Source organism: Vicugna pacos, chromosome 11, assembly GCF_048564905.1.
Source record: "Vicugna pacos chromosome 11, VicPac4, whole genome shotgun sequence".
Classification (NCBI taxonomy): Eukaryota; Metazoa; Chordata; class Mammalia; order Artiodactyla; family Camelidae; genus Vicugna; species Vicugna pacos.
The window spans coordinates 19,570,200-20,085,720 of record NC_132997.1 but is presented as its reverse complement, the minus strand read 5'-3'; the positions used below and the strand labels follow the sequence as shown (position 1 = coordinate 20,085,720).

General features: G+C 43.0%; 4 long non-coding RNA genes and 7 pseudogenes across 5 annotated transcripts in view; 8 read left to right on the top strand and 3 right to left on the bottom strand.

Moving 5' to 3' along the window:
- Window positions 1–30,534: 30,534 nt before the first annotated feature.
- On the top strand, window positions 30,535–112,745 carry LOC140699181 (cyclic AMP-dependent transcription factor ATF-5 pseudogene; annotated as a pseudogene).
- LOC102530620 (wings apart-like protein homolog) lies at window positions 95,174–430,531 on the top strand (annotated as a pseudogene).
- Window positions 118,292–120,267, top strand: LOC140699515 (cyclin-dependent kinase 16 pseudogene; annotated as a pseudogene).
- LOC140699185 (uncharacterized) lies at window positions 197,681–243,735 on the bottom strand. 2 transcript variants are annotated; one of them, XR_012077192.1, is made up of 3 exons: window positions 243,607–243,735; window positions 199,498–199,752; window positions 197,681–199,141 (listed from the first exon to the last, which is right to left on the bottom strand). It is a non-coding gene; the product is annotated as an uncharacterized lncRNA (long non-coding RNA). The 2 variants fall into 2 exon arrangements; XR_012077191.1 differs by lacking the exon at window positions 243,607–243,735 and adding an exon at window positions 200,315–200,409.
- Window positions 278,311–278,992, top strand: LOC140699514 (pleckstrin homology domain-containing family A member 3 pseudogene; annotated as a pseudogene).
- On the top strand, window positions 307,391–324,883 carry LOC140699191 (uncharacterized). The gene is made up of 3 exons (XR_012077200.1): window positions 307,391–307,539; window positions 314,654–314,864; window positions 324,579–324,883. It is a non-coding gene; the product is annotated as an uncharacterized lncRNA (long non-coding RNA).
- Window positions 365,372–375,306, bottom strand: LOC140699187 (uncharacterized). Its single transcript, XR_012077196.1, has 2 exons — window positions 374,991–375,306; window positions 365,372–365,578 (listed from the first exon to the last, which is right to left on the bottom strand). It is a non-coding gene; the product is annotated as an uncharacterized lncRNA (long non-coding RNA).
- On the top strand, window positions 422,695–427,581 carry LOC140699513 (zinc finger protein 532 pseudogene; annotated as a pseudogene).
- Window positions 430,532–448,870: 18,339 nt separating the features above from the next.
- LOC116279495 (small nucleolar RNA SNORA31) lies at window positions 448,871–448,991 on the bottom strand (annotated as a pseudogene).
- A 27,046-nt stretch (window positions 448,992–476,037) lies between these two features.
- Window positions 476,038–477,659, top strand: LOC140699695 (OTU domain-containing protein 5 pseudogene; annotated as a pseudogene).
- Window positions 477,660–505,487: 27,828 nt separating this feature from the next.
- The window catches only part of LOC140699694 (uncharacterized), an 18,523-nt gene continuing 8,489 nt past the window's right edge, over window positions 505,488–515,521 (top strand). Inside the window, exons 1-5 of the long non-coding RNA XR_012077941.1 lie at window positions 505,488–505,551; window positions 508,622–508,719; window positions 510,143–510,212; window positions 512,318–512,466; window positions 513,445–513,497. This is a non-coding gene — a long non-coding RNA (uncharacterized lncRNA). The remainder of the gene's footprint in view (window positions 505,552–508,621; window positions 508,720–510,142; window positions 510,213–512,317; window positions 512,467–513,444; window positions 513,498–515,521) is intronic.

Here is a 515,521-nt window from a genome sequence, read left to right as displayed (position 1 = left end):
ATCGTCTTGTTTTCCCCCCTCCCCTGCCTTTTCCGCGGTCGGCTTTGGTTCAGCACCTTCCGTGGTGCCCGGGTGCTCCGCTGAGCAGGCTCTCTAAAAGGCACGTAGTGGCACCAGTGTGGGTGTGGAATGTCTCCATCTTCAAGTGTTTAAATGGGTTTGGGCATGGTACTGTTCGCGTTTCAGGAAGGGTAAGTCAGCATCGCTGTTGTGATTTATTTAAGGAGTCTTTTGGAGTTGGCCCTAATTTGACTTTTCCCCCCTTATACCCCACGTCAGCTCTCATACTAGCATAAAGGCTTCCAGAGGTTTTATCACAATGACTGTGGACTTTTCCTGTTAAAGCTTTAGTGGCCAGTGCCACTTTCCATTAGTAAATTTTGTTTTCCCTTCTGCTTTAACCCATAGTGAGTGGTTTTAGTTAATACTGGCATTGACATTTTTTAGCTCTTAATTTTATATAAGAAAAAAGTAAATTAAAAAAAACTATTATTCATATAGTTGAACTTGTTTTGTTTTATGAATTGCTAATTTAAATATATGCCTAATTTATACATATATATACTAATATATAATATATAAAGCTATATTAAAATATATAAAACTAATACATATATAATGTATACTAATATACGCTAGTTTAAACATACCAATATAAGTGTATTTATATATTTATATAAATTTAATCTAAATAGTAATTTAAATATATTAAATACTAATTTAAATATATTGAATTTATATAAATATATACTGTTGAAATTTCACCACTTAAAAATAAGGCCAGTAAGTTGTTTTTATTACCTTGGTATGTAGGAAACTAGAGATAAAATATCCAATATATATGGATTGTCAGGCTGGCCCTGAGCGGGCATTCGGGACCCTGGACTCCAGGAGGGCTCCCTCCAAGCCCCCCTCCTCTGCCTGAGGGACTCAGTTCAAGCTACTGATGTTAGCACTTCTCCGTTACAGACTCGGCTTAATTCTAACCTATGTCCTGTATATTTTTGATGACAGGAATCTTTTTTTTTTTTTTTAATTTTGCATTTCTCCAGTGCCTAAGACACCACTGAGACTCGGGATGTGATTATTTCCCTTAGAAAGCACCTCCGGCTTTGGGGCACAGAGAGAAACTAGAAATAAGATTGAACTATGTTAACACAATTCAGGCACAAAATAATGAGGGTGTAGAGTTAAGGTAATGGCAGAGGGGGTGAGGAAGGGGCTACCTGGGGCCTTTAAAAGTTTGAATTTCACTTTATTTTCTTGACCATAGTACATCTAATTAGGTGGAATCTGAAAAATTTGGAACCGTGGAAAGCAAGTAAAAATCGCCTGTAAGGCCAACCATCAAATCCATATTTTTTGGTTTAATTCTTAATTTTTTGAATGTATGTATTCTCACTCTTGCTTTCTCACTATATACATTTATTTTAAATGATATTTTAATACATATTATATTTTTAAGCAAATTAACATTATACTGTTTTGAATTTTATTTTTCATCTTTACATGTATTTAGGTATTTTACAGCATGTTGCTAAAGAATTTTCCACTATGTGATATTTAAAAATTCAGTTGGGGGGATAATAGCTCAGTAGTGGAGCACATGCTTAGCATGCACAAGGTCCTGGGTTCAATCTCAGTACCTCCATTTAAAAAATAAATAAAATAAAAACTCAGTTGATTAACTATTTTAGAGTTTATTTAATCAGTTCCATTCATTGGATTTTTGCTTCAAATCTTATTTCATCTAAAAATGTGTACAGCTAAAAGATAAGGATTTTAAAGGGCCTAAGAAAAAGACCTTTCTCACACCCTAAAGTGTTAATTCATTTCTTGATATCAAATATTCAGTGTTCAAATTTCTCCAGATGTTCAATAAGTGTGTTTATCTGTTTGTTTTTGGCATTTTGTTTGTTCAGATATTCAGTTTTGTTCAAGCACCTAAGTAAGATCTGTTCATTGCAATGATATGTATAGTTTGCACATTGTGATTAATCCATCCTGAGCTTTTCTTGGTATCTGGTGTGAGACGTGAAGTGTAAATGAAAAAAAAATGCGTGTAAACATGTTTCAGACTGTGCTTTAGCATGTGTTCAGTATCCACTAAGACTCTTGTCTTTTCCCCTTGGTTTCATCAGGCAGCTGCTTGTTTTGTTTGTTTTTAAGGAACCAGCCTTTAGATTTCTTTCTTTCTTAATTTCTCAGTTCTCTCATTCATTTATATCTGTTTTCATTTTTCCGTCTTTTACCTTCTTTTAGGATTTCTTGCTGATCTCATAATGTCTTCATTTATTGAAAATTCAATTGCACACCTTCCACACACCAGGCTTTGTGCCACGTGTTGGGAATGCAGTGGTCAGCAGATAAAGATGCCCTGTCCCCAGGAAGCTTATAGTTGAGCCCAGAATTTAATTCTCTTTAATTAATAATAAAAATATATCTATATACAGATACATAGGCATATGTATGAGTGTAGATATGGCTGCTTTCTGTAACTTTTGTTATAGAGTCATATTCTCATCATTGTCTAAATCTCTACTGTATAATGTTGAATCATAGAAAATTGTTGATATTCAGGATCAACACAGGATCAACCCAAAGAGGAACACACCAAGGCACATGGTCATCAAATTGACCAAAATGAAGGATAAGGAGAAAATATTAAAATTAGCAGTAGAAAAGCAACAAAAAACATACAAGGGAACTCCCATAAGGCTATCAGCTGATTTTTCAGCAGAAACTCTACAGGCCAGAAGGGAGTGGCACGATATATTTAAAGTGATGAAAGGGGAAAACTTACAACCGAGAATACTCTTTCCTTCCAAAGTGTCACAGATAAATGGAAGCTAAAAGATTTCAGCACCACCAAACCAGGTTTACAACAAATGTTAAAGGACCTTCTTTAGTCATCAAACCATAAGAAAAGAAAACAAAAAGAAGAAAGTGGAGAAAAAAATAAAAAAGACAGACCTACAAAAGATTGCTTTGGCTGTTCGGTGTCTTTTATGGTTCCTTACAAATTTTGGAGTTGTTTGTTCTAGTTCTGTGAAGAATGTCATGAATATTTTGATGGGGCTGCATTGGATCTGTGGGTTGCTTTGGGCAGTGTGGCCATTTTGATAGTGTTGATTATTAAAATCCAAGAGCACAAGAAGTCTTTCCATTTCTTTGTGTCATTTCAGTTTTCAGGATATAGGTAACCTCCTTGGATAAGTTTATTTCTAGGTATTTTGTTGTTTTTCATGTAATAGAACTGCCTCTGCCAGTTAAAAATGTCTGGTTCTTGAAGTGAAAAGAAAAGTGAATGAAGGGCAGCAAATGGCAAAATATCCTTCTTTTTTATGAGTGAGTTGTATTCATATATATATGTATATATATATGATATATATATACTGCATCTTCTTTATCTATTCAACTATTGATGTACACTTAAGATGCTTCCTTATCTCAGCAATTATAAATAATGTTGCTGTTAAGAGCAAGGCATATGTATCTTTTTCAATTAATTCTTATTTTGTGGTTGGCTTTATTCCTTTGATAATGATGTAAGTTTAAGAAGCTAAAGCGCTAAACGTTCTTACAAACAATAAACAGTTCATATAGGTAAATTTTAAAAATATAGGTGCAGTAAAAAAAAAGCTAAAGCCATGAGAGACAGGGAAGTAACTTAAAAGACCTATTACTAAATGAAAAGAGCCAGTCTGAAAAGGCTACAAACTGTAGGATTCCAACCAAATGACATTCTGGAAAAGGCACAGCTACAGAAACAATAAAAAGATCCTGAGGAGAGGGAGGGAGGGATGAATAGATGGTGCACAAGGGATTTTTAGGGCAATGAAATTATTCTGTGTGATTCTATAGTGGCTACATGTCATGATGCATTTGTCAAAGCCCACAGAATGTACAACATCAAGAGTGAACCCTAATGTAAACTATAGACTTTGGTTGATAATAATGTGCCCATGTTGGTTCATCGATTGTACCAAACATGCCACACTGATGCGGAATGTTGAGGCTAGGGGAGTATGTGTGTGTGGTGGTGATGATGAGGGATATGTGTGAACACTCTGTATTGTCTGCTCAATTCTGCTGTGAATCTGAAACTGCTCAAAAAGAATAAAGTCTATTAAAAAAAAGAGGATGGATTAATTAGTGATATAACCTTACAAGGACGAATTATTCAGGGCTACAAATAGAATGAATGGCATATTCAATTAAAAGCATGTATCTTTAAAAATGTTACTTAGAGCAAAAGAGACAGACATCACAGTGTGCAGTGTGATTTATTTAATTTTTATCAAGTTCAGCCACCATGAAACTGATGGATGCGTGTTGTCAGAGGGTGTGGTTCAGTTGAAATGTGACAGAAGTGTATATTCTATGTTAATGGATATGATTCAAACATATGATACATACATTGACTTTTTGAAGACTGTGGAGGGTTAGGAATTTGAAAAATTCGTGAAATCAGTAACTTAACGTTGATACATTTCACTTTTTTTTTTACTGTATATAGATATAAACACAAAAACGAAGAGGTAAGAAAAATTACCATTGGACAGTAATGGAGAGAATGACACTTTGGTTACAACCCTCCCCTCTGACACAGCCCCTCCCCCACACACTGGTAACTGACCAATCTGGGATGTCAGTTGCTGGCTGGGTTCCAGGTGGAACATTGCGGGTGTCCCTGGGGGCTTGTTGTGGCTGGTGGCTCCACGGTAACCGGGTAGAGCCCTGGATGGGTCAGTGCCATGGAGGGGCTGCTGTCCTCCATGGAGCTTGGCTTCAGGCTGATCCTGAGGGAGTTGAGCGTGGTCCTGGTGGTGCTGCTGCCCGATGACCTGTGTTCTCAGCTCATGTTCCAGAGCCACCAGTGAGAGGCAGTGTTGAGTCTCCCTGTCTTCACCTCATTGGTGAGTGTCTTATTTACCTGCAGACTTATTCAGTGTGTTAGAAGTCACCTTTATCAAAGCTATGAAAAGCAGCGGGCTGAAACACTGGCTGCCCAGATGGAAGAGAAGTGCCACCTCATCGACCAGCTGTATGTGGCTAAACAGGAGTGTCCCAGCATGGAGACGACTTTAAAGAACGCCAGGCGAGAGAAGGAGCCAGTAAATGTACCCAGCCTCGCTAAGGCTTACAGACACTTGATGACGGTTAACCTGAGTTTAAGGAAGGAAATCACTTTTCTCATTGAAGAACTGAGGAAAGAGAGATCCCTGCAGTCTATTCAAGCAGAGGTGGCGGAGATGCTGAAAGTGCGCATGTTCCTGGAGGAGGTCACGAGAATCAGCACATTACAAGCAGCTGTTACAAACCAGCCAGGGGACCAGGCACCAAGCCTTGACGATCCCTTTCCCAGGAGTGGGCCCTCGTGTTAAAGCCGTGCTGTGCCCTCCCCTCCACCCAGGCCTCCCAAGCTGCCGGGCTGCATTCACTCACCCTGTCAGATCTCCACCTGCGCTGCAAGGAGGCCAGTGGATGGAGGGCAGTCCCCTCCTTTGGACCAGAGTCCCTCCAACTGTACCAGTGAGCACAGCAGTGAACTTCTTCATGGTCACCTTCTCCATCTCAAATGTATGGAATTCCCAGAAAACACCAAGAAATGTGGGACTTTCTCAATATTCACAGAATGCTCGAATTGTCTCTAATTAGCAGTGAAAGAAATGTGTTTAAGAGACTGATCTTTTACTCAGTTTGAACCTTCCTTGCACCACATTTCTTAAGGCAGTTTTAGTAGCTATTGTGCATTAATTGTAGAAATGTATATATAGGTTTCTGTATACAAATATTGCAGTATAATTTGATAACACATGTAGTTTATCAGTATAGAGTTTAAGTTGGCCATAGTATTTTTTCTAGAGTTGAAATCTTAAAAGTCATCAGTTTAAGGAAAAGAAATGTGTTATGCCTGAGTTTTGTATTCTATAAAAAAGACAATGTCTTTTGAGATGATAATAGAGTATGCTTATTAGAGTTTTTATTGAATACTTATATTCTGTCATAACAATAGATATATTTAAAAATAAATTTGGTGACTTTCATGGAGATTGTTTCTTTTTCCTGCAGTAATGCTACAGTATGAGTTTTCTGACCAAGAAGAAATCCACCTGGACAATTTGCGGACACCTCCACATCCCTGCCCCTCATGTCTCGCTTGCCATCTTGCACTCACACGTCAGGGGAAAGCTAGGGCAGTGTTAGGGTTTTCTTTTCATAGTTAAGTTTTAGGTCCGCAGTTAGTACCGTTATTCACAGATGATGTGTTCTCCCAGTGGAGTGGGCGCAAAGTGGTTTTCATCATGGTAGAAGGGACGGAGCTCATAACACTTTTGTAACTGGAGGGAATCACGTGAATAAATGACAGAGGGAGCATCATAATAAAGTGTATGGCATTTCCTTGAATTGATTAAAGAAAAAAATTGTGCTTGGGTTGGAGAAGAGAAATTAAAACTAAAACGTAGTCCTGTCTTCCTGTTGGGGAGGAAAGGATGATTCCAAACACATTCCAAATTAAACAGAAGGTATGGAATTTCAGAGGTGATACACATATAAATATGAAGAGGAAAGTGGAAGCAGTGGAATCTGGGTTAGCCTTGGCAGAAGTGGTCCTGAAAGACCTCTTCTAGGAAAGGACACCTGAACATGAAGGTCACCTGGAGAGAAACTCTGTAGGTTGAGGGGACAGTGCAGGTGACAGCTCTGAAGGAGCTGTCATGATCACAGTGTTTGTGAGGACCAGTCAAATCCAGAGTCTCCAGAATGCAGTGAAAGAATGGGAGAAGGGAGGGTAAGGCTACCAGGGGTCAGAAGATGGAAGGGGCTGATACCACTACACTTTGACTTCAATTTGAAAGGTTATTAGCTACCACTTTGGAAAAGAAGATAAAGTGAGTAGGATACCATGACTGTGATTTGAGGCTAATGATGGTGGTGACTGGACGAGGGGAGCGATGGAAGTGCAGGTGGAGCAGTGAAACTGGTTCCCCCTCGAGTCCTGCAGGCAGAGACCATGGGACATAAAGGGGTTTGTGGGTTGAGGAAAGCAAAGGGTTGGGATGGAGATAAGAAATCCAAGTGACGCATCTGCATCAGAGGTGATAACTTCCAGTGAAATAGGTATGAAAAACAGGAGTGTATTTGGAAGAGAAATTGGAAAGAGACTGTCTTGAAGAAGACTTTAAACAAGGTCCCATGACACCAGAGTACAAATGCCCAGTGCTCAGGGGGTACAAATGTCTTGGGGTCAGGGAGGGATTAGAAGGGCAGCTACAAACTCAGGGAGGAATGTTACTCTAGCAGAGACATAGACCAAGGCTGGGTCAAGTTCAGAGGGGAAACTCCATGGGCCTGTTTGTGCTCCCAGGTCAACTTGGGTTTCTCAGTATCAACAATAAAACAAAGGGCCACAGTGGTGATCTCCTTGAGTCTGTCCCCATGTGCTGGGGTTTGAGTTGTTCAGAATCCCCACCCTGGTCCCTTTTCACAACAAGGGAAATGACACCTCAGGTAGTCACAGAGCCCTGGAGAGCAATAAGGAACGTGGTGTGACACATCACACAAGAGTCATGGCACAGGAAGTGCTCCTGTTGTCTTTGGCTCTTGTAAAATGATGGCATCCTGTGTTTGACACAGTGACTCAGCCTGAGATTGGGGTTTGAACTCGGGACTACCTCCAGGTATGCTGTTCCCCTCTCTATGAGATGATCTTGAGGTGGTAAGACATCCTACTTTCCTTATGCTTCTGAGGGTGAATTCCACACTATCATCCTATTAACCTCTGAGTCCATTACCTCCCACTTCCCAAGGCTGGGGTTGAGCATCCTTTAGCCAGAACATTAGAGCCCATGCAAGCAGTGTCACATGTGTCTTAACCCGGAGCAGGAGCCTCACCTCCCTTGGAAAATCAGATATATCCTGGAGTAAGGGACAGTGATCGGATACCTGGGTGTTTAAAGGAGAATATTCAAATTATTCTAAAAATGAGATACTTTCAATTACATAAATAAAGTAACTTATCTCACTAAGAAGGGAGAATTAACATTTGGGGGACATTTCTTTGAGTATGAAAAGTTCACTATCAATGTAGTCAGATCCTTTTATCTTTTTCATATATTTTTTTTCTTTTCTTTTCTTTCTTTTGTCCTGGGACCATCGAATTCAAGTTCATTAGATGGGAGGGTGGGGAGAGGGAGATGCACTCACCCTCACTCTCCCTAACATAGTGCAAAGTACCCATACCTCTGCTGGTCCAGGTAGGGGTGGGGAGGTGGGAGAGCCCACAGCCTCAGTCCTAGAGGCAAGCTGAGAGAGAGGTGGCAGAGGTCTGTGTCTTCCTCATCACAGAGGCTCAGGACCCCTCCACCTCGGCCTCTTCCCTACAGGCAGGGGCAGATGTCAGTGGGCTCCTGGCCTCAGTTCAAACACTCTCTGGCCTGACATGGTCACCAGCAAAGTGTGTTCTCCAAAGACCACTGACAGGAGCTTGAAGGGTATGTCCCTGCAGTGCTGTGGACACAACAGGTGGCGCTGACCTGCTCAGAGATGGTGCTGGCCATCCGCTTGTCATTCGCTCGATCCCCGGGTGTCACCAGCACTGCACCTTCACTCAGCAACAGGTAAGAGAGCTGGTCTAGGATTCGCTCCAGCCCCCGGGTCAGGGCAGAAGGCATCACAGCCCTAGGTGCTGGAGGGCGCTTTCTGCCAGACTTGGCTTCCGGGTCCACTTCAGTTTCAAAACTTATTGACTTAAAATGAGAAGAACCATAGTGTCTGAGGCAGCTCCCAGCCCCCACCTGTGTCAATTACTAATCTGTTCTTTGTATCTCAGAGTCAAGTTTTGGTGTTTCGACAGTTTGGGTGGGTTTTTTGTTTGTTTAGGGTTTCTTTTTTGGTTCCACAATGTGAGATCATGTGATATCTGTTTTCTTTGTCTGACATTTCAGTTAGTAGAAGACCCTCCAAGTCCTTCTGTGTTGTTGTAAATGGCAACATATCTTTCTTTTTATGTCTGAAAAATATCCCATATATATTCAATCGGATATTTATTATATATATACATCACATTTTCCTATATGTGGAATATTTGTGTCACATGTATATATGACATTTTCTTTATCTGTCATCTATTGATGGAAACTTAGATCACTTCCATGTTTTGGCTGTAGTAAATAATGCTGCAGTAAACATAGGGGTGCAGATAGGTTTTTCAGTTAGTGTTTTTGCTTCCTTTGGATAAATATCTAGAGGGAGAATGCTGGATCATATAGTAGTTCTTTATATTTTAATTTTTTGAGGACCCTCCATACTATATACCATAGTGGCTGCATCAATTTACATTCCCACCAACAGTGCAGGAGGGTTCCCTTTTTACCACATTCCTGCTAGCACTTGTTATTTTCCTGTCTTTTTGATAATAGCTGTTCCAATAGGTGTGAGGTGAAATCTCATTGTGGCTTTGATTTGCATTTCCCCGATGGTCAGTCATCTTGAAGATCCTTTCATGTGTCTGTTAACTCTCTGTGTGCCTTCTTTGAAAAAATGCCTACTCAGATCCTCTGCCTGTTTTGAATCAGATTGTTTTTTCTTTTTCTTTCTTCCTTTTTTTTCCCTACTGAATTGTAGAATATCTTTATGTATTTTGGATATTAACTACTAATCATACATGAGTTTACAAATATTTCCTCCCGTTCCATAGGTTGCCTTTCCATTTTGTTGATGGTTTCCTTTGCTGTACAAAAGTTTTTTAGTTTGATGTAGTCCCATTTTTTTTTCATTTTTGCTTTTGTTGCCTTTGCTTGTTGTGTCAAATTTTAAAAATCAGTATGAAGACCAATATCAATGAGCTTAGCACCTATGTTTCCTTCTATAAGTTTTACATCTACATTCAACTCTTTAATCTACTTTGAGTTAGTTTTTGTGGGTGGTGTAAGCTAGTGGTATAGCTTCATTCTTTTGCATATGGCTCTTCTGTTTTCCAGACGCCATTTATTGAAGAGAATGCATTTTCCCCATTGTATATTCCTGGCTCCTTTGTCATAAATTAATTAATTTGTGAGTTTATTTCTGGGCTCTCTATTCTGTTCCACTGATCTATGTGTCCGTTTTTATGTCAGTACCATATTGTTTTGACTCCTGTAGCTTTGTATAAAGTTTGAAGTGAGGAAGTATGATTCATCCAGCTTTGTTCTTCTTTCTTGAAATTGCTTTATCTATTCAGGTTATTTTGTCTTCTATAAAAATTTTTGGATCAATAATTCTCTTTCTGTGTTCACATCTTGTATGTTGTTTGGCCTGAGGCTTACTCGCCCTTAAGTCTACAAGATGTTTGGTTGGGCTGGGTCTTGGTACCTAAGGATCCAATAAAGGTGTCAGCCTCCAGGGAAGCTCACTTACATGAACATTCCTGGAATATCTGCCATCAGCTTTTATGTCTCCAGGGTGAAGCACAGGCATCCCCTAGATCCCCAGGCACCTTTCAAAACCAGCAGGCAGGTCTGGCCCAAGTTCCTATGAAATCAATGCCTCTACCCTTGGACCTGGCACATGGGAAATTCTGTTATGTGTCCCAAGAGAATGAAATCTCTGTTTGCCCCAGTCACATGGGGCTCCTGGAGGTAAGGCCCCTGGCCTTCAAAACCACATGTCCTGGGCTCTCCTCTTCCCAACGCTGGACCTCGGGCTCGGGAGCCTGACATGGGCTCAGCGCTCTCAGTCCTGTGGGAGGGCCTCTGTGACTTAATTACGCTTCAGCTTGTGGGTCACCCACCCAGGCGGTATTGGCCCTGATTCTATTGTCAGCATGCCCTCCTACTGTCCCCTGCAGGTCTCTCTCTATATTTCCAATTGAAGAAGATCTTTTTTGCTAGGTTCCAGTCTTTTTTCTCAATGGTTGTTTAGCAGTAACTGTGGGTTTGTTTTTAGTCGTGAGAAGAGGTGAACTCGTGGTCCTACATCTCTGCCATCTTGACCCCCCCAATACTCTATTTTCTTTTAACCAGACATAGAGCTGTGATGTAGGTCAGGTATAACCAGAACTTTCCCATCCTACCCAGGCTTTGACTTTTTATCATGGGACCCAGTGCCTGACTCGGGTGCCCTGTAGTCCCTGATATACTGTGTTTGGAAAAAAGCCTGTTTTTCCATAGTGTGAAATAACAAGACAATTCCTTACCCTGTATATGTGTTTGGTCAAAATCCTGCTCCATTGCATCTCCAAGGACTCCCAGATCCCTTTCTCCTCTTCATCCTAACCCAGGGTCCTTAGCTTGCATGATAATATCTGACTAGCTAGTTCTCCAGCTTCAAGTCTCCCCTCTAAACCATCATTCACAAGTGCCTCATGATGGCCTTTCAGAAAAGCCTATCTGAGTGCACTGCGTCCTGGCCTAGAAGCATTCCCGTGGCTAAGCAGTGACTGCCCAATGGAGTCCAAACACTTCAGCAGGCCCTTAAGACCCTTTGCAAAGATGGCTTGCCATCTTCTGATTCCATCTCCCTCAGTACCTTATGTTCTAGCTATATCAGATTTTACCATCCATTTCTTGTCACTTTATTGGTTACTTTTCAAAATCCAATTTAAATATAATTCTACAAGTGTATTCAATCATTACTTTTCTGTGTTTGTATAGTATCTTATTTATATAACTAAAAAAATACCTTTATACTGGGTAGTGGTTACTCAGATATCTATCAGTTCTCTACTAGTCTATGAACTATGAAGGAAGGGTCTATGTTTCTATTTTTTATTTTCTATTAACTTAATAAAACAGTTGTTGAATGATAGGTATTAGAGTATAATATCTCTGAGATTCCTTACTGATCTAAATCTCATAAATTTTTTATTATTCAATTCTGTTTTAGGAGACAAACCACCCTTTAAATTCATAAGTTGCCCTTCTAGAAAGCATTTTGGTAAAAAAAGCATCAGGAATGTTACAAAATGTCCATTAAATCTGATCCAGTAATTGTAATTATAATAATCTATATTAAGGAAATAATCAGAAATATAGTGAAAGAAAAAAGGCTATCAACAAGGATGTTCAACAAAATATTTCTTAAGAGCAGGGAAAATTGGAGTCTAATTTCTTACCAGAATCTAATGACTTACTAAATTACAGCACAATCATAAGATGGATTATTATGAAACCATCTTAAACAGTTCTTGAATTATAGTAAATGACATAGGAAATACTCGTGGTGTAACTTTCAGTGGGAAAAGATATATAAAAGAATACAGATGCCCAGTCAAGTGGAATGATGACTTCATAGGCTGAGCCTTACTTCTGCTGAAAACACATAGCAGTGAATGGGAACATAAAAGAGAAAATCAAACCAACACAATGTGCTTTACAAAAAATGTTAATATCTCTTTGGACCAGAAATAGCAGAGAAGCCTAAGGGAATAAATAATGTGGAGGTGAGAGGTCACTGGAGTGTGCACATGGAGGAGAAGGTAAAGATCTTGGCTTACATGGAAACTGGTGGGGAGAGAGGTCACACAGCAGGGAATGGAACTGGTCTCACCACTGGAAACCCAGAGCTGTGACTGGGCTCTAGACTCATGAAAGGAGGGTGAAAAGAGCTATGGTCCATACACAGCTGTGTGTCTAGGGCAGCAACAGTAGACAGATACAGCTTTCCAGGCGTGACCTGACCCAAGTCGTTCACTAGCTTGATGACCGAATCTTGAATAACTAAACATGTCCACATGGCAGGACTCCCAGGCAGACTAAGTCAAAATAATTGAAAAAATTAAGAGAGTGCAGATGTATCGGGTCAGGGGACGGGAGAGAGCAAGGGACAAACAGATTGACAGACAGTTTTGGTCAGAACTCCTCAACTCTTCAGCTGTAACACAAAAGCAATCATAGATAATTCATAAATGATTGGATGTATAAGGCTATGTTCCAATTGAATTTTATTTACAAAAAGCCTACAGGCTGTAAACTTCTGACATCTTCTGACACCTATTTTAAATCAACATTGTAATATCTTAAAGAAAACTAATGAGTAGAAACAATGCATACAGCTATTAACAAAGGAAAGATGAAACAAAAACTATAGGAAATCCAAACAGAATTTTATTATATTTTTATAAGCATCACAGAGATAAAGGAAAGATAATATTCAAAATAAGAATGAGAAATTATTTTAAAAGTAATCATAGATATGGTAAAAAATATTATAAATCTTAAGAAGCAAAAAATTATTATGATTTTAAGATAATTACATTGAAAATATAAACATCAGGTTGGATAGAATCATAGAGAGAGTTAATGAACTGGAAGACACTGTCAAGAAATACATGAAGGTTATAGCAAAAGGAGTAGGGTAGATTTTAAAAATATAAAAGACAAGTTAGGAGACATAGAGTGTTGGACCACATGGCTCCAATACCCATCTAAGAGGAATTTCAGGAAAAGAGGAGAAACTGATCGATATATGAAAAGGTAATTGTCAAGAATTCTTGAAACATTTAGGTACACATCAGTCTTTAAAATAAAAGTTCTAAGTACAGGGAAAGATTATAAATAAATAAATAAACAAACAAACAAAAACAAATAAAGTCATACTACACATATTAAAGCAAAGCCAAATATGAATAAGGATGAGAAAATTACAAAAGTCAACAAAAATAAAAGACATTATCTACAAAAGAATGACAGATTGAAAACAGGTTTATCAGTGACAAGAGATGGCAGAAGAAAAAAAGTATCTTCAAAATATTGATGAAAATGTGTCAATCTACAATTCTATGTCGAGCAGACTAATCATTCAAAAATAAGAAAGAAAATTTTTTGCAGTTATTTCCAGACTCAGAACTTAACACCCACCAAGCCTCACTGAGCAAAGAACCAAATGAGAAGGGAAAAATGGGATGCAAAAGTGATGGCAGAGTGATTACATATGTTGGTAAATGTTATTATTTAAGGATTATAAAATATCAGCAATTTTTAAAAGAAAAATGATAGTAGTTAAAGTCTGGAAAAACATTAGAAGAAAGAAAAGAGTAGTTAATTATTAGTCAGAATGTTCTAAAAGTTTCATCTTATTTGGGAAGGTAAATATATTGAGTAAATTTTTGGCAGGTATTAAAACTATATACTTTAAGAAAATATGTTCACAATTAAGATCAGCCAACAAATTAATAGTAGTACTTTCTATAGCTTTCAAAATGTATTGCAGGAGTCAGGGAGAGAATGTTGACAAAATTTTAAGACAATAGAAAGCCAGAAAAAAGACATAATGTAAACATAAATATGTTATCCAATTTTAGAGCAGAGAATGTAAGAATGGATAAAAATTACAAAAATTGTATGCATCATGGTGTCGATGGAATAATCCATGCATGTGCAACATATACACACACTAGATAAAAACATGCCAAAATATTAACCTTATATTACTGGACTACAGGATGACAGTTGATGGAGGAAATTTTCACATGCTGAGATATGGATAAGTCATTCTGGGTTACACATGATTTGGCTTAAAGTTTATTCTAGCTGCAACAGATTGTTTTGAGGCTTTCAAACATGCAGTGTACATCTGCTTTAACTATTAAAGAAAAGAATGCATTCAAGAATCAAAATGGATCAGTACCATACTGTTTTAATTACTATAGCTTTGTAGTATACTCTGAAGCCCAGGAGCATGATTCCCTTACTTCTGTTCCCCTTTCTTAAGATTGTTTTGGCTATTTGGATTCTTCTGTGTTTCACACAAACTTTAATAATTTATTCTAGGTCTGTGAAAAATGCCCTTGTTATTTTGATAGTGATTGCATTGAATCTGTAGACCACCTTGGGTAATATGGTCTTTTTAACAATACTAATTCTTCCAAACCCAGAACATGTACACCTTTCCCTCTGCTTGTGTTGTCATTATAGATACGTTCCTGTATTACCAAAAACTTGAATTTTCTACACTGTAACAAACTCAAGGACACCACCAGTCATTCTCAGAACAGTATCTGCTACTAGTTGCTATTTGTAACCTCATGGTCTCAAGGTCTCCTCTTGTAACGATGCAACCATTTTGGACCAATCTTTACATATCAAACACCCTTACAACCTGCCAGCTCCAATTCTAATTCTTGACAAACAACATATTTAATTTTGCAGTTTTTGCCTGTATAAGCCTTCCCCATTTTGTGGTTCAGCATAACACAATCCAAGTGCTTCCTGACTCTGTCTCCCAGGCTACAATCCTCAGATTGGCTCAAATAAAACTGTTCTCTGTTCCTACTGTAATTGTTTATTGATTATTTCCATTGATAAAAATAAATATATTTTCTTCTCTACGTTTTTCAATGTTGTCTGATGTTCCATACTAAAATGTTACTCATTCTAAAATCATAATAAGAAGTAATTTTTAAAAAACTGCTGGTTGCATTTGAATTAAGTTTATAACATCATTTTTTCATTTCTCAAACAAAAATAAAATCAGATATCTACAATTATAAATGTAAGTGTTCCAAACAAATACAAATCAATACAAATTAGCCTGTGAGCTGATTTTTCCTGTATATGTCTGGACAGAGATATTATTTCAGCTTGAACTTGTAGGTAATGAATTTGAAATACTTTCAAGTCACACACTGAAGGTGGGGGAGGGCAGGAGGTACAGGGAAGAATGTGCATGAGAACACGCGTGCCGAGTTCCAGGAACTTAGTTACTCAGTGCTCTGTTCACGCTAAGTCAGGTGGCAAGTGGAACCATTTCTACCCAAGAAAGGCATGGGAACAGAAGCCACCGTGGGGCACGATGGCATCAAGAAGAGCTTCTCACAGTCAGAAGAGGCACAAACTGACCAAGCTGTAAACCAACTACACGTCACTGGGCTTGGAAAGCCAGGGAGCTCCCAGGGGAGCTGGAGAAAGCGTGGGAACAATATACATACCAAACACAGCAGATGCTCTTATAAAATGCTAAAATGAGATTCAGTTGTCTTACTATAAGTTCCTGAGCCATAACACATTATTTCTCGGCCTTTCCTTAGAAACAAAAATAAGTCTGGAATCAGAAATAGTGACAGAGCCAGAAGATGGGTGACTTACGGCTGACAGCTTATCTGTCTTTCTCAAACTAATCACACTGTTCATTCTATTTTCCTTATTATAAATAGCCAATGTCTTTGAGATAGTTATTATACGGAAAATATTGGGACAGATTCTCTACATATATCATCTAATTTTCTGTCTTCTTTAAAAATGTTGCTTTTGAAAAAAAGTGGACAGATTATTTGAATCTTCTAAAATGAATTATCTAATTTGATCACTTAAAAGAGGTCATTATTAGGGTACATTTATCAATGTAGCTATTAATTTAAAGTAATTGTGTCCAAAATAACCTCCTATTTGACTCCTATTTAGTCAAATCACTGTATATTTATACCCATCTCATTCCGTAAAGGGACATGAGGCAGTTTTATTCTACGCCTTGTTGATATGGAATGCTGCCTTCATGCTAGATCCTTTCTAGAAATAGAATTTAAATTCCAGATCACAAGATTTCCTTCCTTGTGTCACAAAACATCTCATTTTTATGAAAACAAAAACAGAAACATTTTAGAAAAGCAAAAAATAAAAGGCATAATTTGTTCTGATTTTTGTCAGTTTTTCAAAAGATCCCTCAGAGTTTGACAGCCTTGTCAACAGCCATTCAAGCTGATCTCATTTTACAAGAACGGTAACATGTAATGAGACTATTTCATGACCTAGTTTCATTTCCCCACCTTTGCTGTAAGCCCCTCTGAGGCACATGCCGTGCCTCTGTTACTCACAGGGCAGCAGGCCTGCATTTCTTGAAGTGAGTTCCGCCGACTACAGCACCTACCAGACACACTGGGAAAAGTGCTCTGTGGTCAAGGTGGCTGGGAACTGCTGCTACCCTTTGTCCAGAGGGCCCTGGAACTGCCTTCAAGCTTATCTTAGCCCAGCAGTTCTCATAGTCATTTAGCCATGAAATCCACCATTTCTAGGGCACCAAATTGTAACAGCCTATGGACAAACTTGAGAAATGCAGTGCTGAGTACATGTAGCAGGTGCTAGTTGAGGGAACGGACCAATCAGAATAGTTCTTCTTATCCCAATATAAAGTATAAACTCTTGGGGTTAAAATCATCACCTTCTTAACCCTCTGAGGCACTCAGAAATTGCTAAGATGCTCCTTCAATAAGTAGTCATTGCTCAAGAAGACAGACATGCAGGAGGAAGTAGTTCTCATCGATGCTGCCTACCCGCCCTTTCCAAATCCTTTTCCCAGTGGCTGTTAGTTCTCCCTTTTTTGCTCTGAGTCTTGAGAGTTAGATATGTGAGCATTTTCATGACTTTTTGTAACTATAGTAAGAAAACACGTAGATATGAAAAGTAATTGAGATTACATTCCAAAGTGAAGCATCAACCAAAGTAAACATAAATTGCCTGTTAATGAGCTCACCTCAACACTTGTTTATAAGATCTTTTGTAAATTATGAAATCCTTCTTTGCAAGACTGAATTGGTTAAAGTGTTAAATATCCTTCAGATACCCCAGAAATGTCCAGCACTACTTCAGAGGTGACAGTGGGGGAAGAGAGAGAGAGGGAGAGAGGAATTTCAGAAGCAAATCATGATAACTGGCAAAATTTTGAAGTGTGATAAATACTATACATGAATAGTCTGGGTTTTGTATTGCTTTAAGAAATCATACTTAAATGCATAGTAATGTAGCATTACATAAACAAAACAGTTTTAATTGTTTCTAAAAAACAAGGCAATCAACCCTGGACTCAGTCAATGAGCACTCATATTAGAGGCTCTAAGGTGGAGCATCTTAAAGACAAGTCTTCACCCTCCCTGGACAGTTGACTGTAACTTTGCTAGGGTTACAGGATCTGCTAGGGTTACAGGCATCTGCTAGGTTTACAGGCATGTGCTAGGATAGACACCTAGCAGATGCCTATCCTGCATCAGGCCCATAATAAATGCTTAGTGTTTAAGAACTACAGGTAAACTATATAATGTTACTATTTTGATTTAAATCCATATAAAATCATCTGTAACTGGAATATAACAACTCCATAAATTTGATTATAGATCAATATCTTTGGATAAATACTTTAGCAGTGAGAGTGAATGTCTTAAATTTTTTATCATCCTTTTGGTTTCTGGGCAGCAGTAACCATGCCTCTTCTTCTCATCTAGTGAGACATGAAATGAAAATCTCATATAAACTTATTCACTCCCCGTCTGTACTTAAAGTTAGAAAGAGGCTTAAATAGATAGGTGAGGTGTCTCAACTCAATAACAAGAAGAACCCTCATGAAAAGAAGATAAAAGGGATGAGTGAGAAAAGTGAATGGAATTAAGAGGTACAAGCTGTCAGTTATAAAATAAATAAGTCACAGGGGTGTAAGGCACAGCATAGGGAATAGAGAAAATAATATTATAACTTTGTATGGTGCATAATATAAAAAAACTGAATCATTAAGTTGTGCACCTGAAACTAATATAATACTGTAAGCCAACTGTACTTCATCAAAAGCAGAGAGGGGAGGAAAGGGATTTTATTCACCAAAAAAAAAAAAATTATAAACAATTTGCTTTTATATATTACTCTGAATTTACAAATTCAAAGAATTTCAAACTCTCTTCAAAATGATTTGATATAAGGATTCTCAACTAATAATAAAGCATTACACATGTGTGTGTTTTTTGACCAAATATGTGAAAGAAAATATTTTCTTCACAGGCAAGTTCACAAGCCACAAGATCCTGGGAAGGTGCACCAAGGGCGGGGTTGGGGGAATACTTATCTTTTAACAACGACATGACAGAAGTCTGTCCTCTCACTGAAAAAGCATAAATATCAATCATGAGTTGCTTTAAGACTGTACATTACCTCTCAGGTCTCTCTTTAGTTTTCTGAGGTCTTTTGGAAAATCTTCAAACTTCATCTGTGAGGTCTGAAGGAGGTCCTGGGGTTCAGGCAGTGGAAACACACACTGTTCCTTTCCAGCATCCTAATCAGCGAGAAGCACAGGATGTTCAAATAATTAAGAAGAATACAACAACAGCATTGACAAAACAGTGACATACACTGTCAAATCGCTAACCAGTGAAGAGCAACACAACATGACTCTCTAAAAACCGTCTGATCTCATCAAAATTGCGCAGATAATAGGAAACAATGTACAACAAAAGGCTTCTGCTATTGTCCTAGGCAGAACGACCACAATAAGTAAGAATAGATTTTGCAAATTATCACATATACATTGTCAAATAAAATTAATTCCAGTAAATCCACATATTTAGATGAGAATATTTAGAATGAAAGGTGAAATTCTGTGTTTCATGTTACTTTAGCTTAATAGCACAGAAGACCTTGTGTTCCCCACTGTTCCAACCTAATCTCCAAGTGGAAGCACAGCTGTTTCAGGGTGGAGTCTCAACTGTGTCCACTTTCCTGTTTTCACCCTCCTCGATCAGAAGTTAGCTCATTATTTTTTATGTTTTATTTTTAAAAGTATAACTACCATCTAAACTGAGAAGGCAAACTCTCTCCAGCATTTCTGCACAGTTGGACCAACAGGTACCACTCCAACAGTGAGTCTGACTGAGGCTTATTAGTATGTACATGAAGAAAATTTAAAAGTTAAGTATTATTTCAAGTAAGCTGGAGCTTTAAAAAATGCAAAGACATATTATAAATCATGTTAGCAATTGAGATGTAGAAATCAACATCCAGGTAGCTATAAATAATACAAAATGTGTGTAGTTCTAAAGAAAAAAGTAAAATTGTTTCATATCTAACAAAGAAGAAGCTGTTCACCTTCTTTCTGGCACATTTAGAGATATTAATTTTTTTTTATTGCTGAAAATCTGGATGTGTGAAACCTAATACATATTTTTAAAACACCCTCTGTAATACAAGCTTTGTTTTCTATAATATTCAATCAGCCAGGACTATTTCCCCCATTGATAAAAAGAGCAACATGGCTTTATAATTGTTTGACATGACATGATAGATTACCCATATAGTAATATATTCTGTACTACTAACATATCTGTATACAATATATGTACAGCTATGGTAATAAAAGTGATATATTTTTAAGAAACAGGATTGTTGGTAAAATGATTTAAGCGACTTGACTTCCTTTGTCTTTCCTAACTTGTAAATCAGTTAACTGATTAGCAATACCTGAATCAATTAGCAAAACATGTATTAAATGCCTGCTGATAGGCACGCTGAGCAAAAATTAATTCCGAGTGATTGGAGTAACAGCTCCATCCACGTGGGTATACAAATAGGACTAACTATATACATATATAACTATATAAATATAGTTACATGTGTTTTATAGAGAAAGAATGAAATCAGAAAGACTTTGCATAGCTGTTGTGAAATTATACAAAAATCTTGCTTCTTGCTTCATTACTTTTTATTCAGATTACTTCTTAATTATTTAAATTAATGAAATTTAACTTATTGGAGGATTGAATAAGATATATTTACCAATACAAAAGAATCCTTTATTCATATACAGTTATGATTCTCAGACTCTGTTTCAGATCCATTTTAATGAGTAACATTTACAAAAACTATTGTTTCAATCCAAAAATCAGTTGTTAAAAACTATTCAAGAGCTAGCATATGTTTAGAAGAAAGTTTTTGTTTTTAAAGAAATGTGGTTTATCAGGTTGACAAAGTGGAGATTCCTATGAAAATGTGTATCATACAGATAAACAGCATTTGAACAAATATAACCATAAAAAAATCACAAAAATTACATGCTCTTGGTGTCCTAAGCAAGGATGATGTCTTCCCCAATTTTGGGAAAGCACAGTGTGTGGCATTTCATAGAAGCCCGATGAAAGCCAAGTTAAGAGGTAAAAGACAATGCACAAAACACGCTTATCCTCACATTATTCATGACACGTGTGCACAGAAGATACTGTATTTTCCAAATGGAAAGAGCCCACCCATAGCCTGGATGCCATCTACAGGGTCCTATGATGTGCTCACTGCTCAGGTTCGTCCAGAGACTTGTCATTTTCCTTGTCTTTGGAGGGCCGGCCATGCGTCTCTATTTTTTCCAGTTCATCTGATTGTGCTCTGAGGAAAAACAAAAGCCAAGTGGTTGTTAGATAATCATGATCTTAAATACAGGAAAACTCTGTGTATTTTGATATTTTCAGCATCTATTTGAGGTAAAGCTTGACTTAATCCATGACACATTTTAAAATGTTTAAATATGTTTAATGCAAACTAGATCATCTCCAAATCTCCTAATTGCTATTCGCTATTAGTCATGCACCAAAAAAAATATATTTTTATTTATTCCAGCATGCTTTAAAACAGTACAGTTTTCCTCCCTTGTTTTTAGGTATTTATAATGCTCTCTGGAATGCAAGAATTTTATTTTAAAGTGGTATTTCTCTCAGAAAGTAATCAAGTTAAATTTGAAAGTAATTTGATCCTAAAGGTGTTACAACTTTTTTAAAGAAATAAATATGTATTTAACTATTGCAATCATTGTTTCTGCCTCTTTGTTTTGGGAAAAGAAAAGTACAATTTAATTATTAAGTCATGGAACAAAAATAGAAGATTTAGATTATTTCAAATTTTTTCATCACAAAAATGCTCCAGGCTTCTTTTCTTTCTAACTGTCCTCTTTCACCCTTTAAAACCCAAGCTAAAAATTTGTTGCTCTAAGTTTGGTTCTTTATAGGAGAGGATCCTCTGCATTTTAACATAAGGCAGAATATTTTACAGGTTTCAAAAAACACAAAATTTATTCTTAATACAGAATTGAGATGATTTTTATTTTCAGTCTTATCTCTATAATTCACAAAGATGTTTCAAAACAGTCAAAATCCTACATTTTCTAAGTGCGTTAAGATGTCTGAGTCAACCACCATATCTTGGGTTTGAGTCTAGTCCTCAGAGTTAAAATCCCTTCAACATTTTCTGTTGTTTAAACATAAGGCAGCTCAGCCATAAACTGCTGTAAATGATAGAACCTGAGAGATTTCTAATAAAGCTATTTTGTGTTTTGTGTTCGCTGACTGATTTGAAATGCAGGCTTTTCTGTTGATGGGATTACCCAGCAAAGACTAGCTCCTCAAAGGAAACTTCTTTCAGCAGGGAAAGATTTGATGACAGACCAATAGATCTTCTGAGGGCTTGATCCATTTGGCTTTTGGAATGTAATGCAACAAAAGATACATAGAATTAAACGAGATGGTTTGGCTTCAGTATAACTTCCTAAAAAGCCTGCCTTGCCCACCTTGATCCTCATTATAACAAGTCTCTGTCCACAATAACACAGAACCTTATATTCTGTTCTGTGCTTACTACAATGTCTTACTGGTGCTACACATGTATGTCTACTTCTTCTACTGACTGGAGCTTATTGGAGAGAAGGGCTATGTCCTGTGTATCTCTGTGGTCCTAGTGACCAATATGATTCATGGTACAGTCAGCCCTCTGTATCCGCAGGGTCTGCATTTGTGGATTCAACCGAACACAGATCCAAAATACTCAGGGCAAAAAATTTCTTAAAGTTCCAAAAAGCAAACTTGAATTTGTTGTGTTCCAGCTACAATTTACATAGCATTTATGTTGTATTAGAAATTATAAGTAATCAAGAGGTGATTTCAAGTATACAGGAGGATGTGTGTGGGTTATACGCAAATTACAGACAATTTTATTTAAGGGATTGAGTATCTGGGGATTTGAGTAGCAATTCCCTGCAGATACCAAGGAATGACTGTATGTAGTTAGAAGTCAGTAATTTTTTTAAAGACAGAAAAATTAGATCACTAATTGAATAGGAAAAAAGAAAGCCTCCATGTCCTGGGAGAAGAGAGAGGTTAAAGGAGGAAAGTTAATGACAAGACAATCAAAATAAGAAATATCGAGGACATAATGATATACAGATAATGCCAACTGTTTACCATCATCCTACAGTAAAATGAGGGTCCTTATGAGGTAATTTGAATCCCAAATAGATACTTAGGCATGCCTGAGACAGAGCTGGTCATGTCAAACACTAGGATACAAATAGATAGATTAAGAAATAAGAAGGCTGCGTCCAGCAAAGGTACATGTGAATTCACTCATCTATACATTCACTCAACAAAACGCTCTCATGTACATATCATTCATCTCTAATGCGGGAATACGTATGTGTAGGAAGTTACAAAAATTAGAACTAAAACTTAATGTTAATCAAATCTGCAATATCCCGATATTCATTGCTACCGCAAGACCAACTGTTTCTTCTTCCCTGACATCTTGGCTTTCTCCTTGCAAGACATGTGGGATCAAGCAAAAGTCAGTAATTTTCTACCTGTTAAAAACCCATTTCTCACTCTTATCAGCAACTATCAACTATGTAAAACTAGTGCTATAAATTCATGCCAGAACTTAGAGGTCATCTGGATACTTTTGGCTTTGTTTGACCTCCAAAGTTAATATAGTCTCAAGTGTTCCCCTCTGGTTCTTGTTTTAAAAAAATGAATTTTAGGGATTATTTATTCATCCACCCATTCAATCAAAAGCTGACTGTTTACCAGGCATTACACTAGGCACTGGAGATAGCAAGATAAATGCTGGGCTTCAGATTCCAGCAAAATCCCACCTCACAAAATACCCAGTTACTCATAATATCACTCTTATTTGCTCAAACCTTCTATAGTGATATTCTTCCTCTGCTTTTTAAAACTGTATATAACCCTCTATGAAGAGGATGTTGGTGATCTCACTGCCATACCAGTGGTGATGAGAGTTACTTTTTGAAATAGGTTCATTTTCCCTTATGGCCAAAGCTATGTGCAAAGTAGCTACACACTAACACATCCATTACCAACATAATGGAACTTCCAAGTTCTAAACATTTAAATAACATACCTTCCATCTCCAAATCCCAGGCACATACCTTCTAAGATTAAATCATTTCAGGCTCCAGGGCAGGGCTTATCTTTTGGTTACTTCCTTTCTTTAAATCTTCACCCCTTCCCACCCCCACCCCAATTATCTGCAGAAGGTTTCTTCCAGAACATCCTTTTCTCAGGGTTTCCTGTTTGCCTGTAAATGAACTAGTCCCCTGCTGCTAAGTCGGAGGCTTTCACTGGTTACCAAAGATTCATCCCACCCAACACCCAGACACACTATTCACCCAACCACTGGCTGGAATGGATCCAGATTCCTGGCTGTCATCTCTGGTTTCACCAAGTATTTTGACCTCCACTGCCCTAAACCCACAGCACCCTGACACTGAACCCTGCTATTTCAACGCCTGAGAAAAACTGTACCTTTCCCAGAGAGGGGGTTGGGGAGCAGGGATGGTGAGGGAGGGGAGGATGTTGAGAGGGACTGATGCACAGCTCTGTGGCTGAGTCTGTTAATGACACCCAGCAGGTGTCTCTCCATTGCTGTTCCAGAGAACGCGGACTTGGATCCCTGAGAGTCGGTAAGTACTGCTGCATGGGCCGTCAACCTTGAGACTCACGGTGCTAGACAAACACTCTTAGAAGTTATATCGTTGACAAACTGTTTCATCTTAACAGTGATCCCCATACTTACTCCATCATGAAACATGATTGCGTGTGAGAGAGAGAAAAAGAGAAAGACAGAGACAGAGAGAGAACATGACAGAAACACTCCCAAGTACCCAGTGCTCTAAGGGATACGGGTAAAAACACTGTGCCAGGCCAGCCTTTTACCAGTTCCTTAATTCAGTTTCTACAATGATCATACTATTTCTATTCTAAATCTAATCTTTAAATCTTTGCCTCTCTCCTCAGACACCACCATGCCTCTCACTCTTAGGCTTGCCTCCTAATACTGTCCCCTTTGATGACAGTACAATACCCTCTGTCCTGGAATTCCTCCCACCCCTCTGCAGACCTCCTCAGTCTTCACTGCCCAGGCTGAAGCCCTTGTGTCCATCATAAGCCTTTGTTTTCCCTTCATATCCACACAGGCAACCAGTTTCTCATCATTTCCAAGATGCATCTTGGACCAAATAAAAGTCTAAAAATAAACTCAGTTTTCTTCCCCCAAATGTTCACTGATCCTGATTACTGGAAACTGGAAACTAGTCACCCAGCCACAAAGCTGAAAGTCATCTAAACACCTGTCTCTACTTTGCCTCCGCATCTGACGCATCACTAAGTCTCCAGTTCACTTACTTCCCTCCATTTCCACAGCCGTAACCCTTGTCCAAACTCCCTCCTCTCTCAATTTGCCTCCTTTGATACTGGGCTTAGTCTCCTCATAGCCATCCGAGGCTCTCTCTAATATAAGTCCTGCAGGGCACACAGTGTCATTTGTAAAAAATGTGGACCAGAGCATGTACTCTATGTCACTCTACTTATGACTCTGTAATAACTAACTGACATTCTTAGAATAACACCCTAGACCTTGGGTGCCTACGATGACCGCATGGCTCACCTTCCTCCGCCTCCCATCTCAGGTCTTGCTCCCACTTGCTGAACACATTGGTCTTGGTGGCTTTCATTCAGTTCCACAAACATTTCACATTCCTCATTCATAAATGCTGTGCCCTGTGTCTAGAACATTCCCCACGCTTCTCAGCTTCCACAGTACCCACTACCTCATTTCAGCTCCAATCTCTCTACCTTGGGGAGGCCTTCCTTACCCTCCACATCCATGCAGAATTACCCTGGTAATATAACCCCACTGTACAAATTTCCTTCCCCTCACAGCACGTGTCACAGCTGTGCATGGATACGTAAGGCTTGACTCCCACATTCGAAGGAAAGCTCCATAAGCACAAGGATAATGTCTATTTTGTCATCATCACAACCGGAGCACATGCCTGAAATAAAGCAGATGCTTAGTAAATGTCTGATGGCATAATAATAAATGACTGGAGCTTATTATATAAAAATTTCTGATGTCCCAGCTCCTCATTCAGTCCCACCTTTCCTCTGTTTCTCTCCTTTCTGCAACAGGAGCTGCAGACTACCAGGAGCTGAAGTGGTGGGTTACAGTTCCAATGGGTGTCTGATTTGGAAGTGGTAAAGTTTAACATACTTGGTGACATCAGTGATGACAGCCAAGAACTGGGTTCTGTGCTGGATGGGGTTCACGGGAGAGTGTGCCTGGTCTCAAGGAATAGTTTTCTTTTCTTTATACTGGGTGTTAAATGCAGTATCAGCAGCAACCTGGCTCTTTCTGTAATTTACCTGTTTATTTCTCCCTCTTCAGTCCTTTATTCTTTCCTATCTAAACTTCACACTCCTTTCTCCCCCAGTCACTTCCCTGAATCCCTTCACAACCCTCTCTCTACTTGTCCAGCAAAATATCTTGAAGGTACACTGACTTCTTTTCTCATCTTTTGCTTGGTTTATGAATCCCTGTAATCTGGCTTTTGTTCTCACTTAGATCACTCTCACCAAGCCCAAAAAATGATCTTCTTAGAGCCAAGAATCACATCTATAGATGAAGCAAGAGCTCAATTTTACTGGGCCCTTAGTAACAATCAGGTATCCTACAACTTACTCTACATGCATAATGTCACAGACACAGGCATTATTAGCAGCAACAGCATCATCCCCATTTGAACGATGAGGAAGCTGAGTCTTAAGTCCCAACTAGTAAGCACAGGTGCCAAGGTTCAGACAAAGTTGGAGTGGCCCCAAGCCCTCTTCTATCATCTCCTGGTGTCAATGGCCCTACACTGAGGTCCCTTCACAAAGCTCTACTGAGTCTAGACCGCCTCCTGAAGTGGCCCAGGTCCTTAAAAACGAACATGGGACCAAGATGAAGTCACTCCATTGCTGCCAGTCATTCTTGTGACTAAAAATCCTGGCACTAAGACCACGAACAAACACAGGAAAGCTATGAATAATGGAAGGAAGGCTGACTGGCCAGGAAGCTGACAATGTGAGGAGTGGTGAAGCTCCCCGGGTTTTCTTCCCCCTTCACCCCTGATCAGATGCTAGAGAAGCTGGACCTAGAACCACCAGAAGATAAGGGTTGTAAATATAGCCTCTCCCTCCCTCTAGCCCAGGGACAGGGAAAGGGACGTCTGGCAGAAAAACCTTGTTCTTAATACTGGCTCTACTCCAGCCAAGACCAAAAGAAAACTGGCCCCTTGTGGAATCAGTGTGGCCTCATTCAGAACTGGAGCTGCAGCCTGACCTGGCAGCGCTGAGGTAAAGGTGGTGAGTGGGAGGAGTGCTACTCAGCAATCTGCCTCCCCCAACCTCCACCCCACAGGGTCTAGGGGGCCAGCAGGTGCTTCCTCCCCACCCTCTGAGCAGCAACGAGGCAGAATGAGGTGTCTTAGAGTGGTGATACGGAGCCCTGCAATACAACTAGGACATGGGCAAAGACATTGATGTTTTTATCAAAGAGAATACACAGAAGACAAACACATGAAAAGATGGTCATTTGCCATTAGAAAACTGCAAATTAAAATCACAATGAGATATTACTCTATACCTATCTATTAGAACAGTGAAAAGTTTTTAAAATGGTGACAATACCAATGATGTGGCAAAATTAGATACTCATATAGTGCTTCTGAGAATGTTAAAATGGTACAGCCATTATGGAAAATAGTTTGGCAGCTTCTTAAAAATACATTCTAAATATACATTTAATATACAACACAGCAGATGCAATGCTGGTCACTTATCACAAAGATATGAAAATGTATCCACACACAAAAGTTAATACATATGAATATTTGTAACAGTTTGATTTGGGATAGCTAAAACTTCAACACAACCGAAATGTCCCTCAATGTATGGAACAAATTTTGGTGCTTTCATACCACGGAATACTACTACTCAACAATGGAAAGAAGTGAACTTTTGATACACTCAACAATTGGATGGATATCAAGGGAATTAATTCTACTGAGTGATAAAAAGCCAATATCAAAAGGTTACATACTCTATTACATACTATTTAACACTCTCAAAAATGACAAGAATTACAGAGATGGAAAACACATTCGTGACTGCAAGGAGTCAGGAAAAGGAAAAGGGAAAGAGTGTGAGAGATTTTGCAGAGGAGGAACAATTCTATATCTTGACTATAGTGATGGTTACACAAATCAACATTTAATAAAACTGCACAGATACATACAGGTATACATGTGCATGCTCACACACGGGTGCACGGGAAACCGGCAAAATCACAAAAAGCTCTATGGATCACACCAATGTCAATTTCCAGATTTTAACACTGTACTACACTTTTGTAAGTGTTATCATTCAGGAAAACTGGGTGAAGGCTACCTAGGATCTCAGTGTACTAGTTATGCTATAATTATTTCAAAATAAAAACTTAAAAGAAAAGAGATCAATGTGGCCAATTGATCATCTGTTCCTTTATGTCCCCAGTGTCCATCCTCTGAATAGCCAACGTTGGTTTATGGCCAACTGGTCCAAACACCCAAGCAAGAAGTCTTCTTCCAGTCTCTCCCCTCCACATCCAGTTAGGCAACACTTCCTATGTAGGTCAGCCCTGAAAAAAAATCTCAAAAGCAGATTTCTCCCTCTCCAATCTCACTGCCACTCCAGTATGCTATGGCCACATCCATCTCTGTCAATCTCAACCCCTACCCAAATCCCATTCCAATTCCCCTATATATTACCTTCCTCCAACTCAGAATTCCTCACCCCAAATACATTTTATAAGAACAGCCCCAAATATTGCCTCACCATGAGGAATACCCCAGGTCCCCCAAGATCAAGAAATCGTGGCCTCTTCAGCAACTATCCTGTTCTTTACATAGAACTCTATCCTAGCACTTACCACATTAGGCTGTAATTATTTAGTTGTGTCCCAGGGAAATACAAACACTCCCAGAAAACTCCTAGGGACTGAACCTGATTGTCAATCTACACAAGGCCAGGCCAGGAAACAGCATAAGCTGGTACTGAAAAGCCTTCCTGACGTGTGACCTCCCAGGCTGGTCACACATGCATCCATGGACATGCAAACTCCCTCACACTCAGAGGGGAGACACAGTGGCAGATGATGACCCTTCCCAGTATCTACCCATCCTCAAGCTTCAATCAGCTCAATTTGCACCACCGGTAACCACATTTAAGTCTTTATGAAGTAGTTATTTATTTATTTTAGCTTTTCATCTATTATTTTCTATTAAATCTTCCAAAGCCAAAGGTTACTTCCCAAGAAAAATGAAGAAATTAATTTTCTATCAGACGACTAAAGAATGACTGAACTATGCTGGCATATACATTCACATGCAGATTTGGAAAAAGTCATAGGTTTATTAAAATAAAGTGAAATATATTATTGTTTCTCATGCAATTCATTCATTCTTCCATTTGCATTCATACTGGATTACGTAAAGTGAATTACATTTGGGATAAAGTAGTAACAAACTGATTTAAAAAATCCTTTATGAAATTTCCAATTCAGTTAAGAATTAGACAATTCACAAAAGACTACTTTACATGGACATGGTGATAAAAGCTTGAAGGGAAATAAAGCAGCGGAGGTGGGACGGATGGTGATGCATGGGGCTGTCATCATTGTTCTTACTGGGTAATCACTACAAGGGATCCAAGAAGATCTTACTGACAAGCAGGCATTTGAGCCAAGACCTGAAGGAAGGAGGAAGACCACCACATATGTGTCCAGGGAGGATTCAATGCGAGGTAAGAGCTAACGTCAGGCTCTGGGGCAGCATATTCTCAAGAAAGTAAGGGAGAAGCCACAGAATGAGAGACTATTTTTTACAAATCATATTTCTGAAAAGAGCCTTTTATCTAGAATACATAATTGCTAATACATATTTCTCCAAAAGAAGATATACAAATGGCCAACAAGCATATGAAAGAAGCTCAATATCAGGGAAGCACAATCCAAAACCACAAGGAGATGCCACTTCAGAAACTTGAGGACTACTAACATCAAAAAGACAAACGATGACAGGTGTTTGCTATAATGTAGAGATAAATTGGAATCCTCAGAGTCTGCTAGTGGAAATATGTAAAACGGTGCAGCCACTTTGGAAGCAGTCTGGAGTTTCTAAAAAGGCCAACCATTCAGTTTCCTTATAACCCAGCCATGACAATCTAAGGCATGCAGCTGTGAGAAATAAAACCTAGATCCCCCAAAAACTGGTTTACAAATATTCACAGCAAAATTATTCCTAATAGAAAAAAAATACAAATTGTGTGGACACCAGTTCAGGTATCCTGTCTCCAACCTGAGTCGCAGCCCCGCCCCCAGACCACAGGAGCCAATCCGCGCGCTCGCTTCCAGGACAGACCCCGCCCCAGAGCCCTCCTCGGCCGCGCCCCTCCTTCCGCCTACCGGCTCGCCAGTTGGCAGTTGGCAGTTGCTGTGAGCGGCTGTTGTTTCAGAAGCTCCGCGGCTCCCGCGAGGCGGCGGCGGCGGCGGCGGCGGCGGCGGCGGCGCGGTCCCTCCGGGAGGAGCGGCGTGGGCCGAGCGGCGGCCGCGGAGCGTTAAGCCCAGCGCGGCGGCGGCGGCGGCGGCGGCGGCGGCGGCGGCGGCGGCGGCGGCGGCGGCGGCGGCGGCGGCGGCGGCGGCGGCGGCGGCGGGCGGCGGCCCCGAGGTGGTCCGCGGGCAGGTGTTCGACGTGGGGCCGCGCTCCAACAGTCTCCTCCTCGAGGGATCCTACCGCGCGGTGTGGTGAGTGTCCGCGCCCCGCGTGCCGGCCGCGCCCGCCAGGCCTCCCGCTCCGCCTCGTTGGCTGCGGCAGTGGCGTCGTGCCCGACCCGCGACCCCGACCCTGGCCGGACCGCAGCCGGGCTGCCCGCCTTCCGCGCGCCGGGGGTCTCGGGCGGGGCCGGGCCGCTCGGGCCGGGTCGTTACTCGCGGCGCTTCCCGGGCGGTCCTCGATGGCGCGCGGAGTAGGGGAGCGGCGCGGGGGTCGGAGGCCGGGACCCGGAACCCCCGGACGGGAACGGCCCCCAGCCCCAGGGTACTTGACTAGCGGCCTTCTCTTGACGTCCCCACAGTGAAGCCGCGAAGTTCTTCAGATGCTTGAGGAGGCGGCTGCGGTCTGGACAGCGGTTCTCAGCGGCGCGAGTGCACAACCCCGAATTCATCGTCTTGTTTTACCCCCTCCCCTGCCTTTTCTGTAGACGGCTTTGGTTCAGCACCTTCCATGGTGCCAGTGGTGCTCCCCTGCGCAGGCTTTCTAAAAGGCATGTAGTGGCACCAGTGTGGGTGTGGAATGTCTCCATCTTCAAGTGTTTAAATGGGTTTGGGCATGGTACTGTTCGCGTTTCAGGAAGGGTAAGTCAGCATCGCTGTTGTGTATTATTTAAGGAGTCTCTTGGAGTTGGCCCTAATTTGACTTTTCCCCCCTTTTACCGGGCGTGAGCTCTCATACTGGCATAAAGGCTTTCAGAGGTTTTAGCATAATGACTGTGGACTTTCTCTGTTAAAGCTTTAGTGGTCTGTGTGTATGCCGCCCTGACGGAGTTATTGCAGAACCACATGCAGGCGCCCTTGTCTGGCTCCAGATCCTTCAGAAGTGTTTGTGGGATGGGGTTGATGGTGGTTTTTGTTTGTTTGTTTGTTTTTTGTTGTTAGAACCAACTACCTGTGATATTTTGTGCTCATGCAGATTTGTGGTGTAGGCTTCCTTATGTCTAAACCTTCATGTGTGTCTTTTGTGTTGTATGAAGGAAGCAGACTATTTATGATCACTTCATGTCAGGTATTGTGCTATATACCTTATCTCATGTTACCTGAACAGCCACCATCAGAGAGGGAAGGGCAGTGCTAGCTCTATTTCAGATGAGAAAGTGTTTTGAGGTGAAGCCAGTTCTGAAGGTCCCACAACTGAAGAGTCAGACTTGAGATTGTAGCCTGAGATCCTGTTTCAGTTGCCAGAGCTCTTTTCATTACTCCCTATTTTCCTTAATTAGTGTTATTAATAATTTTGAAATTTTAGCATATTTTACTCTTACAAGCAAATTTATTTCAGAAACATTCAAATTTGAACGGTAATAATTTTAGAAATACATAGAGGGAATATTTTATCATGTATGTTAGCTAGGTACAAAGACTAGTTAAAATTGTTTAAAAAAAAACCCTTGAATATTTGCATTCTCTTCAGGAGCAGAGTGCTTCACAGTACACAGTTGTGAAGATTCTCGTGAACTCAGTAGGTTAGGAGCTATAAGGAATTAAATTAGGTCAGGCCTAAAAGAAACAAGGTCCTAGAATGTAACAGAAAGACAGTACTGCCCACAGCATCACTTACCTGGAGTAGGTCTGATTGCTGTGCACCTGCTGGTATGTGTGCTAGTCACCAGGTCTCATTGTGATGGACTTGGAATTGCCCGTCAATCCTTGGGCCCTTAGAAAAAATTAACGCTTTAATGTGTACTGAAAAAGCCTGATTTTATGACATCTCAGTCAAAAGTTTTTTTTTTAACTGATGAGAATTTTTTCCTAGCCTGAAGATGATTTAGATATGGTAACTTTCTATTTCGGCTGTGGGCTTAAGTGACTTAAGTCTCAAATGTCAAGTCCACTTACTGTATTTTTTTTTTCCTTTCTTAAGTAAAATCCAAGTACAAATATTGGAATTAGAATCCTGCGTCTAGATTATAGCTTTTAATCTTCAGGTTGATGATACTTCATATGAGAGTTGAATCTACATTGTGCATTATTAGTATTTAGTAAATGTTGGTTAACAATGCTGGGTTTTTGAAGGATTTCTTGATTGAAATAATAATATTTGAAGAACTGATATTTTGAAAAGCTTAATGTTTCCAGAAGGACTTAAAATTTTAAGGAAGAAAACAATTTTGTTTAATTTTCTGAATCTGTTCATTAGGAATTTTGCCTTTTCCATGAAAAGTCCTTTCGTAAACATTACATAGGGGATATATAAAGAGTGGAGTTTGAATTGAGCCTTTCTGAGTGGTGTGATTTTGATAGAAAGATAATAGGTGCAAGTGACAGTCTAAGCTATGGAATCCAATCCTGGAAAAGAACTTAGGTAGCAAATTGTGGAGGACTCTGTAGGCAGAATGGAGTTTGATTTTATATTTGTGTAATGGAGGAGCATCAGAGTTTTTGAAAAGAGGCAGGCACATGATCAGTTTTGAAATTTTGGGAGACTGTAGATCAACACTAGTGGAAATGACAGGAGAAAACTGAGGCTGGGAATCAGCTTGGCTCGTGAACTTCTAAAGGTGAAGTGATGTAGCGGTGTGGAAAATGGAGATGTTAGGGTCAATAATGGGCTCTTGTCAGAGGAGTGGTGGACTTTTCATCATGGCCGATATGGGAGGTAAAGGATGATGAGGTCTTACAGAGTAAGAGGCTTAAGAGTTGGGATTTGGATTTGGGAGAGATTCTGAGACAGGGCCTGGTGATGTGGTATGGGGAAGGTTATTATTTGCAAGGCTTCTGGCTTAGGGACATGGTGGTGCCGTTATTAGGGGAGGAATACTGTAGGCAGAGGAGGTTTGTTAAGGAGAAATAGTTCTGGTTTGGACTTCTTAAGTTTATGATGCAAGTAGGCCCTTTAGGTTGTATCCACAAGGCATCCTGAAAATAAGAGGGATGTAGAATCTGGAGATGGAAGTTTGTGTAAGTGGCAGTCTGGTGTACAGGAACACATTGTTATTTGAGATCATTGGTTAGGTGAAATTGCTTACCTACATTCTGTGTTTATCTTTTTAGTAAACAATCCATATCATTCAGTATATTTTCAAAGGGTTCATTATCCCAGAGAAGTTAGGAACCAGTGAGACAGAACAGAAAAACCAAAGAAGCCTTGGCAAGCAAGTAGTTTTAAGAGGTGGGCAAAGGAAGAGGAATCTTAGGACTGGTGAGATGTATAAGACTCAAGAGAAAAGGAAATAATTGATATGAAAGAGAGAAGTTGAAGCTGTATGTTTCATCATCTAATTAAGATAACCATCTGTGTTGGATAAATTCAGCTTGAAACATTTTCTGAATGTGACTGAGAGGCCGTGGGGCCATCTCCATAGAGATGATAATTGAAGGCTTGAGAGGGGATAAGATGAGAAAAAATGTGTGAGCTGAGCCGAAGGAATGCCTGACTTTAGGTGTCCTTAGTGGGCAGCTACAGAAGAGGAGGAGGAGGTGTGGTCAGAGGCCAGAGACCTGGGAGTCCGCATTGTCGGAGGAGGCGGGGACATAGTGGTCACTAGGGATCGGTCCTGAGGACTGTAGAGAGCAGGGTGCAGCTGGAAGACAAGCTGTTGGATTTGTTGACTTTCAGCTCTCCTCAAAAAAACATAGTTTTAACAAAAATTTTGTTGTGCTCATATTCCTGATGGTGCAGTATCTGGTCCTGTTAATGTTTCTGTGATCACAGCAGGCTGGTAAGAAGTACCATTTAGTCAATGTTTTCTGTTATTTTTTAAGCATATATTCATTAGTCCTCTTAGCCACACTGCAGGGGTGGTTCCTTTCCTTAAGTGGGAGTCTGAGACACAGCGAGGTTACTTAATTTGCCCACAGATACCCAACTAGGAAGTGGTAGAGCATCTGTGTCTGCTTCCTAAGTGATACTCAGCCAAAGAGTAGAGTTGAGAAAATGCATGCTTTCAGTAGCAGAAAATATCTATCGTCTGCTTTTCCCATGGTTTGCTTTTTAGCCTTTTAAAAACCTTTCATGCAAGGTCATTCACTTAGAATTCATTCAGCACCAGTTCTCTGCAAGGACTCTCGTGGCACCTGCCCTTCAGTAGCTCTTGTTCCAGACAATGGGGTGCAGTTGGGCGGGAACACAGAAGCCCCTGTGGAGTGCCGTGGGCGAGAAAGGCCTGAGTGGCATGTGGATGTCCATGTCTGGCTTCGCAAACCTTCGTGCTGGGTGTTGGTGTCTGACTGGGAGTTTGCCATGAGATGTGCACTCCGGGTAGAGGAGAGTGCGCACGCTGAGGCACAGAAGTCTGAACAGGTCACAGCCGGTCAGGAAAACCAGGAGTTGTCTGAGAAGTGAGGCTGTGGGTGGGTGGGGCCGAGTTCTGAAGGGCTTTGTTTCCTAAGCAGTTGGGACTTGAAATGGTAGGGGAAGGTCCCTGAAGGATGCCCTTTTTCTGCTGGTTCCTCATCAGATTTTGTGTTTCCCTCTTTGTCTCTCTTTGACTTTCTACCCGCTGTACTTGTCTCTTCTTTCTACCTATTTAGGGCTACTACTCAGCGTGTGTGATTTTTATCCAGTCTCCAGGGGCATTGAAATGTATGTGAGCTTTGGTTTGCTTTTTGTTGTTGCATTGATTGGAGGTCTTATTGGCCTCTGGTGTGTATGTGGTGGAGGCGGACGTGCCAAATGACCTGCATGCAGTTTGCACGCAGCACATTCAGTCCCTACACCAGAGGAGCATCCTGTTTAGATGCCAGTGCTGTTTCCCTCCAGCCCATCATGAAGAAGGGCTGGGTCCTAGTCAGGTCCTGCCTTCCTCTGAGATTCATCTCCTCCATCAGCTTGTCCTTACTACTTTCAGCTCTAGCCCTCCCTCCATCCCTCCCTGGGACTTGTTTCAAAAGCAGGACCAGCAGTGATATAAATCATCTACAGAGGCTCCTGACCAGATTCCTAGTTGTGCTGGTTTAGCTGTTAATTTGACTTTTAATAAAGAAGTCTCTTTTATGGTTTTTGGAGCTCAAAGATGGGAGGAGACCATCTTACATGAGCAACAGAAAACCCAGAGTTTCTGAACAGTTTTGAGTGCAAGTAAAATGCAAAGAAAATTCATTTTGATATTAGTAACATCCCTAATAATGTGCTCCTGGTGGTTAGCGATAATGTATATGCTATTCTGAAGAATTTAATTTGTATGTTTTCAATTCTCAATTATTAATAAAAGTGCTTTAATGAAAAGCATCCTAGTTGAGGTTTCCAGGAACTATGTATAGTTTATTCCTCACCTTGCTCACAGTTATGTAGCTGTTAAGTAAAAATCACACGATTCCCCAAAAAACATCTCAAGCTACCCCACCACACATCCAGCCTACTCTGCCCACCCACCTGCCTGACCTTGAGATACTGTTTCTTCCTTTTTGCTTGTCTTTTCTCTTTCACTTCTTGAGGCTCCTATACATTGGAAAGCCAACAGGATAGATGGTCTCCAGGGTCTCTCAGATGCTCGGTCTTAGGGCAGGCTCTGGGCTCTGAACCCATCCGTCACTGGTAGGAGCTGGGGCTGGGGTGTAGAGGTGAGGTCTGCGTGGACTTCACCATGACCAGGTAACATTTGTTGCAAGCTTGCCTTCGGTGCTATGGTTTCAGAGTCATTTTCATCCTCACCTTTGAGGTATTATTTTTTTTTTCACCGTACAGATGAGGAAACCAGGCGTCAGGTGACTTGTCCAGGGTTCATAGACAATAACTGCATAGTAGAACTGGGATTTGTCTGGACCTCAAAACCTGTCATTATTCTTTTTTTCCCTAAAGTACTGTAGACTTTCCTCTCTTGTCACAAGTTACCTGGAAACATGCTTTTTCCAGCCTGGGTTCCTGAATGTACTGGCACCAAAGTATAACATGATGATTGTCATGGCAAACTTGGGCCTGTTGTGGGGTTGGAAGAGGGAGGAAGCAGAAACTTGGAAGGGGTGAGGAAGGTAGGGTCAAAGCAGCTTCATTTTTATCAGAAGGGAGTTTATCAGTGTTGATCCTTCTCGCTCTTCCTACGTACCTCCACCAGTTTCTTGATTTTCATTCATTTAGTAATGTTACTGAGCGTGTACCTGACCTGTGTGCTAAGCAGTAGGATTGAAGTGGTTTTTTCCTTTTTAGTGTTTACAGTCTAACAGGAAAGTAATCACATTTATTGAGTGATGAGGTGCAGAGTGCTACCCTTTATACCCGTAAAAAGTGGAGCAAAGCTTTGAGGACTAGTCTGGGCTGGTTTCCTGGAGGAAGTGCTGTCTAAGCTGGGACCTGGAGAATGACTTAGAGCTAGCTGGGTGAAAGATAGGGGAGGATGCTAAAGTGTTTCAGGCATTTCTTGTGGCAAATAGGTTGTAGAAATTGGGGAGTTTGTGATTAAGATCCAGGAATATTTCTCATGGTGTTGCATAGACAGAAGGAGCAGTTAAAGCTTCAGGTATGGATGTAAAACTAGATCATAGGAACTAAAAGATGGTAGGAAGATAGGAATTAAAAACTAGATCAAGGCAGCAATTCCCCACCCTCTATACATTTACAGAATCTTCTTGCACCCTGCATCTCTGCACAGCTGTTTTTTTGTTTCTTCTCTTTTCACTTTTACCACATCCCCATGCACTTGGCAGAAGAGAGCTGACCCTCGCTTCCCAGAGTTATGTGTCTTCAGAGCACTCTGACTCCTGGGGGAGAGAATCTGATCCAGCTTGGGCTAGTGTCCACCACTGGTCTGGGCAGTGAGGCCCAGGTGGAGTCATCTGATAAGACTTAGCCTCTCTAAAGTGGCACAGTGACGTGGGGATGGTATTGTGGTGTCTCCCACTGACCTCTGACACTGACCAGGGTAGCTCTTGGTGTTGCTTCCCTGGCTCTTCTTGTGCTTGGCTGAGGCCTGCTGATGGGAGCTGGTGGGGAGGAGAAGAGGGGAGGACAATGTCATTCAGGCAGGAGAGTGGCTTTAGGCTACTTTTTGGATGCTTCTGCTTTCCTGTCTCTGGCAGTATGGGGTGGCAGCCAAACTGGGTGGCATTCTTTACAACATATTTAATATTTGATACATATCTAACATGTGAGTTATACAGCCTAACAGTAAACACCCAAGAGCCCACCACCCACTGACTGACTTCACACCAGATTGTTAGAGGCCCATGTCCTGATCTCTGGCTGGGAGTCTGTACAGTAGAGTGGGAAAGAGTGTGGGCTCTGGGCACCTGTATGTGACCTGAGATTGTTTTTTTCTCCTGTAGAGAAGGGGTAGCGATACCCACCTCACGGTTGGGAGGATTGAATAAAACACATAGGTGAGCACTGAGCCCTTGGCCTCAGGTTAGTGCTCTAGTTGTTACTCCCTGGAAGTGAGCAGGCCTGGTGAGACCAGTGTCTTCCCTCCCCTCAGTCTCTTGGACATCATCCTGGAGTGTGAAGCAGAGTCCGCAGAAGTGAGACGGTTAGACTTGGGTCACACGGTTGTGTGGTCTAGGGCAACATCCTCTCCTGGTGAGATTTATCACTTAGAGAATCTTCTCTGCCTGGCCCTGGTCCATGTTCCCACCCACCCTAAGGAATGCTGCAGGTGGTATAGTAGACAGACTGATAAGGGAATAGATTACTTTGTCACTTGGTGAAAACACTGATACGAGATAATTCTGGATAGAGTCGCTAACTCCACCTGGGCTTCCCAGTTTGTAATTAATTCAGCAAGTGGTGTCGGTATGCACTAGGACACATACTAGTTGTTCAGCTACTTCAGTGAATAGAACACCTAGTCTCCAGGCAGCTCATGGACAGTGGATGCCTGGCTTAGGGTGAGCCCATTCCATAGGTTGTTGTTTGGTTTTGCTTATATTTTCCTTTACTGTGCAAAAGCTTGTAAGTTTAATTAGGTCCCATTAGTTTGTTTTTGCTTTTATTTCTATTTCTTGAGTAGACTGCCCTAGGAGAACATTGCCGAGATATATGTTAGATAATGTTTTGCCTTGTTTTCTTCTAGGAGATTTACTATGTCTTGTCTTATGTTTAAATCTTTAATCAATTTTGAGTTTACTTTTGTATATGGTGTGAGGAAGTATTCCCACTTCACTGATTTACATGCTGCTGTTCAGTTTTCCCAACAGCATTTGCTGAAGAGACTGGCTTTATTCCATTGTATGTTCTTGCCTCCTTTGTCAAAGATTAATTCACCAAAAGTTTGTGGGTTCATTTCTGGGCTCTCCATTCTGTTCCATTGGTCAGAAGGTCTGTTTTTGTACCAATGCCATGCTGTTTTGATGACTGTAGCTCTATAGTATTGTCTGAAGTCAGGGAGGGTTATTCTCCAGCCTCTTTCTTTTTCTTCAGTACTGCTGTGGCAATTCTGGGTCTTTTGTGATTCCATATAAATTTTATTATGATTTGTTCTAGTTCTGTAAAATATGCCCTGGGTAATTTGATTGAGGTTGCATTAAATCTGTATGTTGCCTCAGGCAGTATGACCACTTTAACAATATTGATTCTTCCAATCCAGGAACATGGGATATCTTTCTATTTTTTAAAGTATTCTTTAATTTCCTTAATCAATGTTTTCTAGTTCTCCACGTATAAGTCTTTCACCTCCTTGGTTAGATTTCTTCCTAGGTATTGTATTACTTTGGGTGCTGTTTAAAAAGGCACTGTTTCTTTACTTTCTTTTCCTGTTGATTCATTGTTAGTGTAAATAAGTGCAACTGATTTTTGTACATTAATGTTGTATCCTGCTACCTTGCTAAATTCTTTGATTAGTTCTGGTAGTTTTGTGTGGCACTTTTAGGTTTTTCTATATATAGTATCATGTCATCTGCATATAGTGACAATTTTACCTCTTCTTTTCCAATTTGGATCCCTTTTATTTCTTTTTTCTTGCCTGATTACTGTGGCTAGGACTTCCAAGACTATGTTGAATAGGAATGGTGAGAGTGGACAACTTTGATGGTCCCAGATTTTAGTGGGAAAGTTTTTAGTTTTTTACCATTGAGTACTAAGCTGACTGTAGGTTTGTCATAAATAGTTTTTATTATATTCATATCTGTTCCCTCTATACCCACTGTGTTGAGAGTTTTTATCATAAATGGGTGTTGAATTTTATCAAATGCTTTTCCTGCACCTATTGAGATGATCATGTGGTTTTTGTCCTGTCTCTTGTTGATGTGGTGTATTATATTGATGTATTTGCTTATGTTGAGCCATCCTTGAGTTCCTGGGATGAGTCCAACTCGCTCATGGTGTATGATCTTTTTTATGGGCTGTTAGATTCTGTTTGCTAATATTTTGTTGAGGATTTTTGCATCTATGTTCATTGATATTGGTCTGTGATTTTCTTTTTTGATAGTTTCTTTGCCTGGTTTTGGTATCAGGGTGATGGTGGCTTCATAGAATGAGTTTGTAGAAACTCATAGAAAAAGTACTCTCTCTTTTTCAGTCTTCTGGAAGAGTTTGAGAATGACTGATATGAGTTCTTCTTTGTATGTTTGGTAGAATTCCCCAGTGAAGCCATCTGGTCTGGACTTTATTTGTAAGGAGGTTTTTTATTGCTAATTTGATTTCATTCAGGTCCTGCTGGCTCCCAGAGCTAGGAAGTCTGGAGGTGTCCCCTCAAGAACAGTCACAAACAACAGGGCTTCAGATAAGTGTACAAGCTCCTTTCTGGGAAATGTCAGTGAGCTGTAGCAAGACAGACTGAGAGTGTAATGATGGCACCCGCAGCCTACCTTCCCTGAGAGCACCTCGGTAGCCTCCTGATGTGTGCCAAACCTGAAGCCTGCCTCCAAGTCCAAAACTGTAAGGCTAGGAAGTAGGCCTTTTTTCACATAAAGGCTGGGGGTGTGTCTCAGTCTAATGTGCAGGGCCCTGAAAGCGGTAGCCCACCAGGAAGTGTCTCTCCAACTGTTACAGTCCCATGGGACCCAGACATGCAGTCGGTCCTGGCCTCCAGAGCCAGTTGATCTAGGAGCAACCCCTGAGTGGAAGCCATGAAAACTGGGTCACCAGTGTGTAGACATTCCCTGCTTGGAGATACTGGCACTCTGGAGCCCCTCAGAGGGAGAGTGCGAAGATGGCTGGAGTGAGGCAGTGAGAGAGTACAAAGATGACACCTCCTGAATAAAGGGTAGCGGAAGAAAAAAAAGAAGAATGAAATATAGCAAGACAGAGGGAGAGCGGGGAAGATGGCATCTGCTGGCTGGAGCATAAAGTTGGCACCAAAAGGGAAGGGAAGAAAAAAATAGATGGGACCTGCCGGTTTTATTAAGGCAGAGGGAGAGCAGGAGGATGGTACCCATCAACCTCAGTCCCTGGGGAGGAGCCCAGCAGCCCCTGCCTCTCAGACCAGTGCTTCAAAGTTAGGAAATGAGTCTCTTTCACATGAAGTCTGGGTGCTTTGCAAAGGGCTGCTTCTGCACTTGGCCCTGGGAACAAGAGCACAGTCCCTTTAAGAGTGGTTCCTGAATTTACCACAGCCCAGTGGGTCTCACAGGCATGTACCCTGAGTGTCTTCCAAGTTCGTTGCTTTGGGGGTATCTGTCAGTTGTCAGTGTTCAAAGTTTGAGTTCCCACTGTGGGGGTACAAACTGTTCACACCTCAGGGAGAAGTTCCAAAGTTCCATGTTCTGAGTTCCCTCCTGAGTGTGCCTGTGCCCACCAGGGGTGGGGTTTCTGGTGAAACCGTGCCTCAGCCTTTCCCACCTGCTTTGATGTGGTTTCCCTCTTGTTTGCCTGATGTGAAGGGGTTGCTCCACCATTTGTTAGGCTTTTCCAGAGGAAATTGTTCCACATGTAGCTGCAGATTTGGTGTGTTGTGGGAAGAGGTGAGTTCAGTATGTTTCCATGGCACCACCTTGAACTGAAACCTATTGTATATGTTTTAATATTTGGCTTTCAATTGCTCAGGTCACTGCTAGTATATGGAAGTATGATTAATGCTGTGTGTTCATGTTTATGTATGGATCTTCTATCCTGGGATCTTGCTAACGCCGTTTATTATAATTTATTATGAGTTTTCTTATAGATTCCTTGGAGTTTTCTCCATAGACAATAATGTCATCTGTAAATAATGATGATTATATTTCTTCTTTTCTAGTCGGTGTGCCTTTATTTCCTTTCTTGCTGCACTGCGCTACCTAGAACCTGTAGTGCTAAGTTGCAAACTGACAGAAGAGAGCAGACATCCTAACATTGTTTTTGAACTCGGGAAAAGAGTTCATTCTTTCACCATTATGATGTGGGATGTGGGTGTTTTGCAGATGTTCTTTATTAGGTTGAGGTAGTGACCTTCTACTCCTAGTTTCTGAGCATTTTTTATAGAAATGGGTGTTAAATTTTGTTTAATACTTTTTCTGTATTAATTGATGTGACTGCATGGGTTCTCTTCTTTAGATTCTTCATTGGGTAGATTATACTGTTGGTTTTTGACTATTGAACCAGGCTTGCATTCCTTGAATAAATTCCACTTGGTGATCATCTATTCATGTGGATTCTTATGGCAGGTATTCTTGTGGATTTCTTGCTGTAGGCTAAATTATGAATCCCTGAAGGGGTCCATGTCTAATCACTTCTATGGCAATGTGTGAATGTTAACTTGTATGGCAGAAGGGATTTTGCAGAAGTAACTAAGTTAAAAATCTTGAGATATGGTTATTATAAATTTTCTGGGTTTGCTTAATATAAAAGGAAGGACACGGGAACTGAGTCAGAGAGACCATGAGATGATAGAAGGCAGAGACTAATGTGATGCACTTTGAAGATGAAATAAGGGACCAACTGCAAGGAAGGCAGGCGTTTTCTGGAAGCCAGAAAGGGAAAGGGAAACAGATTCTCCTGTAAGGCCTTAAAAGGAAGCAGCCCTGCTGACACCTTGACTGATATCAGAATATTGACCTGCAAAACATTACTGTAATAAATTTGAGATATTTTAGCTACTAAATAGTAATTTGTAATTTAATGATACAGTTTGTAATTTGTAATACTTTATAATAATTTGTCATAACAGCCAGAGAAAATGAACACACTTCTATTTTGTTGAGAATTTGTGTAGGTGTGTATCCATATTCCTGGGGACATCTGTCAGAAATTTTCTTTTTTAAGCTGTCATCGTCGGGTTTTGGTGTTATGTTGGCTGGCCTCGTAAAATAAGTTGGAACATAATCACTTTGCTTCTACTTGCGGAAACAGATTTTGTGGAATTCATATTATTCTTTATAAATGTTTGTAGTTTTCAAGGAATTTACCCATTTCATGTTTCTTTTCTGTGTGTATGTGTGTGTGTGTGTGTAATTTTTTTTTGAAGTGTAGCCAGTTTATAGTGTTGTGTCAGTTTCTGGGGTACAGTGTAATGCTTTAGTCATAAGTGAAGATACATATATTTGCTTTCATATTCTATTTCATTAAAGGTTACTGCAAGATGTTCAATATAGTTTCCTATGCTATACAGTATAAACCTGTTGTTTATCTATTTTATAGATTGTAGCTAGTATCTGCAAATCTCAAACTCCCAATTTATCCCTTCCCACTCCTTTCCCCTCTGATAACCATATGTTTGTTTGCTCTGTCTGTGAGTCTGTTTCTGTTTTGTAAATAAGTCCATTTGTGTCTTTTCCTTTAGATTCCACATTTAAGTGATATCATATGGTATTTATGTTTCACTTTCTGGTGAACTTAGAGTGTCCATCTCCAAGTCTATCCATGTTGTTGCAAATGGCATTATTTTATACTTGTTTATGGCTTGAACATATTCCATTGTGTAAATGTACCACAACTTACTTATCCAGTCATCTGTCGATAGACATTTAGGTTGTTTCCATGTCTTGGCTATTGTAAATAGTGCTGCTATGAATGTTGGGGTGCATGTAACTTTTCCAATTAGAGTTTTCTCTGGATATATGCACAAGAATGGAATTGCTGGATCATAGGGTAAATCTTTTTAGGACTCTCCACACTATTTTCCATAATGGCTGCACCAAACTACATTCCCACCAACAGTGTAGGGGGATTCCATTACAGGAGGAACTGTTTCATATGCAAATACAAATCTGTGTCGACACTAGTCCACACACGGGTTCAGCCGTGGATGGGAAGGGAACAAATCGTAATTGTGGGGCACCTTAACAAATTCAGTAGCCCCTAAGGCCACAGCAAGATGAGTTGTCCTCCCTCAGCTGGACAAGATGCTCCTGCACAGAAATCCCACAAATCCCACAGCGATGCTGACTGTCATTCCCCTTTTACACACCTTTAACAGGCACCCCGTGAACTTCCTCTCAGCCCATTCCCCTTGTGTCCTTGGGATTAACAGGGAGCTGCCTCCACCACTCCCCACATTGCAGTAATCCCAGGAGGCTAGAAGAGGCTCCCTCTGCAATGGTGCAGAGAGGCAAAAAGCCCTGTCTCTCAGGCCCAGTCTTCCCCTCTGATCAGGACACCCAGACAGGACACCCTGGCTTGTCGTCTGGCCGCCTCAGAGAAGCAGACTGAAGCTCCCCAAGGACAAGGGCTGTCTCCAGGCTCCATTCTACAGAGCTGGTTCGTGTCCAGAGGGCTGAAAGGAATGAAAGTAGCTCTCCATCCCTAGTTTGCTCAGGGATGCAGATGATGATGGGATGCCCCACAGGCCCGTGGCCAATCAGGCTCGAGGGAAAATGACAATGCAGGGGCCCCTGGGGAAAGAGAGCCGCAGGCTCCCAGGAGCAGTGTGAGGACCCCGTGTCAATGCGGAGGAAGGTCTAGTTAGCCCCCTGTGGATCCGTAGCTCCTGGGACCTCCTCAGCCTCCTTCTCAGGACCCCTCTCTGTAGAGCAGCGCAGACACGAATAAGACTACAGTGGTCTGAGATCATTTCCAAACAAAATTATCATTATTCATATTTTACATACATCACCCCAAGGTGCTGCTCCCACCCACAGCCACCCAGACCCACCTCCCCCAGCCTCTAAGTCCCCCACCCCACTCCACCCTGGCCCTGGGGTCAGCACTGAATGAGGAGGAGCCCCTAAGGTCCTCTGGGGTCCCCCTGGGGGCTGGCAGTGGAGGGCTGGCCCGCTGTTCCCTACTGGCTGCAGTGCCTCTTCCTCCTCCTCTTCCTCCCTGAGACAAACAGGTAACACCTTTTTTTCACCTGTGAGGGGTGAACCAGCCCCAGAGTCAAGGCTGGCCTCCCAGACACCCCAAGGTCAGGCCTGGGCAGGGACAGCTTCCCAGCAGACACTGAGCCTCCACTAGCAGCCGCTTCCTCGACTTGGCAGCTGGCGGAGAAGCTGGGCTGAGGCCAACTCTCTGAGGGGAGGGGGTCTGGGGAGCCCCCTGACCTCCAGGACAGACAAATCTCAAGGGCCCTGGGGCAGAGCTCTGGGACTTCCCCCAGGGCCACAGGATCTACTGAGAGGCCAAGAGGAAGGCCAGGCTGGGGAGCTGCCCCTTGTCCTCACTGGACCCATACCCTGGCCCTGGGGCCTCCCTAATAGGAGACGTCTCTCTGAGAACTGAGGCATCACTGGGTCCCAGGCTCCGTGCAGTGCACTTTTGACCCCGGGGAGGAGAGGGGCTGTCCAGCCTGGAAGGAAGGCAAACCCTGACGTCCTGGATAGAGAATAAAGTGTTTGGTCCTGAACAGGCTACTGTCTGCTCAGTAGTGCCTTAGAAGTTCCTCAAAATCAACATCTTTTGGGCTGTCTTTATCACTGACTCCTAGCTGGGGGCCTTGGTCACTCGTCTGGGCATCTTGGCTAACATTAGACTCACAAGGACTTGAGTCCAAATGGGGTGCACTGTGACTGGTGGGTGCCTGCACACCCAACTCCTCTTTCAGGTCCAGGAATTGTTTCTGCACCAGCTGGTAGGAGAGATGTGGACAGTGACTGGCCTTGCATACATGGGTGAGGGGATAAGGAGGGCTGGGCAGGGGAATGATGGCATTGGGAAGCGAGAGAGGGGGTGTCACCAGGACTCCAGTCAAAGTACAGACACTAGAGCACTCCTTCTGTCCTCCTGGGCCTTATTCCCAGCTGTGTGTCCTTCCTGTCCCTCTGGGCCCCCATCCTCTCCTTCCTATGGTCCTGCATCTCACCCAGTCCCTAGCAGGCCCTCCACAAGGCCTGGCCTTCCAGGCAGGGGGGAATGAACAGAGCCATGAGGGCCTCCTGTTCTGTGGTCCCATCCCTCCCCTGGCTGTCCTGGGTCCTTGCCTCCCTGGGTTACCTGGGTGTCTTATGCCTTCCCTCTTCTACCTGGGGTCCATCCCTCCCTTGTCTCCCTGAGTGTCCCTGCCTCCTCTGGCTCACCTCTTCAAGGGTGAGTCCTTCCTTCTGTTCTAACTGTTCAGCTAGGGCCAGGAGGTCCAGCTGTGTTTCTGTGGAAAGCAGTTCTGCCAGGAATCGAGGGTGAATGACTGCCTCTCCGTAAGAAGGAAGGAAGAGGCCTGGAGTAACTTTTGAGTCATGAATACCTGGAGGGAAAGTGAAAAACAGACCCACCCCATTGTCCTCCACAAGGTAGCCTGTTTTAAACCACCGAGGCAGTCAGCTACATACGTACACACACACACGCACGCACAGAGAAAGAGAGAGAACTCAGGGATAAGGATCAGAACTTAAGTCCCAAAGGCCCGGGCAGAACCCCAGTCCTAGGTGCTGAGAGTGCCAGTCCCTGGAATCTTGCAGCCCCCAGGCTCCAGGCCCAGCCCACCTTGGTGACGCAGGCTTCCTGGGAGCACAGCTTGTCAGTGTAGCTCAGGAGATCCGGGTCCCTGTAAGTCCCATTCTCTTCCTGCTTCAGTTCATTTCTGTCCTCTTGAAATTCTGCATCTTCCTCCCCAGTGGCTGAGGGGACAGGCCCCACCAGCCCCTCCATGGTGTCCACATGCTCTTTCACAGCCTCAGGGGGAATCTCCTTAGGTGCCATGTTCTCCCAGGGACACTGGGATCTGTGTAGCTTCCTGGGCACACACACTGGGGCAGAGCGGGAGGAGGAAATAAAGGTGAGGGGCTCCTGCGTCCAGCTTCTGACCATGCAGCGCACATGCTGGTTCAGACAGTGTTTGAACAACATGGGCGTGGGTGTCGTTCAAGTCAAGGCCAACTGTATCTTCACCAACAGTGATGGGGAATGAGGAGGGAGAGGTAAGGGGGAGGTTCTAAGAGAGTCACATGTGAGGAAGTGTGGAACCTCCAATTTTCCAATTGTCTCCTCATCCAGCCTGCTTCTCAGGCAGGCTGTGGTGGCCTTAGACAGGGAGGCGGGAGTTTTGTAACTGACCAAATCAGTACCCTAGGGTGACAAAGGACAGCTGAGACCCCTCAATGGCTGTTGAGGGTGAAAGACCAGTAACCCCCTTGAGGGAAAAGTACTGATGTGGGGACAGTGGCTGTCCCTAAACCCCTGTTACCTTTGCATTCAGCTCCATTGTGCACTTGGGTACCTGGCTGAGGGCCAACTTTTGGGGCTGGGGCCCCCGAGGTTCCAACTTTGGTGGGGCTGGAGGAGACAGGCCTTCACCCCATTTATCCACTGCACCTCCTGAACCTGCATCTCCTCCTTCACCTCAAACTCCATGAACCTGAAGGGTGAGGGAGGCTCAGGCCATGCTGAGAAAAAGGCCTGGGCTCTGGAGCCCACCAAGGGAGCAGAGATGGAGGCATCAGAAGAGGTGGTGCTGGGGACAATAAAGGCCTGTGAGGTACTTTCCCCAGCAGGGAGCTGCTCCTGGGGCAGATACCAGGTCTGGGGCCACCCCTGCCTCCCAGCACTGGATGGTTTTAGGTAGCATACACCCAGGTCGCTGAATTGAAATGGGCCTGCATGGAAGGCCTGCAGAGGAGACCAGGATGGAGTCACATGGATTGTACTAAGAACACTACCTGGATGTGACATCTTGTGTGACTGTGACTCCTGGGAAAATGGGAGCCCTGGAGGGCAGGGCTGTTGTCTGCTGGATACATTAAATGATGGTTGTTACTGGGAAAGCACCTGTCCCTAGAGGACCTTCCTATTTTAGGAATGAATGAGCCCAGCAAGCCCCAGCACACAGATCTGAGTGGGCCTGGGACCCCACTTCTCCCTCCCAGGAGTCCCTGCTCTCACTCTCTTAGGACAGGGACCACTAATGGAATCATAAGTCCCCTTTCAAATGGGAAGACAGTTCCACCCAAGGCCAAAGTCCCAGTGACACAGGAAGTAGAGGCTTCATCATGGGCAGGAGGACAGTGACCAGTTAGCGCAACCACAGCCCCTCCAGCTGACCTTTCCAGGGGCCAGGTCCCCAGAAAGCACTTTCCATGAAGGGCCCCCTCTGTTCCTACCCTCCTAGGGCCTGATCCTCCCTTGACCCCAGTGTGCAGATGGGCAAACTGAGGCTCAGAGAGGTAGAGTGACAATCCCACATGTGACTGCTAGTAAGTTGCTAAGTCACCAATGTCCCATGAGGACAGAGTGCTCACCTTTGGAACAGAAGGTCCAGCACCTGCTGGGAGTGGTAAAGCTCTATAGTTGCCCAGGAATGTGTGCAGGTAGGAGGGGCTGCCGCCCAGGATGGCAGGCACCAGGTTCATCACCAGCTTCTCCAGCCTGTTTCTGGAGGCTCTACACCCTGTAGGTCTCATCCCTGCTCCCTGATGGTCCATCTCCCCTCTTGGGTGGAAAGAGGAGAGATATGAGTCAGGCAGCACTGAGGACCCCAAGGGGGTTGGGCTGGAGCTCAGACCAAATGCTCAAGCCTCAAGGTCTTGTGCCAGAGGTAGAAGAGGGAAGCCCTGAGCAGATTCAGGGTTCTTGGCATCACCAGTACAAGGGTGGAGGGTGATGATTAGATACATTAGTGTCTCAGATCATTGTGTTAGCACAGCGGTGACAGCACCTCTCTGCATGCACTACCTCACCTCTGAGACTGCTGTCACATATCCCATTCTAGAGATGAGAAGACAGAGGCTGATCCAGGGGTGTGAGGAATCAGGATCGTCAGGCCAACTGGACATGTGGGGATGGAGGAGAAACAGGACAGTCTGTAGAAAAATGCAGAAACACCCTTGACTTAACATGAACTGAAATTCTGTCCAAGTCTCTTTTTGAGATTCTGACTTATATGTGGGCATTGACTTTGCATCTGGACAAGGCAGGGCCTGGGCTGTGAGGGCAGGTGGGAGAGATGGGGAATCAGATTCCTTTGCCATCAGGTCTGTTAGAGGGAGCCCAGGGGAGGAGCAGGGCAGCTCTGGGACCCTGGGCTTCCTGGATGTGGAGTCTCCTCGCTGGCACTCACCCTGAGCCTGTTCTGGGCTCTGTTGGTGTTGTGGGGCACCTGCCCTTCCTGCAAGGAGATGGAGTGGGGGCCTTCATGGACCAGGTCCTGTCCCATCTCCTGTGTGGAGTCCTGCAAACACAGTGCCCAGCAGCCAGGCAGAAACCTCAGAGCCCTGTCTGGTTGTCCTGACTGGTTCTCAGACCCATAAGACATCTCCAGACTCGACACGCACACACCACTCTCCGCACAGACCTCCATCAGGGACAAAAAGCTGACAACCTGAGGGTCTTGGATTCCCATTGGCACAGATTAGAGGCCCATCAGGATTCCTCTTTCCCCTCTGCCAGCCCTGTCCTCAGATGTGGCCATGACAGGACCACCAGGTTACTACATGTTCAATGACCCATTCCTTCCCAGAGGGGACATCTCCCCTCAAGTCCTCCTTTCCCCACATGGAGATGAGGGGATGTGGGCCTGCCCAGGGAGGGATCCCAGAGGAGGCTGGGCTAGGACCAGCCTGCTCCAGGCCGCCCTGTGTTACCTTAGGTGTCCTCCTCATAATAGACCTGAAGTGTTGGGGTTGAGGGTTCAAACAATGCCTACGGCCTCTCAGAAACCTCTCACTCTAGGGTTTCCTGGAGGAGAAGCCCTGGGAGTTTGTGAAACAGAAAGAGAACATGTTTCTCTATGAACTGTCTCCAGTGAAGTGAGTTGGCTCAGGGGCCGTCACTAGAATGTGGGTGCCTGGTAACCAGGTTCCATTTCTGTTGGGGTCTGTTGTCAAGGAAGTGACATCACTTCCTGGGGTCCGCTTCCTTGAACCCTCTCCTCAGACAACACATCCACACACAGACCTCTGGGCTGCTGCCTGCTCACCCCCTTCTCCACTCAGACCCACCTCTTCCACAGTTACAGCAGCCGTGCCCTCTCCACGGCTCCCGGGGAGGCTCTGTGTGCAGCTGCGAGGAGATGACCTGGCTTCCAGGCTCAACTCCTCATTCTTACCTGTTGTCCATCTTGTATTTATCCTGGTGTTTCTCCAGGACAGTCTCCCCACCTGCACAGTGGGGCTGATTCTAGCTCATACTTATAAGGATGTCCTCAGGCGCATGTGGGATAAGACCTGAGAAGTGTGGGAGTGGTGTCACTTGTAGGTGATGCCTCTGACCCCATGATTTTTTGTCTTATTACCACCTGCACATCTGTTCTTCTCCTGATCCCACCCCATAGTCCTTATTTAATGTCACTGTGCATGTGTGTCTGTGTGTGTGTGTGTGTGTGTGTGTGTGTGCGCCTGTGCACACGTGTAAGCCATAGCTCACTCTCTGTGTGGCCAGCAGAAAACTGCCCTCACATGGGAGGGTTGAGCAAGAGCTTCCTGAGGTCTGAGGGTTTCTAATTTCCAAAGCAAACCTTGTGAAAGGCGTTCAAGCCTTGGCCAGCAGGTCAGAGCACCGTGACCCCAGGCCATTAAGGCAGCAGGGGCTGGAGCTGGGATCACAGACTCACACAGTCTGGTTCCACTGTCCACACTCAGCACCACAGTGCTGGGGGCAGGGAGACTGTCCTCTTCATGGGCACACAGCCTGGCAGGGTCATCTCTGGCTGGACACACAGTGGTCCAGGGACAGACGGGCAGTTGAAGGGTTGCTGTCACCAGAGAGATCTGACAGTCTCATTTGTTGCTGCCTCTAGGTTCCTGTCCTCACATGCCTCTCCCCAAGTTCCAACCCCAGTATAAACAGTCACTTTCCCCAGGAACAACAGGTTTTTTATCCGCTGGAGTAAGAAGACCCTCAGTCTCAGTGGAAATTCCCTGGTAATCAGTTTCTCCCAGTGATTTCATGAGGAAAGTGTATCAGATTTGATCTAATCTCATAAGTGTCCAAAGTTCCGTCGGCCCTAAGCTGCCTTCTGGAACTCTTTTCCCACCCATTCCCCTGTCCATGCAACAGCGCCGTCTCCCCACCTGCTCAAACTAGAATAACATTATGTCTTAAAGAATCAATATACTTACCCTAATTAAAAAATACTTTATTGCTTAAAATGCCAAAACAATTACCATAGTAACATCAAAGTTCACTGATCACAGATCACCATGACAATTACAATAATGTTGTAAGAGTTTGAAATATTGTGAGAATCACACAAATGTGAAACAGAGACGTAAAGGGAGCAAATACTGTTGGAAAAAATGGTGTTCACAGACTTGTTTGACATGGTTGTCACAAACGTTTAATTTGTAAAACAACACAGTATCTTCAAAGAACAGTACAGGAAATTAAAATAAATTGAGATCTGCTTCTACTGTGTTATCAACTGTAGTCACCATGTTATTCATTAGATTCTGGGACCTTATTCACCTTATAACTGAAGGCTTGTACTCTTTTACCAATCTCTCCCTATGCCCCTGGAACCCACTGTTCAAGTCTCCTGTTCACTTTTTTTTTATGGGTTGTTATTGCAATTCATTATCGTTGCATAAAGTCCACCCCAAGACTTAGTGGCTTAAACAGCAACAAAGATGTCCTTTGCTCATGAGTCTTCAGTTGGAGCAGGACTTGGCCTCAGCTGGGATGCTTCAGGGTTGGGATCTGAACTAGCTGGAGCATGGCTGCCTACAGCATGGTGGTCTCAGGATGGTCGGACTTCTTACATAGCAGCCGGTGCCCCCCCCAGGGAGCACTGCCAGTGATCTTTGTGTGTGGGGCAGGGGAGCTGCAAGGCTTCTTCTGATCTAATCATGCATGTTCCAGCCTTGTCTATTCATCAAGCAAGTCTGTGAGGCCAACCGAGATTTAAGGGAAGGGAAATTAGAGTCCACCCTCCAGTGAGAGGACCAGCAAGCAATTTGTAGTCATTTTTCATCTCCTGCGCTTGTCCACTTTATCCTTATTGATTTACAGAATTTGTATAATCTGTGTTAATCTAATCTCAGTTCCATGGTTTGGAATGACATCGCCCATCGTGGCTTTCTCTCTCTTCATGTCTTTTCCCCCTTAGTGACTAGTGCTTTTTGAGTCTTGTTGAAGAAGGTTTTCTCTCCCTCAAGGTCATGAAAATATTCTCTTAAAAACTTTCTAGTTTTTTAAGCCTCTGGGTCTGTGGCAGCCGCGTTAGCCCAGCTCGGGGAGTGGAGAGCGAGAGGAAGCAGAGACGGAGGAGGGTCCGAGGGGCAGCTGCGCCCCCGCCGAGCCGCCGCTGCAGGCCGAGGGCGGTCGGACTCCCGCGGCGGGAGGAGCTCGATCCCCCGACGTAGTGGGGCGCTCCTTTCCTTACCCTTTCGGAGCTCCTCCCGCTCCCTCTTCGGACCCAAACTTCATCGCGGGCGCCTGGCCCTGGCGGCGGGTAGCCTGCCTGGTGCAGCCCGGAGGCCTGGGGTGGGGACCTCGGGATGCGGGCTGGGGGCTCCAAGGAGGCAGCAGGGGCTGGCCGTGCCCGGGGAACGGAGGACGGTGGCCAGGCCCGGGTTCCGGAGGCTCCGCTCCTTGGGGGCCCTGGGGCTCCACTTTTGGGGAGGGGGCACTGTGAGGGTTCGTCGGGGAGCTGGCTGGCCGGCAGGATGTTGGGGTTCCGGGCCCTGTGGTTTCCATCCGGGGCTCCGGCGCGGCCGAGTCTGAGGGAGGAGGGACCCTGTGCCTCGGGATGCGCCCAGGCCAGGGTGTGGGCCGGGTGGGAATGCGGGACTTTGCCTTCCCAGCCTCCGCGGGCCGTTGGGAAACGGGCGCTGGGCTTGGGACGGGATGCCACCCTAGGTCCTGTCCGCCTTGGGGATGGGGCCAGTAGACTTTTCCTCCAGCTCCCCTCCTTCCTTCTTAAGGATGAATTTTTAGGAGAATTGTTACTGTCTTTTTTAATGTCATGCCTGTGATTTAGGCACTGGCGCTTGTCTAAATCCAAGCAACTTTAAATCTTAAGGGATCCAAACTATTAGTACAGACAGTGCGATGTGCCAGGGAGGTTTGCACATATAAAAGCCGTATCTTGCCCCTGTATTTTTTTGCACCTTGCAGGTGAGTGAAAGCGGCGTGCAAAGTCCTGTGAGAGTTCTTTTGGATTTCTGATGGTGGGTGTTAGATCCTAGTAAAAATAAGGGCGAGGGCGACTGGCTTAGTGTTCCTTATCAAGTGACCCTTGGGCTCTGACTACTTTGAGAATGCTATTCATAGGGATTATTCAGATAGTTTAGTGGCGGCTAAACTTGATTTTAGAGCATTTTTCAGCAGGGTGATTCCTACCCCTTCGCTGTGAAATTGCCCAAATGAGATTCCGGTGTTGCAACTTCGGTCTGTGTTTTGTCTGGGGAGACTGGGAACAGACTTTCAAAGTCAAGTGCTCACAGCCAGCTTCTGAATTGGCAAAGCTTGAAAGCTTTGGCTGTCGGGTGTAGTGGTGTCCTTTGTTTCCTGTTCCCTCTGGGAGGGAGCATTGCCTCCTCCTTTGTATCTTCCAGACATCTGTGGCCTCCCCCACCCCGCCCCCAGTTTGTGAGCAGTGAATGAAGAGAGGCGGGCCTGCTGGTATGCAGAGGTCTGCAAAAGGAAATCCAGGAGTGGTTCTGGTGAAATGAGAGCTTTGTGTCATGAATAGCCATGGCTCAAACTAGACAGCAACTTAAAGTGATGGCTGTCCTTTGATAAAGCCTGGGCTCATGTTTTTCAGATAGCTGAGTTATAAAGTATTTTGTCTGGAACCTGGGAAGCCATTTCATTATTGCCATTTGGTGTACATTCAGTACCTTCCAGTATCACTGATGTTAACTTGTCTTCATCCTAAGAAATATTAGTCGCAGCTTGAAGTGTTATTTACATAATGTTGCTGCTTGGTTATCTGCTGAATCAGTGATGCAAACTTCTTCAAACTTCTACTTTGGAGGCTTTTTTTCCTGATCTGAACTAAGGCAGCTGCTGCATTTATTTTACTTTTACATTTAAACCCACAAAAATCTCTGGATTAAAAACAAAAGTGCCTTTAAGGTTTGAGAATCTCCTTTCACAAAATTTGATTAATTTGCACACAGTATTCATTACTTTGACCTTGTCTTTTTTGAAGGCCACATACAAGGCACTAATGTAATTGCAATAATAGTAACTTGAAAAACTTGGGAAGGACAGTTCTATAGGATTAAAGGAATGCTGAGACTATTTAAGTCTGAAGTCCTTGAAGGGGAAATAAAAAACTGCACCAGGAAGATTAGTGCAGCCTGTAACTAGAGGCCTTGTGGGGCTCTGGGCCTGAGATTCTCCTACAGGCTAGAATAGTCACTTCAAATAGCCTTCAGGAAAAACCAATTTTTAAAAATAAAGGGGCAAAAACCAACCAAAAAAAAAAATCCCAACATTTAGCAGTGTTCAGGTGTCAATAAGCAAGAGTTTTCTTTCTTTTGAAGTGTCATTTGACTACTTCCTTTGCCAAGATAATTGTGTAGAAAAATGTAGATTCCAATATTAAAATTTAAACTGAATTGAGCTTCCTACTCTTAATAGTGATGACTGGAATAAAAATTATCCATATAAAAAATTCTCTAGTATTGTTTTGTTTTTTTAATTCTGAAAGCTTTCTAGCTTCTTTCCTATTTAGGTCTTTAATCTGCCTGGAATTTACTTTGGTGTGTGGTGTGAAGAAGTAGTCTTTTTCCTGTGTGAATATTTAAGTACTATTTATTAAGAAGAATGCTGTTTCCCTACTGTCCTGCTGTGGCATTTCTGTCAGATAACAAATGTTGGTGTATGTAACTGTCCTTTCTGATCTCTCTGTTCTGTTCGATTCTGTCTTTCTATCCTTAGATCAACAGCATGCTGTCTGAATGTCCATTGCATTATAATAGGTGTTACTATCTAGTAGATTAGGTTTTCCCATCTCATTCTTTAAGAGTGTCTTGGCCATCTTGGCACTACACTCCCTACAAATTTTAGAATCTTTTGATACCTTCTACCAAAATCTCTGTTTGGATTTTGACTGGGATTGATATCTATACTATACTTACTTTTCCAGTGTTTATTCATCACATATCTTTCCATCTACTTAGGTGTTCTTTGATACTTGCCAATAAAGGCTAATGTAAGATTTTCTTCCTGCACACTTTCAATCCATACAGTCCATACATTGTTCATAGTTTTTGACACCAGTGTAAATGCTATTTCTTTTTCTCTTTCAACCCATTACAATGTGAGGAATATCACTGATTGATTTTCCAGTGTTAAACTACTTTTGTGCCTAGAATAGACTGATTTGCTCATAGTGTATTATTCTCTTTACATATTATTGGATTTGGTTGGCCGCTGTTAGGTTTACAGTTTTGGCATTTACTTCCTTGAAGACTATTGGCTTGTAATTTTTATTTCTCTGTCTTTGTGAAGTTTTAGTATTAAGGCTACGCTGGCTTTGTGACCAAGCTGGGGTTTGCTTCCTCTTTTTCTGCTCTGCAGGAGTTCCTGTACTGTTGATATTATTTCTTCCTTAAATGTTTGGTAAACTTCATCAGTGAAGCCATTGGACCTGGAAGATGTGTATTTCTTTAATGATTATAGGACTATTTAGATTCTACATTTCTTTTCATATAAATTTTTGTAATTGTAATTTTGAGAGAAATGTCATCTGAATTTTTAAATACTGTTCATAGTATTTTCTCATTATTTTCCATATCTATAGGATTCTTAATTAATTTCTCTTTTTTAAAATCTTGGGGTTTTTTTTTTGTTTTCTTTCTCTCTTTCTCAGTTTTTTGATCAGTCTTGCCACCCAGGGATTTACAACTTTATTAGTCATGTCAAAGAACCTTGTTTTTTCTTTTCTTTTGATCTCTCCATTGTGTGTATTACATTATTTCATATGTTATTAATTTCCACTCATATTATTTTCTTTATTCTATGTTTTTGGGTTATTTTACTTTTGTTTTTCTAATGTCTAAAATGGATGCTTTCTCATTAGTTTGCTGCATTTCTTACTTCAAGACTATTAGTCTACTTTGAAGCACAAACTTTGACATGTAACATTGAAATTTTCTTTATTGACAGATAGTTGATTTATAATGGTTCAGGTATGTAGCAAAGTGACACCGTTATACATATATAAACATATATTTTAGATTGTTTTTCATTATAGGTTATTACAAGTTATTGAATGTAGTTCCTCGTGCCATACAGTAGGTTCCTATTATTTATCTATTTTATATATAGTAGTGTGTATCTGTTAATCCCAAATACCAGATTCATCCCTCCTCACTCCGCTTTCCTCTTTGGTGACTTTAATTTTGTTTTCTATGTCTGTGGGTCTATTTCTGTTTTATAAATACATTCACTTGTGTCACTTTTTTAGATTCCACATGTAAGTGGTATCACGTGATATTACTTTTTCTCTGTCTGGCTTACTTCACGTAGGATAGTCATCTCTAGGCCCATCCGTGTAGCTTCAAATGGCATTAATTCATACAGTATTCCACACCTACTTACCACATCTTCTTTATACATTCATCTGTCAATGGACATTTAGGTTGCTTCCATGTCTTGGCTGTTGTAAATAATGCTGCTATATGTGTCTTTTTGAGTGAGAGTTTACTCTAGATATGTGCCCAGGAGTGGGATTCCTCAATCATATGGTAACGCTATTTTTAGTTTTTAAAAGAAGCTCCATACTGTTCTTCATAGTGGTTGCACCAATTTTATTTATGGAATTTTGTTATTATTATGTTCTAAAGAGTTACTAATTTCCATTTGGTATTTCCTTTTTGTCCACTGGGTTGTTTAAGAATGTATTTCTCCATTTTCAAATATATAGGGATTTTCTCATTATCTTTTCATCATGTCTTGCCATTATTGATTTGCATTGTTGTAAATCATGTTTACTACTACTTCAATTAAGCATGGTCTTTTTGTAAATGTTTCAAATAGGCCTGAAAAGAATGTGTATTCTGTACTCATTGGGTGCAAGTTGTAGGTGTGTCATTAGGTCAAATGTGTTAATAGCTATATTGATCAAATTATCTATTTCTTCACTGAATTTAACTGCTTTTGACTGCTTTTTCTATCTATTCCTGAGAGACTTGTGTTAAATCCTTCCATTGATATTTTGGTTTTTGCATATCTGTAGTTTTGAGTTTTATATATTTTGAGATTACTTTCTTTAGTACATATCAACCTTAAATTGTTACATCTCCTTGGTAAGTTGAACTTTGTATTATCTTGTAATAACCCTCTTAATCTCTAGTAATAGTTTTTTACTTTAAAATATATTTTGTCTGATATTAACATAGCCACACTAGCTCTTTTTGGGTTAGTGTTCACACAGCATATTACTTTTATTCCTTTTACTTACAGTCTTTCTGTATCTTTATGTTTTAGATGTTACCTTTGTAAAGAAACAGTTGAATTTTTTAAAAGTCCAATTTACTACTATTTGCCATATAACTAAAGCATTTAATTATTTTACATTTGATATAGTTATTAATGTGTTCATGTTAAAAGTAACATCTTATTTTGTTCTTTCTATTCATCATCCTCTTTCATCTTTCTTTTTCTTTACTTTCCTTTCCTTTCCTGCTCCCTTGGGTTTGTTTATATCTATCTCTACATTTTCCTCCCTGAATTTTCCTCACTGCCCCTCTTTGTGTCTGTCGGTTGTTTTCACCTAAATTACAATCTGCATTCTTAATTTACCAATTCTACAATTAACCGATATTTTTACTATGTTCCTGGACAACACATACGCTGCCTTGTATTTTCATTCTTTTACTTTTACTTTACTTCACAGGCATCACTGTTGTGGACAGTGCTGATTTATATCTACCAACCTATTAAATGCCCTTTCCTTTCCATTCCTTCTTGTGTCTCAGTCCTTCCTCCTGGGATCACTTTCCTTTTGCATGAAATACCTCCTTTAGCATTTCCTTTAGTGCAAACCTGCTTCTCAATAAATTCTTTGAGTTTTGATTGCCTGAAAATCAATATTTCACCGTCTTTCTCAAAAGATATTTTTCCCCCAGTCTGGAATTCTGGGTCAGAAATGTTCTTTAGTACATCAAAGTTTCATACCACTATTTCCTGCCCTGTGTGTGTGTGTGTGTGTGTGTGTACGCACACATGCATCACACTGAAGTCAACTGTCAGTCTAAGGAGTCTGTTATCTTCTCCGTCTTCTTTAAAGAATTTTCTCTGTCTTAGTTTTCTATTGTTTCTCTACTATATCAATATGTGGGCTTTTCATTGACTATGTGATTGACCAGAAGTTCCAAGTGCTTAGTGATGGGTTTTTGCAGTTGCAGAGGCCTGGGGGATTGGATGAGGCACAGAGATGCATAGAATTTGTAGAAATTTAAACTGGGATTTCCACATCTTTGAGCCTCAGATGTTGGTTCTGTGAAAGAGGTTTGGTGATATTTACTTGGAATTTATGTGTTTATTCTGTAAACTCGGAGTGTCCACTAGGTGCCAGATACTAACCTGGGGAGTATGAACACAAAGATGAGCCTCTGTTTGTGAGACTCTTCCAGCAAGTTGAGTTCCGGTAGACTTGTTAACAGACATGTGCAGAGGGGAGCATTACAGCCAAAGGCAGTACAGGATGGTGGGTTCTATGAGCTGTCCGGGGTGTGGGTCACAAAGACTTTCTGGTTGGTGGGGCTTGAATTTATCTTAGAGGTTGAGTAAATTTTCACTGGACAACTCAGGAGAGAAGCCATTTGTAGGAGAAGAGCATGAGCCAGGGCTGAAAGGTAGGAAAGAGCATGGCTCTTTAGTGGTACTGAATTGTTTAGATGGGAGAGGGGGAAGCCTTTCGGAAGGGTGCTGATTGGCTTAGTTTGGATGAGTGGCCATCTCTAGACCAATCGTGTGTAGCCTGGGGCAGGCTCTTGCAAGACCTCCATTACTGCTGCAGCCCTGAGTGTTAGTGTAGTTCCCAGGGGAGGAGGTGTTACTGGGTGCCAGTCCTGAAGGTGTTCACTGCAGCTTGAGCAGTCTGACCTTTGTTTGGCAGTCAGAGGAGCCAGTATAGGATTGATTTAATTTAATTAATTTTAATTAAATTTTTAATTGTGATAAAATACACATAACATAAAATTTGTCATTTTAACCATTTTTTAAGTGAACGACTCAACGGCCCTTAAGTATAGTCACACAGATGTTCAACCATCCATCTCCAGAGCTGTAAAAGCAAGTTTCTATTTGACTTATTTGTGGTAAATGATATGTTACTCAGCATGATTTTTTTTATTGTTTATCAATTCTTCCACTTATTTAGTTACACACCCTCTGCACCAGTTTGTGAGCACATTTGGATATTTTCTATTACAAGTTATATGGCAGAATTTTGTCTTTGAAATTTCTTATGAAATTACATAAAAGAAAAAGAACAGATCTTGAATCAACTGCTAATTTATCATTTTTGTCAATCTCTGAGGGGATTCCCAGGGAATATATAACGATGGACTAGACTAAGAACTTGCTGTGTTGCATATGAATATGGAGGGAACTAACTACTCATGGAAAATTTTTGGAAGGCCACCTATGCCCTGAAAGGTACGAAACTGGTAAAATTGATATTTATCTGGCATGTATAATTTTCATAGTTTGATTAATTAGTGATAAAATACACACTGCTTCAGTGAATAATGTTGCTGTCACTTTCAACCTTAGTTGTACAATTACTTAATCTAATAATACATAGTGTGTTCCTGTGAAGAGATAAAGCAAAGTAAGTGCAGTCCTTATATCTGTATTCTAACTGGTATTCCAGGAGGCCGTCAGCATGAGTTTTAATTCAGAACATCTGTGTTACCTAAACATACTAGCTACTGAAATACTATTTAGATGATTCTGTTAGTTGTTTCATATTTATGTACATTAAACAGCATTTTATATAATTAAATATAAAAAGGTTAAACAAAATTAATTTTTGAATAACTTTTGAATAAAACTTAAGACATAGAATTATACATTGACCCAGAACTTTTATAAACTTCCTTAACTGAATCTCTGTATGCATTAAACCACCACACCCCATTTTCCCTTCCCTCCCAACCCTAGCTCTTTACAGCCTCCATTCTACTTTCCATCCCTATGAATCTGACTACTCTAGGGACCGCATATGCATGGAATCATAGAGTGTTTATCTTTTTTGACCTATTAATCCTCAAAGACTTATGTCCTTAAGATTCATCCATGTTGTAGCAGGTCAGAATTTCCTTCCATTATGAGGTCAGATTGTACATATATACCACATTTTGTTTGTCTAGTCATCTTTTTGTTGGACGTTTGGGTAGCTTCTGCCTTTTGGTTATTGTGAATGTTCTGAATATGGGTGTACTAATATTTCTTTGAGATCCTGCTTTCAGTTATATTGGGTATATACCCAGAGGTGGAATTGCTAGAGCATATGTAATTTTTAGTCTGTATATTACTAGTTTTTTTTTTATTGTGATAGAATTCACAAATAGCATTATATTAGTTTCAGGTGTACATCATCATGATTCAGTATCTGTATACATTGTGAGATGATCACAGTAATAAGTGTAGTTAACATTCACCACCATAGGTAGTGACCCAATTTATTTTTTTGGTAATACAATTTTTAGTTTTTTGAGGAATTGATGTTGTTTTCCATAGCATCTTCACCGTTGTATATGCCTACCAACAGTACACAAAAGTTCCAATTTTTACACATATTTGCCAACACTTGTGTTAAAAAATTTTTTTTAGATCCTAATAGGTGTGAGGTGTTATCTCACATGATGGCTTTAATTTGCATTTCCCTTATAACTAAAGATGCTGAGCTTTTATTTATGTTTTTTGGGTATTTTTGTATCTTTTTTGGAGAAATATCTTTTAAAATCCTTCACCCATTTGTTTTAATTGAAGTTTAGTTAATTTACAATGTTGTGTCCTGGTGTACAGCATGGTGATTCAATTATACATACATATAAATGTATATTATTTTTGATTATTTTTTGTTATTTCAAGATACTGAATGCAGTTTCCTGTGCTCTACAGTAGAAACTTGTTGTTTATTTTATATATAGTTGTTTGTATCTATGAATTCCAAACTCCTAAATTATCCTTCTTCCCCTTCCCCTTTGTAACTCTACATTGGTTTTCCATGTCTGAGTCTCTTTCTTTCTTGTTTTAATTTTAAAGATCCCACATGTAAGTGAAATTGTATATTTATCTTTCTCTGCTTGACTTACTGCACTTAGTGTGATTACCGCTAGATCCATCCATGTTGCTGCAAATTTCAACATTTCATTCATATTTTATGGCTGAGTAGTATCCATTGTATATACGTACCACACCTTTATCCATTCATCTTTTGATGGGAATTTGAGTTGCTTTCATGTCTTGGTTATTGTAAATAGTGCTACTGTGAACACTGGTGTGCATGTGTCTTTTTGTGTTAGAGTTTTCTCTGGATATATGCCCAGGAGTGGGATTGCTGGATCATATTCTTCATCCATTTTTAATTCACTTATTTTTTGTGTTGTTGAGTTGCAGTAAAGACTTTAAGCTGGATGTTCTCATTTGACCTATGGTTTGGAGTGGACTGAGCTTGAAACTTTTGTAGTAACCAGGGCAAGAATAGAGGAGGAGCAGACCTGTCTGCAGCTGAGAGGATGCACACTGCACATCCAGGTGTTCTACACAAAGGCCCACCTGGTTCTCCTTCTCTGGATCTTGGGTCGCCTTGGACAAGGAAGATCTAGGTCATTCCCTTAAAGTCTGGGCTCTGCCAAGATCCTCGCCTTGTTAACTTCAATGGAAGTCTCAAAGTAGTCCCAGGCCCATATGAAATCCAGGGTTTTGGTCCTTCCAAGTGACCCAGGCAGAGAATGGTTTATAATCAGGGCGATAGGATGTCTGCTCTTCTGCAGCAGTGGCCGGGGGGTGAGGTAGGCTCTTGAAATCACAGAAAGTGACACCATGTCGGGACACATAAAAGCAGACTCTCCTATTCCTGTTTTTGACAAGCAGATAGCTCAAAGTGTTGTAGAGTCAGACTGCCTGAGTTCAAATCCTACTTGGTCACTTCCTAGGTGGGCAACTTACATAACCTTCTATTACCTCAGTTTCCTCCTCTGTCAAATGAGAATAATTAGCATGTTTCCCCTATTAAGAATTAAGAGTAAATGAGTTAATAATGTATGGAAAGCATTAGAGCCATGCCTAGTTCATAGAAAATTATGGCCAGTATTGTCATTTTCACTGAGATCAGGACCTACCCAGCTTCTGATCTAACTACTGCCCAGCTTCCCACAGCAATCCCCATCCAGGTCAAAGTGCCTGTATCTCCCAGCCAGGTCCTGTCTCCTGGGGTTCTTATGGCCGTCATAACAGGGCCTGATCCCAGGCTGCCAGCATAGGCCAGCATTGCACCATGCTGTCCCTACTCAGAGCAGTAGGTCCAGCCTGAGAAGTCTAGGTCTGTGTCCCTGGCAGGATCACCTCTGGCCTGGCATGCTGGGCATGGGTGGCTGTTGTCTCTGCCAGTACAGCTCCTGGCATCCTCCTTCAGGAGGCTCCCAACCCTGCGGGACTCCTGTAGCTCTTTCTCTGCCCTTTGTGCAGCCTGGAGGCACTAGAAGATGGTCTTGACATGGTGCACAATCTCCTCATCTGTAAAATGGGAACAACTGTGCTGTGTTGCAGGGCTTGGCTTAGGGTTGTAGGGTGGGGGCAGGAGATGTTTTAACAACTTCCACCATGGCCTTCTTTAGGGAGTGGGCTGGGCTGGGAGGTGATGTCATTTGGTTAGGGTATGGGGGTGTGTTAAGGGAATGGGGAAATTGGGAGTAGGGGGTTGTATTTCTGGACATGTAACCAACTGATGTAGAGTGTGGCTCCAGGCTGTGGCTGGCTGTGTGGTCCTGAAGACAGGGCTGATCTGGACATGAGCGCACCTCATTCTTGAAGAGGCTCAGTGCCTTTTCCTCTGTGTCCTGGAATGGCCCTCCCTTTCTCCTTCATCATCTTCTAACCCTGCTTGGGCTTCTCAGAAGTTCTTAACAGACTTCTAGGTAGCTCAGGGCCTGACATCAACTTCTCCTGGCCCATTTCAGCCCCCAACAGCAGTCTTAGCCCCATCTGGGGCTACCCAAATTCCTGCCATCATGGCCTGAACCTCACACCAGAAGAAGTATCTGTCCCACCATGGCCCTTAGCAAGGGACCAGGGACGTGGTCCAGCTTCCAGTAAAGAGGAGTCCCAGCTCAGTGGTTCTAGTCCTGGAATCTCAGGGACTTCAGGGGTCTAGCTCTTGGCTTCCTCCCCTATAATTCCTTTAGGGCCCTGAACACTGGCCAACCCCACTTTAACCATCTGTGGTCACATATGTCCAATAGACCATGACAGATGCAGGTCCACCCTCCTTTAGAAGCTTAGGACCTGAAAAACCCTGCCAAATTGCCATAGACTGGCAAAAGAACACTCTGTGACTCCAGCGATCAGGAAACACACATTAAAACAACTTTGAGACATAATTGTCCACTTACCAAAATGAAAAACTTTAGAAATTAATAATGCCTAATGTTGGTGGAGATGCAGAGAAAGAAACAGTCATGATTTTCTCTTGGAAGTATTGGTTCTAAAAAACTGCTTTCAAAGACCATTTTGGAAATATGTATTAAAATATTTAAATTATGCATACCTTTCTAATCATTTTATCATAAAAATAATTGCATAAGACCCAAAATGCACATATGAGTACTTTTATAGTAGCATAAAAAGTCCACCAGCCAGTGACTGGTTAAATATATAATTTCATGTGTATAGGAGAGAAGTGTCATCAGAGGAAAAAAAAAAAAGATTTCAGAAAATAAATTCATAGCCAGGAAAGGGCTCACATTAAAATGTTCATTTATTTACTAATTAATTCATTAATTTAACTAACATTTATTGAACACTGAGATTTGTCAGGCATTGTTCTGGATACAGGAAGTAAAATCATAAATGAGATATACCCTATCTTTCTTTTCATGAGTCTTATCCCTCTATGGGGAGACAGATAATAAAAAAATGAAAAAAAAATTTCATGTATGATCCTGTTGTCTGCTTGTATGTCAAAATTACAACTGAATAGAGAAAATGACAGGAAGAGAAACATCATAAGATAAACAGTCATTTCATGTTGGTGGTTAAGAGTTAGCATTTGTGTTACTAATAACTGAAAAGTTTACTGCAGGAGCTGAACCAGTAGAGGGTTGAACTGTCTCATGTGTCATGTGTCCAGGGCTGAAAATGCTGACTGCTGTCATCTGGCAGCACTGCCATCTAGGGTGAGGCTGTCAGTCTCTGCTTGGCTTTGCAAGGTCACATGGCAGCCTCTTTTGAATCTGCTGTCCACATTCCAGGTCTGAAAGAAGAATGGGGAAGGCGGAAGGGAAAAGTCTTTCTCCTGGGGTCTTTACCTTTTTATCATCCAGAATCAGAGCTTCAGCCAATGTAGTTGTGCAGAGAGGGCCACGTGGCAGCTTTTAGCTGCAGGAGGGCGGGGGAGAACATGGAGGTGGTGTCAAAAGCGATCGTCATTGTCTTCTCCACATTTTGTGGCATTTTCTAAATCAAGGCATTAAAAAAGAGGTTTTATGTAGAGGAAACCAAGAGCTTTCTACATTTTAAGAAATAGGGCAGGGTTGGTGTACTGCATTCTCTCAAGGCCTGGCAGGTTGACAGAATCTGGCAGACAGAAGAAAAGTCACAGAGCCCTGGGTGACACTGATGTGCCTCTTTTGTGGAGAGCAGTCATAGGGTTCAATGGTGGCAGTGGCGGTGGAAAGTCTCAGCAGAGCAGTAGCCCAGCCTCTTAGTTTATGACCCCAAATCCTCTTCAGGTGGAGCTAAACCTCCTGAGATTTGCCCCGTTTTCTTCTGAGAATATGTCCCCTGATCAGGGGAGAGGAATCCCTTCTGCCCTTTTGAGAATAATAGCATTTCTTTACATTCTGTGTGGCTGGCCCTCTCAGGCGAGCAGTAGCCCAGTCTGTGACAGGTGATCCCCAATAATCCTAATCACATGGAGCCAAATCTTGAGAGAGGCCCCAGTTTTCTCATGAGACTAAGTCTCCAGACCATGGGAGATAACTCCCTTTGGCACTCTTAGAATGAAAGCTTTTGTTTACTGTCTGTATTCCTTACCTACTCAGGCGAGGAGTACCCCAGCCTCTCTCAGGTGATCACAAGAATCCTCTTTAGGTGGAGACAAGTCTCATGAGAGTTGCCACTTTTTACACAGATTCTTGCTACTCCTATATGGGAAAGTCACGTCCCTTATTGGAAATGAGTCCTGTCCTTTATTTGAAGGGAAGAACGGACTCCATCTTCAGATGGTGCCCTTTTTCACTCCCAAGACCAAGTCCTATCCTCTATAAGGATGAGCTTTGCACTCAGAGGAGCATGAATCCAGCTTCCCTTGGCTCAGTAAGTACATATCTCCTCACAGAAGCCTCAGCAATTTCACGAGGTTTGCCCCTTTGCTTGCTAGACCTAGTCCCCTGTTCAGGGGGAAGTAATCGCTTGGCCCTCCAGAGAATAAAACTTTTCTTTACTGTCTGTATATCTTCCCTTCTTGTGCGAGCTGTAGCCCAGCCTCTCAGGTGGTCATCCTGAAACTTCTTAAGGTTGAACCATGTCTCGTGAGATTTTCCCCTTTACTTGCCAAATTCAGGCCTCTCCTCTGGTGTAAAGTCATTTCCCTTATTGAAAATCAGGTCGGTTCTTTTTTTGAAGGGATGAAAGGGCTCCATCCCCAGATGGTGTTACTCATAGCTCCGGAGACAACACCTATCTTTGTAAGGATGCATTTTCTTCTTACATGATCGTGAATCCAGTCCGACTCATCTCAGTGAGCACACATCCTCTCACAGAAGCCCCAGCTGTCTCAGGAGAGTTGCCCCTTTTCTCGAGAGCCTGAGTACCCTATTCAAGCAAGAGGAAGCCCTTTGGCTCTCCTGAATGTAAAAGCTTTTCTTTTCTGTCTGTATGCCTTCACTTCTCAGGCCAGCTGTAGCCCAGTTTCTCTCAGGTGATCACCCTGAATCCTCTTTAGTTGGAGTCAAATCTTGCAAGATTTGCACCTTTTCTCACAAGACTAAGTCCCTGGTTCAGGGAAGAAAAATTCCTATGGCATTCCTGAGAATAAAAGCTGTTCTTTACTGTCTGTGTGGCTTCCCTTCTCAGGCCAGCAGTAGCACAGGCTCCCATAGGTGATCACCCATCATCCTAATCAGGTGGTGTGAAATCTCACATGATTTGCCCCTCTTCTCACAAGTCTAATTCCTGTTCAGGGGAGAAGAGTCCTTTTGGCACTCCTGAGAAACAAACATATGGATCAATGGAACAGAATAGAGAGCCCAGAAATGAACACACAAACTTTTGGTCAAATAATGTTTGACAAAGGAGGCAAGAACATTTAGTGGAATTAAGACAGTCTCTTCAGCAAATGGTGTTGGGAAAACACCATTCACAAAAATAAACTCAAAAGAGATTAAAGACTTAAACATAAGACAAGACACAATAAACTTCCTAGAAGAAAACTTAGGCAAAACATTATCTCACATTTATCTCAGCAATGTTCTCCTAGGGCACTCTACCCAAGCAAAAGAAATAAAAGCAAAAATAAACAAATGGGACCTAATTAAACTTACAAACTTTTGCACAGCAAAGGAAACCATAAACAAAACAAAATGATAACCAGAATGGGAGAAAATATTTGAAAAAGATGAAAATGAAAAAGGCTTGATCTCCAGAATATATAAAAAGCTCATATGATTTAATAAGAAAAAAACAAACAAACAACCCAATTCAAAAATGGACAGAAGAACCAAACAAGCAATTCTCCAATGAAGGCATATGAATGATCAATAGGCACATGAAAAAATGCTCAATATCAATAATTATCAGAGAAATGCAAATCAAAACTAGAATGAGATATCACCTCACACCAGTCAGAATGGCCATCTTTAAATAGTCCACAAATGATAAATGCTGGAGAAAGTCTGGAGAAAAGGGAACCCTCCTACACTGTTGAGAATGCAGTTTGGTGCGGCCACTGTGGGAAAAAAGTATGGGGATTCCTGAAAAGATTAAAAATAGACTTACCATATGACCCAGCAATCCCACTCCTCAGCATATATTCAGAAAGAATCCTAGTTCAAAGAGACATCTGCAACCCAATGTCCATAGAAGCACTATTTACAATAGCCAAGACATGGAAACAACCTAAATGTCCATCTACAGATAACTGGATAAAGAAACTGTGGTATATTTAAATAATGGAATACTATTCAGTTATAAAAAATGATGACATAATGCCATTTGTGGCAACATGGATGTCTCTGGAGAATGTCATTCTAAGTGAAGTAAGCCAGACAGGGAAAGAAAAATACCATATAATATCACTCATAAATGGAATCTAAAAAAAAAAAAGACAAATAAATATAAAACAGAAAAAGACTCACAGACATAGATACAAACTTGTGGTTGCCATGGGGGAGGGGTGTGGGAGGGATAGACTGGGAGTTTGAGGTGTGCAGATACTAAGAGGTATATATAAAATAGATAAACAAGCTTATACTGTGTAGCACAGGGAAATATATTCAAGATCTTCTAGTAGCTCTTGGTGAAAAAGAATATGAAAATGGATATATGTATATTAATTTATAACTGAAAAATTATGCTGTACACCAGAAATTGACACAACATTGTAAATTGACTATAACTCAATAAAAAGAAAAAAATTAAAAAGCCTCTTTCTTTTGTTTTTTGTTTTTGCTTTCCCCTTCCAAGTTCTGCTAATTAAGCCAAGTCCATTATCTCAGGTGATGGGGGCTGTGTATAAATTTCAAGGACATAATAAGAGCTATAACTTCAATTTTTCTCCTTAGGAATACTTTTCTTCTCTCAGGGTCAGCATTTTGAAAAGATGTCTTACCACGTCAGCTTTCTCAACAGTTTTGGGATGTCAAAACAACTCATCCTGGCATTTCAGAGTTGAGTTTTAGCCAGCATTGGCTTCATTCCAATCACACAAGCAGTCAGCCAGAGATCCAGCAAGTGGCTGCCTCTCCAGGAGCTGTTCAGCTTTTGAGCTACAGTTTCCTGTCATTAACTTGGTATCCTAAATCAGCTATGATCTGAACAACCTTCTGAGGGTAGAGTGATGGATCCAAAGTGTGCTGCTTTGGAGTCTCGCTCCCCAAGGTTTCACTTGGGCCTGTTGGACTCTCTCATCTGTCTCCCTCTGGCAGGAACTGCTGGGGGTATTTGGAGGATGAAGTGATCTACCTTATGTCTGGCAGATTTGACATAATTGCTATAGCAAAATCCTCTGCAGAACCACTAACTGTTAAGTGGATGAACCCTCAGACATTCCACTAGGTTCTCAGTTGGCTGAGAACGCCTTGTGGCTGGAAAAAGCAAATGTCCCTTTTCTTCAGAGATGAGCAGTCTCAATCACTCATGTCACTAGCAAACAGTTTGTTCAGACCAAATGTACATAATCTTTCCAGTTTAAGCCTAATACTGAAAAAGGACAGCCAACCCACTTCCAAATTTCCCCCTAGGTCCCTGCATAGGAAATATACAAGTACCCTCTTAGGACTCCAAGTCCCAACAAAAACAGTTCCAGTACAATTCAGGATATTATTTAAAGCAATGACATCTTGATATCAGGAGAACTCACCAAAGCACCTAGAAAGACAAAGAAGCAGGTGAGGTTAGAAAGACCTGTGCTGGTACCATGCTCCAGTTTGGGGTAGTCTCCAGCTGTCCCCTGGTGGTGGTTCTAGACTATCTGAAGAATAATACTTCTCTCTCTCAGTAAGGACACAGAATTCTTGAAAACACACCATCTGCAGTCAAAGAAAGGAATCATTTCTCCTGCAGGCATCTACCCTGTACCCAGGACTGGGGAGACAATGCTAGCCTTCCCAAGGCCAGATTGAGCTGGCTAACACTCTCTCTCCACCTTCCTCTCACTGTCAACCCTGGCAGTTTCCTTGCTGGTCTTTTTGTCTTGATCACTGAGTCTCTCCTTACACCTGTCTTTGTAAGTCTCTCTTTTGCTCCCTGTCAGTCTCTGTGTTTGTCACAGTGTCTCTCTGTTCTTCTCTCTCTCCTCTTTCTCTCACTTGCTCTGTTTTGTTCTTCTTGCCTCACCATTGCTGTGGTCAATGCCTGATAAACATGTCTCTGCCTCTCTTAGGTTCCCACAGGCAGGGCTCTTTCTAAAACACAATCACTGGCAAGTGCCTCTGTTGAAACTTCACTAAACCCAGATGACAGTAATTAAAATCCCATGCTGCCTGGGAAAGACTCATTGACTGTGAGTGACCTCTTGGTGAATACAGGCCACAGCCACTTCTAGGTCAGGAGACTCTTCTGTACTCCATCCCCATCTTTCAATCGCAGGTCATTGTCTTCAACAGTGAGATGATGTGCTGGCTTCCTCACTACCAGAGACAAAGGACAGTGCATTTTTTTTCTTTTTTAAAGTCATTTCTGAGTGTTTTGTGTGGAAAGTTTGGTACCTCAAGAAAAAATTTTAATAGAGAAAGACATCCAATCTCTGTCTTACAAAGCATTGTAAATTACAGAGATCCCTAGTTTTAACAACCTGCTATTATCATTTGAAGTCTGCTAACTGGGCATATTTATACCAACAAAATAGTACATACAAATCCAGAGGACAAATAGCAAAGTATTCTCAAAAGAAAATATGCATTTTCTGGAGCCAATCTGAGACTCACCTGTAAATTAGTTATCCAAAATTGCAACAGTGCACAGCAGAATGTCATGAAATAAGCATTTCTCCTGCTTCCGTAAGCTTCCCTTCCTCATACATAATTTACCACAGGACCCCTCAAAACAAAAAGCCACAGAGCATTTTAATAAAATTTTCAAATATTTGAGTGTCTATGATAACTACTCAAAATGAATTTTTAAATGTTGATTGAACTTAGAGCAACCCTGCTTCACCAAAAAACGGCCTGTTGCTGGAAAAGAGTACCAACAGGAAGCACACACACACACACACACACACACAAAGTTCAAGAGGCCCTCCAGATGCAAAAATATCAAAAGCTGGCAATGTCTTTCTAATTATGGTTAGATGTTAGTATGTCACCACCAATTGCCCTCCAGGGGGCGCTCTGAGAGTCAGTTAATTATCATTTCAGTCAATAAGGAGGGAAAATGCTCAAAGGTAACCTGGAGACTTCTGGAGCTGATCTTACTCCTTAAGTCTTTTGAGAAATTCTCTCTGAATACAGGCCCAGGCAGTCGCAGACCAGGGCCAGGTCCCGCCGCACGTCCACCGCAGGCGCACTCAAGGACAGTCCCGCCGCCCAGGATGCCCCAGGGGCGCCCTGGAGGGAGGGCTGTGAGCGCGCGGGGCGCCCTCCACTCAATGCCTGACTTTGTGGCCCCAGCCCGGGGTCCTTACCCTGCCGATGATGGAGGGGCTGTGACTGGTAGCGGCCCCGGAACTGAGAATCCGGGTAGGATCACAGCCTGGTAGCTGGAGAGTCAGGCCCCTTGCTGGTGCGCAGGCAGGTGGGGAGAAGCAACAGGCAGAGCTGCACTTACAAGTCTCAGAGCTTCTCCCTCGCAGGGAGGGTCACATAGTTGGTGACCCACTCAGTCTTCATCTTCCCTTCTCAAGACCCAGGGCCTCCCAGGAACCCGCACAGTTCAGCGGCTGATCCCCTTCCCCGCAGCCCTCACACCTGCCTCTGCTCACGCCTGCGCACAGGCTCCTGGGTGGGGGGTGCTGGGGGCGGCTCCCAGCCTCAGGAATGCCGCAGGGGTAGCCATGTTTATTTTTCATTTACTGAAAGTATTTCACCTGGGATCAAATGTAAAGGAAATAAGTGACAAGATTTCTTGTCCAAAACATAATTTAGTGACTATAGAGTCTGTCTTTGTAAGATTTCCTTAGTGATCATTATTTGGACCCTGGCTACTGACCTGAGTCAAATAGCAGATATCAAAATTGTTCAGTAGTATATTTTTCTTGCATAAATTATCAGTGAATAATACATTTGACCATGTGGAGTTTTATTGGGTGTGAAGTACTTTTACTAATAATCACCCTGATGGCCCACAGATCCCTTGGCTGAAAGTGTTGGTGTCAAATAGGTCCACTTTTGATGATACAGATTTTTTTGGACAGATCTCAATTTTGATCCAGCGATTTGGACATACTGCTTCCCCCAAAGTTCCCATCCTTCACCTCTGCCCACCTCATCAGGGAACAAAAGAGGATCTTCTCTGAGCTGTTTCCAGGGAACAGGCAGATGAAAGCCCCATTGTGGTTCCAGCCACCTGCCTGGGAAATGAAAGCACCTTTGCCTCTAGAAAATCCTGGTTAGAATCTGCATCTCTAATTCCCCTGGGAATGAAGAGACACCAAGCAGAGGGCCTGTATGGTGGGTAAACAAAACCCAACTCATCTGAAAATCACTCCATCTCCTCCCATTCTTCTTGCTGTTTAGTGTAGGCAAACAGCCCAGGTCATCACCACATGGCTTTCATTTTTTACTTAAGAAGAGAAAAATGGTCTAAATGAGGACAGAATTTCCCCAATTCTGTGATTGACTTCCTAAGGTCTCTTGTAGCTGAAAGTGGCCAGACGAATGTCAGGCAGATTATAAGTAAGCAAGAGGATCATGTGGACTGTGTGGATTTTGGGGAGGCTGTTAGATAGAGTAGATGCAGCTGAGTTGGTCGTTTGGCCCTTCATCTTTCCTCCTTCCTGCCTCAGAGGTGAAGGCATGGTGGCGGGTCAAGTCCCGTGCTCCAGCAGCCATTTCAGACCAAGAGACAGCCTTAAGGATGGACACCAGCTAGAAATGCTGAAAGAGGCAGAAAGACAGATAATGGCTGGCTACAGTGGTGTGCTATTGACAGTATGAATGCTCTACACTCGTAGTTCTTTTCCATGAGAGAGGAAAAAAACTCCCAATTGCCCCTGGTAGTCTCGGTTTTCTGCTCTATTATGGAAATATTGGCATCCAATTATACTGGTCCCCTCCTGCGAAGTCAGACAACCTGAGCTGCCCTGACCTGACTCTGTGGATACCCCATCCCCTATCCTTCTCCCTATTGATGAGGTACACAACATCTCAAATGTCCACAGCCTCCAAGTGGAAAAGGGATGTTTGGGGATCTGTACTGAAGGAGTTTTCTGGAGGCAGATTTGGTTTTGCAAAGAGACTCTGATGTGATGATTCATTGTCACTTCCTACAAACCAACACAGAGCCTGTGCTCCTAAGCCTCAGGGTAGAGCCTCAGCCTAAGGAGGCCTTCCCCTGGGCCCTTGGATCTCTACTTCATCTGCTCCCAGTTTTCAGGGGCTTCTGTCTTTCCTCCTCCAGGGAGAGCTTGGAATTTCCTTTTTGTGAGGACCTATGTCCTCTGCTTGGGGGGCTCTGTCTCTGGGCGGAGAGGAGGGAGGTCGCTGACCGTCTTCTCAGTCACTCAGACCATGGGATCCCCTGAACTTACTTTGATGGACATGTTGGCCCACCTTCCATTCCATTTGTGGTTTGGGGCAAAAGGCAGAGTTCCTTCCCCTGCAGAATGTGAATGGCAGCCTTGAAGGGGCTGGACCAGGGATGGGGCAGAGTCACTGCTAGAGAAGCCTGAGGGGTGAGAGGGCCTGTGCTCAGCTCCCAATCGCCTAGCCTGAAACTCTGACCTTCCTGCAGTTTCCTTGAACACCTGATATGTTTTGTTACAACTCTTTCTGCTCATATGAGCTCAAGTGGGAGCCGCTGCTGCAGCTAGGAAATTCCACTGGGGGGAACCCCTCCAAGGCCTTGTCTTTAATTTGGTGACCAGCCTTATTTTTAATATTTAAAATTTGTATTTAAAGCAAAAAATGATGATAATCAGGTTCCTCATATATTGCTCAGTCAGACACAACAGGCCACAACAATATGTTATCACCAATAAGAATAATCAGGGATTGTAAATTCACAGACACATCAGGAACATTGGTTGTTACAGCACTGAAGGTGAGGGAAATCAGGAGAGACTGATACTTACAGCACTTTCTTTGATAAGAATGTTCTGGAATAGATATTAAACATGGTTATATAAAATTGTGAATATGCTTAATGCCATGTACAAGTAGAATTTAAAATATTTAAAAGATTTAAATTTTAAGGCAACTTTATATCACAAAATAATTTAGTGTATATAAGATAAGAACAAATTTATTTTTTAAAAAAGAAGGAATTACAGGGAAGGGGAAGGACATCTCCAGTGCTGCTGCTGGCACCCGGGGCAGCTCAGCCCCCGGTCCTGAAGGCACTGCACTTGCTGGAGCTCCTTGCTTGTCGGGTAGCAGCTCTAGGTGTATCCGGGGAGGACCTGGCTCTAGCACCTGAATAACTAGAAGAACTGGGTGTGTTGTGGTCTCTGATCTAGAACTGGATAACCCTGTGGGGTCACAGCTGGGCCAAAGCACAGTGGTGCCCCAGGGCCAGTGGGGGAGCTCTGGCTGAGGTTGGCTGAGGCTCTGGATGTGAGGCAGGGCAGGCGGCTGGCTGAGGTGGTAGAGGAAGTGCTAGAGCAGCTGTTCCTGATGTTTCAGGATCTGAGATGGAGGACAGCTGTTGCCTGAACCTCCTCTAGAATTGGAGCCTGTGCAGGTGCTTTTCCTGGCTTTGAACTTAAGTGAGAGCTGGGGCGGGAGCAGGCTCTGGCTCTGGTTTTGGAGTTGGTATATCCCTTCATCTGGCCCTTGAACCTGAGCAAGGGCTGTGGCTTGAGCTTGCTCTGGCTCTGGAGCTGTCCTGGGCAGGAGAGGTGCAGCAGGCTTTAGGTCTCCAGGTGTTTCCAGAGCTTGCTCTGAGCTGCTGCTGTAGCTCCAAGAAGGGAAACTCTCATCAATAGGACTGCTTTCTCACTTGTATCCCAAAAGTTAGAAAAGTTCTCACTGCCAATCAGTGAAGTCTCAGACCAAGGTCCCACTCCCAGGAAGACTTCCCAGACTGAAATCCATGGGAAAAGTGATCTGAGCCTCCACATCGCTCCTGGGCCAGTTTCAGCCTGGGGAGGCTCTGCCCTATGTGGTCCAAAGCCTTCCCCTCTCCACTCACCACATCACTCACCCTGCATCCTCCTCACCATCACCCTCTGTCTCTGGGAGCTTCAGCTGTGCCAGGAGAAGGTGGGCCTGGTGCTCCAGATCTGAGCCAGGCATGCTGAGCTCTAGGTAAGCTAGTATCATCTTCAGGCAGGGAAATTCTGGAGGCTGGTGGAAATCCTCTGGGTACTGAAGCAGCCAGGTGCCCAGGACGGAGGACATGGCCCTGGGGGTAGTCATGAGGGCACCAAAGTCAGAGGCTTGGCCTTTACTTCCAGGCTGCACTCCCAGGGAAGACCTCTGGGGACCTGGGCCTCTTTGCCTTCAGCTCCTGCCCATCCAGAGGCAGTTCTTCTCCATGTCCTATCTTACTTGGCAGTCTGGGCAGAGGTGGGCTTGGACACAGAGGAGGGGCTTCTACAATCCTTCTGAAGGAACAGCCTTTGCTCAATGGTATGACTATCTCTCTACCTCTTCAAGGATGCCTGTCACACTGCTCTGTCCATCTCCCAGCCCCTCCCCACTGGATGGCACCTCTGTGAGGACAGGCAGGCTGTCTGCTCTGGGCACTGCCGTCTCGAGAACATGGGAGCTGCTCCATGAGTGTCTGACCCAGGAGGGAACAGACAGGCTGTGTCTGCCACCCAGGCTTCCCATGGGCCTTCTCACACCCCAGACTTTAGCTCCTGCACCTGCCTGCTGCCTAATCTTCCAGGGACTCTGCCTGGGTCCCCTCCTGCCCCTGCCACTCACCTCCCACAGGGTGGGCTCAGCTGTCCCCTGAGGCTCACTGGGTACCCTGAACACCAACTGAGTCCTCACCATTGAGGCTCCAGCAGATGGTTGGCAGGATGCTCTCCACCCCTTGTGTTCTTGGTCCCAGGATGGGGTTGGGGGCAGGGCTGGGATGGAGAAGGGATGGCTGTGGGTTCACTTAGGGGCTGACTCTGACCTCTGACCTCTCAGGTGTCCCTCATAGCACTACAGCCCCATCCACAGGTCTCTGGGTCTCCTTTCCTCTTTGCTAGGAGAAGCCCTAAGACTTCTGCTCTCAAGTCAGAATCAGAGAATGTGTGGGATCCAAGGTTCTGCCTGCCCTGCCCATCCACACCGTCCAAAGCTCCACATTGTTTTCGGGAAGGGAGACCCTCCTTCTTCATTCAGATAAACTCACTGTTTCAGCTGGTGCAGGGGTCCACCGTCCTCATCACTATAAGGTAGAACACATCCATATCTAGACAAGGCCAGAAAGACACCACAAGGACTGTACTGAGAACAATACCCAAATGTGATGTCTAGTGTGACATGTGACTCCTGGGAGAACGGAAGCCCTGGAGGCAGGGCTCTTATGTACTTGACCCATTAAATGATGGTTGTTCCTAGAAAAATTCCTGTCCCTAGTGGACCTTGCTATTTATTTGAGGAATTAATGACCCCCAACTAGCCACATCACACACACCTGAGTGGTTCTGGGATCGCACTTCTTCCTCCCAGGGATCCCTGCTCTCACTCTCCTAGGACAGGGACAGCAATGGAATCACAAGTCATCTTTGAAATGGGAAAGCATTTCAACCCTAAGCCAAAGACCCAGTGACACAGGAGGCAGAGGCGTCCTCATGGGGAGCAGAAAATGACCAATGAGCACAACCACAGCCCCTCCAGCTGACCTGTCCAGGGGCCCGGTCCCCCAATAGCACATTCCATTAAGGAGCCCCTCTATTCCTACTCTCCTAGGGCCTGATCCTCTCTTGACCCCACTGTACATAGGGGCAAACAGGCTCAGGTTGGTAGAGTGACATTACCCCATTTCACTGCTAGTAGGTGCTTGAGTCACCAATGTCCCATGGTCATTGCTCACCCAATTTTCCCAATGCTAACCTTTGGAACAGAAGGTCCAGAACCTCCTGGGTTGTGGCCAAAGCTCTATAGGTGCCCAGGAACGTGTGCAGGTAGAAGAGGTCACCGCCCAGGACAGCAGGCACCAGGTTTGCCACAAGCTTTTCCAGCCTGTCTCTGTGGCTGCTCCATGCCGTACAGGGCAAATTCCTGCTCCTCGATGATGGATCTTCCTTCTCATGTGGAGAAGATGAGAGACATGAGTCAGGGCAGCTCCATGGACCTTCAGAGGGGGTAGGGTTGCAGCTCAGACTGAATTCCCAAGCCTCAGGAACTTGTACCAAGAGGTGGGAGAGGAGAGCCCTCAGCAGAATAAAGGTTCTCAGCATCAACAGGCCAAGTGCCATTGGGTGATGGTTAAATTCATCCGTTTCTGACATTATGTCAGCACAGTAGTGACAGCACCTCCCTGCATGAAGTGCATCATCCCTGTGACCACTATGAAAACATCCCATTGTAGAGACGAGAACACAGAGGCAGTTCCTGGGGTGGGAGGGATCAGGATTGTCAGCCCAACATGGCATTAGAGGATGAAGTAAAAACAGGAAATTCTGTAGAAAAATGTAGCAACAACGTTGACTTAACATGAACTGAAATTCTATTAGAGTGTCTTCCTGAGATTGCTACTAATGTTTGGACATTGACATCACATCTGGCCAAGGTAGGGCCTGGGCTGGAGGGCAGGTGCGAGAGACGGGGAATCAGATTTCTTTGCTGAAAGGTATCTAAGAGGGAGCCCAGGGGAGGAGCAGGGCAGCTCTGCTCCCTCACACTCACCCTGACCCCGTCCTGGGCTTTGTTGGTGTCCTCGGGCACCTGCCCCTCCTGCATGGAGATGGAGCAGGGGACTCCATGCACCAGGTCCTGTCCCATCTCCTCTGTGGAGTCCTGCAAACACAGTGCCCAGCAGCCAGGCAGAAACCTCAGAGCCCTGTCTGGCTCTCTTGGCTGGTTTTCAGACCCACAGGGCATCTCCACTCCAGACAGACACACACCACTCTCTGCACAGACCTCTATTGAGGACAAAAAAGCTGAGAACTGAGGCCCTTGGACTCCCATTGGCACAGATAAGAGGCCACTCAGGAGTCGTCTGTCACCCCCACCAGCCCTGTTCTTGGATGTGGCCATGACAGGAGCACCAGGTTTCCAAGTGGCTTTAACAACCAGTTTCAGCCCAGAGGGGTCACCTCCCCTCAAGTCCCACTTCCCTGACATGGATACGAGGGCAAGTGGGCCTGCCCAGGGAGGGCTCTCAGAGGTGGCCAGGCCAGGACTGGCCTGCTCCAGGCCACATTGTGTTACCTTAGGTGACCTCCTGGTTAAAAAACAAAGGCATCTGGGTTGAGGACTGAACCAATGTCTACAGCATCTGAAAAACCTCTCACTCCAGGCTTTCCTAAAACAGAAACCCCAGGAAATCAGAACACAGAGAACATCTTTCTCTGTCAACTGTCTGCAGCCAAGTGAGGTGGCTCTGAGGCCATTACTAGAATGTGGGTGCCTGGTAACCAGGTTCCATTTCTGTTGGGGGTCTCTTGTCATAGAGGTGACTTCACTTCCTGGGGTCCACTTCCTTGACCACCCTCCTCAGACAACACTTCCACACACAGCCCTCTGGGCTGCTGCCTGCTCACCCCCTTCTCCACACAGACCCACCTCTTCCACAGTTACAGCAGCCCTGCCCTCTCCATGGCTCCCGGGGAGGCTCTGTGCACAGCTGTGAGGAGATCACGTGTCTTCCAGACTCAGCTATTCATTCTTACCTGTTCTCCATCCTGGATAAGTCCTGGTGTCTGTCCAGGCCTGTCTGTCTCCCACACACACAGTGGGGGTGATTCTACCAGGTACTTCCAGGGACATCCTCTGGCGTATGTGGAATAAGGCCTGAAGAATGGGGGAGTGGTGTCTCATGTGGGTGATGCCTCCAACACTCTTTTTCTTTCTTTTACTAACACCCCTATGCATGTTTTTCTCTTGTTCCACCTCATAGCCCATATTTAATGTCAATGTTCATGTGTTTGTGTGTGTGTGTGTGTGTGTGCGCGCGCAGCCTTTTAAGCCAGTGCTCACTCTCTATGTGGCCATGATAAAACTTCCTGCATGTGGGAGGGGTGGGCAAGAGCATCCTGAGGTCTGAGTTTCTAATTTCCAAAGCAAACCCCATAAGAGGTGTTGAGTCCCTTGGCTCGGAGGTCAAGGCCATCCAAGTATCAGGGGCTGGAGATGGAATCGCAGACTCAAAGACAGTCAGGCTCCACTGCCCACACTCAGTAACACAGTGCTGGGGGCAGGGAGACTGTCCCTTTCACAGAGCACACAGCCCGGCAGCCTGGGCTTCTCTGGCTGGATGCACAGTGGCTCAGAGACAGACAGGCAGATGATGGCTGCTATTGCCAGACAGACTTGTCAGTGTCATTTACTGCTTCCTTTATGTTCTTGTCCTTAAATGACTCTCCTCAAGACTTAGGCTGGCTGTCAGCTTTTATCCAGGTCCAAACCCAATATAAACAGAGTCTAGGTCATCAGGTGCAGAGTATTTTTCATCAGCCATGTACTGCCGCGTGCTTGAAACCCCCTGGGAAGCAGTTTCTCCCAGTGAGCTTTATTATAAAATGGTATCACTTTTGTCATTTTTTTAGATTACTCATACTAATTATATCATATAATATTTGTCTTTGTCTGACTTACTTCACATAGTATGATAATCTCTAGGTTTCCCAGACATAGACCTCAATGTTCATAGCAGCTCTGTTTACAACAGCCAAGATGTGGAAACAAAGTAAATGTCTACCGACAGATGCATGGATGAGGAAGATGTGGTATACATACACCATGGAACGCTACTCAGCCGTAACAGGGAATGGAAGAATGTTATTTCCAACTAAATGGAATAGAGGTAGATACTGTCGTACTAAGGGAAGTAAGTCAGACAGTCAAAGGCAAATATAAAACTTATATATGGAATATATAAAAAAGTGATACAAATGCCCTTATTTATGAAACAGAAACAGACTCACAGACATAGAAAACACTCTGTGGTTACTGAGGTGGGGGGGAGTGGTGGTGGGGAGGGAGAAATCGGGAGTGTGGGATTACAGGTACACAGTAGTACATACAAAACTGATCAACAACAAGGACCTATCAATAACTTGTAATAACCTATAGTGGAAAAGAATGTGAGAAAGCACATATATGTGTGTAACTGAAGCATTATGCTGTTCTACAACACTGTAAATCAAATACACTTCCATGAAATAAAGTGCATCAGAACTGATTGAATCTCATGTGTCCAAGGTTTAAGTGGCCCCAAGCTGCCTTCTGGAACTCTCTTCCCACTCTTCCCCCATCCATGCAGGAGCTCCATCTCCCCACCTGCTCAAACCAGAACCCAGGGCTGTGTCTGCCCCCTCGGTCTTCCTTACCCCACATGCAGTCAGCTCCTCCCCTGTCCCTGGGTCCCAACACCAACTGCATGCATCACCCCTCTGTATGTCCCTCCCTCTCCCTGTTCAGACCACCACTGACACTGTCCCAGATTCATGCTCTTTACTTCCCTTTGTCACACCCTCTGATCCAAGGGAGGGGTGTTTAAAAAGCATATCTCTTCCTCTCACTCTGCTAACACAGAGGAAGTCTCTCAGGGACACTTTGGAGAAAAGCCCTTATCCTCAGCCAGACCTGAAGCCCTGCCTCCTGGCAGCAGCCCACCTGGCCCCTCAGTCAACCACACTGGCCTCTGTTTGTTCTTCCAAGGACCACCCCCTGCCCAGCCTTCAAAAGCTATAGTCTCCGAACCAATTGAGCTCTTTACCTGGATGTCCCCTCCTTCAGGTTTCCCTCAAATGCTGGAGGTTGCTCAGCCCTGGGCCCTCAGTTCCTCCCCCAGGTTCCTTTTCATAGCCCCAGGAGATCGGGCCTCATGGGCCCCAGTACTTGCCTGGGAGGTGGCAGGAAGCTGGGGCTCTAGGCCCTCAGGCCCCGAGTCCCATGACTCATCCTGCAGCTGGCTTGTAGGTGAGCCCAGAGGGCTCTAGAGCCTGTTGTTGACTCCATGGGAAAAGGCCCCTGAAGCGCTCAGGAGACCTGCCCCACTGCTGGCTTTCCAGGTGGAATTTAGAGAAGGAGAAAGTGAACCAAAAGTGTAGTGACTCAACTGTATGATATTGGCATAGAAACAGATGCACAGATCAATGGAACAGAATACAGAGCCCAGAAGTAAACCCACACATGTATGTTCAAGAGATTTACAATAAAGAAGCCTAAAATGCACAGTAGTTGAAAGGACAGTCTCTACAACAAATAGCGTGGGGAAAGCTGGACGGCTGCAGGCACAAGACTCCCACTGGACTGCTCTCTTACATCATCCACAGAACGGAAGTCAGAATGGGTTAAAACCTTGAATAGAAGGCTTGAAACCATATAACAAGAAAGACTAGGTAGTGAGCTCCTTAACATCAGATTTGTTTTTTAATTGTTGGCTCTGACTACAAAAAGTACAAGAAATAAAAGTAAAAATTAACAACTGAGGCTACATCAAACTGGAATGCTTCTACACAGCAAAGGAAACCATGCACAAATAGAAAAGGTAGGGTATCAAATGGGAGAACATAACTGCAATTCACATCTGATTGGGGGTAATATCCAAAATGTGTAAAGAGCTCACAGAACTCAATTCCAAACAAACATATCAGTCTCATTAAAAAATGGGCACAAGGTCTGAATAGACATTTTTTTCAAAGATGCCATACAGATGGCCCACAGGCACATGGAAAGATGCTCAACATTGTTAATCATCTGAGAAATGCACATCAAAACCCCAATGAGGTATCACCTCACACTGGCTAGAATGGCCATCATTAAAAAGATCACAAGGAACACATGTTCATGAGGATGTGGAGTAAAGGGAGCCCTGGTACAGAGTTGATGGGAATGTAAATTGTTGTAGCCCATATGCAAAACAATATGGAGGTTCCTCAAAACAAAATATGTAACAATCATTTGATCCAGAAATTCCACACCTGGATATATATTTGAAGACTAGAAAAGCACCAATTCAGAAAGATAGTTGCAACCCAATATTTATAACAGCATTATTTACAATAGCCCCAAAATGGAAGCAACCTAAGTGTCCAGCAATAGATGAATAAATAAACCATATATATAATGCATTTTATTTGTGTGTGTGCATGTGTGTGTGTGTGTATATATATATATATATGAATGATTGAGTACTACTCAGTCATAAAAAAGCATGACATTTTTCCACTTGAAATGATATGGAATGACCTAGATGATATTGTGCTTAGAGAAATAGATCAGACAGAGAAGATAAATACTGGATGTTATCACTTATATGTGTAATCTGATATATAAAACAAGTGAACATATATAGTAAAACCAAAACAGCCTCACAGATACAGTGAACCAACTAGTTACTAGTGGTGAGAGGGAAGGGAGTGGGACAAGAAGGGGTGAAGTATTAAGGGACACAAACTACTAAATATAAATTAAATAAGCTCTGTGTCTATAGGAATTTCTGCTTGTATGTTTTAAACTTAAACGAGCCCCAGTTTCATCCTGGGGAAGCTGGTGGATGCTGGGGTGGGGAGAAGCTACCTTTGTAAAATGGTTGCCAAGCTTCCAAACAACTCAAAGGCATCAGCTCCTCAGGCCACCCTGAGGTGAATGTGTGACAACTTTTACAATTCTTTCAAGAAAGGGAAATGTTAACAGAGTTTTTGTATTTTCTAGATTTAATTTTAGTAACTTTTGTTTTCCAGAAAATTATTCTCATAGCCTAACATGGCCAATTATAGCTATGAAATTGTTCATTGTCTTTTTTAGATTTTTTTTTTTTTGGCTGCAGTATTCCTTGTCTTAGTCATAATAAACTAACTTCTAAAAATTGCCTTTACAGGGTTCATCTATTTTCAGTTAGAAAAACAATATATTCCTTTTTCAGAAACCAACATCTATTTGTACCCATCAAGCAAATTGGTTTGTTTCCAATTGGTAATTTTAAGTTTTGTGTATTAAATTTCTCCTCCATTTCCAAAGTTTATAAATTTGACTTCAATTCCTATGTTGAATGCATGCTTTGTGTAATTTCAGTCTTGTTAAGTAAAGAAAACTGTTTATATTTTTTCTTAGAAAATGGAAGCACAGCTGCCATAAAGGCAAACAGACATAAGAAACAAAGTTATACTGAGTGATACAGAGAAGAATACATTTTCAGCATCGATAAAACAAAGAGTTAAACTCAATCTCATATAAAGAATACCACAAATTAATTTAAAATGTAAAGAAAAACTGACACAGGGCATAGCACATTTGAGGAACTGCAATACTCAAATGAATGTCAAAAGAAATACCTGAATTTACCTAGTTTTAAGAAAAAAATATTTAATGAATTCCAATCACACCACTACATTTATATAAATATTAAATTCTAGTATGCCTTACCTGGCATTAAAGTCACCTTTTTTTCACAACAGAAACCAGCAAATACCCTTCAAGATGAGAAGTTAAGCACGGCTCTTTATGTTCTTTTATAGGAGGCGGGATCCTGATTGGATCATTGCAGTAACCTGGTTCTCAGGGGGAGCCACTTCCCCCATTGGCTTAGCTTTCTCCCAGTTACTCCAATGATATAAGATGCTGGGGGCTTTGAAATTTCCTTCAAGGAGAGACTGGTGACAAATCTTGGTTACATGGTAGTTAATGATCATGTACTTGTGGGGAACACTAGGAAATCAAAGATCTGTTTCTCCCTGGCTGTTGCTGGTAAAGCTTCATTTGGCTTCACCTGATGATAGTTTGGTCAAGATCAAGGAAGGCTCCTTTTCTGCTATCACTTAGTTTCCACCGGTGTTTCCTGACTTCTCTGAGCATGAGAGTTCCTGGGACCCTTGTGGAAAGCACAGTTCACCTGGTGCTTTCCAGAGGGCTCAGTAGTAGGACCAGGAATATGGACTTTCCACAGCAGCAGGGGCTGCTTAACACCAGCAAAGGTGGGAGAAATAGTGCTTCAGTCTGTGATTCTTTATTCACAGCTTAATGGATAGACAGATGAGATACAAAACACAGCACAAACTTAAACTGTGCATTTCACTGAGTTTTGACATATGTATATACCTATAAAAGCATCAGGCTGATTAAGAGAAAAATACAGACCATCTCCTTACAAAGTTTCTCTGTGCCCATTTGTAATCCATATCTCCCTCCTCCTGTCCTCAGTCAATCTGCTTTCTTCCACTGTATATAACATGGCATTTTATTCATTTATTTATGTATTTAATTCAAATATAGTTAATTACAATGTATCCATTTTTGTTATAAAGCATAATGTTTCAGTTATATATATATTTATTTGTTTCCATATTCATTTCAATAAAACTTAACTACAAGATATTGAGTATAGTTCCCTGTGCCATACAGAAGATTTTTTCTTAAATCTATTTCTATATGTAGTAGTTAACATTTGCATATCTCCAACTCCCCATTTACCCCTTCCCACCCAGTTTCCACCTGGTAACCATTGGATTGTTTACTACATCTGTGAGTCTGTTTTTGTTTCACAGCTGTGTTCACTGGTGTCTTCCTTTTTCTTTTTTTAGATTCCACATATGCATGATATCCTATGGTATTTTTCTTTCTCTTTCCAGTTTACTTACAGTGACAGTTTTCAGGTCCATCCGTGTTGCTGCAAATGGCATTGCATTCTTTCTATGGCTGAGTCATATTGCATTGCATAAATATACCACAGTTTCTTAATCCAATCATCTGTGGATGGACATTTAGGTTGCTCCCATGTCTTGGCTATTGTAAGTAGTGCTGTTATGAATTGGGGTGCATGCATCTTTTTGAATTAGAATTCCCTCCATATGGTAAGTCTATTTTTAGTTTTCTGAGGAATCTCCATACTATTTTCCATAATGGCTGCCCCAAACTCTATTCCCACCAACACTGTAGGAGGTTACCCTTTTCTCCCCACCCCCTCCAGAATTAATGGTTTGTGGACTTTTGAATGATGGCCACTCTGGCTGGTGTGAGGTGATACCTCATTGTAGTCTTGATTTGTATTTCTCTGATAATTAGTGTTACTGAGCATTTTTATGTGCCTATTGTTTATTTCTATGTCTTCACTGAAGAATTGCTTCTTTAGGTCTTCTGCCCATTTTTGGAGTGAGTTATTTTTTTTATTATTATTAAGTTGTATGAGTGGTTTATATATTCTTGAACTAAACCTTTGTCAGTTGTATTATTTGGAAATATTTTCTCCCATTCCATAGGTGGTTGTTCTGTTTTGTTTATGGTTTCCTTTGCTGTGCAAAAGCTTCTAAGTTTAATTAGGTCCTATTTGTGTATTTTTTGTATGTGTGTGTGTATGTATGTATGTGTGTGTGTGATATATATATATAATTGAAATATAGTCAGTTTACAAAGTTGTGTCAGTTTCTGGTGTACAGCATAGTACTTCAGTCATGCATGGACATACATATATTCATTTTCATATTCTTTTCAACCATAAGTTACTCCCAAGATATTGAATATAGTTTCCTGTGCTATACAGTATGAACTTGTTATTTATCTATTTTATATATATTAGTTAGTATCTGTAAATCTCAATCTCCTAATTTATCCCTGCCTATCCCATTCTCTCCCTGGTAACCTTGTTGTGTTTTCTATGTCTGTCAGTAAGTTTCTATTTTGTAAATAAGTTCATTTGTCTTTTTTTTACATTCCACATATAAATGATATCCTACAGTATTTTTCTCTTTCTTTGTGGCTTACTTCACTTAGAATGACAATTTCCAGGTCTATCCATGTTGCTGTAAATGACGTTATTTCATTATTTTTTATGGTTGAGTAGTATTCCATTGTATAAATACCACAACTTCTTTATCCAGTCATGTGTCCATGGACATTTACATTGCTTCCATGTCTTGGCTATTGTATATAGTGCTGTTATGAATATTGAGGTACATATCTTTGCAAATTATAATTCCCTCCAGATATATAGGCACAGGAGTGGGATTACTGGATCATACAGTAAGTCTATTTTTAGTTTTTGAGGAATCTCCATACTGTTCTCCACAATGGCTGCACCTAACTACATCTACACCAGCAGGGTTTGAAGGTTCCATTTTCTCCACACCCTCTCCAGCATTTATCATTTGTGTACTTTTGGATGATGATCATTCTGACTGCTGTGTGGTGATACCTCACTGTAGTTTTGATTTGCATTTCTCTGGTAATTAGCAACATTGTCATTTTTTCATGTGCCTATTGGCCATTTGTACGTCTTCATTGGAGAACTGCTTGTTTAAGAATTCTGTCCATTTTGGGTTTGGGTTATTGGTTTTTGATTATTAAGTTTTTTGAGCTGTTTATATATTCTGGAAATTAAGCCCTTGTCAGTCTCATCTCTTGCAAATATTTTCTCCCATTCTATAGATTGTCTCTTAGTTTTGTTTATTGTTTCCTTTGCTGTGCAAAAGCTTATAAGTTTAATTAGGTCCCATTTGTTTATTTTTGTGTTTATTTCTATTGATTGGGTAGACTGCCCTAGCAGAACATTACTGAGATTCTGTACATCAGATAATGTTTTGCCTATGTTTTCTTCTAAGATGTTTAGTGTGTCTTGTCTTACATTGAAGTCTTTAGGCCATTTTAAGTTTATTTTTGTGTATGGTGTAAGGAAGTGTTCTAACTTCATTGATTTACATTCTGCTACTCAGTTTTCCCAGCACCACTTGCTGAAGAGATTGCTTCCCTCCATTGTGTATTCTTGCCTCTTTTGCCAATGATTCATTGACCAAAGTTCTGTGGGTTTATTTCTGGCTCTCTATTTTGTTTATTGATCCATTTGTGTTTTCTCCCAATACTCAGCTCTTTTGATTACTATAGCTCTGTAGTACTGTCTAAAGTCAGGGAGAGTTATTTGTTGAGCTTTGTTTTGTTTCTTCAGTATTGCTTTGGTGATTCTGGGTCTTTTGTGATTCCATGTAAGTTTTAGGATGACTTGTTCTAGTTCTGTGAAAAATGTCATGGGTAATTTGATAGGGATTGCATTAAATCTGTAGATTGCTTTGGGTGCTATGGGCATTTTCACAATAATGCTTCTTAAAATCCAAGAACATGAGATGTTTTTCCCATTTCTTAAGTCATCTTTAATTTCCTTAATCAATGTTTCTTAGTTCTCTGCATGTAAGTCTTTCACCTCCTTGGTCAAATTTATTTGTATTTTATGTTTTGGGATGTGATTTTAAAAGGCATTGTTTGTTTACATTCTTTTTCCGATAATTCATTGTTAGTGTAAAGAAATGTTACTGGTATCTGTATGTTACTCCTGTATCCTGCAACCTAGCCATATTCTTTTATCAGCTCTAGTGATTTTTCTGTGTTGCTTTTAGTTTTTTTCTATATATTGTGTCTAAAAAATTTTTCCTAAGCATTTACTGTCTACCCTTTGTCTGGCATTGATGTTAGTTATCTCATCAAATTCTCATTTTTTGAAATAAGCTGAGATAGATATCTTCATTTTGATAAATAAGAAAATCAAGTTCCCCCAAATTATGCATTTCATGCCTAAAGGCATTCAGATAAGATGATAGACAATATGTGGTCAATGCCTAGGTTCTAGCCCAGGAATTCATATCATTTCTGTTCTGCAACACATGGTCCAATAGGAACCTGACAGTGTTCATCTTAAGAAAACATGGCATTTTATATGAAGGAACATATTTCTGTAACTGGCTGCTTTGACTCAGTATTAATATTTTCAGATAGATAAATTAACAAATATGCAAACTACAGAGATACATTATATACTACAGGGAATATGGCCCATATTTTAAATAACTTTAAATGGAATATAATCTGTAAAATTTTGAAACAGTATCTTGTACACATGAAACCAGTGTAATATATTAAATCAAGTATGCCACAAAAAAAGAACACTCTTTTAACCTCCATCCAGGCCAAGAAATTTTCCTTTTACAGCCAACCCCAAATACCCTGCCTCTGCCCCTTCCCAATCTGAACCAGCTCCCTATTTCCAAAAGTACTCACTGTCCTGATTTTTACAGTCATTAATCTCCTTGAGTTTCTTTACTCTTACCACCCAAATGTGCCTCTCTAGACCATATAGATGAGGCTTGCTCATTGTGTTGATGTCTTTAAATCACTTTTAGTCTGTATGTGCCTTCTCCATTCCTTTCTCTTTCTTAAACTGTATCCATGGAAAATCCTAATCCCTTCCTTCTGTAGTTTTTTTGTCTAGGATGGACTTTGCAGGCTGTGTACTCATGACACAGGTCAACACATCCCTCTCTTCTCTCCATTTCCTGCAGATTTTCAGCTGTATTCAAGGCTTGATCAGACTCAGAATAAAGATATTTGATGAGACTCTAGGTAATGATGTGCTCTTTCATCTTCATCAAGGGCCACATAATGTCTGGTTGTTTGCCTTTTTTGAGGTGTGAGCAGGGATGATATTCTATGCTTACATTCATTAATCCATTTGGAACTGAAAAATGATTACACCAGTTATTTTTCATTTGTCAGCATCTTTAATTTTATAAAGACATTTCCCTTCATCTACTGTTGGGTCACCCGTTGAAACAGTTCATAGAGGAAAGGCAGGTCAGATGGTTCTTTATTTTCACTTATTTATCCATCATCAAGATAATGATGATTCCTGTGATTCTCCAAAGAGATGAAATAATTTTTAAAACATGATGAAATCAAGGATTAAAGTACATTTGATGGAGTTTAATACATTGAGTTATTATGTCTGTTGATGTTCAAACTGACTCATCTTCAACCAGGTGGGGCCTCTTCAGGTTCACTCTTAAGTCCTTTTAATGTGACCCTAGATGTCAGAATGCTTCCTTGATATCTGGTTTGCTAAGATGTTTCCAGCTTATCTTGTATATTTCCTGTCCATGATTAGAATCAATCATTTCTCTAGAAATGTTGGTTTCTTTTAAAGTGGGAAGTGATATTGAGTATTTACTACTGAACATTGGAATCCCCCCTGCTTTTTGCTTGATCATTGTAGATATTTTCAGTGGGAAAAGTCAGGTATTATCTATGTGGTAAAATACTCAGTAGTTGATGGAGATACAATCAGTTCAATTGGTGAACTCTAAGATTTTTACTGAATCTCTTTTCTTACAGCTATATCTCCTTTCTTCCTCACTGGGAAAGCTGGTTCTCAAGGACACAGGGAATCATTGAATTAAAATATCCAAGTAGTCATTTGTTTCATCTCAACTGATCCACACTTGAGTTCAGATGAACAATATCCATAATACTTGTAAGTCATCAATGAGAGAAATTGAAAATAATTGGAATAAATGGGAAGATATTCCATCTACATGGATTGGAAGAGTTAATATTTTAAAAATGCCCATATACCCAAAGCAACCTATAGAATTAATGCCATCTTTAATAAAATCCAATGGCATTCTTCACAAAAATAGAACAAACCATCCTAAAACTTGTATGGAACCACAAAGGACACCCAATAGCCAAAGCAATCTTCAGAAAGAAGAACAAAGCTGGAGGCATCACATTCCCTCATGTCAAGCTATATTACAAAGCTATAGTGATCAAAACAGTATGGCATTGGCATAAACACAAACCCACAGATGAATGGAACTGAATACAGAGCTCAGGAATAAACCTATGCATGTATTATCAGTTACCTAAGTCAATTTACAAAATAATGGCTAAGAATATACAATAGGGAAAGGGCAATCTCTTCAGTAAATGCTGATGGGAAAACAAGACAACCACAAGCAAAAAAAAAAAAATGGAAACAGGGCCACCATCTTACACCATCCACAAAAATTACTGAAAATGGATTAAAGCTTTTAATATAAGATCTGAAAGTATAAAGCTCCTAGGGAAAGACAAACGCAGTCAGCTTCTTGACCTCAGCATTGGTAATTTTTTTTTGGATCTGCCTTCAGAGCAAAGGAAACAAAAGCAAAAATAAACAAATGGGACTACATAAAACTCAAAATCTTATGCACAGTCAAGGAAATAATCAAATAAATAAATAAATAAATAAATAAAGCTCACTCCAAATGGGAGAAAATACTTGAAAATCATAACTGACATGCAGATAATATCCAAAATATATGGGAAATCATACAAGTCAATAGGAAACAAAAAATAAACAAGTGCTATGATGAAAAATGGGCAGAGTGGCTAAATAATTTTTTATTGAGTTATAGTCAGTTTACAATGTTGTGTCAATTTCTGGTGTACAGAATTTTTCAGTCATACATGTGTATATATATATATTCATTTTCATATTCTTTTTCACCATGAGCTACTACAAGAGCTTGAATCTAGTTCCCTGTGTTATAAAAAAATTATTAAGATATATCTGTAGCCAATAGGTACGTGAAAAGAAGCTCCATATCATTAATCATCAGGGAAATGCTAATGAAAACCGCTATGAGACATAACCTCACACCAAATACAATGGCTATTAGATATATAAAAAATAAACAAATATTGGAGAGGATGTTGAGATTAAGAAAGCCTTGTGCACTATTGATGGGAATGTAAATTGATGCAGTCACTATGGAATACAGAATGAAGTTTTCTCAAAAAATTAAAAACAGTACTACCATACAAAGCAGCTATCCACTTCTGGGGTTTATCCAAAGAAAAGGAAAACATTAACATTTTTTTAAACTGAATGACAGTCAGTTACAGTGTGTCAATTGTTGGTGTACCATGCAATATCCCAGTCTGCATATAAGGAAAGCACTAACTTGAAAAGATAGATGCACCCCTATGCTCACTGCAGCATTATTTACAACAGCTAAGATAGAGAAACTGTCCAAGTGTACAATGACAGATAAGTGGATAAAGAAATGGTGATATAGGTGTACAATGGAATATTATTCAGCTAAATAAAAGGATGAAGTCTTGCCATGTGACAACAGGAAGGACCTCGAGAGCATTATGCTAAACAAAAAAAAAAAAACTTATAGAAAGGCAGATACTAGGGGATCTCACTTATATGAGGAATTTAAGAAAAGATCCAAGCTTATAGATACAGAGGATTGGTGGTTCCAGAGGCAGGAGATGGGTGTGGTGAAATGGATGAAGGTGAAGAGGAGTGCTAACTTCCAGTTTTAATATATATGACGCATGGAAATGTAAGAAGCAGCATGGTGACCATGCTTAATAATAATAGATTGCATATTTGAAACTTGCTGAGAGTTGACCTTCAGAATTCTCATCAGAGAAAAACATTGTTTATGTAAGTATGGTGATAGGTATCATCTAGATTTGAAATAGGAAAAAACAAACCTGACTCAATATTGATCTGTTCCTTTGGTTTTAACCTTTGTGTTCTATTGCTTTTGCTACAAAGTAATCACTGAAAGAATGTTGCCTCTAGCCTGAAATATACAGGAGAGCCTATTCTGAAGGCTCTGACCTTTAAAGAACAACTTCCCTCTCATGTAAAGAAAAAACACTGCAAAAGAGAGAATAACATTTGTCTTGTGGAGATGTATAGGAATATTTTGATCAGATCTACAGCAACGAGCAAAGGATTCAGGCACCAGGAGGTTTGCCCCAACCAACCACAACCCCTCCCCTTTCAGTATAAAAGAAACCTGAATTCAAACTTCGGTAAGAAGATTTTTTGGGACACCAGTCTGCTATTATCTCCATCTGCTGGCTTTCTGAATAAAATCACTATTCCTTGTCCCAGCAACTCCTCTCTTGATTTATTGGCCTGTTATGTGGCAACAGTACCAGCTTGGACTCTTCAACTGACTTGTTGTGGTGATTATTTCACAGTATGTACAAGTATGGAATCATTATGGTGCACATTTGAAACTAACCTAATGTTGTGTGCCAAGTATACCTCAAAAAAAAAAAAGCTGCAGTATCCTAAGATAAATATAATATAGATGTAGCTGTGACTTCTGAAAAGTTAAAACTTTATCACATATCAGTTCTCTCCTCCCCCTTCCCCCTGTTTTGTTTGTACCATTTCTACATTCTGAGAACATAAAGCCATTAGGAGACAGGCTGGGACCTGGGACCCTTTACCCAAGTGCTCGTGTTGATTTTGTGGGAGAAAAGCCCAGTGACTCCATGTCTGGTGCAGGGCCAGGTACTGTCTGTGCTCTGTCTAGGATACATATTTCTGTATTTCAACTATTCTTTATGATTTTTAGTTTTTAAAATGAGGTAATTTCATATGGAAGCAAAGTAAGGTGTAAACAGTTGATCTTCTCATTTCTCCAGTCTCCTGCAAACGCTGTATATAATGCCAGACGTTGGAACCATCCAGACTCAGAACTACCTGGGCCACTGGGAATAAAACCTCAGAGTGTCACAGTAGTGAGCTGTACTTTACACTTTCATGTTTGTGTAATGAATTATAAATTAATCAGTTGCTCTCTTCACACATAATTTGAGAGCCTCTGGCTTTTCTAACAGTTTATTTTTGACTTCCTCTCTAAAATTTAGTGGCTTTAGTTCGATTCATTGGAAAAGTAAAGATTGTGGACAGAGTAACAGAAATTCTAGTATTACTATGTTATAAATGAAAGCCTTAAAAATATTAAATGACTTTATTTACTCCTGACCCACACTTTATGGAAATGCAGTATTGTGTATTTCATGTTGACGTTAAGAGCTATATTATAAATTACATTGAACTTAAAGTGGCCTTGAGTGATTATTTTACTTTTCAAAGTAGAACTTTTCCCTACATTCCAGTAATACCTTTCAATTCAAAACACATTTTAAAAGATTCTTATCAAATTATTTTCTTCAGAATGACTGATAAGATCATACATTAATACTTCTCATTAATGGTAACACCTCTGCCATCTGGAGCTGTCAAAGAATGAGTTCTTTTTAACAAAAAAATAGGGGTAGAAATCATTCTAAAATACAATGTACAGTTCCTTGTCTTCTTAAGTTGATATATTAAACTCCTGTTACTAGTATAGGACCATCACTGTGCATATGAAGGCTGTTTTCCTGCCTCTATTTAAAAATTCTTTTGTCCATCTGTTGTAGTTTCCCTGTCCATCCTGAGCTGCTTCTAAGTGCTATTTATGTGTGTAATTGTGGTTGTTTATTCCTCCTAGTGGTCCTGGGGACAAAGAACAAGTTGTATGAAGTATAAGTTTAAAAAGACCAGAAGGAATTCCTCAGTGGTTCTTTTGTGAATGAAACATGCATGAGGCTTACCTTGTAGTACATGGAATTTTTAAAGTATCCCTAATGACCTTTCAGCGACCTCCTCCTACCTTTGTCAGGGGAAGTGGGGGTTATTATTCTTAAGCTAAATTTGCCAATTAGATGAGATATTGCTATTTTTATACATTTATTTAGAACAACTAATTTAATACCTTTGTTAATAGATGAGGCAATCTTCGAAGGAACCAAATCAAAAAGATAATGGAGTTTTTAAGGCTCCTGCACCACCATCCAAAGTGATAAACATTGTGACAGTACCTACTCAGCCCTACCAAGATATGGTTGCTGCACTGAAATGCGGAAAAGGAGACAAGAAAGTAAGCAGCCATGTACAGCTTTACTGCATGTGGATAGAATTTTGTGTGTTATCGAGCCTTTTAATGTCTTGAACACATATTAGAACCCTGGTCCTCAGTTTTGAACCATGAACTTACCTACTACTACCAATGTTTTACAACATTTCTTTTGGTTGCCATCTAATAAACTGTGCACTTTTAAATAGAGCCCAGGAAGCCCATAGATTTAAATACACTACTTCAGAATTACAAAAGAAGTGGACTTATGTTTTCTTGGCAGTTATATACTGTTGTTCAGGATGTGAAGCACTTCAGTGATGTGAATTTAGTAAAAATCAAGAGTTCACTGATGACATTGAGTACTTGTTAAGTGTCTTAAAGAGCCCTCAGCCTCTGAACACATGTTGCCTTAGGTAAGATCTTATTTTTGTATTTGGTAATTGTATGCATGCTCTTTCTCAGTAAAAAATTCTAACTGGGCAGAGCCAAACATTTGTGATTTTGTTGTCATAAGTGTAAGTTATAGCCAGTGATAAGTTAAAATGTGATTGATTTTTTTTAAGGGACCTGATTCTACATGGATGAAGGGAAGTTGGATGATACAGCCTTTTAAAAGGATGGAATAGGAGTCAGCTTCCAGATGCTTAAAAGAAGTGTTACGTAAAGAATCTTTTCAGCTCTTTCTTACTCCAAATTTTACATGTACAAATGATAAATTTAATTGTAGTATTTGATTTGATTTGAATCATCTTTTACATAATATAATGGATTTAATATCTTGATTTGATTGAATTATCTAGACATTTGGAATATGTCCAATTAGATATTATTTATAATCTTTATGAATCAGAAGCATTATGAAAGGTAGCTAAGATTATTTTTGCTTTTAATTTAATGGTAGTAATAATGTAAGGAATACACTGAAGGTGATCATGTTTTGTTTATTTTTTTTAAATATAATGTGCCTAATCACATACTATGCATCAATAAATTTCTAATATTTTGGTTTTCCCATTTTTTTTTCTTTTATTGTGATCTGTATGGGCAATGCTTTGATACCACCCACCCCCACCCCACCGCGTGTCCTTTTGCTTGTTTTGGTACTATGCAAACAAAAACCTAATGCACTAGGTATTTTCAGTCCCCTAACCTAGTCTCTTTTCTTCTAGTGTTATGAGCTTGTCTACTAAATGTGCCATGCCCAGTTTTCTAATGTATTCAAGAGCACATGGAATGCTAGCTGTGTTCTTTAAAACCTTGGATGAGTCACAGCATCATCAGGTATTGAAGTTCCTGGGATTGAGAAGCATTATTTTAAAATTCTTCTTTATTTGGATATTTAAAAAAAAATCATTCATCTAGAAGTATTTCCTAATTATGGGTTGAGTTAGTCTTATTTGCTAAATATTTAGAGCTTAATTCCAGAAGTTTTTTCTTAATAAATTTTGTAAGGTTTTTTTCTCATGACCTTTTTTCCCTTAACTGGTCAGTTTATACTATTAAAATACTATTTAGTTATCATAGCTAACATACCATACCGGAAATTTAACTCTGTAAGTATTGATTTTCTCTAATGAAAAAATACTGGAAAAAATGTTTTACTAGCTTTTGGTATTAATAACATAGAAAAAAATAAAAAGATACTAAAAAATTTTTTTAACATCTGTCTGGATGTTGAATATAGGATATAGCCCATTATGAAAAAAATCATTTCCTCATTTTCATTATGATTTTGACACATTCTCTTAAAAGTAAAGCATACATATAAAAGTTGGGTTTAACATTTTTGAAATGAGAAAAAAACATTACTAATCATGATCAGTAGTGGTATTTTGATGTGGCTTTATTATATTTTTGTTCAAGGAAATCTCCCAAGGCCTACTGCATTTTAATTTCCCAAAATATTTTGCTCTGTAAATTTAGTTACCTAGTCAAACGTTGAGGATTCAAAGCTTAAATCTTTTGATAGTTAATTCTGTTTCTCTGCACTGAAGTGTTGAGTACAGAATATCCCATATGTTAGAATATCGCAACACAGACCTTTTTGTTATATTAATGCTTACCTACATCACCTTCAATACGTGTAGATTTTATTATAAGCAGAGGGTCCTAACTCTACCTGATCTGAAAGATTTTGAGAGGACATTATATTAATGGTTTTCTAAAAATTACTTGCTTCAGCCAGACCTGATAGGTTTATTGTAAAGAAATGAGTCTGAATATGCTGATTTGAGCTGTCCTAGTTTTATATATTGACACAAACTCAGCTGTGTTTATTTTACATAAAAAATAGCTGTTTCTGATGTAGATTTTACATTTTTACTATTTTATTTAGTTATTGATTTAAAACTGAAATTTGATGTTATTCTATCATAAAGAACACAGAGTGAAGGGTATGTTAACATAGGATTATATATAGCTGAAAAAATATTTTGTAAACTCATTTAGCACAGAATGGCCCCCAAAACATGTAATTCCACATAAATGCCCCAAAGCTAAAGCATTTATGTAGGGAAGTTCTGAAGAAAGGAAAATTTTAAGCAACGGTCCTCTATTTATTTGTTTATCAAATTCACATTTCCCTAGAATATTTAAAGAGGGAGGTTTTACTGAATAAAACATTTTCAAGGTTTCTAAAATATGAACAAATTTCAAAATGATCATATCTCCTGAAATTACCAATAATTGCTGACTTTTTTTTTTTGTCCATTGAAGAATATGTCCTTTTGTGCAGCTGCCTTCATGTACTTACTGAGTAGGTGCCTTTTGAACATGGATCTTGATAGAGCTAGCCTAGATCTAATGATCTGACATTTAGAACTGGAGCAAGATGCTTCTTCAGCTAAGCTGCTGAATGAAAAAGACATGAATAAAATTAAAGAAAAATGTGAAGGCTCTGTGAAACTGTACACGACAAGCACCTTGACCTAGAAAATATAATGATGGGTTCCTTCATTCCATTATAAAATGAAAATTACTTTCAGGAAGTGTTTAGTCACAGTTGCCATGTGACTTTGGACAAATCATTTAACCTCTTGGTTTATAATTCAGCAGACCCTTCTGAGGTTTTGCTCAACGTAATTCTGTTCCTTGCCTGATATTCCCAAACTGGTCCATCAGTATTTAGATTTTTTTTCTCGGTAACAATTTTTATTGCATTTTGCCTAATCCTTTTCCCTTGTTTGTTTGTTTTTAATGTGAGTACATTGAGACTAGTAGGAATCTGAATTCTTACTCTTTGTAGGTTTCAGGGATAAAGATTCAAAGGATTTTCAAAAGTCATTTTCAATGAGCATTCACTTATTCCAGAGTATCTCAGGATGTCTGATTAACAACAATCAAGACTCAGAAGGAAGATTCCTAGGCACTTGCCATTCTCTGGAGCAATGTCTCTTACCCTGGGATCATGGCTGTGGCTACCCTTATGCTCAGTGCAACTCCCCACGTTAAGAGGACTATGTTGCTTTTGGTTGATTTTAGTTCTACTTTCTTCTGGCTTCTTTAAAGCTTGTCCTAAAGATTAGTAGGGCAGTAGAAGGTAACTGGTCTTGTCATTTAAAAAAATATTTATATATTCCCAACTTTCATATATTTCCAACATCTAAACTATATAAGCATTGGTTTTTCTCCTGCCCACAAAACTGAAGACTGCAGGATTTGCCTCAAAAGTTGCAGAATTCCTTGTGTTAGCCACATATGACAGGGTTATTGCTGTGCTTAGTTAAGGTAAAGTAGGGAATAGATTCAGGTAGAGTGGGGCTTGAGGGGGAAGGTGAGTCACCATTAAAAGGCAGGATACAAAGTTGGCATGTACTCAGTACTCTCAGTTACTAAAACTAGAAAAGCGCTCAGATTGTAGAGAAGCAATGTTTCTCCCTCACCAAACTCTCTGTATGCTATTTTAAAAATATATTTTACTTTTAAAAGTTATTTATTTGAACATTTTTACACATATTAATTTTTAGTGCTCTTACAGATATTTTTGAGCCTATAATTTTTATTTGCTGCATAATTGAATAAATATACCTTTATTAATATTTTATCTCCCATATTGTTGAGCATTTAGATTCTTTCCAGGCATTTGCTCTTAAATAACATGATGATAAACTTGTTCCTTGAATTTTCTCCATCATCTGTTGTATTTATTAGGATGTTAAATGCCATTAAATATTTTTTATATTGTGTTAAAGAGTTAACCACATGATTAAAACCAAACACAGTTGCTAATGTTAGGATACCTCTTTTTACACCACCACTCCACTTCAACTATTCTTGAGTTTTGTGTTTGTTTTAAATCTTACAATACACATTGCTTTATACAGCCGGGCCCCTTGCCTGGAAACAGTGGCTGCCCTGCAAACTTCTGTTGCTGACACAGGGAAGCACGTTTCTTCTTTCTTAACTTCGAGTTAGAGTCACCTTGGTGGGTTTGAAATGTGTTCTGAAACAGAATAAACTCAAAGGATTCTGTTCATCATTCTGATTTATTTAGGAGGCAACAGTGTTCATTATGTGACTTATGTTACTTGTTAATTAACCAGACTGGAACATGTTTCTTTTTACAAATTGAACGCTGAGAGAGTAACGAAGACCAAATATTTTACAACACAGACCCTTGAGTTTGACTCTTTTTACAAAGCAGATCCTTGAGTTTGACTCTGAAATACAGTATTTTATTTTGCAGCAAATTCCGGTTTAAGTGATAGTGAAATACTTTCTATTATTAGCAAGTTTTGAATTTTAAGTAAATTAAAATGAAAATGATAGTTGTTTCTAAAAATAATACTAACCGTGCTTATGTAATTTTTTTTAAAAAATTCCACATCATTGTTGGTGAGAAAGGCCTTGACTGGGGAGAAAATGTAAATTTCATGCCAGTCTCTTGTGTAGAGTTAATGAGACTTGTCTGGAACTGTTTATGGGAATGGATGGGAGTGTCTGAGGCTCCTTTTAGTGTCAGGTACTCTTGCAGTCATTTCTTGATGTTCTCCCCTGACTGACTGATGGGCTGTTTGCATCAGCAGGATTTCCAAACCACTGTCTCATTGACTATGAGGGGCCTGCCCTTTGTTTTACCGAGGAAGGCTCCTTTGCGCGTTCTGAGTTCTCCAGAGAGGGTTTGGCTGAGGGCTGCTCTTGTTAGGCTGGTGCCTTCTACCAGTGGGGGTTGAGGAGATTTGATGACTAATGGGAGTAATCATACTGCCTCCCAGCTCTTTTTTAGTGGGGTCTTCTTGGGGTGACTTTCTGGCTTGGAGTAAATTTCCCCCCAAATCTTGTACATTCAGTCTAATATAAGGATGAAAATGTATTCAAAAGCTAAAAAGTTTGTTTTTTTCTTCCCCTGAACTTTGGGATTCTGTGACCATTGTTTGCTTCTGCTAGTGAGGATTGTGGAGGGTTTAACACGTTCATTTTTCACTGGGATTTTAGCTAACTCAGTGCAAAATGAAAAGGAAGGCAGAGAGCTTTGTTTTACTCCTGACGTCACTTGGCTTACCCAGATTCAGCTGAGTCAAGGCGTGGCAATGTAGGTAGAGGCCCTTTCTCCAGGTGCACCTGACCTTCCTGAGAAGTATAGTTCAGGGAGTCATAAGCAGAGCCTGTCTTAGGAGCACACTGATGGTTTGGAGAGGAAGGGTGGGAGTTTTAGCTCTCCCTTAATCCTCCACTCTTGGTTTCCCTAGGATTAAATTAACATTTATGTAAATGTAGGCTTCTGTTTACCTGAACCCCTGGCCTTTTGCCAATTGAATTTAGTTTGTGAGATTCTGGACATTCTGCGCCTTGGGAGATGTGGGCATATGCAACATAATACAGTATTCTGTACTCTGCATTATGTAGTTTGAAAAGCACTGTCCTAACCTGAAAAAGTTTGTCCATTTGTTCTCTTTGGTATGGAAGAGCCTATGGTTTGCTTGGAGGTCAGCCTACGTACCAGAGGCAGAGACTGGGAGTTCAAAATCTGTAGATACTGACAGGCGTATGCAACACAGATAAACAAGGTTACACTGTACAACACAGGGAAACATATGTAAGATCTTGTGGTAGCTCACAGCAAAAGAAAAATGTGGTAATGAATATATGTATGTTCATGTATAACTGAAAAATTGTGCTCTACACTGGAATTTGATGCAACATTGTAAAGCTGTTATTATTCAATAAAAAATTTTTAAAAAAAAAGAGAGAGACCCATTTCCACTGCCAAAGCCCTGGCTGTGATTTTCAAAGACAGGGAAGGGATGCCGTCAATGCCAGCTACAGCACTTTAATTGGATGGGTTTCATAATTAAAGTCTCCTTAAGCAAAGACTTCTGTTTAATTTGCCTTTCCAGACTTTTTGGTAGAAATTGCAGAGGCACGGGGAAGACCAGCGCATCGTCATTGGCAGTCAGTGAGCACAGACAAGGAAGTGCCGGCATCTTTGTTTAAAGGTGGCTGTTTTCCTCAAGCCCTTAAAGGAGATTTGGTTTTTGTCTAGTGAGTTGTGCTATAGGTGCAGAAGGACTGCCTTTGGGACCATCCTACTAATTATTAAGGTTATTACAAGTTCCTCCCTCCACTCTTGAGTCTCTTTTAATAAAAATGATGTTATTTTATGAAGGTACCCAGCCTTGAAGAGGAGATGAAACTTGAATAAATATTTTTTAATTTGTATTTGCAGGGGAAGATTAAAACCATTCATATAAGTAACTGTTTGGCTCATCTGGAGTTTTCCATCTTTTTTGTGTTCCTGCATCCTGTGGATAATGGACCATTCACTCCTGTTGATGCCTGGGGACCTTGTCACTCTGGCCTGCTCTCACTCTCTTTTTCTTCTTCATTCTCAGCCTTCCCCAGGCAGAGGAGGTCAGGCAGGTACACGTGCATTTGGGAAGGAGGTGGTGGAAAAAATATGGAATAATGAGCCCTTCTGACTTTGGATTCAGCACTTTAGCATTGGTGCAGTAGGTGAGGTTATCCTTGGAGCCCCAGTTTGAAGTTTGCTGTGCAGAAACCCAGCTGTGCCGCTGGCTGCCAACACTCCTGGTACAAATACTGTCATTTGCTCTTGAGGCAATCTGCTATTTCAGTCCTAGATGCAGTTTTGTCATCTGCTGGGCAAAATAGTAGAGAAAAATATCTTAAGTGGTGGCATAATCTTCAGTTTAAAAACTCTTTAGCAATGTTTCCAGTAGAGGATTTGTTCAGCGTGTCTTCTTTTCTCCTTTCCTTGGCTTGTAAACATAATCTAAATTCATTTTTTCTCACTTGCCTGAGCCACGGTTTCCTTGTGCTGACTCTGCACCCACACAAAGGAAAGATGGAGACTTGAGAAATATTTCTTTAAAATCACACTCTGTGAAGGCTTGGCATACCATGTTTGGTCTCCTGATAAGAAACTAACTCACCCAGAAGTTATTTGGTTAAAAAACACACTACTACACCACGCTTTCCCAGCCTGTAGTCTTCCCTGTCCGGACGGTGAGTCATTCCGCCTTGCGAGGAGCAGGGAAGAAGGGCCCTCTATTGCCTGCAGAGTGGGGGCTCCCTGAGGGTTTGGGAGATTCCAGAGACCCTGGGGGTGGAGCCATGCTCCATTGTCTCAGGATTCATCACTAGGACTTTCCTAGAGAGGGAAGCCTGTCCTCAGGGAAGTACTACATTTCTTTCTGTTTTCGTGGCTTTCTCATTTTCCCCCCAGCCTGATAGTTATTAAGAAACCCATTTTCCAGTATGACTCCATGCACATGTGCACACACAAGGTGTGACAGTTTTACAAAATAGACAAGTTTCCTATTTCATTAATTAAAAAAAAAAGCTGGCCTCATTGATTGATTTCACAACTTTATGGATTATAATTGAGTTTTTAGCCTGAGAGCTTTCCCACTTTTATTCTTTAAAGACCTTCACATCACAACAGCCTTGAATTTAGGGGAGAAGCGGATGCAGCATATGTGGAAGACTGGCCTTTGGCCGTGGGATGGGGAGGAGGGTTCACAGATCACTTGGGCACACCCTGAAAGGAGCCCCTTTTTGGAATGGCCTCATCTCAAACATGGAACTTGTTAAAGGTGTGCACTAAACACCTCCAAAAGATGTTTTATGTGGTGTGAACCTTGATGTGATGGACCAGCCAGGATAGTTTCGCACTTACCTAGGCACCTCTGTCGTACAGATTTTGCCTTCAGCCCTTGGAAACTGCTGCCTGCTGGGGTCTGTTTTGCCAGATGGGATTTCACGCTCCTTTTGTTCTGCATTAACCTGAGTCAGGCTCACTTGACCTCCTCTCAGCTCTGCTGTGTGCAGAGCCTTGGATCCCATGAAAGTACATTCCACTGTTAATTTCCTCAAGCAAGTGTGAAGTCCATCTCCATCCTGCATCAGAAGGCTTGTCAGAAATGAAAAGGAATTTGAGGTGACATCAGTGTTTGACAAGGTATGATTACCCTTTCTCTGCCAAAGCAGGAGCCATGGAAGTGGGTGCAGTCAGGCTGCAGCAGGGCTCCCCCCACTGAGTCCCTGGCTGGCTTTTTGGTATCTGGGGCAGTGACCTTGTAAAGCCTGCATTGTGAAGTTGGCTGCGTGTGTGTCCAAAGGAAATACTACATATTAAATAGGAAAGCAGGGGTGGAAAGTTCCAGGAAATTGAAAGGTGAGGTTGACACGTCCTTATTCACTAACGATGCTTCTGTTTTTCTTTCTGAAAAACAATGATGATTTAAAGTTTGATCTTAGAACAAACTGGCTCTTATCCATAACTTTATAAACATCCTTTCTTAACTACTTATTAAATAAAATCATACTAATAAGTTGCCTTTTATTATTTGGTGTTAATGACCCCAAAGCACCCTAACACAGCGTTTCTCAAACTTGCCTGTCAGACGAGGTACTTGTTAAGAATATTCTGGGACTTTGCCCTCATGTTGAACCAGAATCTGTATGTAATAACACAGGTGAGTGATTTTCTTAGAATCTGAGAACTGAAAGAAATGTGGGGCATGGAGCTAGTCCCGGTGTTCCCAAGCCTGGTGACTCTCACTGTTATGACCTAATACAGGGAGTCTGGGCCCCACTCCTTACCTGCTGGATCCCAACCTCTGCGCCAGGGGCTTTAGGGCTTTAGTTTTCAACAGGCTGGTCATTAGTCTGGAGCGGTAACCCACTCATCTTTTCAGATTCCTTCAGGAAAGGGAACTTGACTCAACGTGCTTGGTTATTGGGCTAGAAAATAGCAGCACAAGAAATCCTCTTCTGACAGATGTTGATCGACTCAAATAATATTCACATTTCAGGTCCTTAGCATGGGGAGATTCAAGATGAGGGAGCAGGGCCCCTGCCCTTGAGGCACATGTACGGTTACTAAGCCTTTCTCAAAGGATGAGTTTGGGGGTGGCATGTGCCCTGCTACCCCAGCTCTCAGGTGGGCGTGTGCCTGGGTGGGGTCAGAAAGCATAGGGCACCTACTCTCCTCACCTGTTGGCTGCTGTCACCCTCCATTTGTTTTTCTCTTAACAACTTGATGAAATATCCCCAACATCTAGAAAAGCACAGAGATGAATATAATGAGTAACCACGTGCCTCCACGTGGTTTTAACAAATATCCCCCATCTTGCTTGAAACCCTCCTGCCTCCCCAGAGTCACTGATCCAGAGGTGGGGTGTTGGGGGCTCCTTTTCTTAGAGAAGCCTGCCCCCTGATTGGCTTACTGTGTGGGTCCATAAATCCTATATAGTCACATCCCCTTTACATTTATATAAATGGTGTCAATGGGTATCGTTCAGCAACTTTTTTTTTAAGTCAGCATTATGTTTTTGAAATTTGTCCATTGTTACCATGTGACCTGACATGGCCCCATACTTATGAGTAAAATCAGGAAATGGAAGTCAGACAGCTTGAAAACCTTCTTACTGGAAAACATGCAAGAAGATGTGGGTGAGACCGTTTCTGTTGAAATTTTAGTATAGAACATTGTCATTTATGGGAAAATAGTTGATGTGAATTAGGCACTATTTTGAATAGCCCATTGTCAACTTAATGAGAATTAGTTGCATGTTGTATGAAAAGTTCATTGTTTTTATTTACTATGGGTGTAGTTATTGCAGTTTGGTTCCAGACAAGTGAAAGTTAAGATTTGTGGCATAAAATAGGAAGCAGAGGGAGGCTAATTAAAGTTCTGTTGATGATAAAAGGATGACTGATCAAGGAGCAGCTGGCTTCCCAATTTAAACACAATTTGTCCTATTACACGAGGACAGCCCTCCACAAGTTCTCATGATTGTCTTTCAAAGGTGAAGGAGTGTGTTTCAGCAACAAGCGTGAAGGCTGTTACACTCTATTTTTGTTCACTTTTTTGCCTTGAAGCATTATGTCTCCTGGGTTTACCCAAGGTAAAGGAGGGGGGTCACAAAACCCGGCTAAGGTTTTCAATGGTGCTCCGTCCACTCCACCCACTTACTACACCCTGGAAAAGCCCAGCTCCCTTTCTGCTTTCTCCAGGGAAGTGCCCAAGCATTTGATTGTATTTTGTATCTTTTTCTTATTTTTCCCAAAACCCTCGCCTGATGGACTTTAAAATGTTGGTGCCCGGGACATAACCCAGCAAGGCCCCTGTCTTGCCTAACTAGAGCACCCTATGTGTGTGTGTGTGTGTCTGTGTGTGTGTCTGTGTGTGTGTGTGTCTGTGTGTAGGTGACGGCTGAGTCCTGCTCTGGTCCTTGAGCTTCTGGCTGAACTTATTTTGCTTGATTGTGCCCTGGATGACTTTCACCTTCAAGTGACAGCATCTCTTGTTGCTACTGCTAATAATGGTTGGATAAACATTAAGACCCAGTGCCCTGGATGTGTTTTGTCTAAAAAACATACCACAACTGGGTTCTCTTCAAATTGGCGCTGGGTGGGAACATGAGGTCACATGGCATTTGACTTGCCTGGAGTCAGAGGCTAGATGTGGGCTTGACATTTTGTATTTACAAGTGCTTTGTGTGTTTATCTCATTTTAATTCTTATAAAGCCCCTTTGAAGTGATGATGATTATCCGCATTTTGCAGAGGAGGTGATTAAAGCATGGAGAGTTTGTGATGCAGCCAAGGTCACATGTTCACTAGGTGCCAGCAGTGGGTTAGAATCCAGGTTTGTCTGACAACAGGCTCATGTTCCTCAGCCACTATGTTCTACTGCTTTTGTGTCAAACTACCATCAAATGATTGTTTTTTTCCACTTCCTGCTTAAGAAAAAGAGCTATTGTCTCCTGGAAAAACAAAAATCTAAGGATATAGTTTGTAACTTCATCTTATTTGATTATGTAAGTATTTATATGTGTGTCTGTGTGTGTGTGTGTCATACACACACTTGGGAGGAAATCAATGTTTTGAATGAATGCATGAAAAAGGAGTAAGTATAGGTCTCCCCCCGCCAAGGAAGCAGCTTCATTCTGATTTTAAAAGTTGTACACGCTCTTTCTTTTAACAACAGTAAACAAGACAACATGCAGCTAGAAAATAAAAACCCCCAGTGCCTTCACCATCAAGAGACATCATTATGTTCATTGAGACTGTTTTGTAAAAGAAATAACTGACCATATAGATCTCACATAACTGGTAATAAAGGTCACTATTTATTTTAGCTACAAATAGAATGAACCAGAGGTTTTGGGGGCGTCATAATTGAGATTCATTGTCAAATGTTGTATATAAATAAACTGTCCAGTCCTCGATGCTATTTTTGCCCAGTCTGGTTCTGCACTAGTTCTGCTGCATAATGTGCTGATGTGGAGAGCCTGAGTGCAGGTTCCTGTCCTCCAGTCTCTGTTTCCAGCACAGTTGACACAGTGTGTGCTGTCACGGCCAGGGCTGGAGTGTTTTCCTGACCAGTGTCTCAGGAATCATAGTCATTTTTTTCATTCTGCTGTTTTCTGAGCAAATCAACCTATCACACTCTCCTCCTATCTTCTCCTCCCCTTCTCTCCCTCCTGTCCATTGCTTGCCTGTCTTCCTCTCACAGAAGCATTTAGGAGGTGGAAGAGATCTGAGAATGAAATTTGAGTGGGCCCTTCTCCCCTGGTAACTCTGCCGTGTGTATTTTTGAAGATACTAATGTGGGCTGTTGCTGTGAGATGTCGGGAGAGGGGCCTGTGCAGGCCCTGCTTCATCCTGAGTAACCCGGCCTGGCTTGGACGGCCTGCATCTCCTTCGTCCTTCAGAGAAGAAGAGGGCATGTTTCATGGTTCACAGAGCACCTGGGCTTCCCAAGGTACCGGGGACAGCTGTGGTCTACGCTAGGAAGCTTGGGCAGCCTGCAGCTCTCAGGTAGCGTGCCCTTCTACCCTGGGCACCATCATAGAATCTCACACGTGTACTCTATGCTTTTTGAAGCAGTTGTATCCATTACAATTCCTCTATGAGGCAGTTAGGACAAGCGTTATTTTCCCCACTTTACAGATGAGAAAGCTGAGATACACAGCATATAAAATTTGCCCTAAGTCACACACACAGACATAGAGCCAGACCTAGGTCTTCGACCTCTTGACCACCGTCTTGCCGTCAGACCGGCATTTCCCACAGTGTGTGCTACTAAACGTTGGTTTCACAGTCTGGTCTGTCAACAAGTGTCAGAGACGTGAGGGTTCATGTTATCACACCCACAAAGCAAAACACAACATTTGAATTAATGAAGGGTGCTGTGTTTTGCTTTGCTTTACTTTGTATATTAACATGAAGTTAAGTGTAGTAAAGGCTCAAAAAATTACAAAGTTGGAAATCCTGTCAGTGGGGCCAGAGGTCCCAAGTGTACTTCCTCAGTGAGCTTTCAGCCCAGGAGGAGCCATTATTCTGGAGGATATGTTGGAGATGCTTTCCTAGGCCCAGATGTGCTGTCTTGTCCTGGGTTTACTTTGGAGGTGCTCCAGGAGACTTCAGTGTTTAGGGGAAAATTGTATCTTCGGAGACCTGCAGGATGAGTGCACATAGACAGTGGCTGGAGATGCTTCAGGAATGGAGACTACCCTGGGAGTCAGGTGGGAGGCTGGACCTTGGGAATCCTGTCATCATGTTATTGTCAGCAGTTCAGCAGGAACTCTGTGGAGTAGGATTTTAACCAGAAGACAGGAAGGTTCTCCATCAGCAGGATCAGCATTCGAGGACCGGTTGTCAGAGCTGTTAGGTCAAGATTCATGAGCTGTAGTGTGAGTGACAGCTGCACTGTATGGCAAGGATGGACGTAAGACATTTGGACCAAGAAGAGCATGCTGCTGCATCTTGGCTGGTGTTGAACCAGGCACTTTCCCCGAGTGAGGCTGTGCGTATTGACCACCTCTGCCCCTGCTCTTCTTTACTATTTAATATTCAACTTTGCTGCTTTTGTTACACTTACCATGGGGAGGGGGTGTTTGGTGAAGGTGCGAGTGGCAGCTTCTACCTCCATTTCATTTGTCAGCCCTCCTACTTCCTTTAGGAGAAGCAGAACTTGGTAACAAAACTCTTACTTTGAAGTAAGTTGTTCCAACCAGGCAGAAATGATTTATTATTTTGCATGGAAATCTCAGACAAAGGAAGCAAGTCCAACTTCTCAGTTCTGAAGAACTGGCCATTACAGTTGATGCTTTGTCTTTTGTCTTGTCTTTTCTTAAATTGCCTTGCCTTGCTGGGTCATATGGTAAGTCTATTTGAGTCTTTTGAGGAATCTCCATACTGGTTTCCACAGTGGTTGCACCAAACTGCATTCCCATCAACAGTGTAGGAGGTATTGAAAGTTTGTACCTTTTGACTCCCTTAAGCCATTTCACTCACACCCCTACCCTCTGCTTCTGGCAACCACCACTCTGTATTTATAAGCTTGTTTTTTCTTCTTTTTAAAATTTTAGATTATACATTTAAGTGTGATCATATGATTTTTTTTCTCTATCTGAATAATTTTTCTTAGGATAATTTCCTTAAGGTCCATTCATGTTGTTGCAAATGGCAAGATTTCATTCTTTTTCTTGGCTTAATTATATATATATATATATATATATATATATATACACATAATTATATATATATAATATAACAAATATATATATACATACACATATACACTTTATATATTACACATACATACATACACATACATACACAATTAGATACACATTATGTATATATATATATATATGGACACATACACATATTTACATGTATATTTACACATACCTACATATCTCCCATTCTTTATTCCTTCCTCTGTGGATGGGCATTTAGGAGGTTTCTACATCTGGGCTGTAATGAATTCTGCTGCTGTGAGCATGGGCTGCAGATACCTCTTCCAGATCCTGATTTTAATTCTTTGGAAAATGTACCCACAAGTAGGATTGCTGGGTCATATGGTGATTTTAGTTTTAATTTTTAAGGAACCCCCATTCTGTTTTTTATAGTAGTTTTATCAATGTACATCCCCACCAACAGCGCATAAGTGTTCCCTTTTTTCCACATCGTTGCCAATACCAGTTCCTGTCTTTTTGATAAAAGCCACTCTGACGGGTGTGAGTGGCATCTCACTGTGGTTATGATTTGCATTTCCCTGATGATTAGTGATGTTGAGGATATTTTCATGTACATGTTGTTTAATTGTACATATTCTTCAGCAAAATGTCTGTTCAGATCCTCTGCCCACTTTAAATTCGATTATTTGGGGGGCTTGTTGTTGTTACTGAGTTGTAGGAGGTCTTCATATATTTTGGATATAACGCCTTATCAGATACATGATTTGCAATTATTTTCTCTCATTCCGTAGGCTGCTTTTCCATACTGTTTTGATTAGTAGAGCTTTATAGTATATTTGAAATCAAGTCTCATGATCCTTCAGCTTTGTTCTTCTTTGTCAAGACTGCTTTGGTTATTTGAGGTCTTTCATATCTCCACACCAAGTTTAGAATTGTTTGTTCTATTTCTGTGAAAAATGCCATTGGGATTTTGATCAAGTTTGCATTAAATATGTAGGTTGCTTTCAGTACTATGGACATTTTAATAATATAATTTTCTAATCCATGGACACAAAATATATTTTCATTTACTTGTGTCTTCTTCATTTTCTTTCATCAATGTCTTATTGTTTTAAGTTTAAAGTGTCTTTTACCTCCTTGGCTAATTTTAGTCTAGGTATTTTATTCTTTTTGATAAAATTGTAAATGGGATTGTTTTCTTAATTTTGCTCAATCTGAGTTTGTCATTAGCCTATAGTAATGCAATGCAGAAGATTTCCATATATTGATTTTGTATCCTGCAACCTTAGTGAATACATTTATTGATTTTATTTAACAGGAAGATATAAAATTCTAAATTTGCCTAAAAATATACTGAGCAACAGCTCTCAAAGTTAAAATTAAATCTAAAATCATAAATGGAGATTTAAAAAACTCTCTCAGTAATTGACAGAACAAAAATATCAGTAATGCTATAGAATATTTATGGTATAAATATTCCATATATTTAAACATTTACACATAGAACACTGCATCCAACAGTCATAGAGTAGTTTTATCTTCTAGTGCACATGGAACATCTACCACAGTTGATCACATGCTGACCTTAAAAAAGTCTTATCATAGTCTTAATAACACACTTGACAGGAATATTACCAGAAAAAGGAAAATTATGGAATAATATACCTGGTAAATATAGAAACATAAAGCCTCAAACAAAATATTGGCATATCAAATAAGGCATATTTCAAATAATACAAGTTAGCTTTGTCCAAGGAATAAAAGGTAGATTTAAGATTCAAAGTCAATCAATATAATTTACCATATTAAGAAAGAAGAGCAGAAAACTACATAATTATAGCAAATGTGGGGGAAGAATCTCATAAAATTTAGCACCTTTTCATTAATAAAAAAACTAACCCTAATCCTAACCTCCTACACTGCTGGTGGGAATGCAGTTTGGTGCAGCTACTGTGGAAAACAGTATGGAGATTCCTCAAAAGACTAGGCATAGACTTACCATATGACCCAGGAACCCCACTCCTGGGCATATATCCAGAAGGAACCCTACTTCAAAAAGACATCTGCACCCCAATGTTCACAGCAGCACTGTTTAGAATAGCCAAGACATGGAAATGGACTAAATATCTATCAGCAGATGACTGGATAAAGAAGATGTGGTATATTTCTACAATGAAAGACTATTCAGCCATAAAAATGACAACATAACACCATCTGCAGCAACATGGATGTCCCTAGAGAATGTCATTCTAAGTAAAGTAAGCCAGAAAAAGTAAGAAAAATACCATATGAGATCGCTTGTGTGTGGAATCTAAAAAAAAAGATGAAGAAAAAAGAAAGAAAAAGACAAATGAACATAAAATACAAAGCAGAAACAGACTCATAGACATAGAATACAAACTTGTGGTTACCGGTGGGTGGGGGGTGGGAAGGGAGAGACTGGTAGTTTGAAATTTGTAGATACTGACAGGCATATGTAGAATAGATACCACATTATACTGTATAGCACAGGGAAATATATACAAGATCTTGTGGTAGCTCACAGTGAAAAAGAATGTGACAGTGATTATATGTATGTTCATGGTTAACTGAAAATTGTGCTCTGCACTGGAAATCGACACAACAGTGTAAACTGACTATAACTCAAAAAAAAATTTCTTTAAGAAATACTTAGTAAAATATGGACAAAAGTGAATTTCCTTAATCTGAACTATAGTAACAGCAACAACAAAACAATCTCAAGGAATCATCATATCTGATGATGAGATACTGAATTCTTCCCCCTGAGATTAGGACTGAGACAAGTACCACTTCTATAATTTATAATGAAGGTCTTACTCACTGTAATATATCAAGTAAAGAAAAATATATAAAACCAGAAATAAATAAAACTCTCAACCCCACAGATGATATTGTTTATAAAGAAAATCCAAGAGTGAATTTACTAAAGTTGCCTGATACATAACATACAGAAACCAATTGTATTTCTATATGTAGCAACAAAAAAATTACAAAATAACAATTTTAAATAATAGTAGTCATAGTCTCATCAGAATACAACAAATAGCTTGGGATAAATCTATAAAAGACACGTGAAGCCTCTACAGAGAACACTACAGCACATTATTGAAATAAAAGACTATCTCAGCGTGGCAGAGCATCCTATAATCACATATTAAAAAGATTCCGTATTGTAAAAATGTCAGTTCTTCTTAAATTGATCTACAGTTTCAATGCAGTTGCAATAAAAATCCCAGCAGGTATTTTTTAATGGAAATTAATAAGCTGACTCTAAAATTTGTACAGAAGTTTAAGTACCAAGAATGGCCAAGACAATCTTGACAAATTACCATAAAGAGAATAGAGACAATAGAATTAGAGAATATACAAGAGTCAATACTTACAAAGTTAAACAATTAGGCAGTTTGTGCAAGAACAGATAAATAGCCCAATGGAAAAACATATCATTTTAGTTGGATCCAGCTTCAGGAAGCCATTTGATTTGTGATAGAAAAGTAACTCTGGGAGGAGTTCAATGACTAAGTCCATCCTCTTGGCTTTATACTCTCTGCTCAGCAACCTGGGGTAAACTGGTAAGACTGGCTTGTCTTCTATAAGCTCATGGCTTGTATATGAAAATAAAGCTAAAAGCTTGAGAATCTGAATGCATTGGATCACTTTTGGTAGAAGCAATGGATGGAGAGAAATCTATGTGTCATTTTCCATTACCTTTTTATGTTGAAATAATTGAAACCTTTCAGTAAAGTTGAAAGTATTGTACAAAGAAGTATATACAGTTCATCTCAGTTCCCCAATTGTTAAGATATTATCACTTTTTATTTTTATATTCTCTCCAGTTTTTCCCTAAGTTATATAGCAAACATGCTGTCTTCTTACTTATAAATATTTTAGTGTGTATTTATTTCCTAAAACCAAGGACACTTTGTAATGGGTTCAACTGTGTTTCCCCCAAGTCCATATGTTGAATCCCTAACCCTCAGCATGACTGCATTTGATAACACAGCCATTAAGAAGGCGATTAAGATTAAAGGAGGTCATAAATGTGGGACCGTAATCCAAAAGGACTGACACCTTACAAAGGAAGAGAGAGCAGAAGCGTCCATGCTCACTGAGGAAAGGGCTTGTTGGGGCCACAATAAGATGGATGCAAAATAGGAAGAGAAGTCTAATGAGAAATCAGCCTTGCTGGCAACTTAATCTTGGACTTCTGGCCCCTAGAACAGTGAGTAATTAAATTTCTGTTGTTTATATCTGTTCCCAGTCCCTGGGGCTGCCTCGTTCCCCATCCTCAGATGAAGGTCTCTCCTCCTGCTACCACGACAACACCTCCGCCTCACAGCCCCGGCCATGGCTCTGCGGCTGCGGCCCCTCTGCGCCCCAGGCCAGTCTCCACGCTTGCGTGCCTGTGCTCGCGGATCCTGCCTTCTTTCTTCACCTGAGACCGCCGCTGCCTCTCTTTTCTGCAGCCATGGAGTCCTCCACTTTTGCCTTGGTGCCTGTTTTCGCCCAGCTGAGCAACTTCCAGAATCTCCTCCCAGCTGTTGGCGTAGCCTCCTTCATTGCCATCCGTGCCCAGCACCCGCACCACAGCCATGTCACTCCTGGCGACCCTGAGGCTGGACCTGGACAGGACCCTGGTCCCAGCTAGCGGGCTGGGCTGGCTCATGGACTATGGGAACCCCCCCCCGGCCCCTGCCCCCCTGGGCCCCTATGAGGTCCTTGGGGGAGCCCTGGTGGGCGGGCTTCCGGGTTGGGGAGATCCCCTGGTAGATGATGGCTTCCCTGATTGGATGACCGAGCTGGTCGACTTCACAACCCTTCCCCCTTTGGAGCCCCCTTGCCCTCAGGTGCCCTCCCCTCATCTTTCCAGATCTGGAAGCTATGGTCTCCCTCCTATAAAGGAACTTGAGCAGATGGAAGACTCCTTCCTTGATGCTCCCTCCTCCCACCATCATCCCCAAGTCCGAAACCGCTGCTGCCACCGCCCCTCCCCTTCTCACCTTTGACCTCCCCCAGGCCCCTGCCCTGGATACCCTTGACTTGCTAGCCATCTACTGTTGCAGGGAGGCTGGGCCAGGGGACTCTGGGTTGGCAACCCGGCCCCCATCCCAGCAACCCCCTTATCCACCTCCACCCTCTCGCCCAGCCCCCTACCCCAATCCTGCCACCGCCCACGGGGACCATGAGCAAAAGGAGAGGGACCAGAACACGTCAGCGACTCTGAAGTACCTGCAGAGAAAGCGCCCAGAGGGCGAGGCCCTGGAGGGCCGGTGCCAGGGGCTGGAGGCGCGGAACCAGGAGCTGAGGGAGACGGCTGAGTAGGCGGAGAGGGAAATCCAGTATGTCAAGGGGCTGCTCATCTAAGTGTACAAGGCTTGAAGCAAGGGGACTCGGAACAGCTAGCCAGGCAGGGGCTTTGTGCGGTAGGGGGAGCTTGTCTTCCGCTCTGGCTCCCTTGTCTTTCTGGGGTTGAGGTGGGAGGGTCCATCCCGCTGTCATCCCCCTCCATCCAGCTTCCCGTCAAACCCCTCCATCCCTCCTCCCACCCCCCCCTTTCTCTGTCCCCTTTGATCCTTGTCTCCTCTCCTGTCCATTCTGAATTGGCCCCCTTCTTCTCTCCCCAGAATCAAGGCATGTTTGGCCTCAGTCAACATGTACATCCATATGTAACAGCTGAGGAACAGAGCCCCACAGGGAACTTGGGGAGCAGGGGAGATCTTGGAAACTTAGTCTCCCAAATAGGGAAATGAGGCCAGGAAGCTCTGCAGAATGACGATGCATAGGAGGACAGGGGAACCATCTGGGGACTAAGCCAAGAAAAGTTCTAAGAATGGTGCCCATAGAATGTAAGGCAAACAAGCCAGGTGACCTTGAGGAACTACATTTGGGGGATGGAACCAAAAGGTGGCCAAGTTCGCAGAGCAGGTGGATATACAGGCAGATGGGGAGGTGGGCGGGGTGGAGAACAGCCTAATTGGTGACTGGGTGTTCATTTTAGCTCTGGGAGAAAATCAGTGTTGTGTGAAGTTGTTGGGGAGAGGGCCACATCAAGGTGAGGGAGGGGTAGGGACTGATCATTTTTGGGGAATTGTGAGTGGAAATAAAATGAAGCATTTCCTCTGGAAAAAAATCTATTGTTTAAGGAACTCAATCTGTAATATTTTGACAGTAAATTATGACTGTACTAGGAGACTAACACACTCCCCTATTACAGCACAGCCATTAACATCAGGACATTATTAGTATTCATACAGTACCACCATCTAATCCACAGACCCATTCAGGTTTTCTGATTTCCCAACCATGTTCTATATAGCAAAAACAAAACAAAGAAACAAAACAAATAAATAAAAATGGACTTCTTTTTCACCCTTCTGTCTCCATTCCAGGATCCAATTCAGGATCATACATTGATCTATTTGTCATATATTTTTAGTTACCTTTAATTTGGAATGATTTCCCTAATATTTGATTATCTTTTATGATCTTAACATTTTTAGAGTTCTGGTCATTCATCTCATATAATTTCCTTTGATTTAGATTTGTTTTATATTTTTGTATGATCAGATTAAGCGTATGCATTTTGGGCCAGAATATTAAAGAAGTCAACCTGTGGTCTTTTCAGTGCAACATAACAAAGACCCATGATATTCATGTGTCTCTGACTGATGATGTTAACTTTTGTCACTTGGCTAAGATGATGTCAGTGAGGTTACTCCACTTTAAAGTTAGTTAATAAGTATTTTTATTTATTAACTGATATGTGTAAGTACTTTATCAATTAATAAGTAATTAGTCATTGTTTTCTGGGGCAAAACTTTGACACTATGTATAAACCCTGTTTCCTCAAGCATTTATCCATTAATTTTAGCATCTCCTGATGATCTTTCCTGAATCAATTAATATAAATACTGATTTTTTAATCTATCATAGAAAATCTAAGCAAAGAAATGGAGGATATAAAAATCAAATAGAAATTATAGAACTAAAAATTACATTAACCAAAATAAAAAAGCCACCAGAGAGGCCAATGATCAATATTCAGAATTACTATCACAGGGCAAATAATAATGGAACTTGAAGACAGGACAGAACAGTGAAAATAACCCAAACTGAACAACAGAGAGAAAATAGACTGAAAGAAGTTAATAGAATCACAGGGAATCACCTGTAGAAAAATAACAAAAAATTTAACATTTGTATCAGCAGAGTCCCAAAAGGAAAAGAGAAAAATGTGGGACTGAAATAGTTTTCAAAGAAATAATAGACATAAATTTATAGGTACAAGGAGCTGTGTGAACCCCAAACAGAAATACATATCAAGACACACCAGAAATAAACTTCTGAGAACTACAGATAAAGGGAAACTCTCAAAAGTAGTAAAAGAGAAAAGGTGAACTAGTTACAAGGAAGAACAGTAGCTATCTCAATTGAAACCACGGAACCCAGAAGGAAGTGGCACACTTTTAAAGCAATGAAAGAAAAAAAATATATTACTCCAGACTTCTGCATTTAGCAAAGCTGTCCTTCCAGAATAAAGATGAAGTCAAGACATTCTCAGATGAATGAAAACTAAGAAATTTTGTTGCCAGTAGAGCTGCTCATAAAAATTCCCAAAAGCAGTTCTTCAGGCAGAAGGGAAGTGACACCAGAAGGAAACTTGAAATACAGGAGTGAAGAAGGAATCATAAAAGGAGTAAATATGGAATGCAGCACAACTAATATTACATTTCTTCTGATACTGGGACTTCAGAAGCATCACACCTTCTGCTTTCACTCTCTTAGGATCTTGAGGCCTCCAAGTTTTGCAGAAATTCACACTAGCTTTCTAGAAGAGGAGAGGCCTCCTTGGGGCACACACGGTGATGGCGTCAACTTCTAGGTTCACAAGTAGGTTCTTTTGGGTGTTTCATTTCCATTTAAGCCACAGAAGTGACCCTAGGCAAGACCAGGAGGAAAATCACCAAGATTTCAAAACCACAGAATAGAGAAGTAGTAAATCTTTGTTATTTTAAGCCTGTTGCAAAAACTTCTTAAGAAAATAAAGATAAGCCAGAGATTTCGTGAGAATATTTCCAAAACACATATCTGATATAGAACTTATATCCGAAACATATAAAGAACACTGATAATTCAGTAAGAAACCACTCAGCCCAATACAGAGATGGGGGATATATTTCTATCAATACTTCAACATTGAAAATAAATGACTGTCAAAATATGTATGAAAAGGTGGGTAAAATCATTAGTCGTGGAAATTAATTGCTACTTAGTAATAAAATGAAATCAACTACTGACACATACAATAACATAGAGGAATCTCAAAAAGTGCAGAGTTAAACAAGCCAGACACAAAGAGTACGTATTATATAATTCCAGTTATATAAAATTTGAAAGACAAGATTAATATATGATAATGAAAACCAGAACAGCGGTTTTTCTCTCTGGGTGCAAGGCAGTAACTGGGAAAAGAGAGAAGCGAACGGTTTTTGTTGTAGAAATGCTGTGTGTCTTAATTAAGGTGGTGGTTACATAGGTGTATACATTTGTCAAACCCATCAAACTTTAAACTTACCAACTGTGTCTTTTCAGTAAAGGTAAATCACAGCCCCCAAAAAAGAGAAATGGAAAAAATAAAGGATAAAACAAGCTGAAAATGTTAATATAAATTATGAGCAAATACATAATTTTTCTCAAAATATAAAGTACTTACAAAAACTGAAATCAAAGTTTGTTATTTATAAAGACAATCTTCTAAAACAAAGCATTATTCAGTCAGTCCTTGAACACTGTGGATTTTAACTGCATGAGTCCACTTATTCAGGGATTTTTTTCAGTATTAAATAGTACATTACCAAATGACCTGAGGTTGCTTGAGTCTACCAAAGGGGGACCACATATGTGGAGGAACCAGGTATATGGAGGGCCAACTCTGAGTTACACACAGACTTTTGGCTGCAAGGAGGATTAGTGCCCCTAACTCCTGCATTATTCGAGGGTCAATTATAATCAACTTTTGAGTTGTGAGCATATATTTGTGAAAAAAATTACCCATTGTAAAACTCTTCCTGCTACTCTAATGGGAAGAAGAGTGCACAGTGCATAGATACTTACAAGCTAACTACAGAAATTTCTCCCTGACACTAATGTTCAAATAAATTTATCTCTTGTTTGATAACAGTGAGGAAACTTCCAGAAAATATTGAGTGTTTTCCAGGGGTTGGTGTTTCTATTGATAGTGAATTGTAGTGTATTTATTTATATGTATGTGTGTGTGTGTGTGTGTATATATATATTTATATACACACACACACACACACACTTTTTTATCCTGTATTTTCATGATGTTTAGATGGAAACGCCAATGTAGGATCACTGGGATCAATTTCAGTACTGTCATGAACATATATTTCATTTGCTCAATATTTCTCTGAAGAAAGATTTTTTCTTACAATAGAAGTTTTGTTTAGCCAATCACCATTTCCTTATTTCTCTTGATGATTCAGTGATATCAAAGAATGCTTTGTTAAGAAGAACCAACTTTGTTCAATTATAAATTATGGTGCAACATATAGTTCTGTGTCCATCACAAGACATAATGATTCAGATTTATGATTATCTTATAATACTGAAATAACTGTATTATGTTAAGGAAACCTATTTGGCTGAATCAAAATTTATGTGATGTTAAGGACTGTAAAAAGCCAGCCAGGATGTCTCAGTGGATTACTGACATCATACATGGAGAGGAGGATAATACCATATCTGTGAATTCTGGTCATTAAAAATGTGTTTGCCTAGTGCTACCAGGGCCACTGAAGGAGAAAAACCCTGGAGGAACAATGAGTGGGTTTTTATTACAAAAATGCCCCTTGGAATAATTGCCAAAGTGTTCACAGTAGCTGGGGAGAACACTCTGCAGGCCACCAGATGGAGAAGGCAGAGATGAAAGACACTTTGGGTGCTGTCAGCCCTTCGCACCCACCATTTATACTTTGCTTTCCCTTCCTGCACTTCGCACAGCCACTCAGGGTGCTAGTGACAAGACTTATTTCAAGCATGGAATAACCAATTCAATAAGTCCTCACAATTTGACAAGCAACCCACATGCGGACCACACCCTTCCCCTTCATTCTACCAGTACCAGGCCATTATTAACTCCCTATTTACAATGGTTCCCAAATTTTGTGTACATCAGTATCACCTAGGGGGCTTGTTAAAACACAGATTGTGGGACTGCACCTGAAGAGTTTCTGATTCTATAGGTGGGACTCAAGAATTTGCCTTTATAACAAGTTACTAGGTGCTGTATTGCTACTGGTAAAGGGACCACACTTCGAGAACCAACGTAATATTTCATTCCTTTGACATCATTCCAGTTCTCTTCTGGGAAGAGTATGTCAGTCTTTCAAGAAGATTAGCAGTGAGGGAAAAGAAGCTGAGGAAATAATAGGCTGTTTTACATCCAGAAATGAAGTGGAATATAATTAAATAAATCTAGCAGGAAGTAGGCTCAAGAGAAGGGCTTGTTAGAATTGAGACGTTTGTAGGAAGTGGAGATAGAAAGTCTGAAGAGGCAGAAGAGAGAGGAAAGAGGAAGTTTATTCACATTTCCCTACTTTGTGTGTAGCTGGCTCTGAGGGCCACGAGCAGAACTAGCTAGTGGAAACTGTGATGGAACATTTTCAGAGAATTTCCCAGGGCTTCTTCATAGGGAACTTGTCATCCTTGAACACCACATGTAAGGAGCTGCACACAGAAATTCTCTGTCTACTTAAGCTTAAGATAAAAAGTAATAAATTTATTTTCTAGCTTGCCAGTCACTCTAGTGATAAACTAACAGGTAATTAATTTGTTAGCGAGTACTTCTTTCCATTATTTACTTCAACTTGAAAATGTTTTCTGTGAAACATGCCAATGGGAAATCATAAAATATTGCTTTGTAATCTTGTTGATGTTCTAATTAACCAACGCAGGACAGTAGTTACCAGGCATTTCCCCCAAATGTCAGTGAGTCTGCCCTTTGAACTTGGAGTGAGGCTAGGCAAAGCAGTTACAAAATAAAAGGAATTAATGTCATTTAATAACACAGTGACTGAGTATTAGGCATTGAATGGGGAAGAAGGAAAATGAGTCAAGACCAGAAGTATTCAGAAACTAGAAGGCCAAGATTGGGTGCAGGTAATATGCAGAAATAAAAAGTAAATAAATAATTGTGGGAGTCAGTTCCAGGTAAGCTGGAGAAAACATGTTCCACCCTGTCTGTACCACTGAGTGCAGCCCTGAGACAGAATGCACAGAGCAGCTGTTAGAGGACTCTGCAAACTGAGTAACAGCAGGACAACTGGAAAGAAGACCAGAATTTAAAGTACCAGCAAATCTCTGGTAAAGTTACCCTGTTTTTTATCCTCTGGTCCTGTCACCTCTTGGTCACAAAAGTAAGCAGCACAGAATAACTACGGCCCTGTGTTTCTGAATACAGAACCTGGAAGAAGTACTCCAGGGACATGAAGTGTACTGGGGAGGTTACGATGAGGGGAGCCCTCATGAAAGAAATCTCAGTAAATTTTTAAATAATCTTAGAAAATTTAATCCCAAACTTTGTGTGCATGTCTGGACCTGATACTAATCAGTATAATAAAGACTTGTAAAACCTGATTATCAGAAAGACTTCTGGTCAGACCCAGCCGGCCGCTGGACGTGCACTTGTGGGAGAGATCTGAATAGTTCTGCAAAAGCGTTGAAATTGAATTGACATTCAACCCAGAGCCAAAGAAGACGGGCTGAAACCTGTGGCCTGAATTTAACCAGGTAAATTTCTTGCCAAAACAAATATACCAACATATTCAAAGGATTAAAAAAAAAAACCTCAGTGTATGAAAGCATGAATATAGCAGTCCAAAATTCCTCAGCATATGAGGAAACAGGAGACTCTCAATTCTTACGGGAAAAGACGATCAACAAACATCAACATTGACATGACAAAGTTAATAGAATTACCTGAAAAAGATTTTAAAATAGAAAGTTATTTAAAATATTCTAACGAGAAATTGCAAGCACTCCTCAAATTAATAGATAGGTTGGAGGACTGAGAAATGAGGTATAAAGAAGGATCCGAAGGGGGTCCGCCGCGTCTCCGCCAGCGGTCGGCCCTGAAGCGCGCGCCGCCAGCGAGCTCCCGGACTCGTGCGGCCGAGCTCAGGGCCGGCTGAGCGGGACGCCGCCGCCACCGCCGCCTCCTCCTCCTCAGCGGGCGGCGGCCCGGCCCGGCAGCCACGCCTAAGACCCCTGGGACGGGCGCCTGCGGCGAACAGGAGGGGAAGGAGGTCGCGTGGCCTCAGCCCGCCCTGTCGGCCCCGCGGCGCTAAGGTGGCTCGCGCGTCCCCGCCGGGCGCCGCGGATCGGCTGAAGAAGATCAAAAGGCGGCTGTCAGTGACACTCCGAGGGGGCCGAGGTGTAGACAAGACCAGTGGTGCCCCTGAACAGACTGGCCTGGGTGAGAGCGGCGGCGGCGGTGACCGGGGAGAGGCCCCCACACGAGCTGCCCCTGGGGAGCCCCGCTCTGGACGCGGCCCGCCCAGCTCCGCACCAGAGGCTGTACACGGGGACTGGAAGGTGGGGTCGCCGGGGAGAGAGACCAGGCTTCCGCCGCGCCCTCGCGTGAGGGGCAGGCACCAGGGAGGGTGCGCATGTGCAACCCCCCCACCCCTCACCCCCTTCACCCCCTCACACCCGCACCCCCCTGCAAGATCTCCACGGAGGACGTCAACAAGCGCCCATCACTACCAGCCCCCATCCGGCTGTCCGATGGCTCCCTTGAGAAGTTGACCCCAATATCCCCGTCTTTGACAAGCCCCTCGGCTGCCGCCCCCGCCGTGTCAGCCTGCCTGAGATCGACTTTGGGAAACTGGAGACCTACATCAAGTTGGACAAGCTGGGACAGGGTACATATGCCACCGTCTGCAAAGGTAAAAGCAAGCTCACAGACAACCTTGTGGCGCCCAGGGAGATCAGACTGAACACAAAGAGGGGACGCCCTGCACCGCCATGTGGGAAGCGTCCCTGCTCAAGGAACTCAAACACGCCAGCATCATCCCACTACACGACATTATCCTCAGAGAGGTCGCTCACACTTGTCTTTTGACTACCTGGACAAGGACCTGACGCAGCACCCGGATGGCTGTGGGAACGTCATCAACATGCACAATGCGAAACTCTTCCTGTTCCAGCTGCTCCGCGGCCTGGTCTGCTGCCACCGGCAGTAGGTGCTACACCGAGACGTCAAGCCCCAGAACCTGCTCATCAACGAGAGAGGAGAGCTCAAGCTGGCCGTCTTCGGCCTGGCCCAGTCGGAGTCAGTTCCAATGAGGACCTACTCCAATTAGGTTGTAACGCTGTGTACCGGCCCCCAACATCCTGCTTGGGTCCACGGACTACCCCTCTCAGATTGGCATGTGGGGTGTGGGCTGCAACTTCTATGAGATGGCCACGGGCCGGCCCCTCTTCCCGGGCTCCACGGTGGAGGAACAGCTGCACTTCATCTTCCGCGTCTTGGGAACCCAACTGAGGGGACGTGGCCAGGCATCCTGTTCAGTGAAGAGTTCAAGACTTACTGCTATCCCCAGTCCCCTTGTCCTTGCTGTAGACTTGACAGCGGCGGGGCTGACCTCCTCACCAAGCTGCTGCAGCCTGAAGTTCGCAATTGGTTCTCCGCAGAGGATGCCATGAAACTTCTGTTCTTCCTCAGTCTGTGGAAGCGCATCCACAAACCTCCTGAAACTACTTCCATGTTTGCACGAGAGGAGATCCAGCTACAAAAGGAGGCCAGGCTTCAGTCTTCATCAATGCCTAAGGCAGGCCATCTTTCCAGGTGGTGGACACTGAGTTCTAAGCCACAGACTGAGGCCCCAGCAGGCAGCAGCTGGAGGGATGCCACACCCCTCACAGGGCAGCCCCCAGCTGCATCCTTCCTGCTTGCTGCCTGCCTACCTACCTGACGCATGCTCACCTTCCCACTTGTCCCCTGCTGCCTGTGCGAACACCTGACCATTGGCCTTTCAGCCCACCCATTGGCCTGTCTGCTGGGTGCTAACAAAGGTCTCATCGCTCCTTAAAAAAAAAATCAAAAGGAAATATTTGAACTGAAAAATAAAATAACTGAAGTATAAAACTCACTAAATGAGCTCAAAAGCACAAAGTGCATAACAGATGAAATTGTCAGTGGAACTGAAAAATAGATCAATAGAAATTATTTAACCTGGAAAAAGATATTTAAGACAAGTTAACAGAGCCAGAGGAACCGGTGAGAAAATAGCAAAAGGCATAACATTCTTGCCACCAGAGTCCCAGAAGGACAGCAGAACAAGTTCAGTACTGAAAAAATATATTTCAACATATAACATCTCTAAAATTCATTCGTGTGGCAAACCACATAAACCTATAGATTCAGGAAGCTGAACAAACCCTAAACAGGATAACTCAAAGAAATTCCATGCTTAGACAAATCATAGTCAAATTGTTGAAACTAAAGTCAAAGAAAAATATTGAAATCAATCAGAAAAAATGGCACATTACCTGTAGGAGAACACTTCGAATGACTAACCAGAAACTACAGAAGGAAGTGCATGATATTTTTCAATTGCTGAAAAAACAGAGCTTGAAAATCTATGTTTAGTAAAAAAGACCTCAGGCAACAAGGTGAAATTAAAGTGTTCTCAGATGAAGGAAAACTGAGAGAATTTGTTGCCAGCAGACTTGCTGTAAAGGAATTGCTAAAGGGAAGTTCTTCAGATAGAAGGGAAATGATATCAGAAGATAATAGTATCTTAGGGATAGTAAGCAAGAGAAATGGTTAATTGTCATGGTACATATAATAGACTAATCTCTTAAATTCTTTAAAATACATTTGATGGTTGAAAGCAGAAAAAATAATAATAGCACTATCTGTAGGTTTTTTAATGTGTACAGATGTAATATATAATACAACCACAATATAAAGGGGTTAAAGAGATTCATATGGTTGTAAGACAAAATTCCACTTAAGGAGAAAAGTATTCATTTCAATGTGACTGTTAAAAAAATCTGTAAACAGTAATTTTCAAAGAAACCATCAAAACCTATTTATACAAAGACATACTAAAAAACACACTTAGTCAATAAAGTTGAATAATAAAAGTATTCAGATAACTCAAATGAAGGCAGGATTTGGGGAAACAAAGGAAAAACAGGAAAAACACATAATAGAATGGTAGATCTAAATCCAAACATATCAATAACTACATTAATTTTAAATGACCTAAACTCATCATTTAAAAGACAGACTCTCACAATAAATATGGTAAGATTCTACTTATAAGAGTTATCTAGAACAGCCAAACTCTTAGAAAAAGGAAGTAGAATGGTGGTTGTCAGCAGATGAAAGTAACCTTCCTAATGGATATAGAATTTGAATTTTGTAGGATGAAAAAGTTCTAGAGATCTGTTACGTAACAATGTGCATTTGGTTAACACTTTTGTACTGTACACTTAAAATGATTAAGAGGATAAACTTTATGTATTTATAACACAATAAAACATACTGAAGTTGTCAGAATAAAACAAACATCCAACAAATAAATAAAACATAGTCAAACTATATGTGGTTTATAAGAAACCAATGTCAAATATAATATCAGTGGTTATAAGTAAAAAAATGATAAATGATATAGCGTACAAACACTAATCAAAATAATACTGAAGTGAATATATTAATACAAAGAAGTATACTTCAAAGGAATGAAAATTACCAAGAATAAGAACATTACATAATAAACTTATCAATTTACCAAGAAAATATAGATTCCTAAATGTACATATACCTAACAAAAGAGTTTCAAAATGCACAGAACAAAGAGGGCAGAGTTAAGGAGAAATAAACAAACCTGCATATATAATTAGAGACTTCAATTCCCCTCTATTAGTACTGGATTCAACTAGGAAAAAGAAAGTCAGCAGGTATGTGGAAGAATTGAACATCACCATTAACTAAAAAGGTAAAATTTACAATTTCAGAATGCTTTACTGAACAATAGCAGAATATACATTATATATGTTGTATTCAAAATATACAAAGAACTTTTAACAGTCAACAATAAGAACATAATCTGATTAAATATGAACAAGAGATCTGAAGAGACCACTACTGAAGATTTTCAGACAGTAAATAAGCATGTAAAAAGATGTTCAACACCATTTGTTATTAGGAGAATGAAAATTAACAGAGCAATGGGTTATCTCTACATAGCTTTCTAAAAGGCTAAACCATAAACTGACAGTACCAGTTGCTGGTGAGTATGCAGAGTAACAGGAACTCTCATGCAATGCTGCTGGGAATGGAAAATGGTAGAGCCACTTTGGAAGACAATTTAGCAGTATTTTGCAAAGTTCATAGTATTACCATAAAATGCAGCAACTACACTCATATGTATTTAATTATTTTGAAGCTAAATCCATATAAAATTCAACACATAAATGTTTACAACTGCTTTACTCAATACTACCAAAAACTAAAAGCAACCAGGATGTCCTTGAGTACATGAATGGGTAAGCAAACAGTGGTACATCCGTACAATGGAATATTACTGAATAAGAGAATGAGCCATCAAGACACAAAAATATACAAATAAATCTTAAATGAATATCACTAAGTTAAAGAAACCTATCAGAAAAGGCTACATATTGTACTATTCTAGTTATATAGCATTCTGAATAAAGCAAAACTATATATATTATAAACAGATCAGTGGTTGCAAGGAGTTCAGGGGACAAGAGGAAAGGATCAGTTTCCTAGGTGAAGCTTAGAGGATTTTTTAGCTTGGTGAAACCATCTATATATTTTAAAAACAGGTACATGTTATATGTGTGTCAAAACTCACAGAACTTCACAGCATAAAAAATAAATATTGATGTATAAAAGTTAAAAATAGCTAGGAGATCAGCATGCCCCAGAATAGAATATAGAATGTGACTAAATAATCTAATTATATTCAAAGTTATGCAAAACCTCCCTGAAGGGAAAAAGACCTAAGAAACTTTGATATGAGTGAATCTGTGAGATTAACCCAACACAATTAACAAAATGGTAATAAGAATATATGTATTGATAATTACATTAAATATAAAGGGATTAACTGCTCTGACCAAAGATACAGACTGACTGGATACAAAAAGAAGACCCATATGTATGCTGTCTGCAAGAGACCCACTTCAGACCTAGAGGCACATGCAACCTGAAAGTTGGGGATGGGGATGGGGAAAAAAAACTCCATACAAACAGAAACCAAAAAAAAGCTGGAGTAGCAATACTTCTATCTAACAGTATTAACCTTAAAATAAAGACTGTTATGAGAGTCACAATAGGATTCTACATAATACTCAAGATACCAATCCAAGAAGATATAACAACCATAAATATATATGCACCCAACAAATGAACACCTCAATATATAAGGGAATTTTTAACAAACATAATAGTAGAAATCAACAATAACACAATAATTGTGAGGAACCTTAACACCTACTTACATCAATGGACATCCAGACAGAAAGCCAATAAGGAAATACAGACCCCAAATGACACATTAGACCAGATGGACTTAATTAGTATCTAAGAGCATTCTAACTGAAAGCAACAGAATACACATTCTTCTTAAATGCACATGAAGTAAACTCCAGAATCAATCACATATTGGATCACAAAGCAGCCTCAGTAAATTTAAGAAACTTGAAATCATACCAAGCATCTTTTCTTACCACAGGCTATAAGGTCAGAAATCAACTACAAGAAAAGAAAAAAAAGACTGCAAAAACTGCAAATACGTGGAGGCTAAACAAAATGCCACTACACAATCAATGACTCACTGAAGAAATCAAAGAGAAAATTGGAAAACACTTTGAGATCAATGAAAATGAAAACTCAACAGTCCACAAGTTTTGAGATGCAGCAAAGGCAGCTCTAAGAGGCAAGATTATAGCAATTCAAGTCTATCTCAGGAAACAAGAAAAATCTCAAATAAACAACCTAAACTTAAATGTAAAGCAGCTAGAGAAAGAGGAGCAAAGAAAACCCAAAGTTAGTAGAAGAAAAGAAATCATAAAATTCAGAGCAGAAATGAATGAAATAAAGAAAAAAAAACAAACAGAAAAAAAATCAGTGAAACTAAAAGTGGATTCTTTGAAAAGATGAATAAAATTGATAAACCTTTAGTTAGACTCATCAAGAAAAAAGGGAGAGGGCCCAATTTAATAAAATAAAAAAGGAGAAATCACAATCAATATCACAGAAATACAAGGGCTCATAAGAGGCTGCTATGATCAACTATATGCCAACAAAAAGGACAACCTAGGAGAAATGGACAATTTCTTAGAAAGGTACCATTTGCCAAGGCTGAATCAGAAAGAAATAGAAAATATGAGTAGACCAATTACCAGTACTGAATTAAGTCAGTAATTTTAAAGTATCCACAAGCAAAGGTCCAGGACTAGTTGGCTTCACAAGGTGAATTCTACCATACATTTACTGAAGAGTTAACATCTATTTTTCTGAAACCATTTCAAACAACTGAAGACGAAGGAACAATTCCAAATTCATTCTATGAGGCCACACTCACCCTGATACCAAAACAAGACAGATATCAAAAAACAAGAAAATCACAGGCCAATATAACTGACGAGTATTGATGCAAAAATCCTCAACAAAAAACTAGCAAATGGACTCCAACAATGCACTAAAAGGATCATACGCCATGATCAAGTGAGATTTATCCCTGGGATACAAAGATTTTTCAATGTGATACACCACATTAACAAACTGAAGAGTAACAGCTATATGATCATCTTAATAGATGCAGGAAAAGCTTTTGATAAAAGTCAAATCCATTTATGATAAAAAAAAACTATCCAGAAATGGGATGCAGATGAAACATACCTCAACATAATAAAGGCCATGTATGACAAACACACAGCTAACATCATACTTAATGATGAAAAGCTGAAAGCATTTCCTGTAACATCAGAACCAGGACAAGGATGCCACTCTCACCATTATATTCAATATAGTTTTGGAAGTCCTATCCATAGCAATCAGAGCAGAAAAAGGGAACCCGAATCAGTAAAGAAGAAGTAAAAGTGTCATTGTTTTTGGATGACATGGTACTATACATGGACAACCCTAAAGAAGCAACCAGAAAACTACTAGAGCTTATCAATGAATCTGGTAATGTTGCAGGATACAAAATTAATATACAGAAATCAGTGGCATTTCTATCCACTAATAACCAAATAGCAGAAAAAGAAATTATTTAAGAGAACTCTGGAACAATATGAAGCTTACTAATATTCTCATTATTGGGGTACCAGAAAGAGAAGAGAGAGAGAAAGAACCTGAGATATTTTTTGAAGAGATACTAAACCCAAAGAGGAACACACCAAGGCACATAGTCAGCAAGCTGACAAAAATTAAGGATAAGGAGAAAGTATTAAAATTAACCAGAGAAAAGCAACAAATAACATACAAGGGAACTCCCATAAGGCCATCAGCTGATTTTTTGGCCGAAACTCTACAGGCCAGGAGAGAGTGGCAAGATATAGGTAAAGTGATGAAAGAGAAAAACCTACAACCAAGAATACTCTGCCCAGCAAGGCTCTCATTCAGATTTGATGGCAAATTCAAAAGCTTCACAGATAAGCAAAAGCTAAAAGAATTCAGCACCACCAAACCACCAAACCACCAAACCACCAAACCAGCTTTACCACAAATGTTAAAGAAACTTCTCTAGTAAATCAAACTATAAGAAAAGAACAAAAAGAAGAAAGAGTGGGAAAAAAGACCTTCAAAAGATTACTTTGGCAGTTTAGAGTCTCTTATAGTTTCATATACATTTTGGAATTGTTGCTCAAGTTCTGTGAAAAATATTGTGAGTACTTTGACAGGGGTTGCATTGAATCTGTAGATTGTTTGGGGTGGTACAGCCATCTTGATAATGTTGATTCTTCCAATCCAGGAGCATAAGATATCTTTCCATTTCTTTGTATCATCTTCAATTTCCTTTGTCAATGTTTTATAATTTTCAAAGTATAGGCAACCTCCTTGGTTAAGTTTATTTCTAGGTACTTTTGATGCAATGGAAATGTTTATGCCAGTTATAAAATTCTGGTTTTTGAAGTGGAAAAAAAGTGAATGAAGGGCTGCAAATGGCGAAATACCCTTCTTTCTTATGGGTGAGTTGTATTCCATTACATATACATGCTGCATCTTCCTTATCCATTCATCTATTGATGTGCATTTATAACGCTTCCATACCTTGGTACTTATAACTGGCGATTATAAAAATAATGTTGCTGTCGATAGCAGGTGTATTTATCTTTTTCAATTAATTTTTATTTTGTTGTTGGCTTTCTTCCTTTGATAACAATGTAAGTTTAAATAGCTAAAGCTCTAAAACTTCTTAGAAACAATGAAAAATACATATATGTAAATTTTAAAACAATGTACAGTACGTTGGGTATATGTATTTACATGCAATACATTGTATATGTGCAGTCAAATTGTAGCAATTCTACCTAATAATACTGAAAAATGGGAAAAAAGAAATTAAGGAAATAATACCATTTACCATTCCATCAAAACATATAAAATACCTAGGACTAAACCAAACCAAGTAGACAAAGCACTTGTATTCTTAAAACTATAAGACACTGAGGAAAGAATTTGAAGACACATAAGTGATGGAAAGATATAGCATGTTCTTGGATTGGAAAAATCAATATTGTTAAAATGGCCATAATACCCAAAGCAATATACAGATTCAATGCAATCTCTATCAAATTACGAATGACATTTTTCACAAAGTTGAAGAAGAAAAATTGTTATAAATTGTATGGAAACACAAAAATTCTCAAATAGCCAAAACAGTCTTAAAAGAGAAGAATGGAGCTGGAAGAATCACCCTCCTTGGCTTCAGGCTATAATAGAAAGCTACAGAAATCAAAACAGTATGTTACTGGCACAAAAACAGACACCTAGGTCAATGGAACAGAATATAAAGTCCAGAAACAAACCCTTGCACCGACGGTCAATTAATCTATGACAAAGGAGGCAACAATATACAATGGAGAAAAGACAGTCTCTTCAAAAGTGGTACTGGGAAAACTGGGCAGCTACCTGTAAAAGACTGAAATTAGAACATTCTCTTCACCATGTACAAAAGTAAACTGAAAATGGATTACAGACCTGAATGTAACACCATATACTATAACATTTCTAGAGGAAAACATAGGCAGAACACTCTTTGACATAAATCACAGCAATATTTTTTATGACCAGCTCCTAGAGTAATGGAAATAAAAGCAAAAAATAAATAAATGAGATCTAATTAGACTTAAAATCTTTTGTACAGCTAAGGATACCATAAATAAAATGAAAAGACAACCTACAGAATGGAAGAAAATAAATTGCAAATGATGTGACTGACAAGGGACTAATTTCCAAAACATACAACCAACACATACAGCTTCATATAAAAAAAAAGCAATCCCATCAAAAAATGGACAGAGGACCTAAGTAATCATTTCTCCAAAGAAGACATCCAGATGGCCAACAGTCCCATGAAAAGATGTTCAATATCACTAATTGTTAGAGAAATGCAAATCAAAACTACGATGAGATATCACCTCACATCAGTCAGAATGACCACCTTTAAAAATTCCACCAGTGATAAATGCTGGAGAGGATGTGGAGAAAAAAGGAGCCCTCTTATACTGTTGGTGGGAATGTAAATTGGTGCAGCCATTATGGAGGACAGTATTGGGGGTAATCCAAAAACTAAAAATAGACTTGCCATATGATGAAGCAATCCCACTCACAGACATATATCTGGAGAAAAACATATGTTGAAAAGATGCAAGCACCCCCAGTGTTCACAGCAGCACTATTTACAGTAGCCAACCCAAATACCCATTGACAGATGACTGGATAAAGAAGATGTGGCATGTATTTATACATATATACATACATACATACATACATACATACATACACACAATGGAATACTACTCAGCCATAATAAAGAATAAAATAACGCCATGTGTAGCAGCATGGCTGGACCTGGAGAACATCACTCTAAGTGAAGTATGCCAGAAACAGAAAGAAAAATGCCATATGATATCACTTATATGTGGAATATTAAAAGACCCAAATGAACTCATCTACAAAACAGAAACAGACTCACTGACATAGAGAACAAATTTATGGTTATCAGAGGATAAAGCTCTCGGGAAGGGATATATTGGGAATTCAAAATTTTCCCCTCTTGGGGAGTGATGGAAATGTTAGCTATCTTGACTGTGGTAGTGGTTTCATTGATGTTTGCCTCTACCAAAATTCATCAAATTGTACATCTGAAATATGTGTAGTTTCCTCTACAGGAATCATGCCACAATAAAGGTGTTAAAACAACTACAGATGTGTATCTTTCATGAATATAAATACAAAAACTTCAATAAAATATTAGCAAGTTAAATCCAAGACTATATTAAGACTATTAAACCAGGGTTTATCTAAGAAATTCACAGACAGTTCAATTTTGAAAACCAGTAAACATAATGCACAATATTAGCAGACAAAAGAAAAGCCACATCGTAACACCAATTGCTGCAGAACAAGGGTATGATAGAACTCGACATCCATTCATGATGAACATTTCTTAGTAATCTTCCTCAACCTGAAAAAAGAGTATTTTAAAATACTTTCACTTGACATATTTAATGGTGAAAGGCTGAGTATATTTTCATTGTGTTCAACAAATCAAGGATGTCTTCTCTCACCAATCCTATTCAATATCATACTATAAGCAGCCACCAGTATTAATAACATTACAAAGATAAATGAAAGGCACACAGATTGTAAAGGGAGAAATGAAACTATGCCTATAAGCAGATGACATGATGTATTCATACAAAACCCAAGGAACCTACACTACTGAAAGCTTCCTAGAACTGATAAGTTCAACAAGCCACAGGGTACAAGTTCAACACACAAAAATCACTCATATTTCTACATACTAGCAACATGTATTTGGAAGCAGATTTTTTTAAATGCTATTTACATTATTTTAAATTATCAAATACCCAGGAATAAATACAACATAAAATGTGCAGGGTTTGTTTGTTGAAAATCACAAATTGATGATGAAAGAAAAGAAGACCTAAATAAATACTGTGTCCATGGATTGGAAGAATCAATACTGTAAAGGTGTCAATTCTTAAAATTTAATTCAATTTGAATAAAAACCTCAGCAAGATTTATACTAGATATAGACTGATTCTACAATGCAAAACATTATAATGCAAAAGGTTAGAACAGTTTAAACAATTTTGAAAAAGGAAAATAAAATTGGACATACTACATGATTACAAGAATTACTAAAAAACCAGAGCAATAAAGACATCATGGTATTGGTAAAGATATAGACATACATCAATGGAACAGAATAGTGAGTCCAGAGATGGACTCATTCAAATATGGTCTATTGATTTTGTGAAAAGCTGCAAAGACAGTTCAATGCAGAAAGGATAAACTTTCAACAAATGGAACTGAGGCAACTGGGTACCTATATGAAAAAGAAAAAAAAAAACCTTAAACCTAATTCAAGTCAGTCAAAATGGATTATCGATCGAAATGTAAATGCAAAGCTATAAATCTTTTAGAGGAAAACCAAGGAGAAATTCTTAAATTCTTTGGGTTAGGCAGAGATCTTGGATATAAAATATTTATCAATTGACTCCAATTCCTCCTTGATTGAGGGTTGCTCCCTGGACATGGGGCATGGTGGGGTGGTGGTGTGTTAAATCATTCACAGACTTTTCCACTGGGATGAGCAAGTTCCTAGAATACCAGAGAAAGACTTTGGGTAGAGAAGGAAAGAGATACACATGCTTGAGGTGGGAAACATGTATGGGAAAGATCTGCCACAGCTGAGTGCAAATCTAGAATTGGGATGTGAATCTCCTACAGGAAAGAGGTAAAGGCAAAGTGGTAAGGGATGCAGCCAAACAGGTGGGCCTGTCATTGTCCAGCAGTATTTCCTTCTGTGACTCTAGTGGCTCTCAAGGCCAGAGCCATGGAGTCTATGATCTACTGAGGATGACTCTATATAAAAATACTGTCAGAACCTTTAGAATGCTCTTGCATCTGGGAGGTGAGGAGGGGTGTTGCTGAGATCACTCACTGAAGGGAAGACATCACACGCATGTTGTCCTCTCTCTGTTTTATTGTTGTCTGCACTAAGTAAGAGTAGAGTAGACCTTGGCACAGTACCCAGTGACATTTAAAGCAGGCATAGCCTTTGATTGAGCAATCACACCTCGGAGATGCTTCCTACAGAACGTAAGGCCCAGTACATAGGAATCTATGTGCAGAGATTTGTGTCCCAGGCACAGCGTCCACAGTAGTAAATTGTTGATCATGATGTGTATTTCCTGAGGCCATTGTGGGGATGAAAGCTAATATATAAGAAATTCATTTTGCCAATTAGTTATCAATATTAAAACACATGGCAATGTGGAAACACTAAGATTTCCAAAAGAGGACTTCAGATTGACTACCCTGATTCCTCACACGTCATCCTCTGCACTTGGTGTTTGTCACAGCCCAGCACTCAGCAGGAGGAGCAAGGGAAACAGCAGAGACAGATGTGACAGTCAAGGGGAGGGGCCTGTGCTTCCTCAGCCCAGAATGGAGTCACCCTGGAGGGCTACCTCCTGGAACTCTGGCTCAGTAATTTTCTGATATTTCTCCTGTGTATTAATTACTCCCAGAAAGTCTGTGGTAAAAGCAAAAAGAAGGTTCTGGAACTTGGAGATGGAGACCGAGCCCTGGAAACATCCTCAGGGATCCTGGGCTTTGGCCATTACCCACCTGTCTCTACGGGCTTTTTATCTCATGGAAGCAGGTCTCTCAGTGAGTGCTTCTAGGGAGCTTGAAGGATCAGGAACAAGTTTTCAGGAAACACTTCTGGCCATAGATTATTCTAGGAGCCTTTGTTAACTTCTCATAGTAGGTCAGAGATAGATGGGTTCCAAGGGAATTATGATAACTAAGAGGAAAATCTACAGGCTGAGTGAGGGTGTGCCAGGGGAAGTGGAGGCCCCAGAGGACAGTCTGCTCGGGGAACTATATGCCTTTGTGCTAATGATGCTCCAGGTTAGTGAGCAGGCTTTGGCAAGAGGCTGGTCTGCGGACTTAGAGTACACGCTGTTGATTAACTGGGGATCTTTTGAGTTTATAGGGCCTTCTTCCTCAACTCTCATATAACATTTATTCGTATTACTTCATCTCCCATCTCTCTCCACCACTTCTCTGGCTATTAGGATGACATGGCCCTTTGCAAAACTGAAAGACAGAGAAAATGCTATGAAGTTAGTGAGATGAGATGAGATAAACTGAACTGAGCTGGAGTTAATTTTATGAGACCCTGTGTCCATTCAGAGAGGCAGAGAGACGCAGTGGGTATGGAGTAGGACAACTGAGGACAACTTTCTATCACTTTTTGCGTTTGTGTCACTGTGTTTGCTGGCTTTGCCTCTGAAGTCTGTCTCATGTGAAGTGGCTTGAAACCACAGAGGAGCCTAGCACATGTTTGTTCCCTTTACCTTTGAAATAAAGGCTATGATTTTAAAAGCTGATATACTGGGATTTATCATCTGGCTAACATTTTCAAATAAAAGTATTATAATTTAACAGAACAGAAAAAACAGGTTTGAAATAAACTCTAAATATTTAATAAATTAACATGTAGTAAATATAGCTTTACAAACAAGTGTTGTTATTTAAAGTGTTTACAAAAATACCTACTCAGCTCACAATAAATTATAAAATAAATTCTACTTGAATTAAAAAGTTAAATATGTGCAATAAAATCCCAGAAAAGTATGATGCCAGCTCATCTTTTAATGGTAAATAACTTCAATACAAAAAAGAAGAAGAAGAAGGAAGTGAAGGAGAGGAAGAAATAGTGAGATAATAGATTTAACTATGTAAAATGTTAAACTTCCGTATATCAAAAACTATTGGGAGTATATGAGAGAAAAAATAATATTACTAATATGTCAAATAGATCATCCACGTCAACAAGTAAAATATAAGCACTGAAAGAAATATGGTCAAAGGATAGGACTAGATAAGGACAAAAGTAGAATTTCAATCAAAAATACACATGAAAAATCCAATTCATTCTAAATCATTTAAAAGAGCAAGATCCAGATGTTGCCTATACAATGGCAAAGTCCCTGATGTGCACTAGTATCCAGTACTGATGAGGGTGCAGAAAAATGGGCCCTATAATGCACTGCTTTGAATTTGGGGGCAAAAATGACCCCATGGGAGGGGGACCTTCCACTGGAGAAATAGAGAAGAACTGTGGGGCAGATTGCTTCTAAGAGGAATCGGAAAGAGAGGAACTGGGACATACCTGCTCAGCTTTTCCTTCAAAACTCACCAATAACATAGGTCATCCCCAGCCCACACCTCTGTGGGAGAGCAGTGAATGAGGTTGAAAGAAAGAAATGTGTTACAACTACAGGAGACTGCATAGAAAGAAGCTTCAGGAATTGGGAAGAAATCCCTCATTTCAACAACAAGCATATTTGTTTCAGTTGTATAACTACTTGTATTAAATTTCTATTGCTGAGTGACTTCTGTTTTGCAATAGACAAGGTCAAGAAAACGAGGATACAAGCCACAGATTGGGAGAAAATATTTGAAAAGACACATCTGATAAAGGACTGTTATCCAAAATATACAAAGAACTCTTAAAATCCTAAAATACAAAAACAAACAACCCAATTTTTAAAATGGGCCAAAGACCTGAACAGATAACTCACTAAAGAAAATGAACAGATGACAAATAAACACATGAAAAGATGCTCCACATCATAAGTCATCATGAAAATGCAAATTAAAACATCAGTTAGAGACACTACACAGCTATTAAAATGGCCAAAATCTGTAACACTGACAATATTAAATACTAACAAAGATGATGTAGAATAACAGGAAATCTCATCCATTTCTGGTGGGAATGTAAAATGCTGTAGCCACTTTGGAAGATAGTCTGACAATTTCTTATAAAACTAAACACTCTTATCCAATCCAGAAATTGTATTTACCCAAAGAATTTGAAAACTTATATCTACACAAAAACTTACATGCAGACATTTAAAGCAGCTTTATTCATAACTGCCAAAACTTGGAAGCAAACAAGATGTATTCTCATAGGTGAAAAAAAATAAACTATGGTATATCCAGACAGTGGAATATTATTCAACACTAAACAAATGGGGATGCCAAGCCATGCAAGGACCTTAAATGCATATTACTAAGTGAAAAAAGCCAACCTAAAAAGGCTACTTACCCCACAATTCCAACTATGTGACATTTTGGAAAAGGCAAAACTATGGAGACAGTAAAAATACCAGTGGGCTCCAGGGCTCGGCAGAGGGGAGGGATGACTAGGTGGAGAACAGAGGATTTTTAGGGCATTGAAAATACTCTGTATGACATATTTCACTATTCATTTGTGCAAAGCCATAGAATATACAGCACCAAGTGTAAATGGTAATGTGAACTATGAACTTTGAGTGATTTTAATGTTTCAGTGCAGGTTCATCAACAGTAACAACTGTACCACCCTGGTGGGGAACACTGATAACAGAATATGTTATGCATCTGTGGGGGTATATGGGCAGTATCTGTACATTCTCCTCATTTTCCCTGTGTGGACCTAAAACTGTCCTAAAGACATGAATTCATAATTTTAAAAATAAAATTAGAAAATATAACAAAGCCAAGGTTAAATATTTTATAGATTAATAAAACTGTATGTTTCTAGAAACATTGATAGATTGCTAGAAACAAAGATAGATGCAAAATAGATTGCAAAGAAAGACTGATATCAGAGACCGCAGCCCACAGTCAAGCACAGAAGCGGCGTCACGATCTGGAAGCGGTAGTGGGGAGATTTACTCCCCTGGGCAGCATACCTGTCAGAGCCAATGGGTGAACATCTCTCCTGACGACTCTCACACAGACAACTGGAAGAGACACTCTATAAGTTCCTCTGAAGGTTCCCGTGGGATCAAGTTTTTGTTGCCCTCAGTCTTTACTCCTTCCATCATTTTGTCTTAAGTCTGATTCGGCCGGGATAACAAACAGCCATAGGCTGGGCGGCTTAAATGACAAACATTTATTTCTCACAGCTCTGGAGGCTGGGAAGACCAAAATCAAGGCACTCAAAGATTTTGTGTTTGGTGAGGACCCACTTCCTGCTTCATAGATAATCATCTTCCCTTGTGCCCTCACATGGTGGAAAGGACCAGAGAGATAACATGGGTCTCTTTAAAGAGGGCACTTGTTCCACTCATGAGAGTTCTGCCCTATGACATAATCATCTCCCAGGGGACCTAACTGCAAATAGTATCACATTGGATATTTGGCTTTAGAGTATGAATTTTGGGGGGACACAAAGATTCATTCCATAGCAGATCTCCCAGAGGCCTCCTTTCCACTATCTGGGATTTTTTCCAGCAAATTACCTGTATACGTGTTCTTACTCAATCTCTGCTTTTGACAATACCCCAAGTGAAATTAAGTTTAATCTTCCTTTTTAATTCCAGGAGAGGATTTCCTTTCCAATACTCTGCAGTATTTGCTAACAACATAAATGACTTAAAAGCAGATTCTTTCCCAGTCCCTCCAAATAATAGCCCGGACTGGATGACAGCTTGAATTTGGTCTTGTGAGACCCTAAGCAGTAAACCCTGTTGAGCCCATGCTGACTTCTGATCAATAGAATTGTATTATTTTAAGCCACTAAATGTGTGGTACCTGCTTTTCTCAATGATTTTGAGTCAAGGAACAGGTTGAGAGATACAACTTGTTCTTAATATCCTGCCAAATTTCATGTCCTCAGAATCTCAGAATGTGACCTTATTTGGAAGTAGGATCATTGCAGGTTTAGTTAAGATGAAGTCACACTGAAGCAAAGCAGAATTTTAATCCACTATGGCTGGTGTTCTTATGAAAAGAAAAGAGACACAGACACACAGGGAGAAGTCCATGTCAAGATGGGTGCAAAGTTTGGAGTGATATATCTACAAGCCTAAAAGACCAAGGACTGTCAGCTACAACAGAACCTAAGAGAAAGGATGCAACAAACTCTCCCCCAGAGCCCCCAGAGCAAGAACACAGCCATGTGCACGTCCTAATTTCAGATTTCTAGCCTCCAGAAATGTGAAAAAATAAATTTCTGTTGTTGAAAGTCACCTAGTTGATGGTACTTTACTACAGCAACCCTAGGAAACTACTAGAGAACCTGTGTTTTCCTGCCTTTTAAGGTGAACTTTGTTTTATTTTTTAATTGAAATATAGTTGATTTGCAATATTATATTAAAACATACAGCATAGTGACTCAATGTTTTACATATTATATCCATTAAAAATTATTACAAAATAATGGATATATTTCCATGTGGTGATCAATATAACCTTGTTATTTACGTTTTTTACACATAGTAATCGGTATCTCTTTATCTCATATTCCAACCTTGCCTCACCCACCTTCCTTCACCCCACTGGTGACCACTAGTGTATTCTCCATGTATCTGAGTCCATTTCTGTTTTGTTATATGTATTCATTTGGTATTTAGATTCCACACATAAGTGATAACATAGGGCATCTGTGTTTCTCTATCTGACTTATCTCACTAAGCGCAACACTCCCTAGGTCCGTCCATGTTGCTGCAAATGGCAGAACCGCATTGCTGTTATGGCTTCTCCGCACAGTCACGAGTAGAGGGGTGTTTGGAGAGCTTCTGTGTCTTGGCTCCCTTAAGTAATGCTGCTGTAAACATGGAGGTGCATATATCTTCTGGAATTAGCTGTTTTGTTTTCTTTGGACACATACCCAGGAGTGGAATTGCTGGACCGTGTATTACTTCTACTTTCAGTTTTTTGAGGAATCTCCATGCTGTTTTCCACAGTTGCTGCACCAGTTTACATTCCTTCTAAGAGTGTACATGTTCCCTTTTCTTCACATCTTCACCAGCATTCATGTTTTGTTTTTGATAATAGCCATTCTGACAGATGCTCTGTGATGCTGAGAATCTTTTCATGTGCCTGTTGGCTATCTGCATTTCTTCTTTGGAAAAAGTATATTCAGATCTTCTGCTCGTTTTTTTAAGTGGGGTTTTTTTTTATTGGGTTTTATGAGCTGTTTATATATGTTAGATATTAACCCCTTATCAGTCAAATTGTTTGCAAATATTTTCTCTCATTCAATAGGTTGTCTTTTGTTTTGTTAACATTTTTCTTTACTCTGCAAAAACTTTTAAGTTTGATTAGATCCCATTTGCTTATTTTGCTTTTATTTATTTTGCCTTAGGAGACAGATCCAAAAAATGATTGCTCTAAGTTTATTTCAGAGTATGTGCTGCATATGTTCTCTTTTAGGAATTTTATTATTTCAGTTCTTATATTTAGGTCTTTAATCCATTTTGAGTTTATTTATTGTACATGGTGTGGGGGCAGTGGTCTAATCTCATTCCTTTATATGCCCCTTTCCCGTTTGCCCAGCACTACTTATTGAAGAAACTATCTTTTCTCCATTGTACATTCTTGCTTCCTTCGTTGTAAATTAATTGATCATCACTGCCTGGATTTATTTCTGTTTCATTGATTTGTGTCTGTTTTTGTGCCAGTACCATGTTCTTTTGATTACTGTAGCTTTGTATTGTAGTCTGAAGACAGGGAGAATGATAGCCCCAGCTTTGCACTTTCTGTTTTTCAAAAGTGCTTTGGCAATTTGTGACCTTTTATGGTTCTGTATACATTTTAGAATTATTGGTTCTAGTTATATGAAAAATATCATGGGTGTTTTAATAGAGATTATATTCAAACTGTAGACTGCTTTGGGTAGAATGGATATTTTAACAATACTAATTCTTCCATTCCAAGAACATAGGATATCTTTCCATTTCTCTGTTATCATTTTCAAATTCCTTCATCAATATTTTATAGTTTTGAGAGCATAGGTCTTTCACTTTTCTAGTTTATTCTTATGTATTTTATTATTTTTGATGCAACTGTAATCAGGCATTTTCCTTAATTTCTCTTCCTGAGAGCTCATTATTACTGTATAGGAAAGGAACAGATTTCTGTATGTTAATCTTGTATCCTGAAAACTTCACTGAATTTCTTTATTAGTTCTAATATTTTGATAGATACTTTAGGATTTTTTCTATATATTGTGATGTCATTTGAAAATAAGGACAGTTTTACTTCTTCCCTTTCAATTTCTATGTGTTTTCCTTTTCTTGTCTGATTGCTGTGGCTAGGACTTCCAGTACTAGTATGACGTAGGAGGTGAAGTTCACAGGAAAGAGCAGCTGCAACATGGCTATGTCATTCCCAGAGGGATGACACTTATCAGAGTCTGGGTATATGATAATACGGCTCACAGATAGCTTCTGGGTGCACCTGGTGTGCTGGTACAGCTGGGGGTTTCCTAACAAAATCTGGTAGTTCTCCAGGATGTGAGATTTTCTGGAGGAGGAAAGGCACATTGTCACTGTCATGTCTGAGTGTGAGCAAGTTCTCTTTCCCTGAATCCTCATCTAACTGCCCACATCCCTCTGGACCCCTCTAACCCACATGACGCCAGGCAGCTTTTGCCTCCCCATTTTTAATGGTCAGGGGCCCTTCTTTCTTGAGGCTAATTGATACTGTACTTACAACCTCAGCTTATGGCTTCTCCATCACATCCTAGAATTGGAGGAGCATTTAATCTTAGGGCTGGATGGTGGTGTAGGGGGGTCATCAAATGAAGGCCTTGTGCTTGTACACAGGAGGAGTTCTGGTTCAGTCTCAGCTCTGACTTCACCCTTCCTAGGGCTCCCCACATTCCACCTTCTGGCCCTGCACTTTTCCTGACCCCTCGTTTCTTTAAACATCTTCCTGCCCAAGGGCTGCTTGTCCACTAGTTATAAGCACTCACAAAAGATTTGTTAAATGAGCCAATGAGGACAGGAAATGGAACCTTGCCTTGTTCCCTGAACACAGGTGGTGAAACTTCCCACCTCCCTGAGCTTGCATGCGTGGCTCATCCACCTGGACACCCTTGCCTGTGACCCCTCCAGCAAGCCCCTCCCTCTCCACTGGCACACAGGCCTTCTCCTGACCTCCCCCCCCCACCGTGCAGTCTGCCCTTCTCACCCATGTGGGGCTTTCTCTTCTGACAGGGTGGGGACAGGGTGAGGTGGGGTCTTGCTGCCCCCGACACCACAGAGAGGTGTGCATGGAGTGTGGCACAGACTAGGCGTGACAGGACTCTGGGTTGTCAAAGCTCCAGCACCTGGCCCTGGGCTATGATGCCCCTGCTCCCTGGAGACCGCTCCTCATCCATTCAGAAGCTGAGCACGGAGCCAGGCCCAGGAGGGGAAGTGAATTAGACTCCTGTCACTCTCCAGGGAGCCCCAACTCCCGCCTATGCAGCCTGGCAGCAGGGGTCCCCCTACTCACACCAGTGACCACAGCTCCTCCTGGGAAGTCACTTTGCACAAGTAAGAAGAGTGGCCCAGCTGCTGGCCATACATGCAGTTCCAGTTCACTGCCTGGAGTCTGACACCCAGGAATGTGGGGACACTGAGAAGAAGCTGTGGTCTGAGGTTGGCACACACCACATGGCAGTCAGGGCCGACACTGCCACTCTCCTCGGGCACATCTGTGTGGGGGGACAGGCACGAGGGCTGAGGGCACAGCATGAGGAGGATCAGACAAGTGAGCGAGGAGGACAGTCCAGGCGGAGGGCACACAGGGCAAAGGCAGGGATGACGTGCATGTGAAGGCCACAGACTGCCCCAGAGGACTGCTGTGGGGTGCCCATCACCCCCTTCCTCCCCTTCCCCCGCTCACCCCTCCCTGCCAGCACCTCTGCTGGCACCGCAGGAGGACGCACTTGAGGAGGCAGCGGGGCGGCAGCAACCAGCCAGCGGGAGCCGATGGGGGCAGCCCCACAGGCACGTGAGCCCTGGCCCAGCGGGCGGGCTTGCCACGGCCTCGGGCCTGCCACCGCATCCTGGCCGCTGTACATCCTCCCTGTCACCTTGGGCTTCCCGCACACTGTGGAGATGCCCCTGTCTCCTATGACAGAGACACTGGTAGTGCCCCAGATGCCACTGCCCGGGAGGCCCTGTCCACTTCATAGATGGGAAACCAAGGCCAAGCATCCAGAGGCCTGGCCACAATGCCAGGGTGCCACTGAGAACTGGGCAGCAGAGCACAACCGAGCAAGCCCTGTGGGGATGAGGGCTCAGTGGCCTGGTGGGCAGGGCAGGGGGACCAAGGGCAGCCACAGCAGGTGACAGCAGCATCTCCAGGGTGACAGACATCCCTGAGTGAGCCTGCCAATGGCTGGACCATCACAACCATCGCGTCTCTCACTCAGCACACCTCAGGGCCTGCTCTGCAGGTCAAAGAACTACAGGCCTGGTAGCTTGCCAGTATTACTTGCTCAAGGTCATGGCTGCTAAGGGCTCATGCCCCCTCCATGTCATCCCAGTATCTCAGGGAAATAGGTTCACAGGCAGAAGTCTGTGTTTCTGGGTGACCTGAGGAAAGTCACTGCCCCTCTCTGACTCAGGACCCTACATTTCTAAAAGTGGGAGAGGGCCAATGAAGACAGCCCTGGCTCTAGGACCCCCACTTGGGAGGGCAGGTGTGCGCCCCGGCCCCCTGAGAGTGGGCCTCCTGGCCTAGGGCCTGTGCTCCCAGGGCTCCCAGGGAAGTGAGACCCCCAGGTGCGCACTAAGGGCCACTTACTCAGCAGTCCTGGTGCTTTCCTCCAGCCAGCCTCCCAGCCTCAGGGCCAGACCCTACTACCTGCCCCATTCCACAGCCCCACAAAGGTCCTGGGGCGGTGCCCACCCAGAGGCCCCACGGTGGGGGCCTGTGACCCACCTGTGTTGAGGGGGTCTCTGGGCTGCCTGGTTGGAGGGAAGGGCGGAGAGATGAGATTCAGTGACTCAGGGCACCCAGGCCCCGGTCACAGACACGCCCCCCTGAGACCCTCTTGTGTAACCCGTCTGAGCCCCTCCCTGAAGGCCAATGCACCTGTGGCTCCAGGAGCGCACCGCTGCCCATCAGGAGTCAGCGCATCACCCTCCACCGGCCTCCCCACACCTGAAGCCTGGCCAGGGGCAGCTGAGGCCCTGGGGGAGGGCCCTCACAGCTCCAGGGCAGCCGTGGGCAGCAGCAGCAGCAGCCAGAGGAGGGCCCCAGGCTGGCCTCAGCCTTTTTCCGTGCCCATTTCCAAGGCTGCTGACCCCCACCTGACCCTGGCCTGACCCAGCCCTGAGTCTGGCCCCTGAGCCTGGGCCCTGACCCTGGCCTGACCCTGGCTTTGACCCTTCCTGAGCTCAGCCCTGATCCCATTCTCACTTTATTAACTTTTAAACAGCTTATTGAGGTATGATTTATATACCATGATGTTCACTTATTACAAGGGACCACTCAAGTTTAAGGTGTACATTGATGGAGAAATCACAAGCTTCACAGGTAAATAAAAGCTAAAACACTTCAGCACCACTAAACCAACTTTACAAAAAATGTTAAAGGACCTTCTCTAGTCATTAAACCATAAGAAAAGAGAACAAAATGAAAGAGAAAAAAAATGACCTACAAAAGATTGCTTTGTCTGTTCAGGGATTTTGCGGTTCCATAAAAATTTTGGAATTATTTGTTCTAGTTCTGTGAGGAATGCCACGAGTATTTTGATGGGGGTTGCGTTGAATCTGTGGGTTGCTTTGGGCAGTATGGCCATTTAGATAGTGTTGATTCTTCCAATCCAAAAGCACAAGAAATCTTTACATTTCCTTGTGTCATTTCAGTTTTTGGAGTATAGGTAACCCCCTTGGTTAAGTTTATTTCTAGGTATTTTATTGTTTGTGATGTAATGGAAATGTTTATGACAGTCATAAAATTCTGGTTTTTGAACTGAAAAAAAAAAGGGAATGAAGGGCCACAAATGGCAAAATATCCTTCTTCCTTATGGATGAGCTGTATTCCATTACATATATATATGCTGCATCTTCATTATCTGTTCAAGTATTTGTGTGCACTTAAGATGCTTCCTCATCTTGGCAACTATAAATAATGCTGCTGTTAATGGTAGGGTGTATGTATCTTTCTGAATTAATTCTTATTTTCTGGTTGGCTTTATTCCTCTGATAACTATGTAAGTTAAAAAAGCTAAAGCTCTACACATTCTTAGAAACAATGAACAGTACATACATGTAAATTAAAAAAATATATGTGCAGGGGAAAAAAAAAGAAATGAGCTATCAAGCCATGGAAGACATGGAAGAAACTTAAAAGACATATTACTAAATGAAAGAAGCCAGTCTGAAAAGGCTACCAACGGTACGATTCCAACCAAATGACATTCTGGAAAAGGCACAGATACAGAAACAATAAAAAGATGGTGGTTTCCAGGGGTTTGGGGAGAGGGAGGGATGAACAGATGGAGCACAAGGGATTTCTAGGGCAATGGAATTATTCTGTGTGATCTACAGTGGTGGCTACATGTCATTATGCATCTGTCAAAACCCACAGAATGTACACCATCAAGAGTGAGCCCTAATGTAAACTGTGGAATTTGATTGATAATAATGTTCCCATGTTGGTTCATCAATTGCACCAAATATGCCACACTGATGAGGGATCTTGAGCGAAGGGGAGTATACACGTGTGGGTAGGGAGGGCTATGTGGGAACTCTCTGTATTTTCTGCTCAATTCTGGTGTGAAATTGAAACTGCTCTAAAAAAGTAAATCCTATTAGTAATATATATATAAACAAAACAAAACAAAAAGAGAAAGCTTGCTGAGATTTCCATAAGAATTGCTTTGTATCTATGATTAGTTTAAGGAAAACAGGCATCTTTACTATGTTGAGTCTTCCAAATCATAAAAACAGTGACTTTCATTTCTTTAGAACCTCTTGGTCTCTTTCATCAGCACTTTATAGTTTTTAGCATACAAATTCTATAAGTATTTTATTAGATTTACACCTAAGTACTTCATTTGGTTCAGTAATTACAACTGGTGTTTCATTTTTAAACTATGTGTTATGAATTTTTTTTTTATTATTTACAAGTGCAGTTGACTTTGAATGTTATTATTGCAATGTTACTGAACTCATTTATCAGTTCTAGAAGTTTTTTGTATTTTTTTTGGATTATCTCCATCTACATAGATACTCATGTCACTTGTAATAGCAATAATTTTATTTTACTTCTTCCTTTAGAACTGGTATGACTTTTCCTTGCCTTTTGCAGCATTGATAATTTCCAGTACTATAAAGAATAAGCATTATGAGAGTAAACATCCTTGCCTTGCTCCCAGTCTTAGGGAGAAAGCATTCAGTCTTTGATCATAAGAAATGGTTTTAATTGTAGGTTTTTTGTAAATGTTCTTTATCCATTTAAGTTGGGTTCAACCTAGGAGCACAAGGATGGTTCAACATACACAAATCAATCAATGTAACACACCGCATCAATGAGAAAGGGCAAAAACCATGTGATCATCTCAATAGATGCAGAAAAAGCATTTGATAAAATTCAACACCGATTCATGATAAAAACTCTCACCAACGTGGGTATAGAGGGAACGTATCTCAACATAATAAAAGCTATTTATGACAAAGTACAGCCAGCACAGTACTCAATGGTGAAAAACTGAAAACCTTCCCACTAAAATCTGGGATAAGACAAGGTTGTCCATTCTCACCACTTGTATTCAACTTACTCTTGGAAGTCCGAGCCACAGCATTCAGGGAAGAAAAAGAAATAAAGGGGATCCAAATTGGAAAAGAAGAGTTAAAATTGTGTCTATATGCAGATGGCATGATACTATATATAGAAAACCCTAAAAGTCCCACACAAAAACTACTAGAATTAATAAAAGAATTCAGCAAGGTAGCAAGATACAAGACTAATGAACAAAAATCAGTTGCATTTCTTTATGTTAATGATGAATCAATGGGAAAAGAAATTAAAGAAACAATCCCTTTTAAAATAGCACCCAAAGTAATAAAATACCTAAGAATAAATCTAACCAAGAAGGCGAAAGACTTATACATGGAGAACTACAAAACATTGATTAAGGAAATTAAGGAAGACCTTAAAAATGGAAAGATAACCCCTGTCCTGGATTGGAAGAATCAATATTGATAAAATGGTCATACTGCCCAAGGCAATCTACAGATTTAATGCAATCTCTGTCAAATTACCCAGGGCATATTTCACAGAACTAGAACAAATCATAATGAAATTTATATGGAATCACAAAAGACCCAGAATTGCCAAAGCATTACTGAAGAAAAAGAATGAGACTGGAGGAATAACCCTTCCAGACTTCAGACTATACTACAGAACTACAGTCATCAAAACAGCATGGGACTGGTACAAAAACAGACATATGGATCAATGGAACAGAACAGAGAGCCCAGAAATTAACCCACAAACTTTTGGTCAATTAGTATTTGACAAAGGAGGCAAAAACATACACAATGGAATAAAGACAGTCTCTTCAAAAAATGGTGTTGGGAAAACTGGACAGCAGAATATAAATCAGTGAAGCTAGATCACTTCTTCATACCATACACTAAAATAAACTCAAAATGGATTAAAGACATAAACATGAGATACAATAAACCTCCTAGAAGAAAACATAGGCAAAACATTATCTCACATACATCTCAGCAATGATCTCCTAGGGCAGTCTATTCAAGAAATAGAAATAAAAGCAAAAATAAAAAATGAGACCTAATCAAACTTAAAAGATTTTACACAGCAAAGGAAACCACAAGCAAAACAAAAACAATCTACAGAAAGGGAGAAAAGTTTTGCAAAAGATGAAACTGACAAAGGCTTGATCGCCAGAATATATAAACAGCTCATATAAGTTAATAAGAAAAAAAAAATCCGAAAATGGGCAGAAGACCTAAACAAGCAATTCTCCAATGAAGACATACAAATGACCATTAGGCATATGAAAAAAGGCTCAATGCTATTTATCAGAGCTACAATGAGTTATCACCTCACACCAGTCAGAATGGCCATCATTCAAAAGTTCACAAATGACAAATGCTACAGAGGCTGTGGAGAAAAGGGAACCCTCATACCCTGCTGGTGTGAATGCAGTTTGGTGCAGCCATTGTGGAAAACAGTATGGCGATTCCTCAAAAGACTAGGAATAGACTTACCATATGACCCATCAATCCCACTCTTGGGCATATATCCAGAGGGAACCTTAATTCAAAATGACACCTGCACCCCAATGTTCATAGCAGCAGTATTTAAAATAACCAAGACATGGAAACAGCCTAAATGTCCATTGACAGATGACTGGATAAAGAAGCTGTGGTATACTTATACAATGAAATACTACTCAGCCATAAAAATGACAACACAATGCCATTTGCAGCAACATGGGTGTCCCTGGAGAACGTTATTCTAAGTAAAGTAAGCCAGAAAGAGAAAGAAAAATACCATATGATAATCATTCATATGTGGAATTTAAAAAAACAAAAAAACAAAAGAAGATAAATGAATTTAAATGTTAAACAGAAACAGACTCACAGACATAGAATACAAACTTGTGGTTGCCAGGAGGAAGGGGGGTGGGAAGGCACAGACTGTGAGTTCAAGATTTGTAGATACTGACAGATATATACAGAATAGATAAACAAGTCAATACTGTACAGCACAGGGAAATTAACTCAAGATCTTGTAGTAGCTCACAGGGAAATAGAATATGAAAATAATATATATATATGCATGTTATGACTGAAAAATTGTGCTGTACACTAGAAATTGATACAGCATTGTAAACTGGCTATAACTCAATAAAAATAAATTTAAAAAACATAAGAGGGTCTTTGATATTTATTTATTCAAGGCATATTCATGGAGCACCATCTATTGAGTTATGTCAGAAACCGTTCTTGATTGGGAAGCAAGTGGAGTTACAACCACTATGTTGGAGGACACAGCACCAGCATGTGTCACACCACGGCGAAGAAAGACATTGTCAGTTTAATATGTTTCACATGTTTGCAAGAAGCAGTTCTTCTAAGATATAACCAGTTCAGAAATGCCTTATTGTAGGACATAGCAATGTTGTGAGGGAAGGCAGTGACAGAAGTTTCTGGTGCACTCTAAAAGTGACTTAAAAGGGAGAGAGGAAGGGTAATGTTTTATCAGGGCTTACCCAAGGATGATATTATTTTGGGGTTTTATAGCCATAAGAAAGTTATACTACGTAGTGAGTTGGCAGAGTTGTATGTACTGTGTAATGGGTTGGCAGTAATATCCCAAATGTAGGAAATATTCTGCAAGACCACCCAATTCCCTTTGGGATTACCCACTCACGTGTCTCAGTAGTCTAGGTTGTTTATTTGGTATCAAATTAGAACACATTATCTTGACCCACTATAAAACTGCCTTCGTTGAATTATGCCTAAGGCTTATGCCCTGGCGTTTACTGCGGGGCAGCCTTATGAATTTCATTGCCGCATCTGTCACAGAAATAAGGACACTGTCTAACATCATTCATCCCTCCCTCATGTGACACTCCCTCCAAAAACGTCCCCCATTCCTTCCTCCCTTCCCTCTTTCTTTCTTTTTTCTTTTATTTAAACATCTGAATGCGGTTGATGTAATTAAGTTCTGACATTAACTACATGGAACCCTGTCCATCCTCTCCCCTTGACTTCCCACTTCTTCTTGTAAGTCCTTCCTTCTAATTTATTTTCACTTGTGTTATTTTATTTCCTCCTTGTATTTTTTGGTAACGGGTCATTTGCTCTGACTTCAAATAATATTCTGACAAATTATTGCTTCCTAGGTATATTGTTATTAGGAAGAACAGCAGTGGCAGGAGGGTTTGATCTTGCATGCCAGCACCGGGCGATGGTGATGGCTGCCTGAAGCCTGGTGTGGAGAAGGAAAGGCGTGCCATGCTCGATTAGCGACATCTGCGATGAGCATGTTAGGAGAACTTGTTGGCGCTTCTACCAGGTGTTTGACATCTGTGTCTTAAGTAGAATACATGGCTATTCTAATAACAAGGAAGCATAAACAAGTGAATTAATGACTTTCTGACTTATAAACCAGTGATTTGTAAGTTTCATTAGCCCACATCCATTCTCCAAAGCATGATTATATTTACGGGAAATGGAGAAAAATAAAAGGGGGTGGTGGGTTCCTAAACTGCGATATAAAAAGAATAAAATAGTACAAGCCCCCTGGCCAGGCTCTGCTATGATCTGGATGCCCCGATTGTAAACATGCAGAAACTGAACCTGGAGAGGATGGAGGGCTGCCTTCGTCTCCCAGCCGGCCAGCGGGAGGAGAGCAGGGCGCCAGACCAGACCCGTTTGGGCAAGGAAGTGGGCCAGGAAGCCCAGCCCTGCGCGGCTTCTTTGGCAAGGGGTCCGCCGCCGCCGCCGCCGGGGGAACTTTTCGGGACTGCAGGCTGGGGCAGGGGCCGGGGGGCGGGGAGCATCCAGACTAGGGATTAGAGGGACGTGGACCCAGAGGAAGGGGGACAGCGGCGATGGCCGGTTTAACGCCAAGAGTGCCCAACGTGCAAGGCGCGATCCCCCTGCCCTTCCGAAGGGAGGTGGCGAGGGGGGCGCCGGGAGGTCTGGGGCCTCGGGCGGGCTGTTGCGGGGGGGGGGGGCGGGGAGCGCAGACCCGGGCCGGGGCGCGGGAGTCGGCGCCGGGGCAGAGGCCCCGGTGGGCCCGGGGTGGGCGACTCACCCCGGCCGCCGAGCGGCTCCACGGCGAAGACGCCCCGCCGGCCCCGCGTGGCCCCGGGACGGCCCCTCCACGCCGCCTCGGCCGCGCCGCTCCCGGGCAGGCGGGCGGGCGGCTGGGCGCGGCCCCGGGACACCCCGAGCCGGAGTCGGGGAGGGGCGGGGGGCCCCCAGTGCCGACCAGGAACAGGCCCCGCTCTGCTGTCCTGCGCGCCCCCAGCCTAGGAGCGGGGACCCCCGCCTGGGGAGGCCCCGCCCTCGGCCCAGCAGCCGGTCTGCCCTCCTGCCGCCAAAACGAAACCGGGCGGGGGGTGAGGGGGGGCGGCAGCGACCAGACGGGAGCGCGGAAGGAAGCGCAGCCGCTCGTGCTGGCGGTGGGAACAGCGGTGACCGGGGACGGCGGCGTCCCCGCGCTCCCAGCTGTGTCCCTTGAGGCAAGTCACTCAGCATCTCAGAAACCTGGTGAGACCGGAGCGGGAAGTGATTCTCAGCACAGGGAATCCCTTTCCAACAACTGCGGAGAGCCTTGGGTCCTGGGCCCGATCTCAATCCCCCCTCGGCCCTAATCTCTTCCTCACTTGGGTGCCCTAAAGCTGGGGGGCACTTCAGAATCTGATGAAGTCAGCCGGGGGTGGGAGGGTGCAGGGGAGCAGCCCAGAGGCTTCCCTGTCCCCACCCCCACCGTCTTTTGGTCCCTGGGATACCACCAACCCTGACCCTGAAGGGGGCCCTGACAGCTGCTAAAAGGGAGGCAGCCTGGTGACCAGATGGGCTGGTGGCCTCTAAGGTGAGCTGGCTGGAAAAATCCCAGCAGGACCCAACTTCCCTAGAGGAGACAAGGGAGCTGGTGGACTTGCAAACTTGCACCTGAGCCTCTGGGGGAGGGGCTGGAGCTGGAGGCCTGAGGAGCAAGTGGCTATTAACTGGGAGGGAGGAGGCAGTCTGCCCATCTCCTGCTCCCTCCTACCCTTCCTCCAACAGCCAACTCAGGAGACCTCATCAGTCAGAGAGCCATGAACTGCAAGATTCTAACTTTCTAAGTTGGGGAAACTGAGGCCTGCAGCCAAGCCTTGGGAAGAATGAGCCAAGTGCCTGAATTACCAGCCATTTTTAAGACCTTGATTTTCAGGCCAAACTCTTCCTTGCCAGCCTCCAGTCCTCTGGGTTGCCCCTTCCCAACCCTATCCTCCTGGGCAGCAGCTGCCCCCCATTCCCCTCTCCCAGGCACAGAGGGGAAACTGCTTTAATTCAAATCTGGCAGGTCATGCAGATCCCAGCCTGGGTCTCCCTAGAGAGAAGTGGAGGAGGGCTGGCTGGTCAGGTGGCTTCCTCCCTGCAAAGTGAGAGGGTGGGAGGTAAAGGGAGGGAACCTTTGCCAGAGCTTGTTCTGAATTTGGAAAGTGTGGGACCAAATTCCAAGCAGTCTCCGTGGTGAATCTGGGGCAGGAAGTCATCTGGAGCAGGAAACTCTGCCAGCAGATATGCAGTGTCTCAGCGTGAGGCTCCATGTAGGCTCAAACCACACACACACACACACACTCCCCTCTGGGCCACTACCCGGTCCCTGTGCAGATATTCCAGAGACCTCCGGTGAGGGGATTGGGATCTCCATTGCCAGGGGCCACACGCCACCCTCTCTTTTGCCTTCTGCCACCCTGACTGTGGCAGCCCCGTGCCCAGAGGTAGGCCAGGACTTCAGCGCCAAGAGGGTGCTGAGGCGTGCATGACTCCCTCTGCAGTCCCTTCTTTATCCTGCCTTCCACTGGAGGGGAATCATCTTCCTCTGAGTGATGCTTGAAGGAGTGGAAGGGGCCACACAGCTGCCCCCTCACCACCCACCTGAGGAGGCAGCAGCTGCCATGAGTTCCTGAGACATGTGGCTGCCCCCACAGAGTCACCCCTCAGGCTGAGGCCGGGGGTGCCCGTTGCTATCAAGCTCCACGGGGAAGCCCCAGCTTCAGGAAGCACATTTTCCGCAAACTCAGCACCCAGCTAAGCCCTGTGGGAGGAATGGTAAAGCCAAGAGCCTGGGGCAGCTCCTGCCAGACTAGAGATGGCTGGAAGCTGTGGGCACCTCTCTTGTGGCCTAGAAGGCTGCCTCTGGAGATGGAGGGTCAAAAGCACCCCAGGGCAAGCCAGAAATCCAGGAGTCAGCCTCCTGGTTCCATTCTCAGCCTAATAACTCCAGCTTCTGAAGAAGTTCACCCCCACGCTGGGCTGGCTGTGTGGCTGCAGAGCTCTGATGTTGTAACCTTCAGGCCCCAGGGAGGAGAGCTGGCTGCCACAATCAGAGAGGTGGGTTTTAGCTTGAACTCATCCAGCCTTGGAAAGGCGCTCAACAGCTCCCTGGCCTGCCTGTTTCACATGTGTCTCCACTCCTGGTTTGTTCTGCATTCCTTAGAGCACTGCTGGCCCTGCATGGTTGTCACAGGTGGGATCTGACCATATCAATATTCCAACCCGCCCTTTTCAACCTGTCACTTCCCTGCTGAAAATTTTCAAGTATCCCCAGAACTTTAAGGTGAGCTTCAAACTGTATCTTCCAGCATTGGAGGCTCCCATCTTCCTTTCCAGTCTTATCTTGGTTTCCCCTTCAGCCACTGCTGTAAACTGATCGCCCCACTTGCACTCACCCCCTCCCTCTGCATTTCCTCCTCCATCTGTCCATATCTTGGTCATCCCTTCACACCCATGGCCCCTGCTCTGAACTCTCAGGATGATCCAGTGTGTCCCGCACGAGCTCTTTGTGCTCACTACCATGTAGCATTGTTTCACTCATGCCTGCTCAGTCACTGCCACTTGACTATTATCTTTATGAAGAAAGAAAAGTGCTCTCTCTACTCCCATTGTGCCAGGACCCAAGAATTTAAGTAGGAGGTGGGCGAATCCCCTTTTGGGAGCATTCTCCTCACCAACGGCTGTGCCTGACACTAGGTGGTGCCAAGGAGCCCGTCCCACTTGGGCCCGATGTTCTGGCCTGACAACTCCTGAGCCACAGACACTCTTGATCTTTCCTATGAAAATAAAGGCAACCATCCAGGCAAACGGTAAGACAGTGATATCAAGGTGTGAATTATATCCTGGTGCCTGGAGGCAACACACAATCTCTGCCAAGATTCCTTCCAAAAGGAGACAGCACAAAAGCACCCACTGAAGCCCAGATTTGATCTTTCCCTCAGACTGACTGGGGCACAGGGTGGGTCTAGGGCGCCCAGCAGCGCTCATGCCCCTTTCTGACATGGCCTCTGGGATTAGGACTGAGGGTGATGAGTGAATCAAGCCAAAAATCTGTCAGGCGGCCACTGCCTCCTGCCTGATTCAAACATTCCCCCAGCGCAGGCAAGCCTGGCATCCATTTCCAAATCAACCACCAGTGAAGCCAGCTGGAGCTCCCAGGCAAGGGGCTGGTGGACCATCCCTGGCTTGGAGGCGAGGCCCATGGTGGGCAGTGGTCCTCAGGGACAGTGCACTGCTGGGTTTTCCCTCCCAGGCAAGGCTAACTTGCAGCCCTGTCCAAGGTTATTCCTGGGGGTGACCTTTCTCACATGGGTACAGACAGCCTCAGGTGAGTGCAGGAAGTCTTCTAGCTGTGGCCCCCTCTCCTGCCCACCTAGCCCCTCTGGGTAAGTCAGCAGGGGGTCCTGGCAGCATCCACACCTAGTAGAGCAAAGTGCACACAGTGCCAGCCCAGTAGGTGCCGGCAGAGCACGACTGTCTCATGGACACAGGCCTGGGCAGCAGGGGGCTCGGAGCCTGCCTCCTGTTTACTGCCGACCCTCTAGCATCCCTTCCCCCGTTCAGGTTGCTCTACTGGTGATTATCCCAGTAAAACAGGTATCTTTACAGAAGGGCCCAGGAAGAGCAGGACCCACCACTAAAAGAAGTACACCTCAGGGGAGGGTAAAGCTCAGTGATAGTGTGTGCTTAACATGCACGAGGTCCTGTGTTCAATCCCCAGTGCCTCCATTAGAAAGTAAGTAAGTAAAATAAAACAAAATAATACCATTTGCAGCAACATGCATGGACCTGGAGATCATCATTTTAAGTGAAGTAAGCCAGAAAAAGAAAGAAAAATGTCATATGATATCACTCATATGTGGAACTGAAAAAAAAGAAAGAAAGAAGACACTAATGAACTCATCTACAATGCAGATTTGCAGACAAAGTGAACAATCTTATGGCTTACTGGGGTAAAGAGGGTGGGAGGAGATAAATTTGGGAGTTTTAGAATTGCAGATATTAACCACTATATGTAAAAATAAAGAACAAACTTCTGCATAGCACAGGGAACTATATTCAATATCATGTAATAAAATTTAATGAAAAATAATATGAAAACAATTATATGTATGTATATGCATGACTGGGACACTGTGCTGTACACCAAAAATTGACACATTGTAACTGATTATACTTCAATTTAAAAAAAAAGGAAATTTTACAATGGAGAACCAAAAAAAAAAAAAGAAAGAAATGGGCACTGCTTCATGCACAGGTAAAATAGGGTTCTTCCTAGAAGGGGAGATCTAAGGAACCTGATCCCTAAATCTCTCTCCCACTGGCTTTTTAATATATGTAGGTGTACAATTAGAGATAATTCTTCTTAGATTCTAAAAGCTAGCTCTTATTGACTTTTTTGCTAAAAGACAATTAGTCCTATACAGGGGTGATACGTTAGCTCTTTCCAGCTAATTAATTGGTTGACTACTAGTTAGGAAGAAAATGGAGAGTGGGGACAGGGGATACTTTAGGAGGGTGTGCACAGCCAGAGGAAGGAGGGGCGGCAAAGCTAGACTTTGCTTATTTCACAGTCTAGCCTGGCTTAGTCCAACAGCCCACTTGAGTAAACTTATAGATGCATCATCACTGGATCTAAGAATGAGGCACGCTGTAATTGTCTAACTAGGAGTTGAAAGGAATATACAGTCAACCATTTATTATGCAAATTACAACTTATATACAGATGGAGAATTCTTACATTTTTTAGTAAATAATTTGTTACTCAAATTCTCTCAAATACAACAGACATGTTCCTGGGGGGAGCTTTTATTATTATTATTATTCAATTAGCATAATAGGAGAAATGTGCACTGCTGTTAATTTATACATTCATTCTTTCTGTGGATAAACTGACCAATATTCCTTCTGTGCTTACAGGAGTCTGGTACAGGGCAGTGCTATTCAGGATAAAAACGTAATGGAAGACACAGTTCCTGCCTTGAAGAGGTTACATCTGGGTTGGGAGATGAATGATACATACACGAAATGACTGGGGAAAACACCAGGCTGGATAAAATCAAGTGTTCGGGTGCTTGGTTCAGATTGCAAGCACTGTAGAGTCTCAGAAGAAAGAAAGATCACACAAGAAGAGAAATCATAGAGCAGTTACTTTGAAAGGTATTTCAAGAAGCTCCTCTTCCTGTCTCAGATGTCAGAAGTAAGCCCTGGGCCTCTTATCACCCTGGGGAAAGTTGTCAAACTGTGTGATATTCCACACCTGCCCTGGACAGATCCAGCACAGCCCACTCTGAGAAGAGCCTGCCAACCACCCACAGAAGGAACTCAACCATGGACTCTTGAAAGTTCTCAAATAATTTTTAAAAATGAAAAACAGTTTCTATTCTTGGTGTGTAAGTTCTTTGTGATGAATTATGAAGTTCACTATGCTGGTCTGTGTATTGTGATTTGGACCTGCTACTTCCACAGACAAATTCAGATTCATTTTTGTTCAAATTTAGGGAACTGTTGTCACAATTCCATAACCTAATGTGCAGTACACATATGAATGTACAAGCCAGCTGTTTGATAGAATGTCCCTCAGTTTGAGTTTTATCAATTGTTTCTTCATAATTAGTCATTTTATGCCTCAGAACCCAACTTAATTTCTGTTTTATGCCTCCACCAGGCCAGTCCCTTGGGTCAGGCAACTGTGGCGGTCATTTCAGGCCCAAGCTTGAGGGCTTGTCACAGGCGCTGCCCCTTACCCATGTTGATGAAGCATCATTGAAATTAAATTTCAAATTTTCTGTCTTTAACAGTCTCTCAAAGAGCCTATGAAAGACACTAACAGCATGGACCCTTTCAAATGCCATGTCTCTGTTGTAGGCCCCTGGATCCCTCACCCTTTCAGGGGGGCCCTGGCCCTCTTCCTACGTGGTGGTGAGAACAATCTAAGTCCATTTGGACACGTCAGCACTTTCCCTCAGTTCTGGTTCAGTTCTGGAGGCTTCTGAGGTGCTAACTTGTCAGGGTCCGAGGAGGGGAATCTGCCTGATGAACTCATCACTCCCCGCAGGCGTCTACTGACGTGTGACCGCCATGGTTGGTGGATGGGTCTTGGTTCATGCAGGCCCCTTGGAAGAATTTCTCCCTGGTGCTTTCTGGACTGCTGGCTCTTTCTGCTACTTTCCTGCCACTCTCAAGCATGGGCAGCAGGAAACTTGGTGAGTGAAATGAAATTCCCGACTCACGAGGCTTTGCTGCCTCCCCGGAGCACAAAGCAGACAGAGCCATTCTCAGTAGAATCATTGACAAGTGAATGTAGTCGTACCTCTTCTCCCATTCCCCGCCCACCCTCAAATCTTCACTCCAGAAAATCCTTTTCTAACCTGAAGTCTTGCCTTTACTCAAATCTTTTATGTACACCAGTGGTTCTCAAAGTGTGGTTTCGGGTCCACCAGCATCAGCATCACCTAGGAACATGTTAGCAGGCAAAGTATCTTCCACCCCAACTAGCCCTACTGAATCAGGAACTCTAGTTAGAGTAGGGCCTGGTAATCTTTTGTTTAATAATGATTTGGATGCTAGATAAAGAAGTTTGAAAACTACATATCTACACCTTGAGTTCATTTTCTTCCCCTGGTGCATTGATTCTCAAATTTTAACATACAACAGAATCACCTGGATAACTTGTTAAAACAGATTCTTGAGTCCAACCTGCAAAATTTCTGATTCACCAGGTCTGAAGTGAGGACTGACAATTTGCATTTCTAACAAGTTTCCAGGTGATACTGATGCTGCTGGCCAGGGGACCACATTTCAGAGAACCATTAGCCCTAGAAGAGGTTTTAGCTCCGTAATTCTCTTCCTTCCATCTCTCCCTATAAATCCATCTAACTATTATTGCTAATGTAATCAAATATGTTCTCTAGAAATCTGCTTACATGCAGCTTTTCCAGTCCAGAACCATCTATCACAACTTTGGCAAGTTTACTTATATTTTTGAAAGCCAATATCTGATGTTAGACCAGCAGTGCTTAAGGCTTTTCATCCCAGGTTCCTCTCCAATTCAAGGGCTCCCATAGCTAATCCATCTGTAGGACATCCCACAAGATTCAGAGAGAGGAAAAATGTCTACTGTTCATCTTGTAAGATCTGTTTTACAAACAGCAGGTCAGAGTTTCATTGGCTTCTCCCCAGAACCCAGAGACTGAGCAAAATATGCTTCCTGGGGAAATACAGTGGAGTCAGAGGAAAGGAATGGACAGGCAGTTGGAGGGGGCAATGAATGAGCAAATGCTTTGAGAGTCATTTACTTACTCTTTGAGGTGAAGGGTTTTTTTTTTTTTATCATGGTTTGGGGAAGAAGAGAGAAGCAATTTAACTTCATGACATCTTGCAGTTTAATTTTTGGTTTCAAGATCCCCAGATTTAAGGAGAATAAAAGTGGCCACCTCCCCCATTCCTGCTTAGTTGTATTGAAATCCACTTCTCCCCTGCAGCATCATGAGGGCCCCCAAAGCCCCTGGTCCCACTTACTTTTCACCTGGTATCCTGAAGAGACACCAAGTCTTTTTTGGCTTAATTACCACAGAACAATTACTTTAAGTCTGCAGGGCACAGTCACATTATTAGCTAGGCAAGGAGCCACTGCAGAGAACTGTTTCTTCTAATTTGATCTTTTTTTGTCATAAAATTCTATTTTGTTGAGTGACCCACATGGTTCTGAATGAAAGCACTGACCAACGAACACATTGAATATTAGTTACTACAATTATTTGGATGGTTCAGCATCATTTATTAATAATCCCAAGCATTGTAATATTAGGGCAGTCTTGAGGGTGCCCTGCACATGAATAGGACTGTTGCACTTAAAGAAAAGTTGCAGAGACTTTTCTGCTGAAACAACGCTCCTATTCCCACTACAGGGACAGATGCGGATTTGTTTCCTTATGCTTGTGTCCAAAAGAATGGGGTTGCTTGTGTTTTCAGACATTTGCCATGGTTTTCTACCTCCATCTTCTTACCCTGCCTGGCATTAAACACAGCACCTTATTCCTTGTGATGTTAAGTAAATATTTATTGAGTTGAAATCTGGAGACCACCAATTAAAGACTGGGATCAAGGTTTTTCTGTTACTCTCTGCTCTTCACAGTGGTGCAGCCATTGTGGAAAACAGTATGGAGATTCCTCAAAAGACTAGAAATAGACTTACCATGTAACCCAGTCATCCTGCTGCTGGGCATATATCCAGAAGGAACCCTACTTCAAAAAGACACCTGCACCCCAATGTTCATAGGAGCACTATTTACAATAGCCAAGACATGGAAACAGACTGAATGTCCATCAGCAGATGACTGGATAAAGAAAACGTGGTATATTTATACAATGGAATACTATTCAGCCATAAAAATGACAACATAATGCCATTTGCAGCAACATGGATGTCCCTGGAGGATGTCATTGTAAGTGAAGTAAGCCAGAAAGAGAAAGAAAAATACCATATGAGATCACTCATATGTGGAATCTAAAAAAAAAAAAAGAACATAAATACAAAACAGAAACTGACTTATACACATAGAATACAAACTTGTGGTTGCCAAGGGCGAGGTGGTGGGAAGGGACAGATTGGGAATTCAAAATTTGTAGATACTGACCAGCATATGCAGAATAGTTAAACAAGATTACACTGTACAGCACAGGGAAATATATACAAGATCTTGTGGTAGCTCACAGTGAAAAAAAAAATGTGACAATGAATATATGTATGTTCATGTATAACTGAAAAATTGTGCTCTACACTGGAATTTGACACAACGTAAAATGACTAAAACGCAATTTTAAATATGTTAAAAAAAAAAAAAAAGAAAGGAAAAGAACCAGCAATTCCAAAACAACAATAGCAACCCACAGAGAAGAACATGAGATAAAGAAGGAGCAATGCCAGGGAGCAACAGTCTATGAGGGACACCTGTCAACTGTGGTAATATGTGGACCAAACACAGGGACTTGGCAAGGATGGGCACATGCCTTGGCAGGTCTTGAGGAGCACATGGACTTCTAAGAAGCTGGCCACGTTGAGGGCCAGACCATATTTACTCTCTTGTACCAGTAGGTCTGGCAGGATGGAGGTGGGCTTTTGGGAGTATCCCAAACCAGGCCTAGCACCATAGAGAGGCAGGAGATGCAAGGCTAAATAAAAGTCTGTGTGGACCTATCATTTCTACAAGAGGCTATCAGTTTAATGGGATAAATGAGTGAATGAGCCTAAGTGACAATGAGCTCAGCTGCTGCTGATACTAGATAAACAAAATAATCAGGAACAATAAACACTAAATTACCATACCGAAAAACCATTGCATACAGGAGACAAGCAAACTTTCTGCTTACCCCAAAAGTGGTTCTAGAATGTTAGACTTTGAGAACATGCAATGTGTAAATGTATATGGTACGAAAGAGTGAGAAAGTCCTAAGTCCAAGCTGCCTTCTGTCTCTACTCAGTTCACGAAACTTCCCTGTATAACCTTCCCTAATTAATTGATCCAGAAGGAATTGGTACCATTCAAAATTGAGTAATAATCAGAAAAAAAGCCACAAAGAAAAACAAAGTACATGACAAGCAAAAATCAGGTGATGGATATTCACCAGAGGAAGACATGCCATGGAATATGTTTCCCCTTAATTATCAACTAAGTTAAAGAAAATGTGGTCTCTAGAAATAAGAAGTTAAAGGAGAGGAAAGTATTCAAATATATGAAGGAAGGAGCTGATGAGTGAGAAGCCAAAGCTTTGGAAAGGATGAGAAGAGTAAAATAAAACCATTATAGAACCAGAAGCCACAAGGACTCAATAACAAGGGAAAGAAGGCAAGAGGGAGATAAATGTGAAAGAACATAATTAAGCAGACTCTGAGACAAAAAGGAGCATACAGGAGACACAGGAAAACTACCCTTACTGCATTAGGGAAAAGAACAGGTTAAATAGAAAAAAATGCTAAAGTAATAGAAAAAGATTTGGAGGATGCTGAAGACTTGACTCTCTTGACCTCACCTCCTTCAGGACATTGCTTGAATCTCACCATAATAATAAGATTTTCCCTGATGACCATAGTTAAAATATTCACCTGGATTCTATCTCCCTTCCCTACTTTATTTTTCTCAGTGCAATACCTGAAGTATAAATTACACTGAATGGGATTAACAGTAGCTGAGACACCACAGGGCAAAGACATAACATCCAATAAAATGCAGAAGGGGAAAAACCTGAGGACAAACTGAATGGAACATTAGTGTTGTGAGATCATATCAAGCAGTTAAAATATGTGTAACTGGAATCCTGGAATGGGAGAGGAGAGAGAAAAAATATTTGAAGAAATAATGGCTAAAAAAAAGTCTAAATTTGATGAATACTCTCAACTTGCAAATGTAAGAAGCCCAATGAACCACAAACAAAGAACAAAGAAAATCACACCAAGACGCATCATGATCAAATTGTTGAAAAGCACTAGCTACAAGAAGAAAATCATAAATGCAGGTGGGGATGAGGGAGGACACAATAATAGAGAGAAAAATGAAAATATGCAGACAGCAGACTTCTGGTCAGAGCCAGAGGACAATGAGGTGGTATCTTAAAACACTGAAAGAAAACAGTGCCAATCTCGAATTCAATAAACTACAAACATCTTCAAAAATGAAAGTTAAGTACAGACTTTTTAAAGGTGAATAAAAACTGAGAAAATTTATTGCCAGCAGGCCTGTGCTACAAATAATGTTCAAATGTACAAAGAAATTCTTCAGACAGGATGTGAAACTAGAAGAAATTTGGATCTACACCAAATAATAAAGATCACTGAAAATGGTAATTTATGATTAAACATAAGATACATTTTCCTCACTTTTAAAATCTCTTTAAAAGATATTTGTTTAGGGAAAGTAAGCATATGTTCTGAGGTTTACAACATATGTAGAACTGAAATATATGACAATAATGCATTTTTTTGAGGGGAGAAGTATCCTGTTATAAGGTTCTCAAAATATATAGGAAGTGTTATAAAATTATTTGAAGGTAGACAATGATAAAGTATGAATCTTATAAATTGTAGAACAACTGATACAAAAGAAAAAGGGGCTGTACCTACTAAGCTAATAGTGGATAAAATGGAATACTAACAATTTTTTAAGTAGAAAAGGGAGAAAAAAGCAGCGAAGGATAGATGGGGCAGAGAGAAAACAAATAGCAAAAGAGTGTATTTAAATCTAATATTATTCATAGCATTACATGTAAATGACATGAGGTTTCTACAAGCAATCCACTTTGCATGTAAAGTTACAAATAGGAGAGAAGATAAAAAACACCAATGTAAAGAATTCTACATTAATATCAGACAAAAGAGGTTTCACAGCATGGAATGTAACCAGGAGTAAATCATACTTTTTAATTTGTTGTGTGCTTTGGTTAATTTCTAGAGTTTGAAATAATACTTTTTCTTGACAATTTTGTCAAGTTTTATCACAGTTTTCTGGGGATAGTATTTTCTGAACTCAGGCATTCTGGAAGTTACACCCCCTACCTGGATCATTATAGGAATGATTACTGAATTCATTGTGTCTTTTTAAGCATCTTTGGTATGATCAGATTTTCCCCTTGTTGCTCTAACAGATTACTTTGATAGATTTCCTAATGCACAGCAGCCTTTGCACTCTTTGAATAAATCCTAATTATCCATGTTGTTTTATTCTTTAGTTACACTGCTAGATTCTATTTGCTTTTTGGAAAAGAGATTACAGTTATCTATTTCTTCTTTACAAAGTTCTGGTGTAAAACTTTGTGCAGTAAGTTGAGTGGGCTTTGTCAAATGAATCAGAGCTTCTGGATTTTTCTCTGTGGCTTAAAATCATTTAAATGACATAGGAACTATCTGCTCTTTAAAGGTTAGATAGATCTCAGCTATGAAACCAGTAGGTAACATTTTTAGTCAAAGGTCTTTTTGAATTTTCCAATGTCTTCTGTGGTAATTGGTTTATTCAAACTTTTTCATATCTCCTTCCTGGGTTAATTTTGGTCATTTATATTTTACTGAGAAATGATCCATTTCCTCTAGATTTGCAAATTTGTTGCCACGGAGCTTCATATAATTCTGTCTTACAATTAAAAAAACTCTCTTATATTGTAATTTGTCTCTTTTCTCATTCCTAAGTATTCATATTTTTAGTTTTTCTTCTATTTTCTTAATCAAGTTTGCACTAGGTTATGTATTTTATTGTTGTTTTTAAATACAAGCATTTGGATTCACTAATTATTGTACTGAATTTTTTTTCTCATTTCATCAGGTTCAATTTTTATCTCCATAAATTCTGTCTTCCTAAATTGCAAAAAAAAAAAAAAGTTTACTAATCTTTCTAAAATTTCCTAGATAGATAGCAGATTTCTTCATCTTTCATCTCTTTTTTTAGGGGTGGGAGTGGAGGTAATTAGGTTTATTTACTTAATTACTTTTTGATGGAGTTACTGGGGATTGAACCAGGTATGCACTCTACCACTTGAGCTGTACCCTCCCTCTGTCTTTTACCTTTCTTACTAAAATTAAAGCATTATGACCATTACGATTATTTTTTAGCTCAGAGTACATCTTTGGCCCATAAGTTCATGTGTGCAATGTCCTCCTTTTTCATTGTTTTCTATAGAGTTTATCATTTTAGTTTGAAATCTTCTTGACCTAATGTCTATTTAGAAATATATTTCTTACTTTCCAAGTACTTAACGTTTTCTACTTTTGGTCAACATTTTATTATTTATTCTTAATTTTATTGGGTTATTAATAACCTTAATTTATACTGTTTACTTTTTGGATATGTCTGTTACTGATTTCTGTAATTACTTTTTGGTATATGAAGACTGTGTCTTTTCCACTGGAGGTTTCCAAAATTATTCTAAAGATTTATTAGTTTGAATTTGTTGGTATATTATTCAATCTCTCCTTGTCTTTATTTTTGAGTGCCTAGTTCTCTGAGTCTAAAAGAAGCGTACTGATGTCTCCCACTCTAATTACATTTTAAATAGGTTCTAAAAAGTTTGCTGTATGTATTTAACTCCTATTTTATTAGATGTAAGAAAGCTTATGGTATAACTTCATAAATATTGTGCTTTTTATTCATCACATTATATTCATCTGTATCCCGTTCAGCACTTTTAGACATAGAAAAGTGCATAAATCATAAGTGCACATAGTTCGCGGAATTTTACAAAGTGAACACGTCTGTGAATACTACCCAGATCAAGGTGTAGATCAGTAGTTCTCAGGCAGAGGCTGCGGTCCCTCGTCACCGGCAGAGGGTGAAGGAGGCGGCAGGTCTTGTGCGGCCCGGCTTGGGTGGGCCGGGAGGAGGCCACCGCCCGAGGCCAGGCCAGATCAGGGGCCTGGATTCCGGGGTCGGGGTCGGGGCTGCCGCCTCAGCTGGGAGGCAGAGGGGCGGCTGCCGGGGCCGGAACGTGGGGCCCGAGTGTGCCCCGCGGTGCCGGAGGCGGTGGGCGAGGCGGGCCCCCCTCGGCCCTGCCCGGCGGCCGTTGTTGGGGGATGTACGCGTGGGGGGTTCCGGCGGGGGAGGGGGCGGAGGACCCGCCACCGCCGCTGCCTTCGCTGGAGCGCGGGCGGATGCACGGGGCGGCGGGGCCCCCGGCGCGAAGCGCCTCGGCGCCTGTGGTCCCCTCGCTGCCGCGGCCGCCACCGCCGCCGACGGGATCAGTGGAGAAGGGGCTGCGAGCGAGGAGCAGCCCCTAGGGCTCCTGGCCGAGGCTAAGGGGGTCCTGGATGGGGGCAGGTTATCAGTCACTCGGGCGGGAGGCCGGGCAGGGGGCGGGGCTGATAGGGAGACACGTGCCTGGGGAGGCGGCTTGGACTGCAGGGCACAGGGCCAAGGCGGCCAGGCCCGCTCTCCGCTCATCCTGCAGGCTGGAGTGGCTGCGAGCGGCTGCTGCGGTCACGGGCACGACTTGCGTGTAGGGTGCTGCTGCGCATAACCAGGTCCCGCAGCGGAGGGCATTTGCCTTTTGACAGTGTCTTTAAATTGACATGCATGTTTTGGATACTCCTGACTACGGTAGTCATCTCTGTTAGTCCTCCCAGGTGCTTAGAAGTAATGGAAGATGTAGGTGGGAAAAAAAGAAAAAAAAAAGATACAGAACACTATCAGCACCCCAGAGTCCTCCCTGAAGCCCCTCCAAGTCTCTGACCCCACTCCAAGTCCCTGACCCCACAAAGTTAACCATTATGATTCCCATAACCATAATTTAGTTTTGTCTATTTTAATGCTACATAACTGAAGTCGTATAATATGTACCCGTTTGTTTTTGGTTTGTTTGGTCGAACCTTATGTTTTTGTATTTTTCCATGTTTGTGTGAGTAGGAGGAGTGTACATTTTTATTGCTGCATAGTATTCCATTGTGTAAACATACCAAAGTGTCTTTATCTATCCTATCATTGATTAACATTTAGGTTACTTTCACTCTTGGTGGTTACAAATTATGTCGCTATTAATAATTTTTGTACAAGTGTTTTTTGTACATATATATGCTTGATCCACCATTTCTATTCCTAGGTATGTACCCCACAAAAATTCATAGAGCTACACACTTTTGATATATAATTTTCTGCGCATATGTTTTACTTCAGTAAAATGTTTACTTAATACAAGGTAAAAGAGAGAGAATATAAATAAGAATCAAAACTAAAAAGCAAAAATGTCAGCCTCAACAAAGATTTTAAAAAATAAAGAGTATTACATAATAACATTAGAAAACCTATATATAATAGACAGATGCCAAGAAATTACAGGATGTCAAAGTTGGCAGAGAAGAAATGGAGAACTTAAATATTCCAGTTAAATTCCAATAATACTTAATACTTAAATATCAGTAATTACTAGCTGAAATGATGTCTAAAAGACAAATCATCCCCTCAAATTTCAAGTACAGACTGTTTTACACATTAGTGTTACTAACATTTCAAGGAGTAGTCAATTTCTGTCTTATAAAAGTACTTATAGAACACAGGAAATGCGTTGCCCAGATTATTCTGTGAGGCCAGTGCAATGACTTCACAGGCAGATAAGGATGACACAAAAAATACTCAAAAGACAAATCAAAACTATGATGAGGTATCACCTCACACCAGCCAGAATGGCCATCATTCAAATGTCCACAAATGACAAATGCTGGGGAGGCTTTGGAGAAAAGGGAACCCTCCTACACTGCTGGTGGGACTGCAGTTTGGTGCAGCCACTGTGGAAAACAGTATGGAGATTCCTCAAAAGACTAGGAATAGACTTATCATGACTCAGGAATCTCGCTTCTGGGTGTATATCCAGAAGGAACCCTACTTCAAAAAGATACCTGCACCTCAATGTTCATAGCAGCACTATTTACAGTATCCAAGACATGGAAACAGCCTAAATGTCCATCAACAGATGACTGGATAAAGAAGAAGTGGTATATTTATACAATGGAATACTCTTCAGCCATAAAAACTGACCCCATAACGCCATTTGCAGCAACATGGATGTTCCTGGAGAATGTCATTCTAAGTGAAGTAAGCCAGAAAGAGAAAGAAAAATACCATATGAGATCGCTCATATGTGGAATCTAAAAAAAAAAAACAAAAAAGAACATAAATACAAAACAGAAACAGACTCATAGACATAGAATACAAACTTGTGGTTGCCAGTGGGGTGGGGGGTAGGAAGGACAGAATGGAATTTCAAAACTTGTAGATACTGACAGGCATATGCAGAATAGATAAACAAGATTATACTGTATAGCACAGGGAAATATATACAAGATCTTGCAGCTCACAGCGAAAAAAAATGTGACAATGAATATATGTATGTTCATATATAACTAAAAAATTGTGCTTTACACTGGAATTTGACACAACATTGCAAAATGACTGTAACTCAATAAAAAATGTTAAATACTCAAAAGAAAATGATAGGTCTATTTCACTTGTGATGATAGATGCAAACTGTATTTGAAAGATTAATTATCCATTTTATCTTGGAATGAAGGGATGGTTTAACATGAGAAAAGTTAATCAACCTAATTCATCACATCAGAATACTATAAAAATGTTAAAATATTTATAATTACTTATGCAAATATTATGAATCTCAATTGAAGAAAAATCACTTGATAAAACATAAAGAAGTCAATACATATTTATGGTAAGCCCATCAGGAAACAAGGACTGAAGGGACTCACTTTAACTGAAAACCCACAACAAACACTATACTTCTGGAAAAACTGAAGACATAGTGTCTTTAAAATTGGGAACACGAAAAGGATACTCACTATCATTGCTATTGTGTAACATAAGCTGGAGGTCTTTTCCAAGGAATAAGAGAGAGGAAAAAAGAGCTGCAAGTGTTGGAAGGGAAAAACAAAAAGCCCTGATTACTTGCATCTTGGCTGTAAGAAAGGAGTTCCTAAAAACTTCAGAAGCACAAAGCATAAAGAAAAACAGAAAAGATAACTCCAATTTTATCAAAGTAAAGAATTGATTCAACAGGAAATAACACTGATAAAGTTAACAGACAGATGATAGTTTGGGAGAAAATATTTTCATTGTCTAACATTGATCAAGAGACTATACGCAGAATTTACAGGGAGCTCTTGCAAAATTAGCAAGAAAAACATATAATCCTAGTGGAAAAAAAATTGGTGAAGGCTATGTACAGGCAAATTACAGAAGAGGAAACCTAAAGTTCTATGACACATAAAAGATGCTCAAAGTCATTAGCTATCATAAACTTTCCTCTATTTGAGGGGTGAAATTCAGAAAGCAAGATTATACCTAGGCTGGCAGGGACACAGGGCAGGGGATTTATGGCCCTGTTACGCATTGCTGGGGGGAACATAGAGTGAGAGCCTTCTGGATAGCAATTAGGCAGTGCAGTTTACCAGCAACTCCACTCTGATATCTATTGCAAAGCAATTCTCAGATAAGTTCCCAGTAATGGGATGTTTATTGTTTGTGGTGGTGGGGAGCAGCAGCCAGGCTAGCCTGGGGGTCCACTCCTCAGGGGATGATGTTTCAAAAGGTGACAGATGCACCAGAGACTACTACACAGCAGTTAGAAGACACAGACTAGGGGCAACATGCAACATAAATGGATCTTCCAAACATGACAATGAGTGAAAAACGTATGAAGCAGAATGTGACTTATTACACAGTATCATTTACATAAATTAAAAATATATGTATACAAAAAAGCAATATACAATTTATAATAACACAGAAAAAACCATATTAGAATAGTTGTTTCCCTTAAGGAGAGGAATTGCAAAGGGGGATTTGGGCAAAAGGAAATAAGCCAACCAACTAACAAACAACTGTGGATCGTGTGTGACAAAGATGATTTGGCACCATGTGTTAATGAGTGTGAGTGACACAGCCCTCTGTTGTTGGGTTCCCCTTCCCTAGCAACAGCAGCAACAATAACAACAAGGACAACAATAATGAGGGTAGAACACTGGCAGGGATGCCAGACCAAGTATAATTTTGAAGGCTGTGGTGGAGTTTGGCTCTAAGTGTAACGGGAGGAAGTCCCGGGGCGGGTTTAAGGAGTGAGTGGTGAGTTTTCCTAGAGATGGTGACAGATACCATGGGATGGACAGGTGTGTAGATACAGGGAGTCCGATCGGGAAGCTCTTATCTCAGGTGGGAGCTGAAGATGGCTCAGATTAGGCTAGTAGCAATGGTGATGAGAGAAGTGGGCTGATTGAGGTTATGTTTTGGACAGAGCCAGGCAGGAGGTGCTGAGAAACTGAATGTTGGTTTTGAGGACAGGAGAGAAATGAAAGATGACACCCAAGCTTTTGTTTTTGGCATCTGGGTGGTGCCATTGACTGATGTTGGGAAGATGGGGATAAAAAGGGGAAACAAAAAATTCTTTTTTCTTTTTGTTTTTTGGTCCATGTCTTTTTGTAAAATATTGAAGTATGATTGATTTACAATATTGCATTAGTTTCAGATGCACAGATAAGTGATTTAGTTGATTTTTGAAGATTATAGTCCATTATAGGTTACTACAAAATATGGGGTAACATTCTTTGTGCTACACAGCAAAACTTTGTAGTTGGTCTATTTTATGTATAGTTGTTTGTATCCATTAATTCCATACTCTTAATTTGTCCCTCTTCTGCCCCTTTGGTAACCATATGTTTTTTTTTCCCCTATGTCTGTGAGTCTGTTTTGGTTTTATATATACATTCATTTGCATTAATTTTTATATTCTATATATAAATGGTATCATATCATATTTGTCTTTCTCTGACTTATTTCATTTTTTAATAATAATATTCTCTAGGTCCATCCACATTGCTACAAATGGTAAAATTTCATTCCTTTTTATGGCTGAGTAATATTCCATTATGTATATGTACCACTTCTTCTTTATCCGTTTGTCTGTTGATAGGCATCTGAGTAGCTTCCATGTCTTGGCTATTGTCAATAGTGCTACTATGAAATTGAGGTGCATGTATCTTTTCAAATTAGTGCTTTTGTTTCTTCTGGAATTGCTGGATCCTGATAGTTCTATTTTTAATTTTTTTGAGGAACCTCTATACTGTTTTCTACAGTGGCTGCACCAATTTACATTCCTACCAAGGGTATATAAGGATTTCCTTTTCTCCACATCCTTACCAACACAAAATTTCTGATTTGGATTATTAAGTGTGTTAAATTTAAGATACCTATTTGACATTCAAGTGGAGAGATCAATAAGGCAGTTGGACATATGGTCTGAATTCAGGGAAGATGTGTATTTTGGGGTTGAATCAGTACATAGAGAGTTAAACAGATGGCACCAATGCTCAGTGTTTATGTCACCTCAATCAAGGTTCATAATTTCTGAATCTGAATTTATTTATCTATAAAACGACAATAATATCTGTTTCCTAGCACTATTATGAATATTAAATAAGATAATGCATCTAAAGTGCTTGGCATAGAGCACATAATAAGTGCTTAATAAAGGCCTCTGTGACTGGAGGACAGTGAAGGGAATGTCAACATCAGGAGAAAGAGGCTGGCGGTGGGAGGGTCATGTCAGAATTTTCCCTCCGTGGTAAAAAGTTTTCAGTGAGTGGCTATCAGGGCCTTTTTTGCCAGGAGGGACATGGCCTGGCTTTACAAATCATACTGGCAGATCACTGAGGCATTAGAATTCAATATTGTTTTTTCAGACTGTAGATAAACAGCCTGGATTGCTGTGAACACACACATGCACACAGAACTAAACAAATTTAAGGCTTTGATTCTATAAGTACATACTCAGAAATTATAACGAATTGAAGCATTTTTGGCTGAAAGGCATTAGAATAGTCCTGACAATTCTTGAGTCTGCAGTATTGTCCAGGGCTTCTCTGCCAGTCTGGGCATAGTTCTATTTTGTACATGGACTGTTGGTGAGTAGTAAGCAATTGGAGCTTAGGGACAGCTGGCATTTTGTAGCTTAGCAGTGTTAGGCCCACCCAAATGGCCCACAATAATCCCCCTTGCTGATTATCTGGTTAGCAAATAATTTTATCTGCAGTCTTAATTCTTTTTTACCAGGCGTCATAATACATTCACAAGTTCCAGGGATTAGAATACGGGCATCTTTGAAGGCCATTATCCTGCCTTCCACATGTTAGAGCTAGATAGGTGTTAGCCTTCCTTGAATTATTCTTATTTTTACTAATGTTCCTTAAAGACTTGCCTTCAAATCCTGTGGTCCCCACTTACCAGCTGTGTGATCGTAGGTAAGTTAATTTCCTTCATGAAATCCCATTTGCTTAGCTGTGAAATTCCAATCATAGGAGCCATCTTTAAAAAATTTTTGTGAGGAATATATGAGACAGGGTAAGTGAGAATGCTTTATACCCCACCCAAAGCAAACAAATCCAATTTCCAGTTTAAAATGGTAGATTCAATGTACAAAGTTATCTTATCTCACTATAGGAATCCCACTAAAGTGAAAAAAAATAAAAATGTGAGCAAAAGAAGCCAGCAAACTGTTGGTTGATGGAGGATAAAGTAGACAATGGAGTGGTGCCCTAAGTCCTAGCGGAGTAAATGCCGCTGAGTAATGTACTCATTTTCCTGGCAGACCTCTAAGAAGAGGGGAGCTAAGAGGCACTGGGGCTGTGGAAGGTGGGGAGGAAGCCCCATGCTGGGAATAGGGGACTGACTGGTGGAAAATCTATTCAAATCCTAGGCCCTCCGCTGGGAGGCCACTCTCAATGGGATTTTTCTTTGGGAGTTTTGCTCAAAGAATAAATATATAAAAATAGCAAAAGAAAATTTGGATAGGAAAGCTAATGAGGACAGGTGAGGGTGAATTCATTTTACCGTTTTACTACTCATTAGAAGATAGATTACAAAGCAACTGTAAAGAGTGGCATTTGCACAGGTATGGATCAATAAAAGAGACTAGCCCTCAAAAAAGAAAGCACCCTCAAATGTACAATGGCTTGAGATACTGTAAAGGCAATGTTACAAAACAAAGGAAGGACTGGATCACACAATAAATGGAATACGAAAACATGAGGCTAGGTCCTTAGCTTGTCCCCTATGTCACCCACACTAAGCAATTCCAGTGATGTCTGTATAAAACAATGTATATAGCAAATAGAACAACGCAAATATTAGAAACAAATAAAAATGACTCTCAGGACAAGGGTCTTTTAATTCTTTATTTTTTAATTGAAGTATAGTTGATGTACAATGTTTCAAGTGTACAGAAAAGTGATTCAGTTATAAATACACACATATGTATATATCATCTTTTTCAGTTTAGAAGGAAACTTTGAGCAAAGGACAAGATTGATAGAATCGATGACAAAGTTTTAAACACTATATCAAAACTCTCATTTCTAAAATTAAAAAGAATATCATGGGAAACATTAAAATGAAAAAGTTTGGAAAATGTTTGCCACTGATGATAGGCAAAGAGGTAACATTTTTCCTAGAGTTTTAATAAATTTGTAAGAAAAATACTAACACTTCTATAGAAAAAAATGGATAAAAAGGCATAAGTCACTTACTGAGGAATTACCAATGGTCAATAAAGATGGAGGAAAGTTCACGTTTCTGATAATCTCACAAATCTCAGCATCACTTTAACCCTATTTAATTGCCAACTCAGGGTGAGAGAGGGTCAGGTGGTGGCTACTGCCAGATAACTGGGGTGGGGTGGGGAGTGTCTGGTCACTAGCTTCCTGGGGAGGTATTTGGTGGTAAGTTTCAGGAGACTAAAATCCTCTGGTCAATTGGCCGGGGATTCTTCTTCTGGAAAGCCGTCATTAGAAATGAAAAAGAGATGTGAACAATGCTTTTTGCACAGTGATGTTCTTTACTTTCTATTTATAATAGCAAAAACTGGAAAAAAATTAAATGAAAAATTGGAGTGGTAGATTATGGTACATTGATGATTCTGAAAAAAAGTCTGATTTTAAAGAAATGTAATGATTTGTAAATGTTCACTATATAGTTTTTCAGTAAAAGTATAGAATTCATCCTAGAGAACGTGTCTCTAGAATTTAGGGCAGGGGACTTCAGTTGGGATCATTATTTGCATTTTTAATACTTTTTGTTTTTTATAAGAGGTACCATATATGTATGAGTCTATGTGTATTTGAGGTGCAGTATGTGTAAGTCAGTCAGTCTGCTCTTCAAGAAACTGATCCAACCCTGGCGCCCCCCGCCGGGCCGCGCGCCGCCTTCCGCGCTCCCCCCCGCTTCCGGCTCTTTCGGCCTTGGCCTGAGAGGAGGCGCGGGGAGCCCCGGAGGGAGGGGGGAGGTGTCAGGCGCGTGCCCGCGCCCTCCGACCGCCAGCCGCGGGGGCGCGCTCCGCCGGCCCCAGAGGCGGCGCGGGGCCGAGGGAGGCGGCCGCTCCGGCTGCGGGGGTGGCGGCCGGGGCTGCCGCTGCGGGGGCGGCGGCGCGCCGGGGGCCGCGCCCAGGGTGCCCCCCGGTGTCCGGGCTGCCCCCGGGGCCGCGGCCCCCGGAGCCGTGTGCCGCCGCGGCGCCCGCCCCTCCGGCTCCGCGCTCCGGCCTGAGGAGGGCGGCGGGGCGGCCCGCGCACAGGCCGCAGCCCGGCTCGCCCTCAGCCCGGTCGCCGCAGCTCTCCGCCGTCCTCCGGCTCCTCCTCGTCGCGGACACGGGCCCGCCGGCCCCGCTCGCCCTCAGGGCACCGCGGCTTCCGGTCCTCGCCGTCCCCGCGGCGGGGTCGCCGCGGCTCCCCGTCCCCACGCGGGGCCGACGACCCTTCGCGCCGGGCTCCGCCGGTTTCCGAGGCAGCGGCTGGGGGAGTCCTGCACCGACTCCGCCCGGGACGCCGCAGGTACCATCCAGGCGACAGTGGCAGCCGGGTAATCCCACCCCTCGACCAGGACAGCGTCCATCCTCCAGCCTCCTCGCCCGGGGTCCCCGCTTCCAGAAGCGCCCAGCGCCCCGAGGCCTGCAGGCCAGGGTCCCCACATCGAAGGCCCTGCACTCCCGCGGGTCCCCTCGGCGACGCCGCCGCCTGGAGGGTCCCGGTCGGCCCGGGAGCTTCATTTGCACAACGATGGACTCAGGATGCAGCTGGGCGCCGGCTCGGGAGGCCGGGCTGCGCTTCCCGGGAACAGACTGGTTCTGTCAGTCTGGGTGAGGTGTGGGGAAGTTGGCCAGGGCGAGGGGACTGCCCTCCAAGCCGTGGGCCTGGTACTTCTTCAGTAGTTGGTGTCCTCAGGGTTCCGTGGTTTTGTATCCCCGTAGGCCAGAGCCTTGCCCTGGATCTAAGAAAGGCGGGAATGGCTTTGCGGTGAGTTCGGGTTCCTCCAGCCTTCCCAGGGTGGACACCTGGAGCGTAAGCGCGTGGCTCTCCCAGTGGGAGCTGCCTCTGACGTCCGAGTGCGCTTCCCCACAGGCGTCGTGGGTTGTGCCACCACTTACTGGGTTGTGTGGCAGGGAGGATGCTTAGCCCTTCACTTTACACGTTCTCTTTGACATTCACAACTCTGAGTTAAAAGAATTGCCTCAGTTAAGATAGAATGCTTCCTTTTGAACAGCTGAGGAACCCACAGAGGTTTAAGTAACTTAACCAAAGACCACACAGCTAAGAGGTGGTGGCGTGTGATTCAGTTCATACCTGCCTGGTTCCCAACACCCTGATTTTAACTCACGTTTCCCTGCTGAAGACACAAAGTGTATACGTAACGCTGACATCTCACTGTAACCACCATGCTAGTAGAGCCTCTGGCAGAATTTGGTGTTTTGGAATTTGTTTTCATTATCAGTTCACTAATCTTTTCTATTTTTTAAACCCTGTGATGAAGTTTTCTTGAGTGACTCTCCAACAGTATCCAAGTGCTCTGGGTGCTCTGGTCATAGGTGAATTGACTTGTCACTATGTTAAGATTTCCATAGCTGAACAGGTATTATCTGAATGTTAAGCACTACAGAGAAAGCAAGGAAAACAGAGAACTACCAGTTTCCGTAACCTCCCCTTTCTTCTTCAGTGCACGACCTGTTTGCTCCAGTCTTCTCTGTCTCAGTAAATGGCAACACCCATTGCTCAGCCAGAAACAGTGATGATCTCCCTTCTCCCAATCTGTAAGAATAACTTCATTTGTCTAACCTGTCAGCTCTCCCTCCAAAACACATCCCCCAAACTGTCCTCCTCCTGCCATCACTCTAGTCTAAACCCTGTTACCTCTTGCCCAGATTGTTGCATTAGGCTCCTCTACACTCCACTCTGGTTACCTTCCAGTTTATTCCATACCCAGCAATCAAAATAATTTTTTAAAAAACCATCATTTATACATTTGAGAAGTATTTATTGAACATCTACTATGCGGTTCTGGGCACTGGGGTTACAGTAGTTAAAAAAACAGTCAAAAACCTCTGCCCTCATAGTACTTATATACTAATGGGGGAGTTGGATAATAAATAAGGTAGAGAAGTAAAAGGTTTAAAAAAAAAGAAACTGATCAAACTTTGGAAATTAAAAGTGGATTTTATTGGTATTTCAGGATGTTTTTTTTCTTTCATTTTGAAACATGCACGCTTCTCTCTGTTTCCAAATTTGTTCTCCTTTCTCCAAGAAACACAGTCATACATGCAGTCATTTATACTTATCCCCACTCCCCATTTTTTTTCTTTAAGAGAAAGGAACATATTTAAGTTTGGCTTTTATTTTTACAAGTTTAATAAAAGAGTTTAAGATTTCACTTTGCTAAAAAAGAAAAAAATGTTAGTGATAGAAATCAGGCTTTGTTGCCTAAGTAGCAGAAATGCTAAAAACTCTATCAATATAAGAGTTCTAAATAAACCGATGTCTAAATTAAAATGGTATTTCCAATGGTTAAAGAGGTAAAGGGGCATGGAGAGAGCTGAAGAGAAGAATCAGCTTGGAATGAGGAAGGAACAGGGATGGGCTTGGAATGAAACTTGGAATGAAGAGGAATTACTGAATAGATACACACACAAGCAGTTCACATGACACAGCAATCACGGGGTAAACCTTACTAGGGCATCTTGTCAACGTATTTTTTTTAATTTCTGTAAGTTCTATAACATATAGAAAAATCTGAAAGGTATTGAAAATACAAAGAAAAAATTATCACCAATAATCCTACCATATATTTAAGTGGAGTTACTTCTGATTTCTAGTCTCTTTTTCTCTCTGTGCAGCCTCCTCCCAGATACATTATTTTTAAAGCTATTTATTCATAACTCTAAATAAAAATTGGTATCTCAATTGGTCTTCAGAACGAACCCTCTGGGAAGAACTTGGGTATTTGCTCCCCAGTGTAACTTCTTCTCTAACCTCCCCCCTGAGATTCCCAGTGTGATGGGCGGCTCTCCTCATGGGCAGCAGCCCATACACCCAATCTAAACTGAAGAAGCCAGTTGACAAGCCCTTCACATGCAGATGCAGCTTTTATTGCTTCTTTCTTAAATATGAAACAATTTATTTAACAAGTGCTTATTAAATACCCACTCAATGCTGGGCAGAGTTCTTGGCATATAGTAGTGAATAAAAAAAGGCAAAATATGTGCACTCTTGGAGTTTACATTCTAGTGATGGAAGAGGGGGAAAAAAGGTAAAGTAATTATTCAGTGTTTTTGAGACTGGTATGCGCTCTGGACAAAATCAAGGCAGGGAAGGAAGACAGACCGAATACTGGGGCAGGTCTGCAACTTCAGCTGCGTGGTCAGGGAAAGTGTCACTCAGATAGTGACATTTGAGACACCACAGACTCACAAATTCCCATAAAATAAGAGCCTATTGTATGCCAAACAGGATTAGTGAGTCATTATACACACTTAGGTTGTACACAGAATGATATTCTTCTGTGCAATTCTGGATGTGAGATCATGAAATTTCCAGCAGTGGGAGCAGGACTGGAGCAGTAGGAGGGAGGTCACATGCAAATAGATGAGACCCAGATTGACATCAAAATTTTCAACAATAACGGTGATGCTAAAAGGAAGTGGATCAATGTTTTTGACGTATGAGGGGAATTATTTTCAATTTAGAATGAAATGCTCATTCAAATGGTCAACCCAATAATAAACATACTCAAATATACCAGTATATTGAAAATCTGCCTCCCATGCACCCTTCTTAAAAGTTACTTGAAGATGTTCTCCTCAACAAATGAAGGGTATAAACTAAGAAAAAAGTACTGATGGGAAGATATGTTTAGATGAATCCAATAGAGGAAATAAAAATAGGTATTCTACTTCTAATGGAGGTTCTCCAGAGAAACAGATTATATATACAATCCCATTGGTTCTGTTTCTGAGATTATATATATATATCTTCTAGAAAGAGATTTATTGGGAGAAACTGGCTCAATTATGGAGGCTGAGAGGTCCCATATGTCTGCATGTGGGAGACACAGGAAAGCTGGTGGCATAGTCTGAAGTCCCGAGAACTTGGAGCACTGAGAGCAGGAGAAAATCAATGTCTCAACTCAAGGAGTCAGGCAGAGGGAGGGCACATCCAGCCTTCCTCTGCCTTTTGTTCTGTTCAGGCCCTTGACAGGTTGCATGATGGCCACCCACACTGGGAGGGCCATCTGCTTTACTCAGTCCACCAACTCAAATGCTAATGTCTCCCAGAAACACCCTCATAGACACAATCAGAAATAACATTTCATCAGATACCTGGATAGCCCATGGCCCAGTCAAGTTAACATGTAAAATTAACCATCACAAGTAGGTAGGAAAAAGGAGGGACAAGAGGAAAATTTTTAGAACCAATAACTAAACAAATGCTAATGTTGATCAATCAAGATATAATGGTATAAACCCAGAGAACATGGTAACCATTTCCATCTCTTGTCAGTGGAAACTACAGCAACACTTAACCATCCAACTAGCTGTCAATAGTGAGGAGACAGGTGGAGAAGGAGAACACAGGATCAGGATGAAGCAGAAACCCTGGAAATCGCATCAGGGCTAGATGGTTGAGAGTAAGTAGACCAGAGAGAATTTCCTGAACTAAAAGGGAGAGTACTTACAGGAACATTTCATAGAGTGTGGTGCCCAGGAAAAGAAAGAGTGCTTTAGGTCATTTTCCCCAGCAGCCCTCCACTCTGATGCAAATGTAGAAAAGACAGAACACACACATTTTTTGCTTGTAGTTTAAATTTACACAATACTGTGAAAGCTAATTTATCAACGCTTCATTCATCCAGTCTAGATTATTTATGTGCTTATTATGTATCAAGTGCTATTGAACTGATGGAACAATAAAGATTTAAAAATTCTCTCAATAAATATTAAAGTAATTGGCTTAGCGATTCACAGGTAAGATCTGGTAAGGAGAGATAGGCATGTAGGTGCAACAGGAGACTAAGCCAGCCTTTCCTGGATGTTTTAATTGTAATGGAGAGTTTGGCATTAGTTTTGATTTTTAAGAAAAAAGAGGACCAATCCAAATCAAAGGCAGCATAGCTCGGAACTGAATTAAAACCTTAGGGGTAAGGGCATCATCTTAACACTATCAGCTTTCTTTCTGATTGTCTTCACACAATGAGCAAAATGTTCTGCTGTAGAAAGCACCAGCACGGGGATCATAGAAGGAGGCTCGATCCGTCATTAGCTGATTTCCACTGTGTCACTTTGAACTCCTCTCAACCTCCATGAACCTCAGTTTCCTAACGTATATATAGGGATAATAATGCCTAACTTACATGGTTACTGAACAGGTGAATCACATTATTCCTAATGCAGCTGGATATACATTAGAGTGCCTGGAACCCAGTTTGATTTAATATGAAATGGTTGTTAATTCACCATGAAAAAAAGATTTTTTTTTTAAGTAACTGATCTCCTGTGTGAGAACAAGGGTAGGTAAGTTCAAACCTATCTAGATCTCAAATAAACTTACTGGTAAGGAAGAGAAATGTTTAATAATAATAAAAAAAATTTAAACCTTTCCATGCTTTGATAGAAAAGGTAACTGGAATCATATTAAGACCAAATGGAAACATATGATCCAGCAATCCAACTCCTGGATGTATAATGAGAGGGAACTGTAATTCAAAAAGATACATGAACCCCAGTGTTCATAGCAGCACTACATACAATAGCGAAGACATGGAAGCAATCTAAATGTCTATTGACAGATGACTGGATAAAGAAGTCGTGGTATATTTATACAATGGAATGCTACTCAGCCATAAAAATAAAATAATTCCATTTACAGCAACATGGATGCACCAAGAGATCATCATTCTAAGTGAGGTAAACCAGAAAGAGATAGAAAAATACCTTTGATATCATTCATATGTGGAATCTTAGAAAAAGAAAAAAAAGACATCTATGAAACAGAAACAGACTTGCAGACATAGTAAACAATCTTATGGTTACCAGGGAAAGGGGTGGGAAAGGATAAATTTGGGAGTTTGAGATTCACAAATGTTAGCCACTTTATATAAAAATAGATTAAAAAAACTTTTTCTTCTGTATAGCACAGGGAAATTTGTTCAATAACTTGTAATAACCTTTAGTGAAAAAAATACAAAAACAAATATATGTATGTATATGCATGACTAGGACATTGTGCTGTACACCAGAGATTGACACATTGTAACTGACTGTAGTTCAATTTTTAAAAAAAGAAGACCAAGTGGAGATCCAATGAACAAAATAACATGGTGCCCTAGTGTCATATCACACTTTAGGCTGGGTGTTAAAAAACACAACAAAATAAACAAACAAAAAAACTTCCTATCTTAAATCTTTAGGAAAATTTATGGGTCTTAACTAATCATATTCATAAAAGAAATACTTTATAGAGCCAATTTTTCTTTTACTAGCATCTTGCATGTATAGCAAAAGAAATATTTCATTTAACTGAAGCCAACAGGTAGCTGGGCAGATTCAGAACACATCTGCTGAAAGTGAGATTAATCATTAAAATGTAAAGCCACCATTATTAAGCTACAATTATTGGCTTCACTGGAGTGAACATTCTCTGAGTAACTGGCCTTTACAGTCTCTCATTCATTGCTTTTTAGTAAATGAGAGTGCTTTAAAAAACTAGCTTTAAACCCCTGGTCAGAGATGGTCCATTGGTGTCACTTGGCTGGAGTGAACTGCAGAATGAAAAAGTTGATGCATTTTTTTTTTCTGTTAAAATGTTCTGTATCCATATTCCTAATTTGTCCATAACCATTAGGATCAGTGGAATTGCAGATTTCATCCAATACTGACAGGCCATCTCTCAGATCACTAGTTATCCATCCTACTGCTTGGAGTGGGAATTATGGCTGGGTAGGAGAATCATACCAAGCCTGCAGAGACATGAGAGAATGGATTTCTAGTTTCATAAATGCATAGCTGTTTGCATACTTACAACCATGGAAATCATTAGCTGTTTACTGGCAATATGTTTTGCCTTTGCTGCTACAGGGTATCGTAATTGCAAGGCAAAGCCAGCTTGCCAGCATTTTTAAGAAAGGAAAAGTTTCTTATGAAAGTTTATGACACAGTGGACCTCCTGTGTTAGTGCATTAACATTCTTAAAAGACAAAAGCATGGAATAATTTATTTTTTTTCTTCATCAAAGAACATGTAGCATTTATGTTTTATTTTGTTGGGTTTTTTTTTAGATTCCACATATGAGCGATCTCATATGCCAGTTATAGAGGATGAATACAGAGGTGCAAATGTGCTTCACAATGTATGATGGTGAAATTGTGGCTCATTTGTTTATTGATACCATCATTTAAGATCAACTGGAAATTTGGTGACAGGACCACCTATTTTTTATGAAAATATCTTAGTACCTTTCAGTTTTGGCTTCTTATTTCTTAGGAGTCATGGGGAGGGAAGAAAGCAAGCAAGAGGTCAAAACACTCAAATGTTTTATCTGACATCAAATTTTAATATGTCAAAATGTTCCTGATAAAATCAGCACCTCTCTTTCCCCCTCGCTCCCTGACTGCTTCATGCACAGAGATTGATGGTAACAGTTCAGGACCTGAATTGAATGTGACATCTTAATTTGATCATCAAGTCATTTGGTATTACCTAACTGCTAAAATTCCAGTGATAATTTGGCATATGTTAAAAAGCCACTAGAAAAGGAAATTTCACCTACTTCTTACCCTCCCATTTTGCTTAACTGGCTACTCAGCTAGTGGTTTTCTCATCTGTGACATTCTAAGACCCAAGGCCACCCCTTAACCCCGCCTCTCTGCGAACTCTCATTCCCTTTTCTAGTTTATTTCTGACTTAAGCAGATTTCAGTGAATCCCATTTTAGACTGTGAAAGAATTTGTGCTTTTCACTTGATGCCAAATGATAAAACTTAATGTTACCAGCTTTTTTAAATGTTAACTGCTCATTCCTTATTGTAGTTTGATATTGTTATTCAACTACTGTTAATAAATACTAATTAACAAATTGTCAATTGACTTTCCAAGCAGCTGCAGATGGCTTTTACTTTTCAAAACACAGTTTCATCTTTATCAGCAACAGATGAAGAACCACCATATCTGACAACACAGTGATCCATTATCGTCCCAACATATGCATTTTAAATTAGGCTCAATGCAGTGTCTACTAAATGATATATTTTAATTGATTTAATAATGTCTAATGGGTTTGTAATAAATGGGCCTCAATGGATGGAGTCTAAATACAGTTAAAAGATTTTTTTTTAAAGAATCACAAAAGAGAAGAATAGCAATGTTCATAGGAACAGATCTACAAAGGAATGTCTCCTATTTTCCTTATTTTGAAGCATTTTGTAACAAAAGTGTAGGCTCAGAAAGCAAAAGACCAGGAAATTACTGGGGCTGAATAAATGTTTGCAAGAGAAATAAGGAAACTCCATCTCTAAACAACAGAAGAATTTCACTGAATTAGAGACATTCAGAAATTAGTAGAGATTAACCAGAAGCCTAAAAACTCAAATTAGGGAAGTATGTCTTCCCAGACATTGGACCAGAAGACCACACTTCAGGCAGCATGTGACAGACACATTCTTTTACTTGAAGGTTTGGACATATTCATACATGCAAACTAGGTAGACTTAGCCCTGAAGTAATTAAACTATAAGACATCTAACTGGTATTGGAAGAAGATTCTAATGTATCTGAGAAGATATCTAGAGTCTAATTTCCTTGTGCCTGACAAGTGATGAAAGCAGAGAGACAAGTGCGTGTTTCTGCTGTAGGAAGCTTATCCTACTTCCAGCAATAATGGAGTCTCTCACAGCAGATCAAGTCTCCTGCTGAAACCCCTACAGAATCCACATAAAACACAAAATACACATTTTGCTAAGCTATTAAAGAGCAGCCAAGATACCCAGGACTTGAATGGTTAAGATCACAGGAGAAGAGAAACTCATGTAAATTGAATATTCTCTGTGCCACATTCAGGGTAACTGCCAAATTTTGGCATAGGAGGAAAGGCTGGGCATTGGGCAGAAAGTGGATTCTAAGAGGCATGAATCCATCACAGCTTTCAGTATCTCACACATTTAGGGACTCAAAAATTGGAGTTCAGGATTCCCTGGGAAGACAGGACCTGAGGCTAAGACCTCTGAGATGAGAAGTGTAGAGAATACTCTTGGTTTCACCTGAAGGCACTTTATAAATTCTTAAGGTGTACAGGCAACAAGCTAAAAAGTCAAGCAGAAGGCAGGTTGAAAGAAAAAATAAAAAGGAGTTTAGGGCAGTCTCAGATGGGTGACATGGTAAAAAATGGAGCTCAGGGTCTGCTCAGAAGGACTTCAGAACCAAGCTCATTTCCCTCATGGGCAGCAAGCAAAATGCTGAGATGCTGACATTTGCTGCAGAGAAGCAACATGGATGTCCCTGGAGAATGTCATTCTAAGTGAAGTAAGCCAGAAAGAGAAAATACCATATGATATCACTTATATGTAAAATCTAAAAAAAAAAAAAAAGGCAAATGTATTTATTTACAAAACAGAAACAGACCCACAGACAGAAAACAAACTTATGGTTATGACTTGGGGAAGGGGGTGGGAAGGGAGGAAGGGATAAATTGGGAGTTTGAGATTTGCAGATACTAATTTTATATATATATATATATATATATATATATATATATATATATATATATACACATACACATATATATATATATGATAAACAACAAGTTTATACTGCATAGCACAGGGAGCTATATTCAGTATCTTGCAGTAACTTATGGCGAAAAACAATATGAACATGAATATGTGTATATTCTTGTATGACTGAAGCATTATGTTGTACACCAGAACCTGACACATTATAAACTGACTGAACTGCAACAAAATATATATTTTAAAAAAAGTTTATTCATGAGGCAGCCAAGTGAGAAGATGAGATGGGAGAACCAATCTCAAATCTGCCTCCCCAAAGGTGAGGGCTTGGGATATTTATGGGATAAAGAGAAGGATGGTCTGAGGCATGGTGGGGAAAGGTGACTGGAGGCAAGAAAAAGGTGATGTCATCCTTGTTCTGTGCAGGGGCACCTAAGGTACATGCTTCTTCATGGGACGTGTGTTCAGGAAATGGTGGTGTTAGCATGTTCTGAGGGTGAAGTTTCTGACCCTCTTATGCCAACAGATCATGAATTGGACACTTGCTGCATAACCCAGTTGGTGGGTCAGTGGTCCCAATTAATCTTAACTAGCTGGGGCTCAAGCTTGAAAACAACTGACTTCAAGTTTCTGAAAAAAACTTGGGCAAACATTGTTTAGGCTGCATGATGCTTGAAGGATATGTGAGTCTCTGTAAAGACAAAGTGAGCTTGATTATTGAAGGCAGGTTACAGTTTACTTTTTCTTAAGCAGGTTATAGTTTAATGGACCTAACCGATGACTGTCCTCAGTTTCACTAGTAAGTACCCTAGGCACTCAGTTGATCTGCCAGAGGTATTAAAGCCTTTCAGAGATTACAAGTTGCTGGAATCAGCCCAGTCTCTTGTTTACTGTGCCTGTTTGTCAGACGATGGGATAAATTTCCTTGGAAGAAAGATAACATAATCCTGAACATCTACAATTTTCATAAATAACATTACACATTCAGTAAAATAGTACAAGATATGCCAGGAAACAGCATTCTAAACAAAAACTGACAGTAGAAACAGATCCACAGTTAAGCTAGATGCTCGTATTAAGAGACGTGGATTTTTAAAAATCCCGATTAATACATTCAAGAAAAATCGATGTCAAGAAGGGAATTTCACCAGAGAAGTAAAGTCTATAAAAGCATCAAGTGGAATTTCTACAACTGAAGAATGTAACAACTGAAATTAGGATCTAAATAGAAGGTTTAATCACGTATTGGACATAACAAGAAGGAGGATTTGTTAACTGATTAAGTCAGTAAAAATATTCAAATTGAAGGACAGAGAGCAGAAAGTTGAAGAACGCAGGAAAGTCACATAAGAGATACATGCACATGGAGAAAAGATCCAACATATACACAGTTGGAATTAGAGAACAAATGGAGGGAGATAATAGTGCAGAAACAGTATTTGAAAAAACAATAGCTGAGCTCCGCCCACCACCAAACTGATGAAAGATATCAAAGAAGTACTACAAACTCCAAGCTGGATTAGTACAAAAGAAGCCACAATTAGGCTCATTGTTGTAAATTTCTGCAAGCCAAAATCTTAAGAGCATCCAGAGAAAACTGACACATTTAAAGGATCATCAATCAGACTGATAGCTGTTTTCTCAAAAGAGAACTAAGAACCAGAAGACAATGCGATGATGTCTCCAAAATGCAAGAGAAAAAAACAAAAATATCAACCTGAAATTGATTATCTAGTGACAATATTTTTCAAATGTGAAGGTGAAATAAACAGTTTTCTAGACAAACAAAAACAGAGAAATTCATCACCAGGAGACCCACACTAAGATACATGCTAAAGGGAATCCTTTGGACAGGAGGAAAGTTACCCCAGAAATCCAAAAAGGAATAAAGAACAAGAAAAAGAGTAGGTGGTAAGCACAATGCTATCGATAGTTTTGCAGGGCTTAAAATATACAGAGAATTACAGTTTAGGAAAACCGTAACACAAAATTAGGGCGGGGTGTCATTTAGACTATCATTTATTATTGGAAGACAAAAAACCTCAATCACATTGAATTGGTCAAGGCTTTGTGATCCCTCTGAAGGTATCTGGGCAGAGTTCAGTCCCAATGAAGTTAGGTACAAAAGGGGCCGGGGACCTCGGGAGCATCAGGCTAAGGGCAGTGTCCAGGGCTGAGGGAGAACAGGATTACACGGCCCTCTCTGAGCAGCGGGACTACCTGTGCCACCAACACTCTCATGTGTAGACTTTAAAATATCCTTACATGAAGAAATATTTTTATTAATACTCTTTCATTGTTTTTCCCCCTCAAATCCCAACTCGATTTATGTTTGGTTATTAAACACAAGGGTCTTTGATGAGTAGCAGGCTGTTCTTTTTTCATTTCATTATCTAGAAAAAAACTGAAACTGAAGTTAAGAACTTGAATGCCATTGTGGCAGATCAAGTGAATTTGACCACAAGACCGAAACTCCTAGATAGTACAGAAGGATCAATGTCCTGGTGGCCTGATGGGGAGTTTGTCATCAGGAGGCAGAATGAAGCTCCAAAACTGGATCAAAAATCATCAGTTTAAGGTGGGCAGGAAAAGACGGTAAGTTTTCCTCTCTCCCTTAGCCGTATAAACACATACAATCACAAAGTTGGCCACATATTGAAAAGTTAGTGGGATGTTCAAATCCAAAGAAATAAACTTACCATTTTGGGGCCCTTGCTACTTGTGGGCTATTGGGCACCTCTTCTCCAAATATGGGGCTACCAATATCTAATTCTCTCTTATTGTGTGTCTAATCTGCTATTAAAATTTTCTATTAAGTTTTTAATTTTTGGTTGTTTGATTTTCCTTTTTTAGATGTTCTATTATTTCTTTAAAGAAAAATTTACACCGTCATTTTTATGGTTTCCTGCTATCAATCCTGCTCGCTCTTTTCCTTTAAGAATAGTAGACACTTGCTCTCTAAGCTGTCTCTGATACTTCTAACAGCTAAAGTGTTGGCAGATCTGTTCTTGTTGACATCAGGTGCTCTGGTTAATTGTGTAGCTTATTTTCTTGCTGACGTGCTAGGTCCTCCTGCTTGGGAAATCATTTATAGGAGTAATCTGAGGCCCAGAATAAAGTATATGTGCCTTCATCTAGATGTGACATATCTTTGCTTCTGAAAGATGTCTGGAGGAACTATCACCTTCAGCCAAGTTCAAGGCTAGAGGGTCTTTGATCCACGTGGGGGTGTGAAATCTACCCGCTTATTTGCAGGAAGTCAGCTTCATTGCTGGCTCTCTTTTACCCCGGGCTTATTCCCCCTTTGAGTTTCAAGTATATAGTACTGGTGATTTCTTAAAGATTTTCTAGTTTGTACAGGCCCTAGGCTTTGATTCAGCCCGGATCACCCCATGAATTACCAAAAGCAAAGTTCAGTTTTGCCAGGATCAGCAAACAGTGTCAGGGCAGAAGTTGCTTCTGAGAGTCTTAATATTTTCTCTCCTTTCAGGTCTGGTAGCTTCTTCCTACCTTGCTAGCTCTCAGGTGCTTTTAGGTAGATGCTTTTTGTATTATATTCAGCTTTTTCAGTTGTTTTCAGTAGGATGCTTGGTATGGATAACCCACCCACTATCCCCAGAAACCGGAAGCCCGAGATAATAGATAATCTGCACTGTGATGATGTTAGCTCACAGAATTTGCAGTTCAAGTAGATAATATGTACTTTCTAAGCTGAAAATTGCTGTTAAATTATCAGTTATTATTATTGCTAGAAAGTAGAAGAAAGAAACCCAGTTATTGTGTGCTGGCTACCACCTCATATGGGGCTGTGTCATCCCCTCAGAATGCCTTTGGTTTTACAAGCTCCCATTCACTATTTAGCCAAAGAAGAATATTTATTAGGGCTTTGCTAGGAAGCAGAGGTCAGCCAACCATTACCTAAGAGCCAAACCTGGTCTGTGGCTTGCTTTTATAAATAAAATTTTATTGCAACAAAGACACACATTCATTTACGTATTGGGTATGACTGCTTCTGTGTTAATAAGTAAAGAATTGAACAGTTTCAGCAGAACCAACATGGACCACACAATATATGATATTCACTCTCTGGCTCCTTACAGAAGAAGTTTGCAGTCCCCTGATGTGAAGTATTATTCCACCCAGCTCTTGCCTGACAAGTGGATGAGCTGGGAGCAAGTCAATTATTTTCTGCAAAATTTTCATGTAATTTTAAATACTGGAAGCTTAGACTTGATGTGATAGACTCTTCAGTCACATTGAAAAATTTAAATAGGAAACAGCAGTAATGCACACAATAAGAATGTCTTCAAATAGCAACATGGTAATTAAATCTTCACTCTTATTTAGCTTAGAAAAATCTTTTCTTTATCCTGCACAGGTGTTAGTTCACTTAGTTTTTGCTTTTATAGAGAATGTATTTTCCACTCTCTTTATAAAGTCATGAACTTCATTTTTTCATTAACCTCTGCTCCTTGGGGCTACATGAGGAGAGAAGGCTTAGAGGAAATGAAAATTCACAAGCAGCAAAGAAAAGGGAATCCAGGCACCCATATTTGTGGGAGAGTGGCTTTGAGCAGACACACAGCCCTCTTCCTCTATGCTGGACTAGCAGGGTTTGTGGGGCAGGATGAGTCAGCAGGGGTTTCTGCCAAAGAGCAGGATACTTTCTCAGATGGTTCCTGCTTCTCAGGAATACTGATAGAGACCTTAGCACAAAAATCAAAGAAAAAGAAACTGGAAGAGGAAGTAATGTTCAAAGCCCAGTACATTTCTTTTTTGTTCAGCACCAGCTCTAGTGAACAGATCCCCTGTTTCTGTGCATGATGCCCATTAAGCTCCTGCTGTGGCTCCCAGACGTGCAAGGGCTTTCTATATGTAAATGGTGGTGATGTCATTCATTCTATAATTGTTAAGACTGCATCAGTGTCTCTGCAGAATTTTGGTTCAATTGTGAATACCACGGAGTCTAGAAGATGACCAGGTTGAAATGCACCTTTCTGAGGTGAATCAGGAGTTGTGAAAAAATGCACTGGTCCCGTGGTGAAAGTGTGCTGCTAAATTAAAAACAAGGAACACAGTAATTTCCCCGACCCAGAGCCCTGTTGGGCAGACGCCTTCCAAGATGTGGTGAGTATATAATAGGCATGGGATCCAGGAGTGAGGAATAAAGAAATAATTAAATCATTTCTTTATAATCAGTTGCCTTACATGCATGCCAATTTGCTTATTAAGCCATCTGAAATTCCCTGGGGATCTGGAGCTGGCTCTTTGCCTACTGATGAGTCTGTAACTCTGTGATAATTAACTGTAATGACTTTGAGAAATGCCCCTCTAAATCACCACCCCATCCTGGGTTGTCAAATGCCACCTGCACCTAGGTGGCTGACTAAGAGCACCCCCATTTTATTCCATTTTTCATGTGGGATCCATTGTCCTCTGTCTTTGCTGGAGAGCCAAGATGCCTCTAAATTCCCTTCTGTGATGTGGTGTGGTAGCGAAGGAGAAGCTGCGGCCACAGAAGGTGGGTATGTGGGAAAAGCTAAGGGGTTCTCTTCTCTAAGACCAGGACACAAAGCCCCCTCTGTTCCTGACCACCTGGGCTCACCATGCTTATTCTGTGAGAATGTGGGTGTTGACCAGACAGTCTGAGGACCCAGGAGTGTCAGAGAAGGGAGTTCTTATGTGGCCAGTTCCTGGTGGCCTGGTGCAAACTACATGAGGCTGCTGGTAATTTTCTGGGCACTCAGCATGCCCTGTGGTGCCCCTGATGCAGGCACATGGCCACGTGGCCAGGGAGCCAGGTGGACTCTGTTCTAGGCAAAGGCAGGAAAGGGATGAGAGAGTCTGGGTTTGCTTAGCCCCTTAGCCTTGCTGCTGGTCCTCTGTCTTCCAGGGCCAGATTTACCTTTCAGTGGTGCCCAAAGGGAGGGCACAGCCCAGCTGGGTCCCCTGGGAGCTGTAGATTTGCTGACTTGCACCTTTGTTGTGCATATTTCTATGTGGGCTGGGAAAACAGATGGCTCCATCCAAGTTGCTGAAAACCCAGCTGGTTACTGCTGCACTTGAATGACCTGGGTTTGGGGACCTGAGTTTTCCTTACCAGAGCCTTGGGCAAGTTGGGAAATATGTCAGTCTTTGAGTTGGAGCACAGGTGGATGAGGTCTGAATCACTGCATCCCTCTGTCCTGTGTGCGGTGGGGATTACAGGAAGAGTGACGCTCAGCATAGTACAACACACCCGGTGCCCCTACTCCCTTACACCCTTCTGTTTTAAATTAGGCAGGATAAAAATTAATTCCAATCAACCAACCAACCAACAACAGAACCATCCTATGGTCTCTCCCACATTTTAAACCAAACATGCACCCAACCCTCCATTATAGGTAATGATGAAATAGACCTTCATAAAAGAAATTCAGAAATCATTTCAATTCAACATTTACAGAGCACCTATGTTTCAGCTGGGTGCTGAAAATACAACATTGAATAATGCAGGCCTTTTTGATCAGAGAGCTCCTAACCCACCTCGAAGAGATATGCATAAAAAGAAGATGTCTGTTTAAAAAAGAAGAAGATGTAGGAGCTATAATAGAGGCTGGTATAGAGTGGCATGGAGCCATAAAGAGGAAAGAATTTCTTTTCCTTCATAGCAGGACCCAGCCCTGGAGCGGTGATGTTTGTGGGAAAGTAAGCCTTTGTCTGAGTCAGAGGTAGGAAGGACTTTCCCAGCCTGCAGAGGACACTGAGGGCTGCTACCCAGTGTCCACTCCCCCGGCTCTCCCTTCCTAACCTCCGTCTATTCGGGTGTCTACCTCTGCTCACGTAATTCTGGGGAAGCCAACCCCACCCCCAGCTCTAGGGGACGATCCCGGTGAGTGTAAGATAATCACAGCAGCCTCATTTCTGCAAAAGTTAGATTTAGAAATGGGTACTTGACCAAAATATTCCGGCCAGTGAGACAGCTGGTTTGCTGTGGAATACCTAGAAATCGCTCTCCTTCCTTAGAAAACAACCCTTGAAGAAAGTTTCCCCTTTCCCCCACACATGTTGCCCCATCTTCCCTAAGCAAAGGGAGGGTTTTCAGGAGGGAAGAGATATGGTTTGCCTGGGGTTAAGTTTAACCAGAGCAGGAAGCATCACGGGGAGATGCGGAGATGGGGAGATGGCGGGAAATAACTGCTGGAGGGCTGTGGGTGCATCTGAGGCCCTGCTTCCCAAAGCAGGTGATGGGGTTGTTACAGTCCTGGCCGCGGCACGGCAACAACACAGCACCTTGACTCAAGGCGACCTTGCGCTGGGGTGTAGGAAACGGTGCAGGCAGGGGAGGTGGTGCAGCTCTAGAAACGGAGGCAGCTCTTTCTAGCAAAGACTATGCCAAAACAACAGCCTCTGTAGGAAGCCTTAAAGCCGCACACTTGCCTTTTCAGCCACTCATTATAATTACTCACCACTGGCATACTATGCGTAAGGTGCTAAGTATAGTATCAGGAGCAGGGCAAGTGCTCAGCACACATTAGCTACCGGCAGTATTGCAGACAGAAAAAGATCCCTCCCTGATAATCTATAAAAATATCCCCGGGGGATCTGTCTCCCCTTCTCCGCCAGGTGGGAAGTCTGTTTGCCCCATTGCACCCTTACGCTGGTAACGCTCACCTTCTTCCTCCGGTCTCTCACTGTGCTGCTGGGCCCCCGGACTGGTGGTGCTGGCAGGGCCCTGGCTGCAGGCTGCATGCGGCCTTGCTGGTCCAAATCCTCAAACTGAGGTTGCTGATCCCACAAGCACAAACCCCTTGGCTCCGTGTCTGGGTCTCTCTGCTTTCAGTTAGACAGGAAACCAAGGCTGGGCAAACCTCCAGGGTTTCAGATAGGCCTTCTGTTCAGGTAAACTTCCAAGGAAGCTTCTGCTTGGGAACAGTAACAGCTCAGGTTCCTTCCTGGGTTTTGGCGTGTGCCTCTGTGACATACCACCCGGTTTGAACTGATGTTGTACTTGGAGTGAAAATGCCCACAAGTGACTTGAATTAAACAGAACTTCGTGGATGAGAGATGCAAGGCTAACTAATCTCAGGGTGTTAAGCTGACGTTTTCTGAATGGCACCAAGCCATCTTCCCTGTGGGAGGTAGGTCTTTGGCCCATGTGCTTGTTTTTAACTGAGTTCAGCTTCATGTTGGATACAAAGCAGCTTCCTGGTGTCCTAGGGAAGCAGCACAGTAAGGTGGGAAAATCAGTTTTAGCCTCCTTCTGCCCTGAGTTCAAACCCTGCTCCAGACCCTGGTAGGTTTGATGAAAGTATTGAATTTCTCTGATCCTATGGCCTTCCTCATAAGATTATTGTGAGGATCAAATTAGTATGTGCTGAGTGACCAGAATGTAATAAATTCTCCACAGATGGTGGATATTATTTCTAAGGCCCCAGGGAGAGGAGATTGCTATTGTACAAATTTATTTTATAAATCAAAAATAATGTTAATAACAATAATGGCATTATTGGAAATAGGCTAGTTTGCTCAAGAGAAATGCTTTCAGACTTTCTCATTGTACCTGACTCTTTCCACATCTTTCCTACTGGTTATCCAGGCTTAAGAATGTCCTCTAGAAGCAATATATGGGGAAGAAGTACTTTAAAATGTTACTAAAACTAACAACAGTGTTTTCCAGCTCAGTTTGGAAGAATGAATATAGCCCTGGGGGAAGAAGTTCTTATTTTACCTTTGCAATCAATTCAGTTTTACCAAAAACATGGAGAAACAAACTAGCATTCAAAAAATAGACAACTACTTTGACAAAGAGAGAAATTCAGCATTTGTCCCCTTTGAAAACAAAGCAGGGACCCTATCCTGACATGGAGATCTCTTTATTCAGGTTCAGCTTCAGAAAATTGTGTGATGTTGAAGTATCTATGAGGATTCGTTCAGCAAATGATATTTGAGCACCAACATTGAAGGGTTCAGTAATCATAGAAAAAGAGCCTATGTCTTAGGTCAGGTTTGAATCGGAGGGGCTCTAAAGTGAGGCATTTGCAGCCAAGAATCTGAAATTCAAAATTCAAAATCGCTCAGTTCTGTGCAGCACTGCACCTTTGGGCTGGCTGTCCCCAAACCATGCCCTTGGGCCATCTCGCTCATCCTTCCACCTTTCTTTCCCTTATGAGAATTTGTCAATTTTATAATCATTTATCAATTATCTGAGAAATGGCTCTCGTGATATAATTCATGGGACTCCAACTGGTAAGACCTGTTCCTAAAAAAATATTTTTTCCCATTTTTATTTTATTTTTTTGCCTTCATTTTTGTTTATTGAGTTATAGTCAGTTTTAATGTTGTGCCAATTTTTGGTATAAAGCACAATTCTTGTCATACATGAATATACATATATTCATTATCATATTCTTTTTAACTGAGCTACTATGAGATATTGACTATGTTTCCCTGTGCTGTACAGTATAAACTTGTTTATCTATTTTATATATACCTGTCAATATCTGCAAATCTCCACCTCCCAGTTTATCCCTTCCCACCCCACTCCCCCCGGCAACCACAAGTCTGTATTCTAGGTCTGTGTGTCTGTTTCTGTTTTATATATAAGTTCATTTGTATTCTTTTTTTTTAGATTTCATATATGAGAGATATCTTACAGTATTTTTCAGTGAAAAAGGAAGAGAAATTAGTATCAAAAATCTAAAATAACCAATTAGAAGCCAACCACTCTGCTTGATGGATACAAATAAATGTTGGTTTTTGCAAAAGGAAAGTATTGTTTTCTATTTGGAAATAGGTGAACCCTGTCAAGCCAATAAAAAATAAGTCAATTATGAAGACAAAGAAATACTTTACAAAAATGTATCATAAAAAGATAAGGAATAACTACATACCTATATACTGGCCATGTTAGGCTACATGAATAATTTTCTGGAAACAAAAGTTACAAAATTGAGTCTCGAGGGGAGGAGACAGCTCAAGTGATAGAATGCATGTTTAGGATGCACGAAGTCCTGGGTCCAATCCCCAGTACCTCCTCTAAAAATAAAATCAAGTGAATAAACCTAATTATCTCCCCCCCATAAATAAAATTCATGGATCCAAAATTGAATTTCAAAAGGACAGAAACTTCAGACAGACCACTTTATTAAAAGAAATGGAGAAGCTGGTCACATCCACCTCGGGTGGCCTGAGGAGCTGATGCCTTTGAGTTGTTGGAAAACTTAGCAACTATTTTACAAAGGTAGCTTCTCCCCACCCCAGCATCCACCAGCTTCCTCAGGATGATACTGGGGCTTGTTTAAGTTTAAAACACACAAGTAAACATTCCTATAGACACAGAGCTTATTTGTTTTATATGTAGTACTTTGTGTCTCTTAATCCTTTACCCCATCTTGTCCCTTCTTCCTTCCCTCTCACCACCTGTAATAACTAGTTTGTTCTCTATACCTGTGAGACTCTTTGGGTGTTATTATACATGTTCACTTGTTTTATATTTCAGATTCCACATATAATTGATAACATCCAGTATTTGTCTTCTCTGTCTGACCTATTCCTCTAAGCACAATATCCTCCAGATAATTCCATGTCATTTCAAATGGGAAAAATGTCATTCATTTTTATGACTGAGTAGTAGTCCATCCTATATGTATAAATGCAAATAAAATTAATTATATATTACTTATGTATTCATTCATTCATTCATCTATTGTTGGACACTTACATTGCTTCCATTTTTTGGCTATTGTAAATAATTCTGTTATATATATTGAGGTGCAAGTATCTTTTTGAATTGGAGTATTTCTTTTCTTCAAATATATATCCAGGTGTGGAATTTCTGGATCATATGAGTTTTATATTTAGGCTTTGAGGAAGCTCCATGTTTTTTCCAAAATGGCTGCAAAATTTACATTCCCACCAATGGTGTACAAGGTTTCCCTTTTCTCCACTTCCTCGTGAACATCTGTTACTTGCGAACTTTTTGGTGACGGCCTTTTTGGCAAGTGTGAGATGAGATCTTATTGAGGTTTTGATGTTCATTTCTCAGATGATTAATGATGTTGAGCATCTTACATGTGCCTGTGGACTATCTGTATGTCATCTTTGGAAAAATGGCTACTTAGTATTTGTACCCATTTTTCAATGAGACTTTGTGTGCTATTGAGTTGTGTCAGTTTGTATATATTTTGGATATTACCCCTAATCAGATCTGAACTGCAGATATTTTCTCCCATTTCATACCTCAGCTTTTCAGTGTGTGCATGGTTTCCTTGGCTGTGCAGAAGCTTTTCAATTAGATGTAGCCTCAGTTGTTAATTTTTACTTTTATTTCTTCTACTTTTTGTAGTCAGAGCCAACAATTAAAAACCAAATCTGATGTTAAGGAGCTCACTACCTAGTCTTTCTTGCTGTTACATGGTTTCAGGCCTTCTATTCAAGGCTTTAATCCATTCTGACTCCCGTTCTGTGGATGACGTGAGAGAGAAGCCCAGTTGGCGTCTCCTGCCTGTGACCGCCCAGTGGTCCCCACGCTGTTTATTGCACAGATTGTCCTTTCCCCGACTCCGCATTTGAGGCTACATTGCTGTAAATTTCTTGACCACACACGTGTGGATTTACTTCTGGGCTCTGTAGTCTATTCCATTAGTCTAAGTGCCTGTTTTTATGCTGGTACCATACTGTTCATGTCACTACACTTGTGGCTTGCTTTCTCCTTCTCTAAATTACATGTGGAAAACCAGCAGGGGCCAGGGCTCCTGAGCAGTGCAGGGCCTTTTATCCTGGGGTCACCCAGGTCTGTAGAGCCCACTGGGCTACCTGCTAGGCAGTTGCAGGATGAGTCATGGGACTGGGGACCTGAGGTTTTCTAGAGCCCCAGCTTCCTGCCACTTCCCAGGCAAGTCCTGGGACCCATAAAACCAGACTGACATCTCCCTGGACTATGGAAAGAGCCCTGGGGGAGGAACCGAGGGCCCAGGACAGAGCAACCTCCAGCATTTGAGGTAAACCTGAAGGAGTCACCCAGGTAAAGAGCTCAATGGGTTCCCAGCCTAGGGCTTTTGAAGGCAGGGAAGGAGGTGGTCCTTGGAAGAACAGACAGAGGCCAGAGTGGCTGGACTGAAGGCAGCAAGGCCAGGTGGGCTGCTGGCAGGAGGAGGGCCTTCACGTCTGGCTGAGGATCGTGGCTTTTCCCCAAAGTGCCTCTTTGAGATTTCCTGTGTGACAGTAACAGATTTTTCTTTTAACCATCCCTCCCTTGGGTCAGAGGGACTGAGAAAGGGAAGCAAAGAGCATGAATCCAGGACAGTGTCAGTGGTTGCCTGGACAGGGAGAGGAGGGAGATACAGAGGGGTGATGAATGCACTTGGCGTTGGGACCCATGGACAGGGGAGGAGCTGGCTGCATGTGGGGATGAGGAATAAAGAGGGAGCAGACAGGGCCCCAGGGTCTGGTTTGAGCAGGTGGGGAGATGAAGCTACTGCATGGATGGGGGAAGGGTGGGAAGAGAGTTCCAAAAGGCACATAACCTTGGACACTTATGAGATTAGATCAATTCTGATACACTTTATTTTTACATTGACGCATATTTGATTTACAGTGTTGTATTAGTTCGTGGTGTACAACATATTGATTCAGTTATACATGTACATATGTTCTTTCTCACATTCTTCTCCATTATAGGTTATTACAAGTTACTGGATATAGTTTCCTGTGCTCTGCAGCAGGTCCTTTTTTTTTTTTTATCAATTTTGTCTATACTACTATGTATCTGTAATGCCACACTCCTGATTGCTCCCTCCCCAACACCACTTTCCCCCCGGTAACCACAGATTGTTATCTATGTCTGTGAGTCTGATTCTGTTTTGTCAATAAGGTTACTTGTATTTTTTTTTTTAGATTCCACGTATAAGTTATAGATTTATGTTTCTCTGTCTGACTTACTTCACTTAGTATGCTAATCTCTGTGTCCATTCCATTTAGTTGGAAACAACATTCTTTCACCCCCTGTAGTGACTACCTAGTATTCCAAGGTGCGCATATACCACGTCTTCGTTACCCACTCACTGCAGATAGACACTGACTGCGCTTCCACCTCTTGGCTGTCGTAAACAGAGCTGATGTGAATATTGAGCTGTATGTCTGGGAAGTCTAGAGATTATTATACTACATGAAGTAAGTCAGACAAAGAGAAATATTATATGATATAATTAAGATGAGGAATCTAAACAAAGGTAAAAGTGATTCCATTTTATAATGAAGTCACTGGGAGAAACTGCTTCCCGGGGGTTTCAAGCAAGATGCAGTACTGCTGGTGACAAAGAAAGACTCTGTACCTGTTGACCTGGACTCTGTTAATACTGGGTTTGGATAAAACCTGACAGCCAGCTTGACGCTTGGGGAGAGTGACTTAAGGACATGAACATAAAGGAAGCAGCAAATGAGATTGACAAGCCTGTCTGGTGATGGCACCCATCACCTGTCTGTCTGTCCCTGAGCCACTGTGCATCCAGCCAGCAAAGCCCAGCCTGCCATTCTGGGTGCCTCATGAAGGGACAGTCTCCTGCCCCCAGCACTGTGGTACTGAGTGTGGGCAGTTGAGCCAGACTGTCTATGAGTCTGTGATCCCATCTCCAGCCCCTGCTACCTGTATGGCCTGAGTCATGGTGCTCTGACCTGCTATCCAAAACCTCAACCCCTTTCATCACCTTTTCTTTGGAAATTAGAAACCCTCAGGCCTCAGGATGCTCTTGCCCAACCCTCCCATGTGTGGGCAGTTTTCTGCTGGCCACACAGAGAGTGAACACTGGGTTATAAGCCTGAAAACACGCACACACAGAGACACAAAGACACACAGACACACAGACACGAGGATTGACATTAAATATGGTCCATGGGGTGGGATCAAGAGAAAAACAGACACAGAGGAGGAAATAAGAGGAAGAAATGGTACTGGAGTCATCATCTAAATGTGAGACCACTCCTACACTTCTCAGGTCTTATTTGACAAGTGCTTGAGGACGTCCCTAGAAGTACCGTGTAGAATCACACCCACTGTGCGGGTGGGGAGACACACAGGCCTGGACAGACACCAGGACTTATCCAGGATGGAGAACAGGTAAGAAGGAGGAACTGTGTCTGGAAGACAGGGCGTCCCCTCACAGCTGCATGCAGAGCCCCCCCAGGAGCCGTGGAGAGGGCATGGCTGCTGTAATTGGAAGAGATGGGTCTACGTGGAGAAGGGCGTGAGCAGGCAGCAGCCCACAGGGCTGTGTGTGGAGGTGTTGTCTGAGGAGGGGGTTCCAGGAAGTGGACCCCAGGAAGTGACATCACTTCCTTGATAACAGACCCCAACAGAATTGGAACCCAGTAACCAGACACCCACATTCTAGTGATGGCGCCTGAGCCAGCTCACTTGGCTGGAGACAGTTCACAGAGAAATATGTTCTCCTTCTGCGTCCTGAACTCCTGGGCTTCACCTTCAGGAAAACCTGGCATGAGAGGTGTCTCAAGGTTTAGGTTTGGGTTCTGCCAGCAACCAGGCCAACTCTGGACTTTAACCAGGAGGTCACCTAAGGTAAAAAATGTGGCCTGGAGCAGGCCAATCTGGGCCCAGCCTCCTCTGGGAGCCCTCCCTGGGCAGGCCCACTTCACCTCGTCTCCGTGTGGGGGAAGAGGGACTTGAGGGGAGGTGTCCCCTCTGGGCAGGAACCAGTCATTGAACATGTGGTAACCTGGTGGTCCTATCATGGCCACACCCAAGGTCAGGTCTGGCTGGGGAGAAAGAGGACTCCTGAGGGACATCTTACATGGGCCAGTGGGAATCCAAGGGCTTCAGGTTGTCAGCTTTTTTGTCACTAATGTAGATCTGCGCAGAGTGGTATGTGTGAGTCTGGGGTGGAGATGTCCTGTGGATCTGAGAACCAGCCGAGACATTCAGAAAGGGCTCTGACGTTTCTACCTGGCTGCTGGGGACTGTGTTTGCAGGACTCCACACAGGAGATCACACAGGACCTTGTTCATGGAGTCCCCTGCTCCATCTCCTTGTAAGAGTGGCAGCAGTCCCAAGACACCAACAGAACCCAGGACGGGCTCAGGGTGAGTGCAAGTAAGGAGACTCTACACCCTGGAAGCCCTGGGTCCAAGAACTGCCCTCCACCTCTCCTGGTCTCCCTCTTGAGACCTGCTGGCAAAGGAATTTGATTCCTTATCTCTCCCACCCACCCTCACAGTCCAGGCTCTGCCCTGGCCAGATGCAAAGTCAATGTCCACATATGAGACAGAATCTCTGAGTCTTTGATAGAATTTCAGTTCATGTTATGTCAAGGGTGTTTCTGTATTTTTGTACAGATTTTCATGTTTTCCTTCCATCCCCATGTGTCCATGTTGGCCCGAAAATCCTGATCCCACACAGTCCGGGATCAGCCTCTGGGTTCTCATCTCTAAAATGAGATGCTTTGATAGCAGTCAAGGGGATGATGTAGTTAATAGAGGGAGGTGCTGTCAATACTGGGCTGACACAATGATCTGAGAAACTGGTGCACTTAGTCATCACCCACTGACACTTTTCCTGCTGATACTGAGAACCTTTATTCTGCCGAGAACTCTCTTGTCCCATCTCTTGTCACAAGTCCCTGAGGCTTGTAGATTGAATCTGAGTTCCAGCCCTAAATCCCCTGGTGGTCTACGGTGTTGCGTCTGATTCATGTCTCTCCTCTGTTCCACCCCAGGGGGAAGATGTGTCAACAGGGAGCAGGAATGAGGACTGCATGGTGTGGAGCATCCAGACAGACTGGAGATGCTTGTGGCAAATCTGGTGCCTGCTGTCCTGGGAAGCAACCCCTCCTACCTACATACACTCCTGGGCACCTACAGAACTTTGGCCACTGCCTACAAGGTGCTGAACCTTCTATTCCAAAGGTGAGCACTCTGCCCTCATGGGACATCGGTGATGCAGCCACATACTAGTGGTGAGATGTGGGAATGTCACTCCACCAATGTGAACCTCGTTTGCTGCTCTGCACCCTCGGGTGAGAGAGCATCGGGCCCTAGGATGATACTAAGAACAGAGAGGGCCCTTCATGGAAAGTGCTTTCTGGGGCCCTGGCCCATGGAAAGGTCAGCAGGAGGGGCTGTGGTTGTGCTAACTGGTCATCTCCTCCTGCCCTTGTTTTCCTATTTCAAGTGTAATTTGTGATTCCATTAGCTGCCCCTGTCCTAGGTCAGTGAGAGCAGGGATCCCTGGGTGGGAGAAGTGGGGTCCTAGGCCCACTCAGCTCTGTGTGGTGGGGTTGGTTGGGCTCATTCATTCCTCAAGTATACAGGAAGTCCACCAGGGACAGGCACATTTATAGGAATAACAACCATTTAATGCACTGAGCAGACAACAGCCCTGCCCTCCAGGGCTTCCATACTCCCAGGAATCACACTGTCACACTAGACATCACATCCAGGTCGTGTTCTCAGGACAGCCCATGTGACACAGTCCTGGCTTACATCCTCCCTTACATCCTCCCTTACATCCTCCCTTACACTGATGAGGATGGACCCATGTATGAGCTGAAATGGGGAGTTTCTTTGATTGAAGAGAGGGTCTCCCTTGCCTAAATAAGTGTGGAGCTGTGGACTGTGTTGATAAGTTGGGGGGGCAAACCCTGAATCCCACACATCCTATGATTTTGGCTTGAGAGTAGAAGTTTTAGGGCTTCTTGTGGCAAAGGGGAAAGGTCTCTGGAGACCCAGAGAGCTGTTGTTGTGGCTGTGGTGCTGTGAGAAGCATCTAGGAGGTCAGAGGTCAGAGTCAGCCCCTAAGTGAACCCACAGCCATCCCCTCTTCATCCCAGACCTGTCCCCACCTGCTTCGTGGGACCCAGAACATAATGGGTGGAGAGCATCCTGCCCACACTCTGGTGAAGCCTTAATGGTGGGGACTCAGCTGGTGCTCAGGGGACCCAGTGAGCCTCAGGGGACAGCTGAGTCCACCCTGTGGGAGGTGAGTGGCAGGGACAGGAGGAGACCCAGGCAGGGTCCCTGGAGGATTAGGCAAAAGGCAGGGACAGGAGCTAAAATCTGAGGTGTGAGGAGGCCCGTGGGCAGCCTGGGTGGCAGACACAGCCTGTCTATTTCCTCCTGGGTCAGACACTCATAGAGCAGCTCCTGTATCCCCAAAATGGCAGTGCCGAGAGCAGACAGCCTGCCTGTCCTCACAGAGGTGCCACCCAGTGGGGGGGGCTGGGGGGACAGAGCAGTGTGTCAGATATCCCTGAAAAGGGGAGAAGTGGTCAAACTGCAAAGGGATTTCCCTTCAGAAGGCTTGTAGCAGCCCCTCCTCTGAGTCCAGGCCCTCCTCTGCACAGACTGCCAGGTGAGATGGGACATGGAGCAAAACTGGCCTCTGGATGGGCAGAAGCCAAGGGCAGAGTGGCCCATGTCCCTGCAGGGCTGCCATGAAAGCACAGCATGGAAGGCAAGGCCAGGTCTGTCACTCTGCTTCCCCACTACTACCCCCAGGGCCATGTCCTCCGTCCTGGGCACCTGGCTGCGCCCGTACCCAGAGGATTTCCACCAGCCCCCAGAATTTCCCTGCCTGAAGATGGTACTGGCTTATGCAGAGCTGAGCATGCCTGGCTCAGACCTGGAGCACCAGGCCCATCTTCTGGCAGAGCTGGGGCTCCCAGAGGCAGAGGGTGATGATGGGGAGGATGCAGGGTCGGTGATGGGCTGAGTCAGGAGGGGAAAGCACTGGACCACACAGAGGAGAGCCTTCTGAGGCTGGAACTGGACCAGGAGCAATGGGGAGCCTCATATCATTTGCCCTGGACTGCATCTGAGAATGCTTCTTGGGCATGGGATCTTGGACTGAGGCTTCACTGACTGGCAGTGAGGCCTTTCCTATTTTGGGGAGACATGTGGAAAAGCAGTCATATTGATGAGAGTTTCCCTTCTTGGAGCTACAGCGGCAGCTCAGAGCAAGCTCTGGAAGCACCTGGAGACCTAAAGCCTGCTGCACCTCTCCTGCCCAGGACAGCTCCAGAGCCAGAGCAAGCTCAAGCCACAGCCCTTGCTCAAGTTCAAGGGCCAGATGAAGGGATATACCAACTCCAAAACCAGAGCCAGAGCCTGCTCCCGCCCCAGCTCTCATTTAAGTTCAAAGCCAGGAAAAGCACCCGCACAGGCGCCAATTCCACAGGAGGTTCAGGCATCAGCTGTCCTCCATCTCAGATCCTGAAACATCAGGAACAGCTGCTCTAGCACTTCCTCTACCACCTCAGCCAGCCGCCTGCCCTGCCTCACATCCAGAGCCTCAGCCAACCTCAGCCAGAGCTCCCCCACTGGCCCTGGGGCACCACAGTGCTTTGGCCCAGCTGTGACCCCACAGGGTTATCCAGTTCTAGATCAGAGACCAGAACACACCTAGTTCTTCTAGTTACTCAGGTGCTAGAGCCAGGTCCTCCCCGGATACACCTAGAGCTGCTACCGGATCAGCAAGGAACACCAGCATGCACAGTGCCTTCAGGGCCACGGGCTGAGCTGCCCCGGGTGCCAGCAGCTGCACTGGAGATGTCCTTCCCCTTCTCTGTAATTCCTTCTTTAAAAAAAAAATAAATTTGTTATATTACATACACTAAATTATTTATTCTATGACATAGTGACTTTAAAGTTAAATTTTTTGATTAAATTGTAAATGTACTTGGCATTAAGTACATTGACAATGTTACAATAACCCCTTTTAACGTCTATTCCAGAACATTCTCATCAAAGGAAAGTACAGTATGTACCAGTCAGGCTCTGCTGCCTCCCCTCCCCTTCAGTGCTGGGGCACCCGCTGTGCCTGATGTGTCTGTGAATTTACAACCCCTGGGTATTCTTATTGGTGATATCATGTTATAGTAGTCTCTTGTGTCTGTCTGAGTAATGTATGAGGAGACTGATTATCATGGGGTTTATTTTGCTTTAAATATAAATTTTAAATATTAAAAATATGCCATGTCACGAAATTAAAGGCAAGGCCTTGGATGTGTTCCCTCCAGCAGAATTCCCTAGCTGCAGCAGCGGCTCCCACTTGAGATCATATGAGCAGAAAGAGTTGTGACAAAACATATCAGGTGCTCAAGGAAACTGCAGGAAGGTCAGAGCTTCAGGTCAAGAGCTTCAGAGATGAGCACAGGCCCTTCCACCCCTCAGGCTCCCCCAGCAGTGACTCCCTGCCTCATCCCTGGTCCAGACATCCTGTGGCTAACATCCTGTCATTCAGCTTCTGCAGGGGAAGGGACTCTGCCTTTTGCCCTAAACCACAAATGGGGAGGAAGGGGGGCCAATATGTCCATCAATGTAAGGTCAAGGGGGTCCCATGTTTTGAGTTAGTGAGTGAGATGATGGTCAGTGACCTCCCTTCTCTCTACCCAGAGTTGGAGCCCCCGGTGCAGAGAACATATGTCCTCACAAAAAGGAAATTCCAAGCTTTCCCAGGAGGGGAAAAACAGAAGCCCCTGTTTAAATTGGGAGCAGATGAAGCAGAGATCCAAGGGCCCAGGGGAAGGCCTGCTTGGGCTGAGGCTCTGCACTGATGCTTAGGAGCACAGGCTGAGTGTTGGTTTGTAGGATGTTACTAAGAATCATCATTACAGAGTCTCTATGTAAAACCAAATTTGCCCCCAGAAAACACATTCAGTACAGATCCTCAAACATCCCTTTTCTACCTTAGATCCTGTAGAAGGTTGAGATGTGTAGCTCTTAAGTAGAGAGAATGATAGGGGATGGGGTGTCCACAGAGTCAGGGCAGCTAAGGTTGTCTGACTTGGCAGGAGGGGACCACTCTCATTGGATGCTGATATTTCCCTAATAGAGCAGAAACCCAGAATACCACAGGCGTAGAGTGGTAAGGTTTTTCCTCTCTCATGGAAAATAATTACAAGTGTAGAGAGTTCATAATGTTAACAGCACACCACGGTAGTCAGCCATTATCCATCTTTCTGCCCCTTTCAGTATTTTTAGCTGGTGTCCATCCTCAAGGCAGTCTCTTGTTCCAAAATGGCTGCTGGAGCACGGGACTTGATCTGCCACCATGCGTTCACCTCTGAGGCAGGAAGGAGGAAAGAGGAAGGGTCAAAGGGCCAACTCAGCTGCATCTACTCTATCTAAACAGCCTCCCTCAAACCCACACAGTCCACACAAAACTATTGCTCACTTCTAATCTGCCTGAAGTTGATCTGGCCACTTTCAGCTACCAGAGACCTTAGGAAGTCAACCATTTATATGGAGAATTTCTGTCCTCATTTAGACCATTTTTCTCTTCTTAAGTAAAAAAAAAACAAAAAAAACAAAAAATGAAAGCCATGTGGTGATGACCTGGGCTGTTTGCCTACACTAAACACCAAGAAGAAGGGGAGGAGATGGAGTGATTTTCAGATGAGTTGGGTTTCGTTTACCCACCATAGAGGCCCTCTGCTTGGTGTTTCTTCATTCCCAGGGGAATTAGACATGCAGATTCTAACCAGGATTTTCTAGAGGCAAAGATGCTTTCATTTCCCAGGCAGGCAGCTGGAATCACAGTGGGGCCTTCATCTGCCTATTCCTTGGAAGCAGCTCAGAGAAGATCCTCCTCTGTTCTCTAATGAGGTGGGCAGAGGTGGAGGGTGGGAACTTGGTGAAGCAGTATGTCCAAATCGCTGGATCAAAAATTGAGATCTGCCAAAAAAAAAAAATCTGTCATCAAAAATTAGGCCTATTGGACACCCACACTTTCAGTCTAGAGGTACATAAGACATCAGGGTGATTATTAGTAAAAATAGTTCACATCCAATAATCCAATCTTACAAAGGCAGATTCTGTAGTCATTAAATTATGTTTTGGACAAGAAATCTTACCACGTATTTCTTTTACATTTGATCCCAAGTGAAATACTTTCAGTAAATGAAAAATAAACATGGCTATCCCTGAGTCAGTCCTGAGACTGGGAGCCGCCCCAGCCCCCCATCCCACCCCCCCAGGAGCCAGTGTGCAGGCCTGAGCAGAGGCAGGTGTGAGGGCTGCGGGGAAGGGGATTCAGCCCTGAACTGGGTGGGTTCCTGGGAGGCCCTGGGTCGTGACAAGGAAGTTGAAGACTGAGTGGGTCACTGACTATGTGACCCTCCCGGCGGCCGGGGAGAAGCACAGAGGCTGGTAAGTGCAGCCCTGCCTGTCGCTCCTCCCCGCCCGCCTGCGCGCCAGCAAGGGCCCCGGGTCTCCAGCTGCCAGGCCGCGATCCTACCCGGGTCCTCGGCTCCGGGGCCGCCGCTACCAGTCGCAGCCGCTCCGCTGTCGGCAGCGTAAGGCCGTTGGGCTCGGGCCACGAAGGCAGGCGTTGCGTGGAGGGCGTCCCTCCTGCGCGCGCCCCGGGCCCACAGGGCAGCGGGGCCGTCCCCTCGGGCGCCTGCAGTGGCGGTGGGGGCGGGGAGGGACCTGGCCTGGGGCTGCGGGACCCGGACTCGGCCACTTGCCCCGAGGCTCGCGGGCTCTGGACCGGGCGGCCGCCTGAGAGGAGCCACAAAGTCGGGGCCGCGGGGCTCAAGTCTCCCCTCGATGTGTCCAGAGCTGTGATGTTGCCTTTGGGCTCTGGTTGCGCATAGATGGTGGGTGAGGAAACCGCATGATGTCCCTGGACCACCAGCTGCCTGGAGAGCATATTCAGATAGCACTTCTTAAAAGACATAAGGGGTAGGATCAGATCCAAAAGGCTCCAGGTTACCTTTGAGCATTTCAATACTTTATTGACAGAAATGACAATTACTAACTCTCAGAGCGCCCCCTGGAGAGCAAGTTGTGACATACTAACATCTATTCAAAATTAGAAAGACATTGCCACCTTTTGACATTTTTGCACCTCGAGGGCCTTCTGAACAGTGTGTGTTTCCTGTTGGTGGTACTCTTTTCCAGCAACAGGCCGTCTTTTAGAGAAGCAAGGTTACTCTCAGTTCAATGAGCATTTAAAAATTCATTTTGAGCAGTTACCATAGACACTCAAATATTTGAAAATTCTAATCATTAAAAGGCTTGGTGGCTTTTTGTTTTGGCGGGGTCCTGTGATAAATTTTGCACTAGGAAGGGAAGCTGACGGAAGAAGGAGAAATGCTTATTTCATGACATTCTGCTATGCACTGTTTCAATTTTGAATATGTAATTGCAGGTGAATCTCAGATTGGCTCCAGCAAAGGCATATGCTCTTTGAGAATACTTTGTTTGTCCTCGGGATTTTTATGTGCTTTTTTTTTTTTTTGGTACAAACATGCCTCGTTAGCAGTCTTCAAATCATAATAGAAGATAGTTAAAACAAGGGATCACTGTAATTTACAATGCTTTGTAAGATATTGTCTTTCTCTATTAAAATTTTTTCCTGATGCACCAAATTTTCCACACAAAACACTCAGAAATGACTTAAACAAACAAACAAATGAACAAAAAAACCTACTACCCTTTGTCTCTGATAGTGAGGCAGCCAGCACATCATCTCACTGTTGAAGACAACGACCTGTGACTGAAAGATGGGGATGGAGTACAGAAGAGGCTCCTGACCTAGAAGTGGCTGTGGCCTGTATCCACCAAGAGGCCACTCCCAGTCAATGAGTCTTTCCCAGGCAGCATGGGATTTTAATTACTGTCATCTGGGTTTAGTGAATTTTTGACAGAGGCACTTGCCAGTGATTGTGTTTTATGAAACAGCCCTGCCTGTGGGGACCTGGGAGAGGCAGAGGCATGTTCATCAAGCATCGACCACAGCAAAGATGAGGCAAGAAGAGCAAGTGAGAGAAAGGGGAGTGAGAGAAACAGAGAGACACTGTGACAAAGACAGACTGACAGGGAGCAAAAGAGACAAAGAGAGACTCAGAGATCAAGACAAAAAGGCCAGGAAGGAAACTGCCAGGGTTGACAGTGAGAGGAAGCTGGAGAGAGACAGGGTGTGTTAGCCAGCTCATCCTGGCCTTGGGAAGGTCAGCACTGTCTCCCCAGTCCTGGGTACAGGGGAGATGACTGTAGGAGAAATGATTCCTCTCTTTGATTGCAGATGGTGTGTTTTCTAGAATTCTGTGTTCTTATTCAGAGAGAAAAGTATTATTCTTCAGATAGTCTAGAAATACCACCAGGGGACAGATGGAGCCTACCCCAGAATGCAGCGTGGTACCAGCACAGGTCTTTCTAATGCCACCTGCTTCTTGGTCTTTCTAGGTGCTTTGGTGAGTCTCCTGATATCTGGATGTCATTGCTTTAAATAATGTCCTGAATTGTACTGGAGCTGTTTTTGTTGGGACTTGGAGTCCTGGGAGGGTATTGGTACATTTCCTATGCAGGGACCTAGGGGAAAATTTGGAAGGAAGTGGGTTGGCTGTCCTTTTTCAATATTAGGCTTAAACTGGGAAGATTATGTACATATGGTCTGAACAAACTCTTTGCTGGTAACATGAGCGACTGAGTATGCTCATCTCTGAAGAAAAGGAATCTGCTTTTTCTGGCCACAAGGCATTCTCTGGCAACTGAGAACCCAGTGGAATGTCTGTGGGTCTGTCCTCTTGATGGGTAGTGTTTCTGCAGGGGATCCCATCATAGCAATTATGTCAATTCTGCTGGACAGTGGGCACCGTAAGGCTGATCACCTAGTGCTCCAAATCCCCCCAGCAGTTCCTGCTGGAGAGGGACAGATTAGAGAGTCCAACAGACCCAAGAAGAACTCCTTAGGGAGCTAGACTCAGAAGCAGCACACTTTGGATCCATCACTAGGCCCTCAGAAAGTTTTTCAGATCATAGCTGATTTAGGACACCAAATTAATGATGAGAAACTGTAGCTCAAAAGCTGAACGGCTCCTGGAGAGGCAGCCACTTGATGGATCTCTGACTGGCTTCTTCTCTTGCCAATGCTGGAAAGAACTCAACACTGAAATGCCAGGATGGACCTCTTTCGACATTCCAAAACTGTAGAGAAAGCTGACTTGATCAGACATCTTTTCAAAATGCTGACCCTGAGAGAAGAAAACTATTCCTAGGAGAAAAATTCAAGTTATAGCTATTATCATGTCCTAGAAATGTATACACAGCCCTCATCACCTAAGACTACACACTTGGCTTAATTAACAGAACCTGAAAGGGGGGGAAAAAAGAGGCTTTTTGAATTTTTTTTCTTTCTATTGAGTTATAGTCAGTTTACAATGCTGTGTCAATTTCTGGTATACAGCACAATTTTTCAGTCATAAATTAATATACATATATCCATTTTCATGTTCTGTTTCACCAAGAGCTACTAGATCTTGAATATATTTCCCTGTACTATACAGTATAAGCTTGTTTATCTATTTTATATATACCTCTCAGTATCTACGCATCTCAGACTCCCAGTCTATCCCTCCCACACCCTTCCCCCAAGGCAACCACAAGTTTGTGTTCTATGTCTGTGAGTCTGCATCTGTTTTTGTATTTAAGTTTACTTGTCGTCGTCTTCTTTTTTTTTTTTTTTTAGATTCCACATATCATATGATATTTTTCTTTCTCTATCTGGTGGCTTACTTCACTTAGAATGACATTCTCCAGGGAACCCATATTACAGCAAATGGTATTATGTTGTCATTTTTAGGACTGAATAGTATTCCATTGTATAAATATACTACATCTTCTTTGTCCAGTCATCTGTAAGTGGACATTTAGGCTGTTTCCATGTCTTGGCTATTGTAAATAGTGCTGCTGTGAACATGGGGTTGCAGGTGTCTTTTTGAATTAGGGTTCCATCTGGATATATGCCCAGAAGTGGGTTTGCTGGGTCATATGGTAAGTTTATTCCTAGTCTTTTGAGGAATCCCCATACTGTTTTCCAGTTGCTGCACCAAACTGCATTCCCACCAACATTGTAGGAGGGTACTCTTTTCTTCACACATTCTCCAGCATTCATCATTTGCGGACTTTTGAATGACGGCCATCCTGACTGGTGTGAGGTCATATCTAATTCTAGTTTTGATTTGCGTTTCTCTGATAATTAGTGATATTGATCATTTTTTCATGTGCCTCTTGATCATTCATATGTCTTCATTGGAGAATTGCTTGTCTAGGTCTTCTGCCCATTTTTGGATTGGGTTTTTTTTTTCTTATTAAGTCATATGAACTTTTTATATATTCTGGAGATCAAGTCCTTGTAGTTTTATCCTTTGCAAATATTTTCTCCCATTCCGAAGGTTATCATTTTGTTTTGCTTATGTTTTCCTTTGCTGTGCAAAACCTTGTAAGTTTAATTACATCCCATGTGCTTATTTTTGCTTTTATTTCTATTGTTTGGGTAGACTGCCCTAGGAGAACATTGCTGAGATATATGTGAAATAATGTTTTGCCTGTGTTTTCTTCAAGGAGGTTTACTTTGTCTTGTCATATGTTTAAGTCTCTAACCCATTTTGAGTTTATTTTTTGTGTATAGTGTGAGGGAGTGTTCTAACTTCATTGATTTACATTCTGCTGCCCAGTTTTCCCAACACCATTTGCTGAAGAGACTATCTTTATTCCATTGCCTCCTTTGTCAAAGATTAATTGACCAAAAGTTTGTGGGTTCATTTCTGGGCTCTCTATTCTGTTCCATTGATCCATATGATTGTTTCTCAGGAGTGCTAAAAGGACTCTTCTCCACTGAACAGGAATTAGACTTGTGAGAAGAGGGACAAATCATGTGATTTCACACCACCTGATTAGGATAAGGGGTGATCACCTGTGGCAGCCTGGGCGACTGCTGGCCTGAGAAGGGAAGCCACACAGACAGTAAAGAACAGCTTTTATTCTCAGGGATGCCATAGGAATTTTTCTCCCCTGAATTAGGGACTTAAGTCTTGTGAGAAAAGGTGCAAATCTTGCAAGATTTGACTCAGCTAAGAGGATTCAGGGTGATCACCTGAGAGAAACTGGGCTACAGCTGGCCAGAGAAATAAATGAAGGCACACAGACAGGAAAGTAAAGCTTTAAAACTCAGGAGAGACAAAGGGATTCCTCTTGCTTGAATAGGGGACTCAGGCTCTCGAGAAAAGGGGCAGCTCTCCTGAGACAGCTGGGGCTTCCGTGAGAGGATGTGTGCTCACTGAGATGAGTCAGACTGCATTCACGATCATGTGAGAAGAAAATGCGTCCTTTCAAGATAGGTGTTGTCTCCGGAGCTATGAATAACACCATCTGGCGATGGAGCCCTTTCATCCCTTCAGAAAAAGAACCGACCTGATTTCCAATAAGGGGAATGATTTTACACCAGAGGAGAGGCCTGAATTCAGCAAGAAGAGGAGCAAATCTCATGAGACCTTAAAAGGTTTCAGGATGACCACCTGAGAGAGGCTGGACTACAGCTCGCCTGAGAAGGGAAGATGCACAGACAGTAAAGGAAAGCTTTTATTCTCCGGAGAGCTGAGGGATTACTCCCCCCTGAACAGGGGACTAAGTATAGTGAGAAAAGGTGCAAATCTCATGAAATTGCTGAGGCTTCTGTGAGACAATATGTGTTTACTGAGCCAAGGGAAGCTGGATTCACACTCCTCTGAGTGCAAAAGTCGTAGAGGATAGGATTTGGTCTCAGGAGTGAAACAGGGCACCATCTGAAGATGGAGTCCATTCCTCCCTTCAAATAAAGGACAGGCCTCATTTCCAATAAGGGACATGACTTTCCCATATAGGAGCAGCAAGAATCCATGTGAAAAGTGGCAACTCTCATGAGACTTGGCCCCACATGGAGAGGATTCTTGGTGATAACCTGAGAGAGGCTGGGCTACTCCTTGCCCGAGTAGGTAAGACATACAGACAGTAAAGAAAAGCTTTCATCCTAAGGAGTGCCAAAGGGAGTTATCTCCCATGATCTGGAGACTTACTCTCTTGAGAAAACTGGGGCCTCTCTCAAGATCTGGCTCCACGTGATTAGGATTATTGGGGATCACCTGTCACAGACTGGGCTACTGCTCGCCTGAGAGGGCCAGCCATACAGAATGTAAAGAAATGCTATTATTCTCAAAAGGGCAGAAGGGATTCTCTCCCCTGATCAGGGGACACAGCCTCAGGAGAACAAGGGGCAAATCTCACGAGGTTTGGCTCCACCTAAAGGTTATTCTCGGTGATCATCTGAGAGGCTAATTCTGGCCTGAGAAAGGAAGTCATACAGACAGTGAAGTAAAGCTCTTATTCTCAGTGGCTCAAAAAGGTTTCTCTCTTCTGAACAGAAGACTCAGTCTTGAGAGAAAAGTGGAAAAACTCACACAATTTTGCTCCACCTGATCAAGATTAGGGGTGATCACCTGTGAGATGCTGGGCTGCTTTTTGCTTGAGGAGGGACGCCATGCAGACAGTAAAGAAAAGGTTTTAACTTCAGGAGTGCCAGAGGGATTACTCTCCTCTGTACAGGGGACTTAGTCTCAAGAGAAGAGGGACAAACCTTGTGAGATTTGGCTCCACCTGATCGGGATTACTGGAAATCATCTTTGAGAGGCTGGTCTACTGCCCACCTGAGAAACGATGCTATACAGACAGTAAAGAAAATATTTTATTCTCAGGCTGGCCAAAGGGAATTTTCTCGCCTGTACAGAGGACTTAGTCTCATGAGGAAAGGGGCAAATCTCAGGAGGTTTAGCTCCACTTGAAGATGATTCAGGGTCATAACCTAAGAGAGGCTGGGCTACTGCTCGGCTGAGACTTTCTACTGCCACCACTGAAGCCTATGTACTGCTCTCCATAAAAGAGGCACATCAGTGTCACCCAGGGCTCTGTGACTTTTTTCTGTCTGCCAGATTCTGTCAACCTGCCAGGCCTTAAAAGAATGCAATACACCACCCCTCCCCTATTTCTTAAAATGTAGAAAGCTCTTGGTTTCCTCTACATAAAACCTCTTTTTAATGCCTTGACTGATTTAGAAAATGCCACAAAACATGGAGAAGAAAATAATGATCACTTCTGACACCACCTCCATGTTCTCCCCCACCCTCCTGCAGCTAAAAGCTGCCATGTGGCCCTCTCTGAACAAATACATTGGCTGAAGCTCTGATCCTGGATGATAAAAAGGTAAAGACCCCAGGAGAAAGACTTTTCCTTTCTGCCTTCCCCGTTCTTCCTTCAAACATGGAATGTGGACAGCAGATCCAGAAGAGGCTGCTATGTGACCTTGAGGAGCCAAGCAGAGACTGACAGCCTCACCCCAGATGGCAGTGCTGCCAGATGACAGCGGTTGGCTTTCTCAGCCCTGGACACAGGACAAATGAGACAGTTCAACCACTGACTTGCTCAGCTCCTGAAGTAAAATTTTCAGCTATTAGTAACAGAAATGCTAACTGTTAACCACCAACATGAAACGACTATTTATCTTACGATGTTTCTCTTCCTGTCATTTTCTCTGTTCACTTATAATTTTTACATACAAGCTGACAAAAGGATCATACATGAAATTATTTTATTTTCATTTGTTTATTATCTGTCTCCCCATAGAGTGGTAAGACTCATGAAAAGAAAGATAGGGTATATCTCATTTATGATTTTATTTCCTGTGTCCAGAACAATGCCTAACATGTCTCAATGTTCAATAAATGTTAGTTAAAGTTAAACCAATGAATTAATTAGTAAGTAAATGAACATTTTAATGTGAGCCCTTCCCTGGCTGTGAATTTATTTTCTGTTATCTTAATTTTTTTCCCCTGATGACAGTTCTCTCCCATGCACATGTCATTATTTAACCAGTCACTTGCTGATGGACTTTTTTTATGCCACTATAAAAGTAGTCATATGTGCATTTTGGGTCTTATGCAATTATTTTTATGATAAATGATTAGAGAGGAATACATGATTTAAATATTTTAATACATATATCCAAAATTGTCTTTGAAAACAGTTTTTAGAACCAATTTACATTTCCAAGAGAAAATCATGACTGTTTCTCTGCATCTCCACCAACATTAGGTGTTAATAATTTCTAAAGTTTTTCATTTTGGTAAGTGAACAATTATATCTCAAAGTTGTTTTAATGTGCATTTCCAGATCACTGGAGTCACAGAGTGTTCTTTTGCCAGTCTGTGGCTCTTTTGCAGGGCTTTTCAGGTCCTAAGCTTCTAAGGGGGGTGCGGGACCTGCATCTGCCATGGTCTATTGGAGGTGTGTGACCACAGATGGTTAAAGTAGGGTTGGCCAGTGTTCAAGGCCCTCAAGGAATTGTAGGGGAGGAAGCCAAGAGCTAGACCCCTGAAGCCCCTGAGATTCCAGGACTAGAACCATTGAGCTGGGACTCTTCTTTACTGGAAGCTGGACCACTTCCCTAGTCCCTTGCTAAGGGCCATGTTGGGACAGACACTTGTTCTGGTGTGAGGTTCAGGTGTGATGGCAGGAATTTGGGTAGCCCCAGATGGGGCTAAGACTGCTGTTGGGGGCTGGCATGGGCCAGGGGAAGTTGATGTCAGGCCTTGAGCTACCTAGAAGGCTGTTAAGAACTTCTGAGAAGCCCAAGCAGGGTTAGAAGATGATGAAGGAGAAAGGGAGGGCCATTCCAGGACACAGAGGAAAAGGCACTGAGCCTCTTCAAGAATGAGGTGCGGTCATGCCCAGATCAGCCCTGTCTTCAGGACCACACAGCCAGCCACAGCTTGGAGCAGAGACCCCGGTGCAAATCCTCATGGCCACACTCTACATCAGCAGGTTACAAGTCCAGAAACACAACCCCTCACACTGCATTTGCCCACTCCCTTAACACCCCCCCAAACCCCACCAGATGACATCACCTCCCAGCCCAGCCCTCTTCCTAAAGAAGGCCATGGTGGAAGTTGTTTAAATATCTCCTGCCCCCACCCTACAACCCTAAGCCAAGCCCTGCAACACAGCACAGTTGTTCCCATTTTACAGATGAGGAGATTGTGCACCAAGTCAAGACCATTTTCTAGTGCCTCCAGGCTGCACAAAGGACAGAGAAAGAGCTACAGGAGCCCCAAAGTGTTGGGACCCTCCTGAAGGAGGATGCCAGGAGCTGTGCTGGCAGAGACAACAGTCTCCAGACACCCATGCCCAGCATGGCCAGAAGGGATCGCACCAGGGACACATACCCAGACTTCCCAGGCTGGACCTGCTGCTCTGAGCAGGGACAGCATGCTGCAATGCTGCCCTATGCTGGCAGCCTGGGATCAGGCCTGATTATGATGGGCATGAGAATCTCAGGAGACAGGACCCGGTTGGAGGATACAGGCACCTTGACCTGGGTGGGGACTGCTGTGGGAAGCTGGGCAGTAGTTCGATCAGAAGCTGGGTAGGCCCTGATCTCAGTGAAAATGGCAATACTTGCCATAATTTTCCATGAACTAGGCATGGCTCTAATGCTTTACATACATTATTAACTCATTTACTCTTAATTCTTAATAGGGGAAGCATGCTAATTTTTCTCATTAGAAAGAGGAGGAAACTGAGGCACTAGAAGGTTATGTAAGTTGCCCATCTACTAAGAGACCAAGTACAATTTGACCCCAGGCAATCTGACTCTACAACCCTTTAAACTATCTGCTCATCAAAAACAGCAATAGGAGAGTCTGCTTTTATGTGTCCCAACATGGTGTCACTTTCTGTGGTTTCTAGAGCCTACCTCACCCCCCGGCAACTGCTGCAGAAGAGCAGACATCCAATAGCCCTGACTATAAACCATTCTCTGCCTGGGTCACTTGGAAGGACCAAAACCCTGGATTTCACATGGGCCTGGGACTACTTTGAGCCTTTCATGGGAGTTAACAAGGCGAGGATCTTGGCAGAGCCCAGACTTTAAGGGAATGGCCTAGGTCTTCCTTGTCCAAGGCCACCCAACATCAAGAGGACAGCCAGGTGGGTCTTTGTGTAGAACACCTGTATGCACAGTGTGCATCCTCTCAGCTGCAGACAGCTCTGGTCCCCCTCTACTCTTGCCCTGGTTACTGCAAAAGTTTCAAGCTCAGTCCTCTCCAAACCATAGGTCAAATGAGAACATCCTGCTTAAGTCTTTACTACAACTCAACAACAACAAAATAAGTAAATAAAAAATGGATGAAGAATACGACCCAGCAATCCCACTCCTGGGCATACATCCAGAGAAAACTCTAACTCCAAAAGACACAGGCACCCCAATGTTCACAGTAGCACTATTTACAATAACCAGGACATGAAAGCAACTCAAATTTCCATCAAAAGATGAATGGATGAAGGTGTGGTACGTATATACAATGGAATACTACTCAGCCATAGAACGAGAATGAAATGTTGGCATTTGCAGCAACATGGATGCGTCTAGAGGTAATCATACTAAGTGTAGTAAGTCAAGCAGAGAAAGATAAATATATGATTTCACTTATATGTGGGATCTTTAAAATTAAAACAACAAAGAAAGAGACTCATAGACATGGAAAACCAGTGTAGAGTTACCAAAGGGAAAGGGGAAGAGGGATAATTTAGGAGTTTGGGATTCATAGATAAAGACAACTATATATAAAATAAACAAGTTTCTACTGTAGAGCATAGGGAACTGCATTCAGTATCTTGAAACACCTAAAAATAATGAAAAAGAATATATATTTATATGTACGTATAATTGAATCACTATGCTGTACACCAGAACACAACATTGCAAATTAACTAATCTTCAATTAAAACAAATGGGTGAAGGATTTTAAAAGATATTTCTCCAAAAAAGATACAAAAATAGCCAAAAAAAAAAAAAAATAGAAACTCAGCATCTTTAGTTATTAGGGAAATGCAAATTAAAACCATCATGTGAGATAACACCTACACCTATTAGGATCTAAAAAAAAAATTTTTAACACAAGTCTTGGTAAATATGTGAAAAAACGAACTTTTGTGTACTGTTGGTAGGAATATACAATGGTGCAGATGCTATGGAAAACAGCATATCAATTCCTCAAGAAACTAAAAATAGTATTACCAAAAGATTAAATTGTGTAACTACCTATGGTGGTGAATGTTAAATACACTTATTATTGTGATCATCTCACAATGTATACAGATACTGAATCATGATGATTTACACCTGAAACTAATATAATGCTATTTTCAATTCTATCACAATAAAAAAAACTAGCAATATACAGACTAAAAATTACATATGATCTAGCAATTCCACCTCTGGGTATATGCCCAATATAACTGAAAGCAGGATCTCAAAGAAATATTAGTACACCCATGTTCACAACATTCACAATAGCCAAAAGGCAGAAGCTACCCAAACGTCCATTAGTAAGATGAACAGACAAACAAAATGTGGTATATATGTACAATCTGACCTCATAATGGAAGGAAATTCTAACGTGCTACAACACGGATGAATCTTGAGGACATAAGGCTTCCAGGATAAATCGGTCACAAAATGATAAACACTCTATGAGTCCATGCGTATGCAGTCCCTAGAGTAGTCAGAGTCATAGGGACGGAAGGTAGAATGGAGGCTGTAAAGAGCTAGGGCTGGGAGAGGAGGGAAAATGGGGTGTGGTGGTTTAATGGGTACAGAGCATCAGTTAAGGGAGATTATAAAAGCTCTGGGTCAATGTACAATTCTGTAATGTCTGTTTTATTCAAAATTTGTTCAAAAATTAATTTTGCTTAACTTTTTTACATTTAATTATATAAAATGCTGTTTAATGTGTATAAATATGAAACATCTAACAGAATCATCTAAATAGTATTTCAGTATCTAGTATATTTAGGTAACACAGATGCTTTGAATTAAAACTCATGCTGATGGCCTCCTGGAATACCAGTTAGAATACAGATAAAAGGACTGCACTTACCTTGCTTTATCTCTTCATGGGAAAACACTATGTATTATTAGATTAAGTAATTGTACAACTAAGGTTGAAAGTGACAGCAACATTATTCACTGAACCAGTGTGTATTTTATTACTAATTAATCAAGCCATGAAAATTATACATGCCAGATAAATACCAATTTTACCAGTTTTGTACCTTTCAGGGCACAGATGGCCTTCCAGATGTTTTCCATGAGTAGTTAGCTCTCTCTGTATTCATAAGCAACACAGCAAGTTCTTAGTCTAGTCCATCATTATATATTCCCTGGGAATTCCCTCAGAGATTGACAAAAATGATAAATTAGCTGTTGATTCAAGATCTGTTCTTTTACTTTTATGTAATTTCCTAAGAAGCTTGAAAGTCAAAATTCTACCATATAACTTGTAATAGAAAATATCCAAATGCACAAACTGGTGCAGAGGGTGTGTAACTAAATAAAGTGGAAGAATTGATAAACAATACAAAAATCATGCTGAGTAACTTTTATCATTTACCACAAATGAGTCAAATAGCAACTTGCTTTTACAGCTCTGGAGATGGATGGTTGAACATCTGTGTGACTATGCTTAAGGGCCGTTGAGTCGTTCACTTTAAGATGGTTAAAATGACAAATTTTATGTTATGTGTATTTTATCACAATTAAAAATTTAATTACAATTAATTAAATAAAATGAATCCTTTACTGGCTTCTCTGACTGCTAAAAATTTCAGACTGCTCAAGCTGCAATGAACACCTTTCGGACTGGCACCCAGTAACACCTCCTCCCCTGGGAACTACACCAACACTCAGGGCTGCAACAGTAGTGGAGGTCTTGCAAGAGCCTGCCCCAGGCTACACACGATTGTTCTAGAGATGGCCACTCATCCAAACTAAGCCAATCAGCACCCTTTCCGAATGCTTCCCCTCCCCATCCAAAGAATTCAGTACCACTAAAGAGCCATGCTCTTTCCCACCTTTCAGCCCTGGCTCATGCTCTTTTCTCTCCTACAAATACCTTCTCTCCTGAGTTGTCCAGTGAAAATTTACTGAACCTCTAAGATAAATTCAAGCCCCATCAACCAGGAAGTCTTTGTGACCCACACCCCGGATGGCAAATACAACCCACCATCTGGTACTGCCTTTGGCTGTAATGCTCCCCTCTCTCTGCACATGTCTGTTAACAAGTCTACTGGAACTCAACTTGCTGGAAGAGTCTCAGAAGCAGAGGCTCATCTTTGTGTTCACACTCCCCAGGTTAGGATCTGGCACCTAGTGGGTGCCCTGAGTTTACAGAATAAATACATAAATTCCAAGTAAATATCACCAAACCTCTTTCATAGAACCAACAACTGAGGCTCAAAGATGTGGAAATCCCAGTCCAAATTCCTACAAATTCTAAGCATCTCTGTGTCTCATCGTATCCCCCAGGCCTCTCAACTGCAAAAACACTTCACTAAGCACTTGGAACTTCTGGTTAATCACATAGTCAATAAAAAGCCCACATGTTGATATAGTGTAAAGTACAACAGAAAACTAAGACAGAGAAAATTCTTTAAAGCAGGAGAGAAAATAACAGACTCCTTAGACTGACAGTGGGCTTCTCAAAAGTGTGCACACACACACACAGGGCAGAAAATAGTGGTATGAAACTCTGATGTACTAAAGAACATTTCTGACCTAGAATTCCAGACTGGGGGAAAAATACCTTTCAAGAAAGAGGGTGAAATATTGATTTTAAAGCAAACAAAACTGCAAGAGTTTACTGAGAAGCAGTTTGCACTAAAGGAAATGCTAAAGGAGGTATTTCATGCAAAAGGAAAGTGATCCCAGGAGGAAGGACTGAGACACAAGAAGGAATGGAAAGGAAAGGGCATTTAATAGGTTGGTAGATATAAATGAGCACTGTCCACAACAGTGATGTCTGTGGAGTAAAGCAAAAATAAAAGAATGAAAATACAAGTCAGCAGATGTGTTGTCCAGGAAAATAGTAAAAATACTGGTTAACGGTAGAATTGGTAAATTAAGAACGCAGATTTTAATTTAGGGGAAAATAACAGACACAAACAAAGAGGGGCAGAGACGAAAATCAAGGGGGAAAGTGGAGAGACAGATAACAAACCGAAGGAAGCAAGAAAGTAAAGGAAAGAAAAAGAAAGATAGAAGAGGATGATGAATAGAAAAGAACAAAATGTTATTTTTAACATGAATACATTGATAACTATATCAAATGTAAGATAATTAAATGCTTTGGTTAAATGGCAAATAGTTGTAAATAGGACTTTTAAAAATTCAACTATATCTTTACAAAGGTCACATCTAAAACATAAAGATACAGAAAGACTGTAAGTAAAAAGAAATAAAAGAAATACGCTGTGTGAACACTAATCCAAAAAGAGCTAGTGTGGCTATGTTAATATCAGACAAAATAGATTTTAAAGTAAAAAAGTATTCCTAGAGATTAAGAGGGTTATTACATGGTAATACTAAGTTCAACTTACCAAGGAGATGTAACAATTTAAGGTGGATAAGTACTTAAAAAAGGAATCTCAAAATATGTAAAACTCAAAACTACAGATATAGAAAAACCAAAATATCATTGGAAGGATTTAACACAAGTCTCTCAGGAATAGCCAGAAAAAGCAGTCAAAAGCAGTTAAATTCAGTGAAGAAAAAGACAATTTGATCAATATAGCTATTAACACATATAATCTAATGACACACCTACAACTCACACCCAGTGAGAACAGATTACACAGTCTATTTGAAACATTTACAAAAAGACCATGCTTAATTGAAAGAGTAGTAAACATGATTTACAACAATGCAAATCAATAATGGCAAGACATGATGAAAAGATAATGAGAAAATCCCTATATATTTCAAAATGGAGAAATACATTCTTAAACAACACAGTGGACAAAAAGGAAATACCAAATGGAACTTAGTAACTCTTTGGAACATAATAATAACAAAAATTCCACAAATAAAATTGGTGCAGCCACTATGGAGAACAGTATGAAGCTTCTTTTAAAAACTAAAAATAGAGTTACCATATGATCAAGGAATCCCACTCCTGGGCATGTATCTAGAGAAAACTCTCACTCAGAAAGACACATACAGCAGCACTGTTTACAACAGCCAAGACATGGTAGCAACCTAAATGTCCATCGACATATAAATGTATAAAGAAGATGTGGTATTTAGGTGGAATACTGTATGAATTAATGCCACTTGAAGCTACATGGATGGACCTAGAGATGATTATCCTACGTGAAGTAAGCCAGAGGAAAGGTAATATCATGTGATATCACTTACATGTGGAATCTAAAAAAGTGACACAAGTGAATGTATTTATAAAACAGAAATAGACCCACAGACATAGAAGACAAAATTAAAGTCACCAAAGAGGAAAGAGGAGTGAGGAGGGATGAAACTGGAATTTTGGATTAATAGATACACACTACTATATATAAAATAGATAAATAATAGGAACCTACTGTATAGCACGAGGAACTAAATTCAATGACTTGTAATAACCTATAATGAAAAAGTATCTAAAATATGTTTATATATGTATAACTGAGTCACTTTGCTACATACATGAAACATTATAAATCAACTATCTGTCAATAAAGAAAATTTCAATGTTACATGTCAAAATTTCTGCTTCTAAGTAGATTTTTACTCTTGAAGTAAGAAATGCAGCAAACTAATGAGAAAGCATCCATTTTAGACATTAGGGAAAAAAAGTAAAATAACCCAAAACCATAGAATAAATAAAATAATATGAGTGGAAATTAATAACATATAAAAAAATGCAACATATAAAATCGAGAGATCAAAAGAAAAGAAAAAGCAAGGTTCTTTGAAATGACTAATAAAGTTGAAAATCCTTGGCTGGCAAGAGTGATCAGAAACTGAGAAACAGAGAAAGAAAACAAAAAACAACCAAGATTGTAAAAAGAGAAATTAATTAAGAATCCTACAGATATGAAAAATAATGAGAAAATACTATGAACAATATTTAAAAATTCACATGACATGGATATATTTCTTTCAAAAATACAATTACCAAAATTTATACCAAAAGAAATGTAAAATCTAAATAGTCCTATAATCATTAAAGAAATATACATCTTCCAGATCCAGTGGCTTCACTGATGAAGTCTACCAAACATTTAAGGAAGAAATAATGTCACTAGTACAGGAACTCCTAGGAGAGCAGAAAAAGAGGAAGCAAACCCCAGCGTGGTCACAAAGCCAGCGCAGCCTTAATACTGAAACTTCACAGAGACAGAGAAATAAAAATTACAGGCCAATGGCCTTCAAGGAAGTAAACACCAAAACTGTAACCATAACAGCAGCCAAACAAATCCAACAATATATAAAGAGGATAATACATTGTGAGCAAACCAGTCTATTCTAGGGACAAAAGTAGTTTAACACTGGAAAGTCAATCAGTGATATTCATCGCATTGTAATGGACTGAAAGAGAAAAAGAAATAGCATTTACACTGGTGTCAAAAACTATGAACAATGTATGGACTATATGGATTGAAACTGTGCAGGAAGAAAACCTTACATTAGCCTTTATTGACAAGTATCAAAGAAGACCTAAGTAGATGGAAAGATATGTGATGAATAAACACTGGAAAAGTAAGTATACAATAGATTTCAATCCCAGTCAAAATCCTAGCAGAGATTTTGGTAGAAGATGTCAAAAGATTCTAAAATTTGTAGGGAGTGTAGTGCCAAGATTGCCAAGACACTCTTAAAGAATGAGATGGGAAAACCTAGTCTACTAGACAATAACACCTGTTATAAGGCAATAGACATTCAGACAGCATGCTGTTGATCTAAGTATATAAAGACAGAATGGAACAGAACAGAGAGCCCAGAAAGGACTCTTATGTATACCAACACTTGATATCTGGCAGAAATGCCACAGCAGGTCAGTAGGGAAACAGCATTCTTTATAAACGGTACTTAAATATTCACATGGGAAAGAGACTACTGCTTCACACCACACACCAAAGTAAATTCCAGGCAGACTAAAGACCTAAATAGGAAAGAAGCTAGAAGGCATTTAGAAGTTTAAAAAACTAGAAATTTTTTTTAATATGGATAATTTTTATTCCAGTCATCACTATTAAGAGTAGGAAGCTCAATTCAGTTTAAATTTTAATATTGGAATCCACATTTTTCTACACAATTATCTTGGTAAAGAAAGTAGTCAAATGACACTTCAAAAGAAAGTAAACTCTTGCTTATTGACACCTGAACACTGCTAAATGTTGGGTTTTTTTGTTTGGTTGGTTTTTGCCACCTTACTTTTAAAAATTGGTATTTCCTGACAGCTATTTTAAGTGACTCTTCTAGCCTCTAGGAGAATCTCAGGCCCAGAGCCCCACAAGGACTCTAGATACAGGCTGCACTAAACTTCCTAGTGCAGTTTTTTATTTCTCCTTCAAGGACTTCAGACTTGAATAGTCTCAGCATTCCTTTAATCCTATAGAATTGTCTCTCCCATGTTTTTTAAGTTACTATTGTGATTACTTTAGTGCCTTGTATGTGGCCTTCAGAACAAAGACAAGGTCAAAGTAATGAATATTGGGTGCAAAGTAATCAAATTTTGTGAAAGGAGATTCTCAAACCTTAAAGGTACTTTTTTTTTTTTAATCCAGAGATTTTTGTGGGTTTAAATCTAAAAGTAAAATAAATGTAGCAGCTGCCTTAGTTCAGACCAGGAGAAAAAAAGCCTCCAAAGTAGAAGTTTGAAGAAGTTTGCAGCACGAAATCAGCAGATAACCAAGCAGCAGCACTATGTAAATAACACTTCAAGCTGTGACTAATATTTTTTAGGATGAAGACAAGTTAACATCAGTGATACTGGAAGGTACTGAACGTACACCAAATGGCAATAATGAAATGGCTTCCCAGGTTCCAGACAAAATACTTTATAACTCAGCAATCTGAAAAACATCAGCCCAGGCTTTATCAAAGGACAGCCATCTCTTCAAGTTGCTGTCTAGTCTGAGCCACCGCTATTCATGAGACAAAGCTCTCATTTCACTAAAACCACTCCTGGATTTCCTTTTGCCATCCTCTGCATACCAGCAGGCCAGCCTCTCTTCATTCACTGCTCACAAACTGGGGGGCGGGGTGGGGGAGGCCACAGATGTATGGAAGATACAAAGTAGGAGACAATGCTCCCTCCCAGAGGGAACAGGAAACAAAGGACACACTACACCCGACAGCCAAAGCTTTCAAGGTGAGCGGATTCAGAAGAGGGCTGTGAGAACTGAACTTCCAGAGTCTATGTTCCCAGTCTCCCCAGACAAAACACGCCCAGGAGTTGCAACACCGGAATCTCATTTGGGCAATTTCACAGCAAGAGAGATAAAAATCACTCCACTGAAAAATGCTCTAAAAATCAAGTTTAGCCGACACAAAACTATCCGAATAAATAATCCCTATGAACAGCATTCTCCAAGTAGTCAGAGCTCGCAGGTCAGTTGATAAGGGCTAGTAAGCCAGTCGTCCTCACCCTAATTTTTACTAGGGTCTAATACTCACCGCCGGGAATCCAAAACTCTAGGACCTTGCATGTCGCTTTCACTCACCTGCACTGTGCAAGAAAATATACATACAAGATACGGATTTTATACGTGCAAACCTTCCTGGCACATCGCACCATCTGTACTAGAAGTTTGGATCCTCCAAAATTTAAAGTTGCTGGGAGTTAGACAAGTGCCAGTGCCAAACTCACATAGGCAGAACATTAAAACAGATAATAACAATTCTAACAATTTGTCCTTAAGAAGGAAGGAGGGAACCTGGTGGGAAAGTCCACTGGCCCCATCCCCATGGCAGACAGGACCTGGGGTGGCGTCCCAGGCCCAGTGCCCTAACCCCAACCGCCTGCGGAGGCTGGCGCATCCCGAGGCAGTGTCCCTCCCTCAGACTCAGCCGCAGCAGCCCAGGACAGAAACCACAGGACCCCCCTCCCCAACACCCTGCCCGCCAGCCCAGCTCCCTGACGCGCCATCGTAGCACTCCCTCCCCACAAGCCAAGCCCCCAGGGACCACGAAGAGTGGCGCGACAGGAACCCGAGCCCGGTCGCCGCCCTCTGTCCCCCGGGCTAGACCCCGGAGCCCCCGGCCGGCACCAACCGATCCTCACCCCAGGCCTCCGGGCTGCTCCAGGGAGGCGCGCCTACAATGAAGTTTGGCTCCGAAGAGGGAGCAGGAGCAGCTCCGAAAAGGGTAAGGAGCGCCCCGCCACCTCGGGGGATCAGGCTCCTCCCGCCACGGGAGTCCTACTGCCTTCCGCCTGCGGTGGCGGCGCAGCGGGGACCACAGCTGCTCCTCGGACCCTCCTCCGTCTCCGCCTCCCCTCGCTCTCCGCTCCCTGAGCGAGGCTAACGGGGCTGCCACAGACCCAGAGGCTTAAAATACTAGAAGTTTTTAAGAGAATATTTTCATGACCTTGAGGGTGAGAAAACTCTCTTCAACAAGACTCAAAAAGCACTAGTCACTAAGGGGGGAAAGACATAAAGGAAGTGAAAGAAAGCCACGCTGGGAGAGGTCATTCCAAACCATGCAACTGACATTAGATTCACAAAGATTCCATAAGGAAATTCTGTAAATCAATAAGGAAAAACTGGACAAGAGCAGGAGATGAACAATGACTACAAATTGCTTGCTGGTCCTCTCACTGGAGGGTGGACTCTAATTTCCCTTCCCTTAAATCTGGGTTGGCCTCACAGACTTGCTTGATGAATAGACATGTCTGGAACATACACGATTAGATCAGAAGCCTTGCAGCTCCCCACCCAGATGCACATATGCACAGTCTGTTCTCTGTTTCTGTGAAGGAGACGCACCTGCTCCTGGAAAGTCAAGCTCTCCACCAGAGGACATCACTCTAGTAACTCCCTCCTCTCCTGCATCAGTGTGTTCACCTCTCTATGGGACCTGGACCCTCATATCTCCATCAGCTGCTGCCCTATCCCTCCTTCCCTTTAAAGCAGACACTGTCAGAGGCTTGTCCAAACTCCCCTCCAAATGCTCTGCCACTACTTTCTAGAACCTACTCCAAGCCTCACACCCAACATTTACCCAATCACCCTGTCAAGGTCACTTGTGGCCTCCATGTTGCTGAATCCAGTTGTCACCCCTCAGTTCTCATCTTGCCCCATCACCATTTGGTACAGCTGACATCCCCTTCTGCATGGAACAGTCCCTTCACCTGGCCCTACTCTTCCTGCCCTACAGCTTCCTGATTCTTACCTCTGTGGCTTCTCCTGCTCAGTCTACTCCAATTCCCACCACCGCAACACACACACGTTTTGCTCTTTCCTTTTCACATTTGGTCTTTCAATGATCTCACCTAGTTCCAAGGCTTTAAGTGCTGTCTCTCCCTGACCCACAAACCTTGATTTCCAGCCCAGACTTCCTTTGAATTCCTCTGCTTTATTGTCAGCACCTAACAGGCATCAGCACTAGAGTTCTTGTGTTCAGCTCTAACTGGACTTGTCCAAATGTGAGCTCCATTCTCCATCCCCAAGCCTGCTTCTCCAATAGCCTGCCCCCACCCAGACAGTTCCAGCTTTTCTGATGTGCTAAAACTTGTGAGTTTCCCTCAAACCCCACACCCAATCCAACAGCAAACTCTAATGTCTCTAGCTTCAACTGAGATCTGGAATCCAACCTCTTCTCACCCATCCACCAGTACCACCCTGGTCTCCTGACAACACAATCACCCCTGCAGGACTCCCCTCTTGTCCCCTGCAGTCTGTTCTCAGCTATAGCAGCCACAGGGACTCAGTTACTGGGTGTCTATCCTGTCACTCCTGGGCAAAGAGCCCTCCTGCCTCCCCCTCTTGCAGAGCAGAAGCAAACCTCTCTCTAGGGTTCCCTCCCAGGCCTCATCCCTGATGCCCTGCCACCCACCCGAGCACCCTGGACTATTTGAATCCCTTGAACACCCCTGTGCCTTGCTGTTTGCTCCACTCAGAATGCTCTTCTCACAGACAGATAATTCCATCAGAGCAGTCAGAGTAGAGTCTAGACAAACCTCTGACAGTGTCTGCTTTAAAGGGAAGGAGAGATGGGGGAGCAGCTGGAGGGAGGGGGCAGGGGTCAGATCCAACAGAGATGTAAACATATTAATGATCACTCTGCCCTCGCTGGACTGTAAGCTCCAAGCAGGCAGGCTTTGTAGGTTTCATTCACTGCAGTATTGCCAGTGCCTGGAATAGTGCCAGGCAAGTTGTACCAGCCACATCGTAAAACAAAAGAAGAGAGGATTGCACCCAGGTGACTAGGAACCCTGAGCCCTGGAAGACCAACCTAGGAAACTAAAGAAGAGCTGGGCTTGTGATGGGCAGGTCAGGATCTGAAAGCCCCTCCCACTGCTCTGGCTTTCTCCTCCTTTTAATTCCCCTTGGAATCCCAGCAGGGAGGAGGGGCTCTGGAGGGCTGCAGGGCCTTTTCTCCCAGGTTCACACGGGGTGACAAAGCCCTCTGGGTCACCTGCAAGCGAGTGGCAGGAGGAGTCATAGGGCTAGGCACTGGGAGGTTGCCCAGGATCTCAAGTTCCTGAAATTTCCCCAAACCAACCCTGGGGCCCAGCAGACTACAATAACGACTCCCTGGTTTGTGGAAAGAGCCCTGGGGGAGGAGCTGAGAGCCCAGGGCAGGCCAACATCCAGCATTTGAGGTAAACCTGGAGGAGTCACCAGGTAAAGGGCTCAATGGGCTCCCAGCCTGGGGCTTTTGAAGGCAGGGCAGGGGGTGGTTCTTGGAAGAACAGACAGAGGCCAGAGTGGCTGGACTGGGGGCAGCAAGGCCAGGTGGGCTGCTGGCAGGAGGAGGGCCTTCAGGTCTGGCTGAGGACTGGGGCTTTTCCCCAAAGTGACTCTGAGTGGTTCCCTGTGTGTTAGCAGAGTGACAGGAACAGATCTGTCTTTTAACCATCCCTCCCTTGGCTCAGAGGGAGTGAGAAAGGGAAGCAAAGAGCATGAATCCAGGACAGTGTCAGTGGTGGCCTGGACAGAGAGGGGAGGGAGATACAGAGAGATGATGAATGTACTTGGAGTTGGGACCCAGGGACAGGGGAGGAGCTGGCACCATGTAGGGTGAGGAGGACAGATGGAGCAGACAGGGCCCCAGATTCTGGTTTGAGCAGGTGGGGAGAATGGCGCTGTTGCATGGACAGAGGAATGGGTGGGAAGAGAGTTCCAGAAGGCAGCTTGGGGAAGACTGAACCTCAGACACTTAGGAGATTATATTATATCTGATACTTTCCTCATGAAATCACTGGGAGAAGCAGATTACCAGGGAATTTCCACTGAGACTTAGGGTCTTCTTACTCCAGTGGATAAAAATCCTATTGTTCCTGGGGAAGGAATCTGTTTATACTGGGGCTGGAACTTGGGGAGAGGCATGTGAGGACAGTAACATAGACGCAGCACCAAATGAGACTATCAGATCTCTCTGGTGACAGCAACCCTTCAACTGCCAGTCTGTCCCTGGACCACTGTGTGCCCAGCCAGAGATGACCCTGCCAGGCTGTGTGCCCATGAAGGGGACAGTCTGCCTGCCCTCAGCACTGTGCTTCTGAGTGTGGACAGTGGAATCAGATTGTGTGAGTCTGTGACCCTAGCTCCAGCCCCTGCTCACTGCATGGCCTGTGGTCACGGGGCTCTGACCTGCTGGCCAAGAATTGAGCCCCTTTCAGCAGGTTTGCTTTGGAAATTAGAAACCCTCAGACCTCAGGAAGCTCTTGCCTAACCCTCCCACATGGGGGGAGTTTTCTGCTGGCCACACAGAGAGTGAGTACTGGCTTGTACATGTGCAGAAGCACACACAAAGAAACACAGACACCTGCACCCCAATGTTCATAGCAGCACTATTTACGATAGCCAAAACATGGAAACAGCCTAAATGTCCATCAACAGGTGACTGGATAAAGAAAATGTGGTATATTTATACAATGGAATACTACTCAGCCATAAAAACTGACAACATAATGCCATTTGCAGCAACATGTATGCTCCTGGAGAATGTCATTCTAAGTGAAGTAAGCCAGAAAGAGAAAGAAAAATACCATATGAGACTGCTCATATGTGGAATCTAAAAAACAAAAACAAAAAGAAACAAGCAAACAAAAACAAAGCATAAATACAGGACAGAAATAAACTCATAGACAGAGAATACACTTGTGGTTGCCGGGGGGTACAGGGTGGGAAGGGATAGACTGAGATTTCAAAATTGTAGAATAGATAAACAAGATTACACTGTATAGCACAGGGAAATATACACAAAATATTATGATAACTCACAGAGGAAAGAATGGGACAATGAGTGTGTATATGTACATGAATGACTGAAATATTGTGCTGAACACTGGAATTTGACACAACATTCTAATATGATTATAAATCAATAAAAAATGTTAAAAAAAAAGAAACACAAACACATAGACACACATGCACAGTGACATTAAGGACTATGGGGTGGGATCAGGAGAGGAACAGATGTGAGCTTGGTTATAAGACAAAAAATCATGGGGTTGGAGGCATCACATATAAGTGACACCACTCCTACACTTCTCAGGTCTTATCCCACACGCGCCTGAGGACATCTCCAGAAGTATGACTAGAATCAGCCCCACTGTGCAGATGGGGAGACCATCCTGGAGAAACACCAGGATAAATACAAGACGTAGAACAGGTAACAATGAGGAGTTGAGTCTGGAAGCCAGGTCCTCTCCTCATAGCTGCACACAGAGCCTCCCCGGGAGCCGTGGAGACGGCACGGCTGCTGTAACTGTGGAAGAGGTGGGTTTCTGAGGAGAAGGGGGTGAGCAGGCAGCAGCCCAGAAGGCTGTGTGTGGAGGTGTTGTCTGAGAAGGGGGTTCCAGGAAGTGGACCCCAGGAAGTGACATCACTTCCTTTACCACAAACCCCAACAGAAATGGAACCTGGTTACCAGGCACCCACATTCTAGGGACAGCCCCAGAGCCAGCTCACTTGGCTGGAGACAGTTCAAAGAGAAACATGTTCTTTCTGTTTCATGAACACCCGGGGCTTCTACTCCAGGAAACCCTGGAGTGAGAGGTTTCTGAGAGGCCATAGGCTTTGGTGGAACCCTCAACCCCAACACCTCCAGTCTATTATGAGGTGGTCACTTAAGGTAAAACCAGCTGGCCTGGAGCAGGCCACTCTGGGACCAGCCTCCTCTGGGAGCCCTCCCTGGGCAGGCCCACTCCCCTCATCTCCATGTGGAGGAAGGGGGACTTGAGGGGAGGTGTCCCCTCTGGGCAGGAACCAGCCATTGAACACATGGTAACTTGGTGGTCCTGTCATGGCCGCACCTGAGGACATGGCTGGCAGGGGGGAAAGAGGACTCCTAAGGGGCCTCTTCTCTGTGCCAGTGGGAATCCAAGGCCCTCAGGTTGTCAGCTTTTTTGTCCCTGACGGAGGTCTGTGCAGAGAGTGGTGTGTGCGTGTCGAGACTGGAGCTGTCTTATGGGTCTGAGAACCAGTCAGGACAACCAGACAGGGCTCTGAGGTTTCTGCCTGGCTGCTGGGCACTGTGTCTGCAGGACTCCTCACAGGACCTGGTCCATAGACTACCCCATGCCATCTCCCTTCAGGACGGGCATGTGACCCATGACACCAACAGAATCCAGGACAGGCTCAGGGTGAGTGTGAGAGAGGAGACTCCACACCCAGGAAGCCCCAGGTCACAGAGCTGCCCTGCTCCTCCCCTGGGCTCCCTCTTAGAGACCTGCTGGCAAAGGAATCTGATTCCCCATCTCTCCCACCCGCCCTCACAGCCCAGGCCCTGCCTTGGCCAGATGCAAAGTCAGTGCCCACATATAAGTCAGAATCTCAGAGACTTTGACAGAATTTCAGTTCATGTTAAGTCAAGGAAGTTTCTGCATTTTTCTATAGACCGTCCTGTTTCTCCTCCATCCCCATGTGTCCACATTGGCCTGAGGTCCCTGATCCCTCCCACCCTGGGATCAGCCTCTATGTTCTCATCTCTAGAATGGGATGTTGTGGCAGCAGTCACAGGGATGTAGTAGTTCATCAGGGAGGTGCTGTCACCGCTGTGCTGACACAATGATCTCAGACACTAATGCATTTAATCATCGCCCTCCGTCCCTTGTACTGGTGATGCTGAGAACCTTGAATCCCCTCAGGGCTTCCCTCTTCCACCTCTGGCACAAGAACTTTAGGCTTAACCATTTGGTCTGAGCTCCAGCCCCAATCCCCTGGGTGTCCCTGGTACTGCCTCTGACTCATGTCTCTCCTCTTTCCACCCCAGAGGGGAGCTGGACCATCAGGGAGCAGGGATGAGACCTACAGGGTGTGGAGCCTTCAGTGACACAGGCTGGAGAAGCTGGTGGTGAACCTGGTGCCTGCCGTACTGGGAGGCCACCCCTCCTACCTGCACACATTCCTGGGCAACTATAAACTTTCGCCACCACCCAGCAAGTGCTGGACCTTCTGTTCCAAAGGTGAGCACTCTGTTCTCATGGGACATTGGTGACTCAGCCACTTACTAGCAGTCACATGTGGGATTGTCACTCTACCTCTGTGAGCCTCAGTTTGCCCCTCTGCACACTGGGGTCAAGAGAGGATCAGGCCCTAGGAGGGCAGGAACAGAGGGGGCCCTTCATGGAGTGTTTCCTGGGGCCCTGGCCCCTGGAAACGTCAGCTGGAAGGGATGTGTTTGGGCTAATTGGTCATTGTCCTCCTGCCCACGAGGAAGCCTCTGCCTCCTGGGTCACTGGGGCTTTGGCCTTGGGTGGAACTGTTTTCCGATTTCAAAAGGGACTTCTGGTCCAATAGCTGTCCCTGTCCTAGGAGAGTGAGGGCAGGGACCTCTGGGAGGGAGAAGTGGGGTCCCAGGTCCACTCAGATCTGTGTGATGGGGCTGATTGGGCTCATTCATTCCTCAAATAGGAAGGTGCTTTGGGAAACAACCTTGGGACAGGTGCTTTCCTAGGAACAACCATCATTTAATGCATCCAGCAGAAAACAGCCCTGCCCTCCAGGGCTTCTATTCTCCCAGGAGTCACCGTCACTCAAGATGTCACATCCAGGTAGTGCTCTCAGTACAGTCCATGTGACTCCTTCCTGATCTCCTCTCTACGTCTTCCATGCAGGCCCATTTCAATTCAGCAACCTGTGTGTATGCTACTGAACACCATCCGGTGCTGGGGAAGCAGGGTGTCCCCAGATATGATATTTGCTCCAGTAGCTGTTCCCCGCTGGGGACAGTACCTCTCAGACCTTGACTGTCCCCAGTACAACCTGTTCTGATGCCTCTGTCTCTGCTCCCTTGTTGGGCTCCAGAGCCCAGGCCTTTTTCTCAGCATGGCCTGTGCCTCCCTTACCCTTCAGGTTCATGGAGTTTGAGGCAAAGGAGGAAATGCAGACTCAGCAGGTGCAGTGGATGAAGGGGGTGCAGGGCCGGCCTTCTCCAGCCCCACCAAAGCTAGAACCCTGGGGGACCCCAGCCCCAAAAGTGGTCCCTCAGCCAGGTACCTACGTGCTCACTGGAGCTGAACACAAAGGTAACAGGGGTAAGGGACAGCCACTGTCCCCACATCAGTCCTTTTCCCTCAAGAGGGTTACTGGTCTTTCAGCCTCAACAGCCATCGAGGGGTCTCAGCTGTCCTTTGTCACTCTAGGGTACTGATTTGGTCAGTTAAAAACTCCCGCCTCCCTGTCTAAGGACACCACATACAGCCTGCCTGAGAAGCAGGCTGGATGGGGAGACAATTGGAAAATTGGAGGTTCCACGCTTCCTCACATGTGACTCTCTTAGAACCTCCCCCTTAACTCTCCCTCCTCATTCCCTATCACTGTGGGTGAAGATACAGTTGGCCTTGACTCGAACGACACCCACGCCCATGTTGTTCAAACACTGTCTGAGCCGGCATGTGCGCTGCGTGGTCAGAAGCTGGATGCAGGAGCCCCTCACCTTTATTTCTCCTCCCGCTTTCCCCCAGTGTGTGTGCCCAGGAAGCTACACAGATCCCAGTGTCCCTGGGAGGCCATGGCACCTAAGAAGAATCCCCCTGAGGCTGTGAAAGAGCATGTGGACACCATGGAGGAGCTGGTGGGGCCTGTCCCCTCAGCCACTGGGGAGCTAGATGCCAAATTCCAAGAGGACAGAAATGAACTGAAGCAGGAAGAGAACGGGACCTACACGGACCCACATCTCCTGAGCTACACTGACAAGCTGTGCTCCCAGGAAGCCTGCGTCACCAAGGTGGGCTGGGCCTGGAGCCTGGGGGCTGCAAGATTCCAGGGATTGGCACTCAGCACTGGGGTTCTGCCCGGGCCTTTGGGACTTAAGTTCTGATCCTTATCCCTGAGTGCTCTCGCTTGCTTTCTTGCTCTCTCTCTCTCTGTCTAGATGACTGCCTCGGTGGTTTAAAACAAGCTACCTTGTGGAGGACAATGGGGTGCGTCTATTTTTCACTTTCCCTCCAGGTATTCATGACTCAAAAGTTACTCCAGGCCTCTTCCTTCCTTCTTAGGGAGAGGCAGTCATTCACCCTCGATTACTGGCAGAACTGCTTTCCACAGAAACACAGATGGACCTCCTGGCCCTAGCTGAACAGTTGGAACAGAAGGAAGGACTCACCCTTGAAGAGATGAGCCAGAGGAGGCAGGGACACTCAGGGAGACAAGGGAGGGATGGACCCCAGGTAGAAGAGGGAAGGCGAGAGACACCCAGGTAACCAAGGGAGGCAAGGACCCAGGTCAGCCGGGAGAGGGATGGGACCACAGAACAAGAGGCCCACCTGGCTCTGTTCATCCCTCCCCTGCCTGAAAGGCCTGGCCTTGTGGAGGGCCTGCTAGGGACTGGGTGCGATGCAGGACCATAGGAAGGAGAGGATGGGGGCCCAGAGAGAAAGGAAGGACACACAGCTGGGAATAAGGCCCACGAGGACAGCAGGAGTGCTCTAGTGTCTGTACTTTGACTGGAGTCCTGGTGATGCCCCCTTTCTTGCTCCCCAATGCCATCATCCCCCTACCCAGCAGTCCTTCTCCCCTCACTCATGTATGCGGGGCCAGTCACTGTCCACCTCCCTCCTACCAGCTGGTGCAGAAACAATTCCTGGCCCTGAAGGAGGAGTTGGGTGTGTGGGCACCCACCAGTCACAGTGCACCCCATTTGGACTTAAGCACTCGTGAGTCTAATGTTGGCCAAGATGCCAGACATGTGACCAAGGCCCCCAGCTAGGGGTTAGTGATAAAGACAGCCCACCAGACACTGATTTTGAGGAACTTCTAAGGCACTACTTAGCAGACAATGGCCTGTTCAGGACCAAAGGCTTTATTCTCTCTCCAGGACATCACGGTTTCCCTCCATTCTGAGCTGGACAGCCCCTCTCGCCTCCCCAGGGTCGAAAGTGCACTGCACAGAGCCTGGGACCCAGTGATGCTTCAGTTCTCAGAGAGATGTCTCCTCCTAGGCAGGCCCCAGGGCCAAGGGATGGGTCCAGTGAGTACAAGGAGGAGCTCTGCAGCCTGGCCTTCCTCTTGGCCTCTCAGTCCAGCCTGTGGCCCTGGGGGATGTCCCAGAGCTCTGCCCCAGGGCCCTTGAGATTTGTCTGCCCTGGAGTTCGGGGGACTCCCCAGGCTCCTTCCCGTCAAAGAACTGGCCTCAGCCCAGCACCTCTACCAGCTGTCAAGTCAAGGAAGCAGCCTCTAGTGGAGGCCCAGTGTCTGCTGGGAAGCTGTCCCTGCCCAGGCCTGACCTCAGGATCTGGGGGGCCTGCCTTGACTCTGGGGCTGGCTCGCCCCTCACAGGCAAAACAGACAAGGTGTGACCTGTATGTCGCAGGGAGGAGGAGGAGGAAGAGAAAGAGGCACTGCACCCAGTAGGGAACAGCGGGCCAGCCCTCCACTGTCAGCCTCCAGGGGGTCCCCAGGGGACCTTAGGGACTCCTCCAGTGCTGACCCCAGCTGAAGTGGGGGGCAGGGAGGAAGGGGAGGGAAGGAGGGGGGACCATCAGGGCCAAGGTGGTGTGGGTTGGTGGGGAGTTAAGAGGCTGGGGAAGGTGGGTCTGCGTGGCTGTGGGTGGGAGCAGCACCTTGGGGTGATATACGTAAAATGTTAATAATGAAAGTTTTGTTTGGAAATGATCTCAGAACACTGTAGTCTTATTCGTGTCTGTGCTGCTCTACAGAGAGGGGTCCTGAGAAGGAGGCTGAGGAGGTCCCAGGAGCTACAGATCCACAGGGGGCTGACTAGACCTTCCTCCACATTGACACGGGGTCCTCAGACTGTTCCTGGGAGCCTGCGGCTCTCACTTCCCCTAGGGGCCCCTGCATTGTCCTTTTCCTTCTTGCCTGATTGGCCACGGGCCTGTGGGGCATAACATCATCATCTGTATCTCTGAGCAAACTAGGGATGGAGAGCTGTTTCCATGCCTTTCAGCCCTCTGGACACTAACCAGCTCTCTAGAATGGAGCCTGGAGACAGCCCTTGTCCTTGGGGAGCTTCAGTCTGCTTCCCTGAGGCGGCAAGATGACAGGCCAGGGTTTCCTGTCTGGGTGTCCTGACCAGAGGGGAAGACCTGGCCTGAGAGACAGGGCTTTTTGCCTCTCTGCACCATTGTAGAGGGAGCCTCTTCTAGCCTCCTGGGATTACTGCAATGTGGGGAGTGGTGGAGGCAGCTCCCTCTTAATCCCAAGGACACAAGGGGAATGGGCTGAGAGGAAGTTCACGGGGTGCCTGTTAAAGGTGTGTAAAAGGGGAATGACAGTCAGCATCGCTGTGGGATTTGTGGGATTTCTGTGCAGGGGCATCTTGTCCGGGTGAGGGAGGACGACCCATCTTGCTGTGGCCTTAAGGACTAACGAGTCTGCAAAGACGCCCCACAATTACTATTTGTTCCCTTCCCATCCATGGCTGGACTTATGTGTGGACTGGTGTCAACAGATTTGTATTTGCGTATGAAACAGTTCTCCTATATGGGACCCCCCCCTACACTGTTGGTGGGAATGAAGTTTGGTGCAGCCATTACGGAAAACAGTACGGAGTTTCCTCAAACAACTAAAAAGACTTACCCGATGATCCAGCAATCCCTTCTTGTGCATATATCCAGAGAAAACTCTAATTGAAAAGATACATGCACCCCAATGTTCACAGCAGTACTACTTACAATAGCCAAGACATAGAAACACCTAAATGTCCAACGACAGATGACTGGATAAATAAGTTGTGGTACATTTACACAGTGGAATACAACTTAAGGCATAAACAAGAATAAAATAATGCCATTTGCAACACATAGGTAGACTTGGAGATGGGCATTCTAAGTGAAATTAGCCAGAAAGTGAAATATAAATACCATATGATATCACTTAAATGTGGAATATAAAGGAGAAGAAGCAAATGGACTTATCTGCAAAATAGAAACAGACTCACAGACAGAGCGAACAAACTATTGTTATCAGAGGTGAAGGGAGTGGGAACGGGTAAATTGAGAGCTCGAGATTTGCAGATACTAACTACAATACATAAAATAGATAAACAACAGATTTATACTGTAAAGCACAGCGAAATAGATTCAACATCTTGCAGTAACCTTTAATGAAATAGAATATGAAACCAAATATATGTATGTTCATTTATGACTAAAGCGTTATACTGCACACCAGAAATTGACACAACATTGTAAACCGACTACACTTCAAAAAAAAAGTTATACACACACACACACACACACACACACACAAACGCAGGGAGAAGAAACATGAAGTGGGTAAATTCCTTGAAAACCACAAACATTTATAAAGAATAATATGAATTACACAAAATCTGTTCCAGCAAGTAGAAGCAAAGTGATTATGTCCCAACTTATTTTAAAAGGCCAGCATAACGTAACACCAAAACCTGACAATGACAGCACAAAAAAGAAAATTTCTGACAAATATCCCCAGGATACACACCCAAATTCTCAACAAAATGTAAGTGTGTTCATTTTCTCTGGCTGTTATGACAAATTATTATAAAGTATTACAGATTACCAACTGTATCATTAAATTACAAATTACTATTTACTAGCTTAAAATATCTCAAATTTATTATAGTAATGTTTTGCAGGTCAGTAGTCTGATGTCAGTCAAGGTGTCAGCAGGGCTGATTCCTTTTGATGCCTCACAGGAGACTCTGTTCCCTTTCCCTTTCTGGCATCCAGAGGATGCCTGTCATCCTTGCAGTTTGCCCATCTTCAAAGTGTATCACATTAGTCTCTGCTTCTACCATCTTATGGTCTCTCTGACTCAGTTCCTGTATCCTTCCTTTTATATTAAGTAAAGCCAGAAAATGTATGATAAACCCATCTCAAGATTTTTAACATAGTTACTTCTACAAACTCCCTTTTGCATACAAGGTAACACTCACACATTGTCATAGAAGTGATTAGACATGGACCCCTTTGGGGAAACATAATTTAGCCTACAGCAAGAAATCGACAAGAACACCTACCATAAGCATCCACATGAATAAGACAATCACCAACTGGAATTTATTCCAGGAATGCAAGCCTGGTTCAATAGTCACAAATCAACACTGTGACCTACCCTATGAAGAGTCTAAAGAAAAGAACCCATGCAGTCACATCAATTAATACAGAAAAAGCATTAAACAAAATTCAACACCCATTCATATAAAAAATGCTCAGAAACTAGGAGTAGAAGGGCACTACCTCAACCTAACAAAGAACATCCGCAAAACACCCATATCCCACATCATAATGGTGAAAGAATGAATGCTTTTCTTGGTTTGAAAACAACGTTAGAATGTCTGCTCTCTTCTGTCAGTGTGCAACTTTAGTACAGGTTCTAGTCAGTGCAGTGCGGCAAGAAAGGAAATGAAGGCACACCGACTAGAAAAGAAGAAATATAATTGTCATTATTTACAGATGACATCATTGCCTATGGAGAAACTGCAAGGAATCTGTAAGAAAACTCATAATAAATTATAATAAATAGCTTTAGAAAGATCCCAGAATATGAGATCCATACATAAACATGAATACACAGCATTAATCATACTTCCATACACTAGCAGTGACCTGAGCAATTGAAAACCAAAGTTTAAAACATATATAATAGGTTTGAATTCAAGATGGCGCCATGGAACCATCCTGAATTCACCTCCTCCCACAAACACACCAAATCTACAGCTACATGTGGAACAATTTCCTCTGGAAAAGCTTGAGAAACGGTGGAGCAACCCCTTCACATCAGGCAAACCAGAGCGAAACCACATCAAAGCAGGTGGGAAAGGCTGAGACACAGTTTCACCAGAAACCCCACCCCTGGTGTGCACAGACACACTCAGGAGAGAACTCACAGCAGGGAACTTCTACCTGCGGTGTGAACAGTTTGTACCCCCGCACTGGGGACTCAAACGTTGAAGACTGACAACTGAGAGAGAAACCCCCAAAGCATCTGAATTAGAAGACCCTCAGGACACATGGCTGTGAGACCCACTGGGCTCCGGTGAATTCAGGAACCACTCTTAAAGGGCCTGTGCTTTTGGTCCAGGGCCAAGTGCAGAAGTGGCCCTTTGAAAATCACCCACAGTTTATGTGAAAGAGACTCATTTCCAAAAGTTAAAGCATTGGTCTGAGGGGCAGGGGCTGCTGGGAAACTCTCCAGGGGCTGAGGCTGGTGGTGGGTGCCATCCTCCTGCTCTCCCTCTGTCTTGCTGTATTTCTTACTTCATCTTTTCCCATTTCTTCTGCTCCTCTTTATTCAGAAGGTGTCATCTTTGCACTCCCACTGCCTCACTCCAGTCATATTTGCACTCTCCCTCTGATAGGCAGCAGAGTGAGAGTATCTCCAAGCAGGGAATGTCTACACACTGGTGACCCAGGTTTTGTGGCTTCCACTCAGAGCATGCTCCTTGACCACCTGGCTCTGGAGGCCAGGACCGACTGCATGTCTCACTCCCATGGATCTGTAATATGTTGGAGAGACACTTACTGGCAGGCTACCACTTTCAGGCCTTGCACATTAGACTGAGACACATCCCCAGCCTTTCTGTGAAAAAAGGCCTCCTTTTCTAGTCTAAGAGCTTTGGACTTGGAGGCAGGCTTCAGGTTTGGCACACATCAGGAGGCAACTGAGGTGCTCTCAGGGAAGGTAGGCTGGGGGTGCCACCATTACACTCTTAGCCTGCCTTGCTGCAGCTCACTGACATTTCCCAGAAAGGAGCTTGTATACTTATCTGAAGCCCTGTTCTTTGTGACTGTTCTCCAGGGGACACCTCCAGACTTCCTAGCTCTAGGGGCCAGCAGGGACTACATTAGCAGTCCCAAGCCTCAAGATATTTATATTCTTCAAAAGCTATTACTGGGGGGTATGGAGTCCAATCAGTCTGAACTTTTGTGTTGAGATCCTCACCTTTGAGATACTGACTGGTCTTGGCACACCCTCAACTGCTGAGAGCTGTCAAAATAAAATTAGCTGCTTGGATAATCACAGTTTCATTGACAACCAAGAGTAGGCAGGGCTAACTGACAAAGTTCATCTCCCACACACTCTTCAAGACTGGGAGAGGTGGCTGTTTTACTTAATGCATAGAAACCAACAAAGAGAGTCAAGTGAAGTGAAAACACAGAAAACTGTGGACAATGTTCCAAATGAGAGAACAAGATAAAACCCCAGGAAAAAAAAACAATGAAATGAAGAAAAGTAATTAGCCTGATGAAGAATTCAAAGTTCACTCATATAAAGCCCACTGAACTCAGAATAATGGATGAAGACAGTGAGAACTTCAACAAAGAGTCAGAAAACATAAGAAAGTTCCTAACAGAAGTCACAGAACTAAAGAATACAATAATTGAACTTAAAAATACACCAGATGAAGCACAAAAAAAAAAATCAGTGAACTCAAGGACAGGTGAGGGGAACCCCCTCAAGCATAGAAGCAAAAATGGACAGGAAGGGAAAAAAAAAGTGAAGGCAGCTTACAAGACTAATGGCACAATATCAAGCACAATAACATTCTCATTATAGGAGCTTCAGAAGGAGAAGAGAAAAGGGGGCAGAAAATATATGCAAAGAAACGAGCTCTGAAACTTTTCCTAACCTGGATAAGGAAACAGACACCCAATTACAGGAAGCCCAGAGAGCTCCAAAGCAGACTGGTAACTAGTAAGAATCAGTAAATTTTGGAACTTCCTACAAACAAAAATCCAGGACCACCAATATCACAGAAATACAAAATATCATACGAGATACTATGAACAACTACATAGAAACAAAGTGAAAAACCTAGAAGAAATGGACAAGTTTCTGGAAATATACAGTCCACCAAGATGGAATCAGGAAGAAACTGATCTCTTGAACAAACCGATCACTAGACATGAAACCTAATTAGCAATAAAAAACCTCCCTACAGATAAAAGTCCATGACCAGATGGCTTCACTGGGGAATTCTACCAACCATACAAAAAGAACTCAAACTAGTTCTACTCAAACTCTTCCAGAAGACTGAAAAAGAGGGAGTACTCCCAAACTCATTCTATGAAGCCATCATCACCCTGATGCCAAAACCAGGCAAAGACACTACCAAAACAGAGAATTATAGGCCAGTATCACTGATTAAAATAGATGCAAAAATCCTCAACAAAATATTAGCAAACAGAATCCAGCAGCACATAAAACAGTTCACAAACCATGATCAAGTTGGACTCATTCCAGGAACACAAGGATGGCTCAACATTAGCAAATCAATCAATATAATACACCACATCAAGAGAGAATGGACAAAAAACACATGATCATCTCAATAGATGCAGGAAAAGAATTTGATAAAATTCAACACCCATTTATGATAAAGACTCTCAACACAGTGGGTATAGAGGGAACATATATCAACATGATAAAAACTATTTATGACAAACCTATAGCCAGCTTAGTACTCAATGGTGAAAAACTAAAAACTTTCCCACTAAAATCCGGGCCAACAAAGTCGTCCACTCTCACCACTCCTATTCAACAGAGTCTTGAAGTACTAGCCACAGCAATCAGGCAAGGAAAAAGAAATAAAAGGGATCCAAATTGGAAAACAAGAGGTAAAATTGTCACTATATGCAGATGACATGATACTATAGATAGAAAAACCTAAAAGTGCCACACAAAACTACCAGAACTAATCAAAGAATTCAGCAAGTTAGCAGGATACAAGATTAATGTACAAAAATCAGTTGCATTTATTTACACTAACAATGAATCAATAGGAAAAGAAAGTAAAGAAACAGTCCCTTTTTAAACACCACCCAAAGTAATAAAATACCTAGGAATAAATCTAGCCAAGGAGGTGAAAGACTTATACATAGAGAACTAGAAAACATCGACTAAGGAAATTAAAGAAGACTTAACAAAATGGAAAGATATCCCATGCTCATGTATTGGAAGAATCAATATTGTTAAAATGGTCATTCTGCCCAAGGCAACATACAGATTTAATGTAACCTCTATTAAATTACCCAGGGCATATTTCACAGAACTAGAACAAATAATAATAATAACATTTATATGGAATCACAAAAGACCCAGAATTGCCATAGCACTGCTGAAGAAAAAGAATGAGCCTGGAGAAATAATCCTCCCTGATTTCAGACAATACTACAGAGATACAGTCATCAAAACAGCATGGCATTGGCACAAAAATAGACCTACGGAACAATGGAACAGAATAGAGAGCACAGAAATGAACCCATAAGGTTTTGGTCAATTAATCTTCGACAAAGGAGGCAAGAACATACAATGGAATAAAGACAGTCTCTTCAGCAAATGGTTTTGGGAAAACTGAACAGCAGCAATGTAAATCAATAAAGCAAGAATACTCCCTCACATCATGTACAAAACTAAACTCAAAATCGATTAAAGACTTAAACATAAGACAAGACACAATAAAAATCCGAGAAGAAAACATAGGCAAAACATTATCTCACATATATCTCGTCAATGTTCTCCTCGGGCAGTCTATTCAAGAAATAGAAATAAAAGGAAAAACAAACAAATGGGATCTAATTAAACTTACAAGCTTTTGCACAGCAGAGGAAAACATAAGCAAAACCAAACAACAACCTATGGAATGGGCTCACTCTAAGCCAGGCATCCACCATCTATGAGCTGCTGGGGACTAGGTGTTTTATTCACTGAAGTAGCTGAACAACTAGTACGTGTCCTAGTGCATACCGACACCACTTGATGAATTAATTAGAAACTGGGAAGCCCAGGAGGAGTTAGTGGTTCTGTTCAGAATTCTCTCATATCAGTGTTTTCACCAAGTGACACAGTAATCTATTTCCTTATCAGTCTGTCTCCTACACCACCTGCAGCATTCCTTAGGGTGGGTGGGAACATGGACCAGGGCCAAGCAGAGAAGATGCTCTAACTGATAAATCTCACCAGGAGAGGATGTTGCCCGAGACCACACAACCCTGTGACCCAAGTCTGACAGTCTCACTTCCATAGACTCTGCTTCACACTCCAGGATGATGTCCAAGAGACTGAGGGGAGGGAGGACACTGGTCTCACCAGGCCTGCTCACTTCCAGGGAGTAACAACTAGAGCACTAACCCGAGGCCACGGGCTCAGCACTCACCGATGTGTTTCATTCAATCCTCCCAACCCTGAGGTGGGTATCACTACCCTTTCTCTACAGAAGAGAAAAACAAGCTCAGTTCACATACAGGTGTTCAGAGCCCACACTATTTCCTGCTCTACTGTACAGACTCCCAGCCAGAGATTAGAACATGGGCCTCTGACAATCTGGTGTGAAGTCAGTCAGTGGGTGGTGGGTTCTTGGGTGTTTATTGTTAGGCTGCATAACTCTCATGTTAGATACATATCAAATATTAAATACATTGTAAAGAACACCACCCAGTTTGGCTGCCACCCCGATACTGGCAAAGACGAAACCAGAAGCACCCTAAAATCAGCCCAAAGCCCCTCTCTTGCCTAAATGACTTTGCCCTCCCCTCTTCTCCTCCCCACCAGCCCCCATCAGCAGGCCTCGGCCCAGCACAAGAGCTAGGTAAGCAGCACCAAGAGCTACCGTGGTAAGTGTCAGAGGTCAGCGGGAGACATCTCATGACCACCCCCACCTCACTGCACCACCTTAGAGACGTTCAGCCTTATCAGATGACTCCACCTGGGCCTCAGCTGTCCAGACCAGTGGTGGACATTAGCCCAAGCTGGATCAGATTCTCTCCCCCAGGAATCAGACTGCGCTGAAGACACATATCTCTGGGGAGTGAGGGTCAGCTCTCTTCTGCCAACTGCATGGGATGCGGTAAAAGTGAAAAGAGAAGAAACAAACAAAAACAGCTATGCAGAGATGCAGGATACAAGAAGATTTTCTAAATGTACAAAGGGTGGGGAGTAGATGCTTTGATCTAGTTTTTAGTTCCTACCTTCTTACCATCTATTTCCCACAAGTAGTGCCTGAAACACTTTAGCACCCTTCCCTATCTTTCACTCAGCTAGCTCTAAGTCATTCTCCAGGTCCCAGCTTAAACAGCACTTCCTCCAGGAAACTGGCCCGGACTACTCCTCAGAGCTTTGCTCCACTTTTTAGGGGTATAAAGGGTAGCACTCTGCACCTCATCATTTTCAGTAAATGTGATTACTTCCCTGTTAAGACTGTAATCACCAAACAGTAAAAACCACTTCGATCATACTGCTTAATACACAGGTCAGGTACATGCTCAGTATCATTACTAAATCAGTGAACATCAAGAAACTGGTGGGGGTACGTAGGAGGAGAAGGATCAACACTGATAAACACCCTTCTGATAACAATGAAGCTGCTTTGACCCTACCTTCCTCACCCCTTCCAAGTTTCTGCTTCCTCCTTCTTCCATCTCCACAACAGGCCCAAGTTTGCCATGACAATCATCATTTTATACTTTGGTGACAACACATTCAGGAACCCAGGCTGGAAGAAGAAGGTTTCCAGGTAACTCACCACAACAGAGGAAAGTCTACAGTAGTTTAGTAAAAAAAAATAATAATAATAATGACAGGTTTTGAGGTCTAGACAAATCTCAGTTCTGCTGGATATTTACTGGCTGTGAACCCTGGACATGTTACCTAAGACCTGGTTTCCTCATCTGTACAGTGAAAAAAAAATAACTCAAAGGTGAGGATGAAAATGACTTTCAAACCACAGCACCTAAGGCAAGCTTGCAAGTAATGTTAGTCAGCTGGTGATGGTGAAGTCCTGCAGACCTCACGCCTACACCCCACCCCCAGCTCCTACCAGCCACGGATGGGCTCAGAGCCCAGAGCCTGCCTTAAGACTGCGCATCTGAGAGACCCTGGAGAACATCAAACCTGTTGGCTTTCCAACGTATGGGAGCCTCAAGAAGTGAAAGACAAAAGAGAAGCCAAAAGGAAGAAACAGTATCTCAGGGTCAGGCAGGTGGGTGGGCAGAGCAGGCTGGATGGATGGTGGGGTAGCTTGAGATGTTTTGGGGGGAATCGCTTGATTTTTACTTAGTAGGTACATTACTGCCAGCAAGGTGAGGAATAAACTATACATAGTTCCTGGAAAACTCAACTAGGATGCTTTTCATTAAAGAATTTTTATTAATACTTGAGAATTGAGAACATACAAATTCAATTCATCAGAATGGCATATATATTACAGCTAATCACCAGGAGCACATTATTTGGGATGTTACTAATATCAAAATGAATTTTGTTTGCATTTTACTTGCACACAAAACTGCTCAGAAACTCTGGATTTTCTGTTGCTTATGTAAAATGGTCTCGTCCCATCTCTGAGCTCTGAAAACCAGACAAGAGACTTCTTTTTTAAAAGTCAAATTAACAGCTAAACCAGCACAACTAGGAATCTGATCTGGAACCTCTGTACATGATTTATACCACTGCTGGTCCTGCCTTTCAAACAGGTGGTACCAATACCCAGCAAAGTCCCAGGGAGGGATGGAGGGAGGGCTAGAGCTGAAAGTAATAAGGACAAGTTGTTGGAGTAGATGAATCTCAGAGGAAGGCAGGACCTGACTAGGACCCAGCCCTTCTTCATGATGGGCTGGAGGGAAACAGCACTGGCATCTAAACAGGAGGCTTCTCTGGTGCAGGGACTGAATGTGCTGCATGCAAACTGCATGCAGGTCGTTTGGCATGTTGGCCTCCACCTCATACACACCAAAGGCCAATAACACCTCCAATCAATGCAACAACAAAAAGTAAAACAAAACCCACATACATTTCAATGCCCCTGTAGACTGGATAAAAATCACACCCACTGAGTAGCCCTAAGTAAGTAAACAGAAGAGACAAGCGCAGCGATTAGAAAGTCAACGAGAGACAGAGGGAAACACAAAATTGGATGAGGAACCAGCAGAAAAAGGGCATCCTTCAGGGACCTTCACCGACCAAATCAAGTCCCAACTCCTTTGAAAACAAAGCCCTTCAGAACTCGGCCCCACCCATCCCAGCTGCCTCCACTCCAGCTTTCTCCCCAAGGCACCCACCCACAGCCTCACTTCTCATACAGTTCCTGCTTTTCCTGACCGGCTGTGACCTGTTCAGACTGCTGTGCCTCAGCGTGCGCACTCTCCTCTACCCGGAGTGCACGTCTCACGGCCAACTCCCAGTCAGACACCAACACCCAGCGCGAAGGTTTGCGAAGCCAGACACGGACAGCCACACGCCACTCAGGACTTTGTCACCCACAGCACTCTACAGGGGCTTCTGTGTTCCCGCCCAACTGCACCCCATTGTCTGGAACAACAGCTACTGAAGGGCAGGCGCCATGTAAGTCCTTGCAGAGAACTGGTGCTGAATGAATTCTAAGTGAATGACCTTGCATGAAAGGTTTTTAAAAGGCTAAAAAGCAAACCATGGGAAAAGTAGACGATAGATATTTTCTGCTACTGAAAGCATGCATTTTCTCAACTCTACTCTTTGGCTGAGTATCACTTAGGAAGCAGACACAGATGCTCTACCACTTCCTAGTTGGGCATCTGTGGGCAAATTAAGCAACCTCGCTGTGTCTCAGACTCCCACTTAAGGAAAGGAACCACCCCTGCAGTGTGGTTAAGAGGACTAATGAATATATGCTTTAATGATGCCAATTAAAAAATAACAGAAAACATTGACTAAATGGTAGTTCTTACCAGCCTGCTGTGATCACAGAAACATTAACAGGACCAGATACTGCACCATCAGGAATATGAGCACGACAAAATTTTTGTTAAAACTATGTTTTTTCAGGAGAGCTGAAAGTCAACAAATCCAACAGCTTGTCTTCCAGCTGCACCCTGCTCTCTACGGTCCTCTGTACCGATCCCTAGTGACCACTATGTCCCCGGCTCCTCCGACAATGTGGACTCCCAGGTCTCTGGCCTCTGACCACACCTCCTCCTCCTCTTCTGTAGCTGCCCACTAAGGACACCTAAAGTCAGGCATTCCTTCGGCTCAGCTCACACATTTTTTCTCATCTTGTCCTCTCTCAAGCCTTCAATTATCATCTATGGAGATGATCCCACGACCTCTCAGTTACACTCAGAAAATGTTTCAAGCTGAATTTACCCAAAACAGATGGTTATCTTAATTAGATAATGAAGCATACACCTTCAATTTCTCTCTTTCATACCATTTTTCCCCCTTTTCTCCGGTCTTGTACATCTCACCAGTCCTAAGCTTCCTCTTCCTTTCCCACCTCTTAGAACTACTTGATTGCCAAGGCTTCTTCTTTGGTCTTTCTGTTCTGTCTCACTGGTTCTTAACTTCGCTGGGATAATGAACCCTTTGAAAATATACTGAATGATATGGATTGTTTACTAAAAAGATAAACACACAGAATATATGTATGCGATTTCACCTAACCAATGATCTCAAATAAGGATCTGTGCTCCTGTACACCAGACTACAACTTACACAAATTTCCATCTCCAGATTCTATGTCCCTCTTATTTTCAGGATGCCTTGTGGATACAACCTGAAGGACCTACTTGCATCATAAACTTAACAAGTCCAAACCAGAACTCACTATTTTTCCTTAACAAACCTCTGCCTACAGTATTCCTCCTCTAATGACGGCACCACCGTAACTCTTACCCTGTAAGACCTCATCATCCTTTGCATCCCATACCTGCCATGAAGAGCCCATTATTGACTCTAACATCTCCATCCTCCACACCGCTACCTCACTTCACCTTTAGAAGGCCACTAGCCTAGTTGAATCCCTACCTTAATTTTCTCCTGTCATTTCCACCAGTGTCGATCTAGATTCTCCCAAAATTTCAAAACTGATCATGTGCCTGCCTCTTTTCAAAAACTTTGATCCTTCTCCATTGCACAAACATAAAATCTAACTCTATTCTGCCTACAGAGTCCTCCACAATTTGCCACCTAAGTCCTTTTGCAGGATTGGATTCCATAGCTTAGATTGTCCCTTACACCTATTATCTTTCTATCAAAATCACACCACTCAGAAAGGCTCAGTTCAAACTCCACTCTTTATATCCCCTATGTAATGTTTAGGGAAGGACTTTTCATGGAAAAGGCAAAATTCCTAATGAACAGATTCAGAAAATAAAAAAAAAAATCTTCCTTAAAATTTTAAGTCCTTCTGGAAACATTAAGCTTTTTAAAATGTCAGTTCTTCAAATATTATTAATATTTCAATCGAGAAATCCTTCAAAAACCCAGCATCGTTAACCAACATTTACTAAATACTAATAATGCACAATGTGAATTAAACTCTTATATGAAATACAATCAACCTGAAGGTAAAAAGTTATAATCTGGTCCCAGGATTCTAATTCCAATATTATTTGTACTTGGATCTTTCTTAAGAAAGGAAAATATATATAGTAAGTGGACTTGACATTTCACCTAATAGAGACTTAAGTCATGTAAGTCCACAGCCGAGATAGAAAGTTACCAGATCTAAACCATCATCAAGCTAGGAAAAATTCTCATCAGATTAAAAAAAAATTTTTGACTGAGATGTCATAAAATTAGACTTTTTCAGTACACATTTAAGCGTTAATTTTTTCTAAGGGCCCAATGATGTGACGGGCAATTCCGAGCCTCTCACAACGAGACCTGGTGACTAGCACACATACCAGCAGGTGCACAGCAATCAGACCTACTCCAGGTAAGTGATGTTGTGGGCAGTACTGTCTTTCTGTTACCTTCTAGGACCTTATTTCTTTTAGGCCTGACCTAATTTAATTCCTCTTATGGATCCCAGCCTACTGAGTTCACGTGAATCTTCACAGCTGTGTACTGTGAAGCACTCTGCTCCTGAAGAGAATGCAAATATTCAAGTATTTTTTTAAAGAATTTTAACTAGTCTTTGTACTTAGCTAACATACGTGGTAAAATATTCCCTCTGTGTATTTCTATAATTATTACCGTTCAAATTTGAACGTTTCTGAAATAAATTTGCTTGTAAGAGTAAAATATGCTAAAATTTCAAATTTATTAATAATACTAATTAAGGAAAATAGGGAGTAATGAAAAGAGCTCTGGCAACTGAAACAGGATCTCAGGTACAATCTGAAGTCTGACTCTTTAGTTGTGGGACATTCAGAACCGGCTTCACCTCAAAACACTTTCTCATCTGAAATAGAGCTAGCACTGCCCTTCCCTCTCTGCAGCTGGCTGTTCAGGTAACATGAGATAAGGTACATAGCACAGTACCTGACATGAAGTGATCATAAATAGTCTGCTTCCTTCACACAACACAAAAGACACACATGAAGGTTTAGGCATAAGGAAGCCTACACCACAAATCTGCATGAGCACAAAATATCACAGGTAGTTGGTTCTAACAACAAAAAACAAAGAAAAATCACCATCAACCCCATCCCACGAACACTTCTGAGGGATCTCGAGCCAGACAAGGGCGCCTGCATGTGGCTCTGCTAGAACTCCATCAGGGCGGCACACACACAGACCACTAAAGCTTCAACAGGGAAAGTCCACAGTCATTATGCTAAAACCTCTGGAAACCTTTATGCCAGTACAAGAGCTCACGCCCGGTAAAAGGGGGGACAAGTCAAATTAGGCCCAACTCCAAGAGACTCCTTAAATAAGTCACAACAGCGATGCTGACTTACCCTTCCTGAAACGCGAACAGTACCATGCCCAAACCCATTTAAACACTTGAAGATGGAGACATTCCACACCCACACTGGTGCCACTTCATGCCTGTTAGAAAGCCTGCGCAGGGGAGCACTCCTGGCACCACGGAAGATGCTGAACCAAAGCCGACCACGGAAAAGGCAGGGGAGGGGGGAAAACAAGACGATGACTTCGGGGTTGTGCACACGCGCCACTGAGAACCGCTGTCCAGACCGCAGCCGCCTCCTCAAGCATCTTAAGTACTTCGCGGCTTCACTATGGGGACGTCAAGGGAAGGCCGCTAGTCAAGTACCCTAGGGCTGGGGGCAGTTCCCGTCCCGGGGGTCCCGGGTCCCGGCCTCCGACCCCCGCGCCGCTCCCCTACTCTGCGCGCCATCGAGGACCGCCCGGGAAGCACCGCGAATAACGACCCGGCCCGAGCGGCCCGGCCCCGCCCGAGACCCCCGGCGCGCGGACGGCGGGCAGCCCGGCTGCGGTCCGGCCAGGGTCGGGGTCGCGGGTCGGGCACGACGCCACTGCCGCAGCCAACGAGGCGGAGCGGGAGGCCGGGCGGGCGCGGCCGGCACGCGGGGCGCGGACACTCACCACACCACGCGGTAGGAGCCTTCGCGGATGAGACTGCTGGAGCGCGGCCCCACGCCTAAGACCTGCGGGCCGACCAGCTCGGGGCGGCCGCCGCCGCCGCCGCCGCCGCCGCCGCCGCCGCCGCCGCCGCCGCCGCCGCCGCCGCCGCCGCCGCCGCCGCCGCCGCCGCCGCCGCGCTGGGCTTACCGCTCCGCGGCCGCCGCTCGGCCCATGCCGCTCCTCCCGGAGGGACCGCGCTGCCGCCGCCGCCGCCGTCGCCGCCGCCGCCGCCGCCGCCGCCGCCGCCGCCGCCGCCGCCCCAGGGGAGCCGCGGAGCTTCTGAAACGATGGCCGCTCACACCAACTGCCGCCTGCCAACTGGCGGGCCGGTAGGCGGAAGGAGGGGCGAGGCCGAGAGGGCTCTGGGGCGGGGCCTGTCCTGGCAGCGAGCGCGCGGATTGGCTCCTGTGGTCTGGGGGTGGGGCTTTTGATTGAATGGGTGGATGAATAAATAATCCCTAAAATTCATTTTTTTAAAAGAAAAACCAGAGGAGAACACTTGAGACTATATTTAATTTGGAGGTCAAACAAAGCCAAAATTATCCAGATGACCTCTAAGTTCTGGCATGAATTTGTAGCACTCGTTTTACATAGTTGATAGTTGCTGATAAGAGTGAGAAATGGGTTTTTAACAGGTAGAAAATTACTGACTTTTGCTTGATCCCACATGTCTTGCAAGGAGAAAGCCAAGATGTCAGGCAAGAAGAAACAGTTGGTCTTGCTGTAGCAATGAATAGCAGAATATTGCAGACGTGATTAACATTAAGTTTTAGTTCTATTTTTGTAACTTCCTACACATATGTATTCCCGCATAAGAGATGAATGACATGCACACGAGAGGTTTTGTTGAGTGAACGTATAGATGAGTGAATTCACATGTAACTTTGCTGGACGCAGCCTTCTTATTTCTTAATCTATCTATTTGTATCCTCATGTTTGACATGACCAGCTCTGTCTCAGGCATGCCTAAGTATCTATTTGGGATTCAAATTACCTCATAAGGACCCTCATTTTACTCTAGGATGATGGTAAACACTTGGCATTATCTGTATATCATTATGTCCTCGATATTTCTTATTTTGATTGTCTTGTCATTAACTTTCCTCCTTTAACCTCTCTCTTCTCCCAGGACATGGAGGCTTTCTTTTTTCCTATTCAATTAGTGATCTAATTTTTCTGTCTTTAAAAAAATTACTGACTTCTAACTACATACAGTCATCCCTTGGTATCTGCAGGGAATTGCTACTCAAATCCCCAGATGCTCAATCCCTTAAATAAAATTGTTTGTAGTTTGCATATAACCCACACACATCCTCCTGTATACTTGAAATCACCTCTTGATTACTTATAATTTCTAATACAACATAAATGCTATGTAAATTGTAGCTGGAGCACAACAAATTCAAGTTTGCTTTTTGGAACTTTATGAAATTTTTTGCCCTGAGTATTTTGGATCTGTGTTCGGTTGAATCCACAAATGCAGACCCCACGGATAAAGAGGACTGACTGTACCATGAATCATACTGGTCACTAGGACCACAGAGATACACAGGACATAGTCCTTCTCTCCAATAAGCTCCAGTCAGTAGAAGAAGTAGACATCCATGTGTAGCACCAGTAAGACATTGTAGTAAGCACAGAACAGAACAAATATAAGGTTCTGTGTTATTGTGGACAGAGACTTGTTATAAAGAGGATCAAGGTGGGCAAGGCAGGCTTTTTAGTGAAGGTTATATTGAAGCCAAACCATCTCATTTACTTCTATGTATCTTTTGTTGCATTACATTCCAAAAGCCAAATGGGTCAAGCCCTCAGAAGATCTATTGATCTGTCATCAAATCTTCTTTCCCTGCTGAGAGAAGCTTCCTTTGAGGAGCTAGTCTTTGCTGGGTAATCCCATCAACAGAAAAGCCTGCATTTCAAATCAGTCAGCGAACACAAAACACAAAATAGCTTTATTAGAAATCTCTCAGCTTCTATCATTTACAGCACTTTATGGCTGAGCTGCCTTATGTTTAAACAACAGAAAATGTTGAAGGGATTTTTACTTGTGAGGACTAGACTCAAACCCAAGATATGGTGGTTGACTCAGACTTCTTAATGCACTTAGAAAATGTAGGATTTTGACTGTTTTGAAACATCTTTGCGAATTATAGAGATAAGACTGAAAATAAAAATCATCTAAATTCTGTATTAAGAATAAATTTTGTGTTGTTCAAACCTGTAAAATATTCTGCCTTATGTTAAAATGCAGACGATCCTCTCCTATAAAGAACCAAACTTAGAGCAACAAATTTTTAGCTTGGGTTTTAAAGGGTGAAAGAGGACAGTTAGAAAGAAAAGAAGCCTGGAGCATTTTTGTGATGAAAAAATTTGAAATAATCAAAATCTTCTATTTTTGTTCCATGACTTAATAATTAAATTGTACTTTTCTTTTTCCAAAACAAAGAGGCAGAAACAATGATTGCAATAGTTAAATACTTATTTATTTCTTTAAAAAAGTTATAACACCTTTAGGATCAAATTACTTACAAATTTAACTTGATTACTTTCTGAGAGAAATACCAGTTTGAAATAAAAGTCTTGCATTCCAGAGAGCATTATAAATACCTAAAAACAAGGGAGGAAAACTGTACTGTTTTAAAGCATGCTGGAATAAATAAAAATATTTATTTTTTTTTTTTTTTTTGGTGCATGACTAATAGCGAATAGCATTTAGAAGATTTGGAGATGATCTGGTTTGCATTAAACATATTTAAACATTTTAAAATGTGTCATGAATTAAGTCAAGCTTTACCTCAAATAGATGCTGAAAATACCAAAATACACAGAGTTTTCCTGTATTTAAAATCGTGATTATCTAACAACCACTTGGCTTTTGTTTTTCCTCAGAGCACAATCAGATGAACTGGAAAAAATAGAAAAGCATGGCCGGTCCTCCAGACAGGGAAAATGACAAGTCTCTGGACGAACCTGAGCAGTGAGCGCATCATAGGACCCTGTAGATGGCATCCAGGCTATGGGTGGGCTCTTTCCATTTGGAAAATGCAGTATCTTCTGTGCACACGTGTCATGAATAATGTGAGGATAAACGTGTTTTGTGCATTGTCTTTTACCTCTTAACTTGGCTTACATCGGGCTTCTATGTAATGCCACACACTGTGCTTTCCCAAAATTGGGGAAGACATCATCCTTGCTTAGGACACCAAGAGCATGTAATTTTTGTGATTTTTTATGGTTATATTTGTTCAAATGCTGTTTATCTGTATGATACACAGTTTCATACGAATCTCCACTTTGTCAACCTGATAAATCACATTTCTTTAAAAACAAAAACTTTCTTCTAAACATATGCTAGCCCTTGAATAGTTTTTAACACTGATTTTTGAATTGAAACAAGTAGTTTTTGTAAATGTTACTCATAAAAATGGATCTGAAACAGAGTCTGAGAATCATAACTGTATATGAATAAAGGATTCTTTTGTATTGGTAAATATCTCTTATTCAATCCTCCAATAAGTTAAATTTCATTAATTTAAATAATTAAGAAGTAATCTGAATAAAAAGTAATGAAGCAAGAAGCAAGATTTTTGTATACTTTCACAACAGCTATGCAAAGTCTTTCTGATTTCATTCTTTTTCTATAAAACACATGTAACTATATTTATATAGTTATATATGTATATAGTTTGTACTATTGGTAGACCCACGTGGATGGAGCTGTTACTCCAATCACTCGGAATTAATTTTTGCTCAGCGTGCCTATCAGCAGGCATTTAATACATGTTTTGTTAATTGATTCAGGTATTGCTAATCATTTCACTGATGTGCAAGTTAGGAAAGACAAAGGAAGTCAAGTTGCTTAAATCATTTTACAAACAATCCAGTTTCTTAAATATATATCACTTTTATTACCATAGCTGTACATATATTGTATACAGATATGTTAGTAGTACAGAATATATTACTATATGGGTAATCTAATAGATATATTATCATGTCATGTCAAACTTGATTATAAAACCATGTTGCTCTTTTTATCCATGGGGGAGATAGTCCTGGCTGATTGAATATTATAGAAAACAAAGCTTGTATTACAGAGGGTGTTTTAAAAATATGTATTAGGTTTCACACATCCAGATTTTCAGCAATAAAATAAAATTAATGTCTCTAACTGTGCCAGAAAGAAGGTGAACAGCTTCTTCTTTGTTAGATATGAAACAATTTTACTTTTTTCTTTAGAACTACACACATTATGCATTATTTATAGCTACCTGGATGTTAATTTCTACATCTCAATTGCTAACATGATTTATAATATGTCTTTGCATTTTTTAAAGCTCCAGCTTACTTGAAATAATACTTAACTTAAAAATTTTCTTAATCCACATACTAACAAGCCTCGGTCAGACTCACTGTGGGAGTGGCACTGTTGGTCCAGCTGTGCAGAAATGCTGGAGAGACTTTGCCTTTTCAGTTTAGATGGTAGTTATACTTGTAATAATAAATCATAAAAATTAATGAGCTAATTTTCAGGTCTAGGAGGGTGAAAACAGGAAAGTGTACACAGTTGAGACTCCACCCTGAAACCGCTGTGCTTCCACTGGGAGATTAGGTTGGAACAGTGGGGAACAGAAGGTCTTCTGTGCTATTAAGCTAAAGTAACATGAAACAGAATTTCACCTTTCATTCTAAATATTCTCATCTAAATACGTGGATTTACTGGAATTAATTTTATTTGACACTGTATATGTAATAATTTGCAAAATCTATTCTTACTTACTTTGGTCTTTCTGCCTAGGACAATAGCAGAAGCCTTTTGTTGTACATTGTTTCCTATTATCTGTGCAATTTTGATGAGGTCAGATGGTTTTTAGAGAGTCGTGTTGTTCTTCACTGGATAGCGATTTGACAGTGTGTGTCATTGTTTTGTCACTGCTGCTGTTGTATTCTTCTCAATCAATTGAACATCATGTGCTTCTCACTGATTAGGATGCTGGAAAGGAACAGTATGTGTTTCCACTGCCTGAGCCCCAGGACCTCCTTCAGACCTCACAGATGAAGTTTGAAGATTTTCCAAAAGACCTCAGAAAACTAAAGAGAGACCTGAGAGGTAATGTAAAGTCTTAAAGCAAATCATGATTGATATTTATGCTTTTTCAGTGAGAGGACAGACTTCTGTCACATCGTTGTTAAAAGATAAGTATTCCCCCCACCCCGCCCTTGGTGCACCTGCCGAGGAACTAGTGGCTTGTGAACTTGCCTGAGAAGAAAATATTTTCTTTCACATATTTGGTCAAAAAACACACACGTGTGTAATGCTTTATTATTAGTTGAGAAACCTTATATCAAATCATTTTGAAGAGAGTTTGAAATTCTTTGAATTTGTAAATTCAGAGTAATATATAAAAGCAAATTGTTTATAATTTTTTTTTTGGTGAATAAAATCCCTTTCCTCCCCTCTCTGCTTTTGATGAAGTACAGTTGGCTTATAGTATTATATTAGTTTCAGGTGCACAAATTAATGATTCATTTTTTTATATTATGTACCATACAAAGTTATTATAATATTATTTTCTATATTCCCTATGTTGTGCCTTACACCCCTGTGACTTATTTATTTTATAACTGACAGCTTGTACCTCTTAATTCCCTTCACTTTTCTCACTCATCCCTTTTATCTTCTTTTCATGAGGCTTCTTCTTGTTATTGAGTTGAGACACCTCACCTATCTATTTAAGCCTCTTTCTAACTTTAAGTACAGACAGGGAGTGAATAAGTTTATATGAGATTTTCATTTCATGTCTCACTAGATGAGAAGAAGAGGCATGGTTACTGCTGCCCAGAAACCAAAAGGATGATAAAAAATTTTAAGAGATTCAGTCTCACTGCTAAAGTATTTATCCAAAGATATTGATCTATAATCAAATTTATGGAGTTGTTATATTCCAGTTACAGATGATTTTATATGGATTTAAATCAAAATAGTAACATTATATAGTTTACTTGTAGTTCTTAAACACTAAGCATTTATTATGGGCCTGATGCAGGATAGGCATCTGCTAGGTGTCTATCCTAGCACATGCCTGTAAACCTAGCAGACGCCTGTAACCCTACCAGATCCTGTAACCCTAGCAAAGTTACAGTCAACTGTCCAGGGAGGGTGAAGACTTGTCTTTAAGATGCTCCACCTTAGAGCCTCTAATATGAGTGCTCATTGACTGAGTCCAGGATTGATTGCCTTGTTTTTTAGAAACAATTAAAACTGTGTTTTCTTTATGTAATGCTACATTACTATGCATTTAAGTATGATTTCTTAAAGCAATATAAAACCCAGACTATTCATGTATAGTATTTATCACACTTCAAAATTTTGCCAGTTATCATGATTTGCTTCTGAAATTCCTCTCTCTCTCTCCCTCTCTCTCTCTTCCCCCACTGTCACCTCTGAAGTAGTGCTGGACATTTCTGGGGTATCTGAAGAATATTTAACACTTTAACCAATTCAGTCTTGCAAAGCAGGATTTCATAATTTACAAAAGATCTTATAAAGAAGTGTTGTGGTGAGCTCATTAACAGGCAATTTATGTTTAATTTGGTTGATGCTTCACTTTGGAATGTAATCTCAATTACTTTTCATATATACGTGCTTTCTTACTATAGTTACAAAAGGTCATGAAAATGCTCACATTTCTAACTCTCAAGACTCAGAACAAAAAAGGGAGAACTAACAGCCACTGGGAAAAAGATTTGGAAAGGGCGGGTAGGCAGCACTGATGAGAGCTACTTCCTCCTGCACGTCTGTCTTCTCGAGCAATGATCGCTTATTGAAGGAGCATCTTAGCAATTTCTGAGTGCCTCAGAGGGTTAAGAAGGTGACGATCTTAGCCCCAAGGGTTTATACTTTATATTGGGATAAGAAGAACTTTTCTGAATGGTCCGTTCCCTGAACTAGTCCCTGTTGCATGTACCCAGCACCACATTTCTCAAGTTTGTCCATAGGCTGTTACAATTTGGTGCCCTAGAAATGGGGGATTTCATGGATAAATGAGTATGAGAATTGCTGGGCTAAGATAAGCTTGAAGGCATTTCCAGGGCCTTCTGGACAAAGGGCGGCAGCAGTTCCCAGCCCACTTGACCATAGGGCACTTTTCCCAGTGTGTCTGGTAGGTGCTGTAGTCGGAGGAACTCACTTCAGGAAATGCAGGCCTGCTGCCCTGTGAGTAACAGAAGCATGGTGTGTGCCTCAGAGGGGCTTACAGTAAAGGTGGGGAATGAAACTAGGTCATGAAATAGTCTCATTACATGTTACTGTTCTTGTAAAATGAGATCAGCTTGAATGGCTGTTGACAAGGCTGTCAAACTCTGAGGGATCTTTTGAAAAACTGACAAAAATTGGAACAAATTATGCCTCTTATTTTTTGCTTTTCCAAAATGCTCTTTTTTTCCATAAAAATGAGATGTTTTGTGACACAAGGAAGGAAATCTTGTGATGTGGAATTTAAATTCCATTTCTAGAAAGGATCTAGCATGAAGGCAGCATTCCATATCAACGAGGCGTAGAATAAAGCTGCCTCATGTCCCTTTACGGAATGAGATGGGTAAAAATATACATTGATTTGACTAAATAGGAGTCAAATAGGAGGTTATTTTGGACACAATTACTTTAAATTAATAGATATGTTGATAAATGTACCCTAATAATGACCTCTTTTAAGTGACCAAATTAGATAATTCATTTCAGAAGATTCAATGGTCTGTCCACTTTTTTTCAAAAGCAACATTTTTAAAGAAGACAGAAAATTAGATGATATATGTAGAGAATCTGTCCCAATATTTTCCATATAATAACTATCTCAAAGACATTGGCTATTTATAATAAGGAAAATAGAATAAACAGTGTGATTAGTTTGATGAAGACAGATAAACTGTCAGCCCTAAGTCACCCATCTTCTGGCTCTGTCACTGTTTCTGCTTCCAGACTTAATTTTTGTTTCTAAAGAAAGACCGAGAAATAATGTGTTATGGCTCAGGCACTTATAGTAAGACAACTGAATCTCATTTTAGCACTTTATAAGAGCATCTGCTGTGTTTGGTATGTATATTGTTCCCACGCTTTCTCCAGCTCCCCTGGGAGCTCCCTGGCTTTCCGAACCCAGTGACGTGTAGTTGGTTTACCAGCCTGGTCAGCTTGTGCCTCTTCTGACTGTGAGCAGCTCTTCTTGATGCCATCGTGCCCCACTGTGGCTTCTGTTCCCGTGCCTTTCTTGGGTAGAAATGGTTCCACTTGCCACCTGACTTAGCATGAACAGAGCACTGAGTAACTAAGTTCCTGGAACTCGGCAAGCATGTTCTTATGCACATTCTTCTCTGAACCTCCTGCCCTCCCCCACCTTCAGCATCTGACTTCAAAGTATTTCAAATTCATTACCTATAACTTCAAGCTGAAATAATGTCTCTGTCCAGACATATACAGGAAAAATCAGCTCATAGACTTATTTGTATTGATTTATATTTGTTTAGAACACTTACATGAATAATTGTAGATGTGTGATTTTATTTTTGTTTGAGAAATGAAAAAATGATGTTATAAACTTAATTCAAATGCAACCCAGCAGCTTTTTAAAAGTTACTTCTTATTATGATTTTAGAATGAGTAACATTTTAGTATGGAACATCAGACAACATTGAAAAATGTAGAGAAGAAAATATATTTATTTTTATCAATGGAAATAATCAATAAACAATTACAGTAGGAATAGAGAACAGTTTTATTTGAGCCAATCTGAGGATTATAGCCTGGGAGACAGAGTCAGGAAGCACTTGGATTGTATCCTGCTGAACCACATAACGGGGAAGGCTTATACAGGCAAAAACTGCAAAATTACATATGTTGTTTGTCAAGAATTAGAATTGGAGCTGGCAAGGGGTAAGGGTGTTTGTTACATAAAGATTGGTCCAAAATGGTTGCATCATTACAAGGGGAGACCTTTAGACCATGAGGTAACAGCTAACAACTACTAGCAGATATTGTTCTGAGAATGACTGGTGGTGTCCTTGAGTTTGCTACAGTGCAGAAAATTCAAGTTTTTGGTAATATAGGAACGTATCTATAATGACAACACAAACAGATGGAAAGGTATACCATGTTCTGGGTTTGGAAGAATTAGTATTGTTAAAAAGAACATATTACCCAAGGTGGTCTACAGATTCAATGCAATACCTATCAAAATACCAAGGGCATTTTTCACAGACCTAGAATAAATTATTAAAATTTGTGTGGAAACACAAATCCAAATAACCAAAACAATCTTAAGAAATAGAAACAGTAGTAAGGGAAACATGCTCCTGGACTTCAGAGTATACTACAAAGCTATAGTAATTAAAACAGTATGGTACTGATCCATTTTGATTCTTTAATGCATTCTTTCCTTTAATAGTTAAAGCAGATGTACAGTGCATGTTTGAAAGCCCCAAAACAGTCTGTTGTAGCTAGCATAAACTTTAAACCAAATCATGTGTAAGCCAGAATGACTTATCCATATCTCAGCATGTGAAAATTTCCTCCATCATCTGTCATCCTGTAGTCCAATAATACAAGGTTAATATTTTGGCATGTATTTATCTAGTGTGTGTATATGTTGTACATGCACAAATTATTCCATCAACAGCATGATGCATACAGCTTTTGTAATTTTAATCCATTCTTACATTCTCTGCTCTAAAAGTGGATAATATATTTATGTTTGCATTATGTCTTTTTTCTGGCTTTCTATTGTCTTAAAATTTTGTCAACATTCTCTCCCTGACTCCTGCAATACATTTTGAAAGCTATAGACAGTATTACTATTAATTTGTTGGCTGATCTTAATTATGAACATATTTTCTTAATGTATATAGTTTTAATACATGCCATAAATTTACTCAATATATTTACCTTCCCAAAAAAGATGAAACTTTAAGAACATTCTGACTAATAATTAACTACTTTTTTCTTTCTTCTAATGTTTTTCTAGACTTTAACTACTATCATTTTTCTTTTTAAAAATTGCTGATATTTTATAATCCTTAAATAATAACATTTACCAACATATTTAATCACTCTGCCATCACTTTTGCATCCCATTTTTCCCTTCTCATTTGGTTGTTTGCTCAGTGAGGCTTGGTGGGTGTTAAGTTCTGAGTCTGGAAATGACTGCATAAAATTTTCTTTCTTATTTTTGAATGATTAGTCTGCTGGACATAGAATTGTAGATTGACACATTTTCATCAATATTTTGAAGATACTTTTTTTCCTCTGCCATCTCTTATCACTGATAAATCTGTTTTCAATCTGTCATGCTTTTGTAGATAATGACTTTTATTATTGTTGACTTTTGTAATTTTCTCATCCTTAATCATGTTTGGCTTTGTTTTAATATATATAGTATGACTTTATTTGTTTTTTTTGTTTGTTTGTTTGTTTATTTATTATCTTTCCCTGTACTTAGAACTTTTATTCTAAAGACTGATGTGTACCTTAATGTTTCAAGAATTCTTGACAATTACCTTTTCATATATTGATCAGTTTCTCCTCTTTTCCTGAATTTCCTCTTAGATGGGTATTGGAGCCATTTGGTCCAACACTCTGTCTCCTAACTTGTCTTTTATATTTTTAAAACCTACACTACTCCTTTTGCTATAACCGTCTTGTATTTCTCAACAATGTCTTCCAGTTCATTAACTCTCTCTATGACTCTGTCCAAACTGATGTTTATATTTTCAACGCAATTATCTTAAAATCATAATAATTTTTTGTTTATTAAGATTTATAATATTTTTTACCATATCTATGATTACTTTTAAAATAATTTTTTGTTCTTATTTTGAATATTATCTTTCCTTTATCTCTTTGATGCTTGTAAAAATATATTAAAATTCTGTTTGGATTTCCTATAGTTTTTGTTTATCTTTAATTTGTTAATAGCTGTATGCTTTGTTTCTACTCATTAGTTTTCTTTAAGATATTAGAATGTTGATTTAAAACAGGTGTCAGAAGATGTCAGAAGTTTACAGCCTGTAGGCTTTTTGTAAATAAAATTCAATTGGAACATAGCCTTATACATCCAATCATTTATGAATTATCTATCATTGCTTTTGTGTTACAACTGAAGAGTTGAGGAGTTCTGACAGAAACTGTCTGTCAACCTGTTTGTCCCTTGCTCTCTCCCGTCCCCTGACCCAACACATCTGCACTCTCTTAATTTTTTCAACTATTTTGACTTAGTCTGCCTGGGAGTCCTGCCATGTGGACATGTTTAGTTATTCAAGATTCGGTCATCAAGCTAGTGAACGACTTGTCTCAGGTCACGTCTGGAAAGCTGTATCTGTCTACTGTTGCTGCCCTAGACACACAGCTGTGTATGGACCATAGCTCTTTTCACCCTCCTTTCATGGGTCTAGAGCCCAGTCACAGCTCTGGGTTTCCAGTGGTGAGACCAGTTCCATTCCTTGCTGTGTGACCTCTCTCCCCACCAGTTTCCATGTAAGCCAAGATCTTTACCTTCTCCTCCATGTGCACAATCCCGTGACATCTCACCCCCACATTATTTATTAACTTAGGCTTCTCTGCTGTTTCTGGTCCAAAGAGACATTAACATGTTTTTTCTAAAGCACATTGTGTTGGTTTGATTTTCTCTTTTATGTTTCCATTCATTGCTATGTGTTTTCAGCAGAAGAAATGCTCAGCCTATGAATTCATCATTCCATTTGACTGGACATCTTTATTCACTTTTATATATGTTTTCCCACTGAAAGTTATACCATGAGCATTTCCTATGTCATTTACTATAATTCAAGAACTGTTTAAGATGGTTTGATAATTATCCATCTTATGATTGTGCTGTAATTTAGTAAGTCATTAGATTCTGGTAAGAAATTAGACTCCAATTTTCCCTGCTCTTAAGAAATATTTTGTTAAACATCCTTATTGATAGCCTTTTTTTTCACTATATTTCTGATTATTTCCTTAATATAGATTATTACAATTACAATTACTGGATCAGATTTAATGGACATTTTTTAACATTCCTGATACTTTTATTACCAAAATGCTTTCTAGAAGGGCAACTTATAAATTTAAAGGTTGGTTTGTCTCCTAGAATAGAATTGAATAATAAAAAATTATGAGATTTAGATCAGTAAGGAATCTCAGAGATATTATAGTCTAATTCCTATTATTCAACTACTGTTTTATTAAATTAATAGAAAATAAGAAATAGAAACATAGACCCTTCCTTCATAACTCATAGACTAGTAGAGAACTGATAGATGTCTGAGTAACCACTGCCCAGTATAAAGGTTTTTTTTTAGTTATATAAATAAGATACTATAGAAACACAGGAGAGGAATGATTAAATATACTTGTAGAATTATATTTAAATTGGATTTTGAAAAGTAACCAATAAAATGACAAGAAATGGATGGTAAAATCTGATACAGCTAGAACATAAGGTGCTTAGGGAGATGGAATCAGAAGATGGCAAGCCATCTTTGCAAAGGGTCTCAAGGGCCTGCTGAAGAGTTTGGACTCCATTGGGCAGTCACTGCTTAGCCACGGAAATGCTTCTAGGCCAGGATGCAGTGCACTCAGATAAGCTTTTCTGAAAGGCCAGCATGAAGCACTTGTGAATGATGGTTTAGAGGGGAGACTTGAAGATGGAGAACTGTTTGTCAGATATTATGGTGCAAGCTAAGGACCCTGGGTTAGGATGTAGAAGAGAAAGGGATCTGGGAGTCCTTGGAGATGAAATAGAGCAAGATTCTAACCAAACAGATATACACGGTAAGGAACTGTCTTGTTATTTCACACTCTGAAAAAACAGGCTTTTTCCCAAGCACAGTATATCAGGGACTACTGGGCACCCAAGTCAGGCACTGGGTCCCATGATAAAAAGTCAAACCCTGGGTGGGATGGGAAAGTACTGGTTACACCTGACCTACATCACAGCTCTATATCTGGTTAAAAGAAAATAGAGTATCGGGGGGGTCAAGATGGCAGTCGTAGGACCACGAGTTCACCTCTTCTCATGACTAAAAACAAAACCACAATGACTGCTAAACAATCATTGAGAAAAAAGACTGGAACCGAGCAAAAAAGATCTTCTTCAATGGGAAATGTAGAGAGAGACCTGCAGGGGACAGTAGGAGGGCATGCTCACAATAGAATCAGGCCCCATATCGCCTGGGTGGGTGACCCACAAGCTGAAGCGTAATTAAGTCACAGAGGCCCTCCCACAGGACTGAGAGCCCCATGTCAAGCTCTCCAGCCCGGGGTCCAGCATTGGGAAGAGGAGAGCCCAGGACATGTGGTTTTGGAGACCAGGGGGCTTACCTCCAGGAGCCCCACGTGACTGGGGCAAACAGATTTCATTCTCTTGGGACACATACACAGAATTATGCATGTGCCAGGTCCAAGGGCAGAGGCAGTGATTTCATAGGAACCTGGGCCAGACCTGCCTGCTGGTTTTGAAAAGTGCCTGGGGAGCTAGGGGACACCTGTGCCTCACCCTGCAGACATAAAAGCTGACAGCAGACATTCCAGGAATGTTCATGTAAGTGAGCTTCCCTGGAGGCTGACACCTTGATTGGATCCTTAGGTACCAAGACCCAGCCCCACAAAACATCTTGTAGGCTTAAGGGCGGGTAAGCCTCAGGCCAAACAACATATAAGATGTGAACACAGAAAGAGAATTATTGATCCAAGTATTTTTATAGAAGACAAAATACCCTGAATAGACAAAGCAATTTCAAGAAAGAAGAACAAAGCTGGATGAATCATACTTCCTCACTTCAAACTTTATACAAAGCTACAGGAGTCAAAACAATATGGTACTGACATAAAACTGGACACATACATCAGTGGAACAGAATAGAGACCAGAAATAAACCCATGAATTAATTAATTTATGACAAAGGAGCCAGGAATATACAATGGGGAAAATGCATTCTCTTCAATAAATGGCGTCTGGAAAACAGAAGAGCCACATGCAAAAGAATGAAGCTATACCACTAGCTTACACCACCCACAAAAACTAAATCAAAGTAGATTAAAGAGTTGAATGCAGATGTAAAACTTACAGAAGAAAACACAGGTGCTAAACTCATTGATATTGGTTTTCATACTGATTTTTAAAATTTGACACAACAAGCAAAGGCAACAAAAGCAAAAATGAAAAAAAAATGGGACTACATCAAACTAAAAAACTTCTGTACAGCAAAGGAAACCATCAACAAAATGGAAAGGCAACCTATGGAACGGCAGGAAATATTTGTAAACTCATGTATGATTAGTAGTTAATATCCAAAATACATAAAGATCTTCTACAATTCAGTAGGAAAAAAAGGAAGAAAGAAAAAGAAAAACAATCTGATTCAAAACAGGCAGAGGATCTGAGTAAGCATTTGTTCAAAGAAGGCACAGGGAGAGTCAACAGACACATGAAAGGATCTTCAAGGTGACTGAACATCGGGGAAATGCAAATCAAAGCCACAATGAGATTTCACCTCACACCTATTGGAACAGCTATTATCAAAAAGACAGGAAAATAACAAGTGCTAGCAGGAATGTGGTAAAAAGGGAACCCTCCTGCACTGTTGGTGGGAATGTAAATTGATGCAGCCACTATGGAATATAGCATGGAGGGTCCTCAAAAAATTAAAATAGAAAGAACTACTATATGATCCAGCATTCTCCCTCTACATATTTATCCAAAGGAAGCAAAAACACTAACTGAAAAACCTATCTGCACCCCTATGTTTACTGCAGCATTATTTACTACAGCCAAAACATGGAAGTGATCTAAGTTTCCATCAATAGATGATAGGTAAAGAAAATGTCATATATACATATGACACAAATATTCCACATATATGAAAATGTGATGAATGTATATAATAAATATCCGATTGAATATATATGGGATATTTTTCAGACATAAAAAGAAAGATATCCTGCCATTTGCAACAACACAGATGGACTTGGACGGTCTTTTGCTAACTGAAATGTCAGACAGAGAAAGACAGATATCACATGATCTCACATTGTGGAAACAAAAAAGAAACCCGAAACAAACAAAGAACCCACCAAAACTGTCAAAACACCAAAACTTGACTCTGAGTTACCAAGAACAGATTAGTAATTGACAGAGGTGGGGGCTGGGAGCTGCCTCAGACTCTATGGTTCTTCTCATTTTAAGTCAATAAGTTTTGAAGCTGAAGTGGACCCGGAAGCCAAGTCTGGCAGAAAGCGCCCTCCAGCACCTAGGGCTGTGATGCCTTCTGCCATGACCCGGGGGCTGGAGCAAATCCTAGACCAGCTCTCTTACCTGTTGCTGAGTGATGGTGCAGTGCTGGTGACACCTGGGGATTGAAAGAATGACAAACGGATGGCCAGCAACATCTCTGAGCAGGTCAGCACCACCTGTGGTTTCCACAGCACTGCAGGAACATACCCTTCAAGCTCCTGTCAGTGGTCTTTGGAGAACACACTTTGCTGGTGACCATGTCAGGCCAGAGAGTGTTTGAACTGAGGCCAGGAGCCCACTGTCATCTGTCCCTGCCTGTAGGGGAGGGGCCCTGAGCCTCTGTGATGAGGAAGACACAGACCTCGGCCACCTCTCTCCCAGCTTGCCTCTAGGACTGAGGCTGTGGGCTCACACACCTCCCCACCCCTACCTGGACCAGCAGAGGTATGAGTACTTTGCACTATGTTAGGGAGAGTGGGGGCAAGTGGATCTCACATTCCCCACCCTCCCATCTAACATACTTGAATTCGATGGTCCCAGGCCAAAACAAATGAAAAGAAAAGAATGAAAAAGTATATGAAAAAGATAAAAGGATCTGACTACATTGATAGTAAACTTTTCATACTCAAAGAAATGTCCCCCAAATGTCAATTCTCCCTTCTTAGTGAGATAAGTTTATTTATGTAATTGAAAGTATTTCATTTTTAGAATAATTTGAATATTCTCCTTTGAGCACCCAGGTATCCGACCACTGTCCCTTACTCCAGGATATTTCTAATTTTCCGAGGGAGGTGAGGCTCCTGCTCCAGGTTAAGACACCTGTGACATTGCTTGCATGGGCTCTAATATTCTGGCTAAAGGACGCTCAACCCCAGCCTTGGGAAGTGGCAGGTAATGGACTCAGAGGTTCATAGGATGATAGTGTGGAATTCACCCTCAGAAGCATAAGGAAAGTAGGATGTCTTACCACCCCAAGATCATCTCATAGAGAGGGGAACAGCGTGCCTGGAGGTAGACCCGGGTTCAAACCCCAATCTCAGGCTGAGTCACCGTGTCAAACACAGGATGCCATCATTTTACAAGAGCCAAAGACAACAGGAGCACTTCCTGTGCCATGACTCTTGTGTGATGTGTCACATTACGTTCCTTATTGCTCTCCAGGGCTCTATGACTACCTGAGGTGTCACTTCCCTTGTGAATACGGACCAGGGTGGGGATTCTGCACAACGCAAACCCCAGCATGTGGGGACAGACTCAAGGAGACCATCACTGTGGTCCTTTGTTTTATTGTTGATACTGAGAAACCCAAGTTGACCTGGGAGCACAAACAGGCCATTGGAGTTTCCCCTATGAACTTGACCCAGCCTTCACCTATGTCTCTGCTAGAGTAACATTCCTCCCTGTGTTTGTAGCTGTCCTTCTAATCCCTCCCTGACCCCAAGACATTTGTACCCCCTGAGCACTGGGCATTTGTACTCTGGTGTCATGGGACCTTGTCTAAAGTCTTCTTCAAGACAGTTGCTTTCCAATTTCTCTTCCAAATACACTCCTGTTTTTCATACCTATTTCACTGGAAGTTATCACCTCTGATGCAGATGCGTCACTTGGATTTCTTATCTCCATCCCAACTCTTTGCTTTCCTCAACCCACATACCCCTTTATGTCCCATGGTCTCTGCCTGCAGGACTCGAGGGGGAACCAGTTTCACTGCTCCACCTGCACTTCCATCGCTCCCCTCATCCAGTCACCACCATCATCAGCCTGAAATCACAGTCATGGTATCCTACTCACTTTATCATCTTTTCCAAAGTGGTAGCTAATAACCTTTCAAACTGAAGTCAAAGTGTAGTGGTATCAGCCCCTTCCATCTTCTGACCCCTGGTAGCCTTACCCTCCCTTCTCCCATTCTTTCACTGCATTCTGGAGACTCCGGATTTGACTGGTCCTCACACACACTGTGATGACAGCTCCTTCAGAGCTGTCACCTGTACTGTCCCCTCAACCTACAGAGTTTCTCTCCAGGTGACCTTCATGTTCAGGTGTCCTTTCCTAGAAGAGGTCTTTCAGGACCACTTCTGCCAAGGCTAACCCAGATTCCACTGCTTCCACTTTCCTCTTCATATTTATATGTGTATCACCTCTGAAATTCCATACCTTCTGTTTAATTTGGAATGTGTTTGGAATCATCCTTTCCTCCCCAACAGGAAGACAGGACTACGTTTTAGTTTTAATTTCTCTTCTCCAACCCAAGCACAATTTTTTTCTTTAATCAATTCAAGGAAATGCCATACACTTTATTATGATGCTCCCTCTGTCATTTATTCACGTGATTCCCTCCAGTTACAAAAGTGTTATGAGCTCCGTCCCTTCTACCATGATGAAAACCACTTTGCGCCCACTCCACTGGGAGAACACATCATCTGTGAATAACGGTACTAACTGCGGACCTAAAACTTAACTATGAAAAGAAAACCCTAACACTGCCCTAGCTTTCCCCTGACGTGTGAGTGCAAGATGGCAAGCGAGACATGAGGGGCAGGGATGTGGAGGTGTCCGCAAATTGTCCAGGTGGATTTCTTCTTGGTCAGAAAACTCATACTGTAGCATTACTGCAGGAAAAAGAAACAATCTCCATGAAAGTCACCAAATTTATTTTTAAATATATCTATTGTTATGACAGAATATAAGTATTCAATAAAAACTCTAATAAGTATACTCTATTATCATCTCAAAAGACATTGTCTTTTTTTTAAATACAAAACTCAGGCATAAACATTTCTTTTGCTTAAACTGATGACTTTTAAGATTTCAACTCTAGAAAAAATACTATGGCCAACTTAAACTCTATACTGATAAACTACATGTGTTATCAAATTATACTGCAATATTTATATACAGAAACTTATATATACATTTCTACAATTAATGTACAATAGCTACTAAAACTGCCTTAAGAAATGTGGTGCAAGGAAGGTTCAAACTGAGTAAAAGATCAGTCTCTTAAACACATTTCTTTCACTGCTAATTAGAGACAATCCGAGCATTCTGTGAATATTGAGAAAGTCCCACATTTCTTGGTGTTTTCTGGGAATTCCATACATTTGAGATGGAGAAGGTGACCATGAAGAAGTTCACTGCTGTGCTCACTTTTAAAGTTGGAGGGACTCTGGTCCAAAGGAGGGGATTCTCCTCCATCCACTGGCCTCCTTGCAGCACAGGTGGAGATCTGACCGGGTGAGTGAATGCAGCCCGGCAGCTTGGGAGGCCTGGGTGGAGGGGAGGGCACAGCATGGCTTTAACACGAGGGCCCACTCCTGGGAAAGGGATCATCAAGGCTTGGTGCCTGGTCCCCTGGCTGGTTTGTAACAGCTGCTTGTAATGTGCTGATTCCCGTGACCTCCTCCAGGAACATGCGCACTTTCAGCATCTCCGCCACCTCTGCTTGAATAGACTGCAGGGATCTCTCTTTCCTCAGTTCTTCAATGAGAAAAGTGATTTCCTTCCTTGAACTCAGGTTAACCATCATCAAGTGTCTGTAAGCCTTAGCGAGGCTGGGTACATTTACTGGCTCCTTCTCTCGCCTGGCGTTCTTTAAAGTCTTCTCCATGCTGGGACACTCCTGTTTAGCCACATACAGCTGGTCGATGAGGTGGCACTTCTCTTCAATCTGGGCAGCCAGTGTTTCAGCCCGCTGCATTTCATAGCTTTGATAAAGGTGACTTCTAACACACTGAATAAGTCTGCAGGTAAATAAGACACCACCAATGAGGTGAAGACAGGGAGACTCAACACTGCCTCTCACTGGAGGCTCTGGAACATGAGCTGAGAACACAGGCCATCGGGCAGCAGCACCACCAGGACCGCACTCAACTCCCTCAGGATCAGCCTGAAGCCAAGCTCCATGGAGGACAGCAGCCCCTCCATGGCACTGACCCATCCAGGGCTCTGCCCGGTTACCGTGGAGCCACCAGCCACAACAAGCCCCCAGGGACACCCGCAATGTTCCACCTGGAACCCAGCCAGCAACTGACATCCGAGATGGGTCAGTGTGTGGGGGAGGGGCTGTGCCAGAGGGGAGGGTTGTAACCAAAGTGTCATTCTCTCCATTACTGTCCAATGGTAATTTTTCTTACCTCTTTCTTTTTGTGTTTATATCTATATATAATTAAAAAAAAAGAGTGAAATGTATCAATGTTAAGTTACTGATTTCACAAATTTTTCAAATTCCTAACCCTCCACAGTCTTCAAAAAGTCAATGTATGAATCATATGTTTGAATCATATCCATTAACATAGAATATACACTTATGTCACATTTTAACTGAACCACACCCTCTGACAACATGCATCCATCAGTTTGATGGTGGCTGAACTTGATAAAAATGAAATAAATCACACTGCACACTGATGTCTGTCTCTTTTGCTCTAAGTAACATTTTTAAAGATACATGCTTTTAATTGAATCTGCCATTCATTCTGTTTGTAGCCCTGAATAATTCATCCTTCTAAGATTATATCACTAATTAATCCATTCTCTTTTTTTTAATAGACTTCATTCTTCTAGAGCAGTTTCAGGTTCACAGCAGAATTGAGCAGACAATACAGAGTGTTCACACATAGCCCTCCCACCCACACACACATACTCCCCTAGCCTCAACATCCTGCATCAGTCTGGTATATTTGGTACAATTGATGAACCAACATGGGCATATTATTATTAACCAAAGTCTTTAGTTTACATTAGGGCTCACTCTTGATGTACATTCTGTGGGCTTTGACAAATGCATAATGATATGTAGCCACTATAGAATCACACAGAATAATTTCATTGCCCTAAAAATCCCTTGTGCACCATCTATTCATCCCTCCCTCCCTCTCCCCAGGATCTTTTTATTGTTTCTGTAGCTGTGCCTTTTCCAGAATGTCATTTGGTTGGAATCCTACAGTTTGTAGCCTTTTCAGACTGGCTCTTTTCATTTAGTAATAGGTCTTTTAAGTTACTTCCCTGTCTCTCATGGTTTTATCTTTTTTTTTTTACTGTACCTATATTTTTAAAATTTACCTATATATACTGTTTATTGTTTGTAAGAATGTTTAGAGCTTTAGCTTTTTAAACTTACATCATTATCAAAGGAATAAAGCCAACCACAAAATAAGAATTAATTGAAAAAGATACATATGCCTTGCTATTAACAGCAACATTATTTATAATTGCTGAGATAGGGAAGCATCTTAAGTGCACATCAATAGTTGAATAGATAATGAAGATGCAGTATATATATATATATATATATATATATATATATATATATATATATACAACTCACTCATAAAAAAGGATATTTTGCCATTTGCCGCCCTTCATTCACTTTTCTTTTCACTTCAAAAACCAGACATTTTTAACTGGCAGAGGCAGTTCTATTACATGAAAAACAACAAAATACCTAGAAATAAACTTAACCAAGGAGGTTACCTATATCCTGAAAACTGAAATGACACAAAGAATTGGAAGACTTCTTGTGCTCTTGGATTTTAATAATCAATAATATCAAAATTGCCACACTGACCAAAGCAACCCACAGATCCAATGCAGCCCCATCAAAATATTGATGACATTCTTCACAGAACTAGAACAAACAATTCCAAAATTTGTAAGGAACCATAAAAGACACCGAAAAGCCAAAGCAATCTTTTCTAGGTCTGTCTTTTTTATTTTTCTCTCCACTTTCTTTTTTTTGTTTTCTTTTCTTATGGTTTGATGACTAAAGAAGTTCCTTTAACATTTGTTGTAAAGCTGGTTTGGTGGTGCTGAAATCTTTTAGCTTCTATTTATCTGTGACGCTTTGGATGGAAAGAGTATTCTCGGTTGTAAGCTTTCCCCTTTCATCACTTTAAATATATCGTGCCACTCCCTTCTGGCCTGTAGAGTTTCTGCTGAAAAATCAGCTGATAGCCTTATGGGAGTTCCCTTGTATGTTTTTTGTTGCTTTTCTACTGTTAATTTTAATATTTTCTCCTTATCCTTTATTTTGGTCAATTTGATGACCATGTGCCTTGGTATGTTCCTCTTTGGGTTGATCCTGTGTTGATCCTGAATATCAACAATTTTCTATGATTCAACATTATACAGTAGAGATTTAGACAATGATGAGAATATGACTCAATAACAAAAGTTACAGAAAGCAGCCATATCTACACTCATACATCTCCCTATGTATCTGTATATAGATATATTTCTATTATTAAATAAAGAGAATTAAATTCTGGGCTCAACTATAAGCTTCCTGGGGACAGGGCATCTTTATCTACTGACCACTGCATTCCCAACACGTGGCACAAAGCCTGGTGTGCAGAAGGTGTGCAATTGAATTTTCAATAAATGAAGATGCTATGAGATCAGCAAGATATACTAAAAGAAGGTAAAAGAAGGAAAAATGAAAACAGATATGAATGAATGAGAGAACTGAGAACTTAAGAAAGAAAGAAATCTAAGGGCTGGTTCCTTAAAAACAAACAAAACAAGCAGCTGCCTGATGAAACCAAGGGGAAAAGACAAGAGTATTAGTGGATACTGAACACATGCTAAGCACAGTCTGAAACATGTTTACACGCATTTTTTTTTCATTTACACCTCACGGCTCACACCACATACCAAGAAAAGCTCAGGATGGATTAACCACAATGTGTAAACTACACATATCATTGCAATGAACAGACCTTACTTAGGTGCTTGAACAAAACTGAATATCTGAACAAATGAAATGCCAAAACAAACAGATAAACACACTTATTGAACATCTGGAGAAATTTAAACACTGAATATTTGATATCAAGAAATGAATTAACACTTTTAGGTGAGAGAAGGGTCTGTTTCTTAGACCCTTTAAAATCCTTACCTTTAGCTGTACACATTTCTAGATGAAATAAGATTTGAAGCAAAAGTCCAACAAATGGAACTGATTAAATAAACTCTAAAATAGTAAATCAACTGAGTTTTTATTTTATTTATTTTTTAAATGGAGGTACTGATGATTGAACTGAGGACCTTTTGCATGCTAAGCATGTGCTCTACTACTGAGCTATTATCCCCTCAACTGAATTTTTAAACATCACATAGTGGAAAATTCTTTAGCAACATGCTGTAAAATACTTAAATATATGTAAAGATGAAAAATAAAATTCAAAACAGTATAATGTTAATTTGCTTAGAAATACAATATGTACTAAAATATCATTTAAAATAAATGTATATAGTGAGAAAGCAAGAGTGAGAATACATACATTCAAAAAATTAAGAATTAAACCAAAAAATATGGATTTGATGGTTGGCCTTACAGGCGATTTTTACTTGCTTTCCACAGTTCCAAATTTTTCAGATTCCACCTAATTAGATGTACTATGGTCAAGAAAATAAAGTGAAATTCAGACTTTTAAAGGCCCCAGGTAGCCCCTTCCTCACCCCTTCTGCCATTACCCTAACTCTACACCCTCATTATTTTGTGCCTGATTTGTGTTAACATAGTTCAATCTTATTTCTCGTTTCTCTCTGTGCCCCAAAGCTGGAGGTGCTTTCTAAAGGAAATAATCACATCCCGAGTCTCAGTGGTCTCTTAGGCACTGGAGAAATGCAAAATTAAAAAAAAAAGATTCCTGTCATCAAAAATATAGAGGACATAGGTTAGAATTAAGCCGAGTCTGTAACGGAGAAGTGCTAACATCAGTAGCTTGAACTGAGTTCCCCAGGCGGAGGAGGGGGGCTTGGAGGGAGCCCTCCTGGAGTCCAGGGTCCCGAATACCTGCTCAGGGCCAGCCTGAAAATCCATATATATTGGATATTTTATCTCTAGTTTTCTACATACCAAGGTAATAAAAACAACTTACTGGCCTTATTTTTAAGTGGTGAAAATTCAACAGTATATATTTATATAAATTCAATATATTTAAATTAGTATTTAATATATTTAAATTACTGTTTAAATAGATTAAATTTATATAAATATATAAATACACTTATATTGGTATGTTTAAACTAGCATATATTAGTATACATTATATATGTGTTAGTTTTATATATTTTAATATAGCTTTATATATTATATATATTAGTATATATATGTATAAATTACACATATATTTAAATTAGCAATTCATAAAACAAAACAAGTTCAACTATATGAATAATAGTTTTTTTAATTTACTTTTTTCTTATATAAAATTAAGAGCTAAAAAATGCCAATGTCAGTATTAACTTAAACCACTCACTATGGGTTAAAGCAGAAGGGAAAACAAAATTTACAAATGGAAAGTTTTGACAAATAAGCGTATGTGAACACACTCAGAGTAAATTACCTGAGGGCGAGAAGGCCTTCTATACCCAGGGCTTTACATCTTGGGACGTCTGCCAAAGCCTTAGACAGAAGCAGAATGGGGACAGCACACCAATGTCAACTTGTCATCCTCTGAATAAACTTAAACAGGAAACTACTTGAAGGAAAAAGTTTTAAGGAATCACTGTTGCCCATAAGCACATGAAGAGATGCTCAACATCATCAGACATCACACGGGGAAATGCAAATCAAACCCGTAAGGATGTAACTGCACAGCCACTAGGGCGGCGCTAATCCAAAGGACAGATAGTAACCACTGTTAACAAGGACGTGGAGCAACTAAACTCATCCACTGCTGGTGGGAATGCAAAATGGGGCAGATAGTGTGGAAAACAGGCAGCTCCTCTAAAAGCTAAACAGAGTTACAATACAAGCCAGTAATTCCACTCCTAGGTATATAACTAGGAGAAGTCAAAGATTATGTTCATACAAAAACTTGTTCTGTGAATATTCAAAGGAGTTATTCATAACAGTTAAAGCAGAAACAATCCAAACATCTACCAACCGATGAGTGGATAAATAGAATGTGAAGTATTTCTGCAGTGGAATATTATTCAGCCACAAAAGGGAATGAAATATGAATACATGTTACAGCACAGATGAATCTTAAACACATTATACTATGTGAAAGAAGCCAGACATAAAACAAAGGGCCACATATTACATGACTCCTTTTATATTAAATGTTTTGAATATGCAAATATGCAAATTCTTTTATATGAAAAATTTAGAATACAGACAAAGCAAATTAGCTGACAGCAGCTGGGGACACGGAGAATGAGATGTGACTGTTAATGGGCACAGAGTTTCCTTCTCCAGATGATGAAAATACTCTGGAATTAGTGATGATGGGTGTACAACTTTGTAGTTATACTAAAAACCACTGAACTGAACAATTTAAAAGAATACATATTGTGGTATGTGAATTATATCTCAAAAAGGCTGTTGGAAAAAAATCAACATTATTTCAATTTCATTCCTTTTAGTAAGATAAATATTCTATTATATTGTAGAGATTCTGATAACCATGCAGCTATATACATATATATATATATATATATATATATATATAATTTATTTATTATAAAGTTAAGGTAAAAGATACCTTTTTTTACTGTTGGCAGCCATTCTTTTGTTGCAGGTGTTAAAAAAAAAAACAGGATAAAAAATATCAAGGGCAACTGGCCACTGGTATCTGCAAACCATAATATTAGATCTTTCTCATAGGCTATTTCTTCCCTACCCTGGATTTAATCACTATAATTAAACTATTTTGAGATAACAAAGGGATGATGATTTATTGTGCATTCTCTGCTGATGTGTGATACCTTAAAGACCTTCACACCATGTAGTTAATGAACATCTGACTGCTTCCTCAGATCATCACTGTAGAATGACTTTTAGGAAATCCTTGGGAGCTCCTGGAAGGGTATTACCTGCATTTTATATTTCCCAAAGTGCCTAGCACAACACTGGATATGCTTAAGATATTCACTTGAAATTGTTGACTGAAAATCAAACTACAAAGTAAAAAGTGTAAGTAGACGTCTCACTTGCCCTCCCTTCTGGTGGCCTAACACCTCACTCATGACACGAGGAACGTGGTAACAGCCAAGCTTCCATTTCACAGTCTTCACTTGGACCAGAGTCTACCAGGTACCCGGCACTGCCACAGACACCAGGCCCCCTGCCTCTAAGGGGTGCTGACCACTATCCTTTTTTTTTCAGGTTCCACATATAAATGGTGTCATATTGTATTTTTGTTTCTCTCTCTGGCTTACTTCACTTAGACTGACAATCTCCATGTTCATCCATGTTGCTGCACATGGCATTATTTTATTTTTTTCACTGAGTATTATTCCATTGTATAAATATACCATGGCTTCTTTATCCAGTCATCTGTCGATGGACATGTAGGTTGTTTCCATGTTTTGGCTACTGTAAATAGTGTTCCTATGAACGTTGGGGTGCATGTATCTTTTCAAATTAGTACCTTTGGTTTTTTGGAATATAACCAGGAATGGAATTGCTGGGTCATAGGGTAGTTCTATTTTTAGCTTTTTGAGAAACCTGCATACTGATTTCCACAGTATCTGTACCAATTTACATTCCCACCAACAGTGTACAAGGGTTCCCTTTTTTCCACGTCCTGGCCAACATTTGCTGAGTTTTTTTTTTTTTTTTCTGGTAATAGCCATTCTGACAGGTGTGAGGTGGTATCTCATTGTAGTTTTGACTTGCATTTCCCTGATTATCAGCAAAGTTTAGCAACTTTTCACGTGCCTGTTGACCACTTGCATTTCCTCTTTGTAAAAATGTCTGTTCAGGTTCTGCCTATTTTTTAATCAGGTTGTTTTGTTTAATGTTGAGTTGTTGTGCTGATCATATATTTTGGATATTAACCCCTTATCTGTCATATCACTTGCAAATATTTTCTCCCGAAGGGAACTTCTTGAGGAGTATTGCTAACAGGTTGTGGGATTGACTAAATAGGCTTTCCCCAAAGTGATCATTTTGGTGAAACAACTAGTTTAGATGTCTGATCTGTTTCCTAGAGAACTGATGGAACAGATCACTGGTTTATGTTCACTAATAATAGCAATTACATTTATTCAGCCCTTCCTAGTGACTAACTCTGCACTGAGCAGGTTTATGTACATTTTACAGTTCATTCTTTATCACAGTCCTGTGATTAATGCATTATGCCCATTTTACAGATGTGTCAACAGACACTGTGGGAGGTGAGCACTAGCTTAAGGCCTCACTGGTAATAAGTGGCAAAGCCAAGAATGGAGCACAGGTCTGTCTGATCCCGGAGCTCCTGCCCATCATGTTGCACAGGACTGTTTGTTACTGCATGGTCCCTGATCTAGACAACAATGAGGATGAAAGCATCTGACATGTAGAACTTTTCAATGTATTTTAATTCCTGTTTATTGAGTTCCTTCTATGTGCCAGGCACTGTGCTAAGTACATAGTACAGAGTGAGTCTTACAAAGATGAATGAAACATGCTCTCTGTCCTCAAGGACCAAGGAAGGGACACATTGCCAATGGCTGCACCATGAATTTCACTAAAGCAGTGGTTTTCAAACCACAGTGCCTCTCATGGTCCCTGGGAATATGTTTTAGAAGAGTCACTTGCCTCTTCACTAGGGACCTGGTTCTGAAGGTCTGAGTTGTACCCAGTCAAATGACATCGTTGACAAGACCCCTCATAGAAAACCCCAGGTGATCCTGATACAGGTGATCCCTGGGACACATTTTGAGAAACACTGGATTGGGTTAGTGTACTGAGACGAAAACAGGAGATTGTCACAGCAGTTCAGAGGAAGAACAAATAGAACAAGATGTAGGACCAGGAAGGAGTTTTCAAGATGCGTCTTGAATGACAGATGGTCCTTTATGCTGAGGGGTCTCATCTGATTCTCCCAAGGACCTGAGGAGGCAAGTAGGACATGAGTTGTGCTTTCCCTCTTTCTCATGTTCTGGATGTGATTATCCCCATTATGAAAGGGGAAAACTGAGGCTCTGAGAGGCAGAATTGAAAATAAAAGGCTTTCCATCTAGACACAGCCTTTATGCTCTCTCACTGCCCCTCTGGTGACCGTGTGGTGATGCTCACCCCTGGAGGATGGGTAGCCCCAAGCCAGTCTCAGGGCAAGTTACAGGTTGCATCAGGATCAACCATCACCACCTTAGGTTTTCATTTTGGGCTTATGATTTGACAACAGAGGCCTCATAGTACAGACAGCCTGTCTTCCCCTACCCATTTTTAATTTTTCTAGACTTCATTTTATGATTTATTGCTGCTCTGGGGGCTTAACAGCCAATCCTTTTACAGTTTCATCTTTCCTTTCCTTATGTTTGTTGCAAATAACAATGAAATGTTTAGCTACCACAGTGCAAAATAAATCAAGGCTGTTCCATATTCACAGGCTCGTAGTGGCACCCGGATTGCCCCTGGATGAGATTAACTTTGTGCACATGTTACTCTTGTGTGGGTAATTTCTCCACCTCTACTCCATCTCTCCCCCTCCTGTCTTGGTGGGGGGATGTTGTGATCCCCCATTGATTGACCGCCCTGCAAGTGAACGCTGGCATGCGATGTGTGTAACTCACTGGGACTCACACACTCTGTGTTTATGAAAATAAATAATAATTTGCTATCATTATTTACTGCCATCATTATCTGATTCTATCTGTGTCATGGGTCTTCAGTGATGGGATCAAAACGCAATCCACAGGAACTTCGGGCACTACCCTCAGCAAAAAGCTTCTGTGTTTTGACATGTTTCACCTTTTGGGGGGGACAGCTGTGGATGTCCCTGGCCTGTTCTTTGGCTGATCTTTGCGAGACAGTGTTAGCTGTGTTCAGGGTGAGGCAAAGGAACTACTTCAGCTGGAATAAGAGTAAGAACACAGACACTTATTGAGCATGTACTGTGTTCCAGGGATGCTCTAAATACTGGCTGATTTAATCTTTGAGATAACCCTATCCTGTAGGGACTGAAATAAACCTTGTTTTCCAAAGCCAGGGATGTTAAACAACCTGTCTGAGGGTCAGACACAAGCATGCAGTAGTGCTTGGACTGGAATTCATGTCTTAAGGATTCCAAAATCCATACTGCTATCCTGCCTCTTGTACTAAATGTAATGCTTAATATATTTATCTGAATATTCAGCATAAACTAAAATATAAGTAAACAGGGACTAGAGAGGAAATTGTGAAGGAGATAGTAGAAGATTCTGGAACCTTGGGCACAGGCGAGGTTTTTGTTTTCTTTTGGAGGAAGATGGAGCTGAAAGGATGCATGGAACTAGATCATGGTTTACCAAACTTCCTGGATGATCATCGGAATCTGGGGCTATTTTTTTTTTTTGAAGTATAGTCAATTTACAATGTTATGTTAATTTCTGGTGTATAGTAGTGATTCATTTATACATATATGTATATTCTTTTTCATATTCTTCCTTTTCATTATAGGCTATTACAAGGTACTGAATATTGTTCCCTGTGCTATACAGTAGGACCTTGTCATTTATCTCTTTTGTATATAATAGACAGTATCTTAAATCGTCCCCAGCTAACTGACTCAGAATCTGCTGGAGAAGGGCTGAGGGATCTACCCATGTTTCTCAGCTATATCCCGGCCAGGTCTGAAGACCAGCTGGGCTTGAGGACATTGGCATAAAGACCTTTAAGTTCCCCTCTGAAGAGGAGGTTCCCTGATTTGATTTTGTGAGTTCCTCATTTGCCTGCTTCCGTCCTTCTACCTCAAAGTTCTATACGGAATAATCTGAGGGCAACAGTATTATCACAACATTTTATATTTGAATGAGTGATTGGGTTTGGAGTGTGCCTCTGCAAGCCAAGTAGGTTTAGGTTGGGTGTGAGTGGCTCTGCCCTTTATGACTCAAGTTCTTTCCCCCTCTTACTCCTGGTCACATCAGGGGGCAGCCCACCTAACAGCCAGCATGCCGTGGCAGTAACAGGAATGCAGATGTTAGTGAAATGTAAACTGGGTGCCCAGCCTTCTGCTTGGCACATTCAAGTGCCAACTTGTTGCAGCCTGATAGCAGTCCTATGGGGTGAGTACTGTTTTTATCCCCAATTTACAGATGAGGACATTCAATTCAGGAAGCTGAAGTTACTTGCCCAAGGGCTACAGCTACTGAGGGACAGTTTTTTTTTTAACCAGTTTCGGTCAGACTCCAGAGTCTGTGAGCTTAATACCACGCCCCAGAGTCTCCAGGAAAGGGCTCAAGCAGTGACCCATCTTACCCATCATATGTAAAATGGAAATCATGGTACATACTTCCCACAAAGGCTGTGTGAATAAGATAGAACAGCCTTATGCCTTGCGATCAGCACATGTTCTTTCACATCTTGTCTTTCACCTAGACACCAGGAGTTTCAGGAAAATCTGATAAATATACTGAAAATCAAAGCAGTATTATGTTTGGGGACCAGCAATCCTTCCTGCTTTTCCCTCAATGTGTGTTTGCCCTGGCTCTTCAAAGCTGCCTTGGAGTCAGAGCATATTCACTGTCAATAAAATATTTTCTTTCATCTCAAAGCTTCCTTTGTTATGCTGTGCTTACCATATGGTAATTAGATCCGAGAAAAATGTAAATAGAAGCAGAATCCTAAATCTGGCTTGAGATCAAGCTCTGTTCGTCTCTTGCTCCCAACGCCTTTGGAAGGCATCCATGGCTTACCACATATGGTAGGAACTCGTAAATGACACTCAGTGACAGTGGGAAGCTGAGAAGTCCACTAGCATCAGAAGAAGAAGAGGGTCATGTTAGAGAAGGAAATCTGGATGTTTCCATGGCTCCGGGGCATTTTATCTTGAGGCCGCAGTCAGGAGGCTCAGGATTCTAGACTCTGACCCACCTTCTTTTCCTAACTTTGGTCAGTAAATGGTCTGAATTTCAGAGATGTGAGAAGGTTGTCCCGGCCAGGGCAGGCTGGTAACCTTCACCAGCCTTGGTGTCATTGTGTGAAACCTAATTCACACGAACCCAGGCAGATTTTTCTCAAAAGAGAAATTATTAGCATGATTTTCTCCACCTTTTTCTTTAAAGAGCTCTCTGTATACTTTCAGTAGATGGAAAAACCAGGCATAATTGGATGATTCAAGGGGAAAAATTATCTCTATTTTCAGAATCCTTCAGATGGAATTATCTGAGCTATGAATGTCATGGGAAAGATGTTGTCCCCAGACCAGGTCCTGGCTCTGGATAATATGAGCTCACTGTTGCAAGAGTGATGGGTGTGAGTTCCAGCCCTTGAAATTGCTTGTGCACGTGTATGCATGTGCAGGTGTGCACGTGGCATGAAATACCAAGAAGTGCTTTGCTCAGGAAACCTGAGAATGTTACCACAGCCTGCAGCTGATCTATAGTATCTGTTTTTCAATTAGACTTATTTAACTAGAGAGCAGAACTGTGGATCTAGGTCCCTGCTGCTACCAAGTTATGAGAAGAACTTGCTTGAAATCGCAAGAGGAATTCCAGAGCCTCTGCTCATTATATACAAGATTCTTGCAGAAAATCATTAACACAAATGGATTTGGAATCAGGTTCAGTAGAAAACACAATCACTTTGATTTTAGGACATTGCAAACTAGGCTTCAACTGATGCGTTGATTTTTAAATATCTGTCCTTACCAGAGAAAAAGATTTTAAGTATTTTCTTAGAGATTATGTATAGAAGAACATACATTCTTTTCTTTGGTGCATAAAAATAAGAAATTGGTTGGAGGAAAATATTTTATAAGGGTAGTTTTATGTTAAAGGAGATTGTTATCAACTGGAGAAATGTTTAATTCTCTGGTGTCCTTAGAATGACTGAGCCATGAGGAAAGTATTTCTACATGAAAGGTGTTAGATGTGTATAGGTTTGAGTGGAGATGAGTGGATCGCACTCATAATTTGTTGATACAGTGAGATGATTGAGCTCCTGTTCTTCACCAGAAAAACATGTTAAAAGCAGTGGTGAAAAACAAACACACACACATACATGCTCTCAAATGTTTCTTGCTCAAGAATATATGGGAAATCCTAGCTTAATCGTATTTCAACAAATATATTTACTTTGGGGTTTCTTGGACTTCTCATGTACTAGTATATGATATCAAAGTCCAAGAAAGTTGCATGACATGCAGAAAGAAAAATACCATATGATATTACTCATAGGTGGAATCTAAAAAAAAAGAAGACAAATGAACTTAAATATAAAACAGAAACAGATTCACTGGCATAGAATACAAACTTGTGGTTGCCAGTGGGAGAGGAGTGGGAAGGGATAGACTGGAAGTTCAAGAGTTGTAGATACTGACAGGTATATATAGAATAGATAAACAAGTTTATACTGTATGGTACAGGGAAATATATTCAAGATCTTGTAGTAGCTCATGGTGAAAAAGAATATGAAAATGAATATACATATATTCACGTATGACTGAAAAATGGTGCTGTACACCAGAAATTGACACAACATTGTAAACTGCCTATAACTCAATAAAAAAATTTAAAAAATGTAAAGCAAAAATAAAAAAGGTGACAGACGGAAGCAGGACACTGTAGATACATTTTCGTTCTTTTTAGGATATGTTAAACCTTATATAACTATAAGTTTAAAGCAAACAAATAGAATAATGAATTAATATATTTGAAAAATATGGTCACCACAAACCAAAAGCATAAAATAGACTCACAAAAACCAAACATAAACCAGGATAATGAAAAAGAAAATTATCAAACCACAAAAAGAAAAAGAAAGGAACAAAGAAGAAATACCAAATCAGCTGCAAAACTAAGTTCAAAATGTCAAGAAACAGCCATCTATCAATAATTACCATCAATGTCAATGGACTATATGCACTCCAATCAAAAGACATATTGTGGCAGGTTAGATAACAAAATAAGAGCTTACAGTATGCTGCATAGAAAAGACCCACTATAGGGTCAAGGACACACAGAGATTGACAATGAGAGGATAGAAAATGATATTTCTTGCAAATGGAAATGACGAGAAAGCAGGAGTAGCAATACTGATTTCAGACAAAATAGAGTTTAAAACAAAGGCCATAAGGAAAGATAAAGTAGGAAACATTATAATGATTAAAGGAGCAATAAAGATGAGAATATTACACTCTCTAACATATACTCACCTGATATAGGAACACCTAAATACATAAAGCAAATACTAACAGCCATAAAAAATAAATTGATGGAAACACAATCACAGTAGGAGAATTTAACACCCCATTAACATCATTGGACAGATATTCTAGACAGAAAATCAATAAGGCAAAGGAGATACTAAATGACACAATAAAACAGTTGGACTTGGCTGATAATTTTAGATATTACACCCCCTCAAAAAAGAATATATATTCTTTTCAAGGGTGCATGGAACATTCTCTTGGATAGACCACATACTCCGGCACAAAACTTCCCTCAACAAGTGTAAGGGGACAGACATTATTTCAAATATCTATTCTGACCATGGTATCATGAAATTAGAAATCAATGACAGAATAAAAAATGAGAAAAAATGACTGTTTGGAGACTAAACAACATGCTACTAAAATACCAATGAGTCAAAGATGAAATCAAGGAAGAAACTTAAAAAAAAACTTTGAAACACAACCACACAAAATCTATGGGATGCAGCAAAAGCAGTCCTAAGAGGGCACTTCCTCAAAAAACAAAAACAATCTCAAGTAAATGCCTAACCTACTGTCTAAATGAGCAAGAAAAGGAAGAACAAACAAAACCTAAAGTCAGCAAATGGACAGAATAAAGTTCAGGAAGGAAATAAATAAAATAGAGTTTAAAAGAACAATGGAAAACATCAATCAATCCAACAGCTGATTTTATGAAAGAGTAAATAAAAAGAATCAACAAATCACTGGACAGTCTTACCCAAAAAAGAATAGAGGAGAAATAATTAAACAAAATTTTAAAAATGGAGAAATTACAACCAACACAAAAGAAAGAAAGAAAGAAAGAAAGAAAGAAAGAAAGAAAGAAAGAAAGAAAGAGGAAGGAAGGAAGGAAGGAAGATACTATGGACAACTATATGGCAACAAATTTTACTACCTAGAAGAAATGGACAAGTTTCTAGAAACAGACAGCTCACCAAAACCGAATCAAGAGGAACAGACCAATCACTAGATGTGAAATAGAATCAGCAATGGAAACTTTCAGCAAACAAAAGTCTAGGACTAGATGGCTTCACTGGGGAATATTATCAAACATACAAAGAAGAATGTATACCAACCTTTCTCAAACTCTTTCCGAATACTGAAGAGGCTGGAATACTCCAAAACTCCTTCTATGAACTCACCATCACCCTGATACAAAACCCAGACAAAGAAACTACCAAGAAAGAAAATTACAAGCCAGTATCATTGATGAACAGAGATGCAAAAAGCTTCAAAATAAAATTAGCAAACAGAGTCCAACAGCACAGAGAAAAGATCATACAGTAAGGTCAAGGTGGTTTCATCCCAGGGACACAACGATGGTTCAACATACAAAATCAACGTGGTACAGTACATCAGCAAGACAGGACAAAAATCACACGATTATCTCAATAGATGCAGTAAAGCATTTGATAACATTCAGCATCTATACATGATAAAAGCTCTTATCAACATGAGTACTGATGGAATATAACTTAAAAGAATAAAATCTAATTATGACAAACCCACTGCCAACATACTACTCAATGGTGAAAAGCTGAAAGCCTTCCGGTAAAATCTAGAGCATGACAAGGATGCCCATTCTCACCACTTCTATTCAACATAGTATTGGATGTCCTGGCCACAGTAATCAGGCAAGAAAAAGAAATAAAAGGGATCTAATCTGAGAGAGAAGAGCTCAAATTATCACTATATAAGGATGCCATGATACTGTACACAGAAAATCATAAAGGCTTCACACAAAAATTATTAAAGCTAATAAAACAATTCAGCGAGGTAACATGATACAGGATTAACACACACAGAGCGGAAGCACGAGCGGGAGGGGCCGCGGTCGCAGATTCCCCGCCGCCGCCGCCGCCAGGGCTCGCCGGGGGCCGTATGAGCCCGCGCCATGCGGCCCCCGAGCCCCCCGCGGCGGCCGTGCTCCCGGCCTCTGAGGGCCGCCGCGTCCCGGCGGCGCGCGCGGGCTGGGGACGGCCCGGGAGCGGCTGCCCAGGCTCCGCGCTTCCCTCATCGCCGCGGCCGGCGCTGGGCCGGGAGGATGCGTGGCGCCGGGCTCTGGAGCACGGAGGGGTTTCTGTACAAGTGGACCATCTCACAGGTTGGCAGCCTCGTTGGTTTGTTTTAGATGGAATCCTGTCCTGCTCTGATTCACCAGGTGATGTTTGCAAAGGGAGCAGAGGAAGTACGAAGATGGCAGTTTGTGAAATTCAAGTCCATTCAGCAGACAACACAGGAATGGAATCATCCTTCCCGGAGAGCAGCATCTCTATATGAAGGCAGTAAGTGCAGCCGAAAGACAAAGGTGGCTGCTTGCTCTGGGAAGCTCCAAAGCCTGTTTGACTGATACTAGGACTGAAAAAGAAAAATAAATGAGTGAAACCAGTGAATCTCTGAAAACCAAAATGTCTGAACTTCACCTCTCCTGTGACTTCCTAATGCAAGTTCATACAATCCAAGAATTGGTTCACCATGATGAGAATTGTTCATCTCCCAGCATAGAGAACATGCATGAAGCCTCTTCTCTACTTAGTGCCACATGTAATACATTGATCACAATGCTTGAGGAATGTGTGAAGATAGCAAGCACCAAGTTTAAACCTGAGATGTTTCAGCTGTCTCATCAGGATCCCTTAGTTTCTCCTGTGTCACCTTCTCCTGTTCAAATGATGAAGCGTTCTGTCAGCCACCTTGGTTTTTGCAGTTCAGAGAGGAGTGGCCACTCTATAAAAGAACCAGTGCCTACACTTCGACTCTCCCAGTGATGTCGAAGAACCTACCCAGATACAGACTCTTGTAATGATGTTCCTCTTGAAGACCCAGATAGACCTGTTCACTGTTCAGGAAATACACTTAATGGAGATTTGGCATCAGCAACCATTCCTGAAGAAAACAGACTTATGGCCAGAAAAAAAAAAATCTGAATCGGAAGATCCTCTTCCATCCTCATCCTGAGGAAACAGAAGTGTCCAACTTCCTCTAGGTATTGCTAGGCAAAAGCTACTGTAATTAAACTATGTTATGGGGAGTAGTATTTTCCTTCGGATTTCTCAGGACTTTATGCAATATTGTAAAACAAACAAACAAAACAACCCACATACCTCTGAAGTGTATTTTATCTTTATATAGTTTATTTGCAAGAGTATTTTCCTAATAACTCCACAGTATGAATGTGCATCTTTTTTTTTTAAAAACAAATGATGGTGTAACATTTTGACATCCATAAGGACAAATGTAGATGTTTTTCTAAAAAACTGTGAGGGACTGACAGTTTAGTCAGTGTGTATTGTAGCTTATAACATGAAATCTTATAAACCTAAGGTTTCAGTTTGACAGAAGTGTGATATACGTAACGTGTGCCATGGACCAGACGGTCACTTTACCCCAGCTGAAAATGAGTTTTGGTCTCAGCTTGATGATGATTGTATTATATTCCTTTAAGCAAAAAGGAAACAGTTAATATTCAAAGTATTTTTATCCCAAATATCATGACATTGAGGATTTTTTAAAAACCAGACTGCGTTGTCTTTCATATATGAAGTTGACACTATTGATTTATCAATACCAAATGTTGGGCTAAAATATTTAATTTTTATTTACTTATTTTTCTGTTGCATCAAAAAGATGATTGCTTCCTAACTTTTACGACCTGTCAAATTTAAGATATGTATACATTGCTATTTACATTGTTCTAGAAAAGAGGTTAATGTTCTAGTGACCTTGCTCACTTCTGCCAGAGGACTAAATGACTTGCAATGGAAAAAAAAAAAGATTAACATACAGAAATCAGTTGCATTTGTTTACACTAACAATAAAATATCAGAAAAAAGGTAAAGAAACAAATCTCCTTTAAAATCACATCCAATAAAATACAATACTTAGGAATAATCTGACCAAGGAGATGAAAGACTTACACATGGAGAGCTACAAAACATTGATTAAAGAAATTAAAGATGACTTTAAAAATAAGAAGATATCCCATGCTCTTGAATTGGAAAACTTAATATTGTTAAAATGACCCTACAAAGCAATCTACAGATTTAATGCCAACTGTATTAAACTACCCAGGACATTTTTCACAGAACTGGAACAAATAATCCTCAAATTTAATTCTAATCACAAAAGAACTAGAATTGTCAAAGAAATACTGAAGAAAAAGAAGAAAGCTGGATGAATAAACCTCCCAGACTTCAGACAATACTACAGAGGTACAGTAATCAAAACTGTAGTATTGGCACAGAAGCAGACATATGGATCAATGGAACTGAATAGACATCCCAGAAATAAAGCCACAAACCTTCAATCAATTAATCTTTGACAAAGGAGACCAGAATATCCAATGGAGAAAAGACCATCTCTTCAGCAAGTGGTGTTGTGAAAACTGGACAGTGACATGTATATTAATTTAGAACACTCCCTCACACCATACACAAAAATAAAATCAAAATGGCTTAAAGACTAAAACATAAGGCAAGACATGGTAAACCTCCTTGAAGAAAACATAGGTAAAACAGTTTCTGACATAAATCTTAGCAGTGTTCTCCAAGGGCAATCTACCAGGCAATAGAAATAAAAGCAAAAAACCCACAAATGGGACCTAATTAATCTTATATGCTTTTGCACAGGAAAGGAAACCATAAGCATAACAAAAAGGCAACCTATGCAATGGGAGAAAATATTTGCAAGTGATGGCCTAACTTCCAGGATATATAAACAGCACATACAGCTGAATAACAGAAAAACAAGCAACCCTTATCAAAAATGGACCAGAGACCTAAAGAAGCAATTTTACAATGAAAACAGCCAAATGGCCAGTAGGCAAAGGAAAAATGTTTAATATCCCTAATTATTAGAGAAATGAAAATCATAACTACAATGAAGTATCACCTCACACCAGTCAGAATGGTCATCATTTAAAAGTCCACAAATAGGGGGTGGAGGGTAGGAAGGGATAGACGGGATTTCAAAATGTAGAATAGATAAACAAGATTATACTGTATAGCACAGGGAAATACACACAAGATCTTATGGTAACTCACAGAGAAAAAAATGTGACAATGAATATATATATGTTCATATATAACTGAAAAATTGTGCCTGACACTGGAATTTGAACATTTTAAAATGAATATAAATCAATAAAAAATGCTAAAAAAAAGTCCACAAATGATAAATACCAAATTGGGTGTAAAGAAAAATGGAATGCTCCTACACTGTTGACGGGAAAGTAGTTTGGTGTAACCAGTATAGAAAACAATGTGGATATTCTTCAAAAAACTAAAAATAGACTTAACCATATGATCCGGCAATTCCACTCCTGGGCTTATTTCTGAAGGGGATTTTATTTTGAAAAGATACATGCACCCCAATGTTCACAGCAGCAGACTTGACAATAGCCAAGACATTGAAATGACCTAAATGTCCATTGACAGGTGACTGGATAAAGAAGTTGTGGTGTATTTATACACTGGAATAGTACTCAGCCATAAAAAGAATATAATAATGTCATTTGCAGCACCATGGATGGGCCTGGAGATTGTCATTTGAAATGAAGTAATCCAAAAAGACAAAGAAAAATACCACACATATGTGACATCTAAAGAAAAAAATAAGGACACAAATGAACATATTCACAAAACAGAAGCAATTTCAGAGACAGACAACACTACTTTATGGTTACCAGGGGGCAAAGAGGGTGGAAAGGGACATAGTGGAATCCAAATTTTTAGACACTATTATATATAAAATGGGTAAACAATGAGTTTCTTCCTTATAGCACAGGGTACTATATTCTATGTCTTGTAGAAACCTATAATGAAAAACAATATGAAATCAACAACAACCACACACACACAACTCCATACCTAATAGGATAATTTATACATGAAAATAATAACCATATAGCAGAATTTAGAACAAGAATACTACTATCACAATAGTTGCAGGAAAAGAATAGGACAACATTCAACATCTAATCATAGTGTAACCCTATACACTGGGAACAGACGGGAACTTCCATAGTTTGATTTAAAAAAAAAAAAAAGAAAGAAAAGAAAGAAAGAGAAAGCCTGCAGCTAATAACGGCACAGTTAATGGTAAAAAAACTTCCTACCCTTTAAGATCCAGAACTGGATAAGGATGCTTTTCTTTCCAGGCTCATGCAGGGGTCCTTGGGTTAGGGTCAGGGAGAGAGAAGAGGACTGATTAAAGGGATGCCTGGAGCGACTTTGGCTGGGAAAGGGCAGGGAGGCGGCCAATCACAGGCCCTGCTGACTCTCAGGCGCCACACAGCGCGCACAGGTGACGTCAGATAAGACGCAGGCAATCAGAATCCTTCCCGGGGGCCTAAACTGAAAGTGAAGTCAGGTCAGAGGCTGACACCGGTCACCTGGAGCCGCCATGGAAAATCTTGGGCCCAGGACGCTCCCGCAGAAGGAAGAGCTGTTACCAACATGGTGTCCCTGTCTCCCGGCATCCTGCTGGGATCCTCTCACCTGGTCCTGCTTCCAGTGAGTTACCTTTCAGAAGACCTTTCAGCCTCCTGGCCTTTCTTGTTCGCATTGTCTTCTCAGTATATTGTTGGGTCTTTGTGATAGTCTGACATTGATTGGAAGATGTATTTTTACATTTTCTGTTACCGGGAGTTGGGAGGCCCATGGGTCCAGGGCTTGGCAGCTTTGGGCGCCGGCTGACCTGGGCCGGCGTCCTTCCCAGTGGCAGCTGCGCAGGGAGGCTGAGGCCGGGTCCCCGCTGACCCAGAGCACAGCGCACAGCAACCCGGGCTGGACCCAGCCTGGCTGGGGAGACCACGCGGCCCCCTGGGTTCCAGGGCCCACCTGAGGCATCCAAGGTCAGTGTGCTTTTTGCACGTTTCCTTTAAGAGGTTTCATACTTTCAGTTGTTACGTTTAAGTCGCTAATCCATTTTGGGCTTATTGTTGTGTATGGTTTAAATAGGATTCAACTTTCTTTTCTTACACATGTATATCCCCTTTATCCAATGAAATGTATTGAAGAGAATATTGGTTCCCCATTGTGTGTTCATGATACCCTTGTCAAAATTGGTTGACTGTCTATTCGTGGGCATATTTCTGAGCTTTCTGGTCTATTCTATGTGTCCCCTTGTTTGTTTTTACGCCAGTAAAATTGTGTTTTGATGATGATGGCTTTTATTAATCATTTGAAATCAGGAGATATGTTTCTCCCATCTTTGTTTACTTGCTCAGAATTTCTTTAAGGATTTAGGGTCTTTTGTGGTTCTATATATGTGTATATATATACATATACATGTATATATATACACACACACAAACACACACACACATATATATATATATTCTATACAGGACCATTCCATTTACATAAAGACAGTTCCTTCCTATATGATTTCATTGCATTTTATTATTATGTTTTTTTCTAAAATGCTATAAATTTGACTTCCTGTATTGAATTGAAGTGGTGAGAGTGGACATCTTTGCCATCTACTAGACGTTAAAGGAAAAGGATGCAGTTTTCTCTTTGTTGGAAATGTAAAATTGGGCTTTCTTAAAGGTCCTTTAATTTGTTAAGGTAACTTCGCCTGTAACTATTTTATTGAGAATATTTATTATGATTTTTTAAAACTGTTGTATATTTGGTTTAGAATTTTATGTTAGTTTCTGGTATACAGCAAAGGGATTCAATTACATATATATATATTCTTTTTCAAATCTTTTCCATTGCAGGTTATTACAAGATATTTAACATAGTTCCCTGTGCTATACAGTAGGCCTTTTTGTTAATATATTTTATTTATAGTAGTGTGTATGTATCAATCCCCAAATTCCAGTTTATCCCTCCCCCCCACCCTTTTCCCCTTTGGTAACGATTGTATTTTTCTGTGTCTGTGATTTTAATTCTAGTTTGTAAACAAGTGCATTTTTCTGATTTTTTTACATAGCACCAATCATGTGGTGATATAACATTTGTCTTTCTCTGTCACTGCCTTCATTTAATATTATAATCTCTAGGTCCATTTGTGTTGCTGCAAAAGGCATGATCTCATTATTTTTATGACTGAGTAATATTCCATTATATATGCAATATATATATATAAATACCAAATATATATATATATATAAAAATACCAAAATACTACCAATTAATAACTTTTTGAAAATTTTAAAAAGTCAAAGAATGTGAAATATTGGCAAAAATGTGAATCAGTGAGAATTCTTTTACAGTGGTAATGGAAATATAAATTGATGCACTTTCTTGGAAAATTGTCTGGCAATATTTCACCAACTTTTAAAAATCCATATTCTCTGACCCAGCATTTGGTCCCTAGGTGTATATACCAGTGCAGAGGTGACCAGGCTAACTACATCGCTGTTTTTATTTATAGCAGCAACACCTAAACCCCTGAGATATTTTTTAATAAAATGATTGCTGAGTAAATTATGATATCTTCTTTCTAAGAACATCTATTGAAGAGTGAAACTAATTACACTACATTTATTCACATTAAAAATAGATAACTCTTATTAATACAATTCTAAGGAAAACAAGGCATGGAAAAATACAAACAGTATGATTTCAATGTTCAAAGCTGTATATATATATGTGTGTGTGTGTATATATATATAACTTATTTAGGGATAGCAAGGGGATGAAAAAGACAAACTTGAAGGTAGTGGTTGCCTCTGGGCCTGAGGGTGGGATGTAAGGAGCATACAGGACTCTTCCAAAGTACTAGTTATGTTCTGTTTCTTAAGTTGGAAATTGGGTACATGTTATATACATGTTATATATGCTCCGCTGTACATATACATCTTTAATCATTGTATTTTAGAAGAAATAAAAATAGGCAACCATCCAAGAATCTGTTTGAATTAGAGTTGAAATTTAATCATTGGGACTTACTAATTTAAAATGTGTGACCACTCAGCCTTTTTTATTGTTTATGAAGAAATTACATAGCTTAGCAAATTCAAGAGTAAACACAATCAAGGACCATATGAAATTTAATTAAAAGAACAAGCTAAAGCTATGTTTAAGAAGACTTTAAATGTACGTTTGCAGATGAACAGTACTATATATAAAACCTTTTTGGGGAAAGAGTAACTTGGAAAACTGGCATGTTATCTGGTGAACAGTTAAAACAGATATTCTGAATAAGCAATAAATAAAAATAAATTAAATACTAGTACCAGAAAGCTGTTAAGTACTTAGAAAAATATAATCCATTAAATTAATAGATTATTGTTTTTACTAGTTCTGAGTGAAGTCAGGGAAACAGAAACCATATTTGTTAGTGTAATGGAAATCATTTTACACAGGTAATTAGGTTACCACATGTTAGAGCAAAAAGGGACTCTCAGGTAACTATTGGGAGCAGCCATCATCCCTAGGGCTAGAGGAATGACATGAAGAGGTTGGAGTTGTCCAGGAACCTAGCACGAGAGGGAGAGCGTTCTGTGGGGCTCAGACCCAGATACATGTGAAGAGGATGCTGCCTATGCAAACAGTGCCCAAGGAGCTCAGAGAATGAGCCTTGCAGAGCTGAGACTGGGAGCTTTGAGGAGGTGGTACTGACTGGGCTGGTACTTTGGAGGGTGCTTTGATGCTGGGTTTGGGCCTGTAAAACCAAGCCAGGAACCAGAGCCACCTGCTGATTCGTGAGAAGTGTCTGGGGGCAGAGCTCACCAGAGCAGCAAACCCCCTAGTTTCCCGTCCCCTCCTCCAAGCCCTCACTTCCCTCCTCCTTGGTGAAACCTGTCAGGGAGCCAGATGGCAAAGGACAAAGGTAATTGGCTGACTCCCAGCTCCAGCATCCCAAGCCTTAGGAGTTTGGGACTAAGACGCAAAATCTTAATAACTTACTACTTATTTCATTCTTTTTTTCTTTTTTATTGAAGTGTAGTTGATTTACAATGTCGGATAGTTTCTAGTGTACAGCATAGTGATTCAGTTATACACACACACACGTATATATGTTCTTTTTCATTAGAGGTTATACAAGTTATTGAATGTAGTTCCCTGTGCTCTATGGTAGGACTTTGTTGTTCATTTATTCTGTATATAGTTGTTTGTATCTGCTAATCCCAAACTCCCAATGGATCTGTCTTCCCTCCCTTTCCTCTTTGGTAACCGTAAGTTTGTTTTCTATGTCTGAGTCTCTTTCTATTTTTAATTCTTTAACTTACATTTTTATTTCCATTATTCTAATGTGATCTTACCTGTCTCTCTTATGGTTCTCAAAGTTAATAATAAATGAAAGAAATGTATTGCTTGTGGAGATTTTATGCCACACTATGCCTTGTCTTCTCCTGGTTAACATTTCTTCGTGTTATCGTTACACTTTATTTAGTCCTTTCATTGTTGCTTTGTAGACAGCCTCACAGATGACCATACCCATTGCTAAAACTCAGAGAAGAAAAAGTCAGAACAGAGCACGGATGGAGGATTCTGACCAGTGTCTGGAGCAGTAGAAAGGCGTTGAGCTTGTTTGAGTAGCACATCTCACGTAGCCATAACATAACCCACATCCTCTTTGGTTTTAATAATAGTTACTTGTTAACTCAATTGTCCACGTGGTTTGCAGGCCATTCTTATTATACCTCTGCCACCTTTCTGTGCTACCTGTGGTCTTGGTTTCTGTATCTTAAAACTTTGGCACAACATTGTAAAATGACTATAACTCAATACAAAAATGTTAAAAAAAAAACCTTTGAATGTATATATGTTGGAACTCATGGCTTCTGATAAGCCCTTATCAATTTTTCTAAGTAATTCATAATTTCACAAAAACATCTAAAGTTCTTGTGCAGTGTTCTAAAAGTTGCAACTTCACTGAGGTTTCTTTTTTCAAATTTTTTATTTAATTAACATTGGTCTGTAACATTACACAAGTTTCATGTATACTTCTAATTCTTGGTGCCCTACAGTGACGTCATCACCAAAAATACTTTCCATGTGTCACTATCCAGTTGTCCCACCGTTACCTATTTTGTCCTTCCCCTCTGGTAACCACTACTCTGTTCTCAGTAGCTACATGTTTCTTTTTAGTTGGTTTGGTTTATTCATATGTTTTGCTTTTATGTTTGCTGGTTTGTTTTTTATATTCCACATATAAGTGAAATCATATAGTATTTGTTTTTCTGCACTGACTTATTTCACTTCACATAACACCCTCAGGGTGCATCCATGTTGTTGACAATGGTGAAATTTCATCTTTTTATGGCTGAGTAATACTCCATTGTGTATATATGTACCATATCTTCTATATCCATTCACATATTGATGGGCAATTAGGTTTCATCCATATCTTGGCAATTATAAGTAATGCTAGTGAATGTAGGGGTGCATGTATCTTTTTGAATTAGTGTTTTTGTATTCTTAGGATAAATACCCAGAAGTAGAAAAGGTGGGTCATATGGTAATTCTATTCTTAATTTTTTGAAGAAGCTCCCTGCCATTTTCTGCATGAATTTACATCCCCAGAAACAGTGCGTGAGGTTTCTCTTTTCTCCACATTCTTACCAACACTTGTTATTTCCTATTTATTTGATAATCGCCATTCCAATAGGAGTGAGGCAATTGTGGTTTTGATTTTCATTTCCCTAATAATTAGTGATGTTGAATGTATTTTCAAGAGTCCGTGGGCCACCGGTATCTCTTCTTTGGAAAAATGTCTCTTCAGGTCTTCTGCCCATTTGGATTGTTTGGTTTTTTATGTAGATTTGTATGAATTCTTTGTTTATTTTGGGTACTAACCCTTTACTAGATATGTCATTTGCAAATTTATTCTGCAATATATATTCAGTAAGCTGCTTTTTGTTTTATTAATATTTTCCTTTATTGTGCAAAAGCTTTTGAGCTTGATGAAGTCCTATTCATTTATTTTTGCTTTTGTTTCCCTTGCTTGAGGAGACACAACCAAAAGAATATTGGTAATACCAATATTCAAAGCATAGTGCCTATACTTTCTTTTAGAAATTGTATGGTTTCAGGCCTTACATTCAAGTTTTTAACCCATTTTGAGTTGATTTTTGTGTATGGTGTGAGATAGATGTCTAGCTTCATTTTCTTTCTTTTTTTTTAAATCTGGCTCTCCAGTTTTTCCAACAGCATTTAATGAATAGACTCTCCTTTCTCCACTGTGTGTTCTTTTCTCCTTTGTCAGAAATTAATTGCACATACATGTGTGAGTTTCTTGGTGGGCTCTCAATTCTGTTACATTGCTCTATGTTTCCAGTTTTTCTGCCAATACCATGCTCTTTTTATTACTATGGCCTTGAATACAGTTTGAAATCAGGGCATGTGAAGTAAATGACAGTGGTGTCTCTTTCAGTTGATGGGTGTTGCTCATTGCCATTTGATTGTGTGGAACATTTACTAAACTCCTTTACGTCAGTGAAAACATGCTGGGTCCAATACTTATTCCAGTTGCAGCATCGGTGCATTTCAGAATTATAAGACATTGGCAACTAGAGTGACAGAACTACCCCAGAAGGTCTGAAGGAGACTCTGAGGTTTCTAGGCCAGTCAGAGATGCCTGTATTTACACTTTAAGTCATTATTAATGACACTTTTAGGGGCAGCCGCTATGTGGCCAAGTCCCTGGCCAGTATTATGAAGATCCTTTGTAAGCTCCTGGGATAGTCATGCCTGCCCTTGGTAAGCATTATCACCTCATTCTAGAAGTATGAGTTTACTAAAAACATAGAAAATGCCAGGCTTCACTTTGAGTGCATTTATATATGTAGTGTGCTGGTGTACATTGTATAAAATTTTCAATTTTATATAAATCACTTTGATACTCAAAGCATTATACCGTTTTATTTGTAGATTTTTAACCAAAGAATTCATTTGTACAAGTCCTAAATGTTAAAGCAACTTTTTACTTTTTTGAAATATTATGGTTAAGGATGGACATATTTGAAGAATTTTAGAGCCATATGTGAAATGTTATGAGCATTTTTGTGGTAAGAATGTTTTAATTTTATTGTAAGATGTTGTATCTGTCATCTTAAATATGGCTTAAATCAGTGAAGTAATAAGTTTTTATAACTACTTTAGGAAAGTTGAATATGTTTACTTATTTAGAAGAGTAGAGCTTGTAAATCATCTTTCATACTATGCCTTCCCAGTGTGTCTGCTGTCGCTCTGAAGTGGCAGCCACACCATCAGTTAAAGAGATACTTGTGTCCGCAGCTACAGCGCCCTCAGCCTGTAAAACTTATGTCAGATGCAGATGAAAGCCAAGCCTTACACTGTCTGTGAGGCGTGTTTGACTGTCCTTAACTCTAAACCAGGAGTTCTGCAGCAGCTCCCTGGCCTCAGGACCTTTGGTTAGAATTTGTACAATTCCAGGTTAGACAAACTGGGACTCCTTGTTATTTACTATTGTTATTGTTTGTATATTCCTTTTTATTTTGATGTAACTCAAGCTTAGAGGAAATTTGCAAGCTGGGACTTGGAAATCCTACGTTTGTTTTACCTGGACAACCAGTTGCCTTATTTTCCTATTTCCCATTTTTTCTACCATTCCCTCTCTCCTGCCCCTCACATCCAGACATGTATGTATGTGTGCTTCTATGTACATATGCAGGTGTGCATGACTTTTTTCCTGAACCAACTGCCAGCAAGTCAGAAATATCACAGTCCTTTACCCCAAATACTTTAGTGCATATGTTCTGAGAACGGGGATGTCCTTTGACATGTACACAGTATAATGATCAAATTGGACAAATTTGACATCGATCATTACTCTTATCTAATCCACAGCCCGCTTTTAGAAGTGTTCTTTATAGCTGTTTTTGCAGATCTAAGATCACACATCACGTTCAGTTGTCACGTCTCCTGAGGCCTCTTGAAACTGTAGCAGGTCCACAGTCTTTGTCTTTCTGACGGTGCCATCGGGGCATGCACACCGGCTTGTTTTGAACACACACGTCTCTTCTTCTGGGTTTGTCTGCTGAGCGATCCGTGTCCAGTCTGTTGGCTGACTTGTGTCTGAGGGCTGTCGGTCTCATTACTGCTAATGAGGATAAACACTTTGGTCACTTTGTCTGGGTGGTGTCTGCCTGTTCCTCCACTATGAAGTTATCTTTTTTCCATTTAGAATCAGTAAGTCATTTGTGTGGTGATTCTTTGAGGGTATCTAAATACCCTGTCCTCATCCTCCTTCACCCACTAGACTGAGCATCTGTTTAAACTTCTAACTTCCTTATTCCTCCTCTATTGGTTGAAGCTTGTCATTCTTGTTTCTTTAAAGCAAGTCTGGTATAGCTTTAATTCCATTTTTAGCTACTTTGGTCTTTAATGTATTATGAGAGGCTTTCATCAGTGTTAACTAATTAATTATATTTATAGCTTATAGGCAAGGTTAAGTTTATAGGAAAACCCAGTTTACCTTTCCTTGTAGTCTCTCAGTGTCATCTTTAGAATTCCTGTAATCTTCTACAATTTATTTGCTTTCCTATGAGAAGTTCTGAGCTAATAGTAATGTTTATTTAACAATTTGTTTATTCTCAGAAATCAAAAGTTGTTCCCATGAAGAGCCATATGATTTGGAAAGGGAAACGGCTAGAAATAGTCCTATCCTATTTTCAGTAGGAAACAGTCTTTAGTAAGTGACACATTATGTCATGATTTATCACATGAATGTATTCAAAGAGCAGTATTATTTTTAAAAAATTAAGTTGAATTTATGTATGGACTTAGGTATAGAGCTCTATTGTTGAGTATCAAAATTCCTTAAGACCTTTCGTTTGGCTAGTTTGCTGATGGCTGTAATTCAGAACAGGCACAGTGATGGAAATATAAATAGAAAGTTTTTGATTTTGTAGATACTATTTTTCATTTCTTTTCTCATAGTATAGGTGATGCATGATCCATTCTAGTGGCAGAAGTATGTGAGTATTTTATATATGTAACTTTGAAGGAAACATGTGGCAAAACATCTATTTTTAAGCGGGACCATGTTGCCTTCTGAAGTTAAGAAAAAGCAAATATCCAACACCGAGAACTGCTGTGATTTGTAATGCTTTTACCTTCTTGATTGCATTGTTGACCATTAAAAAGATAAATATTTAGAAAATGGGAGAATATATATATATATTTAGTGAAGTATACTCGATTTACAATGTTGTATTTTTGATATACAGCATAATGATTCATTTATATGTGTGTGTGTGTGTATATATATAAATATATATATAGTCCTTACCATATTCTTTTCCATTATACATTGCTACAAGATATTGAATATAGCTCCCTGTGCTATACAGAAGAAATGTGTTGTTTATCTACTTTATATATAGTACTTAGTGAGTGCAAACCTCGAACTCCCAATTTATCCCTTCTTTTACCCCCTGGTAACCATAAATATGTCTGAATCTGTTTCTGTTTTGTAAATAAGTTCATTTGTATCTTTTTTTAAGATTCTACACATAAGCTATATCCTATGATATTTTTCTTTCTCTTTCTGGCTAACGTCACTTCAGCTGACAATCTCCAAGTCCATCCATATTGCAGCAAATGGCATTTTATTCTTTTTATGGCTGAGAAGTATTCCATTGTATAAATATACCACTAATTCTTTATCCATTCATCTGTCAAGGACATTTGGGTTGGTTCCATGTCTTGGCTGTTGTAAAGAGTGCTGCTATGAACATTGGGGTGCATGTATATAGTCAAATTAGAGTTCCCTCTGTATGTATGTCCAGGACTGGGATTGCTGGATCATGTGCTAAGTCTATTGTCACTTTTGAGGAATCTCTGTACTATTTTCCACAATGGTTGCACCAAACTACATTCCCAACATCAGGGTAGGAGAGTTCCCTTTTCTCCACAGCCTCTCCAGCATGTATCATTTGTGGACTTTTGAATGATGGCCATTCTGACTGGTGTGAGTAGATACCTCATTGTAGTTTTGATTTGCATTTCTCTGATCATTAGCAATACTGAGTATTTTTTCATGTGCCTGTTGGCCATTTGTGTGTCTTCATTGGAGAATTGCTTGTTTAGGTCTTCTGCCCGTGTTTGGACTGGGTTGTTTGTTTTTTCCTTGTTAGGTTATATGAGCTGTTTATGTATTCTGAAAATTAAGCCCTGTCAGTCTCATCTTTTTCAAGTATTTTCTCCAATTCCATAAGTTGTCTTTTTGTTTTGCTTATGTTTTCGTTTGCTGTGCAAAAGCTTATAGGTTTAATTAGGTCCCATTTGTTCATTTTTGCTTTTGTTTCTTTTGCCTGGGTAGACTGCCCTAGGAGAACATTGCTGAGATTTATGTTGAGAATGTTTTGCCAGTGTTTTCTTCTAGGAGATTTAGGGTGTCTTACGTCTTAATTTTAAGCTGTTTTGAGTTTATTTGTGTGTATGGAGTGAGGGAGTGTTTGACTTCATTGACTTGCATGCAGTTGCCCAGCTTTCCCAATACCACTTCTCAGGAGATGATCTTCACTGTATACTCTTGCCTCCTTTGTGGAAGATTCATTGACCATAGTCTATGGATTTATTTCTGGGCTCTCTATTCTGTTCCATTGATCCATATGTCTTTCTTTGTGCCAGTACCACACTGTTTTGATGACTGTAGCTCTGTAGTATTATATGAAGTCTGGGAGGGTTGTTTCTCCAGCTCCGTTCTTTTTCTTCCATACTGTTTTGCCAATTCTGTCTCTTCTGTGATCCCACATAAATTTTAGGACAATCTGTTCTAGTTCTGTGAAAACTGTCCTGGGTCATTTGTCAGGAATCACATTAAATCTGTACATTGCTTTGGGTAGTATGGCCATTTCAACAAAAATTCTTCTAATCTAAGAGCATGGGGTATCTTTCCATTCCTTTAAGTACTCTTTAATTTCCTAATCAATGTTTTATAATTCTCTGTGTATAAGTCTTTCACCACCTTGATCAAACTTGTTCCTGAAGTATTTTATTTTTGGATATGATTTCAAAGGGATTGTTTCTTTTCTTTTGTGTTATTTCATTGTAAGTGTAAAGAAATGTGACTGATTTGTGTATGTTACTCTTGTGTCCTGCTACCTTGCCAAATTCTTTTATTAGCTCTAGTAGTTTCTGTGTGGAGTCTTGAAGGTTATTTATATATAGTTTCATGTCATCTGCATTTAGTGGCAGTTTTACTTTTTCTCTTACAATTTGGATCCTTTTTCTTTTTCTTGTCTGATTGCTATGGCTAGGATTTCCAGTACTGTGTTGAATAGAAGTAGTAAGAATGGGCATCCTCTTCTTGTGCAGATTTTAGTGGGAAAGCTTTCAACTTTTCACCATCAAGTATTAGTTGCCTGTCAGTATGTCATAAATAATTTATATTATGTTGAGATATGTTCTCTTTATACATACTTTGGTAAGAGTTTTTATCATAAATGGGTGTTGAATTTTATCAAATGCTTTTTCCACATCGATTTAGATGATCATGTAAATTTTCCCTTGTCTTTTGTTGATGTGGTCTGTCATGGGGATTGATTTGCATAAGTTGAACCATCCTTGTGTCCCTTAGATGAATCCAACTTCATCATAGTGTATGTTTTTTTAGGTGTTGTTGGATTCTCTTTGCTGATAATTTGTTGAAGAGTTTTGCATCTATGTTGACTAATAATATTGGTTTATAGTTTTCTTTTTTGGTAGAGTCTTTGTCTGGCTTTGGTATCAGGGTGACGGTGGCTTCATAGAATGAGTTTGGCAGTGTTCCATCCTCTTCAGTCTTTTGGAAAAGCTTGAGAAGGATTGGTATCAGTTCTTTGTATGTTTGATAGAACTCCCCAGTGAAGCCATCTGGTCCTGGACTTTTGTTTCCTGGGAAGTTTTTTATTGTTGATTTGATTTCATCTCTAGTGATCTGTCTGTTCAGATTATCTAGTTTTTCTCAATTCAGTTTTTGCAGACTGTATGTTTCTAGAAATCTGTCCATTTTTGTAGGTTGTACAGATTGTTGCCATATAGTTGCTCATAGTATTTTCCTATTATTTTTGTATCTCTGTTGTGTTGTTGCATTTTCTCCATTTGCAGTTCTTTGCTTGTTTGTTTATTTTTGACCTCTGTATTTTCTTCTTGGTGAGCTTGGCTGAGGTTTATTGATTTTGTTTACTCTTCAAAAACCCAGCTCTTGGTTTGTTTGATTTTATTTTTGTCATTTTTTAAAAATCTCTGTTTTATTTATTTCCCCCCAATCTTTATTATTTCCTTCCTTCTGCTAACTTTTAGTTTTATTTTTTCTTCTTATTTCTAATACTTTTAGGCAGTGGGATAGGTTGTTTATTTGAGATTGTTCTTGTCTTTTGAGGAAGGCCTGGTTTGCTCTCAACTTTCCTCTTAGGACACTGGCTGCATCCCGTAGATTTTATGTGGTGGTGCTTTCATTGCATTTTTCTCAAGGTATCTTTTAGTTTCTTCTCTGAGTTCATCATTAACCTATTTTTTAACATGTTTATGGTGGTATGGTTCCTGTATAGTAAACTACACATGTTTCAAATGTACAATTTCATGAATTTTGATAGATGTCTACACCCATGAAACCACTAACACAATCAAGAATGCCAACATTTCCATCACTCCCCAAGAGATGCAATTTTCAAATTGTCAGTTTATCCCTTCCCACCCCTTTTACCCCCTGGTAACTATAAGTTTGTTTTCTGTGTGAGTCTGTTTCTGTTTTATAGATATGTTTATTTGTGTCCTATTTTTAGATTCTACATATAAGTGATATCATTTGGTACTTTTCTTTCTCCTTCTGGCTTACTTCACTTAGAATGATGATCTCCAGGTCCATCTATGCTGCTGCAGATGGTAGTATTTTATTATTTTTATGGCTGAGTAGAATTCCAGTAAATATATGTGTATATATATATGTATATATATACATATATATATACACACACACACCCCACATCTTATGTATCCAGTCATCTGTTGATGGAAATTTGGTCTGCTTCCATGTCTTGTCTACTGTACATAGTGCTGCTATGAAAATTCAGATGTATGTGTTTTTTGAATTGTATTTTTCTCATGGGAAACGATTTGTTTTTTGAAGAAATATTTTCTGATATAATCAACATTGTTTTTTGTGTCTGTTATGTGGTTCCTTCAAATGTGCTGGTGACAGACTTATAGATACCAATGATCTGGAAATTCACAGAAAAGCACTGACTGGAAACTTATAAACATTGACTGAACTTGGAGACTTGTAGATGTTAGAGCTGGGATATTTCCATTTCCTAAAAAAAATCAGACTCCTCATGATAATGGTTCAGTTCAGAGAATGGCATGCAGTGTGCCTGCTTTAATGACATATTAATGAGATGATATTTGCTCTGTCCCCCTAAACATGCCAATATGGTGGCATTCATGTATTGGAACCAGTTTTCCACTGGGAATGCCTGAGACATTTTTGTTCTTATTATCTTCTGGCTGGATTTTTCTCTGTATTTGGAAGCCTAACTCATGCTTACCTTTCTAACATACTACATAATCATTTTGGATCAGAAAGTTCTTTAAATGGAACAAAACCTAACATGATTGTAATTACTCAGTTACATCAACAGCCTTTAGAGTTGACTGTAACACAAGTTTTCCAGGAACTCTGTCTTTGATATGTGCCGTTTTTTTGTTTGGGGGTTTGGTGATTTTTGTCTTTTGTTTCCCCTCTATCTAGCTGGACGAGTGCTGGTGGGCACCATTTCTTATTCTCACATCTAAAGTAATAGCATCCTCACCCCACTGCAGTTTGACCTATAGACTTAACCCAGCCTGCACTCCTCCAGAGTGGCTCCCAGCTCTGCCAGGCCAGTGAGCATCCTTAGCCAACACCAGTGCCCCCAAAAGTGGCTCTGTATTCGCACAGCAGTGTACCTGCAGCAAGCACATCCCAGCCAGAACAGGAAGGCACCTGCAGCCTTCACAGGGGACACTCCTGGAACACCTGGCTCTGGCAACCATGGGGGACCATGCTCCTGGCCACATATAACACCTTCAACAGAAAATTGGAAATTGTATCTGATCTCCCTAATACATAGAAACAAACTGATATTAGGCAAAATGAGAAGAAAAAGGAATGCCCATGAAAGACCAAGATAGATTCTCAGAAAAAAAAAACTGAATGAAATCTTTAAGTAGACTTATCACAAAAATTTTGAGATGGCCCAAATAAACAAAATCAGAAATAAAACAAGGAAAGTGGCAAGTGATATCACAGAAATACAAAGGATTATAGGAGATTATTACAAATGATTATATGCCAAGAAACTGAACTAGCTAAAAAAATGGATACATTCCTAGAAATATCAATCTTCCAAGGCTGTGCAAGTATCACTGGAACAGAATAGATAGTCCAGAAATAAATCCACAAACTTTTGGTCAATTAACCTTTGACAAAGGAGGTAAGAACATACAATGGATTAAAGACAGTCTCTTCAGCAAATGATGTTGGGAAAACTAGACAGCTGCATGTAAATCAATGAAGGTAGAACAATTCCTCACTCCATACACAAAAATGAATTAAAAGTGGATTAAAAATTTAAACATAAGCAAAACACTCTAAACCTCTTATAAGAGAACATAGGCAAAACATTCTCTGACATAAATCTCAGCAATGTTCTCCTAGGGCAGTCTACCCAGGCAATAGAAATAAAAGCAACAATAAACAAATGGGACTGAATTAAACCTATAAACTTTTGCACAGCAAAGGGAACCATGAGCAAAACAAAAAGACAACCTACAAAATAGGAGAAAATATTTGCAAAAGATGAGACTGACAAAGGTTTAATTTTCAGAATATAATCAGCTAATATAACCTAATAAGGAAAAAACAAACAACCCAATTCAAAAATAGGCAGAAGACCTAAACCAGCAATTCTCCAATGAAGACATAAAATGTCCCACAGGCACATGAAAAAATGCTCAAAGCACTAATTGTCAGAGAAATGCAATGAAAACTACAATGAGGTATCAACTCACACCAGTCAGAATGGCCATCATTCAAAAGTCCACAAATGATACATGCTGGAGAGGGTGTGGAGAAAAGGGAACTCTCCTACCCTGTTGGTGGGAATGTAGTTTGGTGCAACCATTGTGGAAAATAGTATAGGGATTCCTCAAAAGGGTAAAAATCGAATTAGCACATGATCCAGCAATCCCAGTCCTGGACATACATACAGAGGGAACTCTAATTTGACTATATACGTGCACCCCAATGTTCATAGCAGCACTCTTTACAACAGCCAAGACATGGAAACAACACAAATGTCTTTGACAGATGAATGGATAAAGAACTTGTGGTATATTTATACAATGGAGTACTTCTCAGACATAAAAAGATTAAAATGCCATTTGCCATACCATGGATGTCCCTGGATAATATCACTGTGAGTGAATTAAGCCAGAAAGAGAAAGAAAAAAAGTATCATATTTTACCAATTATATGTGGAATCTTTAAAATATATAGGAGACAGATAAACTTATTTACAAAACAGAAAGAGATTCACAGCCATGGAAAACAAACTTACCAGGGAGGAAGGCAGGTGGGAAGGCACAAATTGGTAGTTCAAGATTTCTTTGTCATAATATATGTAAAATAGGTAAACAACAATTTTATTCTGTATAATGCAGGGAACTATATTCAACATCTTGTAGTAACTTATGGCAAAAAAGAATATGAAAACAAATATACGTATGTTCCTATATGACTGAAGCATTATGCTGTACAGCTCAAATTGATAAAATACTGTAATCTGATTCTAAAAAAAAAAAGTATATAAATAAATAAATCTTCCAAGGCTGAATCAGGAAGAAATAGAAAATCTGAACAGGCCAGTTACTTGTAATGATACTGAATCAGTCATCAAAAACCTCCCATGAAACCGAGGTCTAGAAGCAGATGGCTTCACAGGGGAATCGACCATATATTTAAAGAAAAGTTAATACCTATCCTTCTCAAGCTCTTCCCAAAAAATTGAAGGGGAAGAAATGCTTTCAAGGTCCTCCTTCAAGGCCAGAATTACTGGCCAAAGCCAAAGATACCACAAAAAAAGAAAACTATAGGCCAATATCTTTGATAAATATAGATGTAAAATTTCTCAACAAACTATTAGCCAACTGAATTCAACAGTAAAAATCTTATGCCTGTGGCTGTCTAGCATTAAAAAATTAAAAGGATCATACACCATGGTCAAGTGGATTTTATCACAGAGATGCAAGGATGTTGCACTATTTCAAATCAGTCAATGTAATACATCACATTAACAAATAGAATAAAAAACATATGTTATCTCAGTATATATGGAAAAATCTTTTTACAGAATTCAACATCTGTTTATGATAATAACTTCCCAGAAAGTGGGCATAGAGAGAACATACCTCACCATAATGAAAGCCATTTATGGGTAAGCCACAGCTAACATCATACTCAATGGTAAAAAGCTGAAAGCATGTCCTATGAGATCAGGAGCAAGACAAGGATGCCCACTCTCGCCACTTTTATTCCTCGTAGTATCAGAAGTCCTAGTCATAGCAATCAGAGAAGAAAAAGAAATAAAAGTCATCCAAATTGGAAAGGAAGAAGTAAAACTGTCACTATCGTACAAAGAGTAGAACACAAAGCTACAGCATCAGAACAGTATGGTATTGGAAGAAAAACAGGCACACTAATCAATGGAACAGAATGGAGACCCCAGGAATAAACCCATAGTTTTATGGTCAATCAATTTATGACAAAGGGGTTAATGCTGCACAATAGGGAAATAATAGTCTCTTCAATAAATACCTTTGGGAAACCTGGACAACCACACACAAAGATTGAAACTGGTCTTACAAGATTCACAACAATAAACTCAAAATGATTAAAGACATAAATGTAAGAACTGAAATCACAAAGCAACTACAATAAACCATAGGTAGGACATTCTTTGGTATTAGTTCTAGGGATTTTCTTTTGGATCTGTCTCCTCAGGCAAGGGTAAGAAAAGCAAAAATAAACAAATGGGACAATATGAAAGGAATAGGCTTTGCATAGCAATGGGAACCATCAACAAAATGAAAAGACAGCCTACTGAATGGGAGAAGATATTTGCAAATAATATACTTGATGAAGAGTCAATATCCAAATTGTATAAAGAAATCACAAAACTTAATACCAGAAAAACAAAGAATTCGATTTAAAATTGTGCAGAGGACCTGAATAGACATTTCTCCAAAGGACAAAAAGATGGCCCACAAACACATGAAAAGATGCTCAGTATCACTACTCATCAGGAAAATACAAATCAGAACCACAATGAGATGTCACCTCACACCTGACAGAATGATTATTATCAAAAAGGCAAGAAGTAACAGGTACTGGGGAGGATGTGGAGAGAAGGGATCCCTTGTGCACTGTTGGTGGGAATGTAAATGTGTGCAACTGTGATGGAAAATAGCATGGAGATTCTTCAGAAAATTAAAAATAAAACTAACATATGACCCAGCAATTTCACTTCTGGGTATTTCACCCCTTAAAAATAAAACCACTAATTCAGAATGATAGAGGCACCACTCTGTTCATTGAAGCATTATTTATAATACTAAGAAATGAAAGCCAACTAAGAGTCCACCACAGGTGGATGGATGAAGATTAGTTTTACATATATATATTTCATATACAGACACCCACAGTGGAATATTACTCAGCCATAAAAAGGAACGCTTTCCACTTGCCACAGCATGGACTGACTTAGAGGGTATTATTCTAAGGAGAATAAGTCACACAGAGAAAGACAAATACCGCATGATGTCACTTATACATGAATTCTAAAATGCAAAACCAATGATTAAACAAAACCAAACTGAAATACACTCATAGATACAGGGAATAAACTCATGGTTGCCAGGCGTAGGCGTGCAGATACAGCTGAAAAAGTTGAAGTGGTTAAGAGGTACAATCTTATATTTAATATAAAATAAATTATAGGGCTCTAATATACAGCATAAGGAACATAGTCAATAATACTGTAATAACTTTGTATGACCGCAGATAGTTACTAGATTTATTGTGGTAATAATTTCAGAATGTATATAAATGTCCAATCACTATGTTGTACACCTGAAACTAACACAATGTTGTATGTCAAATATATTTTTAATTTCTTAAAAAAGGTATTTTCACAATCCCCTAGAAGGTGAAGTCTTGTTCATAGGCTTCCTTTGTCAGTATTTGGATGTTTCCAAAGTATGTCTGGACTTATGTCAATTATTGGGATTACAGGATTTTCTAATTCTGACATATGTTTTAGTTGTTTTAAATGCACCATTCACAGTGTGACACTCTGCACAAGGTCTCTCTCTAATTTCAGCCTGTGAGGTTGAATTAGGGAAAGTGTACCAGGTATCCTCAAAAGGGCACATCCGGCCTTTCAAAGAAAACACAGGACAACTTATTATTGAAGATAAATTCTGAAGTGAAATGTTTTGTTTCCCCCCTCTTTTCAGCAGAAAGTTAGGAGGCATTTTTAAAAATAGGCATTGGTTTAAAGGGATTATTCTGACATCACAGAAAAATAAATTATGTTTAATCATGAATCACAGAGTTTCAAGAGCCTAGCATTTAACTGAACATGCTATTTTGTGGATTTTGCTCATAATTACTGGCTTTTTTTTTCTGACAGTAAATACAAGAATTATTGGTTAAAATAGCATAAATTTATAAAGGAATCAAAACATTATGCTTTTGATAGAAAGTTAGATATTCTTGTAACTTTTATCTACACTTATGATTTGAGTTCAACCTGGTATTTATTAGCTTTCTCAAAACATTGTGCTCCAAAACAAAGTATATTGATATTTTTCAGTTCTTTAAAACATTCTATCCTATTTTTATAGGCAACACAAATATCTCTGGATATTTAACACATTTTTCCAGTAACTTTAAAAGCTTTCTAAATATTATTTTATTGATTCTTCCTATATTCCTATGAAATAAGCAAGGATGGAAAATTTCAGATAATATTAAAGCAACAAAAGATATTTTTAAAAGAAAACATCTATGAAAAGTCTTTCTCTCTGAAATCATTGGAACTTATCATTATATGAGAGCATTAACTATTCCAAACATTTCTGCTCTGAAATGTTACACATCTTCTGAAGTTCACATTTTAGTATCATCCCAGGCTCTGGGAACGTTCTTGCTGTTTCAGGACTTCTCGTAGAGGCTGACATGGCATGAGACTGAGGCCAAATGGTATTCTGAAAACTGGCTCCATCCTTTTTATTAGGCCATGGTTTTTATAGGTTGTTTAAGTGTCATTAATGATGATACACACAATAAGTGAGTTATACCCAAATTTGATTAAATGTCAAGCACAGCCCTTTTTTAGGTGGGAAAATATTATTTAATCTTTTAAGATAATCATGAAGATAGAAACAGAAACTTGGTCAGTCATAAATCAGAGTGATTTTCATTTCCACATTCTGAGGTCCTCATGACTGAGAGTGGAAAATCTACTCATTGAGTCCTAAATAGTCCTTGACCGAAGTCAGAGTCCTATAGTTATGGATTAGAGTTTCCTGTAAGCTCAGTCCACTGTTAATACTGAATACAAATGAGTCTTGCTTTTTCCATCCAGTGGGGTTTTAGGACCAAGAACATGTAATTTTAGCAAACTATATAGGGAAAGGATGAAATATTCTTTTTTACACAAGGGTAGAAATGACTCCTTAATTCTATAACTCATTAAAGAAAGAAGTCAAAGAATTTGCTAGATTTTTGCATCTAAAACATTAATGAGTATGTCATTCATATGGTTCACATAATATGTGGTATATTATATAATATTTTGAATCTGCATTTTTTAGACCAGGCATTGAAATTATCTTTTGATTCTATCTCAGTCTTTTTTTTTTGAATGAATAGCAAAACTATGTTTTTCAGCCTAGCTGGAATTGAGGACTTGTGCTTACATACCACACATGGTCAGCCATATCTGATACCTTTGGAAATCATTCATAATGACTCCCAGGGTGTGCATAGGCCTTCAGGATTTGTCTAGCAATTCACTTGCACAGAAGACCATATCTGGCCATTGTAAATGGATAAGTATTTATTCATATTTTAATGGTATTCCATGAAGATATTTTAACCAATTTACTATGAAACTGAGGTGTCAGTAATTCTTATAACTCTCCATGACAAATGAAACCATAACTATTATAAGGGAAATAACCTATATATTCTTATAGGTATTAAATACTTCACCATTTTGCCATTAGGTTAGCCCCAATTATGAGTCTTTCTTCATGTCTCTTCTTCTGTCACTTTCATTTGCTTTTTTATTTCTTCCCTAATCCACTTTAAGTGTTCTGTGATTATATGTTCATTGAAAAAAATTTGAATGCCTACTATCTGCCCAGACATTCTTTGTGGTACTCAGTTAGAGAAGTGAAGAGGAAAATGTATGTGTCTCAGTGGACCATATGTTGTATGTTATCTGAATGACATAATGACAGCAGCAATCCTTTAGAAACACTTATGTAGATCAAATGTGTCCAAAATCTGGAAGAAAAAGAAACCAGTCCAGCTTTAAATATCATTGTTCATGAGCCTGTGTTCTGCGACATATAATGAAAACAATGGATTTCAAAATACATTTCTTTAGGAATGTAGCCAATTTTTTGGTCCTACATTTCACCTAGCCATCAGGACAAAATTCTAAAATTAAATTTATATAGTAAAATAACATTCCACTTTAGTACAAATAATATATGCCAAATGTTTGGCTCCAACTGGGCTTTCTTCACTATTGAAGTAGTTTTCTTACAGTAACCTATGTGCTCAAATTACCTTACAGAGATATATTTATGCTTTTATAAATCCTGTCAAAGTCATTTTTTTTGGAGAGGAGGTAATTAAGTTTCTTGATTGATTAATTTAATGGGGGTACTGTGGATTGAACCCAGGACCTCCTACCACTGAGCTATACCCTCCCCCTGTAAAAGTTTTTTAATGCACCTCATTTTCAAAAACTAAACAATGTCTCCTACAATTTAAGACTGTACCAGATATTTTCATTTCATTAGCTTCTGAAATATAATAGAAACTTCTCTTATTCTTGTAACTAAGCTATTATGTGGTTTTTGGACCACTCTCTAAGAGTCTCAGATTTCATCTAACCCTATGGATCCACTGATCCACCCACTTCTGCACTCCCTGTCTTCCCAGTTTTAGTCAAGCCAAGATTTTGTGGCCTCCACTTAAACACCTCTTAGGAATGTCCCTCATCTCTGCTCTAAAATAGGCAGTTGAGTCCTACTGCCATAAGGCATTCATTGTTTGTACTGGTGCTAGCTGAGGACCATCCTTGGCAAAATTGAGAATATAATGTTAATGATTAATGTTCTTGGCAATCTGTGAATTTAAGGCAATCCCTATCAAATTACCAAGGATGTATTTCATAGAACTGAACAAAGCATATTAAAATGTATATGGAATCACAAAAGACCCACAATTGCCAAAGTATTGCTGAAGTAAAAGAATGAGGCTGGAGGAATAACCCTCCCATTTTTCAGACAATACTATAGAGGTACAGTCATCAAAACAGAATGATATTGGTACAAAAACAGCCATATGGATTAATGGAACAGAATAGAGAGCCCAGAAATGAAGCCACAAACTTTTGGTCAATTAATCTTTGACAGAGGAGGCAAGAACATACAATGGAATTAAGACAATCTCTTCAGCAGATGGTGTTGGGAATACTGGACAGCTGCATGTAGAGCAATGAAGTTAGAATACTCTCACACAATACACAAAAATAAACTCAAGATGGCTTAAAGACTTAAACATAAGATAAGACACAATAAAACTCTTAGAAGAAAACATAGGCAAAACATTATCTCTCATATATCTCAGCCATGTTCTCCTATGGCAGTCTACACAAGCAAAAGAAAGAAAAGCAAAAATAAACAAATGGGACCTAATTAAACTTACAAGCTTTTGCACAGCAAAGGAAAGAAAACAAAATGACAACCAACAGAATCGGAGAAAATATTTGCAAAAAATGAAACTGACAAAGGCTTGATCTTCAGAATACATAAACAGCCCATACAACTTAATAAGAGAAAAACAAACAACCCAATTCAAACATGGGCAGAAGACCTAAACAAGCAATTCTCCTGTGAAGACATATGAATGACCAATAGGCACACGAAAAAATGCTCAATATCACTAATTATCAGAGAAATGCAAGTCAAAACTACAATGAGGTACCTACCACCTCAAGCCAATCAGAATGGCCATCATTGAAAAGTTAACAAGTAATAAATGCTTGAGCATGTGTAGCGAAAAGGGAACCCTCGTACACTATTGGTGGGAATGCAGTTTGTTTCAGCCATTGTGGAAAACAGTATGTAGATTCCTCAAAAGAGTAAAAATCAACCTATGAAAATATACAACAATCCCACTCCTGTGCATATGTCTAGAAGGAACCCTAATTCAAAAAGACATCTGCACCCAATATTCGTAGCAACACTAATTTACAATAGCCAAGACATGGAAGCAGCATAAATGTCCATCAACAGATGACTGGATAAAGAAGTGGTGGTATATTTATACAATAGAATATTATTCAGTCATAAAAAACAACATAATGTCACTTGCAACAATATAGATGTCCCTGAGAGTGTCATTCTAAGTGAAGTAAGCCAGAAAGAGAAAGAAAAATACCATATGACATCACTCATATGGGGAATCTGAAAAAACAAACAAACAAGCAAAGAAACAAACAAATAAACTTAAATCTAAAACAGAAACAGACTCACAGACATAGACTACAAACTTGTGGTTGTCACAGGGGAGGTGAATGGGAAGGGACAGACTGGAAGTTATAGATCTGTCAATACTGACAGGTATATATATAATAGAAAATCAAGATTATACTGTATAGAACAGGGAAATATATATAAGATCTTGTAGTAGCTCATGGTGATAAAGAATATGAAAATGAATGCATATATATAAATGCATTACTGACAAATTGTGCCCTACACCAGAAATTGACACAAGATTGCAAACTGATTACAGCTCTATAAAAAATAAAATAAAATAAAATCACATCCAATAAAATAAAATACTTAGGAATAAATCTGACCAGGGACATGAAAGACTTACACATAGAAAACTACAAAATATTGATTAAGGACATTAAAGAAGACTTAAAAAAATGGAAAGATATCCCATGCTCTTGGATTTGAATAAATATTGCTAATGATCATATTGCCCAAATCAATCTACAAATTGAATGCCATCCCTATTAAATTACCCAGCACATTTTTGACAGAACTGGAGCAAATAATCTGCCAATTTATATGAAATCACAAAAGACCTAGAATTGTTAAAGAAATACTGAAGAAAAAGAATGAAGCTGGATGAATAAGCATGCCAGACTTCAGGCAATACTACAGAGGTACAGTCATCAAAACAGTGTAGTATTAACACACAAACAGATGTACGGATCAATGGAACTGAATAGACAGCCCAGAAATAAAACCACAAACCTACAATCAATTAATCTTTGACAAAGGAGATAAGAATATCCAATGGAGAAATGACCGTCTCTTCACCAAGTGGTGTTGTGAAAACTAGACAGTGACATGTAAATTAAGTTAGAACACCCCTCACACCATACACAAAAATAAAATCAAATTGGCTTAAAGACTTAAACGGAAGGCAAGGCATGATCAACTTCATAGAAGAAAACATAGGTAAAGCAGTTTCTAACATAAATCTTAGCAATGTTTTACCAGGACAATCCACCAGGCAATAGAAATAAAAGCCAAAAAAACTACAAATGGGACCTGATTAATCTCATACGCTTTTGCATAGCAAAGGAAACCATAAGCATAACAAAAAGACAACCTATGGAATGGGAGAAAATATTTGCAAATGATGGGAATGACAAGGGCCTAACTTCCAGAATATAAGAACAGCACAGACAGCTGAATAACAGAAGAACAAACAATCCAGTCTAAAGTGAACCAAAGACTAAAGAAGCAATTTTTCAGTGAAGTAAGCCAAATGGCCAATAGGCAGATGAAAAATGTTCAATATCCCTAATTGTCAGAATGAAAATTAAAATGAAACCTATAGTGATATATAACCTCACACCTGTCACAATGGTCATCATTAAAAATCCACAAATGATAAATGCCAAAGAGGTATGGAGAAATAGGGAATGCTCCTACACTGTTGGTGGGAATGCAATTTGGTGTAACCATTATAGAAAACTATGGATATTCCTCCAAAAACTAAAAATAGGCTCAAACATATGATCCAGCAATCCCACTGCTGGACATATTTCTGAAGGGGATTCTATTTTGAAAAGTTACATGCACCCCAATGTTCACAGCAGCAGAATTTGAAATAGTCAAGGCATTGAAATGACCTAAATGTCCATTGACAGGTGACTGGATAAAGAAATTGTGGTGTATTTATACAATGGAATAATACTTAGGCATAAAATGGATAAAATAATGTCATTTGTAGCACTATGGATGGGCCTGGAGATTGTCATTCTAAATGAAGTAATCCAGAAAGAGAAAAAAAAAATGCCACTCATATGTGAAATCTAAATTAAAAAATAAAATGACACAAATGAACTTATTTACAAAACAGCAACAGATTGAGAGACAGAATATCAACTTATGGTTACCCGGGGACAAAGGGGATGTGAAGGGACAAACTGGAATCCAGATTTGGAGTCATTAACTACTATATATAAAATAAATAAGTTTCTTCCTTGTAGAACAGTTACTATATTCTATATCTTGTAGAAACCTATAATGAAAAAAAGTATGATATCAACAAAAACCACAAAAAATTCCATACCTAATAGGGAAAATTCAACTATTAAATGCCGAGTTGATATTTATATATGAATATAATAACCATATAGCAGTATTTAGAACAAGAATACTACTATCACAATAGTTGCAGGTAAAGAATAGGACAACATTCAACGTCTAATCATAGTGTAACCCTATACACTGGGAACAGACAGGAACTTCCATAGTTTGATTAACAAAAAGAAAAAGTAAAAGCCTGCAGCTAATAACAGCACAGTTAATGTTAAAAACTTCTAACCCCCTAAGATCCAGGACTGGATAAGAATGCGTTTCTTTCCAGGCTCATGCAGCAGTCCTTTGGGTTAGGGCCAGGGAAAGAGAAGGAGACTGATTAAAGGGATGCCTGGAGCGACTTTGGCTGGGAAAGGGCAGGGAGGCGGCCAATCACAGGCACTGCTGAGTCTCAGGCGGCACACAGTGCGCACAGGTGACGTCCGATAAGACGCAGCCAATCAGAATCCTGCCTGGCTGGGTGGTGGTGACCTGGGGTCGTAACTGAAAGTGGAGGCTGATGTAGGTCACCTGGAGCTACCATGGTGGCTGGGACTCTCCCGCAGAAGGAAGCGCTGTCACCTGCCCGGTGGCCCTGTCTCCTGGCGTGCAGTGCTGCTGGGATCCTCTCACCTGGCCCTGCTTCGGGTGAGTTACCTCCCAGAAGGTCTCTCAGCCTCCTGGCCTTTCTTGTTGTTCGCATTGTCTTCTCACTATACTGTTGGGTCTTTGTGATCTTCTGACATTGATCGGAAGATGTATTTTTACATTTTCTGTTACCGGGATTTGGGGGGCCCTTGGGCCCTGGGCTTGGCAGCGTTGGGCGCCGGCTGACCTGGGCCGGCGTGCTTCCCAGTGGCAGCTGCGCAGGGAGGCTGAGGCCGGGTCCCCGCTGACCCAGAGCACAGCGCACAGCAACACGGGCTGGACCCAGCCTGGCTAGGGAGACCACGCGGCCCCTTGGGTTCCAGGGCCCAGCCCACCTGAGGCATCCAAGGTCAGTGTGCTTTTTGCACGTTTCCTTCAAGAGGTTTCGTACTTTCAGTTGTGATGTTTAAGTCTCTAATCCATTTTGTGTTGATTATTGTGTGTGGTGTAAGTAAGGTTCAACTTTCTTGCACGTGTATATCCCCTTCAGCCAATGAAATGTATTGAAAAGAATATTGGTTCCCCGTTGTGCGTTCATGATACCCTTGTCAGAGTTAGGTGACTATTCTTGGGCATATTTCTGAGCTTTCTGGTCTGTTCTGTGAGTCCCCTTGCCCGTTTTGGTGCTAGTCAAATCGTGTTTTGAGGAAGATGGGTTTGAATACAATCTGAAATCAGGAGATGCGATTCCCCCATCTTTGTTGTTCTTGCTCAGAATTGCTTTAAGGATTTAGGGTCTTTGGTGGTTCTATATACATATATACATATTTTCTATATAGGATTATTCCATTTGCATACAGACAATTCCCTCCTTTATGATTTGGTTCATTTTATTATTTTTTATTTCTAAAATTCTATAAATTTGACTTCCTAGATTTAATAGAAGTGGTGAGAGTGGACATTGTGCCATCTACTAGAACTTAGAGGGAAAGTATGCAGTTTTTTCTCTTTGTTGGAAATGTAAAATTGGGCTTTCATAAAGCTCCTTGATTTTGTTCAGGTAAATTATCCTGTAACTATTTTGTTTAGAATAATTATCATGAGTTTTTAAAATTGATGTATATTTAATTTAGAATGATGTGTTAGTTTCTGACATACAGCAAAAGGATTCAATTATATATATACACACTCTCATATCTATGAATATATATATTCTTTTTCAAATCTTTTCCATTATAGGTTATTACAAGATATTTAACATAGTTCCATATGCTATAGAGCAGGCCTTTTTGTTTATATATTTTATTTACAGTAATGTGTATATATTAATCCCAAAATTCTAGTTTATTCCTCCCCCCACCATTTTTCCCTTTGGTAACCATTATTTTTTTCTGTGTCTGTGAGTTTAGTTCTGGTTTGTAAACAAGTTCACTTTTATCATTTTGTTTTAGATAGCACTAATCATATCATGAAATAACATTTGTCTTTCTCTGTCAGACTTATTTCATTTAATATAATAATCTCTACGTCCACTTGTGTTGCTGCAAATAGCATAATCTCATTCTTTTTATGCTTGAGTAATATTCCATTGTGTGTGTGTGTGTATATATATATATATATACACAATCTTCTTTATCCACTCATCTGTTGATGGACATTTAGGTTGCCTCCATATCTTGGCTATTGTAAATAGCAATGCTGTGAACACTGGGGTACATATGTTTCTTTGGGTTATAGTTTTACCCAGATACATCCCTAGGAGTGGGATTGCTCAGTCATATATTAACTCTGTTTGCAGTTTTTTCAGGAACCTCTGTCCTCGTCTCCAAAATGACTGCACCAATTCACATTACCACCAACAGGATAGGAGGGTCCCCTTTCCTCCACACCCTCTCCAGCATTTATTCTTTGTAGAGTTTTTTAGGATGGCCATTCTGACTGATGTGAGGTGACACCTCATTGTAGTTTTGATATGTATTTCCCTAATAATTAGCGATATTTTGAATCTTTTCATGTGCCTGTTAGCCATCTGTCTGTCTTCTTAGTGAAATGTCTATTTAGGTCTTCTACTCATTTTTTGATTGGGTTGGTTGTTTCCTTTTATATTAAGTTGTATGAGCTGCTCATATATTTTGGATTTAATCCCTTGTCAGCCTCATCATTTGCAAATGTTTTCTTCCACTCTGTCAGTTGTCTTTTCATTTTGTTTATGGTTTCCTTTGCTATGCAAAGCTTTTAGGTTTAATTAGGTCCCATTTGCTTATGTTTGCATTTATTTCCATTACTCTAGGCACTGCTGGGAAAAAAAAAAAGTTATTGCTGTGATTTACCTGCCTATGTTTTCCTCTAGGAATCTTAGAGTATCTTGTCTTATGCTTAGGTCTTTAATCCATTTTGAGTTTATGTTTGTATATGGTACTAAGAGATGCTCTAGTTTCATTTTTCACAAGGAGCTGTCCAGTTTTCCCAGCAGAGCATTTATTAAAGAGACTGTCTTTTCTCCATGATATATTCTTACATCCTTTGTCCAGGTTAATTGATCAAATGTGTGCACTTATTGCTGGGCTTTCTCTTCCATTCCATTGGTCTTTGTGTCTGACTGTGTGCCATTATCATCCTGTTTGATTGGTGACCATTGTTGTTTGAATGTTTTGAGACTTCATCCATGAACGTTCTGGACCTGGGCTTTTCTTGTTGGGAAGTTTTTTATTCTGATTTCAATCTTCTTCTTTCTTATTGGACTGTTTAGCCTCTCTATTTTTCTTTATTCAGAAAAAAAGGTAGAATGGTAGGATGTATGAGACTAAGAACTTATCCATTTCTTGTAGGTTCTCTAATTTGTTTTTGAATAACTGTTCACTGTTTGAGGCATCTGTTGTAATTTCTCTTTTTTTAATTTCTGATTTTAATTATTTGAGACTTTTCACTTTTTCACAGTCTAGCTAAAGTTTTTTCTGTGTTGTTTATTTTCAAAAAAAAAAAAACCAGAACCTCACTTTTGTTGATTTTTTTTGACATTTTGATTTCTCTATTTTCTTTGTTTCTGCTCTAATCTTTACATTTTACTTCCTTCTAACTTCAGGTATATTTTGTTTTCATTTTCTAGTGCCTAAGTGTAAAGCTTGGTCATTTATTTGAGACATTTCTCCTTTTTATAATAGAAGAAATTATCCATATAGACATCCTGCTTTTGCTGTATCCCATACCTTTTGGTAAGTAGCGTTTTCATCTTCTTTAGTCTGTGGGCATTTTTAAGCTTCCCTTTTGATTTTGTCTTTGACCCTTTGTTGTTCAATGGTGTGTTATTTAGTTTCCATGTTTTGATAATTTTTTATCAGTTTCCTTGCTGCTATTAATTTCTGCTTTGTCTCTGTTGTGGCCAAAATAGATATTTGGAATGGTTTTAAACTTTTTAAAATGGTTACGTCTTGTTTTGTGACCTGGCATATATTTTATCATGGGGAACATTCTGTGTGTGCTTGATAATAAACACGTGTATTTTTCTGCTGTTGGGCAGAGACTTCCGTATATGTTAGTCAGTCTTGTTTTCACTATAGTGTAGTTCAAGTCCACTGTTTCTTTATGAACTTGCTATCTGGTTAAACTATCAAAGACTCAAAGTCAGGCATTGAAGTCTCCTATTACTGTTATAGTGCAGACTGTTTTTCCTTTCTGATTTGTCAGCATTTGTTTTAAATATGTGCTTGCTCTGATATTTGGTGTATGTATATATGTACAGCTGTTTATTTTCCTGTTGAATTATCCATTTATCTTTATGTTATGACATTCTTTTCTTTTAGAGGCAGTTTTTCATGTAAAGCTGATATTTTCTGTTATAAATATATCCACTTCTGTTTTCTCTCAGTTACATATGCATAGGATATAAATTTCCATCGCCTCACTTTTGATCTATTTGTCCCTGAATCTAAAGTGAGTTTCTTAAAGACAGGGTTCAGTTGGCTCTTTTTTTTCTTATCCATTTAGCTATGCTTTATCTTTCTATTGGGGAGTTGAATTCACTTCCATTTAAAGTAAGTATTTATAGGAAAAGTTTTGAGCTTGCTGTTTTGCTAACTGTTCCCTGTCCTGCATTCTTTATACCTCTTCTCTTTTGCTGTCTTATTTTGTGTTTAATGACTGTTTTTACATGGATAAGTTTTGATTCCTCTATGTTTTTCAGTTGTAAAAATGATGTAGGCAGTTATATTGGAATTACCAAGGTTCTTATATAAAATGTCTTATAACAATGGCTTCTTTTAAGCTGGTAACATCTGAACATCACTTGCATAAAGTAATGATAAAATTTACCTTTTCACCCCCCTCGTATTATATGATATTGCATATATATTTATACATCTATATTATATATAGTATATTTATATCTATTTTCATGATGTTTCCATTATTCTACATATGAGTGATCTTATATACCAGTTGTCTTTTATTTCCAAATTAACTCATTTACATAATGTGCTTAAACTCCATTCATCTTTTAGCAAATTGAAGAATATCCTTCTTTCTCTTGGATGCATACTGTCCAGTTGTGCACATTCCACATACTTTTATCCATTCATCTGCTGATGGGCATTTGGGTTTCCCTAATTTGTGCTGTTGCACATAATGCTGTAACGTGGGCATGCATACACTTCACCAAAATGCATATCGAAGTTCTCATACTCTTTGGGTGTATATATGCAGAAAAGGAAATGTTAGATTGTATAATAGATCTATTCTTAATTTTTTTGCTACAGTCATATTGTTTTCCAAAGTGTTTAGGCCATTTTACATTCTGAACAACAATTTGTAAGGTTTCTCTTTTCACCACATTCTTGCCCCACCTGTTGTGTCTTCTTGATGATAGATATTCTAACAGATGTGAGGTTATATCCCATTTTGGCTTTGGTTTGCATTTTTCTGATCGATAGAGTTATTGAGCATCTTTTCATGTGAATTTGGAGCTCTTTGCAACAATATCTGTTTATTTATTCCATCTACTTTTTAATTGAATTTGTGGGTTTGTTCCTTGTTCTTGTTTTTCTGGTCTATGAGTTTTTATATATTTTGGATATTAACCTCTGCTTGAATACACATTTCCAAAATTTTCTGAAATTCTGTAGATTATCTTTTTTGAATTTTTACTTGTTCTTTTGTGGTGCAAAACCTTTTGAGTTTGATGTGGTCCCGTGTGTTGATTTTTGCTTTTGCTGTTTGTGTTTTTGTCGTTATGTCAAGACAAATCCTTGCAAAAAGCAATATCATTGCGGTTCTTTAGGATGTGTTCAAGGAGTTTTATGATACCAGTGTTTAATCCATTCTGAGTTAATTGTTTGTGAATGGTGTGGGACAGGCGTTCAATATTTTTATTGCATGCATTTGTGTAGTTTCCCCTGCACCTTTGTTGAAGTGACTATCTTGTCTCATTGGGTGTTCTGGGTTTTCTTGTCTAATATTAGTTGACCATATGTAGCCGGATTTAACTCTGGCATCTCCTATTCCATTTGTCCATGTGACTGTTTTTTTGACAGTACCATATTGTGTTTAGTAGTTTGGGTTTGTAGTATAGTTTGAAGTCAGGAAGCATGATACCTCCATGCTTCCTTTTCTTCTAAGCATTGCTTTGGCTGTTCAGGGACTTTCGCATTTACACACAAACTTTAAAACTCTTTCCACTATTTCTGTAATGATTGCCTTTTCTATGTTGCTTTGGATTGCAGTGAATTTGTAGATAGCTTTGGGTAGTAAGGCCATTTTAATAGTACTAATTCTCCAGATCTACATACATAAAGTGTGTTGTTGTTTTACTTTTTACTTTTTTTTGGTATTTCTTTCAGAAAGTTTGCAGTTTTTGTTGTATAGATCTTTCACTTCTTTGATTAAATTTATCCCTATGATATTTAATCTCTTAAAGTAATCTCTCTGCTCATTACTGGTTTTGTTTGATTGTTTTGCTTTCTTTTCATTTGCTATACTGAATGAGATCATTTCCTTTTTTTCTTTTTCAGCTGCTGCATCATTAATATGAAACAATACATTTGGTCTCTGTATGTTGATGTTTGTATCAAGCCGCTTTTTTGAAATCGTTAGGTAATTCCAATAGTGCTTTATTTGGCTCATTGCGATGTAACATCATATCAGCAAATAGTGATGATTTTATTTCTTTGTTTCTGACTTGGATGCCTTTTATTTCTTTGTCTTGCTTTATTACTCTGGCTAGGACTTTCAGTACTATATCTACTGATCAGAAGTGATGAGAATAGGCATCCATTTTTTTTTCATGTTATTTGAGGACCCACTTTCAATTTTTCTTCACTGAGTATATTGCCAGCTCTGTGTTTGATATATATTCCCTTTATGATGTTGAGGTATCCTTAATTTGTTAAGGGTCTTTATTGTGAAAGGCTGTTGCATTTTGTCAAATGCTTTTTCTGCATCATCTGAGATGGTTTCTTTAACTCTTCAGTTATTGATACAATATTTTACATTTATTGATTTGCATATGTGGAACCATCTCTGGATCGCAGGGTGAAATCTCACTTGGATAATGTGTACAATCCTATTAAGATGTACTTGAATTTGATTTTCTACTATTTTGTTAAGAAATTTTTTATCTACATTCATCAGTGATACTGGTCTATAGTTTACTTGTGGTACCCTTATTTATTTACTTTTGGTATTCAAGTAATTCTTAATTTGTAGAATTAGTTTCGATGTGTTCTTTGTCCCTTGATATTTTTGAGGAATTTGAGAAGAATGTGTATTAATTCTTCTTTAAATGTTTGGAAGAATTCTCCAGTGAAGCCGTCTGATACTGGGATTTTGTGTTTTGGTAATGAGTATTTCCCCCCACCTTTTTTCCCCAAAGTTTTACTGTAGCATACGTTTCTGGCTTCTCTTACTAGAAGTGATTTGTTACTAAGAGTGGGAGCATGTAAAAAAAAAGAAAAGCTCATGGAGGGAAAGATAAGGGGGTGCTATCCAGTAGTAGGAAGATGTGTGTTTGGGGCTTGGGTTTTGGATGTGCCCATATACCAATAGGTAAATCCTAGTTTGGGGATGTGGTCCCAGAAGCCAATGGGATGACCTTTGGGATCATCCAAGGGTGAACAGGAGGGTATTCATTCAGTTTTCTTTGTCTGCCTTCTTCCCTTTTGTTCCTCTCCCAATGTGGCTGCAGTCTCTCCTATGGAGAGAAACAGATTCTTCCAGCTGCAGCATGCACAGCTGACCTCTGACTCACCACCTTCCCCTTCCACCTGCTTTCCCGGAAAGGCTGAGCTGTCCCACTGCCTCCTGCTGCTTCCACTTGTGCTGCTGCCCCCATCACTGCCACGCCCCTTCTCTCCAGTACATGTTGAGATGCCATCCAACTCTTTGAAGATCTGTAGGTGAGTGGCTCCCTTGTATGCTCTGTGGAGGCACATTTTTTTTTGTTATGAATGTCCCATGCTTTTTATATCGTAGGAGAAAGAACAAAATATACAAATCTCACTGTTGTGATGCTTATGTAACTTTTCTGTTTGGTCTTTTAAAAGTATCTTCTTTCTACATTTGAAATTCTCACTTTGCTTATGCATTGATCTCATGATTCTGATGAACATCTTTATGACCATTATGTTGAACTCTCTTTTGGGTAAATCAGTTATCACCATTTTTATTAGAATTTGGTTCTGAAGATTGACTTTATGCTTTTCTTTGGGCCATATTTCCTTGTTTCTTCATTTTCCATAAGTGTCTGTTTTGGTTTCTGTACATTTGACAAATAACCACCTCTCAAATATTCACAGACTGGCCTCGTATGGCAGATAAACCTCACTAATCAGGTAGGCCATAAATTTTGTTTTCCTCAAAGCTTTGTGCTTGTCCAAATGGCCACCTATGTTCATAGTGTGCACAGGGTACTAGGTTGTGCTAAGTCCTGTAAGTATCCTTAGCAAATGAGATAGAAACCTCTCTGTTCAGTAGCTGCCAGAAAAGTTGATGTCCTGTGTGCCATCCATCTTCTCTTCTCCTCAGCCTTAATTACAGGGAACTGGAATTTTTCTCCTATACGTTCTACAATAAACTGGGGGCAGGACCTATGGAAAATGCCTGCACGTTTGTTCAAACCACATACTCTTTCAAGACGTTTCTTTGCGCTTGGTTGCTGCCAGGAATCTGGAGGCTGCTGGGTTCTGTGGGCTCTCAGAGGTGGGCGGGGCAGCTTCAGGCTGGGCTCTTTCTGTGGAGCTGGGTGAGGAAGGAGCTGTGTCACGTACTCACCTGCGCATGAAAGTTATCAGAGGACTGGGTGTTGTCTTTTTCATCATTTCCAGAGAGAGACAAACTAGGAGAGGACCCTTTGCTCAGAAGCTGGAAACGCTGCTGCCGCAGTAGTGAAGGGAAGCATCTTCCCGGAAAGGGCTGTGATCTTGCAGTCACTTCAGACATGAGCCGGGGAAGGGAGTCACAGGAGAGGGCATGAGGCTGATAGAGACCGCTGAGTTGTTCTCTGTACACGCTGAGCAGCCTAGTGAGTGCAGGGCTTCATGAGCTCACAGTGAAAAAAATAGCTAAGTTAGAAGTCAGACCCTCAGGTGGCAGCCAAAACAAGCAGAGTAACATAGTTCTCCTCCTCCTAGGGAAAAACTCAAAGCCTGATCCTGCTCTGTACACACACACATGCACACGTGCGTGCACACACACACACTGAAGGAAGGATTAACACGAAGTGCTCCCATGTGCATGGTCATTTGATGTCTTGACTTTCAGGCAGCATTTCTAAACATTGGACTTACATGTGTAGTCTACACCCTGCACTGGAGAAAATGGGAGCTGTGTTTTTGCCCGCTTCCTCTGTTCTCAGATAGGAGAAATAACCCCTGAAGGACCTTGTGCACCTGTTTTAAATCACCGCTTTATTACCTGTGGTCCCTGGGTGACTCATGAATATTCAGCCCTCTGACCAACAAGAGCAAGGTGATCTAGGGACCTCAGAAGGCACCTATAAATGTTAGTGCCCTTGATGTCTTGTCCGAATCCTGTGTTTCTTAGAATGAAGATGAGAGCCAGGGTTTACATCCTGAATGCAAGGGCCACTGCTGGGCCTTGGGTTTATGGCCCTCGTGTATGTTGGCTTTTCCTAACATGTCAGTATTTTGCCCGTCATCCAGTGTGTAGGAGAACCAACCCATTTTTACATTCCTTTCACAGGAAATTGATTCTTGTATCGCTGTTTATTTAGTGCATCATGGGAGGAGGGAGTCAGGAGTCAGGAGCCTCCAGTTCTGCTTTTGCCTTGATGTCCAAATTGAATACTTTAAAATAGTTAATATTTTGAATTTTATCAAAAAATAGTAATTAAAAAGAAACCTTAAAGCCACTTTTGCCAGTAACGGACATGAGCTTATTGCCTCTAAATGTAGCAAAACCCCAGAAACAGTAAATTAGCTGCGAAGAGTAAAATTAAGAAGACAGAGTCAACCAGTTGCTTTTTGTTCTTTGGACTCACCTTGGAGAACCAAAAAGTAACCCATCTGGGCTTCAGCCCTGCTCGTGGGGCACTTTCCTGTCATCAAGACTTCCCTGATCCCGGGAGATGAGTCAATGGGCAGTGTTTTTTTTGAGGAAAACACAATAAAAACAAAAGTAACATACTGACCTTTATGTTAAGTAAGACTAGCAACATGATACATTGTAACAGCTGAGAAGGAAAATACCAAGCATTGGGAATGGTATGGAGCAATTTCAGTTTTTTATTGGTGATGAGATGTTTTAATGGTACAAACATGTTGGAAAAAATCAATTTAAGCACACAAACTCTGCATCAACAAGCAACTCTGCCCCCAGGATTTTGCTTAAGGAAAAAGTAGGTAAACAAAAAATGTGTCCATAGATATTTATAGTAGATATTTTTTTCATTCCCTCCAAAACTGGAGACACACTAAATATCCTACAATGGGAGAATACATAGGTGTTGTACAGCCATATAAAGTTTTAAACTGGAATACACATGATTAATATGTTCACAGCTTTATAATACAACAAAATGGTAAAATCTCATTAAAATCATGCTGAGAACAATGGTGAGGTAACAGGATATGCTGTCCTGTTGAAAATAAGAGCCTTCATTACAGATTGTAAACTGAATCCTCACCTCACCTTTCCGGATTAGCCTCCAGGATCCTGGCAGACTCTCTCGGCCCTGCCACAGAAGGTCACGGATCGCTTGCTGAGACACCTGGGGCCATCCAAGGCACAGCCTCACAGTTCCGTGTGCGGCCCATAAGTAACGCAGGGAGGAACACTGAGGGATGCATGCCATTATCCAGGCGCACAGAAGTCATGTGCAGCTAATTTCCACTAATCTCATAAACATGTAAGTGCAGGGTAGGACTATGTGTTATGAGAGCATGTCTTCTAGTATGAAAAATGGAGGAAAAATCTACATTGAAGGAAGGTAACAAAGGAACAGAAAACAATGAAAAGATCATAGGAAAACATGAAATAAATGATCTGTTAATATATCTCATGCAAATAGAGAAGGTATTTTATACAATGACACTGTTGTTTACATACAAAACTCTATATGTTACATATATATGTGTATATATTCATGTACAGATATATATATATATATACACATAATATGTGTATGAATAAGGTTTGCCCAATCACCCAGAAATTTCCACCAACAGGCTTGTTATACTCAGTTGAGCTCTCCATCCCTGCATTGAAAGAAGTCTCCTGGCCTATTGGGAGAATTTGAACAGAACAATCTGGATTTACGCTCCCTAAAAGGATTCCCCAAATGCACTCTCAGTACATATATCATCTTCAGTTACCCCCATGAACATAACCACAAATGCTTCTAATGTCAACTTTACTTTTCAAGATAGTTTAGAAAACCTCTCACCACTTCTATTTCCATCGGCTCCCACTGGATACATGAGTTCAGAATTCACAAGCAGAGTATTCATCACACAGCCCTGTGAATATCAGCCCTTTCTTGGTTAGTTAGGAATGAGTGAATTTTCTTGTATCTCAGTTTCCACCGGGGTGTTATGAGGTCACAGCAGATACTGCCTTGTTTTGTCCTCATGAGGATGGAGTGGGATAATGCAAATAATGGGTATGTTTTTAATCTGTTCTCACTGCAAGGCTAGGCAGTTTCTGGCTAAGTACTAGGCAGATGTGGCAGACTCCTGTGGCCTGCATGGGCTCTGACTTTCTGGCTAAAGAGCACTGAACCCCAGCTCTGAAGTGAGAGGTGATGGTGTCAATGGTTCATAGGATGACAGTGCCTGAATTCACGCTCCTAAAGCACAAGGGTAGTTAGTGTCTCTTAGGGTGTGAAGTTCACTTGTTAGAGAGGGGAACAGGGTACCTGGAGGCAGATCCCAGAGTTCAAAAGCAATCAATGGCTGAGCCTCCAGCTCAAAAACAGGTTGGCATCATTTTACAAGAGCCAAAGACAAGAGAAGCACCCTGTGTACCATGGCTCTTGTGTGATGGTTCCAGCCATGTTCTTCATTTCTCTTCAGAGCCCTGTGACTATGTGAGGTGTCCCATCCCTTGTGGTGAAAAGGGACCAGGTAGGGGATCGTGCACAACTCAAGCCCCAACATGCGTACAGACTGAAGAATACCACCATTGTGATCACTGGTTTATTTTTGATCCTGAGAGACCTAAGTTTACTTGTGAACACAAATAGGCCCATGGAATTTATCCAGTGACATCAACCCAGTGCTTGGACTCCATCTCTGCTAAAGTAACTTCACTCCCCAATGACCCTTCATATTTATAGCTGCCTCTCTGATTACTGTACGACTCTTGCATCCCCATTAGCACATCTTATTTGTACTCTGGTGTCATGGACCTTGTCAAAAGTCTCCTTCCAAACTCTCACATTTCAATTTCCCTTCCAAGTACACCCCTCTGAATTCATCCGCATTTCACTGGAAGACACTGGTTCTGATCCTGATGCTTAAATAAGAATTCTGTCTTCATCCCCACCCCTCTCTTCCCTGGAACCCACAACCATCATCTGTCACATGTTCTCTGCCTGCAGGGCCCCTGGTTGATTTGATCCCATCTCTCAATCTCTACTTCTTTTGCTTCCACCGGGTCCTGTCACCTCTGTCCTCAGCCTCAAATCAGTGTCACATTCTCACACCTGGTTTATCCTCTTTCCAGAGTGGCAGCCAAAGCCCAATTTACTTGAAATCAAGCTATTTACTGTGGTGACAGTTCCCTCCATCTTCTGATGCCTGGTCACATTTACCCCATTTCTGCCATTCCCTCACTGCATTCTGGCCAGCCTACATTTTGACAGCTCTTCACACCCAGCATGATCAGCACTGTATCTCCTGTTTGTGCCTTCATCGCACAGGGCTTCTCTCCTGGTGTCCTCCATGCTGAGGTGTCCCCTCCTCAGAGAGGCCTTCCAGCTCCACTTCTGCCAAGACCACCAGCCCCCACTCCACCGCTGCCTCTTTCCCTGTTTCTATTTCTTACACAACTTATGCCATCCTGACAGGCACTATCTTCTGTTTAATTTTCCTCTCTAGAATCTTTTTTCCTCCCTTCAGTGTCAGCGCCACAAAGAAATGGACATAGTTTTAATTTTAATTAACCTTCCCCAGCCCAAGCACCATGCATTTATCAATTTGAGAAAATGTCACATAACTTATGATGCTACCTCTGCCATTTTTTCATGTGATTCCTTCCAGTTACAAAAGTATTTTGTCTCCTTCACTTCTGACATGGCAAAAACCAATTTGTGCTGATTGCCTTATAAGTGTGCATGATGTGTAAATAAAGATAGTAATTGTGGGCCTCAGACTAAATTTTGCATGAAAAAAAAACTTTTACACTGCCCTAGTTTTCCACCACATTTTGAGTGCAAGATGGTGACTGAGAGGGGAAGGGCAGGGATGTGATGCTCCTCCCAAAGTGTCCAATTGAATTTCTTCTTGATCAGAAACTCATGATGCAGATTTCTTGCAGGGAGAGAAATGAAACAACCTCACATAATGTAACAAACTTATTTCTAATATGGATATTGTTATAGCAGAATATAAAACTTAAATAAAAAATTTCTTCTAAGAGTACAATTTAACTTCATCTTAAAGAACATTTATTTTTTTTAAAATTACACATACTAAGGTGAGAAAAAGGCTCTTTGACTTAAACTTACAACTTCAGAATTAAACCCTAGAAATAAATGCTATGGCCATCTAAAACTTTATATTGACAAGTTGCGTATGATTTCAAATTATAATGTAACATTTGTGCACAGAATAACTCTGTGTATACTTCACTTACATGGCTGGTATATAATAGTTACCCAAACTGTCTTCAGAAACGAGGCTTAATGTAGATTCCAGCTAAGTAGAAGATCAGTCTCAGTTACAACATTTCTTTCACAACGAATAAGAGAGAATCCACACATTTGCTGAATATAGAGAAAGCCCCATGCTTCGTGCTGTGTTCTGGGAATTCCAGTATATTGTAGATGAGAGATGTTGACCATAAAGGAGTTCACTGCTGCACTCACTTTTAAAGTTGGAGGAACTCTGGTCCAAAGGAGGGGACTGCCCTCCATCCACTGGCCTCCGTGCAGTGCAGGTGGAGATCTGACCAGGTGAGTGAATGCAGCCCGGCAGCTTGGGAGGCCTGAGTCGAGGGCAGGGCACAGCATGGCTTTAACACGAAGACCCACTCCTGGGAAAGGGACCAGCAGGACTTGGTGCTCGGTCCCCTGGCTCATTTGTAACAGCCCCTTGTGATGTGCTGATTCTCATGACCTTTTCCAGGAATGTGTGCACTTTCAGCATCTTCATCACCTCTGCTTGAATGGACTGCAGGGATCTATCTTTCCTCAGTTCTTCAATGACAAAACTGATTTCCTTCCTCGAACTCAGGTTGAAAGTCATCAAGTGTCTGTAAGCCTTAGTGAGGCTGGGTACGTTTACTGGCTCCTTCTCTAGCCCGGCGTTCCTTAAAAGGCATCTCCATGCTGGCACGCTCCTGTTTAGCCACATACAGCTGGTCGATGTGGTAGCACTTCTCTTCTATCTGGGCAGCCAGTGTTTCAGCCAGCTGCTTTTCATAGCTTTGATAAAGGTGACTCTTAACAGACTGAATAAGCCTGCAGGTAAATAAGACACTCACCAATGAGGTGAAGACAGGGAGACTCAACACTGCCTCCCACTGGAGGCTCTGGAACATGAGCTGAGCAGACAGGCCATTGGGCAGCTGTACCACCAGGACCACACCCACCTCCCTGAGGATCAGCCCAAAGCCAAGCTCCATGGAGGACAGCAGCCCCTCCATGGCACTGACCCACCCAGGGCTCTGCCTGGTTACCGTGGAGCCACCAGCAACAACAAGCCCCGGGGGGCACCCCAAGATTCCACCTGGAACCCAGCCAGCAACTGACATCCCAGATTGGTCAGTTACCAGTGTGTGGGGGAGGGGCTGTGCCAGAGGGGAGGATTGTAACCAAAGTGTCCTTCTCTCCATTACTGTCCAATGGTAATTTTTCTTGCCTCTTTTCTTTTTGTGTTTAGATCTATATACAGTAAAAAATAGAGTGAAATGTATCGATGTTAATTTTAGATTTTACAGATCTTTCATTTTCCTAATCCTCAACAGAAGATACACCCTCTGTCATATTTCAGTTGAAGTACACACACTCTCAGGACATAATCCATTAGTTTGATGGTGGCTGAACTTGACAAAAATGGAAAAAATCACAATGTATTCTTTGACTTCTTTATCATTTGCTCTAAGTAATGTTTTTAGAGCTAAATGTTTGTATTTGAATATGCCATTCATTCTGTTTGTAGGGCTGAATACTGTGACCTTGTAAGATTATATCACAAAATATTTATCCAGTCTCTTAATAATAGACATTTGGTTTACTTCAAGTGTGGGTTATTATGAATAAATTTTTTGTATATATATGCATGCATCTTTTTTGTAAACATCTGTTCTCATTTACCCTGTGAGACGAGTACCTGGGAGCAGCTCTGCTGGGTAGATACATGCTAAGTGCTCCTTCATTTTGAAGGAGATTTCTTGGGGTATACTTTACATGCCATAAATTCACTCATTTAAGCACATTTTTTTTTTTTGGCTTGTGTGTGTGTAAATGTGCAGAGTTGTGTCTCCCTCACGATCCCATTTTAGAACAATTCTATCACAGGAAAAAGTTTTCTCAATCCACACTTTTCTTTATCAGCCTCATCTGACACAGTAAGTCTCTCTCCCTATTTGAAATGCTTCCATGATATAGATTCTAGTTCAATACATTGTACCATTTTTATATGTTTTTTGTTGTTGTTTTCTGGGTTTTTTATTTTAAGAACTCACTGGCCTTTCCTTCTGTGACTCCACTGATGGTTTCTACTTTTCTTTCAAACCCTTTAGCATTAGTTTGCCTCAGGAATTAGGTCTTGATTCACTTTTCTTTCTCAGTCACTCGTCTCCTTGCTGACGTCATCCAGACTTGTGGCATCCATGACATCTAGACTGTCATGATTTGAAATTCACTTTTTTGTTCCAAACCTTCCCATACATTCTAGATTTATGCCCACCCAGCTGTCTCCATACCATCTGCAGGTGGACATCTAACAAGCCAAAAACAGATTAACCATCTCCCCTGAACCTGCTCTCCCTCATTCTCCCCATTTTGTGACACTATCTCCAAACTGACAGGAGCTCAAACCCCAGTTTTGTGGTCTGTCTTGACTTCTCCCCTCTCTCCACTTCATCTCTTCCCCATCAGCAAAGCCTTCATCTTTAACTTCTGACTATGCCCCTCATTGGCCTCCCTCTATTCTACCTGAGCAGAGCTGCCACCACCTCTTGACAGGATGGCAGTGGCTGCCACTAACCATGCTCCTTCCCAGGCCATCACTCCTATAGGCTGTTCTTCACCCAGAATCAGAGAATCCAGTCAGGTCACTGCTCAGTTCATTCTGCCCACAGCTTTCCATTCTTCACAGATGAAGCCAACATGCACACAGCACCCATGAGTCCTACATCACCTGTCAGGTGGTTCCCTCTCTGATCTAACTGAGCAGTCTGGCCGGGCCGCACTCTGCTGCAGCCTCACAGGCCTCCTTGCAGCTCCTTGATTGTGACGGGGTGCTCCTGCCCTAGGGCCTGGCATTAGCTCTTCCCTCTGCCTTGAATCCTCCCTGGACACACACGTGGTGGTCTCCCTCCTTCCTTCAGGTCTCAGCTCAAATGCCTGCTTGTCAGTAAGATCTCCCCAGATCCCTTGTAGTGATCATGCAGTAGGAACAGTGATGACAGCCCTGTACATCACCATCTGTCCCACCTCCCTGCCTCATTTCCCTTCAAGGTTTTCTTACCATTTCCATGTAAAGTACAGGCTTGTGAATTGTCTGATTCTTAACTGAATTGGAAGTTTCATGGGGGCAGGTGTTTTTAAGCTGCTTTGTTACTGCTTTATACTGAATGTCATACTGACTACATGATAGATGCGGTATGAATGCAAATGAAAGGAGGTCTGAATTGCATGGGAATCAAATATATATTTCATTTACTTTAATGGGTTTCTCATGTTTTCCAAATCTGCATGTGGACACATATGCCAGTAGAGTTCAGGCGCTCTGCAGTCCACTGATATAAAGTTAATTTCTTCAACATCTTCTTGGGAAGTAACTGTAGGGTCTGGAAAATTTAATGAAAATATTTGAGGAAAATCTAAAAGAAATGAATAAATGATAAAGACTTAAGACAATTTTTAAAAATAACAGTAGAGTTAATAGGCCACGGCTATTTATGTTTAAGTATATAAACTTAATAACGTACAATAATGTTTACTGCAGCACAACAGGCACTAAGGGTCAGCAGTTGGAACTAAATTCTCTACAAAACCGAAACAGACTCACAGACACAGAGAACAAACTGATGGTATCCAGGGGGCAAAGGAGGTGGGGAGGGTTAAATTGGGAATTTGAAGATTGCACCTCTTGAGGAGCGATGGGAATGTCAGCTGTCCTGACCGTGGTGGTGGTTCATGGGTGTGTACATCTATCACAGTTCATCAAATTGTATATGTGAAATATGTCTCATTTACTGTACAGGACTCGTGCCACAATAAAGCTGTTTAAAATACAGAAATAAACTTGAAAAAAAAGAGCTGCAGCTGACGGCGCTGCGGGAGCGGAAGTCCGGTGCTGAGACGGCGCAAGTGGTCGCAGCAGCCCAGGCCTGACGAGAGCGGTGATGTGCGCATGCTCTGTCCCTGGACATGGAGTTGCCATATATGCTCGCCCTACTTGCTGAGCTGGATCAAGAACCCTGACCTGCGCCTGCCTTTGCACTGGAGCTGGGTTTGGTGCAGGTGGTTGTTCTAGCTCTTGACATTAAACAAGAGATCTTGCTGGAACGTTTGTTGGCTCTGAATCTGAAGCTGGTGTAGGGGGTTGTTCCATGTCTTGAGTTTGCTTGGAAGCTGTGGCATGAGCCCACTCTGGGTCTGGAGGAGCTGATGCTGGTGCCTGTTCTGGGCACTGGGACTGAACGGGAACTGTGGCTGCAGCCTGCCGTGGGTCTGCAGCTGTCAGGGGCACTAGATTTGGAGCTTGTGCTAGCTCCTGAGGTGGTTCTACATCTTGCTCTGGAACTGGTGCTGCAGCTCCAGGACAAGAAACCATCATCGACGTGAGTGCCTTTGCCTGTTCCTGCCAAGTACATTCATTCCGGTCAATGAAGCGTGAGGCTGAGATCCCACCCCTAGGAAGTCTTCTAAGACTGCAGTCCATGGGAAGAGTGATCTGAGCCTGATCACTGCTCCTGACCCCACCCCTGCCTCTGGAGGCTCGAGAACAGCCCTGTATCCCTGACACATGCCCACAGCACCCACCCTGTCTACCTCACCCTCATTCTCTGCCTCAGCAAGTATGAGTTGCTCCATCAGTGGCAGAAGACTGTGGACATGGTGTTCCAGGCCCAAGTTGGGAATATTGAGACCTGAGGGCCATGTAGGACAATGGCAATGTTCTCATGGGGAAATTGGGGAGCTGGTAAAAGTCCACAGTGAACTGGTATGGCCAGGATGGAGGAGATGGCCCTGGGGCAGACAGGTGGGCAACAGAGTCAGAGTCCAGGCCTCTCTTTCCTCACTAACCTTCCAGGGCCTGTGGGGACCAGGGCACCTGTGCTTGTTGCTCCTGCCCATCCAGGGGCCAGTCCTACCCCCTGTCCACCTGTCACCTGGCAGTCCTGGCAGAGGCAAGCCTGGTCACCAAGGAGGGGCTGGCAAAAAGCCTCCATTGAAGGGAGGATTCATCAATGGGGTGAGGGCTTCTCCCCTTCTTCAGGGAAGCCTGGCACACTGCTGTCTGTCTCCCTGGTCTCCTTCCCACTGGAGTGTCGCCTCTGGTGTCGGCTCTGTTCATGGCTCTCACTGGCACACTAGAGGTGCTCCATGAAGATCTGATGGGCCAGGGAACAAATGGTCTCCTTCTCCTGCCCAGGCTTCCAGGTCCTACCTGAACATCTGCAACATTTACTCCTGTGTCTGCATGTTGCTGAGCCTACAAGGTTTCCCATGCGGGGCTTCTCCTCCTCCCACTGACACTCATCTTCCACAGGGAGGGTTCAGCCCGCCACTGAGTAACCACTGAGCCCTTGCTGCAGATGTTCCACCAGATCAGTGAGAAGGACGCTCTCCACTCCCCCTATTATAGCTCCCAGGATGGGGAGGCATGCCGGGATAGGTATGGACTCTGTCCTCCAGCCCCTCTCTGCTTTTCTGGAGCAGCCAAAGCCCCAGTTACAGCTTTGACTTCTTTCCTCAGACCTTTGCCTTCTCTCAAGATCCATGATGTGTGGGATCCAAGATTCTGCCAGCACCTCCCATCCACAGTCCCCACACTCCTTTCAGCTCTCTGGAGAAGGGAACCCCTCCACTTGATCCAAAGCTCACTCACATGGCAGCTGGTCCAGGGCTCTGCTGCCCTCAGCAGAATGCATCAGGGTGCACCAATGTCTGGAGGAGGCGGCCAGCTGGGGGCACACGGACTGCACCGTGGGCACTACCTGCTGGTAGTGTGTCCAGGGACTGTGTGATTCCCAACTAGGGTGAAGCCCTGAGGGCAGGGTTGTCTGCTCTGTGCACTGGGTTATGGTTTGTGCTTGGAAAAGGGCCTGCACCCAGCAGGGCTTGCTGTACATTTGATGAATGAATGAGGCCCAACCAGCCCCATGTCAGCTGTCTGAGTCAGCCTGAGGCCTCTCCAAATGTCCCCAGGGATCCCTGAATGGCTTCACCCAGGACAGGAGCACCCTACTTGGAATCTCAACTCTCCTCTTCAATAGGAAAAAACAGCTCAAATCCAAGACCATGAAGACAGCGATGGATGAGGCCAAGCCCTCGGGAAGAAAATACATTAGCACAAGAGCTCCTCCAGCAGACCTACCGCAGGGCCAGGAACCCAGAAAGCGCTTTCAAGGAGGACGTCACAGTCCCCACAGTAACCCTATGAGGTTAACCCTCTATTCACCCCACTGTTCAGAGGAACAGCCTGAGGTTCAGAGAAGTGTAGTGACCTTCTGAAGACTGCCAGCTGGCAGGTGTCTGAGTTCCCACTCTGCTGTGGAGAGACAGCGCCCTCAACTTTGGAACAGCAGGTGTCACACCTGATGGGAGATGATAGATGCTAGGTAAGTGCATGGAAGGTTGGGGACACAGGGGATCACTTACCATGAAATTGGGTACCAGGTGACCCACTAGCTTTTCCAGCCTGCCTGGCTGGGTGGTCCACACCATCCAGGCTTCATTCCTCTTCACTGTTGATCCACTTTTGCCCTGGGGTGGGACAGAGGAGGGACATGCAGTCAGGGAGAGCACCATGGGCCACCAGGAAGGAGGGTTAGGGGCTGGAGCTCAGGCTGAACCCCCGAGCCTCATGTCTTGTCACAGGAAGTGGGCCAATGAGAAAAAATTCCTAGTATTAAAGGTAGAATTTGAGGTGGAGAATGACTGAAAATGTTAGTCCTGAGGTCATTTTGTTAGCTGAGTACTGACAGCACCTCCCTGTATCAAGCGCATCATTTCAGTGAGTCCTGATGAAACATCGCATTGTGGAGATGAGAACCCAGGGGCTTGTCCTGGGGAGGAATCAGGTATCAGGACATGCAGGACGCTTAGGGCAGCGCTGTTGAAATGGCAGCAGAAGGAACCACATCATGGCCCCACATCAGGGAAGCACTGGATGTAATGGTAACCGGTCTCCCTTATGGAATCTTGTGCAGCTCACTGAGGCCGCAGACATCACTGGGTCTTTTGACCCTGAAAGTTCTTGGAGTACTGTTTAAGTAGTAATAAACCTTGATGTCTAAAAAACAAACAAACACAAAATATAAAAACAAACAAAAAACAGGATCAGCAAAATGCAGAGAAAAAAACATAGTTCCATGGGCTCCATCTCCTGGGTAAAAGCACTCCTGCCAGTCACAGGGAGGGGTCAGACTTGGAGACGAAGTGGAAGGATTGTCTCGCCAACAAGGACACCTAGGGGTAAGTGTTAAAATAAGAAAATCCATAGAAAAATGCAAAAATACTCTTGACTTAATGTGAGATGGCTGCATCTTGCAAGTCTCTTTTCTGACATTTATACAAACACGTGGGCAGTGACTTTCCATCTGGCTAAGGGGGGGGGGCTGGGCAGTGAGGGCAGGTTTGGGGAGAAGGTGGGGCCCCAGGTTCCTTTTGGTGAAAGACTCTAGGAGGGCGCCCTGGGGAGCACAGCATGGTCTGGGGCCCCCTAAGCACCAGCACTCACCCTGAGCCAGTGCTGGACTTGGGGGGTGGGCACCTGCCCCTCCAGCAGGGAGATGGAGCAGGTGAGCAGACGGCAACATGGACCAGGTCCTGTCCGATCTCCTGTGTGGATCCCAGTAAACCCAGTGCCCAGCAGCCAGGCAGAAAGCCTCAGAGCCCTGCCTGGCTGTCTTTGCTGGTTCTCAGACCCACAAGATATGTCCATCCAGACACGAGTACACCACTGTCTGCACAAATCTCCACAAGGAGGGAGAAAGATGACAGCCTGAGGGTCTATGGTTCTCACTAGGATAGATAAGAGGTCCCTCGAGAATCCTCCTTCCCCCACGCCAGCCTGTCCTGGGGGGTGAACATGACAGAACCACCCGCATTTCAGCTGCCCACCTACCTGTTCCTACCCTGAAGACCCTCCCCTCCTGTCCCTCTTCCTGAGACATGAAGGGGAGGGGTAAGGGCACCCAGGGGGGCTCCCAGAAGTGCCCTAGGGCACCCTGTGCTGCCTTAGGGGACATCCCAGGAAATGACAAGAGGCATCTGAATGAGGGTTTAGCCAATATCTGCAGCTCTGCAGCTTCTGAATAGCCTTTCACTCCAGGGTTTCCTGAAGCCAAAGCCCTGACAATTCGTGACACAGCAGGAGGACACTTTTCACTATGCAGTGTCTCTGGCCCTGTGAGCTGGGAGTGAGTCTGTTGCTAGAATGTGGGTGCCTGTTTACAAGGGTTCCAAGTTCTGTTAGGGCCCATTGTCATGAGAGTGTCTTCCCTTCTGGGGTCCCCTTACCTGAGTCCTCTCCTTGGACAACATCAATCCAAACAGTCCTCCCCACAGACCCCTGGGAAAGCCTGGGTGCAGCCAGGGCCCCGGCTTTGAGACAGGCCTGGGTGCAGACTCAGCTCCCCATTCTTACCTGCTCTTCATCCTGGAGAAGCCGCCGTGCCTCCCAGGGCCTGTCTCCTCACCTGCACAATGCGGACCATTCCAGCAATACTTCCCAGGGATGTCTTCTCATGTATGTGGGACAAGACCTATAAATCTGGAGGAGTTGTGCCACATGCAGGTAGGAGCCTCCAACCTCTTTTCTTCCTCTTGTCACCTCCCCTGTGTCTGCCCCTTTTCTGACCCAAGGCTACAGTCCTTACATCTAATGTCATCTAGTGTGTGCATGTGTGTGTGTGTGCGCACGCACACATGCCAGTGCTCGTGTTCTGGGTGCCTGAATGAAAGTAGCCCCATGTAGGGAGGAAAGGGCAAGTGCTTTCAAGATCTTAGGCATTCTAATTTCCACAGCAAACCTTATAGAAGCGGGTGGAGCCCTGGCTTAGGAAGTCAGAACATCCCATTACCTCGTGGCTCTGCCTGCTGTGCTCCCTGGGCCAGTGTCTGCCTCTCTATGGGCTTTAATTTCCCAGTTATCCAACAAGGATGAGATTCAGAGCTGCAGGAGTGCGAGCTCAGAAGTTTCATGGCCCCAGGGCCCTCGCCCCTGGGCGGGGTGTGTGTGGGAACGCACTGAGGAGGCTCCCCTCACCTGGGCTCCTCCTCAGAAGAGAGCTGGCCAAATGCCCATCTGGGCTGCTGGAGGCTCATCGTCCCCCCCAAGGCCTTCTGCACATCTGTGCACAGTTACACCAGAGCCCCTGTGACAGCCTGGATGCAGCCAGGGCCCAGCTTGAGGACACAGAATTGGGTTCATACCTGCTCCGCCTTCTTACCAGCTGTGATTCTGAGCAAGGCCTCTCTCAGGGTCTTCCCTTCTCCCCTCAGTGACTCCCCACAGTTCCCACCTCCAAGCACGCACATCCCTGTGCAATCCCTTCCCTTCTGATGTAGACTGGACTTAAAATTCCATAGAAGCTGACAGAGTGAGACAACATAAGTTACTTCCATGATTTGTTTATAAAAAGCCAGTGTCTGAGCACATCCTCACTCTGATGTGAACTCCCTGTGTAGGTGTGTGTCTCTCTCACTCTATGGTTTCCCACGTAACAGTGCTGGGTGGCTGTTCAGGTAGGGGGCAAGACTGTGGCTTATGAGTTGTGGTTAGAAAGGCCCACGTGTCCCAGCACTGAGGAAGAGCGACAGACAGAGATGGACTCAGGCCTTCAGCCCAAACTGAGTCCCACAAATGCCCACTGCGAGGGCTCCAGGCCTGAGTGGCGCAGATCCTGCCGCAGTTCAGGCCCCAGCCCCAGCCTCCTGAGAGACTCTGCACAAGCTCCCAGCTGGGGCCTGCGGGGCTCCTGGCCTACAGGGACTGGCAGTAATAACTGTTCGGTGGTTAAGCCACTACGTTCGGGGAAGCACTGTCACATAACAATAGACATAAGTCACTAATGCTGTCCTCCTGCACCAGGTCCTGACCCTGCCCTCCCTAGTGCCCCCTGGCTCTCCTCCCCAGCTCCTTCCAGCCACACTGGCCTCCTTTCCAACCTTCTCTCTGGCCAAACTCACTTCTGCCTCCACATTCCTGCACTGTTGTGCCTTCTGCAAGGCTACATATCCCCAGGCTGTTGACCAGCTGGCTCCTTCTTGTCATGCTGCTGGAGATGCAGATGTCACCTCAGTGCAGCCTCTCCAGAGCCCCTCACCTAGTGGACCCCACTTCAGGGCAGCACCTTGCTTTGGTTCCACTTAGCATTCACTCTTCTCATTCACGTGTTTGAGGTGTTCTCATGGTTCTACCCATCTTCTCCAAACTGTGAGCTCCGGGAGGGCAGGACCTTGAGGGGGCTTTCAGCACTGGCCCCAGCTGAGTGCTCGGGGCACCGACGCTAAGTGGATAAGAGGATCTGCCCTCGTACTGACCAGCTCGGCTATTAGAGCCAAACTGACTTCAGTCTTTTAAATCTACTAGGTTCATCATGAGTTAAATTAATCTTGTGACTTAAACCTATTGGGGGTATATTATAAGTTTCTGGTGAATTGCTAAATAACCCCCCAAATTTCAGTAGCCTATCACTCTATGATTTCCCATGTAACAGTGCTGGGTGGGTGTTCAGGTAGGAGAGACTTCACTCCTTGGTGTGGTCCTTCAGGAACCCAGAGTTCTTCCATTTTGTGCCTTCTCCATCCCTAGGACCTCACCACATCTGCACCCATCAGCATAAGGGAAAGAGTTGAAAGAAATTCGTGGAGCAGGGGGATATTATCAGTCAGGTCTAGAATGGCACATGTCACTTCTTTCTTCTCCCACTGGCAATGACATCAAATGCCTGTGATGGGGGCCGGGGCTGGACACAGAGCCCAGCTCTGTGCTGCAAGAATGGGGAAATGGATTCTTGATGGACAATTAAAGCAACAATGAGTAACTCATTTAGGTCTACTGTGTTTTTCAAATCTTCATTGAGTTTACTGATGACAAATTGAAATTAGAATGGAGTAATCTCAGTTCAGGCAGACAAAAATGGATCAGGGCGGCCACTGGAGTTTTGGTCTCAGATATGTCCTTGCACCACTGAAAACCTGAATCTTCTCTGAGCTGTATCAAACTCAAGGATGCCACTAGCGGTTTCCCAAACAGTATCTGCCAGCAGCTGCTAGCTGCAAGCTTGTAGTTCCAGAGTTCACTCCCCTTCACAACTGTGTAACCATTTCAAATCCCAACCAATCCTTACTTAATAAACACCCTTACATCTGGTGAGCTCCAATCCTAATTATTTTTGTTTGAGTTTGTGTTTTATTATACAAATACAATGTTATGAATGATTATTACTTTAATTATTTTAACTTCTATGTGTCTGAGATCCCCCAGCCACGGCAAAATCATAAAATGAGGTGTTTGAGTTTCTTCAAATGGTAGAAGGAACACTGACCTGCTTACCAGCAGAATGGAATTCCTGATTCTGCCACCAGACTAAGCTGAACATATTTAATCCTCTTTGTGTTTAGATCTAAAAAGAAAATCTGGACCACGCTTTCTAAAAACCCCTTGTCTTTCTAATATTCTTTGATTTTATGAGGGTCTAGAAATGAGTTTCAAGACATGGACATCAGTTTTCAAGACTATCTGTAAATGGTCCAAGCTCTTCTATTTACTCTACCAGCACCACAGGTCCTTTTTCCTTTCTGGTGGCCTGATTTAAGGATAGGACATGGACTTCTATAGAACATCTGGGCAACTGGAGTGTAGGTGTCTTTCTTTATTCAGATACAGTTATTTATAATATTACATTAGTTTCAGGTATGCAATATAGTGATTCAAAAATGTTATGGATTATATTCCATTCATAGCTAATATAATGCTTTGGCTGTGTTCCCAGTGCTGTACAATGTATCCTTATAGGTTGTTTATTTTATACCTAGTAGTTTGTGCCTCTTAATCCCCTATCCCACCTTGTCCCTCCCATGTTCATCTCCCCACTGACAACCACTAGCTTGTTCTTTATACGGATGAGTCTGTTTCTAGTTGGTTATAGTCGCTACTTTGTTTTATTTTCTACATTCCAGATCCAAGTGATATCAAATAGTATTGTCTTTTTTTGTCTGACTTCTTTCACTAAGTATAATATCCTCCAAGTCCATCCATGTGGTTGCAAATGGCAAAATTTCATTCTCTTTATGGCTGAGTAATATTCCATTGTGTGTGTGTGTGTGTGTGTGTGTACACAATGAAGATATATATATATCTATATATATATATATATAGAGAGAGAGAGAGAGAGATATTCATTTTCCTTTAATCTGTTGATGGATATTTAGTTTACTTTCATATCTTGGGTATTGTAACTAGTGCTGCTATGAACAGTGGAGTGCATGCATCTTTTCAAATTAGTGTTTTCATTTTCTTTAGGAAACACAGGAGTGGAATTGCTGGCTTATAGGGTAGTTGTCTTTCTAGTTTTTCAGGGAAACTTCATACTATTTTCATAGTGGCTTCATCAGTTATACTCCCACAAACTGTGTGTAAGTGTTCCTTTCTCTGCACATCCCCCCCAACATTTGTTACGTGTGCTCTTTTTGATGATAGCCATTCTGACAGGTGTGAGTGGTTTTGATTTGTATTTCTCTGATGATTAGAAAGGTTGGCCATCTCTATGTCTTCTTTGGAAAAGTATTCAGGTTTTCTGCTCACTTTTTAATCAGGTTTTTTTGGCTTTTTGCTTTTGAGCTGTATGTGCTGTTTTGGTATTTTGGATATTAACTTTTTATCAGTCATATGATTTGCAAATATTTTCTACCATTCAGTAGCTCGTCTTTTCATTTTGTTGATGGTTTCTTTTGCTATACAAAAGCTCTTAACTTTAATTAGGTCCCATTTGTTTATTTTTGTTTTTATTTCCTTTTCCTTAGGAAATAGATCCAAAAAATATTCCTACAATATGCACAGAGTGTTCCCACTAAGCTTTCCTCTATGCGTTTTATGGTTTTCAGTTTTAGATTCAGGTCTTTAATCCATTTTGAGTTTATTTTTGTATATGGTGTTAGGGAATGTTCTAACTTCATTCCTTCCCATGTGGCTCTACAATTTTCCCTGCACCACTTATTAAAGAGACTGCCTTTCCCCACTGTATATTCTTACCCTCTTTGTCACAGATTAATTGACCATAAGTATGATTTCTTTCTGAGTTCTCTATTCTGTTCCAATGATGTATGTGTCTTTTTTCTGCCAGTACCATACTGTTCTGTTTACTGTAGCTTTGTAGTATAGTCTGAAGCCAGGGAGTGTGATTCCTCCAGCTCTGGTCTTCTTTCTCAGGATTGTTTTGGATACTCAGGGTCTTTTGTGTTTTCATACAAATTTTAAAATTATTTGTTCCAGTTCTATGAAAAATGCCATTGGTATTTTGATGGGAATTGCATTGAATTTGTAGACTGATTTGGATATTATGGTCATTTTGACATTAATTCTACCAATTCATGAAAACAGCATAACTTTTCTTCAGACAAATAATGAGAAGCATGTTTTAATTGGTCTCTAGAGGCCTCTAAATGTAACACCAATAAAACTGCCTCCCTCCAGGCAGTAAATGAAGGGTTGACTCACACTCTCCCTAAACTTGAAAATTCAACTGAACTTTCTTGTCTCTCTTCTACCTGCCTCCCAATTCTGCATCTTCTCCTCCATCCCTTTACCTGCCTGTTTTCTAAACCCTTTTTCTTTATTTGACTGCCCCGACCTTGTCCTCCTCCACTACACCCTCTTCCTCCTCCTCCTCTTCCTTCTCCACCATTGACACCCAAAGTCCCTTTTAGAACTAAACCCACTAGATGGGGAGAAAACCCACCCATGTCCTCAGTGATACCCCCAGGGTCTCCTAGAAATAAATCAGCAGGAGGCCAATATTCAAAGGCTAATGTCAACAACTGTCTTTGTCTTGCAACTATCTGCAAAACTAGAAGTACAATTCTGGAAACAAGTCAAGTCCTACTAATCTTTGCCAGTCCCGAGGCCTCGTGTAGTTCTCTCAGAATGCTTGTAGGTATTAGGAAAGATCAGGATTTTAGGGCAAAATTGTCCTGTACTTAAAAAGAAAACTAGCCAAAGTGTTTTCAAGTTCACATGGTCTAGCATAAACTCTAAAAACTGAAAGCTAATTTTAAACTTGGTTTAATTAATTCACATATGCCTTCAAGGTTAGCATTAAATATAGTTGAGAGGAACAATTTTTGTTGTACCTGCGTTTACTAGTCAAATGGGATAATGTTGTTTTTGTTAAATGGGAAAAGAAGCAAAGGACAAATTAAAATAGACACAGAAAGTTGTCAAAGATTTGTGAAAAAAGGAAATTTAAGAAAGAAACTTTAATATGAAAATGAATATATGTATATTCATGCATGACTGAAAAATTGTGCTGTACACCAGAGATTGACAGAAGATTGCAAACTGACTATATCTCAATTTTAAAAAAATGGAATTTGTGTGTAGTGAAAAATTGGATAATGCTGGGATAAAGTTAATTGAGGTTTAATATCAAGAATATAAATTTGGATTTCTCTTTGTAAAGGAGAATTGTTTTTCTGTTATGCTCTTGACAATAAGAGATTAGGATGGACTTCTTTTACCTTTAAACAATCCACCTAGGGTGGAAAAAACCAAACGGATTGTATCTCGTCAAAGTATCACTTACTTTCTGTGTTCCATGTGTCAGGCTTTGATTGCGCAGGCAAAACCAGCTCTCTCAGTAGCAGAACTGAGCTTTGCTCAAAGCCGTTTAACCTTCTACATTCAAAATTTTTGTTATTTTGCTTCAGTGAATAACTAAGCACTATTTCATAGTGACCTGTTTGGCTACATGTTTTAAAACATTTTTGATATTATTGACAAAATTCCCCCAAATCAAATTCTAAATGAAATGCTTTTGACTTAGCACTCACTTTGAGACATGTTCTCTCTCCTTCTAAAAAGAAAGATATTAAACTAATTAGGCATATTTAATGTATTAAGTGGAAAGCATTATCAAATAAGGAGTAACATTAAGCATTTCCATGTTGTGTCTCTATGGGTATGTTTCAAGCTCCAGAAATTGTATGAAATTCCTAAAAATCTTATATATCCTGACATAAAATGTAACTTGTCATCAAAATTAAGGCTCATGCTAAAGGGACTCTGATCAAGCATCAGGGAAGGACCCTCGCTAGCTTTCAGGCAAAGGCAGCAGTAGCAGAATCTGTAAGGATAATGGCCTGTGCAGGTAAAACCCATTCTGCTTCTTTAAAAAAAAAAAAATTGAGCCCTCATTGTAAGAATTTGCCACCCTGATGTCCTTGTAACAGAACAGCAGTCTGCTCCTAAATCAGAGATATTAAGGTGGGTCAACAACAACTGTGAATTACACACACAGCAGGAGCTACTGGAATCCCACGAAGGCCGCTGGGCTCCTCCTAGTTCCCTGGCAAACTCCATGTTTCACTTGATGGGTTAAAATGTCCCTATGCTGCAAGGCTGATGCCCTCCAAATGGCAAAGAAGCCGTTAGAAATTATGTTTCCACAGCCTTCAGTGACCGAGACCCCCACTTCACAGGGCAAATTTACAGGCCTTAAGGGAAAACACCTTACAGATGTCTTGGAATTATCGCTGCCCCATCACCCGCAGTCAGCAGGCGAAGTACACAGAGATAATGGAAAAACCGGACTTGAGCAGAATGAGAATTAAGTACATGGGACTGAATGAACTGATCAATATAATTCTATTTTTTATGACTTTTTACCTAAAATATTACTGGTTTTTAGTCTTTGTTTACTAGATATGAGAATTTTGGTCACACGGGACTATGACTAATGGAGAAAGGATTAAACAAAGTGTTACATGAAGAGGCAACAGACCCAGGAGCCTGGGCTTTATCTGAAGGGGGCCTGTTAGCTGCTCATCATGACTGTGGCCTGAGGAGCCGGCTTCTAACTGAACGCACAGCTGGGGGCTGGGCATACTACAGAGGGCAGGAGCGTCATCCCCCCCCATGCTCCAGAGCAGCGGTGTCTCCCCGAGGGGTGCATTACATGTGCCAAGTGTCCTGCTTTTTATGGCTGGTGCTCTTGTTTCTGTGACAGTCAGCGGTGACACTGCTTGGTAACCTAGCCCTGGAGCAGGGCGGGGCTGCTTTCCTGAGCCCCACAGGACCTATGGCATCAGAGCCTGGTCACTGCCAGGCTACCTCCCCTAGGGCATGGCACAACAGTGCGCTGAGTCAGACTCCCATTTTTCTGTGAAGGAGGCCTCCCATCTTGGAGCTTCTACCGCAGGGAAAGGTTTCAGGTTTGGCGGAAATTCAGTGGCTGATGGAGCTGCTCCAAGGAACGTGGATTGTGGGTGCTATTGTGGTGCCCTCTTTGTGCCCAGCTCCAGCCCACAAGAACCACCCAGAAAAGTGCTTATTCACTTGTTTGGAGTCCCAGTCTTGGCAGTAGCTTTGGCTCACTCTGCCGTCGTCTATGGAGTTGTAAGCCCAGTCGACACCTGAGGGGAAAGGATTGCACAGGGATGTGCGTGCTCGGAGGTGGGAACTGAGAGGAGTCACTGAGGGGAGAAGGGAAGACCCTGAGAGAGGCCTTGCTCAGAATCACAGCTGGTAAGAAGGCGGAGCAGGTATGAACCAAATTCTGTGTCCTCAAGCTGGGCCCTGGCTGCATCCAGGCTGTTGCAGGGGCTCTGGTGTAACTGTGCACAGACGTGCAGACAGCCTTGGGGGGAGGATGAGCCTCCAGCAGCGCAGATGGGTGTTTGGCCAGCTCTCTTCTGAGGAGGAGCCTAGGTCAGGGGAGCCTCCTCAGTGCGTTCCTACTCACACCCCGCCCAGGGGAAAGGGCCCTGGGGCCACCCTACTGCTGAGCTCACACTCCTGCAGCTCTGAATCTCATCCTTGTTGGATAACTGGGAAATTAAAGCCCATTGAGAGGCAGGCACTGGCCCAGGGCTCACAACAGGCAGAGCCCCAAGGTAATGGATTGTTCTGACCTCCAAAGCCAGGGCTCCACCCGCTTCTATAGGGTTTGCTTGGAAAGTAGAAGGCTTAACATCTTGAAAGCACTTGCCCTTTCCTCCCCATGTGGGGCCATTTTCTTTCAGGCACCCAGAACACGAGCACTGGCATGTGCACACACACACACATGTACACACTAGATGACATTAGATGTAAGGACTGTGGCCTTGGGGCAAAAAAGGGGGAGACACAGGCGAGGTGACAAGAGGAAGAAAAGAGGTTGGAGGCTCCTAGCTACATGTGACACAACTCCTGCAGGTTTATAGGTCTTGTCCCACATACATGAGAAGACATCCCTGGGAAGTATCGCTGGAACGGTCCGCATTGTGCGGGTGAGGAGACAGGCCCTGGGAGGCACGGCAGCTTCTCCAGGATGAAGAGCAGGTAAGAATGGGGAGCTGAGTCTGCACCCAGGTCTGTCTCAAGCCGGGGCCCTGGGGGCACCCAGACTTTCCCGGGGGCTGTGGGGAGGGGTGTTCACTGTGACTGCACAGATGTGGTGCTACGTGGAGAGCGCTGTTAGGATGATGTTGCCCAAGGAGAGGCCTCAGGTAAGGGGACCCCAGAAGGGAAGACACCTTCTTCACAACAGACCCTAACGGAATTTGAAATCCTTGCTAACAGGCACCCACATTCTAGCAACAGCCTCATTCCCAGCTCACAGGGCCAGAGACACCGCATAGTGAAAGGGTTTCTCCTGCTGCGTCACAAATTCCCAGGGCTCTGGCTTCGGGGAACCCTGGAGTGAAAGTCTTTCCAGAGGCTGCAGAGCTGCAGACGTTCACCCAACCCTCACCCACGACGCCTCTGGTCATTTCCCTGGAGGTCCCCTGGGGTAACAAAGGGTGGCCTAGGGCACTTCTGGGAACATTCCCTGGGTCCCCTCCCCCCTCCTCTTCATGTGGCAGGAATAATGACCGGATGGAAGGGTCCCCTCAGTGTAGGAACAGGTAGGTGGGCAGCTGATAAGCGGGTGGTCCTGTCATGTTCACCCCCCAGGACAGGCTGGCGTGGGGGAAGGAGGATTCTTGAGGGGCTCCCTATCTGTGCCAGTGGGAACCCAGGCCCTGTCATCATCAGGCCGTCATCTTTCTCCCTCCTTGGTGGAGGTTTGTGCAGTCAGTGGTGTGCTTGTGTCTGGATGGGCATATCTTGTGGGTCTGAGAACCAGCAAAGACAGCCGGGCAGGGCTCTGAGGCTTTCTGCCTGGCTGCTGGGCACTGGGTTTACTGGGATCCACACAGGAGACTGGAAAGGACCTGGTCCATGTTGCCTCCTGCTCACCTGCTCCATCCCCCTGCCACAGGGGCAGGTGCCCATCCCCGCCCCCCAGAGTCCAGCGCTGGCTCAGGGTGAGTGCTGGTGCTGAGGGGACCCAACACCCAGGGTCCCCTCAGCAAAGGGGGCCCCAGACCACCCTGTGCTCCCCAGGGCTCCCTCCTAGAGCCTTTCACCAAAAGGAACCTGAGGCCCCACCTCCTTCCCAAACCCGCCCTCACCACCCAACCCCTCCTTAGCCAGATGGAAAGTCACAGCCCGCATGTTTGTACATATATCAGAAAAGAGACTTTCATATGATGTCATCTCACATTAAGTCCAGAGCATTTTTGCATTTTTCTATGTATTTTCTTCTTTGAACACTTACACCCGGGTGTCCATGTTGGCCAGACAATCCTTCCACTTCTCCAGCTTTTACCCATCATTGTGACTTGTGGGGATGCTTTTACCCAAAAGGACATGGGGGTCATGGTACTATGTTTGTTTCTCTGCATTTTGCTGACCTGAGGAACATATCCTGTTCTTTGTTTGTTTTTATAATTTGTATTTTTTGTTTGTTTTTCAGACATTAAAGTTTATTTCTACTTGAACAATACTCCAAGAACTTTCGGAGGGTTAAAAGACCCAGTGATATCTGGGGCCTCAGTGAGCTGCACAAGATTCCAGAAGGGAGACTGGTTACCACCACATCCAGCGCTTCCCTGATGTGGGGCCGTGATGTGGTTCCTTCTGCTGCCATTTCAGCAGTGCTGCCCTGAGCATCCTGCATGTCCTGATACCTGATTCCTCCCCAGGACAAGCCCCTGGTTTCTCATCTCCACAATGCGATGTTTCATCAGGACTCACTGAAATGATGCGCTTGTTACAGGGAGGTGCTGTCAGTACTCAGCTAACAAAATGACCTCAGGACTAACATTTTCAGTCATTCTCCACCTCAAATTCCACCTTTAAACCTTAGGAATTTTTTCTCGTTGGCCCAATTCTGTCACAAGACATGAGGATTGGGAGTTCAGCCTGAGCTCCAGCCCCTAACCCTCCTTCCTGGTGGCCCATGGTGCTCTGCCTGACTGCATGTCCCTCCTCTGTCCCACCCCAGGGCAAAAGTGGATCAACAGTGAAGAGGAATGAAGCCCGCATGGTGTGGAGCAGCCAGCCAGGCAGGCTGGAAAAGCTAGTTTAGCACCTGGCACCCAATTGCCTGGGAAATGACCCCCCTGTGTCCCCACATTCCCTGCACTTACTGAGCATCTGCCATCACCCAACCGGTCCTACACCTACTGTCCCAAAGGTGAGGGCCCTGCCCCTCCACAGCGGGGTGGGGACTCGGCCACCTGCCAGCTGTGAGCCTTCAGAAGGTCACTACACTTTTCTGAGCCTCAGGCTGCTCCTCTGAACAGTGGGGTGAATAGAGGGTTAACCTCATAGGGTTACTGTGGGGACTGTGAAGTCCTCCTTGAAAGCGCTTTCTGGGTTCCTGGCCCTGCGGTAGGTCTGCTGGAGGAGCTCTTGTGCTAATGTATTTTCTTCCCGAGGGCTTGGCCTCATCCATCGCTGTCTTCATGGTCTTGGATTTGAGCTGTTTTTTCCTATTGAAGAGGAGAGTTGAGATTCCAAGTAGGGTGCTCCTATCCTGGGTGAAGCCATTCAGGGATCCCTGGGGACATTTGGAGAGGCCACAGGCTGACTCAGACAGCTGACATGGGGCTGGTTGGGCCTCATTCATTCATCAAATGTACAGCAAGCCCTGCTGGGTGCAGGCCCTTTTCCAAGCACAAACCATAACCCAGTGCACAGAGCAGACAACCCTGCCCTCAGGGCTTCACCCTAGTTGGGAATCACACAGTCCCTGGACACACTACCAGCAGGTAGTGCCCACGGTGCAGTCCGTGTGCCCCCAGCTGGCCGCCTCCTCCAGACATTGGTGCACCCTGATGCATTCTGCTGAGGGCAGCAGAGCCCTGGACCAGCTGCCATGTGAGTGAGCTTTGGATCAAGTGGAGGGGTTCCCTTCTCCAGAGAGCTGAAAGGAGTGTGGGGACTGTGGATGGGAGGTGCTGGCAGAATCTTGGATCCCACACATCATGGATCTTGAGAGAAGGCAAAGGTCTGAGGAAAGAAGTCAAAGCTGTAACTGGGGCTTTGGCTGCTCCAGAAAAGCAGAGAGGGGCTGGAGGACAGAGTCCATACCTATCCCGGCATGCCTCCCCATCCTGGGAGCTATAATAGGGGGAGTGGAGAGCGTCCTTCTCACTGATCTGGTGGAACATCTGCAGCAAGGGCTCAGTGGTTACTCAGTGGCGGGCTGAACCCTCCCTGTGGAAGATGAGTGTCAGTGGGAGGAGGAGAAGCCCTGCATGGAGAACCTAGTGGGCTCAGCAACATGCAGACACAGGAGTAAATGTTGCAGATGTTCAGGTAGGACCTGGAAGCCTGGGCAGGAGAAGGAGACCATTTGTTCCCTGGCCCATCAGATCTTCATGGAGCACCTCTAGTGTGCCAGTGAGAGCCATGAACAGAGCCAACACCAGAGGCGACACTCCAGTGGGAAGGAGACCAGGGAGACAGACAGCAGTGTGCCAGGCTTCCCTGAAGAAGGGGAGAAGCCCTCACCCCATTGATGAAATCCTCCCTTCAATGGAGGCTTTTTGCCAGCCCCTCCTTGGTGACCAGGCTTGCCTCTGCCAGGACTGCCAGGTGACAGGTGGACAGGGGGTAGGACTGGCCCCTGGATGGGCAGGAGCAACAAGCACAGGTGCCCTGGTCCCCACAGGCCCTGGAAGGTTAGTGAGGAAAGAGAGGCCTGGACTCTGACTCTGTTGCCCACCTGTCTGCCCCAGGGCCATCTCCTCCATCCTGGCCATACCAGTTCACTGTGGACTTTTACCAGCTCCCCAATTTCCCCATGAGAACATTGCCATTGTCCTACATGGCCCTCAGGTCTCAATATTCCCAACTTGGGCCTGGAACACCATGTCCACAGTCTTCTGCCACTGATGGAGCAACTCATACTTGCTGAGGCAGAGAATGAGGGTGAGGTAGACAGGGTGGGTGCTGTGGGCATGTGTCAGGGATACAGGGCTGTTCTCGAGCCTCCAGAGGCAGGGGTGGGGTCAGGAGCAGTGATCAGGCTCAGATCACTCTTCCCATGGACTGCAGTCTTAGAAGACTTCCTAGGGGTGGGATCTCAGCCTCACGCTTCATTGACCGGAATGAATGTACTTGGCAGGAACAGGCAAAGGCACTCACGTCGATGATGGTTTCTTGTCCTGGAGCTGCAGCACCAGTTCCAGAGCAAGATGTAGAACCACCTCAGGAGCTAGCACAAGCTCCAAATCTAGTGCCCCTGACAGCTGCAGACCCACGGCAGGCTGCAGCCACAGTTCCCGTTCAGTCCCAGTGCCCAGAACAGGCACCAGCATCAGCTCCTCCAGACCCAGAGTGGGCTCATGCCACAGCTTCCAAGCAAACTCAAGACATGGAACAACCCCCTACACCAGCTTCAGATTCAGAGCCAACAAACGTTCCAGCAAGATCTCTTGTTTAATGTCAAGAGCTAGAACAACCACCTGCACCAAACCCAGCTCCAGTGCAAAGGCAGGCGCAGGTCAGGGTTCTTGATCCAGCTCAGCAAGTAGGACGAGCACACGTGGCAGCTCCAGGTCCAGGGACAGAGCATGCGCACATCACAATTCTTGTCAGGCCTGGGCTGCTGCGACCACCTGCGCCGTCTCAGCACCGGACCTCCGCTCCCGCAGCGCCGTCAGCTGCAGCTCTTTTTTTCAAGTTTATTTCTGTATTTTAAACAGCTTTATTGTGGCACAAATCCTGTGCAGTAAATCACACATATTTCACATATACAATTGGATGAACTGTGATAGATGTACACACCCATGAACCACCACCACGGTCAGGACAGCTGACATTCCCATTGCTCCCCAAGAGGTGCAATTATCAAATTCCCAATTTGCCCCTCGCCACCCCTTTTGCCCCCTGGATACCATCACTTTGTTCTCTGTGTCTGTGAGCCTGTTTCTATTTTGTAGAGAATTTAGTTCCAACTCCTGACCCATAGTTAGTGCCTGTTGTGCTGCAGCAAACATTATTTTACGTTATTAAGTTTAGATACTTAAATATAAATAGTTAGCTAGTGGCTTATTAACTCTATTGTTATTTAAAAAATTGTCTTAATCTTTATTAATTATTTATTCATTTCATTTAGATTTTCCTCAAATATTTTCATTAAATTTTCCAGACCGTACAGTTACTTCCCAAGAAGATCTTGAAGAAATTAACTTTACATCAGTGGACTGCAGAGCGCCTGAACTCTGCTGGCATATGTGTCCACACGCAGTTTGGAAAAAGTGAGAAATTCATTAAAGTACAATGAAACATATATTTGATTCCCATGCAATTCAGTCATCCTTTCATTTGCATTCATACTGTATTTATTATGTAATGAATATGACATTCAGGATAAAGCAGTAACAAAGCAGTTAAAAAAACCTGCCTCCGTGAAACTTCCAATTCAGTTAAGAATCAGACAATTCACAAGGCTGTACTTTACATGGAAATGGTAAGAAAACCTTGAAGGGAATGAGACACTGATGTGGTAGGGATGTTGATGTATGTGGAAGTCATCATTCTTCCTACTGGGTGATCACTGCAAGGGACCTGGGGAGTTCTTACAGACAAGCAGGCATTTGAGCTGAGACCTGAAGGAAGGAGGGAGACCACCACGTGTGTGTCCAGGGAGGATTCAAGGCAGAGGGAAGTGCTAATGCTAGGCCCTGGGGCAGGAGCACCCCATCACAATCAAGGAGCTGCAAGGAGACCTGTGAGGCTGCAGCAGAGTGTGGCCTGGCCAGGCTGCTGAGTTAGATCAGAGAGGGAACCACCTGACAGGTGACGTAGGACTCATGGGTGCTGTGTGCATGTTGGCTTCGTCTGTGAGGAATGGAAAGCTGTGGGCAGAATGAACTTAGCAGTGACCTGACTGGATTCTCTGATTCTGGGTGAAGAACAGCCTATAGGAATGAGGGCCCGGGAAAGAGCGTGGTTAGTGGCAGCCACTGCCATCCTGTCAAGAGGTGGTGGCAGCTCTGCTCAGGTAGAACAGGGGGAGGCCAGTGAGGGATGTAGTCTTAAATTAAAGATGAAGGCTTTGCTGACAGGGAGGAGATGAGTTAGAGAGAGGGGAGAAGTCAAGAAAGACTACAAAACTGGGGTTTTAGCTCCTGTCAGGTTGGAGATAGTGTCACAAAATGGGGAGAATGAGGGAGAGCAGGTTCAGGGGAGATGGTTAATCTGTTTTTGGCTTGTTAGTTGTCCACCTGCAGATGGTATGGAGACAGCTGGGTGGGCATAAATCTAGAATGTATGTGAAGGTTTGGAACAAAGAAGTGAATTTCAAATCATGACAGTCTAGATGTCATGTATGCCACAAGTCTGGATGAGGCAAGCAAGGAGGTGAGTGGCTGGGAAAGAAAAGTGGATCAAGACCTAATTTCTGAGTCAAACTAACACTAAAGGGTTTGAAAGAAAAGTAGAAACCATCAGTGGAGTCACAGAAGGAAAGGCCAGTGAGTTCTTAAAATAAAAAACCCAGAAAACAACAACAACAAAATTATAAAAATGGTAGAACGTATTGAACTGGAATCTATATCATGGAAGCATTTCAAAGAGGGAGGGAGACTGACTGTGTCAAATGAAGCTGATAAAGAAAAGTGTGGATTGAGAAAACTTTTTCCTGTGATAGGATTGTTCTAAAGTGGGATTGTGAGGGAGACAAACTCTGCACATTTACACACACAAAAGCCAAAAAATTTTGTAGTTAAATGAATAAATTTATGGCATGTAAAATATACCCCAAGAAATCTCCTTCAAAATGAAGGAGCACTTAGCACATATCTACCCAGCAGAGCTGCTCCCAGGTACTCGTCTCACAGGGTAAATAAAAACAGATATTTAGAAAAAAGATGCTTGCATATATACACAAAAATATTTATTCATAATGACCCACACTTGAACTAAACCAAATGTCTATTATTAAGAGAATGGATAAATATTTTGTGATACACTCTTACAAGGTCACATTATTCAGCTCTACAAAAAGAATGAATGGCATATTCAAATACAAACAAACATGTAGCTCTAAAAACATTACTTAGAGCAAATGATACAGACATTGACGTATACATTGTGATTTTTTCATTTTTGCCAAGTTCAGCAACCATCAAACTGATGGATGCATTTCACGAGAGTGTGTGTACTTCAATTGAAATGTGACAGAGGGTATATATTCTGTTGAGGGTTAGGAAAACAAAGGATTTGTGAAATCAATGACTTAACATTGATACATTTCACTCTATTTTTTTAATGTATATAGATATAAACACAAAAAGAAAGAATCAAGAAAAATTACCATTGGACAGTAGTGGAGAGAATGACACTTTTGTTACAACCCTCCCCTCTGGCACAGCCCCTCCCCCACACACTGGGCAACTGACCAATCTGGGATGTCAGTTGCTGGCTGGGTTCCAGGTGGAATGTTGGGCTGTCCCTCTGGGCTTGTTGTGGCTGGTGGCTCCACTGTAACCAGGCAGAGCCCTGGGTGGGTCAGTGCCATGGAGGGGCTGCTGTCCTCCATGGAGCTTGGCTTTGGGCTGATCCTGAGGGAGGTGTGTGCGGTCCTGGTGGTGCTGCTGCCTGATGGCCTGTCTGCTCAGCTCATGTTCCAGAGCCTCCAGTGGGAGGCAGTGTTGAGTCTCCCTTTCCTCACCTCTTTGGTGGGTGTCTTATTTCCCTGTAAACTTATTCACTCTCTTAAGAGTCACCTTATGAAAAGCAGCAGGCTATGAAAAGCAGCGGGCTGAAACACTGGCTGCCCAGATAGAAGAGAAGTGCCACCTCATCGACCAGCTGTATTTGGCTATACAAGAGTGTGCCAGTGTGGAGATGACTTTAAAGAACACTGGGCTAGAGAAGGAGCCAGTAAACGTACCCAGCCTCACTAAGGCTTTCAGACACTTGATGACGGTCAACCTGAGTTCGAGGAAGGAAATCAGGTTTGTAATTGAAGAACTGAGGAAAGAGAGATCCCTGCAGTCTATTCAAGCAGAGGTGGCGGAGATGCTGAAAGTGCGCACATTCCTGGAAGAGGTCACGAGAATCAGCACATCACAAGGGGCTGTTACAAACCAGCCAGGGGACCGAGCATCAAGCCCTGATGGTCCCTTTCCAGGAGTGGGCCCTCGTGTTAAAACTGTGCTGTGCCCTGCCCTCGACTCAGGCCTCCCAAGCTGCCGGGCTGCATGCACTCACTTAGATCTCCACCTGCGCTGCAAGGAGGCCAGTGGATGGAGGAGAATCCCCTCCTTTGGAACAGAGTCCCTCCAACTTTAAAAGTGAGCACAGCAGTGAACTCCTTCATGGTCAACATCTCTCACCTAAAATATACTCGAATTCCCAGAACACAGCACGAAGCATGGGGCTTTCTCTGTATTCAGCAAATGTGTGCATTCTCTCTTATTCATTGTGAAAGAAATGTTGTAAATGAGACTGATCTACTTAGTTGGAATCTACATTAAGCTTCATTTCTCAAGACAGTTTGGGTAACTATTATATACCAGCCATGTAAGTGAAGTACACATAGAATTATTCTGTGCACAAATGTTACATTATAATTTGAAATTGTATGCAAATTGTCAATATAAAGTTTTAGATGGCCATAGCATTTATTTCTAGAGTTATATTCTGAAGTCATAAGTTTAAGTCAAAGAGCATTTTTTTCACCTTAGTATGTGTAATTTAAAAAAAAAAGATGTTCTTTAAGATGAAGTTAAATTGTACTCTTAGAAGAAACTTTTATTATTTAAGTTTTATATTCTGCTATAGCAATATCCATATTAAAAATAAATTTGATAATTATATGAGATTGTTTCCTTTGTCTCCCTGCAAGAAACCTGCAGCATAAGTTTCTGATCAAGAAGAAATGTAATTGGACAGTTTGGAAAAATCATCACATCCCTGCTACTCATCTCTCATTCACCATCCTGCACTCAAACTTTGGTGGAATTCTAGGATGGGGAGGTTTTTATCCTGTAAAATTTAGTCTGAGGCCCACAATTACCATCTTTATTTACACATCATGCACTCTTATAAGGCAATGAGCACAAACTGGTTTTTACCATGTCAGAAGTGAAGGAAACACAATACTTTTGTAAGTGGAAGGAGTCACATGAATAAATGACACAGGTAGCATCACAAGATATGTGACATTTCCTCAAATTCATAAATGTATGATGCTTGGGCTGGGGAAGATTAATTAAAACTAAAAACTATGTCCATTTCTTTTGGTGCTGACACTGAAGGGAGGAAAGAAAGATTCTAAAGAGGAAAATTAAAGAGAAGATACTGATGGTCAGGATGGCATAAGTTGTGTAAGAAATAGAAACAGGGAAAGAGGCAGTGGTGGAGTGGGGGCTGGTGGTCTTGGCAGAAGTGGGGCTGGAAGGCCCCTCCGAGGAGGGGACACCTGAGCATGAAGAACACCTGGAGAGATGCCCTGTGCGATGAAGGCACAAACAGGAGATACAGTGCTGATCATGCTGGGCGTGAAGAGCTGTCAAAATCTAGGCTGGCCAGAATGCAGTGAGGGAATGGCAGAAATGGGGGTAAATGCCACCAGGCATCAGAAGATGGAGGGAACTGTCACCACAATAAACAGCTTGATTTCAAGTAAATTGGGCTTTGGCTGCCACTCTGGAAAGAGGATAAACCAGGTATGAGAACGTGACAGAGAGGTCTGGACCCAGTGGAAGCAAAAGAAGTAGAGATGGAGAGATGGAATCCAATTAACCAGGGGCCCTGCAGGCAGAGAACATGTGACGGATGATGGTTGTGGGTTTGAAGGAAGAGAGGAGTGGGGATGAAGACAGAATTCTTATTTGAGCATCAGGATCAGAACCAGTGTCTTCCAGTGAAATGTGGATGAATTCAGAGGGGTGTATTTGGAAGGGAAATTGAAATCTGAGAGTTTGGAAGGAGACTTTTGACAAGGCTCCATGACACCAGAATAGAAATAAGACGTGCTAATGGGGATGCAAGGGTCTTGGGGTTACAGTGTAACCAGAGAGGCAGCTATAAATGTGAAGGGTCATTGGGGAGTGAAGTTACTTTAGCAGAGATGGAGTCCAAGCAATGGGTTAACGTCACTGGATAAACTCCATGGGCCTGTTTGTGTTCACAGGTTAACTTAGGTTTCCCAGGATCAAAAATAAAGTAATGAGCACAATGGTGGTCTTCTTCAGTCTGTACGCATGTTGGGGCTTGAGTTGTGCACGATCCCCTACTGGTCCCTTTTCACCACAAGGGATGGGACACCTCACATAGTCACAGGGCTCTGAAGAGAAATGAGGAACATGGCTGGAACCATCACACAAGAGCCATGGTACACAGGGTGCTTCTCTTGTCTTTGGCTCTTGTAAAATGATGCCAACCTGTTTTTGAGCTGGAGGCTCAGCCTGTGATTGGGTTTTGAACTCTGGGATCTGCCTCCAGGTACCCTGTTCCCCTCTCTATCAAGTGAAGTTCAGATCCTAAGAGACACTAACTACCCTTGTGCTTTAGGAGCGTGAATTCAGGCACTGTCATCCTATGAACCATTGACACCATCACCTCCCACTTCAGAGCTGGGGTTCAGTGCTCTTTAGCCAGAATGTCAGAGCCCTTGCAAGCCACAGGAATCCACCACATCTGCCTAGCACTTAGCCTGAAACTGCCTAGCCTTGCAGTGAGAACAGATTAAAAACATGCTCATTATTTGCATTATCCCATTCCACCCTCATGAGGACAAAACAAGGCAGTATCTGCTGTGGCCTCATAACACCCTGGTGGAAACTGAGATACAGAAAAGTTCACTCACTCCTAACTAACCAAGAAAGGGCCGATATTCACAGGGCTGTGTGATGAATACCCTGCATATGAATTCTGAACTCATGTATGCAGTGTGAGCCGATGGAAATAGAAGCAGTGAGAGATTTTCTAAACTGTCTTGAAAAGTAGAGTTGACATTCGAAGCATTTGTGGTTATGTTGATTTGGTAACTGAAAATGATATAAGTACTGAGAGTGCATTTGGGGAATCCTTTTAGGGAGTGTAAATCTAGGTTGCTGTGTTCAAATTCTCCCAATAGGCCAGGAGATTTCTTTCAATGCAGGGATGGAGAGCTCAACTGAGTGTAACAAGCCTGTTGGTGGAAATTTCTGGGTGATTGGGCAAACCTTATTCATATACATATTATGTGTATATATACATCTGTACATAAATATATACAGATATATATGTCATATACAGTTTTGTATGTAGATAACAGTGTCACTGTATAAAATGTCTGCTCTATTTGCTTGAGATATATTAACAGATCATTTATTTCATGTTTTCCTATAATCTTTTCATTGTTTTCTCTTCCTTTGTTACCTCCCTTCAATGTAATATTTTCCTCCATTTTTCATGCTAGAAGACAACCTCTCATATCACATAGTCCTACCCTGAACTTTCATGTTTATGAGATGGGTAGGAATTAGCTGCAGATGACTTCCATGCGCCTGGATAATGGCCTGCATCTCTCACTGTTCCTCCCTGCATTACTTACAGGCTGCACACGGAACTGTGAGGCTGTGCCTTGAATGGCCCCAGGTGTCTCAGCAAGCGATCCGTGACCTTCTGTGGCAGGGTCGAGACAGTCTGCCAGAATCCTGGAGGCTGATCACGAAAAGGTGAGGTGAGGATTCAGTTTAAAATCTGTAATGAAGGCTCTTATTTTCAATAGGACAGCATATCCGGCTACCTCACCATTGCTCTCAGCATGATTTTAATGAGATTTTACCATTTTGTTGTATTATAAAGCTGTGAACATATTAATCATGTGTATTCCAGTTTAAAATTTTACATGGCTGTACAACGTCTATGTATCTCCCATTGTAGGATATTTAGTGTGTGTCCAGTTTTGGAGGGAATAAAAAAATATCTACTATAAATATCAATGAACACATTTTTTGTTTACCTACTTTTTCCTTGAGCAAAATCCTGGGGGCAGAGTTGCTTGTTGATGCGGAGTTTGTGTGCTTAAATTGATTTTTTCCAACATGTTTGTACCATTAAAATATCTCATCACCAATACAAAACTGAAATTGCTCCATACCATTCCCAATGCTTGATATTTTCCTTCTTAGCTGTTATAATGAATCATGTTGTTACTCTAGTTTAACATAAAAATCAGTATGTTACTTTTGTTTTTATTGTGTTTTTCCCAAGAATAAACACTGACCATTGATTCATCTTCCGGGATCAGGGAAGACTTGATGACAAGAAAGTGCCCCATGAGAACGGCTGAAGCCCATATGGGTTACTTTTTGGTTCTCCAAGGTGAGTCCAAAGAACAAAAAGGAATTGGTTGACTCTCTGTCTTCTTAGTTTTACTCTTCGCTGCTAATTTACTGTTTCTGGGGGTTTGCTGCACTTAGAGGCAATAAGCTCATGCCCATTACTGGCAAAAGTGGTTTCAAGGTTTTTTTTATTATTATTTTTTGATAAAATTCAGTATATTAACTATTTTAAAGTATTCAATTTGGACATCAAGGCAAAGCAGAACTGGAGGCTCCTGACTCCCTCCTCCCATGATATACTAAATAAACAGCGACACAAGAATCAATTTCCTGTGAGAGGAAACTAAAAATGGGTTGGTTCTCCTACACACTGGATTACAGGCAAAATACTCAAATGTTAGGAAAAGACGACATACACAACGGCCATAAACCCAAGGCCCAGCAGTGGCCCTTGCATTCAGGATGTAAACCTTGGCTCTCATCTTCATTCTAAGAAACATAGGGTTCGGACAAGACATCTAGGGCACTAACATTTATGGATGCCTTCTGAGGTTCCTAGATCACCTTGCTCTTGGAGGTCAGAGGGCTGAATATTCATGAGTCACCCAGGGACCACAGATAATTCAGTGGTGATTTAAAACAGGTGCGCAAGGTCCTTCAGGGGTTATTTCTCCTATCTGAGAACAGAGGACGCGGGCAAAAACACAGCTCCCATTTTCTCCAGTGCAGGGTGTAGACTACACACTTAAGTCCAATGTTTAGAAATGCTGCCTGAAAGTCAGACATCAAATGACCTTGCACATGGGAGCGCTTCCTGTTAATCCTACCTCCAGTGTGTGTGTGTGTGTGTGTGTGTGTGTGTGTGTGTGCGTGCACGTGTGCGTATGTGTGTGTTCAGAGCAGGATCTGGCTTTGAGTTTTTCCCTAGGAGGAGGAGAACTATATATTGCTCTGATTGTTTTGGCTGCCACCTGATGGTCTGACTTCTAACTCACCTATTTTTTTTCACTGTGAGCTTACGAGGCCCTGCAGCTACTAGGCTGCTCAGCGTGTACGGAGAACAAGTCAGTGGCCTCATTCAGTCTCATTCCCTCTCCTGTGACTCCCTTCCCCGGCTCATGTCTGAAGTGACTCCAAGATTACAGCCCTTTCCAGGAAGAAGTTTCCCTTCACCACTGATGCAGCAGCGTTTCCAGCTACTGAACAAAGGGGTCTCTCCTAACTTGTCTCTCTCTGCAAGTGATGAAAAAGACAATCCCCAGTCCTCTGCTAATTTTTATGGGTAGGTGAATACTTAATGCAGCTCCTTCCCCACCCAGGTCCAGAGATAGACTCAAGCCTCCAGCTGCCTCACCCATTTCTGAGAGCCAACAGAACCCAGCAGCCACCAGCTTCCTGGCAGTGACAAAGTGCAAAGAAACGTCTTGAAAGTGTATGTGGTCTGAACAAAAGTGCAGGCATTTTCCATAGGTCCTGCCCCCAATTTATTGTAGAATGTATAGGAGAAAAATCCCAGTTCCCTGCCTCTACCTGAGGAGAAGAGAAGATGGATGGCACACAGGGGATCAACTTTTCTGGCTGCTACTGAACGGAGAGGTTTCTATCTCATTTGCTAAGGATACTGACAGGACTTGGCACAACCTAGTACCCTGTGCACACTGTGAACATAGGGGGCCACTTGGACAAACACAGAGCTTTGAGGAAAGCAAAATTTATGGCCTAGCTGATTAGTGAGGTTTATCTGCCATACGAGGCCCATCTGTGAACATTTGAGAGGTGGTTATTTGTCAAATGTACAGAAACCAAAACAGAGATTTATGGAAAATGAAGAAACAAGGAAATATGGGCCAAAGAAAAGCATAAAGTCAATCTTCAGAACCCAATTCTAATAAAAGTGGTCATAACTGATTTACCCAAAAGAGAATTCAACATAATGGTCATAAAGATGTTCATCATAATCATGAGATCAATACATAAGCAAAGTGAGAAGTTCAAATGTAGAAAGAAGATACTTTAAAAAGACCAAACAGAAAAGTTACATAAACATCACGTCAGTGAGATTTGTACATTTTGTTCTTTCTCCTACGATATAAAAAGAATGAGACATCCATAACCATAAAAAGTGCCTCCACACAGCATACAAGGGAGCCACTCACCTACAGATCCTCAAAGAGTTGGATGGGATCTCAGCATGTACGGGAGAGAAGGGGCGTGGCAGTGACGGTGGCAGCAGCACAAGTGGAAGCAGCAGGAGGCATTGGGACAGCTCAGCCTTTCCAGGAAAGCAGTTGGAAGGGGAAGCTGGTGAGTCAGAGGTCACCTGTGCATGCTGCAGCTGGAAGGATCTGTTTCTCTCCATAGGAGAGATTGCACCACACTGGTAGAGTAGTGAAAGGGAAGAAGGCAGACAAAAAAACTGAATGAATACCCTGCTGTTCACCCTTGGATCATCCCAAAGTTCATCCCATTGGCTTCTGGGACCACATCCCCAAACTAGAATTTACCTATTGGTATGTGGGCACATCCAAAACCCAAGCCCCAAACACACATCTTCCTACTACTGGGTAGCACCCCCTCCTTTTTGTTTTCCTGCATGAGCCTTTTTTTTTTTTTTTTTGGCATGTTCCCACTCTTAGTAACAAATCACTTCTAGTAAGAGAAGCCAGAAATGTATGCTACAGTGAGACTTTGGGAAAAAAAGGTCGGGGGAAATATTCATTAGCAAAACACAAAATCCCAGTATCAGACGGCTTCACTGGAGAATTCTCCCAAACATTTAAAGAAGAATTGTACACATTCTTCTCAAATTCCTCAAAAATATCAAGGGACAAGGAACACATCCAATCTGATTCTACAAAGCAAGAATTACTTGAATACCAAAAGTAAATAAGGGTACCACAAGTAAACTATAGACCAGTATCACCCATGAATGTAGATACAAAATTTCTTAACAAAATAGTAGCAAATCAAATTCAAGTACATCAAAATAGGATTGTACACATTATCCAAGTGGGATTTCACCCTGGGATTCAGGGATGGTTCCACATATGCAAGCCAATAAATGTAAAATATTGTATCAATAACTGAAGAGTTAAAAAAACCATCTCAGTTGATGCAGAAAAAGCATTTGACAAAATGCAACAGCATTTCACAATAAAAACCCTTAACAAATTAAGGATATCTCAAAATCATAAAGGGAATATATATCAAACACAGAGCTAGCAATATAGTCAGTGAAGAAAAATTGAAAGTGGATCCTCGAATAACATGAAAAACAATGGATGCCTACTCTTACCACTTCGCATCAATAAATATAGTACTGAAAGTCCTAAACAGAGTAATTAGGCAAGACGAAGAAATAAAAGGCATCCAAGTCAGAAACAAAGAAATAAAATCATCACTATTTGCTGATACGATGTTACATCCCAATGAGTCAAATGAAGTACTGTTGGAATCGCCTAACGATTTCAAAAAAGCGGCTTGATACAAACATCAACATACAGAAACCAGATGTATTGTTTCGTATCAATGATGCAGCAGCTGAAAAAGACATAAAGGAAATGATCTCATTCAGAAGAGCAAATGAAAAGAAAGCATAACAAACAAAACCAGTAATGAGTAGAGAGATTACTTTAAGACATTAAATATCATAGGGGTTAATTTAATCAAGGAAGTGAAAGATCTATACAACAAAAACTACAAACTTTCTGAAAGAAGTACAAAAAAAAGGTAAAAAAAAAAACACCCTTTATGTATGTAGATTTGGAGAATTAATACTATTAAACTGGCCTTACTGCCCAAAGCTATCCACAAATTCACTGCAATCCAAATCAACATAGAAAAGGCAATCATTAAAGAAATAGTGGAAAGAGTTTTAAAGTTTGTGTGTAAATGCGAAAGTCCCTGTACAGCCAAAGCAATGCTTTGAAGAAAAGGAAGCATGGAGGTATCATGTTTCCTGACTTCAAACTATAGACAAACCCACACTACTAAAAACAATATGGTACTGTCAAAAAAAATTGTCACATGGACAAATGGAATAGGAGACACCAGAGTTAAATCCAGCTATATATGGCCAAATAATATTAGACAAGAAAACCCAGAACACCCAATCAGGCAAGACAGTCACTTCAACAAAGGTGCAGGGGAAAAGTACACAAATGCATGCAATAAAAATATTGAACGCCTGTCCCACACCATTTGCAAACAATTAACTCAAAATGGATTAAGCACTGGTATCGTGAAACTCCTAGACACATCCTAAAGAACCACATTGATATTGCTTTTTGCAAGGATTTGTCTTGACATAATGACAAAAACACAAACAGCAAAAGCAAAAATCAACACATGGGACCACATCAAACTCAAAAGGTTTTGCACCACAAAAGAACAAGTAAAAATTCAAAAAAGATAATCTACAGAATTTCAGAAAATTTTGGAAATGTGTATTCAAGCAGAGGTTAATATCCAAAATATATAAAAACTCATACAACATATAAACAAGAACAAGGAACAAACCCACCAATTCAATGAAAAAATAGACGGAATAAATAAACAGATATTGTTGCAAAGAGCTCCAAAAGTCACATGAAAAGATGCTCAATATCTCTATTGATCAGAGAAATGCAAACCAAAGCCAAAATGGGATATAACCTCACATCTGTTAGAATATCTATCATCAAGAAGACACAACAGGTGGGGCAAGAATGTAGTGAAAAGAGAACCCTTTCAAATTGTTGTTTGGAATGTAAAATGGCCTAAACACTTTGGAAAACAGTACGACTGTAGCAAAAAAATTAAGAATAGATCTACCATACAATCTAACATTTCCGTTTGTGCATATATACACCCAAAGAGTATGAGAACTTCGATGTGCATTTTGGTGAAGTGTATGCATGCCCATGTTACAGCATTATGTGCAACAGCCCAAATTAGGGAAACCCAAATGCCCATCAGCAGATGAATGGATAAAAGTATGTGGAATGTGCACTATTGGACAGTATGCATCCAAGAGAAAGAAGGATATTCTTCAATTTGCTAAAAGATGAATGGAGTTTAAGCACATTATGTAAATGAGTTAATTTGGAAATAAAAGACAACTGGTATATAAGATCACTCATATGTAGAATAATGGAAACATCATGAAAATAGATATAAATATACTATATATAATATAGATGTATAAAATATATATGCAATATCATATAATACGAGGGGGGTGAAAAGGTAAATTTTATCATTACTTTATGTAAGTGACGTTCAGATGTTACCAGTTTAAAATAAGCCATTGTTATAAGACATTTTATATAAGAACCTTGGTAATTCCAATATAACTGCCTACATCATTTTTACACCTGAAAAAGATACAGGAATCAAAACTTATCCATGCAAAAATGGTCATTAAATACAAAATAAGACAGCAAAAGAGAAGAGATATAAACAATGCAGGACAGGGAACAGTTAGCAAAACAGCAAGAGTAAAACCTTTCCTATAAATATTTACTTTAAATGGTAGTGAATTCAACTCCCAAATAGAAAGATAAAGCACAGCTAAATGGATAGGAAAAAAAAGAGCCACCTGAACCCTTTCTTCAAGAAACTCACTTTAGATTTAGGGACAAACAGATCAAAAGTGAAGCGAGGGAAATTTATATACTATGCATATGTAACTGAGAGAAAGCAGAAGTGGATATATTTATATCAGAAAATATCATCTTTACATGAAAAACTGCCTCTAAAAGAAAATAATGCCATTACATAAAGATAAATGGGTCAATTCAACAGGAAGATAAACAGTTGTACATATATATATACACCAAATATCAGAGCAAATACATATTTAAAACAAATGTTGACAAATCAGAAAGGAAAAATTGTCTGCAATATAACAGTAATAGGAGACTTCAATGTGTGACTTTGAATCATTGATAGTTTAACCAGATAGCAAGTTCAAAAAGAAACAGTGGACTTGAACTACACTATAGTGCAAACAAGACTGACTAATATATATGGAATTTTTGCCCAATAGCAGAAAAATACACATGTTTATCAAGCACACACAGAATGTTCCCCATGATAAAATATATGCCAGGTCACAAAACAAGACTTAACCATTTTATGAAGTTTAAAACCATTCCAAATATCTATTTTGGCCACAACAGAGACAAAGCAGAAATTGATGGCAGCAAGGAAACTGATAAAAATTTGCCAAAACATGGAAATTAAAAAGCACAGCCTTGAACAACAAAGGGTCAAAGACAAAATCAAAAAGGAAACTTAAAAATGCCCACAGACTAAAGAAGATGAAAACACTACTTACCAAAAGGTATGGGATACAGCAAAATCAGGATGTTTATATGGATAATTTCTTATATTATAAAAAGAAGAAATGTCTCAAATAAATGACGAAGCTTTACCCTTATGCACTAGAAAATGAGAACAAAATATACCTGAAGTTAGAATGAAGGAAAATGTGAAGATGAGAGCAGAGACAAAGAAAATAGACAAATCAAAATGTCAAAAAAATCAACAAAATTAAGAGGTTATTATTATTATTATTATTATTATTATTATTATTTTGGAAAATAGACAACACAGAGAAAACTTTAGCTAGAATGTGAAAAAGTGAAAAGTCTCAAAAAAAATCAGAAATTAAAAAAAGAGAAATTACAACAGATGCCTGAAAAAAGTGAACAGTTATATAACAACAAATTAGAGAATGTACAAGACATGGATAAAATCTTTATCTCATACATCCTACCATCCTATCTTTTTCTGAATAAAGAAAAACAGAGAGGCTAAACAGCCCAGTAAGAAAGAAGAGGATTGAAATCAGAATAAAAAACTTCCCAACAGGAAAAGCCCAGGTCCAGAACGTTCATGGATGAAGTCTCAAAACATTCAAAAAATAATGGTCACCAATCAAACAGGATGATAATGGTACACAGTCACACACAAAAACCAATGGAATGGAAGAGAAAGCCCAGAAATAGGTGCACACATTTGATCAATTAACCTGTGACAAAGGAGGTAAGAATATATCATGGAGAAAAGACAGTCTCTTTAATAAATGCTCTGCTGGGAAAACTGGACAGCTCCTTGTGAAAAATGAAACTAGAGCATCTCTTAACACCATATACAAACATAAACTCAAAATGGATTAAAGACCTAAGCATAAGACAAGATACTCTAAAATTCCTAGAGGAAAACATAGGCAAAGAACACTTTCAAGTAAATCACAGCAATAATTTATTTTCCAATAGTGCCTAGAGTAATGGAAATAAAAGCAAAAATAAGCAAATGGGACTTAATTAAACCTAAAATCTTTGCATAGCAAAGGAAACCATAAACAAAGTGAAAAGACAACTGACAGAATGGGAGAAAATATTTGCAAATGATGAGACTGACAAGGGATTAAATCCAAATTATATGAACAGCTCATACGACTTAATAGAAAAGGAAACAACCAACCCAATCAAAAAATGGGTAGAAGACCTAAATAGACACTTCACTAAGAAGACACACAGATGGCCAACAGGCACATGAAAAGATTCACAATATCGCTAATTATTAGGGAAATACATATCAAAACTACAATGAGGTGTCACCTCACACCAGTCAGAATGGCCATCCTTAAAATGTCTACAAAGGATAAATGCTGGAGAGAGTGTGGAGAAAAGGGGATCCTCCTACACTGTCGGTGGTAATGTAAATTGGTGCAGTCACTTTGGATAAGAGTATGGAGGTTCCCCCAACAAAAAAACTAAAAAACATGTTACTACATGACTGAGCAATCCCACTCCTGGGGATATATCTGGGTAAAACTATAACCCAAATAGACACATGCACCCCAGTGTTCATAGCATCGCTCTTTACAATAGCCAAGATATGGGGGCAACCTAAATGTCTATCAACAGATAAGTGGATAAAGATGTTATACACACACCACACACACACACACACACACACAATGGAATATTACTCAAGCAAAAAAAGAATGAGACTATGTCATTTGCAGCAACACAAGTGGAGCTAGAGATTATTATGTTAAATGAAATCAGTCTGACAGAGAAAGACAAATGTTATATCATGATATGATTAGTGCTATTTAAAACAAAATGACAAAAGTGAACTTGTTTACAAACCAGAACTAAACTCACAGACACAGAAAAAAATGGTTACCAAAAGGAAAAATGGTGGGGGGTGGAATAAACTAGAATTTTGGGATTAATATATACACACTACTCTAAATAAAATATATAAACAAAAGGGCCTGCTCTATAGCATATGGAACTATGTTAAATATTTTGTAATAACCTATAGTGGAAAAGATTTGAAAAAGAATATATATATACATATATATGAGAGTGTGTATATATATAATTGAATCCCTTTGCTGTATACCAGAAACTAATACATCATTCTAAATTAAATATACATCAATTTAAAAAAATCATAATAATTATTCTCACCAAAATAGTTATAGGATAATTTGAACAGACAGATCACTAGAGGTGAAATCAAATCAGCAATAAAAAAACCTCCCTGCAAACAAAAGTCCAGGACCAGATGGCTTCACTGGGGAGTTCTACCAAACATACAAAGAACTCATACAAATCCTTCTCAAGCTCTTCCAAAAGACTGAAGGAGGGAACACTGCCAAACTCATTCTATGAAGCCACCGTCACCCTGATATGAAAAGCAAAGATTCTACCCTAAAAGAAAACTATAAACCAGTATTACTGGTGAACATAGATGCAAAACTTTTCAACAAAATATCAGCAAAGAGAATCCAACAACACCTAAAAAAATCACACACTATGATCAAGTTGGATTCATCTAAGGGACACAAAGATGGCTCAACTTATGCAAATCAATCCCCATGACACACCACATCAACAAAAGAAAAGGGAAAATTTACATGTCATCTAAATCAATGTGGAAAAAGCATTTGATTAAATTCAACACCCATTTATGATAAAAACTCTTACCAAATTATGTATAAAGTGAACATATCTCAACATAATATAAGTTATTTGTGACAAACCCACAGGCAATATAATACTCAATGGTGAAAAGTTCAAAGTTTTCCCATTAAAGTCTATGCAAGAAGAAGATGCCCATTCTCACTGCTTCTATTCAACACAGCACTGGAATTCCTAGGCATAGCAGCCAGACAAGAAAAAGAAATAAAAGGGATCCAAATTGGAAGAGAAGAAGTAAAACTGCCACTATATGCAGATGACATGACACTATATATAAATAACCCTCAAGACGCCACACAGAAACTACTAGAGCTAATAAAAGAATTTGGCAAGGTAGCAGGACACAAGAGTAACATACACCAATCAGTCACATTTCTTTACACTTACAATGAAACAACACAAAAGAAAAGAAACAATCCTTTTAAAATCATATTCAAAAATTAAAATACTTTAGGAACAAGTTTGATCAAGGTGGTGAAAGACTTGTACACAGAGAAGTACAAAACAGTGATTAGGAAATTAAAGAGTACTTAAAGGAATGGAAAGATACCCAATGCTCTTAGATTAGAAGAATTTTTGTTGAAATGGCCATACTACCCAAAGCAATGTACAGATTTAATGTGATCCCTGACAAATGACCCAGGATAGTTTTCACAGAACTAGAACAGATTATCCTAAAATTTATATGGAATCACAGAAGACACAGAATTGCCAAAACAGTACTGTAGAAAAAGAACGGTGCTGGAGAAATAACCCTCCCAGACATCATATAATACTACAGAGCTACAGTCATCAAAACAGTGTGGTACTGGCACTAAGACAGACATATGGATCAATGGAACAGAATAGAGAGCCCAGAAATAAATCCATAGACTTACGGTCAATGAATCTTCCACAAAGGGGACAAATTAAGTGAAAATCATCTCCTGAGAAATGGTATTGGGAAAGCATGTAAATCAATAAAGTCAAAACACTCCCTCACTCCATACACAAAAATTAACTCAATACAGCTTAAAGATGAAAACATAAGACACCCTAAATCTCCTAGAGGAAAACATTGGCAAAACATTCTCAATATAAATCTCAGCAATGCTCTCCTAAGGTAGTCTACCCAGGCAATAGAAACAAAAGCAAAAATAAACAAATGGAACCTAATTAAACTTAATAAGCTTTTCCATGGCAAATGAAAACATAAGCAAAACAAAAAGACAACATATGGATTCAGAGACAATACTTGAAAAAGATGAGACTGACAAGGGCTTAATTTTCATAATATATAAAGAGCTCATACAACTTAATAAGGAAAATACAAACAACCCAATCCAAACAAGGGCAGAAGACCTAAACAAGCAATTCTCCAATGAAGACATAAAATGGCCCACAGGCACATGAAGAAATACTCAGTATTGCTAATGATCAGAGAAATGCAAATCAAAACTACAATGAGGTATGAACTCACACCAGTCAGAATGGCCACCATTCAAAAATTCACAAATGATATATGCTGGAGAGGGTGTAGAGAAAAGGGAACCCTCCTACCCTGTTGGTGGGAATGTAGTCTGGTGCAACCATGGAAAATAGTATAGAGATTCCTCAAAAGAGTAAAAATAGACTTACCACATGATCCAGCAATCCCAGTCCTGGACATACATACAGAGGGAACTCTAATTTGAAAATATACATGCACCTCAATATTCATAGCAGCACTCTTTACAACAGCCAAGACATGAAAACAACCCAAATGTCCTTGACAGATGAATGGATAAAGAATTTGTGGTATATTTATACAATGGAATACTTCTCAGCCATAAAAAGAATAAAATGCCATTTGCTGCCGCAATATGGACGGACTTGGAGATTGTCATTCGAAGTGACATAAGCCAGAAAGAGAAAGAAAAATACCACAGGATGTCGCTTATACATAAAATCTTAAAAAAAGACACAAATGAACTTATTTACAAAACAGAAACAGATTCAGACATATTTATGGTTACCAGGGGGTAAAAGAAGGGATAAATTGGGAGTTCGAGGTTTGCACTCACTAAGTACTATATATAAAGTAGATAAACAACACATTTCTTCTGTATAGCACAGGGAGCTATATTCAATATCTTGTAGCAATGTATAATGGAAAAGAATATGGTAAGGATTTTATATATATATTTATATATATACCAAACATATAAATGAATCATTATGCTGTATATCAAAAATTAATACAACATTGTAAATCGAGCATACTTCAATAAATATATATATATATATATTCTCCCATTTCCTAAATATTTATCTTTTTAATGGTCAACAATGCAATCAAAAAGGTAAAACCATCACATAACTCAACACTTCTCGGCATTGGACATTTACTTTTCCTTAACTTCAGAAGGCAACGTGGTCCTGCTTAAAAATAGATATTTTCTGGGAATAAATCTAACCAAGGAGGTGAAAGAATTATACACAGAAAACTATAAACCATTGATGAAGGAAATTAAAGAAGACTTTAAAAAATGGAAAGATATTCCATGCTCTTGGATTGGAAGAATCAATATTGTTAAAATGGTCACACTGCCCAAGGCAATCTACAGATTTAATGCAATCCCTATCAAATTACCCAGGACATATTTCACAGAACTAGAACAAATCATAATAAAATTTATATGGAGCCATCAAAGACCTAGAATTGCTACAGCATTACTGAAGAGAAAGAAAGAGGCTGGAGGAATAACTCTCCCAGACTTCAGACAATACTATAGAGCTACAGTGATCAAGACAGCATGGTATTGGTACCAAAACAGACATATGGACCAATGGAACAGAATAGAGAGCCCAGAAATGAACCCACAAACCTTTGGTCAACTAATCTTCGACAAAGGAGGCAAGAATATACAATGGAATAAAGACAGTCTCTTCAGCAAATGGTGTTGGGAAAACTGGACAGCAGCATGTAAAACAATGAAGCTAGAACACACCCTTACACCATATACAAAAATCAACTCAAAATGGATTAAAGACTTAAACATAAGACAAGATACAATAAACCTCCTAGAGGAAAACATAGGCAAAACATTATCTGACATACATTTCAAAAATTTTCTCCTAGAAGAAATAAAAGCAAGAATAAACAAATGGGACCTAATGAAACTTACAAGCTTCTGCAGAGCAAAGGAAACCAGAAATAAAACAAGAAGAAAACCTACGGAATGGGAGAAAATTTTTGCAAGTGAAACCGACAAAGGCTTGATCTCCAAAATATATAAGCAGCTCATACGACTCAATAAGAAAAAAATAAACAACCCAATCCAAAAATGGGCAGAAGACCTAAACAAGCAATTCGCCAAGACATACAAATGATCAAAAAGCACATGAAAAAATGCTCAATATCACTAATTATCAGAGAAATGCAAATCAAAACTACAATGAGGTATCACCTCACACCAGTCAGAATGGCCGTCATTCAAAAATCCAAAAATGACAAATGCTGGAGAGGCTGTGGAGAAAGGGGAACCGTTCTACACTGCTGGTGGGAATGCAGTTTGGTGCAGCCACTATGGAAAACAGTGTGGAGATTCCTCAAAAGACTAGGAATAGACTTACCATATGACCCAAGAATCCCACTCCTGGGCTTGTATCCAGAAGGAAATCTACTTTAGGATGACACCTGCACTCCAATGTTCATAGCAGCACTATTTACAATAGCCAAAACATGGAAACAGCCTAAATGTCCATCAATAGGTGACTGGATAAAGAAGATGTGGTATATTTATACAATGGAATACTACTCAGCCATAAAAACTGACAACATAATGCCATTTGCAGCAACATGGATGCTCCTGGAGAATGTCATTCTAAGTGAAGTAAGCCAGAAAGAGAAAGCAAAATACCATATGAGATCGCTCATATGTGGAATCTAAAGACTCATGGACAGAGAATACACACTTGTGGTTACCAGGGGGGTAGAGGGTGGGAAGGGATAGACTGGGATTTCAAAATTGTAGAACAGATAAACAAGATTACACTGTATAGCACAGGGAAATATACACAAAATGTTATGATAAATCACAGAGAAAAAAATGTGACAATGAGTGTGTATATGTCCATGTATGACTGAAAAATTGTACTGAACACTGGAATTTGACACAACACTGTAAAATGATTATGAATCAATAAAAATTTAAAAAAAATAAAAAATAAAAAAAAAAAACTGAAAAAAAAAAAAAAAGAAAAACACAACATGACTCAGTGAAAACCGTCTGACCTCATCAAAATTGCGCAGATAATAGGAAACAAAATACAACAAAAGGCTTCTGCTATTGTCCTAGGCAGAAAGACCAAAGTAATTAGAAATAGATTTTGCAAATTATTACATATACAGTGTCAAATAAAATTAATTCCAGTAAATCCACATATTTAGATGAGAATATTTAGAATGAAAGGTGAAATTCTATGTTTCACGTTACTTTAGCTTAATAGCACAGAAGACCTTGTGTTCCCCACTGTTCCAACCTAATCTCCCAGTGGAAGCACAGCGGTTTCAGGGTCGAGTCTCAACTGTGAACACTTTCCTGTTTTCACCCTCCTCGATCAGAAAATTAGCTCATTAATTTTTATGTTTTATTATTAAAAGTATAAATACCATCTAAACTGAAAAGGCAAACTCTCTCCAGCATTTCTGCACAGCTGGACCAACAGTGCCACTCCAAAAGTGAGTCTGACCGAGGCTTGTTAGTTTGCAGATTAAGAAAATTTTAAAGTTAAGTATTATTTCAAGTAAGCTGGAGCTTTAAAAAATGCAAATATATATTATTAATTGTGTTAGCAATTGAGATGTCAAAATTAACATCCAGGCAGCTATATGTAACCCAAAATGTGTGTAGTTCTAAAGAAAAAAAGTAAAATTTTTTTGTATCTAACAAAGAAGAAGCTGTTCGCCTTTTTTCTGGCACATTTAGAGATATTAATTTTTATTTTTTTCATTGCTCAAAATCTGGATGTGTGAAACCTAAAACATATTATAAAACACCCTCTGTAATACAAGCTTTGTTTCCTATAATGTTCAGTCAGTCAGGACTTCTTCCCCCATTGATAAAAAGAGCAACATCGCTTTATAATCAAGTTTGACATGGTATGATAATGTATCTATTAGATTACCCACATAGTAATATAGTCTATACTACCAACATATCTATATACAGAATATGCACAGTTATGATAATAAAAGTGATATATTTATAAGAAACAGGATTGTCTGTAAAATGATTTAAGCAACTTGATTTCTTTGTCTTTCCTAACTTGTAAATCAGTGAAATGACTAGCAATACCTGAATCAATTAACAGAACATGTATTAAATGCCTGCTGATAGGCACACAGAGCAAAATTAATTCCGAGTGATCGGATCCACGTGGATATACAAATAGTACTAACTATATACATGTATAACTATATAAATATAGTTATATGTGTTTTATAGAGAAAGAATGAAATCAGGAAGACTTTGCATAGCTCTTGTGAAATTATAAAAAAATCTTGCTTCCTGCTTCATTGCTTTTTATCCAGATTACTTCTTAATTATTTAAATTAATGAAATTTAACTTATTGGAGGATTGAATAAGATATATTTACCAATACAAAAAATTCTCTTATTCATATACAGTTATCATTCTCAGACTCTGTTTCAGATTCATTTTTATAAGTAACATTTACAAAAATGACTTGTTTCAACCCAAAAATCAGTTGTTAAAAACTATTCAAGAGCTAGCATATGTTTAGAAGAAAGTGGCTTTTTTTTTTTTTTGAAGAAATGTGATTTATCAGGTTGCCAAAGTGGAGGTTCCTATGAAAGTGTGCATCATACAAATAAACAGCATTTGAACAAATATAGCCATAAAAAATCACAAAAAGTGCATGCTGTTGGTGTTCTACGCAAGAATGATATTCTCCCCAATTTTGGGAAAGCCCACTGTCTGGCATTTCAAAGAAGCCCGATGAAAGCCAAGTTAAGAGGAAAAATACAATGCAGAAAAGCACAGTTATCCTCACATTTATTCATGACATGTGTGCACAGAAGATTCTGCATTTTCCGAATGGAAAGAGCCCACCCATAGCCTGGATGCCATCTACAAGATCCTATGGTGTGCTCACTGCTCATGTTTGTCCAGAAACCTGGCATTTTCCTTGTCTTTGGAGGACTGGCCATGCTTTTCCATTATTTCCAGTTCATCTCATTGTGCTCTGTGGAAAAACAAAAGCCAAGTGGTTGTTAGATAATCATGATGTTAAATACAGGAAAATTCTATACATTTTGATATTTTTAACATCTGTTTGAGGTAAAATTTGACTTAATTCATGATGCATTTTAAAATGTTTAAATATGTTTAATGCACACCAGATCATCTCCAAATCTTCCAAATGCTATTGGCGATTAGTGACGTTCCCATATAAATAATAAATATTTTTTATTTATTCCAGCATGCTTTAAAACAGTACAGTTTTCCTCCCTTGTTTTTAGCTGTTTATAATGCTCTCTGGAATGCAAGACTTTCATTTTAAAGTGGTATTTCTCTCAGAAATTAATCAAGTTAAATTTGAAAGTAATTTGATCCTAAAGGTGTTATAACATTTTTAAAGAAAAAAATATATATATTTAACTATTGCAATCATTCTTTCTGCCTCTTTGTTTTGGGAAAAGTACAATTTAATTATTAAGTCATGGGACAAAAATAAAAGATTTTGATTCTTTCAAAAATTCTTCCTACACAAAAATGGCTCCAGGCTTCTTTTCTTTTTAACTGTCCTATTTCACCCTTTAAAACCCAAGCTAAAAATTTGTTGTCCTAAGTTTGGTTCTTTATAGGAGAGGATCCTCTGCACTTTAATCTAAAGCAGAATATTTTATAGGTTTCAAACAACACAAATTTTATTCTTAATAGAGAATTTAGATGATTTTTATTTTCAGTCTTATCTCTATAATTCACAAAGAAGTTTCAAAGTATTTTCTACACTTTCTAAGTGCATTAAGAATTGGTTCTTTATAGGAGAGGATCCTCTGCACTTTAATCTAAAGCAGAATATTTTATAGGTTTCAAACAACACAAATTTTATTCTTAATAGAGAATTTAGATGATTTTTATTTTCAGTCTTATCTATATAATTCACAAAGAAGTTTCAAAGTATTTTCTACACTTTCTAAGTGCATTAAGAAATCAGTAGACCACCATATCTTGGGTTTGAGTCTAGTCCCCAGAAGTTAAAATCCCTTCAACATTTTCTGTTGTTTGAACATAAAGGCAGCTCAGCCATAAACTGCTGTAAATGATAGAACCTGAGAGATTTCTAACAAAGCTATTTTGTGTTTTCTACTCACTGACTGATTTGAAATACAGGCTTTTCTGTTAATGGGATTACCTAGCAAAGACTAGTTCCTCAAAGGAAGCTTCTTTCAGCAGGGAAAGAAGATTTAATGACAGACCAATAGATCTTCTGAGGGCTTGATCCATTTGGCTTTTGGAAGGTAATACAACAAAAGGATACAGAGAAATAAAGGAGATGGTTTGGCTTCAGTATAACTTACACTAAAAAGCCTGCCTTGCCCACCTTGATCTTCATTATAACAAGTCTCTGTCCACAATAACACAGAACCTTATATTTGCTCTGTTCTGTACTTACTACAATGTCTTACTGGTGCTACACATGTATGTCTACTTCTTCTACTGACTGGAGCTTATTGGCGAGAAGGGCTATGTCCTGTGTATCTCTGTGGTCCTAGTGACCAGTATGATTCATGGTACAGTCCTGCCCTCTGTATCCACGGGGTCTGCATTTGTGGATTCAACCAAACACAGGTCCAAAATATTCAGGGCAAAAAATTCCATAAAGTTCCAAAAAGCAAACTTGAATTTTCTGTGCTCCAGTAACAATTCAGATAGCATTTATGTTGTATTAGAAATTATATATAATCAAGAGGTGATTTCAAGTATACAGGAGGACGTGAGTGGGTTATATACAAAATAGGAATAATTTTATTTAAGGGATTGAGCCTCTAGGGATTTTGGTAGCAATCCCTTGCAGATACCGAGGGATGACTGTATGTAGTTAGAAGTCATTAATTGTTTTAAAAACAGAAAAATTAAATCAGTAATTGAATAGGAAAAACCAAGGCCTCCATCCTTGGAGAAGGGACAGGTAAGAGGAGGAAAGTTAATGGCAAGAGAATCAAAATAAGAAATATCGAGGACATAATGATATACAGATAATGCCAAATGTTTACCATCATCCTAGAGTAAAATGAGGGTCTTCATGAGGTAATTTGAAACCCAAATAGATACCTATGCATGCTTGAGACAGAACTGGTTATGTCAAACACTAAGATACAAATAGATAGATTAAAAAAATAAGAAGGCTGCGTCCAGCAAAGGTACATGTGAATTCACTCATCTATACATTCATTCAACACAACGCTCTCGTGTACATATCATTCATGTCTTAAGCAGGAATATGTATGTGTAGGAAGTTACAAAAATTAGAACTAAAACTTAATGTTAATCAAATCTGCAATATTCTGCTATTTATTGCTACAGCAAGACCAGCTGTTTCTTCTTGCATGACATCTTGGTTTTTTCCTTCCAAAACATATGGCATCAAGCAAAAGTCAGTAATTTTCTACCTGTTAAAAACTCCAATTTCTCAATCTTATCAGCAACTATCAGCTATATCAAACTAGTGCTATAAATTCATGCCAGAACTTAGAGGTAATCTCAATACTTTTGGCTTTGACCCCTTCAAAGTTAATATAATCTCAAGTGTTCTCCCCTGGTTCTTCTTTTAAAAAAATGAATTTTAGGGATTATTTACTCATCCACCCATTCAATCAAAAGCTGACTGTTTATCAGGCATTACACTAGGCACTGGAGATAACAAGATAAATGCTGGGCTTCAGATTCCATCAAAATGCCACCTCACAAAATACCCATTTGCGCATAATACCACTCTTGTTTGCTTAAACCTTCTATAGTGATCTTCTTCTTCTGCTTTTTAAAACTGTATATAACCCTCTATGAAGAGGATGTTGGTGATCTCATTGCCATACCAGTGGTGATGAGAGTTACTTATTGAAATAGGTTCATTTTTTCTTATGGCCAAAGCTATGTGCAAAGTAGCTACACACTAACACATTGATTACCAACATAAAGGAACTTCCAAGTTCTAAACATTTAAATAACAAACCTTCCATCTCCAAATCCCAGGCACATACCTTCTAAGTTTAAATCATTTCAGTCTCCAGGACAGGGGCTATCTTTTGGTTATTTCCTTTCTTTTCTGTTCACCCCTTCCCATGCCCACCCCAATTATCTGCAGAAGGTTTCTTCCAGAACATCCTTTTCTCAGGGTTTCCTGTTTGCCTGTAAATGAACTAGAGCCCTGCTGCTAAGTTGGAGGCTTTCACTGGTTACCAAAGATTCATCCCACCCAACACCCAGACACGCTTTTCACCCAACCACTGGCCGGAATGGATCCAGATTCCTGGCTGTCATCTCTAATTTCACCAAGTATTTTGACCTCCACTGCCCTAAACCCACAGAACCCTGACACTGAACCCTGCTATTTCAACGCCTGAGAAAAACTGTACCTTTCCCAGAGAGGGGTTGGGGAGCAGGGGTGGAGAGGGAGAGGAGGATGTTGAGAGGGACTGATGCACAGTTCTGTGGCTGAGTCTGTTAATGACACCCAGCAGGTGTCTCTCCAGTCCTGTTGCAGAGAACGCGGACTTGGATCCCTGAGAGTCGGTAAGTACTGCTGCATGGGCCGTCCACCTTGAGACTCACGGTGCTAGACAAACACTCTCAGAAGTTATGTTGTTGACAAACTGTTTCATCTTAACAGTGATCCCCATACTTACTCCATCATGAAACATGTTTGTGTGTGAGAGACAGAAAAAGAGAAAGACAGAGAGACAGAGACAGAGAGAACATGACAGTAACACTCCCAAGGACCCAGTGTTCTAAGGGATACGGGTGAAAACAGTGTGCCAGGCCAGACTTTCACCAGTTCCTTAATTCAGTTTCTACAATGTTCATACTATTTCTACTCTAAATCTAATCTTTAAATCTTTGCCTCTGTCCTCAAAAACCACCATGCCTGTCGCTCTTAGGCTTGCCTCCTAATACTGTCCCCTTTGATGACAGTACTATACCCTCTGTCCTGGATTTCCTCCCACCCCTCTGTCGACCTCCTCAGTCTTCATGGCCCAGGCTGAAGCCCTTGTTTCCATCATAAGCCTTTGTTTTCCCTTCATATCCACACAGGCATCCAGATTTTCATCATGTCCAAGATCCATCTTGGACCAAATAAAAGTCTAAAAATACACTGATGCTTTCTTCCCCCAAATATTCAGTGATCCTGATTACTGGAAACTGGAAACTAGTCACCCAGCCACAAAGCTGAAATTCATCTAAACACCTGTCTCTACTTTGCCTCCGCATCTGATGCATCACTAAGTCTCCAGTTCACTTACTTCCCTCCATTTCCACGGCCGTAACCCTTGTCCAAACTCCCTCCTCTCTCAATTTGCCTCCTTTGATACTGGGCTTAGTCTCCTCATAGCCATCCGTGGCTCTCTCTAATATAAGTCCTACAGGGCACACAGTGTCATTTTTAAAAAATGTGGACCAGAGCATGTACTCTATGTCACTCTACTTATGACTGTATAACAGCTAACCGCCATACTTAGAATAACAGCCTAGACCTTGGGTGCCTATGATGACCGCATGGCTCACCTTCCTCCGCCTCCCATCTCAGGTCTTGCTCCCACGTGCTGAACACATTGGTCTTGGTGGCTTTCATTCAGTTCCACAAACACTTCACATTCCTCTTTCATAAATGCTGTGTCCCGTGTCTAGAACATTCCCCACGCTTCTCAGCTTCCACAGTACCCACTACCTCATTTCAGCCCCAATCTCTCTACCTTGGGGAGGCCTTCCTTACCCTCCACATCCATGCAGAATCCCCCTGGTAATATAACCCCACTGTACAAATTCCCTTCGCCTCACAGCATGTGTCACAGCTGTGCATGGATACGTAAGGCTTGACTCCCACATTCGAAGGAAAGCTCCATAAGCACAAGGACAATGTCTGTTTTGTCATCATCACAACCAGAGCACATGCCTGAAATAAAGCAGATGCTTAGTAAATGTCTGATGGCATAATAATGAATGACTGGAACTTATTATATAAAAATTCCTGATGTCCTAGCTCCTCATTCAGTCTCACCTTTCCTCTGTTTCTCTCCTTTCTGCAACAGGAGCTGCAGACTACCAGGAGCTGAAGTGGTGGGTTACAGTTCCAGCGGGAGTCTGATTTGGAAGTGGTAAAGGTTAACATACTTGGTGACATCAGTGATGACAGCCAAGAACTGGGTTCTGTGCTGGACGGGGTTCACAGGAGAGTGTGCCTGGTCTCAGGGAATAGTTTTCTTTCCTTTATACCCAGGTATTAAATCCAGTATCAGCAGCAACCTGGCTCTGTAATTTATCTCTTTATTTCTCCCTCTTCAGTCCTTTATTCTTTGCTATCTAAACTTCACACTCCTTTCTCCCCCAGTCACTTCCCTGAATCCCTTCACAACCCTCTCTCTACTTGTGCAGCAAAATATCTTGAAGGTACACTGACTTCTTTTCTCATCTTTTGCTTGGTTTTTGAATCCCTGTAATCTGGCTTTTGTTCTCACTTAGATCACTCTCACTAAGCCCAAAAATGATCTTCTTAGACCCAAGAATCTCATCTATAGATAAAGCAAGAGCTCAGTTTTACTGGGCCCTTAGTAATGATCAGGTATTCTGCAACTTACTGTACATGTATAATGTCACAGACACAGGCATTATTAGCAGCAACAGCATCATCCCCATTTGAACAATGAGAAAGCTGAGTCTTAAGTCCCAACCAATAAGCACAGGTGCCAAGGTTCAGACAAAGTTGGAGTGGATCCCAAGCCCTCATCCATCATCTCCTGGTGTCAATGGCCCTAGGCTGAGGTCACTTCACAAAGCTCTACTGAGTCTAGACCACCTCCTGAAGTGGCCCAGGTCCTTAAAAACCAACATGGGGCCAAGATGAAGTCACTCCATTGCTTGCCAGTCCTTCTTGTGACTAAAAGTCCTGGCACTAAGACCACAAACAAACACAGGAAAGCGAAGAAAAATGGAGGGAAGGCTGACTGGCCAGGAAGCTGACAATGTGAGGAGTCGTGAAGCTCCCCGGGTTTTCTTTCCCCTCACCGCTGATGAGGTGCTGGAGAAGCCTGGATCTGGAACCACCAGAAGATAAGGGTTGTAAATAAAGCCTCTCCCCACCTCTAGCCCAGGGACAGGGGAAGGGACATCTGGCAGAAATAGCCTTGTTCTTAATACTGGCTCTACTCCAGCCAAAAACCAAAAGAAAAACTGGCCCCTTGTGGAATCAGTGTGGCTACATGCAGAACTGGACATGCAGCCTGACCTGGCAGCACTGAGGTAAAGGTGGTGAGTGGGAGGAGTGCTACTCAGCAATCTGCTTCCCCCATCCTCCACCCCACAGGGTCTAGGGTGCCAGCAGGTGCTTCCTCACCCCCTCCCCCAGCAGCAACGAGGCAGATTGAGGTGTCTCAGTGGTGATACTGAGCCCTGCAATACAACTAGGACATGGGGAAAGACATAGATGTTTTTATTAAAGAGAATACACAGAAGACAAACACATGAGAAGATGGTCATTTGCCATTAGGAAACTGCAAATTAAAATCACAATGAGATATTACTCTATACCTATCTATTAGAACAGTGAAAACTTTTTAATATGGTGACAATACCAAGGATGTGGCAAAATTAGATACCTCATAAATTGCTTCTGAGAATGTTAAAATGGTACAGCCATTATGGAAAATAGTTTGGCAGCTTCTTAAAAATATATTCTAAATATACATTTAATATACAACAAAGCAGATGCAATGCTGGTCACTTATCACAAAGATATGAAAATGTATCCACACACAAAAGTTAATACATACGAATATTTGAAGCAGTTTTATTTGTAATAGCTAAAACTTCAACACAACCCAAATGTCCCTCAATGTATGGAACAAATTTTGGTGCATTCATACCACGGAATACTACTATTCAACAATGGAAAGAAGTGAACTTTTGATACACTCAACAATTGGATGGATCTCAAGGGAATTAATTCTACTGAGTGATAAGTAGCCAATATCAGAAGGTTACATACTCTATTACATACTACTTAACACTCTCAAAAATGACAAAAATTACAGAGATGGAAAACAAATTCGTGACAGCAAGGGGTCAGGAAAAGGAAAAGGGAAAGAGTGTGAGAGATTTTGCAGAGGAGGAACAATTCTATATCTTGACTGTAGTGATGGTTACACAAATCAACATGTAATAAAACTGCACAGATACATACAGGCATACATGCACACACACATACACGGGTGCACGGGAAACCAGCAAAGTCACAAAAAGCTCTATGGATCATACCAATGTCAATTTCCAGATTTTAAAACTGTACTACACTTTTGTAAGTGTTATCATTCAAGAAAACTGGGTGAACGCTACCTAGGATCTCAGTGTACTAATTATGCTATAATGATTTCAAAATAAAAACTTAAAAGAAATCAATGTGACCAATTGATCATCTGTTCCTTTATGTCCCCAGTGTCCATCCTCTAAATATCCAACTTTGGTTTATGGCCATCAGGTCCAAACACCCAAGCAAGAAGTGTTCTTCCAGTCTCTCCCCTCCACATCCAGTTAGGCAACACTTCCTATCTAGGTCAGCCCTGAAAAAAGTCTCAGAAGCAGATTTCTCCCTCTCCAATCTCACTGCCACTCCAGAATGCTATGGCCACATCCATCTGTGTCAGTCTCAACCCCTACCCAAATCCCATTCCAATTCCCCTATGTATTACCTTCCTCCAACTCAGAATTCCTCACCCCAAATACATTTTATAAGAACAGCCCCAAATATTGCCTCACCATGAAGATTAACCCAGGTCCCCCAAGATCAAGAAATCGTGGTCTCTTCAGCTACTATCCTGTTCTTTCTATATAAGTCGAGCCTAGCACTTACCACATTAGGCTGTAATTATTTAGTTGTGTCCCAGGGAAATACAAATGCTCCCAGAAAACTCCTAGGGGCTGAACCTGATTGTCAATCTACACAAGACCAGGCCAAGAAAGAGCAGAAGCTGGTACTGAAAAGCCTTCCTGACCTGTGACCTCCCAGCCTGGTCACACATGCATCCATGGACATGCAAACTCCCTCACACTCAGAGGGGAGACACAGTGGCAGATGATGACCCTTCCCAGGATCTACCCATCCTCAAGCTTCAATCAGCTCAGTTTGCACCACTGCTAACCACATTTAAGTCTTCATTAAGTAGTTATTTATTTATTTTTGCTTTTCCTCTATTATTTGCTATGAAATCTTCCAAAGCCAAAGGTTACTTCCCATGAAAAATGAACAAATTAATTTTCTATCAGACGACTAAAGAATGACTGAACTATGCTGGCATATACATTCACGTGTAGATTTGGAAAAAGTCATAGGTTTATTAAAATAAAGTGAAATATATTATTGTTTCTCATGCAATTCATTTATTCTTCCGTTTGCATTCATACTGGATTATGTAAAGTGAATTACATTTGGGATAAAGTAGTAACAAACTGATTAAAAAAATCCTTTATGAAATTTCCAATTCAGTTAAGAATTAGACAATTCACAAAAGACTACTTTACATGGACATGGTAATAAAAGCTTGAAGGGAAATGAGGCAGGGAGGTGGGACGGATGGTGATGCATGGGGCTGTCATCATTGTTCTTACTGGGTTATCACTACAAGGGATCCAGGGAGATCTTACTGACAAGCAGGCATTTGAGCCAAGACCAGAAGGAAGGAGGGAGACCACCATGTATGTGTCCAGGGAGGATTCAATGCAGAGGGAAGAGCTAATGCCAGGCCCTGGGGCAGAACATTCTCAAGAAAGTAAGGGACAAGCCACAGAATGAGAGACTATTTTTTACAAATCATATTTCTGAAAAGAGCCTTTTATCTAGAATATATAATTTCTAATACATATTTCTCCAAAAGAAGATATACAAATGGCCAACAATCATATGAAAGAAGCTCAATATCAGGGAAGCGCAATCCAAAACCACAAGGAGATGCCACTTCAGAACCATGAGGATGACTATCATCAGAAAGACAGACGATAACAGGTGTTGCCTATAATGTAGAGATAAGTTGGAACGCTCATAGTCGGCTAGTGAAACTATGTAAAACGATGCAGCCACTTTGGAAGCAGTCTGGAGTTTCTAAAAAGGCCAACCATTGAGTTTCCTTATAACCCAGGCATGACAATCTCAGGCATGCAGCTGTGAGAAATAAAACCTGGATCCCCAAATACCTGGTATACAAATGATCACAGCAACATTATTCCTAATAGAAAAAAAAATACAAATTGTGTGGACACCAGTTCATGTATGCTGTCTCCATCCTGAGGCGAAGCCCCGCCCCCAGACCATAGGAGTCAATCCGCGCGCTCGCTGCCAGGACAGGCCCCGCCCCAGAGCCCTCCTCGGCCTCGCCCCTCCTTCCGCCTACCTGCCCGCCAGTTGGCAGTTGGCATTCGGCAGTTGGTGTGAGCGGCCATCGTTTCAGAAGCTCCGCGGCTCCCCTGAGGCGGCGGTTGCTGCTGCTGCGGCGGCGGCGGCGGCGGCGGCGGCGGCGGCGGCGGCGGCAGCGCGGTCCCTCCGGGAGGAGCGGCGTGGGCCGAGCGGCAGCCGCGGAGCGTTAAGCCCAGCGCGGCGGCGGCGGCGGCGGCGGCGGCGGCGGGCGGCGGCCCCGAGGTGGTCCGCGGGCAGGTGTTCGACGTGGGGCCGCGCTCCAGCAGTCTCCTCCTCGAGGGCTCCTACCGCGTGGTGTGGTGAGTGTCCGCGCCCCGCGTGCCGGCCGCGCCCGCCCGGCGTCCCGCTCCGCCTCTTTGGCTGCGGCAATGGCGTTGTGCCCGACCCGCGACCCCGACCCTGGCCAGACCGCAGCCGGGCTGCCTGCCGTCCGCGCGCTGGGGGTCTCGGGCGGGGCCGGGCCGCTCGGGCCGGGTCGTTACTCGCGGCGCTTCCCGGGCGGCCCTCGATGGCGCGCCGAGTAGGGGAGCGGCGCGGGGGTCGGAGGCCGGTACCCGGGACCCCCGGGACGGGAACGGCCCCCAGCCCCAGGGTACTTGACTAGCGGCCTTCCCTTGACGTCCCCATAGTGAAGCCGCGAAGTATTTAAGATGCTTGAGGCAGCTGCGGTCTGGACAGCGGTTCTCAGCGGCGCGAGTGCACAACCCCGAAGTCATCGTCTTGTTTTCCCCCCTCCCCTGCCTTTTCTGCGGACGGCTTTCATGGTGCCAGGGGTGCTCCCCTGCGCAGGCTCTCTAAAAGACATGTAGTGGCACCAGTGTGGGTGTGGAATGTCTCGATCTTCAAGTGTTTAAATGGGTTTGGGCATGGTACTGTTCGCGTTTCAGGAAGGGTAAGCCAGCATCGCTGTTGTGATTTATTTAAGGAGTCTTTTGGAGTTGGCCCTAATTTGACTTGTCCCCTCTTTTACCGGGCGTGAGCTCTCGTACTGGCATAAAGGCTTCCAGAGGTTTTAACATAATGACTGTGGACTTTCCCTGTTAAAGCTTTAGTGGCCTGTGTGTATGCCGCCCTGATGGAGTTCTTGCAGAACCACATGCAGGCGCCCTTGCCTGGCTCCAGATCCCTCAGAAGTGTTCGTGGGATGGGGTTGATGGTGGTTTTGTTTTTGTTTTTGTTCTTGTTTTGTTGTTGTTGTTGTTAGAACCAACTACTTGTGATATTTTGTGCTCATGCAGACTTGTGGAGGTGTAGGCTTTCTTATGCCTAAACCTTCATGTGTGTCTTTTGTGTTGTATGAAGGAAGCAGACTATTGATGATCACTTCATGTCAGGTACTGTGCTATGTACCTTATTTCATGTTACCTGAACAGCCACCTGCAGAGGGAGAAGGGCAGGGCTAGCTCTATTTCAGATTAGAAAGTGTTTTGAGGTGAAGCCAGTTCTGAAGGTCGCACAACTAAAGAGTCAGACTTGAGATTGTAGACTAAGATCCTGTTTCAGTTGCCAGAGCTCTTTTCATAACTCCCTGTTTTCCTTAATTAGTGTTATTAATAATTTTGAAATTTTAGCATATTTTACTCTTACAAGCAAATTTACTTCAGAAACATTCAAATTTGAACGGTAATAATTTTAGAAATACATAGAGGGACTATTTTACCAAGTATGTTAGCTAGGTACAAAGACTAGTTAAAATTCTTTAAAAAAAATGATTGAATATTTGCATTCTCTTCAGGAGCAGAGTGCTTCACAGTACACAGCTGTGAAGATTCACGTGAACTCAGTAGGCTAGGAGCCATTAGAGGAATTAAATTAGGTCAGGCCTAAAAGAAATAAGGTCCTAGAAGGTAACAGAAAGACCATACTGCCCACAACATCACTTATCTGGAGTAAGTCTGATTGCTGTGCACCTGCTGGTATGTGTGCTAATCACCGGTCTCCTTGTGAGAGGCTCGGAATTGCCCATCACATCCTTGGGCCCTTAGAAACGATTAACGCTTAAATGTGTACTGAAAAAGTCTAGTTCTATGACATCTCAGTCAAAAAAAATTTTTTTTAATCTGATGAGAATTTTTCCTAGCCTGAAGATGATTTAAATCTGGTAACTTTATATCTCGGCTGTGGACTTAAGTGACTTAAGTCTCTATTAGGTGAAATGTCAAGTCCACTTACTATATGTATATTTTCCTTTCTTAAGTAAGATCCAAGTACAAATAATATTGGAATTAGAATCCTGGGACCAAATTATAACTTTTTACCTTCAGGTTGGTGATATTTCATATAAGAGTTTAATTTACATTGTGCATTATTAGTATTTAGTAAATGTTGGTTAATGATGCTGGGTTTTTGAAGGATTTCTCGATTGAAATATTAATAATATTTGAAGAACTGACATTTTAAAAAGCTTAATGTTTCCAGAAGGACTTAAAATTTTAAGGAAGAAATTTTCTTTTAAATTTTCTGAATCTGTTCATTAGGAATTTTGCCTTTTCCATGAAAACTCCTTTCCTAAACATTATGTAGGGGATATAAAGAGTGGAGTTTGAATTGAGCCTTTCTGAGTGGTGGGATTTTGATAGAAAGATAATAGGTGCGAGGGACAATCTAAGCTATCGAATCCAATCCTGCAAAAGGACTTAGGTAGCAAATTGTGGAGGACTCTGTAGGCAGAATAGAGTTAGATTTTATGTTTGTGCAATGGAGAAGGATCAGAGTTTTTGAAAAGAGGCAGGCACATGATCAGTTTTGTAATTTTGGGAGAATCTAGATCGACACTGGTGGAAATGACAGGAGAAAATTAAGGTAGGGATTCAACTAGGCTAGTGGCCTTCTAAAGGTGAAGTGAGGTAGCGGTGTGGAGGATGGAGATGTTAGAGTCAATAATGGGCTCTTGTCAGAGGAGTGGTGAACTTTCCATCATGGCAGGTATGGGATGCAAAGGATGATGAGGTATTACAGGGTATTGGTTTTGCTTATGTTTTCCTTTGCTGTGCAAAAGCTTGTAAGTTTAATTAGATCCCATTTGTTTGTGTTTGCTTTTATTTCTATTTCTTGAATAGACTGCACTAGGAGAACATTGCCGAGATATATGTGAGATAATGTTTTGCCTATGTTTTCTTCTAGGAGGTTTATTGTGACTTGTCTTATGTTTAAGTCTTTAATCGATTTTGAGTTTAGTTTTGTACATCATGTGAGGGAGTATTCTTGCTTTATTGATTTACATTGCTGCTGTTCAGTTTTCCCAAAACCACTTGCTGAAGAGACTGTCTTTATTCCATTGTATGTTCTTGCCTCCTTTGTCAAAGATTAATTGACCAAAAGTTTGTGGGTTCATTTCTGGGCTCTCCATTCTGTTCCATTGGTCCATAGGTCTGTTTTTGTACCAATGCCATGCTGTTTTGATGACTGTATCTCTGTAGTATTGTCTGAAGTCAGGGAGGATGATTTCTCCAGCCTCGTTCTTTTTCTTCAGCAGTGCTATGGCCATTCTGGGTCTTTTGTGATTCCATATAAATGTTATTATTATTATTTGTTCTAGTTCTGTGAAATATGCCCTGGGTAATTTAATAGAGGTTACATTAAATCTGTATGTTGCCTTGGGCAGAATGACCATTTTAACAATATTGATTCTTCCAATACAAGAGCATGGGATAGCTTTCTATTTTGTTAAGTCTTCTTTAATTTCCTTAGTCAATGTTTTCTAGTTCTCTATGTATAAGTCTTTCACCTCCTTGGCTAGATTTATTCCTAGGTATTTTATTACTTTGGGTGCTGTTATAAAAAGGATTGTTTCTTTACTTTCTTTTCCTATTGATTCATTGTTAGTGTAAGTAAGTGCAACTGATTTTTGTACATTAATCTTGTATCCTGCTACCTTGCTGAATTATTTGTTTAGTTCTAGTAGTTTTTGTGTGGAACTTTTAGGTTTTTCTATCTATAGCATCATGTCATCTGCATATAGTGACAATTTTACCTCTTGTTTTCCAATTTGGATCCCTTTTATTTCTTTTTCCTTGCCTGATTGCTGTGGCTAGGACTTCAAGACTCTGTTGAATAGGAGTGGTGAGAGTGGACAACTTTGATGGCCTCAGATTTTAGTGGGAAAGTTTTTAGTTTTTCACAGTTGAGTACTAAGCTGGCTATAGGTTTGTCATAAATAGTTTTTATTATGTTGATATATGTTCCCTCTATACCCACTGTGTTGAGAGTTTTTATCATAAATGGGTGTTGAATTTTATCAAATGCTTTTCCTGCATCTATTCAGATGATCATATGTTTTTTGTCCTTTCTCTCTTGATGTGGTGTATTATATTGACTGATTTGCTTATGTTGAGCCATCCTTGTGTTCCTGGGATGAGTCCAACTTGATCATGGTTTGTGAACTTTTTTATGTGCTGCTGGATTCTGTTTGCTGATATTTTGTTGAGGATTTTTGCATGTATTTTAATCAGTGATACTGGCCTATAATTCTCTTTTTCAGTAGTGTCTTTGCCTGGTTTTGGTATCAGGCTGATGATGGCTTCATAGAATGAGTTTGGGAGTACTCCCTCTTTTTCAGTCTTCTGGAAGAGTTTGAGTAGGACTAGTATGAGTTCTTCTTTGTATGGTTGGTGGAATTCCCCAGTGAAGCCATCTGGTCGTGGACTTTTATCTGTAGGGAGGTTTTTTATTGCTAATTTGATTTCATGCCTAGTGATCGGTTTGTTCAAGAGTTCAGTTTCTTCTTGATTCCATCTTGGTGGACTGTATATTTCCAGAAACTTGTCCATTTCTTCTCAGTTTTTCACTTTGTTTCTATGTAGTTGTTCCTAGTATCCTCGTATGATATTTTGTGTTTCTGGGATATTGGTGGTCCTGGATTTTTGTTTGTAGGAAGTTCCAAAATTTACTGATTCTTACTAGTTACCAGTCTGCTTTGGAGCTCTCTGGGCTTCCTGTAACTGGGTATCTGTTTCCTTTTCCAGGTGAGGAAAAGTTTCAGATCTCGTTTCTTTAAATATGTTTTCTGCCCCCTTTTCTCTTCTCCTTCTGGAGCTCCTATAATGAGAATGTTATTGTGCTTGATGTTGCGCCATTAATCCTGTAAGCTGCCTTCACTTTTTTTCCCTTCCTTTCCCTTTTTGCTTCTATCTTTGAGGGAGTTCCTCATACCTGTCCTTGAGTTCACAGATTCTTTCTTGTGCTTCATCTATTGTATTTTTAAGTTCAATTATTGTATTCTTTAGTTCTGTGACTTCTGTTAGGAACTTTCTTATATTTTCTAACTCTTTGTTGAAGTTCTCACTGTGTTCATCCATTATTCTTCTGAGTTCAGTGGGCTTTATACGAGTGTAGTTTGAATTCTTCATCAGACTAATTACTTTTCTTCATTTCATTGTTTATTTTTCTGGGGTTTTATCTTGTTCTTTCATTTGGAACATTGTCCACAGTCTTCTGTTTTTTCATTTCACTTGACTCTCTGTGTTGGTTTCTATGCATTAAGTAAAACAGCCACCTCTCCCAGTCTTAAAGAGTTGTGTGGGAGATGAACTTTGTCAGTTAGCCCTGCCTACTCTTGGTTGTCAGTGAAACTGTGATTATCCAAGCAGCTAATTTTATTTTGACAGCCCCCAGCTGTTGAGGGTGTACCAAGACCAGTCAGTATCTCAAAGATGAGGATCTCAACACCAAGGTTCAGTCTGATTTGACTCCATACCCCCCCAGTAACAGCTTTTGAAGAATATAAATATCGAGGCTTGGGACTGCAAATGTAGTCCCTGCTGGCCCCTAGAGCTAGGAAGTCTGGAGGTGTCCCCTGGAGAACAGTCACTAAGAACAGGGCTTCAGATAAGTATACAAGCTCCTTTCTGGGAAATGTCAGTGAGCTGTAGCAAGGCAGACTGAGAATGTAATGATGGCACCCCCAGCCTACCTTCCCTGAGAGCACCTCAGTAGCCTCCTGATGTGTGCCAAACCTGAAGCCTGCCTCCAAGTCCAAAGCTCTTAGACTAGAAAAGGAGGCCTTTTTTCACAAAGGCTGGGGATGTGTCTCAGTCTAATGTGCAAGGCCTGAAAGTGGTAGCCTGCCAGGAAGTGTCTCTCCAACTGTTACAGATCCATGGGAGTGAGACATGCAGTCGGTCTTGGCCTCCAGAGCCAGGTGACCATGGAGCATCCCCTGAGTGGAAGCCACAAAACCTGGGTCGCCAGTGTGTAGACATTCCCTGCTTGGAGATACTCTCACTCTGCAGCCTATCAGAGGGAGAGTGCAAATATGACTGGAGTGAGGCAGTGGGAGTGCAAAGATGACACCTTCTGAATAAAGGGGAGCAGAAGAAATGGGAAAAGATGAAGTAAGAAATACAGCAAGACAGAGGGAGAGCAGGGAAGATGGCACCTGCTGGCTGGAGCATAAAGCTGGCACCCAAAGGGAAGGGGAAAAAAAAGATGGTACCTGCCAGTTTTATTAAGGCAGAGGGAGAGCAGGAGGATGGCACCCACCACCAGCCTCAGCCCCTGGAGAGTTTCCCAGCAGCCCCTGCCCCTCAGACCAATGCTTTAACTTTTGGAAGTGAGTCTCTTTCACATAAAGTGTGGGTGCTTTTCCAAGGGCCACTTCTGCACTTGGCCCTGGGACCAAGAGCACAGGCCCTTTAAGAGTGGTTCCTGAATTCACCACAGCCCAGTGGGTCTCACAGCCATGTGTCCTTGAGGGTCTTCCAAGTCATATGCTTTGGGGGTTTCTCTCTCAGTTGTCAGTCTTCAGAGTTTGAGTCCCCAGTGTGGGGGTGCAAACCATTCACACCTCAGCTAGAAGTTCCATGTTCTGAGTTCCCTCCTGAGTGTGCCTGTGCACACCAGGGGTAGGGTTTCTTGTGAAACTGTGCCTCAGCCTTTCCCACCTGCTTTGATATGGTTTCCCTCTGGTTTGCCTGATGTGAAGGGGTTGCTCCACCATTTCTCAAGCTTTTCCAGAGGAAATTGTTCCACGTGTAGATGTAGATTTGGTGTGTTTGTGGGAGGAGGTGAATTCAGGATGGTTCCATGGTGCCACCTTGAATTCAAACCTATTGTATATGTTTTAAACTTTGGTTTTCAATTGCTCAGGTCACTGCTAGTATATGGAAGTATGATTAATGCTGTGTATTCATGTTTGTGTATGGATCTTATATTCTGGGATCTTTCTAAAACTATTTATTATAATTTATTATCAGTTTTCTTAGATTCCTTGCAGGTTTCTCTATAGACAATGATGTCATCTGTAAATAATGACAATTATATTCTTTTCTAGTCGGTGTGCCTTCATTTACTTTCTTGCCGCACTGCACTGACTAGAACCTGTAGTGCTAAGGTGCAAACTGACAGAAGAGAGCAGACATTCTAACGTCGTTTTCAAACCAAGAAGAGCGTTCATTCTTTCACCATTATGATGTGGGATGTGGGTGTTTTGCGGATGTTCTTTGTTAGGTTGAGGCAGTGCCCTTCTACTCCTAGTTTCTGAGCATTTTTTATATGAATGGGTGTTGAATTTTGTTTAATGCTTTTTCTGTATTAATTGATGTGACTGCATGGGTTCTCTTCTTTAGACTCTTCATAGGGTAGGTTACGGTGTTGATTTGTGACTATTGAACCAGGCTTGCATTCCTGGAATAAATTCCACTTGGTGATCGTCTATTCATGTGGATGCTTATGGCAGGTGTTCTTGTGGATTTCTTGCTGTGGGCTAAATTATGGTTCCCCAAAGGGGTCCATGTCTAATCACTTCTATGACAACGTGTGAGTGTTACCTTGTATGGCAAAAGGGAGTTTGCAGAAGTAACTAAGTTAAAAATCTTGAGATAAATTTATCATAAATTTTCTGGGTTTACTTAATATAAAAGGAGGGACACAGGAACTGAGTCAGAGACCATGAGATGGTAGAAGCAGAGACTAATGTGATGCAGTTTGAAGATGGAAGAAGGGGCCAACTGCAAGGATGACAGGCATCCTCTGGAAGCCAGAAAGGGAAAGGGAACAGAGTCTCCTGTGAGGCCTCAAAAGGAATCAGCCCTGCTGACACCTTGACTGACATCAGACTACTGACCTGCAAAACATTACTGTAATAAATTTGAGATATTTTAAGCTAGTAAATAGTAATTTGTAATTTAATGATACAGTTTGTAATTTGTAATACTTTATAATAATTTGTCGTAACAGCCAGAGAAAATGAACACACTTATATTTTGTTGAGAATTTGGGTGTGTATCCTGGGGGTGTTTGTCAGAAATTTTCTTTTTTGAGCTGTCATTGTCAGGTTTTGGTGTTACATTATGCTGGCCTCATAAAATAAGTTGGGACATAATCACTTTGCTTCTACTTGCTGGAACAGATTTTGTGGCATTCATATTATTCTTTATAAATGTTTGTGGTTTTCAAGGAATTTACCCACTTCATGTTTCTTCTGCCTGCGTTTGTGTGTGTGTGTGTGTGTTTGTATAATTTTTTTTGAAGTGTAGTCGGTTTACAATGTTGTGTCAATTTCTGGTGTGCAGCTTAATGCTTTAGTCATAAATGAACATACATATATTTTCTTTCATATTCTATTTCATTAAAGGTTGCTGCAAGATGTTGAATCTATTTCCCTGTGCTTTACAGTATAAACCTGTTGTTTATCTAGTTTATGTATTGTAGTTAGTATCTGCAAATCTCAGACTTTCAATTTACCCGTTCCCGCTCCCTTCCCCTCTGATAACGATAGTTTGATCGCTCTGTGAGTCTGTTTCTATTTTGCAGATAAGTCCATTTGCTTCTTCTCCTTTATATTCCACACTTAAGTGATATCATATGGTATTTATATTTCACTTTCTGGCTAATTTCACTTAGAGTGTCCATCTCCAAGTCTACCTATGTGTTGCAAATGGCATTATTTTATTCTTGTTTATGCCTTGAGTTGTATTCCACTGTGTAAATGTGCCACAACTTATTTATCCAGTCATCTGTTTTTGGACATTTAGGTGTTTCTGTGTCTTGGCTATTGTAAGTAGTACTGCTGTGAACATTGGGGTGCATGTATCTTTTCAATTAGAGTTTTCTCTGGATATATGCACAAGAAGGGATTGCTGGATCATCGGGTAAGTCTTTTTAGTTGTTTGAGGAATCTCCGTCGGTTGTCCATAATGGCTGCACCAAACTGCATTCCCACCAACAGTGTAGGGGGGGGTCCCTTATAGGAGAAACTGTTTCATATGCAAATACAAATCTGTGTTGACACCAGTCCACACACAGGTCCAGCCGTGGGTGGGAAGGGGACAAATAGTAATTGTGGGGCGCCTTTGCAGACTCGTTAGTCCCTAAGGCCACAGCAAGATGGGTCATCCTCCCTCACTCGGACATTATCCTCCCACACAGAAATCCCACAAATCCCACTGCGATGCTGACTGTCGTTCCCATTTTACACACCTTTAACAGGCACCCCGTGAACTTCCTCTCAGCCCATTCCCCTTGTGTCCTTGGGATTAACAGGGAGCTGCCTCCACCACTCCCCACACTGCAATAATCCCAGGAGACTAGAAGAGGCTCCCTCTACAATGGTGCAGACAGGCAAAAAAGCCCTGTATCTCAGGCCAGGTCTTCCCCTCTGGTCAGGACACGCAGACAGGAAACCCTGGCCTGTCGTCTGGCCACCTCAGAGAAGCAGACTGAAGCTCCCCAAGGCCAAGGGCTGCCTGCAGGCTCCATTCTAGAGAGCTGGTTCGTGTCCAGAGGGCTGAAAGGCATGGAAATAGCTCTCCATCCCTACTTTGCTGAGGGGTGCAGATGATGATGGGATGCCCCACAGGCCCGTGGCCAATCAGGCTCGAGGGAAAATGACAATGCAGGGGCCCCTGGGGAAAGAGAGAGCTGCAGGCTCCCAGGAGCAGTCTGAGGACCCTGTGTCAAAGCAGAGGAAGTCTAGTCAGCCCCCTGTGGATCCGTAGCTCCTGGGACCTTCTCAGCCTCCTTCTCAGGACACCTCTCTGTAGAGCAGTGCAGACACGAGTAAGACTACAGTGGTCTGAGGTCATTTCCAAACAAAATTATCATTATTCATATTTTACATACATCACCCCAAAGTGCTGCTCCCACCCACAGCCACCCAGGCCCCCCTCCCCAGCCTCTAACTCCCCACCACCCCACCCCTAACCTGGCCCTGATGGCCCCCCCTCCTTCCCTGTCCTTCCTCCCTGCCCCCCACTTCAGCTGGGGTCAGCACTGAATGAGGAGGAGCCCCTAAGTTCTCCTGGGGACCCCCTGGTGGCTGGCAGTGGAGGGCTGGCCCACTGTTCCCTGCTGGCTGCAGTGCCTCTTTCTCCTCTTCCTCCTCCTCCTCCCTGTGACATACAGGTCACACCTTGTCTGTTTTGCCTGTGAGGAGCGAGCCAGCCCCAGAGTCAAGGCAGGCCCCCCAGATCCCGAGGTCAGGCCTGGGCAGGGACAGCTTCCCAGCAGACACTGGGCCTCCACTAGAGGCCACTTCCTCGACTTGACAGCTAGTGGAGGTGCTGGGCTGAGTCCAGTTCTCTGAGAGAAGGGGGCCTGGGGAGCCCCCAGCCTCCAGGGCAGACACATCTCAAGGGCCCTGGGGCAGAGCTCTGGGACATCCCCCAGGGTCACAGGCTGGACTGAGAGGCCAAGAGGAAGGCCAGGCTGTGGAGCTCCTCCTTGTGCTCACTGGACCCACCCCCTGGCCCTGGGGCCTCCCTAGCAGGAGACGTCTCTCTGAGAACTGAGGCATCACTGGGTCCCAGGCTCCGTGCAGTGCGCTTTTGAGCCTGGGGAGGCGAGAGGGGCTGTCCAGCCTGAAATGGAGGGAAACCGTGATGTCCTGGAGAGAGAATAAAGCCTTTGGTCCTGAACAGGCCACTGTCTGCTCAGTAGTGCCTTAGAAGTTCCTCAAAATCAATGTCTGGTGGGCTGTCTTTATCACTGACCCCTAGCTGGGGGCCTTGGTCATGTGTCTGGCATCTTGGCCAACATTAGACTCACGAGTGATTGAGTCCAAATGGGGTGCACTGTGACTGGTGGGTGCCCGCACACCCAACTCCTCCTTCAGGTCCAGGAATCGTTTCTGCACCAGCTGGTAGGAAGTAGGTGGAAAGTGACTGGTCCCGCATACATGGGTGAGGGGAGAAGCAGGGCTGGGTAGGGGGATGATGGCATTGGGGAGGAAGAGAGGGAATGTTGCCAGGACTCCAGTCAAAGTACAGATACTAAAGCACTCCTGCTGTCCTCCTGTGCCTAATTCCCAGCTGTGTGTCCTTCCTTTCCCTCTGGGCCCCCATCCTCTCCTTCCTATGGTCCTGCATCGCACCCAGTCCCTAGCAGGCCCTCCACAAGGACAGGCCTTCCAGCCACGGAGGGATGAACAGAGCCATGTGGGCCTCCTGTTCTGTGGTCCCATCCCTCCCCTGGCTGACCTGGGTCCTTGCCTCCCTTGGTTACATGGGTGTCCCTTGCCTTCCCTCTTCTACCTGGGGTCCATCCCTCCCTTCTCTGGCTCACCTCTTCAAGGGTGAGTCCTGCCTCCTGTTCCAACTCCTCAGCTAGGGCCAGGAAGTCCAGATGTGGTTCTGTGGAAAGCAATTTTGCCAGGAATTAAGGATGAATGACTGCCTCTACCTAAGAAGGAAGGAAGAGGCTGTGAGTATCCTTGGCCTGGAGTAACTTGTGAGTCATGAATATCTGGAGGGAAAGTGAAAAACAGACCCACCCCATTGTCCTCCACAAGGTAGCCTGTTTTAAACCACCGAGGCAGTCATCTAGACAGAGAGAGAGAGCGAGCAAGCAAGTGAGAGCACTCAGGGATAAGGATCAGAACTTAAGTCCCAAGGGCCCGGGCAGAAACCCAGTCCTGGGTGCTAAGAGTCCCAGTCCCTGGAATCTTGCAGCCCCCAGGCTCCAGGCCCAGCCCACCTTGGTGACGCAGGCTTCCTGGGAGCTCAGCTTGTCAGTGTAGCTCAGGAGATGTGGGTCCGTGTAGGTCCCGTTCTCTTCCTGCTTCAGTTCATTTCTGTCCTCTTGGAATTCTGCATCTAGCTCCCCAGTGGCTGAGGGGACAGTCCCCACCAGCCCCTCCATGGTGTCCACATGCTCTTTCACAGCCTCAGGGGGATTCTCCTTAGGTGCCATGGTCTCCCAGGGACACTGGGATCTGTGTGGCTTCCTGGGCACACACACTGGGGCAGAGCGCGAGGAGGAAAATAAAGGTGAGGGGCTCCTGCATCCAGCTTCTGACCACGCAGCGCACATGCTGGTTCAGACAGTGTTTGAACAACATGGACGTGGGTGTGGTTTGAGTCAAGGCCAACTGTATCTTCACCCACAGTGATGGGAAATGAAGAGGGAGAGGTAAGGGGGAGCTTCTAAGAGAGTCACATGTGAGGAAGTGTAAAACCTCTAATTTTCCAAGAGTCTCCCCATCCAGCCCGCTTCTCAGGCAGGCTGTATGTGATGTCCTTAGACAGGGAGGCGGGAGTTTTGTAACTGACCAAATCAGTACCCCAGGGTGACAAAGTGCAGCTGAGACCCCTCAATGGCTGTTGAGGTTGAAAGACCAATGACCCCCTTGAGGGAAAAGGACTGATGTGGGGACAGTGGCCATCCCTAAGCCACTGTTACCTTTGTGTTCAGCTCCAGTGGGCATGTGGGTACCTGGTTGAGGGCCCACTTTTAGGGCTGTGGGCCCCCAAGATTCCGGCTTTGGTGGGGCTGGAGGAGGCAGGCCCTGCACCCCCTTCATCCACTGCACCTGCTGAGTCTGCATCTCCTCCTTTGCCTCAAACTCCATGAACCTGAAGGGTAAGGGAGGCACAGGCCATGCTGAGAAAAAGGACGGGGCTCTGGAGCCCACCAAGGGAGCAGAGACAGAGGCATCAGAAGACATTGTGGTGGGGCAGTCAATGTCTATGGGGTACTGTCCCCAGCGGGGAACTGCTCCTGGAGCAAATAGCAGATCTGGGGACACCACCACCCCAGCACCGAATGGTGTTCAGTAGCATACACCCAGGTCACTGAATTGAAATGGGCCTGCGTGGAAGGCGTAGACAGGAGACCAGGAAGGAGTCACATGGACCGTACTGAGAGCGCTACCTGGATGTGACATCTTGTGTGACGGTGACTCCTGGGAGAATGGAAGCCCTGGAGGGCAGGGCTGTTGTCTGCTAGATGCATTAAATTATGGTTGTTCCTAGGAAAGCAACTGTCCCTAGTGGACCTTCCTATTTGAGGAATGAATGAGCCCAATCAGCCCCATCACACAGATCTGAGTGGACCTGGGGCCCCACTTCTCCCTCCCAGGGGTCCCTGCTCTCACTCTCCTAGGACAGGGACCAGTATTGGACCACAAGTCCCTTTTGAAATGGGAAAACAGTTCCACCCAAGGCCAAAGTCCCAGTGACCCAGGAGGCAGAGGCTTCCTCATGGGCAGGAGGACAATGACCAGTTAGCCCAAACACATCCCTTCCAGCTGATGTTTTCAGGGGCCAGGGCCCCAGAAAGCACTTTCCATGAAGGGTCCCCTCTGTTCATACCCTCCTAGGGCCTGATCCTCTCTTGACCCCAGTGTGCAGAAGGGCAAACTGAGGCTCAGAGAGGTAGAGTGACAATCCCACATGTGACTGCTAGTAAGTGGCTGAGTCACCAATGTCCCATGAGAACAGAGTGCTCACCTTTGGAACAGAAGGTCCAGCACCTGCTGGGAGGTGGCGAAATCTCTATAGTTGCCCAGGAATGTGTGCATGTAGGACAGGTTGCTGCCCAAGACGGCAGTTACCAGAGTCACCACCAGCTTCTCTAGCCTGTGTCACTGAAGGCTCCACACCCTGTAGGTATCATCCCTGCTCCCTGATGGTCCAGCTCCCCTCTGGGGTGGAAAGAGGAGAGACATGAGGCAGAGGCAGCACCGGGGACCCCCAGGGGTTTGAGGCTAGAGCTCAGACCAAATGGTTAAGCCTAAAGTTCTTGTGCCAGAGGTGGAAGAGGGAAGCCCTGAGCAGATTCAAGGTTCTCAGCATCACCAGTACAAGGGGCGGAGGGCGATGATTAAATGCCTTAGTGTCTCCGTCATTGTGTCAGCACAGCAGTGACTGCACCTTCCTGATAAACTACCTCACCCCTGTGACTGCTGTCACAACATCTCATTCTAGAGATGAGAACACAGAGGCTGAGAACACAGAGGCTGATCCCAGGGTGGGAGGGACCAGGGTCCTCAGGCCAACGTGGACACGTGGGGATGGAGGAGAAACAGGATGGTCTGTAGAAAAATGCAGAAGCTTCCTTGGCTTAACATGAACTGGGATTCTGTCAAAGTCTCTCAGATTCTGGCTCGTATGTGGGCACTGACTTTGCATCTGGCCAAGGCAGGGCCTGGGCTGTGAGGGTGGGTGGGAGAGATGGGGCATCAGATTCCTTTGCCAGCAGGTCTCTAAGAGGGAGCCCAGGGGAGGAGCAGGGCAGCTCTAGGACCCGGGCTTCCTGGGTGTGGACTCTCCTCACTCACACTCACCCTGAGCCCGTCCTGGGCTCTGTTGGTGTCGTGGGGCACCTGCCCTTCCTGCAGGGAGGTGGCATGGGGTATTCTATGGACCAGGTCCTGTGAGGAGTCCTGCAGACACAGTGCCCAGCAGCCAGGCAGAAACCTCAGAGCCCTGTCTGGTTGTCCTGACTGGTTCTCAGACCCATAAGACAGCTCCAGTCTCGACACGCACACACCACTCTCTGCACAGACCTCCATCAGGGAAAAGAAAGCTGACAACCTGAGGGCCTTGGATTCCCACTGGCACAGAGAAGAGGCCCCTCAGGAGTCCTCTTTCCCCCCTGCCAACCCTGTCCTCAGGTGTGGCCATGACAGGACCACCAGGTTACCACATGTTCAATGACTGGTTCCTGCTCAGAGGGGGCACTTCCCCTCAAGTCCCCCTTCCCCCACATGGAGATGAGGGAAGTGGGCCTGCCCAGGGAGAGCTCCTAGAGGAGGCTGGTCCCAGATTGGCCTGCTCCAGGCTGCCCGGTGTTACCTTAAGTGACTGCATAATAGACCGGAGGTGTTGGGGTTGAGGGTTCAACCAACGCCTATGGCCTCTCAGAAACCTCTCACTCCAGGGTTTCCTGGAGGAGAAGCCCCGAGAGTTCACGAAACAGAAAGAACATGTTTCTCTGTGAATTGTCTCCAGCCAAGTGAGCTGGCTCAGGGGCTGTCCTTAGAATGTGGGTGCCTGGTAACCAGGTTCTAATTCTGTTGGGGTCTGTTATCAAGGAAGTGACATCACTTCCTGGGGTCCACTTCCTTGACCCCCCTCCTCAGACAACACCTCCACACACAGCCCTCTTGGCTGCTGCCTGCTCACCCCCTTCTCCACACAGACCCACCTCTTCCACAGTTACAGCAGCCGTGCCCTCTCCACGGCTCCCGGGGAGGCTCTGCGTGCAGCTGCGAGGAGACGACCTGGCTTCCAGACTCAACTCCTCATTGTTACCTGTTCTACATCTTGTATTTATCCTGCTGTTTCTCCAGGACGGTCTCCCCATCTGCACAGTGGGGCTGATTCTAGTCGTACTTCTAGAGACGTCCTCAGGTGCATGTGGGATAAGACCTGAGAAGTGTGGGGGTGGTGTCGCTCGTAGATGATGCCTCCAACCTCATGATTTTTTGTCTTATAACCAAGCTCACATCTGTTCCTCTCCTGATCCCGCCCCACAGTCCTTATTTAATGTCACTGTGCACGTGTGTCTGTGTGTTTGTGTTTTTGTGTGTGTGCTTGTGCACACGTGTAAGCCAGTGCTCACTCTATGTGTGGCCAGCAGAAAACTGCCCCCACGTGGGAGGGTTGGGCAAGAGCTTCCTGACATCTGAGGATTTCTAATTTCCAAAGCAAACCTGATGAAAGGGGTTCAAGCCTTGGCCAGCAGGTCAGAGCCCCGTGACCCCAGGCCATTCAGGCAGCAGGGGCTGGAGCTGGGATCACAGACTCACACAGTCTGGTTCCACTGTCCACACTCAGCACCACAGTGCTGGGGGCAGGGATACTGTCCCCTTCATGGACACACAGCCTGGCAGGGTCATCTCTGGGTGGACACACAGTGGTCCAGGGACAGGTGGGCAGTTGAAGGGTTGCTGTCACCAGAGAGATCTGACAGTGTCATTTGGTGCTGCCTCTATGTTCCTGTCCTCACATGCCTCTCCCCAAGTTCCAACCCCAGTATAAACAGTCACCTTCCCCAGGAACAACAGGAGTTTTATCCGCTGCAGTAAGAAGACCCTCAGTCTCAGTGGAAATTCCCTGGTAATCAGTTTCTCCCAGTGATTTCATGAGGAAAGTGTATTAGATTTGATCTAATCTCCTAAGTGTCTAAGGTTCAGTTGACCCCAAGCTGCCTTCTGAAACTCTCTTCCCACCCATTCCCCTGTCCATGCAGCAGCTTCATCTCCCCACTGCTCAAACCAGAACCTGGGGCTCTGTCAAGTCCTCCCCTGTCCCTGGGTCCCAACACCTCTCTGTATCTCTCCCCTCCCTGTCCAGGCCGCCACTGACACTGTCTTGGATTCATGCTCTTTGCTTCCCTTTCTCACTCCCTCTGACCCAAGGAGCAGATGTTTAAAAGACAAATCTGTTCCTGTCACTCTGCTAACACACAGAAATCTCTCAGAGGCATTTTAGGGAAAAGCCCCAATCCTGGACAAGTCGTCAGAAGCATCCCCAGGAGGTAGCACCTTCGTCCTTTGGGTTTACACAGTGCTAAAATGCTGTGATACCCAGACAGAGTAAATCAATCAAAATTTCATTTCATTGCCACATAAAAGAAGAGGTTTATAGTCGAGAAAAACTGCTCATGGAAATGGTTGTGTCCATGAACCGGGTGATCTGATTCATTAGGGGTTGTGTCTAGCTGGATGCCTGAGTGTGGGGAAGGAGTTATCTTCCAGGTGAGCCAGGGCTCCAGGCAGATGCAGGTCCCCTAATCCCTGCATCTTGGGAAAATGGGGGTTCAGCTCTGAGAGGCCGCAGGCCAGGCTGTACCTGACATAGAATGGGATGAGTTGGGAAGGGCTGAGCCTCTTATTTCACAGATGTCTGGAGTCTCCACTTTGTAGCTCTTAGCTCAGTAGGAATGGTGACACTTGGGTATCCCATCACCAAAGTGGAGCAGATGTGTCGGGTCCAGTGAGACCTGGTGCTGCACCTCACTTGTGGACACCTGCAGCCCCATCCCTCATGAGGGCAGAAGACATACAACTGGCACAGGGTATGGTGTGAAGTCAGGGTGGGTAAGCCTCCTGTGAGCTTCCTGGTGGCCAAGGGGACAAGGGATTCACCCTTCAGTCTCTATTCAGAATCAGTGGCCCTCTGGCTAACCTCTGATGCCCACTGAAGACCTAATGGTTGACATGTCTCTGGCTGCCCAGGGCCACCCTAGACCCCTGCTCTGTAGAGACATGTCTGAAAAGTAGTGAGCTGGCCTCAGCATTCTCCCACCAGGACCCTTCTGGCAAATTCCATCCTGGCCCCTCCACCAACTCCTCCTTCACATCTTGCTGCCCCCCCCTCTGTTTCTATGTGTGCTTCTAACTCCACACTTTACCTTCTGTTGTTTTCTCAGTATGGGATGTGCGCTTTCTTCCTTGACTCAGCTCATGGGCTCATCTCAGCCCGTGTGGAGCCCACTGCAGGGACCTGCTGCAGCAGATGGCAGGGGCGGGAAGGCCTCTGGGCAGTGGTGGGAAGGACAGGAGGCCTCTGTGCTGCTCCACATTCTGGGTGTAGAGCCTTGGCAGTGACTGATCAGGGTGTGAAGACCCAAGTTTTTGTCTGGAGAAAGATAGCCTGGGGTCTGGTTCCCTGCTACTTGTCCTTCCTGGGGGGATTGGGAGCTCCCTCAAGTGCAAAATGGCCAGAGTCGCAGGACCCAGGAGCCAGGGAAAGGAGAAGCCTCCTCAGGCCTTGTAGTGGGGAAGCAGGGATCCCTGCATGCAACCTGGGAAGGGCCTGGGCTGGCCTTTGGACTCCGGAGAGATTGATCAGGGAGAGGTTTTCAAACTTTAGACTCTCAGCAGCAGAACACTTTCCTTGAAGACAATGGACTTAGAGCACAGAAGTTCAAGCCTGAGGGAAGTGGGGTGGGGCTAGATCCCTGGAAGCCAGGACTTCCTCTGAGGAACACCCCGGATCCAGGCTGGGGGACACACACACCTGGAGGACCACTGCTCTAGGAGGAAGTTGGGACACAGGCTGCCCCAGGAGGCCTGGGACTGAGATGACAGCTCAGGTTCTTCCTGGTAACTGAACCCTCCTTCTTTTTGCTCGCCTTTGGTATTTGGTAATGGCTCTCTGCAAACTCTGACCTGCCTTTTCTGCCCTTCAGAGGAGCCTGTGGAAAGGATGGACCTTGCTGGACTCCATGGAGCCAAAGGGAGCCCTGGATGGCAGCATGAGAGCCACAGGTGGGCTTGAGCTGGCATTTGGTCCTGACACCTACTATGTCAGGGAGACCTTGGTCCAGGGACCAGATCTCTGAGGTTCTAGATTGCTTTTTGCAGAGGAGGCAATTTCTCACGCATGTAACATTTCAGATTATCCTGGTTTTAAGCACACTGCACACTAAATGGGCCCGTTTCCTGCCCATAGAATGGGGATAAAGAGAGGCCCCTGCCCTGCAGACAGGAGGTGCTCCTGTCTAGGGAGGATACGCTGTGTGATTTCCTTCCTCCTCACTGGCCTGTGGGGCGTGGCTCCAACAAATGGAAGCCTTTTCACCTGGGCTGCCAGACATGGGTCCCTGCACTGTGCCACTAGTTTTGCCAAGTCCAAACTCACTCTGCTAGCCACACGACAGGCCAATAAATTGGGAGATGAGATATTGGGGCAAGGAATAGCGGCTTTATTTAGAAAGCCGACAGAGTTAGAGGATGGCAGAGCAATGTCTTGGAGAACCATCCTGCTCTAGTCAGTATACAGGCTCCTTTTATACAAAAAAAAAACACCCCAAAAAACAAAGGGGGTGTGGTTGGTTGTTGCAAACTTCTTGCTGCAGGCATTGTTTGTTCTTGCAGCTGTCCACGTGGGCCAGGTCATGGTGTCCCTGTAAACTTCCAACAAAAACAAAGGTTTTTCCTCTATTTTGCAACTTACTATCTCCACATGAGTGCAGAGGGGCTAACATCCTTAACCCTCAGAGCCCCGAGAATAGGCTGAGTCCTGAGAATAGGCTCTCCTGTCTGTTTCAGGCTAAAGGCAACATTGATTCACAAAAGGTGCAGAGCTGGCAAGACCGAGCCTGGAAAACAGGGCACAGTGGTTAAAACTAAACGAACAGATCCAATATAGATTCAGATTTGTTCTCCTCTGTTACATTGTCAATGAAGTTGAAAGAGTACCTGGGGAGGCGGGGTGTGGCCAGGGGTTTGGGCCTACCAGTGGGTCCTGCCTTGGAGGCTGCCACAAGGCTGGTGCCTGGAGGGCACCTTCAGTTTCACTTGCCCAGCCCCCAAGGTGGAGAAAATCAAAGGATAAATGAATAGAAGCCTCAAATAATGGAATGAGGGCTGCAAAAGATTGCTGGCCTGGGAAATTGAAAAGTAAAAACCCATGAGGCTAACCAGAGTAAAAATAAAGTAAAAAGTACAGTGGTATAAAAGAAAATGAAATCAAATAAACATATGCTAAGAAACAGTAAAAATGAGATGAAAAAGGTTGGGAGGAAGGGGTAAGGAAGTCGAGTAGAGATGGACAGTTAATGTACAACAGAAGACCAAAGGCAGTGACTGAAGGAAAGCATGAAATAAGGAATGAATACATGTTTTTGTTGTTGTTGGATTGTCTTTTTTTCTTTTAAAGAAAAACCCAGTGGGTTGAGAGAGAAAAATAGCAGTGGGATTTTCTGAGCTCAGATTCTGGCAGATGCAGGTTATTTGGAGCCACTGGGCAGAGCCCAGCTTGGAACTGAAGATACAGGGCATAGAGCTTGGCTCTTTCTAAGATGCTGACCCTGCCCTGGGGGAGGTTGATCCCAGTACTGGGGTTGGCTTCCTCCTTGTGTTCTCAGGGGCACTGGTCTTCTGTGCCAAAGCCTGCAGAGAATCCCCCAAGCTGGGTCTTGCTCTCTCTTGCAAGTGGTCACCTTCATGCAGGTCTAGCCTGAATTAGCTTAGAAATCCTGGGTCAGGGCTCTATGCTGGGGAGGGAGGGAGGAAGGCAGTCTTTCATGGTACAGTATCTTGTCTGGTTTGGGGGCTTGCTTAAAGGAGCAAATTTGAGGTGGGGATTGGGCAGTGGTGGTTCTACGTGCAGCAGACAGTGCCCCAGGGAATATGCCAGGGCCGCAGGCTCCTGGGAAGGTCAGGATTCCAGCTGGTGCTCCCTCAGTCCAGTTATTGGCTGAGATGAGAAACGAGATGACAGAGAAAGGAGAGGTCTGCTTTATAGGATGACAAAACTTTAAGTGACGATGATTGTGGTTTCCTAGTGGGCCACCATGTTTTCTTTCCCTTGGCATTTCATCTGCAGGTTTGGTAGCAAACTACAGGCTTGCAGTAGTGTTCCCATTAAGGCTCCTGATGGGCTCAGGGTATCGCTTTGCACCTCCTTTCCCAAGTGGGAAATGGGGATACCATCTCCTAGTAAGATGTAGGTGCTGAGCACAGTGCCTGCCTATGGTAAATATTGAATAAATTTAGCTAGAATTGGTATAACTAAAGATATTTTTAGAAAAAAGGATCACCTGTGTTGGCTAAAGTCTGTTCAAATGAAGGATTTATTGACCCACTTTTAATTTCTGTGACTACATCTTTGTTTAGTGAGGAGCAAACAGAGGATTGAGTCCTGGGTCTGCCAGCATCTCACCTGGTGTCTTGGGCAAGTTACTCCTCTGAGCCTCAGTTTTCCCCTCTGTGAAATGGATTTATATTGTATGACCCAGAGATTGCTAATCTCTCTTCTCCAGCTGGGCTTAGAGTTGGGGTGAACTTGTTCATCAGGTTGAGTTGCTTCCCCAGGAGTCTGCTTTAGGGGAGCCAGCTTTTGCAGTCCTTGAGGTTATCAGCTCTTAAAGGGACGGGGCTGACCAGGATCAATAAGTCTTAAAGATTTGATGAGCCTGATAAAGCCCCAATAATAGCCAATGTCCTTGGAAACTGGTAATCCCAACTTCAGGTGGCAGACAGGATTCAAAGAGTCTTGCCTAGAGGTACGGGGCATAGTGCCCCAGTCATCTCTGGGGCTGCCTCCCAGCTCTAGGAGAAATGGGACCTGTGCAGAGTGCCCCTCCTGGCTAGTGAAGGGCTCCCCAGGCCATTCCAGTCCAGCAGGGAAAACTGGCTTGGCTTGGGAGTGCAGGAGGATGAGCATTAGGAGCTGAGCATCTTGGGATGGGGAAGGACCCCACACTGTGGGAGATGGAGAGGAAGGGGATACTCTGGCCAAGAGCTTCCAGGGGAAAGCCAGCCTGAGTCATAGCCCTCAGGTCACAAACTAGAGGGACCTCATCATCCAAACTAGAAACTGACAGAAGCCTTCTCAAAACTGTCTCCTCAAAATTTCTTAGTATTTGGAAGGGGGCCTTGAGATTGGCCTCACTGCAGTCATGCTACCTCTGCCTAGCATAACATCAACAAAACCTTCTGACTGGGTTAGAATTATCACATGCCTACTTTACTACCATACTGCAGGGGTCCAAACAAGTGTTTGTGGAATCCCTGACCCCGTGGCTCTTACTCTCAAGTTTGAGCCCCTAGAGGGTGAATATACTGCCACGCTTCTGAGGTGGAGACAGTCCACATAGGAACCAAACTGTTATATAATAAAATCCATCCTTTATTTATCCTGTGTCTGCAGCTGTTCAGCCAGTACATGGTAGAATTTCCAGGGAATGAGAAGGGAGACATGGAGAGTTTGTAGAGCCTGAGTGGAGCATGTTTTACAATTCAAGGCCAAGATGGATTTCTTGAGGAAGTGCCTTTGTGTGATCACCACACTCAGCTGGACAGCTCGGCCTCCTGCATATCTGGTCAGTTTTCTGTTTCTGCCCATTGGCTCTTCATCCTGAAAGTCACCTTGCCAGTCCATGTGGCTCCCTACTGTTTCTCTGAGCCAGCTTCTCCTCTCCCCTAGGCTGCCCCTGCCCAACCGAGTCAGTCCCATCAGCTACTGTAAGGGCTGCCTCACTGCTCTCCAAGCCTGCATTGGCCCCTCTCCACGGCCTCCTCCCCCATCTTTCCAAGGTAAAATTTGCCAGTGACTTCTATGGCAGGCAGCACGGGGACACACACACACACACACACAGACACACGGACACACACAGACACATGGACACACACAGACACACACACACACACACTTTGTTTTGCTCTTGCTTTGGCTGGCTAACTAGCATTCAATGCCTGAAAGCCTCACTTCCTTCTCCTTTGGTAACCCTCACTCAGCCTTTAGAGCTGTCACCTCTTCCAGGCAGCCATCCTCTGGCTCTTCCTCCCAGGCTAGATCACAGCCCAGGACGTGCCTGTGTATACCTGGCACTTGTGGTCCTTGCCACATCTTTTAATAATCTGTTTAACTGTCTGCCTCTCCTGTGAGTGGGGAGTTCTAGGAAAGCATCTCGGAATCTCTTATGCCCAGCACCTGATCCTGATCAAGGTAGAGGCCTTGGGGCCAGGCCAACGACAGGGCTAAGGGGTGCTCCTGGGTGCCCAGGAGTGGACCCTGGTAGGAGGCTCTGCCAGGTGCTTCCAGATCAAACTTCCATGGAATCTTGGTCTGGGAACACTCAGCTGTCTCCCCCAAATCTTGGGTGTGCCATGTGGAGTCCATTCTGTCTGAAACTTGGTGGGGGGTGGGGCGGTGGGAAATGGTGGCTACCCTTCAGGCTTGCCACCTCCTCCCAGGCTGGGGCCCAAATAGCTTACCTCTACGTCTGGTGGTGGTGCCTGGCCAGAAGCATTCACCTCCGGTGTAGAGAGCCCCGCTCTCCACTGGCTCAGAGAAAGGAACTCCCAACCCCAGCTCACATGTCAAAGGCTCCGTGCAAGGTTGGAATCTGAGCAGGCCAGCCCCTTGGAAAGCTCCTCACCTCCAGGCGCTGAGGTGAGGGATGCGCTGGTTTCTGGCCATGAATTGGGCTTCAGAGTCCGAGCATCCTGCCTGACTCTCTGCTGAGCCCCGAGTTGTAGGGCAGGGGATGGGCACCTGCCAAGGTCCCAGGGGCCATCTAGGGTCCAGCCCATGGCCATAGCTCTGTTCCAGAAGTTTGGCCACCAGCGGGTCCACTTGCATCATGGTGCCTGGCTCAGCGTCCCTCCCCATCTTTCTACTGGCTATCCTTGGCCTGGCTCCATGAGGGTCTCTGCCTAGGACGGGGGTCGTGGTGTGAGGCACTGAATGGCTGAGGTCGGTGGACACCAGTGGGTTCCGGAAACCCCTGAGGGCAGTGCGAGTCCTACACTTCTTCATTTTCACGTCTGGCGAACAGGGGGCGCAAGGCCCCGGGCCTCCAAGTCTCTGCACATCGCAGCCCCAGTGGTTCCCCCCACCATCCTGGCGTCTGAGCATCCCCCAGGCTGGGAGTGAGGAGCACCTGGCGCCCTCTCCAAGCTGCACGGGGCAAGGCTGAGACTCCGCAGTCACCTAGTCAAGAGGAGGGTGGAGGGGAGGGAGGCGGGCAGGGAGGGGAACAGGAGCGGACCCGAGGGTGGGTGGGTGGGCTTCCTCTGCAGTTTGCTCCTTGCAGGGGCCCAGACACACTGTGAGCCATGAGCCGCTGTGTGGGCCCGGCTGCCACAGGCACCACCAGATTCAGAGCAGGGGCCTGATGGCACTGGGCTGGGCTGGGGCAGGCAGGCTGGGGAAAATGCACCTGGCTCAGCTCCCAGGGACTGCACCCGGACTGGCGCCTCCCTGCTCCACGCTGCCCTCAGCCTCGCCCTGCCTTGGGCAGATGAGCCCTGTGCCCAGGGGACATGGAAACACTGACACTGTGACTTCTCCGCTGGATATGCCAATGCGTGTCGGTGCAGGTCGACTCTTCCATCTCAGTAGGTGCGGTGGGCAGCAGGACAGAGGCTGAGCAGGGGGCCCCAGCGGTGTGGGGGGCACATGGCGTGCAAACTTGGCTGTTCCCTGAGCTGAGGGGCTTGGGGGTGGTGCTCCCTAGAAGGGCCAGGCCGCGCCGCCCCGCGGGGGAGATGTGCATGGGCAGCTCCTTGCTCCTGAGGGCTCCCACTTCTCCCCGTTTCCAGTACCCCCGTGGGGCCTTGTGGCCTCTGTGGACACTTAGGGCCTAAGCTGTGGGGAGCCCCAGGCTAGAGGCATATCTAGACCCTGGCTGGGCCTCAGGCAGGGTAGCGCTAGCCTTTACTCTCGGGTGAGAGCAGCGGGAATCGGGGCAGAAAGGGCCCTGGTCTCACCAGGTTGGCAGGGCAGGATCAAAGAGGCCCAACCTGAACTGTGGGTGAATGTGGGTGGGTGGGTGTTGTCAGCATGTGTGGCTGTGTATGTGCCTGGCACCATGTTGATGTCACTGTAAGAGAGCATCCTAGCTTGTGTTGGTGTGTGCATGACTGTCAGCCTGTTAGAGTGAACACAGTGTCTGCCTGTTTCCCTGGTGTGTGTGTCTATGTGTCTCTCATTGTGGGTGTGGGAGTGTGTGTGTATCTGATTGTGGCGATGGCAGCCCAATCCTGGACAGCCCTAGAGTTTCCCAAGGCCCAGGTGTTGGGGGCTGGCAGATGGTCTGGGGAATGAGAGCCAGGGGAGAAGCCTGGGCAGTGGTGTGTTGGGGGAGTGTGTGTGTGCAAGATGAGCAGGATGCGACCAATGGAGGGAGAACCAGGAGAGGAAAGATGAGACAGAGGAGAGGAGGAGGAGGCCTGTGGATGGGGAGTGTGTGGGACTTGGTAGCAGCATAGGGAAATCCCAGAAAGTTGGGCAAGTTTGGGGGACTGACGGGTTGCTTTTGGGGAGCTCCTCGACAGTAGCCTTTATAGCAGTTGGGAAAGACCAAGGAGCCCAGAGAAATGGGGATTGGGAGGTGTCAGAAGGCAGGAATGATGGGCCAGGCCAGGCAGGGGTGTGAGGGGTGGTGAGGGACTAGGCCTGGGCTTGGTGCGCTGCAATCCCCAGGCAGAGACCCGGGCCAAGCCAGCTTCCCAGTGGTGGGTGGTGATGTCCGTGGGGCTTGAGTCTGGAGGTCAGCGTTGCAGCTCTGGCTATAGCGTGGAAGGGGACCTCCCTCCTCCTGCCCAAACCCCAGCCCGGGGATCATAGGGCCCAGCCCTGGGACTGTGATGACCCTCAGGGCCTGGAGAGGAGGGAGGACTCCAGAGCTGTCCAGGCTGCAGAGCCAGGCTCTGGCAAGTCTGACTGCTCTCAGGTGCAAGTGCACAGAGTTGGCCAAGGCAAGAATGCAAAGTCCAGCTGGAGGTCACCCTGGAGGAGCTGTTCACGGTTTAAGAATGGCCCCTTCTGGGCTCCTCAGCCTTCCTGTGTCAGGAGGCAAGGAGTCTAGGAACTTTCTCCAATCCCCCCTTCCAGAGACCCCCAATGTACTTGGAAGAAGAAAAAGCAGGGAGGGATGGAGAGCAGGAGGCAGAGCCCAGGCAGCCAGGCTGGGACTGAGCTGCCTGTCATCAGTCACCAAAAGCCCTGCATAAAGAAGCCCCTGGCACAGGAAAGCCCCTGCAGACCTGCTTGCTCTGCTCTAGGCCAGCAGGGCAGACGGAAGTCATCGATCCATTTTTGGGATAGGGGCCGGGGCCATTGGCCTGCGGGGAAATTTTCTGGCTCCTGGGATGACATTCCTGTGACCATGTCAGGGCCTTTAGGTGCTGCCTGAGGTCATGCCAGCTTGACTCCATTCTGTGGGGCATGGCTCATACATGAGGTGGCTTGGTTGTGAGAGACTTGTGTGACCTGGTGGCAGCATGTGCCATGTGCATGTGTAACTCATATCAAGTATGTTGGCCTATGGGGGCGGGTGTATTTCTGTGCTGGTGGACCAAGGAGAGCCTTAATCTCTCCTATCAGGCTGGAACTCCAGCCCAGAACTCCCACCACCTGGCAACCTTCAGTCCTGCGAGCACCTAAAGGCCAAGGGTAGGGGGTGAGGTGGGGAAGGAGAGCCCCTCTCTAGGCCTGGTATTAACCCCTCCTCTCCTCCAGGTGCCATCTTCCAGGAGAATGTGCCCAAGGATGACAGGGCATTTCCAGCTGGCTGCACCAGACCTGAGCCTCAGTGATGACATCCTGCAGACCTAGAAGATCACCTGCTCTGTCAAGGTCATCGAGGTCAACAACCCTTTTCTGGCCCTGCGGGAAGGTGAGTGGCCGGCCCCTGTGCCCAGGGCTAACAGGGGTGGAGCCTGCCAGGCGGCACAGCACTGGAGACCAGCGGGGTTGTTACCATCTGGGCAGCACAGGGCCCCCTGTGTCCCTGGGCAGTCACCGTGCTACACAAGGTGCGGCTCCCTTCTTGGCCCACCAAAGCCATGGCACTGGGAGTGCTCTGCCCTGCAGGACTGGAGTGGAGAGCTTGTGAGCAGGTGGGCTCGGCTCCTTGCGGGCCATGTCACAGGCATGTGACGCTCGTTTCCAGCTCTGTGGGCCAGTCTGTGTGCCCAGCGCTAGTGGCACAGGCGTGTGTGGCTCAGGGCCCTCTTTTTGTTGTGTTTGTGGGTGGGTGTGTCTGTGCGCTGGGTGTCTGGGGTGGTGCCCCTCCCCCTGACCTGGGTGGGCTGGTGTCTTCTTCGCTGCCTACGGAGGAGCCTCTGGCACCCAAGCCCGTAGTCTCTCCTCTGAGGAGCACAAGCCTGGAGGCACAGCATTTCACGGCCCCTCTGTGCCTTGGCCTGCCTTTCTCGGCTGCCCTTCTCTGGTTTTGGAGGAGCTGCGCTCTTGCCATCCCTGCCTGGACCAGAGGTGGGCGCTGTTGGACCAGGGAAGGAATGGAGTTGGGCCAGTCCAGGCTTGGAGGTGGGGGGTGGGAAGAAGAGCAGGGAAGCAGGTTGATATTGATGAAGTGACTCACAGGGTTGCTGCCTGCAGCCACCTGTGTGGGCGGGGCTCTGGGAACCCGTGGCCACCGCTGCGCGGAACTGCAGTCTTGCTGCAGCGTTACACTTCTGAGTGTGCATCGCAGACAGAACCCAGCCAGCCTGGCCCAGCCCCTGAACAGCTGGCTGTAGAGCCCATAACTTGCTCTATTTGGTGGGCAGGGGTCAGGCAGAGCCAGTTTCAAATCCCAGCTCTGTGACTGATCTGCTGTGTGATCTTAAAAGGTCACTTTCCCTGTCCAAGCCCCAGTTTCAGTGTCTGTGAAGTGGGGCTACCTCAGTGTTGTGGTGGTGGATATAGAGAGGTCATGTACACACAGCAGGAAGGAGGCTGTTGGCAAGCAGCCAACTTTGGGGAGCCCAGCAGCGCTGTGCTGAGCCCCGTGTTGTAGTTAAGGGTTTGGGCGGTGACCCATTGAACCCTAAGTGGGCCTTGTTTCTCTTTATGTCCTGGCTACTATTTGCTCTGTTCTCCTGTTCCCTGGACAAGAATACATGACACCCCTTGGTCTCTGGGCCCTGCCTGGTTCTACCAACCCCCAGGTCAGGGCAGAGACATGGACCCCACTGGCTAGACACCATCCTCTCCAGCCCCTTGGCTAGAGCTCTTGGCTCAGTCTGTCCGTGTGCCGGCCCTGACGTGGCCTGAGCCCCTGCAGGCTCGGCCCGGGCCTGGCCTGGCAGGTGGTCTCCGTGCTCTCTTTTCCGTATGCAGCCCTCCTGCTCGGTGCAATGGCAGAGGCATTAGGCCTTGCCTTAGCTCTGCTCCTGGCCTGGGGCTGGGGGGGTTTTCCATCCTTTTGTCTGAGTATCCAGAGGCCTAGGAGGAAGGGTGAGGCCACACTCTGGGCCCTTGTCTGGGTTCTGGGCCCGAAGCTCTGAGACAGGAACTCGGCACTGGGCTGGGCTCCCGGGGCGTGTCACAGTGGTGCCCATCTTGGGAGGCCGGTGACAGGAGCTGAGGGGCCCTGACTTGGTTCCGCCCCAGGGTCCTGGCTGCCTTCCCTGTCATGGCTGCAGACATCATGTGCTCCTCCCCCTCAGTCCTGGGTGGTTGCAGGGCCCCTGCCCTCACTGGCCTCTTCCTCCCTCCCTCCCAGGCTCTGACTGAGGGGGTTGGCCTCCCACGGCCTCAGGGCCCACATGTGTGGGGTGAGATCCCTGCAGCTCCAAGGGCCCTTACACTGGGGTACAGTGGCCTGAGGCTGTCTCCACCCCACAGCCCTTTAGACGTTTAAAGACAGCCACTGTGCCCTCAGACTTTTTCAGGCTTCACATCCTGCAGCCTGAATATTTCTCATTCGGTTGTCTTTTGGAATTGTTCATTTTGTCCTTGCCCCTCTGAACGCACAGCATCCCTGATGTCTCTTGATAGGGGACTTAATTTGCTGACCTCAGCTTTCCTGCCTCTAAGATGGGGACAGTGGTCCCTCCCTTAACAGGTTGTTTCCAGGACCAAATGAGGTAAGGACAGTGGAGAACTTAGCTGGTGCCTGGCACTAATCAGTAAAAGCCCCTGGATGGGTAACAGGGCAGATGGACACATGGGACCTCTGTTCTCTGAGACCCCCTCAAGCTTGGGGTCATGCTCAGAGCCACTCGGGGTCCCATGGCATGTGGGGCTTGTTGCATTTATAGCTGTCCCACCCTGCCACCTCATTGAGCCGGCCTTTCCCTCCTGGTCAGCTTCTGGATTTGAAGGTCTCTCCTGGCAAGAAATGATAGGAGGTGATGGCACAGCCTCTCCCGGGCAGGGGCCACTTCCACGGGGGATGCTGAGGCCCAGCACAAAGGCTACAGTCACACCGAGGGGTTTCCCATGCTCACTGTCTGGAGCGGGGAATAGTTTTGGGGGACTCATTTCTGGAAGGTGTTTCCCCTCCTGAGCTGTTCTGTCAGGGGTCAGGGCCACGGGTCTGTCCGTCCCCTCTGAGATGTGTCTGTGGGGCTGGGAGTGGCTGGTGAGGGAAGGGAGGTTACCCAGGGGAAGCAGATGCTCACCCTGGGCTCCGGGTGCTGGCCTTGGAGGCTGTGTGATGTGATTGCTGTCTGGTTGTTGGGTATGAGCAAGGAACTGGGTTTCTAGTCTGTTTTTAATTGAAGTATAGCTGGTTTTCAGTGTTGTGTTGGTTTATTTTGTGCAGCATAGTGATTCAGTTATGCATCTACAGGTGTTCTTTCTAGTTATAGGTTATTACCAGTTAGTGAGTACAGCTCCCCGTGCTCTACAGCAGGACCTTGTTGTCTGTCTGGTCTGTATGTAGTAGTTTGTGTCTGCTCATCCCACACTCCCAATTTATCCCTCCCCTCTGCTTTCCCCCTGGTAACCATAAGTTTGTTTTCTGTGTCTGTGAGTCTCTTTCTGTTTTGTAATGATGTTCATTTTCATCTGGGTTTCTGTTGTCTCCCACCTGGGAATCCTCTGGCGGGCTTGGGAGACCCCCTCCCTGGCCTCATTCTCCACATGTGTGAAATGGGGATGATGACTTGGGGAAGGGAAGGGGGAGGGGGAGAGAGGAGCAACTGGAGGTGTGGGGCCTGCGAGCCTGGAAGCTCGAGCTGCCGACCCCCTTTCCCCCACACCCCTGCCGCAGGTGGTGAGCGGTGCCCATTTGCAAGGAAGTAGCTACCAACCCTCCTGCGCTGGCCTCTGAGGAAGCAGGAATTAGAACCCTCCTGGTGAGCCAGGGCTAAAGGGGCTTTGAAGCTCTGTGTTGTTAGTGATGGAGTCCTCACCAGGAGCCACCCGGGGAGCACAGCTCGGGGGTCCGGTTGTGTCAGGCTGCTTAGCTCCTGGAATTTCATTAAAGGGAGGACAGCGGGTCTGTTACGAGTATCAGCTCCCACTGAGCAGTGCTGGTGAGTGCTCCAGGGGAGCTTCTAGATGGCGGGGTGCAGCCGGGCAGGGACTGCGTGCCAGCTCTGCTGCAGCCTTGCCTCTGGGGCATTCTTTAGGAAGCCCTCCCTGGCTGTTCTGTCGCTGAGGGGGCTGGGGCCTTCGCTCTGTGGCCACGCCATCCTGCCCATCTCCCCACATGTCATAGGGGTCACCTGTGGGGTCTGGGAGTGCAGGCACCATTTGTTCTGCCTCTCACAACTCCCAGCAATGCAGGAGCAGAGCAAGTGTTTGTTGTGTGGCCGTGTGAGTGTACCTATGGCATGTACACGTGTGGGCCTGCAAACACACAGGAGTGTTGCCTGTGTGCCCTAGTGAGCTCCCAGGCATAACACCTGCAGATGGGCTGAGACTCTGGTGGTGGGTGGGTCCAAGGCTCGTCTGCTTGGAGAGCCCCTTCCTGTCAGGACCCCACTTCCGTGACAAGGAGGCAGAGCTACGGTGCCCTGGGTGATGTGGAGTTTCTGCCTCATATGTCTGAGAGGAAGCTGTTGCCCCATGTGTGCTTGTGAAACTGCTAAGTTGGACCACCTGAGAATACCACCCCCCAGCCTCACGTCAGGGAATCCTGCCGAGGGTCTGAAGTCACTCTCTGTGTTGGTTATATTAGTCATGTGGGTGTCAGGAACACCTGTACCGGCCTAAGCAGATAGGGCATGGCTGGATCCAGGGGCCCAAATGGTATCCTTGGGACATTGCCTCCTTTTCCACACCCTGTCCCTGCCTACCTGGGGGTGGGCCTCCCTCCCAGGCAGCCTTACCCATTCAGAGCCCCCAGGCTGTTGCAGGCACATGTCTAATCAGCCCATCCCCCTGGTCCTGCCCCACGGGAAGAGGGAGACTGTTTAACAAGAGCCTCCCAAGTGTCCTAGGATTGCTGCTCATGGGCCCGGCGTGGAGACAGTCTCCTCGCAGACCAGTCCTGGTGCCAGGGGAGTGGGATGCCATTCCCTGAGCTGAGAGTGAAAGGGGCAGAATGGATGTGGGCGGTGTCATCTGAAGAAGAGAAAGGAGGCTGGGTTCACAGAACATGAGCTTGCCCTCCGCCTTCTCTTTGCTGCCCCCTGGAAGTGAGAGCAGCTGCGCTGCATGGGGCTTCTCTGCCCACCGGGTGCTCTGGGGATCGGGGTTGGACTGGAGGCTGTGCAGCCACACTGGTGACCAGACCTTTCTGCACAGTGGATTCCAAACCTCAGACTTTGAGGACTTGAAAGCTCTCTGGGGGCGGGCAGCATTAGAAAGGAAAGAGCCAGGCTTTGAGCTCTGTTCTGTGCCCATGTGGTCAGGGAGGAGACGAGATGAGGCTGGGCAGTGTGGGAAGGCTTTTGTGGGGAGAGACACTTGCACTGGCCCAAAGGTCATGAGGCTTTGAGTAAAAGATATGAGTGTTTCAGGCTCATAGGAAAGATTGAGCTGAGCTGGGCAGTGAGGGAAGGGTGGGGACCAGCCTAGTGGGGCAAGGGCTGGGAGGAGTAAAGAAGGGAGAGGATCCTGGGTCTGAGCCCCTCCCCCCAGGTGTCCTGAGGGTCCCTGGGAATGTGATGTGACCGGGACCTCTCTTCACACCCTTAAGTCCTGAAGGGAGGAGGACCTGATGGCCAGGAGGTGGAGCACACTGTTCTGTGGCCTCCTCCAGGTCCTGGGGTGTCTGTGGTCCTTCCCCTCAATGTGTGTGATGTCACCATCTTATTTCCAGGAGAAGGGTGGGGCAGTGGGTCTTGGCCTTATACACCGTGCCCCCACTTTATATGTAGCCACAACCCATAACCTTGGCTCCAGACTCAGCCTTTCCCACCTGGGAGGATCTTTCCTATCCCCACACCCTGTTGTGGGCAGGGCTGTCTGCTGCCTTAGGGATGGCTCATTTGTGGTCACCCCTGAGAGCTCACCTAGGTTCCAAGGGAGGGGGAGAAATCCCAGGTAGGCAGCGAGAGTCCTGGCTTTGCCCCATACCCCAGGCCAGCTCTGCTCCTCCTTCTGTCTGATGGGGACTCTGCCCCAGTCTACCGTGGACCCTGGGGGGCTGGACTGACCATGGCAGAATTAGGAGGGCAGGAGTGAGCTGCCTTACTGACAAGGGCTCCCACATCCTCCTGGGCAGGTTCTGTCCTGCTCTGAATAATTGAATAGAAATCCTCCACACATGCGACAGAGCTCTCTCGGGCTCTGCCTGATCTCGTTAAGAAGTCTCCTGACATACTGGGTAGAAGATCTAAAGATCAGTAGGTGGCTGGATGCTCAGAGAGGTTTATCTCTGCCACGGGGTGGATAGGCCCCAAGAGTGTGGACCTGGGATCAGGCCCCTACCCCACTGCCCTCCAAACTCAGGCTTAGGCAGAAGTGATGCTTCACAGCTCTGCCAGCCACCAGCAGTTCTTACTCAATCAGTTATGGTTTGCTGGGCTTAATTACTTTAAAATTATTAATTTAAGCTGGAGAAAGCAGGCAGTGGAGGTGGAGGGAGAAATGGGACCCTCCTTAGGGCCGTGAGGCTTGGCAGGGCTGATGGGATAGTTTCCAGCTGGGCCAAGGCCACTCTCTGGGAGAGCTCTGGCAGGCTGCCCATCCTGCCTGCCAGGTGTGGCAGGGACAGACAAGTGGGCTAAGAGTATGATCTGTGGCACAGGAGAACGTAGCCAGCCCAGGGGCCCTGGGCGCAGATTGGGTGCCTTATCTAGTTTGGGAGCAATCATGGGAGGCATCCTGGAAGAAGTGACTCCTGAGCTGGGTCTTGAGGTGGGTATTCAGAGGCTTGATCGGACTAAAGATCAAGATGTTTGATGAGACCCTAGGTATTGGTGTGCTGTTTCATCAAATGACAAAAAGTCAAGTTGCCTGTCTATTTTTGAGGTGTTAGCAGCAATGATGTTCAGTGCTTACATTGGTTTGTCCATTTGGGGGTGAAGAAGGATGATATTCTAATTACATCATTTCTTTTTCATTTATCAGCTGGTTTAATTTTGTAATGGGACACTTCCCTCCATCTACAGCTACCCATTGAAGCAGTTCATAGAGGAAAGGCAGGTTAGATGCTTCTTTCTTTTCATTTATTAATCCATTATTAAGACAATGAATTACTACTTTGTCATCCTGCATAGATGATGAATTTTGAAAACCAAGATGAAGTCAAGGATTAAAACCTATTTGATGGATTATAAATACACTGCAGTTATTGTATTTGCTGATGTTCAAACTGTCTCATCTTGTCACCAGTTAGAACCCCTTCAGGTTAGCTCTTAAGTCCTTTTGATGTGACCCAAGTAGCCTGAAAGCTTCCTTGACATCTGGTTTGCCAAGATGTTTCAAGCTCATCTTGAATGTTTCCTGCCCAGGACTAGAATCAGTCATTTCTCCAAGAAAGCTTAGTTTCTTTTAGTGGGAAATAATATTGAATACTAAATATTTGACACTGGTATCCCCCCTGCTTCTGGCTTGATCATCATTTCTAGGTCTTCTCCCTAGGAAGTGCTAGATACTACAAATTTGAGAAAATTCTCTGTTGTTTATACAGATACATCCAATTCAAATTGAGAACTGTGAGATTTTTACTTAACCTCTTCTGTGACATCTGTTTCTCGTTTCTTCCTCATTGGCAAATGTGGTTCTCAAAGGCACAGGGAATAATTGAATTAGAATATCCAGCTAGTCATTTGTTTCACCTCAACTGATGCACACCCAAGTTCAGATGTACAATGTCCATAATACCGTATAAGACCTCAGTGAGAGAAATTGAAGACAACAGGAATAAATGGAAAGATATTCCATCCATGTGGATTGAAAAAGTTAATATTAAAATGTCCATATACGCAAAATCTACAGACTTAATGCAATCTTTCATATAATCCAATGGCATTCTTCACTGAAATAGGACAAAAAATCCTAAAAATTGTATGGAAACACGAGACACCCAATAGCAAAAACAATCTTTTTGAGAAAGAACAAAGCTGGAGGCATCGCATTCCCTCATGTCAAACTATATTACAAAGCTATAGTGATCAAAACAGTATGGCATTGGCCTAGACAAACCTACAGATAAATGGAACCAAATACAGAGCTCAGGAATAAATCTATGCATTTATCATCAGTTACTTAAGTCAATTTACAACAAATGGCTAAGAATATACAATGGGGAAAGGATAATCTCTTCAGTAAATGCTGGTGGGAATGCTGGACAGCCAGAAGCAAAAGAAGGAAACTGAGCCACCATCTCACACCATCCACAAAAATTAACTTAAAATGGATTAAAGCCTTGAATGTCAGATCTGGAACTATAAAGCCTCTAGAAATAAAAAAGGCAGTCAGCTTCTTCATGTCAGCCTTGATGATAATTTTTTTTTTTGATCTGCCTCCAGAGCAAAGGAAACAAAAGCAAAAATAAACAAGTGGGACCACATGAACCTCAAAGGCTTCTGCACAACAAAGGAAACCATCAACAAAAAAGCTCCCTCTGAATGGGAAAAAGTATTTGAAAATCATAACTGACATGTGGATAATATCCAAAACATGTGAGAAGTCATATAAATCAATAGGAAACAAAAAGTAAAAAAGCTCTATGATTATAAAATGGGTAGAATATCTAAATGAATACTTTTTAAGAAAGATACACAGGTGGCCAATAGGTACAAGAACAGAAGCTCAGTGTCACTAATCATCAAGGAGGTGCTAATGAAAACCACAATGAGATACCACCTCACACTGAATACAATGGCTATTATCAACAACAACAACAGAAAAGGCTAAGACATTACAAATATTGGAGAGGATATTGAGAATAGGGAACCCTTGTGCACTATTGATGGGAATATAAATGGGTGCAGTCACTATGGATACAGAATGTAGTTTTCTCAACAAATTCAAAACAGTACTACCATACAACACTGCTACCCACTTCTGGTATGTATCCAAAGAAAAGGAAAACACTAACTTTTTTTAAAAAATTGAAGTACAGTCAGCTACATTGTGTCAGTTGCTTGTGTACTGCTCAATATCATGGTCATGCATATAAGCAAAATACTTGCTTGAAAAGATATATGCACCCAAATGTTCACTGCAGCATTATTTACAACGCTTAAGATGTAGAAACTACCCAAGTGTTCAGTGACAGATGAGTGGATAAAGAATGGTGATATAGGTGTACAACGAAATAGCCAAATAAAAGAAAGAAATCTTGCCATGTGATAATATGGAAGGACCTCAAGAGCATTATGCTCAATGAAATAACTCAGAGAAAGGCAAATACTGGAGAATTTCACTTATATGTGGAATTGAGAAAGAGATCCAAGCTCATAGATACAGAGAACAGATTGGTGGTCCCAGAGGCAGGAGGTGAGTGCGGAGAAATGGGTGAAGGTGAAGAGGAACTAACTTCAGTTTTAATACAAATGAGGCATGGAGATGTAAGAAGCAGCGTGGTGGCCATACTTAATAATATTATATTGCATATTTGAAACTTGCTAAGAGAGTTGACCTTCAGAATTCTCACCAGAAAAAAAAAATTGTTTACGCGTGTATGGTGATGGAAGTTCATCTAGACTTCAAATAGGGAAGAACAGACCTGACTCCATGTTGATCTGTTTCTTGTATTTTATGCTTTGTATTCTATTGGTTTTGCTACAAAGTAATCACTAGAAGAATGTTGTCTCTAGCCTGAAATGTACAGGAGAGCCTATTCTCCAGGCTCTGACCCTTAAAGAAGAACACCTTTCCATTCATATAGAAATAAAAAGTTGCAAAACACAGAAGAACATTGGTCTTGTGGAGATTTATAGGAACACTGTGACCAGATCAACAGCAGCAAAGAAGGGATTCAGGTTCCAGGAGGTTTTCACCAACCAACCACAACCCCTCCCCTTTTAGTATGAAAGAAATCTGAATTTGAACTCGGGTAAGAAGGTTTTTGGGGACACCAGTCTGCTATTATCTCCATCTGCTGGCTTTCTGAATAAAGTCACTATTCCTTGTCCCAGCAACTCCTCTCTTGGTTTATTGGCCTGTTAAGTAGCAAACAGTAACAGCTTGGACTCATCAACTGACTTGCGGTGACTGTTTCACAATATGTACAGGTATGGAATGATTATGTTACTCATTTGAAACTGACCTAATGTGTGTGCCAACCATACGTCAAAAAGAAAAAAAAAGCTACAGTATCCTAAGACAAATATAATATAGATGTAGCTGTGACTTCTGAAAAGTTAAAACTTTAGTTGCATCACATGTCAGTTCTCTCCTCCCCCTTCCCTCTCTTGTTTGTACCATTTCTACATTCTCAGAACATAAAGCCATTAGGAGACAGGCTGGGACCTGGGACCCTTTACCCGAGTGCTCATGTTGATTTTGTGGCAGAAAAGCCCAGTGATACCATGTCTGCTACGGGGCCAGGTACTGTCTGACCTCTGTCTAGGATGTGTGTTTCTGTATTTCAATTATTCTTTATGATTTTCTTTTTTAAAATAAGATAATTGTATAAGGCACCACACTAGGGTGGAAACGGTTGGCCTTTTTTCTCATTTCTCTAGTTTCCTACAAAAGCTCTATATAATGCCAGACTTTGGAACCATCCAGACTCAGAAGAACTACCTGGGCCACTGGTAGTAAACCTCAGAGTGCCGCAGTAAGTGAAATATCCTTTATAGTTTCATGTTTGTGTAACGAATTATAAATTAATTAATCAGTTGCTATCTTCATTCATAATTTGAAAGTCTCTGGCTTTTCTAATAGTTTATTTGTGACTTCCTCACTGAAATTTAGTGGCTTAATTTTATTTATTAGAAAATTAAAGACTGTGGACAGAATAACAGAAATCCTGGAATTGCTAGGTTATAAATGAAAGCCTCAAAAAATATTAGACTGCTTTACTCCTGACCCACACTTTATGGAAATGCAGTATTGTGTATTTCATGTTTGTATTAAGAGCTATATTATAAATTATATTAATCTTTAAGTTGCATTCTGTGATTAGATCTCTTCTAAATCAAATTAATACTAAGATTTTTGTTGATTAGATTTTTTTTACATTTCTAAATACGTAATTTATATTCAGTTTCAAATAGGTCAGGAGGACTTAATGTAAAGTTTCTTTCAAAGGAAAGACGCTTTTGGAAGAAAGTCAGGTCTTTTCAGCTTTGCTTAATTAAAGCATTTCTTTTGTTAGACTAAAGCTTCTTTACTGCAGCAGGAACCAGGTTGCCCTTTATTGGGATTGTGTCTATGTGTGTTTTTTTTAAAGAAATACAATAAAAATGAAAAATAGAAATGAAAGGAAAATAAAGGAAAAGAAAAAGTAGGCTGGTTTATAAATAAGGCTCTGAGTGCTCTGTGCTCCCTCTAGTGGTGGTCCTAAATCATTATTTGTGTATAATGCTGTCATGGTGACCGCATGATGGGTATCCAAGCTGCTAACGCTGCAGTGTAAAGTTTAAAAGTGGTGAATCTGAAACCCTAAAAGTAACAAAGGATTTTTATTCAGAATAGATAAGAAAATATAGAGAACAATATGAAAAAGATAAACTTTGCTGGAAAATAAGGAAGGAATATTTGACAGGGGGGCTCACAGTAGAAGAAATACAGTTAACTGATAAATACATAAAAACAGGCTCATTTTCAAAACAGAAAAATACCAAGCATAGCAGTAAGATACCAGTTTTTGCCATTAGGCAAAAATTTAGACACACCCACACCCTCTTCATGCAATTGTGCTTATTACAACTTTTGTGGTAAATTAATTCAATGTATTGATCTATAGTTGAAATACATGTACCCTTTGGTTTATCCGCCTCACCCTTGAGCCTCTATATGGTAGAAAGTATGTACTGGTATGTATTTTATTGAACTAGCAAATGATCGATTCCTGGAAATAATGGATTTTCTCTGAAATAAGCCAGTGGTTTAAAAAAAAAAATTTCCACTGGAATTTGACACATTGTAAATCAATAAAAAATGTTTAAAAAAATTTCTTCAGTTTAAGACTTTTCTGATACCTTTAAATAAGTTTAGGTTAACAGAAAAAGGCATTTAGTGTGTTATAAAACTACTATGGGGTTTTAGCTTAGTGGTAGAGCACATGCTTAGTATGCATGAGGCTCCATCCTCAGTACCTCTATTGAAAAAGAAATTAAAAGTAAACAAACAGACAAACCTAATTACACAGTCCCCCAAAATACTATGGGCTGGTTGCATGCAGTATTTTTTTTAAATCTCTACAGTTGTTGCTTCAGAATTCTTGTTGTGCATCAATAAGCATTAATGGTGCTTCTGATTTTCAGACTGGACATTTAGCTATGGACACGTTACTGTCTCCTACTTCAAAATGAGCAGGAGACTTGTTAAAGAAGAACTCTGGCTCTTGGGTGGTCTGGGTCATAATGTAAAGCTATGATATATATACATAAAACATTTTAATATATTATTTAAAGCCTGAAGAAAATTCACATACTTCAAAGAATAATTGCAGCAGTTTGAAAAGATCTGTTCTCTTTAGTAGCATCTTGAAAATCTTTTAAAGATAAAGCCATTAACACTTTGATATGGGAGAGTTATGGAGATTAAAAAAATTAATTACAATCTCATATTTTAACACTGCACAGAATAAAACTTAGAATAAGTAGTATTCAGAGAAGTTCTAGCATATTCATAGCATGTGTACAGATGGCTTTTATATGTTAGTTAAGGGGATAAGTATCGAGGTGATGAAACATGCTAATGTATATTCATTTCTTTTCTCCTAGTGAAAGATGTGTGGATCATTTAAGAGATGAAGATGAACAGAAACTAGTGGCCTCATTATGGGGAGCAGAGAGATGTTTATGAGTTTAGGTAAGTGTAAGTATGAACAAATAATGGGAGAAATTATTTAATCTTAGATATGACTCTGTGTGTGAGACTGTCATAGTTTTATATTAAACATCCCTAGAGTTTTACATTTACTAATCCAAGTTGAAATTGTAATGCATTCTTGAGCAACCAAAGTTAAAGAACATGTTAAATGAGCAGTGTAGTTTTTTTAAGTTTGTTGCGCCATATGAAATCATGCATGTCATTTGTTCATACTGCCAAACGTTATAGTTCTTTCCTTAATGTGGAATCCTGCTTAAATACATTAACTTGTTTGTAAAAAATAATAGTTAAATGTAGTCATTTTGTTATATTTTTAATTAATAAGAATTTTCTTGATGTAACTACTTAGTCACATTGTTATAATCACAACTTATAATAATATTTGGCTTTGAAGAGTACTTCTGAACTGTATGCCATAAGTATATTTGTTTTTTGAATTTTCTGGATGACGTAACTAAGTTCAGAGTAGACTAGAATTTATGCTGCCAGTGAATTTCAAGACACATAGACTGTGTGTTGGCCAGATTGGATTATCAGGGGATTTTTTTGAAACACCTGTGGGAAAATGATCTATTATGAATGAAAAGTTTCTGGCATAGATGAAATGGAAATTATTTCTTGGCTCTTCTAGGGTGCTTCAAGTACAGTTGATAAATATAATTTTTAAAAATCCTAGATGAATCCACTTTAAGAACTTTAAATATTAGCTTGTTTATTAAGTTAGTGATTGTTCTTTTCTGAATAGATAAACAAGATTATACTGTATAGCACAGGGAAATATACACAAAATGTTATGGTAGCTCACAGAGAAAAAAATGTGACAATGAGTGTGTATATGTCCATGTATGACTGAAAAATTGTGCTGAACACTGGAATTTGACACAACATTGTAAAATGACTATAAATCAATAAAAAGTGTTAAAGAATTAAAAAAAAGCTTGGTAATTCATTACTGGGAATGTATGGTACAGAATATATTAATTATGAATAAGCAACTATAACAGTGATGTTTTAATTTTGTAGTAAAGCAATAACTCTATTATTTTCAATTTAGAACACAGGGATTGCTATTCCCTTAGATGACAAAGGCTGATAATCCTTCTTCATCTTTATGTCTTTTAGAGCACTGCGTGTGGTGCGTGAATTAATGAATGAATGTTATGGATTGCCATGAAATTTCAAAAATTTCCTTTTAGGTAACAGTGCATAATCCAAAGAATCAAAGCTATTTGATAGCATATAAAGATTCCCAACTCATTGTTTCATCAGCTAAGTAAGTTTTTCTGAAATGTCATGCTTTCTTTGTTTTTTCCTTTCAAACTGATGTGCAGTGTTGTGTTTTTAGTGTACAGCATTGTGATTCAGTTATAGATAGATATCAATAGATAGACAGATTATTTTTCATTATACGTTGTTACAAGCTAGTGAATGCAGTTCCCTGTGCTCTACAGTAGGACCTTGTTGTTTATTGATTTTGTTTATAGTAGTTTGTGTCTGCTAATCCCAAACTCCTAACCTATGACTCCCACTTCCCCTTCCCCTTCGGTAACTACATGTTACCAAAGATAAAAGTGTCTATGTCTGTTAGTTGCTGTGAGTAATTATTGTTTTGTAACTCGGCTCGTGACATCTTTTGAGGTTCCCCTTATGAGTGGTATCATTGTATTTGTCTTTCTCCTTCTGGTTTGCTTCCCTTAATATGATCCTCTCTAGGTCCACCCATGTTGCTGCAGATAGCATTATTTCATCCTCCTCAGTGCATGTAAAGTTTCCAAGTCTGTCTCCAGCCCTGGTTCTAGCTCATTATAGCAGCTTCTTCCTAATATCTCTAGCCCAGTTCTTGATATCGCTGCCTTGGTTCTCTGGTCTCTAGCCTGTCCAGTACAATCCCAGTACCACAGGGGTTAACCTGCCACAGATCTCTATTTTTTTAACAAGAATCCCAAACTCCAAATCTGTGTGATTCCTTATTTCTTTGGATGTATTTCCAACATCCTTAGTATAGTATCAAATACCCACTTCAGCCTGACTCATTTGTCTGTTTTTTAACCTCTTATTTCAAAGAATTTCAAACAGAGATAAAAGCAGACTGTAGCATCATAACCCCTGTTGTACACCTCATTCAGCTTGAATAACCAGCAGTCATGGCCAGTCCTGTTTCCATGTATAACCCTATCCATTCCCCCTTCTATATTATTTTGAAGCAAATTACAGGTTTCAAAACATTTAATCCATAAATACTTGAGCATATAATCTCTAAAAGAGAACTCTTAAAATTATAACCACAATACCCTTCTCATACCTTATAAATTATTAATTGCTTAATATTATCATATATATAGTCATTATTCAAATTTCCAATAGTCTCAAATTTCTAGGAGTCTCTAGTTACTATTAGATTTGCTTTCAATCTGTAGGCTCCCTTGTCATCTCTTTTTGTCTTATATTTATAAATTATATCACACTTCTTAGCCTTAAGGCATATTCTGGTTGTTCTGTAACCAAGTTTACCCTCCCTTACCAAAGTATATTCTTGCAAGTTAAAATCTGTTTCTTAGTTTGAAAATGTCTTTTGTGTACTTCACGACCCCTGACACGTGCCTTCTAAAAGGAGGCAGTTAGGAACCTTTGTGATTAGGACCTTTGTGTCAGATGTCTTAGAAGAGGCAGTAGAGGTCAGAATTGGATGTTTGTGAAAGACCACTCATCTGGCTTTTCCAAATTTTCAGCAGAACCCTGATTAAAGCAGGGACAGCATATTGAACAATTAAATATTCTCCTGCTGTTCCCACCTCACCTCCCAGCAGCTTTATTAGCTCAGTGCTCCTTAAAGCCTGTGAGTTAACAGTAACAGCATGGCAATTCTGGTGAACATCCCCAAACTTCTAAAGAATAAATTATTTCATGTCGGACACAGGAACCACTTCTTAACCAGAGCGTACGTTTTAAGGAGCAGCTGGAGAGCAGTCAGATGTAGTACAGTTTTCTTTAAGGGTTTTGTGTGGTTTTTAATACATGAAGACTCAGCTGACAGAGTCATAGACTTTGAAGTCAATGGACATGGTGATTTACAGAGTTTTCAGAAATACTAGACCCACTTAAAGATTATATTTCCTTGTTATTTTGGGTAGCATCTTGAGAACCCTTGGCTATAGATGTTACCCTTGTATGACTGCCAGGAAACATGTCAGTTAAACGACCTCATGTTAAAAAATATGATGTAGGGGGTTGGGTACAGCTCAGTGTAGAGCACACGCTTAGCATGCACAAGGTCCTGGGTTCAATCCCCAGTACCTCCATAAAAAAACTTGGTTTGTTCTGGTGTTTATGAAGTATTTAATATTTATCTATACAAGGTTATTATGCAATATTAATATAAATAATATTCTTTACCTAAGCTAAGAGCTTATATTTGAAATGAAAAAACATCTAATTGAAATTCAGAAGTGCCCGGTGTTAGCTTTTAAATGTTTAACTTGTTTGGGGAATGGGTTGTGGTAGGTTGTTACGCTGGAGAGTTCTGTAAAATGGGGGACAGCTGTGGGCAGTAAAGTTATAAACATCTGCATTGAATTTATAATTTTAACTTTGCTCAGAAAAAACTTTAGTATCAAGTTTTCCCAAAATAAAAGCAAAATCTTAGCACCTAGTGTGACTACCCAGACATGTTTGGTACACAATTAAATAGGTAGTACATTTGAAGTTCTTTAATAGAAAAAGATGAATTTGGCAGCATTTATGACAAATTTAAAACAGTAAGGTCCAAGTAGGTAGACATTCTTAATATAACTATGTTTGTTTAACATAATAGTCTATAATTTGTTTTCTCTTAAGAACGTTACATCATTGTACAGAATTAACTAAGCAGTATACCCGTGCTGAGAACAGTATTTGCTCACCTGACAGTCAGCCTCTGCCTCCCCGGAATATCACCAATCACGTGGGCAGAGCAGTAGAAGACGGCATGAGGGCTGTCACTGGGGTGCTGCTGCTCAGTTTAACTAATGATAATGGTAGGTCGTATTTTCTACATGTATTCTCACTGAAAGATTGTATTACATGTAAAAATATTACTCCCCTTGTTTCTTCTTTTCTCAATGTCGTCATTTTAAAATTGCTGTCATATAATTCACTTACTCATGTATAGATTTAACTGCTTTTAGCAGTTGATACTTTAAAAACCAGCCTGGTAGCCTGGCTCAGAAATATTATTGTCAACAGTGTATCTCAATAAAGGAATAGCTATACATTTTTAATTTTTAATATTTGTGTTAATACACATTCGTTGTTAGTGTCATAAAAATGATGACAACCTTTATCCTCTTCCCATTCCCTGTTTCAGAATCGGGCAGCAGCACAGCAGGAGGGCAGGGTGGCGTGACAGGCACAGCGGTGAGCTGTGTGCTTCAGGTTCCACGGCACCTACCTCAGGGGCAGAGGTTTGGTATTCGAGGGCTGGTGTGTTCAAGTGACTATTTCAGAAATGAGTACTTGATCTGTTAAGATGACCAAAAACTTCATCTTAGTTTTGGATTTAAGAATCAGTTGCTCAATATACTGTGAGTTTCAATCAGTTCCTTATGAATATAACCTCTTAGAGCGCACAAGAGAGCCATGAAGGGCCATGTGTGAAAATAAAGGGTATAAGAACTAAAAGTGGTGAAATCATTCTTTGGGAAGACCATTATTTATAATTATAAATTGGTTATTGACCATTCTGAAAATGATAGCACACTGATTAGTTTTCTGGCTGTCAACAAAAGTTGTATATTCATTTGTTTTAATTCTCACCTGTGGTAACAGGCATATTTTGCCTTTTGTAGGGTTTAGGTCTACTGGTCAATCTAGTTGAGTATAATGCTTGGAATTGGCACTGTCTTGTCAACATGGAAACATCATGTTCTTTTGATTCTTCCTTCTGTAGTGGAGAGGGGGATGGTAGTTCAAGGGTGGCTGGACAAGTCCCTGCAGTTCAGGCTTTAGTGCAGTAAGCAACAACTTAAAAACAAACTAACACCTTCGGTTTTTACATCTGTCCAGTTTCTTCATCTGTTGTTACCTTCTCTCACTCCTACCTTCCCTCCCGTCCTCTTCCTCTTCCTCTCTCACCGGGTCAGTGAGGCACACTCAGTTAGACTGTGTATGCTTACTTATCATTTACTTACTCTGCTGACTGTTTTCAACTACTGTAATCACTCCTTAGGCATTGTTAGCAAAAAACAGAAACAAGGCCTCTTTGTTTATGAATCAAATGTAGATTATTAACAACAAATCAAGTTTTAGCTTTATCCCATCTGGTTCAAGTCCTCCAGCATCACTTACTGGTCTGATCTGTGCCCAGGATGTGTGTACCTAAATACTGGGGTATACCATTCAAAGTATGTATGTCTTTGGAGTAATTTCCTGGCTTAGGAATTGTGTCAGAGTATGTATATTTAAAATTGATGTCCCCAGCTTGCCCCACCCCAATCACATACTCCCTCATCAGCTGATTTATACTCCCCTGTAAAACTGTATGTGAGTTTTTGCTTCTTGGCAGTGCTGGCTGCTACTGGTTTTCACTTTTGCCAGTTTAATACTTTCTGCCAGTTCCTAGCTACCTTGGTCATTTCCTTAAGTGACAGTTTGCACATGTTGAGAAGTGATCATGAACCTTTTCTTTATTACTATTTTTTCCAAAGCCTTTGCTAACCCATTAATCCTTTTGGCCTTTCTGAAACTAGAAATGCTTGATCTGTGTCTTCAGGTATTAACCTGCAACAGCTTCATGTTTTCTTGAGTCATAACTAGGAACCTATCATTCCTTTTCAAACATTTGGATCTCAGGACTTCTTTATTCTGTATACTTTTATGTGATATAAAGTATACATTATAATAATTATTGGGCATACCAAGTAACTTTTGTTTGTGTGTGCTTTATCTATTGATAAATTAGAAGTCAAAACAAAAAACTCTAAAATTCAGGAACTCATTCTATTAGCCATTGGTGTATAAACATAATCACATGGCATGTAGATTCTGGAAAACTCCCACCATGTAGTTGTGAGAGAATAAAAGGAGTCAGTTGACCTTTTAATATATTTATGAATGCTGTTTTGAGCTCACAGATTCCTGAAAGGATTTGGGGGACCCCTAGGGAATCTGGAAGCAATTTTAAGAAATACTGCTTCATATAAAGCTGAAATTTTATTTTCTTGAGGGTATTAAATTTTATATACCATGCTTGTATATATTTAGCAAAGTTTTGAGATCTCCTTGGCATGTGGTTTTCAGGTAGCGGTAGCTGTCATTAGTAACTCAGGGTTTTCCCCAGCCATATCAGTGAGTATACAAAATGCTTTCTGTACGTTCGGCACTGCAGCAGCATATGGAAATAAAGTGAGTGAAGGCAGGAGGTTTAGGGGTTCCCTTTTAGAGTTTTTGATGTGTCCTTCCATTGACAATTGTACTTCCACTGTTAAGTATTCTAGTTGAGGTCCAGTTCTAGGTCTTTATCTGAGAACTAGCTTTTTACTTTTACTGGTTCTTGTTTATCTCTTAATCCCTTTAAATTCATTTTAAAGAAGCCACATTGCTTTCCCCTAATATTATGTTTTATTCAGTGTATTTTCTTCCTTCCAGTTAATTTATCCAGGCTGCTAGGATTTCAAAATTGTTTAATTCTTGCAACTTTTCATTTGTATTTTTTCCTCCAGTTTCCTCTCAGTATAATCCAAATTAAGAAAAAGTGTTGAGATTCTCAGTCTTATAAACAGAATGCCTGCATTGCTAGTAGGTGCACTTAATTTGCTTGATTGAATTTCAACAGCTTTTATACTTTTGCTTTGGCCTTCAGTTGGATGAGGAGCAAGGGCATTTATTGATATCTACCCTTGTTTACCAGACAAATGCTTCTTAGGGTTGGTGATGTTTAAAAGCAAATTGAGACTTAAGTTTGCATATATTCATGCTGGTTGGTGATCTCAGTGGTCTTCAAAAATCATCTTTCTCAGCTATTCCTTGAGCGAGAGAGAGCAGCCCAGTTGGCAGAAAGTAAAACAGACGAGTTGATCAAAGATGCTCCCACCACTCAGCATCGTAAGAGTGGAGAGGCAAGAAACAAGTGGAGAGATACAGTGGGCGTCAACTGAGAAGACGGATGGTACAGAAGAGAAACAGTAGGAGGAGGAAGATGATGAAGAACTTGACCTCAATAAAGGTGTTTATTTTGATGTATTCAAATGAAATATGTGTTGTTTTTCCTCCGAAACATGTTTAATTCATATATTGTTATAATCTTGCTGTTTTTATGGCCTCTCTAGTTCAGTGCAGACAAGCTTTGATATTTCAGTGCTTGTGGGAGTTCTTCACAGGCTTCCTAGCAGTGGGGAAGGTATTTGTCCAGTGCAGGCAAGGTCTGCTTTCCTTTCCTGGTTCTCTGTTTACTTATCTGTAAAGAAAAGCACCTGAATAATAGGACCCCTAAAGGTTTTTATAGTTCTGAAACTTGGGGATTCTTTTATTGGCCTCACTTTGTAAACTGAGAGCTATTGTCATAAATTACAGTAATAGTTCTCAAAGACTTTTGCCCATATTTTTAATTGGGTTGTCATTTTTTGGTTGAGTTGTAGAATTCTATACATTCAAGAGACTTGACTCTGATCAAGTACCTGATTTGCAGATAAATTCTGTGAGTTGTCTTCACTTTTTTGATGGTGTCTTTTGAAACACAGAAGCTTTAAGTTTGATGAAGTTCAACTTACCTACTTTTTATTTTGTCACTTGTGGTTTTGTTGTTGTGCCTAAGAAACCATTTCCTAACCCAAGGTCACAAAGATTTAGTCCTGTGTTTTCTCCTAAGGGATTTATGGTTGGGCTCTTATATTAAGGTCCTCTTCCATTTGTGTTATTTTTTGTTGATGTGTGTGGATGTTCCATTTTCCTAGCACCATTTATTGATGTTTAGCAGTTTTGAAGGAAAGATGACTAACAGAGGTGTTGGTTTCTTGGATGATTTTGTGTGTGTGTGTGTGTGTGTATGTGTTTTAATGTACAGTTTTCGGTTTAAATATTTTCAGCTCTTCAGCATGCTCGGAAACACATGGAGGATTGCATCGTGGCCTCATACACAGCACTACTTCTTCAGTGTCTCTGCCAAGAGAGTCCAGTAAGTAATAGTTCAGTGTTGTTTTATGTGTCTTAAAAAGATTCCATTGTGACAGCTTCATATCATTACCTAATTAACTTATGACTTTTTCTTGCCCCCTCACATTTGGTGAAGTTTAGAAGGTGCATTTCACAGTAAGAATATATTGGGTTTAATGAGGAAACCCCCAGGTTAATGGAGGAATGGATTCACTGGGGCCTTGGTTGATGTCAGAGAGAGCTTCAGCTACAACCTGTGCCCAGCTGGCTTCAGATGCAAAAGTCCAGCCTCAGTGAGGGCATCAAAGATTCAGTTTTTGTCTTTACACTCTGCAGTCCCCTGCATGTCATCTTGTCTTTTGCTAGCTGTCTTCACGGCCCTGTGCAGACTCTAGCTATGTGTCTTGTCTACTTAACTAATGTCCAGTGGAAGAAGGTGGTCTCTTCCGGTATATTTATTTGTAAGGGCAATGGTTTCTTTCCCCTAGGACCCCTGCACACCCACTGCAGAAAGGAGCCTTCCCCTCACCTTGGCCAGCATTGGCTCACTTGCTTTTCTTTGATCTACCCACTGGCCAGGAAAATGGGATTACTACATGAGATTTAGTTCATCATTATTTAACTATGAGAAGCATGTGAGTGTCTAGACATTTGGGCTGAATCAGCACAGAGGTGGACAGGTCCTGGCTATTGGGATGGTCTCCTTTAAAAGGGGAACATATGGGTATTTTTTTAACAGAAAGGCCCAGTAGAAGAGCCAGATTTTTAAATAAAAGAGAGGGTTTTTCCCCCTTAGCTGCCATGGGCATTCAGGTTGCAAGAAGGAGTGGAGGGAGGTCTATTGTATAGTGGGGTGGTTAGTTTTTCTTCTCTGAGGCTAGAGGACTAGAAGTGAAGACCGTGATCTGAAGGGCATCTATCAACCCTCTCACATTTCTTCACTTTTGCCATCGACTTTTCTGCATTGCCTTGGTTTCCCCCTGTATCCATTTGTCTTTAGTCCTGTGTATTTTTCTGAATCCTCCTTGTCCATCTCTTCCATATTTACATTGTAGTCCAGTATATTGTACACTGTAGTCAAATGCACACTTGCCCACTTTGCTGTGGCCCTAGTGGCACCAGCACTTTCAGGATCCAATCCAGAGTTTTTATTACGGCTTTGGAGGCCCTGCAAGATCTTTATTCCCCTTCCAGTATATATAATCTTTTCAGCTCAGCCCTTTTTTCTTATTTCCTTAAAATCCAGAGATTTTTAAGGGAAAATGAGAAACACATACCAAGCAAAGGGAAAGAAGATGCTCCTTCAGTAGCACCCCCTCCAAAAAAAAAACAACCTAATGGGCATGCTATTTAAATTAAAGATTTTTAGGTATTGTGTTTGGCACACACCCAAATTTCAGTCATGGTCTTTCTTTTTTTTTTCATTTCAGTCATTTTATTCTAAAAGGAAAAAATTTTTTTGACATTTTAAAATGGGATTGTTTAATTTTTTTGATACTGTGTTGTATGAATTCTTTGTATATTTTGAGTGATAGTCATTTTACAGTGCTGTGTCAAATTCTAGTGTAGAGCACAATTTTTCAGTTATACACAAACATATATATATTCATTGTCACATTTTTTCCCACTATGAGCTACCACAAGATCTTGTATTATTTCCCTGTGCTGTACAGTATAATCTTGTTTATCTATTCTGCATTTTAAAATCCCAGTGTGTCCCTTTCCACCCCCTACCCCCTTGGCAACCACAAGTTTGTATTCTATGTCTATGAATCTGTTTCTGTTTTGTATTGATGTTTTGTTGTTTTTTTAGATTCCTCATATGAGTGATCTCATATGGTATTTTTCTGTCTCTTTCTGGCTTACTTCACCTAGAATGACATTCTCCAGGAACATCCATGTTGCTGCAGATGACATTATGTTGTCAGTTTTTATGGCTGAATAGTATTCCATTGTATAAATTTACCACATCTTCTTTACCCAGTCGTCTGTTGATGGACCTTTAGGCTGTTTCCATGTCTTGGCTTTTGTAATTAGATCTTTTCTGAAATTGTATTCATATCATTATCTTGCTTATTTATAATTCCAAAAATACTTTGACAGGAATAAGGAAGAGGGGGAGAGGGAACTGGTTGCATGTTTCCTAAGAGGGGTGACATGTAGTCTTTCCTCTCCTGCCCCATCAACAAAAATCAAGTCAGAAACTTCCCTGTTCCTCCTCCTTTTGTGGCAACATATTTTCTTTTGTGTTTTTTATTATAGGTGAGCCTCCTTAGAAGAACTTTTCCATTTATTTTTTAAGAAGTTTTAAGTCATTTTTAAAATTTGAAATAGAACACGTTTTAGACAGGCCATGTATTTTCCTTGTAACAGATAAGTTTGTATGTAGTCTGGCTGCTTCTTGCTAATTAATGTAGGGTAACATCTTAAGCTTAAGCAAAACTGGAATCTCTACATCTTACAACTGTGTTGTTAAGAGAGAAATGGAAACAAATTCTATAAATCTTAGTGTTTATGAACCTCTTAAAGTCAGAAGAATGGATGATAAATTGAAGGAAAACTCTGAAAGGGTACTTGAAAACAGGGCCCATGAGGGGAAGCTGAGCTCTGAGAAGAATGACAGCTCCCTTGGTGGTGTGGCACCATCAGGGACCAAGCCATCCTCCAGGCTTTCCTCCTGTATAGCTGTGATCGCAGCCCTCAGTGCTAAAAAGGCCACTTTCATCTCCTCTAAAGAACCAGTGACCAACTCCTGGGAGTCCTCTGTTACCAAAAGAAGTAAATGACAGCCCTAGAGCCACTGAAAAGTCTCCTGAGTCCCGGAGTCTCATCCAAGGGATGAAAACAGCATCCCTCAAGCAGCCGGGTGTTCCCCAGAGCGTCTCCAGTGAGAACACTAGCGAGGGGTCACCCTCCTCTCCTGCAGGGTCGACGCCAGCAATCCCCAAAGTCCGCATCGAAACCATCAAGACGTCCTCTGGGGAAATCAAGGGGATGGTGGTGAGGGTGTTGCCCGAAGTCAATCTTAATGCTGGAAAAAAGCCTTCAGAGCAGACGGGGTCCATGGTGGTGTCCGTGATGTTGCTTCTGTCATCTCCAGCCTCAGCCACTGTCCTTTCCTTCCAGCCTCAGGGCACCTGTGCAGTCAGTGGTCATCACCAACGCTGTTGCCCCTGCCGAGCTGACGCCCAAACAGGTCACGATCAAGCCTGTGGTGACCGCCTTCCTCCTGGTGTCAGCTGTGAAGACGGCCGGCGCGCAGGTCATTAATGTGAAGCTCACCAGCAACACGACGGTGATAGAGACGGTCATATCTGCTGCCTCCATTCAGGGCACCAGCAGCAGCATCATTAATGCCACCAGTGCCGCCCAGCAGCAAACTGCCGTGGTGCTGGCCTCCAGCCTGGCCAACGCCAAACTCGTGCCAAAGACTGTGCACCTTGCCAACTTCTGCCTCAGGGCGCCCAGGCCACCTCTGAGCTCTGCCAAGTGCTCACCACATCTCAGCAGCAAATAAAGCAGGCAATAATTGATGCGGTGGCCTCACAGCCACCCAAAACGGTGTCACAGGTCCTGGCAGTGTCCTCCCTACAGAGTTCTGTGGTGGAAGCTTTCAACAAGGTGCTGTGCAGTGTCAGCCCAGTCCCAGTTTACATCCCCAGCCTCAGTCCTCCTGCCAACACGGGCATCACATTATAAACCCGTGGGTACAAATCCTTGCAGTGTGGGGACTCCTTTGCCCTGAAAAGACCCTGACCCAACACTAGGACAGATGCAGCGTGTGCATTGAAGTGATGTGCACTGTAGTAGGAACCTCATTATTGACAAGTGCAGCCTCCTGTCCCATGCCCGTGGGCACAAGAAGGGAGTGGTGATGCAGGGCTCCCACTTGATTCTGAAGCCGGTCCCAGCAGATCAAATGCTCATTTCTCCATCAAGCAGTATCCTGCTTCATCTTCCACTCTCCTGAGCTCCATGGGAGCCGGCACCCACACTGTAACATAAATTCAGTCTGACGTAACTGAGATGGTCACATCAGCCCCTTTGAGCACACCCATCCTTCCAGCTGTGCCCCTGGATGAAGACCCATCCAAGGAGGGTCTTGGAGGCCTAGTCTGAAAAGTTTGCAGTGTAAAGTTTTCCAGGATGAGACATCGCTGGCTGCCCACGTCCAGCACGCTGCAGATGTGAGTGGACAAAAGACTTGCACTGTCTGTCAGATGTGGCTTCCTGACCAGTGCAGCTACGCCTCCCACAAGAGAATCCATCAGCACAAATCTCCCTGCACATGCCTCGAGTGCAGGGCCATCTGCAGGTCGGTGCACTTCCACACCCACGTCACCAGAACTGTCTACGCTACAAGCGGGGGTTGGTTTTCAATGTTTGCATTGCAATGTTGTCTACTCTGTCACGGCTGCACTGAAGTCTCACATTCAAGGTTCTCACTGTGAAGTCTTCTACAAGTGTCCTATCTGTCCAGTGGCATTTAAGTCCTCCCCAAGTACACATTCCCATGCCTACACGCAGCACCCCGGCATCAGGATCAGAGAGCCAACAATAATATAAGTGTTCCATGTGTGACACTGTATTCATCCTGCAAACCCTGCTGTATCGCCACTGTGACCAACACATTGAAAACCAGGTGTCTGTTTTCAAGTGTCCGGACTGTTCTCTTTTATATGCACAGAAGCAACTCATGATGGTCCATGTCACGTCTATGCATGGAACACTGAAAAGCATGGAAGGGCCTCCAAACTTGGGTATAGACTTGCCTTTGAGCATTAAGCCTGGAACTCAAAATTCAGCAAATCAAAACACAGACACCAGATCCGTGAGTGGGAAAGAGAAATTGGGAAAGGAATCCCCATCACCTATGAAGAAATCAGTGAAAACAAAAAAAGTGGCCAGTCCTGGGTGAACGTGTTGCAGGTGTGACCACCTGTGAGGAAGGAGCATGGGAAGCAAATGAAGAATCACCCCTGTCGCCAGTGTGAAAAATCTTTCAGCTCATCCCTCAGCCTCTGCCATCACAACCGGATCAAACACAAAGGCATCAAGGAAAGTTTACACCTGCTCACACTGCCCAGACTCCAGGCGGACCTTCGTGAAACAGCTGATGCTGGAGAAACACATCCAATTCATGCATGGTATTAAGGATCTTGACGTGAAAGAAAAGTTAGAAGCCACCAATGAGGAGGAAATGGAAATAGAAGATGCCAAGCTTCCTAGCCCCAAGCGGAAGTTAGAAGAACCCGTTTTCTGGAGTTCAGACTGCCTGGAGGAGCCATCACCCGACTCCTGAAGAAGCTGAAGACAAACACCCATTGCGATAGTCATGCACAGCTGCGTTTCTATATGTGACTCTTGATTTGTTAATTTAATCCCAGCAAGGAACTTTAGGACCATACGATCTAATTTTATGATATTGGATCCCTGAGGGAATCAAAGGTGTCCTCTGAGACTTAAGGGACAATCAAGGGGGGCGAAATGAGAACAGAAGCAAGAGCAGGTGAGATGTGACCTGGGAGACCCCTGGGATCAGGTGGGTCCTGGCTGAGGGGCACTCTGGGAAGGTCTTCAGGTGTAAAGGGCTTGGCAGGTGAGGAAGATGCCTATGTATGATGACCTCCTGTCGGGACAGCTCCAAGAGAGTCCCCATTTCAAATACATTTGCAGACCTGTCCTGTCTTCCCTCCCAAGTGTATTCATTCAGCAGTGCGAGCGTGTCTTCTTGGCTAAGCACTGGACTAGAGACCTGTAATATACTGGAAACCAAGGCGTAGACTCTGCTCCCAGGTGGCTGACCATTGGTTAGAACACAATACAATACAGGGAAAGCTGTTGTAGGCAGAGGATCAGGTAATTAGAATCATAACCTATCCCTCTCCCATGGTTGCTAGCATCCCTGTTCTTGATTCTGCCCCAGAGGCTCCTTCAGGAAGCACAGGGCTTCAGCAGAGCTCCCCAGGGGAAAGCAGACTCTGCTGTGAGGATACGAGACAGCGTGGACCCACCTGGGCTGTGCTGAGCAGATCTTCCCTGGTGATGGACTCCCACTGAGACCTACTGCCCTCCTTCAGTTGTCTCCTAGGGATCCAGGGACAACCCCACTGTCCTGTGAGCAGAGCCCTCGCACTCAATGATCCACATCACACACACAAGACAACATAATTTAAAATATCTCTACAACATCACACTGGTTGTCGAAGTGTTTTATTGAAAGCAGTATGTACAGACGGCTGGAGGAGAGAGGAAGGGACAGAGGTGGTCACAGATGGGGGCTGGACACAGAATGAGGCATGTCTACGTATCCCAAGGGACAGCTTCCCCTCGGTGGCTCACCTTCTACTTGTGAATTGGAGTCGATTTACATTAGATCGCGAACGAGATGGAAGAAGAAAAGCAAATCTCTATAGCTTAAAGAAAGCCTCAGTTTCTAAAACATCTTCTGAGGAAGGCTCAATTGGACAGGACCACTTCAGAACGCAGCAGCGTGTTTCTCAGAGGCAGTGACACACCTCCCTCTGGTGGCCGTATGAGGAATGGCATGGGAGCTGCTGGCTCCATGGATGGCAAACAGGCAACATTCACACACACACAACATCCATCTTGCTGTTAGGAGAAAGCCAATTCCGTGAGATCAAAATTTTGGCTGTGCCTTCTAGTGAAAGTCCTCGTCTTGATCATGACATGACCAGGCACTTCCCAAGGGCAGGGCCTCAGGGAGGGTTGATGGAGCCCCTGAGCTGGGCCCTGGGTCCACAGCAGAGAACAGAGAGGACGTCGCTGCCTCACAGGACCTGCAGGGAGAGAGTGGGAACGTGCTGGGGTCACTTGTCCGCATCCCCACCCTGTGTGTCTGGTGCAGAGAAGTGAGTCTATCCAAACAAAGACACGCATGGCCCTTTGCTGTTCACATTAACAATCAAATGTCAACGCAGGTTTGAAATGTATCACGCAGCATCTTTGTCTCATTTCATCTAAGATGATGTCCAACTTGAAAAAACGAGATGACGCTCTGTTACCGGCCACTTTGTCAGTTACCAGGTGTAATGGCCGTCTCCACTGCAAATGTTAGAAAACATGACTTTCAAAGCTGCGTCATGGTCCTTCTGATCCCTTGTCCTTAAAGGACCTGCTTCTATTGCTTCTGCTGCCAGCTTCCTCCACAAGCATGTCTTCTTCATCTCTGAAAGTGGAGCCCAATCCTGTCCTCCCCAGGCAGCTTCTAAATCTAGGATCCCTCCTTGAACTTCCCGAGCACAAGCCCTGTCCATTTTCCTATGATGGCAGGCACTTCCCGGCATGTCTTCTCTTCTGTGGATTCAGAGCTTCTCCCAGACCAGGATGCTCCTCAGTCAGTTCCCAGTCTGCTCTCTGCTCAGCACTTGACAGACAGCAAATACTCAATGAAGATTTGGACATCACTAATCTAAAGTAGTTATGCACTGTTTCAGATGTCATCCTAAAATTAGAATTAAATCCCAGAAAAGAATCTGGATGTCTTGAAGCAAAAGGGCTGGTTTGTTGTTCGCAAGGTCTGCAAACCATGAACACACAGTTTTTACCTGTAATGGACAGTATGAACCCCGGGGGTTGATGGGTTGAAGAGTTTCTCAAAGCCAAACCCCAGAACGTATAGGTGGGCGACTTGCAAGGGGCTTGGATGGCCTGTGCAGCCTGACTACAGATCCTCGCAGCTGAACTGCACGTTTCCCATGACTGGCTGACACTGGAGCATCTCCTTAGAGGCTTGACCAGGTGGGGCCCTTAGCAGAATTGGCAGTCTGACAGGTTTTGTTTGTTGTTTTCTAAGAACTTGGGAGTGTGTTACTTAACCCCAGGTCCATCATGAGCTACACAGCATATCAAGCTTCCAAAACCTCCAAGTGGACAAAGGCTGTCTGGGCTTCTGTACTGAAGGCGTTTTGTCGAGGTGAATTTGGTTTTGCCTTCACACTTGGGTGTGATCACTTCAGACCAAGTCCTACAAACTGACAGTGAGCCTGTGCTCCTAAGCATCAAGGCCGAGCCTCAGCCCGGGCGGCCCTTCCCCTGGGTCCTCTGATCTCTCCTTTGCTCCCAGTTGAATCGGGCTCCTGTTTTTCCCCCTCCAGGAAGAGCTTAGACTCTCCTCCCTGTGAGGCCCTATGTTGTGTGCATGGGGGCATCCATCTTCAGGCAGAGAAGAGAGAGGTCGCTGAGCGTGGCCTCATTCAGTCCCCTCCAATCACAGGATCCCCAGACGTTACTCTGATGGACATCATCAGCCTCCCCACCCTCTGTTTCTGGTTTTGGGGGAAAGGCAGAGGTCCTTCCCCTGCAGAAGCTGAATGCAAGGATGCCAGTCCTGGGGACTGGACATGGGCTGGGCAGTGGGTCACTCTTGGGGGAGCCTGAGGGGTGGGAGGGCCTGTGAGCACCTCCCGGGGCGCCTGGCCTGAGGCTCAGACCTCCCTGCAGCTTCTCCGGCACCTGATATGTTTTGGGAAGACTCTTTCAGCTCATCTGAGCTCAAGTGGGTGCCGCTGTTGCAAATCAAAATTCCCCTGCATGGAGCATATCCAGGAGCGTGCCTTAACGTGGTGTCCTGCCTTATTTTTAATTTTTAAATGTGTAAAATTTAAATGAAAAAATAGTGATGATCATTCTCTTCATTACTCAGCCAGACACAATAAGTCCCAAGTAATGTGTTATCACCTCTGAGAAGAATCAGGAATTGTAAATTCACAGACACCTCGGGAGCAGTGGGCGTCCCGGCACTGAAGGGGAGGGCAGGCAGCAGAGCCTGACTGGTACTTACAGCGCGTCCCTCTGCTCTGGCTCCAGCGCTGTTGCAGGCAGGAGAGCTGGAGCTGCTCTCCGTCCAGAGGGGTTTCCCCAGCGGGCTCTGGAGCTGGTGCTGTGGCTCCAAGAAGGGAAACTCTTATCAATAGGACTGCTTTCCCACGTGTCTCCCAAAGCCAGGGGATCCCTCACTGCTACTCAATCAACTCTCAGTCCCTGAGTCCACCCCCAGGGAGTCTTCCCAGCCTCTGCTCTGTGGGGTCCAGTGCCTTCCCCTCCCCACCCACCAGATCCCCCACCCTGCATCCTCCTCACCATCACTCTCTGCCTCTGGGAGCTCCAGTTGCTCCAGCTGTGCCACGAGGAGGTGGGCCTGCTGCTCCAGGTCTGAGCCAGGCATTCTCAGCTCTATGTAAGCGACAGTGGTCTTAAGGCAGGGAAATTCTGGAGGCTGGTGGAAATTGTCTGGGTACTGGAGCAGCCAGGTGCCCAGGATGGAGACATGGCCCTGGGGGTAGTCAGGGGGACACCAGAGTCAGAGGCTTGGCCGTTCCCACCACGTTGGGTTCCCAGGGTAGCCCTGCAGGACCTGGGCCTCTTTGCTTTTGGCTCCTGCCCACCCAGAGGCCAGCTCTGCTCCATGTCCCATCTCGGCTGGCAGTCTGGGCAGAGGCAGGCTTGGACACAGAGGAGGGGCTGCTATAAACCTTCCTAAGGGACAGCCCTTGCTCAATGGTGTGACCACGTCTCCACCTCTTCAGGGACGCCTGTCACACTTCTCTGTCCCTCTCCTTGCCCCTCCCCACTGCATGGCACCTCTGTGAGGACAGGCAGGCTGTGCGCTCTGGGCACTGCCATCTCAGGAACACGGGAGCTGCTCTATGAGTGTCTGAGCCAGGAGGGGGCAGACAGGCTGTGTCTGCCACCCAGGCTGCCCACTGGCCTCCTCACACCTCACACTCCAGCTCCTGCACCTGCTGGCCGCATAATCCTCCAGGGACCCTGCCTGTGTCTCCTTCTGCCCCTGCCACTCAGCATCATCAGGATGGGCTCAGCTGTGCCCTGAGGCTCACTGGATCTCCTGAGCAACAACTGAGTGCCCACCATTGAGGCTCCACTAGATGGTGGGCAGGATGCTCTCCGCCCCTTGTGTTCTGTGTGTCACAAAGGGCGTGTGGGCAGGGATGGGATGGAGAGGGGATGGTTGTGGGTTTTCTTAGGGCTTGACTCTGTCCTCTGACCTCCCAGATGCCCCTCACAGTCCCATCCACAGCTCTCTGAGTCTCGTCTCCTCTTTGCCAGGGGAAGCCCTAGGACTTCTGCTCTCAAGCCAGAATCACAGGGCATGTGCGATCCAGGATTCTGCCCACCTCTGCCCAACCAGAGAGCCCACAGCTTCACACAGTATTTGGGGAAGGAGTCCCTCCCCCTTCAATCCAGGAGACTCACTGTTACAGCTGGTGCAGGGGTCCCCCGTCCTCTTCAGTAAAAGGGAGGCTGCATCTGTATCTAGAGGACAGCAGGAAGGCGTCACATGGAGTGTCCTGAGCACACTAGCTGGATGTGGTATCTAGTGTGATAGTGTGAGTCCCGGGAGAATGGAAGCCCTGGAGGGCACGGCTGTTGTCTGCTTGATGCATTAAATGATGGTTGTTCCTAGAAAAGCCCCTGTCCCTCGGGGCCCTTCCTATGTATTTGAGGAATGAGTGAGCTCACCCAGCCCCACAGCACACATCTGTGTGGGCCTGGGACCCCAATTGTCCCTCCCAGGGATCCCTGCTCTCGTTCTCCCAGGACAGGGACAGCTAATGGCATCACAGATCCCCTTTGAAATGGGAAAACACTTCCACCCAAGGCCAAAGTCCCAGTGACACAGGAGGCAGAGGCTTCCTCATGGGCAGGAGGAAAATGACAAATTCACACAACCACAGCCCCGCCAGCTGCCGTTTCTGTGAGCCAGGGCCCCAGAAAGCATTTTCGATGGTCTCCCTCTGTTCCTCCCCTCCTAGGGCCTGATCGTCTGTTGACCCCAGCGTGCAAGGGGGCAAACTGAGGCTTAGGGAGGCAGAGGAACAATGCCTCATGTCACTGCTAGTAAGTGGGCCGAGTCTTCAATGTCCCATGAGGACAGAGTGCTCACCTTTGGAACAGATGGTCTAGCACCTGCTGGGTGGTGGCAAAAGTTCAATAATTGCCCAGAAATGTGTTCACATAGGAGGGGTGGCCGCCCAGGACGGCAGACACCAGGTTGGCCACCAGCTTCTCCAGCCTGTGTCGCTGGAGGCTCCACACCCTGTAGGTCTCACCCCTGCTCCCTGATGGTCCATCTTCCCCCTGGGGTGGAAAGAGGAGAGACATGAGTCAGAGGCAGCACCGGGGACCCCCAAGGGTTCGGGCTGGAGACCAGACTGAATCCTCAAACCTCAAGGTCTTGTGCCAGAGGTGGAAGAGGGGATCCCTGAGCAGATTCAAGGTTCTTGGCATCACCAGTACAAGGGGCGGATGGCGATGATTAAATGCATTAGTGTCTCAGATCATTGTGTCAGCACCGCAGTGACAGTACCTCCCTGCATGAATTACCTCATCCCTGTGACTGCTGTCACAGCATCCCATTCCAGAGATGAGAACACAGAGGCTGATCCCTGGGTGGGAGGGACGAGGTTTGTCAGGCCAACGTGGGCACATGGGGATGGAGGAGAAACAGGGCAATGTGTAGAAAAATGCAGAAACACTGTTGACTTAACATGAACTGAAGTTCTGTCCAAGTCTCTTTCTGAGATTTGGACTCATATGTGGTCATTCACTTTGCATCTGGCCAAGGCAGGGCCTGGGCTATGAGGGTGGGTGGGAGAGATGGGGCATCAAATTCCTTGGCCAGCAGGTCTCTAAGAGGCAGCCCGGGGAGGAGCGGGGCAGCTGTTGGGCCCAGGGCTTCCTGGACGTTGAGTCTCCTCACTCACACTCACCCTCCGCCCATCCTGGGCTCTGCTGGTGTTGTGGGGCACCTGCCCCTCCTGCAGGGAGATGGAGTGGGGGACTCCATGGTCCAGGTCCTGTCCCATCTCCTGTGTGGAGTCCTGCAAACACAGTGCCCAGCGGCCAAGCAGAAACCTCAGAGCCCTGTCTGGTTATCTTGGTGGTTCTCCAACCCATAAGACATCTCCAGTCCTGACACACATACACCACTGTCTGTACAGACCTCCTCCAGGGACAAAAAGCTGACAAAGTGGGGGCCTTGGATTCCCATTGGCAGAGAGAAGAGGCCCCTCAGGAGTCCTCTTTCCTCCTCATCAGCCCTATCCTTGGGTGTGGCCATGACAGGACCAGCAGGTTACCAAGTGTTCAACAACCCATTCCTGCCCAGAGGGGACACTTCCCCTCAAGTCCCCCTTCTCCGACATGGAGATGAGGGGAAGTGGGCCTGCCCAGGGAGGGCCCCCAACGGATCTGGTCCCAGACTAGCCTTCTACAGTCCACCCTGTGTTACCTTAGGTGGCCTCCTCAAAATAGGCCAGAGGTGTCTGGGTTGAGGGTTCCACAGACGCCTACAGCCACTGAACAACCTCTCAGTCCAGGGTTTCCTGGCGGAGAAGCCCTTGGAGACCGGGAAACAAGAAGAGAACATGTTTCTTCTTCAACTGTCTCCAGCCAAGTGCGCTGGCTCGGGACTGTCACTAGAATGTGGGTGCCTGGTAACCAGGTTCCATTTCTGTTGGGGTCTGTAGTCAAGGAAGTGACATCACTTCCTGGGGTCCACTTCCTTGACCCCCCTCCTCAGACAACATCACACACAGCCCTCTGGGCTGCTGCCTGCTCACCCCCTTCTCATTGCAAACCCACCTCTTCCACAGTTACAGCAGCCGTGCCCTCTCCACGGCTCCCGGGGAGGCTCTGTGTGCAGCTGTGGTGAGATGCCCTGGCATCCAGACTCAACTCCTCATTCTTACCTGTTCTCCATCCTGGATAAGTCCTGGTGTCTGTCCAGGCTTGTCTGTCTCCCCACCTGCACAGTAGGGGTGATTCTACACGGTACTTCTAGGGACGTCCTCTGGTGTAAGTGGAATAAGGCTGAAACAATGGGGGAGTGGTGTCCCATGTAGGCGATGCCTCCCATGTTTTTCTTCCTCTGACTTCCTCCTCCATATCTGTTCCTCTTCTGATCCCACCCCATCATCCTTATTCAATGTACAGTGGTACACGGGTGTCTATCTATTTGTGTGTGTGTGTGTGTGTGTCTGTCTGTCTGTCTAGGCCAGTGCTCACAGTCTGTGTGGCCAGTAGAAAACTGCCCCCACACAGGAGGGATGGGTAAGAGCGTCCTGAGGTCTGAGGGTTTCTAATTTCCAGAGCAAACTCGAGAGGGGCTGAGGCCCTGGCTAGAAGCTCAGAGCTCATGACTCAAGGCCATGCAGGTAGCAGGGCTGGAGCTGAGATCAAATACAGTCTGGTTCCACTGTCCACTCTCAGTACCACAGTGCTGGGGGCAGGGGGACTGTCCTCTTCACCAGTCACACAGTCTGGCAGGCTGACCTTCTCTGGTGGACATGCAGTGGCCCAGGGACAGATGGGCACATGATGGGCCGCTGACTCCAGACAGACTTGACAATCTCATTTGCTGTTTCATTTATGTTTCTGTCTTTAAGTGCCTCTCCCCAAGGCTGAGGCTGGCTGTCAGGTTTTATCCAGGCCCAATTGCAGTAGAAACAGAGGCGAGGCCACCAGGAACAAGAGGATTTGTACTCAGCTGGAGTATCTCATCTTGCTTGTAACCCCCTGAGAAGCAGTTTCTCCCAGTGGCTTCATTATAAAGTGGTATCAGTTTTGCAATTTGTTTAGATTTCTCATATTAGTTATATCATACAGTATTTATCTTTGTCGGACTTACTTCACTTAGTATGACAATCTCTAGGTTTCCTAGACATGCACCCCAATGTTCACAGCAGCACTATTTACAACAGCCAAGACACAGAAGCTACCTAAAATGTCCATTGACAGAAGAATGGATAAGGAAGTTATCATATATGCACACAATGGAATATTAGTTAGCCAGAAAAAAGAATAAAATAATGTCATTTCCAGTAACATGGATGGACATGGCATTTATCATACTAAGTGAAATAAGTCAGACAGAAAGACAAATATATCACTGGTATATGGAATCTAAAAAAATGATACACATAAACTTATTTATAAAACAGAAACAGACTCACAGACAAATAGAAAACAAACTACGGTTCCCAGGATGGAAAGTGGTGGTGAGGAGGGTTAAATGAGGAGGGTGGGATTAGCAGGTACACACGACTATACATAAACTAGATAAACGATATGGATGACTTAATAGTACAGGGAACTATATCCAGTAACTATTAATAACCTATAATGACAAGAATATGAAGCAGAATGTATATACACATGTATAACTGAATCACCACGCTGTACAGCAGGAATGAATGCAACACTGTGAATCAATGTTCTTCAATAGGCCTTGGGGACGGAGAGGGTGCAGCGATCCCAGAGGAAATACAGCTGCCCAGCCCTGATGGGGGTGGGGGCTGAAGGATGATGAAGGGAGGGGACCTCCAGACAGAAGGACTCCCAGAGAGAATGAATCGGGAGCCAGGACCCCTTTCATGCTGGAATCCTATGATGGGATGGATGTCTCAGCTCATAAGGACCAGGCCGCCAGGTGACGTGGAGAATGGACCAGAACAGGTGAGGAGGGGAGCTGGGTGCCTCCCTGGGAGGCTGGCACAAGAATAGACAGGAGGGAGGGAGGGCGAATGAGGCTGGGCCCAGGCCCTGAGATCAAGGAGAAGGGGAAGGATCAGAGGGGGCTGATGGAAGAGAGGTGACAGGATCTGGTGATAACTTAGCCCAGAAGTGGAGGAGACAATCCTCAGATTTCTGGCTGAGGAAACTGGGCGGAAGGTGCTGCCATTGCCCATACACAACACGGAGAATAGCGGGCTTGAGGGAAGGATGATGACTTTCCTTTTGGACATGATGCTAAAGGGTCTGTAGGCCTCTGACTCTGAGTCCAGCTGCCTCGTGTCCCTGGGAACTTTTAGAAATGCAGTTTCTCAGGCCCTACCCCTGACGTCCTAAGTCAGGAACCCTGTGGGTGGGTGGGCCCTGCAATCTGGGTGTTAACAACCCTCAGGCCCTCCCAGGAAGGGTGTGCTGGTCAGTGTTTAACAAATCATTCCAGAGAGGAGGAGTCCTGATTTTAGTATCTGCCAATTCAGTGGTGGGGAGCATCCCACCATGGCTGATTTCTAGCCACTCATCAGACGTCGCTCCATGTGGAGTTGGGAAGAGATGCAGCAGTTCTCTTTGATGTCTGTCTCTTTGGCTCTAGGTAATGTTTTTTAGAGGTAAATGTTTTTATTTGAATATTCCATTCATTCTGTTTGTAGGGTTGCATAATTTGTGCTTCTAAGATTATATCACAAAATATTTGTCCATTCTCTTAATAATGGACATTTGGGTTAGCTCAAGTGTGGGATATTACAAAAAATATTTTTTAGTACTTATTCATATCTTTTTTAAAATCTATTTTTATTTACTCTGTATGATGAATACCTGGGAGTAACTATATTGGGTAGATATGTGCTAAATGCATCTTTGTTTACTCAGAGATTTCTAGAGGCATAATTTACAAGGCATAAATTCACTCATTTAAATGCAAAATTCTTTGGTTTTTGTGTTTGTAAATGTGCAGAGTTGTGTCTCCCTCATAATCCCATTTTAGAACAGTTCTATCACAGGAAAAAAGATTTCTCCATCCACTTTTCTTTATTGGCTTCATTTGACACAGTCAGTCTCGCTCGTTGAAATGCTTCCATGATATAGATTCCAGTTCAATACATTCTACCATTTTTAGAATTGTTTTTGTGGTCGTTTTCTGTATTTTTGTGAACTCATTGGCCTTTCATTCTGTGACTCCACTCATGGTTTCTACTTTCCTTCCAAACTCTTTAGCATTACTTTGACTCAGGGATTAGGTCTTGATCCAGTTTTCTTTCTCAGCCACTCATCTCCTTGCTGACCTCATCCAGACTTGTGGCGTCCATGACATCTAGACTGTCATGACTTGAAATTCATTTTTTCATTCCAAACCTTTCCATACAGCCTAGGTTTATGCCCACCCAGCTGTCTCCACAACATCTCCAGGTGGACATCTAACAAGCCAAAAACATTAAACTTCTCCCCTGAACCTGCTCTCCCTAATTCTCCCTTTTTTGTGACAGTAACTCCATCCTGACAGGAGCTCAAGCCCCAGTTTTGTGGTCTTTCTTGACGTCTCCCCTCTTTTCACCTCATCTCCTCCCCATCACTGAACCCCATCCTCAGTTTCAGACTATGTCCCTCATTGGCCTCCCCCTATTCTACCTGAGCAGAGCTGCCACCACCTCTTGACAGGATGGCAGTGGCTGCCACTAACCACGCTCCTTCCCGGGCCCTCACTCCTGTAGGCTGTTCTCCACCCAGCATCAGAGGACCCACTCAGGTCACTGCTCAGTTCATTCTGCCCACAGCTTTCCATTCCTCACAGATGAAGCCAACATGCACACAGCACCCATGAGTCCTACGTCATCTGTCAGGTGGTTACCTCTACAGCCTGGCCGGGCCGCACTCTGCTGCAGCCTCACAGGCCTCCTTGCTGCTCCTTGATTGTGACAGGGTGCTCCTGCCCCAGGGCCTGGCATTAGCTCTTCCCTCTGCCTTGAATCCTCCCTGGACACACACGTGGTGGTCTCCCTCCTTCCTTCAGGTCTCAGCTCAAATGCCTGCTTGTCAGTAAGATCTCCCCAGGTCCCTTGTGATCACACAGTAGGAACAATGATGACTGCCCCATACATCACCACCCCTACCACCTCCCTGTCTCATTCCCTTCAAGCTTTTCGTACCATTTCCATGTAAAGTACAGTCTTTTGTGAATTGTCTAATTTTTAACTGAATTGGAAGTTTCATGAGGGCAGGGTTTTTTTAGACCAATATGTTACTGTTTTATCCTGAATGTAACACTCATTACGTAATAGATGCAGTATGAATGCAAATGAAAGGATGACTGAATTGCATGAAAATCAAATATGTATTTTATTTTATTTTAATGAATTTGTCACTTTTTCCAAATCTGCATGTGGACGTGTATGCCAGCAGAGTTCAGTCACTCTTTAGTCTGCTGATGTAAATTAATTTCCTCAAGATCATCTTAGGAAGTGACACACTAGGCTCAAAAAGATTTAATGAAAACATTAGAAAAAAATCTATAAAATGAAATAAATACTTAATAAAGACTTAAACAAGAGAAATTTTAAAAAATAACAATAGAGTTAATAAGCCACTAGCTAACTATTTATGAAAAAAAGAACAGAAACACAAATAACAAATATTAAGAACCAAATCCAGTACATTCTCTGTAGAACTTGACGGTGTTATAATAATACTAAGAAAATATTTTGAAAAACATAGATTGAAAATTTTTTCCTACAGAGATCACATGCACAATGTTTTAAAAACTAATTTATAAAAACACGCAAAGTGTAATAAAACAAAACACTGTGTCTTAGAAATGAATTGAACCAATTATTAAAAAGTCAAACTAATCCTGCAAAATATTTTGAAATTCCCACTGGGAAAACTTCAGATCCAGTCTTATGAAATACTGCAAAAATTTAGGGAAGTAAAAACAGAAATTCCCTCAGTCTGTGCCAACTCATATTTTACTTGGAGATTCTCCGTCTGGGGTAGAGGTTTCAGCTTTGGATGTCTTGCTCCATTGCCTGTACTTGTGCCTACTGGGGTGTCCTTAGGTAGAGCAGTTAACTCACCAGGGCATCAGGTTTTGGAGGGTCATTCCATGACCCACTGAGATCCTTACTCCACATTGTCCAAGTCTGCTGCCCAGATCCCCACAGCTAGACCCCCACATCCCATTCAAACAGTACATACACCTGAGCCTGCCAGGACGGTAGCAACAAACTGATGAAGACACTTCCGGTAAGAGATCCAAGCCTAGACACTAGACACACGTGTTAAGTCATTCAGTCATCATGATGACCTTTAAGATACTAGCTGTCGGGTCCATTATATGGATGGACAATCTGAGGCTGAGAAAGACGAGTGATTATTGTCAGGTGTCATCAGTCTTAGATGGAAGGGTCAGTACTCAGCCCAAGCCTGGCTCTCATGTCCTGTTCTTTGATGCCTCACAGATGAAGAGAGTGGAGAACTGAAGCCCAGATGTCCCAAGGGAGTCAGGTGACCAGCAAAGGAAACCTGTACCAGCTGTCCTGAAGGTGCACTGAGCCTGGATCCCCCGGGGCTGCTTGGCAGTACATTTGCAGTAGGAGGCCATAAAGCTGGAGTGGGTTTCATGGTGCCATTTCTAGGGAACAGAAGTGAAGCTAGTCTGTTAGCTTTTCTTTTGGTAATTATTTTACAGCCATTTTTTCCATTTTGGGGGAAAAGCAAAGAGTAGATGCCAATTCTTAGGTTTTGCAGGACATAGAACAGTTCATGACTGTTGAATTTGAGTTGCCCTTTAGGTATCAAGAGGAAGCTCTAAGCAGCCCAGATAACACTCCAGGTGCAAAGGTCCCAGGCACTTGTGGACGCATCATGAGAACCATCTTCATAACCAGGGCTATTTAAGGAAGAGTGTACATCCAAACAAAGAATACTTGCTGCAATACCTTAAGTGGCTTGTCTAGTTGAAGTTTCAGGTGAAATACAGAAAGAGAGAGATGTAATTTTTATACTCCTGAAAGAAAAAGGATTCACAGAATTGGAAAACTCTAACTGGGAAATAAACCCAAATTTTAAAAGCACTAACTTGGAGCCTCCCTACCTGTAGATGACCCCTGGAGGAAGGGGTCATTTTACACTCTGTCTTTTGAAAGAGAATTGCAGACTTCCACCTTTATAAACCTCAGTGAACACAGATTCCAACCTGATCCCTGGTACTGCTGAGAAAGAAGGTCTATTTTAACAAATATCCCAACACCCAGAAATGGAGGTGAAGGCTACATTTGGAAAATAATTTTGCAAAGAGACAGCTCATCCACCGGTGGAGCCCTTTGCCATCCTGCTCTGAACATGGGTGCAGCCCAGATGTGGGCAGATGTTGATGCAGATGACCAACTCTTCCCTCCCTCTCTCTCTCCTGATCACTTGCAGTTCCAGGGAACCCCCTAAGGGTCATGCTTAGCTCACCCCAACATGTACCCACTTCTGTGAACACGCCATGATCCAAGCCCCCCCTTCTGCCAGCCTGTATTGCTAAGGATCTAAGGTGACTCATCAGAATGAGGAGTCTCTGGACTCTCTCCTGGAAGTCCAGCCCCGTGGGTATGACTTACCCTGCTCTGCATTGAATGATCACTGCATACAGCAGGAGCTGAATATTAGAATGCACATGGGCCAGGTGTGCAGCATGAAATAGGGACAGGATGCCTTTACACCTGCTCCTGGTGCTCAGCCCACCTTCCAGGCACCCAGCAGTGTACTCCACACCCCTGTGCCGTGGCGCCTGCTGTCCCCTCCCTCAGGATGCGGGGATCTCTTCCCACACTTGCCTCCAGACTTCAAATCTTCCCTGCCCCCAAGCTCTAGTTCATATGGCTCTTCATCTGGACCCTTCTCCCACCTCCTAAATGCCCCATCACATTGCGCCGAGTGCTGACCATTTCCAGGGTTCCCACCACCACCACACACACACTTCATTGACTGTTCTAGCTTCGTATTCAATCCGGACGTTAGGCATAGCCTGACTCTGTTCTTCTGCTTGTTCCATAGTATGTAACCATTCTGGGGCTTTTGCATGTGCAAATGGAGATTAGAATCAGTTTGTCTATATGTATAAAACCACTTACTGCAATTTTGATTTAGGATGTCTTTAATCTGTGGATGAGGTTGGGGACAATTGACAGTTTAACAGTGAGTCTTCTTAGTTATGAAAATGGAATCTCTCTCCATTTATTTAATTCTTCTCTGATTTATTTCATCACTATTCTGTCATATTGCTCATATAAATCTTGTATATATTTTGTTAGATTTCTACCTAAGTATGTCATCTATTGGTGCTTATTATGGTACGTTCTTAATTTCAAGTTCAGATTATTCAGTGTTCATATATAGGAATACTGAGAATTATTCTAAGTGAACAATCAGTAGGACAACAAGTGATGATGCTAAGCTCTGTGTCGGGCTGTCTCCTCTGGACTAGGATCCCTGGTCAAGGGGTTTCACCCAGATCCAGGCTGAGTGTTCATAGCGCTCTTCATCCTACCATCCCTCAGGGAGTGGGGGCTTTGTGGGCTGTGTCAGTCAGGTAACAGCCACCCTCCAGTGTCGTTGACTGTCTGGTGCATTGCTTAGTGTCTTCATGAGAGGCACTTGATGTCTTTATGTGCAACCGAGTGGGCTAAACTCCATTCCACATCTTTGATTCTGTGATTCAGTGATAACTTTCTTTACACTCAATGCTATAAATAAATTACGTACATTTATTTTTACACACCCCACTGCTACCACCTAATATGAGCAGGGCTTTCAGTGGACTCTGTGCTCCCAATGTCTTTGGAAAGATCTTTGCCATCAGGATCAATGGCCCAGGAGAAGACCATCAAGCTGTTCCCTTCCATGACATTCCAGGCCTAGCAACACGGCCCAGGAAGGTCATCCTCCAGGCATTCTGTGGGGAATGTGAACCTGAGAATCTCTGCCTGGTCCTCCAAAGGGTTATGAAGGGAGCCACAATTAACACAGCCGGTACTTTGGAGTACCCTGGATTCTGCCTCTGGCCACAAAAGGAGAAGAAATGGTCCTGACCGAGGACTCTCCCCAGGACACAGCCAAGAAGAGCCAAATGCATGACTGGGAGAGAAGAGGCAAATCCAGGGAAGAACTGGAGGCCCATGAGACCAGAACCAGCATCGGATCCTGCCCCAAATGGCAGGAGTATAATCTGTGGCATCTTGTACAATGAATGACTGGCTCATTTTCCTCTATGATTCTTCTTTCATAACCTAAGTTTTGTTCTATAGAGAAAAATGTCCTTGGATGACACCCACACCCCAGCTCTGCCTTCCACAGAAGAGACAGCCAGCTGGCTTCATTCTCCCAGTCACGTCCCAGGAAAAGACAGACACTCCCAGGAAACTCCCAAGGACTGAACTTGATTGTCAATCTGCATGAGGCCAGATCTGGAGGAGCAGAAGCAGGTACTGACAAGCCTTCCAGACCTGCGACCTCCCAGGCTGGTCACATACACGTCCATGGACATGGCGACCTTCCTCACACTCAGAGGGGGACACAGTGGCAGATTATGACTCTTCCCAGGGGCTACACTTTCTCCAACTTCCATTAGGTGAAATTACACCACCAGTGGCCACGTTTCAGTCTGTATTAAGTATTTATTTTCTAGCTTTTCCTCTACTGTTTTCTATGAAATTTTCTTAAGCCTAGAGTTAGTTCCCAAGAAGTTCTTGAAGAAATTTATTTTCCATCAGCAGACTAAAGAGTGAATGGACTATGCTGACATATATGGCCACATGCAGATTTGGAAAAATTCATAGGTTTATTAATATAAAATGAAATATATTTATGATTCTCATGCAATTCAGTCATTCTTATATTTGCATTCATACTGCACCTACCATGTAATGAGTGTTACCTTTGGGATAAAGAAGTAACAGATTGGTTTAAAACCTTCCTTCATGAAACATTCAGTTCAATTAAGAATTCGACAATTCACAAAAGACTGCACTTTACATAGGAAACAGTAAGAAAACTTTGAAGGGAAATGAGGCAGGGAGGTGGAACGGATGGTGATGCACGGGGCTGTCATCACTGTTCCTACTGCACGATCACTACAAGGGACCTGGGGAGATCTTACTGACAAGCAGGCATTTGAGCTGAGACCTGAAGGAAGGAGAGAGACCACCACGTGTGTGTCCAGGGAGGATTCAAGGCAGAGGGAAGAGCTAATGCCAGGCCCTGGGGCAGGAGCACCCCGTCACAATCAAGGAGCTGCAAGGAGGCCTGTGAGGCTGCAGCAGAGTGTGGCCCGGCCAGACTGCTCAGTTAGATCAGAGAGGGAACCACCTGACAGGTGATGTAGGACTCATGGGTGCTGTGTGCATGTTGGCTTCATCTGTGAGGAATGGAAAGCTGTGGGCAGAAGGAGCTGAGCAGTGACCTGACTGGATCCTCTGATGCTGGGTGGAGAACAGCCTACAGGAGTGAAGGCCCGGGAAGGAGCATGGTTAGTGGCAGCCACAGCCATCCTGTCAAGAGGTGGTGGCAGCTCTGCTCAGGTAGAATAGGGGGAGGCCAATGAGGGACATAGTCTGAAATTGAACATGAAGGCTTTGCTTACGGGGAGGAGATGAGGCGGAGAGAGGGGAGAAGTCAAGAAAGACCACAAAACTGGGGTTTGAGCTCCTGTCAGGATGGAGTTACTGTCACAAAAAGGGGAGAATGAGGGAGAGCAGGTTCGGGGGAGATGGTTATTCTGCTTTTGGCTTGTTAGATGTCCACATGGAGATGTTGTGGAGACAGCTGGCTGGGCATAAATCTAGAATGTATGGAAAGGTTTGGAATGAAAAAATGAATTTCAAGTCATGACAGTCCAGATGTCATGGACGCCACAAGCCTGGATGAGGTCAGCAAGGAGATGAGTGGCTGAGAAAACTGGATCAAGACTGGATTCCTGAGTCAAACTAACGCTAATGAGTTTGGAAGGAACATAGAAACCATGAGTGGAGTCACAGAATGAAAGGTCAATGAGTTCATAAAAATAAAGAAAACAACCACAAAAATAATTATAAAAATGGTAGAATGTATTGAACTGGAATCTATACCATGGAAGCATTTGAACAAGAGAAAGAGAGACTGACTGTGTCAAACTAAGATGATAAAAGTGTGGATTGAGAAACCTTTTATTCCTATAATAGAATTGTTCTAATATGGGATTGTGAGGGAGACACAACACTGCACATTTACACACATGAAAACTGAAGAGTTTTGTTGTTTAAATGAGTGGATTTATGGTATGTAAATTATACCTCAGGAAGTCTCTTTCAAAATGATGTATTTAGCACGTATCTACCCAATAGATCTGCTCTCAGGTGGTAAATGAAAACATATTTATAAAAAAGATGCATGCATATATATACAAAAACATTTATTCATAATAACCCACACTTGAGCTAACCCAAATGTCCATTATTAAGAGAATGCACTGATTTCTGCTTGAAGGAGGTACTGGGGATTGAACCCAGGACCTCTTGGGTGCTGAGCATGCGCTCCCCCAGTTGAGCTTTACCCTCCCCCCCAGATATTCCAGGACAGCTGTTTGTTGGGGGCTGGGGAACCCACGGACACTTAATGCTGGCCCCTTCTCATTGCACATGAGGACAGCTTGGCCAGAGAGAAAAGTGCTCTGGGAGAGAAGTCTGTGAACAGAGCATCGGATTTCCCAACCAGGGCCACGTGTGGCGTGAACACACCCAGCCCATCTTCTGCGCAGAGGTTCAGGCACCAGCTTCATGGGCAAGGGGGACCTAGTCCTTCCGCCTGTGCCTGTGTGTGTTTTCAGCTTTTCTTAACAATGAGATTCATCTGGAGCTTGTGTCCTCTGTAACCATGTAGAGGAATAACTGACGAGGGAGGTGATATCAATTGGTGATGAGAAGACCCCAGGATTTTGAGCCTGAAGACCTGGGTTTGAATCCCAGCTGTGCCCATCATCACCGGTGAGACTTTAGAGTGCCCAACCTGCACACCCAGCTTCCGTTTGTCCCTAAAATGGGGCTTTCATGAGAGTCAGAAATAGCACGTCAGAAGGTAGGTTCTCAATAAATCGTAGTTGCCACTGAAACGCATGGGGGCTCTTGTAAGCTTAAGTGATAAATTTCCTATAGGTTGTTAATGGCTAGGAAGCATCCTCACTCCCGTACATTTTCGTGGTGCAGGGCTCTTTCGAACAGGCTGTGGCTTTAAAAATGCAGATGCCTTCTGCCCAAGAGGAAAAAGCTTTCGGAGGGAAGCCAAAGGGCGTCCTGTTCTGATTGGCAGCCTCCGTCTGCACTCGGATGCCTGCTGTCACCCGACACAGAAGGCTGAGCAAGGATCTGGATCAGAACTGTTTGAAATGCGACTGCAGGGAGACCAGACTGCATCGCCGTTATCTTCCTGCCGGTCATCCTCAGGGAAAATGCACTGAAGGTTTGGGAAGAAGCCTCAGGTGGAGAAGACACAGCTCCTGGGCTGCCTCAGAGGTGGCCAGCTTTCTGTGCTGCCGATGGCAATGTGGCCGCCATATGCATTTTATGCCCGCACGTTGATTGGACCTGTTCCTGTTTGTTCTCCACAATCGCTGTCTGAATGGAAAATTAACAGAACCATATGCATTCACTTCACATTGTCCAGGATGGAAAACCCTGGTCATTTGTCCCAGAAGAGAAATATCTGTGAAGCCACCAGATACTAAGCCTTAAATGTCATGGAGCTGTGTAACCTCTGATGCACCAAAACGGTGAGGGAAGTGAGGCAAAAATGGAAAACAAATTAGGATGTCTCTAAAAGACAGGCAAGCCGTTATTAACACAAGAATAAGATTAGACCTCAAGATTAGTTTTAGTTGTGACTTTGCCATTCATATTTCTCCCACAGTGAAGCCACATTAAGAACAGTAGATTAAATAATAAAGAATAATGGAAGAAGGTGTTGATTGCCATTTGTCACCCATAAGGACCCACGTTTCCACTCTGTGGCAACAAAAATCAGTCATCTAAATATTAACAGTAGAACACATTATAAACACTTAGTTATATAGTATTATCACTGTAAAGCCATTACAACTGAAATAAAAACTGTTTTTTATTTTAACTATTAATACTCATCAAATGTTAATGAAAATATCCAACAAATAATTATGAAAAACACATTGCTTAAGTAATAAAGATGAAAGGTGATAATCATTGTGAATATTTAATCCGTAAAATAAGGAACATACCATTAATAAGACTTAATTATGTCATTAAATATTTAATTTTACTTTCACCACTAAATTTTGTTTGCTTTTTGCATATTTTAAATGTAAAAAGCTGCTTAATAAAATTTGTAGTTTCAGCAACATCAAATGCCAGAGCATTTAAGTTTGACTTACTGTCTTCATCAGATTGGTCAGGTGCCATTTTATTCACTATTAAATGAAATGAACAACCCTCCTTGCCTTCACTGCATGTTCTGTTTTACCAAAAAGTGGTTTAATAATTGATTCTGAATTATACCCAGAGGTTAGGTTTTCTCATAGTGAAGAAAAATAATTGCTTTCTCTTTGTATTTGTTTTTCAGTGAGTATCACACAGTGACTGTGCAGGAGAACATGGCTTGTGTTCTGCCTCAGATCACTGCAGAACAGGTCTGACACCAGCCACAATTAGACCGTTTATTGAGGGTAGTGTGTAGCTCAGTGGGCGAGGTGTGTGCTTAGCATGCATGAGGTCCTGGGCTCAATCCCCAGTCCTTCCATCAAAAAATTAAATAGATAAATAAATTTTTAAAACAGTGAGAAAAAAAAAAACCCAAACCCACAACCAATTAGACCATTTGTTTCCTGAGAGTCAATCTCATCACTTAGAACTCCTGCTTCTGGATAAATCTCATTTCACCGTTTAACGTCATAGTGAGTAAGTTAACTCTCAGCCTCACCCTCGCACGCAGTGAGAGCCTGTCTGTCTCAAGTGCTCTGAGCAGGGCCAGGCTGGATCCCTCACAGGCCCAGCACAAGGACCCTCACCTGGCTTGCACAACTCCCGGGAGCCCATGGTGCACATCTATCCCTGACCCTGGTCAGTGACATCACATCAGGAGCTGGAAACCAGCTATGAAGCATCTCCCCCAAAGACACTGGCAAATGATACAAGTCAGGGCTCACCCCCCACCCCAGAGAGCCCGTTGTTAAACATTGCCCAGCACACCGCAGCCTACACCTGCGGGGATCAGGCCACAACACCCTACCCCTCTCCCGCCGTCTCCTCCTGGGTCCCGATGACCCAGTGGAGGAGGACAGGACAGATGCTCTGTGGCTGCCAGCAGGCCGGGGCGCCAGGGGCCCGGCTGGGCTTGGAGCAGCTCTGGGCAGCCGGGCAGGTGAAACTTTCTCCCTCCGCGTCTGTGACTCCTGACCAGCTCCGGCTCTGGTCAGCGGGTGAGGCGGGGGGGGGGGGGGGAAATGACCACGCTCAGCTTTTCCTTCGCTGCCAGACTATAAAAAGCTCTTTGTGGGGAGAGGAAGGTCCCTCCTCTCATGCACGTCTCCTGATGCAGCCGCTGCCCAGGCCGGCTCTGGACAGAGGCAGGAGACTGGCCATCCCAGCTGGGCCAGGCTGAGGGCTTTCCGGGGATAGATGGGCATTTGGTGCATCCTTGTTCCAAGGACTGTCCTAGGCAGCCCTGCGGGCCTCTCCTGATGGGCACACTCTGTGAGGCTCAGAACGGGGGTCTGCAGAGGCAGGGCCACAGGAAGACAGAAGTCTGCTGGGAAAGGCCTCTTCCTCCTCTGACAACAGCTGGACAGAACAGGAAAAGCAGAGAAGGAATCAGAAGCCCTGAGGGGAAATCCAATGTTTCCATCCTCAGGCGTAAGTGTGGGTCTGGAGCAACATGTTTCATCCATGTAGGAGCTCGATGACCTAACCTCCGGGCTTTGGGGAGGCCTGAGCCCCCAGACGCCGGGAGAAGCCTGTGGAAATGCTGGTCTGGCCTCCTCCCTCCTGACCACCAGGACTGCACAGGCTCATTGCTTTCCCAGGCCTGTAAGGCCTCTCAGGGATTCCCAGTCACCAGAAACACACCCTTCTGGGTTTTCATTTCCAACTGGGCTGGCAGTGCTGGACCCACATACAGATGGAGGCAGAAGGCTGGGGTATCTGCCCGTGGCCTCGAGACAGACAGGCCCGTCCTGACCCCCAACTCCTGGCTCACCCTGCACTTCCTTCCCTGGGACACACAGGCCCTTTTTATTTTTTATTTTTGTTTTTTTTTTTTTGTTTCTAATTTTTAATTTTTTCTGCTTTTTTTGTTGTTGTTAAAGTTGTTAAAAAGTTTTTGTTTGGGTTTTTTGCTTTTTGTTTGTTTTGTTTTATTTTTGTTTTTTGTTTGTTTATTGGTTTTTTGTTGATGTAGCCCCTATTCAACCTGGGCTGCCACCCAGACAGAAAGTACAAGGATTTTTCTTTCTCATCCTTGGTGCAAACCAAGAGAACAGCAGACTACTTAAGGTCTGTCAGTAGATGCAGACACACGGGCCCTTTTTAGATGAGCCACTGGGCTAAACTTGCTACCTTAAAAGAATGAACAACAGCCAGGATAATACTGGGGCTGGCTGCCTGATTCCTTGTGCTTAAATTTGATCTGATCTCCCAGTTTTTCTGCCTCTGTAGTGGGGTGTCAGGGCTATTGGTTTAATCATGGTGATGGGGGGGCCATCCTCACTCCAGAGGGGCTCTGCCCATGCAGGGGGCACCCAGGCACAGGCTGGAGCCCATCTTCCCATTAGCAAGAGGCTGATTAACTGTCCCCGGGGATGCAGAGGCTGAGATGTTGGGCTGCAGCCGCCACTTGATGACTCCTGCACTCTGCCCGCCTCCTCCTGCCTGTCCTGCCCTTCCTTCTAAGGGTCTGCTCAGGGGCTGCGCCCTCTGAAACGGCCTCCTTGGCCTCCCAGCTGAGATTAGGGTCCCTTTCTAGCTCAGCAGACACGCTGTGCATCAGCCCTTCACTGCCTTTACTCACGACAACATGGTCTATCTTTCTCCTCTCCTAGACTAAGGGCCATCTTTGTGTCTGCAACAGTGTCTTGTACATAGTAAATGCTCAAGGATGCCTATGAGTAGTTGCTTCAAATGAATGGAAGACCCCTACCTTCCTTTGAATCACAGCTCAAGGGATTATCTCTCTTAAGAAGTTTTCTTAAGTTAACCAAGGACAACTTCCCCTTTCAGAAGAACCCAATCCTCTCTTATTTTTAGATACAGTTAATGGGGCAGAATTAATAATAGTACATAATATTTATTTAGAATTTACCACATCAGGCACTGTAGTAAACACTTCATCTGGCTTCCCTTCCTTAGTTTTCACAACAGCCCAATGAATTCAGTTCAATTAATATTATCCCCACTTTCTAGATGATTAAACTGAGGCACAGAAAGGTTAAGGAACTTAAAGTCGATGTATCTCCAAAGGGGTGAAGTCGGGCTCACACTCATCCAGTCTGACCTTAGACCTGCTTACTCTCAAAGTCCTGCCCCTTCTGGGTTTTGTGTTGGTTGCATTTTGAAGGCAAGACTGAAAGCCCTGGAGCGGCACTGTGCAAAAGAACGTTCTGTGACGACGGGACGTCCCAGTGTCTCTGCACTGTCCGGCTGGCAGCCTCTGGCAGCATGTAGCTGCTGTGCCCCTGAGACGTGGCTCGTGTGACTGAGAAAACAAGTTAACCAAAGGAATGAAATGGCCACATGTGGCTAATGGCTACTGTATTGAGAGCTTCAGAACATTAAGGACCCCTTTAAGGGCGCAGGATATGCTCGGTGGTAGACCACATGCTCAGCATGCACAGGGTTGGGGTTCAACTCCCAGTACCTCCATTTAAAATAAATAAATAAACCTAATTACCTCCCACCCCCAAAAGAAAACAAAAAAATTTTTTTAAATAAAGGATGCATTTGAATTATCTTTTCAAAATATCTTAACCATGTGGTCCATGGCCATCAGAAGAAGGGCTGTTTCTGATTGACTGAGTCTTGGTATCTTCCTGTGCTGGGAAAACATGCAGCTACGAGCCTGAACTGAATCAGTGAGAGAAGGCTGATCCCAGTCCTTAAAGTCGTGTTTCTACTCTAACAGTTTCCCACCATGGGAAGAAGTGTATGATTCCAGTGTCTTCATTCACAGAGGCCTCGAGAAGATTCGCTATCTGAGGGCAGACTGGTAGACCAGAGCTGGGGAAGGATGGGACATGAGCTCCCCTCACTGACATCTGTTTGATGGTAGACCTGCTGCTGGACTTCACCTTATTTAATCTGAAAAGCAAACCTGTGACCCAACGAACAGTGTTTTCATTTCACAACTGAGGACAACTCAGAAAGAGTAAGAAACGGTCTCAGAAAGTGATAGAGACGTGACATGAACTCGGTCTGTCTGATTTCACTGGCCCAGAGGCTGAGGCTGTTAGGCGGAAATTCTCCTTCATCCTAACCACAGGATGGCCACTGTTCAAGGGCAAAGACAGCTATTTGAGGTTGATTATCTGTTCAAACTGCGTGTGTGGGTGTAATGATTGCTCCCACTGTGAGACAAGGCAAGTGGGGAGAATCAGTGCCTAAGCCAAATAGACCCACTTTCCATTTTCACTTCTTTGTGTTCTTTCTTTATATATCTGTAATGGAAAATACAGAGCCGTGCTGTCTGATACAGTAGTCTTTAGCCACATGGGGCTATTGAGCCCCTGAGACGTGGCTCATTGAGATCTCTTACTGTTAAGTGTCAAACATGCACCTGATTTCAAGGACTCAGTATGGAAACAAGGAAGATAAAATATCTCATTTATAACTTCTATATTGATTATGTTGAAATGATCATAGTTTGAGTATACTGGAGCCAAATCAACTAGATTAAAATTGATTTAATCTGTTCCTGGTTAGCTTTTTAATGTGTCTACTAGAAAATTGGAAGTTACATATGAGGCTCACATCTTATTTCTATTGAGAGCACCTATGTCTGCTGCACCGTGTTTCTAAGTCCTGGGATGAAAAATGAACGACTCATTAAAACACCCCTCTGCCGGAGAAAACACTTTCATTTCATTAATACCCACATTGAAGCAAAGTGACGTTGGTTAGGTGTGAACACAGCTTGGGCCTCTGCCTCCCTGGCTCTCTGGGATGCGTTCGGGGCACTGGCTGCGGTAGCACGCGTCTTGCTCAGCTGCACCCAGGGCTGTTGACATTCCATCATGTGTCTGCCTTAAACAGCACTATCCCTTCTTCCTTGAACAAAGTGCTTCATCATGCCTCCCTGGAGGAAGGTCAGTGATAAAACCACGACACGGAAAAATGACCCGATCTCTCCAAGGTCATTACCGAAGGCCATGGCCAAACGGAGCAGGGCGTGCAGTCTGCTGCGGACGTTAAGACTAGAGCAGCCTAGAGATGCTTTCCTGGTCCACGATCTTGACCGCAGGAAAGCAGGTTCAATACCCAGGCTTCTGGGGGAAAGGGATTGCGCTGTCTGAGAGCCCCGACCCCTCCCCTGCTCGTAGCATTCAACGTTCCTCTCGGAGATGGAAAGTGCTGTGGTATTCCCCTTTGATGACTTAAAAGTGTTGTGTGCCTTTTCCTCCTTCCTCTTTCCACCCAGCCCTCTCCTTTCTCTGCGCTTTTACACCTGTTTCCATAGTAGCCACCTCTATTGTGTCCCTGACTGTGAGGAGAAATCTTGCAGATGTTAGTAGGGCGCCAGCACTTTCCAGTAGCTATTTTGCTCACAGCCTCCTTATCTCCCCGCACTAATTTTCTTGCCTTTCTTCTCCCTAGAGCTGCTCTTCCTCCAAGTGCCTACAAGCCCTGTCGGATGGCCCCCTCCTCGATGGGAGCCTTGGAGTGAGCCGGGGAGAAGCGTATCCTGGGAGAGGAGGCAGAGAGCTCTTGGTCTCCTTATAAGTCTGAATTCTCCCTGTGGCTTCAACACAGCATGCTAAACGCCAACGCTCTGGAGGGTGGAATCTCCAGCCGCTGTTGGATAAGCATCGTTACCCGAAGGCCTGCCGAATGCGGGGATATGCCTTGGCCATCTTCACTCCAGTCCCCACCCTGCTCTCTCTCTGATCCCCGCTCACCTCCACCCCAGCCTCATGGAAAGCTCATGGCCGTGTCTGTCTTGAATGTCCTCATTCTGTGCATTTGCCCCGGAGAGACCAGTCACTTTTCCTTATTGGTTTGGAGGGCAGAGCAGACATACAAGCAGCACACACACACCCCTACTTGTCAGGGCTTCCAAGACCCCCAACTCCTGAATCCCCCACCTCCCTCTCAGAGCCGGGTGCAGCTGGGAAGGCAGCAGGAATGGGTCTTCAACAGTGACCTCCTGAAAGGGTTTGAAGATTCTTTGCCCGCCCTTCCTCCTTGGACATTATTCTTTGGATGACACAAGCTTGACAGCCTGATCACAATAAACATGTAACCGAAGAGAGCCTCTTCCCTTCCAGCGACATTATTTATTCACCTAAAGTAAAGGCAGAGCTATATTTAGCAGATGATGTCAGTGGGTTGTTTGGATTCTTAGAAATTGTCAGGAAGCCACCTCTCACATGATATATGAAATCACTGATAAATGCTTCTTTTCACCAAAAGAAAAACAGCTTAATAGATGCGGCCCTTCGCTGCTCTTCGCTCCCGCCCTCCCTCCCTCTCCTGCACCCTCCTTCCTCTCCCGCCCACCCCTGCCTCGCCTGGGATTTGCCTTTCTGTGGCCCAGCTCAGCAGAGCGTGTGAAGTGGAAATGAGTCGCTCGGTACCGCAGATCAAACTGAGGCTGTTGGGATGTTCAGGATGATTTTTCCCTCTCCTCGATCCTGGAAGGCTGCCAGAGCACCAGTGAATCAGACATACACGCACAAAAAGGTGAATGTATACGGCAGTGGCTTTATGGGGCCCAGTATTTATGGCGGCGCGCTAGCTCAGGGTTGCTGTTTTGCAGGCAAAGATGGGAAATAGAGAGTGATTCAGGACTGCCATTAAGGGTGGAACAGCCCCCATACAGATTGTGTGTAATAAACCACGCACAGGGAGAAGCCGTCGGAAGCTCTGGAGTTGCCGCCCTGGCTCAGCCGAGGCGGGTGGGGGGGCATCAAGTCCGAGCTCCTGATTCGTGTGGTGGCGAATACCTGGTGCTTGGAACAAATCTTTCTGCTTTTCCCCCGTTTTCCCCATCCTGCCCTGGGGAGCCAGGGGTTCGCAGAGGTTAGGGGTGTTTTTGCCTGTGTAATGAATTGAATCCTTGCCCTCGTGCAGAGACCCACTTATGTGGCCAGAAGCACAAGATTTCATTCCCTGTATTTTAGCTTCTGTAAAAAACCCACATCGCTATTGCTCACAGATCCACCCAGCCCCTTTCACAGTCGGCTGGGATATTTAACTCAGGACGCCCAGCAGAAGCCAGGTGCGTCGTCTTCCCGGCCACGGAAGCCAGCAGCTCCAGTGGTGGTCCACGTACATCTCTGTCCTTAGCTCCATCCAGTGGCCCCCGCCCCGCCCCCGGCTCTGACGCTGGAAGATGCTGTGAAGACAAGGGACAGGCGCATTGGGAGCCCTTTCACATCTTGAGTGCTTTCATTAAGCTCTCCCCTGTCCCATGCTCTGTCAAGCAATCCTGGCTGCGGGATGTCGACCACCGGCGTTTAAGGGACTTGGAGAGTTTCCAAAACCCCACCGTGACACTCCCTGCAGCTGGCCTCTCTCCCACAGCCCAGCATGTGCTGGGCCCCAGGTAACACTCATCTTCATCCTAGAGGGGAGAGGAAAACAAGAAGGAGAGGAGGGAATGAGGACAAGCAAGATCTGTGCTCTTCATGTCTTAATGTCTTACCTTGGCAGGGGCAGGACTAGATGGATGGAGGGGGGAGTGGACAGATAAACCCCGACATCAACCCCTCCGTCAGCAAGAAATACCACAAAATGAACACGGGTGGCAGGTCGGAGTTGTTTCCGATTCAGTCCTCAGATTAGCATCCCCCCGGGGCTCCGTACTAGGAACTGCCAGTGAGTGAAAGTCTTTGTTTCCACTGGGAGTCATTTTTCATTCTTAACCTTGAGGGGAGCTGGACACCGATGACCTGCGTGCTCCCTTCCAGACTCGGAGTGTGCAGGTTCTCCAGCTGTGTGAGTCTGCGGCTCTGTGAGTCCCCCGGGGGAGCTGGCTCCCTTCTGCCAGGGAGCTGCCCTCCTCTCCCCCGAGGCGAGGTGAATGAGCTCCATCTCAGACACAGACGCTTCTGGAACGTTCCCTCCATGGGTGACTGCCACTTCTCTGGGCCCAGAAGGAACCAGTAAGTGACCTCTCTCTGGGCGAACATATGCTCTCACGGAGAGCCCTGCTCGCCTGGGCTCCCTGTAGGGCCCCACCATGTTTATCATGATGATGATGGTTTCTGTTTTATGCGGGGACCGGTTCTTTGGCTCAGGCTGCTTGAGAAGCTGGCTACCGTGTCTCCCAGCCACAGGGCTCACGCAGAACAGCGCTGCGGTCCCGGGCAGAGCGCCGCACGATGGGGGCGGCGGCTCAGTGGTAGAGCGCATGGCGAGCACGAGGTCCTGCTCGAGGTCCTGGGTTGAATCCCCAGTCCCTCCACTGAAAAATAAATAAACAATTTAAAAGAAAAAAAAAAGAGGAGGCTGGAGCTCCAGGACACCAGCATCACGTCCCCAGACATCTAGGACGGAGCCTGAGGGCCGCAGCGCATCAGGAGGGGCCCCGGGGCTTTGCCTTCTCTGCAGCGGTTCTAAAGTCTCATGGTGGGGCCCCCCGTGGCTGTGTCCCCATGTTACTACTAGGCCCTGATCCTGCCTTCCCCATGACCTGCCTAGGGCAGGAAACACACTCATTCCGTAAACCTTTACTGGGGGCCAAGCTTGGTGCTGAGAGATGAGGAGGAACGTGGTCCTGCCCTCGAGGCACTCACAGCCCCACAGAAGAGGCAGGCCTGCCAACCCAGCAGTACCATCCTGAGGGTGGTCCAGCCAGCCAGGCTGCTGCATCAGGCCCCCAGAAACTACCTTGGACCCACAAGGTGAGATGTCACCAACTCTGCCCATAGGATGCTGGCAGCTCTGTCCGGAAGGGAGAGATGACCTGGAGCTGAACGGACAAGTCCACAGATAGAAGAACATGGGAAAGGCAGCCAGGCAGAGGGAACAGCCTCTGCAAAGGCACAGAGGCTCAAGGGCATTCAGTTCTGCTCAGCTGGCAGACACAGCACAGGGTGCCACGGGCAGGAAGGCACAGAAGGCGGGTGGCTAGGATAGATTGTCAGCATCCTGATGTCCCACCAAGAACAAGCTGGGGTTTGTTCACCTTGAAGCACCTGCCTCGCGGTCTCCCCAGCACCTCTGAGTGATGCCTGAAGGCTCTGATGTGCTCCTGGTAGTTACTGAGTCTTGGTTTGTGCTGAGCCCTGGGAAAGAGCCTCAGGGCACGCAGACAGGGCTGGATATTGGTCCCTGACCTCAACATACAGGCCAGGGGAGCAAGAAACATGAAACATTAGCGGCCATCTGCAGGAAGAATAATTAAACATCAGGCGGTGTGGCTTCCATTGTGAGTGTGAGGAGAGGCGCTTTGGGGGAGAGGGAGATGCAGATTGTAAATCAGGAAAAGCCATTGCTTCCTGCTCCTAAACTGGGTGCCACCATGTCTGGTGACCTTTTCATGAGCCTCTGTCCTTTTCCTAGGAGGATGCTCCAAGCGCAGCCTCACCAGTTCTCATCAGCTGAGGATGTCACTTACATTTGGCCTGTACCTGCCAGCGGACCCTCATCCCAGCTGAATTCTGCATCCTCAGCTGTGCCCCATCTGCTCCTCACTGTGTCTAGAACCATCCTAGTACCTTTGCCATTGGCCTAAAACCAACCCAACTCCTCCACTTAAAACAGCCTGAGGCATAAGTTTTTTTTATATATTAAAAAAGTTTTTTATAGTGAAGCTTGATGTAGTGTTTTTATAATTTTTATTTATTTACTTATTTAATGGAGAGGCTGGGGATTGAACCCAGGACCTCAGGCATGCTAAGCATGCGCTCTACCATTGAGCTCTGCCTACTCACCCCCCACCAAGATATTCTAATACGTGCTTGAACAATGGAGCTGTTCGCTGTGAAGCTTCCATTACCAGTGGCCTTTATTTCTGCTGGAGCTGGTAATATATCACGAAGTCCTTTGAATGCACTTGTTTGTACCTGGTAGAGAGTCCTTGCCTGCCAGTCAGTGTTTTGAGGGCTGTTGCTTCAGAGCAACACCCGCCCGGCCCACCTCCTCCCTTACCCCACTCACCCAGGGCGACTGAAACGCTACATCTTCAACCCCAAAGCAAATTACAGCAAGGAATCAATAGGAAATTACTGTCCTCTGCTCGAAGTTCCTTTTGAAAAGTCAGGCAAGCAGAGCCCAGGGTAAAAGTTGGCCTGTCAGACAAGCCCATTCAAGCTTGTGATTCCGCTATCTTTTGCCCAACAGGCTTGTGATAAAGAGCAAGGATTAAAAAAAAAATCTGCCAAAAATAGTGCCACGAAGAAACCGACACCAGGGCCAACTCCGGAGCCAACGCCACCCCAACTCTGCCTTCTCCAATAGGACAGCGACGCCAGGAACTTGTTCTGATGGGGATGTCATGTGACCTCCGATTTCAGCACCAAAGAGACATGGAGAGGCGGGGCTGCAAAGGGCGACATCTGCGAATCCCTGGAGAAAGGGGAGGGGAGCAAAGTTTACACTGAACATCTTGACTTTCCAAACAGCGTGTTGAGACAGACCCACAGCAGGCAGGTTTGCTGCAGGCCTGGGACTCGCCTGGGGCAACTGCAGCCTGGAGATTCATCCGGAAAGAATACAGCTTCAAGTCACCTTCTGTTTGTGCTCTTTCTGGGCCTTCAGTTCCCTGGCTGGGACCCTAGGGGCCTGAGAGAGAGAGAGTACCCCCCTCTGTAGCCGGGAGCGACGGGGCCAGGCAGGTGGGTTAACCGGTGAGACTGGATCGCAGGGGACACAGAGCTCCTGCTCAGCCCGGCTCTGTCGCCGGCTCCTGGGTGGAGGGGTAACGGGGAGGCAGGCTGCCTTCCGGGCTCTGTGCGCCTGCTCCCAGGGTCTGAGGTGGGAGGGCACCCCACCTGCCAGGTGACTAAGTTGAGCACCCTTGGAGGCAAGAAGTCCCACCACAGACAGAATCAGATTCTGCTGTTTCAGCTGACACGTATGGTGCTGCTGGGAGCGAGGTCCTTCCTTGGAACTATCTCCCCAAGTGCCCTGGCAGGTAGGTCTCCAGCTCCAGGTCACAGGTGAGGTCACTGAGTCTCAGAAAGGTCACACTGCCAGGAGATGGCTGAGCCAGCTGTCAGAGCCGGGTCTTTGGGGTCCAAGTCCAGTGGCTTCCATCAAAGGAATCTCCCCAGCCTGCTGCAGAGGTGGCCGCTCCCACACGGTGGGGACTGTCATGGGGTAAGCTTTCACCTCCAGCCAGACGCTTTGTCCCCATCTGCTTGTCTGCTATCTCACCACTCAGGAATCACGAGGCAGAGGCCAGAGTTGAAAGGAGCTGCGAGTATCTGGCCACCCTAGAACCCAAGTTGTGTTTTGTTTACACAGACCCCCCAAAGTAAACAGCCGCGGGGCCTGTGAGGAGCCCAAAGCGGTACACGTTTCCGGGAAGGGCCCCTCCAAGGGCCACAGGTCCGGGTCAGTCTATTATCACATAGGTGATGGTGACAACCATCATCATCCCTGTTCTCACTGCCATGGTCCTCGGCACTACGAGGTTTCACGTCCAGAGGGTTCTGCTGACTCCCGGCTCATTAGAGAGCTCACCCGGGCCTGGCTGTGCTGTCCTGTTGTCTGTCCCTTGTCACTCACGACTGCCTCGGGCAAGCAGGGCGTTCCCCAGGGAGGTTTCCCCTGGGACCCTTTTTGTTGGCATCCTTTAAGCAGCTGTCACACTGTCCCAGTTGTTTTTCAGGAAGGAGGCCCCCGGGGTTTCATTGAGGCAGAGTGGAACTTGACCCTGCCACGTTGATGTGTTCCCCGTCATCTGCCCCTGGGAAGCGGGTGCCAAGCCCTGGGTGCCCGCGGGCGGGTCCTGGCTGTCTCTCAGCCTCCCCGGCTCATCACCTGTTGTTTTCTACCCAGAACGTGTGTTGGGACGTATACGGTTGTCAGTGGTTCCTGCAAAGGCCAGCTTCCCCGGAGGAACCTGAGACTTCTACACAGACCAGCTTCTAACCCTGCGGGGCAGTCTGTCAGCAAAGCACTGAAGGGGGCGCACAGATGTAATGCATTAGGTAAGAGCAGGTGAGGGGGGCTAGCCTTCAGCACTTGATCCTCAACTTTTTATCTGCCAGTGGCTTTTTTAATAACTTTTATTTTATTTTTTTTATTGAAGTTCAGTCAGTTACAATGTGTCAATTTCTGGTGTACAGCACAGTGCCCCAGTCATGCATATACATGCATATTTTCATTTTCATATTGCCAAGGGCTTTTAAGTAATTTCCATTAGCTCTTACTCCAGAATACCCTTAGGAGGTGGCCAGACACTGGTGTCCTCCTTTGGAGAATAAGGACATGGGGAGGGATGTGGCCCCAGGGACACATCCACGATGTGAGAAGGGTCAGAGGCCTCAGGGGTGAAGGGATCCCCACAGCCACCATCCAGCCCCGGGTGCACCCAGCAACCACCCTGTGGAGGATGTTTCTGGAACGTGGCTTTCATCCAGGGACTGTCACCTACGCCAGCTTGCTAGGAGCTGGGCTGAGATCTCAGTGACTGTCCTGTGGCACGTGAGGGGCAGCCTCAGAGGGTTCAGCGCTCAGCAGTAAACCCCAGGGCAGGGAGCACCTGCTCAGCACAGAGCGAGGAGGCTCTTACTCCTCAACCACTCCCCGTGCCAGCTGGGAAGAGAGATGTATTTTTAAACACAAACCTCGTACAGAAAAGGTTCCCTTGCATGTCCCCATAGCCTACTAATGGAGCAACTCTTGGCAACCAATCCCCCCTGCCCATGCCCAGGGCTGTGTTCTCAATTTTTCTTTCTATTCTTGTCCCCTGGCATATGATAAGGGTGTCTGTCCCAGGAGACTGACGGCTACTGGTGAAAAAGGTTTCAATGAAGTCTCGCCTGCTCTCAATTTCCAGACTCTCTGATTTCATTCAGACGCTGGGCCTGTGTTCATTTGCTGAGTTAGTAAATTTTCTTTTCTTTTCTTTTTTTTCAAACTGCTCGCTGCTTCCCTGAAGGCTGGGGTCCCCCTGCATTGCCCCGGACTGAGAAGGACAAAGGGAGCTGCCTCTCCAGTGTCTGAGAAAGCAACCCTTTGCCCCTGGTCCATCTCACAGCAGCCCCGAGTGCCATCCCAGCGTCAGCTTGGCTTCTTCCCAGCTCTCTGATTAAGATTTACCTCCCTAGCAAGAGAAAAGAAAGTCGCCTTGCAAGTCCTAATTTGAATGACTGCCCTACTTAATTTATTCAGGACATCCTTCTGAATTGTCCTGGTGTGTTCGCGAGTATGACTATTGCTGTTGTTTTAAAGAAGCCATTCTTGACCAGAAGCCAAAGGGGATGCCTTTTTTCTGCCCCTGGGCCCCCTGGTCCCGGCCCCCCCGCACGGCTGTGTTTATTTGGATTATGTAATGCAAAGGGCTCCAAGGAGATGGGCTCCTCCACTTTTGTTTTCAGCCTCTGACTTCACTCGCCCTCAGCAGAGCCTGGTGCTGGGGTGGTTTCCTCTCAACTTCTCTGTGTTGTGGCTGGAGAACAACACAGCCTGCCCTTGACCCCTCTCTGGGGCCAGCCCTTTCCTCCCCAGACCCAGCAATGAAACCGAGACACTGCTGTCGCTGCCTGTCTCCTTCAAAGCTCAGTCCCGGCCGGGGTCAGAGGGGGTGTCCAAGCTCAGCAGAGATGAAGCAGTCGTGGGCGCTGGATTTCTCTGTAGCTTCCTTGCAGATACCTGGTTCCTCCAAGTCAGGAGGATCCCTGGAACATGTGAAACATAATTCCCCCGAGCATATGGATTCATGCCCGACTTTTCAGGAGCACGTCTGATGTGTAAAACACGTGACCGTAGTTAGGAGGAAGGCTTGAAAGGTATTGGAGACATCAGCTCCACGCTATTTCCCTATCTGCATCCCTTCAATCAAGTATTTTCAAGGCATTTCTCTGCTAAATAGACCAGGCTCATGGTTCGTCCCATGACTCCACACAGTGGAGAAACCCTGCAGCCTTCTTGTGGAGTCTGGCTTGGCAGAATGGTGTTCAAGTCACAGTTGGATTATAGTATATTTTTAGTAGCAGTTTTCTTAAAACAGCTCTCCAAGGGTTGAGTCACTGATTCCTTTCTGTATACAGTTGTCTTCATGCAGATAACAAATATTTTCAGAATTGGCTTTCCCTTTCAAATTTCTTATGGCAAGATTCCATCGCCATTTCTGAAATTTCATTTTGCAATATTCCATCTTCCTCTCTGACCACCCTGAACACTCATGCTTGCCATCGGTCTCCCGGGGGTCAGCATCCTCAGGGTGAGAAGAATGTTCATGTCATCTTTTCAGAATTGTGACTTTGGGATTCAAGACTAGAAAGGTGGAAGGCATGGCAGTTTGGAGAATCAAGTGCCCAGGGCATGGAGGGAGGGAGTGTTGCCGAGTCCAAACTCGTTCTGTTTGCCAATAAATCAGATGAGGTGTCGGGGCAAGGAATAGTGGTGACTTCATTCAGAAAGCCGGCAGATAGGATGGCAGATTAATGTCTTGGAGAACCATTCTGCTCTAGTCAGAATACAGGCTCCTTTTATACAAAAAGCAAGGGAGGGGGTGTGGTTGGTTGTTGCAAACTTCTTGCAGCAGGCATTCTTTGTTCTAGCAGCCATCCACGTGGGCCAGGTCACGGTGTCCCTGTAAACTTCCAACAAAACAAAGGTTATTCTCTATTTTGCAACTTGCCATCTCCACATGAATGCAGAAGGGCTGACATCCTTAAAGGTCAGAGCCCGAGATAGGCTTTCCTGTGTATTTCAGGCTAAAGGCAACATTGTTCCACAAAACATGCAGAACTAGCAAGACTGAGCCTGGAAAACAGGGCACAGTTGTTAAAACTAAAGGAACAGATCGAATATAGAGTCAGATTTGTTCTCCTCTGTTACAGGAGAAAGGAGCCTGATGGCAGGAATGGTCTGGAATCCAGCAAGAGGAGAGACTGCCTGGTACACTTCCCTTTCCACTGGGTTCCAAGAAAGAGAAGGAAGGAAGGAAAAAAAGAAAGAAAGAAAAGAAAAGAAATTATAGCAATGGGCAGGGAGAGGGGAGGATGGAACTGGAGATGTTTGCACTAAGAAATACTTCAAGGTCTACTGACCCAGCCAGGGCCTCTGACAAAGCCACACAGCATCCTCTTGTCTCCCCAAGCCTTTGAGAATTTCTCCACACTTTCCCAGCAGTAGCAGCACCTTCTAACTCTCATACATCCTCTAATTTGCCAACTCCAAACCGTCTCTGCCCAATGCCCCCTCCATCTCTCTCCTCCAAGGTCAAATCCCAGTGCCCCTCAACTTCTCCATGCTCTCCAGTGTGGCCAGAGCCTCCCCTGCACCGTGCCCCAAGGAAGGAGGGCCGGTGGTGAAGGGGTGGGTGGGGCTGCGAGCAGCGGGGCTGGAGGAAATCTGCTGGGGCCTGGACTTTCTCACACATGCTTCAGATGTGCAGGGCTGTGATGGTAGACAGCGTCTTGGTTGCTGCCAGAGCAGGCTGCTCCACCCCGAATCCTGTTCCCATCACCCCAGGGGTTCCAGTAATAGGGCATAAAGCAAACAAAGAAAAACAGTAATCTGGTGTTCCAACCGCATTTTTTGTTTTTAGAAAATCTTAAGGATAGGTTATTTGATTGCCCTAGGTTTGGCTCTGCCTGCTCATCTGGTATTAAGCACATAGGGTATTTAGTAACAATCCAAGTAGCAGGAGTCTTTTTGGAACTTGAGCGTAAGCTCATCCGATGTTGCCATGCAGTTTGGAAACTTGTCAGAGAGGCCAGCCAAACTTGTGGAGATACAAGACTTTTTCTGTAGGCTGGGCAGCTGGCCAGGACAGCCTTAAATATGTGAACTGGCTAAGAGCTTGCTGCTTCGCAAACACTTCTAGAAATTTCTGTGCTCGAGGCTGCCAAATCCATTATGCACAACATGAATTACAAGACTTTCTATCTCTCCAAGCAGTTGCTTTTTGAGCTTGGTTCTCTGTGCCCTTTATGAAACATCCACACATAACCAAAATGAGAAAACAGCCCCACCCACCCCACAAATCCACTACCATTAAGAAAAAAATCTCTTCCCATGTGGGCTGCCAAGCTCAAAACTTCCTGAATTAGGAGAAACAGCCTCAAACTTCGGCTTGAGTTACATTAAATCTAACATGCGGGAGGCAACGGGGCTTCCTGGAAATTCTCAAAAGGAAGGAAGTCACGGCATATGGAGACGGCCTGATATCTAGACATGAAAAGCCATAAAATGCAACAGAAGAACGTGGAAGGGAAAACACAGCCACCCTACCCGTGGCATGTGCTGTGGTTGGGACTGGGGCTTCGTGGGGATTTTAATCAGGCTGGGAAACACACCTCCGAGCAGAATGTGTTTCTTCGGGGTGGAGGTTGTGCCCAGCTGGGAGGTGCGCTCACCGGGAGGGGCCTGGTTCCTCCTTGAAACCCTGCAGGCCTGTCAACCACAGGGGCAGGATCTGAAGTGGAGGGTGGGCCCAGGGGGAAAGCAAACAGGAGAGAAGCAGCTAACGCTTGGAGTCAGATCCTGGGTCAGCCCAGCCTCCCTTCCCCGCCAAGGCTGAGAAAGGTTTGCATCATTTCTTTCCTGATTCCACATTGAGACTTGCCTCTTTCTTGTCACTCAGATGTACTGGATGACTCAGACTCTGCCCGGGACTGCTTCCGAGGGCCTGGAGCTCCAATCCTCTTCTCCAGAAGCATTGGAATGACACCAGTCATGGGACACAGACAATAGCCACCATGAGATAATCACATTAGCACGTTAGGAGACAGCAAGTACAGCTGAATCCTCCCCGTCCCCACCGCGTCTGAGGCTTTCTGCATACACAGCCCCTCCCGTGAGAACTGTTGGGTCACTGGGGGTCTTTTTGACCTTAGATAATGGTGTTGATTTTAGTAAGCTGAAGCCCTAAGGTGGTCTCCACGGAGTCACTCACCCCCTGAAGGAGTTGCTTCACTAGCCTGTGCCTCAGTTTTCTTCTCTACGTCCACCTGTCCCCATTCTTTCAGGGCAGGGGAAAAGTCACAGAATTTAGCATCAGGCTCTGGCTGGTGACCTCCTCCAAGCGGCGGTCATGTAAGTCTCAGCTGGAACATCTTCATGCACAAAATGGGGACAAGACCACTCACCTCCCAGCCAGGCGGTGAAGAACTGAGTATGAGGATGATAACCGCTCTGCAAACCGGAGGGCACTGCACCACTGTGGTTTGTTAAGGGCACCTCTCCTGTCCTCACTGTGGAAATCTGATGACTGCAATAACCGTGAACGTGATCTAGAGGGCACCGGTCTGAGCAGACCACGAAGACGTATCATGTAATCCGGGGATTTATGGGGGCTGGTTGGTAAGGAGCTGTGATAGCTGCTTCGTGCAGCTGATGTAGGACAACCTGTCAGTAGGGATCTTAATTCAAGTGTGTCACAATTTCCTCTCTCCCTCCCTTCCTCTCCCTTCTGTTTCTTTCAGGCATCAGTTGGCAGCAATCACTCTTAATGCGCCATTTGACTATATTCACCTAAATCTGAAGGTGAGGTTACAGCGCTAATTAAAGTTCCTCTCCCATTGTGAACTGGATCCCACAACTGTCGTTCCCAAGAAGCAGTTAAACAGGTTGGGCGTTTGCAAAAAAAAAAAAAAAAAAAAAAAAAAGCTAGGGCCCCCAAGAAAGCGCTCTTGGCCTCATTTCTATTTGGCTCACACCAAGTCTGTCCTGTTCTTGCTTAAATTTGGATCGCAGGATGAATTTTCTCCGTTTCCTTTTCTCCTGTTCCTGGATCCTTGCTGTAGAATTGTAGGAAACACGGAGTTCGTGGTGCGTCAGCCAGAAAGGATCTCTCCCTTTTGGGGAAGGTCTGGGGCCCCGGCCTAGACACCACGTGTGCGCCCCGCCTGCACTGCGTTCCCACGGTGCCCGGCCTCCTCGCCTGCTTTACAGCTGTTGTTTTCTCCATCATGGCCAGGATTTGGGGATTTTTCACTCTGCTTAGTGCCAGGGCTTTTTCCTTTCTCAGCCTGAAGACAGCCACCCTTGCTGCTCCCCGAGAAGCCCAGCCCCGCCTTGTCACTGTGCCCAGGACAGATCTGGGGCTTGTGAATGAGGGTGAGTCCAGCCCCAGTGGAAGCAATAACAGAAAAGAGCACAGAAGGCCACTGTTGGGCGGCCACAGAGGGGGAGGGGTGGAGGCTGGGGGAGGTGGGGACAGCCCAGCCATACCAGCCACTGCCACCCCCAGTGAGGACAAGGTCACCAGGCAGGCGCGCCGCTCACACACAGCACAAGGGTGGCTTGGCCTGCCCAGCCCTGCAGAGGCTGGGTCCTCCCCTGTTAGAACCAGCAGGTGCTGATGTATGGGGCCACCAGGAGGAGCATGGAACTCTCTGGAAGAAAAGTCACACTGTGAGGCATTCTGCAGACACAGAAACAGCCAGCCAGCCACCCCTGCCATTTACGTTTCTGGTTCACCTCTGTGACTCACGGTCATAAATATTTACGGGGCAGCCTCCCTCTCCCTGCACGTCAGCGTGAGCCGTCTCACTGCATTTTCCCTGAGTCCTAGCACAGTTTTGCTGGGAGGTAGGTACTATAGTCATCCCTATTTTCCAACTGAGGGGGCTTGGGTGGGTGAGTGGCCTGGCCACGCACACGGGCTACGGTAAGTGGGGGGCTGGTTTGGGGGCATCCTGAAAAGTCAGCACACGACCACTGCCCGAGGCTATGCACTGTTCGTCCCCATCCTGTTTCATTAATAATACTTTTGCATTTGATGTCAAAATGGGCTCCCCGTTCTAGGTGCCTCCTACCTGTGAGCTCAACTGTGTGCTGTGTGATATCACCGGCCTTGTCTCCCCGGGTGTGAGGTGACACCTCAGAGCGGGCCTGGGACGCCCTCCACCTGGCCAGGCCTCCTGCCACTCCCGCCTCATTCTCCTCACCAGCTGTCATTACACCCACGAGAAAAGTGCACACGTTGGCTGATGAAATTAATATTAGAAAGCATCACTAAAATAAACCCTTTCAGGTCAGATCCACCAGGAAGTGTTTAACAGACAAACCGTTCCATCTGCCGCCTTGAAGGTGAAGGTTCTTCCCCAGGGCTGATGTCACTTGCATCTCTGTGATATTTCCTGAGCACCTGCTGCTTTTCCCCTACATTCCTACTCATCCAGGCACTGTTTCAGGTACTGCCTCGAAGAGACTACGTGCTTAGGCACCTCTTGAAATCCCACTAATGTGGAGAAATCTTTCCCTGTGATTTGGCACAGAAGCTGATGCTTCCTCTCCAAGGTGACAGCTCGGCAGTGAGAGAAATTTCAGGTGCCTTCCTGGAACAGTTATCTGATGTTTCTGAGTGTGATCACCAATGTTCCTAATAGGACCTTCCTATAAGCAGTTGGTTGAGCAGCTGTGTGTATGAGACATGGAGAGAAAGAGGGAGATAATATAGTTGTCACTATTGTTTCTAAATGACAAGACTGGTTTTATTACTGTGGTACAATTATTAGTGCTGCATATCACCTCTGTATTAAAAAAGTTTTTTTTAACAAATCTTAGATTTTTATAGACACTTGCTAAATTCTGTTGAGCTGTAGCTCCATCCTAGATCATAATTGTGTTTGTCTTTTATTGCTGTGTAACAAATGATCACCAGTTTAGCAGCTTAAAAGCACATACACTTATCATCTCTTCCACAAGTCAGCTGTGTCTCTGCCCAGGGCCTCACAAGACTGGAGCTGGAGCCTCAGCTAAGCTCAGGGTTCTCTGCCAGGCTCACAGGGCAGAATTTATTGCTTTGAAGCTATAGATCTCCTGAAATTTTACTCCTTCAAGGCCAGCAAAAGAGAGAAAGAGAGAGACATGCTGCATTGAGTCTCTGACCTCTAAACCTTCTTTTAAAGGGCTCATCTGATTAGGTCAGACCCACCCAGGATAATCTGTCTTTTGATTAACTTCAAGCAACTGATTAGAGGTCTTAATTACATCTGCAAAAATCCCTTCACCTTTGCCAACTAATGTAATGAAATCAATGGGATGATATCCTATCACTTTTGCTGGATTCCATTGGCTAGAAGCAAGTTAAGGCTCTGCTGACATTCAGGGGGAGGAGATAACACAAGAACATCTCAGAATCTGTTTGCCACCCTAGGCTCCTGGAGAACAGGGAGGTTGCCTTAGCTATCTGTTGATCTGTCGTTACACTTAGCAGAGCAATAGGCATCCCGTAGAGAAATAATTCACACACCCTGAGAATTCAGTGATGGGAAATAAAGTAGTATTTTGAAGACACAAAGTTTCTTTCAGAGCAGTCTCTGAAAACAGGGTTGTTTTTTCCTCCCTCAATAAGTGTTTGTGGGTTGGGGTGGAGGGAAATGTTGATTGGTAACCATCTGAAGAGTATGTGGGCTGAAAAAAAGGACACATGGGCTGGGAGATGTAGGTTCCACTTCCGTTCCTCCTCTAAATCTATGTGAGGTCTGGAAAAAGCCTTCCTTTGCAGGCTTGGTGAGCAGGCAAAATGAGGCGATGGCTGAGAGGGTTTTCAAAGAACAAACTGTGGATACAAAGGTTTGATTGTCCTGACACCAATGGCTGAGGAGCTGGTGATAAATAATACACTATCTCACAAGGAGGGTGTATGACCACAGAACTGGGAGGTTTTGTTTATTTGTTTTTCCCAGTGATCAGCAGCGAGGCACTCTTGAGAGATGTCCCAAGCATCTCCTGTAAACCAGGCAATGCCCTCTGTGTGCACATGTTAGAGACAAAGAGCCCCTGCTGAACTTCCTTCAAAGTTTTTCCCGAAGTTGAATTCTAGGTCTGTGATCTCTTATGCAGAGAGCCTCCCAGCCCCCTGGGGGTCTCTGCGAGGCCCACTAAGGACATAGTGGGGAGTCTGGGGCCAGAACCGACACAGATACAGTCCGGGCTGGGGAGACAGCTTTGCCGAGTGTCGGCTCGCTCAGCCGGCATCCCTCCTGCAAGGCAAGAGTCGGCTGATAACGTGTTAAGATCAGATTAATGTAGGAAATAAACACGCAGTAAATAACAGTGTGATAATAGGGGTTGTCATTGCAGTGCTTGTATCCGTTGGAAATATGAGATCTGGAGTATGGATTTCTTAAGCAATTTTGCCCTTATTTAAAAGAAACTGACAGGTGTACTTCATAAAACTGAGGACAATTTTAAAAGAGTTGAAGTACACCAGCTCATTTTCCTTGTTCAAACATTGCTTTCTTTTTTCTTATTGAAGTCCAGTTGATTTACGTCATATTAATTTCTGGTGTACAGCATAGTGATTCAGTTATGCATATATGCCATCACCTTATTCTTTTGACTGAGAAAGGACAAGTACGTTTGGTTTTGAAAGAACTGGTATTTAGATTCCACCCTCCCCGCCTCCCACCCTCTCCTCAGTCCCCCAGAAGCCAAGCATTACAGACCTCAAACTCTCCAGGAGGAAATATGTCTTAAACCTCCACCCAGGGCTGTGGTCATTCACATGAAAAAAATAAAGACAAAAACCAAAAACCTCAGGCATCTGTAATGGTCTGGAAGTCAGCTCAGCGTTTTCAGTTAATGGAAACATCCCAACAGTCCTACCTGGGTGTGGCGGCCCTGACTCGTCAGAAAGAACACGGGAGAACCCAGGCTGCGACCCCTTCTGTGTCCTTGGTTTTATCAGGATGGACACACGTTCTAGAACGTGCAGCAGTGTGAGTGAGCCACCTTGCTTCTGCGTCACGCACTTCAGATATTTTTGATTACGAGATGCTGAAAGCACAGCTGACACATGACACGGGGACAGATACGAACATGGCCAAGTCAGAAACAGGAAGCGAACTATCTCATCCTAACTGCCTGGTCTTGGGCTGTGGACTTTCTTGGAATTGTCAAGTGAGGAGATCTTGTCGCTTTTGAAAGCCGTGTTGACAAACCAATACTATATTTTTCGCATGACTTGAATGGAAAAACATGAAAGATACGTGAACAATATATTTCCAAATATGTCACATATTTATAAAACATACTAAATGTGTAACAGATTGAGAAGGATCTGTGGGGGAAATGACAGCTGTGGTAGACCCGATTTCTTAGCAAATTCATACACAACAAATGACATTTGCATCTCGTGTTTTGTAAAATCTATTTTTCTAAGCATTTTAGAAAAGGAGGGAAGGAATGAAAGCAAAAGTTTGCAAAAGAAAAACCACACAATGGATGTAATTTAAGTGATGTTTCATGTAATTATCATGGATAAAACCAGCTCTGAGGAGGTCACCCAGTCACCACCAGCATGCCGCCTTTTGATGGAAATGATAGTAAATGAAGCATTTCGGATTGGTCTGCATTTTAAGGTGGGCTAACATGTCACAGGTGAGGGAAAGTGTATAAGGAGTTCCAGAATATAAAACAACCACTTTGGGTGCCAGTGCGGTGAAGCTCTACTTGGATGGAGTAGAGCTGGTGTCAGAGATCACAGCTGGTGGCACCAAAGACAAGATTGGGTTCTGGATCAGGAGAAGTCTGACCAGGGACACACGGATTTGAATAATGGGTCAAAAGGGCCCAGGGCAATTTCTAAAGCGCGGAATTAGCATCAGGAGCAGTGTGGGTTTTTTGGAGGGGAGCGGGGGTTGGTTTGTTTTATTTTTTGTCTTGTTTATTTTTTTGGAGTAGGGTAGGTAATTAGGCTTATTTATTTACTTTTTAATGGAGGGGCTGGGATTGAACCCAGGACCTTGTGTTTGCTAAGCATGCGCTCTACGGCTGGGCTACCCCCTCCCCCGGAAGCAGTCTTGTTAAGGGGATAGTTTTGGCAGCTGTGCTTTCAAGGCTGGCAAAGCAGCCTCTCAGGGTAACAGTAGGAATTCCTTACAGTGATGCTGATATTGATCGACTGATCAATATTGATAAAATATACATAGATATTTGTGCTTCACAAAATGACTTTTCACATTTTCAAATCCATAACCTTATTTGAGCTGTGTAACAACTCTGGAAGGCGTTCAGGAAAGATTTTATTATCCACATTTTCCTCCCAAAGAAGCCAAGAGTTTGTGACTTCAGGGTCATGGTTAGAAAGGGGAGGAGCTGCTCCTAACAGCCAGGGTATTTGTTCACTTAGGATCATATCTGGAGAGATGGGGTTACAGATATTTTTTTTCCTTCATCTTCTTTTTTTCCTTCCTCTGGTCCTTCCCTTGTGAGCAGTGCTGGAAAGGGGTGCTCCTGATGACGGACAGGCCACAGAAACTCACACAAGGGGCCGTCTGATCCCATGTCACAGTTAATAATAGACCAGGCTGCTTCACTGGCCTTGGGCAAGCCACTTAGCTGCTCAGTTTCCCACTTTCTCCACCTGTAAATAAATGGTCTCACTGGGCGGTGAGGGATGATTGAGATGGAATTTCTGAAGGATTTTTAACTCCTTAGAATTCACCAGTTTTTGTTTTTAATTGAAGTCTATTCAGTTTACAATGTTGCATCAATGACTGGTGTCCAGCATCATGTTTCAGTCATCCATATACATACATACATTCCTTTCCATATTCTTTTTCATTAGAGGTCACTATAGGGCATTGAACATGGTTCCCTGTGCTATACAGAAGAAACTTGTTATCTATTAGAATTCATCAGCTTTAACCTCTAAGGAGCTCTTGGATCTTTTTGAAAATCTAATGAAAGGTGGAAGCCCGTCTCCCAGAAAAATATGCACTTACCCCACATACCCACCATGTCTTCATATAAATTCATGTGGTTTATAGACACCCCAAAGCTTAAACTGCCTTTAAGCTGGGAAAAAAGCCCACTGCCTTAGCAGGAAAGTGTTATAAACATGTAAGAAAAGAATAATGTGTCATTTTTATCATGTCACTGCCATCCTTGTGGACTTTTTTAACTCATACGTCTAATGTGCTTTGTCATCCTCATTATCCTCATCTCATTAATATTAAATACAATTCTGCTGTCTCCACTGGTGTTCATTCTTCCCTCTCACCCCTCCACCCAATTATTTTTTTTTTTTGACTGTTGACACTCTGAAGGTCTTGGAACAAAGGCTGTTGGTCTCCTGCATAAGACAGCATAGGTCCCTTCTAGCTCAGCACAATCTAGTAAAGAAAGGAGAACATGAAAAGTTGAAGTGAGTTTTTAAAATGGGGTCTTCTTTATGGGCAGTTAAAACTGCCAGGACAGAGAGAGAAAATGCCAAGTGGCCCCTCAATACTTTAAGAGAGGACCCTCGACATAAGTGTTCAGTCCAAGATTGATTAAATTTGCATAATTCTCCTTATTATTTATTCTAAAATACCTGAAAAGCAGTCTTCTTGAAGATAGAAGTGTTAAAGAAAAGCAATATTTTATACACAGGTTGAAAAGGAATCAGCCCAGTTATTCGATAATGAAAAAAATCATTATTTTCCCCTCCCCACCTAATGTCTTCTGTTTCCTTCCATCCTCACTCAGCTCCACTGGGAATTAGGCATATTCCTTAGTCATGCTTTTAAAAAACAAAGCCTGCATCATGAAACAGCAGCGTCCCTTGCGGACACCAGGACTCCCTCCACAGAAAGACACCTGAGCATGTCTGGGCGCCTCTCAGGCTTACAGGGGACCCTCCTGTCTTTTCCTTCCCCATTTTTGGCACAAGGTGTGGGTTTTCAGCACAGCAGAATCTGGACTCTCTCCCTGTCCCTGTGTACATATGTTTTCCTTTACTGTCTTCTATGAAAGGACCCTGCTACTGATTGCAGCTGACTGAGCCGCTCGAGTTGATGTCCCCGGAAGTCCTGTGTGCTTGGCTCAGTGCCTGGGTCGAAGCAGCAGGTACACATCGGTCACTGCCTTTATCTTCCCGTATAGAACTTTAGGGGAGAATCCCGAGGCAGTGCAGAAGCGCAGACCTTTTGAGTTATCAGGTGGGCCTGCGTCGGCCATCAGTGTCTGGGCCTGGTGAGCAGGAAGGGCAGCAGGAGATGAGGAGACGGGGTGGTGGAAAGTAAACAGGTTACCTCCCCTTTGATGGAGCCGCAGATCAACATAAATCCCACATAAATGGTAGAGTTGGCTCGTCCCATATGGGGAGCCCCAAATTCTGCTTCCAGTGGCTTCCAAGCTCTAGCTGGAGGCACCTGGCTCCACCAGGCAGTCTAACTGTGGACAGGGCTGCAAGGAAAGGAGACCAAAGGAGCCCAAAAGTCAGATCGATACATGCTCATGGCGCACTGCAGTGTGGCCAGGGCTTGCCTGACCTCAGAGGAGTCGAGGAGGCGGTGTTTGTACCGTCCCCTTAGTCTGCTCCTGGCCAGGCTGAAGGACTTGCCTCAGGGTGAAGAGTGAGCAGCTGCTGAGAGGTAGGCCTGGCCTTGGCTCTTCATCCTCAAAGCATTCCTCCCTCAGTGCACACACACTCACATGCAAGCAGAGTGCACATGCGGTGAGCAACCGCCGGGCGTGATCAGGCCAGGAGGATGCAGCATCCGCACTGACTGTGGCCGCTCTGGGATCCACTGGCTCCAGCTCCCCAGGAGTCTTGAGTGTCCGGAGAGCTGACTGCAGAGGCGAGGTCTGGGCCTGCCACACGGAGCGTCAGAGAAACTGACCTCGTACCCAGAGCTGTCCTTTCCCCCAAAGGGACTGGGGCTGAGAGGCTGGGTCCGGAAGAAACTGGACCATCCTCCACTTTGTTCCCTGATGTCTCTCTGGCCATCCTGGCAATGGACAGAGGGCTGATTCATCTCTTTCCATCAGAACCCATCTTTCTCTCTCCAGCATTGGAATGAGTCACTTGGCAAATAGCTTCACGTGGAAATTACAAACTTCTCATATCACATATGGAAACCCTGGTCCTCAGAAAATGCAGTGAAGTTTCTGTTTGTTTTTGTTTGGTTTTTGCCATTTTCCTCACTCCCGCAGCAGGAGTGGTGCGCGGGAGATCGCAGACCACGCACACACATGTGCACGCACACACATGTGGTACATCCAGTCCACAAGCAGAGGGACACGTCTTGTCCAGAGGGGCGGCCCTTGCTGTCCTCTCTCCATGTGCTCTCCCAGCATCTCTCCAGCCTTGTCTCCTGGGCCTCTGTCAATGCTTGGCCAGCCTTCCAGGATGAGCTGGGCTGCCCAGGGCTCAGAGGCACCTCCGCGCTTCCTGTGCGGCCAAGGGAAAGACTTCCCCTGGGAACCCTCGGAGCATGTTTTGAGGGGGAATGTTCCAGGTCTGGAGGGTTTCTTTCACTCTTTTGGGGCTAAAAATCATGACAGTAAAACCATAAAACTTTTCACACCGATGGTATCTATGCTCTTTTCATGGTTGATCCATTGACATTTGGGGGGAAGAACAAGAAATTAGCTCATGATTTTTAAACGGCAAACTTCTCTCCCCGTGGCTCCCACACATAGGAACGCAGTCACTCAGGAAGTGTTTTGTGAGTAACTTCTCCCTCCCAGGCATTGTTGAGGCTGCTGGGGACATAACTTTGTAACACACAGATACACTTGTCTTCAGGAAGTTTATCTCCCAGTAAAGACTAAAAAGAAAAAAAAAAACTGCGTAGATATGCTGTAAACCAAAACCAGAATTAAGGTCCATACGTGAAGCCTCACTTGTTATTCATATGTTTTTAAATACTGTTATCAAGTCATCTACCTGAATTTGAGGGTTTGGGCTGCATTTCTTTTCAGGAACCCTGAGTTCATCCTCTGACTTCACACACCTTTGCTCTACACAGGTGTCTACCAGGCAGCTGGCAAACCGAGGCTGCGTCACAAAATCTATGGCTCTGAATTCTCCAATGGTGATTGCAAGACTCTGTCTATAGGGCTGGAAAGGCACCACCCAACCTATAAAAAAAATTAGGTTTAACTGAAGGTTAATCTTGGAAAAGGACTGATAAGTTAATATAATCAATGGTTCATTCATTTTTCTTCAGGGACATAGGAAACAACTATTTAAATAAACTGCTTACTGTGGGGAGGGTATAGCTCAGTGATGGAGCATGTGCTTAGCATGCACGAGGTCCAGGGTTCAATCCCCAGGACCTCTATTAAAAAATAAGTAAGTTAACCTAATTATCCCCCCAAATAAAATAGCTGCTTAGTAAACATTAAAAAAAGAAAAATATTTAAATAAATAAACTCCTTAATTTGTAAGTCTGGCCTTTGCTGAGTTTAATTGGCAGCTCATCCATTTATTCATTTATCGAATGCCTGGCCCTGTGCACTGTGATAGAAACGCGAAGTTTAATAAGACGTGGTCCCTGCTCTCGTGGAGCTTGTAATCCTGCAAGAGAAGTAGGCGTGGAGACAACCGGAGCGCCGTGGTGGGCGGTGAAGGCGGCGATGGGTTCCACCTGGCATGAGCGGGGGGGGGGTGTCTTCAGAAGAAGACACCTGAACTGAGTCTTCAACACGAGTGGGAAGATACCTAAGTATCTCCTAAGAGCAGCGCCTTTCTTCCTCCTTTTTCTCTCTGACAGTTACCTACAGCCGCTGTCAGGAATTTGGCCGCTGGCAGTAATTTGACCACTGTATCCATCCACCAATAAACGACCACAGCCGCCCTCAATGGAAAAAGTGCTTAGTGTTCTATTTTGTGCAATCAGAGATTAGATTCCAAATTCATTGGCACAGAAGATCAAACAGCTAATCATATACAGTGATTGCATTTAAAATCCATGCCCTTGAATAACTGATGAACTCTTCTATTTTAAATGCTCCTGAAACTCGGCTGCAGAGAAGGGGCCTATCTTTTCAGTCTTATACTGTGGGCAGAGGGTCACGCCTTTTCACCCATGTCCCTTCCTTGAATTCAGCCCATGCATTTGAAAGAATACTGCTGTCAGAAAAGAAGTAAAATTGTCTCTGCTTGCAGATGAGATGATAACTATATATAGAAAACCCTAAAGACTCCACCAAAAGTTGTTAGAAATAATAAATGAATTCAGTAAAGTTGCAGGAGACAAAATCAATATACAGAAATCAGTTGCATTTCTATATGATAACAACGATCTTTCAGAAAGAGAAACTGAGAAAACAATCCCACTTACAATATCATCAAAAAGATAAAATCCATAGGGATACATTTAACCAAGGCAGTGAAAAAATCTGCATGCTGAAACCCATCAAACAGTGATGAAAGAAATTGAGGAAGAAACAAATAAATGGACTAGAAGAATTAATATCGTTAACATGTTCGTACCACTCAAGGGATCCACAGAGTCCATGCAATTCTTATCAAAATTCCAATGGCACTTTTCGCATAAATAGAGCAAACAATCCTGAATTTTGCAAGGAATCACAAATCACCCCAAGGATCCAAAGCAGTATTTCGGGGGCAGGGCGGTAATTAGATGTACTTAATTTATTTTAATGGAGAGGCTGGAGATTGAACCCAGGACCTCATGCACACGTACTCGGGCCACTGAGCTCTACCCTCCCCAGCCAAAACAATCCTGAGAAAGAAGAACAAGGGTGGAGGCACCACACTTCCTGATTTCAAACTATAGGTGACTCGTGAACAACACACGGGATTAGGGGCCCTGACCCCTTACACGGTGGAAAATCTGCATGTAATTTTCCATGCAGGTGGTCCTCCTTTGTCTATATCCACAGTGCAGCGCCCTCAGATTGTGCAGCACTGCAACACACATCTGTGTTAAAAACCCGTGTACGTGGACCGATGCAGTTCAGACCTGTGTTGCTCAAGGGTCACCTGTATATTACAAAGCTACTGTGGGCGCCGGGTTCGCTGGGGGGGTACTCGCTGCTGCTACAGTGACTATTCTCCCCCAAAGAAGCCGCCACCACCGCCCGGGCCGCTGTCCCCAGCGCAGCTCTGCTGCGGGGATGTAGGCGTGGGCGGACGCTACCGCGACCATTACTCGGGCGCCGTGGGGGCCGGTCCCCGGGCCTCGCCACCGCCTCAGGGCCCGCTGCCGGGGCTGCTGCTCCGCTGGGCGCTGGCCGTGCCGCCTGGCGCCGGAGCGGGAGCCCGGCCACAGCAGGCTCTCCTCCCCATGGCGGGGGCCCCGGCGGTCCCGGCGGCGGCCCGGGGTTGGGGGGGGGCGGGACGCGGTGGGGGCGGAGGCGGCGGGCGAGGGCGGCTGCTGCCGGGGCCTGGGCACAGCGGGCGGCGGCGGCGGCAAGCCCCTGGGGCGGGCGCAGCCGGCAGGGCAGTCCCGAGCCTGAGGAGGCCGCCGCAGGTTCCCGCAGCGAGGACGGGTATGAAGCGGCTGCAGCGCGCGAGGCCACGGACCCCGCCCCCGGCGGAGCAGCAGGAGCACTGCTTTGAAAAGGCCCTGGGAGACAAGCAGGGCTTCACCATCAAGCAGATGAAGGAGGACGGCGCCTGTCTCTTCCTGGCCGTAGCCGACTAGGTTTATGGAGACCAGGACATGAACTGCGTGGACTCTCTGCTGAACAATGCTGACTCCTTCTCCAACTACGTCACAGAGGACTTCACCACCTACATCAACCGGAAGCGGAAGAACAACTGCCATGGCAACCACATTGAGATGCAGGCCACGGAAGAGATGTTCAGCCGGCCTGTGGAGGTGTACCAGTGCAGCCCAGAACTGATCAACACATTCCATGGCATCCAGCAAAATGTGGATGAACCCATGTGTGTCAGCTACCATCGGAATATCCACTACAACTCGGTGAATCCTAACAAGGCCACCGTTGGCATGGGACCGGGCCTGCCATCATTCAAACCAGGGTTTGCAGAGCAGTCCTTGATGAAGAATGCCATGAAAACATCGGAGGAGTCATGGATTGAACAGCAGATGCTGGAAGACAAGCAGCGGACCACAGACTGGGAGGCCACAAACGAGGCCATTGAGCAGCAGGTGGCTTGGGAGTCCTACCTGCAGTGGCTGAGGCATCAAGAGAAACGGGCCTGCCAAGTCCGTGGCCCCAGCCAGCCCCGGAAAACCAGTGCCACATGCAGTTCTGCCACCGCAGCAGCCTCCAGTGGCCTGGAGGAGTGACCCATCTGGTCCCCACGGCAGTGGAGTTCAGCCTCGTCTCCTGAGCACCCTGAGCTGATGCCGAGCTGGGCATCAGGCCCCTTCCCCGGGCACTGTCTTAGCTCTTGCCAAACCTCCTTCACCCTGTGCACCAGGTAGAAGCTGCCAGTTCTCAACAGAAGCCGACCGGGCTACTTCCCCCCTCATGTCCCTCTACCCTGCTCTGGAGTGCCAGGCCCTCATTCAGAAGATGTCCCCTTCTGCCTACAGTCTGAGCGACTGGGATGATGAGACCCTAGCTTCGGTGCTGGCAGTGTCCCAGCAGGAATAACATAGACAGTAGGAAGAGAAACAAAGTGCACAGAGACCCACCCCCAGACAAGAGTTGATGGAGACCCAGAGACTGGAGACCGTCTCCCAACCCCCACCACTCCTGCCCTCCAGTGCCACCCCACCTTCTTTGGCTTTCTTCCCCTTCGCCTTCTTCCTTGTTGCCTCTCTTCCCTCCTTTCCTTCCCCGCTTCCCTCTGGCTGGCCCACCCCCATGCACCCTTCATCGCTACCACCACAACCGCCACCAGTCTCTTCGCCAGCTGATGTGCCCTCTTGCCCCCTGCACGGCACCATCCCTGTATTCCACAGGGGACTCGGGCAAGGGTGCTGAAGGTAGGTGAGAGGCACACAGAGACAAAACAACTGGCAGCCAGGCAGCCCCTGAGGAGAGACATTCAGACAGAGGGAAGTTTCCCTGCCCTCAGTTCCTTCCAAGATCAGAAAACTGTCACCCCACCTCCACAGTGATGCCAGGGAGGTGGGAGGAAGAAGTGGGTATATCCCCTTCCCAGTACCCCCAAAAATGTCTGAGCCTTCAATGTTGAATTTTTCTTTATTAAAATGCACTTTTATCTTATAAAATCAACCAATCAAAAAGTGACGTAGACTATAACATTGGCTCTATGAAGGTGGCATCTCTGGTTTGGGGGCATGCAGGCCATGGGGCACAGAAGGGGCACAAAGATGTGGTTTCTGTCCCTGGCCTCCAGCTCTGTGGAGGTGGGCAGGGTCTAGAGCGTGAGCCAGGGACAGGGACAAGAAGGGGCAGGTGTCAAGTGGGCTTTTTGGACAATGAGACTGACCTCGCTGCATTCCTTATGGTTCCACCACCATCACTAGTCTTTTTGGGGTGGGGGCACCTTTAAGGATCATGGCCACCACCCAGGATTTGAGTGTGGGGAATGGAAGCAGCCTGAGCAAATGGGGCACTCGTGCCCTGCAGGTGTCAACAAAATCTACCATCTGTAATGTCTTTGGCACAATAAAACCAAATGTCAGTTTCAAAAAACAAAGCTATTGTGATCAAAACAGTATGGTATTGTCTGTTGACAGATGACTGGATAAAGATGATGTGGCATAAATATATATATATATACTTATTTATATATTTTTACATACATGCATATACATGTATCAAATATATATATATATATTTACAATGGAAACTACTCAGGCATAAAAAAGAATAAAATAATGCATTTGCAGCAACATGGATGGACCTAGATATCTTCATTCTAAGTGAAGTAAGCCAGAAAGAGAAAGAAAAATACCATATGATATCACTCATATGTGGCCTCTAAAAAAAGGGACACAAATGAACTTATTTACCAAAAATACAGAAACAGAATCACAGACATAGCAAACAAAACTCATGGTTACCAGGGGGAAATGGGGTGGGAAGGGATAAATTGGAAATTTGAAAATTGCACCTCTTGGGGAGTGATGGAACTGTTAGCTATCTCGATTGTGGTAGTGGTTTCATTGGCATATACATCCATCAAAATTCATCAAAGTGTATATCTGAAATATGTGTAGTTTTCTGTATAGGAACCATACCACAATAAAGGTGTTAAAAAAAAAAGTATGGTATTGGCATTATAAACAGATATGTAGATCAATGAAACAGAATAGAGTCCAGAAATAAACCCCTGCAAAGATGGCCAGTTAATTTTTGACAAAGGAGCCAAGAATACACAGTGAGGAAAAGATAGCCTCTTCAATAAACAGTGCTGTGAAAACTGAATCTCCTAATGCAAAACATGGCACTGGACCCCTATTTTATACCATATACAAAAACCAACTCAAAATGGATTAAAGACTTGAATATAAGGCCTGAAACACTAAAACTCCTAGAAGAAAATAAAGAATAAAAGCTCCTTGCTGTCAGTCTTGGCAATGATTTTTTTTTATTTGACACTAAAAGCAAAGGCAATAAAGGCAAAAAGAAATGAATGGGATGACATCAAACTAAAAACTTCTGCACAGCAAAGGAAACCATCAACAAAAAGAAAAGACACCTATAGAATGGGAGAAAATGTTTGCAAACACATATCTAATAAGGGGCTAATGTCTAAAATATACAAGGAACTTATATAACTCAACAGCAAAAAACCCCCAAACAACCCAATTTTTAACATGGGCAAAGGACCTATATAGACATTTTCCAAAAGACATACAGGTGGCCAACAGGTACATGAAAAGATGTTCAACATCTCTAACCATTAGGGAAATGCAAATCAGAACCACAATGAGATATCACCTCACACCTGTTAGGATATCCAGTATCAAAAAGATAAGCGATAACAAATGCTGGTGAAGATGCGGAGCAAAGTGAACCCTTGTGCACCGTTGGGGTAAACTGGTACAGCTGCTATCCAAAACAGTACGGACATTCCGCAGGAAATTAAAAATAGAACTGCCAAATGATCCAGTAATCCCACTCCTGGATATACATCCAAAAGAAACAAAATCATTATTTCAAAGAGAGATCTGTACACCTATATTCATCACAGCATTATTCACAACAGCAAAGGCATGAAAACAACCTAAGTGTCCTTCGATGGGCGAATGGATAAAGAAAATGTGGTACACACACACAGACACACATATACACACAATGGAATATTATTCAGCCTTTAAAAAGAAGAAAATCCTGCCATTTGCAGTAACATGGATGGATCTTGAGGGCATTCTGCCAAGTGAACTAAACCAGACAGAGAAAGACAGATACTACATGGGATCACTGATATGTGGCATCTAAAGAAGAAAAAAAATGTTCATTGCACAGAAACAGACAGAGGAATGGTGGTCACCAGGGCTGGTGCGGCGGGGAAGGAAAATGGGGAGAAGATGGTCAAAGTGCACGGTCTTTCAATTATAAGATGAAAAAGGTCCGAGGAGCTAGTGTCAAATATTGTAACTATAGTTGATAAAACTGTGTTGTATAATAGAAATTTGTTGAGACAGTTCAAGTTAAGCCCCCCCGAAAAAAAAGAAGAGTAAAATGTGTAAGATGATGGATGAGTTAATCAACTCAATTGCGGAAATCCTTTCATAACACATGTACATGTATCAAATCACCACATTGTACATTTTAAATACGTTACTATTTTATTTGTACCTCAGGACCTCAGTAAAGCTGAAATAAAAAAAAACCCAGTTTTGTTACTGTCTCTCTCTGCCTCACAAATGTTCATGTGATTGAAGTCAATTAGAAAAAGTTACATATGGGTGGGGTGTGTATATGTATCTGTCAGGAAAGAAAGTGAGGCAAAGGAGAAAAATCACAGAAGAATTAGAAATAGTATGATAACCTTAATAATAAGATAATGCCAGTATCTACAGTTAAGACAACCTGTAATATGTACCAAACATAGATTATAGTAAGACGACATGAATTGATAATAATTGTGTAATTACCTAATACCATGATAGCAAATTATATTTATTTTTCAAGTTTCCTGTATAATAGTGGTTTATAATGTAAACATCTATAATTTATAGCATTTTAAATCTTTTAAATATATATTTAAGACTCTGCAGTATTCTGACTCATAGTCATTAAAGTGTATTCGGTCATGTATTAGAATTAAAATCCATCCTTCATTATAGACACCTGGGGAGGGCACAGGTCACAGACTTTACCCAGTGCCTATGCTATGGGCAGGGCTTCTGCCGGGGGACTCAGTGCAGGATGTGGCTGTGTGTTTAGAGAACGTTCAGTTTAGTTTCCTCTCAACTTTATTGTTTGTTGAGGCTTTTGGATTTGTTTCAGTTGGATAGAAAATGGAAGAAGTTATGTCAGATGTATCATTTCACTGTGTGTTGCTTTACAGAATCACTTCCCCTGAATAATCAATAAAAGATTGACAGGAAGAACTTCCCTGGAATAATTAGCAGGTAGTTTCAAAGTGGGAACTTTTCTTTTGCTCATTGTTCAGTCAAACTGAGCACCTAGTTTTTGCGCCTGGAGGATTTTGGGCAGAGATGAAGGAAGCCTCAGAGCAACCGCAGAGCTGCTGAAAGTCAGAATAGGGCATGCGGATGCCCGGAGCAGCACCCCTGTCCTCTTACCAGAGAGATCTCCTGAAATCAGCCGTGACCTTGGGAAGAGCCCTGCCTGCCCCTCAAGGTGACATCCCAGAATCGACTGTCTCACACACTGCTTTCGGCATCTTGCGGCTCTGACTGGCATCTTTATAATGAGATGAAGTTTCCGGTTTCTAGGGAAAATAAGTCAGGCAGTGCACATTCAAGTGGCATAAGGGATCTTTTTTTTTCTGTTTTTATATAAGATGGTGCAAAAAATTTTCAGGGACTATACCAGGAATCCTGAGTCCTGTTTGGTCATGAAACACTCAGAGTTCACACTGCATGTAATTGCCCAGAACTCCACAAACGCAAGGAAAACAAGAAATGCATTTGCTTTTCAGATCCAAGCGCTGACCTGACTGCAGCCCCTCTTTTGCCTTCCTGTGCCTTTTTAAATTTTGACTTTTAACCTGATTTTGTTCCTTCTGGGAGTTCCTCCTTCCATGTCTGTTCTCCTTTAGCAGAATAGTGTTTACTGATTCAACTGTCATGCTGACATCTGTTGCGACTTTATTAATCATCTTGATAATATGATTAATATTAAAAATATAACTTAGGCACTCCCTAGTTGCATGGCCTCATGCAAGTCACTTAACTGCTTTGACCTTCAGTTTCCCTGACTATAAAATGTGGGGGTTAGGCTGGAATATTTCTAGTTCCTTTGGCGTCCACACACTATTATTCTGAAGGGCCTGGGGAGCTTGGGACCAAACTGTTCAGTGTGATGAGGAGGTAACCCAGGGCTCCTTCAATACCACTCCGGAGATGCCGCCTCCACCTTTCTGTGCCCCCCTCTCTTGGCTCTCCCTGTAAACAATCTTTTTTTTTTTTTTTTGGTCTTTCAGCCTGTGGTAGGGAGGGGAACAGTATGGGGGATGCTTTGGGGCACATGGGGTTTTTCATTTCTCCCAGGGCACCAGGTAAGAGGTTTCAGACGTTTTGGATGGTCTGGACCACTCTGGGGAATTTGGACCCATCCCTGCTTGGGGCAGGTTTCTTCTCCAAACCTGGGACAAGGCGGGTATCCTGTTCGTATCCCCCACCCCCGCAGTGTTCATCCACTTTTTTCAGTGTTGTTGGAAATCTGGCTGTTTCGACAGCCAACAGAACGGTAACTTAGTGCTTCACAATTTCATGTACAGCTGATGGTTCTATCTCCTCTCTGTCGGGATTTTGTTTGTTTGGGGGAAGTGAGGGGCCCAGCCGCCTCCTGCCAGGCCCCTGTGGGCTGCATGCTTGGTGTTTGCCCTCGGAGGGGACAGCATATGCCTCCAGGGAGGGAGCTGAGAGACTATCTCAGATGAAAGCCATGGTGCCTTAGCCAAACCCCATCACCCCTGAGCTGCTCATGAACAACTCAGTGCTAATAAGGGACCCCCGCCTCCAGGGGGTGAGGGCCCCCTTGTAGTAGGGGGTACGGAGGCAGGCCAGTCCTAAGTATTATTACAGTAATAGGAAGAGAGCCGCCGTTAGCGTTTTTTAAGCCCCAGGGACACTTGAACATCAGAAGCTCACAGAGGTGCTGGTAACAGCTGCCTGGGGGCTGGGAGACTTGCTTATGCACAATCCCCAGGCCACCTGCACTTAACTCCTCACTGTGCCAGTAATTTGGATGACATCAGTCTGAAAGGGGGCTGGGGATCTGGAAGGGATGGTAATTTTTTTTAAAAAATCCTTTTCTTCTGTGTTCATTTAATCAACACACATCAACTCAATGTCAAGATTTGCTCCTGGCAGGGGACTGGGGACACCCTGCCGCTCAGCCACTCCCCAGGGAGAGGGGAACAGTTCTGAGGTGGGTGGGGGTGATTCCCAAGTGACAGGATTCTGGGGCAGACAGATGGGCACAAGGTTTGGGGGCTCTCAGAGCCCTGGCACATAGCCTGGTACCCTGGGGATGCCTCCCCCCAAAAATGATTATGGAATAAATGGATACGTGAATAAAAGGAAACAACAGTCGGAAAATCCAGATCGGGGTGGGGGTGGGGTAAGTCCAGTCACATCACAGGTGGCCAAGCCCAGGAGACATCACCGTGTGCCAGGCTGTGCGGCCTCAGAGGGACGGCACCATGGTGGCAATGGTCCCAGGCACAGACCTGGGTTGATCACAAGAACCTAGGGTCCAAAAGGATGGGGAGACAAGCAGGCCCAGGTCCTGGGAAGTGAGCTGACCCAAGCAGCTCCTCTGAGCATCTGTGCGGAATCCTCTGGGCACCGGCCTTTATTCAGTCCACACACATGCCACACCCCAGAGCCCCACCTCCTCTCCTTGGGCAGGTGACTCCTAGCTTCCCCAGCAGCAGATTTGCTGACTCATCCTTCCATATCCATCCTTGCTGTATATTTTTCATTTAATCCTTCCAGCCATGATTTGGTGCTTGGCATTGGCCCGGAATTTTAGAGGAGGAAGCTAGGCTCAGAGAGGTTAAGTAGCTTGTCCGAAGTCACACAGCCAGTCAAGGTGAGAGCTGGGAGTGGAAACCGGGCATAGGAACTGGATTTGTTCTCCTCAACAAGGCATTTCAGAAACTCAGAGTGTCTCCAAGCTGGGTGGGATCTCGGGGGTCACGTAGAGGAATCCTCTGAATAATTCATTATTAATGCAGGAATCCTTTTCCAGCATTCTCCCTAAGTGGCTTATGCTCTTGCTTAGGGAAATCGCAAACAAAGATGAAAAGAAAGAGGAAGGGAAGGATGAAAGAAGGAAGAAATGAAACAAGGGAGGGAGAAAACAAAAGGTTAGCATCAATGGACATATTTAGGATTTTATTGAGAAAAACCTTAGCCAGCAGCTATTTTAATTTCAGCATACCTGAGCATCTTTTATTTTAGGGTTAGTGTGGTTGCATCTGGAGACGTCCCCAGTGCCTTCTCTGGGTAGATAGTCTCTGAAAGTCTGGGCTGCTCAGCTGTGTCTGGGCCTCTTTCTCTAAGATGTGCCTTTCCGTCCCAGGCAAGACTTTGTCTGCTTTTGTCAAAGATCTCAATTTGTGGTCCTTGTAAAGGAGCCTCCACTGCCACCTCCCCCAGTCTGACCCGATGTCAGTCTCCACCCAGGGGAGTACCCAGCCGGCCTGCCCAAGCTTCTGGAATGAGACTAAACTGCGGCGGAGAAGGTAGGAAGCAGGCCGCAGGCACCCCGCCGGCTCAGGGAAGGGCTGGGGGCGCCGGGACCTCGGGAAGACAGAAACTCCTGGAGCTGAAACGAGCTGCAGGTAGGTGACCTGGTTACTTCCTGAGGTACATGGGGCGAGACAGCTCTCAGACCTAGAAGAGGAACAAGTCTGTCTAAATCTCCTGGTTTATAGAAATATGGGCTTTCGTCCTGTTTACCCAGGAGCTTCTCTGAGGCTCCAGGTGAGTGGGGGACCACCTGCAGGCAGCACCTCTGCCTCCGAATTGCTGACAAGGCTGTGACAGGTCAGGGCTGCCACCCAGCGCCACCTAGTGCCCGGAGGTGGGCTAAACAGCAGAGGGAATCTAAGACCCAGGGAGGCAGGCCCCCTGTCCACCCTCAGGATGATAAGAGTCTAGAGGAGGGTCCAGTTAGAGGAGAGTTCAGGGCTAAGCTATGTGCAAATAACTGCAAGGGTAAGAGGGGAGAGGCCAAGACTTTTTTTTTTAAGGGGGTTCTGGGGATTGAACCTAGGACCTCACCCATCCAGTGATCATGACAGTCCTGCAGGATTCGTCTCCTTACTCCCCCTTCTCAGGCCACTGAGGTCTCGGGAAAGGATGAGGCTCAAGGAAAAATTTGCCCCCAGTCATCAGCCAGTGAATAATTGAAACTTGACTCAAATTCAGATCTGATTTCAAACTATAGGGGCTTCAACTGCCCCCCCAGGGCACCCCTCATTCTTTCAATCAGGCTGCTGTAACAAAGGGCCCACCCTGGGTGGCTTGGATCATGCAAACTTGTGTCTTGTGGTTCTGGAAGCTTGAAGCCTGGGATCCAGGTGTGGGTAGGGCTGGAGAGAGTCCTCGAGGTGTCTGCAGGGTTTCTTCTCCCTCTGTCCCCACCTGGCCTTCAGCCCTCTGTGTCTGTCTTGGGGGATCTTTCTTCTCCCCTTCTAAGGACACCAGTCCTACTGGATTAAAGGCACTTCTATAACCACGTGACTACACTGTAACTTGATCACATCTGTGAAGACGCTTTCCAAATAAGGTCACATTCACAGGCACTGGGGATCTGGACCTCAACATATCCATCACCTTCAAGCTCTCCAGTGTCACTCTGGTCTCAAGAAAACAACATGACAACCAGAAAATGGCAAAGGAAAGTCTGAGAGAACATGGACTGTTAAGCTATCAGGGAGCAGAAGACCTGTATTTGGAGGAAGACCCCAGAAAGAGAAGGTGTGCAGTGCTACAACATTGCAGGTTGAGCACAAATCGTCAGCAATTAGGCACTTAAAACAAGACGTCTTCCCAGATCCCAGATTTTCTGTCCCTTTACATTTCTGACGCCAGTGCCCTCACCTCTTCGGTCATCCTCCCACGTGGCCCAGGGCTGCTCTGTGCCCCCTCCCCAGACCCCCCACCTGCTATACCTGGCATGTTCACAGCTCCCACCTTCCATCTGACCAATGAGTACATAGGAGCTGAGTTCAGTCCTGGCTGGTATGTTAGCGTGTTACACTTTCAGACATGTGACAGAACAGTTATCAATTTTCTCTTCCAATTTTGAGGACAGTAGGTATCCTTGTGAGTCTATGAGCATGTCTGGCATCACCCTTTCATGCCCCTCTCCCAGCTGACCCCTTGCATCAACCTATCCAAGCTCTGATCCCCAGACCTCGTCTCCTCTCTCTCATGACTTAGTCCTAGGTTGGCTCAGGACCCAGAAGACAACCTCCTCTTTTCTCTAAACTTCTGCAACTTGCCACAGCCTCCAAAAGGGGCCCCTCTAAGGCACAATGGTGCCACTTGTCTGGCCCCCTCTTTCCTCTTGAAACTACATGGACAGTGAGTGCCTGATCCGGGCCCCCGCCGTGCTCCTGTGCCTCACTGGTTCCCTGCACTACAAGGTCTGTCCGTAGATGCTGGCAGCAGGTACCAACCCCAAGACATCAAGGGAGACATCCACCTTTAGCCTCTCTCGCTGAATCCAGGTGCACCATCAATTAAAACCCAGGCCTGGGTAGTTCCTGTCCCGCAGGGAATGTACACACATACAGCCCCCAAGCCCTCTCGCCTGTGACCACAAGCATTGAAAGAGCATTTTAAAACTCTGAAAGGGGACAAACATGAGAAGAAGCTGAGCTTTTCAGTATTTCCTATAAGCAAGCTGCACCTTGAATGTTCAAAATACAGATCTCCCTGGACTTATGATGGGGTTACATCCCTAATAAACCCATCATAAATTGAAAATATTCTAAGTAGAAAATGTATTTACACATCTGACCTAGTGAACATCATAGCTTAGACCTGCCCATCTTCAACGTGCTCAGAACACATCCATTAGCCTACAGTTGGGCAAAATCATCTCGCACAAAGTCTGATTTATAAGAAAATGTTGACTATCTCGTGTAATTTACTGAACACTGTACTGAAAGTGAAAAACAGAATGCTTGTCTGGGTCCAGAATGGTATGTGTATTGGTCGTTTCCCCCAGGATCACTGGGCTGACTGGGAGCCGAGGCTCACCGCCCAGCATCACAGCAGAGAGTCGAGGAAAGCACCCCATAGTGCTAGTCTGGGAGGAAAGACTGTAGTAGAGAACAAATATGACTCTACATTGGATCTGTTCCTTTAGTTTTAACCACTGTGCCCTGTTTTCCAGGCTCAGTCTTGCTAGCTCTGCACGTTTTGTGGAACAATGTTGCCTTTAGCCTGAAATACACAGGAAAGCCTATCTCGGTCTCTGACCTTTAAGGATGTTAGCCCTTCTGCACTCATGTGGAGATGGCAAGTTGCAAAATAGAGAAAATCTTTGTTTTGTTGGAAGTTTACAGGGACACCATGACCTGGCCCACGTGGACGGCTGCAAGAACAAAGAATGCCTGCAGCAAGAAGTGTGCACCAACTAACCACATCCCCTCCCCATTTTTTTTTTTTTTTTGTATAAAAGAAGCCTATATTCTGACTTCAGCAGGATGATTCTCCAAGACATTAGTTGGCCATCCTCTCGGTCTGCTGGCTTTCCAAAAGAGTCGCTATTCCTTGCCCCAACACCTCATCTCCCGAGTTACTGGCCTGTCATGCAGTGAGCAGAATGAGTTTGGACTCGATAACAAGATCACAGTTCAGCATTGGAAGTACAGTTCCTACTGAATGCATATCACTTTCAAACCATCATGAAGTCAAGAAACTGTTAAGTGGAACCATCGTAAGTGGGCACTGTTTCCTGCGCTCCTAGTCCCAGGACTAGGTATTGATCAAGACCTCCACCATCAAGGGAAGGAGAAAATTAGGAAACCACAGCCCACTTATTTTAAAGAGCTGCACCTCACCAGAGCGCACATGTGAATAAGCAAGTCTCTCCCTAAATCAAAGATAATTTATATAACTATAAATTACATGCACAAATTTATGCATATAACTGAATCACTTTGCTGTACACACGAAACTAACATCATAAATCAACTACACATCATTAAATTTTTTTAAGTAAAAAACTTAAATATATTTGGGATCAAATAAAAAAATCTGTAATAGGTATCTTACATATCTTATATACAATATATTTTATATATCATAGTTTATTTATAGATCTTAGATATAATTAAAATATAACACATAAAAGTATATATGTATTTTTACATATTATGATATATTTAATGTTTTATGGGATATTAAGAGAGTATTTTTCTCCTCTGTTCCTTTTCCCCAGCCTCATGGATAATCAGGCCACCACTGCCAGCCAGCAAGGGGCGGGAGTTATTTCTATTTTACGTAATCATTTGAACTTGGATTCTTGCAAGATCTTTGGATGGTCTTTGAAGCTGGTTTCTTCAAAATTCCTCCAAGTCCCTTAATTAAACTGGATCATTTCAAGTTGATTGTACACAGCATCTCGATGGTTTACAACCAAGCCAAGCATCGCTACTTGGCCATGCCATTGCAAGGACATCTTCCTGTCCTCCCCCAGCAGCCCAGGGCAGGAGACGGCCCTTCTCTGGGGGCTGCACAGATGAGCCAGCCCAGCTGTCTCCTTGCAGGAGTTTCGAGTCAGTGGTTATAAAGTTCTAGAGAAACCCACATCATTTCTGAAAATGCTAAACCAAAAGACATTTCTCCAAAGGGCCTCAGTCCCGCCAGTATTTCACAGGAATTCCAACTCCAGCAGCTTCACACAGCCATTATCACTTAATTACCAATATAAATCTACCAGCAACTTCCATAACTTCATTTGCAAATGAGTACGCACACCTCCTAAATCATTTCCTCCTTTTCTCTCTCTCCCTGACGGGGCGGGGAATACTCCACAGCGCTATGGCTGGCGGAGGCTCCTGGTGTCCCCGTGTCATTTGAGGCTAGCGTGCACCTGGAACGCGGCGACACTGAGCCTGCGGAATTGTACCTGGTGCCCGCTCAGACCCACAGATCCCTCCTGGCATCGCGGGACAAGTGCCTGGCAGAAGCCGGCTCCACCTGCCTGGGAGGTTCACAGACCGCAGGGAACTTCTTAGTGACCTGAGGCCAAGTTTCCGGTACACGATGGAAACTGAAACCTGGGTTTGGGTTCCCTCACCAGATTCACACAGAGCTAGTCATGACCAGAGCCTGAATGTTTGGCGGCAAGGATGTGCAGCCCGGAGGCACAGCTCAGACACACAGGATTCAGTTCCATTTCCAGCTCTACCGCCAACCAGCCATGGGGCTGAGGCCAGTCACCCACCCTCACTCTACCTGGTCCACTGTCTCCGGTACTGAGAAAGGGCTTTCTACCAGAACTTATCTTTCCAGTCTGGCAAGGGGTTTTAAGGTAGTAGCATTCCTCTGAATCTCTTTTAATTACAGCACACACACTGTATATATAAATAAATATATATTTCATTTTTAAATAAAATCAAAACAAAATCTATTACATTTATTTAGGCCCTCTGTCTTCATTCTGAAGTCTTGTTCTTACTTCTTTCTAGGCCTTACATTTTGATTTCAGGCACATTTAGACTTACAACTTATGGAGAATGGTGGAAAAAAAGATTCCTGCATTATTTAGCGAGTTAATCTAAACGATCTCCCAGGTCTGTCCTAACATGGAAGTTCTGTGAGTCTAGAAAATGCCTTGGTGAAGGAGAACAAACCTAGGTTTTGAAGTCAGACATCCCTGGGCCCACCTCCTCACTTTCACACTTACCGGCTGTGTGACTTCAGGCAAACTGCTTAACCTCTCTGAGCTTAGACTGCTCAGCTGAAAATCTGGGCCAATGCCAACTGCTAAATTACTGTCAGGAGGGTTAAATAATAAAGGGCTTTTAAGAAATGGAGAAGAGTGCCTGGCAAGTAGTAGGTGCCAAAGTAGATATGAGAATTTGCTTTTCTTTATTCACACAAGTCTTCGATTGGGTCAAAAATGTAGGCCACAATATGCTGGAATATTGCTTCTGTCTTCCCTTCCAGGGCCCTACTTCAGACAGAGAAAGAAGGAAATGAACCGTAACTCTCCGAGGCCCTCTGAAAGCATCACCCGTCTATTGAAATGTTCTTTCCATTCAAAAACTAAGTTATTAATTATGGATTGCTATTGGAACTGAAAATCAGAACAGGGCTCACTGCTTAGGGCCCAGAGCTTGACAATTGTTGGATTTTGGTCATTTCCTGGTATCTACGTAATACATCCCAAATGTGAGGTCTGCAGTGTTGAGAGACCAGCAAACTTCAGATGAACGTCTGTGGGTAATATTTAGTACATGCCCTGAGATGGCTGCTCCCTTGACTTTCATTCCCACCCCAGGCAGTGCGTTTCTGGGGGATTATTTCACTTCACGGGTGGCCCGAGTCCCTTGGCCCTCGTCCCTCGTCCCTCAGCCTTCTGGCTCATTCCTCTGCTCCAGGTAAGCAATAACCACCCAAAAAGGTGGCCTTCATGCCCCAGTGGCATGAGTAACATCATTAACTCCTCAGGGCTGAGGTTTGTGATTACGTAAAAATCTCACACCCCACTGCGTTCACTGTCAGAACGCCAGAGCAACAGGGTGTTTGCAGAGTCCGTGTTCTCTCTGGGAATGTGGTTGCCTGCCCGCATCAGCGAGCCTTGGGATGCTTTTTCCGAATGATGCTCTTTCAGCAGGATTGTGGGTTTCAAGATGGAAGCTAAGTACTCCCGTCTTCCAGTTCCAGCGAGAGCAACTGTGCAAGAGACTGGGCTCTGAAACTCTTCAGACCCGGGGAAACGCTGCTGATGTGTGCCCCAGAGGGACGGGACGGGAGGAGCACAGCTGTGCCGCATGGTGTTTCACATGCTCCTCTACACATGAGCTTTCTACAGTGCAAAAACGTTGCAGGGCCCTGGGCAGAGAAGACACGGTAACATATTTCCTCCTGGCCTCAGGCCAGCGCTAGGAGGAACCACAGGCTGGAGCTCCTGCACTGTGGGCTCCACGCGCCATCTGGTGACCTAGGGCTGACATTGCAAGCACCGTGTTTTTTGTTTTTAAAATAAAATTCTAAATAATAAAACCAATGGATCATGCTTTGGAAACACTAGTGTGAGCAAAAAATGGAGCAGATATTCTAAGAATGTAAAGATGCCTGGGAGGCGAGCCTTGAGTAGTACAGAATTCAAATTTGTATCTTTTTTTTTAAAGTCACTTCCAGACAAATACAAATATCACTTGTATGTGGAATCTTAAAGAAAAAAAAGACAAAATGAACTTATTTGCAAACCGGAAATAGACTCACAGACATAGAAAACAAACTGTGGTTACCAAAAGGGAAAAGTTGGGGAGGATAAATTAGGAGTTTGGGATTAACAGACACACACTACTTTATATAAAATAGATAAGCAACAAGGTCTTACTGTACACACAGGGAACTATATTAAATATCTAGTAATAATCTAAAATGCAAAAGCATATATATACACGTATATGTATAACTGAATCACTGCCGTACACCTGAAACGAACACCACATTGTAAATCAGCTACACTTCCATTAAAAAAAAAATTAAAAAAAAAAAGGTACTCCAAGTATGGGAAACTCTGGATTACCCAAGTTAAAACAGACATCTCAAAAGTCTTGAATCCAAGGATGCTATTGAAGAAGGAGCTCTGGTTTGCTATAGTTCTAGACATGTTTAACATCGAAATCTTTCTCCCGCCTCCACCTTCAAGTGCTTCTTGAAGACAGCGCATTTGGCAAAGTTCCTTTAGTAAGAAATTGGTCCATCCCACTCACTTGATCCATGATTAGATACTGTCTTTTCAAAAGGGAAAGACTTCAGTGGTAGTTGGTTTCAGCTGCCGATACCAAAGCACCGCACACTGGGGGCTTACACAACAGACATTTATTTTTCCACAATTTCTTCTGAGATTTCTCTCCTTGGCCTGTAGATAGCTGTCTCCTCCCGAGGTGGTCACTTGGTCCTCTCCGTGTGTGGGTCTAGAGCCCAAATCTCCTTATCTTATAAGGACACCAGTCATGTTGGACTAGGGCCCTCCCTAATGGCCTCATTTTTTTAAGCACCTCTTCAAAGACTCTATATCCAAATACAGCCCATTCTGAGAGACTGGGTCTTAGGGCTACAATACAGGAATTTCGAAAGAGATGCAATTCAACTCATAAGAGAATCTTATTTTTGCATCTTTTGGAGAACATTTGTGCTTCCGTGGAAAACTACGCATTCTTTATAGAGTGGGGTCAGCAAACTACAGCCAGTAGTCTGGACATGGCCTGCCACCCAGGCTTATAAATAAAGTTTTATTGGCACAAGGCTACTCTCATTGCTTCACAGATTATCTATGGCATCTTTCTTATTGTTTGTTGTGACTATACTTCAATTTTTTTAAAAAGTAGACTTGAGTAGTTGTAACAGTGACTCTAACATGGCTGGCAAAACCTAAAATATTTACTCTCTGGCCCTTCATAGAAAAAGTTGGCCAACCCCTGGTCTAGAGCACAATTCCCCCTGGGTTACCTAGTTTTTCATTTTTTTAATTCTAATTTTTAAGAAAAATTTTTACACTTATCTTTTGGTGGGGGGTAATTAATGTTTTTTTTTTTTTTAATGGAGGTACTGGGGATTGAACCCAGGACCTCGTGCATGCTGAGCACATGATCTACCACTGAGCTACCCCCTCCTTGCTGGGTTTTCTCATTCTGACTCTACAGGGCTCTGCACCTTCCGTTGCCTTTGAGCTATTGTACAGCCACCCAGTTGTAGGTGATGGCTAGTGATGCAGAATAATCCTTGCCCTGGGACATGAAGAACCCAGCCTGGCATCTACTGGCTCCTTCCTTTCGAACCCAGCCTGGCCTCCACTGGCTCCTTCCTTTCAACCTTCCTCACCTACAAATGTGCCTGTTCTTTCTCTTCTGAACTGGTTGTGACATCTTAACAGGTCCCTCACTGATCACAACTTCAGTAAAATCTTTGACATGTGTTAGCTTTATATTTGGATGAGTGTCATCATTTCACCTTTTTGAAAAGTTTTCTTTAACATTTCCATGTTATTCTCCTTGGGTGTGATGACAGCACTGGGCTGAGGAAGGACCGTGTCTTGGTCCTTAAAAGACACATAGTGAAGCATTTGGGATGAGGTAGTGATGCTTACACCTTATTTACAAATGGTTTGGCATATGTGTTTGTACATTCTAACACATATTATATGTACATACATGTGTGTATACATGAGAGAGAGAGAAAGAGAAAGCAGAGACAGTAAAATATTAATTAACCTGTGAATTTAGGTGACAGCTGTGCGATGTCCTTGAATGCTGCACCTCATTCCACTTTTCTGTAGGTCTGAAAATTTTCAAAATTAGTGATTGGAGGGGTCAGCTTCTGCCATATTCCCAGCTCAGCCTGGAGCCAGCCCCTTTCCTCGACTTCTGGATGTTTCTCAGTACTTCTGAGAGTAGCCAGTTACAGACACTTGCCAGTCATCTGACTCTTCAAGGTGGGTCCCACTAATATGAATGTGAGTCCTTGTTGTTTATCTATTTTATATATAATATTTTTCAAAGATTTAATGGAGTGCCTGTTCTGGGCCAGATTTTATTCAAGTGCTTTATATTAGGTAATAAAACTAAGATCAGAAAAAGTGGAGCACAGTTTTTTTTCCTGGAAAAATAAACACTGTCCTCAGACTATTTTTTAAATTACAAGCAGTGAAATTCTATTTCACAATTACTATACAAATAATACTTCAGCTCCATGAAGTTAAAACCTTGGCAGTTAAAAAATTTAGGTCAGGGGGAGAAGAGAGAAGAAGTTATTAGAGACAGAGGCAAAGGGGGACTGCAGGAGAGAGGGGGGAAGAAAGAGAATATAGGAAAAGAGGAGAAACATGTTTAAAGGTGGGGGAAGGGAGAAAAGAAGAGAAAGAATCAAAAGGAGAGAACAGGTGAAAAAACTGAAGAGCAAATACAACGAGAAGATAAGGAAAACCCTAGCAAGATGATTTTTACATCACGCTTTGCTATTCACTTATGTTGTGCATGGACTTTAGGCCAAAATATCAAAGGATTACTTCCTTTTATGATGCTTAGTTAACTGTTGAATCATTGTTCACAGATCTGCAGTGTCTCTTATTATGTTTTTTTTAATTTTTTATATTTTTTCTCCTTTTTCAGTTTTATTAGCTAGAATTATTACAGTTTGACTGCACATACACATTATATTGTATGTAAATACATATATACAATATACTGCACATTTTTAGTTTACATATATGTACTAATTATTGTTTCTAAGACCAGATTAGATCTTTAGCTTTTTAAACTTACATAGTTGTCAAAGGAATAAAGCCAACTACAAAATAAGAATCAACAGAATGCAGTAATCCAATCATAAAGGACAGTCAAATGTGCTTACACATATTCAAGAAATCAGAATAATAATTAGTTCATTTGTGTTATTATTTGTTAGATTCCTCATATAAATGATGTCATATGGCATTATAGTAATCTGTATCTCTTCATCTCAAACTTCTAATCTATCCGTTCCTACCCCACTCCCCTCTGGTAACCACACTGTGTTAGACAAACAACAAGGACCTACTGCACAGCACAAGGAACTATCTTCAGTTTCTTGTAATGAGCCTTAATGGAAAAGAAATTGAAAAAATATGTATGTATTTACATATACATATAACTGAATCGCTTTGCTGTACACCTGAAACTAACATTGTAAATCGACGACACATCAATAAAATATTAGAATTAAAAAAAAGAATAAGCAAGTGAAATGTCAATATTTCTATTGTCATATGACTCAAAGTTTTTTTCTTTTAGCAGTCTTAGTGGTACCAAGTGAACAATATAAGGAAGATTTTTTTAAACTAGATTTCTCATTCTCCTAAAGAGTGTCATTTAGAAGAAATGAATCTTTTAAGATGTACCCAGTATCCTAGGACCACTTGAAGTACGCTCATGTTCAAGCTTAGGGAGCTACTTTGAAGTTTGTATCAATTACTGCACAATCATTGCACAGCCTCCCCCCAGCTTGACACCACAGTCTTAATATAGTTTAGGGACCCCATGAATTGCAATTGTCTGCTGCTTGCATTGGGACTGTTAAGATTGGGAGATTTTTCACATCCTTCTATTACTGAGTCCAAGCTCATGCTGCTCACCACATGACAGGCCAATAAATTGGGAGACGAGGTGTTGGGGCAAGGAATAGCGAATTTATTCGGAAAGCAAGCCGACCGAGAGGATGGCAGACTAATGTCTTGGAGAACCATCCTCCTCCAGTCAGAATACAGGCTCCTTTTATACGAAAAAACAGGAGAGGGGTTGTGGTTGGTTGTTGCAAACTTCTTAGTGCAGGAATTCTTTGTTCCTGCAGCCGTCCACGTGGGCCAGGTCACAGTGCTCCTCAAAACCCCCAACAAAACAAAGGTTATTCTCTCATCTGCAACTTATCTTTATGAGAGTGCAGAGCTCAAGACTAAGCCTAGGAAACAGGGCACAGCGGTCAAAGCCAAAGGAACTGATCTATTATAGAGTCAAATGTGTTCTCCTCTATTACACTCCAAGGGATGATTGGCAAGGAAATAATGAGGGAAGAGAGCAAGCCGGGCTCTCAGACACTGTGTCGTTCGGGATGAAGGTTTAGGTTGAAATTTTCTTCCTGAAGGAAGCAGAAAAGATGAGTTTTTTTTTGCAGGATGCTGCTGTTTCTAAATCTAAAAGGCACACTAAAGATAGCTAAAGGGACCGAGCTGCCCAGAGGCTCCTCGAGGTGCCCGGTGGGAGTTCCTGCTTGGAGACTCTGCCCTTCAAAGCCGGGTTCCAAACAGCCCTGAGAAATGATGCACATTCCTGGGCTGCCTTTCATCTGGTCACGAGGAAGCAGGGGCTGGAGTGGACGGAGATACTCCTTAATTGAAGGAAATCCCAGGGGAAGAGACTTTCTACCTCCCACAGAGGCTGATGGATCCTAAAAGAGAGGCCCCGTGTGGGCCGAGGCTGGCCATTCTGAGCTCAGTCTGGGCTTTGGCCATGACTAACATGGCCTTTTTTCCATCTTCACTGATACCGTGCTCGTGAAGGCCCTGGTTTTTTTCTTATCCAGGCTGATACCATACCCTCCAACTTGGGCCCCCTTTTTCCAGGCTTGCCCCCTCCAATTCACAGTACACATGGACTCCAGTGGCATTTTTCTGTAGCTCAGTTCAGCTCCGGTTGTTCTATTTTTAATTTAATTTGACTTCTAACAAATCAAACAACCAATTAACCAAGAAGGTAAAAAAGCCCCCAAATCTGTCAGTGATGTTCTACCTTTTCTTGAATTAACTCAAACACCCTTAAACCAGTCCTATCTTTCTAACTACATCAGCCACCTCCCATTTACCTATCCCACCAACACCTGCAGACAGAGGGGAGGCATTTTCTTGTCGACACTGGGATGGCCAAGACTGTGTCATATTCATTTTTTTTAACCCTCATGGTATTTAGTGTAGTGTCATTCCTGAAAAGGGGGTTCAAGAAATGCCTCTGAGGGTATATACTCAAAAGAATGAAAGCAGGGACTCAAAGAGCCGTTTGCACATCCATGTTCATGGCAGCGTTATTCACAGCAGCCAAGGGGCGGAAGCCGCCCAAGTGCCCGTAAGTGGATGAACGGACACACAAAGGGTGTTCTGTCCACACAAAGGAGTATTATTCAGCCTTAAAAAGGAAGGAAATCCTGCCATAGTTTACAACGTGGATGCGACGTGAGGACACTCTGCAAAGTGAAATGAGCCAGTCAGAGAGGGACAAGCACTGTATGACCCCTAGAGAGGTCAAGATCACAGGGACCGAAAGGAGAATGCTGGTTCCCAGGGGAGGGGGAGCCATTTAGTGGGGATAGTGTCAATTTTGAAAGACGGTTGCACACCAGTGTGACTATATTTAATGCCACTTAACTGTACACTTAAAAAGGGTTAAGATGGTAGATTTTATGTCGTGTGTATTTCATCACAATTTTTAAAAAGAAAGAAAGAGGGTTTGAATGTTAAATGTTCAGTTAAGGAGACTGTGAGTGATTTCTCCTGCACCTTTGCAGTGCTGCTCTTTCAATATAGTGGTTACACTTAAAATACGTGTATATATATATTTAATATAAAATATAAATATAAATATATATATATATATTTAATGGAGGGACTAGGGATTGAACCCAGGACAACATGCATGCTGGCTATGCCCTCCCCTCTGCACAATTCATCATTTAACAGGAACCCGTGTGTGACTGAATATACCGGCACCGCCTCCTTGGGCCAGAAGCAGCAGAGGGAAAGATTCTGACAGCAACAGGAAGCCTAAGAATTCTGATTTTTGCCTCAGAAACAGACTGGATGAGTGGACTGAGTCCTGTCCCCTCCCCGCCTGCCAAACTCTTAAGGATCTGACTCGGGACCTTGGAACACAGACCCCGGATCCAGGTACATTGTGGGTGGGTCGTGCCACCATTACTGTGCCAGGGACGCGCCCTCAGGCAGGACCCCTTTTGTTTGCAGAAAAACCGAGAAGGACAAGAAAGGAGCTAGTGGTGGGAGTAAGGGTGATTGGTTTTTTTCTTCATAAAAACTCTTAGGTTGTGTTTAAAAGATAAGCATGGCTGGGACATTATGCTGTGCATCAAAAGTTGACACATTATAATTGACTGTACTTCAATTTTAAAAAGAAGCATGTAGAAATTAGATAAAAATAAAACAGTAAACATTTTTTAAAAAGATAAGCTGTGCCGCAATTTTTAAAATTAAAAAAAAAATAAAGATAGGCTGGTAGAAAATTGACTGGTGTTCATGGTTTCCTTGGGGTCTCAGGAGAGACACGCACCCAGTTCCCGAGACTGTCCCTCCTGGGGATGGGAGGGATGGGGGTCCCACCCTTTCCCTCCCCGTAATACCTCTCCTTCTGTGCATCTTCCAAAGAGCGAGGCCACCCCAAGTGGAGATGACACGGCATCTATCTACAATTGGTTGATTTGCTGAGTATTGAAAGGATGGCTTGTCCCCAGATATGTAAGCTTTGTTCATCCCTTCCTCCCTGAATTTCTGTGCATGTCTACCATGACAGCAATGCCAGCAGTTCCCAAGCCTCTTGTGGAGCTTCTGAAAAAATACAGACGCTCGTGCCCTGCACTCGGAGTTTCCAGTTTCACTGGCCCAGGGTGAGGCCCAGACATTCTCCGTGAACATTCTGCTCCCAGGATTTAAGATTCCTGGTGATTCTACTCGGCAGAGATGAGAACCACTCGATTAGGCCGACATGACTCAAGATCTCATTTCCTGGAAGGGCAGCGCTCACATGTGCGTATCCATGCGATGCTAATGACAGTATCTAAACACTTTACCTTGCCGGTCACTTGAGTAGGAGTTGAAGAAAAGGGACTGGGGACGTGGGTGCCAGGGACAGTTGTGTGTTCTGCTCTTTTTGTATTGGGCCCTCCAGGACCAGCAGGGCTTGGCCCAGTGAATGTGTCGAGGCAGGAATGATGGTGTTAAGTGGTCAGAAAGTGGCCCCCAAGCTTGGAAGGAGTAAGATGCTCACACTGGGTTGAGCGAATACTACTACATAGAATACACCTGGGAAGGAGTTCTCATCCAGCAGGAATAGGTGGCCACAAGTACAGAAAACTCTGCAAAAGATGCTTCAGCCAACAGGGGCCGATGTCCCTCCTAGAACCGTGAGCCCAGACACAGATTCTTGTGAGCGTTGGCTGAGCAGCTCCAAGGACCAGGCTGCTGCCTAGCCTTCTTCGCTGTTCCCTTTAATGAAGAGTTTGTCCTCTCCGGGGTTCAAGATGTTGAGCACACTGTGTGTGGGGCAGTGAGGCCCTCTCCTTTCATCAGAAAGTAAATGCTTTTCCAGACATACCCTAGCTGACTTCTGCTTAAGTCCCATTGTCCAGGACGGAGACACAAACCCGGCCCGCATTCCCTAACTAGAAGGAAGGCTGAAAAGTTGGGAACAACATGGTCCTGCTGGCTGCCTGAGCGGGAGACGTTGCCCCAGGGGTCAACTTACTGCCAGCCTGGAGAAACCCAGGGTTTTGTGAGCCAGCGAGAAGGGAGGCTAGGTATTGGGTTAATAACCTGGGGTCTGACACAGGTCCCCACTGGGAATTTGACTTTTCTAGATGTCGTCCTCCACATAAACTGATTACTAATACTGTAACAGCAGTCATCACCGTGGATATTCTCTGAGGACTTGTGTGGGAGACATCGCAAGGCCAGAATCTCAAATGGAGCCCTATCAGGCAGCTCCCCCCAGTTCTCAGACCCTCAGAGGTAACCTGCAGACTCCAGCTGAAATCTTGCTTTGTCACTGCTCCCCCCACCGACCGGACACTAAGTGGAAAGGCTGGAAAAAGCACACTGCGTTGACAACAGCACCATCTTCTGTCCAGCGAAATGTCAGCTTCTAAACAGAGCAGGGTGTTGGGCCACGCCACGGCCCACTCCTTCCAGAGCACGAATGCATGTGAGACGCAGGCACTGGAGAACTTTTTCCAAGGGATTTGAGCCCTGTCTCACGTCTGCGTGTCCATCATCGGCTGTTTTCTGTGGATACCTCCTAGCCCTGCAGCACTCACATGGTGGTGACGCTCCGGTCCACTGCTTCCCTGGCAGCGCCGTGGAGACCGAGGCAAATGCCTGCAGGGTGCCTGGACAGCTGCGGACAGTGGGTTTATGCAAACACTCCTGTAGGAAGGAGACATGAGAGAGTGTTTCCTTGGACCACTTTCCCTCGCTCACACTTCCTCTTCCCCATTCACTCCTCTCCTCTCCTCTTCCTGAGCCTAAAGCAGAGTCCACTTTAAATTAGGAACATAAGGAGAGGCAGGATGAAAATTCAGAAGTGCTTCCCAGAAACTGCACTTATGGGTGAAGGGAATCCAGGGTACCCTCCTTTAGCGATCTCGTGGAAAGATGGAAGGTATACAGCGTGGACAACCAACACCCAGACATCTGAGTTCTTTGTAGGTTGGAACCAGCACTGTGAGGGTCCAAGCAGGTGAGACGGTTGGCCAGCTGTGGGAGCCAGAGGTGAAGGAGGGAGCACATCCCTGGAAGGGGGTCCTCCACGCCACAGCCGGACACTCCCATCCACGAGACAAAGCACAGGCAGAATTTCTTTCTCAGCACGCCACACGTGTTCCCCAGGAAACAGCACGGGGCCGGCGCTGGGGGTAAGTGGTGGCAGAGAGAATATATGAGCTAAAATAAAGTGGCTAAACAGAAGGTAAGAACAGCTCTAACGCTTGTCTACAATGACCTTTCTGGGGGGGGGGTGGGGAGGTAACTAGGTTTACTTATTTATTTTTAACGGAGGTACTCGGGATTGAACATAGGACCTTGTGCATGCTAAGCACACATTGTACCACTGAGCTGTATCTTCCCCACACCCCTACCCCTGGCAGCTGTTTTTGATGTTAGAGTAACAACTAGGCATAAACTTTAATTCATGGATGGATGAAACAGAAAAAATTGCAAGGAGTAGGGGGAGCAAGTCCTTCTCAACCCTCTTCACATACCCCTTGCAAAGCCAGCCCTCATCTCCACGAGGATGAAGAGGGGTAGCTGGCTGTTCTCACACTGGGCCTCGTCAGTCCCTCAAAGCAGCAAACATGTTGACAAGGACTTGGAAATTTCAAAGGCTCATGTTTCAAGAGTAGTTATGTCACTGGAAATTCTCCAATTGATCCATTTATAACAGGCTCTCTATACAATATTGAATTCATTTTCATCCAGTTTGAAGTATTTATTGAGTAACTACCATGTTTCTGGTACGATGTTTGGTGTGGAGGAGACAAGGAATGAAAAGCAACATCCTGTTTCTCAAGGAGCTCATAAGCTGTGGCAGAAACACACATACTCACTCATTCATACAGCAGTGATTTATTGAGTGCCTACTGTGTGCACTGGGAGTGCAGATTATGTAGGCAGGAAGCCTGACCTATTAATTGCGTACTTTTCTTTCTCGGTGTTTCGGAGATAAAGCAGCAGAGGGCACAGCTGTGAGTGGGACAGCTCTGCGGCTTTCTTGTGTGACGCTGAGGCAGGTTACCCTCTCCCATTCCCAGCTTCCTCATCTGTAAAGTGAGAAAAATAACCACACTTCATTTATGAGTTGTTTCGAGGATTAAATGCAATAATATATATAGAGAGAGATCACTGTGTCTTATTTATAAGTATGATAAGTAATTGTAAGCCATTATCATTCCCAAATTGAAAGTTTGGGGAAGGCAGAAGAAGCATGATTAGGGCCATTGTGCGGGGCTTCTCAGAGATGCCTGGTAATCTGGGTCTTCAGTGAGGAGTAGGAGGTAAGCATATCTCGGGCATGCTATAGCTAGAGATGCCGGCCCTGGGATTAGTGTGATGAAAGCCGTGACTCCACAAACCCTGCTCAGCCCTCAGACTGCCCGTGGGAGGGGAGGGGTGGGGGCAGAGAAGTAAACCTGCAATTACAACACAGCCATGTTAGGGATATGCTAAGATGTTTGCAGAATCTGGGAGAGGGTGACCTCACTTCAGTAGGGTGGGTGGTGGTGAGAGGTATAAGATATTTAGAAATGACTTTCTGGAGAGATAATATTTGAACTGTGTCCTGAAAGGAAAAGAACCAGTCAGGTGGAGTGGAGGTAAGGGCTTTCCAGAAGATGGAAGGGCTCTTGAAAAAAAAAAAACAAGTGAGAGCACGTGGCATGTTTGAGGGACTTCAGAATCCAGATGTATATGAGCATGAGGAGAATGCAGCTGGAGAAGTTGGCAGGGCCACCTCAAGAGGCATCTCAGATGCTATGATAAGAAATTCAAACACTGTTCTGAGGGCTCTGGGCAGCCGTGGTTTAATTTTAGGAAGACCATCCTGGTAGCAACATGGCACGGGTGTTGCAGGAGAGAGTGAATCAGGCAGGGGGTAACTGCCGTTATCCTAGCAAGAAACGAGGAGAGTCTAATACTAAGGTGTTATTGGGGGGCAGAGAGATGGGGACACTAAGAGGTTTAGAAAGTTTCTTGGATGGATTTGAGGAGCCACTGGAGGTGGGAATCAGGGAAGAAAATGGGAAGTCTTTTGGCTCCCAGGCTGTCTGACTTGGGCTTCTCAGTGATTGATGGCCATTGCCCTAAACAGGAAATACCTGGGAAGAAGTGTAATCTCAGGGGGTGGGGTGGGGGGGTAATGATGATGGAGGTGAAGATAATGAGGTTACACTGATAGAAGTGAAGATTGAGAATGAAGTAATATTCAAATGGAGACGTCTCTCAAATGGAGGCAGTAGGTACGTAGGTTGGGAACTCAGGAGAGAGATCTCTGCTGGAGATACAGATTTCTTGCATCCTTAGCATGTAAATGGTAGTTGAATCTATAGTTTTAATGAAGTTTTTCAGGGAAAATTTATAGAGTGAGAAGAATGGGGATCTGAAGATGTAACTCCGGAAACATCAATATGAACGGGTCAGGAAGAGAAAGAGGAGTATTCCCGAAGAGATGGAGAAGAAACAGCTGGGGAAATAGGCAGAAGGAAAAACAGGAAGAAGCTGTCTGATGAAAACCGGAGGAAGACAGGGTTTCAAGACAAGGACATTCTCAACAGCGTCAAGTGTGATGAAGACAAAAGAGGGCAGCTTTGCAATTAGGAGACCACTGCCCAGCTTGGTGAGCCAGGAGAGCGAGGGTGTGGGAAATATTCAGGCAGAGAAAGTGACCAATGTAAACAAGTGGTGAGAAAAGGGTTCCTTGCCACTGGGACACAGAGCAGAGTAGGGGAACTGGGTTATGAGGCTGGCTGGCTTTCACCAGATCCTGAAAAGCCTTCAGTGCACACTCTACAGTGGGCTTTATTTTGTAGGTAACAGGGAACAAATGAATAAGCCATAAGCCAACTTACTCTTTTTCACTGTCAATTTAAAAAAAAAATTAAGGTGAAACTTACACACCATGAAATGCATAGGTCTTAAGTGTTCCTTCAATTCGAGTTTTAACAAATGTGAAACCTGGCTAACCAGCACCTTAATCGAGATAAAATATTTCCATCACTTCTGAAAGTTCCCTTGTGCCATGTTTTGATCAGTCTCCACTCCCCATAGGCAACCACTGTTCTCATTTCTATCCATCAGATCACTTTTGTCCATTCTTGAATTTCACATAAATGGAATCATGCAGCGTGTTAACTTTGTGACTCTGGCTTCTTTTTTTCAACACAATGTTTTTGAGATTTATCCATATTGTTGTATGGATTAGTAATTCATTCTCTTATTGGTGAATAGTATCAATATATTAATAGATCACAATTTGCTTCTCCATTCGTCTATTGATGGACATTTAGGTTGTAACACATTTTTGGTTATGACTAATGTTGCCAAAAATATTCTGGCGCAAGCATTTTTGTTGTAATATGTTTATGTTTATTTTAGGCAAATATATAGAAGTGGAATTGCTGAATCATAAAGTAGACACATTTTAACTTTACTAAAAACAATCTTACAAAGTGATCGTGCCAGTTACACACTCCCCAGTAACATAAGGAGTTTCAGTAGTTCCACCTCCTTAATCTTTACCATTTCATATTTTCAATCATTTAAATTTTAGCTGTTCCAGTGGACATGAAGCAGTATCTCTTTGAGGGTTTAATTTGCATTTCTCCAATGACTAATGATACTGAACACCTTTTCAGATGTTTCTATTTTTATATCTTCATTTGTTAACTGTCTGCTTAAGACTTTTACTCATTTTTGTTTGATAGATATGTGAAGGATATAAGTTGAAGGAAACAAGTTTACTGGCACATTGAATTCTGAAGGCAATGGATATTTACTGACACATCCTGAATGGGTTTACAGTGGAATCCTTTAATGCATTCTGTCAATGGAAATCTGAACGACTCTGAAATAGGAAAAAAAAACCCTTGCACATATGATGTCAAGTAACTTTTAATTATATAAAACCAAAAATACAAAATTTAAATAACTTTAAATTACATAAAATAAACTTACATTTCAATAAGTTTAAATTTCACTTTATCCATTATGATTACTACACAACCACTTTGAAGGTCCGATTATGACTTCTCCATTGACCAATGTAGAGATCTTTTTGGTTAGAAGGCAAAGAAAACCCACGTCACTGATTCAGTTTGCCTAGGATTGAACCAGAAACCAAACCAGTGCCTTGCATGCTTAGGTGAGGTTTTCTGTTTCTGTGTTTAGCAGTAGATGATGTCAGAAATACAGAAAATACAGACACGTGGACTATTTTGGGGACTGCACGTGGGAGCACAAGCATGTGTGAGAACACCTATGGCTAGAGTCACAGCTTGGACATCTGACTGCAAGCGCTGGCGTGGGCATCATTTTTTCAGCCCAACCCCTAGCTCATAGCTGCAGTACTTCCCATGGCCTCTAAATCATTTTTGGTTTCGCTATTTATTTTTTAGGCAGATGTCGGGAACCCATTTCAGACCCACTGTGTCAGTCTCTGTGGGTGGTGCCAGCCTGCACCTTTGTCAAAATGAGCTTCGAGGTGATCCTAAGCACAACTTACATACCTCCCTTTGGCCCATCCTCACAGGCACGCCTGATTTAGTGTCTTCGAGCAGGCCAACCGCCAATTAGGAATCGATGGAGTTAGTGTAGATTGTATATTAATTTAAAGAGAGCCTCCTTTCTTCTTAAAAACGTAAGGAGCGGATCAGACTCCAGGTAGCGCTTGGTGGAATCTGTCAAAAGCGCGCAGAGAGGACCAAGGCGGGAAGCCAAGCCCCCTACCTGCGGGCGCGCGCCCGGGCCAGCCGCGCACGCCCGCTCCTTCCTTTGGGCGCCCGGCCTCGGCGGCGCGCGGGGCAAATGGAGTGGGTGCTCGCGGATGCGCTGCTCGCGCAGAGCCGGGACCCCCGGGCCCTGCTTGGGGCGCTGTGCCGCGGGGAGGCGTCCGCGGAGCGCGTGGAGACGCTGCGCTTTTTTCTGCAGCGACTCGAGGACCAGGAGGCGAGCGGGGGCGGCGGCGCGGGCGCGCTCCCGGGGGCGGCGCGCGAGGTCGCGGCCGGGTACCTGGTGCCGCTGCTGCGGAGCCTGCGCGGGCGCCCCGCGGGCGGCGCGGACCCCGGCTCCCCGGCCCGCCAGCGCCAACGCCTGCTGAGGGCGGCGGGCGCGGCCCTGCGCTCGTGCGCCCGCCTCGCCGGGGGCCCGCAGCTGGCGGCCGCGCTGGCCGAGGAGGCGCTGCGCGACTTAGTCGCCGTGGGGCCGGCGCCCGGCCTCGAGGGGGCCTCCAAGGCGGCCATGGAGGTGCTGGCGGCCGTGGGGCCCTGCCTGCAGCCCCGCGAGGACGCGGCGCTGCTGGAGCGGGTGGCGCAGGCCGCCCTCGGCCTGGCGCTGGGCGGGGACGAGGCGGGGCCGGCCGAGGACGCGGCGGCGCTGGTGGCCGGGCGGCTGCTGCCGGCCCTGGGCCAGTGCGGCGGGGCGGCGCTGCGGGCCGTGTGGGGCGGGCTGGTCGCGCCCGGGGCGCCCTCGGGGCCGGGTCGCGTCGGGCCGCAGCTGCTGGTGCTCAGCGCCCTTGCCGAGAAGCTGCTGCCCGAGCCTGGCGTGGTGCGCGCCCTAGCCGCGCGCGAGGCCGGCCCGGACGCGCGGCGCTGCTGGCGCTTCTGGAGGACCGTGCAGGCTGGGCTGGCCCAGGCCGAGGACGCCCTGACGCGCAAGCGGGCGCGCTACCTGCTGCAGCGCGCGGTGGAGGTGCCGGCGGAGCTGGGGGCGGAGTGCGCGTGCGCCCCCCAGGAAGGAACTGGTACTTGCCCCTTCCCCCCACCCCAAGGGCCCATCCCTGCCTGACTTTCTGGGAGGGAGTTCTTCTGCTGCCGACAGTCAGCTCCAGGGGTCATCTCCGCGATCCATACAGAATTTGGTTATTCTTATGGTTCCCAGAAAGCCCGAAAAACCTGGGGACCCTCATCTCAATGTTGTTCTTTGAAGTGATAACAAATCACTGCAATAGTCTGCATTTCCTCACCTTTCTGACCCACAGCAGTGAGATACTGCATCAGTGGGGTAATATAGGAAGGGGACTGAGCCCCTGCAGGATTTTACAGACAAAATTGTACCTATGTCGTGGTAGGTCCGTTCTAATGAAGGGCTAGAGCCCATCAGAGGGGTAGGAAAACTATTTGCAAGTACTGGTCGGTGAATTGACTCTTGAATGTTAGAATTTTGTCCTGGAAACCATCACACTCTTGAAATTTCTCTTGGTAGTTCTCTAAGCAGGATTTGTTCAGCATATGGGCCTTAAGTCGACCTTTTGAGGGTATTTTTGCAATTCATTGAAAAGAATGAAGTTTTAATTTTTTCTAACATTTTAAGCCTGTGTAGGAATAAATTCCCACCGCTTTATTGCAGAACAAGAGCAGATGAAATAGCAAGGCCTTTCAGTTTGGTTTGTTCATTGAAATATGTGAAAGTCATCTTAAGTTCATTTTGAGCTGTCAAAATCCAAAGTGGATTAAGTGATTCAAAACTGCCTCAGTAGACACAAAATTTCTACTTTTTCACCTGTAGCTGCCTACTTACTTATACTGGTAAAGGATTTTTGCTTGGCTGAAATTGTGAGATTAGATTTTTATGTAAGTTGAAAACATGAGATAGTAATATTTTAATGGTCCGTAAGTTGGTGATCATCCAATAAGAGTTGTCACTGGAAACATTTTTAAAATTACCAAAGTTAAACATGCATTTATTTTAAAGAGTCAATCCTTCTGCAGATTTAAAGAGAATGGTCTTTCCATGCTTGCCCCTCCCCCCTAGTTTCTTTCCTTTCAGAGAGATCAACCACTTTTACCTCTTTTAGCTGATTATTTTGGTATTTGCCCCTCTATCTTGAAATAATCTAGTTATATCATGAAATCCTTTGTCATACTTCTCATTTTGGTTAAGTGTGGGTTCAACATTTACAAAATTATGACCATGAAAATACTGTTCACAGGTGATGTATATAGTAAACTATGATGATTTTTTCCTTCCTGCAGGTTTTTCCTAGATTTGTGTCATTTTAAAATTTGTTTGGTTATCTCCATCCTTATCACTAATTCAGCCCCAAATTCTTAGTTGTCTAAATCTGCTGTACAGTCAGATCATCCGGCATTATAAGTTTTCCCAAAGTCTCTCCTAGTGTCCTCTTACAAGCTCAGCCTGGTGCACAGATAACATTCTTAGATCTGCCTTCACCATCATCCGGGGGATTCCCTTTACCTGAGTCCTGTGTTGGAGCTCTTGTTTCCTGGAGTTCATATCTTGTTTTTTGGTTTACTCATTTATTTTGTTGTACTTCATTTTCCATTAGTTTCCTAAGATAATTTTTTTCTGAGATAAAAAATTTTAAGACCTTGCATATCTGATAATTTTGTCAAAGGATCCTTAATTTCTGATGTTTTTATTTCTGCCCTTTCCATCTGACCCTTTTTTTTTTTATAGTTTTCATCTCCTGAAAGTCCCCATCTGTTCGTGCATGTTGTGTATCTTTTCTGCTAGATTCTTTAACATACTAATAATCTTGATTATGTACAAGTTCTATACCTGGACCATCACTAAGCCTGGTATTGTTTTCTATTTTATCTCTTGGCATTAGGACCACTTGACCTTTGAAAACTTGTCAAAATTTTATTTTATTTCTTAACTGCTTTTTATTTTAGTGGCCATCGCTTCCTCTTCTGCTTGGCCAGAGGCAGAACAGTTTGTGTGTCCTGTCTATTCTTGGGAGGCGTCCTGCCCTTTGGAATTCACAACACCTGGTTGCACTGCAACCTCAGCTCTCTGACGGGCACCCCCAAAAGCTTAGGCTTCTGTAGATTATCCAGCCTTTTCTCTTCGTTGGTATGGCAGTCCTGTTCTCGTGTGGCTTTCTATGTCCCAAGTCGGGGCCAAGACCAAGCATGTCTAGAGCCTTTGTTTTGCTCTCACATTTGATCATTTGATCGAAGGTTTGATTGGGGTAGAGTTCTAGCTTGGAAAACATTTCTGTTCAAGATTTTAAAGGTGTTGATCTGTTGTCTTAGAAGCTAGAGCTTCAGATGTTACCGGGTAGAAGTCTGGAACCATCCTGAATCGTGTTTGTTTAGATGTGATGTTTTCTCAGTGGAGGCTGTGTCCCTGGGATTCCGCTGTTCCAGTTTTGGCATGGGCCTGTGTACATCCTTGTGCTGGGCACTTGGTGGACCTCTTCGATCTGGAAATCATGTCCTTTGGTTCTGGGAACTTTTCCCAAGTGACTTTGCTTTCCTTCCTCCCTGTTCACTTTCTGTCCTCTTTTTGGATATTGGACCGCCTGGACTGGTCTTCAAGGCATCTTTCCTCTCCGATTTTCTGTGGTTTTGCCTTTTTGCTCCACTTCCTGGGTGATTGCCTCAACTTTATTTCCAGTCCTTTCTTTTGAGTTTCTTGTTTTTGCTATCAGTTTGTGTTCTCATGTGATCTTTTTCATTCTTGGATTCTCCTCTTTTTAATAGTGTCTTTTCTTATATCATAACTGCACTGTTTTCTCTTACCTCCCCTTAAAATATTCGTAAAAGTTTTTTTCTTGTTTAGGTTTTCTTTTTCCTGCATAGTTTTGTTTTTTCTGGATTTCCTTGTTTGTTTGTTTTAGTCTCAATCTTTGGAGGCTTCTCTGGATGTCTAGTGACCCTTAGATACCTGCTTGTATTTAAGAATATAGAACCAAAAGTCATGTTTAAAGCTCTCCATTGTTAGAGAATGCAGTATTTGGTAATAGTGGCGTAATTTTAAGAACTACTGTCATTTAGAAAGTTAATGAAGTTTTCTACTTTAGGAACTAAATCTTGGAACTAATTTTCTTCTTTAAACCATATTAGGCCCAAGTCTGTTTTGGTGGTCTGAGAAGAAAAAAGATGAGCTTCTAAAGTTTTGGGAAAACTATATTTTAATTATGGAAACTCTTCAAGGAAATCAGGTAAGTGTTTTCCTATATTAACAGTCCTATGTAGATGCAGGTTTTTATTTTCTTTTCTTCAAACATTTTGTAAAATTAAAAAAGACAAAAAGACCAGCTTGGATATAGCATAATAGAATACAAGTGTACTTTGTTTCCTGGCGTAGATGCAATTTAAAATTGAATATAAGCTTAGGAAATTAAAGAATACTTTCAGTTGACTTAAATTATCATTCAGAGAATTTGGTGTATTCGATCTTCTCTGACATTTACTTCTTAAGTGTTTGTTAGTTTTTAGTTTCTTGATGTTATGAGTAATCAACAGAAGAAATACACACAGGAAAATATTACTTAAAGTCAAAGGTAAATTATTATTAAGTAATTATTAGTCCTTTGAGTTTGTTTTTGCTTTTCTTTTCTTTTTAGTTTTTTCAGTTTCTTTTTGTCTTTGCATATGTGGTCCTGAGAATGGAAAGTTGAAAAATCATTTTCAGTTGACTTTGAGTTCGTGTTTTTAGCATCATGGAATTTTTTAATTGAGAGGAATCTCTTAAGATTACCTAATGCAGTGCGGTGGTTCTCAAACAGTAACAGTCCTTAAAGTCTCCCAGGTGGCTTAAGTATAAATTGCTGGGTCTGGTACCCCAAGTTTCTGATTCAGTAGGTCTGGGACGGGACCTGAGAACTTGAATATTTTACATGTTCCCAGGGGAAGCCCTGTTGAAGGGGTTCCCAGTCTGTAAGCTGCAGGCCACTCTGGGGCCAGCCGTCTGTGGAGTCGTTACCAGGTGTCAGTGCAAACGCACACTGAGCGCAGTGTGGCCTGAAATGAGGAATTACTCACATGTGCTAAATATATATGCAGATGCTTGGATTAGGAGTAGGGAAAGCATTTCTAAAGTCGTATGGAATTTTATGGTTTTCCTTAATCCGTAGATCTCTTAAGATCTCACTGTTCAGAAATTCCGATTTCCCTTTAGTTGGAAGGACGTAGAAATTGGCCTCTGGCATCTACAGCGCAGTCTAAGAGTAAGGAGCACTGAACTCTGAGTGGCTCTGCTTCTAAATGTGTGACCCTGAATGACTTGAGTGACTTAATTGTTTCAGTATTTTTCCTCCTTGTGTAGTGGTATTATCAGCCCTGCCTGTTTCCTGGGACCGTTGAGGATCACGCGATGTCCTTTATGCTCAGGCCCTAATTGTGACGTGACTGTAACTGTGTTCTGGGTCATATTTGTTAGCTTTGCCACGCTCCGTCTCACAGCCCTGAATTCATACAGTTGAAAAACTGGGCAATCAGGCACCTTCTGCGTATTTCTTATGCATAGTGGGGAGGTGGGGGGCGGGGAACAGAAGAGCTACTGTTATATAAATAGATGAAAAATTCTTTTAAGTTTTTAAAGGTGAATTTTCATTTCATATGGCTTTTTGCTTTTGTTTTCAGATACATGTTATAAAGCCAGTTTTACCAAAGCTAAACAATCTGTTTGAATATGCAGTGTCAGAGGAAAATGGTAATACTTCCATTTTGATTTTTTCTAGCATTTCCAGTTTTTCCCCTTGATTTTATAACAAACGCTGTTTATTGTGGAGGATGTTTATGAATAAATGAATTTGCCGCCACCAAGAGCCAGCTGTTGACATTCCAGATACATACCTTGTGGGTTGATTGTAATATTTTTTTCTCACTCAGCAGTGTATCCAAATGCATTTACCTATATCCTTAAATAGTCCTTGAGAATTTAATATCAAGTGGCTGCAGAGTTTTCTATAATTTAGAGGTATGGTAATTTTATAAGCTTTTGATTATGAAAAATTTCAGACATTTATAGAAAACGAGTTGATATGATGAACCCTCATCACCCAGCTTCCACAGTGAGTGGCTTGTGGCCAGCCTCTGCCTTACACGTAACCTGCCTTGAATGATTCTGAGGCACATTCCTAGGCAGCACATCATTTCATCTGAAATTATTTCAGTATATAGCCTTAAGGGGTAAGGACTCTTTGGTAGTGTTTTAATGATGGCATATTATGCATTTTTAATTTTATATTTTAACTGCTTTCCATTCTTATTCTCCATATCTCTGTTTCATTGTTCGAGTTGCTTTCTTGGGGTTTCAGTTATTGCTCTGTAGGTTGGACTTCTTAGGAAGAGAAAATTCCAAGGTATTGTTTTAAATTTGGTTTTAGGTCCTTAATCAGTACAGTATTATGTGAGTATTTTAGGAGAAATTAAATGAAGCCCAGAGAGCTTCATAAAATTATTTTATGAAATTAAGTTTAGGTCAGTGGAACAGCTAAATGCAGGCTGACGGTGTCTTGTATTCACATGAATGATAAAGTGCTTCATGATCGTGTTTACACATGAGATTAACCTAGGTAAGTGGCTTGTAGGGCCTGCTTTAGGTAATTACAGCTTTAACGGTTTGAGCCCTTAGGGACTGAGCTCTACTAGCTGATTGCTGTACTTGTTTTCTGATACACTGGGGTTTTTCTCAGACCGTAAGAATCTACAGTCCCACCTGGGGCTAGAATTTAATTCAATCCTGTTGTGACTTCACTTACGCATTTACTATTAAAACGATTCTCTTATTACCATGTTTTGCCCTCAACTCTTGGCAAACCAACTCAAATAGCAGTGACAGATTTTGAAAAATTAACCATTGCCGAAGAACTGAACAGCATCTTGCTGTAAATTACACACACACAAATGGATTGATTTATTCATAGAATGCGAGAGCTGAAAAAAATGCTGTATTTTTAAAAATAGAACTAGATATTTCAAAAGAGTTAAAGTATCTCTAAAGTGCATATAGATTTCACTTTTTATTTCTCACTCATTTACGTATTTGCTTAATAGATGTTCACTTTAGTGTCCAGAGCATCCTAAACACTGGGCTAAAGTGGTGAGACAGACATGCTGTTCTGCACTGGATTTTTGTCTGTTTTCCATGAACCAATAGTTTTGATCATAAGTCCCATACAAGAGGCTGAAATGAACTCTCCAGGGAGCGAGGCCACGCCCTGGAGAGGGCAGGCAGGAAGGGCCTGCCTGAGGAATGACGTGGAAATTGAGGAGAGGGATCTGGGTGCAGGAGTCCTGAGACCGGACCAGAGGAGCAGACCAGGGAGGCACAGGATAGTGGTGTGGGGTGGGGAGTGTAAGGCTGGGACAATTGTCAGGGTCAGTTCCTGCCTTGTTCTGATTCTGTTACGAGGTTTGAGAAGCCACTCAAGGGTGTTCAGCAGAGGGGAGAGAGTTTCAGGTTTCCATATGAGAAACAAATGGGAAGTAAGGTGAGAGAAAAGTGGACTGAAACCACCCCAGATCTAAGGTTCCAACCTGCATACGTAGGGTAACATTTAACTTTTGTACCCTGTAGCTACCATAGCATTTGCTTGCAATCTTTCTAAATAAAACTATCTGAAAATGGAATACTGAAGTTATTTTGGCCCCTTAGTAATTAGATACTCTTGGATGTGATTAAAAAGAAACTCAAGTTCGTAGCGGTGTGGGGAAATTAATGTTTGTGTGTGTGATTGTTTATGAATATATCATCCACTGTGAAGGGACACTGTGTGAGAATCAAATGTCAGTGCTGTGTGTTTATTTCCACAGGTTGCTGGCTCTTCCACCCATCCTGGCACCTGTGTATTTATAAAAGAATGTTTGAAAGTGAAAACAAAATCCTGACCAAAGAAGGCATTACCCATTTTTTGGAGCTGTATGAAACAAGGGTTCTCCCATTTTCACCAGATATTTCTGAGGTAATGACAGCGATGCCTTCCACACATTGCCTCTGTCAAAGGATGAAAAGCAAAGGCATCCATTGTAGCAGATGAGACCTTCAGAATAAATACTAGGGCTCTAACATTATGAGTAACATTTTACAGATTTGCGTACATCAAATCCTATTTCTCTAAACTCAGCTATCGTACTTGGAAAGACTTCCTGTAATGTAGTTTGTCGACAGGCTGCCGGCCTCATGACCAGTGTGAAAAAGCAGCTCTTTGGTGTCAGTGTTCTGAGCAGAAGTCAACAGCATGAAAACTGGGCCAGAAGCTTGTCGGTGGTCCTGTTCCACGGTCCTGAGTCTCTGAAGTCTTGCTGCTTGTCCAGTGATGCTGCTCCTCCAGTTATCCACTGTATTGAGCATACGTGGCCTTTTGAGCTGTGTTATTAGCGTCTACACTTCCATTTGTCAGAAAGCACCCAAAGCAAAGAGATTGTGACGATCACAGCTGTGCTTTCACGTTTTATATTATGGTGCCTGTGAGCCATACGATCACTGACTTGGGGATGGTAATTGAGCCCCCCTTTAGAGGGAGCCTCAGGAAACGTCCCTCATCGTCCCACTGCGTGGACAGTGCTGGACTAGGCATCGTTCCCTCCGTTCCCCACCTCTTGCTCTCCTGTGAGCTTGCTTTTGTCTAGTGATGGTTTTGAGGATAGACTTCCACATTTTCCACCATGTGTTCCTCCTTTGGATTCCCTCCTTCCTTCTTAACATGTGTATTCTCTTCTCAGTCTTCCGTAGGTTTTTATCAGGTGGGGAAATTAGGTATTTTGTCATTCTGGTGGAATTAAGGCTGTCGCAAGCTAACCTCCAGCAGAAGAGATGAGCTTTGCTTATAACGGCTCTTCTGTAGCCTGTGTAGGATGTGTGGGTGGGGCAGGCTGACTTTGCAAAATTACAGTTACAACTTAACACCAAATACTGTTTTCCCTTTTTTTTCTTTTTTTAGTTTATTGTTGGACCATTGATGGACGCACTTTCAGAGAGCTCTCTGTATAGCAGGTAAACACGCATAGTTTTCAAGCAGCCGTGCAGTGATATGTGTTTCATAGACAAAGGTAACATGAGTGTGACAGTGACAAGGCTGTTTAATGCATTTGGTGCATAAGTACACGTTGCCTCACAGACGTCCAGCTCTTCCCTGCCATGTCATCCCTTCTGTGTTTGTTACTCCTTTTGCCTTTTACTTATATCAGGTGTTCCTCTTTTCTTTTCATTCCTACTTGGAAACCTTCTGTTCCTGGGCTTCCGGAATGAGTATCTCACAGAGCTTCCTTTCTTTCCTTCACTCCTGCCTGGTTTCCTCCCTCTTGGAAATTGTAGTGGTTTGGGCTAACCAATGCTTAACCCCGTTTTCTTTCGATTTTGATTCATAGAAAAGTTGTGAGGATAATATAAAGATGCTCATTTGCCTTTTACCCACTTCCCTACATGATAATGTTTTATCACATTTGTTTAATCATCACCTCTCTCCCTCTGTGTGTGTATGTGGTATGTGTGTACATCTGTTTCTTAGTTCTGTCCCCAAGCAGACGTACTCATCTGTATCTCAGTGTCTGTCCATTGTTCATCCATCCATATTAAAAACCATCCATTAATGCACCCACTTCCAGAGCAGCACCAATGGCCCATTCTAACTTGCACATTTCCATATCTGATGGGGCGGCCATTCTACAGAACACAGCATTTATTTCCCACCTTTACCCTTTGTCAAGGTTGATAATGAGAAGAGCTGTTCTGTGGCTTGCTAGAGTTTGGAAGTTTACAGTCTGGGGATGAATTTGCTGATCCCGTTGCCCGTAGCACAGTGAGTGAGAGGATAGTGGTCAGCGCCCCTTAGAGGCTGGGGGCCTGGTGTCTGTGGCAGTGCTGGGCACCTGGTAGACCCTGGTCCACATGAACAGTGAAATGGAAGCTTGGCTGTTACCATGTTGCTCGTGTCATGAGTGAGGTGTTAGGCCACCAGAAGGGAGGGCAAGTGGGATGTCTACTTACACTTTTTACTTTGTAGTTTTTTTGGTCAACAATTCCCAGTGACTATCTTAATCATACGCAGTTCTGTGCTAGGCACTTTGGGAGATATAAAATACGGGTAATACCCTTCCAGGAGCTCCCAAGGATTTCCTAAAATCATCCTACAGTGATGATCTGAGGAAGCAGTCAGATGTTCATTAACTACATGGCATGAAGGTCCTTAAGGTACCACACATCAGCAGAGAATGCACAATAAAGCACCACCCCTTTGTTATCTCAAAATGGTTTAATTATGTTGATTAAATCCAGGGTAGGGAAGAAATAGCCTATGAGAAAGATCTAAGATTATTGTTTGCAGATACCAGAGGCCAGTTACCCTTGGTATTTATCCTGTTTTTGTTTTTTTTTTTAAATCTGCAACAAAAGAATGGCTTCCAACAGTAAAAAGTGTATCTTTTACCTTAACTTTAAAAAAATATATATAGCTGCATGGTTATCAGAATCTCTACAATATAGTAGAATACTTATCTTACTAAAAGGAATGAAATTGAAATAATGTGGTTTTTTTTCCAACAGCCTTTTTAAGATACAATTCACATACCATGAAATTTATTCTTTTAAATGGTTCAATTCAATGGTTTTTCGTACAATTACAAAGTTGTATACCCATCACCACTAATTCCATAGTATTGTCATTGTCTCGAGAAGGAAACTTTGTGCCCATAAACAGTCACATCACATTCTCCGTTTCCCCAGCTTCTGTCAGCTAATTTACTTTGTCTGTATTCTAAACTTTTCATATAAAAAGATTTGTGTATTTGCATAATCCAAACATTTCATATAAGGGAAATTATATAATGTGGCCCTTTGTTTTATGTTTGGCTTCTTTCATGTAGTATAATGTGTTTAAGATTCATCTGTTTTGTAACATGTGCCCATATTTCATTCCTTTTTGTGGCTGAATAATATTCCACTGCAGAGATACTTCACATTCTCTTTATCCACTCATCGGTTGGTAGATGTTTGGATTATTTCCGCTTTTAACTGGTATG